We start from the raw sequence: 556,819 nt of genomic DNA, 5'->3' as shown, positions 1-556,819 counted from the left end.
CAAAACAAACGTTGAAAGGACTGAAAGAGCCTGACTTGGTGGTACATGCCTGTAATCCCAGCACATGGAAGCTGGAGGTAGAAGGATCATTATTTAAAACACAGCCTGGAATGCCTAGGAAACTTGTCTCAAAACTGACAACAAAATCTTCCCAGACAATATGAGTTTAGTTTAAAATGTGCATACACACACACACACACACACACACACACACACACACACACACACACACACACGAGTGCTGGAAAGCTGACCCAGGGCGTTGCCCATGGCAGGCAAGTATTCTATACCTGAGCTTCCCAGCTAACTAAATTCCTTATACTGTTTATCTTACCTTCAAGACATGAGAAGGAAGCGTGGAACAGATATTTTTGGAATTTTGAGATTTTTCACATGCCTGAAAGTATCATGTACACCATGTTTCATTAACTTCGGAGTTTGTTTTTTTTTTCTTTTTTGAGATGGACAGGTTGTCCACAACTTAGTTTGTTGTCAAGACTGGTCTTGAACACCCGAATTATTGCTTCTGCCTCTCAAATGCTGCCATTACAAGTGTGCATTGCCACTTCCTGATTTAACTTTTTATTGTTGTTGTTGTTGTTGTTGTTGAATAATTCGTTTTTACCATCAGGTATAAAATTCTCTTTTGAATTGCTTGACTGTTCAGTTCTGTTCTCCCTGTCTCCCCAAACTCTTAGCTGCGGTCTCGGTCTTCTTTGGCACTTTTTTCTGTGGTTATCTTCTTGCTTCTCCTGTGCATGGTTAAGTCCTACTGGGAACTAAAGCACAAATAGTTTGAGGCATGAGATGTGGATTATCTTAACTAAGGTCCTGTTCAAGGGGCGTTGAAGATGGCCCAGTGGATAAGAATACTTGCTGTGCAAGAAGAGGACCTTGAGTTTGGGTCCCCAGCACTCAGCAGGACATGACTTCACTTGCCCTGTCACCCCAAAGTGTGTGGGGGGGGCGGGGAGTACAGAGACAGATAAATCCTGGGAGCTTGCTCCCCAGCCAGCCCAGCCAGCCTATCTGAACCAGCAAGCTTCAGGTTCAATGAGAGTTCCTGTCTCAAAAACTAAACTGAAAAGCAATAGAGAAGGAGAGCAAGACACTCCTCTGGCCTCTGCATGCTTATTTGCGCATGAGTGCGTGCATGTGTTTAGGTACCACTCCTAGTACTCAAAGTTGCCATAGCATTCACCCCATTTTCTTCAAGCTTGACTGACAGTACATTTTGTAGACTGGTACACGTGTACGGTGTATATAGACTGAAACAAGTGACACGAAACATGTGCTGCCCTTTGATGTTGTGATGTGCGCTGGGGTTTTATTTCAGGTTTTAACAAGACCGATCACCTCCATTGATTTCTTCACTGCATTGAGTCATTGAGTCAGAACTCGAAGATTCAAAGGCATTCCTGAAAGTTTTGAACCCTTACCTGTCCCTGATCACCCTTAAGAAAATGGCAACATACCCTAATGTGTCTCCATGGGCGATTGTTTTCTAACCACCTTAGTGTTTTGTTTGTTTTCGTTCTCACCTCCTGACAAATGTTGGCTCGTGTTTGTCCTCTACGCAGGACCCTAAATCTGAGAACTTTGTTCTGTTACACCCCAGCCCCTGGATGAGAACTTACCAGGTGAAAAAGGTGCGGCAGAGAGAGCACAAGTTTTTTGCTGAGGTTGCAATAATAGCTCCTGAGTGTAAGGACTTGCAATTTGAATGTATTCGGTCTTACATCAAGACAATGTGTGTGTTAGAATGGAGTACTTACTGAATCCTCGAGAGAGCAATAATATCAGAACGTAGCTTCAGAGTGATTGTGTGTTTACCAACACCACTGTCTCACTGGCTGAGGGCATAATTCTTAGCTATTCAGAAATTATTTTGGAATCCCTACTGTGTGCCAAATAATGCTGTAGGAATTGGAGACACGTGGCTGAAAAAAGAAATTCTGAGATCTCACTTTTTTCTTTCTCTCTCTCTTTTTTTTTTGGGGGGGGGCGGGGTTTTGAGACAGGGTTTCTTTGTGTAGCCTTGGCTGTCCTGGAACTAGCTCTGTAGAGCAGGCTGGCCTGCCTCTGCCTGGGAAAAGCTGGGAATGGAGGCACAGGCCACCACCACCTGGGGAGATCTGGCCTTTGTTCTGTTCCTTATTGTTTGTTTGGTTTTTTTTCCTCCCTGGGACTGTAACTCTGCCGTGGAGCCTCTACTTAGCATGTGAAAGGCTCTAGGTTCCCTCTCCAACCCTGCAAAACAATAGCTACAACAAACAAGGAGAAAAGTCTACAGATTCTGCCAACAGAAGGCAAGTCCTAGGGAGTACCTATTTGGATTCAAGCTAAATTGTTTTTCATTGGGTGGAAACGCTGGTTCGGTGGTTAAGGACTAGGGCTTCTCTTCCAGAGGAAGCTGACTGCATTCCCAGCATCAACATGGTGTGGCTCACAACTGTAACTCCAGCTCCAGGGAACCTGGCCTCCAAAGGGGCATGCTTGTGCTGCGCATACGTAGGCAAAACACCCACACACCTCACATTTTCTTCAACTTTAAAAAGAATTTATTAAAAAACAGTTTTCAAGCTGGGTGTAATGACGCACGCCTTTAATCCCAGCACTTGAGGGGCAGAGGCAGGCGGATCTCTGTGAGTCCCAGGCCAGCCTGGTCTACACATTGAATTCCAGGACACCAGAGCTGCATAGTGAGACCCTGTCTTGAAACAAACAAAAAGAACACCCCCAAATCAGTTTTCAACCAAATCTTTAGGAACAAATAAAAAATACTAATGTACCAAGTACCGCTGTCTCTTTGTTCTCAGATGGAGATTAGTTTTTAATCCATTCATTCAGGGTTTTTTATATTTTTATTCTAGTTTTTTTTTTTTATTTAGCAGTACTGGGGATTGAACCCAGTCTCACACACGCTAGGCAAGCGCTCTACCACTGAACTACATTTGTAGCCGAGGATGATAATTATTTCATCCTTCCTATATTGCCCTATTTTAAAATTTCCTCCAATGGACACATCGTGCTTTGTAGGCAGGAAAAAAAAATGCCATGCCCTTTTGAAAAACTATAGATGGGAATGGCAGAGGAGTAATACAGATGAGAAGAGTTATCTTTGTGTGGCAGAACTGCAAGTCATTATCTTAAATACTGTTTAAGGTAATTATGCAAGAGAGTTGAAGGAAAATGATTACGATTGAAAATACACTGCTTGTTTGAACTTAGACTCTTTCATTTACTGTTAGGCTATTAGTGAAAATAAATGTTTTCTATGCATACATGCATTAATAGTTAACTTTTGTGGGGCTTCCCTGTGGGTTCTAAAAGGCCAGCTTATCCCTTTGTGCTAGCTGTTAATGTTAAGCAACACAGAGTTTCACATTGGTTCATTGGTGACAGCAAATAAAGGAAATGACCTAGTCTAGAATTACTGGGGCTTAGACTTAGAATCATTGGGGCGTAGAAAATAAATATTTGTCAAACGAAAAATAATGAATATGAAACTCCTCCTGGATTTGTTCCATCCAGTAAGCAGTGATAAGAAGGTATCACTTGAGAAACGGCTTGGGGTTTTTGTTCTTTTTCTTTTATTTTACTTTATTTTTGAGACAGGTCTTGCTACGTAACCTTGGCTACTCTGGAACTCATATAGACCAGGCTAGCCTCGAACTTTTGGCACTCTTCCAGCCTCACCTCCCAGTGTGGGATTATAGTCCCGTGCCACCATGCCCAGCCCCAACATTATGCTTTTATTTATTCAGACAAGGTCTTACTATAGCCCAGGCTGGCCTTTGAGTCTGTGCTTCTCCTCTCTCAGCCTCCTGAGGGCTGCTGGGATTACAGGCCTGCATCACCACTCCCATATAAAACTTCATTTTCCTTTTTATTTTAATTGACAAATGATAATTACGTATATTTATCGGGTATAATGTGATGTTTTGAAATATTTATATTGTGGAAAATTTAAGTCAAACCAATTAACAAATATGTTGCATCAGATACCATTTTTTTTGTGATTGAAACATTAGATATCTATTCTTTTAGCAATTGTGAAATATACAATGAATTGTTTAGTTTAGTCAACTTTCTGTACCATAGATGACTGCAGTTTATTCTTCCCATTTAACTTCAGAATGTTTTAAAACGACTCTGAACTTTCTAACATTAGCAGATTTTTGTTTCCAGTGCCGGGCATTGAACCCAAAGCCGTGCACATGGCAGGCAAGTGCTCTATCCCTGAGCTACATCTTCCACAAAAAGGCATTCTCATTTACAGTTGAAGGCCTCTTCTAAAATTCACTGCACTGAAAGTTTATTTTCATTGCTGGCCACCATCCAGTTCTTCCGACATGATATATTTCTTTCAGGTCAGCCAGTTTCAATGTAAGAGGACGTCCAGCTGTCCACTAGCCAGGGGGTGGGCACCTGACCCCAGCAAGCCGCACCCTTCCAGGAATGTGGATTCCATGCATGAGAACAGAAGAAGGGCCTTCCAGGAGGTGGGCCCCTCTTTCTAGCTCTCTGGAAAGGCTGTTTCCCACCCTTTCCAGACGAACCCTTTCAATTCTGTGAGCTGCTCAGCCCCTTCCAGAGATTCCTGCTTTCCCTGAACTTAGCCCGAGTCTCCATTCCTTGCTTATTGACAAAGAACTCCAGTATTTGCCTAGACTTGTCCCTTTCGGAATTCCACCACAGACCATCCCGCATAAGGATAGTTAAAGATGTAGATAAGATACAAGGAAGAAAAAGCTGCAGGTAGACATGGTGGTTGTGCTGGCTGGTTTTATAGACGTTAGAGTCATTGGAAAGGAGGGAACCTCAATTGAGAAATCGCCTCCATAAGATCAGGCTGCAGACAAGCCTGTAGAGCATTTTCTTAGTGTTTGATGGGGAGGGCCCAGCTGATTGTGGGTGGTGTCATCCGTGGGCTGGTGGTCCTGGGTTCTATAAGAAAGCAGACTGAGACTCATATCTGAACCTTTATGACGTGCTTAAATTAGGAATTTGCAAAATTTGTTTGTGATCGTGTAAAACAGCTAACATTCTGGAAAAACAAAAGCAATGTTGAGTATTTCAAATGATGTCAATTCCATTTAGACATTTGGGTACAGAGCCTTCTACTAAAGTCTCAAAGCAGTAACAGAAAGGGAGCCCAGTTGTTTGCCACCATTCCAGCTCTCCTAGGGCTGCTGTTAAGGTCAGGAAGCGGCTACCTTGTCCGGCTGGCTGCTACAAGGCCTCACTGGAGGCACTCTCGGTCGGAGTCATACCTCAGATGTCTGCCCCAGCTGATACTCAACTCAGCCTCGGAGCACAAAAAGCTTTTCCCTTCCCTCCAATATCTCAACAAAATCTTGTTATTAATGGCATCTAATGAGAAGCAATCTACATGGAGTTTCGAGAGAGCAATTCGTAGCTCCAACATCTCTGAATAGAATAAAAATGATTATCTGTGAGCAGACGGGAGGCAAAGAACTACCACAAAAGCTCACCTCATGTTTAGGAGGATCGGTAACAGTTTTGGAACATAGAATTCCCCAGTTCAAGGAAATTTTCAGTATAGTCCTGGCTGAATATAAATTAGATTGTTATTGAACTAAGCTGAAAGACCTAAGGGCACAAATTTGGAACCTGTACATTCTCTAGCCATTAGTGATAGCATGTGGACATATCAGTTGGAAAATTTCTCTCTCTCTCTGCATATTTATGAGGTGCAGGAGGTGCAGCAAGATTGTTCTGTTTATTACAAAGAGGAAACTGGCATTGATGGAAAGCTATCATAGTCATCAAAAGGTCTGTGATTGGAAGGTCGTTTACAAATCCCTGGGGGAAATTGCTTTTCAAAATATGTTAGAAAAGCTCTGGGAATGCAGCTCAGTGGCCACACTTCCCTAGTGTGAACGAGGTTCTATGTTTGATTCCTAGCGACAAAATGGAGCTCTTGGAATAGAAAAATCCATTGTGATCACTGAAAAAAATATGTTGGAATATCTTAAGGGAATGTATGCATACTTCAAATATATAGATCTATCACGCTAACAGATTTTAATTGGAAAATCTGCAAAGTTACTGAAAGTTGGGATTAGTCAATACAAGGTTTTTTTTGTTGTGGTTTTCTTTTTTAATGTACTTTTATGTGTATAGATGTTTTTGCCTACGTGAATATCCGTGTACTATGTGCATACTTGGTATTCCTGGATGCCAGAAGAGCAAATCAGGTCTCCTGGAACCAGAGTTAGAGAAGGTGGTAGCTGCCATGTGGGTCTTTTGGAAGAGCAGCCAGTGATCTTAACCACTAAGCCATCCCTCCAGCCCTGACATTTTCTTTCTCCTCTCTCCCTTCCTTCCCTTCCCTCCTCCTCCTCCTCCTTCTTCTTCTTCTTCTCTCTCTCTCTCTCTCTCTCTCTCTCTCTCTCTCTCTCTCTCTCTTTCTTTTTTCTTTCTTTCTTTCTTTTTTTTTTTTTTTGGTTTTTCAAGACAGGCTTTCTTCTGTATAGCTTTGTGCCTTTCCTAGAACTCACTTGGTAACCCAGGCTGGCCTCGAACTCACAGAGATCCACCTGGCTCTGCCTCCCGAGTGCTGGGATTAAAAGCGTGTGCCACCACCACTGGGCTTTTTGCTTGCTTGCTTGTTTGTTTGTTTGTTTGTTTTGATTCAGGGTCTCTCTAGCCCTGGCTATCCCAGAAATCTCTATGAAAACAACCAGCTGAGCATAGTGGTGGACGTGTGTAATCCCAGCACTCAGGAGGCAGAGGCAGGTGGATCTCTGTGAGTTCCAGGACAGGAAGCAAAGCTACACAAAGAAATCCTGTCTCGAAAAACCAAAAAAAAAGAAAAAAAAAAAAAGATATGCACTGGAGAGTTGGCTCAGCAGTTCAGAGCACATGTTGCTCTTGCCCACGACCTGAGTTTGTTTCCTGACACCCACTTGGTGCTTCACAACCGTCTGTAACTCCAGTTTCAGGGGATCTGACAGCCACCCTCTTCTGACGGTTTCCGAATCAGGTATGTACATGGCAGACTTAGAGATATGCAGGCAAACCACTCATACACATAAAATAAATGAATCGACAAATATACTGAGAGCAGTATATATTAAAACACAGGGAGGGGTGGGGATTTAGCTCAGTGGTAGAGCGCTTGCCTAGCCCTGGGTTCAGTCCTCAGCTCAAAAAAAAAACAAAACAAAAACAAAACAAAACAAAACAAAACAAAAAAACCACCACCACAGGGCAGTGTGCAGTATTGGGTGCAAAGAAGAGTAGCTGTTGAGAGGATGTCTTCTGTGCTTAACTCCAGAGTTGTGTGTGTGTGTGTGTGTGTGTGTGTGTGTGTGTGTGTGTGTGTCCATTTTTGTGTATACCATGCTGTAGCTCCTGAATGTGGAAGTCAGAAAACAGCTTTGGGTGGCAGTCCTCACCTTCTGCCTTGGGTGAGGCTGACTCTCCTGATTTTTTTTTTTTTTGAGCTGAGGATCGAACCCAGGGCCTTGTGCTTGCTAAGCAAGCAGTCTACCACTGAGCTAAATCCCCAACCCCGAGTCTCCTAATTTTGTCTGTTTGGTTTTCCACTGTATGTGCCAGCCTAGCTGGCTCCTCAGCTTCAGGGATTATCCTGTTGCCCACTCCCATCTCCCAAAAGTGCTGGGATTATATGCTGATGATGTCACCTGAGTTCTGGGAATTCAAACTCAGGTCCTCCTGGTTTCATGTCAAGGGCCTTACTCCTGAGTCATTTTCCTAGGCCTACATATCTACTGAAAAACTACAGGTACTAAAATATCAGAGCTGAACTGGATGGCGTAGTACACACCAGTGATCTCAGCACTGGGGATGTTTAGGGCAAGAGGACCGAGATTTCATCATTAGCCGCGGCTACATAGCAAGATCATGTTTGCATAAATAAATAAGGAAAAGATCAATGCTTGCCAGAAATTTAGGGAAAAGGACGCTAGACTGAATAGATGACTCATGGAGGGCTTCAGGAGGCAGTGAAACTTTCTGCATAATATTGTAATTAATGGTAGATACATGCATGTCATACATTTGTCAAAAGCTGTATAATACACAACCCAAAGATGGAGCCTTAATACAATGATATAGTTACTGTAGCCCTACTGGCTCATTGCTTATAACCAATGTGTCATCCAAATGCAAGCTTCACAAGAGAATAATTGAATTAGCAGAGATTAACATGTGAATAGACATGAGCACTGTTGGTGGGATGAAGAACACTATGAAGGATCTATTTTCCATTTAACTTGCTCTGTAGACCTAAAACTGCTACCCTCATTAAAGACTATTAAAAATGTCTCAAGCAGCCGGGTGGTGGTGGTGACGCACGCCTTTAATCCCAGCACTCTGGAGGCAGAGGCAGGCGGATCTCTGTGAGTTCGAGGCCAGCCTGGGCTTTCCATGTCTTAGTTATCTGAAATGGGTAGTTGAACCTGAACTCAGGTTGGCCTGGAACTCCCAGCGATCCTCCTGTCGCAGACCTCTCTGAGTGCTAGAATTATAAGCAAGGGCCTGGCTGAATTTAGTGTGTGTGTGTGTGTGTGTGTGTGTACTCGCTCAAGGCTGTGTGATGGGGCTTTCTGCATGCTAGGCAAGTACTTTACCACTGGCTTTCTTTCTCAGCTGAGAGTTTTTCACTCTCTGTGTTTCTGAGAGTTTTCAACGCTTTGTTATGTTTCTCCTTGTCTTGTGGCCTTGGCTTGTTGCATTGTCGATCAGCTGAGCTGCTATTGCTTGCCCATGACTGTTCTGGCAATAATAGGCTCACAGAAAAGATTAAGAAACATTTCCTTTAGGGAGGTTTTTTGTTGTTGTTAAGGGAGAAAGAGCTTATTGAAGGTCATAGTTTGGTAGGGTCCATCATGGTGAGAACAGTATGGCAGTGGAGTCGTTCTCAGCTGTGGTGACTAGAGTATGAGGTTACCTGCTCAAATCTAGAGAAGTCATGGAATCTAGGAATGCTGGTACTGAGTGAGTCCCCTGCACCGCCACCCCACCCCATCCCCACTCTCCAGAGTGCCTCTGGGTTCTGTCTGAGACCACAGCTCACGTTACCACCGTGGTATCACTCCCATCGAGGATGAGGCTTTCTACCTCAGCTAACCTCTCTGGAAATATCCCTTACGGAGTCTTCTCTGATAACTTTGTTCGTTTGTTTTGTTTTTCAAGGCAGGGTTTCTCTGTGTAGCCCTGGCTGTCCTGGATCTCGCTCTGTAGCCCAGGCTGGCCTCAAACTCACAGAGATCCACCTGCTTCTGCCTCCCCTGTGCTGGGATTAAGGGCATGGGACAAGGACGACGCTGCCACCACCACCGCTACCCAGCTTCTGCTAACTTTTTTCTTTGAATTTTCAAACTGACTTTTCTTCAGAGAGTTGGTGGTCTAAGAAGACAATGGATTAACCTCCTGAAAAATCTGTCTTCTCTCTTATCGCCAGCAAGTAGATTATACAGGGCGGAAGGGAGTAGGGAACGGGGCAGGCAATCAGTCATTCCGGAGTCCCTCTGTTAGGTGGTCAGCCACAGAGCCGAAACTTGTATCTGTGTTTCTTTTGTTATCAATCCTGTAGTCTTCCCCCAGGCTCTGGAAGCTTTAGTTTCTGCTGGTATCACCCTTGCTGAGCTGAGGGAGGAGATAGAGCTGAACAAACAAACCATTAACAGAGTGTCCTGCTAAGCTAAGTAATAACATGTACGGGCTGATTCCTTTCTACAATATGGAGTACAAATATGCCTTTATAATAGAGACTAGAACAGTGTTCCCATTCATCCTGGCCCCTGTCAAAGGGAAAAAAGTATTGGAACTCAGAGGGCAACTGAGTTCTGGGAAGTATCCTCTATGATCTGCACGGACCTGGTGCACTCCTTGACAGATGGGCTCCCCGGGATGGAGGTAGGAAAAGCCCGATTGTGAGGCAAGAAAGGGAAGCAAGGCACTCATCTCCATTGTGGCATCCTAGCCGTGTCGGCTCACTGGAGAATGTTGAAGGAACTGTGGGTCTTGGGTAGCCAGGGAATGGCCTGACAGACAGAAGACCATGTGAGTGATGGGTGAAAACTGAGATGTGATGGTGGAAGAGACGTCTAACAGTTAGTTCACCAAGAATGGAACACGGCATTTTACTATGGTAAAGCCTTTAAAAAAAGACAGGCCTCACTATGTAGCCCTGTCTGGCCTGGAACTCACTATGCCGAGCAGGCTGTTCTGCCTCTCAAGTGCTGGGATTAAAGGCATTTGCCACCATACCTGGTGGTAAAACCGTACTTTTAATTCATCCAGACCCACAAATGCCAATGTCACAGAGCTAAGCAGACTAGCTGGCAGTTGGCAAGGGTAGGGTGTAAACATTCTCAACACTGTCCCCTAGAAACCCTCTCTTTTTTTTTTTTTTAGCTTTCTTGGGAAGATTCCCAGAACCAATATCACCTGCCCCAACATGGGAGCAGCTTTATAAAGTAAGAATAGGGATGCTCTTCCAGCTCTTTCCTTGGGGGAGTTGCTTAACTCCTTAGCCTAAATTTCTTAGATCTGTAATATGATGCTAGTGGCACCTTCTTTAGGTACTATTATTTCTTCAGGTAATCGTTTTGTTATTAACTATTTTTTAAATATTTTTATTTTCACATGTATACACTGCAACATGATCATATCCACCCCAGCCCTCCCCTTCTACTCCTTTCCCTTCCTTCCTTCCTTCCTTCCTTCCTTCCTTCCTTCCTTCCTTCCTTCCTTCCTTCCTTCCTTCCTTCCTTTCTCTCTCATTTATTTATTTATTTTTAAAAAGTTATTTTTAATTTTACATACCAATCCCAGTTCCCCATCCCTCCCCTTCTCCTGCCCTCCCACCTTCTCCCCTCCCCCTCCCCCTTTCCCCCCCATGGCCCCCTCTTCACTCCTCAGAGAGGGTAAGGCCTCCCTTGGGGGATCAACAAAGTCTGGTATATTAAGTTGAGGCAGGACCAAGTCCCCCCGCCTCCACCGCGTCAAGGCTGAGCAAGGTGTCCCTCCATAGGGAATGTGTTCCGAAAAGCCTTTTCATGCACCTGGGATAAGTCCTGGTCCCCACTGCCTGGGGCTCCCCAAACAGATCAAGCCACACAACTGTCACGAGCATTCAGAGGGCCTAGTTTGGTCCCATGCTGGCTCCCCAGCTGTCAGTCCAGAGTCTGTGAGCTCCCACGAGCTCGGTCAACTGTCCCTGTGATTTTCCCTGTCATGATCTTGACCCCCCCCTTGCTCCTATAATCCCCCCTCCCTCTCTTCAACTGGACTCCAGGAGCTCAGCCAGTGCTTGGCCGTGGATCTCTGCATCTGCTTCCATCAGTCACTGGATGAAGGTTCTCTGATGACAGTTAGGGTAGTCACTAATCTGAGTATAGGGGCAGGCCAGTTCAGGCACCCTCTCCACTACTGCTAGGAGTCTAGTCTGGTGTTGTCCTTGTGGATTCCTGGGGACTTCCCTGGCACCAGGTTTCTCCCTAACAGAAAGCCTTCCACTTTCATAGTTAGTGCGGTCTGCTAGAGTGTTAACTGGCTTTGATGGCTTGAGCTTACGGTGAACTAACTCATGAGTACACCAGCCATGTCCAGTCCAGAAGGGGCAGCACTTCTCCTAACCCTACAGCTCTCACGTTCTTTTCACCCACATTCTACAGTGTTCCCCAAGCCTTTGGGGGAATAGGCTTGATGCAACTGTCCCATTTAGGGCTGAGCACTTAACAGTCACTTAGGTATAAACAAATGTTTACAAGGCAATTTGACAAGTCCGTTTAAGGAAACAACCGTAGTATGTTCCCCTAGGGCCCTTGGTCTCCCAAACTATGAACTGTGGACCAGGTTTACAATCCTAGGCATAAATTTCCTCCTGTGGAGCAGGCCTCAAATCTAATCAGCAGGTAGTTGGTTACACTACTTCACCAGTGAGCACGTCTTGCCTGGCAAGTCAGCCTTGTGACATTCAGGATTCATTGCTGTGCAATACTGTTGTTCTCTTGTCTTCGCCAGCAGCCTATGTAGCACCTTCTGGCACTGGGGAGGCTACCCAGCTGGGGGCAAGTTTTCAAGGTCAGGTCCAGCTTGATAGTTTCTGTCTCACAACCCAAGTATATAGTGTCTTCGTCAGTGAGGTCTTACCATCTTGGAGTTATGGTGGCAATCAAGAACAAAAGGCAATCACCTATATTGTTTTGGGGATCTCCTTGATGGCTTTTAAAACAAAACTTTGGGTCTGGGCTGATGAGCTGGCTCAGTGAGGAAAGGTACTTGCTGCCAAGCCTGAGGACCTGAGGGTGACTCCGGGACGTACAGGGCAGAAAGAGCAAACCAATTCCTGCAAGTTGTCCTCTGACCTCTGCACAAACACCGTGGAACATGTGGGCACACACACAGTACATAGATGAAGGTAAAGAAGTGTTTGAAAAGAAATTTTAAAACTTTGAGGGGAAACTTGTTTCATGTGCTTATCAGATGTGTCCCATTTATGTGAGTTTGAAAGTCATTTTGTGTACTCATCTTTAATTTGGGCTTCAGTCAAAATTTCAAGTCAATGAAAATATTCTAAATTTGAGAGGAATTCTTTTAGATTATGATTTTTGTGAAGTCCTCCATTAACCATGTTATGGTTAATAGCCAAATATCTCAGAAGTTCAGTCTTATGTGAACATACAGACTCACATAAAAAGTCAGGCATCCACAGGGTATGATGGTACACCCCTTTTAATCCCGGCACCCAGAAGGCAAAGGCAGGTGGATCTCTGTGAGTTCTAGGTTAGTCAGAGCTACATAGAGAGACACTGTCAAAAAAAAAAAAAAGCATGGTGGTACATACCTGAAACTACCTGAAATCTTGGCATGCAGGCAAGTGAACAGGAAGGTTGGGAGTTCAAAGCTAGCCTGGGCAACATAGAAAGTATAGGGAGTTCCAAACCAGCCAGTTTAGGATATGTGGTGGTTTGAAAGAAAATGGCTCCCAAAGGGAGTGGCACTATTAGGAGGTGTGTCCTTGTTGGAGGAAGTGTGTCACTGTGGGAGTGGACTTTGAGGTCTTATGTGCTCAAGCTTCACTCAGTGTGACAGTCAGTTGACTTCCTGTTGCCTGAAAGATGTGGCACTCTTAGCTCCAGCATCACATCTGCCTGCATACTGCCATGCTCCCTGTCATGAAGATAATGGACTGAACCTCTGAAACTATAAGCAATCCACCCCAATTATATGTTTTCTTGATAAGAATTGCCATTGTTGCCAGGCAGTGATGGCGCACGCCTTTAATCCCAGCACTTGGGAGGCAGAGCCAGGCGGATCTCTGTGAGTTCGAGGCCAGCCTGGGCTACAGAGCAAGTTCGAGGAAAGGCGCAAAGCTACACAGAGAAACCCTGTCTCGAAAAGTCAAATAAATAAATAAATAAATAGATAAATAGATAGATAGATAGAGAGGGGGAAAGAAAGAAAGAAAGAAAGAAAGAGAGAGAGAAAGAAAGAAAGAAAGAAAGAAAGAAAGAAAGAAAGAAAGAAAGAAAGAAAGAAAGAAAGAAAGAGACACTCTGGGTTCAATCCTCAGCATTCCTCAGAAACCATAGCATTATTACTGCCTATAGTGAAGACAGGACACAGTAATTTATAAAGGTTGTACCTCTCCTCAGAAAGAAGTTAACACAGCCTAATTTATACAATCATGACACTCTTGATTGTCTTTATTTCATGTCAGAATAATATAATTACTCATTTCCCGAGCAGTGGTGGTGGCTCACGCCTTTAATCCCAGCACTCGGGAGGCAGAGGCAAGCGGATCTCTGTGAGTTCAAGGTCAGCCTGGTCTACAGAGTGAGTTCCAGGACAGTCAAGCACAGAGGAACCCTCCCTTGAAAAAAAAACAAATAAATATAATTACTCATTATTATATAAATAGTTTTGTTTGATTGAGACAATGTCTTACTACATACCCTATCTTAGAGATTTAGTTGTAGCTATTGAAATAAAAAGCTGTTCACAATATGTTTAACTAAAAAAAAAACTGGTTAGAAAATAATATGAATAACCAGGTGTGTTGGTTATTTACAATGTTATTATAATCACAAAACCAGTAATTCCATCATTGATGAAGCTGAGGCAGAAGTATTACAAGTCCTAGGCCAACCTGGGTTACCTCAAAAATGGACAAAGCAAGAGGCTGGAGCAATGGCTCAGTGTTAAGAGAGTGTAGTGCTCTGGCCCTTTACAGAGTTATCAACCTCTGTCCTCAAATATGAAGCTCTTCTATTTCCTTCTCCCTACAGGCTCATTGTGAGTCATCTGCCTGGGGGTGAGGAAGGGCAGTAGTTAAGAGAAAAGTCAGTTTGACTTCTCTGGACTGCAGTGATCCTGGGATACTTCAGATAATATCTCCAAAAATTGGTGAAAGTTACATCCTGTTGTGGAAGGGGGATGGACTCATGGCCCCCCTCCCTGAGGGTTTATACACAGTTGAGGGGCTTTTCTTCGGCACGTATCCAGTGTTAAGTTGCCTGCGCTCCTGTACATGACTCCTCACCCATACTCCTGTACTCAACCCCGCTGAACTCATCAGTGCAAAGAGCAAAAAAGATGGGCTCCTGGAAGAGGGCCTAGCTGAGAAGAGGAAGTGTATCAGGGGGAGTGGGAAAGAGACGGAATGTGATCAAAATATATTATGTACACGGGTGGAGATGTCATGGTGAAATCCATTATCGGGCTGAATTGCTCAGTGGTTAATAGCAGGTAGTCCTCTAGAAGAGGACCAGAACTCAGTTCTCAGCACCCATGTTGGGGGCTCACAATTGTCTGTAACTCCAGCTCCAGGAGGTCTGATAGCCTTTTCCGGACTCTGCAGGCACTGCACCCATAAGTGAACATGTACTCTGCATGTACACTTAATTAAAAATAAAAAAGAAACATTTAAAAAATAAGCAAACAAGGGGTTGGGGATTTAGCTCAGTGGTAGAGCACTTGCCTAGCAAGTGCAAGGCCCTGGGTTCGGTCCTCAGCTCCGGAAAAAAAAAAGCAAGCAAAACCGCATACCCCCAAAATAGTATCGGTGATCTGCTAGTCCATCAAGTCCCTGTCATAACTTGAGCCACCTTCTTTGTGGAAGTAAGAAGCAGATCCTAAAATTCAGATGGAAAGGCAGAAGACTTTGAAAAGATAACACAATCATGAACAAAGCTGGAAGGCTGACACTTCCTGTATCACAACCAACTACAACCATCAAAATAGACCATGGACCCACATGTAAGAGCTAAAAGAATGAAACACTCAGGATAAACTTTAACAGGCACTGGAAATGGTGGTGCAAGCTCAAAGAGGCAAAGGAGGAGGAACACAGCAAGTTGGAAGCCAGTAGGAAGTTCAGATCAGCCTAGTCTACACAGAACCTGTCTTAAGAAAAAAAAAAGTTTTAGAGAAAAAGTTGATGACCTTGGGTTTCTTTCTTTCTTTTTCTTTTCTTCCTTCCTTCCTTCCTTCCTTCCTTCCTTCCTTCCTTCCTTCCTTCCTTCCTTTCTTTTTTTTTTTTTTTGGTTTTTCGAGACAGGGTTTTTCTGTGTAGCTTTGGCGCCTTTCCTGGAAAAACCTCTGTAGCCCAGGATGGCCTCGAACTCACAGAGATCCACCTGGCTCTGCCTCCCGAGTGCTGGAATTAAAGGCATGGGCCGCCGCCACCGCCGCCGCCCAGCGAGTTTCTTTTTCTTTTTTTTTTTTAAAGATTTATTTATTTGTTTATTTATTTATTTTTCTTCGAAACAGGGTTTCTCTGTGAAGCTTTGTGCCTTTCCTGGAACTCGCTTCGTAGACCAGACTGGCCTCGAACTCATAGAGATCCGCCTGGCTCTGGCTCCCAAGTGCTGGGATTAAAGGTGAGAGGGCATCAAATCTCATTACAGATGGTTGTGAGCCACCATGTGGTTGCTGGGAATTGAACTCAAGACCTCTGAAAGAGCAGCCAGTGTTCTTAACCTCTGAGCCACCTCTCTAGCCTCAGACCTTGAGTTTCTTAGATGCAATTCCAAAAAGCACAAGAGATAAACCATAAACTTAATTTATCAAAATTAAAAATGTCTGTTCTAGCCAGGCTGTGGTGGCACATGCCTTTAATCCCAGCACTCAGGAGGCAGAGGCAGGCGGATACCTGTGAGTTCGAGGCCAGCCTGGGCTACAGAGTGAGTTCCAGGAAAGGCGCAAAGCTACACAGAGAAACCCTGTCTGGAAAAACCAAAAAAAAAAAAAAAAAAAAAAGTCTGTTCTATGAATGATCCCATTAAGAAAGTGAAAACGTAGGCGTGGGGATGTAGCCCAGTTGGTAGTGTTTGTCTAGCATACCTGAAACCCTGAGTTTGATCCCTAGCACCAGATGTGGCATCGCACTCCTGTAATTCCAGAACTTGGGATTTAGAAGCAGGAGGATCATGGGATCATGAGTTCAAGGCTATGTAGGGAGTTTGAGGCCAGCCTGTGGTACAAGAGACTGTCTCAAATCACAAAACCAGCATTTTGCCTTATCATGTGATTCTGCAATTCCATTCCTGGTAGAAGTCTCCCAAGAGAAATGAAAACGTAAATTTACACAGGAGTCACACATGAATGTTTAGAGCAGCAAGTTCATAATAGGTAAGAAATATAGGCGGGCAGTGGTGGCATATGCCTTTAATACCAGCACTTGGGGAACAGAGGTAGGAGGATCTCTGTGAGTTCGAGGTCAGCCTGGTCTACAGAGTGAGTTCCAGCACAGCCAGAGCTGTTATACAGAGAAACCCTGTCTTGAAAAACCAAAAAAAGAAAAGAAAAGAAATATAGGGGCTGAAGGAGAGCTGTCTCAGCAGTTAAGAGCAGTGGCTGATCTTCCTGAGGACCCAGGTTCAATTCCCAGCACCCACATGGCAGCTCACAACCGTCTGTAACTCCAGTTCTAGGGGATCAGACATCATCACACAGGCATACGTGCAGAGAAAACACCAATATACATACAGTACAAATGAATAAATAGTTAAAAAGAAATGTAAGCAATCTAGCATTTATTAATTGATGACTGCATACATAAAGTGTAATAGAGCTATATACTATGGGATACTATGCAATAAAAAGAGATGGAGTACCGACACATGTGACAGGGATGTCTCTCCAAACATTAGCCTAAGTCAGATGTAAAAAGGACATATTGCACATTCCATTCATTTGAAATGGCCACAGTAGGCAAATCTATAGGACCACAAAACAGTGCTTTCCTAGGTTGGAGGGAAAATGGGTTCATCTGGATTTCCTTTCTCTAGTGTATAGGTTTGTAAAATGTTAAGCATTCTTTTATGCTTGTCTGTGCACGTGTCCACATGTGTGGAGGCCAGAGGCTGGTTGACACTGTCTTCCTATATTATGCTTTGCCTTATTTATTGAGACAGGGTCTCTCACTGAATCTGGAGTGCAGTGATTTTTTTGGTTAGACTAGCCAGCCAGCAGGCCCGAGGTTCTGGCCTCTGATCCCCGGAACTGGAAATACAATTACACTCTGTTGGGCCCGTTTTTTTTTTTTTTCTTCAAGTCAGGGTTTCATGCAGTGCAGGGTGGCCTCAAATCCCCCCAAATAGTTGAGGATGACCCTGAACTCCTGACCCTACTGTCTTCACCTCACAAGTCCTGGGGTTACAGATGTACGACCCCTTTTCTATACGGTGTTGTCAACCCCAGGACCTCCCTTGTGAGTGCCAGGTAGGCAGGCACTCTGCAACTGAGCTCCAGCACTAAGCCTGCACCTGTTTTGTTCACATAAGGCTGCTGGGGCTCCAAACTCAGGTCCTTCTGCTTTGCTTGGCAAATGCTTTACCAGCTGAGCCCTCTCCCTGGTCCCCACGTTGTTTTCAAAAACTATAATTGAGCTTGTCTAGCAAGTGCAAGGCCCTGGGTTCGGTCCTCAGCTCCCAAAAAACAAAAGCCCAAAACCAACAACAGGGGTTGGGGATTTAGCTCAGTGGTAGAGCACTTGCCTAGCAAGCACAAGGCCCTGGGTTCGGTCCTCAGCTCCGGGGGGAAAAACCCTATAATTGCTTTTATTTATTTATTTATTTGTTTATTTATTTATGTTTTTGTGTGTATTTGTATATATTCATGTGTGTGTGAGAGATGGCCCGCATGTATGTGTGGAAGTAAATATCATGGCTGGATTTTACATGAGTGCTGATGATTGAACTTGGGTCTTCATGTTCGAATAACAAACACAATATGGACTGAGCCATCTCCCCAGAAACTTGCTATTTAGACCAGGCTGGCCTTGAACTTACAGAGGTCAGCCTGCCTCTGCCTCCCAAATGTTTGGATTAAAGGGGTGCGCCACCATGCCTGGTTAGATTTTTTTAAATGTGTGTATGTCTGTATACCATGTCCACGCCTGGTACCCAAGGGGGCCAGAAGATAGTATAAGTTCCCCTGGAACTGAAGTTACAGATGTTTGTGAGCTGCAATGTAGGTATTGGGAATCAAACCAAGGTCCTCTGGAAGAGCAGTGAGAGTTCTTAACCACTGAGCCATCTGTCTAGTCCCCTGTATTGTATTTTCAAGACAGGGTCTTGCTGTTAGAGCTGAGACTGATAGGGCTCTCCCTATGTAGCTCAGGATGGATTTGAACTCCTGGTTCTTGTGCCCTACCTCCAGAGTACTGGGATTACAGGCATGTGCCACCACACCTAGTTTGTGTGGTCTCTTTTAGGTGAATGAATTTGTTCTATTAGATTGTGAATACTAAAATCTAGTCACTTGTACTTTCTTTTACAGGCTTTAAAACTGACCTTTATTTTTAAAATTACTGTGTTCATTACAGGAAACAAAAACACAAGAAGAAATTGTGTTTTTTAAACTCTTTTTAAAGTCAATATGAGCATCACAGGACATGAACCTAAGAAATGAAAAGCCGTCCACTTGTACATTTTAAATGGGTGAATGGTATAGTCTGAATTATATAGCTCAGTGAGCTAAAAAAAAAAAAAAAGAAAGAAAGAACAGAAACACTATCTGTTCCCTGGAATGTAGCGAACTCAGATAAATCTGGAATGTTAGCAGTTCAGCTTGTACCTGGCTTACAAAAACATTCATTGTGACCTCCCCCTTCCCCAATTGATAGATTGCAGCTGCTGTAGGAGGGAGGTGACTGAGCACTTTCTCACTGACAGAGACAATGTACTGAGCATAGTACACACGTGCACCATGTAAGAGATGGCTGTGTGTCCGCTTCAACCCAACTGTTGCATGAGCATGCCCTGCATGGGGGAAAGACCTGGAAAGGCCTGGAAGCTGCACCTGGCTAAGGGTCCAGTCCCCGGGAGGTGGCTGCTTTTAGCCAAGTACACTGATTGCTTCATGTCTTTGAAAGGCTAAGTAAAGTAGCTCCAGGAGGTGGGGGTCGGTACTACTATATGTAAGGAAGTATTTTTCTTTCTTTCTTTGAGACAGGGTCTCACTGTTTAGAATAGGCTGGCTTTGAACTCTCACGATGATCTGCCTGCCTCTGCCTCTCTAGTGCTGGGACTAAAGGCGTGTGGCATCATGCCCTGCTGCAATGTAGGCTTATATTTAGTTATATTAGTTATGTGATTCCCCTTGGCTGATAGGCTTATGGGTGATCTTTATTTGTATTCTCTGTTTTCAGGTTTGTGTGTGTCTTGTGTATTCAGGAAAAAGAAAATAACCTTTACGAAGAGGCTATCACCTCGCACCCTCACCAACACCAGGGGATCATTGGCGAAGTTGGCATCTCTGGCAGAGGAGCCAGCGCCTCCCCCAGACAGCCTAACCCCCCCACTCCCTGCTTGCTGTGGAGCGGGTCCTTGGCTACAGCTGCTTTCAGGCGCTGACTCCTCCGGGGGGAAGCCCCGCCCAGCATCACTGGCCTCCATGTTTTATTGCGCAAGCGCGGCGGGGGGGGGGGGGCGGCAGCCTTGTACAGGAGACAGGAAGTGGGACATAAATTTTTGGGCTCACATATTGGAGAACTGAGCTTAGATGCCAGCTGTTTAAGGAAGTGATGGGACGGGCCAGGTGGCCAGCACCCCAGAAGCAGGCGTCCCCTTTATCCAGTGGGAGGCGGAGTTTCAGTTTAGCCCTCCCATTGGCCCACAGAGTGAGCCTCGGGTTCGTGTGTTGCTAGGTTCCACTGAGAGAGCCCTGCTGTGTTCTTTCGGTAAACGTGCCCACCATAGTTTTAAGTTTCATGCTCAAGCGACCGAGCTAGCGGGATGCTGGTATTCTAGACTTTTAAACAGCCATGGGGTACTATCCTTTGTTTAAAAGAAGAGTGCCACTCTCACAAATGTCGGTCATTTAGAAAATACTGAGATTTAGGAATGCTGAGATTTCGTGACCAACCAAACAGGTTTTCCTTAGTGGTCGCCAGAGCGTTCAGTATGCACCCAAGACAAAATTTTACTATTCTTTCTCATGATCTGATTTTAAAATGTCCAAGCTATCCTGGTTTTAAAAGTGTTGCTTTACTGAGCTCAGAACTGGCAGACCAGTTCCCAACTCCAGCCACAGGAGGGCGCACAGATATATTAACAAATGAGGGTTTGCTGTACATGTTGGGGTGTCTTGAGTTGAAAAAAAGACCTTGGGCACTGTTGTACTATTATTACTGAGGAGTAGCATTGTCCAATGGACCTTTCTATGGCGACGGAAGTGGTTTTCATCAGTATTGGCCATCATATCATCCATTAATGACATGTGACTATAAAGCCCTTGAAATGTGGTTCCTACAACTGAGGAAATAAAAGTTTGGATTTGAGACAGTGTCTCATTTAACTCAACCTGGGCTTGAACTCGATATGTATCTGAAAATGATCTTGAACTTCTGATCCTCATGCTTCTATCTCTCCAGTGCTGGGTGGTGCCATCATGCCCAGTCTAAAAATGAAGTGTGTGTGTGTGTGTGTGTGTGTGTGTGTGTGTGTGTGTGTGTGTAGGAGAGAGCACTTGTGCATGGGTGTGTGGAGGCCAGATGTGGATACCAGATGTCTTCCTTTATTGCTCTCCACATTGTGATTGAGACAGGCCTTTCACTGAACCTGATCTTCCTGACTCTGCCTCCCAGCTCTAGAATTATAGGTATGCTACCATGCCCCACTTTGTATGTGGGTACTGGAGATCTGAATTCTGATCTCCCATGCTTGTGCAACAAACACTTGAAGATCCATTGAGCCATCTCCCTAGCCTTAGAAATTAATTTCAAGATTTAGTTAGTAACTTTAGCCACAAGGACTAGTGACCATATTGGGTTCAACAAATCTAGAGCCTTAGACTCTGTAGGAAGATTGGCTTTTCTGAAAGGCAATAAGAAGCTTGTATCTAAATGATTAGCAGCTTAAGAGGTAAGAGAAACTCACATTGATGTTCCCACCATTTGGCAGCTTTTGTTCCAGGCACACTTACATATCTATGGATGCTATTTAACCTTCTCTATCACTTGGAAGATGGTTGTTAATAGGCCTCTTTTGCGAACAAAGAATTGGAGAGATGAAACTACTGACCCCAAGTCACTGAGTTCGATAATTCCCACCTAAGAATGATTGCAAATAAATAACACTGATAAAGGCATGAGAAGGGAATCTATAGTAGAAATCACGGCTTGGGGGCTGAACAGTGTCTTAACGTTGAAGAGTATCTGCTGCTCTTCCAGAAGACCCAGGTTTTGTTCCTAGCACCCATATGGTGATTCATGACCATGCATACTCAAGTTTCAGGGGATCTTTTGGTCTCCGTGGGCACCAGGCACATGTGGGTGCACATATATACATGCAGGCAAAGCATTCATACACATAAGATAAAATAAGTAAATCTGGGGCTGGAGAGATGGCTTAGTGGTTAAGAGCACTGACTTCTCTTCCAGAGGAGCCAGGTTCAATTCCCAGCACCCACATGGCAGCTCACAACTGTCTGTAACTCCAGTTCTAGGGGATCTGACATCCTCACACAGACACATATGCAGGCAAAATACCAATCATATGAAATACAAATAAGTTAAAAAAATCTAAGTAAAGGAAACTATGCTTGATATGGGGACTTTTTTTTGTTTTTGTTTTGTTTTTCGAGACAGGGTTTCCCTGTGTAGCTTTGCGCCTTTCCTGGAACTCACTTGGTAGCCCAGGCTGGCCTCGAACTCATGGAGATCCGCCTGTGCCTCCCAAGTGATGGGATTAAAGGCATGTGCCACCACCGCCTGGTGATATGGGGACCTTTTGGAAAAGCAGTTGCCATTCTAGCTTATGTAGCACTTTTTTACATTTATTTTTGAAATTGTATTTACATAATATCCCCCTTTCCCTTTCCTCTCACCAATCCGTCCTATGTACCCCACCTTGATGCCTTTCAAATTCACCGCCCCCTTTTCTTTAATTGTTGTGTTACTTGTATGTACATGATCTCAGGGCTGATGATTTGGTGTTGGATAACCAATTGGAGGGCTCTTCTCTGGGGAAGACCATTTCCCTCACTCTCAGCTCTCTTTAGTTGCCTATAGTTCTTTGTCTAGGATTGAAACCCCATGGGCTTTCTCCTTCCATGTTAGCATGGGCATTGGTATTGTCTTTGTTCAGATGTTTTTTAGGCAGCCATGTTGATGAGACTTCATGGGTGTCATGAGATTTCATGGTTTCTCTGATGTTTCTAGGCAACAGAATCTCACAGCAAACTTCCTGTTCCTCTGGCTTTTACAGTCTGTCCACCCCCTCCGAGCCTTTGGTGTAGGAATTGTGTTGTAGATGTTTCAGTTGAGACTGATCCCTACAACGCTGCATTTTGATCTGTTGTGGTTTTCTGTAATGGTATCAAATGGTGTCTGTCTGGTGCAAAGAGAAGCTTCTTTGATGACGGGTGAGAATACACTCATCTGTGGGTATGAGGATAAACACAGAATGTTGTTCGGGATTGTGCTAGTTTAGTAAAGTGGTGGCTGTGAGTTCTCCTCCGAGATCCAGGACTTCACCAGCCCTGGCTGGTTGGCTACATTTCCAGTATTAAGAATGTTTGCCCCCTTGTTTGTGAATCTTAAGTCCAAAGAGAGAGCTGTTGGTTATCTCCAAGGTATGTGTGCCACTGCTGTGCCCTTCGGGTTATTGTGCCATGCTGCTTGCTGTGGTTCATCAACATCATAGCTGGGCAGGATTGTTGGTTGCTTTCCTCCCTTGGAAGCTTCTATGGCGCCTTCTGGTATCACAGAATCTAGTCCTCAGGGAGGAGGCTTTCAGGGCGGGTCCAGCTCACAGGGCCCTGTGTCCAAAGTGCATGGTGTCTTCAGCAGTAGGGATTTACGTTTTACCCCTAAAAGGAAACCAAGGGTGACGACAATAGCCTATAAGGTCTGGGGAGTCTCTTGGACATCCCTGACCAATAGCTCAAAAGGGCGCTTCTCATGCCTGGTGTTGGGGGCTTCGTTAGACAGTCTATGGCTGGGGGTGTGCTATGTAGCATTTCTGGATCTGAGGATAACTACATTTTAGCACATGCTGTTCTCAGGGCTGAAAGGAACACAGAGGAGCCCTTCTGGCTGCCTCAGATCCATATACTTCCCTAACAAACCTGAGCTCTGATCGAAGGCAGACTACTTGGGCTCCATGTCCTTATAGGTCACTAATTAAGCCTCGGACTTAAGTAAGGGGGGTTGTCTTATGAGAGCCGTGCTTCCTCGTTGCTGTAAGGCCCAGGTGCTCTCGGCGCTCCAGGCGCTCCCAGTGCTCTCGGCGCTCCGGGCGCTCCAGGTGTTAGTTCACGTTTCACTGATTCCATCCACCGTCTCCCTATGTGTCACCTCTGTGAACTCAGGGTTCATCTGATAACGAACAGCACACCGCGGGACAGCTGGCGCCAGTTTTCTTAGTATTTTTTTAAAATTCATTTTGTGATTTTATATGCATGAGTGTTGGGTGGTGACCACTGAGGCCAGAAGAAGGTATCAGACCCTCTGGAACTGGGGTTAAAAGACACTTGGGAGCCACCGTGTGGGTGCTGGGAAATGAGCCTGGGTCCTCTGGAAGAGCAGCCAGAGCTCTTACCGGCTCAGCCACCTCTCCAGCCCCTTTTTAGTTTTTTAAAATATAAAAAATGGTGTGTCTGGTCGGGCAGTGGTGCCGCACGCCTTTAATCCCAGCACTCGGGAGGCAGAGGCAGGCGGATCTCTGTGAGTTCGAGGCCAGCCTGGGCTAGAGAGTGAGTTCCAGGACAGGAACCAAAACTACACAGTGAAACCCTGTCTTGAAAAAACAAACAAAAAACAAAAAAAACAGTGTGTCTTATAATCATGACATCTTATACTAGAGAAAAATATGGTCTATGTAGTTTAAGAATGTCAGCAGTAGAGAGCATGTTCAGTACATGCAAGGCCTTGTGTTTGGTCTCTAGCGTAGTAAAAAAAAAAGACTGTCAGTGAAAATGTTTATATTTAGAATAAATTTAAAAATCATTTATTTTGTGTGTTTATGTGTATGAGTATGGTATTTGTGTGTGTGTGTGTGTGCGTGTGCGTGTGCGTGTGCGTGTGTGTGTGTGTGTGTGTGTGTGTGTCTGTCGCGCGCGCGTGCGCTTCTTTGTGAAGGCTGTTTTATCCCCTTGAAACAGGGTCACTCATTGAACCTGAATCTAGTCTAGCAGCCAACAAACCTCAACGGCCTTCCAGTCTTCTCCCTCTTAGCACTGGGCTTAGAGGTAGGCACTTCCTTTTTTTCAAGACAGAGTTTTTCTGTGTAACAGCCCTCGCTACAGGCTGGCCTCGAACTCACAGAGATCATCTTGCCTCCACCTCCCGAGTGCTGGGATTAAGGGTGTGTGCCACTATACCCGGCTCCATGTTCAGTTTTTCACTTGGGTTCTGGAGGCTTGAACTCAGGTCCACTAACCTGCAAGCCATCTCCCCAACCTCTGTCACAGTATACGTTTTGAAATTTCCCCCTTAGGCAAAGACAGTGAGTGACCTTTTACTGTAATTCTAAATCCAATGTAGAGTATTAAATTACACATGCTTTAATCAATGCTTCCCAAAGTGGCCAAAACATGGCACCCAACACCCAAACTCAAAGATCTCCACAGCAGCTCCCTGCTCATATAGAATTGAAGTTCACCAAGCATGTTCTTAATCGGGGCAGGAGAGACGGCTCAGGGGTCTTGCTGCCGAGCCCGATGACTGAGTTCAGCCCTGGGACCCACACAGCAGAAAGCCAAAATCCGACTGCAAGCTGTCCTCTCATGTCCACATATAGGTCCACACATAAGAAGCAAATACATACATGTAATAAAATATCAAAAAGCCAGGCACGGCAGTGCATGTCTTTAATTCTAGCACTCAGAAGGCAGAGGCAGACACAGGCAGATAGATTTCTCGGAGGACCTAGCCAGCCATGGCTAAATAGTAAGAACCTGTCTCAAAAACAAACAACAAAAATTAAAAAAAAAAAAAAGAATCATGTTGGACTAAAGTGAGGATTGGAGCCGTTTTTGTCCTGAGAACTTCTGATATGCCCTCCCCCACCCTTCTTTCTTTCTTCTTTGGCGGAGCTTCCGATTGGACTCATGGGTGCCAGACAAGTGCTCGACCACCGAACCTCAGAACTTCAACCCTAATGTCACTGGGAAGGCTGGTGAAGAGTGTGAGAGTGTGTAGGCTGTTCCAAAGGGAGATGTGGTGGGAGCCGAAGGGACTGTGGGACTGAGTGTCACCCAGGGCCACATAAATGAGCAATCAGAACAGTCAAACCGTGAGCACTGCCACAGGTCCTGGAATTAAGCTTCAAAGATATATATGTATATATATACACACACACACACACACATATTGGGGTAGAGTTCTCTTATGCTTTGCCTGCAGAATGCTTCTAGAGGCCAGCACTAACCTGCAACGGCACAGGGTGGGGAATTCTGGGAAACAGCATTCAGCTTAGCTAAATTGACACAGCACAAAGCGACCACAGCAAAGGTTGCTTTGGAACGGAAAGAGACACAGTGATCACGTTCTGTGCATTTTGCTTTGGCAAATTTCAACTCGTTGCTAGGGCTCTTCCCGAAGCCTCATTAACTTAATGGCAAATCCTTGTCACAGAGTCAACAGAATCGAGTTCCAACCTGTCTCTCCACTTTATCTGACCTCCCCTCCCCTTCCCTCTGTGTCCTGTCCTCTCCTCCCTGCTTCTGTTTGTTCCTGACTCTATCCCCTCCCTCCCTCCCTCTCTCTGTCTCCCCCTCTGTTTCTGTCTCTCTCTGTCTCCCTGTCTCTCTCTGTCTCCCTGTCTCTCTCTGTCTCCCTGTCTCTCTCTGTCTCCCTGTCTCTGTCTTACATACATTCTAGCACTGGGGATCCAGTAATAGAAGTGTCCACCTGGGACTGAGGATGTAGCTCAGTGTTGGGAGCTTGCACAACATGGGCAGGCCCGGCTTCCATCCTCAGCCACCCCCCCCCAATAGTCTCTTAAGAAAAGCCCACCCCGTGGGGCTTACATTCTAGTAGGGTGGAGCAGACAAAGTAAGGAAACTTGTTCTGGGGTGGATACTTGTAAGGACCCTGGAGAAAAGGAAAATGGAAAAGCGAGATTAAAGGACAGGAGGGTGGGCTGCCTTCGTGGTGAATTCCCATAGTTCCAGCCCTAAGGAGATCAAGGCCAGCCTGGCCTACAAAAGACGGAGTGTCAATAAAATAAAATAAAAAAGAACAGAGTAGGAGGGCGAGTGAGCAGAGGGGGTTTTGTGGGTTATCAGATAAGGCTTTACTGAGGAGGTCAAGCAGACCTCTGAAGAAGGGAGGGAAGGGCCCCTTGATTATGTGGAACATAGTGTCTCAGGCCCAGCAAAGTAGCTAATAGCTCCCAAGGCATGCACGGCAAGGGGCGGGGGAGAGCTTGCTTTGTTCTCCCAGGGTGGAAACAAATAGAACAGAGTGGCCTGGTGAGGTCAGTGAGCTATGGCTAGTGGTGGGTGAGAGGTCAGAAAGGTTGGGGGGAGCAGCCACAGGGCCCCGTTGGACCCATTAGCGTTTCGCTCTGAGGGCAGTGGGGCGTGATTGCATAATGGCCTTCTGTCCCCAGAGTTTCTCTGTTGAGACAGACCGAAGGAAACAAGCCGAGACTAAAAGGGAGCAGTGGAGCTTTCATGGTAACTAACCAGCACCCTCTGCTCTGGCTCCGGGAGCTTTGGCTTACCCTCTCTGCTTGTTCCTGCTTGAAGTGTTTGAGCATGGTTCCTGGATCTGCATCCACCTGGATTATCTCACCCTGCTCCCTCCACAATCCCCCTTTCCTCTTATTTAGACCAAAATTGACACCGTAATTTCCTTTTCCATGAAAACAATTCGATAGCATAATTTTAGGTGCTAAAAATGAAGTTAGATTTCCAACTTCAGGACAATAGCAAAAGAGGAAAGGTTATATATTCTGTGATGTGGAGTTTATTTTAATTTTTAAATTTTTTTAGTGTTTTGAGACAGAGTCTCTCTATGTAGCCCGGCTGGCCTGAAACTCACTATGTAGACCAGGGTGGCCTCGACCTTTTGATGAAAATTTAAAGGTACCTAAATCCTAAATCACATCTACAATAAAGATATAAAAATATGCTCTTCAAAATAAGAACTCTTCAAAGTAGCATGGAGGAAATAAAATTACATTTTTTTCTTTCCTTCCTTCCATCTTTCTTTCTTTCTTTCTTTCTTTCTTTCTTTCTTTCTTTCTTTCTTTCTTTCTTTCTTTCTTCCTTCCTTCCTTCCTTCCTTCCTTCCTTTCTTTCTTTCTTTCTTTCCTTCCTTCTTCCTTCCTTTCTCTTTCTTTCTTTCTTTCTTTCTTTCTTTCTTTCTTTCTTTCTTTCTTTCTTTCTTTCTTTCTTTCCTTTTTTTCTTTTGGTTTTTCAAGACAGGTTTTCTCTATGTAACAACCATGGCAGTCCTGGAACTGCCAGGCTGGCCTTGAATTCACAGACAGCCTCCTACCTCTGCCTCCTGAGTGCTGGGATTAAACACATGAACCACTACTACCTGGCTGTAAAGTTACAATTAAAGGATAAGATTCTTTTCTTTTTTTAAATTTTTCTTACTTTTATTTTTTTCTCTCTTTTTCTTTATTTCTTCTCTCATACATTAAATCCCAACCACAGTTCCCTCTCCCTCACTCCTCCCAGACCCTCCCTTCCTCTCCCCTCCCCTCTCCCCCAGATCCTCTCCTCCTCCTCTCCTTCCCTTCAAAAAAAGAGCAGGCCTCCCAGGCATATCAAGCGAGCGCTGCAGAACAAGTTACAATAAGACTGGGCACAGACCCTCTTATCAAGGTTGGATGAGGCAACTCAGTAGGAGGAAAAGGACAGTATCTGTTCTTCTTTTTTTTTTTTTTTTAAATTTATTTACCTTTATTTTGCGTGCATTGGTGTTTTGCCTGCAAGTCAGATCTTTGAGTTATAGACAGTTGTTAGCTGTCATGTGGATGCTGGGATTTGAACCTAAGTCCTTAGGGAGAACAGTCAGTGCCCTTAACCACTGAGCCATCTTTCCAGCCCTTGGTCTTATTTTCTATTTTAAACCTGTTAATCTCTCTTTCTCTCTCTCTCTCTCTCTCTCTCTCTCTCTCTCTCTCTCTCTCTCTCTCTCTCTCTTCTCTCTCTGTCTCTTTTTTTGAGACAGGGTCTCTCTACATAGCCTTGGCTGTCCTGGAGCTTACTATGTAGCTAGGATTGCCTTGAACTCACAGAGATCTGTTTGCCTCTGCTTCCTGAGCGCTGGGATTAAAGATGTGTGCCACCATGTCTAGCCCCCTGTTAAACTTTAAAATAAGTGAATTAAAGTGAAACATATTTTAAATCTGTTATAAAATAATTAATTAACATAAAAAGAAACAATCCACCTGGCTCTGCCTCCTGAGAGCTGGGATCAAAGGCGGGTGCCACCACCACACGACAAGGATTTTTTTTTCTTTGAGACAGGGTTTCTCTGTGTAGCTTTGTGCCTCTTCTGGAACTCACTCTGTAGCCCAGGCTGGCCTCGAACTCACAGAGATCCGCCTGGCTCTGCCTCCCGAGTGCTGGGGTTAAAGGCGTGCGCCACTACCGCCCGGCAAGGCTTTCTTTTTTATATTCAGTGTGTGGGTGTTTGTCAAGAAGCCCCTGCTAGTCAGAGGTTGCAGTCTACCATGGTCCGGCAACTCTTTCCGAGTTCAGCAACATGGAAGACTCCCCTCCCAGTGAGGGACTTCCTGTTCTCTACCTGACCTTATCTGGAGGATGGGCCCAGATGCTGACTTATCCCCAGGGTGACCCTTTACACAGTCCCCTGCAGAAGCTCTCCCCTGCTGCCCGTATGGTAATTAGACCATGAGCTAAGAGCCTTAGGATAGGAGCTAGGAGCGTGCTATTTAGAACAAATGAGGCCATGCCCCAGCCTCGGTCCCCAGCCTTTATATCGCCCCTCACTCTGGAATGAAGTTGAGCTGTCTCACTGAAAAATAAATAAATACATAAAAATAAATAAATATTAAAAATACTGTGATGCCGGGCGGTGGTGGTGGCGGCGGCGGCGGCGGCGCATGCCTTTAATCCCAGCACTCGGGAGGCAGAGGCAGGCAGATCGCTGTGAGTTCGAGGCCAGCCCAGGCTACCAAGTGAGTTCCAGGAAAGGCGCAAAACTACGCAGAGAAACTCTGTCTCGAAAAACCAAAAAAAAAAAAAACAAAAAAACAAAAAAACAAAAAAACCAAAAACCTCTGAACATGATTTTCTTAAAGTATAATCTGACTTAAAATTTTACTTATTTTTTATTTTTAAAATTATATCTATTTATTTTGTGTGTGTGTGGAGGGGTGGTGGTGGATGTGGGTGGCCCCAAGCATGCATCTGTAGGTCAGAGAACAACTTTCAGGAGTCAAATTCTATTCTTCTACCATGTGGGTTCTGACAATCTAACTCAGATCAACAGGTATGGCAGCAAATGCCTTTATCCATTGACCCCTCTTGCTGGTCTCTGCTTGGTTATTTTTATTTATTTCTTTACCAAGTAGTTCACTGTAGTAATCAAGTAAACTAGAAATTCTATCAACTAAAATCTATCAATGGGGACCTAAAGAAATAAGATGTAAGCAAATTCATATTTTGAAACATTGATAGCATAATTTTATTTTTTGGAAGCTTTCCTCCCAAACTTGGTAGGAGATGGCAGGTGACTTGTTTATGTGTTTCACTTTGCTTGTTTGGAAGTGCTAGGAATTGGAACGAGGGCCTCGAAATTGTTTTGTTACTACAGCACCAGCATACCTTTCAGTTTTGAGAGAGTCTGGCTAAGTTACTGAGGATTGCCTTGAACTTACAATCCTCCTGCCTCAGCCTCTCAAATAGCTGAGGATACAGACCTGGGCTACTGGGCTAGGCTTGCTTGTATGTCCTGTCTCTGTCTCTGTCTCTCTCTCTTTTTCTGCGTGAGCGCATGCGCACACGCACAGAGTCCAGAGGTTGATGTTAAATGTTTTCCTTAGCCTCTTGCCACGTTATTATCATTGTTATTGGTGTTGTAACAGGGTCTCTCCCTGAACCTGGAGCTCACTGATTTGGATAGACTGGTTGACCATTGAACTCCAGGGATCCTCCTGTCTCTGCCTTCCCAGTGCTGCTTTTTTTTTTTTTTTTTTTGGTTTTTCGAGACAGGGTTTCTCTGTGTAGCTTTGCGCCTTTCCTGGAACTCACTTTGTAGACCAGGCTGGCCTCGAACTCACAGAGATCTGCCTGCCTCTGCATCCTGAGTGCTGCGATTAAAGGTGTGCGCCACCACTGCCTGGCCTTTCTACCTGTTAAGTGAGAATAGTTTACTTGGGATAAAATTCAAGAAGGCTGGGATTAAAGGCGTGCTTTAGAGCTTTATTAGGAGGAAGAGGGCTGGGGAAGACCAAAAGGACCAGCCTGTGAAAGAGCACGTGCAGAGGGCAGAGAGAAAGACAGTGGGGAAAAGACAGAGCAGAGCATCCTGCTTTTAAGGGCTCCCAGTACAGAGCTACATTACGCATGCGCTGATAGCGTGATTGCGTGATCTCACTGCGCGCCCAGTGCTGCTTTTTATGTGGGCGCTGAGAATCCAGATTCAGATCCTTATGTTTGTGCAGCAAGCACTTTGCCAAGTCATCCCCAGCCAACGCTTATATGTTTTTATTTTATTATTATTTTTTATTTTACTTTATTTTGGTTTTTCAAGACAGGGTTTCTCTGTGTAGCTTTGCGCCTTTCCTGGAACTCACTTGGTAGCCCAGGCTGTCCTCGAACTCACAGAGATCCGCCTGCCTCTGCTTCCCGAGTGCTGGGATTAAAGGCATATATCACCACCGCCCGGCTGTGCTGGGATTTCTTTTTGCTTTTCTGAGATTTACTTTTATTTTGTGTGTGTAAGTGCTTTGCCTGCACATATGTGTATCACATGCATGCCTAGTGCCTACAGAGGCCAGAAGAGGGTGTCTGTTTCCCTGGAACTGGAGTTACGGATGGTTATAAGTCATCATGTGGGTGCTGGGAATCAAACCTGAATCCTCTACAATAGCAGCAAGCCATCTCTCCAGCCCCAAGGTAACATTTTTCGTTCTTTCTCCCCCCCTCCCCTCCCTTCACTCCTGTTTACCCTGCCTCTGCCTTCTAACTCATGGCATTGTACCCAGTAAGAACATGTCCTTAGCCGGTTGGTGGTAGCACACGCCGTTAATCCCAGCACTTGGGAGGCAGAGCCAGGCGGATCTCTGTGAGTTTGAGGCCAGCCTGATCTACCGAGCTAGATCCAGGACAGGCACCAAAACTACACAGAGAAACCCTGTCTCAAAAAAAAAAAAAGAAAAAAAAAAGAAAAGAAAAAAAAGACCTTGTCCAACAAAAACAACTCCTAAAGTGATAAAGTAATAGGACTAACTAACTTCATGAAACTCTTGATATCATACTCCAAGAACAATAGAATATGCCTTTTGTGTCTCCCCATGAAAGTGTCATATGTACTCTTGCATTAATTCCTGGCATGGAAAAGATTCCAGAAAAGATTTTGTTGGTCCAGTTGGAAAAATTTGAATATGGAGCTTGGTAGAGACTTGCCTAACATGTACAAGGCCATGGGCTTAACCCCCAGCAACACACACACACACACACACACACACACACACACACACACACACACACACGGCCTGATTATCAACTATGGTTTGGATAAGAGTTTTACATCAACATTACATTTCTTGATTCTTGTGCTGGAATTGTGCTTTTGTAAGTGATTGCTCTTATCCTTGAGAAGTATGTAGAAGCATTCAAGGGCTGAAGGAATAAGATAAACTTACTTTTTTATGAACCAAAATTGTCTCCATATCTAGCTATCATTTATATGTTTATACCTATCTAGTTATCTATCACCTGCGTATAAGATTGCACTTGTGGCAGATGTTAATTGGGTTTGGGTGAAGAGGTAAGGGGTATGTGGGAATTTCTTATACCATTCTTATAACTTTTTTTCAGGCTTGGGGTATAGGTCAGTGGAAGGATGCTGGCCTAGTGGTTGTGTGGCCCTGGGTTTGGTTTCCAGTTACACACACACGTGCACACACACACTCCTAGACATAGTGGCACACACCTGTAATCCCAACACTTGAGAAGCTAAAGGCCGAAGAACTCCTGAGGATGAGGCTAAACTCCACAGAGAGGTCTCCGTCTCTGTCCCACCCCAGAAGAAAAACCCTTCCAAATGTGGCTATCATTTGAGATTTCTACATGAGAGGAATGGAGTTTGGGATCACTGTTTATTACAGATAGGCATCTCCTGTGTTTTCAAAACAAGGAGCGGGGGTTATCAGAGTCATCATTCTAGAACAACGGAAGAGGACAAATCATTAACTTTCCGATTGCTTTGAACTCAGAGTTTCCATTTGCATCTTAAGCCCACAAGCTCCACTGGAGTGGGCAATAATAAGTTACAGAGAGATAGGGGTTCAAATGGCTAACTACCCTGTTTGGTTTTAGTTGCTTGAACAGACAGAACTGTTCAAGGAAACATGACTTTGTAAAGCACAACTGTGCATAGGTATGCACTTTGTATGTTTTTACAGCTTAGGACTTCTGATGTGGTGGGTGGTAATCCATTGACTTTCAACTTTGGAATCTCCTAGAGGATCTTTTCAAAATGCTGATTTTGACTTAAGTGCTCTGCATCTGGCCCTGAGACCTTAAAAAAGCAGTCGAGATGGTTCTAATATGTGGTCAAGGAGACTTCCTTTGCTTTTTGGCTAACTGTAGTGACAATGATCTTCCCTCCCTTCCCCTTCTCCTCCTCTTCTTCATTTTGTTTGTTTGTTTGTGCGTGCGTGCGTTCGAGATCCAGTCTCAGTTGGTAGGCTAGACCGGCCTCAGATTCCCTATGTAAAGTATTGAGCCTTAAACTAGGGGTGGTCCTTCTGCTTTAGCTTCCCAATTCTAGAATTACAGGCATGCATCATCACACCTGGCTTGTAGTAATGCATGGGGACTAGAGAAGTGGCTCAGTGGTTAAGTGTACTGGCTAGTCTTCTGGAGGACCCAGGTTCAATTCCCAGAACCCACATGGCAGCTCACGGCCATCTGTAATTCCAGTTCAGAGGATGGGACGTCCTCTTCTGGCCTCCTCAGGCCCCAGGCATGCATGTGATATACAGACATACATGGGGGCAGCCCCCCACCCCCACAAACACACACTTTTTTTTGAGACAGGATCTTATTGTGTAGCCTTGGCTGGCTTGGACTCACTGTGTAGTCAGGTTAGCCTTGAACTCACAGAGATTCACCTGCCTCTGACTCCCAGGTGCTAGGATTAAAGGTGCGCGCCACCACACACATTTTAAAAATGTGTCTCTCTGTGTGTTTGTGTCTGTGCATGTGGGTTCAGATGCCTGCAGAGACTACTGGCATACATGGAGGCCAGAGGCAGCATGGAGGCTGGGGGCTGAAGGCTGGAGGTACTGACTCCCCCTTGGCCTGGAGTTACAGTCAGTTGTGAGATATCTGAAGTGTGTGGTGGATACTGAGCTCAGGTCTTAGGCAAGACTGAGCTCAGGTCTTAGGCAAGAGCCATATGCATTCTTAGCCATTGAGTCATCGCTGCGGGGCCCCTCACAGAGCATCTTAAGAGATGCCACAGACAGCGATGAGTCAGCCTGCGAAGGTGACAGGAGTCATAAAAATGAGCTTTCCTACTTTCATAGACACATTCTTCCTGGTAGTTCTTACTTTCTTAACCTTCTTTAAAAATGTTGTGTGGGTTCATATCACCTTCTCCACTCCACTCCCGGCTCCCGGAGCACGGGATTCATGGGAAGGATTGTATGTTGTTTTTTTGCGAAGTGAGATAACAAGACCCCTACTCTGAGGCTTCTGAGCTCTTACTTCAGTGCATCATTTAGATCTTTCTGCTGCCTGTGGTAATTATTCACAGATGTAGTGTCAAAATGATAAAATGTCCAGGATCCAGTCTGTTCTCACCCAATAAAACCATGTAAATGCATAGATAAAAGCTGGTTATCTCTGGTGTATAGGACCGCAGGTGGATATTTTTCTTTGTAGTATGTTACATGAATAGGTATTAAGAGATATTAAAATTATATTAAAACATCCATAAATATACTTTAATCAGTAAAGTCATCATGATTAGTCAGAAATAACATTAAAATATATCGATTATCGATCACTTTTGGTGAATATTAGGGAACAGAATGGTTCTTTTCAAAGCTGGTGAGCAGGATGTGGTAGCATGTACTTGTAATGCCAGCACTTGGAGGTTAGAGGCAAGATGATTAATGTCATATTTCATTACTTAGTGAGTTTGAGGCCTCCTCCTCTCCCTCCTCCTTCTCCTTTATTCCTGGCCTCGAACTCACAGAGATCCGCCTGCTTCTGCCTCCCGAGTGCTATTTTTTTTTTTTTTAAGGCGTGCGCCACCACAGCCTGGCTTCAGGTTTTCTTTCTTTTTCTTTTTGGTTTTTCGAGACAGGGTTTCTCTGTGTAGCTTTGCGCCTTTCCTGGAACTCACTTGGTAGTCCAGGGTGGCCTCGAACTCACAGAGATCCGCCTGGCTCTGCCTCCCGAGTTCTGGGATTAAAAGCGTGCACCACCACTGCCCTGCTTTCTCTATTTATTGGTGTTGGCACCTTTGTCGGAATTAACTGGCCGTAGGCTGGAGAGATGGCTCAGTGGTTTCGAGTACTTGCTGCTCTTGAAGAAGACTTCGGTTTGAGTTTCAGCACCCACGTGGCGGCTCACAAGCGTTTGAGCCCGAGGGATCTGACGCCATCTTCTGGCCTCTGTGGGTACTGCAATACTGTTTGCCCTGACACACATTCAGGGCAAACATACACGTAATTCACAAGTAAATACAATCCCCCCAAAAAAGGAAACAAAACCAGCTGGCCACAGATATGTGGTCTTGATTTTGTTCCATTCCTTCTATATCTGTTCTCATGCACTGTCTAGGTTTACTGTAGATTTAAATGGAAGGAAAACCCCTCAGCATACCTCGCAGGCTATATTGTGACTCGATCCTCTGTCTCCTTCTTCAGTCGTATTTTCTAGGTCACTCACCTTTGCTCTCTCAGCTCTTGCTAAACTGGCCTCTCAGTTTCTTTTCCTACCTATGCTTCCTCCTAGCATATAACTTTTTGCATGTGCTGCTCCTGTTCCTCACGGAGAAAGATATGTAAGTATATTGGCGGATTTTTGGTACCTCTATTTATGCATCTTCAGTGCAGGAGTCCTTTAGGGAAGTTCTCTGTGACATTTCTCACATGCCACACCCCTCACTGCCAGCTCTCAGAGGATTCTGTGACTATTGAAGTGACATCAGGTTTCCCCTTCTGCAGGTGAACCCCAGGAAGGAATGGCTCCCCTTTGGGTCACTATTGCCTCCCCTCTTCCTGACTAGATCTGATGTAAGGACATATTAAATGAAGGGACACATAAATAATTGGTTTAGCAAACTAGGCCTACTCTGCCTGGATAGTTCAGGTCATGGCTACAGGCTGTAGCTTAACTGTTTGGATGCCGAGTACCTTAACATTTGATTTAGGAGTTCACATCTACATTTATAAATGACGTCAGCTGATATTTTACATTTTTCAAGTCTATATCAGCTAGGGCTATAATGAGACAGAAACCACGCTAGTCACATATTTTGGTAAGTTATTTATTTATTTAGTGTGTGTGTACATACGTGTGTGTGTGTGTGTGTGTGTGTGTGTGTGTGTGTATCTGTGAGTCCTCAAGCATGTGCCACAGTGCATGTGTGGAAATCAGAGGTCAGTGTTGTGGATTAGGTTCCCCTCTGTCACTTTTTTTGTTTGTTTTTGAGACAAGGTCTCTGTATGCAGCCTGTCCTGTCCTAAAACTTGCTATATAGACCAGGCTGGGATTAAAGGCATGCACCACCACACCTGGCTCCTTCCACCTTAATATAAGGTTCCGGGAGCAACATTACGTCCTCAGGGTTGGCGGTAAGCACCTTTTCTTGCTGAGCCAATTTGCCAATCCAGGCACACACCATTTATCGAAGATTTTTAAATAGGCTAGGATAAAAATGAGAATTCTAAGGTGTCATTGTTGAGTGAATAGAAATAGACTGTAAATTAGAAAGCTCAGAGACTTAGGAGCCCTCAGGGAGGGGTGCTTCCCCCTAGGGAAGGAACTACTTAGGCCAAGGTAGAGAAAGCAGAAGAGCAGAAGCAAGTCTCTTTACTGGTGTCCAGATTTCTAGTCTCCCTCTAGCGCCCTCTCCTGGCAGAGCCTAGTGACGCGCACCTGACAAATCGGGCCCTTCCGACATCATCAGTCAGAACACAGGCTTGGAGCCGGGAGAAAATGTAACAGAAAAATAAGGTTATCCTTTTCTATATTTGTCACAAATTACTGCAATTTATATGTTTCTAGCTCCTATCTTTATTGTCTCTGTAGTTTTGGATGGCATCACCACCTCCCCCAAGCACACACACTGTAGTGTTGAGAATCAAGCCCGGGGTACCACATATATTGAGCAAGTACACTACCACCAAGTTGTACCTCCAACTCCTCTCACCCTTTTGGAGTCAAGGTCCTATGTAGCTGAGGCTGGCTTTGAACTCACTAAATAGTCAATGATAACTTGACCTCTTGAACTCCTGCCTCTACCTTCAGAATGCTGGCCTCACATTCATGTGTCCTTATGCCAGACTATTTTTAGAGGGTTGATTTCCTTGTAAAATGTAAATTATTTGTAACTTTTTCCTTTTCTAAAATTTATGTATTTATTTATGTATTTATTTATTTATTTTTTGAGACAGGGTTTCTCTGTGTAGCTTTGTGCCTTTCCTGGATCTCACTCTGTAGACCAGGCTGACCTGGAACTCACAGAGATCCGCTTGGCTCTGCTTCCTGAGTGCTGGGATTAAAGGCGTGCGCCACCACTGCCTTGCTGTTTTTGTTTTTTTTTTTTTAAAGATCTATCTATCTATCTATCTATCTATCTATCTATCTATCTATTGTGGTTTTTTGAGACAGAGTTTCATTGTGTAGCCCTAGATGTCTTGAAACTCACTTGGCCTTGAATTTACAGAGATCTGCCTGTATCTGCTTCCCAAGCACTAGGATTAAGGGTGTGTGGCACTATTTAGTTATTTATTGTCTTTTTTGTTTGTTTGTTTGTTTGTTTTTGTTTTTTTCGAGACAGGGTTTCTCTGTATAGTTTTGGTGCCTGTCTTGGATCTCTCTCTGTAGACCAGGCTGGCCTTAAACTCACTGAGATCCCCCTGGCTCTGCCTCCTGAGTGCTGGGATTATTTATTGCCCACTACCGAATCAGCAAGTTAGATAAAGAGCATGCTTCCTATGTCTTTGATAGTTCTTTTACAAATTATTTTTGCCAGTTTTATACATCTATACACTGGATTTTAGATCCATTACTCCCTGTTAACCCCATCTCATCCCCCCTCTTTCTCCCACAGAAACTCTTCTTCCCCCGCCTATTTTCATATCTTTGTGTGTGTGACCCAGTGGGTTTAAGTGGGTTACTATCATAAGCACGGGTGGGAGGGTATTTACTGCAACATGGGCAACTTATCACTAAAGAAAGTGCCGCCCCCCACCATTAATTTGGAGTTTTCCCCATATTATCTTCCTCAACTTCTGCCACGTGACCTAGAAGTTAGTCCTCATATAGGGCCCTCACCTCATGCCTTGCTCTGTTGTCCTTATCCCTGTATGACACAGTGCTAGTCAGCTAATTGTTCAACCAAAACATTGAAGACGTTCCTGATTCTCCCATTTAAATTCTACCCCTGAGCAATTTCTCTTTCAAAAGTTATTTTTAGAGATTAGACATTATGAATCATCAGTCATCCAATCATAAGTATCTGCTTCATCCAATTCCTTCAGAATAATTATTTCAAATTTAAATTACCACTTTCAGGATAGCATCTTTTCTTTCTAGAACACTCCTTACCTATGTTTTTGCTGTTTTCATCTAGGGGTAATAATTTTGCTTTTACTATTAAAAAAAAAACAAATGAAGCTGGATGGTGACAGCATACACCTTTAATTCCAGCACTCCAGAGGTAGTGACTCCAGGACAGCCAAGGCTACACAGTGGAACTTTTTTTTTTTAATGGTTGCTGGGAATTGAACTCAGGACCCTCTGGAAGAAGAGCCAGGGCTCTTAACCTCTGAGCCATCTCTCCAGCCCCCACAGTGGAACTTTTTTAAGACAGGGTTTCTCTGTGTAGTTTTGGTGCCTGTCCTGGATCTCATTCTGTAGACCAGGCTGGACTCAAACTCACAGAGATCCACCTGCCTCTGCCTCCCATGTGCTGGGATTAAAGGCATGGGCCGCCACTGCCCAGCTTACACAGTGGAACTTTGTCTCGGAAAAAAGAAAAGAAAAGAAAGAGGAAGAAAGAAAGAAGGAAAGAAAGAAAGAAGGAATCTGAACATGGTGGCACATGCTTGTAATCCCAGCACTTGGGAGCGAGGCAAGAGGGTCAGAAGCCCATGGTCATCCTTGGTTGCATTTAGCCAGTTTGAGACCAGCCTGACCCACCTGGCTCCCTGTATCAAAAATCAAACCACCAAAACCAAACCAAAGCAAAAATAAACAAATAAGCCAGGTCTGAGGACCGAAATCTGTAATCCCAGTACTTTGAAGGCAGAGGCAGGAGGATGGCTGCAAGTTCAAGGCCTGCCAGAGCTACACAGTGAGACAACCCCCCACCCCCGTGTCAAAAAAATAGAAACAAATACACAAAGGAGTCTATTACTATGTGGTGAGAGTGGATTTTAAAAGCAATTTCTTTTCTGTTTGTTTAGATAAGGTCTCACGTAGCCCAGCTTGGCCTTGTACTCACTACATATCCAGCTGACATCGAGCCCCTGATCTTCCTGCCTCCACCTCCCAAGTGCTGAGATGCCGCCAAGCTCAAGCCTTTCTCTTGAGGCTACCTGTGAAATGTACCTTAAGACCCCCAATTCCTTCCACTTCCACTTTTTTTCTTTTGGGTTTCAGTGCTAGGGCCAGAAGCTTGGCCCTTACACATGCTAGGCAAATGCTGTCCCTCTAGCTACATCTCCAGCCCTTCTTCCCGGCATCACAATCACTAGCCTAGTCCTGACCACCATTAGCTTTTGACGGACCAGAATGTGATCTTCCCATCGTGACCCTTCCAATCCACTCCCCACAAAGCATCAAGGAATGGTTGATGATTTCTTGTCCCTCTTCTCCCTTTGATGTGAGTAAAGTGCAAACTTTTGAGCAGAGTCTCCGGAGCAGCACGTGATGGACACTTCCGTGCATCTCAGGGACATTTCATGCCGGGTTTTTCCTTGCTCACTGTGTGCTAAGAACATTCTGGTCTTTAGTTCACTGAACTTGCCAACTATTTGTTCTACTTCAGGAACTCTGAATTGACCATTCTTTTTCAGCTTCTCCATAGCCTCAACCTTACCGTTTCATTCTTTTCCTTCAAGTATCAGCTTAAAGGTCATTTTCCCAGTGAGACCTTCTGCAACACCCAATCTAAATTGGCCTTGCTTCCTAATCTTTTTTTGTGGTTTGTTTGTTTGTTTGTTTGTTTTGAGACAGGGTTACTCTGTGTAGCCCTGGCTGTCCTAGAATTCACCCTGTAGACCAAACTGACCTTTTGAGTGCTGAGATTAGAGGTGTGCGCCACCTACCGCCCCGCCTCTTCCTATTACTTTGTAGTCCAATATAACCATCTGCTTTCTTCCAGAGACTCATCATTCTGGGAAGAATTTCTCTTTGTTAGTGTTTCTTCTCCTCCTTCTCCTTCCTTCCTTCCTTCCTTCCTTCCTTCCTTCCTTCCTTCCTTCCTTCCTTCCTTCCTTCCTTCCTTCCTTCCTTCCTTTTCTTCTTCTTCTCCTCCTCCTCCTCCTCCTCCTCCTCCTCCTCCTCCTCCTCCTCCTCCTTCCTCTCCTCCTCCTCCTCCTCCTTCTGGTTTTTCAAGACAGGGTTTCTCTGTGTAATAGTCCTGGCTGTCCTGGAACTCTCTTTGTAGACTAGACTGGCCTCACAGAGATCCACCTGACTCTTTGCCTCCCAAGTCCTGGGATCAAAGGCCTGCCTCACCACCGCCTGGCTAGTGTTTATTCTTGAGAGTTAGTATCCTTTCATAGAATGTGTCCAATGCTATGGAAATGTGTGTCTTGTTTACAATCTAGTACCCAGGAAATAGCATGTTTCCTATTCCATAGCAGAGACTAAAGATTTAAGGAATGAAAACAAAAACCTAAAGGGGGGTTCCTTCTCTTTTTGGCAGTCAGGGCAATTGAGCAGGAGGCATGGGGGAGACTGCTGCGGTGGAGATAATGAGCAAGGCTGACTCTCACATCCAGGCAAGGGTAGGGTCCAAGTCCCGTGGTGAGGGAAGGATCAGTCTGGGTTTATGCTCATTTCCCCCTCTCAAGGTAAGGAGGAACGTAAAATAATATGCGAGGAGGGACTGACTACAGTTACCCACACCAGTTTCCTTTTCCGGTGAGTGAATAAAAGCAAAACACTGATCTCTCTCTCTCTCTCTCTCTCTCTCTCTCTCTCTCTCTCTCTCTCTCTCTCTTCTCCGTGTAGTTTTGGTGCCTCTTCTGGATCTCGCTCTGAGACTAGGCTGGCCTCGAACTCACAGAGATCCACCTGCCCCTGCCTCCCCAGTGCTAGGATTAAAGGCGTGTGCCACAACCGCCCAGCCAACACTGAACTTTTGAGCGTAAAACAAGCTTCAGAGCATTATTCGTAATAGCCAGAACCTGGAAACAACCTAGATGCTCGTCAACTGAAGAATGGATAAAGAAAATGTGGTACATATACACAATGGAGTACTACTCAGCAGAGAAAAACAATGACAGCATGAAATTTGCAGGCAAATGGATGGAACTAGAAAATATCATGTTGAGTGAGGTAACCCAGACTCCGAAGGACAAACATGGTAAGTACTCACTCATAAGAGGATACTAGATATAAAGCAAAGAACAATCAGATTGCAACCCACAGATCCAGGGAGGCTACCTAGCAGAGGGGACCCTAGGATGACTGTGACTTATAATAAGTTGTGGTTTTACCCAATCACTGGGCAAACTTTAGTGAAACATATCACTATTAGGATAAGAATATGTACTGTATCAAGCTGATGAAAGGATATGCTGGCTGTACTTTCAGGAGGGGAGGCTAAAATCGTTTTAGACTATAGATTAGCCTATAGAAAAACGTCTGCCGTAAATCAAACAGTGAAGGGGAAGATGAATAGGAATCTCACTTATACAGCTTAAGTAAAACATAGCTCTCTGAACAGATATAGCTTCTATATCCCAGAATCTAATCAATATTTATATGTATAATTCAACTATTATTTGGCTTAAAAGGGCTTATTGGGAAAATGTTATCATTTATACTATTTTCTACAGAGAAAATATTTTACTGTTTAAAATAACCCTGGACTTTTAAATTAGAACCTGTTTTTATGTTTAAAAAAAAAACAAGCTGCAGAAAGATCAGAGGCAACTGGCCACCCTATTGACAGTCATTATGATAGTCTAGATGAATCTGTGTGCTTTGAATGCAGTGGTAGCAGCAGAGATGTGGGAAATGGTTGTATTAAAGAAATACAGTACAATAGGATATTTTAAGCTGTGTATAGTGGCTCATGATTGTAATCCCAGCACTTGGGAGGCTGAGACAGGAGGATTGCCATGAGCTCGAGGCCAGTGTGGGTTACACAATGAGTTCAGGCAGCCTGGATTACAGTAAGACTATCTCAAAAAAAAAAAAAAGGTTGCGGGGAGGGGAGCTAAAGTGCTGGCTTAGTGGTTAAGAGCATGTATTGCTCTTACAGAGCCCCAGAGTTTGGTTCCTAGCATGTCAGGCAGTACACAACTGCCTGTGGCTCTTCCTCCACGGAATCTGATGCCCTCTACTGGGCTCCACAGGCACCTGCACTTACAAGTGCACACCCACCACTACATGTACACATAATTAAAAATAAAATAAAATTTCAACAAATTAAAAAGGACTCTACAAAAAATTAAGTAATTATAAATTTCTGGTATTTGCATAACTGATTAACATGCATCATAAATTAAATCAATATCTAAAGAGATATAAACTACATAGTCTTTCTTAAATGATGGGTTTCATTTTGACATGTTCATACAAAGAGATTTTTTTTTGACACAGGGTTTCTTTGTGTAGCCCTGGCTGTCCTGGAACTCACTCTACAGACCAGGCTGGCCTTGAATTCAGAGATCCACCTGCCTCTGCCTCCCGAGTGCTGGGATTAAAGGTGGGTGCCACTTCCCCACAGGTTTTTTTTTCACACAGGGTCTCTGTGTAGCCATTATGTAGACCAGGCTGGTCTCAAACTCATAGAGATCACAATGCTTCTGCCTCCCAAGTGCTGGGATTGAAGTTGTGTGTCATTATGCCAGTGAAGAAGGATCTTGTAATGACATTTTATTCTTCTTGTATTTGATTTGCTATTTTATTCTGTGAACGAAGGCTATCATTCACCCTACCTGATAGTCTATTTACAGTCTCTGATATGGGACCCTTACGCTGCCCAGGGTCTTTTGCATGCTGGGTAAATATTCTACCATGGAGGTAGATCACTCAGAGCCCCAGGTTTAAGGTATTTCTAGGCAAAGATCTCCAAGATAATTATCCAAGGTAGTTATCTGTAAATCAGGACAATATCATGGTGTGAATTTGCGGGCCTGGAGTAGTGGAGGGGAGGGTTGAGGGCTTGAGCAATCATCTTCATGTAGATAGGTCCGTTTTTAGAAATGGACAACTGGCATTCTTTCAGGATCTGTTCCTAGCTGTGCAAGCACAGATTCAAAGAGATAGCTATTTCCAGATACTTCCTCTATAGGAACAAGTTTGGAAGCAGCTATTGTGTGAATCATATGAAGAAAATTATTTTAAGAAATCAAGCTGAAAAAGAGGCCACGAGTTTGAGCGAGAGAAGGGAGGGGTACTTAGGAGTGATTGGAGGGAGAAGAGGAAGGGCAAAACGATGTCATTGTATTTTAATTTAAAGAATGAAACACTTAAAAAAAAGAAACCAAGCTGTGAGTGGTGGTGCACACATGTTACTCCAGCATGCCGAAGAAAGCGGCAGAGGAGTCCAGGGGTTCAAGGCTAGCCTCAGGTAAATGAGACCCTGGCTCATATAACCCAAACCCAAGCCAAACCAACATAAACATCAACTAACCGAGTGTTCTGATAGGCATGGAGAAAATGCTCCTTTCCAGTTCTTCAACCTTATTAATTATTGGAGAAACAATTGAAACAGACATCAAAATTCCCCTCAGACCAAAATTAACAAACACAGCTGGATATATGGTGGTACACATCTGCAATCTCAGTGCCTGGGAGGCCAAGGCAAGGGATTTCTTCACGTGTGAGGTTGTAGGGAGGGCTACACAGTGAGACCCTGTCTTAAAAATGACTCAGTGGGCAAAATCATCCGCTGCCAAGCCTGATGACCTGAGTTCAAGCCCTGGGACTCACAAAGCAGTAGGAGAACCAACTCCTACAAGTTATCCTCTGATCCTCTCATGTGTGTTGTGCTATGTACACACACACACACACACACACACACACACACACACACACACTAAACAAACAAATAAAGTGCAATAAAAAATTTAAAATTTTACAAAATGAAAGATGGGCCATGTGTAGTAGCGCATGCCTTTAATTCCAGCACTTCGGAGGCAGATCCAGGCATCTCTGTGAATTTGAGAGCAACCTAATCTACTACATAGAAACTTCTAGGCCAACCAAGTCTACATAGCAAGTCCTTACCTTAGAAAGAAGGAAAGAAAGCAAGCAAAAAAGAAAACAGAACGAGTATCCAGACATTGGTGATAGGTGTATCAATTATTCTGAAATCCTTTAAAAATTTTGTCACTATTTATTGGTCCGAACCTGTATTTGTTATTTGAATCTGAAATGTCTCTTACAGGCTCATCTTTTGAATGCTGCTGGCGCTGTTTTGGGAGGTTCTGCAAATGTCTGGAGCTATGGCCTAGCTGCAGGAAGTAGGTCACCAGGAGTGGAACTCTGAAGATTATGCCCAGTCCCTGGTTCTAGCCTCACTCTCCTCTTCTTGGTGCCCTGTAATGTGAACAGCTGTCGTCTATCAAAGGCTCCTGTTGCCTTGATCCAAGCTGCTGTGTTTCCTCCCTGAGTTGATTCTGTCACGTATTATAGTCATGTGATGCAAAAGTAACTAATACAATGATTATAGGTTTTTTTTTTTTTCTCGAGACAGGGTTTCTCTGTGTATCTTTGGTGCCTGTCCTGGAACTCACTCTGTAGCCCAGGCTGGCTTCGAACTCACAGAGATCTGCCTGGCTCTGCCTCCCGAGTGCTGGGATTAAAGGCGTGTGCCACCACTGCCCGGCTTGCTTATACTTTTTCATCCAATTACTATGCTTAATGAGACTCTTCTGAAGAAAGAATCCTAATTTTGGGAGGACATTTATGTGTATGAAAGTTTATTATATCATCTACCTAATCCCCCACCAACTGTGGAGAAATTATAGTTCATTTTCCCCAGATGGACTATTACATGTGACAAACTGCCCCAGATTCTCTCACGGTATCCTTGCTCCTGTTGCTTCAACGAGATTAGCCACCCACCACACATCCTACAGATTTGGGATTTTGAACTATTGGTGTTTGAACATCTTTCAAGATAAAACAAGATCAAGGAAACCCAATCTCTCCTTTGAATCAAACCAACCCCCTGTTTTAAAGACAGGATCTCATGTATCCCATGCAGGCCTCAAACTTGCCATGTAGTTGAAGATGACCTTGAACTACTGATCTTCCAGCCTCTCTCCTAAGTGCTGAGATTACAGTTGTTGACCACCATGCCTGTAACATTTCCTTCCCACCCCTTTTTTCCACTTTTTTTTGAGACAGGGTCTCACTGTGTTGTGTTTAAATGGCTGACCTGGAACTCACTATGTAGACCAGGCTAGCCTTGAACTCACAGAAATCTGCCTGCCTCTGTTTTTTGAGTACAGCATTCTCTTCTTTCGAGTCCAGAGTATCACGGACCCTAAATACCTAAATAGCTTCTAGTACTCAGGTAACATGCCCAATCTTTTTTTTTTTTTTTGTAGATGCTAAAATCTCCCCCAAAGGGAGTATCTCTCCTTTCTTTTCTTTTTGGGTGTATGTGTGCCTGTGACAGAAAGTTTGCCTCTGTGGATCAGGCTGGTCTCCAATCACAATCCCTCTGCTTCACAATCTTGATGCTGGAATTGTGTGCATGTATCAGCAGTCTCGTCTGGGAGTGTATCTTTCTTATATTTATATGAAACAACAGGCACTCTTTTTTTGAAGGCAGGCACTTTTCAGATGTATTTATTTACTATCTCTTTTTTTCGGGGGTGGGGGTTCGAGACAGGGTTTCTCTGTGTAGCTTTGTTGCCTGTCCTGGATCTCGCTCTGTAGACCAGGCTGGCCTCAAACAGGTCTGCCTGGCTCTGCCTCCCAAGTGCTGGGATTAAAGGAGTGCACCACCACCCAGCTCTTTTTTTTTTTTTTTTTTTTTGATCAGGTCTCTCTAAGTAGTGATGGCTACCTTAGGACTTGATATGCAGATCAGGCTAACTTTGACCTTACAATAACAATTCTGCTTCCACCTCGCAAGTGCTGCAATTATAGGAGAATGCTACCATGGTTTTTTTTTTTTCCTAGATAGGGTTTCTCTGTGTATCCTTGGCTGTCCTGGAACTTGCTCTGTAGACCGACCAGGCTGGCCTCAAAGTCTCAGAGATCCACCTGCCAGCCTCTGCTCCCTGGGTGCTAGGATTAAAGGTGTGTGCCATCACTACCAGGTGATGTTTTTTGTTTCTTTAAATTTTTGTTTTTGAGACAGCATCTCAGTATGCAGCCAGCCCTGGCTATCCTGGAACTCACTATGTAGGTCAGGCTGGCCTCAAACTTACAGAGTTCTGCCTGTTTCTTATGGCTGGCTTAGCCTGCTTTCCTATAGCATCCAGGACCACCAGCCCAGGGATGGTACCATCCACTATGCGCTGGGCTCTCCCCCATCAATCACTAATTAAGAAAACACTCCCAGGCTTGCCTATGGCCTGATCTTATAGAGGCATTTTCTCAGTTGAGGTTCCCTCATCTCAGATGATTGTGTGAAGCTGGCATAAAACTAGCCAGCACATAGCTGGGCATGGTGGTGCAAACCTTTAATCCCAGCACTCAGGAGGCAGAGGCTAGGTGGACCTTTGTGAGTTCGAGGCCAGCAAGGGAGACCATGTCTTGGAAAAAAAAAACCAAACCCAAAACAAAACAAAAACTAGCCAGCACAATTGACTTAGACATTTTTCATGTGTGCGCTTGCTTATGTCTGAATCTTTCTCATGGGATCAAAGTGTACTTGAAAGTTATACATAATTGGAGGATTGTTTATGTGAAATGAGTAACTCAAACATTCTCAAAACATATGTAATTTTTGAGGTTTTTTTTTATTTTGTTTTCTTCCTTCCCCTTTTCTTTTCTTCTTCCTTCTTCTTTTTTCTTAGAGTCAGCATCTCATGTATCCTAGGCTGGCTTTGAATTTGTCATGTAGCCAAGAATGACCTTGAATTTCTGCTCCTCCGGCCTTTTCCTCCTGAGTTCTGGAAGGCTTCCATATCTGGCTCTGTTTCATTTTATTGACTTTGTAAATATATCCTAAAGACCCCTGAAATCCTAGAAACTCTATAGGAAATTTTATGGGATGACAGCAAGCATACATAGCCTTAACAGAAGCCAACCAAGCTCAACTTGACATGTAGAAATCACACGTTAAATGGAGAAAAAGAAGGCTTGAATGATTTCTTTTGAAACAGCTATCCATTAAGAGTGATAACTGCAGCCAGCTGTGGTGGCCCAAGCCTTTAATCCCAGCACTCAGGAGGCAGAGCCAGGGGGATTTCTGAGTTTGAGGCCAGCCAGCCTGGTCTACATAGTGAGTTCCAGGACAGCCAGGGCTGTTACACACAGAATCCCTGTCTCGAAAAACAGACAAACAAAAATACCCCCCAAAACAAAACAAAAAAGAGTTATAATTGCAGGGGCTGGAGAGATGAAAGTGATTAGGAGCGCACTTGTTCTTGCAGAGGACCAAGGTTCAATTCCCAGCACCCACATGGTGGTTCACAACCATCCTTAACACAAGTTCCAAGATGCACATGACACAGACGTACGTCCCATGTTGTAGCATGCCCACCTCCCCCAAATAACTAAAAATGTAATAAAAATTAAAAAAGAAGCCAGATATGGTGCTGTACACCTTTTATCTCACCACGGGGAGGCAGAGGCAGGCAGATCTCTGTGAGTTCGAGACCAGTCTGGTCTATGAAGTGAGTTCCAGGACAGCCAGAACTGCATAGTGAGACCCTATCTCAAATTAACAAAAAACATTCTCACAGCGCTTAACCTGACATAATCAATTATTTAAAAATATTGCAATAGTGCTTCTGAAAGATATGAGGGGTTGGGGATTTAGCTCAGTGGTAGAGCGCTTGCCTAGCAAGCACAAGGCCCTGGGTTCGATCCTCAGCTCAAAAAAAAAATGAGTATGAAACACCAGGATGCAGGATGGGACTGTTACTATTTGGAATGCCTATTTTTAACACCATAAGCGACTAGTTCTCATTTCTTACTGTTTGTTAGCTTGTGGTTAGCTTTGCCAGGCTAGCATTTGTGTTTGTTTGCTTTTTCGAGATAGAGTTTCTCTGTGTAGTTTTGGAGCCTGTCCTGGAACTCGCTCTGTGACCAGGCTGGCCTCAAACTCACCGGATCCCCCTGCCTCTGCCACCAAAGTGCTGGAGTTAAAGACATGCGCCACCACCACCCGGCGGCTAGCATTTTCTTTAATGGCAGTTTTAAAAATTTAAGTGCAAGAATCTGGTCAGGAGCTTCCCCATTTCCTAGGGTATTTGAGAACTTCAAAATGGCATTGAAATTTGACCCAGAGGTGAGCATGGTAGTTCACACCTGAAATGCCATCAGTTTGACAGGTTGGCAGGCAGAGGCAGAAGGATCAGGGGTTTGAGACCTCTTGGCTACAGAGTGAGTTTAAGACCACCCTGGACTATATAGTTACACCTTACCTCAAAAATAAAACAAACAAACAAAACAAAATACCAAGACCATTTCATGAGGCTGTGAAGCTGAAGCCTGGATTGCCTTGGAGACCCCACAATATTAGAGATTCCAGAGCTGTGGGATACCTGCGGAGGAGAGCTGCACACAGGGAGTGGAACCAGCCCCAGAGAAAGAAGTGTGTTGCAGTCAACAAAGTGGAATGGAGTTGGAGATGTGGAGAGGGTTTTGACATCAGACATGAAGATGCAGGGTTTGGAGTTTGCCCAGCTTGTTTTTGGTCGTGCTTTGGTCCGGTATTTCCTTACTATGCTCCCTTCCATATGTTTTGGAATGGTAATGTATGTCCTGTGTTTTTCTTTCTTTCTGCTATGTGGGTCCCAGGGATTTTAAAACATTGTTGAGACTGTGATAGACTATGGGGACTTTGGAGGTTAGACTAAATAAATGCATTTTTCATTGTGATACTGTTACAAGCTTAGGGGGGCCAGGGAGCGGAATGTGGTAGTTTGGATGCAATTGGTCCCCATAATCTCATAGGGAGTGGCACTATTGGGAGGTGTGGCCTTTTGAAGTAGGAAGTGTGTCACTGTGGGGCAGGCTTTGCGGTCTCTTTTGCTTAAACTTCACTCAGTGTCACAGACCTGTTGCCTTCTGATCAAGATGTAGTCAGCACCGAGTCTGCTTGAACACCACCATGCTCCCAGCCATGATCATAAAGGACTGAACCTCTGAAACTATAAGAGAGTCACCCCAATTAAATGTTTTCCTTTATAAGAATTGACATGATCATCATATTTCTTCACAGCAATAAAAAACTCTAAGACTGACTAAGGAGCCTGATATGGTCTTAGGCACTGGTAATCCCAAACTTGAGAGGGTGAGCAGGAAGATCATGAGTTCAGGGCCAGCCTGGACTACAGAATGAGACTATCTCAAAACTAACTAAATAAACTGAACTAAGAAAAAAAAAGTAATGATATTTTAGTTTCTTTTTAATGGTCTCCCTATGTAGCCCTGCCTGGCCTGGAACTATCAGAAATCCACTTGCCATTGCCTTCCAAACTGCTGGGATTACAGATGCATGCCACTGTGGTGACTCCTAAACTCTAGTCTTTTAAACTCCAAAGAGAGATGAAGGCTTCTATGTTTTGTTCATCTTCTGAAAGTGTTGTGGAATATTTGTTTAACTAGGCAAAGATGTATTGCATTTGTTTATGTTGCATTTGTTTAACGATGTGTAGATGTGGTGCATTTATTTATGCCAAATTTGCTTAAATGATGGAAAGATGTGTTGCTTTGCCTGCCTAAGGCACTTGATTGGTTTAATAAAAAGCTGAATGGCCAATAGCTAGTCAGTAGAGGGATGGGGTGCTGGCAGGCTAAGAGAATAAGAAGGAGAAGAGAAAAAGAGAGAATGAGGGAGAAAGATTGGGAGACACCTAGGGCCAGCCAGCCAGCCACAGAGTAGGACATACAGAAGGAAAGAAAGGGAAAAAGTCCTGAGGCAAAACACAGATGAAGAGAAACAGGTTAATAGAAGTTATAAGAGCTTTTTTTTTTGGGGGGGGGGAGTGGGCGGCAGTGGTGCACGCTTTTAATCCCAGCACTTGGGAGGCAGAGCCAGGTGGATCTCTGTGAGTTCGAGGCCAGCCTGGGCTACAGAGTGAGATCCAGGAAAGTCGCAAAGCTACACAGAGAAACGTTGTCTGGAAAAACCAAAAAAAAAAAAAAAAAAAAGAAAGAAAGAAAGAAAAAGAAAGAAAGAAAGAAAGAAAGAAAGAAAGAAAGAAAGAAAGAAAGAAAGAAAGAGCTCATGGAACAAGCATAAGCTAAGGCCAAGCATTAATATCTAATAATAAGTCTCCGTGTCATGATTTGGGAGCTGGTTTGCGGCCCCAAAGGAAGTCTGATACATTGTAGTGATAGGAAATACATGGGAGAAATTTTTTGTTTTGTTTTGTTTTTTGAGACAGGGCTTCTCTGTGTTAACAGCCCTGGCTGTCGTAGAACTCACAATGTAGACCAGGCTGGCCTTGAACTCACAGAAATCTGCCGGCTTCTGCCTCCTGAGTGCTGGGATCAATGGCGTGCGCCACCACTGCTGGCACAGCATCTTTATTCTTACTTCCTTTACATCCGTATGCACAGTAATGGACACTCATTTGTTTCTGTTGCTTCTGTCCCTCTGGTCTCCTCCAGTCCACTGCACCGCCACTGGCCCTTCCCGCCCCCAGCCCTTCCTCTTCCATGTCACATGTGTTCTTCTATACTGTTTATTCGTCCCCTCCCCAACCTTCTCTTAAAATCTTTCCCTTTTTGGGGGGGGAGGGGTTTGAGACAGGGTTTCTCTGTGTAGCTTAGGAGCCTATCCTGGAACTCACTCTATAGCCCAGGCTGGCCTCGAACTCACAGAGATCCTCCTGCCTCTGCCTCCCGAGTGCTAGGATTAAAGGCGTGCGCCACGACTGCCCCACAAAATTTTTCCTTTTCTATCTCTCTTTTTATTTTCATGACATATACTCCTCACCCCTTACATCTATACATGTACATACAAATTAAAATCTGGGATCTTCATATGAGGAATGAATGTGGTATTTCTCTTTCTGAGTTTGAGATAGTTTGCTTAAGATAATAATTTACAGTTTTACCCACTTCCTGTGAAATTGGTGACTTCATTATGGCTGGATAAACTCCCATTCTGTATCTGCACTACATTTTCACAGTCCAGTCATCAGCTGATGGACGCCTACACTGTTTTCATTTCCTGGCTTTTGTGAGAAGAGCAGCAGGGAACAGGAACTGAGCAAGTGTCTCTGTGACAGGATAGAGCGTCATTTGAGAACCTGCCTGGAAGGGCAGAGCTGTGTCCTATGCTAGCTCTCATTCTACTGTAGTTGTGTGTGTGAGCACATGCATGTGTGTTCATGCATGTGTATATGTGCATATGCAGGTGTGTGTGTGTATGTGTGTGTGTGTGTGTGTGTGTGTACATGTGGAGGCTAGAGGACACTCTCAGCTATGGGTTGTTTGGAATTTTTTTACTTTATTTATGTAGTGTGTATGCTCTCATGTGCACGTGTATGCGGGTGTGATGAGCCCGGATGTTGATGTTCAGTGTCTTCTTCAGTTGTTGCCCACCTTGCTTGTTGAGGTAAGGTCGCTCACTGAACCCATAGCTCACCGATTTGGCTAGACTGGCTGGCCAGTGAGCTCTAGGGAGCCAGCCATCTGTCTCTGCCTCAGTGCTAGGATTCCAAATCTATGCTGCTGCCCCTGGCTTTTCCCTGGAGACTGAGGATCAAAACCGAGGTCCTCAGGCCTGGGCAACAAGTGCTTTACTGACTGAGCATGTCCTCAACCCCAGTCTAGACATCTGAGCATCCTGCTTCTATCTGCTGAGTACTGGGATTATAGGCATGGGCTGCTACAGCCAAGTTATGAGTGCTGGGGATTCAGGCCAGAGCTTTGTGCTCTTCCAGCTGAGCTCTGCTCCCAGAATTTTTTTTTTTTTTTTTGGTTTTTCTAGAGGGTTTCTGTGTATCCTGTGCTGCCCTGGAATTAAAGGCTTGGGCCACCACTGGCCAAACCAGTCTTGTGATTTTTTTTTCAAGACAGGGTTTCTCTGTGTAGCTTTGGCTGTCCTGGAACTCACTCTGTAGGCCAGGGTGGCCTCGAACTCACAAAGATCTGCCTGCCTCTGCCTCCCGAGTGCTGGGATTAAAGGCATTCGCCACCACCGCCCGGCAACCTTGTGATTGTTAAGACAGATTCTCACTATGCAACCTTGGCAGGCCTGCGACTCAGTACATAAACCAGGTTGCTCTTGAATTTGAATTTGTGGCAGTTTTGTTGCCCCTGCCTCCAGAGTGCTAGGATCACAGGCAAGTGTCACATGTCTGGTTCCTGCTGGAAACTCTAAACATGACTTTATTTGGAATAAGAGCCTTCTTAGAACTAATTAATAGAAAGATGTTACAGTAAGGTCATCCCACGGGCTGGAGCTGTGGCTCAGTGGTTAAGAACACTGACTGCTCTTCCAGAGGAACTGGCTTCAATTCCCAGCACCTAATGGAGGCTCACAACTGTTTCTAACTCCATGATCTGACACTCTCACATAGGCATACATGCAGGCTAAACACCAATGTACATAAAACAAACAAACAAACAAAAGACCATCCTGTATTAGGTAGGCTCTGAGTCTAAAGACAAGCATGGTCTTTCAAAAGACAGAAAAGGGCCGGGCGGTGGTGGCGCACGCCTTTAATCCCAGCACTCGGGAGGCAGAGCCAGGCGGATCTCTGTGAGTTCGAGGCCAGCCTGGGCTACCAAGTGAGCTCCAGGAAAGGCGCAAAGCTACGCAGAGAAACCCTGTCTCGAAAAACCAAAAAAAAAAAAAAAAAAAAAAAAAAAAAAAAAAAAAAAAAAGACAGAAAAGGATCAGGCAGAGACACGTGGAGGAGACAGCACATGAAGTAGGAGGCAGAGACTGGAGTGATGAATCTGAGTCAAGGAGTGCCAAGGCCTTCCGCAGACACCACAAGCTTGGGGACAGGAACCAACTCTGGCAGTGCACTGCTTTCAGGCTCCTGGATTCTGGAACTGTGAGAGAAGGGGGCTGACCATTTCGCTCAGTTAGTAGAGTACTTGCCTCATGTACAAAGCCCATATAACCCAGGAAGTGTGGTGTACACATGGAATCCCAGGACCTGGGAGGCAGAAGCATTGGGGCTTCATGGTAATCTTGGCTACATAGTTCAAGGCCAGCCTGAGACACATGAGACTCTGTTAAAAAAGATTGAATATAATACACGGAGGAAAAATGATAAAGCGTTGCATTGTTGTAATGTGAATGATAATGCCACAGATACCCAGGAATGAAGTTGAAGTGCAGTGATGGCCATTGTACTGCACACTGTTATCACATTTACAATTACATTCCGTGAAACTAAATTCCGCATAGCATATAAAATACCAGTGAACAAGTCTTCCCTTGCAAAGGTGCGATAACCAAGCTTTCGAAATGTTCAGTGCAAGGAAGAATCCAGTGAAACCAGTGAGATCCAATTTACAGACAGATGGGCTGCTCCCCAGAAATCCAAGATGTCCTTTATGTAAGACATTTTTTATATATTTATATCTTTTTCACCTTCTGAGACAGGGTCTGCTCTAGCCCAGTCTGGCCTTGAGCTACGTAGCTGAGCATGACTTTGAACTTCTTTTTTTTTTTTTTTTTTTGGTTTTTCGAGACAGGGTTTCTCTGTGTAGCTTTGCGCCTTTTCCTGGAACTCACTTGGTAGCCCAGGCTGGCCTCGAACTCACAGAGATCCGCCTGGCTCTGCCTCCCGAGTGCTGGGATTAAAGGCGTGCGCCACCACCGCCCGGCGACTTTGAACTTCTGATGGTTCGGCCCTCACCTCTGAGTGCTGACATTACAGACTCCAGACGCCATACTCTGCTTCTGCAGGGCTAAGGCTCGAACCCAGGCTTCCTGCATGCTAGCATAGTACTCTATCTACACCCCAAGCTTTCCCATTCCCCTTTCGGTTTTTCTTTGAAACAAGGTCTCATTATGTAGTCCAGGCCGACCTTGAATTTAAAATCCTCTTGCCTCTGCCTCCTGAGTGCTAGGACAGCTGTGACATGCCCTTATCTGGCAAAGATTCTGATTCTTTCTGAAACACTTCGTTTTGTTTTGAGACAGGGTTTCTCTGTGTAACTCTGGCTGGCCTGGAACTCACTCTGCACACCAGGCTGGCCTCAAACTCACAGAGATCCTCCTGCCTCTGTCTCTCCAAGTGCTGGGATTAAAAGCAAGTTCCCCTCCTCCCAGCTTGAAATACTTTTTTGGGTAGTGAACAAAATGGACTTTTCTTAATCACCCTTTAATAAAATATGACGCTTTCTTTCCCCCAAACCGTTCTAAAGCCTTGTAACACTGACTAGTATATGCACACGTGTGTGTGTGTGTGTGTGTGTGTGTGTGTGTGTGTGTGTGTGTGTGTGTGCACGCTTGTTGGGCAAAGCTGTAGCTCTTGCCTAATGTATTCAGGACCTTGGGTTGCAGCCTCGTCACAACGGAAAAATTAACGTATATATTCTTGTTCCTCCAGCCTCATTTTGTGGGGATAGAAATTGTTATGATTTGCAATAGTCCCTCAGGTCCAGCTTCATTCAGAATCAGATAGGTTGGTTTTGAGAACCATAATTTATTTATAATAGATCATAGCCTCCAGCTGTCACGCTTGCGGTGAGACTGCTTATACCCCAATTTGGAAACAAAACACCGTAGTCAGCATTTTACTTTGGGAAAGTCACATCAATTGATTTGAGGAGAGGTTTTGTTTATTTCATTTCTTTTGATCTATTTGAAGACTGTGTACATGAGTACACTATATTTACATTATTCCACCCCTCCCCTCTTTCTTCAAACCACTCCCTTGTTCCCCTAACCACCTTCTCTCATATTATGACCTCTTTTTCTATAATCATTTTTTTAGAAACTATAATTAGTTTTATTATGTGTATTTTGAGACAGGGTCTCATTCTGTACCCCAGGCTAGCCAGAACTCACACTATAGCCCAAGATGGTCTCAGACCCACAGCAATCTGTCTGCCTCAGCTTCTGGAGTGCTGGGATTATAGGGATGAGCCATCATGCCTGGCTGGGTATTTGCTTTTTTTTTTTTTTTTAAAGATTTATTATGTATGCAGTGTTCTGTCTGCATGTATGCCTGCAGGCCAGAAGAGGGCGCCAGATCTCATTACAGATGGTTGTGAGCTACCATGTGGTTGCTGGGAATTGAACTCAGGACCTTTGGAAGAACAGCTAGTGCTCTTAACCTCTGAGCCATCTCTCCAGCCTGGTATTTGCTTTTTAACAGTGTAACTGGACCAGTATAAAAAGCAGTTTTGGCTAAATATGCACCTCAAATGGATCTGTTTCAACATGGAAATTTTTTTAGACAACAGGCTCAGATAACAGCTCCCTCCTCCTCCAATTCCTATCCTCCCCCTTTTCTCCCTCTCCCTCCCCTCTCCTCCTTTTCTAATAGTGTCTTGCTATGTCACAGTCTGGCCTGTAATTCTGTGTAGCCCAGGTTGGCATTGAACTCATGGTAATACTCCTGTTTTAGCCTTCTGGTGCTGGGATTACAGGTATGAGTAATCATGCCTGGCTCAGTTTTCTCACTTTTAAAAGTTTTATTATTACTGTGATTATTTGAGACAGGGTATCAATCTGTAATTTAGACTGTCCTGGAACTCACTATGAAGTCCAAACTGATCTCGGACTTGGAGCAGTTTTTCTGCCAAAACTTCCCAAACATTGGGAGTACAGATGTGCGTTACCATACCCACAGACAGCGCTTCTTTGTTGTTTGGAGACAGGTCTCATGTAGCCCAGGCTGCTTCAAATTCCCTATAGAGTCCAGGATGATCTTGAACCCCTTGATCCTTCTATTTCTGTTCCCCAACTACTGGGATTCTATAAACCACCATGTCTGGCTTAGATAACTTTACTTAAAGGGTATTAGTCAGGCTTTAGAAAGATTGAAGGTGGTTGTTCGAGTCTTTGATGGCCTTTTAATATAAAAACCAGAGCCAGATATCAGGGCGAAAGCTGAAAGATCAGAGAAGCAGAACAGCCAGCCACGGGTGCTGGAGAGATGGCTCAGAGGTCAAGAGCACTGATTGTCCTTCGAGAAGTCCTGAGATCAATTCCCAGCACCCACATGGTGGCTCACAACCATCTGTAATGAGATCTGGCGCCATCTTCTGGCCTGTAGGCATACATGCAGGCAGGACACTGTATACATAATAAATACGGAGGAGCCACATTTTCCACACCAAGGGAAATTTCTTGAACCGCTGGTAGGAATTAAAATAGTATGATTTGGGAGAACTTATTTTTTGCAAGTTTTTGATCCTAAACATACCTCTAACTCGAGGACCCACAAATCTTATATCTAGGTATTTTCGTAAGAGCAGTTAAGAGAGCTTGTTGATCTTGCCGAAGACCTGAGTCCCCAACATTCATGACAGGTGGCACACAACCCCCTATAACTCAAGCTCCAAGATACAAACCATCTTCTGGCCTCCTTGGCCACTGCAGTCATGTATACAAATCCCTATACAGGCATACACACATTCATATAATTTTTAAAAATCTTAAAAAAAAAGAACCATGGAAACATTTGAGCTGGGGAGATGGCTCTGTGGGTAAAGTATTTGCTGCATAAGCCTGAAGACCTGGATTTGAATTCCCAGCACTTACAGGAAAAGCAAGGCGAGGCAGAGACAAGTGGATCCCTGTAGTTTGATGGGCAACCAAACTAGCCAAATCAGTGAGCTCCAGATTCAGTTAGAGACCTTGTAACTACAACAACAACAACAAGAAGAAGGAACGCCTGAGTTTGATCCCCAGAACCCACGTAAAAAGCCGGGTATGATGGTATTCATTTGTATTTCCAGCACTGGGGAGGCTGAGACAGGCAGATCCCTGGGGTTCACTAACCAGCCAGCTTAGCTTCTTTGACAGGTTCCAGGTCTCAGGGAGAGACTGTCTCAAAAAACAAGCTGGATAACTCTTCAGGAATGACACCTAAAGTTGAGCTTCCAGCCTCCACACTCACATACACACACATGTTCCCACACATACACACACATCTGCAACCGTGCATACTCTCTCTCTCTCTCTCTCTCTCTCTCTCTCTCTCTCTCTCTCTCTCTCTCTCTCTCTCTCACACACACACACACACACACACACACACACACACACACAAACAAGCACACCCCACTGATACACACACAAACAAAACAGCCATACTAACATTCATTAGTAACTCTTCTCACAAAACTCCAGCTGGAAATAATTCAAATATCCATCAGCAGGGGAGTGGACAACCAAACAATGCAACAGTTATCCAGAGGAGTGCTACTGAGTGATGAGCAAAGAACTGGTAAACAGGACAGATGTGACAACACTGTGACCAGGTATGCTTGCTGTCAAAATGCTTTGGAGGCTGAGACTGCTGAAAGTCTACAAAGTGAGATCCTATCTCAAAACACCAAGAAAGGGCGCGGGGAAGGAAGTAAGAATAGAGTGAACCTTCAGTTAGCCATTGTGGCTCACCCTGTATTCTCAGCACTGGAGAGGCCGAAGCAGGAGGATCACTATGAATTCGAGGCAGCTAGGACTACATAGTGAGTTCACACCAGTCTGGGTTACCGAATGTGGCTGTTTCAAAACAAAAACACCATGTTGAGTGAATGAATCTATTCCTTTGGATTCTAGTGTAAGTGAAATTCTAGAATCAGCAAAAATAATGATGATGAAATCGGAAATTGGATTGAGGGAGTTAGGATGTATAGGGGAAGTAGGATCGAGTGGAAAGGATTAAGAGAGGACTCTGGTGAAAGTTGTTGTGTGTCTTGATTTGGGTGGCAGCGACACCAACAATCACTCAAGACTTATTGTGGCTTGTTATGCCGTGCTCGGTTGATATCCCTGGGAGGCCTGGGGGAGAGGAGAGGTGGAGGCCGTCTGGGAGGAGTGGAGGGAGGGGAAACTGCAGTTGGGATGGAATATATGAGAGAATAATAATATTAATAATAATGATAATAATAATAATAATAATTTAAAAAGCACAGTGTAAAATAAAAAACTCACCAAACTGTATATTATTTAATTTTATTTCCACACCTGCCTATCTATCTATCTATCTATCTATCTATCTATCTATCTATCTATCTATCTATCTATCTACCTATCTATCTATCTATCCATCTATCTATCATCTGCCTATTCGGTGTATGAGGGGTGGGGTCAGAAGATACCTTGCAGAAGGAAGTTTTCCCCTTTCACCTTGTGGGTTCCAGGGAAATGAGCTCATGAGGCTTGATGGTAGGCATTTTGCTCTCTGAGCTCTGACTGTATCAAAATCTGTGTTTTTTTTTTGGGCTATATTTGTGGCACACATTTGTAATCCCAGCACTTGGGAGGTGGAGGCAGTAGAATCAGTTCAAGGTCATCCTTGTCTATATAGTAGGTTCAAGGCTAACCTGGGCTGAATGAAACCCTGTTTTAAAAAAAATCTGTTTTATGTTATTTGTATATTCTTTTCAGTATATTTATGTATATTTATGTGTGTGTTCATGTATGTGTTTTAATGGGGATGGCATTGAATCTGTAGATTGTATTTGGTAATATGTATGTCATTTTCACAATATTAGTTCAGTTCTGTAAACATGGGAGGTCTGTCCATCTTCTAGGGTCTTCTTTGATTTCTTTCTTCGTTATTTTGAAATTTTTATTTTAGAGTCTTTCACTTCCTTGGGTACATTAGTTTCTTCCTTGGGTACATTAGTTTCTAGACATTAACAAATTTAAAGCTATTGTGGATGGGCTTGTTCTCCTGATTTCTTTCTCAGTGTGTTCATTAATCGTGTATTGAACAACTACTGTTTGTATGTTGATTTGGTGAAGATACTTACAAATCCCAAGAGTTTTCTTAGGAAGGCAGGGGCAGTGGTGCACACTTTTAGTCCGAAGGTGGGTGAATCTGGAGTTAAGCCATCCTCCCCTACATAGGGACCTTGAGGAAAACTTGGGCCACATAGAATGCTGGCTCAAAACAATAAAATAAGACTCTCCTGGTGTAATCTACAGAACCCCCTGTTTATGATTATATAATTGGAAAATAGGGATAGTTTGACTTCCTTCTTCCTCCCTCCCTCCCTCCCTCCCTCCCTCCCTCCCTCCCTCCCTCCCTCCCTCCCTCCCTCCCTCCCTCCCTTCTCTTCTTCTTCTTCTTCTTCTTCTTCTTCTTCTTCTTCTTCTTCTTCTTCTTCTTCTTCTTCTTCTTCTTCTTTCTCTCTCTCTCTCTCTCTCTCTCTCTCTCTCTTTCTTTCTTTTCCTTTCTTCCTTTCAAATGATCTTATGTAGCTCAAGGTTAGTCTGAACTCACTATGTAGCCAAGGATGACCTTGAATTTCTGATTTACCTGCCTCTATCACTTGAGTCTGGGATTGTAGGTGTGTGCCACCATCATTGGTTTATGTGATGCTAGGATCGAAGCCAGGGCCCTCTTCATGCTAGGTGTCCTAGTACTGCTCTATTGCTGTGAAGAAACACCATGAGACTAAATGAGGAAAATGAAAGCACCTTCACTAAATCAGGAGTGAGAAAACATACCTTGCCACCATGAGCAAGGCATTTAGTATAATATTGGCTATAGGTTTATCATATGTGACCTTTATTAGGTTGAGGTATGTTCCTTCAAGGACTTTTATCACAAAAGGATGTCAGACTTTGTCAAAGGCCTTTATTGCCTTTATTGAAAATAAATGGTCATGTGACTTCTGCCCTTCAGTCTATTAATGTGATGTATTATAAATACTGGTTTGTGTATGTGGAAGCATTCTTGCATCTCTAGAATGCAATCCACTTGATCATGGTAATGATCTTTTTGATGTGTAGTTGAATTTAGTTTGTAGTTTATTGAGAAAATTTACATCCATATTCATCAGAGCGATTGGCCTTTAATTTTCTTGTTCTCTTGTTTCCTGTCTGGCTTTGGTAGGAGTGAGATGCTGGCTTTGTCAAATGAATTTGGCACTGTTCCTTCCCCGTCTAGTTTATGGAATACTTGGAGGAGCATTAGCATTAGCTCTTCTTTAAAGGTCTGCTAGAATTCAGCTGTGACTCCATCTGGGCCTGGGCTTTTAAAAAATGTCATTTATATTTTAATTTGAAAAGTAAAGAGCCTTTCCAAACCTCACATCCTACCCAAGAGAACATCTTCCCAGACACCCTGAAGTATAAAAAGCTTCTTTTTTGAAAGGTAAGACTTGCTAGGTTTAGCACTTTACAGACTTATACCGTGGCTTTATCCTATGGGAACCTGTGGGGGTTTTCCTCTTTTTTTTTTTTTTTTTTTGAGACAGGATCTCACTTTGTAGCCCTGGATGACCAGAAACTCATAGAGATTTGCTTACCTCTGTCTCCGGAATGCTGGAGTTAAAGTTGTGTGCTACCATGCCTGGTCTTTTCTTTCTTTCTATTATTTATTTATTTTTACATATTATTGTGTATATGTGTGTAGGGTGTTTGTGTGTGTGTGTGTATGCATATGCCTTAGTGCATGTGTGCATATTCCGTAGTGTGCGTGTGTATCAGAAGAAAACATGTGGAGTCGGTTTTCTCTTTCCACCTTTATGTGGGACTCAGGTCAACAGACTTGTTCGGCAAGCACCTTTACCTGATCAATAGGCTAGCTATCTCACCAGCCCGATTCTTTCTCTTTCTAACAAATTTGCCCTTATTTTCACTTTGTGTATCTGGGTGTTTTGTGTGTACCCTACACGTGCAGTGCCCTGAGGCCAGAAGACAGCATCAGATTCCTTAGGCTTGGAGTTACAAATGTTTGTGAGCTACCGTGTAGGTGCTGAGAACTGAACCTGGGTCCTCTGGAAGAGCAGCCAGTGTTCTTAACCACTGAGCCATCTCTTCAGTACCCCTCTCCCCCAGTGTCTCTTTTGAGTCATATTCTTTCTCTCTCTCTTTCAAAAGCACAGTAATTGTTTTTTACATTTATGTATGTATGTAGTGTGTGTGTCGGGGGGGGGGGCATAGTATGTGTATGGAAACCAGAGGAAAACTTGCGTCAGTCACATTTTTCTTTCTACCACGTAGGTTCTGGGGCTCAAATTCATATTGTCAGACTTGGAAGCCAGTGCCTTCACCCGCTGAGCCATCTTGCCAGCCCATGTTTGAGTCTTCCAACTGCCAAATCTAATGCTGTGTAACTACTTACTTAGATCGTGTTCCTGTTTATATCCGACTCAAATAATGACTAAAGTGAAAAACTTCTACGGTAATAACTCACTGTAAAATCAGTGAAATCCAGCCAGTTCCTTCCTTAACCTGCCCTTGAATGTGTATGCTGTCTCAGCCACCGGAAGGCTGAGCTGAGAGGTGAATGGCCTGCCAGCTCTGAATGAGCTTGTGGATCAAGGCAAACAGGAGCTCCAGCATGTCCCGGCCCCACTTTTAGGGCTCACAGCAGGAGCACGGGTGGTATCTTCCGAAGGTCTCCCCCACTGCTGTTGACATCCACAGTTCACTCTTCACCCCTAGCTCAAGTTCAAGTCTTCTCCACATGGCAGAATTTTTTTAAAAGGCGAAACTTAAATTTGAAATAATAGCTATGACAGCTAGTCTCTAAAGACAGCATCAATATTTACGTTGGGCTGTGGACACAGCTCAGTGGTACCAGCCTTACCTAACAGACACGACCTGCATTCTATAATCAGGAAGTGGGAAGCAGCTTCCTGATTATAGATGATGGATTTCCATCAACAGGTAAATGGATAATGAAAATGTGGCGTATGTACATAATGGTATTTTATAAAACCACAAAGAAAAATGAAATCATGAAATTTGCAGAAAAATGGACGGATCTGGGAATTATTCTATTAAGTCAAGTAGTTCATACTCAGAACGACAAATGTCCAATGCTTTTCTCAGAATCTTAGTTTTTAATTTGTATACATCGATATATCTTTCAAAGGCTGATCCGGAACTCCCTATGTCACCAAGGATGCCCCTGACCTTCTGATCCTCTGCTACCACTTCCCAAGTGCTGGCATCATAGGTGTGCAACATTACTCCTGGGTTGTGTAGAACTGGGAATGGAACCCAGGGTCCTGTGCATGCCAGAGAAGGACGCTACCAGCAGAGCTACGTCCTAAGGCCTTGTCTTTGGAATGCTGACCAGGACTGCATTGAAGCTGTAGCTTGGCTTTGGTAGGAGTCCTGTCCATTCCAATCCCGGAGCACTGGAAATCTTCCTGGCTCTTGTATCGTCTTCACTTTCTTTTTTCAAAGTTTTTGTCACAGAATTTACACTTTCTTGATGAGATTTATTCTTAGATTTGTTATTGTTGTTTTGTTTTCTGAGTCACAGCTGTCCTGGAGCTCACTCCGTAGACCAGACTAGCCTTGAACTCACAGAGATCTGCCTGCCTCTGCCTTCCTGAGTGCTGGGATTAAAGGGCATGCACCACTACCACCCCAGCTAGATTTTTTTTGGAGCTGTTGTGAATGGGATATTTTCCCTAATTTATTTCTTGGCAGTTCTTTATTAATATGTAGAAAAGCTGCTGGACTGCATAAGACCCCTTTACAACACCCCAAAACACAAAAATTAATGGTTTTGGCCACTTTTATGTAGTAACGTAAAATCTAGGGAGTATTAAAATACTTTAATGATAAATTTCTAAATATGAACCTTAAAACATTAATCCAGGGTCCTCCCTTCCCTTGAAGGCTTTCAAAGTTTATTGATGCAGGAATGCAAAGGGAAAGTCGAAGCACAGGGTTTGAGCGGCAGCAGCAGGCTTAGAAGCACGTTTCAGAGGCTGTCCTAGACACTGAAAACCGTCTGTACCTACAGCTCACTGCCCTACATACCTACAGCTTACTGCCCGTATGAATATGGGTCTAGAATGCCAACACTTCCCTCTCTCCCTCCTCCCCTCCCTCCCAACTTACTTTCCTTCTCCCACACCCTCTTTTTCACTTTCTCCCTCCCTCACCCCCTCTTTCTTTTTTCAAAGAGAGACTTCCTCACCCAGGGCCTCATTTGGCTGGGTCTGGAGCCCTGGAAGCTTGACTACCCTACGTTCTCCTAAAAGTGGATTTTGAGAGCTTAGGTGGAGGTCCTGGCATGCTGGTGCACCTGCGCAAATACCCTTGACCCAAGAAAAGGCCTCCTCATGGGCAAAGTTACCCCTTGGCATCAGGCCACATACTGGGGAAGGCTGCATATGGAGTGGTGAGGGAAAAAAGGGGACAGCCATCGAGCAAGCCTGATCAGTGAAAAAAGGGGACAGCTATCTAGGGAGCCAGATCAGTGGAATCGACCCTGGCAATCAGTGAGGTGACAGATTATATAGAAACTGACCCACACATGTCCCCAAGAATGCCAGTATTTCATAAACATGACTTCACATCTCCTGGAAACTCTCACTTAGGAAGACAAAAGTTAGCTGAGCAGTGGTGGCACAAGCCAGGTGGATCTCTGTGAGTTCGAGGCCAGCCTGGGCTACCAAGTGAGTTCCAGAAAAGGCACAAAGCTACACAGAGAAACCCTGTCTCAAAAAAATAAAAAACAAAACAAAACAACAACAACCAAAAAGGAAGACAAAAGTTGCAAGCCACTCTACTGTTTTGCCCTGAAATTTATTTTATTTATTTATTTTTGGTTTTCCGAGACAGGCTTTCTCTGTGTAGCTTTGCGCCTTTCCTGGAACTCACTTGGTAGCCCAGGCTGGCCACGAACTCACAGAGATCCGCCTGTCTCTGCTTCCCGAGTGCTGGGATTAAAGGCATGCGCCACCACTGCCCGCCTGAAATTTATTTTTTGAGGATGAGACCGGATCTTGTTATGTAGCTCAGGCTTGCCCAGAATTTGCAAGCCTCTTGCCTCAGCTTCCCTGCTGTCACGATCTAATCCTTCCACAGTCCTAACCAAACCTTCATATGGAAAGAAAGAAGGTTATGCAGGAAGTAGCGCAGGCCTAGGGAATTCTAGCAGGGCTATTGGGCAGCCCAGAGGAAAGGAGTGACCCCGTATGACACTGGTGTGGGAACAGGCAGGCCGAGAGGTGGGAGAAAAGCGAAGGGATCAGCAGGACTTGGAGGCCCCGGAGGTGTGTGTGAAGGTGTGTGGAGGGCTGTTTCCGGCAGTCGGGGAGCCACACGGGCAGAATGGCTGTCTTGTTCGACTGTCTGATCTAGACACTCATCTATTCATCTGTTCCATTTATGCACGCAGACAACAGAGCGCCCATCTGTTCCATTATGCACCAGGACTTATTGTCTTAAGAAAGTCAGAATCTCTGGTGAGTCTGAACCTCCTGTTTTAATTTATCTTGTTTTTTCTCTCTAAAACACCTTACTATTTTTTTTTTCAGTTTAGTGTTCTAATCCTTGTTTCATTCTGGCATTTTCATACATTGTCATCCTTCATTCTTCTACCCTCCCTGGGGCTTACTGTATGACTCCAGCTGGGCTCTTCTTTCCCCGGATAGTCCCCCCACCTGCATTCATGTCCCATATATTCTTTTTCCTTTTCGGTTTTTTCTAGACAGGGTTTCTCTGTGTAGTTTTGGTGCCTGTCCTGGATCTCACTTTGTACACCAGGCTGACCTCGAACTCACAGAGATACGCTTGCCTCTGCCTCCCGAGTGCTGGGAGTAAAGGTGTGCATCACCACCGCCCGGCCCTTCCTTCTTTTATTTATTTTTACTTTTTTCTTTTTTTCGAGACAGGGTTTCTCTGTGTAGCTTTGTGCCTTTCCTGGAACTCACTTGATAGCCCAGGCTGGCCTCAAACGCACAGAGATCCGCTTGCCTCTGCCTCCCGAGTGCTGGGATTAAAGGCGTGCACCACCACCGCCCGGCTTTTTTTTTTTTTTTAAATTTTCTCATATATTCTTTTGCTTTCCTTTTTTTTTTTCCTTTTTTCTGGAGCTGAGGACCGAACCCAGGGCCTTGCGCTTGCTAGGCAAGTGCTCTACCACTGAGCTAAATCCCCAACCCCTTGCCTTCCTTTTGAAAAAAGATTTCTTTTTATTTATGTGTATGTGTATATGTCGCATACATGTGTGTACCTGAAGGTTCCAGAAGACGGGGTTAGATCTCATGTTGCTGAATTACAGATGGTTGTGAGCCTCCTTTAGTGAGTGGGTGCTGGGGTCCAAACTCTGATCTTCTGGATGAGCAGCAATCGCTCATAACTGCTGAGTCATTTCTCCAACCCTGCCCTGTCTTTTCTTCCTCTCTCACGGTTCTTCATACAGTTTCATGATCATGATACATATAGAAGCCGGGCAGTGGTGGCGCACGCCTTTAATACAAGCACTAGGGAGGCAGAGGCAGGCAGATCTCTGAGTTTTAGGTCATCCTGGTCTACAGAGTAAGTTTCAGGATGGCCAGGGCTACACAGAGAAACCCTGTCTTGAAAAATCAAAACCAAACCAAACCAAAAACCCACATACACTCATATGTACACACATGCGCATAAACATGGAGGGGGGGACGAGGAGAGGAGAGGAGGGAGAGGGAGAGGGGGAGGGGGAGGGGGAGGGGGAGGGGGAGGGGGAGGGGGAGGGGGAGGGGGAGAGAGAGAGAGAGAGAGAGAGAGAGAGAGAGAGAGAGAGAGAGAGAGAGAGAGAGAGTGAGTTTAGTTATTTAGGTTAGCATGCAAAGTAATGGGGTTCTTTACGTCAACTTCATACCTGTGTATCATATTTTGTTCTCATTCCTTCTTCCTTTCTCATGGTCTCCTTTCTAGTGTTGTGATGTACAAACACAGATACATAAACACATACAAGTAGGTATACACATATAACTTTAAATCTTGGTTCTAAACTTGAGAGGAAACATAGAATATTAATGTTGAGTCTGGCTTATTTTGCTTAGCATAATGATTATTAGTTGAATGCAGTTCCTCCAAATGAATGTCATGATTCATTTTTCTTTCATTTTTATTCAATGTATTTATTTTGTTTTTACATCCCGACCAAAGTTTCCCCTCCCTCCTCTCTTCCCATTCCCCCCCCCCACCTTGCCTTCTTCATCATCCACTCCTTCTCCTTTGTTTCTCTTTAGAGATGGGCAGACCTCCCATAGATACCAGCCAACCATGGTATATCAAGTTGCTGTGCAGCTAGGCACCTCCTCTCCTATTAAGGCTGGATGAGGCAACCCAGTAGGAGAAAAGGGTCCCAAAAGCAGGCAACAGAGTCAGAGACAGCCCCTGTTCCCACTGTTAGGAGTCCCACAAGAGGACCAAGTTACACAACTGTAACCTATGCAGAGTGCCTAGGTCAGTCCCAAGCAGGCTCCTGGTTGTCGGTTCAGTCTCTGTGAGCCTCTATGAGCCCTGGTTAGTTGATTTTGTGGGTTTTCTTGTGGTGTCCCTCACCCCACTGGCTCCTACAATCCTTCCTCCCCTTCTTCTGCAGGATTCCCTGAGCTCTGCCTAATGTTTGGCTGTGGGTCTCTTCATCTGTTTCCATCAGTTGCTGGATGAAACCTCTCTGATGACAGCTGGTTAGGCACCAATCTATGAATATAGCAGAATATCATTAGGAATCATTTCATTGGCTTTTTTTTTCAGTCGTGTTTGGTTCTACCCTAGGTCTCTGGGCTATCCAGCCTCTGGATCCTGGCCCTCAGGGGTAAGCTCCCTCTTACAGCACAGGTCTCAAGCTGGACCAGTCATTGATTGGCCACTCCCACAATCTCTGTGCCATCTTTACTTCAGCACATCTTGTAGGCAGGACAGATTGTATGTCGAAGGTTATGTGGCTGGTTTGCTGTCCCAATCCCTCCACTGGAAGTCTTGTTTGGTTACAGGAGATGGCTGGTTCAGGCTCCATATACCCCACTGCTAGGAGCTTTAGCTAGGGTCATCCTCACAGATTGCTGGGGGTTTCCATTGCACTAGGTTTCTAGCTCATCTCAGAGATGTCCCCAATTCCAGTTGTCTCTCCCAGTACTCTCTCCCTCCCCTCTCCCCCCAACCTGATCCCTCCTGTTCCCATCCCCACACCCCCCCCATTCTAGATAGACCCTTCCCCTCATATAATGGTGATGTCTATTCTATTTCCCCTTCACAGTGAGATTCATGAATGCTGCTTTGAGCCCTCCTTGTTACCTAGCCTCTCTCTGTGGATTGCAGCATGGCTATCCTTTACTTTATAGCATAGCTAATGTCCACCTATAAGTAGGTACATACTATGTTTGTCTTTCTGGGTCTGGGTTCCCTCACTCAGGATGATCTTTTCTAGTTTAACCATTTGCCTACAAATTTCATGATGTCATCTTTTTGGTAATTTTTTTTTTAAAAAATTCATCTATTTGTTTTACATCTCTGCTGAAGCCTTTCCTCCCAGTCCCTCTCTCCCATTTCCCCCTCCCACCCCGTGCTGTGGGATGTCTTTCTGTATTCTGTGAATATATGTGTTGCTCCCATTGGCTAATAAATGAAGCAGTTTTAGCCTATGGCAAGGCAGCTTAGAGGCAAGTGGGAAATCCAAGCAGAGACACAGAGAGAAGGGCGGAGTGGGGCAAGACACCAGCCCATCATCCAAGGAACAACATGTAATGGGACACAGGTAAAGCCAGGGAACACATGGTGATACATAGATTATTACAAATGGGTTAAGTTATAAGAGCTAGTTAGCAAGAAGCCTGAGCTATAGGACACACAGTTTGTAATTAATATTAAGTCCCTGAGTGACTATTATTTTATAAGTGGCTGTGGGACCATGGATGGGAGAGATTTGTCTGGACCGAGGGGCCGGGTGGGACCAGAGAAACTTTGGGCTACAACTCCCCAATCTTCTCCTCTTCCTTCTCCATCCAGGAAAGGGCAGGTCTCCTATGAGTATCAATAAAACATGGCATATCGAGTTGCAATAAGACTAGGCACCTCCCCATGTATTAAGGCTCGGCAAGGCTGGCCAGTATGAGAAATAGGGTCCCAAACGCCAGTAGAAGAGATGGAGACAGGCCCTGTTCCCACTGTTAGGAGTCCCACAAGAGGACCAAGCTACACAGCTGTAACATATATGTGGAGTGCCTGGGTCAGTCTCATGCAGGCTCCCTAGTTGTTGATTCAATCTCTGTGAACCCCTTTGAGCCTAAGTTAGTTGTGTGAGCCTTTCTGTGGTGTCCTTGACCCCTCTGGCTTCTACATTCCTTCCTCCTCCTCCTCCTCCTTCTCCTCCTCCACAGGATTCCAGAACTCTGCCCAATGTTTGGCTGTGGGTCTCTGCATCTGCATCTGCATCAGAGGGATGACACCCCTCTGATGATAATTGGGACAGGCACCAATTTGGTCACAAGAGATGACTACTTATCCACTATTGCTAGGAGTCTAAGCTGGGATCCTCCCCATAGACTCCTGGGAGATTCCCCTGTGCCAGGCTTCTGCCTGACCTCAAAATGCCCCCCCAGCAGTCCCCCTCAGCATTCACCCCCTTTGTACCCTCCCCAACCTGACCATTCATGTTCCCATCCCCACCTGCCCTCAGTCCACTCATGAAATCTCTTCTATTTCTCCTTCCAAGGGAGATTTGGGTGTCCCTACATGAACTCTCCTTGTTACCTAGTCTCTGAGTCTGTGGATTGTAGTATTTGTTATCCTTTATTTTACAGCTAATATTCATGTACGAGTGAGTACATACCATGTTTGTCTTTATTAGTCTGGACTACCTCAATCAGGATGATTTTGCTTATTTATTAATTAGTTTTCTTCATTTTACATACCAACCACAGTTCCTCCTCCCTCCCCTCCTCCTTCCCCCCCACCTCTCCCAACCTACCCTCATCCACTCCTTAGAAAGGGTAAGGCCTCCCATGGGGAGTCAACAAGGCCTGACATGTTCAGTTGAGGCAGGACCAACCCCCCACTTTCTGCATCAAGATTGAGCAAGGAATCCCACCATATGGAATGGGCTTCAGAAAGCCAGCTCACGTACCAGGTATAGATCTGGTCCCACTGCCAGGGTTCCCACAAACAGACCAGGCTACAAAACTGTCATCCACATGCAGAGGTCCTAGTTCAGTCGCATGCAGGCTCCCCAGCTGTCGGTCTAGTGTCCCTGAGCTCCCACAAGTTCAAGTCATCTGTCTCTGTGGGTTTTCCCGTTGTGATCTTGACCCCACTTGCTCCTATAACCCCTCTTTCCTCTCTTCAACTGGACTCCCGTAGCTCAGCCTGGTGCTTGGCTGTGGATCTCTGCATCTGCTTCCATCAGTTACAAGATGAAGGTTCTATGATGACAGTTAGGGTATTCACTAATCTGATTACTGGAGTAGGCCAGTTCAGACACCCTCTCCACTATTGCTATGGGTCTTAGCTGGGATCATCCTTGTAGATTCCTGGGAATTTTCCTAGCACCAGATTTCTCCCTAACCCCATAATGGCTCCCTCTATTGAGATATCTCTTTCATTGCTCTCCCACTCCATCCCTCCCTCAACATGACCATCCCATTCCCTCATGTTCTCATCCCCCCATACCCTCCCTTTTACTGCTCCCCCGACACACAGTTTACCCAGAATATCTCATCTCTTTCCCTTTCCCAGGGCAATCCATGCATCCCTCTTAGGGTCCTCCTTGTTACCTAGCTTCTGTGGAGCTGTGGATTGTGGTCTGCTTATCCTTTGCTTTACATCTAGTATCCACTTATGAGTGAGTACATACCATGTTTGTCTTTCTGAGTCTGGGTTACCTCACTCAGGATGATTTTTTCTAGCTCTATCCATTTGCCTTCAAATTTCATGATGTCATTGTTTTTTTTTAACCACTGAGTAATACTCCATTGTGTAAATGTACCGTATTTTCTTTATCCATTTATGTGGCGATGAACATCTAATCTGGTTTCAGTTCCGGGGTACTGTGAATAGTGTAGTAACAAATATATGTGGGTCATATGATATTTATACTCTTAGATGTGTGTGTGTGTGTGTTCAGGTATATTAACCTGTGCATGCACCTGTGGAGATCAGAGGTTGACTTTCAGTATCTTCCTGTACTGTTTATCTCCTTATTTGTCGTGACAAGAGTCTTTTGGAAACATTTTGTCTAGCCTGGACTGTCAGTGAGCCCCTGTGATCTATCTGTCTGTGTTTATCCACTAGTGTTGGGGTTAAAATTTTAGCTCACAGGTCTGGCTACTTTTAGATCTTTAAGGAACCCCCAGAGTAGTGGCTATACAAATTTATATTCCACCAGCAGTGAGGGTTCATTTTCCCACATTTCCCCCAGCATTTGTTGGTGTTTGTTGGTGTTGGCCATTCTTATTGGTGTAAGAGTCTATCTTGTAGTAGAACTTTTTTTTGTAATCAAATCATTTCAGTCAAAGGCTTGAAAGTGGATAAAGGAAAGAGTGAGTGGCCTTGCTGTAGCTGGAAGTTCAATTTTGTTATTTTTTAAAGATTTTCCCCATTTTTATTTATGTGTATGTATGCCTGTGGTCCTGCAGAAGAGGGCATTGGATTCCCTGGAGCTAGAGTTTCAGATGGTTGTGAGCCACCTGACACGGGTACAAGGGACTGAACTCGGGTCTTCTGGAAGAGCAGCATCAATGCAGCTTTAATTTGCATTTCCCAGATAGGCCCAGATCTTGCAAACTTCTTGAGCTATCTATTGGGCATTTATTTATATTTCTTCTTTTGAGAGCTGCCTATTCCTGTCATTGGCCTGTTTATTGATTGGGTGGTAGTGTTTTGGTGTTTAAATGTTCAGTTTTACAATTTTTTAAAAATATTTATTTTATGTGTGTGAGTGTTTTGCCTGCATGTCTGTATATGCACCACATGCGTGCCTGCTGCTCTCGGAGGTCAGAAGACAGCACTAGTTCCCCTGGTACTGGAGTCATGGATGATTGTGAGCCACCAATCATCCATGGTTTGGGAACTGAATCCAGGTCCTATGAAACAGCAGCAAGTGTTCCTAACTGTGGAGCCATCTCTCCAGGCCCCACTAATTTTCAGTTCTTTGTCTATCCAGGATATTAACCCCCTCTCATGTATAATTCGGTGTGTTTCCCATTTTGCCAAGTGTCTCTTCACTCTGGTGATTGCTTCCTCTGTTGTGGAAGAGCTTCTCCATTTCATGTAATCTCGTTTGTCAACTCTTGAGATTATTTCCTGTTCTACAGAAATCCTTTTCCAAAAGTCCTTGCCTGAGCCAATGTCTTCCAGTGTTTTCTCTAGGTTTCCTGTTGTTGGTTATTTTTCTCCTTTGGGGGGCTGCCGCCCAGCTCCCAAATAAATCACACATGGAGACTTATTATTACTTATAAATGTCCGGCCTTAGCTTGGCCTAGTTTGTAGCCAACTTTTCTTAACTTTAAGTGATCCTGTCTACCTTTTGCCTCTGGGCTTTTCTCATTCTCTTACTTCTGTAAATCTTACTCCTATTCCATGGCTGGCTGTGTTGCTGGGTGGCCGGCCCCTGGTGTCCTCCTCCTTCTCTGGCTCCTTTTCAGTCTGCTCCACCCAGATTTATCTTTCGATATATTCTCTCTGCCTGCCAGTCCCACCTATCCTTTCTCCTGCCTTGCTTTTGGCCGTTCAGCTCTTTATTAGACCCTCAGGTGTTTTAGATAGGCACAGCAACACAGCTTCACAGAGTTAAACAAATGCAATATAAACAAAAGTAACACACCTTAAAATAATATCCTACTACAGTTTCCCTCTAGCAGTTTCAGAGTTCCAGTTCTTACATTGTGCTCTTTGATCCATTTTGAACTGATTTTTTTTTTGTGCAGAGAGAGCTGGATGTAGATGAATTCTTCTACATGTAGAAATGCACTTTGCCCAGCACCATTTGTTAAAGTTGCTATTTGTTCTCCAGTGGTTTTGATACCCTCTTCCCAATTCAAGTGGCTCTAATGGTATGTGTTTATTTCTGGGTCCTCTCTTCCATTGGTTTACACCCACCTCTGTTTTTTCAAGTAACATGCTGTTCTTCTTACTATGGCTCTGTAATGCAATTTGAAATGAGATATTGTGGCACCTATCATTTGAGAGATTTAGTTGAGACAGTCTTCTAAACTCATGATCTTCTTGTCTCCCTTTTCTGAATATTATTTCTGATGCAAGGGTGAACCACCACATCTAGTTTTGCCAGTGGGAGGAAGAGGTCAAGGGAGAGGAAGTAACTTGAGAAGTATTTCTAATTGTGTTTCAGCTCACACGTGCAAAGGGAGCAAAGAATGGAAGAAGGCTGTGTAGGAAGTAGTCTGGGCTTGAGAAATTCCTGGCCAGGTTTGCTGTGGATACCACTCCATATAAATAAAACACTGATGGCCTGTGACCAGGCAGGAAGTATAGGCGGGACAAGGAGAGAGGAGAATTGGGGAAACAGGAAGAAGTGGGGAGAGACACTGCAACCACCGCCAGGACAAGCAACATGTGAAGACGCTGGTAAGCCACCAGCCACGTGGCAAGGTATAGATTTATAAAAATGGGTTAATTTAAGATAAAAGAACAGTTAGCAAGAAGCCTGCCACGGCCATACAGTTTATAAGTGATATAAGCGTCTGAGTGATTATTTTATAAGTGGATTGTGGGACTTCGGGGCTTGGGGAACCTGGAGAGAAGCTCTCCAGCAACAAGGTTGATGGGGAACCCTTAGGTGCTATGGTTGGTGGTACATGCCTGTCAAAGGTCAGCACTTTGGAGGTTGAGATAGAAAGATTACCATAAATTTGGGCTGAGCCTTGGCTACATAATGCATTTCATGCTAGCCTGGCATACATACTGACTTTCAGGTGAGCCTGGGCTACAGAGTGAGATACTGTTTTAAGCATCTATTCCTGAAAAATAAAAGCCAGTGAAGTGGCGCATGTCTGTAATTTCAGTACTTTGGAGCTGAATCAGGAGGTTCAGGAGTTCAAGTTCAGCCTCAGTTACATATTGAGTTCCATGTCAGCCTGAACTATGTGACACTCTATTAAAAAAACAAAACAAAGAAAGTACCCAAATAAAAAAGCCAATGGCCAGGTGTCTCCATGATGGGTAAGGTGACCTGCTGACGTCCCATGCAACCCAAGTCAGAAGCTCATTTTTAATAAAAGGGGGACCTGCAGGTCCCTGGCCCCCGTTTTGGGTAACTGTTGCCTTGCTTGCAGACCTTGACCTTGATATCCTCCCAATGCTAATTCCCTGCCAGGTTCCACCCTCCTGAAAGCTTAAGGGTAGTTCCTTGTCTGTGTATCCTGAATAATGGGAGTTAACAGCTTAGATGCAAGATTGTAAAACATCAGTAGCGAACTTCTGCCCTCCGGGGTCCTCCCATTGTGCTGTAAGCCTGTATTTAAGACCTCCTACCCCCTTGAAGAAATGACATTTGACATTTAAAATTCGACATTAAAATTCGACACATATATATTTAATTTTAATATATATATTTATATATTATATATACTATATATTTAATATATCTATAATTGAATGAATACTGCCAATGTAATCTATGACTACCACAAATGTGATTAATATCATGAGTGTAATTTAAAAAATAAATAAATAAATAAAACAAAGGGGGAAAAAAAGCCAATGGCTTGATCAGATTTATGTAGGAATATATAATCTAGGGGTAGTTGCATTTTTTCATGTTGGCATTTTATAAATGTGTGCCCTAACACATTAACCCAGAGGTCTCCATTGCCTTGATAATTTTCAAGCTTATTGATGTAGGAATGTAGAGAGAAAGGTAAACTGTAGTCTTAAGGACCAGCATTGGCTCAGAAATGCATTTCAGAGACTATGCTAGAGAATAGAGAATAAACACCACCTCTTCACATCTAGTTTTGCTAACTCAGCAGGGTTACACTGCCAACCTTTCCTCCCACCCCTCTCTCTCCCTTCCTCCCTCCCCCTCTCTTTCTATTTATTTATTTATTTATTTATTTATTTATTTATTTATTTATTTATTTATTTATTTATTTATTTATTGAGACAGGATTTCTCTGTCTAGCTCTGGTTGTCCTGGAACTCGCTCTGTAAATCAGGCTGGGCTTGAACTCAAGACATCCACCTGCCTCTGCCTCCTCAGTGCTGGGTTTAAAGGTGTACTCTTTCTTTCTTTCTTTCTTTCTTTCTTTCTTTCTTTCTTTCTTTCTTTCTTTCTTTCTTTCTTTCTTTCTTTCTTTCTTTCTCTCTCTCTCTCTCTCTCTCTCTCTCTCTCTCACACACATACACACACACACACACACACACACACACACACACACAGCTTTTTCCATGCAGTAGCACATCTGGATAATATCTGAAGTCTTGGTAGCTTGCTTCCCCTCCATTCTCCTACAAATGGAGTGTGGAAGGTTTTTTTGCTTCCCCATACCCCATGGGAGCTTTTTATTGAAGCTCTAGGACTTAATAAGCACAGCTACTCATACACACTTAACCAAAGAACAGTCTTCTATTGGGGAAGGTCATTTTTTTTGGGGGGTGGGGTGGACCTATAGCTTGTAAACAATAAATCTGGAGGGAGGAAGGGGCCACCTGCCTAGTTGACCAGATCAGCCAAACCACCTCTGGCTACAACCGAAGTGGCAGACATGGCAACAATTTTTCTTCTCACATCCAAGAACTCCCACATTTTCATCAACATGAGTTCGAATCCTCTGAATAATCTCCCCAAGGAAGAGAAAGGTTGAAATCACTTTACTGCTTTGTCTAGAGCCTTCCTTTTGGAGACAGTGTTTTTTGTTATGTAGTCCAGGTTGGCCTATAACTTGTAACCCTCATGCCTCTACCCTTCTGCTATCTTGAGTAGACCCTTACTTGAGCCCAGTCAAGGCTTCATTTGGCAAGAGCAGCTTTGGTGACAACTGGCCAAAAGTTCTAATGAATGTCCCAATTTTAACTCTATGACAGTGGTTCTCAACCTGTGAGTCATGACCCCTTTATGGGCCAATGACCCTTTCACAGGGGTCATATATCAGATATATCCTGCATATCAGGTATTTACATTATGATTCATAAAAGTAGCAACATTACAGTTATGAAGTAGTAATGAAAATAATGCTATGGTTGGGGTCACCACAACGTGAGGAACTGTACTAAAGGGTTGCAGCAGTAGGAAGGCTGAGAACCACTGCTCTATGAAGATTATAAAGGTCATGGCCTCCCTCACTGCAAACTCAGGTTGGCTTCTCAGTAGTTTACCTTGGTGGATTTGGGGTAGATCCAGTATTGGTCATAGTATACAAGCCCATTCTTTTGACCTGCATGAGGACAAACGAGGTTTCTGCACATCAATGGGTAGAAGCCTGAGAGAGCTGGGAAGGAGACAGGCTCATGAATACTGACGTGTGAAGAAAGAAACAACAACAGAAAGGAAGGGCGTTATTTGAGAGACAGAGAGGCCAGGAGTTCGGAGACAGGAGCAAGAAGGCCAGCAGGATTTTGAGGCCCTGGAGGTATGAATCATTTTATTTTATTTGCTCTTATTGTTTCAATATAAATGTTTAGATTAGTGTACAAAGTAACAGGAATCATTATGGCATTTCACACACACACACACACACACACACACACACACACATATACATGTCAATGTCACATTTATATCATTATAGTTTGTTTTCATTAATTCCTCTCCTTGATGCTGTCTCCCATCCCCCCCGAAACTTCTGATTTTTCTTTCTTTTTCTCTATTTAGTACTACCTCTGTTTTTCTATTGCAAGTGTCTCACTGCCCTCTGTAATTTTCTAGCTCCCTTATGATTTCTTCATTTCCTCTCATGAACTCCTTTCTAGTTTGAGACTTAGAAACACACACACACACACACACACACACACACACACACACACACACACACACACAACTACAGATGATTTTAAATCTAGGTTCCATATATGAGAGTAAATGTGTTTTTCTCCTCTGGAGTCTGGCTTATTTTGCTTTACATAATGGTTGCCAAGTGTACTCATTTTCCTATAAATGTCATGATTTCCTTTTCCATTATGGTTGCATAAAATTCCATTGTGTGTATGGCCACATTTTTTATCCTTTCATCTGTTGATGGATATCTAGGAAGGGGGGAAGGGAGGGAGGAGAGAGAGAGAGAGAGAGAGAGAGAGAGAGAGAGAGAGAGAGAGAGACAGATATTCTTAACTCTGGTGGAGCATTTGACAGGCATGTATAAGGCCACTAGGATTAATTCCCAGCAACACACACACACACACACACACACACACACACACACACAGAGAGAGAGAGAGAGAGAGAGAGAGAGGAAAAGAAAGAGAATTGGTGCCCAGAGTGTGCTTCAGTAGCGTATCACTTGCATGCAGCCCTGGGTTCCATCACCAGCACTACAAAAATAAATTTGAGCCGGGCAGTGGTGTCACACACCTTTCATCCCAGCATTTTGGAGGCAGAGCCAGGCAGATCACTGGGAGTTCAAGGCCAGCCTGGTTTACAGAGCGAGTTCTAGGACAGCCAGGGCTACACAGAGAAACCCTGTTTCACCCCCCCCCCATGTGTTACCATTTTACTTTGTGTATGTCATTACAATACTGAAATCTTGTAGCATGTTTATGAATCTTTCTTCACACACCTATAGTTAAGTGCTTATGATACATTAGGAAATCTGAGGATAGTGTATTCTCCTATATTGACTCACCTAAAACACAGACTTAAAGAGATATTTCTCAGTGTTGAACTGAGACATCTTACTCGTACATTTTCCCCACATAGGCACACCATCCCAGCTGCAGCAGGCTCTGCACTACATGGGGAAGACAGATGTGATTTGGACCCTATAGAGCTTGGAGTCAAGTGGAGTGGGAGGTCTCTCATTTAAATGCCCTGGATGCTCGTTAGAATCCATTAAACTACATATGAATTTATTTCTACAGTGTCAAATCCCCTTAGCATTATCTACTGAAGGAAAACATATGGCATCCCATGACCCAACAACTGCACTGCTACATATAGAATCAAGAAAAGTGGTGTCCATGTCTGCCAAAAAACTTCATGAGACGTTCAAAGCAGCTTTGTTCCTAATAGGCAAGAGCTAGAGATAACTCTAGCTCTCAGTGACAGGACGATGGATAAATACGGTATATTCACACAAACAGAACACTACACAGCAATCTGATAAAAACAGGCCCCTGCTGCACTTAACCACATACATGATTCACAGACATGATAAGTGAAGGAAGCCAGACACCCAAGAGGAAATACTGTGCACTTCCACTTAAGTGAAGTTCAAGAGTGTGTAAAGCAAATTCACCGTGATGGAACTCAGGACACTAGCTCTGCAGTGAGGAATGATGTTGACCAGATTTAGTGCATACCTGCCAAGAAGACCTCATAAATGTCCTAATTGCGTTGTTGTCCTTCTGAGATGCTAGAACGGCTGTCAAGGTCTTGGTCTCCCTTGCTAAAATAAGCAGTAGACTCAGGTTTGCTGGTGACAGTTTACTTTGGTGGATTTTCGGGGAGAGTCAACATTAGACAAACGCAAGCTAGTCCTTTCACTTTGCGTGAGGACAGGTAAGGCTTTTTGCAAGCAAAGGGTAGAACCTTAAGAGAGTTGAGAATAAGACCGATTCAAAGAAGGAGGCAAGAGAAAGGAGCGACCCCGGGAGACAGGACTAGACAGAAGCAGGGTGTGGGAGTCAGGCAGGCCGAGGGATTGGAGAAGGGAGCAAGGACGCCCGCAGGACTTGGAGGCCCCGGAGGTGTGTGTGAAGGTGTGTGGAGGGCTGTTTCCGGCAGTCGGGGAGCCACACGGGCAGAATGGCTGTCTTGTTCAACTCCCTGGACTCTACCCAGGCGGTGTTGACACTCTCCTCTACTTCATGACTGCCCATCTGTTCCGTTTCTGCACTAAGGCGTGTTTTCTTAAAATATGGTCAGATTCTGTGGTGAGACTGAATCAGTCTTTTCATTTTTGAAATTTTGTTTGCTCTTCTTATTTTGTCAACAAATTTTATGCAGAATAATGTTTCACTGTGTCATTTTCATGTCTACATGTCATTATACTTTGTTGTCATTCATGGCTCCCTCCACCGCCCCCTCCCATACTCTCTGCCCCTCTTTGTTGGGTTATCTTCCCTCCCATGTCTCCCCCTAAAATTGACAGCCTCTTTTTTTGATTTTTATTGTCACACACATACATATCTGTATGTGTATGCACAAATATATAAATACACAATGCTGAGTCCATTTTGTTGTTTGTGTGTATACGGCTTCAGGGCTGGCCCCTTTGTATTGAATAACCGATCCAGGAGCCCATCTCTGCGAAAGGCGAATTCTCCCTTTCTCCACAGTCATTAGTTGCCTGTAGTTCTTTGTCGAGGGGTGGGACTCTATGAACCCCCTCCCTTGCACTCTGCATTGGTGTGATCACTATTGATTTACCATTGTTTGTGCAGACATTTCTAGGAGAGGTTTTCGCAGTAGACTTCCCAGCATTCTTTAATATATATATATATATAGTATAGTGTTCTGTCTGCATGTTTGCCTACAGGCCAGAAGAGGGCGCCAGATCTCATTACGGATGATTGTGAGCCACCATGTGGTTGCTGGAGATTGAACTCAGGACCTCTGGAAGAGCAGCCAGTGCCCTTAACCGCTGAGCCATCTCTCCAGTCCTTCCCAGCATTCTTGCTCTAACAGTCTTTCCAGCCCTTCTTTTACCATGTTCCCTGAGCCATAGATGCTGGAGCTGTGATATAGATATATCTACCGGGGCTGGGCTCCCCATCACCATTAATCTCTGCATTATTTCCAGTTATGGCTTTCTGTGATGGTCTCCATTCGCTGTAGAGGGCCTTCTTAGATGGGGAGTGGCTGTTGCACTTATTTGAGGGTGTAAGGCTAAGATTTAGAATGTAGGAAGAAATTATGCTGGTCTAGCAAACTGGTGGTAGTGGATTCTTTTCACAGGTCTATGACCTCACTAGCCCCAGGAAGTGAGGTTTCCAGGACCAGGCATGATTTCCATACTGTTGCATGAGTGCCACTTAATGCACCTTTGCATACATCTTGCCATGCTAGTCATTGTTGTGCATCATAGTCATCACAGCTGGATAGGACTATTTGTTACTTCCCTCCCTTGGCAGCTTGAATAGTATTTTCTAGTACCATGGAAGCTAGACTGCAGGAAAGAGGCTTTCAGGTCCAATCCAGCTTGAACCATCCAAGTCCTGTGTCCTGAGTGCATGGTATCTTCAGCAAAAGGGGTAACCTTTAACCTCTGAGAGGCAACCAAGGAAATATATGGTTTGAGGAGTCACTTGGATTACCCTGAGTCACCATTTGAAAGGAGGTTTCTCCTGCCTGGTACTGGGGTTTTTGTTAGTCTATTTTTTTAATATGAAAATTTATTACTGTGTTTCCATAGTAAAGTGGCAATTAATAAGGCAATCCCCCGTAGTCTTATCTGATAGTCAAAAGGGTTTTATTTTGGTGTGGCTTACAACCAGCAAATGGTTACAGAATCCAGGAGAGACGAGACACAGTCCAACTCAGTTCTCTGGAGAACTCTGACTTGGTCTGCAATCCAGCATCCAGCATCACAAGGTAGCCAAGACAGTGATCATGAACACATTTCCCCTCTTAAGGGGTTCCTGTCTCATCCACGCCTGAGCAGGGCAGGTAGCTAGCCGTTACCTGCTGCCTTCTAGTGGCAGTGTTTCAGGGGTGAATGAAGCACAGACACCCACCCCTACACCATAGTCAAAATTTCTGATCATAGTTTCCTTCTTGCCTTTGTACAGGGCCAAAAGACGCACTGGGCAGCCTTAAAACAGACTCCAGGGATATGATCTACAGCATGACTTTTTAGACCAAATCCAGCAACTTCATCATTTTCCTCAATGAAGTTTGAGCAGCCATCATTGGGCACAGAATCTATGATTTCCTAGCTGTTGTTGGTGGGCTGCACCCTGTCACACTTCCTGATGGCAGAATTTGGCTGTTTGGCTTCAACCCCTATTTTTTCCAGTACAACTCCCTTTGCATGAGAAGAACTGGTTTTCAGGGCTGTGCCCAAATAGGCTTGCTTGTATTGTTTACCATGCCACTTCTGGTTCTGTCCGTGAATGTGAAGCTTCCTGGCAGTGTGAAGACCACAACAGTTACTGGTGCATGAGAGAGAGAGAGAGAGAGAGAGAGAGAGAGAGAGAGAGAGAGAGAGAGAGAGAGAGAGAGAGAGGAAAAAGAGCTAGTCTATGGTTTTAGAGGAGAGCATTGTCAGCTCGTGTGTGTGTGTGTGTGTGTGTGTGTGTGTGTGTGCAGTCTATAATTATAATTTTAGGTAAATATAAGATAATATGGTTCCTTGAGGCTTTGACATTATCTCTTATTTCTCCTTCTGTATTGACCTCCCCCCCATCCTCATTTCCCACTTCAAATCACCTGCATCCTGATAATACACCCCCTTATCCCTCCTTCCCCACTGGTCCATATATATGGTCACTTTGTAATTTCCTGATTTCTGCTGTTGTTTTATGTTTTATACTCACATCTGAAGCTTTGGAGCTAGGAACTGCAGATGAGAGAGAACACATGCATATATAATTTTAAATACAGTGTTTGTATATGAGCATGCTGTGCTGTATTTGTCTAAATCTGGCTTATTTCATTTAGTGTAATGATTTCCAGTTGCATCCATTTTCTGAAAAATGTCACGATTTCATTTTCCTTTATGGATCCCAAATATTCCATTATGTATCTATAGCTCATTTTCTTTTAAAACTATTTATTTCTAGCCGGGTGGTGGTGGTGGTGGTGGTGGTGGTGGTGGTGGTGGTGGTGGTGGTGGTGGTGGTACACGCCTTTAATCTCAGTACTCAGGAGGCAGAAGCAGGTGGATCTGTTTGAGTTTGAGGACAGCCTGGTCTACAGAGGGAGTTCCAGGACACACAGAGCTACACAGTGAAACCTTGTCTCAGAAAATGAAAAAAAAATATTTCATGTGTATAGATGCTTTGTCAGTGTGTATGTTTGTGCACCAAGTACATGCAGTGTCCATGAAGATTAGAAGAGGATGTTGGATTATTGAAAAAAAAAAAGTAGCCAAATGAATGGAAACACATGAACTATGAACCAAAGGCTGAGGGGCCCCCAGCTGGATCAGGCCCTCTGAATAGGTGAGACAGTTGATTGGCTTGATCAGTTTGGGAGGCAACTAGGCAGTGGGACCGAGTCCTGTGCTCATTGCATGAGTTGGCTGTTTGAAACCTGGAGCTTATGCAGGGATGCTTGGCTCTGGCTGGGAGGAAGGGACTGGACCTGCCTGGACTGAGTCTACCAGGTTGATCGAAGTCCTCGGGGGAGGCTTTGCCTTGGAGGAGGTGAGAATGGGGGGTGGGCTGGGGGGAAGGGGAGGTGGGCGGGAGGGGGGAGAACAAGGGAACCCGTGGCTGATATGTAGAACTGAATGGTATTGTAAAATAAAATAAATAAAATTTTAAAAAAGGGGGTATCAAATACCCAGAAAAAAAAGAAGAGGGTGTTGGGTTCTCTGGGACTGGCGTTACAGTGGATTATGAGGCAGAAGAGCAGCAGCAAGCACTCTTAACCTCTGAGCCATCTCTCTAGTCCTATACTTCATTTTCCGTAGCCATTCATGTAGCCAGAAGGTTTCTCGGGTCCTGCCTGCTCCTCCCTCCCCACTGGACCCACAGCCACTTATAAAGTCATCTTTCAGAGGCTTAATATTATTTGTAACTGCTTGGCCATTAGCTAAGGCTTATTATTGACTAACTGTTACACTGACATTAACCCATAATTCTTATTTATGTTTAGCCACATGGCTTGGTACCTTTTTTCAGTTCTGTCTTGTCATCTTGCTTCCTCTGTGTCTGGCTGGCAACTCCTGACTATAGATGTAACCAACCGTCTTATCAAACAAGAAACACAGAAACAATGCAAAAGAGAAAGCCGAGAGGTCAGAGCTCAGAGCCAAAATCTCACCCTTCCGCCTGCGGTGTCCCAGCCTCCCGAATGAGGGGTCTCTTACCTGTCTGTTCGTCTATTTAAAGTATTTTGTTCTGCCTTCTCATTGGTTGCAAACCCAAACACGTGACTGCCTCGTCACTGTCTGAATGCACAGCCCCCTAGGTCTTAAAGTCATATGTCTCCAATGCTGGCTATATCCCTGAACACACAGAGATCTATGGGATTAAAGGCGTGTGCCACCACCGCCACACTCTTGCTATGGCTCTAATAGCTCTGACCCCCGGGCAACTTTATTTATTAACATACAATCAAAATAATATTTCAGTACAATTAGATTACCACCACACCTGACTCAACCCTTCCTTTTCCCAGAATACTCCTCATCTGCTTGCCCCTTCTATACTTCCTGTCTGGCTACTGGCCAATCAGTATTTTATTAAACCAGTGTACAAAAGCATTATCCCACAGCAATTCATCAGCTGATAGACATCTAGGCTGGTTCCCTTACCTAGTTATTGTGAACTATAGCTATTAGAATACCTAGCTATTGTGAAAAATGCACTAGAGTATGGTTGATATATGCAGCGAATACTCCACTGGAGTAAGCTGATTTTCCTTTTCCCAGAAGGCATCAGTTGCAAATAGCTTCTTGGTTAGGGCTGAAACTTTGTGTTCATTTCTACTCAGTGCTTGAATTTTGTTTGGTTTGAACTTGTACAGATCTTGTGTGTCTTTTCATGGTCTCTGTGAGTTCATGTGTGTATCCATCCTGTTGTGTCTGGAAGATACTTGTGTCTAGAAGACACTTCCTTGGAGTCATTCACTACCTCTGACTCTTACAATCTTTCTGCTTCGTCTTCTGCATAGATATCTCATTTAGGGCTGTGCTCCAAAGTCTTTCATTCTCTGCATATTGTCTAGTTGTGGGGCTCTATGCTAATTATCATCAATTATAAGAAGAAGTTTCTTTGATGAAGGTTGAGTTATGAATTAATCTATGGGCATAGCAATATGTCATTAGGAGTCATTTTATTGCTATGTTCCTTTAGCTGAATAATAATAGGTTTCCCCCTAGGTTCATGGCCTATTGAGTCTCAGGTTCTTGGCTTCTTTAGCAGTGTTAGGTATGAGTTCCACCTCATGGAATGGGCCTTAAATCCAATGGAAATGTGGATGGTTACTTCTATAATGTGTATGCAACACTACCACACACTAGTGTATATATCTTCTTTTTTTTTTTAAGATTTATTTATTTTTTATGTATACAGCATGTATGCCTGCAGTCCAGAAGAGGGCACTAGATCTCATTACAGATGGTTGTGAGCCACCATGTGGTTTCTGGGAATTGAACTCAGGACCTCTGGAAGAGCAGTCAGTGCTTTTAACCTCTGAGCCATCTCTCCAGCCCACACTAGTGTATATTTCAGGCAGGTCTGTGTTGTAGATCACAGGATTTGTAGCTTGGAAATATTGATGGTTACTCTTCTCATCTAGTAGCACGAAATGAGCACCATGAATGCTGGGCAGTAGGGGTGAACTTCTAGTTGGGCATCAGCTCAATTTCCTCATGCCCAATGGTAGAAGTCAGTTCTACCATCAGGTTCTGGAGAGCAGCCAATAAAAGCTACTGATTTTTGTGTTGATTTTGGGTCCTGCTACTTTACTGAAACTATCTATCAGAAGTGTTTCCTGGCATAGAATTAAGGTCTTTTTTTTTTTTTTTTTTTTTTTTTTTGGTTTTTCGAGACAGGGTTTCTCTGTGTAGCTTTGCGCCTTTCCTGGAACTCACTTGGTAGCCCAGGCTGGCCTTGAACTCACAGAGATCTGCCTGCCTCTGCCTCCCGAGTGCTGGGATTAAAGGCGTGCGCCATCACCACCCGGCTGAATTAAGGTCTTTTAATTTTAAAATCCTGTCATCTGCAAATAGGGATTGTTTGACTTCTTTCTTTTCTGTATCCTACATTTCCTTTTCTTGTCTTATTGCACTAGCTAAGACTTTAAACATTGTACTGAATAAGTGGAGAGAGTAGGCACCCTTATCTCATTAGCAATTTCACAAGAAATGCTCTGTTTTCCCCCATTTAATACAGCGTTGGATATAGGTTTGTTGTATATAGCATTTATTATGTTGAGATATATTACTTGTATTCCTAGTTTTTTTCAGGAATTTATCATGAAGGGTTGTGGAAATTTGCTGAAGGTCGTCTGTGTATCAATTGAGATGACCATGTGATTTCTGTCCTTCAGTCTATTTATATGCAGAATTATACTTATTGATTTGTTCATATTGAGCTAACCTTTCATCCATAAAATGGAGCTAACTTGGTCATGGTATGTGGTTTTCTAAGTGTGGTTTTGAATTTGGCTTGCCAGAATTACATTGAGAAATTTTCATCTATGTTCATTGGGGTTATTGGTCTAGTTGTCTTTTTAGTTTGTCCTGGTTTTGGTATCAGGGTAAGGCTAGCTTTGAAGCATGAGTTTGTTAGTGTTCCTGTGTTTTCTGTTTTATGGAACAGTTTGAAGAATATTGGTGTTTGCTTTTCTTGCAAAGTTTTGTAGAATTCAGCAATGAATCTATTTGGTCTCTTTATTACTGCTTCAATCTTGTTGGCTTTTAATAAAGGTAAGTTGTCTAGAATCTTCATTTAATTTTGGCACATCATTCACTGTTCAGGAATTTACCCCTTTCTTCTAGATTTCTCAGTTTTTGGAATATATGTTTTCAATGTATTCCCCAACGATTCTCTAGATTTTATTGGAATAGACAAAACTCTCTTTCTTTCACCTTGACTTTTATTAATTTGTGTCTTCTTTCTCTTCATTTTGGCTACTTTAGCCAGGGATTGGTCAATCTCACTCATTTCTTCAAAGCATCAACTCTTTGATTGATATGTTTGATTGATGATATTGATATTTATAATTTTAGTTTGCATTTAATTAATTTCAGCCCTGATTTTTATTATTTCGTGCTGCATGCTGGTTTTGAATTTGAATTGTTATTGTTTTTCTTGGACCTTGAGGTATATCATTAGATTACTTATTTGAGATCATTCTGATTTTTTTGTATTGCTGGCACCATCAGCTGCTGCAAATCGTTCCTTTTAGAACCACCTCACCTCTATCTCAAAGATTCTGATAAACTGTGCTTTCATTTTCATATGATTTAAGGCGTTTAAAAATACCCTCTCTGATTTATTCAGCACTACATTTACGAGTATATTGTTTAGTCTCCATGTATTTGCTCTAGTTTTATTGTACCGCAATCCAATAAGATACAAGAAGATTTTTCAGTTTGTGTTTGTCAGAAACCGATTTGTGGCCAACAGTGTGGCTTGTGTATATGTGTACGTGTTTGTGTGCACGTGGAGGGCATAAACTGATATTGGATGTCTTTCTCAATTGTTTTTCACCTTGTTTTTTGAGACAAGTCTCGCACTGTACCTGGAGCTCACTGACTCAGCTACACTGGCTAGCCAGTGACCTCCAAGGATCCTCCTTGTCTCTGCCTCCCAGCACCAGGATTACAGTCACATGCTGTCTGTCACACTTGATTTTTTGCATGGCTGCTGGTTATTGAATTCAGGTCCTCATGGTTACACTGTGAGCACTTTACTGACGATCTAACTCCCTAGCCCTGAATGCGTTCTATTTCACAGAAGGTTGGTTCCATGGGCTCCTGAAAAGAATTTGTATTTTATATCTGCCAGATGGAATATTCTGTGTATGTCTATAAAGTTCATTTAATCTATGGTATAGCTTAACTTTGAGGTTTCTTTGTTAATTTTCAGTTTGGATGACTTATCTAGAGATAAGAATAGGGTATTAAATCATTCAATATTATTGTATCAGGACCCATTTGACCTGCTATGTTAGGATTCTATTGATGTGATAGGACACCATAACCAAAAGTAACCTGGGGGAGGGAAGAGTTTATTTCAGCTTACAGTTCAACATGACAGTCCATTATCAAAAAAAAAAGGTCAGGGTAGAACTCAGGGCAGGAACATGGAGGCAGGAATTGAAGCAGAAATCATGGAGGGGTGCTTTTTACTGGCTTTTCCCTCATGGTTTGCTCAATCTGCTTTCTTATATATCCCAGGACCACCAGCCCAGAGATGGCACCACAGGCAATGGGCTGGGTCCTCCCACATAACTAACATCAATGATTAATCAAAAAAACAAAACAAAACAAAAACGTTCCACAGGCTTGCCTACAGGCCAATTTTTTGGAGGCATTTTTTTTTCAGTTGAGATTTTCTTCTCTCATCTGACTCTAGCTTGTGTTAAGTTGACATAACACTAGCCAGCACACCTATTACACCCATTAGTGTTTTTTTTTTTTTAATGAAATCAGGGGCTGAAGAGATGGCTCAGCCATTAAAGGCTAGGCTCACAACCAAAATATAAAAATGAAATCGGGAGCTCTGATATCTTGGTGCATATGTATTTCCAATTGTTTTTTCTTGTCTTATTGTTTGAGCTAAGACTTTGAGCAGTATATTGAAGAAGAGGAGCAAGAAAGAGCACCTTTGCTTTATTCCAGATTTCAGAGGAAATACTGAGTTTCCCTCCATTTAGTTTAATGTTGGCTACAGGTTTCTTTTTAAAAATTTATTCTTTGAGCCAGGTGGCGGCGGCACACTTTAATCCCAGCATTCAGGAGGCAGAGGCAGGTGGATCTCTCTGAGTTCAAAGCCAGCCTGGTCTACAGAGCAAGTTCCAGGACAGCCATGGCTGCACAAAGAGACCCTGTCTTGAAAAAACTGAAAAAAAAAATCCAAATAAACAAATAATCACACACAGAAACAGAAACAAACAATTGTGATGCTAGAACTTTGCATCTGAATTACATTAGCTTCTCTAAGGCTTGAGGCAATTGTAATTCTCTTTTTGTTCCTTGGCCAGTTTGACTCACCTAGCAAAATCCTGCAATGATGCTCGCACAGCTGCTGCTCCCCACGTCATGTTTACCTGAAGGGAGAAATGGTTCTTGTAGTGTGGGTGTTTAGAGATCAACAAAAGAAAACACGGGGCTCTTCTCACGGTGGCTCATTACACAGGCCATGGGTAAATGTACTGCAGATGTAATATGATATATCTATTCACATGAACACCAGGGTGAGTCCTTGTTTATACAGAATGCTATTGTTATGAGATGATGTTCATGCAGTCAGTTGATAGGCAAATGATGTCAAATAGCCAGGCCATCTTCTTGGCACATGCCTATTAACTCTGAATTGTTTTATAAAGTCCTTGGCAATAGAACAACTTGAACCTTCAACATCCTGTGAAGCACAATTTTTAGCTTATTCTGGAAAATCTTAGCTAGTTCACCAGAAAGGTCATTGTGCTTTGTTTTGGAAAAGGATTCAAGGGCTCTGGGTGTTTTCCTGATGCTGTTTGTCAGTTTCCTACAGGCAAAGTATTGGAGTCTATGGAAAAATAGCATCTAACTTTTATAGGATCGTGTTTCTTATTCCTTGTTGTGTGCCCATCCTTCTTTTTTCCCCAACATTTTTATAAATTCTCATTCTGACGATACAGAGCCTAACTCTTATCTACATGATTTCTACGTGCTGCTTGTGTTTATGAACATATTCTGTGCTGAAGTATTTCTTGTTTCACATTGATAGTTTTATTTTGTTTAAATGATATTTTTATTCTTTGGAAGTTCCATACATTTATAGACTGTATATAAGTCATATTCATCCACCACTATCTCCCTTTAACTTATCCCCCTTCAGTCCCCATCTCACATCCCTCCCAGCTTCATGTTTTCTTTTGTTGTTGTTGTTGTTAGGAATAGCCACACGAGTCCAGTTAGCGCTGCCCATATGCACATGGGTATGTACCTATCCATTGGGGCATGAGCAACCTACCAGTGTCCGCAGTTCACCAAGGCAGACTGATTTTCTCTCCTCGCAGCTATCAACTGCTAATAGTGTCTTTGGTTAGGATTGGGGCCTCAAGGGGCTCTCTTCCATCCATGATGGAATGTTGACTGCTTGATCTTGTTCACTGTAGTGTTTCAGTGACCAATTTTTAGTTTGCTTTTTGGAGCCAAGCTCTTACTCTGCAGTCCAGGTTGAACTTCAACTTGCTATGTAGACCAGTCTGGCCTTGAACCTGTAAATGTCTTCCTGCCTTAGTTTGCCGAGTGCTAGGATTTACAGGTATATGCCATCATGCCCAGCCTTCAATAGCCTTTTCTTTTTGTGTGTGGGGGATAATTTTTCCTCTCCTTTGACATTCTTTAAGGTATTTAATTTTTTTGAGACAAGGTCTCAAAAACATAGCCCTGGCTTTCCTGGACTCACTCTGTAGACCAGGCTGGCCTCGAAATCTCAGAGATCTGTCTGCCTCTGCCTCCTGAGTGCTGGGACCAAAGGTCTCCTGGCTTTGTATATGTTTTTTTTCCCACTGAGGAGGTTCTGTAGCCAGGGCTGACCTTGAATTCCTGATCTTACTGTCTCTACTTCCAAGTGCTGGGACTACAGGCATGCATTACCACACCTAGCTCAAGGGAATAGTCTCTTGATTATTTTGATGAGGCTCTCACTATGCACTTGAGGTCATTTTGCTTCTGAGTGCTGGGGTAACAGGCATGGGCCAGCACCCCCAACTTTGATGGGGTGTTGATCGGTTCATTTTTACAAATTTCCAAAGCACACACAAAAAAAAATTGAAAACCAAACAAATGCAAGTGAACGGCTTAAAATATATTGGCTGAGATCAAATGCATTCCAGCAATTGAATATTACTAAAAGGAACTGACTTGTTAAGTCTATTTTTTTTCTTTTCCTTTTTCTGGTGCTGATAATTGAAACCAGGGTCTATGTACACATGCTAGGCAAGCATTCTACTGATGAGCTGTATCCCTAGCTCTGATAAAATCTTTTTATTTTAGTGTATGTGTGTTTGGTGTTTTTAGGTGCACGTGTGTTGTGTTTGGGTACATTTGGAGGCCTGAGATTGACACTGGGTGTTTTCTTTGGTTGCTGTCCACCTTATATATCTAGGCAGGGTCTCTAATTGAACCTGGAGTTTGCTATGTTGGCTAGTCTGGTTCACCAGCATGCTCCAGGTATCCTGTCTCTGCTCCCTGCATACTAAGTTATAAGCACACACCATCATAACTTCCCTGCATTTACATAGGTGCTGAGGTCTCCATGTTTGTGGAGCAAGCATTTTATCCATGGAGCCATCTCCCAAGCCCTTTAATGAAGTTTTTATGGTGTATACACAAGTTTTGGGATTGTAATAATAGCTGAGAACATGAGTTTTTGTTGTTGTTGTTGGTAAATCTTACTTTTCTTATATTTCAAATTTATTACATGTTTGTGGACACAATTGTGTTTTCCTCTAAGATCTCTGGACACTTTTATGTACTCTAGGCATCATGAATAGTCCGAGGACTGTACTTGGCCAATACTTCTCAGAGGATACTTGATAGGGAATAATAAAGTGAGTGACTGTGGACAGGAAAGCCTTGACAGTGGGGAGGAGAATCATTAGCATCAGTGGTATGATTTGCCAAAGCATCAGCAGTTCACTGATGCAGGGTGTATGTTTTAAAACAGATTTTAGGAAGTTAAAACTGATGCATTCCAGTGCAACAGTTTACTTTTTAACCAAGACAATGCAAATTGTGGTAGAATACACACAACACAGAATTGATCATTTAAAAGTGTACAGTTTAGTAGTGTTGTGTTTTCACATTGATGTATTACAGATCTCCAGACCCTTTCACCCCGTAAAACTTGAATTCTATAGTCATCAATGTGGTGATGTATTTGTAATCTAAAAAATAAAGCTTGCCTGAAGATCAGAGGACAGAGCCAACCACAGAGTTAAACATAGAGGTCAGGCAGTAGTGGCACACACCTTTAATCCTAGCATTCGGGAGGCAGAGGCAGAGCTCTGTCTGGATTTCTGTGACTTCAAGGCACTCTGGGCTACACAAGAATAATCCAGTCTAAAAGAGAAACAGCCAGGCAGTGGTGGCACACACCTTTAATTGCAGCACTTGGATCATATGCCTTTAAGCCCAGCACTAGGAAGGTTTAGACAGGAAGTGATAATAGCTGGGCAGAGAAAGGAATATAAGGCGTGAGGAGACAGAAGTTAGGCCTTTTTGGCTGAGGACTCAGAGGCATTCAGTCTGAGGATTCATGGAGACAGGATCTTCTCTTTTTGGCTGAGGAGCTGGTGAGATGAGAAGTGGCTGTGGCTTGTTTCCTCTGATCTTTCAGCATTTACCCCAATATCTGACTCCAGATTTTTATTATAAGACCAATTAGGATTTGTGCAACACATCAAGCCACAATTAATTTTATTCTCTTCCCTGCCCTTGGAAACTGCCATTCTGATTTCTGTCTCTATGAATTTATCGACATTGGATAAAGTGAGTGTCTGTGATTTTTCTATTTCACCCAGCATAATCCATATTACAGGATATGTGAGATTTTCTTCTTTCAGGGTCTGTAATCTTCCATTCCATGTACGCATTAAGTTTTGTTCATTCATTCTTCTATCAATGGACCTTTTGGTCAACACAACTAGCTTTGGAAATGTGGTTATTATTTTACATATTTACACCCTTCTTCATTCCTATGTAAGCTGAGTCAGAAAATTCATTTAATTAAAACACAAGCCAGGTGCAGTGGGACACAAATGTCATCGCCAGAGTTTGAGAGGTGAGGGGGTGGGAGGAGCAGGCATTCAAGGTCATCTTATATTATAGAGTGGGACACTGTCTCCACCCACCCCTCTGTCCAAATCAAGCCAGGCACTAGAGAGAGTTTAGTGGCAGAGCGTTTACCAAGTATTCATGAGGCCCTGGGTTTGAGTCTCTGCAGGTGGTATGCACCTGTATTCCCAGCTGCTTGGGGTCATGAGATAGGGGGATTGGTTAAATCTAAGAATTCAGGGCCAACATTCTGAGACCTCTGTATGAAAATAAAGAAAAGAAGAGCAAAAGAAAGAAAAAAAAGAAAGAAGCAACTTGGAGGTGTGGTGACACACATCTGTAATCTTAGTGTCAGGAGGTGCAAGGTCATTTTTGGCTACACAGCCAACCTGTCTCAAACCACCACCACCACCACCACCACCACCACCACCACCACCACCACCACCACCACCACCACCAGGCCCACCATCACCACTACCACCACCAGGCCCACCATCAACAACAAGAATAAACCAAACCCAGATCTAGTTAGTTACCCTTACTAAAGTTTGGAATGTGTGGTTTTGAGATTTGCTAAAAATAATGTCTTAACTTAATTTTACTATTTCAATCTGAACCAAAACACTTTCTGGGCTCAGAAAGCTCTCCACTGATCAATTACAGATACAAACAGATGTCCAGATGTGAATAAGTATGCAGTCTATCTATATGCAGAATCTTTGTGTATCTGATGTACTCCAAGTAAACTATGTGGAAGTGAAAGATGACTCACTAAAGAAACAGATATCTATTTAATGAAATAAGGCATAATACAATTTATCCTTTCAGTTCATCCTTAATTTGTTCAAATTCCACCCATTATGATAACACTCGGGTTTATATAGACCATTTCAAAGCTGGTTATGAGACTTCCACTGTGCCAAGTGAGGCATAACTGAGTGTCTGAGTAAAGCATTTTCCTACTGTACCGTGGGAAAGAAACATTGCTGTCAGGGAGTCTGGGGAAAGGTTGGAGAAGGGTCCTCACCAACCAATTAGGATTCAATTCAGAAGGAGGTGTCTCTTCGACACTGTCTAGAGTTGGGGAGCCATGAAGTATTGTTGGAGATCCCGACTCAGCGGAATAAAGAGGCAGTAAGAGGCAAGATTTAGAAAGGGCACCAGCTGAGAACTTCCATTTGTACTGTGTACCTGCAGGCTCTTTATGCTTGCTTTGAGTTGATGTGATGCCAGAGGATCGCAGCATTTGCACAGTGTAATGAACTGTCAGAAGTCTGGTTGAATCCTGTGGTATGTTGTCTATTTGGAGCATTGTGGACTGCTGTCTGGAGAGTTATGCTATAAACATGGCTTAGAGACATTACACGGGGTGTGGGGGATGGGGGTGGATCTCCCTCTCCAAATGGGATGTCTCCATTAAATCCCTCCCCCCCCAGATCTCAGGGAATCCTACAGAAGAGGAGGTGGAAAGTGTGTAAGAACCAGAGGGGATGGAGGACACCAGGAGAACATGGCCCTCTGAATCAACTGAGCAAAGCTCATGAACTCACAGAGACTGAAGCAGCATGCACAGGTCTGCACCAGGTCCTCTGCGTATATATCATAGCTTTCCGCTTAGTGTTTTTATGGGACTCCTGAGAGTGTGTATGAGTGGGGCTCTGATTCTTGTGCCTGCTCTTGAGGCTTTATTCCTTCTGTTGGTTTGCCTTGTCCAGCCTCAATGTAATAGTTTTGTTCTATCTTATTATATTTTATTTTGTAATGTTTGGTTATTATCTCTTAGAAGCCTGTTCTTTTCTACTGAGAGATAGAAAGGGCGTGGATCCAGAAGGGAGGGGAGGTGGGGAGAAACTGGGAGAGGTAGAGGGAGAGAAAACAGCAATCGGGATCTATTACAATGAGAAAAGAATATTTTCAATAAAAGGAAAAAAAAAACGGCTTAGGCAACAAAGAGGAACACAACTCACTGCCCTTCGATCCATTTGTTTCTCCAAGGAAATTGATAGGAATGTGGTAGAGACATGCTAAGTATTTGAGAACATTTTGGATGGAGACGTAATTCACATGTCTTAAAACTCCCCATTTTAGTTTAATTTAATTTACTTTTTTGAGGCATGGCTACACTTGATAGTCCAGGCTGGCCTGGAACTTGCTAGGTAGTCCAAGCTTGCCTTAACCATGTAATCACAATCTTCCTGTCACAGAATCCTAAATGCTGGGTTACAACATTGTGAGAACCAGCGATGGGGAAGGCCCAGAGCATAACAGCGTCTTCTGGACACGGCAGCACGTATGAACCCAGAGCAGCTGTGGTTGCTTGCGAAAGACTGGCTTAGTCAACATTCTAGCTTGGAGGGAGAAGGGATCACGAGTCCTACTCGTAGCCGAGGAGTTATTTACACCCTTCCTAGCCGAGGAGCTATTTACACTGATGACTTCCGGGCAGGAGAGTCAGTTTTCTTTAAGGATGTGTAGCTCCTGGTGGGTCAGTGCTCCAGGGGATGGCCCCACACCTGTGAGTATATGAACTCAGTGGGCTGTTTAAAAAAGAGAGAGAACACAGTTGGAGAAGGGGTGGGGATGGGGAGTGGATGTGGGCGGAGTTGGTGGAAGAGTGGGAATGAATATTTTCAAATATATTGTATGCTTGTATGAAATTCTCAAAAGATTAATTAAAATATTATATTAAAATATTAAGATCACCCTTGGGTCTGGAGAGACAGCTCAGCGATTAAGAGCACTGGCTGCTCTTCCAGAGGACCTGGGTTTGAGTCCTAATACCCACATGGTGGCTCAAGTCTGCATGTATATACATTCAGACAAATATCCATACACATACAATAAATTACTCTTCAAAATTCCATGATTTGGTAGTTTTTAGTCCATTGATAAGGTTATAGAGCTAGCATTATTAATTCGAGAACATTTTTATCATCCTTAAGCCCTATGCATACTAGTAATCATTCTTCATGTCTTTCCAGCCTATCTACTTAGCACTAGACAACCAGGCTCATTCTAGATTTGCCTGTTTGGGATATTTCAAATAATTAAACCCTTACAGCATTTGACCTGTGTGTTTGAGTTCTATCACTTAGCATAATGTTCACTTATACCATAGCACCTATCAGGACTTAATTGAACAATGCTTTCATTGTATGACTGTTATCATACATTGTGTGACACTGTATGACTGTATGTCTAATAACATTTTGTTATCTTCTCATTAGTCATTTGGGTTGTTTTCACTTTGTGGTTATTATTAACCATGCTCTAATGTACATCTGGGGACAGGTTTATTTTATTTTATTTTATATGTATGAATGTTTTACCTCTATGTATGTCTGTGTACCATGTACATGCCTGGTGCTCATGGAGACCAGAAAAGGACATTTAATCCCCTGGGACTGGGGCAACAGATGGTTGTGAGCTTCCGTGTGGGTGCTGGGAATCAAACCCAGGTCCTCTGGAAGAGCAGCCAATGCTCTTGGTGGCTGAGCCATCTCTTCAGTCCCCTGGGCACAAGTTTTGTGTTTGACGTGTGCTTTCATTGCTCCTCAGTGTGTTACCTAGAAACAGAATTGCTAGGTTATATGGGGGTGTGGTTTGAACGTGAAATCTCTCCCGTAGGTTTCATGTGTTTGGATACTTGATCCTCAGCTGGTGGTACTGTTTGGGAAAGTTGTGAAACCTCTAGAAGGTAGAGAAAATGGGTCCCTGGAGGCAGGCTTTGAGGTTGTTTTTTGTTTTGTGTTTTTGAGACACGGTCTCCTTATGTAGTCCTGGCTGGCCTGGAACTCTTCTGTGTAGACATCTACCTGCCTCTGTCTTCTGAGTGCTGGGATTAATGGTGTATGCCATCATGCCTGGCCCAGGGACTTGAGGTTATATAGCCTGACCTCACTTTCTGTTCACACTCTGCTTCCTGAGTATGGATGCAGTGGGACCAACCAGCCTCCTTCTCCTGCCCCTGTATCCTCCCTGTCTGCTAGATGTCTCCCCAACTTTAAAGGCTTTATCCTTCTGGTATTATAAGCCAGAGCAAACCATTTCTCCTCTAAGTTGTGCTTTAAATTTTTATTTATCCATTTAATGTGTATAAGTGTTTTGTCTGTATGTATGTTTATATACCACATGTGTGCCTGGTGCCTATGGAGAACAGAAGAGGGTATCAGATCTCCTGGGACTTGAGCTACAAATGTTTGTTAGCCACTACGTGGGTTCGGGAATTGAACCCAGGTCTTCTGGAAGAGCACCAGTGCCTCTAACCAGTTAGCCATCTCTCCAGTCCAAATTTGCTTTCTTTTAAAAAGTGTAGTTTTGTTTTATGTGTGTTTTATCTGCACATATATAAGTATACTACATGCATGCAGAGGCCAGAAGAAGGCATTAGATTCCATGGAACTGAAGTTATAGATGGTTGTGAGCTGCCATGTGGGTGCTGGGAAGTGAACCTGGGTACTCTGCAAGAACAAGTGGTCTTAACCACTGAGCAATCTTTCCAACCCCTTTGTCAGAGTATTCCATTATAGCAACAGAAATGAAACAAATACATAGAGTAACACTATGTTTAAGAATCGGAGGAACAGCTAGACTGCTTTCCAGAGTGGTTGGTTCATTTTCCAGCAGTGTTTATGAGACCCATTTTCTGCATTATCACTTATACTTATTGTCAGTGGCTCATGATATGTATTTGATCAGCTGACATATGCTTGTCTAAATATACATCTTAAGCAAATAGTTAAGAATAATTTGTGAGGGGCTGGAAAGCTGGTTCAGCAGTTAAGAACTGCTACCCTTTCAGAGGACCTGAGTTTGGTTCCCAGCATCCACACTGAGTGGCTTACAACCACCTATAACTCCAGCTTCAGAGGCCCCACCACCCTCTTCTGGCATCTGCACACATGTGCACATACACATACACATACACATGTAAATAAATAATTACACAGCACATACATATTAAAAGAGCAATCTGGGGCTAGAGTGGGCTCAATGTTCAAGAGTGCTGGCTACTTTTCAAGAGGACCTGGGTTCAATTCAGCATCCACACGGCAGCTTACAACTGTTTATAACTCCAGTTCCAGGGAATGTGACGCCCTCATCTGGGTTCCAAAGGCATCATGGATGAATGTGGTGCACAGACATACATGTAGGCAAAACACCCACATACATAAAATCAAGATAAATAAAGAGCAGTCTGTGAAGAGGTACCATTATAGGCTTGAAATATGTCTCTAACAGAGCTCTCCTAAAGGGCCAGATTCTGTAGCGGCATTGCTGGATAGGCTCTAGCTCCAGAAATAATGGTTTTTAAAATAATCTCTGTTGGCTTAAATGAAACAGCTGGTTTGGGTCAAAATTAAGAATGACTTTCATGAACTCAAAAGTGTTTCCAACTTTTCTGTCACACAAGGCTTCAAATGAAAGCCTTATTGCATGTTATGGCTACCCGCCCCCGTCAAAGCAAGTGTAGCACTCTGGTTCCAAAATGGAGACAATTGTGGAGGTGACCAAGTCTCTTAGTTTTTGAATCCAGTGCCATTATTTTCATAGTTACAGAACTGGCGTGTCTAATGATTTGGAAACTGTTTGCAGACACATGGTCCCCAAGAGGTTCTAAAGCTTTAAGAAAAGGCAGCCTCGTAGGCTCTGCTCTTGGGCCTCTTCCCCCAGCAGGTAGTGGCTGGAGTCTCGTGGAGATAATGCAGGGCATGTGAGATAAACATCCTTTTCAAAATCAACACACACTTTTGTTTCTCCCAGTCCCAGAGGAAATCAGGCATTGTCAATGAGATGTGCTAAACTTTTTTCTGCACTAACACTCTAACACAATGAAGAATTTTGACTACTTGCCAGGTATTTCATTAGTTTCTAAGACAAAGGCATGCTTTTTTTCATACTGTTATTGTCTCTCCCATTTCTTTCTTTTTTAAATAAATAATTTATTTTTATTTTATGCACATTGGTGTTTTGCTTACATGTATGACTGTGTGAGGGTATCAGAAACCCTGGAACTAGAGTTATAGACAGTTGTGAGCTGCCATGTGGGTGCTGGGAATTGAACCTGGGTCCTCTGGAAGAGCGTCCAGTGCTCTTAACCACTGAGCCATCTCTCCAGGGTGTCTACCATTTCTAGGTATTAGTAAAATTCAAAATCATGTTGGGAGCCAGGTACAGTGCTACACATCTGTAATCTCAGTACTTGGGAGACTGAGGCAGGAGGATCAGTGTGAGTTTGAGAGCAGCCTAGGCTACATAATGAGACCATGTCTTAAACAGACAAGCAAACAAAATAGCCCACCCAACAAGCAAAGGTCACATAGATACAGGAGTCTCAGTAAGGGCTTGCATATTGGAATGAACAAATGAGACTGCAAGAGGGGTGTGGATACATCCTTTTTCTTTAGTATTTTGAGACAGAGCCTTATGTAGTACAGGCTGGCTTCTAAATCATTACATAGTAGAGGATGACCTTGATATTCCTGATCCTCCTGTCTCTACCTCTCGAGTGCTAGGATTGCAAAAAAAAAAATGTATTTTTATAAGTAGGGAAAATTTCAGATAAAAAAAATGAACTTTTTTTTTGGAGAGAGAGTCTCAGTCTGTAGCCTATGCTATCTATCCTCTTTCCTCAACTTCCTAAATGTTGGGATTATAGGTATGAACCACCTGGCAGATAGAAAAAATTTGAGAGACTAGTATAATGTCTTTTCCTCTATCCATTATTCACCTAAAACAATTGTCTTGGTCAGTGTTCTATTGCTGAAAAAGGACACCATGATTTCGGAAACTCTTATAAAGGAAACATTTAATTGGGGCTGGCTAACAGTTTCAGAGGTTTAGTCTATTGTCATCATGGCAGGACATGGTGACATGCAGGCAGATGTGGTGCTGGAGGAGGAACTGAGAGTTCTACATCTTGATCTGCAGGCAGTAGAAGGAGACTGTGTCCCACACTGGGCATAGCTTGAGCATAGGAGACCTCAAAGCCTGACCCCACAGTGACATACTTCCTCCAACAAGGCCACACCTCCTAACAGTGCCACTCCCTATGGGCCAAGCATTCAAACACATGAGTCTATGGGAACCATACCTATTCAAACCACCACTACAACAACTGTCCATATTTTCAGGTTTTGTTTCAAGCTCTCTCCTCCTGAGCTTTTCTTTTGTACTTGAGTATTTTAGTGAAAATTCAGGATACCATGTCATCTCACCTGTAAATAATATGGAATGCAGCTGAAAATCGCATGGGATATTTGTTTCATTAGCCCTAAAGCTATCATTGCATTTAAAAAGTAAATTATATCAAGGTGGAGGCAGGGGGATCAAAGGCTGATCCTTCTCCACTACATAGTAAGTTCAAGACCAGCCTGGGATACATCATACCATGTTCCAATATACAAACAAAAATATCCTTTAACATCATGGTATATTGGGTCCATATTTAATTTTCCCTAAAAGTAACAGTTTATATTTTTAATTTTTTTAAACTTTTTCTTTTGAGACAGGGTCTCACTAGGTAGTCTTTTCTGGTCTAGAACTCATTGTGTAGACCAGGTTGGCCTCAGATTCACAGAGGTTTTCTGGATGCTTTTTCTTGAGTGTTGGGAATCAACGGCGTGCATCACCATGCCGGACTTGAAAATTTTTTTATTATGTGAAATTTTAGAAATTCACAAAATACAGAGACTAATAGATTGAGCCCTCTTTTACCTATTCCCCTACAGCCCTACCAACCCACACTCATGGCTTTAACCTGTGTGTGGCAGCTCACATCTGTAACCCCACCATTTGGAATGTTAAGACAGGAGAATCATGGCAACTTGGAGGCCAGCCTGGGTTACAAAATGAGACTCTGTCTCAGCACAAACAAATAGTCAATTCCACAGACTGTTTCATCGATGATCCCCCATGTGTGCCTGCTACACCCGTTATTGATCTTTTAGGCAATAGGCTAGCATTATATCCACTCATGGAAACCAGTCATTTCCTGTGGGTTCTTCATGCAGAGGATGAACTTGTAGGAGTACAACCTCGAAGTGGCTTCAGTTTGGCAAAAGGTAAATGTGCAACGAGAACAGCTGTGGGCCATTAGCAAACAATGCTCACTAATGGGTCCAGTCCTAGTAGAGGGAATCTTGGCAGTGAACCAACAGTGCTAACTGTAGCTTTGAAATTTTCTCAAGGTAATTAGGGAAGAAGCTGGTACTCAACCTGTTGTTTTGATTCCTGACTACAGAGCTTGACTACATTTTCCCCAAATCCCTTTGCTACAGCTGTATACCTTGTTTCTAACCAATTGAAAGTAAGGAGAAGTGATCTGTGCCTCTTCTGGGCCTAGCCAGTAACTCCGCTGTTCAAGATCTTCCATGGCTTCTCTTTCTACCTTTGCTGAGTTCCTGAGTGCTTTCTTTTTATAGTTACTAGATACAAGGAGTCTAGCACAGGTCCCTGAGGCCTAGGAAATGGAGGTTCCAGGAGTATTCATGAATGGGCTTTACAAAAGCACTCCTTCTACACACCTATGTTGGGCTGTGGTGAGATAAAAAAAAAAGAATGGTTTTGTTATCCCATTAAGACTTTTTGGAGCCGGGTATGGTGGTGCACGCCTTTAATCCCAGCACTCGGGAGGCAGAGGCAGGCAGATCTCTATGAGTTTGAGGCCAGCCTGGTCTACAAAGTGAGTTCCAGGACACTCAAGGCTACACAGAGAAACCCTGTCTCAAAAAACCAAAACAACAGCAACAACAGATTTTTGGTTGTTTGTTATAGCAGTTGTCTTACCCTGACTCATTCTATGAATGTCCTCCTTTTCAGAAACATAAGGGGTTGGGGATATAGCTCAGTGGTAGAGCGCTTGCCTAGCAAGCACAAGGCCCTGGGTTCGGTCCTCAGCTCTGGAAAAAAAAAAAAGACAGAAACATGAACAGTTGTAGAAAATTTGGTTCTGTCAATTTAACTAATCATAGTCCTTGCTCAACTCTGCAATGACTAAAAAGTGCAGAATAACTAAGTATTTTTCTTTTTCTTTTTGGTTTTCTGAGACAGGGTTTCTCTGTAGTGTTGGCTGTCCTGGAAACCACTCTGTAGTGTAGACCAGGCTGGCCTCAAACTCACAGAGATCCCCCTGCCTCTGCCTCCCGAGTGCTGGAGTTAAAGGCGTGCGCCGCCGCCGCCGCCACCACCACCTCGCAAAGCCAGCATTTCTCATGAAGCCAGGTTCTGTGCGGGGTGATGCCTATCTAAAGCTGGAAGATTGTAAGTTGGAGGCCAGCCTGGGCTACACAGTGAGAACCTATTTCAAGAACAAAACAAGTCAAACATAAAACCCAAAGTAAAGCAAAACAAATGATCAAAGGACAACAATAACAAAACAGAAGCAGAAACCAAAAGCCCAAAGCCGAAACCAGAAGATAGGCTTTTTTAGCTCTCAGTTTTGGAGGCCCAAATTCCAAGATTGGGGAAGATCTACCCCTTTGTCCTCAGGTGAGGGTCTTCTGATTATATCACAACATGGTGGATGACATCATGGTGAGAGACAGAGAGAGAGGGAGGAAGAGAGAGGGGGGGAAGGGAGGGAAGGAGGGAGAGAGGAGGGAGAGAGGGGGACAGACAGAAGGAGAGAGAGGGAAAGAGAGACAAAGAAGGAGGGAGAGAGGGACAGAGAAAGAGAGAACGAGGGAGAGAGAGAGGGAGAGAGGGAGGGGGAGAGAGAGGGGGACAGATGGATAGAGACAGAAAAAGAGAGAAAGAGGGAGAGGGAGGGAGAGAGAGGGACAGAGAAAGAGAGAAAGAGGGAGAGAGAGAGGGAGAGAGGGAGAGAGGGAGGGAGCGAGGGAGAGAGACAGAGAAAGAGAGAAAGGGAGAGAGGGGTGAGAGAACAATGGAGAGGAAAGGGGCCAGGCTTCCTCTTTGTTAATGCTCTCTCCTGGGAATTAGTAACTAATTCAATAGGTGTACCAGTAAGAAAGACCCAGTCCACTCTTTAAAACTGGCATTAGTGCGTTCATGAGACTTGCACCCCTATGACCCCAATAACCTTCTAGCAGGCCTCACCTCTTACAGGTTTCACTACCTCAGTACTGCCTCGCTGGGGACCAAGCTTTTAGCACACTAACCTTTGGAAGACAAGCCATAACAGCAAGAGAGACAGTGGCTTATGATTCCATTGTCATTGGTAGCTTATAGGGCATATGAGAGGCTAAGAACCCCAACTGTCCCCTTTTCTTATGAGCTTAGCATGAAAGAGGAAATGGAAGTAATCAACTGTTTCCCAATAAACCTGCTTGGAAAACATTAAGTCACACAGAAGTCAACTTTCGCTAAAGGAGCCCTGCCTCTGCCAGGCAGTTTAGGGAAGACAGCCCCGGCTGTAGCACCTAATTAAGTCCTGTTCCTGTGGTCAGGAAGAGCATCATTCAGCCAGGCACAGGCAGGGTGACCCTGGTTAACAGCTGCCCAGGAAAAGCAGCCCTGGTTTATCTCAGATAACCATGGTGATATGTTTTCATTGTAAACCTCCCTATTTGTCCAAACACAAAAGCCTGGAATTTCTGTCTCTGTAAAACATGTCTAATTGCTCAAAGTGTAACTTGGGAGCCCCAAACCTGAAAACAACCCACAGACAAAAGCATATGTAAGAATGCAACGTTATAGCTTGAACCTATAGGAGCTGAGGGGATTTCTGTACAGGTGTTTCTTCTGGCGTCAGCCAAAGCCAGTTGTATGCTATTGTTCAAGAGCTCATTGTTGATCTCTAAGTACTTGAAGTGATTTCTCACTGGGAAGGCATAGCAATGGCATACAAATAACTACTTAGGGGAGGACTATGCAGACTCTATCAGCTCCCTTGTTGCTAGAGCTGCTTAGAGATGAAGACTCAACTCAGGGTTGTCACCGCAATTGGTCTGCTTCTTATTTTCCCCATCTACTTCCTTTCCACCTCAGAGAGAGTCTACAAAACACTCCTCTGCCTGAGAAGTTTCAAGAAGTCCTGAAGTTGGGAACAGAGCTCTCAAAGATGTGTGCATTCAGGGGGCAGGGGACGGGGTGGAGTGAGAGGTGTGCCCTCTGAAAACTCCGGAATTCAGGGGTGACGGCTAGAGAGAGGGAGGGACAGAGGGAGGGGGAGAGAGAGAGAAAGACAAAGACACAGAGAGAGAGAGACAGAGAGAGACAGAGAGAGAGGCAGACACAGAGAGACAGACAGTGGGGATACAAAGACAGAGATAGAGACAGAGAGACAAAGATGGAATAGAGAAAGATCCATTTTTTCCATGTTATCACTTCTTGGAGATAGGAGAGGTGCCAGTATTACTTCAGTATTTCCTCTTGGGGAGTAGAGAGAAAAAATACGGTCAGAGGATTAGAATTCCCTCTCATACCGATAAAAATCTGCCTGTTCTCAGTATTATCAAGAAGAAGAAAAAGTTCAAGTCATTCAAACAAGTGATTATTTGGTGTCAAAATTAAGCACTCCTTTAATTTCCACCTATTTTTAAAGTTTTTTTTCCTTTAAAAAGATATTATTGTTACTGTTAGTATGGAGTAGTCCTAGCTGGCCTAGAACTCTCTATGTAGATCAAACTGGCTTCAACTCCAATTCACAAGATCTGCGTGTCTTGTCTTCCCAAGTGCTGAGATTAAAGGCACATGCCACTATGGCCAGGCCAAAGACTTATTACTTGTTCTTGTAAATCATGTGTGTATCTGTGTGGGTATAGATGACTACAGTGTTGAGAAGAGGCGAGTGGATATTCTGGAGTGGCTGGTGATTGTGAGCTTCCCAATGTGGGAGATGGGATCCAAACCGCAAGCTGCGGTTTGTACCTGATCTTAACCACTGAACCATCCAGCCAAGTTTTTTTCTTTAAAAAATTTGTTTTGTTTTTGTTTTTTTTCAAGACACAGTTGGTCTGTGTAACAGCAGTGGCTGTCCTGGAACTCTCTTTGTAAACCAGGCTGGCCTCCCGAGTGCTGGGATTAAGGGCATGTGCCACCATGCCTGTCTAAAAAATGTTTTATTTTAGTTTATTACTAATCATATCTAATAATGGGTTTCATCATGACATCTCCACACGTGTACATAATATATTTTGATCACATTCACTCCCATTACCGTCTCTTGCCCCCACCCACTCCCACTGATACACTTCCTCTTCTCAGCTAGGCCCTCTTCTAGGAGCCCATCTTTTTTGCTCTTTGCACTGATGAGATTCATTGGAATTGTCTACAGGAGTATGGGTGAGGGGTTATGTACAGGAGCGCAGGCAACTTACCAATGGATACGTGCCGAAGAAAAGCCCCTCAACTGTGTATAAACCCTCAGGGAGGGGGGCCACGAGTCCATCCCCCTTCCACGACAGGATGTAATTTTCACCATTTTTTGGAGATATTATCTGAAGTATCCCAGGATCACTGCAGTCCAGAGAAGTCAAACTGACTTCTCTCTTAACTACTGCCCTTCCCCCACCATCTCTCACGAGCAGATGGCTCGTAAAACGCCTGTAGGTAGAAGGAAATAGAAGAGCTTCATATTTGAGGACAGAGGTTGATTACGCTGTAAAGGGCCAGAGAGTTAATATTTTAGGCTTCATGTGGCATGTTATATCTGTGGCAATTATCCAAAACTGCCTTTGCCAAAGCAGTCATGAAAAGTACGCAGGTAAGCAGGGGTGGGGACACATGTCTGTAATCCCAACACTTGAGAGGTGGAGGCAGGAAGTTTTCCTCAGTTGTCCTCCTTTGACACAGGGTCTCTCTCCGAACCTGAAGCCCTCTGTTCCTGCTACGTTGATTGGCCAGTGAGCTCTTGGGATCTACCTCTCCTTCACTTCCCAATGTTGGGGTTACAGGCTATCTTAGAGTTGCTGTTGCTGTGAAGAGACACCGTGACAACAGCAATGCTTATAAAGGATAACATTTAATTGTGGTGGCTCTCGAGTACAATTAAGAGGTTTAGTGCATTATTGTCATGGTGGGAAGCAAGGCAGTATGCAGGCAGACAGGGTGCTAGAGAAGGAGCTGAGAGTTCTTACATCTTGACTCACAGGCAACAGGAAGTGGTCTGAGACACTGGGTGGTATCTTGAGCATATATGAGACCTCAAAGCCTGCCTCCGTAGTGAAAGACTTCCTCCAACAAGACCAAATCTACTCCAACTGGGCCATACCTAATAATGCCATTCTCTATGGGGGCCATTTTCTTTTAAACCACCACACAGGCCATGCAAAGTTTTTATGTCAGTGCTGGAGATTTGATCTCACGTCCTCTTGCTTTCCCAGCAAGTACTGAGGCATCTTTCCCATCCAGATCTTACAGATTCTAAATGACTGGAGAACTTAGTGCTTTCTGTGAACTTAATATTCCATGTTATGTAAAAATTACATGAAATTCATGGCTAAGGTTTATTGGAACATAGCCATACTATGTGCTTTCTTTTTGATTTTCTTTTGGGTTGATTTCTTTGTTTGAGACTGGCTCTAATTAAGCATAACTTAAAATATCTCTTGCTGCTGTTTGGTACAGATCTGTAATTCCAGTACTTGGCAGGAGGATTAAGATCAGCTTCAGCTACAGAGTCTTGTCTCAAAAAGGAAAAAAAAATAAATCTTGGTAATTCTTTAAAAATATCACCATTTTGGTTTGTCTGGTTATGATAGAGCTAAAACAAGGTTCTTGTGAAGGCTGGGGAGATGACTCCGTGGGTAAAGTACTTGCCATACAAACGTGAGGACCCACGTCCTCATGCGCTCACGTAGAAGAGCTGGGCACGATGGCACACATCTGTAACTCCAGCACTGGGGATGCGGAGACAGGAGGATCTCTGGAGCTCGCTGGTCAGAATCTAGCTGAATCAGTGATCTCCAGTTTCACCGAGAGACCCCGTGTTCAAAGAAATAAGGTGAAGAGTGACTTGGGAAATACTGAAAATCAATCCCTGGTTGCTACATGTGTGTACACATATATAGAAACACACACACACACACACACACACACACACACACACACAACCAAACCCCTACAATAGGGCTTATTTAATGTTACTCAGCCTTATAAACATGTCTACGTTTCTAGTTTCTATGTTCTTCCATTGTTTATTTTGAGGTTTCATAACTATTTCTCCTATTTAGAAATTTATTGTAGAAATAAAGTACAATACTTGACATTCTTAGAAAAATATGTTTAACATGAAAGTCTCATTATGTAGCCCAGGCTGGCCTAAAAATCTAGCTAGATCTTTCTGCCTTAGCCTCTCCAGTGCTGGGGTTACAGGCATGAGCCACTATGTCTGGCTTAGTAAAAACATTTTTTTTTTTATTTTCAAGACAGGGTTTCTCTGTGTAGCTTTGGTGCCTGTCCTGGATCTCACTTTGTAGACCAGGCTGGCCTCAAACTCACAGAGATCCACCTGGCTCTGCCTCCTGAGTGCTGGGATCAAAGGTATGCGCCACTACCGCCTGGCTGGACCCTGTCTTAATTAGAGTTTCTTTTGCTGTTAAGAGACACCATGACCATGGCAACTTTTTAAAAAACTTTTTATTAATTCTTTGTGAAATTTCATATCATGTATACCAATCCCATTCATCTTCCTGTCCCTTTGGTATCCACCCTCTGCCCTTGCAAACTTGCCTCCCAAAATAAAATAAAATAAAATAAAATAAAATTTAAAAGAAAAAAAAAGAAATCACATTATGGAAGCTGTAATGTGACACAACGAGTCACACAGTATGCCCTTTAGTCCACACATCTTTACTTGCAAGTGTTTATTGCAATGAGTCATTGGTCTGGCTCGAGGCCTCTGGTTTCTGCTACACCATCAATAATGGGCTCTCACTGGGACTCCTCTTGGCTCTCCTGTTGTTGCCCTGTGTTGTGGAGATCCTGCAGCTTTGGATTTGCAGTACTAGCCTCTTCACATTCTCTAGTAGTTCATAGATGGGGTGCATGCTTAGGGTGAGCCAACTCATAGCCCTGGTTCTGGGCCTGGGTGGTAGCTGGATTGGGCAGTCTGCCAGCTCTCCCGACCATGGCAACTCTTATAAAGGAAAGCATTTAATGGGGGCTGGCTTACAGTTTCACAGGTTCAGTCCATTATTGTCATGGAGGAACATGGTGGCATGCAGGTAGACATGGTGCTAGAGAAGCAGCTGAGAGTCTTACATCTTGATCCACAGGCAGCAGAAGGAGAGACTGTATGTACTGGGCACAGCTTGGGCATATATGAGACCTCAAAGCCTGCCTTCACAGAGCCACACTTCCTCTAACCAGGCCACATCTACTCTGACCAGACCATACCTCCTATGCACCACTCCCTATGTGCCAAGCATTCAAACATATGAGTCTACGGGGATCATGCCTATTCAAACTACCTCAGACTCCTTCTGATTGTGCCCCTTGGACTTTGTTGACCAGGATCTTTCTTGTATCCTGGAGGCTTGCGTCAGAGGCTTCTCTTCCATTCTTTCCTTAATCATTACTTTCTTGGTGGCAAGTCTCTGGTGTGCCTACCTTTCTCGGGATAACCCTTTCTCTCCCTTCCCTCCATTGTCCTATTAATTTACTCTTCCCAGTTCCACACAGTCTCAGAAAACACCCATTGTCTTGTGGAGCCTTCTTGGTTTAGCATTTTTCTAATTTCCAAACTCCCACAGCACTTAGCGCGGGGTACATGATTTAGCACTTAATTATATATTGTCTCTTATTTATTTTTGTTTGTTGTGCTAGTTTTTGCCTTTTCTAGTGAGGTTGTTGACTTCTTGAAAGCAACGTATCTTGTATTTTTTTTAATTCCTTGAAGCATTCCAGTACATACACTTCCTGCCCTACCAATAAATACTCATTGTTGGGGCTGGAGAGATGGCTCAGTGGTTAAGAGCACTGGCTGCTCTTCCAGAGGTCCTGAGTTCAATTCCCAGCAACTACATGGTGGCTCACAACCATCTGTAATGAGACCTGGTGCTCTCTTCTGGCCTGCAGGCATACCTATCATCTATAATGGGGTTCTGAGGCCCTGTTCTGTCTGATGCCCTGTTTTATTTGTCAGCTTTATTAAATTGGCTTCAGTAATGAAGGAAATGAATTCCAAATGTGGTATTCAGTTGGGCAAGTCATACCAGCTTTACAGTCATTCATTTTTTTTTAATCTGTAAAATGAAGCTAAAAACATCTTCTTGCTGGTCATAGTGACTGTATTAGTTATTTCTCTGTAGCTGTTATAAAAATACCATGGCCCAAAGCAGCTTACCAAGGAAAGAGTTTATTTTGACTGACAGTTCTAGTGGGATAAGAGTCATCTTGGCAGGGAGGCCTGGAAGCAAACGGCAGGCATGGCAGTAGGAGCCGGAAGCTGAGGGCTCCCAACTTCAACCACAAACATGAAATGGATAGTGAACTAGAGGAGGCGCGCAGCTCTGAACTCTCAAAGTCTGTCCCCAGGGGTATACCTCCTCCCGCAAGGCCACACCTCCTAAACCTCTCCAAATAGTGCCACCAACAGGAAAGCAAGTGTTTCAATGTGTGAGCCTATGGGAGGCCTGTCTGATTCAAACCACTACAGTGGCACATACCTGTAATCCTAGCATTTGAGAGGTAGGGGCAAGAGGATCACAAACTTGAGGTCAGCCTGGTCTACAAAGTGAGACCTTTCATCTCAAGAAAATCTCTTCCTGACTGGATGTGGTATTGCATGCCTGTAATCCCAGAACTGAGCAGGTGAAGACAGGAGGATCAGGAGTTCAAGGCCAGCCTGTGCTGCATGAGACCCTGTCTAAAACAAACAAACAAATAACATGTATGTATGTATGTATGCATCTCCCTAATCTACCTTAGAGTTACGGTGAGGCTCATATGAGACAGTGTGCACAAAAATATCATGTAAAGCTTTTTATCTCGCCCGTCAGGGGATATGATAACCTATATTTGTTTTTACAGGAGTCCCTGGGGGAAATGGGGTTTGTTGCCTATCACACAGAGTGGACTACTCTGTTACAGAGCTACTCTCCAGGAAAGCTAAGAACAATTGGAAATGTAGGAAGAGAATTACCTGTCTCTTGGCTCCCATGTTACTGAGAAGGTCCGACAGTCATGGAAAGTGTGATAGGATTTTGAAGCAGAAATTCTCTATAGCTGGACGGTCTCTGCTGTCTCTCTACTTCCTTCTTCCTGTATTGATGCCATCTTCCCTCCCAGAAGTTATGAAGCAAAATGGGGAATAAGGAATCAAAGCTTTGAAGAGAGAACTTTCTGCCTTTGCAACCAAACCTGGGTTCACCTCTTGGGGAGTGCAAAGCTAAGACAAGCAAGGGCAGGGCAGGACATGAGTGGCCAAATGTTAATAACTGTACCGGCTAAGGAGAGTCTGGGAGTTACGGCCAAAGCAAGACCTTCTGTGAACAAAGGAAGCACGGGCATTTTATTCTGAGAGCAGACACACATGCATATGGGAAAGCCCTCTAAGGGTGGGCACATTCCTGAGCATGCTCAGTAAAAGGTGCTAGTCCAAGGAGAAGAAGAGACACATTTCTGGGTGTACTTAGCCCAATGTCATTTAGCCAGTGTTCAGAAAGCTACAAAAGGCAGACAGCACTTGTGGACTTGCTCAGTTTGCATTATAAAGATAACAGGAATGCCTCTGTGCATGTTCAAATTTCATGGTGATGTTTCATGAAACCTGAAAAGAAAAAAAAATGACAGGACATCTTGAAGGCATATTACATAAGAGATTGTCTAAAAGTTCACTGCCTCACTTAGCTGCTAATGTGTTTGGGCTGAATCTTCTGTACTTTTCCTTCTCTGGTACTTGGTACTGGAGGCCATACTTGTGCTTAGTGCATGCAAGGCAAATGCTCTGCTACTGAGTCATATCCCCACCATGGGTCTTCTGTATTTGATTTCTCCAGAGTCCAAAAGGGAAGTAGAACTCTGGCCATCATTGAGGTTAACACATTTCTTTTTTCTTCCATGCATCTCTTTCTTCCCCTTTCCTTTTTTAGTTTTCCCCATCTCGTGACTTCTTCCCTGTTCTCCTCTCTTCCTTCCATTGGTCCTTATTTTAGTTGACTATAATATCAAAGTGTATTTGTTATCATTGATAGCATTTCTCGTGTTGTCTTTGTGTTGTTACTATTCTTTTTTTTTTGTTTTTGAGACAGGGTTTCTTTGTGTAGCTTTGCACCTTTCATGGAACTCACACTGTAGCCCAGGCTGGCCTGGAACTCACAGAGATCCTCCTGGCTCTACCTCCCAAGTGCTGGGATTAAAGGTGTGTGCCACTACCGCCCGGCATTGTTACTGTTCTTAACAGTGGGTCTTGCCACTGCCTCTGGAGTGCCAGAATTCCAGGCATGTGCCACATCTGACTGCTTTATGTTTTAATTAAAATCAAACTATTTGGGATGGAATATTCCTCTCTCTCTCTCTCTCTCTCTATATATATATATATATATATATATATATATATATATATAAATAAAACTATACACACACACACACACACACACACACATATATATATATATATATGTGTCTCCATGTATTTTTCTTAAGACAGTGTCTCACTATGTAGCACTAGCTGCCATGAAACTCACTATGTAGACCAGGCTGGTCTCAAACTCAGAGATCTGTCTGCCTCTGCCTCTTGAGTTCTGGGTTTAAGAAGGTGTGTGCCGCCAGTTCCAGCTCTAACATGCCCTTTTATTAGTGTTTAACCATGAACCGTTTTACCCTTTTTGGGTTAGTGTTTTGCAGTGAGGCATGTATGTATAATGGGTACATTTGTGCAACTCTTTTCAAGAACAACAGCACTTAAGATTTTTCTTTTGGAGCCCAGCATGGTGGCACATGCTTTATCCTAGCACTTGGGAGGCAGACAGGGAGATCTCTGTGAATTTGAGGCCAGCCTGGTCTGCACAGTGAGTTCCAAGACAGCCAGGGCTATGTAGAGAGATCCTGTCTCAAAAACAGAGATTTTTCTTTTGGGAAAAATGCAACTATACAATACTGATGCTGAAATTTGCAGTGTTGTTGTGGGGCAGACCTTTTTCTTCTAGTAGATTATTTTGCAGACATTTTTTTCTTTTTGCAGACTTACTTGGAACTCACCATGTAATCTAGAGTAACTTCAAAATTTCAGGGATTATCCTGCCCCAGCCTCTTAGTGAAGCAGCAGCCACCACACTTAGCATAGACTTTCTCTTCATAGAGGCTTGACTAGAGAGCAATAGCCCTAGGGGAGGAAGCCCATTTGAAAAAAAAAAAACAAACCCCCCCACACACATGGAGTTTGTAAAGTTCTGGGTTCTAGTGTTAACTTTTTTGGTATGAATTTGAAAACTTTTGTATTAAAAATGTGCTTGTTTTCCTGCCAAAAGAAGTATTTCAGAGCCATATGTCTTAAGGAAAGAGCTTGTCTGAAAAAACAAACAAACAAACAAACAAACAAACAAACAAACAAAAAACCATCTTTCCAGAAGGAGCAGACTCTGTGTTACAGAGGTCAGTACTTTCAGGACTTAACAAGCATACATTTTCCACATATTGCCTCGCAACTGTTTCCCAGATTTCAGTAGAGCACTGAGCAGAATGGACCTCACATCTGCAAAACGAGCACCCCCCTCCCCCTTCCTCTAGGATTTAAGAGTAACTTCTGGCATTTTTTAGTAAGGCTCAAATCCAGATCCGAGCCATACCTGAGAAAGTGGCCTGACCACATCACCATCTTCAAAGTTGTGGAGAGGCGCTGAGACCTCATTCGTAAGAACATCTCTGTTATTTAGGTTTTTAGGACACAGGCGATACTATTAGAGAAGAAGAGAAACCCAACTTTTCGTGCCTGGTCCCTTTTCTAAGTGGACACCACTTCTGTTCCGGACTCCAAAAGAGAAAACATCTCAGTTTTCCCCATCCCCTGAAAAGCCCTCTTGTTCTTGTGTGTGTGTGTCCAGATGTTCCCTTGCCAGCCAGGGTGGAGAGACCGAGATCCCCCTCAGGAGCTGTGTGGACTTTGGTAGCCACTCGCCGCCGGGTCTAACCTCCCCCTTGGAGCAGGTGAAAGGCTTGGGAGGGCAGCTGCCGGAGTTGGACTCCTTACCTGGCCAAGGGGCGGGGCGAGGCGGCCATCAGGGGTGGGGCCCAGGTGGGGTCCCGGGCTCTGATTGGTCGGCGCCGCGCCTGTCTCCATGTGCCGCGCAGCCGAGGCACAACATTCAAGCCCGGGGGGCGGGGCTGGCGCGCGCTTGGAGGAAGCGGCGGCGCTGCAGCTGCGGGGCGTGGGGGCGGCGGCTTCGGAGGCCGAGGCGGTGGTGGTGGCCCTGGCGGAGACACCGGCACCTCGACTGGGGAAAGCGCTTGGCCGGGACCCCACAGAAGGCCCTATGGAGGTGGCTGCGGGTGGAGGCTGCGGCGCGGCACCGCCGTTGCTGCTGAGCGATAGCGAGCAGCAGTGCTACTCTGAGCTCTTTGCGCGCTGTGCAGGCGCTGCAAGCGGGGGCCCGGGACCTGGACCTCCCGAGGCTACCAGGGTCGCCCCCGGCACTGCCACTGCGGCCGCCGGTCCAGTGGCCGATCTGTTCCGAGCGTCGCAGCTGCCACCAGAGACGTTGCACCAGGTAAGTCTCTGCGCTCTTTTATCCCTCGCGGGTCTGTGGGGACAGTGTCTGTGGAAGAATGGGGGAGACAACGACTATTCCTGGGGATCTGGAGGGCGGCGGTCAGGGCGGCAAAAAAGGGGGGCTGTGCAGCCGAGGATGGCGGCGACGCCCTTGTCCCCAGGGACACCAGCCTCCTCTGCAGCTCATCTCCTCCTCGCCCAGTGCTTGGGTGCTCTCTTCGTTCCTTGAGAGACTCTGACGCCCCTGTCGTTCCTGGGGGTTCTACAGCCTCCCAGACCCAAAGTTTGCCCTGTTCTGGAAGTGATGTTTGTTTTGGCTGCAGTCTGCTTTAACCTCTGTTCCTTGCTCCTGCCCCTCCCTTTGTTGACTGCACACTCAGGGTGCCTTGCTGGGATTTGAACTTGAAGGGTGTGTACGTGTGTGTCTGTATGGCTCTTGGCCTAGGACTATATGTCGCCCTCTCTTTATATTTGTGATATGTATCTGCTACATACATTTGTTCACTAACATATTTCTGATTATTAGTATGAAACTGGAAAAATCTTAATGCCCAGTTGTAGAACAGGGACTCGGGGCTGCAAGAAAAGAGCATTGGTCAAGTCCAAAGTTAAGTTCCCCATTTGGGTCCAGGGGTGGACTTAGAAGTCTACAGCTGTAGTTTCCTATTTTATTGTTCCTTGACTTTGACATGGAGTTATGAAACAAAGGGTGTCACAGCTTCTTTCTGCCTGCCCCATACCTGGAAAGGAGGAAGGGATGGTTCGCAGCAGGTGCTGTTTTTCTTTTGTGCTTTCCTTGAAGCTTGGAGAAAGACTGCTTGTTAAGCCTTTTGTCTGTCATTTGTTGTCACCAGCAGTAACTGGTGATAAAATTGTTAATATAAAGCCCCAAATATGAATCTTTACTTAAAAAGCAATAGTGTGAAGGTCACTAACACCAACTGAATAGTTACAGTGACGATCAAATGCTTTAAAATGTAGTTCCTAGGGAGTGCTGAGGGCTTTATGGTTCACTTGCCAGATCATTGCCTTTGTGGGGTTTTTCTTTTTTCTTTTTTGTCCCTGGAGACTGTTTTACACTGCTGGAGCATACATATATGCTCATACATTTGAGTGTAATTTTAGCCACTTGGTTCACCTTTTCGAATTCAGGATTTCTGAACATGATTAGTATTCACGGAATTTAGCATGGCTGTTGGTTCCTGTAGAATTCCTTGATGAGAAGATAGCTCGGCCACTGCTGCTAAGCAGTTGAGTTGCACAAGGTGATGAGGAAGTCAGTGTTCTGAAACAAACTGTAGCTATTACAAGGACCTCAGGATACTCCTGAGCATAATAAATTTACTGAAACGTCCGAGGCAATGCACCAAATGAGTGGGCTGGGTATCTGGCAGGGATTATTTTGTGGTCAGTAATACATCAAATGTGATAAGAGGAAGGGGCATATGAAAATTGCTTGAGGTTTCCTCAGGAATTGGCGAGGGGGCTTTCCTGTGTGATAACAGATGCTTCCTTGAAGTACACATAATTTAAAAGGAACTCAAGGCACAGGGACTTAGTGGAAAACTGCAGGCAAAAGACTATTTCAGCTGTTAGCAAAAGGGGCCATTCCTAGATTGCTGGTAGTAAGCCTGAGCTTTACGCTCTCTTCTTAAACTCAGAGAAATAAAATACACCCATTGCCTTACTAAAATTAGAATAGCCCACTGCTCTTTGTACAGGGAAAAATTAACATTTAAAGTCACGTGGAACTGGGAAAGGTAATCAAAGTTGGCATCTAGTGGCCATCGAAGTTTTATCCATCACTTTGGTGATATGTGTGTGCCCAGTCTGATTTCATTTGTTTCTCCTCATTAGTGTATTAACTTTTTAAAAACAAGTGTAGAAAATTTCCCCTTTCCCTTCTAAACAAGAACTTGTAAGTTTAGATTTAACTGGCCCAACAGGTATGGCTGCTCAAATCATCGAGACAATAACCAGATCTGGTAGTTTCTATGATTAATGGCCAGGTTTTCCTCTTAATAAGCATACGATTAAGATTATTGTAATCTAGGGCTGGAGATTTAGCTCAGTTGGGAGAGTGCTTGCCTAGCATGCACAAAACACTGGGTTTAGTTCCCAGCACTGCATAAAATCAGGTATGGTGGCACATGCTTAAAATCTCAGCACTCAGGAAGTAGAGGCAGAAGGGTCACAAGTTAAAGGTCATACTCAGCTACATAGTTAATTTGAGGCCAGCCTGGGTAAATGAAACCTTGTCTTAAAAATTATTATTATTTATTATTATTATTATTATTATTATTATTTTATTATTATTAAAAAGGAGGAGAATTTAACCAGGAATAAATGCCCTATAAAATATATAATTTTGCTGGGCAGTGGTGGCACACACCTTTAATCCCAGCACCCAGGAGGCAGAGGCAGGTAGATCTCTGAGTTTGAGGCCAGCCTTGTCTACAGAGTGAGTTATAGGACAGCCAGGGCTGTTACACAGAGAAACTCTGTCTCAAAAAAATGAAACAAACAAACAAAAACCATAATTGTATTTTCTTTTTGGTGCATAAATAAACCACTGCATCTATTATTTAGTTTTGGAAGTAAGCCTACAAAGTTATTTTAGGGTTTTTTCTCCAGTTGATATAGAAGTATTTGTATATACTTATAAATTGTATGCATAAAATTATATATATGGGATTTATATACCTATACACTTATAAATTATCTATAAAAACACCAACACTTGCTATGGTTTGGCTAAGAGTATCCTAAAGGTCCACACATTAAAGGGTTGGTTTTCAGGATGCTATCTCTGGGAGGTGATTGTGACTTTGAGTCGGCATAGTAGGAGGTCATTAAATCATTGGGACAATTGTAGCATACAATAGCTACCACCAAATGACCAAGTTTATATTTGACTCAATGAATTAACAAACATGTAGACTACTTTATAATGTCCACTTTTTAGATGGTATCACTCTCTAGAGATGCTGTGCATGTTTCAGGCTATAGTTATAATTGATTTTCAGTTTTATGGTAGGCCACTCTTGGACATCAATATTGTTAGTTATAAAATGCTGTTCAATCTATATTATCAGGAGAAATCATTGAATTGGGGGAAAGCCTAATAATTAATATCTGATTGTCAGATTATGGTAAAGAAGCATGTCCAGGCTGTGAGAAGTTGTTTTTTTTTTATTTTATTATTTTATATGTATAAGCACTTTTCCTGTATGCATGTATGTGTACCATGTGTGTTCCTGGTGCCCACCAAGGTCAGAAAAGGGCATCAGATCCTCTTCGGTCTGTAGTTACAGACAGTTATGAGCTGCCATGTGGGTGCTGGGGATTGAACTCTGGTCCTTTGTAAGAGCAGCAAGTGCTCTTAAACATTGAGCTAACTCGACAGCTCAGTTGGGGATGTTTTTAAAATCGCTGTTCATAATCTCTTCTCTGAGAGGTCATTAAAAATTTCAACTCAAGGTCTCTGATAGCCCAAGCTGGCCTCAAATTCACTATGTTGCAAAAGTTGACCTTGAGCTCCTGCCCCTACCTCCCAAGTGCTGAGATTACAGATGTGTGCTACCACAAGTCACTCATTTAAAAGTTAAAAAAAAAATCTTAGAAGAAACTGCTTAGTCATTAAGGAAATCAACAAAATCCGTATCGGGAAGATTTTTCCTGTTATGTGTGAGATTATTAGCCAGAACTATTTATTTCTTTTAATTTTAAAATTATTTTTATTTTGGGGGTAATATAATTACATTATTTCCCTCTTCTTTTTCCTCTGTTCAAATCCTCCCATATACTACTCCTTGCTCTCTTTCAAATTCAGGGCCTCTCTTTAAATTCATGGTTGTTACATGCGTATATGTATTTGTATATACATATATCTTCCTAAATATAGCCTACTTAGTCTGTACAATGTTACTTGTACATATGTTTTCAGGGCTGACCATTTGGTATTGGATAACCAATTGGTGTGCTCCTCTCCAGGGAAGACTCCACTCAGCATTCCTCAGTTGCTTTAGTTCTTTGTATAGGGTTGAGGTCTCTTGGACTCTTCCCTCATCTATGTATATTGCTGTTGTCTTTGATCAGCTCCTGTTGAGGTAGTCATGGTGGTGTAGCTTTGGAGAGTATTAGGAGACACACTCTCACAGTAAACTCCCTGGACCTCTGGTTCTTAGAATCTTCCCACTCCCTCTTCCACAATGATCCCCAAGTGTTAGGCGTTAGGGTGTTTTATTGATGTATTCATTGGGACTGGGCTACCATGCTAAGTTAATTTTTTAAATACTGCATCAGCAGATACAATAAGTACCAGGGATTCAATACCAGATTCAAGGCACTGTTTGGTTAAAAGGATATTTGAAGTATGGTGCAGGTGGAGGCATGCCTATAATGCCAGTGCTGGGGAGGCTGAGGCAGGCTAGCAAATTTGAAGCCAACTTGATCTGCGTAGTGAGACTATACTTAAGTATGCATGATTTAAAATTATTTTCTATTTTTGTTATATACATAGGTATGATATATATATGATCAATAAAATAAAATATTTTTATGTTATTTCAGTTTCAGAAGAGACATTGTATTCTACACAACCTTCTGCAACTTGTTTTTCCTCTCATTGTTATTTTTTTTGGAATTTGTCCTTGTTGACACATGTCCCGTCAGTTCATTTATTTCCTTTTGAAAACTTTATTACCCGCTCTTACAGTGAGTCATCATTGCCATGTTGTAGAGATCTTTATGCCAAAGGAAAGTAAGTGACCTTCCTGATTTATGCACAGTGCCACACAACTGGGGGATTGTTCTAAACACACATGAACATTAACAATACCCCATAGGTAGTAGAATGCACATTGATATTCTTGAGGGTCACAGAGGCCTTTTAACCTAACTAGCCTTTCTTTTTTTTCTATTATTTAGAGAATACTCTATTAGTTTCTGTGATCACACTCACATCGATAAGACTTTACATATTTAATTCAGTATATTACCCCTACATAAATGGAAAAACTTCTAAGTTTAACATTTCTAGACCAATAGGGCTATTAATTTCTGTACAATGCTAACTCAACATGGCAAACTGGGGTACTTTTTTCCATAGTTGATAGTACAACTAAAGTTTCTAAAAATATGGTTTCACACACGTGCGTACTTATGCATATATATATGACTAGTAATATTAGTATGTCATGCATCAGTAGCAGCGGCAACAGTTTTTCTGGGTTATTCAGTCATCTGAACAAAATTGTAGAGACATCCAGTACATTCCAGTAAGAAAAAAGAAATGTAGTGACGCATGCCTTCAATCCCAGTACTCAAGAGGCAGAGGCAGAGACAGGCAGATCTCTGAGTTCGATGTCAGCTTGATCTACATAGTGAATTCCAGGCCAGCTGAGGCTGTACACCAAGACACTGTTCTCAAAAACAAAAACAAAAACAAAAACAAACCACATGCACGCACGCACGCACGCACGCACGCACGCACGCACGCATGCATGCACGCACGCACACAGCACAGTTCTGTTACTGTTGTGGTACATGGCATTTTTATTTATTTTTAAAATTTACGTCATTTCCATCCCTCTCTTCAACTCCTTCCATATTACCTCTTCTTTTCAAATTCATGAGACCTCTTCTTTATTATTGTCTTACACACACACACACACACACACACACACACACACCTGAGGGAATTAGTGTTGCCCATATGTACATGTGTTTACGGCTGACCACTTGGAATTGGATAACCTATGGGGGCCTGTCCCTGGAGAAGACTGACTGTAGCTCTCCTCCTTGGTTTTGCTCTCACTGTTGGCCTCTCTCAGCAGCCATTACTTGCTTATAGCTCTCTATCTAGAGGTGGGGCCTTGTGGAATTTCTGCCATCCACATTAGAATGTCAATTGGGGTCATTACTCAGGTCTTGTTTATGCAACCAAAATCTTGAGATTTCATGGGTGCAGTTCCTCTCTCATGTAGAAGAGAGTGTCAGCAGGTGTCCTGATCCTCTCTCTGGCCCTTTCAATCTTTTCATCCCGTCTTCCTTAATTTTCCTTGTGCCTTAGGTGTGGCAGTTGTGTTATAGTTATACCAATTGGAGTTAGCACCTTGTGGTCATTTATTCTCTGTATTTTGGCCAGTTGTGGATCTCTGTAGTATATTCTCAGTCCTACAAAAGCAGCTACTTTGCTGAGGTGTGAGAGCTACACTTATCTGTAGGCAGGCGGCAAGCATTTGGAAGACAGCTAGAAATTATATTGGTTTAGGAAAAATGGCAGTAGTAGGTTGTCCCCCAGGATCTATGACTTCTGCAGCCATGGATAGTTGGCTAGGTTTATAGTACCAGACATGAAATCCTTCATATTGAGCATCCCTTAAGTCCAATTACACAGTGTTGTTACCCCCAATCTAAAAGTGCTGTTATTGCACCTTCGGTGAAATCTTGCTGGGCCAGTCATTGTGGTTCGGAGGCTTTACAATTGGCTGGGACTATTGATTGCTTTTTCTCTCCTGGCAGCTTACCTAGCACCTTCTGATACTATGAAAGCTAGTCTTGGTGGGGGAGGGGGAGGCTTTCTGGTAAAATCCAGCTCAGGTGTTCAGCAATGGGGATTTACCTTCAACTTCTGGGAGGCAACTAAGGGCAATAGCAATAGCTTATGCTGTTCAGGTAGTCTCTTGGATTTCCCTGACCAACAACCAGAAGGAAGGTTTTTCATGCCTGATACTGGGGTTTTTGTTAGATATCTATGGCTCTTGCAGGAAACATTATCATTTCATGTAGCACAACTCCATCTAAATGTTCTCTCTGTCTCTGTCTGTCTTTCTGTATGAACCTACATACACACATATCAATATAAGTTATATATTTTAAGTAGGCTTATAAAATGTTTCCTTATGGCTTTTTAATTTTTTTTTTGTTTTTTTGAGACAGGGTTTTTCTGTGTATTCCTGGCTGTCCTGTAACTTGCTCTGTAGCCCAGGCTGGCCTCGAACTCACAGAGATCCACCTGCCTCGGCCTCCCGAGTGCTGGGATTAAAGGCGTGCGCCACCACCGCCCAGCTCCTTAAGCTTTTAAAAACAACCTTAGTGTTATTTATTTCCTGCTTCCCTGCTCCTCTGTATTACTTTCCCTCCTCCATCCCAGTTAGACGCCCCCATTTTTCTCTTTCCTCCTTCTTAGCAACTGTGTCCTACTTTCCCCTATATGGAGCTCCTTTCCCACCCCTCCCATGGTCCCTTTCTATTTTCTTGGTTACAGTTACTTCAGGTTATATACTCAGATCTAAAGATTTGGCATTAAGATACACATATAAGAGAGAATTTTCGATATTTGTCCTTCTGGGCTTGGGCTACTGCACTTAGTATATAGTATTTTTCAGTTATATCCATCTACCCTGAAATTTTCATTTTTCTTTACTGCTGAATAGAATTCCATTGTATATGTCACATTTTTAAAACTCCAAATCTTGCTTGTTGTGGTGGGGCCTGCTAGTAGGCAAATTCTGAAAAGGATGAGAGGCCCGGGGATTATGAGTTTCAGGACTGCCTGGGCTACATCTTTTCCTTTTTTCTTCTTTATTTCTTTTTTGCTGCAGGACCTCTTGGCAAATAGGAGTCAGCAGATACGCACAACCTCAAACAACAACGAACCCCACAAAAATCTCAAACAGATAGATACAATAATATAGTAGACCTCAGTGGTACTTAATGACTAAAGATCAGCACCATTAATCTACATTTCTAACTTTGGTCCCTTCTTCCTATTATTGTAAAGCAAGTCTCAGACATATATTTGACAAGTTTTATCTTCAAGAAATGAACTTGGAAGTGGGCAGGAGGAGATGGGAGCATACAGTGGTTTAAGATGAGTGGAAAACGTACCTATAGCCTGTGGTTAAATGGTAACACTGGCAATGGTTTTCTACATCAAGCTATTGGATGTGGGGTAATGGTGCTTGAGAACTGATTTGTAATAGTTGGGGACATATAGGCAAAGAACACCACAGAGCTAATTACACATTTGTGTATACTGCTGTACTGTTCACAATAGCCAGGAACTGGAACCAGCCTAGGTGCCCACCTGCAGATGGATAAAGAAAATGTAGTATATATATACACAATGGATGGGACTGGAAATCAGTATGCCAGACTGAGAAAAGAGAATATGTGTTTTCTTTCCTGTAGAATCTAGATTTTTTTTGGGGGGGAGGGGAGGGCGTGTGTGTGTGTGTGTGTGTGTGTGTGTGTGTGTGTGTGTGTGTACTGAGAAGGGGTAAAAAGAAAGTAATGGAATATATGTGGCATGAAAGCAGAAGAAATGTAATCTGTGGGGAACAAGGAGACCAATAGGACGTGGGCAGGGGTGATAGAGGAGGACATTGGGGAAAGGGGATGTCTAAGAACAAAGTATCTTTTTATACATTTCTATGAAACATGCAGTAATGAAGCCCATTCCCTTGTATGGTTACTTGAAAAATTAATAAAGAAGCAGAAAACCTTGGAGAAAGGAACAGGGAGATGAAAAAGTAACCAAGTGAAGTCCAGAAATAAAAGAGCTTTGAAACTGTCCCAGTTTCACACTCCTGATTTGGGGCTGGCCTGCTTGAAGGGCATAGGAAATTGGTTTGGAGGGAATCATGGGTTAGTTTGCTAATTACTGAAATTTCCACAAGCTAGTTTTGTTCCTTTCTAGCGCCCCCACCCCAAATCCTAGTTTTCTATAGTCCAGTACCCTATATTTTCTATTTATGGAATTCTATTCTTCTTGCACATCTACTGGCAGGCAACCGGTCATTCAGCCCAAGTCACTCAGGACTGGGGGGCTTCCTGCTTCTGGAACTTAGGGACTTCATCCAACCTCCCATAGCTGTTAGTAGAATGCAGTTGCTGGTGATTTGAAAGTTACTTTCAGTCCTTGGGATGGAACCCAGAGCCTTATCCATGCTAGGCGAGCCCCCATCGCTGAGCCACAGTCCCAGCCTGCTCCTCAAGAGCATTGGCATGGCCCTCTCTCTGTGTAATTCACAGCACAGCTGTTTGCTTCTTCAAGGCTAGCGGGAGACTGTCTCTCCAACCAGCTAGGAGAAATGATGTCCCATTACCTTTGATGGCTAGAAGCAAGCCACAGGTTCTGTCAGTACTCAGGGGAGAATACTACCAATAGGAAATGAGAATTATTGGGGAGATACCTTAAGGTATTTGTACTATGCTTGCTTTCTATGTTTTATCTGAAACAGAACGCTATTCTTATGATTAGCTTTTTATTAAAAAAAAGTATTTTTGAATCAGGGTTTCCCAGTGTATCCTAGGCTGGCCTGTGTAGCTCAAGCTTATTCAAATTTGTAGTCCTCTCTCTTAGACTCCCCACATGTTAGGTTTTCAGGCATGTTCTAAGTTATTCAGCTTAGCTATCTTTTTTGGACCTATCTCAACCCCCCCCCCCCCCACAAGACTATTTAGTAACTAAATTAGAATTTATCTTTTTTTTTTTTTTTTGGTTTTTCGAGACAGGGTTTCTCTGTGTAGCTTTGCGCCTTTCCTGGAACTCACTTGGTAGCCCAGGCTGGCCTCAAACTCACAGAGATCCGCCTGGCTCTGCCTCCCGAGTGCTGGGATTAAAGGCGTGCGCCACCAACGCCTGGCTGTCTTTTTTTTTTTTTTTTTTTTTTTTTTTAAACAACATTTCTCTGTGTAGTTTTGGTGCTTGTCCTGGATTTCACTCTGTAGCCGCTGCTGCCGCCGCCGCCGCCGCCGCCACCACCACCACCACCACCACCACCATCACCACCACCACCCGGTTTTAATCCCAGCACTCAGGAGGCAGAGGCAGGTGGATCTCTGTGAGTTCAAGGCCAGCCTGGTCTACAGAGCGAGATCCAGGAAAGGTGAAAAGTTACACAGAGAAACCCTGTCTCGAAAAACAAAACAAAACAAAACAAAACAAATTGTATAAAAAATTGTATAAAAAAACCCCACCACCAACAAAAACCCCAAAAAACCTCTGCCAGGCATAATTGCTATATAAAAAAAAAAAAGTGAGGGAAGGAAGGAAGGAAGAAAGAAAGGAAGGTTGATCCCCCTACCCTTTTTGACAAGATCTAGTGTAACTCAGGCTGTTAATGAACTCACTGTGGCACTGAGGATGGCCTCTTCTTCCTGAGTGCTGGGTTGGTTTTCATATATAATTGTTTTTTTAAGCCCAAGTAGAACTGGTAAGTCTATATTCCTGGATATTTTCCGCTTTACTCTTTAGGTCAGTTGTTTTTCCTCTTAACTCAAAGGAGGTAGGAAAAAGAAGTAGAAAAACATATGTTGGTACAGAGAATGCTACTCAATGGTTGAGTACTTTCGTGAACGTGTGAGAGGTAGGTTTGACCTCTGCAAAAAATTAAAAAGCAAAACTTGGGGTCCAATTCAAGACTTTGTCAATTTGGATGTTGAAAATAGTACATATTTTGAGACACAGTCTTGCTGTGTTGTCTTGACTGGCTTTATGTAGTCATGGCCAGCCTGATACTGTCTTTGTAGCTCAGGCTGGAGCCAAAGTTAAGGTAATCCTCTTGCCTCAACCTCTCAAGTGCTCAGACCATAGGTTTGTACCACTGTTCTGGCAACTCCCCCACATCTTTATTTTTATCAGCCTCCTCAACGGAAATTGAGCATTTTGTTATGTATATGGCCAACATATCATAATAATGTCAGTACTTTTATAGAAATAGGATGCTTAACTGTGTTTGGTGGCTCACATATTTTACAAGCACGTAGAAGGCTGAGGCAGGGAATTGCCATGAGTTTGGAAACTGCCTGGGTGACACAGTTAGACCCTGTCTTAGGAAAATGGAAAGAATTTTAGACTATGCATTTATCAGGGATATATCAGGAATGGATTGCAGTAGATAGACATTGGCTACTCTTTAAAAAAAACTAATTTATTTAACTTTATTTTATGTGCATTTGTATGAAGGTGTCAGATCCCCTGAAACTGGAGTTAGAGATACTTGTGAGCTGCCATGTGGGTGCTGGGAATTGAACCTGGGTCCTCTGGGAGAGCAGCCAGTGCTCTTAACCACTGAGCCATCTCTCCAGCCCCAACATTGGTTGATCTTATTCATTGTGGTAAAAACATGTATTCTTACCACATATTTGGTTTTTATTGTTTTGATGGTTTATATTTCAATATAGTTTTCATAGTCTTATATGTTTCATTTTAAGTGTTTTATGCATTTAAAACGTTATTTTTAGAAGATATCTACATACCACATATGAAAGTATCTAGGGAAAACATTAAACATTTCAAAAATACTGACTTTAAATAATTTTTTGGTGCAAAATTAAGAAGCCTTTCTCTGAAGAGTTACATGGTATTAGGTGTAGAAATATCTGTTCTGCCTAGCTTTCTGTTGTCCAAGTTGGGAGCGAGGTTCTGCAAGGCTGTTGTGGTCCTCCTGCTTCCAGGCTCTCCTGCCGGAAGCCTAGAGTGAATGGATGCTCAGCTGCTTCCTCAGGTCCCTGGCAGTCATTGCAATCCCATCTCTGAGTTGTGCTCCTTACCTTTTGTCGAGCCCTCTCACATGGCTTCATTGTGCAGGGCGAAGGACAAAAGAGTTAGGACAGACTGTGGAGAGCCACTCTGGAGCAAGCGCCAGCTGCTTGCTGGGCTTATTTTCTTTATGCTCTCTGTGTGAGAGCCCTTAGCTCTAACAGACTGGAAGGCAAAAATCATTTTGACAGGTTTGAGAAACTCGCCTGTCCTCTACATCAGTGGTTCTCAACCTTCCTAATGTTATGATCCTTTCATGCAGTTCCTCATGTTGTGGTGACCCCCAACCATAAAATTATTTTAATTGCTGCTTCATAACTGTAATTTTGCTAGTTATGGATTTTAATGTAAATATCTGTGTTTTTGGATAGTGTTAGGTGACCCTGTGAAAGGGTCATATCTGATATGTGACCTCTGTGAAAGGGCTAGTCATCTCCAAAGGGGTTTTGACCCACAGATTGAGAACCACTGCTATACATCACTATGGCATTCAGGACCAGGAGAGGCTCTTAACTTGAAGCTACTGGGAGGTGTTTGTTTTGACTTAATTCGTTGGTAGCATTTTACTGTTGTTTTGGAGAGAATAGTTTGGTTGTCAGCTTGGGGTTCCACCTGAATGAATTTCCTGAATAACTAAATAAACCCCATACATCATCAAGATTTGTTTAATGAGCTGGGTAGTGGTGGTGCACACCTTTAGTCTCATCACTGGGGAGGCAGAGCCAGGCAGGTCTGTGTGAGTTGAGGCCAACCTGGTCTACAGAGTGAGTTCCAGGAAAGGCGCAAAGCTACACAGAGAAACCCTGTCTTGAAAAACAAAACAAAACAAAACAAAAACCCAAAAAAAACAAAAAGATTTGTTTATTCCTGGGCAGTAGTGGCACAAACCTTTAATCTCAGCACTCAGGAGTCAAAAGCAGGTGAATCTCTGTGAGTTCGAGGCCAGGCTGGTCTATAGTGTGAGTTCCAGGGCAGCCAGAGCTACACAGAGAAACCCTGTCTTGAGAAACAAACAGGATTTGTTTATTAAGCGAGGCCTGATAGTACAGATATAATCTTGTAACTTGCAGCATTGAGGTAGGAGGATGGTAAAGTCAAGGCCTCCATTAGCTACATAGTTTAGGTTAGCCTGAACAACTTAAGGAAATTTTGTCTCAAACATTCAAAATAAATTTTTTTAAATATTAGGGGTATAGCTCAATGGTAGAGTGTTTGTCTAGCATGTGCGAGGTCCTGGGTTCAATCCCAGGCGCTCTTTTTGCAATGTGTAATGTTTGCTCCAGATGCTTTCAAAAGGACATACTTAACACAGTAATCTCTTTGTCTCTCCTAGTTCAGAGTCAGCCTTGTGAAAAACAGATGTCAGTATGCCCGCAGCTTTTGGCTCTCAGAGGCATTTGATATGCTCTGTTTTTTGAGTTTAATTATATTATTTTTCCTCTTTGAAATTTGTATGTGTGTGTATATATACACACACATATATATGTATATGTATATATACCTATACACACACTATATATATAGTGTGTGGGGGGTCAAAGGATAATTTAAGGAATTGGTTCTCTCCATCACATGAGTCCTGGGTATTGAACTCTGAATGTTAGGCTTCGCAGTAAGTTCCTTTACCCACTGAGCCATACCACTTGCCCTGATTCTAGTTTTTTTCCAGGCAGAGTTTCATGTAGTTCATGTTGACCCTGAATTGGCCTTGGAGTGGAGGATGATCTTAAATTTCTGATCTTCTAGTCTCTTCTCTCCATCTTATAAATGTAAGCACCACCACACTCAACTTGGAAATGTTTTATCATCTCTCCTTTGCACATATTTTTGTACTTTCATAGTTCTAATATTGAGAGATGGCAAGAAGAATATTCTATGTAAATTTCAGTGTGTGGATGTTTTAGCTTCTTAAATTATTCTTTGTTCCATGATCAAGGTTTGTAAACCTCAGTTCTCCAGACACCTTTGGTCTGAGAAGTTGTTGTGAGGGGTTGAGAGGGCTGTCTTGTGCCTGTAGAATGTCTGGCATCTCTGATTTGTTTCCACTTGATGTCATTCCTGATATTGTCTTAGGGGAGGAGTTATTGTTTTCATATCGATTCTGTAGATGTTGGATTTTTTTGCTTAAAGGCATGATTACATGTGTGTATCTCAGTAAAGGCTGTGACCTGTCTCTCTCTTTCCCTCCCTTCTTCCTTCCTTCATTATGTTTTAGAGACAGAATCTCATTCTGTAGCTCCAACTGGCTAGAAAATCCCTGTGTATATCAGGCTGGGCTTGAACTCATGGTAGTTCTCCTGATTCAGCCTCCCAAGTGTTGGGATTATAGGCATGAACCACCATATCCTTTTTGACCATTTACTTTGTTTCCCTGTTTGCTTGAGACATGGTGTTCACTCTGGACTTAAACTCACGTTGCAGTCCAAGCTGGACTTGAACTTGGGGCCTCAACCTCTTGAGTAGCTGAAATTACTGGCAAGTACCATGATGCCTATTTCTAATTCTTTTTGCCATTTTGATAGATCTTTAAAAAGCATTTGACAAAGTTCCACATCCTTTCCTAATAAAAATTAACAACAAAATAAGTATGGAAGAAAAATTTCTACATAATAAAGGACATTAATAGAAAAATGTCCACAGCTAATATCAAAATCAGTGTTGAAAACTGAAAGCTTCCCTTTTAAGATTCTATTCAAGGCAAGGATACCCATTCAGTGGTGGTGCATGCCTCTAATCCCAGCACTCAAGAGGCAGAGGCAGGTGGATCTTTGTGAGTTCAAGGACAGCCTGGTCTACAGAGTGAGATCCAGGAAAGGAGCAAAGCTACACAGAGAAACCCTGTCTCAGAAAAACAAACAAAACAAAACAAAACAAAAAAACAAACCAAAACCCAACCAACCAACCAACCAGTCAAAAACTACAGTATAGAAAATTACTAGCAAGAACAGTCAGACAAGCCTGGGGTGATGGTCAAGCCTGTAACCCTGGTGCTTGGAAGGTAAAGGCAATAGGATCATAATTTCAAAGTATGGTTCAACTATATAGCAAGTTAGAGGCTAGCCTGGGCTATATAAGATCCTATTAAAAAATAGGAGTGGGCTGATGAGATGACTCCGTAGTTAAGAGCACTGGCTGTTCTTCCAGAGGATCCAGGTTCAATTCCTAGCACTTAAATGGCAGCTCACAACCATCTGTAACTTCCAGGGGACCCAATGTCCTCTTCTTGTCTCCTTGGGTACTGCATACATGTGGTGCACAGACATACACAGGCAAAACAGTCATGCACATAAAACAAAAATGAAAAAAAAAATAAAAAAGAGCAATAAGAGGAAAGAAAGAGATATAAGAGGCATGTAAATCTGAGAGGAAGAAGTAAAATCGCCCCAATTTTCAGATGACATTATTGGAAGAAACACTAAAGTTTTCTAGAACTAATAAATGAATCTGATAAAGTTGCTAAATACCAAATTAACCCACAAACTCAGTTGCACTTTTTGGAAGCAGTGCTGGAGGTCAAGCCCAGAGCCTTAGGAATGCTGGGTAAGTGCTCTCTCTACCACTGAGCTGTATCTCCAATTTTTTTGAGACAGGGTCTCTCTATGTGACCATGACTGGCCTGGAACTCACTATGTAGACTAGGCTGGCCTCAGACTCACAGAGATCTCCCTGTCTCTGCCTCCCTAGTGCTGGGATTAAAGGCTTGGGCCACCATGCCTGATTTATATATAGTTTTACTCATGATGATCTTAAAAAGAAAGAAAAATCAGGAATGAATTTCACTGGGGAAGTGAAAGACCTAGCTGCTGAAAACAATAACTATTGATGAAAAATTAAGAAGACATGTAAGTAGAAAGATATTCTGTGCTTTTAGATGGGGAGAATTACTATTGTTAAAATGTCCACATTAGCTGGACCTGTAAGCCCAGTATTCAAGAGGTGGAAGCAGAAGGATCAGGAGTTCAAGGGCATTCTTAACTGCATAATTAGTTTAGGGCTAGCCCCAGTTACATGAGAGCCATTCCCCAACAGAAAACCCAAATAAAATGTCCACATTATCCAATGTGATTTATATATTTAATGTAATCCTATAAAAATTTCAAAGACTTGTTCACAGAAGTAGAAAAAAACCTCTAAAATTCATGTGCTGTTTATGAAGACCCAGAATAGCCAACACAGTCTTCAGAAAGAAAAGCAACCACACTTATGTTTTTCAAATTATATTAGAAGGAAACAGGTAATCAGAATGGCATAAAAACAGACTCGTAAGTCAACTGAGCAGACTAGCTGGCCCAGAAATGAATTCAAGTATATAAGTTTTGACAAGGCCACCAAGGATGTATATATAATGAAAAGGAATATTTATCTGTAAATTATGGCAAAACTGAATATTTACATGTATTATAAAGAAGGAAACCAGACCCTCATTTTATAACATATATAAAAACCATTTTTTATATTCAAAAAACAATCAAAGTGGATAAAAAGACCCAAATATAAAACCTGGGACTGTAGAACTTACAGAAGAAAACATGGGAGGAAGGATATTTGATACTGGCTTTGGCTATTTGTGTTTGATACTAGAGTCTTACTGTGTAACCCAGGCTGCCTCAAACTCTAGACCCTTCTGTTTCTGTCTCTGGAGTACAAAAATTATGGGTGTATATCACCACATCTGACTCTATTCCTTTTTATATTTTATTATAATATTTTCTTTATAAGAAAAATATTTTTCTTTTTGTAGTATCAGGGATTGAACCAAGGACTTCTCATATACTAGATAGGGTTTCAACCACTGAGCTATATATTCTTAGCCTAACAGTGATCCTTTTGCATATCATGCCCAAAGCACATACAACAGAAGTAAAAATAACAAGTTTTGTTGCTGCTGGAGAGATGGTTCAGTGGTTAAGAGCACTTGCTGCTCCTCCAAAGGACCTGGGTTCAGTTTCCAGCATCTACATGGTAACTCATCTGTAGCTCTAGTTCTAGGGGATCTGATGACGTCTTCTGGTATCTGCAGGTACCAGGCATGAATGTGGTGCATATACCTACAGGCAGATTAATAATTCCATAGATATGAAATAAAGATAAACCTTTTAAAAAATAAAAGTTGTTCTTCTCCACCTGAAGGACTTCTGTACTACAGAACAACAAAATAGACAGTTTATGAGGCTGGATATGGTGGCACATGTCTTTAATTCTGGCACTGGGGAGGCAGAGGCAGATGGATCTCTGTGAGTTAAGAGTTTGAAGCCAGCCTGGTCTATATGGTGAATTCTAGGACAGCCAGAGCTACATAGTAGAGAGACTCTATGTTAAAAAAAAAGAGAGAAAAGAAAAAGACAGCCTGTGAATAGGGAGAACATATTTATTTATGAACCCTTTATATGATAAAAAAATCATATAAAAAAACAAGGACTCATACAACTTACTACCAGGAAAACAAGCCAATTAGAAAAACAGACAAGGGTCTTGAGTAAACAACTTTCCCCCAGACAACATACAAATGGCCAATAGGGATGTGAAAAAGCATTCAGCTTCAGTAATCATTAGCAAAATGAAAACCACCGTGAGAAATCACTTCACAACTGTTCTGAAGGGTAATTATCAAAAAGACAAGTGATAACGCCTTGGCAAGGATGTGGCGAAAAGGCAACCTTGGTAGATTGTTGCTGAGCGAGTAGGTTAGGATAGCTGTTATGGCAAGGAATATGGGGCTTCCTGAAGAAAACAAGAAAAGAGATAAGAAAATGGGGCTGGTGGTGTAGCTCAGGGGAACAGCACTTCCTCAGCAAATAAAGGGCCCCGAGTTTGATGCCCAGTACAATACCTATGCGCGCGCGTGCGCGCGCGTGTGCGCGCGCGCACACACACACACACACACACACACACACACACACACACACACACACACACAAACTGCCACATGATTCATCAATTTCTCTTTTGTGTGTTCAAGGGAAATCTGCTCTCAAATGTTCCTTGCAGTTTTTTCAAAATGGCTGAAATACAGAAGCAACTTAAGCGTCTGTCAGGTGAATAGATGAAGAAATTATGGCACACACACACACACACACACACACACACACACACACACACACGTACACAATGGACGATAATTTAGTCTTTCAAAAGGTTATGTAGCATGAATCTTAGAGACTCTTATTAATAAAATCAAACCTGAGGCCAGTTATTGGGGTGAATGCTGGAAGGTCAGAGAGACAGAACAAGCCACACAGCTAACCTCACCTGGCCAGCTTCTCAGCTGTTCCTATTTTCTCAGACTGGTAGCTTCTGTGTCCTCATCCCAATTGCTCTCAGCTGAACTGCTTCTCGAAAGCCTGAAGCTTAACCAGCTAAAAGCTTCTAGTTTCTGGTCCTCATGCCTTATATACCTTTCTGCTTTCTACCACTACTCCCTGGGATTAAAGGCTTGCTTTCTGGGATTAAAGGCGTGAGTCACCATCCCTGGCCGTTTCCAATGTGACCTTGAACTCACAGAGATCCAGAGGGATTTCTGTCTCTGGAATGCTAGGATTAAAGGCATGAGTGCCACCATTTTCTAGCCTCTGTATCTAGTGGCTGTTCTGTTCTCTGACCCTAGATAAGTTTATTAGGGTACACAATATTTTGGGGAACACAATATCACCACAAGGTTATGTTATTTGTGACAATATTGGTGCACCAGAAGGACATTAAGCTAAGTGAAATAAAATTATCCAGACACAGAAAGAAACCTACTACATGATCTCATGTATATGTAGAATCTGAAAAAGTTGAGTACATAGAAACAGACTCCAGCCACGGCTAGCAGAGCCAGGGAAAGGTAGGGGATAGGGAAGAGTCAAAGGGTGCCACAAGCCTCTAAGTCTAACATACAGCAGGATTTCGGTTAATAATGTGTTGTACATTGAAAATTTACTGAGAGTGTAGATTTTAGGCATTCCCACTGTATACACTTGTCTATGTGCATGCATGCACACATACCAGCATGCACATTTGCTGCCACACACAATTGTAACAATGGAAGCTGATGGAAATGTTAAGTTACTTGGTTCTAGTTATAATTTCAGTATGGATATGCATGCCAAAACATCATCTCATATGCCTTTAATTTATACAATAAAAATATCTGTAAATGTATATGTATGTACTGAGGATTTCTTTTTATCTTCCGTAAGCCCACTAAGGCCCCAATCTCACATCTTCATATATTTTAAAAGCAAATGCAAAGAAATAGCTTTGTTCTCTTTTGCATTTTTTACAGATTAACATATCTTCTGGAAAACTTGGTGTTGCCATGGCAACAAGTTTTATCTATCTCTGTAGTGTACTGCATAAAAATAGCCCTTTGTGTTGGAGAATGATGCTAGTGACAGGTGGCTGGGTGAATGTATAGCAGGATGCTTTGTCAGGAGCAGTTTCCCAACATTCCATTGTTTAAAGTTGTGAAATCAAAATGAGTATTGATTTTTTTTCCCTCTCAAAATGTAACTTTATCTAGCAAATGCAGGAGCTGGTGCACTGGCACTCTGTTTAATTATGAATTACAAGCCTTCCTTTGTAGGTCAGGTCAATATGATGATTGAAGCTACCCCATGGTGATGGTGATGAGTAACAGCTTTCCCCTTCTTTTGTTGGTGATAGAGGGTGTGGAACGTAAGGTTGGTGTAGAGGGCCAGGAGGGGCAAGTTTTTCACTCGAGAAGCCAGCTTCTTAGATGGGGTTGAGTAACTGAGTGTGCAGTAACCCCCAATTAATTAAGTAATTCAGAATCAGAGATGCAGCGAATCTTGGGTATTTTGGGCAGCACTCACCCACTGCCTTCACTGCAGTCCGGGTTCTGACCACACAGTGTGCACCTTGTACTCTCTAGCCCATCACACAGCCCCTGGAGCACTTTGGCTCAGATTTGAGACCTGCATGTCATGAATTGTAGTGGACCCCCCTTGAAAGTACAAAGTGCTCTGTGCTTCTAGGAACAGTAGTTTAATTATGGAAAACAAAGATTTTCAAAACTATTTTCCTACTACCATGACTGGGCATGTAAGTATCAAGTTAATATAACTTTGGGTTGTACTGTGTTAGAATGTTTGACTTTTATGCATGGAGCAGGGGCTCGTGCCTGCAATCATAACACTTGGGAAGTAGAGGAAGTAGGATCAGAAATTCAAGGTCATGTCATCCTTGGCTCCATAGCAAATTAAGAGACCAGCCTGGCTACATGAGATGATCTCTCTCTCTCTCTCTCTCTCTCTCTCTCTCTCTCTCTCTCTCTCTCTCTCTCTCTCTCTCTCACACACACACACACACACACACACACACACACGAATGAATGTTGATTTTAGAAATTGAATTGCATAAAAATTGTCCAATGAATTTTGGCTTGGATTAGGGTAGAATTTTTAAAAAATTTAAAATTTAAAAAAAAATTCTGAAATTTCTTTAACATATCTTTTCCATGTTGTACCACATTTTTATGTATTCTGCATTCTCAGAATTGACAATGATCATCTCTGTAAAGTGTTAAGGTGCTCTGTGTCCTGTAGTATCAAATATTCCTCCAGAATTTAATTTTTATGTAAAAACAAAGAAGTATATCCATTGCATTAGTTTGCCAATTTGCTTTTGTCTTGAACAAATGGTAGAATTATGGGTATACAAATAACTATTTTAAATTAAGATTACTTGTGATTTATTATCAGTGAATCTTTGAATTGTAATACTATTTAGTATACCTAGATACTTGGGGTTATGTAAACATTTCTTGGGCAAAAAGGTCATGAGTGGCAAAAGTTGAAGAAGCCCTGCTCTAAGAACACAGGGTTCTGCCTAAGCACTTTGCACTTCTAAACAAGAAGTAGGAACTGTTCAGGTGGGACAGATGTGCTTTGAGATATTATCAACCAGTAACTTCCGTGGCTTCTGACATGGAACAGCTCCTTTGGAAAGGTCAGCTCTCCCTGTTGATTTTAGTATTGGCTTCACACATTTAGCCAAGGTTGGAATCTGATCCTAATCTTACTTTTTCTTAAAAAAAAATCCTTTGGGCAAATTCTTAGAGTAGCACCATGCAAACCGTTTGCCATTTTCTTATCTTTCTTTTAGAAATTTGTCTTATATGTAAAGAACAGCTTCCTGGGACTGAAATAAAATGTACTATAGTTTTGAGAATTTTGAGAAAATGCCAAAGATGGGAGTTTCACACTAAAAGAAGCAGCTCTAGTTCTTATATGCACTGCATGACTACAGAGACAGAATCACTCCTTTTGTCTTTTCTGTTAGAGTCAGTACACATAGTGCTTTGTTGTTAAGAATATAGAACATGGGGTACGGGTGGGGCTGGAGAGATGGCTTAGGGGATAAGAGTACTTGCTGCTACTGCAAAAGACCTGGGTTTGATTCTCAGAACTTACATGGTGGCTCACAACCATCTAGAATCCCTATTCCAGGGGCACTAAGCATGCACATGATATGCGTATGTGCATGCAGATGAAACATTCATATACATAAAATAAAAATAAATAGATCTCAAAAATAACATCAGAAAATTGGTTGACTGGCTTTCTGTGTATGCCATACTACTCTTAGGACTCTTGTGTATTAACTCATTAATTCTTATAAACATTTTGTCAGTATTTCCTGAAGGAGACACCCTTGCTGTTTTGGGTAAGTTTTTTCCTTTTTTTTGTGTAAGTAGTTTTGTGCAGTGTAAGACTTGGTTATTTCTTCTTGTGTACCAATATGTTGAAGTGTTTGTTATACTGAAAGTCTAAAAATATTCTTCTATCAGGAGTTGGAGAAATACTGTCTGTGGGCCAAATTCATCTGCCATTTATTTTTCCATAGTTATGTGTGAGTCAAGAGTGGGTCTTACATCTTAAAATGGTTCTTTTTGTTTGTTTGTTTTTCGAGACAGGGTTTCTCTGTGTAGCTTTGCACCTTTCCTGGAACTCGCTTTGGAGACCAGGCTGGCCTCGAACTCACAGAGATCCGCCTGCCTCTGCCTCCTGAGTGCTGGGATTAAAGGCGTGTGCCACCACTGCCCAGCAAAATGGTTCTTTTTAAAAATAGTTTTAAAATATTTTTAAAATACTTTATTTTTATTTTATGTGCATGGTGTTTTGCCCACACGTATATGTCTGTGTGAGGATGCCGGATCCCCTGAACTGGAGTTACAGACATTATGAGCTGCCATGTTGGGGCTGGGAATTGAACCTGGGTCCTCAGGAAGAGCAGTCAGTAATCTTAATTTTGGAGCCATCTCTCCTGCATCTTAAAATTGTTCTTAAATTTTGTAAGCCAAGTAATTTGTGGCATGTGGCAATGAGATGAACTCTGGATTTCAGCCTTTATTTGCGAAGTGTTATGGGAACATAACCACACTCATCTGTTTCCATATAGCTCACGGCTGCTTTTGTTTGATTGTGGTGCAGTTGAGTAACTGGGGCAGAGGCCAGAAAGCTAGCAGGGCCCGAAGTGCTTTCGGGAAAAGTTTGCTGCTCCAACTTGGTAATCTCCATCTAGAATGGGAGGTTGTACTGAAGAGTTAAAACAGATGATGCGCATTTCATAAGTACATACATTCTCATTTGGTCCATTATCCCCTTTCGTCCACTAAACTTTAGTTCTGTGTACTATGGTCTATCTCAAATATGCTTGGTTTCACTTTTCTTTCTGTACCCATATTAGCTTTTAATCATAAATCTTCGCTACCCTCCCCAGTGAGGCTGAGAGTAGTGCACTTTATCATCTCGCTAGTTAATATGCTTCTTTTGTTAGAACAGTGATTGTAATCTCTCCACCTCTTTTTATTTCTAACCATATTGCTTTCTGCTTTTGGGCTTTCAACCAGCATATAAACACTGACAGTTTAGTAATCTGAATTAAGCCACCTGAACCGAGGTGAATTTTTAATTTAACAAATCACACACATGATTAAGATGACATACTTCCCACTCATCAGATTGAACTTAATTTGCTTGACATAATCAAATTTGGAATATCTATGCGATTTCAAATATTTTTCTCATTTTTCCATTGAAAAATAACAATGCTATTTTGAGTTGTAACCCCTATCCCACAAAACTTGCACATTTAAAGTATACAAGTCAATGGTTTTACTATAGTCATAGAGTTGTACAGCTGTAACCACTGTTTAATTCTAGTATAATTCCATCACTCCCAAAAGAATTCCCAGAGTCCTTAGTGATGACCTCCAATCCTACTGTCCTAGACAGCCACAGAGGCTATTTAAGTGTCTATGTATTTGCCTATTCTAGACATCTCATAGAAAGGAAATCATGAAGTTAAGCAAAATGGTGAAGTCTTGATCTCAGCACATGGGAGACTGAGGCAGGAGCATCACTACAAGTTTGAGGTTAATCTGGGGTACATAGTGATTTCAAGTCCTTCTGGGGATGTAGAGCAAAAGTCTGCTTTTAAGAAAAACAAACAAAAAGAAATGCAGTCACATAATATATAGTTACTTGACACTGACTGGCTCCATGTAGCCTGTTTTCAAGGTTCATCTGTGTTGTAGCATGTATTAGTATTTTGTATGACCCAGTCATATTTCTTTGTTATAGATATATTACATTTTATTTGTTGATTCGTCAAGTGATGGACATTTGTTAGTTTTACCTTTTGGTTGTTGTGAATAGTGCTGCTGTGAACATTTGTGTGTGTTTTTGTGTGGACATGTTGTTTTGAAATTATACATGGAGTAGAGTTATATCGCGTTCTAACTCTGTGGATACTCTTTTGAGGAACTCCCAGACTCTTTTGCAAGGCTGATGTAGTGTCTTAATTCTCACCACTCATGTGAAGCTTCTCATTTCTCCTTTTTCCACATCCTTGTTAATAGTTGTTATTGTCTGTTTTGAGTTTAGCTAGCCTACTGTGTGTGTAATGGTAGGTCATTGTGCTTAATGGTTTTGGAACAATGTACTTCTTTTGTATGTAGACCAGGCTAGCCTAGAACTTGCAGTGATATTCTTGCTTCTGCTTCTTGAGTGTTGGGATTATAAGCATGCACCACCATTCCGGACTCATACTGTAGGTAGTCCCTAGATGGCTTCCATTCCTCTTTCACTTAGTTGTTTTGAGACAGTTTCAAAGTGTAGCCCATACTAGTCTAGAAGTCACTATATACCTCAGGCTGTCCTTGAACTCACAGTAATATTCCTACCTCGGCCTCCTGGGTCCTGGGATTACAGGTGTATACCACCTTACCTAGCCTTGAGGGTCTCCTCATATACTTACTGGCTACTTGTATATGTTCACTTCTTTTGCTTTTTTTTTTTTTTCCGAGACAGGGTTTCTCTGTGTTGCTTTGCGCCTTTCCTGGAACTCACTTTGTAGCCCAGGCTGGCCTCAAACTTACAGAGATCTGCTTGCCTCTGCCTCCTGGCATTAAAGGCGTGCGCCACCACTGCCCAGCCATATGTTCACTTTTTTTGAGATAGTGTTTTATGTCTTCCAGGCTGGTCTCTAAAGCTAGCTGTAGTAGAAGATGGTCTCAAACTTGTGATCCTCCTGCTTCTACCTCCCAAGTGCTGGGATTTCAGGTGTGCACCACCACATCCAATTTATGTGGTTCTGAGGATGGAACTCAGGGCTTTGTGTGTTCTTGGAAAGCACTGACTGAGTTACATCCCCAGCCTTGTATGCATCTTCTTTAGACATATATGTATTCAGATTGCTTGTCTATTTGAACAATTGTGTTGCCTTTCTTTATTGCTTGATTTGTAAGGCTTGTAAAATATATTCAGATAAATGATTTGTAAAATTTTTCTCCCATTCTTTAGTTTGACCTTTTCTTTCTTTCTTTTTTTTTTTTTTTTTTTTTTTTTTTTTTTTTTTTTGGTTTTTTCGAGACAGGGTTTCTCTGTGTAGCTTTGCGCCTTTCCTGGAGCTCACTTGGTAGCCCAGGCTGGCCTCGAACTCACAGAGATCCGCCTGCCTCTGCCTCCCAAGTGCTGGGATTAAAGGCGTGCGCCACCACGCCCGGCGACCTTTTCTTTCTTTCTGGTGTCCTGTGAAATAAAGTTTTAAGTTTTGATGAGGATTTAAAATTGTTTCTTGTTGGGGTTGGGGATTTAGCTCAGTGGTAGAGTGCTTTCCTAGCAAACACAAGGCCCTGGGTTCGGTTCTCAGCTCTGGGAAAAAAAAAGAAAAATTGTTTGTTGTCCTTTGTGTTTTTGGTGTCTTTCTTAAAAACTTTCTTTCTTTCAGGCTGGAGAGATAGCTCAGTGGTTAAGAGCACTGACTGCTCTTCCAGAAGTCCTGAGTTCAATTTTTAGCAACCACATGGTGGCTCACAACCACCTGTAATGAGATCTGGTGCCCTCTTCTAGCCTGCAGGTATACATGCAGACAGAATACTGTATACGTAATAAATCTTAAAAAAGTTTAATAAAAACTGTCTCTCTTCCTTCCTTCCTTCCTTCCTTCCTTCCTTCCTTCCTTCCTTCCTTCCTTCCTTCCTTCCTTCCTTCCTTCCTCCCTCCCTCCCTCCCTCCCTCCCTCTCTCTCTCTTTCTTTATTTCTTTATTTCTTTTTTTTTTTTGATTTTCAGGACAGGGTTTCTCTGTGTAACAGTCCTAGCTGTCCTGGAACTCACTCCATAGACCAGACTGTCCTCTAACTCACAGAGATCGCTTGCCTCTGCCTCCCAAGTGCTGAGATTAAAGGCGTGTACCAGCATGCCTGGCTCTTAAAAGCTTTCTTAAAAAACTTAAACTCTTAAATGTACCAGGCATTCTTTTGGGCCACCAACCAGCTCTCAAATCATGACACAGAGACTTCTTATTAGTTATGAATGCTCAGCCTTAGCTTTTGCTTTAATCTGTTTCCCTTTATCTAAGTTTTGCCTTGGGGCTTTTCACCTTTTCTTTCTGTATGTCTTACTTTGTGTCTGCTGGCTGGCAGCTGCCTGGCTGGCCCTGGGAATCTCCCTCTCTTTCTCCCCTGTTCTCTTCGTTGTTCTTATTAAGCCTAGATTTCTCCTCCTATTTATTCTCTCTGCCCACAAGCCCTGTCTATCCCTCTCCTGCCTAGATATTGGCTGTTCAGCTTTTTGTTAGAACAATCAGGTGCCTTAGGCAGGCAAGGAGAAACAGCAACACATCTTTATATAATTAAACAAATGTAACATATCTTTACATTTTTAAGAAAGGCAGCAGAAACAAATGTAGCACACCTTCACATAGTTAAAGTAATATTCAGCAGCATAAACAAATGTAACACATCTTTGCCTAGTTAAAATAATATTCCACAACACTTAAAGAATTTAAATTATATTTATTTATTTGAGCGTTGGGAAGGGTACACATGCAGAGATCTGCTGTGGGATGGTTTTTCTGTATGCTGTGAACATATGTTGCTCCCATTGGTTAATAAATAAAGCTGCTTTGGCCTATAGTAAATCAGGATAAGAGCCAGGTGGGAAATCCAGAGAGACAGGGAGAAAAGAAGGGCAAAAGAAGGGTGGAGTCATGGGCAGATGCCATCCAGCTGCCCAAGGAACAAGATGCCAGCAGACCAGTAACGCCATAGCCACGTGGCAAAATATAGATTAATAGAAATGGGTTAATTTAAAGTGTCAGAGCTGGCTAGCAATTGAGCCTGAGCCATAGACTGAACCGTTTGTAATTAATAATAAGCCTCTGTGTGTTTGTTTGGGACCAAGTGCCTACGGGACACAGGAAAACTGCCGGCTATAGAGAACAGAGGACAATTTTCAGGAATTGGTTCTCTCTTTCTCTCATGTGGATCCTGGGGATCAAACTCAGATTTTTAGGCTTGGTGGCAAGCACCTTTACGCACTGACCCATCATCTCACTGGCCTTTGGTATTATGTTTAAGAAACCATTGCCTAATCTGTGGTCACAAAGATTTACATCTACTTTTTTTTTCTGTGTGTTTGTAGTTCATGTGTTGAAGTTTTTTTTTTTTTTTTTAATTTGGGGTAAATTTTTATTAGAAGTTTGCACTGTTTCAGAAATGTTAAAAAGCTCCTTTTCACTGACTTCTGGGAATAGCTGACAATTGGAGCTCTTTCCACAAGTGGAGGAAATGAGGTTTCTATGGGAATCCTAAGCTACCACTAACGAGGGTGAAGTTGAGATCTGGCCAGCAGGTCAGAGGAGCTGCCGGTGAGCAGTGGACTGCAGCATCTTGGGCTGAGGTGGGGTCCAGTTCTGTGCAGGCGATGACTCCAGAGACCACTCTCTACCTTCTGCCAAGGTAGCCACCTTATCCCTAAAGGGTGCTGTGGCTCTGCTGCAAGGACCAGTTAGGCTCATAGTCCTCTTGTGCCTCCAGGAATTCTTGGAACTTAGCATTCCCACCAACCTTCATCTTCTCAAGCTCGATGTCCTTCCATTTGTCCATTGTAACAGAGCATACAAAGCTGAGGTGCACCCCAAGCCCACGGTGTCTCCCAGAGCATTCCAGGCAGATCCAGATGCCATAAGTCACTCTGACCCATTGAGGATTGAATGTACCACACTCAAAGCAAACATTGTTCTCATCCTGTGCTCTTGACTTCTTTAAGTACTTTTCTGGTTCTTGAGCTGGCCATGGTATTCAAAGGCCAAGAAGGAAAATGATCAACAAGCTGAGGCTAGGCTTCCTGGCACCTCTGGACAGAATCTTCTTTCGAAGTGAAGAGTGCCCTTTCCCGGCTAACTGGGCTGTGCAGAACCGGTCTGTGCCTGAGATCGCCGAGTAACCACATTGATCCGGGTAACTGATAGGCTGCTGCCCTCAGGGGGTCGGGTCCGGCCGAGTTGCCAAGCTGGACTAGGTGCTCAGATTCCCCAGTTTTTTTTTTTTTAAGATTTATTTATTGTATTATTATTGTGTACAGTGTTCTGTCTGCATGTATGTCTTCAAACCAGTAGAGGGCATCAGATCTCATTACAGATGGTTGTGAGCCACCATGTGGTTGCTGGGGATTGAACTCAGGACCTCTGGAAGAATAGCCAGTGCTCTTACCCTCTGAGCCATCTCTCCAGCCCAAAGTTTTTTTTTTTAAATCCATTTTGAGTTAAATTGTCTATATATTCTGTGAAGTAATGGTTCAGATTTATTCTTTTGTACATAGGCCTGTAATTGTCTTAGCACCATTTGTTGACTTTGTTATTCTGAATCTCATGTATCCCAGGCTGGCCTTGAACTTGCTTTGTAGCTAAGGATGACCTTAAACTTCTGATCCTCTAGCTGCCACCTCCCCAATGCTGGGACTTGAGAATGTACCATCACCCCTTGTTCTATCACATTCTTTTGGAACCCTGTCTACAGTCAGTTGTAAATGCAAGTGTATATATTTGACTGTGAGTTCTATCTCATTGAGATATATTTCAGCCATCATTTGAGTACTATAATGTCGTGATTTGTTTCATTTATTTATTTTTGAGATAGCGTTTCAGTATACAGTCCCAGCCCACCTGCAACTCACTGTTTAGAACAGGCTAGCCTTGAACTCATAGAGATCCACTTAATGAGGTGGATGTCACAGAGGACAGAACTGCCACATCTGGAAATTGCCCATTGTGCATCCAAAAGGTGGGCAGATGTCTGATTATAAATGTGAATTTAGAGTTGCAGGAAACCTTGAACACTTAGTTTTGCTTATTTCCCTTTTAGTGTTTGGGTGATAAATGCTGGGATTAAAGGTGTGTGTGTGTGTGTGTGTGTGTGTGTGCGCGCGCACACACACACACACTAACATGCATGTCCTGTTTTATCTATTCAAAATTTTTTCAAAAAAGGTTTTGGAGGCTTTGAGGATTGATCCCAGGGCCTTGCACAAACTAGGCAAATGCTCTGCCTCTGATTTAATATCTCCAGCCTGGTTCATCTTTGAATCTTGTTAGCTCATTTCCCTCCTTTTGTTGAAAATAGATTTTTTTTATCATACAGTATATCCTGATTATAACTTCCCTTCCTTCTCCTCCCAGGTCCTCCCCACCTTCCCTCCCCTCCTGATCCACTTCCTTTCTCCCTCTCATTAGAAAAGATAATAAAATATAACAAAATAAAATATAATAAGATAAAACAAAGTGGATCTCTGTTCTTGTGCCTTCTCTTAGGCTCTGTTCCTTCTGTTAGTTTGTCTTGTTAGTTTGTTTTTGAGACAGGATCATAGAATGTAGCCCAAGGCTGGCCTCAGACTTGGGCAGCCCTCTTACTTCTGCCTTATAAGTGCTGGATTTACAGGCATTTGCCACCAGACCTGATAGTTTCACCTATTTTGAATGCAGCCTGCCTCTCTACAATTAGGATGTTTCATCATTTATGGTATTTTAATTGGCATTGAAGCTTTCAGACTGGCTGTTAGTGGCTTGAGAAAAGATAGGAGCCAAGGGTCTGGGTGTATGGGGAGTGGGGATTGAATCATCCCCCAGCAGTCATCAAGGTCCAAAGCAGATGTCAAAACAGGCTAGCTTTACGTAACTGTGGAGCTGAATACTGACAGGTCTAGGTGCTGGTTATGGATGCTGTTAAGAAGTGCTGTGTCACCCACTGAATGAGGTGGCTGGCAGGAGGACGGCACTGCCAAGTGTGGATATTGATCGCTCCGCATCCAAAAGGTGGACAGATGCCTGGTTCTAAACACGAAGCATTGCTAGGAAACCTTCAACACTTAGTTTGCCTTATTTGCTTTTCAATGTTTGAGTGAAAAGGGAAAATCTAAGCCTAAAGTGGCTCCTTTAGTAAGAGTAAGAGATTTGCTAAGTGGTAGTGGGGCTGTGTTCCCAGAATGCTACCTAAAATACTGATGTCTTAGGTTCATCCTTCTGCCTCCAACTTTAACTACCCCTCAGAGAGGTCTGGATACTCCCTCCACTGTGTTGTATGAATTAACCTTCTTCCTGTCACCGTTATATGTTAGTTTCCCAGCCATATAATTTGCTATCTGTTTCCTTCTCTTATGCTTCTAGGTTTAAGCTTTTTTTTTTTTTTTTTTTTTTTTTTTTTTTTTTTTTTTTTTTTTTAAGAAAGAGCCCTGTATTACTATTTCTAGTGGAGTTCTGAGTGAGGGTAGAGATGAACGTTCATGTATTCACTTAGTCACTTAAGAGATGAGTTTAAAGAAAATGACCTATAGAAACTTGCAGTTTAATCCACACTTTACCTCCTTGGTGTTAGTTCTATATATAAACATAGCACCATTATCAAGAACGAAAGAATTGAGGGGCAGGAGAGATAGCTCAGCTGTTAAGAGTGCTTACTTCTCTTGTAGAATCCCACCACGTCTATCGGTTGGCTCACAACCACCGATGATTCTAGTTTCCGGGGATCCAATGTCCTCTGGTGCACAGAAGCTCACACAGGCACACATAGACACACACAAGTACATAAAAATGAATCGTTAAAAAAGAGGAGCAGATTGGACTTGTCTTAGTTACTGTTTTACTGCCGTGACCAAGCCATGACCAAGGCAATTTACAGAGGAAAACATTTAGTTGTTTACAATTTGAGAGGGTGAATCCATGATCATCATGGCAGGGAGCATGGCGGCAGGCAGGCAGGCAGGCAGGCCTGTCACTAGAGCAGTGGCTGAGAGTTGACATGTTGAGACAACGACCCAGGAGGCAGACAGAAAGCTAAGGGAATGGTGTGGGGCTTTTTTGTTTTGTTTTGTTTTTCAGGACAGGGTTTCTCTGTGTAGCTTTGCGCCTTTCCTGGATCTCGCTCTGTAGACCAGGATGGCCTCAAACTCACAGAGATCCACCTGGCTCTGCCTCCCGAGTGATGGGATTAAAGACGTGCACCACTACCACCCAGCTTGGGCTTTTTTTTTTTTTATTATTAAGAGATTTATTTATTTGTTTTATATACCAATCACAGATCCTCCTCTTTCCTCCTCCCACCCCACCAGCCTTCCCCTACCTACCCACCCCCATTCCCTCCTACAAGAAGGTAAGGGTAGTAGGGTCAGAATCCATCCCTGGTGCATGAGCTGGCTTTTTGGAGCCCACTAGCTATGGTGGGACACCTCGCACAGCCTTGAGGCAGGGGGAGGGGCTTTGACCTGTCCCTACTGAACGGACCAGGCTCTGGTGTGGGCTTTTAAAACCTTAAAGCTAACCCCCAGTGGCACACTTCCTCCAGTAAGGCCACACCTCCTAATCCTTGGTGAACAATCCCACCAAATGCAGACTAATCATTCAAATATATGAGTCTGTGGGTCCATTCTCATTCCAACTACAGCAGAGCTCAAGGCAAGGTAGTGCATGCTTGGAATCTCAGTACTCAAGAAACAAGGACAGGTAGATCACTTTAAGTTTGAGGCCATCCTGCATGGTGAAACCCTGATACCTTATCTCAAACAAACAAACAAAGCAAAACCGGAAGAAAAAATAATAGTTAGGGTGGCATTGGTTCATTACTACATAACTGCATTTGAATTTCATCAGTTTGTCTTTCTTCCTTCTTTTTTTTTCTATCTTTCTAAACAGGATCTCTCTATACAGCCCTTTCCTGTCCTGGAACCCACAGTGTAGACCAGGCAGAGCTCTTCCTGTCTCTTCTTCCCATGTGCTGGGACTAAAGGCATGTGCCACCACACCTGACTTCATCAAGTTTTTCTACTGGTGGTCTATTTCTGATGCAGGATCCTGTCTGGAATCCCTTATTGCATTTAGTTTTAATTTGTATTTAGTCTTGCCGAGTCTGTACCAGTTTAATTTTGTATTTCATGATATTTTTAAAAAATATGGGCCATTTATTTTTTAGAATGTCTCTCAATTTGAGTTTGTCTGTTTTTTTTTTTTTAACATAGTCTGACTCATGTAGCCCAGGCTGGCCTCAAGCCCACTATGTAGTTGAGGATGACATTGAATTCTTGATCTTCCTACCTCCACCCCCTGAATGCTGGACTTATAGCTACAAGCCACCATATCTGGCTTTGATTTTTTTTGTGGTTCAAATAAAATTGTGCATTTTGGGGCAAGAATGGTAAAAAATGATGATGCATATTTTTTAGCATTTTATTGGGGATATGATTTTGGTAGGTCTTATTACTAGACATATACCTTGATTCCTTGTTTAGATTGGAATCTACAGTTTCTTTACTGTCAATTGCTACTTCTCCCTTTAGAGTTAAAGTAGATCTGGAGAGATGCTTTGAGACAATGCACATATTCTATTTCTCCTTGAAACTTGCTCATTCGGTTTAGGATTCATTTGTGGTTCACTTTGTGGAGTATTTATGATAAATATTTGACTAAGATAAATAGAGCCATGCTCTACTAAAAATGAAGATCAATTATGACTCTGGCCACTGTGTTCCCTAACTTTCAGGGATCAATACAGACACTTTTTTTTTCTTCTCAGTATGAGCATTTCTGGTTATATAAGTGGTGTCTGCCATGTAGTGACTAAAAGCTCCAGGCTAACATTTTTCTTTGAAGTAATTTCAAGCTTGTAGGAAATAGCAATAACACCAAGATGTCTTATATGCCCTTTGACCTAGGTTTACTTAACATTTGTCACAACGGCCCTGTTTCTCCCCAGCCCCTTCTCTTGTCTGTCTCTGTCCTTCCCTGCCCTCCTCTCTGCTTTTTTGAGACAGAGTTTCTCTGTGTAGCTTTGGTGCCTGTCCTGGAACTTGCTCTGTAGACCAGGCTGGCCTCGAACTCACAGAGATCTGCCTGACTCTGCCTCCTGAGTGCTGGGATTAAAGGCATGTACCACCATGTCTGGCCATCTCCTCTCTTATTTTATATACTTGTATTTATATAACTGTTTCTCTCTACAAATGCATTTGAAATTAAGTTGCATATATCATAGTTTCTTGTACCTTAATATATAAACCTAACAATATGTTCACCTGTCCAATTGTAGTATATACATGAGGTAGTTTGAGAGTTGCAAACCCAGACTTTTTCAAGAAATATGTTCATAAACTAGATTATAGCATTTATATGCAGCTCTTTTTTCTTTAGCTCTATACTATCTAGTGAAGATAAGATTTTTCACAGTTTTCCACTGAAGCTTTAAGTTTGGAACCTATATATGTATATTGTTATTCAAATATAGGAAATTTGGCCTGGTGGTAGAGTACTTGTCCAGTATGCATGAGACCCTAGGTTCAACCCTTAGTACTGCAAAACAACAACAAAAGAGGAATCTGTATTTCAAATTCATTAGTTATTCCTAAAACATTCTTTGTTGGAGTAGTTATTCTCTGTTGTAGGCTGTAGCCAAGATGGCATATTGAATTTATTTGTCATAGCTCTTTCATTTCCTTTGATCTGGAATAGTTCCCATAAGCCTTTCTCTGCTCTGTTCTTTTCTTCTGTTCTGAGACAGAGTCTCAATACAGAGTCCTGGCTGATCTGGAACTTGCTTTATAGACTCTACTGGCCTCTAACTTGTGGCAATTGTCTTGCTTTTGCTTCCCAAGTACTGGGACTCTGGGCATGTGCCATCATGCTTAGATTTTTTTTTTGATCACATCGACATTTTGAAGACATATCATGACATTATTTTATAGAATGTGCCAAGTTTTTTTTTTTCCCTAAATTACCGGGTAAGTGATGTACCACAAGGTGTCTTATTGCCTCTTATTGATAATTGTAATTTTGATCAATTGGTCAAAGTATTATTTAGATCTGTAGTATTTTTAGATATGATATACTGGAATGAACAATACCATGGAGCCCTTTACATTAATGTTTTAGACTGATAATTTATGACCAAAAAGTTTTCAAAACTGCTCAGATCTAAAGCTAGGACTGGTGGTACTGGCCTGTCATCCCAGATACTTTGGTGGAGACAAGTGGATTACAAATTCAGAGCTGGACTGGGCTACAGAGTGAATTCAAACACAGCCTAGGAAATTTATGGAGCTACTATTTCAAAAATTTAAATAAACATAAAGTGAGGGCTAGGGATAAAGCTGTGCAGTGCCTGTGCATGAACATGGCTCTAGATTTGCTTTCTAGTATGTCAAACAGATGACAGACAGACAGATTGAATATACCTAACATGAATTCTTATTTTGCACTATAGAAATGTGAATGTACAATTTAGCCAACTGACTCTCCTTCCTTCCCCCTCTTTATTTACTTTATTTTCATTTTTTCCTTTGTGGTCTTTTTGTCCTTCTTTCTTTGAATCTTTTTATTTTGTTTTGTTTTGTTTGCATTTTTGAGACAGGGTCTCACCATGTGACTCTGGCTGGCCTGCAACTTGCTATATAGATCAGTCTGGCCTTGAACTCACAGAGATCTACCTGTCTGCCTCCTGAGTGCTGGGTTTTCTCTGAATCTTTCTTTCTCCCTCACTTTCTCTCTCTTCCTTCCCTATCTTCCATTCTACCTTTCTTTCTTCTTTTCATAGTTTCATGTAGTCCAGGTTGACCATGAACTTGCTATACAGCTGTGGCCTTAGACTTGCTATACAGCAAGCACCTTCCCATGTGTTATGATTAAGGAATATGCCATCACACCTGGCTCTATTTTATTTCTTTATGCAGGCATTTGTCTTCATAAAGACTTTTTTTTAAAAAATTTCCAGATCTTTTTTCTCATATCTTAACTGAATGTTTTAAATAAGTCTTTTTATTATACTAAAATATATATTGAATTGCCATTTTAATCACTTTAAGCCTATAGTTCAATATTAAACATACTAAAAGTGTTACACAATCATCACTAGCATCTATTAGCACCTGGATATTCTTTTTTTATATTTTTTTTTGATGTATTTTTTTCTCTTTTTTCATTTTTTTTAAAAATTAAATTTATTCATTTATTTTACAGCCTGACCACAGTTTCTCCTCTCTCCTCTCTTCCTATTCCCTTCCCCACCTCCCCTCTGCCCCCACAATCCACTCCTCCTCTGTTCCTGTTCAGAAAGGGGCAGGCCTCCCGTGGGTGTCAGCAAAGCATGGCATATCAAGTTGAGGTAGGACTAAGTTCCTCCCCTCATATTAAGGCTTGGTAAGGCAACCTAGTACGAGGAATAGGTTCCCCAAAGCCTGCCAAAGCATCAGGGACAGGCCCCCCTCCCACTGCTAGGAGTCCCACAAGTAGACCAAATTATACAACTGTCACACATATGTAGAGGGCCTAGATTAGTCCCATGCAGGCTCCCCAGCTGTTGGTTCAGAGTCTGTGAGCTCCTATGAGCTCAGATTAGTTGTTTCTGTGGGTTCCCTTGTGATGACCTTGAACCCTCTGGCTCCTCCAATCCTTTTTCCCTCTCTTCAACAGGATTCCCAGAGTTCGGCCCAGTCCTTGGCTGTGAATCCCTGCATCTGTTTCCATCAATAGCTGGATGAAGGATCTCTGATGGCAATTAGGGTAGTCACCAATCTGATTACAGGAGATGGCCAATTCAGGCTACCTATTCACTATTGCTAGGAGTCTTGGCTGGGGATTCTTGTAAATTCGTGGGACTTTCTCTTGCATCAGGTTTCTACCTGACCCTGAAATGCCCTCCCATCAAGACATCTCTTTCATTACTCTCCCTGTTGTTGAATATTAACTTAAGATATGTTACATTTGTTTATGCTGTGAGATATTTAATGATGCAAAGATGTGTTGCATTCTTTTATGTTGCATTTGTTTAACTCTGTAAAGCTGTGTTACTGTGCCTGCCTAAAATACCTGATTAGTCTAATAAAGAGCTGAATGGCCAATAGCTAGGCAGGAACAAGAAATAGGTAGAGCTGTAGACAAAGAGAAAATTAGGGAAGAGAGTGAGGAGTGAGAAAAGGAGAAGAGGAGGAGGATGCCAGAGGCCAGCCACCCAGCCATCCTGCGATGGAGTAAGAAGGAAAGAAAGATATATAGAATAAAGAAAGGTGGGCTGGAGAGATGGCTCAGAGGTTAAGAGCACTGGCTGTTCTTCCAGAGGTTCTAAGTTCAATTCCCAGCAACCACATGGTGACTCACAACCATCAATAATGAGATCTGGTGCCCTCTTCTGGCATACAGGCATATTGCATACATAATAAATGAATCTTTAAAAAAAGAATAAAGAATTTGTTTATGCATTCTTCAGTTGAAGGGCATCTAGGTTGTTTCCAGGTTTTGACTATTACAAACAATGCTGATATGAACATAGCTGAGCAAGTGCCCTTGTGGTATGATTGAGCATTCATTGGGTATATGCCCAAGAGTGGTATAGCTGGATCTTGGGGGAGATTGATCTCCAATTTTCTAAGAAAGAGCCATAATGATTTCCAAAGTGGTTGTACAAGCTTGCATTCCTACCAGCAGTGGAGGAGAGTTCCTCTAGCTCCACATCCTCTCCAGCATAAGTTGTCTTCAGTGTTTTTTATCTTAGCCATTCTGACAGGCATAAGGTGGTATCTCAGAGTTGTTTTGATTTGCATTTCCCTGATGATTAGGGATGTTGAGCAATTCCTTAAATGTCTTTCAGCCATTTGTTTCCTCTGTTGAGAATTCACATATACACAATGGAATACTACTCAGCAGAGAAAAACAATGACATCATGAGGTTCGCAGGCAAATGGATGGATCTAGAAAAAATCATCCTGAGTGAGGTAACCCAGACTCAGAAAGACAAATATGGTATGTACTCACTCATAGGAGGATACTAGAGGTGGAACAAGTATGACTGGACTGCTACTCACATCACCAGGGAGGCTATCTGGAAAACAGGACCTCAGGAAAGACACGGGATCACCCAATGATGGAGAAATTGCTGAGATCTACATGAACAACCTGGACATGAGTGGGAGTAAAGAAGGGCGAGGGTTGAGGGAAAGAGAGCCTGTAGGAGAGGGAGATCCCAGCTGGATCAAGAACAGAGAGGGAGAACAAGGAATAGGAGACCATGGTAAATGAAGACCACATGAGAAAAGGAAGAAACAAAGTGCTTGAGAGGCCCATAGAAATCCACAAAGATATCCCCTCAATAGACTGCTGGCAATGGTCGAGAGACAGCTGGAACTGACCTACTCTGGTGATGGGATGGCCAAACACACTAATAGTCGTGCCAGAAACCCCATCCAACGACTGAGGGATCTGGATGCAGAGATCCACGGCTAGGCCCCAGGTCGAGCTCCGGGAGTCTAATTAGTGAGAAAGAGGAGGGTTTATATGAGCGAGAATTGCTGAGACCAAGGTTGGATAAAGCACAGGGACAAATAGCCAAACGAATGGAAACACATCAACTATGAACCAAAGGCTGAGGGGCCCCCAACTGGATCAGGCCCTCTGAATAGGTGAGACAGTTGATTGGCTTGATCTGTTTGGGAGGCATCTAGGCAGTGGTACTGGGTCCTGTGCTCATTGCATGAGTTGGCTGTTTGAAACCTGGGGCTTCATGCAGGGACGCTTGGCTCAGTCTGGGAGGAGGGGACTGGACCTGCATGGACTGAGTCTACCAGGTTGATCTCAGTCCTCAGGGGAGGCTTTGCCCTGGAGGAGGTGGGAATGGGGGGTGAGCTGGGGGGAAGGGGAGGGGGGCAGGAGGGGGGAGAACAAGGGAATCTGTGGCTGATATGTAGAATTGAATGGTATTGTAAAATAAAATAAAAGGGAAAAAAAATAAAGAAAGGTAAAAAGCCTAGAGGCAAATGTGGTTAAAGAGATTTGGGATAATTTAAGTTAGAAGAGTTGGCTAGAAACAAGCCAAGCTAAGGACAGGCATTCCATGTATTTATTTGGAATCTGTGTAGTAGGCCCTGAAAGAGTAAAAAAAATAACTACATCTCCACCTCTATCCTGCCCAAACCTGATCCCTCATGTTCCCATCCCTACCCGCCCCTAGTTTACCCAGGAGATCTCTTCTATTTCACCTTCCTGGGGGAAATCCATGCATTCCTCTTTGGGCCCTCCTTGTTACCTAGCTTCTCTGGGTCTATGGCTTGTAGCCTGGTTATCCTTTGCTTTACAGCTAATATCCACTTATGAGTGAGTACATGCCATGTTTGTCTTTCTGGATCTGGGTTACCTCACTCAGGATGATTTTATTTAGTTCCATTCATTTGCCTTCAAATTTCATGATGTCATTGTTTTTAACAGCTAAGTAATATTCCATTGTGTAAATGTATCACATTTTCTTTGTCCATTCTTTGACTAAGGGACATCTAGGTTGTTTCCAGGTTCTGGCTATTACAAATAAAGCTTCTATGAACATAGTTGAGCAAGTGTCCTTGTGGTATGATTGAGCATCCTTTGGGTATATGTCCAAGAGTGGTATAGCTTGGTCTTGGGGTAGATTGATTGCCAATTTTCTGAGAAACTGCCATATTGATTTCCAAAGTAGCTGTACAAGTTTGCTCCTCCACCAGCAGTGGAGGAGTGTTCCCCTTGCTCTACATCCTCTCCAGCATAAGTTGTCATTAGTGTTTTTGATCTTAGCCATTCTGACAGGTGTAAGATGGAATTTCAGAGTTGTTTTGATTTGCATTTCCCTGATGACTGAGCTTGTTGAATAATTCTTTAAGTGTCTTTCAGCTATTTGAGATTCTTCTGTTGAGAATTTTCTATTTAGATCTGTACCCCATTTACAAATTGGATTTTTTTTGATGTCTAGTTTGTTGAATTCTTTATATAGTTTGGAGATCATTCCTCTGTCAGATGTGGGGTTGGTAAAGATCTTTTCCCATTTTGTAGGGTGCCATTTTGTCTTATTGGCAATGTCTTTGCTTTACAGAAGCTTTTCAGTTTCAGGAGGTCCCATTTATTAATTGTTGCTCTCAGTGTCTGTGCTACTGGTGTTATATTTAGGAAGTGGTCTCCTGTGCCAACATGTTCAAGGCTACTTCCCAATTTCTTTTCAATCAAGTTCACTGTAACTGGATTTATGTTGCGGTCTTTGATCCACTTGGACTTGAGTTTTGTGTATGGTGACAGATATGGATCTGTTTGCATTCTTCTACATGTTGACATCCAGTTATGCCAGCACCATTTGTTGAAGATTCTTTCTTTTTTCCATTGTACAATTTTGGCTTCTTTGTCAAAAATCAGGTGTTTATAGGTGTGCAGATTAAGGTCAGGGTCTTCAATTTGATTCCATTGATCCACGTGTCTGTTTTTATGCCAATACCAAGCTGTTTTTATTACTATAGCTCTATAGTAGAGCTTGAGGTCAGGGATGGTGATGCCTCTGGAAGTTCCTTTATTGTACAGGATTTTTTTAGGTATCCTTTTTTTTCCATATGAAATTGAGTATTTTTCTTTTGAGGTCTGTAAAGAATTCTCTTGGGATTTTGATGGGCATTGCATTGAATCTGTAGATTGATTTTGGTAAGATGGCCATTTTTACTATGTTCATCCTACTGATGATCCATGAGCATGGGAGATCTTTCCATCTTTTAATATCTTCTCCAATTTCTTTCTTCAAAGATGTGAAGCTCTTGTCATACAGGTCTTTCACTTGCTTTGTTAGAGTTACACCAAGATATTTTATATTATTTGTGGCTATTGTGAAGGGTGTTGTTTCCCTGATTTCAGTCTTAGCCTGTTTACTGTTTGTATATAGGAGGGCTACTGATTTTTTTTTTGAGTTAATATTGTATCCAGCTACATCACTGAAGTTGTTTATCAGCTGTAGGAGTTCCCTGGTGAAATTTTTGGGGTCGCTTATATATATTATCATATCGTCTGCAAATAGCGATACTTTGACTTCTTCCTTTCCAATTTGTATCCTCTTGTGTAGCATGAATCTTAAAAGGTCTTATTAATAAAAACAAACCCAGAGCCAGGTATTGGGGTGAACGCTGGAAGATCAGAGAAGCAGAACATGCCACAGCCAACCTCACCTTGCCAACTTCTCAGCTGATCCTGTTTCCTCAAACTGGAAGCCTCTGAGTCCTCATCTGAATGGATCTCAGCTGTACTGCTGATAAAAAACCTAAAGTTTTAAAAGGACTCTAGTTCCTGGTCCTCACGCCTTATATACCTTTCTGCTTCCTGCCATCACTTCTTGGGATTAAAGGCATGTGTCACCATGCCTGGCTGTTTCCAGTGTGGCTTTGAACTCACAGTGATCCAGATGGATCTCTGCCTCCAGAATGCTAGGATTAAAGGTGTGTGTGCCACCATTTTCTGGCCTCTGTGTCTATCTAGTGGCTGTTCTGTTCTCTGACCCCAGATAAGTTTATTAGGATGCACAATATATTGGGGGACACAATATCACCACATTTCCCTTTTTTGTCTAAATAATAAAGAAAGCTTATAACTAATATAAGATAAAGTATATCCAATAAGTATATCCAATATATAGAGTCAAGAATTACATTAACAATGTCTAGTCCATTAACATTTTACAGATTCAGACAAAAAACTCCATTATTTATCCTATTTAAAACAAGTAGTTCCTTTTTAAAAGTAGATTCAATAATCTACTTTTTATCTTATCATATCCATATTCTCTCTTTTTTCTTTTCTGAGTAGATTCAAAAGTCTACCTTTTATCTTATCATTTATATATCTTCCCTTTTTTCTTTTTAGAGTAGATTCAATAATCTACACTTTTATCTTATTATTTCTATATCTCTTTTATTTTTCAGAGTAGATTCAAATTTTTCTTTTATCTATATCCTCTTTTTTCTTTTTCTTTAAACAAGAACCCTGAGTCTAATCTCCTTTGTTTAGCCTTTTTTGACCATTAACAATTAACAACCTGTAACCAACCATCACAAATAATGACAAAATCCATAACTCAAACGACCAAAAACTAACCACCTCACCTCTTGGGAATGCGGGTGTCATTTTCTTAAAATTACTTCTTGCTGTCTGGGGTCAAAGGCATCTTTACGAATCCTGCAAAGAAAAATTTTGGGTTAATTGCGAAGTCCTGGGAGAGTTAGCTGTATGATCTGTCCAGTCTCTGCATAATGGGAAAGTGCAGGGCTTATATCAAGTCCTTGTTCAAGTAGTCTGTCAGGCTGGATCATCTCAGCTAGCCATCTTGAAATTGCCCTGAGAAGTTTGTAGTCCAAAGCTGATCTTTGGGTGGTTTAATCAGCTTAATGGCTTTACCATGGTCCATGTGGAATCATCATAGTGGGATCCTGTGATCCTTTTGAAGATTTCAAATTTGCTGTTAGGCTTGGTCATGGTTCCCTGCAGAATTTTTTTTGTCCCTCCTCTGTGGTTTGGAGCAATCACAGTCTGATAAATGTCTGTCTCTCAGAGCCATGAACATTCTTCCCTAGAAGAGAATATCTTCACAGCAATTTCTCCCCACCATGTGCCTTGACAAACTTCTCCAAACTGACCTTTGCAGATGCTTTCTTGTAACACGATGGTTCTGGCAACTGTTCTCTGAACAAGCAGCGGTAAACCTCTCACCCCCTGTAACAGCATCGCTGCCATCAACGTGATGAGAAACAGCTGGCAACTCAGAGCAGCAGCCACCACCTCCATGGTCCCTATTTGTATATTGCCCTGTCCGCAGCTTCTCCTCAGCAAGCATTCTAGGCTGGCCTTGAACTCGGGATCCTCCTTCCTTGGCCTCCTTCAGCAAATCCTACCAGCGTGCGCCACCACAACTGGCAGCTTGGGCCTGACCTGGGGATTGCAAGGCCACAGGCAAGCAGCTTTTTCGAGAATTTGTACCAGAAAAGTTTGGTGCCAGATGTAGCATGAATCTTAAAAGGTCTTATTAATAAAAACAAACCCGGAGCCAGGTATTGGGGTGAATGCTGAAAGATCAGAGAAACAGAACAAGCCACATTCTTGATCTCCTTTTGTTGTCTTATTGCTCTAGCTAGAACTTCAAGTACAGGGCTGGAGTGATGGCTCAGTGGTTAAGAGCACCAACTGCTCTACCAGAGGACCCGGGTTCAACTGCCAGCACCCACATGGCAGCTAACAACTGTCTGTAACTCTAAAATCTGACACCTTCACACAGACATACATGCATACACCAATGCACATAAAAAATAAAGATAGTAAATTGTTAAAAAAAAGAACTTCAAGTACTATATTGAATAGGTATAGAGAGAGTGATCAGCCTTGTCTTGCTCCTGATTTTAGTGGAATTGCTTTGAGTTTCTCTCCATTTAATTTGATGTTGGCGTTGGCTTTCTGTAAATTGCCTTTATTATACTTAGATATGTTCCTTGTATCCCTAATCTCTTCAAGAATGTTATCATGAAGGGGTGTTGGATTTTGTCAAAGGCTTTTTCAGCATGTAACTAGATGATCATGTGTTTTTTTTCTTTCAGTTTGTTTATGTGGTGGATTACATTGACTGATTTTTGTATCTTGAACCATCCCTGCATCTCTGGGATGAAGCCTCCTTGTCATGGTGGATGATCTTTTTGATGTATTCTTGGATTCAGTTTGCCAGTATTTTATTGAGTATTTTTGCATCAGTGTTCATGAGGGAAATTGGTCTCTTTCTTTGTTGGGTCTTTGAGCGATTTGGTTATCAGGGTGACTGTGGCCTCATAGAATGAATTTAGCAGTGTTCCTTATGTTTCTTTTTTGTGGAATAATTTCAAGTGCATTGGTATTGGCTCTTCTTTGAAAGTCGGGTAGTATTATGCACTAAAACTGTCTGGCCCTGGGCTTTTTTTGGTTGGGAGACTTTTAATGACTGCTCCTATTTCTTTAGGGATTATTGGTCTATTTAAATTATTTATCTTATCTTGATTTAACTTAGGTAAGTGGTATCTTGGTGTGTGAGGCTTCCCTGGAGTGTGATCCACCTACCAGGTGTCATACCTTTAAAGAAAACTGACTTTTTCTCTCCCAGTAACTAATAATTGCCATTAGCTCCTCAGCTAGGGCTGGGACATCCTTCCCACCCCCACCCCTGGCTCCATGCTGGGATTTTGACTGTCTTGAGCTTGTGCATGCTGTCAGAATTGCTGTGAGTTCTTATGTGCAACTGTCCTGTTGTGTCCAGAAAGCACCATTTCATTTTAGTCATCCACCACTTTTAACTCTTACAACTTTTCTGCCCCATCTTCTTCAAACACCCCTGTGCCTTGGGGGGGGGGAATGAGTATGATATAAATATCCTGTATAGGGTTGAGTACTCTGTAGTCTCTTATTCTTTGCACATTGATTAGTTGTGAGCCTTTGTTTTAATTGCCATCTGCTGCAAGAAAAAGCTTCTCGGATGAGATGCGCTAATCTATGGATATAGCAACGCATCGTTTTAGAAGTCATTTTAGTACTGTGTCCATTTAACAGAATAATACTAGGTTTTCCATGGGTCCTAAATCATGGGTCCTTGGTTCTGATAATGGTGTCAGATATGGGTTCCATCTCATACAGCAGGCTTTAAAGTTGTTGGTTACTCCTATAACATCCATGCCACCATTGTACTAGTGGGCAAAGCTTGCCAAGACAGTCATTGTTGTAGCTCATAGCTTCACAGCTGGGTAAGACTGATGATTATTTTTCTCATATGTTAGCATGCTTAGAACTTATAGCACTATGAAAGCTAGCCAGTAGGTATAAAGCTTCCAGATCAGTACTCATCTGAGTTTTCTGTTTTGTGACTCAGTATGTAGTATGTTAAGCAATAGGCTCTCCTATCAACTTCTGGAGGATAACCAAGAACAATGACAACAGCCTATAATATTTGGGAGTCAACTGGATCCACTAGCCAACAAGTCAAAAAGTGGTAACCTATTCTTGGTACTGGGGTATTAGTTTGCTAGAATATGGTGTCTAGTTGGGATATTGTTTCCCTGTTATATGGTAACCCCATTTAAATTATTTTATATATATATATATATATATATATATATATATATATATATATATGCATTTCAAAGACCTTCTACAGTAGTAGGTTTCCATGACTTTTTCAAAAGGTCTTTAGTGTGAGTTATCTCTCTCCATATTCCTTCTTCCCCCCTTCCTTCCTCCACCCTATTTAACCCTTCCTATTCTGTCCCTTTCTTCCTTTATATTGCTGTATTGCATATCCCCTCCCTTGAAAGCTCACTCATGGCCCCTTACTAATTTTCTAACATCTGTGGGTACTCCCCAACTTCATTTCATTTAAAAAATAATTCACCGATTCCAATTTGTGCTTCCCATATACTCATAGGTGTGGGGCTATCCACTTGAGTGTGGTTGACCTACCAGGATCCACACTTTAAAGAAATCTGTCCCTCTCCCAGAAGTAATCAATTGTCCAAAGCTCTCAGTAAGGAGTGGGAGCTTGTAAGCCCTTCCCTATTCCATGCTAGCTTGTTGACTGGCTTGATCTAGTGTAGGACTTGTGTAGGCAACCACAACTGCTATGAATTGATGAATGCAGGGGTCTTGTCATGATCAGGAGACATTGTTTCACCTTTGCCTTCCCCAGTTTCTGGCTCTTATAGTCTTTCCACCTTTCTGTCAATGGTCCCTGGGCCGTGTGTGTGTGTGTGTGTGTGTGTGTGTGTGTGTGTGTGTGTGTGCATATGCATGTGATATAGATCTCCCATTTGTGGCTGAGCACCCCACAGACACTTGTCATTTTCTTTGGTCATAAACCAGTCCGGATAAAAACCTAAAGGAAAGAAGAGTGCTTTACCTTCTCTGCTCTCTGTGTGGATGATGTGTTGTTCAAATAGCAGGGGCTTAACTTTTGGCTTGTTTTGGATTACTGAGCACCATCCTTCAGAAACAATTTCCTTATGCTCTCTCAGTCATCTGGCATGAACACAGATCTTTTACTCAATAAAAACAAGCTAATAATAATAACAAGCTGAGAGATCTTTATAATAAATACATTTGTACAGCTTTTCAAATCCTAGGTTATTGAAATTCTGTCAGCTTTGGCTGGTTTCCATGTTCCTTCTGCCCTTGTGTTTTCTTTCTTTCTTCCTTTTTTTCCCCTTGAGCGATTCCTGCTGACTTTAGAAGGATGCTTGGCACTCTAACAGGAAGAGTGGCATTGCTGGGTGCAAAGTGGTAAGGGTAAGGTCACATTTGATTATGCTAATCCTCCTGAGGGTTTGGTAGAAGAGTACCATGCCATCTTAATGTATGTTTTACAGGTAAGGCAGAAATATCAAAACATAAAGATAAAACGGCCTCTTAAAGGTCAGTGTCTGATTCTCTACCTTCTCCACCATAGTAACAATTGATAATATAAAACAGATGTTCCTAAGACAAGAGCGAAATAGTAGAGCTGGATCTTTTACGACTGTGTTTTTATTATTTGTAGTGGTGGGTTTTTTGTATCAGAAAAGTGATGCTGGTTCTAATTAGAAATCGTGAGGAATTTAAGATGTGAGGCAAAATTATCAGGAAAGGTAAGAAAATTCATAGTTTCCAGCACCCTTTCTTCTATGGGGTAAATCTATAAATAGTTTCTGCTGTCATGAAAGAGCAAATTTCTGATAGGTTTTGTCCAACTTCAGCATACCATTTACACAATAGACAAACCACTAAATTTACAAAGTGTTTAATCACATCCCAGATCAGGGTTTTGAGTGCCTGGAAGCAATTCCCTAGAATTATTTTGAATGGTCAGATTAGAAGGTTTCTGCCATGACATATATTGTATTATCTCGTGTTTCAAAATTCTTTATATGGTGTTAAATATGTGGGAGGATTTAAATAAATTCTCCTCAGTGCTTCATGAGATGAGATGATCCAATGGGAGTTGACTGTTTTCAATTAGGATGTTTCCATGGATACCTTTAAGCATGCCAAAATTCATAGCCACAGGAGGTTTTTACATCTTTCAATATTGATTAAGAAATCTGAGAACAATTTCAAGAAATGTGGGATGTAGGTGGAGGCTAAATTCTGAGGATAGTATAAAATTTGCCTTTTCTCCCCTGGTTAAACGGTAGTCCAAAAATACTCTAGGCAGTCAGCCAAAGTCTAACAACAGGTTTCCATCAAGAGATAGTCCAGAAGAAAATGGAACATCAGTTACTTCTTTATTCATTAACATTTAGTTAGCTATTTATCACTTATTTATTAACATTAGCTTTCTTATATGGCAGGCATGACACAAACAAGAATTGCAACCCTTTATATGCATATTGTTTGTGAAAAACACATCCTAGATAGTGTTAGCAGATGTCTTCACATTTATATCTGTCTTGGAAAGATTTATATCTTAAAATACTTTTAAAAAAAGACAATAGCTCTTCACTTTAATTTTCATTTCTCTAAGGATCTATGGAATGGAGTTCAAGGGGCCTCTGACTTTGGAGAAAAAAATAGATCATTTTGAGTAACTGTGGCTGTTCAGTGTTTTCATCAGTCAGTGTAGTCAACAAAGGATAGTGCATAGCTCTAGCTGTGCCTTTGTCATAGTAAATGTGGTTTGAATGAAAATGGTCCCCATAAGCCTATAGGGAGTGGCACTATTAGTAGGTGTGGCTTTGTTGGAGGAGGTGTGGCCTTGTTGGAAGTATATCACTGGGGGTGGGCTTTGAGGTTTCAATTGCTCAAGCCAGGTCCAACGTCACTCTCTCTTCCTGCTGCTTGTGGATCCCAATGTAAATTCGCAGCTTCTCTGGCACCATGTCTGTCTGTATGCCACCATGGTTTCTGCCATGACAGTAATGGACTTAACCTCTGAATCTGTGAGCCAACCTCAATTAAATGCTTTTTAAAAATAAGAGTTGCCATGGTCATGGTGTCTCTTCACAGCAATAGAACAACACTAAATCAGTAAACCACAGATATTTTCATATTGCACCACAGCTTCTGCAGATAAGGTTTTGAGACACACATTCTTTTTTTTCTTTCTCTGTAGTGCAAGCTAGCTTGGACCTTGCATCTTCCTCCTCCTCCTCCTCCTCCTCAGCTTCCCAAGTGTGTATTATAGGCATGTGTCACTATGCCCAACTCTGCTGCAGATACCTTCAGTTATCATTTTTGCTAATCATTACTTTGAAGATTTGGAAGTTATTATATTAGAATTATTGGTAACTCGATTATTATTTTGTTTTTGTTTTTGTTTTTGTTTTATGAGGCAAGGTCTCTTTGTGTATCTCTGACTGGCTCTGGACTTGTGATCTTCTTGTCTCTGCCTCCCATAGTTTTTAATTGTCATAATAAAGAACACATTGCTATATCATCAGCTAGTATTTTATAATATTTTAATGAGTATTTCTATACAATTTGCTTCTTTGAAATCCTATTTTTTTTGTATTTTGAGACAACATTCAGAAATTTTTTGGTATGTATTCATTTGTCTGTGTGTGTATGTACATATAGGCCGGAGGTCAGTCGTGAGTATTGTCCCTCAGGAACCATGCACTTGTGTATTTGAGACAGGGTGTCTCACTGGGACCTGGGGCTCACTGTTTAGGTTGGGATTGCTGGTCAGTGAGCCCCAAGGACCCTTCTGTTTCTGCCTCCCCAGCACTAGGACTATAAAATGTGCCACGCTACATCTGGCTTTCTTTTTTCTGTGTGTGAAATAAGTACTTTATTGTCACCCTGCACGTAGAAAAGTTTTTTTAAAAGAACTCTCTAACAGCTTAAGGGGGTTCTTTTCTGCTCTGTGGGTCCCACCAAGAAATGCCTTGCAGTCTCCACACTTGACTTTCATCTGAGAATTTGTCTTAGGTGAGTATTATTACCCTGAATAGAAATTTAAGGATAAAAGATACCCAAGTCTCTAATGGGTGGCATTCAGCAGGATGCTGTAAAGTGCATAGGACAAGGAAAAGCTCTGTTTGGTTTCATGTGGCAGAGGTCAGGCACTCTCACAGTTTCTTCAGGCACTGTCACTTGCTACCCCCTTTCCTCTGCCACACTACTCTAGGGCCAGATGTGGGGAACTGACGTCTCACAGACATTGGAACGCCAACTTCTGCTTGTAGAGCCATTCTTTAGCTTAGTCTGATGGAAACGCATCTGAGGTTGCTCTGTGAAACCACGAGTGTTCATGGAAGGGACTGAGAATGCAGAAAACAGGCAAACTAATCACGAGAGCTGGAAATGAAATGTCCTACCTGGCTTTCACCCAACACATTGTTTTGTAGAAGGTAGCAAGTGATTTTGCTGTGATGTGAGAGAATCTTTCTGGTCTGTTACTCAATTAACGGAGCACACTTTAATCTTAGTAGAGTTTTTTTTCTTAGTAGCCTTTTTTATTTTTTTGAAATTTAAGTATAATTATATGTATCATTTTTCTCCTTTCCCCTTCTTTCCTTTTAATGTTTGCTGGTGGAATGCCGGAAGAGTATATACTACATAATTGGTATTTAGTTCTGCAATAGTTACGAGTTATTTTATAAACTGGTATTTTTTTGGTGAAATTAAAATTTTGTTTTTGTTTCTTACCAGGTTTATGAATCCATGTGTTTCATTTTCTTTTGTTTCTGATTATATTTTCTTTTTCCTGTTGAGGTGTAGGTCTTCAAAATATGGGCAAGCATTATAGTTAAAATCTAATTGTTTTTGCTGCGAGTCAAGAATCATGTCTTGTAGATTTACAGAGATCTGGGCTGACAATATGATATACACATTTATTTCTATTTTGGCAACTCTTCTGTTAATTATTTTATCACCATACAAGTCAAATTCCACTGTTCAAAGGATTAATTCAGGGATTTTTAGTCTAATTACAAAATTGTGTTGCTGTCAGTGCAGCCAAATTGAGAACATTTTCCTCACCCTAGCATACTTCTTAATGGTCATGCCTCAGTCTCAGCCAGTTTCCTAATGGGAGATTCTGGGAACCACTAATCTATTTTCTGTATATGAGGCTTTGTCTCTTCTAAGTGTTTCATATAAACAGAAACATTTAAAATGTAGTGTGATTGGCTTCGTTCATTTAGCACAAATATATATTCAAAGCTAGAGCCTTCCACATGCTAGGCATGTATTCTACCATTGAGTTATAATCCCAGCCCTAAAAAAAAGAGTGTGTGTATGTGTGTGTGTGTGTGTGTGTGTGTATGTGTGTGTGTGTGTGTTTGAGACAGGGTTTCTCTGTGTAGCCTTGGCTGTTCTTGAATTCACTCTGTTGACCAGGCTGGCTTCAAACTCACAGAGATCTGCCTGCCTCTGCCTCCTGAGTGCTGGGATTAAAGGCATGTACCACCACTGCCCAGTAGCCCCTCAATATTTTAAGGTCCATTCATATAACAATATGTATCAATATTTTATTCATTTTCATGGCCAAATAACATCATGCATTCTGGATATACTATATTTTGTTATATTTGAGTTGTCCCACTTTGAAGCTATAATGAACAATATAGACATTTGTATTGTTTTAATTTTGAGCTATCTTGAATGATGCTTCTATGAATATTCATGTATAAATTTTTCTGAACATATTTTCCATTCTCTTGAGTACACTTACAGAAACAGTATTAAATATTATTTTAAAGGCTGGGTGGTGGTGGCACACGCCTTTAATTCCAGCACTCAGGAGGCAGAGCCAGGTGGATCTCTGTGAGTTCGAGGCCAGCCTGGGCTACAGAGTGAGCTCCAAGAAAGGCGCAAAGCTACACAGAGAAACCCTGTCTCGAAAAAACAATATATATATATATATACATATATATATGTATATATATTATTTTAAAATTATTATTTTATATGTATAAGTGTTTTGCCTGCATATGTGTGTATGTACCAAGTGTATGCTTGGTGCCAGAGGAGGCTAAAAGAGGGAATCGGATGCTCTGGAACTGGAGTTACAGATAATTGTGAGCCACCATGTGGATTATGATGATTGAACCCTGGTTCTGGGCAAGTGTTTTTAATTTCTGAGCCTGCTTTCCAGTCCCCTAAATACATTTTTAAAGCCTAAAATATTGTTTGAATTAAAAAAAATTAGAACTGCTGAAGCACTTTTAGAAATTGCTTACATCTATGGAGCCCAAACTTGTGTTGAAGTGGAGAGAGTAGTTTTGTGTGTGTTGGGTAGATAGGAACTGGATTCTTGGTTTATAATGTGAGACACATTTTACCAGTTTTCTTCATGTTTGAAATGTCCATGCCTCTGGATTTTTCAAGGGTGGCTAGACTGCACTGCTCCTTAAAAATCACCTGTCCCATCTTACTACTTGTTTTGGCTATGGCTTTTCCATAGCACATGGCCTGTGAAGGCTAAAGGTGTTTGTCTTCTTCTAGGCAGAAGCTTTTCTTCTTCAATGCTGGGGATGGAACTCTGGCCTCATGCATGCTAGACAACTGTGAGCTACTTTCTCAGCCCCAGGCAACAGCTTTAAGCAAGTGTTTATTTCTCTTCCTTTCTGCTATGACAACTGGTGATGTTGCAGGTGGACACAACTCCATCAGTTTGGGTACCAGAATTATAGTGATGTTAGTCAGAACCCCAGTAAGTTTTGTAGTGTGAGCAAGTACATGATGTTATTTTAAGCCTTTAAGATCTTGTGACTATTTGATGTTTTAACATGGTAGTCTCCAAGCAGAGGCTGTTTAGTCCCATATACATTGAGACATCTGAGACTGTCTGCTGATATATTTTTTTGGATATCACAATTAGGGAAGTGACACATATCTAGTGAGCAGAAAGTCCAGGGCAGTTAGTTCCCCAAATAAAGAATTATTTAACTCCAGATGTCAGTAGTGGTAAGGTTGAGAAACCCTGCATTAATGTAACTTAGTTAATAATGCAAGGGTGTTGAAAAGATCAAATGGAATGAATTATATAAAGCTCTTTAGCACATGGGGTGGCCTTTTGTTTTATAACTGTGTGGCAGAGCCTGGCAACAGCTCTGAGGTCTTTTCTTGCTTTTATGGAAAATTGGTCTTTTTAGACTTTTCTAAGGTTTAATATTATTTAAACACAGTTCTTGTGTTTATAAACCGAGGCTCTTAAAAAAAAAGAAAAGTCATTTATCCATCTTAAAGACTGAGGGAATTGGCTGGGCATGATGATGCTTGCCTATATCTAAGCCCTTAGACAGGAGGATCAGGTAGTGAGTTTTTGGCCATCCTGGGCTATGTAGTAAGTTCCAGGACAGCCTGGAAAGAAGAGAGGGAAGAAGTGTATGTGTGCCTGCATGTGTGCTGTGTGCTGGATGCATGGGGGTGGGGAGAAGCGGTAGAGAGGAGGGAGGGAGGGACACTAAAGTGAAATGTTTTAGTAACAGGTTCTTTGTGTATAGTTTGAATTTTTTTTGCAAAGCTCTTTGAAATTGGGTATTCCCATTTCCACCTTGTTTTTGTTAAGGAAAAAGGAGACACTTGCAGAGCTTATGTTTGGTTGGCCTAGGATTTGAAGTATACTTGTCTGCCTCCAGATACCTATTCTTGCCATGCTATATACTACATTGGTTTCAACAATGATGGCGACATTGATTTGTCACAGTTGTATGTTGTCTTAGTAAGAAGTTACCTTAAAGCTTATAGGCTTAAAAGAATGAACAGTTATTATCTCACATCATTTCTGTGAATCAGGACAGGAGAAGATAATCTGGGGTTCTGGCTTAGAGTCCTTTTTGAGGTTGCAATCAAGTTGTGTTCTAGGGCTGCAGATATCTGAAGGTCTGATTGGAGGTTGAGGTTTCATCCACTTACGTGATGACTCAGTCATATGGTACTTGGCAACAGGCCTCAGTTCATCACCATGTGGACCTTTCCTTATGGCTGCTTGAGCATCTTCAGTCATTATGACATGACTGCTGTCTGCCCCCAGAATGAGGAATCTGAGAGAGGTAGTAGGGCAGAAGTTCCAATTATCTTTTATGATTTAACCTCAGAACTCATATGTCATGACTTCTGCCCTCTTCTATTGGTCACATTCCTGACATAATGTATCAAGAATACCAGGAGATAGAGATCACTGGGCTCTATGTTAAGATCCTCTTTGCTACTATTATCAAAACAGAAATTGTATTTCATTTTTATGTTCTATAATTCCAAACACTTATTCTATGCTTTAAAACATTCAGATTAGTCAAGTGTAGTGGCACACACCTTTAATCCCAGCACTGGAGGTGGGGGAGCAGAGGCAGGCAGATCTCCGTGACTTTGAGGCCAGCCTGGTCCACATAGACAGTTCCAGGACAGCCAGGGCTACATAGAGAGATCCTGTTTCAAAATATTCAGATTATTTAAAATATGAGTGAAAATATAAATTTAGTTTTGTAAATATTTAGCAAATGGGGAAAGTAAAATATTTAATATAAAATTTATGGTTAAAATACTTCATTTGTGGGATTTAAAATATATATTTGTTTTAAGCTGAAACATACTTATACAGTGTTACCTCAGTACATATATATAGTGTGTAATGACAAGATCATAGTTGTTGATGGGCCTGTCATATTTATCATTTCTTTGTGTTAGGAGCATTCAGAATTCTCTCTCTAGCTATTTTGAGACGAACACTTAATCACCAACAGTTATAGTTACTCTACTTGATTTCAAACATTGGAAGTTATGACTTCGGTGCAGCTGCATCTCCAGACTGATCAACCATTCCCACTCTGGTACAGGATTCAATGAGGTGTTACCAGCACAGCCATTGAAAATGAAGGTTGGTTTTGCTGTGTAGTCCTGAGTGATTTCAAACTCTGGGCATTTCTCCTGTATCAGCCTCCCAGGTGCTGGTATTACAGTCGTTTACTACTATGCCCAGTTTTATGTGGTCTGGGGATTGAACCTAAGGTTTTGTGCATGCCAAATACTCTACCAACTGAATTATATTCCTAGCCCTTTTTACTGCTGATTTGACATGCACGAATGCCAACCAAAGTATAAGGTGATTTGTAGATGCAAGGCTGGGAGGCGTCCACTTCTAGTTAATGTGTGCTGTCTGTTAGTTCAAGTGACTCTTGGAAAGGGACTTTGAACAATTAGTACTGAAATTTTCCCTATATAGCTTGGAGATTAAATTATGTTTTTTCTGAAAATTGAGAATGACAACTGGTACTTTTTCTGACTCAGCTGAGCTATACTTTTGTTTAATATACTTGGTTTTGAGCTTTCAGGAAATGGAGAGCTCTAACAGGGTGCAAGATATATGGATTTCCTGTGTCTGATCATGCACCCACAAAATAAAAAGGTTTCTGCTTTAGGAATAAACAGGTTGCTTCCAACCACTGTGCAATGCAGTGGCTTAAAACTTTTTGCTTCCTTCAAGCATTTTCCTTTTTTTCTTTCCAAATTGTGTTCAGTTGGCCGTGACCAATTTTCCCCAGGCTCTGGCTCTCTCGCTTACCTTTTTGACTCTTGCTGTCCCAATGCCTTTTTTCATTTACACAGTGATAGCTTTTCTTGATTTTTATTCTTGGTTTGATACCCTGTGTACCATATTTCCTTGCTTAGACATAGGGGAGATTGAAAAAAAAACTCCATGATTTGAAGAAAACTTGCAAAAGCGATAAGCACTGTGAAAGACAGTTTTGATTTTAATTTTCCCTGTAGCTAGAAAGGTGAGTTCCTGATGGGAAGACCTGCTTTTTCATTTCACACTCTCTAGTGTGGGTGGCCAGAGCAATCATTGTCAAGTAGGATGCCAATACCTCTTTTGTTTTAAGTGTAGCTGGGTCCAACATGCTTACTATAATTCATATAGGTTAGAGTAAAAACAAGCTATAATAACATAGTTGTCTATGTAGATTAGTGGTGTGGGAATAGAGTTGGTGCCCAAAATTTGAAAATTGGGAAGCTAGAGATTTTTATAATTTTAAATTATTTATCATCAATCTTAAGAATATTTTTGGTCATCTTAAACTCTTGGCCAATGCTCTTTTCTGATACTGAGGTTTTATGGGCAGTCTTTTTGAAAATGGGCTAGGATGAGGATAAAAATTAATTATGAACATCCATTTGAAATGCTGAAAATGTTCTAACCCAGAAAATTGACTGCATATACTGTCTTTTTCCTTTGCAGAGTACCATTCTTAAGAGCTGACTTTTGCCAGGCAGGGGTGGCGCACGCCTTTAATCCCAGCACTCAGGAGGCAGAGGCAGGCGGATCTCTTAGTTCCAGGTCAGCCTGATCCACAGAGCGAGTTCTAGGACAGCCAGGACTGTTACACAGAGAAACCCTGTCTCCAAAAACCAAACCAACCACCCCCCCCAGCTGACTTTTATTTTGGGCTTTCTGATATGTGTCAATTATGGCAGTTCATAATCGTGTGTGTGTGTGTGTGTGTGTGTGTGTGTGTGTGTGTGTGTGTGTGTGTGTGTGTGTAATGTTACGTTGGGACCTGGGTGGAATATAAATCTTTTATTGGCCTAAATCTGAGTCTAATCCTTTGAATGGCTTTGGGAGAAAATCAATTTCCTCTGCTCTGTCAAGATTTTTCAGGTCAGTGCTCTTTGGAAGTCTCCCAATTCTCTTAGATTAAAATAGATTTTGTTTCTGTGCTACATACTGATATCGGTTTGTAGGACACTGGGATCTAAAAAATGAGAAAACAGAGCCTGACAAGGTATATGTGCACTCTTCTATTTCAGCTAACTTTTTGATGCACGTCACCTTTGAGGAGCCAAGGAATGTTTGTGCTTTCAAAGACCTCATTTGGGAAAAAGTTGTTACTACCACTTGGTAGGTGTGAGGCTCAGCACTTGAATGAGTTCTGCTTGGTGACTTGTTCACTTGCTCGCTAGAATTCATTTGCTCACTAGAATTAACCTGTTCACCAGAAGCGAATGGCATAGGATCTCACTAGTATGGCCTTTTGGAAGTAAGAGGACGAAATCGAACTTTTATAGTTTCAGCTCTGCAAATTTCATCTCTCAGGACCCTAGCCCCCAGTTACAAGCAAACTAGCATGGTGTGACCTCACCCACTTGCAATGGAAAGCAAAGGGTGGATGGTTTTGTACCAGTGATTACCCTTGTGGATGTTTGGAAGAGGGATTTATCATAGATATGTAGTTCCTTGCTGTCCAGTTGTGCTAGAGGGTGAGTGATTTTGTTGTGATTTGACTTAAACAAACAAACAAACCTAAGACCATATATTTAGGGATATTTTGGTAAAAACAAAAGTATTATCACTAATGTTTATCTTTTCCTGGAGAATGCAAGGATATTCCCCCACCCCCAGTGCTGGGTATTGAGCATAGGGGCTCTCCCACATGATAGCCAAGCACTCTATCACTGAGCTGTATTTCCCTTCAATTAGGGTCTCACGTAGCCCAGACAGATTTTTCATTGTGTAATTGAGGATGACCTTGAACTCCTGATCCTCCTGTGTCTACCATGCAAGTGCTGGGATTATAGGTGTGTGTCACCATGCCCAACTCTCCCTTTTTTTGAAATGATCTTACTATGTTGTCTAGGCTGAGTTTGAATCTTCTGATCCTTGTCTCTGCCTGCCAAGTAGCTGGGATTACAGGCATGGGCTACCACACCCAGCTCACAGGGACTGTTAACTTAACCTATCCTTTCTCCCCAAGTTTTTTATTTTTGTCTTATATTTAGTATTCAATATGACATTATTATTTTATGCAGGCATTTTTCTTTAGACGAGAGTTTAGCATTTTTTTCCTGTAAAGGCCAGATGGTAAATATTTAGTCTCTGCAGGCCATATGGTCTGTCACAACTGTTCAACTCCACTATTGTAGTGCCAAAATGGCCATGGAAAATATGCAAATGACTTTGCATGCCAATTTTCAATGAAACTTATTTATACAAACAGACGGTAGGGCAGATTTGGCCCATAGGACAATTCCTAATTTAAAGTCATTGATATCTTTTTTCCTTTTTCCTTCTTTCTTCCCCTTACTTCTCCCCTTTATCCTTTCCTTTCCCCTTTCCTCCCTTCCCCCCTTTAGGCTGACCTTGAACTTGCTCTGTAGTGCAAGCTGTCCTTGAACTCTTGTCCTTGCTCTTCCTCTCAGATGCTAGGATTATAGGTACATTCCACTACACATGGCTTTTCTCCTTTATTTGTTGCTACACATTTGAATTTCTTTCTAGGATCTTTTATTTTGGTAGTTAGGATTAATCCAGATTCTCACGTATACTGAGAACATGGTTTACCACTGAGTTACATCTCCAGCCCCTGGAATAATTTTTCAGGCAAGAGTATCTGTTCTCATCATTGTTTTTCAACATTATATTGTGATTCCTAGCCAGTTATGATAATAAGGCAAGGGAAATAGAAGGCATACAGATTAGAAGGATAAAACAACGCTCCCTATTTATAGATTATCTATATAAAGAAATACATGAAATCCATAAAAGACTTCCTTGAACTAATAAGTATATCCAGCAAGGTGTGAGATGCAAGATAAATGTTCAAAATAAATATATTATATACTAGCTATGAACACATAAACACTAAAGATGAAAAAATATACTACCTGGGCTGAGGGTATGGTTCAATGTACTACTATCTTAGCGTGCATGATGCCCTAGGTTCCACAATCAAAATACATATAATACCACTTACCATCAGTCAAAAAGTACTGAAAAGTAAATCTAGCAAAGAAGTTGCTGGACATGTGTTGAAAACCACACTGATGAAATAAATCTTAATAAATGAAAAGTCATACCATAGTAATGATTATAAGATTCAGAATAATTAGAGTTTCAGTTCTCTACAGATTGAGAAACAGGTTTAAGATAATATTATAAATATTCTAACAAGATTACTTTTAATATATATAAATTGTGGGAGGCCAGCTCCCACCTTTTAAAGGGGTTCCTATGAGGAGGAGAAAGGTATAAGAAACTTTTAGATAGAAAGATAGTGAAGAGGAAAAAGAATCACAGGATAGCTTCAGGAGGACCTGGATCAAAACCCAACAGTACCTTCTGCCTCTTAAAAGGGGCCTTTTATAACAATGCCAAGGGGCGGGGCAAAAGACTTCCCTCTTGCTAGATCAAAGCACACTGCACAGCCAAGTGTAGACCCTTCCAAACGCCTGGTAACCATGCCCATGGTCAAATCATCCCCTTATGCAGCCCTGCTGGGTAAAGCAAGCTCAGATTCTCTGACCCTGAGTAAGTTCTCACTAGGAAACCGCTGTGGGTCTCTACAATAAATATTATTTTTTAAAATTTTTATTTATTTATATTTTGTATATGAGTGCTCTGCATGTATACCTGCATGCCAGAAGAGGGCATCAGATTTTATTATAGATGGTTGTGAGCCACCATGTGGTTGCTGGGAATTGAACTCAGGACCTCTGTAAGTACAGCTGGTTCTTCAGCTGAGGCATCTCTCCAGTACCAAGTACTTTTTATCTTAAAGCATATATAGGTCACAGCAATAAGATCTATGTGAAACGACAAAGGATGTGAACACCTAATGGTATTTTACAAAAGAAGTATAAAGCAGGAGGAATTAGTCACATGGTTTCAAAATGTACTGCATCACTACAGCAATCAAGACTGTTGCAATGGCTGAACACAGATAAATGGAACAAGACAAAGAACCTAGAAATAGGCCCAATTATTTTGATTTCTTGGATGCTCGTACTGGACTATTATCCCACTGCCTTGTGCTTGCTAGACAAGCACTCTACCATGGAGTCCTCACCACCTTTATTTATTAATTTATTTTTGAAATGAATTCTCATGTTGCTAAGTATGGTCTTGAATTCCTGGGCTTAAGATATTTTCTTTCTAAGCTTTTTTGAGTAGCTGGGACTACAGGCACACACCATATTACAAGGCTCTTTTAACTTTTTATTAACACATTTTAATTGTCTATATTAGTGGAGCTCAGTGGTGTGTGTGTGTATGTGTGTGTGTGTGTGTGTGTGTGTGTGTGTGTGTGTGTGTGTACTGTGAATTGATCAAATATAACCACTCCGTTTCTACTACATCCCCACTATATAGTAATTCCTATTATATTTTCAAGTTGACTTTAGTGTCTATGAAAGGCAAAACATGTAAAGCTTGTCCTTCTCTGTCTGACTCATTTTACTTACTATAATGGCCCCCCAGTTCTGTTGTAGTTACTTTTTGTCACTGTAATAATAAAATACCATAACCAAAAACAACTTAGGGGAGGTAAGGGTTTATTCCAGCTTATAATTCCAGGTAACAGTATATCATAGAAAGAAGTCAGGGCAGGAAGGAACTCAAGTAGTACCTGAAGCAGAAACCATGGAGGATTGCTGCTTACTGGCTTGTGCTTCCTCTCTCTCTCTCTCCCTCCCTCCCTTTCTCCCCTTCCCCTCCCTCTACCCTCTCTTGTTTTTTAAGACAGGATTTTTCTGTGTAGCCCTGGTTGTCTTAGAACTCACTCTGTAGACCAGGCTGGCCTTGAAACCAGAGATCTGCCTTCCTCTGTCTTAGGGAGGATTAAAGGCATGCGCCACCATACTTGGCTTCTTGCTTACTCTCTTATACAGCCCAGATCCACCGGCCTAGGGATAGTGCTATCACTAATCATGACAGTGTCCTACAGATATGGTCATGAACCAGTCTGATCTAGCCATTTTGATGGTTTGCCCATTCTATTTATTTATTTATTTATTTATTTATTTATTTATTTATTTATTTATTTATTTGGTTTTTCGAGACAGGGTTTCTCTGTGTAGCTTTGCGCCTTTCCTGGAACTCGCTTTGGAGACCAGGCTGGCCTCGAACTCACAGAGATCTGCCTGGCTCTGCCTCCTGAGTGCTGGGATTAAAGGCGTACGCCACCACCGCCCGGCCTGGTTTGCCCATTTTAAATTAGAGTATTTTGTTGTTGTTGTTGTTGTTGTTAGTTCTTTGAATTCTTTATAGATTCTAGATTGTATGCTTTTTTTTGAGACAGGGTCTCAAAATATAGTCAAGACTGGCTTGGAACTTACTGTGTATTTCAGGCTAGCCTCAAAACTCATGATCCTGAGTGCTGAGATTGTTGGTGTGAGTCACTGTGCCCAGCTTGTGCTCTGGATATTAACTTGGTACCAGATGAATAGCTGGCAACTATTTTCTCCGATTCTGTAGATTGTATTTTTGCTATTTTTGATGGTTTTCTGTATTATTCATAACCTTTTAAAGATTTTGGATGAAATTTGAAAAGCAATTTTAAATAGAGAAGAAGATAGCCTTTTCAACAATTGGTCCTCATCAGTTGAACATCAGCAGTAAAACCAAAACCAAAAGCCTTTGACTTGAACTTCATATTTTATAGCAAAAACAACAAACAAACAAACAAGCCCTGAACCCCCCAATCAAAAACCAACTAAAAATGGGTCACAAACTTAAACATAAAGCTTAAAACTTAATAAAATAAAATGGAATGGAGATGTGGCTCAATCCCCAGAATAGGAAGGAAAAAGTAAATCCTCAGGAGATTGGACTAGGCATCTCTTAGATCTGATGCTAAATCTATAATTCCATAAAGGAGGAAATAGGCCCCAAACTAAAAACAAAAACAAAAACATTATTAGTTAGGAATACTTGTCCTTAGCATATGCTCATTTCTGGCTAGCTTTTTTCTTTAACTTAAATTAACCTGTTTTTCTTCATCTATGTTTTGCCTTGGGCTTTTTACCTTTCTTTCATTCTGTATGTCCTACTCTGTGTCTGGATGTCTGACAGCTGCCTGGCTGGCTGCCCTGAGCATCTCCCTCTTCTTTTTCCTCATTCTCTCTTCTCCTCCTTTCTCTTTCGGAGCCTAGATTTCTCCTCCTACTTACTCTCTGTGTACAATATTATTTTAAGATGTGTAACATTTGTTTATGCTGTGGAACATTTGTTTAATGATGCAAAGATGTGATGCATTCTTTTATGTTGCATTTGTTTAAAATCTGTGAAGCTGTATTACTTTGCCTGTCTAAAATACCTCATGGTCTAATAAAAGAGCTGAATGGCCAATAGCGAGGCAGGAGAAAGGATAGGCGGGGCTGGCAGGCAGAGAGAATAAATAGAAGGAGAAATCTGGGAGAAAAGGAAGAACAAACAAGAGAACAAGGAGAGGAGGACATCAGGGGCCAGCCACCCAGCCACCCAGCTACACATCCAGACATGGAGTAAGAAGGAAAGAAAAGGTATACAGGAATAGAGAAAGACAAAAGCCCCAAGACCAAAAATAGATGGCATAATTTAAGTTAAGAAAAGCTGGCTAGAAACAAGCCAAGCTAAGGCCAGGCCTTTATAATTAAGAATAAACCTCCATGTTTGATTTATTTGGGAGCTGGGTGGCAGGCCTCCAAAAAGAATAAAAAATAACCAACTACAATTCTCTCTGCTGGCCAGCCCAAACTATCCTTCTACTGTCTAGCTGTTGGATGTTCAGCTTTTTATTAAACCAATCAGGTGCCTTAGGCAGGCAAGGCAACACATCTTTACATCACTAAACAAATGCAGCATAAACCAATGCAACACACTTATACGTAGTTAAAGTAATATTCTGCAATATAAACAAATGTCACACATCTTTACATAGTTAAAGTAATATCCCATACCAACAACTGCCTATAACTCTAGTTCAAGGGGATCCAATGCCCTTTTTCGCTCCTGCATATAGTACAAGACATGCATATAGTGGACAGACATACATGCAGATAAAACACCCAGATATAAGCTTAAGAAGAAGCTCATGATTGAAACACAGATGTTTTTAATGGGTGAATGGATGAACTGGATGTTTTTAATGGGTGAATGGATGAATTAAATATTAATACAGGCAACAACCAGGATGGATCTCCAGAGAATTATGCTAAGGAAAGCCAATTTTGAATAGTTACATTCTGTATGATTTTGTTTATTAAACATTTATTTACTTATTTATTTTATGTGTATGTGTGTGAGCCTGCACGAGTATGTGTGCAGGAACTCAGGGAGGGCAGATTAGGATGTTGGATCTCCTGCGACTTAAGTTAGAGGTAATTGTGTGCTGTCATGTGGGTGCCAGAAACTGAACCTGGGTCCTCTATGAGAACAATAAGCACTCTGAACTACTGAGCCACCTCACCATGTAGCCCTTGCTGGCCTGGAGTTCACTATGTAGACCAGGCTGGCCTTGAATTTACAAAGGTCTACCCAACCCTGCCTCCTGAGTACTAGGATTAGATGTGTGCTACCACACCTGGCTTATTTTACATTTTATTTTATTTATTTTTGTTTATAAAAGAAATCATTTAACTGGGAACTTGCTTACAGTTTCAGAAGGTGAGTCTATGACCATCATGGCAGCGAGCATGGAGGCAGCCAGCAGACAAGTATAACACTGGAACAGTATATAAGAAGTTATAGATTGATCTGCAAGTTGGAGGCAGAAAAAGATAGAGCCTGACATGGGTTTTTGAAACCTCAAATCCCACCCCCAGTTACACACCTCTTCCAACAGGGATAAACCTCCTAATCCTTCCCAAACAGTTCCACCAACTAGGTACCAAGCATTCAAATATTTGAGCCTATTTGGGCCATTCTTCAAACCACCATATTCCACTCCCTGGCCCTGATAGGCTTGGAGCTATATCATAATGCAAAAGGCATTCAGGCTAACTTCAAAAGTCCCTGTAGTCTTTCACAGTCTCAAGACTGTTTAAAAGTCCAAAGTCCAAAATGTCTTTGGAAACGCATGCAATCTTGTAACTCTAGCCCCAGGATATGGTATGTACAGTCCAACAATGGCCATCTCACACTGGAAAGGCCAGGAATCTGGTAGTTGTTTAGTTCAGGAGGCTAGCTGTTTCTTGGAAGTCCCAATCTAGTGTTGAAGGCCTGGAGGATTCCTTGAGAGCTCCTGGTCTTCAGTCTACTTTGGAATCTTGAAGAAGAGATTCTGACATCAGTGAAGGAATATAGCAGCAACAGGATAGATGGATTTGCCAGGGAAAGTGAGGGCAAGCAGGCAAAAAGTAAAGTTTCCTTCTTCCATGTCCTTTTGTTTTCTATTTAATGTTTTAAAAACTATAGGCATACCAAGTTGGGGCAGGGCTGTAAGTTCCTCCGCCCCGTATCAAGGCTGAGTAAGGCATCCCACCATATGGAATGGGCTCTAAAAAGTCATTTCATGTACCTGGGATAGGTCCTGGTCTCATTGCCAGGGGCTAGCCTGTGTTGACTACCCAAGGGAGGCCTTACCCTCTATGAGGAGTGAATGGGGGATGAGATGGAGGGGAGGTGGAGGGGAGATGGAGGGGGAGGGGGAACAGTGGTTGGTATATAAAATGAAAAAAAAATTAAAAAAAATTATAGGCATGGTGAACATATTAGTGTTGCCAGGGGCTGAGTGGCCAAAGACAGAAGGGAATGAGTAGCTAAAAGTGGGCATCCTGAGGTGTCCATGTGATGGGAATAGTCTGTTCATGAGTGTATCAATGTCAGTACTCTGGCTGTGATACTGTACAGTAGCATAGCAAATTATCGTTCAGAGAAAAGGGATAAAGAGTACAAAGTTGCCGGGCAGTGGTGGTGCATGCCTTTAATCCCAGCACTTGGGAGGCAGAGCCAGGTGGATCATTGTGAGTTCGAGGCCAGCCTGGGCTATCAAGTGAGTTCCAGAAAGGCGCAAAGCTACACAAGAGAAACCCTGTCTCGAAAAACAAAAACAAAAACAAAAAAAAACAAAAAAAAAGAGTACAAAGTCTCGGGGGCTGGAGAGATGGCTCAGAGGTTAAGAGCATCGACTGCTCTTCCAGAGGTCCTGAGTTCAATTCCCTGCAACCACATGGTGGCTCACAACCATCAATGAAATTTGGTGCCCTCTTCTGGCCAGTAGGCATACATGTAGGCAGAACATTGTATACATAATAAATAAATAAATCTTAAAAAAAAAAAAAAAAGAGTACAAAGTCCCTCTGGATCATCTCTTATAACTGTATGTGAACATGTACTTCACAATGAAAAAATTAACTAAGGAAGCATGTACAGAAACAAAAGATCCTTGGATCTGCAAGGATTAGAGTGTGAGGAGTGCAGATACTAAGGGGTATCACTTTTATATCTGATCATATTCCAAATCCCTGGCTCAGTGTTTTTATGAGACAAAGCCATGTGGGTTCATGTGATTCCATGTGCATAGGTGACTTCCTTAAACATTGCAGATTTGGGGGACTCTTCCTTATGTGTCCATTGTCTCTTGCTTCTTGATTTTTGTTAGACCTAAAACAGATTGCTTTGTTTCAGTTCCAGGATCTTTCTTAAGTATGGGAAACTGTCATGTCATGATTAACTGTCATGATTTCCCTTTTGCAGTAAGTTTTCATCAAAGAGTCAGAGTTATTTTTCCTGGGGTGATTTTCCTTGTTGCTTATGTGATAGAGATTTCTGGTTGTCCCCTGACTTTCATTCCCTTCCCTTTTAAACAGAATTTCCCATTTTGAGTTTGACCTATGACTGCCCATAGTAAAGGTTGCACTGCCCAGGTTTCATTGTACTTATGTGTGAGTCTCTGACCAAGTAAAGACATTCTATTTTGATTGAGCTCCAAAATAAGTGGAGCTATCAATTTACTTAAAAACAACAGTGGTGAATAGATCAATAAAATACTTTCTGTAAATGTGGTGTGTTATGTATTGAATTGTGTCTCTCAAAAGATATGCTGATATCTTAACTCCAGCGTCTTAAGAATTTGGTCTTCTTTGGAAATAGGGTCTTTGCAGAAGTAATCTAGCTAAGATGTGCTCATATTGAAGTAGGACAAGTATAATCCATTGTGAGTGGTGTTCTCTGGCAGTCACACAAAGACAGATTCAGGGAGTGTGCACGTGATACATCTAAGCCAGTGGTTCTTAACTTGTGGGTTGTGACCCCTTCAGGGGGATTGAATGACCTTTTCACAGGGATTGCTTAAGACCCTCTACATATCATATAGTTACATTATAATTTGTAACAGTAGCAAAATTACAGTTATGAAGTAGCAATGAATAATTTTGGGGGTCACCACAACATGACGAACTGTATTAAAGGGTCACAGCATTAGGAAAGGTGAGAACCACTGGACTAAGCACCAAGGAACTTCTGGGGCTAGTGAAGCTAACAGGAGGCATGGAACAGATGCTTGCTTAGAGCCCTCTGGAGGGAGGAGCCCTGCTTGCTGATACCTCAGTGTTTGGCTCCAGCCTCCAGACTGTAAGACAATAAATAGGGGTCTCTTAAGCCATGTAATATGCATGGTTATAACAGACCTATGAAAGTAGTACACTGCTTTCACAGTTCTTTGGGGGTGCTTTGTTCTTAAGTGTGTATTATTAGGTGATTGGGTCATGAGGATGCAGCCGTCATGAATGGGTTTAGTATCCCTATTAATGAGACTGATGGGAGCTTGTTTACCCTTTCTACTGTGGCAGCAAGGAAGCACCACCTATGTAGGGGAGGAGTGAAGAAGGTATAGGAGGAGAGAGAAATACCTCTGCCCCTCACACCCCTTACCAAATACTCAATCTGAATCTGCTGGCATCTTGATCTTACTTAGATTCCAGAACTGGGAGAAATAAATTTCTAACCTTAATGCATTACCCAGTCCAAGGTAGCTTATTGTTAAAGCCCAAATGGATTAAGTAGGGGTGTATTTAAAAATGGGCTGGCCATGCAAAGACTTCTTAATTTGAGTCCTGAGACATTTGGACTGGCTGTACCTTGTGTTTCTTAGGAAAATCTCACTGTACCAAATATGGAAATTGTTCATTGCTCTAAAGCCCTCTCTTCCAGCTTATGTATGCTTTTAACAGTGATTTGATGTGCTTGAATGCCAGGCAAAGTGTAAAGTGAATGGTAGATGCAAGGCCTGGGTGGTTTCCATGGAGACCTCCCATCCTTTGTTCAGCAGTTGTCAGGGAAACATTTAGTTTCAGTTTGTGGGGTCTACCTATTTCTACAGCTCTTGGAAGGGGTTTTGGTTAAATCTCTTCAACAGCCTAATGAATTTGGAGCAGAATTTGTTTAGTTCCTTTAGAATTATAATATATTTTTCTGCAACCCATGGATGTTAACTAATTTTCTGTCTGAAGTGATCAGACTGCTCATTTATGCATATGCAATAAACGTTTTTTGAGCTTTGGGAGAGAAAACCGAGGTTCATAGACAGAGAAGCTAACTCCAGAAAATCGATGCCACGTGGTTCGTTTTTGAGAGTCCATGTGGGTTGTTTTTGAGACAGGATCTCACACTAGCTTTGAGTGGCTTTGAACATTATATATGTAACCAAGCTGGCTTCAAACTTACAATAATCCTCCTGTCCCAGCCTTAAAAGTTCTAGGATTTACATGTACTAGCCATTGTGTCCACCTAGTCCGTGTGCTTTAATTTTCCCTATGGTATGAGAGAGCTGCATAAAATTGTTTACAGGGTGTTAAAAATGGCTGGCTCAGCATGTGTGTTTATTGCTTTTAGTTAGCTCTTGAATCAGTAGCTGGACCTGGTAGTGGTGAGTGGAAATGCTGGTGACAGCGCCAATTCTAGGTATCAACAATTCAAATAAATGAAAGTGTTCTAGAGGGTTATCACTATTGTGACAACTTCCCCCATTGTCTTCTTTACAAATCAGTCAGATGAGGTAGATTGCAAAATGTCTTCCAATGCTTTGCAACTCTTTCCTTCAAGAGGTGGAGCCCATTTCCTAATTGTTAGCATCTTGACTGGCCTTGGAACTTGGGTTGACCATAGACTACAGTAAAAGTGACCTTGTTCGGGCTTTGAGCCCAGGCACAAAGAATCACTACAGTTTACTGCTTTGGGAACTCTGCCACTGTGTGGAAAAACCACAGGCGTGGGCTGCAGGAAGGGAGTCCATGTGAAGGAAAATAGTGGTACCAAGCCAACCAAATAGCATAAATGCAGAAGCCTAAGCGTGCCTACCTGAGATTAGTGGCATTTGGCCCGTATCAGTATAGTTGCCCAGCTGAACTCAGCCCAAATTACAGAGCCCCAGAATTTTGAACTGAAGTATTTCTTTAAGGCACTTAACTTTGGGGGTGATTTGTTATCCAGTGGTTGATAATTGATATAGCCAGGTTTGGAAGCTTTTGAATGATCAAGGCTCACCTGTAACCTGTCTTCTGTTACTCCCAAAATTCTTACTAACAGCATCTAGAAATAATTGTGGCTAATTGAAGGAGAAAAGATGCTATTAGCAGGATTTTCAGTAGTTCCACCTCTTTCTAGGAAAGCTTCAGAGGAGATTCAAAAGATTCATAGGCAGAGAGCAGTAGGGCCAGAACTACAGCCTGATCACACCATAGGATTGGCCCAGTGAGGGTACTGGTATTCTAGATACTGAAGATTGGATGCCCCAACTACAACACAAACATTTCCTTTATTACACAGGTATTGGACTGCCCTTGGATCTGGGTGTTGCAGATATCCACTCTTCATACTTTGTGCCAAAGATTCAAATGCCCATATCTATTCAAATCCTCAAGATTGACCATCACAGTGGTAGAGTTCTTCTCTAGTAGGCATAAGGCCCTAGGCCCTATCCTTCCAGCACCACAAAACAAACAGAAAAGAAAAACAAGTGTCACGTGAACCAAGTTCATTATACAGCTAGTTAACCTATAGGTTCACTAAGGTATGGGTGATATCTGGCTAAGGTTAGTCCTGTGCCCAGACCTTGACTTTGCAGAAATCAGGAAAGTATTTGGATTGAGGATGTGGCTTGGTGGTAGAGTGCTTGCCTAGCATGAAGAGGGCTGTGGATTCTATTCCCTAGCACCACACACACAAAAGAAAGTATCCGACATTTGTAGCTTATTTAATTGAAAGTAGGTGGACACACCGGGACGGTGGTGGCACACGCCTTTAATCCCAGCACTCGGGAGGCAGAGCCAGGCAGATCTTTGTGAGTTCGAGGCCAGCCTGGACTACAGAGCGAGCTCCAGGAAAGGCACAAAGCTACACAGAGAAACCCTGTCTTGAAAAACAAACAAACAAACACAACAAAACAAACAAACCAAAAAAAAAGAAAGTAGGTGGACAACTTCATGAATATTGATTGGATTCTGATGCTGGGAAGCGAAAAGAAAAATGGCAAATGTTCATTAGTTCTATCCTGTATGCTGATCAACTCAATTCCTTACCACACAGGATGAAGCCAGATTTGTAGTTTGTTTCCATATTGTGTTGAGAGGAAACAGTTCTAAGGCTGTACCCCAGCCCTTGTTTCCTTTCATAGATATATGCTTGTGGGCATTTGGAGCTACTGGGACAAATACTGGGACCAACTTCCATATACCTCTGGCTACTGAGGTATGAACAGTACGTCTTTCAGTTGCTGGGCCCAAAGATGCTCCATTCATTCCATAGGAATTGAATGATTGATACCTTAGTGAGCCTATAGGTTGACATGGTTCATGTGATACTTGTTTTTCTTTTCTGTTTGTTTTGTGGTGCTGGGATGATAGGGCCTAGGGCCTTATGCCAACTAGGAAAGCACTCTGCCACTGTGGTGGTCAATCTTGACTGTCAGCTTGATAGAATTTAGAATCGCCCAGGCAGTTCCTGCTTTCATCTAGCCCTGCTTCCTGACCGTGGAGGCAGTGTGACCAGTTGCCTCACATTCCTTTAGAAATAGACTCCCTGCCACGATGGATTGCACCCTCAAATTCAAGCTCCAAGAGACCCTTCCTGAAGTTGCTTTTGGCAGAGTATTTTGTTATAGCAATGAGACAAATAATAGATGAATTTAATGGCCACATTACACTGACTAATCTCGCAGTTAATAACCAAGCCAATTCCATAACCAAATCCCCTGTGGCTTTGCTCTCCTTTGTCTATGTGTCCTGCACCTCACGCTTAGCTGACACTTCCCTGATGACCACCTCCCTAAAATTAGATCTCATGCCACTGAGCTACACAAATCCATGTGGCTATGTCATGGTGCTATAGAAGATTGGAGTATACTGCTTGTTATGAGAGAGACCCTGCTGTTGGGGAGAATGCCCCTGAATATGGAAGGGTTCTTATCCAGATTCAGTGCCCTGGAGTAGGTAGCTTTGGGTGCCACTGGGCTCTTCAAGGGAGAGGTTGCCAGGATGGCAGGAAGTTTGAGAGGTGGGTTTGTTATTTTAACTACTGGATAAGGTCTTCATTGGAACTTGACAAAGAAACCAAATAATCAAAGTCAGATTGCTAAGTTCACCCAAGGTGGGTGTTGCTGGAATAAGTTTAGCTCCATTCTAGAAGCCTCCAGTCTATTTAGATTTTGAATCTAGAGTAGAACTCCAGTATGATCTAGGCTGAACTTTCATTTATTCATTCCCTCAGCATGCCAAAGACCTTTGTATAATACTAGTGGTCCACTTAATAGAAATGCCCTCGTTCGCCCTATTGTTATAAAGGTATTAGTTTCTTTAAAAAAGAAACGTGTGCCTAAAATATTCTGCACAAATATAGAACATACTGAAATCAACTCAGAAAAATTCTAAATAACCTGAAACTATAGTTTTACACTTTTTGATTTATTTTTTCAAGACAGGGTCCCATTATCTGGCTCTGGCTGTCCTAGAACTCATTCTGTAGACTAGGCTGGCCTTGAACTCACAGAGCTCCATCTGCCTCTACCTCCAGTGCTGGAAATTAAAGGTGTGTGCTACCATGCCTGGCTTTTTTTTTTTTTTATCTTTTGAGACAGAATCTTATTCTGTAGCTTAGGCTACCCTGAAATTTACTTTGTAGTCCAAGCCTCCAATTTATGGTGATCCTCCTAGCTTAGCTTCCTGAGTGCTAACTAAAGGCATGCACCACAGGCCTGGCTTTTGCTTTCGAAAAGCACTAAAGATGTCAGAAAGAACTATCGGCAACGCTAATCCTTTGGCTTGTGAGTTAAATCTGAGTTGCCAGACCCAGCAGAAGCTTTATATAATTCTGGCAGTTCATTTGTGTTCACCTGAGGTTTCTCTGCTTCCAGCTGCACAGAACTTCTGTGATTTACAAAGCCCTGAAACTTGGGCCAGAATCCTGAAAGTAATTTTCTCCTATAATCTGTGCTGTAATTGCATTTTAATTCAGTTCTAGTGTCAAGACTGCTTGTGTGTATGTGTCGTGTTTCCTTCATTTCATTAGTTTCTGCTATTTAGGCCAGTGCCTGGCACAGTCTATCCTTAGTAAATTTGACTTCTTCCTGTGGAGCCTGCTTTTCTTTTCTTCTAAATAATGGAGAGGGCCTTTTGTGACTTGGCAGTTCACTTCATGGCCCACCTCCCCTCTGCTGACCTTTGTGTTGTTGGATCCCTGTTTCTTCTCAGGCATGTGCCAGCTCTGAGGAACCCTTGAACCTGTGGTGATGAATACCCCCATGATTGCAGCCATCTGGGCAGCTTGGGAAGCCATGACATTGGCTTGTCAAAGAAGGCCTAGTTGAAAAAAGTCACAAGAGATCAGCATGATCAATGAAATCATCACACCAGTACCACTTCTCCTCAAATTTAGGTGCATAATAAAAAAATTACCATGGAGTCAAAGCATGGTAGCTCACAGCTGCATTCCCAGAACCCGAGAGGGAGATGAAGACAGGAGTTTCAGAAATTCAAGCCAGCCTTGGCTACATGAGACCATGTGACTGTCTCAAAGACTGTATCTGATAAGTGCCTGGTGTCCACCATAGCTGTCTTCACTTTAATAGCTTCCTTACTTTGTATACCAGGGATGTTTGCTGGCCTTGCTTAGCTTTGTAGTCTGTGAGCTGTGCAGGTTCTCTCCATCCTTCCACGACCCCCGAGCTGGTGCCTCCCTGAAGTAGCTAGTATCTTGCTGTGGAGGGTCTCCCAAGGATGTTGGGAGTGTGTGTGGGGTAATCACTTCAATGAGATCTACAGAGAAGGGGAGATGTCTTCTTACTTTCAAGAACTCCTAATATTAGCCAACCTGCTGGTGGATGCAGTTCAGAGTTCTTAGGTTCTACAGCAGCGAGTAGCAGATAGTTGGCTCCAGAGCTTGATCCACCTGCTGACCTCAGACTCATGAGTGTCAAGCTGCAGTGTTATTCTCAGTTGATGAAATCTGCTCTTGGCTCTGAAGGTGAGGGTTGTGCACTTCACTGCTGAGCTAAAGCTCATGCAGCCTGGACTTTTAGCTTGTTGGCATATGGTCCTCTAACTCTATAACCACCTGTGGGCTCTCTCTCTTACCCCAGGGATGTGATAGGTTCAATTTGGGTTGTCTGATATTTTCCTTTTTTTTACATCCCTCCAGGGTAGCTCAATTTTAATCAGAAGGTTCTCTCTCAAGATGGCACCTGCCTACACTGCCTTCCAAATCATATACAGTACAAAATAGGATAGAGTACTAATCCTATAGGGTACAAAATAGAATTCCTCTCCATTACCGACCTATCTGCTGAAAGAACCAGTTTCATCAAAACCTACAACTAGACTTGAGGCTTGTCACTTGTCCTATGGGTAGGACTGCCAATTTCTTTGCCCCAAGGGCACCTCCACCTGACTTACTTGTGGATGAGGCTTCTGCTTCCCATCCCCTGACATGGGAGCCATTTGATTGGAGCTATGGAGCTTTTTTTTTGGGGGGGGGGTTATGTTATTTGCAATGTTTACCTTTCCCATCCAGATAGCTAAGAATAACCTTGAACTCCTGACCCTGCTGTCTCCACCTCCTGAGTGCTGGGATTAAAGGGATATACAACTCTCGGCTTGCCTGTCGCTCTTGTACTTTGCAGTTATTCTAGCACTGCCTTTGCGAATTTCTATAGCTCTTTAAAGCTTCCTTTTAAAATAGAATTTATATTTTCTTTATAATCTATGATCAGGCAGGATTCCAGGACCTTGAGACTTTAGAAAACTTGTTTGTAAATCAATTTAAAATTTGTTAAAGTCTTTTTTTTTTTTATGTTTTTTTCAGGATAGGATTTCTTTGTGTAGTTTTGGTGCCTGTCCTGCATCTCACTTTGTAGACCAGGCTAGCCTTGAACTCATAGAGATCTGCCTGGCTTTGCCTTCTGAGTGCTGGGATTAAAGGCTTGTGCTACCACCACTGCCCGCTCAAAATTTGTTAAAGACTTTAATGTGTAAGACCTGAAACTGCGGCTGGGCTTGGTGGTGTACACCTTTAATCTCAGCACTTGGGAGGTAGAGTCAGGCAGATCTCTGTGAATTTGAGGCCAGTCTGGGCTACAGAGTGAGTTCCAGGATAGCCAGGGCTATATAGAGAGACCCTGTATCAACAAACAAACAAATAAACAAAAAAGAAACAAACAAACAATCCCCATATATCCCAAAAAACCAACCAACCAACCAACCAACCAACCAACCAACCAACCAACCAAATGAACGAACAACCCCAAAACTCTGAAAATGCTGGAAGCAAACATTTGAAGACAGAGGCAGACAGATGTGTTTTCTGAAAAGCACTTCAGTAGCCCAGGGTATAAGACCAAGAGTTGACAAAGGGATTGTATGAAATTAAAAAGCTTCTGCAAAGCAAAGAAAATAATCAGCAGAATGAAGAGACAGCCTACAGAATGGAAAACAATCTTTTCCAACTATACACCTGACAGGAGATTAATTTCTAGAATCTATAAACACTTCCAAAAATTAAACACCAAACTACCCAAATCATTGAATCAGCAAATAGGCAAGTAAATAGGCAGTTATCAAAGGAAGAAACACAGTGAATAAAATAAAAAAGTATTCAAATGGAAACATTGAGATTCCATCTCACAGCAGTCAGAGAGGTAATAAAGAAAACAAATGATAATACATTCTGGAAAGGATGTGGTAAGAGGAACTGTTATTTACTACTGGAGGGAGTGTAAACTGGTGGTGCCACCACTGTGGAAGTCAGTGTGGAGGTTCCTTAAAAAGCTAAACATGCTTTCCAATCTGCCATCTGCAGTGGATTTCATAAAGATCCTCATGGGGGAAGACTGTAATGCTCAAGGTTGAACCCTCAGACACTATAGAAAATGTAAAGGCCAAGGTTCAGGATGAGGAATGTATTCCTCCTGATCAGCTAAGGTTGCTCTTTGCTGGCCAGCAGCTGGAAGATGTTGCACTTTGTCTGACTACAGTACTCAAAAGGAGTCTACCCTGCATCCTGTGTTGAGACTTCATGGTGGTGCTGAGGAGAGGAAGAAGTCTCACACCACTCCTAAGAAGAATGAGCAGAAGAGAAGTTAAGTTGGCTGTGCTGAAATACTATAAGGTGGATGAAAATGGCAAAATGAGTTGCCTTTGTCGAGAGTGTCGTTCTGGTGAATGTGGTGCTGGAGTTTTCATAGCCAGCCTCTTTAATGGACATTACTGTGGTAAGTGTTGTTCGACTTATTGCTTCAACAAACTGGAAGACAAGTAATTGGGTATGAGTTAATGAAACAATAGGAACTGAAAGAAAACTGGAATCTAAGTCATTGCTTATTGCTGCACTATTCATAATAGCCAAGATATGTAATCAGCCCAAATGTATATCAGCCATCAGCAGGTAAATGGATAAAGAAAATTTTCTTAGCCATAAAGAAGAATCAAATTATGACATTTGTAGGATGGAACTGGCAATCATGTTAAGTGATACAAGCCAAACTTAGAAAGACAATATGTTTTTTTTATCATATGTAGAATCTTGATTTAAACACACACACACACACACACACACACACACACACACACACACACACACAAAACAAAAAACAGGAGGGACTATTTTGGAGGTGGTAGGACACCAGCAAGGTGGAGGGAAGAGATATGGAGGGGGGTAGTGAGGGCAAGTAAGAACAAGATACAATGATACAGATGTATGGAAATAGCATAATCAAAAACCATTCTTTTATATACTAAGTAAAAAGCTTAATAAAATATAGCTTCTAATTATATAAGTTACAAAAAAGGAAAGTATATTTATTTGATTAGGTCAATAGTCATAGAGTTCACTATCCAGAGATTCAAAACACCATACATTGGGTTTTTCATCATGTCATGAAGAATTAAAAATGCAGTTAGTATATTTATTTGGTGAGCCAGACAAATTAACGGTATGAATACTTTGGGGAAGGGAAAGATGATTTTGAAATGCAAGACATGGGGACAGGAAGGTGTTTCATTGGATAAAAGCACTTAATGAATAAGACTGATGACCTGAATTCAGTTCCCAGAACCCTCATAAGGGAGTGGATGCAGTGCCAAGCATCTATAATCCCAGCATTCTTAAATTGAGATGGGAGGTAGCTACAGGAGAATTGGCCAGAAGGCCAGCTAGTCTGGAGGATCTAGTGCAATGCAGAAGCAACAAGAGAGACTCTGCCTCAGAAACAAGTGGAGGTGAGAATCAACTCCTGAAAGTTGTTCTCTCACCTCGGCATGATGCACATGCATACACAAATAAAACCAATTAAAAATACAGGATTTGAGAGACTTCCATCCTTGTAACAGATGTGCTGAGATGCACAACACAAGGTGGAGGCAGTAAGTACCAGAACAAAAGGTTGAAACCGTCCTTTTAGATTATACTCATAGGCATAGAATATTTGGGGAACTCGACAAAGCTTTACAATCCATCTAGTGTGAATACTTTGTTCCAATAGATGAGATCTGAAGCCACAGGACATCAGATGCCTCCTCTACAGTCACCTGGCTAGTCAGTCTTTAGTAAAGGCTGTTGCTTTGCTCTGTGTTGGTAGTTTAGAGAGAAGAGCCCCATGTTTGTGAGTTAAGTCTGGGCTTGGTGAGTGGGAACCCTTGGAGCTTTGTCCTGTTGGACACTTGGTTCTGAAATTGCACTTAATCCCGGATGGGATGGCAATGTTTCTGGTGTATATCTATACCATTTCTTGCTGACATGATGTGTAGCTGTGTCTCTTGCTCTTTATACTTGACTAAATTGTGAAAATGCGACCCAGAACTGTATGAGATATGAAATAATACACAGTAAATTGCTGTTTCCTCCTGTGCTCTTGTTTCTAGAGGCTGTCAGCAGGTTTGTAAGCTTCAACTTCCAGAGATGGCTTATCTCTAAACTATGTGTATTCACACCCTGCAAGGGAATGATACCCACTGCACGGGAATGTCACCTGCTGAACACCATGGTTTTTTTCATTTTCTCAGTTCATCCTGAGGTAAACTGAGGATCCTGAGTACTTCGTCATTCCTTGTTAATTGGTGATCTTTTACAGAAAACAACAGAATCACTCTAGGGCAAGCCAAAAGGGGTGGAGGGTTTAAGGTAAGTCACAGGCTCATTTGGAGAGCTGGAGAAACAGGGTGGGTGGGTTGTGACTTGTTGGAAGCAAAGCTGGGAGCCACACATACTACTCATGCCAAGTAGAAGCCATATGTCCTGATGCCCTGATGACCTGCAGACACCAGGGATCTGACTGATGATGACTGTTTCTTTCCCCACTCCTCTTCCAGAAAGTAGAAGCTCTAAGCAGAGTCCCTTTCCTTCCATGTCTCCCTTCAAAGCAGGCTATTGTGGAAATGTGTCACCAATGGAGCCTAGGTGGCCTGTTTATATCTCAGCTACATGGGAACCAGAACATTTGATTTTCAACTTTTGAGCTGGAAAGTAGAACTTGTAATTTGTGAATTTCACTCAAACTATGTGTGGGGTGTGCTTGTGCCTGTGTCCATGTGGAGTCCAGGGGTTGATGTCCTCTCATTCAGATGTCTTCCTTGATCACTGTCTATTTATTTACTGAGGCCACATCTCCCCTGAATTTGAAGTTCTCATTTTGGCTATTCTGGCTAACTATATTGGCTTGAGAACCCTCTGTCTCTGCTGTCTGAGCACTGGAATTACAGGCAGGTCATTTACGTGGGTGCTAAAGATCTGAACTCTGCTTCTCAGGCTTGCAGAGGAAGCATTTTATCCACTGTGCTATCTCCCTACCTATTGAATAGGTTCCATTCACATTTGCAGTATGACATGCACTTGTTCCAGTTGGTTTCTGTGGAAGTTAATAGTATATAGAAGTCTCTACTTAAAAACTTATGAAAATGTAAAGCAAATGTATAATGAATGAATGAATGGATGAAAATTGGGGTCTGAAGAAGAGGGTGAATGCATGTATTTTGTGTGAATGGAAGTGTTCACAATTTAAGGGGCATTCACCTAGTGTAACTGAAAATCCCCTCTCCACATGGCTTTTGAGAGTACATGAAAGGATATAAAATACAGCTGATTGAGGCACTGTGTTGTTATGTATGGGCTTAATATTCCTTTCTGTAAAGGACCAGATGGTAAGTATTTTGGGATTTTTGGACTAAGTGGCAAAATAAGGCTATTATATAGGTGCTTGTATAACAAGGGAGAAAGGAACTTCCAAAAAGTGTTTATTGACAAATTTTAAAAGATTAAACTTTTTTTTTTTAGTTTTTGTGACAGGATCTCATATAACACAGACTAGCCTTGAACTCACTGTGTATCCCAAGATGACTTTGAGCTTTCAATTCTTTGCCTTTGCCTCCATCTTGGGAATGCTAGGATTACAGGCATATGCTAACACACACACACACACACACACACACACACACACACACACACACACACACACAGGTTTGTTTGTTTTTTTATTTTTTTCAAGACAGGATTTCTCTGTGCAACAGCCCTAGCTGTCCTGGAACTCACTCTGTAGATCATGCTGGCCTCAAACTCACAGAAATCTGCCTGCCTCTGCCTCCTGAGTGCTGGGATTAAAGGCATGGACCACCACGTCTGGCTACTACACACAGTTTTATGTGGTACTGGGTATCCAATCCGGAGCTTTTTCATGCAGACTGCCAACTCTACCCATAAAGCTGCATCCTCAGCCAAAACTACTTCAGAAAAATAATTCACATCTACTTGTAAGAAGAATAGAATTAATGTTTCAGGGATAACATTTTCCTTAGCAATATTCTAAGTTAGTATTTTCTTTCATCAAATGGATTGCAAAATGTTCATCTGTAAAGACCAGCTTGTGGGCCATAGACAACCAGTCAATGGCTAGTGTTGACCTATGGGCAGTAGTTTTTCAGCCTCTGATATAATGGACAGAAGATGAACTTTGAGCCTTATCACATGAAGTTTGATACTGTCTTTGAATTTGGGACCTGGAATACCTTAATTAACTTTTTATTAATTGATTTATTTTACATCCTGACCACAATCTTCCCTCCCTCCTCTTCTCCCACTCCCTTTTCCCTTGCCCCCCAATCCACCCCTCCTCCATGTTCACTCAGAAAGGGACAGGATTCCAGTGGCATCAGCAAAGCATGGCAAATCGGGCTGCCATAAGACCAAACACCTCTCCCTGTATTCAGGCTGGGCAAGGCAATCCAGTATAACAAATAGGTTCCCAAGAGTCAGCCAAAGCACAGGGGACAACCCTGCTCCCATTACCAGGAGTCCAACAAATAGACCAAGCTACACAACTGTCACATATATGCAGAGGGCCTAGGTAGGTCCCATGCAGTCTCCCTGGTTGTTGGTTCAGACTCTGAATTCCCGTGAGCCAGGCTAGCCTTTTCTGTGAGTTTTCCTCTGATCCCCCTGGCTCCTACAATCCCTCCTCTCTTTTCTCAGCAGGACTCCTGAGCTTGGCCCAGTGTTTGGCTGCGGGTCTCTGAATCGGCCTCTCTTAGTCACTGGATGAAGAGTCTCTGATGACAAGCTGGGGTAGTCATGGGGGATAGCCAGTTCAAGCTATGGCTTCTGCTGCTGCCATCTTTCCAAAAGCAACCTACAGATTCAATGTAATCCCCATCAAAAGCCCAACTCAGTTAACTTTTTGACCTGGGAGCTTTATTTGTGTATAACCAGGGAACATTCTATTATAGTGTTACTTGGTGAACATTTTATTGCTATGCATAAAGTGTAGAAAAAGATCTGCTGTCTGGTATCACACCTAAGCACTGCATGTCTGCTTTCTCTTTAGTGAGGTGGTTTGGTTTAGGCTTATACTACAGTATGACAGACATATTGAGCAATACAATAATAGGTGTTTATCTTTTCTTGCGTGGCTTGCTTGAAATGACATTCGAAAGTTTAAATGAACGGAAAAGGTAAAGCCAGCATGTAGTTGGCTTGCCTCTTCATTTGTTTTCTAAGGGGTTGGGGTACACCTTATGAGTGTGTCTTTCAAATTCTCTTCCATATTGTTATTGTTGAGTGTGCCAATTGACATCCGCTGGGATATGCTGAACACAAGAAGGCAGGTCTGTAGAGTGGCAAGGCATCACCAAGTTACTCTGCGTTCTGAATCTCAGGGATAGGATGAATAATGGTGAACAGTTAGGTTTGAACCAGTATTCTCCTGGCTGAATAGGGGGAAATGGAAGACTTCACAATCTCTTATATTCTTGTAGGAACTTTTGGCTATGTGGTGATAAGGCTAAAGCTAATTTAGCAGCTAACTTATAAAAGTAATTCCAACAAGAGAGAGAACTCTACAGGCTGTGAAAGCTAACCCAGTAGACGTTCACTGAACAGTAAAAGTGTAGATGAACCATCATGAAGTATGACTCCTAGTGAACAGTCATGACAAAACCATGCCATTGCCTTGTGCTGGGCACTGAGGACATGGAGGATGGGATGGGATGGGATGGGATGCAATGGAAATAGTTAACAGTACCAGTTGTGCAGTTCCCCCTTGCCAGGAAGTGAGATGCTCTGCCTGCCCGATAGCACTCTTGCCCTGACATACTGTCCAAACTGGATTGGAATCACTCAAGCTGAGTGAAAGAAGTCTCCCCCGACCCAAGTTGTCTGTGTCAGGTATTTGTCACATCGATGACAAGTCTAGCATAGTGTCATGGAATTGCATAAGGTTTCGGAGATAGCATCAGTCATTGGGTAATGTGAAGAACAAGCCTGGCAGGCGACGAAACAAGGACACATTTGGCTTCTGTGTGGAGGACTCCGTAATGGGTGTTGAGAAAGAGCCTGGTGTCTGCTGTGCCTAGAGTCTTAGTTAGCTTCTGGGTGGGGATTGTTGGAAGGGTGGATCAGCTGGAAGGGTCTCAAAAGCCATCCTCAGGACTGAGTATTACTGGGAGGATGTGAGGAACCTGCGAAGTGCTTTGGAACTGAAAAGGGGCCTGGTTCTAATAAGAGACTGTGGGAGGAAGGCTGAGGTGTAGCAGGAATCTTCAAAGTTCTTATTAATAAAACCAAACCTGAGCCAGGTATTGGGGTGACCGCTGGAAAATCAGAGTGCCAGAACAAGCCACAGCTACCTCACCTCGTCGGATCCTCAGCTGGTCTTGTTTCCTCAGACTGGAGGCTTCTGAGTCCTCATCCAGAATGGGTCTCAGCTGAACTGCTGCTGGAAAGCCTGAAAGCTTAACCAGGCCAAATGCCTCTCTAGTTTCTGGTCCTCACGCCGTGTATACCTTTCTGCTTTCTACCATCACTCCCTGGGATTAAAGGCGTGAGTCACCATGCTTGGCTGTATCCTTGAACTCATGGATTTCTGCTTCTGGAATGCTAGGATTAAAGGTGTGTGCTACCACTGCCTATCCTCTATGTTTAATATTGTGGCTGTCTCTGACCCCAGATAAGTTTATTAGGGTACACAATATTTTGGGGAACACAATACCACCACACTGAGGCACAGTCTAGAGCAGGACTTGAACCTGGTAAGGGAGAGCAGAGTCTGAACTTACCAGCTGCATGAGAGAGCGGGGAGCGGGAGGGAGGAAAGGAGGGAGGGATTTCTTGGAGAATTCTTCTAGCCCCTCCTACTAAGAGTTTAAATTTTTTAGACAATTCTGTGGAGGCCTTTAAAAATACTTGAAAGAGAGAAGCATACTCAAACCTTTGCACTAGTCTAACAATTTATTACCTTTCAGCTAGGAGAGAAAGTATTATTTCAGGCAAACTGGGGCATGTATGGACTGGTTACTTAGCACAGTCACAATCTTACAGAATTATGTAGGAGGGAAGCTTTTTAGTGGCCTTCAACCTCCTTTTGGAACCCTGTCAGATTCCTCCCAAAAGGCCAGGGAATTTTTCTGACTTGTAGCCAACGTCCAGTTAGTGCACATCTGTAAGTTGTAAGAAGTTGATTTCATCCATTCCTTTTTTCCATCTCCTGCTTCCCACCTGAGAAAACAAACCCTAGTCCGTAGGTTCTCATTCTATACTGGAAATCTGCAGAGTATGTAATCAAAGACGGAGCCATCAGAGCATGTCACACATTTGGAGTAAACTGAAGAAGAGGAGTGAAGGAGCCAGCTTAGGAAATAAATACCTCCTGCTAACTGAGTAGCTTTCTTCTTTAGATGTCGTTAAAATATTTCTACCCACACCTTAGAACTTTTCCACGGAGATCTTTTTTTTTTGGGGGGGGGGGTCTTTTCGAGACAAGGTTTCTTTGTGTAATATTCCTGGCTGTTCCAAAACTCGCTTTGTAGACTAGGCTGGCCTCAAACTCAGAGATCCACTTGCCTCTGCCTCCTGAGTGTTGAGATTAAAGCACCGCCTGGCTTCCATGGAGAATTTAACTGGAAAATACTTTGAGCTTTAATGAATGAAAACAAAAACAAACAAACAAACAAACAAACAAAAAACCCAACCAATCAACCAACAAATGAACAAAAACTAAAAATAGCCTGCCTTTTGGATTGAGAAATCTCAGGCTAATGGGCATTGCTCCATAGGTAAAATCCAAAGGTTTTGAATTATTTTCTCTTCCTTGAAGCTTATGTATTTCAGAAAGTTCTTGGCATATCTCTGAGAGGTTTGGAGCACAAAGACGTATGACATAAGGGCTTACTGCACTTATATGTCTCTATTCTTCTCTGCTAAAATGCAGAGATTCTAGCACTATACATAAAAATATAGAAACAAATGTAAACAAGTTGGTTTTCTGATGTCAGATAGGGTGAGTCTTCAAGTACCATGATGAATGTTTTCCCAGCAACTTCAGTTACCTGTTGTAAAACACTTCCCAGTTTGAGGTAGTAGTTATAGTAAAGGAATAACTCAAAGTCAATTTGGTAGTAAATCCACACTTTTTAAACAGGTTTTTATTGCATTTTATTTATTTGTTTCATGTGTGGATGCATATGCCATGGATGCCTGGGTCATGGTGTGTAAGTGTGGCGATCAGAGAACAGCCTGTAGAGGTTGGTTCTCTCATTTCTTCATGTAGGGCCTGGATATAAGACTGTGGTGGTCAGGCTTTGCAGCAGGCATCCCTATCTGCTGAAACCCTAAATTCACACTTTTTCAAATGTTATTGTTTACTTTATGAAGTATAGTTCATTTGTTCACCTGCCAAGGACTATAATTTCTTTATATTAGGAATTATCCTGTAAGACAACTATCTTCATACTGAAACAACGAAGATGCTGTTGGCCATGTTCTCCTTGTACAGCCTTATCTATAACTTAGGATCTGTGATTTACATATTCATAGAAGTGGACGTACTAGAAAACTCATTTGCATTTTATTTTGAGTGTAAGTTTCATTCTCTTGATTGAGAATTGGGTGTCTATTCTGTATTAGGAGGGAAAAGAAAGTTGCCTCTGGTCTTGAAGAGAAATTATGTTAATGGGAAGCAGAGCAAAAAAGAGAACTAAGGTAGGATGTGGTAAATGCTGCAATAGACAGTATAGAAATTTGAATTTGGAGAATGAACCACTATGACCCTCACTCACTTTACCATTATTAACTCTCGGTTACGCCTGATTTCCCCCACATGCTTAGTATTCTCTCCCTCTCCTTTTTGAAGCACATCCAAGACAATGTATCATGGTATAGGGATTTTTAGATATTTGAATAGACTGCTTTCAGAATGCACTCTGAAAATAAACTATTATTCCCAAGATTTTAGGAAGGATCTGTAGAAGAGAAACAGCTGAGTTCAGTCTAGATGTGGAGGGATATGTTCTAATTATAGGTGACAGAATGGGACCAACAGTTACTGCAGTGTTAAGTATTTATGTGCATAGTGTGTTTTTGTTGTTTCTCTGAACAACTCTGAAGTGGGCACCTGAAGTATATTTACTAAAAAGTGACTTTGCCTGAGAACTTTAGGGCTTTGTGCATGGTAGGCAAGTGTGCTACCACTGAGTTCATCCCTAGCTCTTGACTAATTCACATTCAAGTTTGGTAAACCAGGATAATGCATAAGTAGTGTAATGACTAATCTGTTCTCTTTTCACTCCAATGACTTTCTAGACTTTGTACATTAGAATCTACCCTCCTCTAAAGTCATCCCTTTTTTATAAGCAGAGTAACAGCCATCGTTTGTTATCTTTATTTTTGTCTTCAAAGGAGGAAGAATAATCAGTTCTGAAACATTGTGAGTAGGTAGAAATTAATGACTTGAATAAAAACCATCTAAATCAGAGGAGGGGGGAACCCTCAACCATTGCATACATGTAGGTTCCCAAGGGACTTTTTGGTTAGTTATCCTGTGAAATCCTCAAGGTTACATTATATAGCTTTGTCTCTTTTTTTCTGTTATGGAGTGGGGTTTTCAGTATCATTTTTCTTGTCTCTTTCAGATCACAGAACTGTGTGGTGCAAAGCGGGTTGGTTATTTTGGTCCAACACAGTTTTACATTGCCCTGAAATTGATTGCTGCAGCACAGTCCGGCCTCCCTGTTCGGACAGAGAGTATTAAATGTGGTGAGTAGCTCACATTTACATGTTTTATTGTCTATAACAGCTTTCTTATTTGTGTGAACTCTTTTTGGTGTGTCTAAGGCCTTTCCTGTAAGCTTTTGTGGAATTTCTCCTAGCTTTCTCTACCTTCGTGTTAAGGAAAATAAGAAAACTCATCAGGTAGCTTTGGTTTCTTTTTCTTTTTCAAATGGAGAAAAATTCATAGAGTGAACTAGGATTAGTTAGTTCCCTTTAACTGGTGGTTAAGATAGCTTTTGTTCTTTAGTGAGATGAGACTGGGGCAGGAATTCTCTAGCCTGTGGCAAAATAATACCATTCAGTTTAATTTTCCACTTGAGGTAGCAGTAATATCATTCAAGGCTCTGTTAGGGATTAGGGATGGCACACTGAAAGAGTTACATGGAACTGATTGTCCCTCTCTCCCTCCCATTCCTATCTGCTCATCTTTTAATTCCGTGTTCCAGAATGAACTGTTCTGATGACTTGGGGGTTACCAAGATTTTGGCAGAATGAATGTATCCTTTTAAGAGTTCTGCCCTGTTTTTTTTTTTTTGTCCTTTCCCGTGTTGGGATGGAACCTAGGGCATCCTCTGCATATGAGACAAGGCTTCTACCACTGAGCTATATCATTAGCCTTCCTGGAGTTCTGAAGATTCAGGTGGTGGCACATGGGGAAGGCATCTCAATCAGTTGTCATTCTAAACTAAATCAATCAGAATTCAGATTCTCTGGAAACTCCTGAGGAAATTTTGCAGGAGTCCTTCTGGGCTGCTTATCACTCATCTCAGCTCCCTTGAGAATCACCTGGAGGGCTTTAAACACAAAGTGAAAATATGTGACATTTATATTTAATTAACCTGGTGTCCATCCAGAGCAGTAGGATTTTTGAGAGCTTTTTTGATTTTTGAGTGATTCTTAAATGAAGCCAAGGTGATAACTTCTCATGAAAGTCATGAGAAACATTTCCAAGAACTTTGCTTACAGTACAAATATGTTGTACTATATTGGCACGTAGGGCACATCATTTAAGGGAACACTTAATATCAGTATTGTTTAAGTGCTAAATATGCATTTACATGACCCTACCAGTTAATGCCTCCCTAATGTTGGTACTAAGCTTTTTGGTATCCTTACCCTGGTTGCAACTGGAGGTAAATGATTAGCCGAACATTTTAAGGGGTGGCTGGGAAAACAACTTATGGAACAGAGAGAATTCCTGCTATCTTTCTTTCTGGGGACTGAACTTGAGCATGTATGAGCACTAAGGGAGAGTTAGACAGGATGCAGGGTTGGGTTCTTAACCTTTTTGTGAATACCACGAACCATTTTGGCAAATTGAATCCTTCTTGGGCTTATTTTTCTTTTAGGGTCCTTGAAATCAAACCCAGGGCCTTGGGCATATTAAGGATATGCTTTTCTACTGAGCTCTACCCCAGCCCAGAACAATGTTTCAAATGTGTACAAAGGCATAGGATTATAAAGGAAACCAATTATCTTAGCATATTCATAACAATATACATACTTCTTTATTAAATGCATTAAATAAAAGACCCCACAGTGGTTGAACCAGCTGCCATACCTGTAGAGCAGTAATGAGCGTGTATAATAAATACACCAAGCTGTTTACAAGTGGAATGACATAAAGAACTGGAAAGCTGCAAGTACTATAATGATGCCATCGGGGCTGGCTGCCTCCATACTTACTGGAAAGAAAGCCTTGAACTGCAGCAGTTGGGGGAGAGGAAACACAGTGGTGGGTTTCCTGCTCTTTCCCAGGTAACAGACCCCTTGATTTCTTTTCAGCAGTCCCCTTGAGATCTCTGAGCCCCAATAGTACAATGGTGTGACTCCTGCTGTCTTCAGGATTGTTTCTCCAAAATGGCTCATGCTCCGTTGGTAGTCTGGCACTATTTGCAAAGGAAGGAGAGAGAACTAGGGGGAAAGAGGAGATATTTATAGCATGAATGTGTTTAATTCTAAAAGTTTCCCCCCTGTTGTTAGGTGTCCTTTTAGAAAACTTACAATGAGTTATGGTTTGGGGTAAAATTCTTCATTGTTGTATTTTGAGGCTGGTTTTCACATTGTATCCCAAACCGGCCTTGAACCATGGCTAGCCAACTGTTTCAGACTCCCAAATGACACCAGGTTTAAAATTCTTGGCAAAGTAAAAATTTGGCAACTTTATGTTGGTCCGTGGTGAAATGTTTTTTTTTTACTGTTCTGTGAAATCACAAGATGTGTGAGCCATGTTATAATTTCCAGCCTACCACTGCAAAGGTTCTTAGGCAAACCGTTTTACTCCCTGGTTCCTTGCTGGAAAATGGCCATTCTCAACTCGGGGTTGGGACTTTGCACCTTCAGGAGATATTAGCCAGTGTATGCCAACATTTTTGGTTGTCAGAACTGCAGAGAGGGTGCTCTAGGCATCTAGTGGGTAGAGAGCAGGGATGTGATGGTACTAAATGTCCTGCACTGTATGGAACAGGGCCCCTTCCCCCACAACAAAAACCTGTCCAGTCGACTCTGCTGCGATGAAGTGCTGACACTGAGTGGGCTGTGCTGCCTATAGGATGAGAATCAAGCCTTTTAGGCCCAGTGCACACGCTAACCCTGCCACCTCCCTAGATCCTGAGCATTTCAGTGCCTTTCCCCTCCTCAAACAAGAATTACCTTTTCCAAGAAAAATAGAAGCAGAGATTCTCTGGTCGGACTGAAAGGGTTGGGGAGGCGCGGTCTCTGTGCCCTGCTTATTTGGCAAACCTTCTTTCTCTTTGAAAGCCGGAAGATAAATCTTCTGATTGGGACAAGCAGCTTGGTTGGTGCCCTGTGGAAAAGACAACTCCTTAGGGTGGGTGGGATAGGATGGCCACGGGTGGAGTAAGGATCCCAGGAGGTACAGGTGTGGCCAAGTGAGCCTGGTGTGTGTGTAATTCCTTCCGGGAGCAGAGATGGACATTTGAATACTGAACATTATGTTGGGATTTCCCATTCAGCCTTTCTACCTAATATTCTTCTCAATTCTTTTCCTTTTTAAAATTCAGTGGCCCTGCCAGGCGGTGGTGGCGCACGCCTTTAATCCCAGCACTTGGGAGGCAGAGCCAGGCAGATCTTTGTGAGTTTGAGGCCAGCCTGGGCTACAGAGCGAGATCCAGGACAGGCACCAAAACTACACAGAGAAACCCTGTCTTGATAAACAAACAAACAAACAAACAAACAAACAAACAAACAAACAAACAAAAATTTCAGTGGTCCTTTTAGCAGCTTCCTTCATACCTTCTCTCCTTCTCAGCCTTCCTATGGGGAGCTAGAGCTTCTTTGGACAGATGCCCCACTGTATGGCTGACCAGTTCTGTGTTCTAGGCATTCCACCTCTCCGCACATACCTGTGGTCCTCAGCTCTTGTGTTGCTTCCTCCATCCCTAAAGTTGTCTTCAACCTTATGAGCAGTGCTCTTCACATTTTTTATTTATGCTTGTTATAGGATTCTTTGACAGAATCTTTGATCTTTTAAAAAGTAAATTTACATTTAATGTGTGTGTGTGTGTGTGTGTGTGTGTGTGTGTGTGTGTGTGTGTGTATACAAGCCAAAGTATTTGTATAGAGGTCAGAGGACAACTTTTGGGGGTTGGTTCTTTCCTTCTACCACATGAGTCCCATGGATCAAACTCAGGTTGTCACAGGCTTGATGACAAGCATCTTTATACACTGAGCCATCTTTGATTCTTTTATCTAGCAAAAGCTCTGGATCCTACCAGGAGACTACACATTGACAGTGGGGAAAAGGAGGAAGGGGACTGGAAAAGAACATGAAAGAAAATTTGGTATTTTAATTTATATATTGCTTTCCCCTCCCTACCCTATCTCTGACATACACACACATACATGCAAATCAATACTCTAGAAATGATCTGTATAAAGTATACCTCCATACAAAACATCATTTGATTATTTAAGGAAGACTCACTTGCTGCCATTTAACATTATAGTAGTTCTTAGTAAGATACAGATTTCTGCACACAGTGACCCATATTTCCTTGTGGCTTATCTATTCCAGTATGGTGGCCAATAGCTATGTGTGTCTGCTGAACACTCACAATGTGTGTTGTGCTATGCATTGAGAGTAAAATATGCTCGTGAGTTCCAAGAGTTTTCACTAAAAACAAGTGTAAACTATTTCACTGGTACATGTTTATATTTTGGCTGTGTTCAGAATCAAACCCAGGGATTTGAGCATGCTAGGCAGAGTGCTTGTGCCCCTGCTGTGTTACCTCAGCATCCTTCATAATTTTATGTCATCTGTTCAAATGATATGGGATTAAAATAGTTAAAATTAATTTGATTTTTTTTAAATTTGCACTTTATAATTTATATTTTTGAAGCTACAGTCTGGGAGTTATCTTCCCAGTGACAAGAGACAGTCTCCCCCGAGCTCCACCTCCCCATCCTGTCCAGGCTGGAGATAATTGAGAGGCAGAAAGCATCATCAGGAGACAGAGCCGCGGGTCTGAAATCTCAGGCGCATATATGAACGGCTCACTCCAGGACTGGGAAACTCAGGGCAGGATCTCTGGCCATCCAATTTTCTATATGGCCCCCATTTACAGTTCTGTGTACCACCACTTCCTTCACGCAAAGGAGACTGGGAGGAGGAGAATTCAGTGGTGTGCCGAGCTTCCAGGAGGTCAGGGCGAGCATGGCTGTGGCTGCACCATGGGTCTACTTGTTTGGTTTCTTCCCCTGTGACCCTTCCTTCTGAAAGTTCATTGGCTGTCGCCTCCCCGTGCTGTATTCAACTCAGTCCAAGTGGGCGGGTCCTATATTTCCAGACCCCGTGTCAAGGGACAAGGTTTGGGGCTGGAGGGTAGATCAGCTGGTGGAATGCTCTCCTGGGATGCACAAAGCCCTACGTTCTCAGGTCCCCACAAACTGGGCCTAGGAGTGCACCCCTGACAATCCCAGCAGCATTTGGGAGTGGAGGCAGGATGACCAGAAGTTCAAGGCCATCCTTGACTACATAGCAAGTTCAAGGTTAGCCTGGGCTACAGGAGACATTATCAAAAAAAAAAAAATAGAGGGAGAGAGACAGGTATTTGGGCTGGTGGGGTGTAGCTCGATGGTATGTTGAAATGATATGTTGAAATGATATGGGATTAAAATAGTTAAAATTAATTTGATTTTTTTTCAAGACAAGGTTTCTCTCTTGCTCTGGCTGTCCTGGAAGTTGATCTATAGATCTCTAGACCAGGCTGGCCTCAAAGTCACAGAGATTTGCCTGCCTCTGGCTTCCAAGTTCTAGGATTAAAGTCATGTACCACCACTGCCTGGCTTAATTCGACCTCTTAAAATTTCAAATAAAATTAAAAATTCTTGTTATAAAATTTATAGAGCACACAAGTTCCCATCTTAACCATTTTATGTGTGAAATTCAGTAGTGTTAGGTCTATTCATTTTGGTATACATGCATTTTCTAGTAATTCGCACCTCACGTTGTAAAATTGAAAGTCTGATTAAACAACTACCCATTTCCCCTCATTCCTTATCTCTGACAATCCCTCTTTATCTTTCTACTTGTATGCATTTTACTATTCTTTTTTTTTGTTTTTTTGAGACAGGGTTTCTCTGTGTAGCTTTGTGCCTTTCCTGGATCTTGCTCTGTAGACCAGGCTGGCCTCGAACTCACAAAGATCCACCTGGCTCTGCCTCCTGAGTGCTGGGATTAAAGGCGTGTGCCACCACCGCCCAGCACATTTTACTACTCTTGATGTAAGTGGAATCATACAATATTTGTTTCCTGTGACCAACTTATTTCACTTTAATGTTTTTCTTTTTTTGTGCTCTCTCTTCCTGTGTATGTGTGTTGCATGTATGAAGTGTCTGTGTGTGCACACTTATACATGTGTAAGTGGAGGTCCATGCCATCTGTCATTCTCTATCACTGTCCACTTTATTGATCTGAGACAGGGTCTCTCATTAAACTGGAGAATGCTTGCTCTTTCATCTAGACATCTGGCCAGCAATTGATTAGGATACTTCTGTGTCCTTCCATAGTGCTGGAGTTACAGGCACACACAGCCATGCCCAGGATTTTACAGAGGTTCTGGGGATTAGAAGTAATTCTGGAGAAGTGCCCATAACCAAGGTTGGGGAATGTGTGGAGTGACAGGATCCTTAAGGGTATCTGGGAGTCCTGGTACAGCTGCTAACATTTGTAATGTTACACTCGTATTCCATTGTTCTCTGGACCAAATGCCAGCAAAGCACTGGCTGGGGAGATTAGAAATACCAAGAATCTCTTGGCTTTTTTCCTGGAGAAATCTTTGAAGTAGAGTTATGTTTTTATGGTTGGACCAAGATAGAAAGTATTTTGTATATTCTTGTCCTATGTTTTAGACCCATTTTGCAGACTGAGTTGAAAGACAGAGCTTTAGTCACAGGATTGGCTTCTGTGTGATTCACTAAGGCCCTGGAGTTCTTCTTTACCTTTTTGCTCAGGTCCTCATTGATTGCAGAGAAAGTGCGCTTAACCCATTGAGCAATCTCCCCAGCTTATCATTTAAAAAAAAAATGCTAGGGGGCTGGAGAGATGACTCAGCAGTTAAGAATATTTTCTGCTCTTAATTTGTTTCCCATGTGTTAATTTAATTAAGTTTTGGAGACAAGCTTCTAAGCAGCTACTACAAAAGGACCTCTTGTGATTGTTAGGGAAGGGCAGCTCAGCCTCCCCACTTCCCCCAAGCTGGAGATTAGGGTAGGGGTGGAGTATGCCAGTCATATCCTGTAATAGGTAGGGGCTGAGGGGTGCAGGGAGAACCTGAAGGCCATCATCTGCTTTGATATGTTCAATAGGCACCTCAGCCATTTGTCCTGGGTTTGAGACCTAACAGAAATCACTGTGTCTTAGGGTTTCTGCTGCTGCAACAAAACAATGACCACAAAACAAGTTGGAGAGGTAAGGGTTTATTTATCTTATACTTCCACATCATAGTTCATCACCAAAGGAAGTCAGGACAGGAACTCAAGCAGGGCAGGAACCTGGAGGCAGGAGCTGATGCAGAGGCCATGGAAGGGAGCGGCTTGCTCCTCATGGCTTGTTCTGCTAACCTTCTTATAGAACCCAGGACCACCAGCCCAGGATGGCACCGCCCACCATGGGCTGGGCTCTCCCATCAATCACTAAGAAAATGCCCTAAAGCTGGATCTCATGGAGGCATTTTCTCAACTGAGGCTCCCTCCTCTCTGAAGACTCTAATTTGTGTCAAGTTGATACAAAACCAGCATATATCACTATATAGTAGGTGCTTTATTTATTTTGTTTTCTAATAAAATTTCACCATTGAATTCTGTGTACAGATAACAAAGAAAATTATTGAGACCAAAGACTTAAAGACTTTTACTTTTTTAATAGCTTGTAGCAGCTTCAGGGAGATGATACTGTCATGATAAGAGATGGTTACAATTCTAAGTGAGAGCTGTTTAAAAGTCATAGGACTGAAGAAAGTACAGGAAGAATTCAGCTGTATTTTGTCTTTCACTGTTTGGTGTCCATCTGGAGGCAAACGCTTGTTTCCTAGGCAAATGATTGTGGAGAAATGCCATAACCAAAGTGGAAGAATGTGTGAAGTGACAGGATCCTTAAGGGCATCTGGGAGTCCTGGTACAGCTGCTAACATTCGTAATGCTACACTCGTATTCCATTGTTCTCTGGACCAAATGCCAGCAAAGCACTGGCTGGGGAGATTAGAAACTGATTTTTTTTTTCTTGAAGAAGTACTTTAAGTAGACGAATGGTCTCATGGTCAGGCCAGAGTAGAAAAAGTATTTTGTATGCTCTTGTCCTATATTTCTAGATCTATTTGTCAGACCCCGTTGAAAGAGATATTTCTGTGAACAGCGCCACAGGACTGGCTTCTGTGTGACTCACTAAGACTCTAGAGTTTCTTTTACCTTTTTTCCTTTTGAAATCCATTTCTGCCTTCAGTGCTGGAGAGCTGCCCATGGCTGGGAAACATTAAAACATTAAAAATGGTGACCATCTTTCTTTAGAGAGGAATCTCGATTTAAGTTTTCAGATTGATTTATCTCTTTATGACTCTTGGGCCCTTAGCTGATTGATCCCACAGGGATTTGTCATAATTGCCCCCTTCTTTGAATCAAATGTGGACATAGCAACTAAAAATAAACATGTGGATATTAGAGAACCAGGGGCCTTCTTTGCCCAGGGAATAGCATACTTGCTGTTGCTAAGATGTTTCCTGGCTTTAGCACAGCATCCATCATGGGAAGCACAGCTGTGTTTTTGGAGTGGAGGGATGACAGAAGTGCAAAGACACACTGGGAATTATCCTGAACAATGGCTCCAGATGCAAATCATTATGCCTAATCCACAATATTATCCTTATTTGTGTGGCTCTTTGTGTCATGTGCTTATGTGTGACTTGCTGTTTCCAGAATCGTTCTGTCAGAATTTGAAAGATAAGGAAATATGCCAGACAGCTCTCTGTCGCACTGTGAGTGGCCAATGGTTTTGTCTTTAGAATCTGTGTAAGTGGTAGAGCAATTGATCTGACTTCATAACACTTTCCTCATTATGCTATCAACAGGCAACCAGAGACTGAGTGTGAAAACTCATAAGAGGATTATATTGAGTGGGCAACTATTCAATCCAGTAAGTTGCCCCAGGAAGGGGGTGGACATTAATGTAGGGCGCTCTTAAGAACCAGCTTGCTTGGGTTCAAACCGTGTCTTGCCCAGAGATTAGTTGTGTGGTCCTGGGGGACATTATGTTGCTTTCCCACACCAGTTTCCATAGCTGTAAAGGGAGTTGCCAATGCTAGTTTATCTTACAGAATTGCCGTGAAGATAGCTGGGTTGGTATTTGCAGGCCCCTAACCCTGCATCTGGTGTATTTAAGCATTTATAAACTTTGCTGGCTATCGTTGCCTCTTGTTTTGATAAAATTCACATCCTTTTTCTGCAGGATCAAGTGGGAGGTAGTCCCAAACCTGAATTTGTTCTGTGGTGATTGTTCAGTATGGAAAATGTTAAGCTGGAATATCTTGGTTAAGCATTACATTTTTTTCTCATGACATTATTATAGGAGTCTGCATTGTGTCTGAACTAAAATTTAAACTATATTTAGTGCTCTGAAATTTTCCCTCGAAAATTCATTTCTTTTTGGCCATTGAGCTCCCCTTTTTGTGGTTTTAAGATACAGCCTCACTTAAGCCTTTCTGCCTCTGCTTCTAAAGAACTGCCTCTGCCTCGCTTTGTGATGCCAAAGAGTGATGGTGAGATACGGTTTGGGAACCCAGCTGAGCTGCACGGGAAGAAGGTTCAGATTCCATATTTAAGCACCGAGAAAAAGCCCCTCAAAAGAATGGACGACGAGGATAAACAGGTGAGAGTGTGATTCGCCATGTTCAGTCAATTCTGACCGTGAAGCCTCATGGAGTACAGCCTCTGGTCTGTTGCCAAACTCCCAGCAAATCTTGCCATCTGGAACACAATTACAGATTTGGAAGTGAGCCAGGAAAGTTTTCTTGCAGCAAGAAGAAGCTGACACATAGGAATTACTGCTAGCCACCCACTGGCCCTTTAGAATCTGCCTTAGTATAGAATTGTGCCTCAAACGATGCTGTTGATTTAATACACTTATTTGATTTCTCTAGGTCAGTGGTTTTCTAAATAGGTTCGTTGACATGTAACTTCTAAAACAACATGGAAACAAACAACAAAGCTAAAACCAAAGAGAAGAAACATAACTTCTAGAAGTTAGCAAGTGCTCCCTTCCAAAAAGAATCTCCAAACAATTCTCTGATTAAACGTGTTTGGAAAGTATGTCCTCATGTCCCATTCATAGGGGGAAGACTAAGTCATCGGCCTTGGAAATTAAGAGTGCATATCGACAGGCAGGTTCTATTGTAAAGAGACCTGGAGATCTGTTTACCAAACTCTTTTTACCAGGGAATCATTTCTTGGGAAACACGTGGAATGGCATCTCAGTAAATGCTCTTACCCACTTAGCAGGCTTGAAACCAGAATATGGAGAATGGACTTTTAAAATCAGGCCACTGATTGCAGTCATCAGGTGGTGATTAATAAAGACAAAAGGATGCCATTAGAGTGGGCCTTTTAGGAAGAGAGAAACAGTTTTCATATTAGGAAATCCCAAGGACATCATGATATAACTCATGCTTCTGATAAAGAGCCTTACAGAGAAGTCGGATTATATTTAATATTATCTGCTGTAAGGTAAAGGAACATGCTGTATTTTAGGAAGAATTGAATCAAGATGTTTTTTTAAAATGCAGTAAATAGCCGGGCGGTGGTGGCGCACGCCTTTAATCCCAGCACTCGGGAGGCAGAGCCAGGCCGATCTCGGTGAGTTTGAGGCCAGCCTGGGCTACCAAGTGAGTTCCAGGAAAGGCGCAAAGCTACACAGAGAAACCCTGTCTCGAAAAACCAAAAAAAAAAAATGCAGTAAATATTAAAGGGTTATACTAGAAAATAACTTACATGGTTTGCTTCGATGGTCTTGTATATTCAAGGTTGCAGGTTTATTTTTTATTTTTATTTTTTGACACAGGGTTTCTCTATAAAGCCCAGGCTGGCATCAGACTTACATGGTCTTCCTGCCTTCTGAATGCTGGGATTATAGGTGTGCTTCATTATGCCTGGCCTGAGTTTATATGTTTATATGTTTATAGTTAAAAGAGGCATAGCTCATTTTGTTAACTCCACATAATGTTGCTTTAGTCATTTAAGTGGTGTGTTAGAGAGACATAGGAATTTGTACTAAGTATACTTTGGTATGTGTTTACACCAGCATTTAGAGAGGGCTGAGGATTCACTGTCCCACAGTGGCAGATTTCCTGGAAGTTCCCAAGTCTAGGCTCTTATCTCAGATTGTGTGTTTGTTTTTAAATTAAAGAAGCCGATATAGTCTCTGTGTTATAAAAAGCATCATTTCCTTGTTTTTGGGGTACCCTATGCTTACAGTCTATTTGGTAGTGAAAAAAAGGACAAAAGGCAGTAGCAAGCTCAGGCTGTTATTTGGCCTAGAGTCCTGTATCAGGTTCAGAGTTGTACCTATGAAGACTTCATCTTAGTATTTTGTAGTATACTAGATGGGATGGCTATGCTCTGAAGTCTTTGCATATGAAACAAACAACTTCCCCAACATTTAATTTTGTATAGTAAGCTCCAAGAATACCCACTATTAAACATTGAAAATATACATTTTATCGCATATTCTGGATTTATACTTGGTGAATATAAATTCAATAAATAGGAGTCTTAAAAGGGAAGACTCATTAATTCATTAATTGAATGAAAACAGAATATATCCACATTTGAGGGCTATAAATATTCTCTTATGTGATCAGTGCCTTTCATTTCTCAAAGGAAAATATTATTGGACTAACCAAAAGCATTTCAGGCTGGTATTAGTAATTTAGGTAGCACAGCACTAATGATTTTGAATCCTCAATACTACCCTTTTGCTATGCTGCATTTTTGAGGAAACCTTTCCACCCGGTTGTTAAATCAGCCAGGTCACCAGCCGTAGAGTCACATTTTGCTTCTTAAACTGCAGCTCAGAATGCCAGTTTTCTCCAGTGGTTGCCTCTGAACTCTGCTCTGGTTCTTTGAAGCAGGAAACACAGTCTCCCACGATGTCACCCCTCGCCTCCCCTCCTTCTTCCCCGCCTCATTACCAGAGGGTGTCCTTGAGCCATGGCTACAGCAAAGTGCGGAGCGGCCCAGAACAGATGCATTCAGGTAAGGGGCGACCGACCGGGGGCCAGCTGTCACAGGCAATGTCTTAGAGTCTCCTTAATCTCCCAGGCAGCAGTGCCACCAGCTGCTTAATTTCCTGATTTAATTACTCTTGTCTTTAGAAACATGGCTCAATTTCATTTTATATTCTCAAGCAAAGTTTTTTTTTTAAAAAAAATGAAATTAAGCATGTCTCAGCAATGCTTTGTTTCTTAGCCTGGAAACTGGTTGGTCTTTAGACTTGTAAACAACTATTTAGATGATTTAATATTTCATACACAAATTTCATTAAAGGAGTATAGCATGCTAAGGGTTTGCATTTTTTTTGAGAATTGTTATTCCCTTCTGCAAGAACACTAAACATATTTACTCAATAATTGCTTTTATGAAAATTCTTTAAAATATAACTATGCAAAAGCAAGAGAGCTGATGCAATCTTTAAAGGCCAGGGACAGAAATGAAAATATCGAGCTTTTATGTTTTAGGATAAGGCTAAGGGAAATGCTAGGGGTAGCGTTTTGCTGAGAATCATGCAGCATGCACAGTTATGGGGCTGTCTGCTTGCTTAGATCTATGCTCTTCTGGTCATTTCAGGGGTAAAATATGAGAGTTGTTTCTCAGGATGACTTGCAGAGTTGCCTGCCCAGACTGCAATGTGTGAGGCTCCATAAATCCACTGCAGCACCTTGTCCTTCTGTGCTTTCCCACTTCTAGTTTCGGATATGACCAGTCTAATGGATGCTAGAGTGCAATGGCCTCTAGCCCCCTGCCCATTTTGTGGGATGTGGTGGAAATGACCCAGTTTCTGCAGGATTTTGCTGCATTGAAAAAAGATGGTGACTTCTAGAGGGTCACAGAAATACAAAGATATGCTAGGCTGAACTAAAGAGGGCTGTCCTTCTGCCGAGAGAAGCAGGTAGGACCGTGATGAAAAGAGCTTTGGGTTAGAACCAGAGGTTGGCTTCGGGAGGACCCTGCATGACCTTAGGCAAGCCATTGAGCTTCTCTGAACCGTAGTTTTCTCTTTTAAAGCAATGATGAGGGTGTTAGAAGGATTCAGTGGGAATAGGAGTGTAAACTCATTTGGAAATTACGTTCTATGCAATGCAAGCTGGTGTTCCTAATGGATAGTTAAAGAAAGATCATTTTGAAAATTAGCTATCTCATTGGTGTCTGAAACTACACAGGACTGAGAAGGCTCCATTCTCCTCTTGTAGTTTCCATTGTAAAAGAAGGAATTGTTTCTTCTATTTCAAATCTAATTTGGGCTTGGAAATTAATGCTTAGTTCATAGGTAAATGTATTTGTGGTCTATTCAGTCAGCCTATCACTAAGTTCTGCCTTTGCTAGTCCGTGTTTGTGTCCTCTGTTTCTTGCCCCACCCTCTCATCCTATCCTAAGTGGGCGGTCATCCCTGCAGCACTGAAGAGACTGCCCGTTTCCCTCTTTTCTGGACTCCGAGGAGTTGATGCCTAGGCTCTGTATGCTCTCGTTCCTTTTCTTTTTTTTTTTTTTGGTTTTTCGAGACAGGGTTTCTCTGTGTAGCTTTGCGCCTTTCCTGGGACTCACTTGGTAGCCCAGGCTGGCCTCGAACTCACAGAGATCCGCCTGCCTCTGCCTCCCGAGTGCTGGGATTAAAGGCGTGCGCCACCACCGCCCGGCCTCGTTCCTTTTCATACTTGTTTTAAAGTGGCAAAATCTAGGTATGATGAGATGCACATATTTTAAGTAATTTTGAATTTTAACAAATGGATATACTCATTTAGCTATCCCTGAGATAAAAAACATTCCCATCGTACTGCAGATGCCTCTTCCCAGCTACTTCCTGCCCTGAAAGGTAGCACTGTAATGATTTCTATCATTGTTGATCAGTTTTATTCCTTCTAGAACTTCATGCAAAAGGAAACATGCAGAATAATTCTACTTGTATCTGCTGTCTTCCCCTCAATATAACAGTCAAAATTCATGTCATTGTATTGGTAGTTCCTTTTATTTTATTATTCAGTAGGTTTCATTGCACGAATAATCATGGATTAATAACCATTAATCTTCTGTTGATGGACATTTGGGTAATGTGTAATGTTTGGCTATTATGAATAAAGGTACCATAAATATTTGTTCATGAATATTTTTGTGACTTAGGTTGTCGTTTTTCTGACACTTAGGAGTAGAATTTTTGGGTAGGTATGTAAAAACAGTCATAGTTCCACTTTGATACTGAACTTCAAAGTGATTAAATCTTTAAGGTTTTAAAAAATAATCTTCTCCTTGGAGAAAGATGATGTGCCTGCTTCCATATGAAACCTCTTGTAAAGGAATTGAAGGGTTCTTTGGTTTGCCTTTGAGTTGTGTGTTTTGGGTTTTATTTGGGAAGGAAGAGAGTTAAGCAATAAGTAATGTACCCTTTTTCTGAGTGTAGATTCAGTTGAGGGGCAAGCTAGAAATCAGATTGATGCTAGCCTAATTATCAGCTGTTGCTCATGTAGCTAAATTGAGCACACCCCTTAGATATATGGCTGATTGAGATACCCACTTTTACAGTCACAGGCAGCCTTGGCCAGCCCAGCCTTTCCCCATAGTAGGAGAGGAAAATCTGTCTCTCCGAAGCTCCTGTGTAGCTGAGTTTCCATTGAAACCTGGCTGGTGAAATACATCTGTCTCTCCATGTTAAGACCCCTGTAGGTGAGGGATTTGAGCTGAGGGTCACATGGTACCCTCCTCCCTGGAGGGTCTCCTCTGGGTGGTAGACATACCCTCTCTCTTACGGGAAGCCCAAGTCTATGGGTTTCATAAAAGCTCACGAAGCTCACTCACTAGGATCCTAGCCATGCTTCAGCTTACTGTGCTTAAAACCTTTTGGTAAGGTTCAGTTGGTATGAAGAGTTTAATGTGGTTCCATCAACATGGAATGATTTTTAAAAAATCATATCAGAGGACAATGCCTGCCCACAATTTGAAAAATTACTTTTGAAGACTTGGGTTACATGCTCTCTATGAATTTTTCTTTTGTGGTATTTACATTTGTATCTACTCCTAGTAGGTTCTGAAATGCACTAAATGCGTTGCTAGGCAATCTTTTAGATATTTTAGTGTGTTATAATTTTGTGTTCTAGTTGCTAGGAAGAAACGTAAAATAGATGTGAGTCTGAATGAATGCTTGCTTGCTTGCCTCCCTCCCTTCCTCCCTCCCTCCCTCCCTCCTTCCCTCCCTCCTTCCTTCCTCCCTCCTCCCTCCCTCTCTTTCTCTGTCTTTCTCTCTCAGGGTCTCATGAGCAGCAGTCTGGCCTTCTGCCTGCTAAGCTTACAGGTGTGTGTCACAATGTCCAGCCAGTTTGGTGTTCTTGACATGCTATTGCTGTACCTTCTCTATTTGAAAAAGATCAAACTATGCTAAAGATGGCACCGTAACAGTCACCTCTGCTCTCTACCCAATTTGATTTAGAAGTAAGCTACAGAAAGAAGCAGTATATATATTTATATATTTTAAATCCTCAAAGTGTTAGTCCACAGAGATGAGAAATGGTTTCATTTTGGGCGATAATTTCTCCTTTCTGTTGGAGCTGCTTATATTTAACTGTATTGCTACCATATTGGGAAGGTCATTGTTATGTGTTCTGGAAATAGAAGGAGTGAAGAATAGCATTCCCGTTTTTGTGACTTAGTAACTTATTTTACAGGTAGTAAAATCATTTAAAAATATTTTGGTTATTGATTAAGAGAATAATAAACATGTAATACATTTACTCATTTTTATATACTTGTTTTGGCATTCTGTACAATAAAGAAGATAATTTATTTTTATAATAAATAATGTTGAATTTATTGTTCAAAGTTCATATTAATTTTCTTTGGGGTTATATTATAAATTGGATACATTTAAATAGGGAAGCATATATAAATTATAATTAGATTTGTCATCTAAAAGAATTAGAATACTTTTTAAAAAAGATTTATTTATTATGTATACAGTGTTCTGCTTGCATGTATCCCTGCATACCAGAAGTGGGCACCAGATCTCATTACAGATGGTTGTGAGCCACCATGTGGTTGCTGGGAATTGAACTCAGGACCTCTGGAAGAGCAGCCAATGCTCTTAACCTCTGAGCCATCTCTCCATCCCGAAGATGTATTTTTTATTAAAAAATAAAATAAAAACCTTTATTTTTAGTTTATGTGTGTAAGTGTTTTGCCTGCATGTATGTCTGTACACCAAATATACGCAGTGTGGGTGGAGGCCATAAGAGAGCATCGGATCTCCTGGAACTGGAGGTATAGGTGGTTCTGATCTACCATGTGGGTGCTGGGATATGTGTGGGAGTCTGCTGGAGTCCAGCTCTGACCTCTTCCCACCTATCAAAGAGTTCTTGGGTGGAGGAGAGAGGAATGAGGAAATATTAGAAAGACCTAGACTACGAGGAGGAAGACAGAGACACAGGATGGCTTTGGGAGGGCCCTCGGTCAATACCCAGCTACTGCCCAGTACTTTATTCAAAAGGGCTGTTTGTAATATGCCAAGGGGAGCGGCAAAAGTCCTCCCCCTTGCTAGATCAAAGCACACTGCACAGCCAAGTGCAGACCCTTCCAAATACCTGGTAACCATGCCCATGACCAAATCATCTCATTATGCAGGCCTGCTGGGTAAAGGAAGCTCAGATTCTCCGACTCTGAGTAATTTGGGCTCCCACAGAATTGAACCTGAGTCTTCTTAAAAAGGAACCATTACTCTTAACCACTAAGTCACCTCTCCAGCCTTCAGAAAACTTCAGTTTTTAAAAATCTTCAATGCAAAATAAAAATTTGAGGAAACTTCTTCCCTTTTCCTACCGAAAGAGTTCATAAATATGGACTGTAGAGAAAGTTTTTCATTTAAAATGATACCTTTTGCTGGGCAGTGGTGGTGCATGCTTTTAGTCCCAGCATTCAGGATACAGAGGCAGGAGGAACTCTGTGAGTTCGAGGCTCACCTGGGCTACAGAGTGAGTTCCTGGAAAGGCGCAAAGCTACACAGAAAATCCCTGTCTCAAACAAACAAACAAACAAACAAAAATGATACCTTTTGGGTTTGGAGAGATTACACATTGGTTTAGAGTACTAACTGTTGTTCTAGCAGACCTAGGTTCAGTTCCCAGTACCCACACTGCAGCTTACAACTGTCCATAACTCCAGTTTCTGGTCTCAGTGGGTACCATGCACACACATGTTATAGAGACACACATGCAGGTGAAACATCCAAACATTTAATATAAAATGATACTTTTTTAATGGGTATAGATGATGTATATAAGCATTAGGCCAACCTCAAATAGGCAGTGCACTCTTCAGCCCTTCCAAAATGTATAGTGTAGTTCCTGTACTTAATTAGGAGTGATGAAATGTACACATTCAACCAGGGGAAAAAAACTATTCTGGATATCTGAGTTTTCTACTTGATTGCACAGTTGAGTTTTTTCTTTGCTAATTCATTTGTTTTTTAATCCAAGGCTATGGTTCCCTTTTACGTTTCTCTCCCCACATGAATGTAAATTTGGTTTGAATATAGCATGAAAGTAGTAAGGAGAAACTGCTATTTGAATTCATTGCTTTTTAAGTGATAGAAGTTTCAATGGGAATATTGCACAGCATGCTTCAGTTTTGATCCCACTAAAGAAAAGATGAAGAAAGTCAAAAGAGCCCGCCAGCCATCCAGGCAAAGTACTACCATTTCCTAGATGCAGTTTATATGGCTAGAGCTGCTGATTATTCAAATTAGGCCTTTGTTTAATTCTGACCTACAGCCAGTATTGATTCTAGGCTAAAGTCACATCCTTCAAAACCACGAAGGAACACAAAAATGAGCCCCACCACTTCAGAGCATGGTCTAAGATACCACAAGAAGCAGGAGTAAAAATGAATACTTGTAATGTGGCACATTACTAGCTATTGATTCACTCTTTCTAAATTTCATTGAGGCTCTCACTGTTTTACTCTCTCATTTTATTCCTAATCTTAACCTGATTTGAGTTTTTTTAGTCTTATCATGATATTGGCTAGATGCCTTTAGATTGTTTAGTGAAATTATGGAGGCAAGTGGATCAGGATTTGTGAGTTTCGGGTAGATCTTGGAGTATACACTCCAGTTCCTTTTTTACCTTTTCCTTGAAAAGCACATGCTACATCAGTTTGAGTGTGAAATAATAATTTTGGAGTAGAGTATTTGTAAACCCTGCTAGCATTCTCTTTTGTTTTTCAGGTCCTTATGAAACTAGGCAGCCCATTGGCCAGCCTGAAGGATCCTCATCAGAGGCTCCAGTATCCAAACCACTTCGTCGGCAGGCATCTCTTATTCGGGTAAGTGATGATGTGGGCCTACATCAGTGACAGAACTTGGAGAAAATTTGTACTGTAGAAATATGGCATTTAGGGATGGAGATATGGCTCAGCAGTTAAGAGCATTTACTGCTCTTGCAGAGGACCAGTGTTCCTGTCCTCGTATCCACATTAGGTAGCACACAACCACCTGTAACTCCAGCTCCGGGAGTCCAACTCCCTCTTATGGCTTCAATAGGTACCTGCATGCATGTTCATATACCCACATACAGACACACATGCACACACATACTTAAAAATAAAAACAACTCTTATAAAGAAAATCCTGGAAGAAATATGGCATTTAAAATTATTATTTTACAGCTAGCATACAAAGTAATGGGCTTAATTTTAACATTTTTTTTTTTTTTTTGGGTGGGTGAGACAGGGTCTCACCAAAATGATGTCAAACTCCCTGTGTACCTGAGGCTGATCCTTTTGTCTCCACCTTCTAAGAGCTGAGATTGCAGGCATGGGTCATTATGCTTGGCTTCACTGTTAACATTTCACACACACACACACACACACACACACACACACACACACACACACACACCGTACTTTGTATCTCCTCCATGGCCCTTTCCTGCCGCCCACATCCTTACATACTGAATGTCTTTTTCTTCCTAAGTCATCCATCCTTCTGCTTTCCTGAGAGATGTATTTCATTGTCTTTTATTGAGGAGCATGGCTTTTTGATCACTCTCTATTTTGTTCTGAGAAAGATATAAAAATACCCCATCATTCAAACATTACACTTCTCTCTTTTGCTTGTATATTTTCTTAAATCTTCCCTGTTTCTATCTCCTTTCAGTCTCTAGAATAAAGCAGAGGTTGGCTCTTGATCTTCAGTGTGTCTAAAGCATCCCCACCCCTTCATCTACTTAATCACAGAGCACCTTTTTCAGGAGGCCTTCACATTTCCTAGAGCAGCTTGTCTCGTGTTTGCCTTCCTCTTTATTATTACTCGTTTAATGCCTAATTAACTGTTTTCCATTTGCTGTGTCTCCAATTATGTGGTAAGCGTTTGGAAGGCTGCACTTGTTCTGTATTCTCTTGGTGCCCCAGACAATGCCATATGGATAGCAATTGGTTTGTAACTATAAGCAACTACTACTTTTTGCATGTAATAGATACAAAATATTATGGCACAGGTATAATGATATTCAGTGTCTTCTGGTCACACCATAGCTTAGATAGTTTCAGCTTTTAATTCTCCAGTGTTTTCCTTTGGATAAAGAGCTCTGATTTTTTCCTCTGTCCATAGCTCTTGTCTTGTATAGTATCTCTAAGTTCCTTTGTCGGGAAAGTATATTACTAAAGACAGGCCGGGTAGTGGTGGCACATGCCTCTAATCCCAGTACACGGGAGGCAGAGCCAGGTCGATCTCTGTGAGTTCAAGGCCAGCCTGGTCTACAGAGTGAGATCAAGGACAGGCACCAAAACTACAGAGAGAAACCCTGTCTTGAAAAACCAAAAAAATAAAAATAAAAATAAAGACAGGCGTGTGTGTGTGTGTGTGTGTGTGTGTGTGTGTGTGTACATGTACATGAGAGAAACTATCAAAAAGTTAGGTTTATTCTTTAACATGAAAGACAAAAGGAAGTGGGTGGGGGTTTGTATAACATTTCAATTGTGGAACTCAGGAAGAAGGACCATTTCTGCACAGGCAGATCTACTCAAAATAGAAGATTGGACTCAGACACTCCAACAAAGAAGTGGGCTGCTAGTTTGGAAGAGAATAAACAGTCTGAAGAAGATCCTGCAGTTCATTCAGTGGATGCCTTTTGTTAGACATGACACATAACTTGATCTTAAAGCAGTGCTCTGTTTACAAAGAACTCTCTAAAAGATGGTAATTAAACCATATGTAATATTTTCTATAACCATAAGCTCTAGGCACTGCTGTCTCTATTAGTATAGATGGATGGCTCTAGGCACTACTGAGGTCAAGTAGCAAGTCTAAGATTTCATTCATACTTAGTATGTGGCAGAACCTGAATTTGAGTCTAGTAAAGTTCATTGTCAGAGTCTGCATATTAAACACTTAGTTCAACATTAGAGTCCCATATTACAAGAAGGCTAGATCGTATCATGAACATTAGATATTATAACCCTCCCTCGTGTGTGTGTGTGTGTGTGTATGTGTGTGTGTGTATTTGAGTGCATATTTGGTGCTTGGGGATGGACTCCATGGCCTTGCCCATGTCAGGCAAGGACTCTACTACTCCACTACATACTCATCCCAAAACTATTCTTGAAAGTCTGTTATTTGTGGAGCATACCTGGCAGGAGTGTCAAGAGTCCAAGGTCATTTTTGCATACATAGTGAGTTCAAGGTCAATTTCTACAACTCAAGACTCTAACTCAAAAAAAGAAAAGAAAAGAAAAGAAAAAGACATTCTCTTTTACGGTCAGCACAGATCAGTTTTACCCTCAAATTGAAAGGAAGGTTGTTTCTTCAGCTGAGCCCCAGATGTAGTACTTGGCTGTGTTTTAGAGATCCCATGGTATAAAAATATGTGCCTTTAAACACTAGAATCACACAAATTTGGGAGGCATGTTTGCATTAGGGGAGGGATTGAAGAGATTCCTCTCAAAGCTCTCTAAGGTGTGGACTGCAGGTTCCTGCAGAGTATGTTCTGTTTCTGTAGAGATGAAATCTTGAGTGGGTAGAAACACTGGTCAAATTAGCAGTGAATCTTTGACTTCTGAGGGGTAGGATGAGGCTTATGGGACCCTTTCTACCATGCTCCCTGGAAGCAAGGCCATGAACTCTCACTTGTATTGGTGTCCTGTGATTTTCTTCTGCTGAGAAGCATGCTTCTTGAACCCTTCACTTGACAAATCCTTAGTGAATGAATACCTGTAAAGTACCAGATACTATGTTAAATGAGATATGCCATGACTAGGTCCCACCCTCATGGAACTTTCAGACTATTTTATGAGATGACTATTAACCAAGCCATCCCAAAGTCAACATATGGGTATAGTATATGATGTGAGTGAAAATTATGCTGTACTTTAGAGGTTAGTCAATTAAGGCTTCTTTGGAGAGTAACATAACATTTGAAGTGTGAAGAGATGGAGATGTTAGCCAGGTAAGGAGGTAAGGATGGGGATCAGGTAAGAAAGCAGACAGAGCTACATGTACAAAAACATTCTTGTACTTCGTGTCTTGTGCATATTAACTCAGTACTCACAACTGCCTTGGGGGGTAACACTATAACCTCCATTTTAGATGACAAAGCCTGAGATGTATATACTTTATTGAGTTTTCCCAAGATCACAGCTGGAAATGGAATGGACTAGAATTCAAACACTGGACACATTCCTCCAGCTACTGGCCTAGGAACTGGATGGAAGATGGTGATGTCATCTTAAGCGAGGAAGCACTGGACAAAAAGTGGTGCTGAGGAAAAATCTGGTGCTGTATGTTCAGTGTTGAGTATCAGGAATGGAGCTTTTGAGACAGCCCAGAGGAGATGAACAAGAGTTCTATGTTTGCATGGGTTTGGAGTTTTGGGAAGAGCGGAGGCTGGGTATGGGTGTTTGGCAAGAATTGACTATTGGAAGCACAGGGAAAAAGCAGGTTCTGCCCAGGTCCAGCTTGACATGGCCTGGAGCAAGTTCTTTCTCTTTTTTGTTGCATTAACATCTTGGTGTGGACTTAGCAATCTACCCCAGCAGTGTGCCAGTCTGATTCTCTTAATGTTTGTTCTCCTAGCACCTGTTTGAAGCATGGCCTTCTGTTCAGGATGACAGCAAGGGGCCTTTCTTGCCCAGGATGGCAGTCTGTGCTCTTCGTGGTTGCTGTATTTTCCTTTCTTCAGCTCCGAGGTTTCCTTCTTATGCCTGTCAGCTTGCTTTGGCTGGACTCCATGTTACAGAAAGCAAAATGCCAATTTGAATTAGTCATGGAGATTAGGGGATTGGAAGTGAAGGTTCTTGGTGGTGGGGGATTAATATTTAAGTGCTATGCTTGTTGGAGTGACTAATTCCCCTCATGGTGCCATGCTCCTGTGCTGATGGCAGTCTATTCTCTTTGTTCTAGCTTCATTTGTGGCCTTCTATTCAGACCTTTCTTTCCTGCTTAATTGCAGTGGGGGTGTTGAAGCTGTAGCCCAGTGGAGAAAATGCCAGACTAGCATAGTAAGAACCGGTGCTCGAGTCCACAGCACTTCCTAAACTGGGAACAGGAGCGGACAGCAGGAAGATTGGCAGTTCTGGAGTATCCCAGCCTTAGCCAGCACACCTGAACTCCATCATGAGACCCTGACTCCAAATCCCTGCCACCGCCATGGAAAAATTAGAAGGGACATGAATTCTGGATCCTAGGGGAGGCCCTTAGGGCCCATGGCCAGTGCTATTGTAGCCCATGAGCTTGGCATTTTGGAGGTGTTGATGTCAAATTAAGGTTCCAAAATTTGGAATGGTCAATATTTTTCCTTAATATTTTTTGTTTAAATAATAGATTTTTTTTCCTCATTAAAATTTCAGACACCTATTTTGGTGGATGATTGATGGTAGTTTTCAAAGAAATTGAAAGTCTTCTTTTCTGTTTTACCTGTTATCAGGTCTTCAGAGGCCATCTGTGGCTTTCATGTTTCCTAAGCTATTCTGGACATCTTGCATATAGTCTGATTCTGCCCGCATAGCATCTACAGCTATGCCTTCTGCTCCCACTTGTCTCTGCAGTCTGTGTCTCACCAGGATTGTTGGAAGCTATGTTGGGTCAAGTCCTCATCTTACTGAATTTCTTGGCTGTTTTTTGTCACTGCTCTTCTTGGAATGTTCTCATTATCGGTGTGCATGATACCCTACCCTCCTGGTTCTGTGGCTACTTTTGCTGAAATTTCTTTGCAGTCTTCCTTCTGCCTGCCCCTAATGCAGTGGTCCTTGAAATCATTTCTCACGCTGTTGTTCTTTAGCTCATAGAATCTGGTGGGGATGTGTCTCTATCTGCCAGACCGTCTTACTTTGATGACTCACTGTCACTTGGAATTGATGGTTCTTTATCACAGTACCAGCTCTCCTGGGTCCATAACCCATTACCATGAACCAGAAAGTCGGTCATTATCTTTGACTCTTCCTTCATCCCTTATGCCCATTCAGTTACCAAGTCCTGACCATTTTATATGCCAGACTCTTGTGTTCTGCCTTACTTCTCATTTCAGGCAATTATCTCCTGTCACTGAATCTGTGATATTAACCCATAATCTGCCTTCTTCTAGCTGACATCCTCTTGCAGACAAAAGTGGATTTTTTTTTTTTAATCAAGACAGGCTCTTGCCATAGCTGGGCTGGAATTTGCTATATAGGCCAGGCTGGCCAAGGACTCAGTGATCTGCTTGCCCCTGTCTCCTGGGTATTGAGATTAAAGGCACTGATGCCATGCTTGGCAACAAAAGAGATTTTAAAAACACTAACAGGCAAGAGATTTAAATATTATACAGTGTGTCCATGTGCTGAAACACCACATAGCACTCATTATTATGTACAAATTTTATGTTTTTAAGTTCAGTTAAAAATAAATGTAGTTATTTCTCCCCTAGCTGCTCATCCTGCACTGACTTTGAATTTGTCACTCTGCTCCTTGTTCTTTTTTTTTCCTTTTATTTTACAATACCATTCAGTTCTACATATCAGCCATGGATTCCCTTGTTCTCCCCCCTCCTTCCCCCCTCCCCTTCCCCCAGCCCACCCCCATTCCCACCTCCTCCAGGGCACATTCTTGAACATGGCTCCTGGGCTCTCATGCCGTTTGGTCTCTGCTTTCCTGTTCGGCCACAACAGCTCACTGCTTCACACTCGCCACACTGGTCTTTTCTCAGGTGGTCAGCATTCTCTAGTGGAAACTTGACTCTTTATCTCTACTTTTGCCTCCTTTGTCTGAATTCATCTCTGCTTTCTCCCTCCAGAACAGCAGGAAGTATGAGAGTTTTCCTACTGTGCTCATGTATATGTGATGCTTGCAGTTTTCCATACTTAAAAAAACCAGTTTATTGCTCAATTGTGTATTTATTAGTGAAACTTAATCAGACGAATGGGAATCTGATCATTATGTATTTCCATCTTCAAGGCAACTAGAATTTTTTTCATAATGTTCCCAGAACATTTTATGCAGACTCAAACAAATAGAATGTGTGTGTGCGTGTGTGTGTGTGTGTGTGTATGTGTGTGTGTGTGTACATGTGCACTTGAATTCATTCATTCATTCATTCATAATACCCCTCTCGCATTTTATTTTTTTAAACCCAACTTTAGGGATGCTGGTTTGGCAATTGAAATTTCCTTTGAACTACATCTGATGAAAACACAATGATCTTCTATTTGAACTCCCCCACCCCCACTTTTGAAACCCTACCCAGGCTTGCTGTACAGTGTCTTTTTCTGGAGGGATGAGCGTAACAGTGCCGTGGAGCACATTCTGATCACCATTCTTCTTAGCTAAATGATGGCAACAGAACTTGGAGTCCTTTAGAAGCCTGCCATTGCATTGGGTTTTGAAGCTATTATTTTTGTTGCAAATTTTGTGTCAAACTGGTACAGAAGCAAATTTTAGCAGCATGCTCATGTAAATTTGTGAACTGACAAGCATTTATTACATGTAGCTGTGTATTTGTTTCCCACCCAGTCTCAATTTTTTTTTTTAACCATGTTTCTCCCCAACACCCTGAGAGTTCACTTTAGATACTCAGGGCCAGAAACAAATTCTCCCTAGTCCTTGAGCCCTTGTGGAATAGTTCTCACGAGAAAAAGCAAACATGTAAGGATGATAAAAGAAAGAAACACTCATGAATCTCTGTTAGAACGTTGTTGGCGTAGGTCAGGAGACAATTGCTTGTGCCACAGGTAAATTGTTCCTGTAATACTTTTGATGGGAACAAAAAGAAATAGTCTTTTGGGGAGGCCAACGTGGCACTGAGATAATTGTGTTTTCTTTTCTTGTGTGCTATGAAAGTTATTTGTGGGTGGATTGGATCAGGATTCTGGCGAAATAAGTAGAGCAGAGTGTAGACAACAGCTGAAAGATTAGGACAGGGCCAGCCAGAGTGATTACAGTGGCCTCATGAGAGCTGGTGCTCTGAGCCGGGAAAAAGAGCACAGCAAGTCTCCACATCAAGACGACAAGCTAAGCACTGTCTCGGCCACCGGTTAGCTTTGGAAGTGGCCTGCAAGGCAGCTTAGGACCACCAGAGCTCACCCAGGGCTTCAGGAACTCATTTTGAGGCATCATTAGGTTCCCCCCCCCCCCCCCCGTGTGTATGTGTGTGTGTGTGTGTGTGTGTGTGTGTGTGTCCATGGCCCACACATGTTGACTTAGACCTTTCTTTTGAATCTTCCCCCTCCCCCTTGTCTAAGAACACTCGTCCTGACTATTGAAGAGCCCCAGTGGCTACTTCAGCATAGTGTTATCTCTACATTTAGTTCTTGTGTTCTCTTTTTTTTTTTTTTTTTAAATTTTTTTATTATGTATACAGTATTCTACCTCCTTGTATGTCTGCAGGCCAGAAGAGGGCACCAGATCTCATTATAGATGGTTATGAGCCACCATATGGTTGCTGGGATTCGAACTCAGGACCTCAGGAAAGGCAGCTGGTGCTCTTAACCCCTGAGCCATCTCTCCAGCCCTCTTGTGTTCTCTTGTACTTTCCATTAAGTCAGGATGATGTGCTTGCTTATGAATGACTGAAGTTAAACTTACGTGGGGACAAATGAACTACTTACTCCATTGTGGGAGCCCGTTCTGGGGTTCCTCGTGGCTTTACCCAGCAGGTCCGAATAGAGGATGATCAGGACCACGGGCCTGAGTGCAGGTGTCTGAGATGGTCTGCACTTGGCTGTGCTGGGGGAGGAGGTCTTTTGCTCCTCCCCTTGGCGTCTCTATAAAAACCCTGGGCCAGAGACAGTCTGGGCCCGTTGGAATAGGTTCCAGGCCCTCTCGAGGCTGTCCTGTATTTTCTATCTGTTTATCTCCACAAGATTCTCCGCTATAAATCCTTCTATCTAATATTTCCTGCTGCTCGCACTCAAGAAAACTCTGGGGAGCTGTGGGGTTGGTGGGTAAACGCCCCACACTCCATGATTAGTTTACTGCTAACAGGGCCATGGGGAGGGAAGTCTGCAGTTTGGGTTGTTTCATATTACACAGTGAGCAGTACACTGCAGATGTTATTTTGTGGCTGTGTGTTGTGAGCTCTTAAGATGCTTATTCCTTGGAGCCTAAACATTTTTACAAAGTCAAATATTGAAAAGGATGCTGAGTAAAAAGTGACCCTCTCACTCCTACCTTCTAAGCACCCATCACAGAAACAACTATGACACATGTCTTTTGTATAACTGTATACAAAATACTTATTATATATGACTCAATTTAAATACATATATAATTATATATAGTATAATCCAAGTTTGTAGTTCAGCCATGTGGTAAGTAACCTATTATACATCAGCATTTTTCTTTAGCAGTAACCTTACTGACATTCTGTGGCAATACGCAAAGACTCTGTCTTTTTGTGTTTTTCTTACACAACTCTTGGGACTTCGTTGTATGCATTTTCTATAAGCCATTTAATCAGCCCCTTCTTGCTGACATCTAGCTCTTGCAAGCATAGCATTGTTTGCAGTTGTATGGGTTCAATTCCTAGGTATAGATCTCTTTAGTGAAAATGTCTACACTTTGGTAATTTTTATAGAAATTTTCAGATTGTAAGCTATACCAATTAACACATTTGACATAATGTAGAAAATATATCTTTTTTGGTACCTTTGTAAATATAACATGTTAACAAACTTATAGACCTTTGTCATCCTCCTGTGTGAAAAATGCTAACCTTTGTATATTAATTAGCATATATATCAGTGAATTGGAATATTTTAAAGTTATGAAGTTCTTCCCTATGTGTGCTTTACTGTGGATTGCTTCTTCTTATCCTAGGCCTTTTTAAAATTATGTCTAATCTATTTATGACTTTGTACTGATTTGACATTCTTAAGCCTGAAACCATAAACTGACACTTTAGACCCACGAGATTCTACAAGGTGTGTGGAAAACTGCTCCTTATGTGTTCAAATATAGATTGTGGGCACTTGAGGTATTTGAAGGAGGTTAGGGCCCCAAGCTTCTTTTCTGCTCCATAGAACATCAGGTCTGTGGGCAATGAGAATCTCTTGTTTATATGATTATGACAATAAAGTTGAATCACTTAGTGTCTTAGTCAGTGTTTTATTGCTGTACAGAGACACCATGACTATGGCAACTCTTATAAAGTATTTAATCGAGGTTTAGTCCATGGGAAGCATGGTGGCACACAGGCAGACATGTGCTGGAGAAGTAGCTGAGAATATCAGGATCCACAGCCAGCAGGAAGGCCAGACTGGACTTGGAATGGGCTTTTTGAAACCTCAGAGCCCACCCCTGGTGACATACTTCCTCCAACAAGGCAGATGTTCTAATCCTTTCAAATAGTGCCACTCTCTGGGGACCAAGTATTTAGATCTGTGAACAAGGGGACATGCTTATTCAAATCACCACATTTAGTTTATGGGTATAGATTAGGTAAAAGGTCATTTGTTCTTAGAGATAGTAGGTGTAGCCTCTCTGTTTTGTTTATTTTGTAAAGAGGTAGAAGTGTCTTGATTCTTTTTATAGTTTTATATATATACCCATTCTTGACTTGAGATAATGTTTACCAGATCCTTTCTCCATTTTACTTCAAACCCTATCTGGATTTTTATACCATTTCCTAATGAATAAAAAGGTTTATGTAGACTGTCTAATGAGTATTTTACCCCACTGTGTCTTGTAGGCAGTAGTTTTCCTGTCCTGACCGCCCACTCCTCATCCTGGTAGCTGCTTCCAAATTACCACACAGACTTAGTATTATTTCTAAATGCTCAGTCAATAGCCCAGGCTTGTTACTAGCTAACTCTCACATTTAAATTACCCCATTTCTATTAATCTATGTATTGCTATGTGGCTCATGGCTTTACCTGTCCTCTAGCATGTCTTGCTTCCTGGGAAGCTGGCTGGCAACTCTCTGATTCTGCCCTCCTTCCCATCATTCTCAGTTTGGTTTTCCTCCCTGGCTACTGGCCTGTCAGCTTTTTATTAACCAATGAAAATAATACATATTCACAGTGTGCAGATGGATTATTCCACAGCATTGTCACTGTAAAACCCATACATAGTTGAATGGCACTATGACCACAAGTAGGACCAGTTTTTTGTAGTATCAAGCCTCCTGTCTTCTAGTTGCCTTTGCTTGTTTATAGTTCTTTTTCTATTCTTCTAGCTATTATTCTTGGGGAAAGAAATATTTTACTTCAAGTGATACTCAAGTTTATTTTTTCTCAGGTGAAAGCTTTTTTAAAAATCACTGATTGTATTCCTCAGTAAGTGCTCACTATGTGGCCATACTTCCTGAAAATTAGAAAGGCTATTTGCTTTGTTTCTTTGCTGGTAGTTACCTCTAAAATAAAAAGCAATTTTTTTAATTCTACAATGCTAATACTGAAGAAATATTGGTTTACTGAATAAAAACTCCAGGGAAGTACATATCTGGGAGAGAAGGTGAAGGATATTTGTAGGAATAAGATATTAATTCAGCAATTATCATAACAGGTCAGAGTGTTGCCTTAAGGCCTGAAAGCATTTATATTTAGAGGTAGTGGGTATTGAGAGAATGGTGATAAATAGCCATAGATTTAATGGCATTACAACTGGGTAGTTAGACTACAAATAAATGTAAATGAATGCATTCTATTTCTGGCATTAGTGCTCTCACACAAGGTGTGAGGCATTGCACTGAATGAAGAAGGCTTATTGTAGCCAGAACTTTCTGAGGTATAGTTAGGGTGCACATTGATCTGATAGACAGAATCTTCTTTGAGTTGGTGTTTTAGATTTAGCTGAAAACACCTGCCTTAATACAGGATCTTAGACAACACTTTGTAAAAGTAGAACTAAGAGTGGTGTTTGTTTCTGATTTACTCTCCAGGACTCTTTGGTCTTAGTTATAGACTAGGCTGTTAACATGTAAGCTGCCTTTATAAGGACACTATTTTAGCCTTTGGCTCATCAGTATTTTTTTTTTTGATGTGAGGTGAGCAGAGTATCCTGGCTTTTCTCCAACAGCAGTAGTGACTACTGATTGATTGTATATTTAGTCTCAATGCTGTGATTGGCCCTTTCAGTCTTTCCAACAATCTTGCCCAGTAGGTATTACATCCATCCATTTGGAAATCTTAGTAAGTAGCTTTCATGAGTCAGCAACCATTCCAGTGTTATATTGAGGACTACAAACTTGTTCTCAAGGTACTTGTAGCCAAGTTGTGGAGATGAGTTCAAGTCATACAATCTCATTTAAGTATGTAGAATTGAAAACTGAGAATCACTGTAAAGATAAGGGAGTGTTTTAGTGGCATGAAACAGAAAAATCCAACATAGGACTGCAAAGTGGCTACAAAGTGAGGGAAGACTTCCCCAAAGAAGTGATGCTCAGGTTGAGCTGTGAAGCATGAGGTAGGACTTAAGTTGACCAGGCAAGGATGGAGCTGCAAGGTGGGGATAGGAATCTTTGATGTGGCAAGAGCCTCAACGAGGCATTCACTGGGCAGGTTCTTAATTGTGGACAGCAGGAACTCCCTTGACTAATTTAGCAAAAGTGCTTTATAGCAGTGCTATATAGTATGGATAACTTAGTAAATCATCAAAAGACCTGAAGAAATTCTAAGCCTATAGGAACAGCATCTCAAATCTCACAGATAAGCCTGGCTTCAAAGGGAACTTTGCCTCCGCCACAGTCAGAAAGCTACAGGATTGGGAAATGCTGCCATTGTTTCAGCTCTGCTTCCACACTGTGTGTGCCCTCATGAAGGCACTTGAAGACCTTGTTCACGGGTCCTTTCACCCTGTAACTTGGATCTGAATCAGGCTTCCATTGGGTGTATTTGTTTAGTGGAAGCTATGTCCCATCTGGAATTGGAGCACTAAGTGTTTGGGCAATGCAATTGTTTTTTAGCGAGGCAGCTCATGCAGCACGAGGAGTTATGCTAAGATAGGGTAAAATATATTTTGAGTGAGCCAGTCTGCCACATATCACATAGAGAACAGACACACTTGAACTAAAGGAAGGCTGGTGTAACTGGAGCCTGAAGTGGGAGGGAAATGAGGCTGGAGATCAAGATAGGACCCTATGGGCTTTCGGATTGCTTTTTAGGTGTGGGAAGCAGGTGGCTTAGAAGTTAACGTGTTAAGAAGGGGCCACCCCAAATTTGCACGCCACTCTGTGTGTTTCTGGAACCTGCACTTGATTGGTACTTTCAGTCTGTAGCCTAAATCTCAGAAGTATTTATTTTCAGCCTGGATTCTTGGAGCATCTGTTTCCCATCTGGAATTAGGCTATCTTGAGTGTGAAAGGGAGAACATCCTGGCAAAGACAGGCAGCCTTGACCTGACTTGCAAGGCTTCAAGGACAGGGATGGAACATTGTTGCCGTACTTTTGAGTCTGTAGGCTTAACAAAGTCTCTTCTTACTGCTGACTTCTAATTTTTTCCTGCTTCTCTTCTAAGCAACAAGAAAACCCCTGACAATGCAAAAGATATCTCTCCTTCTGGAGTAGAAGACCTTGGCTTCTTATGGAAGAGTTGGAGACAGTGGTTATTAAAGAAATGTTTATGTCCATCGAAGTAGTATTAATGTTACATATGAGAATAACAATAAACTAATGACTAATTAACTGTATGCATTGTAGCCTAACTCAAGTCTTTAAACAGTGAAATCATGCCAGATGCTGCTCGCATCCAACAACTATGTGCTTAAAAAGAGGTTTTCTGGATAATCTAATAGTTTACCAGTTGTAATCTGAAGCTGTATCAGATGATGGGGGAGGATATAAATCTAACAGTCATTCACATCTCAAGAGAAGATCCTTGACCTACAAAATTGATTTAGGTATTGCCGTTAGGTTCTTTCTGAAAATGAAACAGTTCTTTTTTTTCAAATTTTTCTATTTTTATTTTTTATTGTTTAAAATTAATTAATTAATTAATTTATTTTTCTATTATCATCTTGATAGAAACAATTCTTTATTACAGAATGGATGGATAGGTAGAAAGAGATAACCATAGAGCTTATAGACAAAAAATTCATGTTCTGCCTCTTTTATTTTCTAGGCATGTGGTCTTGGTTTATTACTTACATTACCCAATCATCAATTTCTTGTTTTGCCAATGGGAAACAATGGGACCTACTTTGTAAAGTTATTACAAGGATGAAAATCGGTATATTAGATACTTATAGTACCTGTCATTTAGTAGAGTAGTGAATGCATGTTACCAAACATTCATTTATGTTCGTGGGATAGCTTTCTTTTGTCTGAAAATTTAATATGCATATAATGTCTTTTGATAAAATCATCCCCTTTCCTTCCCCTCCAGCTTCTCCCTATGTCCCTACCACTATTTCTTACTAGCTCCATATACTCTTAAAAATTCCATTGAATTCACATATATGCATGGGTGAAGGACAGTCTACTGAAGCATGCGTATCCAAGAAAACCGACTCTCCCTCCCACAGCAGCCATCACTTGCCAATAGCTCTTCAGCTAGAGGTGGGATTTCATGAGCCCCTCCCCTGAATATGCTGGGATTTTAGCTGGCTCAATTTTGTGTAGGTTTTTATGTAGTCACAGTTGCCATGATTTCATGTGTGCAATGACACTGTCATGCCATGTCAAACATAATTTCATTTCAGATAGTTACTACCTTTGGCTCTTACATTCTTTCTACTACTCTTTTCCATGATGGTCTTTGAGCCTTGGGAACAGGGGGCGTGCTGTAGTTAGCCATCTAGAGTTGAGTACTCCATTGTCTTTTATCTTTCATACATTGTCCATTGTGAGCCTCTGTACTAATCACTGTCTACTACAGCAAGAAGCTTCTCTGATTAAAGTTTAGAGATAGGCTAATCTAGGGGATTGTAGTAGAATGATATTTTAAGGTGTGTTACTTTTGCTTATGCTGCATTTGTTTAACTCCAAAGCTGTATAACTGTGCCTGTCTAAAACACCTGATGGTCTAATAAAAAACTGAACTGCCAATAGCAAGGCAGGAGAAAGGATAGGCGGGGCTGGCAGGCAGAGAGAATACATAGAAGGAGAAATCTGGGAGGAGAGGATCTAGCAGCCAGAGAAGGAGGAGGACTCCAGGGGCCAGCCATTTAGCTACACCACAAGCCACGGAGTAAGATTTACAGAAGTAAGAGAACAGGAAAAGCCCAGAGGCAAAAGGGAGACGGGATAATTTAAGGTAAGGAAAGCTGGCAAGAAACAAGTCAAGCTAAGGCTGGGCATTCATAATTAAGAATAAGCCTCCGTGTGTGACTTATTTGGGAGCTGGATGGCAGGCCCCCCAAAGGAACCAAAATACAAATAACAACAGGGGGTAGTTTACTCCTGTATTCATTTAGCATCATAATAATAATAGTTTTCGGTTCTCTCCTAGGGAATATGACCCAGCTAGCCAGGGGGATTGGGCCCAGTTAACTGTACCATGCATGAGCTCTGTCTCATGGAGTGGCCTTTAACTCCAACCAGAAAGTGGTTGGCTACTCCTCTAACATTCTTGCCTCTCTTACACCAGTGGGCACACCTTTCCAGACTAGCCATTGCTGGGACAATTTAGATTATCTTCAGAGCTAGCAACTGTGTGCGGTACATTAGGCTCAGAGAGATTTCTCCAGTTTAACGTTGACCCGAGATGGTGAAATTAGAGCCCTAAATGACTTTGGAAAACTATGGCTAAAAGTAGTTTTTGTATTGTGTTTGCTAAAACTTGAAAAGGACTTTAGTCTAAAATCATTCTACTTTCACGGGTGACATGGCTGAACTCTAAGGCAGCAGCATTTATAGGAGCCTCCAGGGTAGTCTTGTTGTCTAAGCAGAACTTTCTATGGATGAAAGAGTCTACATACCCTTTAGACCTTCTGTTGGACAGTACTTCCTTGTAATTCCTATTATTCACCTCTGTGTGGTTTTTAAGGTACTTTGAGAGTGAACTTCACCTTTGGGGATTTTATTAATAGTATTACTTGTTAATGAGTCTTTTGATGTCTCTTTCATTACAAACAGCACATTTTCCCTAGAGATAATAACTTGCAGCACCAAATATTTGCATTTCATTTGAAACAGAATCAAGGAGTTGAATGTTTTAAATACAAGCAAATCTAATTCTCCTGTGTCTAGAGAAACTGTATAATGAGCCATATGTTTGTAGATTATGTAGACAGATGTGGAAGAATTCTTTCTCCTCATGTTCCTTTTTTGTTTTTCTTTTTAGACAGGGTCCCATGTAGCTCAGTCTGACCTCAAACTATGTAGCCAAGGCTTGCTTTAAACTCCTGGTCTTCTTTGCATCTGCCTCCAGAGTGCTGGGATTATAGACATGTACCACCACACCTGGCTACTCCGAGATATTTTTTCTTAAAAATACTGGCCGAGTTCCAAATTGGTGTCAAGTAGTAAATGTCTCTGCCCAGCCAATCAAACCAATAGAGCTAGGGTTGAACTAGGCAGGCTTGTCAAGAAGTGTTTGCAGGCAGCCTTTCCTGGTTCGGGTCTCTGCTTGGGTGGCTGAGTCTCCAGAGAACCCTCCCTCCCACTCCTCAGTGCTCTCAGCCTTTGCTCTTTTCTTTTAAGTGACGGACTTTCCAGCTCTTTGTTCATAACACTCTGTTGATTGCTGTGACTGATTGGGGTTACCGCAGAGGTGATGGTTCTGTGGGCCTGAGTCCTGCAGTGAGATCTATGTCCCTTAGTCACTGATAAAGAGGCACTGATTTGTCATTTCAGTTCTGGAGTGGGCCTTCTGTGCTGATGGCTGTGTGGGCTTTGTTCTCCTCCATTTCTCTCCTCGCCCTCCTCACCTGTAAATCACATTTGTCTCTGGCTTCAGTTGCTTAAATGGTTGTAAATGTTCTTCCTGTCTTCAGTCTTCACTGAGTCATTTTCCTTCCTTCCTTCCTTCCTTCCTTCCTTCCTTCCTTCCTTCCTTCCTTCCTTCCTTCCTTCCTTCCTTCCTTCCTTCCTTCCTTCCCTCCCTCCCTCCCTCCCTCCCTCCCTCCCTCCCTCCTTCCTTCCTTCCTTGCTTCTTCCCTCCCTCCCTCCCTCCCTCCCTCCCTCCCTCCCTCCCTCCCTTCCTTTCTTTTTTTTTTTTTTCTGAGACAGAGTTTCTCTGTGTAGCCCTGCCTGTCCTGGAACTTGCTCTGTAGACCAGGCTGGTCTCGAATTCACAGAGATCCGCCTGTGTCTGCCTCCCAAATGCTGAGATTAAAGGTGTATGCCACCACCACCCGGCTCCCCTGAGTCATTTTCAATGAAAGGATCCTTTTATGCTTCAATCTGATTATCTCATTGTCCCGTTGAATATTATCTGTGGCTCCCTACTGTCTTCTAGATACACACTCTAAGTCTGTTAAGTATGAGCTCTGCTTTCTACGTGGACCATATTGAGGCAACTCCACCCATGTCTCTGTTGAACTAGAAGTATTTATGTCACTCAAAATGGAGCTGCTTCTAGGATATGGCCATTTTCTCTGTTTTGATGTCTTTGTGAATGCCACCCTCTTTGCTTGCCTTGCTCTGAATGTACTGTGGCTTTGCCTCTTATATTTGAAGTCACTTTGAATCATCAGAGGGTTAAGTCTAGTCCTCAGTCCTATTCACAGACTGTGGGGTTCATTAGGAGATTGTGGTTAGAGCTTAGAACTTGCATTTCTAACAAGTCCCCTACTCATGCTGATATGTGTGGGGACCAGAGTTTGAGTATGAAAGACTGGGCTACCTCACATTATGAAAACACTTCCCTTACTGTTTTGAGATTGCCTGTGTGCCTTTCTTTCTTACTGGGCACTAAGTTTGCTGAGAAAAAGAATTTGTTTGTGTATCAGTATATTTCTAGCAGTCAAGGTCTGGGTTTGTTGGTATTCAATAAGTGTCTGTTGATGTGAGAATGAACATGTCACTGTTTGTGCAATGAAGTTTAACTTATTTTGCTTCTTCTAATGGGTCAGTTTTGGGGACTGTTTTTATCTCCATGAAGTGTGGGAAGTAATTTCTTCTTCCATATGCCATTATCTATCTGTTCTTGAAGTAACTCAGTAGATACAGGACACATAAACTCCCACAAAGATTAGACTGCAAGTGAAAAACAGAAAGACAGAGCTCGTACTTGTAGAGCTCAAACTTTAAAAGCTCAAACAGACTCAGAGATTTTCCTTTTTCATTTTAAGCTTTTCTTTGTTTTTGAGGATTTCATACATGTATACAACAAAATGATCACAACTACCTCCCATTTCTTCCTGCAGTTCCCTCACACTCCCTAAAACCCAGTTCATTTTAGTGTAATTTTTATTTCTCTGAGAATTTCATAGGAGTACTGTATTTATGTCATTTCTTCCCTCCTCCTTCCATCTCTTCCCATGTCCCCTACTCTCTCTCTCAAATTCAGCCTTTCTTTAATTACAATTGTGACACACACACATATATATGTATATATATATACATATATAAAAATCATTTCAGTGTATAAGTATAACCTGTTTAATTCATTTAGTGTTGCTCTAATATGTGTGTTTTTGTGGCTGACCATTTGGGTTGGATAGCCAATGAGGGAGCTCTCCCTGGGGAACACTGATTCTACCTCTCTTAGCAGTCATTCATTATCTATAGCTCTTTATCTAGGGGTGAGGGCTTATGAGATCTCCCTAGTTCACACTGGTATGCCAAATGGTGTTGTCATTGTTCAGGTCTTCTTTGTACCACCATATTGTTGCGATTTCATGATGGGCCCAGGTGAGCGGGCTTAATGCAGGGGACTGAAGGACCATAGTGTTCAGATGCCCTCCCTTTGTTGTAAGACCTTTTGGGTCCTAGGAACTAAGAATGTTCCTTGCCACCTTATGCTTTCTTAAAAATGAGGGGTTTGGGTTCTCATGGGAAGAAAAAAGAGAGATTGGGAGTAGAGTGGCCCAGTGTTTTTTTTTCTTTAAGAATTGTTAAATTTAAGTGTGTGTGTGTGTGTGTGTGTGTCTGTCTGTCTGTCTGTCTGTCTGTCTGTCTCTCCATGTCACAGTATATATGTAGAGGTCGGAGGACAACTTGAAACCGTTAGTTTGCTTCCTTTCTTTTACCGTGTTGCTCCTGAGGATCAAACTCTGGTTGTCAGGCATGACAGCATGCACCATTACCACACCAAGCCATCTTGACAGCCCTGGAATTCCTTTTGACGTCTATTTAAGTATGTGTGTATGTGTGAGGGCATGTGTGTGGAGTCAGAGGACAACTTCTGGGCACCAGTCCTGTCCTTCTACCATTTGGGCTCTGGGGACCAAACTGAGGTTGTTGTCAACCTTACTTGCTGTCAGCTCTCACTTGCAGAAGCACCTTGCTAGGTTCATATATATATATATATATATATATATATATATATATATATATATATATATATATATATATATATATATTCTGTAATTCTGTAGCCATTTTGAATGGTCATGGCCTGGGAATATGGAGTACAGATTTACGTTACCCCCAAATCCATGTTCTAACAGTGAAACAATTTCATGGTGTTTTTATAGTTTTACAGAACAAAGAAAGTCATAAATAAAGAGGCAAGTTTAAAATACATTAGTGGGTACATCCTAGAGGCAGTTTCAGCAAGATGGAGGAAGCTTTTGTATAGGCTCAAGATGCTATCTGTTGACAGTCTTACCTTTTGGATTGGTAGAAACTAGTGGTCTGCTAAGTTCATAGATTCCAAAAGGGTTTTAACTATTAGTTACGAGATGTCAGTTCTGACACAAAGCTGGTGAGCAAGGGATGGCTGTTCTGGAGGGCTAGAACTTAGCCCAAAGTAAGGTAACTAGCCTCTGGACCTGCACCGTTCCAGTCTCTCCAAGTCCTGCACTTCTAATCAGTTAGCCTTTGCAGACACAGCTTCTCTTCCTTGCTCTTCATACTCCTTCTTCCATTACGGGTCCTTTAGACCCTTTTTTTGTCCCACTGCTCACTTGTCTTTCAGCTTCTAACAACCTCGTTACTCTTTTATCTTTTACTCTTAATTTTTGAGATACAGGATTACCATGTAGATCTTGAATTCTCTCTGCAGCCAAGCTTGGCCTTGGACTCATGATCCCCTAAGTCAGTCTTCTGGTTTGCAGGGATTATAGGCATGCACTCACTCCTTTCTCTATAACACTTCTGTCCGAATCTCAAGATTCTTATGGCTTTTTCATAGCTTTAAATTTTACCTGGCCCTGGCTGTGGATCATGGCCTGGCTATGTGTATGTCCAGGTTTTGCTTTCTTTGCTTGTTGGTCTGTATATTTGTTATTTATATCTTTTAAGAATGAACATCTTACAAAAGTTCTTTCAAGAAAAGAACTTCTATGCCAAAGCATCTCAGAGACCAATGTGTTGTGTGCCCATCCACTGTTATTCCAACTTAGCCACATGATACCAGGTATGAGTCAGGTCATTCATCCACACGTGGATGCTGACCTTACCTTTGTAATAGACTTTGTTGGGGCAAGAAATGATCTGTGTTATGGGTGTGGGCATGGTAGAGATACAGAGATGGCCCTTTGGAGCAGAAGGCTGTGGGAAAAGGGAGGATTTGATCAGGCTGGCACCAGAGGAAGAGTTTCCTGGGAAGAAGAGCTAAGTTTGGTCCATCAGACATGTGAGCCCATGGGCAGTTGGAAACCTGCCAAGTGAGCAAAGAGTAGCTTGAATTTTAAGAGTCCCAAGGGCTGGGTAAAAGAGGTGGACTATTTTGATAAACAACAGATGATCTCATAGGCTTGTTTTTTGGTCCTGGAGATTGATTCCAGGGTCATATACATGATGGATAAGTGCTTTACCTTAGCAGGAGGATTACCATCGTACTGAGTGTTTGTAGACTTTTACACTGAGGGATCAAACACCTTCTCCTGCCTACACAGAGAAACCCTGTCTCAAAAAACAAACAAACAAACAAAAAAAAAGCTCCTAACACTACCCAGATAGGAAATAAAGTAGCTGCGTTTGAGATTGGAGAAAGAGCAACCATGGCTAACATGAGCAGCAATTAGCTAGGGTGGCTTCATTCTCAGGAGAGAAGGAACACACTCCAGGGGAGCAGGAGCTTCCGTTTAGTTCCAGGCGATGCAGCAGTTTGACAATGAGCATGGAGCTGTCTGTGCAGTGATAACCTCTATTTCCCCTAGTTTCCTTTTGCCTTCCCTGTGGCCATGTCTTGGTTCCATGGACGTGGCTTTTGGTAAAAATATGTGTTCTTGCTGGGATGGAGCAAAGCCCCAGATGTTTCTCTCTGCACTTCCATTTTGCTTCTGTTCCCAAAGCCTAGTATAGTGTTTGTTTTCTTCTGTATTGGGTCTCTGGACTTCTGAGCTCTTAAATCTTCAAATTTGGCATGCCTGCCCTCTAGTGGCAGGTTTGATGCACCCGCTTGTTACCCTGCTGATGGCAATACCATGATAGTTCTCATACCTTGCTTTGTATTTAGTAAATATTCCCAACTCATACATGTGAAGGACAGATTCAGTGATACTGACTTGCCACTCAAGTAGGACCCAGAGACATAGGGTTGACTTGGAAATTTTGACTCTTGGATTTATATAATGCAAATGCAACAGGAATAAAGAAAAGATTAACCCCCTTATTATAGCTCAAGCCTATAACCCCAGTACCCAGGAGTACGAGGCAGGATTACAGTAAATCCAGTGCCAACTTTGCTATATATTAAGTTCTAGGCAATCATGGGTTACAGTATGAGACCCAGTCTCAAAAAAAAAAAAAAAAAAAAAAGAAAAGGAAAAAAACCCCAAAAGATTATGTGGTAATAGTTGCAGCTGTATGTCCTGTGCAGCGCAGAAGAGAACCTGAAGCTAGGGAGGTGCTCAGTAGGTAAAGCACTTACTATAAAAATACGAGGACCAGAGTTCAGATCCCCAGAACCCATTTAATGTCTGCTGGGCATGGTAGCTTGCCTGCAGTTCTAGTGCTTGGAATGTGGAGACCTGAATCAAGCTGGCTAGCTAGCCTAGCCTTAGCAGAGAGCTCAAGGATCAGTTGAGAGACCCTGTCTCAATACATGAGGTGGTAACCAATTTAGGAAGATACCTGTGAAGCTTTGGGCTGCCGCATACATGAGCCACCACACATACTTGTGAAAAAGCTTATTATTTTGTTATCTACTTAGCTAATCTAAAAGGATCAAAATATGATGACTAGCTGAAGATAAGAATGATTGTCTTTAAAAACCCGTCTTTTAACACATTGGAAAAATTTCATCATTTTTTAACTGTTCAGTATTTCATGTTTAGTCATGTTAACTTTGAAGATATGAGAGAGCGTAAAGCCTGATATCTACTTTATATCATAGTTTATGTTTTGGTTCAATTCTTATTATGAAGCAGTTATGTTTATTCCCTTGAGGAAAAGTGAAGAGAAATATAAAATAGCTTTCATTGCTATTTAACTCTTATACGTCATCTCATGAAAGGAAGGTTCTGTGAGCACTGTTTCTAAAGTCCTTTTCAGTGGAGAGAGAACTGCAGGATAACAACAGTAATTACCCAGATGAGCCCTGGAGGATAACAGAAGAACAGCGGGAGTACTATGTCAACCAGTTTCGGTCCCTCCAGCCAGACCCGAGTTCCTTCATTTCAGGTGAGAGAACATGGTGCCCATGTGAATAATGGGGAACATCTTGAGAACCAGTTGTTGCAAAATGAATATCACAGCCTTCTCTGATTCCAATTTATATTCCTCTAAGGTGGAATTTCTTATCAAATGTAAGTCATGCAGAAAAGAAATGGTAATGATCCTGGGAGAAATATACTGCCATTGCAGAGGGCTTAAATGGGAATTTTGGGGAACTTGGTCCAGACCCTGCACCTTCTCAGCCAAACCACTTGGAAGAGTAGATCATAGTGCCAAGAGACACCTTAAATTGCTTACTCATTGTATTAGAGTCAGAGCAAAGACAAATATAGCCTTCCAGCACAGGTCTCCTTGTGTTTTATGCTCCCTAGAAGTTTTGGGTCATGCTCATTTCTTTGGCTCAAGTCTTTCTTCCTTGGTTTTTGAAATTAGGATATGAGAGGAAAAGTGGCCAGCATTTTCTCAATGTCAGTTCTTCTGGATTATCTTCAGATACCTGCAAGCTGAGAGGGATTGATTTAATTACCATGTGCCTACATTTTACCAGGCTAAACAAGAAGTGAAATAGTGGAGTCTGGAAGAAAACTTGATAAAACTTTCATCTTTCACTTCAATTTTAAAGAATAACAGTGTGTTTTTGATCATTCTAAACTAACAGTGAAGCATGGATTAAGACTAATTTTCTATGAAATAAGGTATATAATTGATATAGTCTTGTATATGAAAAGGCAAATTTTGGTGATTGGTGGTAATGGTGTCATGGAAGGTAGAATAGCATAGAAATAACAAATTAATTTTACTGTCATGATTAAGAAAAGACAAGCAGAAATCTAGGTAATATATATTGACAATGGGGTAACCTTACCTCTTGCTCAACTAAGCCTTTTTACAGCATATGCAGATATTTAGCCAAATATGAATAAGTAGTTGTTAGAAGTGTTTTTTTTTATTTTCTTTCAACCTTTTTATTGTTGCAAAATTTCAAGCATAGATACAACTTGACTTGCCACTACAATAAATCCCCATGGGAAAGTGTCAGCAATCTTTACTCCTTCTCAGCCAAGATGATTTTGAAATATAATTGCCAGAACATTTGATTTGAAAAATATTACAAGATATATCTTTGGGTCTCTTAAAAAATAACAGAACTCATTGTTATATGTGAGAAAAATCACAGATTCTTTAATACAATCAAGACTTCATTGTTCAAGTTTTTCTGATTGTCTTCTAAGTTCCTTTATTTCTTTATTTTTTTGGAGCTGAGGACTAGACCCAGGGCCTTATGCTTGCTAGGCAAGTGCTCTACCACTGAGCTAAATCCCCGGTCCCCTAAGTTTCTTTAAAATGTTTAGTTTGATCACAATGAAGTGGTTCATAAATGACAGTTAGTCAATGGCTTTAAAAATAAGAATCTTAATTGAGATATAATTCATATACCATAAAACTTACCATTTAAACTGTGCAGTTCAGTGGTTTTTGATCATTCTTGGACTAGATTCATAACCTGAATTTAGAACCTTTCTATCACCCCTCTCTAATCCACCCACTTAGTAGCAGTTACTCCCTACTCCTGCCTTCGCCATCTCCTGGTCCTAGGACACTATTAACGTCCTTTTTCCCCCTCTAGATTTGTATATTCTGGGCCTTTTATATAAATGGAGTCTCTTTTTCTGGTAACTTGATGGTGGAGCTGGGGTGAAAGTACATGAGTATGTCTCACTTGGTGTACTCAAAGGAGAGAGCACTCAGGCTTTCTCCTTAGCTCCCTTCTTTAGCTGGTGGCATCTGGGACATAGCTGAACTTGATAGCTGTCATCTTCCCAGTGCCTTCCACCTAACGTTTCCGAGACTCTGTGGTACAAGTCTCCTATGTGAAAGCCAGTACTAGCTAGTGGGTGGGATCTACTGTGCTTTGAAGAGAGAGGATCCAGCAGAAAAAGACTTGGAGGAGAGGAGAATGTCTTTATATCTTGGTTAATAAAGAAGAGTTGGTAAATAGGCTGACAAGTTCTGTCTGCCAACTGGCACAAGGTTGTTGGTTGCATTGGTAGCCAAGAGTCATGTGTTAGCATTATTGACAGGGTGCTTTTGGAGAGAAGGCTCATTGGTTTATTGATACTTTGCTTTTGATCCTTCATAATTTATCAGAAGAAAGTAAGTATTGCTTTAGGATCTATTATAATCCTTTTTAAAATTTATTTTATTTTGTTTATTTTTGAGACAGTGTCTTACTGTGTAACCCTTGCTGTTCTGGAACTTGCTCTGTAGACCAGGCTGGCCTCGAAATCACAGAGACCTGCCTGCCTCTGTCTACCGAGTGCTGGGATTAAAGGCGTGCAGGCCATGCCTGGCCTGCTTTTTGTTTGATTTTGTAGTGCTGGGGCATGGATTCCAGAACTTTGCATATGGCAGTCAAGTACTCTGCCACCAACTGCATTCCCACCTCTTCCTATTGTTTAAGGCCAATTAGAAAACTTGTAATTGCTCACGAGACTTTTACCTTAGCTTAGAACAACTTGGTGCTTTAATGCTCTCTTGTATTAGAAATGAGGCTTTTGAGGCTTTTTGAGCTGCTGAGAGTTGGAAGCATGAAAGAGCTCAGTGAAGGCTAACATTTCAAGTACAGCAGGACAATGGGATGATAGCTCAAATTTAACTGACATAGGCAAATTTACAATGCAAAGAATCATGGATGGATTCTTCAAAGCACCCTCAAGAGATCGTAAATCTCACCAAAAAGATTTCTCAAGATGTCTCTCTTGTTTCTGGTGGGATTAATGATACTATTTTTTTTTCTTTTTGCTCACCATTTTGCCATGCTCTGCATTGCTTTTCTAGTCTTTATAAAACTCAATATATTTCTTACTTAAGTAATTTTGAAAGTATTCTTAGGAATTTGCAGTAAAAATGTGCAGTTTTGGTAGAAGCAAAGCAGGAATTTATATGGTTAGTATTTATCATGAGCATTGTCATTGCTTCTTTTTACATATGTTATATTCCTTTTATTTATATTTTTCTCATTTTTGCACCAACACAGAGCAGTCTGTGGCTAGGCAAGCCCCATGCTGCTCTTGCCAAAGTCCTGTGACTTGTTGTTGCTTGTAGAATGCATGTATTTGTGCTTGTTTAGAGAGTTCATTTAGAGTGCTGAATGAGAAAGTGCCGACTGGCTTGCACATCAAATCTGCTGCAGACAAGGAACTAATGGCTTGTTTAAACAATGCCTTTTGACAGGGTCTGTGGCCAAGAACTTCTTCACCAAATCAAAGCTCTCCATCCCAGAGCTCTCTTATATCTGGTGAGTACCATTACTGCCAAGTGGTATCATATGTTCATCTTTTAGCACTTTTGAAAATCTTAGTTGTTTAAGATGTGATTTTTGTTTCCTTTGAGACAAAGTTTCACTCTGTAGCCCAGGCTGACCTGTAACTCACTGTGTAGCCCAGGCTGGCCTCAGACTTGCAGCAAGTGCCATGCCTCAGCACCTCAAGTAAGTTTGGTTTTTTAATATTTTTTTTTGGTGGTGGTAAGGTTTGAACCCAGGACATCACACATGTCAGGTAAGTGTTCCACTGCTGAGCCACACTCCCAGCCCTGAAAAGTTCATTTTTAGAATGATTTTAAAAAAAATTGAGAGTGAATAGAACTCAGGGTTTTGTTGCTATGAAGATTAAATAAAATTATATGAAAAACACAATGAACAGTATCAGGTGTACACTACGAACCCTAAGTATTAGCTACTAGATTAAAAGTAATTTCCTCAGGCTGGAGAGATGACTCTTCTAGAGGAGCAGATTTTGGTTCCCATGGTACTCCGGACTGCTGTAACTCAAGCTCCAGGGCATTCAACACTCTCTTCTGGCCTCCTAGGGCACTGTGCTCATATGGCATACACACACACACACACACACACACACACACACACACACACACACACGCGCGTATAAAAGTAATAAAAGTAATTTCCTACTTATTACTCTTTTCTCATCCTGATTTCAGTCTAGGCAGTTGTGCACATGTGAGACACTATGTCATATATTTTATTTTTATAATTTTTTTTTTTACTTAGTGTGAGGCCAGGAGCCAGGGGACCTTGAAAAGCCATTCTTCATAATATTTTATAAGGTAGGGTGAAGAGAAGGTCCAAGAACATTTTGGAACGAAGTTAAATTTGTCTATTCTAGATGCCTGTGAACTTTGTAAGTTTGGCAGGTGTTTCACAGCTGGGGCCTAATTCAGCATGTGCAGCTGCAGAGTCGGCTCTGCCTTGCTGCTGAGGCCTGCCACAGTTGTAGCTCCAGGAGGCCTGGGCTGCAATGGTCCAGATGGTTCTCTTTGCATCTATGAAAGTGCTCAGGACCATAAACTCCTGCCTTTGTGGATCATGCTGTTATAAATATATATTAAAACACTGGAATATTTATGTAAAGCTTTTTCATGAGGCATTACAAAATTATGATAGAATTTAGAATTGCACACGATGTATTGTGCAATCTTATTGAAAAACTATTCCAGTCATACCGTGCATGCCAGCGTAGCAAGGATTTTGAGCTGGATTTAGGTTCTTCAGCCATATACATATAGTCTGATTTTTTTCCCTTTTTTTTTCAACAAGCCTTATGTTAGATTTTGAGGGTAGAAAAAAATGACCATTTTAAAAAGAATATAGTCTGTTTTGGCAGAACTCCCAGGCTTACCATTACCCTGTGAGGCTTCCTGTCTTTTTGTTGAGATAAATGCATGAAGGCTAAATGGCATACTCTCCATCCAGCATCTGAAGCAGTTCCCAGACGCCTCACCCCGGGGAGCAGCTGTTTCAGGGCTGGTGCATTTTGAATTAGAGCCGGAGTCTCATGGGGACTAAGAGGATGCGAATGGTCCAAAGCAAAGTTACAGACCTTCCCTTAGAAATGGTTTTTTATATTTTTCCAATGGCAGCATCTTTTCAGTGCAGTTTTACATGAGTCTTATCTCTATACTTGTCCTAATACAAGTATGCTTGTGTCTGTACACCACAGAGATGTTGGTGCTTAAGAGGTCTTAGTTCTTTTGGCAAATGGGTTTCTTTTGTGCTCAGTGAATAAGTCTGGGTCTTTTAGTGAGAGACGGTGACTGAAGTGAAGACAAGCCTTTTCAAGACTCCCTTTATTCGTGTTCGTCTTTTCCAGTTTCAGCCTTTTCTAGTTGGTACTTTTAGAGTAAAGTATGATGGCACCAGTATTTCTTGAACCTATTTGTATTTCTATACACTCTCTCTCTTGCTCTCTTGCTTTCTCTGTCCCTCTCTTCCCTTCCATCTCCTTCCTCTTTCTTCTTCCCTTGCCCCATCCTGTCTCTTCCCTCTGTATTCAAACAGGGTTCCATGGACTTCAGGCTGGCTTTGAAATGACTATGTAGCCAAGGCTAGTCTTGAACTCCTGATCCTTCTGCCTTTGCTTCCCAAGTACTGGGCTCACAGGTATGTACCATCACGCCCAGCTCTCTATTCTCATGCAGAGACTAACTTGCTGCCAACATGTACACTGTTTGAAAACAGTAAGGGAAAACCTTAAAACTGAAAAAATGAAGTGCCTGTGTCCGCACTCTGAATGAACTCCCGTAGTGGCCGAGTCTCCGCTTCCTTGGCTCTTGTCCAGCATCAAGTCCAGCACTCTTCACACTCGGCAGCCTGCACTTATCGAGTAACTGTCAGATAGCTGCAGAACCCCAGACAGCACTTTTTTTCCTCCCTGCCGTTTCCGATGCCTTGTCTCAGTGTTGAAAAGCAGACCTATCCGAGAGCCTGAAGAATTTCCATTTTCATTTACAAAGTGCCACTGATGATACTGCCAAAGATCAGCTTGTTTTCTTCCTCGGAGTGGCCCTCGGGATTTCACATTGGTTTGCCTAGGAAACTCAGAGGATACCACAGGCCATGGGCGGGAATCTGGGAGCTATGTGTGTGCATGCATGCTTGAGGCTGCTGCTGCATGACAGGTACTCATGACATCTCGTATCTTTAGGGAACTCAGTGATGCTGACTGTGATGGAGCCCTGACCTTGCCTGAGTTTTGTGCTGCATTTCATCTCATTGTAGCACGGAAGAACGGCTACCCACTGCCAGAGGGCCTGCCTCCTACTCTGCAGCCAGAGTACTTGCAAGCAGGTAAGGCCTCATCATAGGCCGTGAACCCTAGCTGTTTTTCGTGGAGGCCTAATAACAAACTCTTACTTCTTCAAATGATATCTGGACATCAGGGAGTCCTTGCCATCTGAAGATACTTCCTCTTCTTTTCTTTTCTTTTCTTTTCTTTTCTTTTCTTTTCTTTTCTTTTCTTTTCTTTTCTTTTCTTTTCTTTTCTTTTCTTTTCTTTTCTTTTCTTTTCTTTTCTTTTCTTTTCTTTTCTTTTCTTTTTTTGAGACAGAGTTTCTCTGTGTAGCTTTTGGAGCTTATCCTGGAACTCACTCTGTAGACCAGGCTGGCCTCGAACTCACAGAGATCTGCCTGGCTCTGCCTCCGGAGTGCTGGGATTAAAGGTGTGCACCACTGCTGCCCGGCTCATTAATGTGTGTTAGACTTTCACATGTTAGAACATGAGGTATAGGGATGGTCTAGGGAAGTATGACATCTCTTCTGTTTTTGGTGGTTTAGAAGCAATATCGCTTCTCTTTTCATGACAGTTGTGGACAGCAAATACTGAATCCCACTGTCACTAGAAAGTACATCTTATAGCTCTAATTACAAGCTTGGCATCTTGAGACATATCCTAGCATCTCTAAGTTGTCTCGAGTAAGGTAATTCAGAACTATAGGGTTGTTTTTTTAAATAAGGTGATAGGAATTTAATAAGGAGATAGGAAAATCAGATGCCATTTTACTTAGAAGCATAGAGCTAATCCCTTTTCTCAAATTAGAGGACAGAATTGTAAGGTTACATATCATTGTTTGGTGTACTGTCCACGGGCCCCTTTTGACACTTCCATGTCTGGGTGACTGGGTGGATTCCTGGAGAAAATCTTTGTTAAAATATTTTAAGTCTTTACTATGTGAGAGGAGCTGTATTTTCTCTGTGGTCTGGGAAGAGGCGGGCAGCAGGTATGCTGAGAGGTGTTGAGAAGGGGTTTGGAATACCCAAGGGATGGAAACTTCAAGCTACAGTGCTTGGAGTGTATAGAACAAAGATGAGGCCAGGAGGAGGCTGAATAGAAAAGCAGGAAACATATCATGAGCAATAGCATTGGCCTGTGTTAGGCAGGAAGTGACAAAATTAGATTCCTTGTCTGCAATGATTCTATGGGTTGCCTACCACAGAGCAAGACTAGTCAAGAGCAGAGGACTCAGACTGGGGAGGTGACAGTGGACACAGAGACAGAGAAGATAGGGTGGAGAGAGTTAGCTGTTCATTGTTGTCATTTGGAGTCTTTCAAAAGTGTTAACTTCCTGCACAGGACTGTCTTCTACTGGCCCCCACATGGTAGTGGTGCCTGAGCTAGCACGTCAGTGCACAGTAGTGATGGGAAGATGAGCAAGGGCTAAAAAACAACTCCAATTGCCAGGCAGGGGTGGCGCACACCTTTAATCCCAGCACTCTGGAGGCAGAGGCAGGCAGATCTCTGTGTGTTCAAGGCCAGCCTATTGTAAAAAGTGCATTCAAGGCTATCCAAAGCTACAAAATTAGATTCAAATAATCAAAATTAAATAAAAAATATAGAACTGAGCTGGGCAGTGGTGGCACACACCATTAATCCCAGCACTTGGAGGCAGAGGCAGCCTGATCTCTGTGAGTTCGAGGCCAGCTTGGTTTACAGAGCAAGTTACAGGACAGCCAGAGCTACACAGAGAAATCCTGTCTTGAAACTACCCCCACCTGCAAAAAAGACACCAATCAAGTGTTTTACATTCAGTCCAGTTTTAAAAAGCATTTCATTAAAAACTGAATTTTAACTGTGTTTTGACAGATTTGACTTATAGCTTTTACTTATTATCTACCCCGGTAGCTTCCTGACTAACAGCTACTTTTGCTCTTGTACAGTGCAAGAGACCTGTAGTACTATTTTCTTTATTATTAGTCAGTAAGAATGTATGTTTTCATTTTTGTCATTCCTACTAACCAAAGAGATAAATATTTCATGAAATTATGTTTGGTATATATTATTTTAGTATCTTGCTCATTTCTAGAAATATTGAAAAGGAAGTATTTTTTAGTTAATGTTCATAGTACTCAAACCATCTTTATGATTACTACATTTAAAAAATGTGTTTCGTATGATTAAAACTTAACATATCATGATAGCCAACATGGCAAATTGCTGCCATGTTATAACATTCATTGCCAAGAGCAAGAACTCTTCAGCTGGACTGCCCGGTGTTCTGGTCTCTGCTGGTCACTAACCGGCTGTATGCCCTTGAGTAGGTTGATTACCTTCCCTGTTCCTCAGTTTCTGCATGTATGAAATGGGAATGGCAATACTAGATTGTGTTTGTAAGGACCTTCAAATGCTCCCATCACAATTAGTGATGTGGGTAGTGCATACGAGCGAGCTGACTTTGTTGTTATATTTAACAGCTAAGAAAGTCCACTATGGCTATAGTAAATATTCTTACATATTCTTTTTTCTTCCTTACTAGCTTTCCCAAAATCCAAGTGGGAGTGTGCAATATTTGATTCTTATTCTGAGTCAATGCCAGCAAACCAACAACCCTGTGACTTGAATCGGATGGAGGTAAAAAACAGAAACACCCTCCCCCGCAAAAAGAAACCTTCCTATGTTAATCAGGATGTATGTAGAAGTCAATCATAGTTTATGTCTTTACAAATGCTGGAAAATGAGCTTTTATAGCGTTTCCTTTCATGCTTCATTTGAGGATCAGCCTTTCAAATATACACACTGAATAATGGGCATAATTCTTTTTCTTCATAAAAGTAGAGTGTGTGAAATAATATCATTATCTCTTGACCTTCTGGATGTGAAATTATGTATAGCCAAACAAAGGCAGATAATGCTAGGCAAGTTGTTTACTTTAAGTAGGCTTTAAGTCCTTAGTAAATAATTTTAAAAATTTATTTATTTTTGTGTGTATAGGTGTTTTACCTCCATGCATATCTGTGCACCATGTGCGTGTCTGGTGCCTACAAAGGCCAGAAGAGGGTCTGTAACTCCCCTGGACTCGAGTTACAGACAGCTTCAAGCTGCCATGTGGGTGCTGGTAATTGAACCTAGGTCCTCTGGAAGAACAGACAGTGCTCTTAACCTCTGAGCTAGTTCTCTAGCCTTGAGTAAATAATTTAAGTTGGGGTTTTAACTGATGGGCGTTAACAAGGTATAATGAACCTGAAAAAATTTGAAAAGAGGTTTGAGAACTATGTAAGGGGCTCTAAATCACATTTAAAGATACCTCAGGGTTTTAAAGCTTTAAACTAAATGAGAATGATTCTCCCAAAGAAATTTGGAAAATTCCCATGATATTGGACCATTACTAGAAGGCTTATCCCTGTATTCAGTGATCTTTAGCTTTGGTTTAATATATATGAATTGGTATGGTTATTGTCATTGTGATCACCACAATTATTATCATTATCACTCTTATGATTACTATGATGGCAATTTTTTCACTTTAAAATTTTTGTTTTTTCTTAATTAAACATTTTTATCACAAAATAGTAATTATACATAATAGGTTTCATTATGCATATTTTGTATATTATATGATATATTTTGATCATATTCACCACTATTACCCTCTCTTGCTGATTTCTGTTGTCTTCCCAGCTGGTCCCTTTTCTACTTCCATATCTTTTCTTGGTGATCCAATAAGCTTAATTAGGGTTGTTTACACAAACATGGGTAAGGAGTTATTTACAGGCTCATGAGTACCTTATCAGTGGCTACACCATGCACAATAATGGGATTCACCATATTTTTATACATAAATGCCTCTTCACTTAATATAATGATCTCCAGTTGCATCCATTTTCCTGAAAGTTACCAGGATTTCACTTTCTTATGACTTAAAACTTCATTGTGTATATGTACTGCATTTTCATTATTCATCCAATTATCGGTGGATATCTGGGCTGATTGCATGCCCTTGCTATTCCATCAATAAACATGTCTGGGAATGTTTGTATATATGCCCAGGAATGGTACAGCTGGGTCATGTGGTAGGGAAACCCCCACATTGCTTTCTGTAGTGGCTACATAGGTTTACATTCCCATCAGCCATGTATAAGGGAACTTCTTCCTCATGTTCTTTCTTGCCAGAATTTTTTTTGTCATCTGTTTTCCTTGAAGATAGTCATTCTGACTGGGGTGACATAGAATCCCAAAGCAATTTTAATTTGCATTTCTTTCGTGGCTAAGGAGATTGAATGCTTTCTCAAACGTTTATTGGCCATTTGTACTTTTTTTAAAATGCAAAGTCTAATGTCCCATGCATTGGCCTTAAACATGTTATGATGTAGCTAAGGATAACCTTGAACTATTGATCTTCCTACCTCCACTTCCCACCACACCCAACTTTGTGTTTCTTCGTTTGAGGTCTGTTCAGCTCATTAGTCCACTTTATGTTTAAATTATTTTTTGATGTTTAATTTTTGAAAAAATTTAAATAGATTTTAGATATTAGATCCTTGTCTGATATATAGTTGGCAAATATTTTTTTCCCAATCTGTTGGCTGTCTCTTCATTTTGCTATTCTCCTTTGTTGTACAGAAGCTTTTTAATTTCACATAGTTCCACTTGTCAATTCTATTTTCGTGATGCTGGATATTGAACTCAGGGCCCTGTCCATGCTAGGTAAGCACTCTACCATTGAGCTCTATTCCAGTCCCCATGTGTCAGCTCTTGGGATTAGTTCCTGTGTTATTATAAGTTTTTCTCTAGCAGTTTCAAACCTTATATTAAGGTCCTTGATCCATTTTGAATTGATTTTGGACAGGTGAGAGATGGGGATCTAGTTTCCTTTTTCTTTATGTGGATACCCAGTTTTTCCAGTACCATTTATTGAAGATACTAACTTGTATCCAATATATGTTTTGACACCTTTGCCAAAGAGTAGGTAGTTGTAACTGTCTGGCTTTATGTCTGGATGCTCTATTCAGTCCATTGCTCTCCATGTCTGCTTTTGTGTCAGCACCATGCTGTTTTATACTACGGCTCTAAGCTTTGTTTGTTTGTTTTGTTTTTTGAGACAGGGTTTCTCTGTGTTGTTTTGGTGGCTGTCCTGGATCTTGCTCTGTAGACCAGGCTGGACTCAAACTCACAGAGATCCACCTGGCTCTGCCTCCCGAGTGCTGGGATTAAAGGCGTGCACCACCACCACCCGGCTGGCTCTAAGCTTTTGTTGTGCCTCTCGTATAAATCTTTATGCTTAGGATAGCTTTTTGGCTAATTGAGGGCTCTTACATGCTTCCATGTGAGTTTTAGGATTTTCTTCTGCTTTTGTGAAGAATGTCATTGGAATTTTTATGGGGACTGAATTGAATATGAAGTATTGATGATCACCACATAAAAACATGTCAACCTCTGTGTCCATTAAAGGAAATACAAATCAAAACTATATTGAAGTCTGGGATGTACTTGAGTTGGTAGAGTGTTTTCCTGGCATGCACAAGGTCCTGGTTTTGATCCTCAGCATGCATAAACTGAATGGTATATGCACATGGTAGCACGTACATGCAGTACTAGCACTTGAGAGGTAGAGGCAGTATGACCAGGACTTCGAGGCCAGCATTTGCTACATAGTGAGTCTGTGACCAGGCTGGGCTGCATAAAACCCTGCCACAAAACAAGCCATGCAAAAAGCATTGCATTGTTATTCTATCTCACCACAGTCAGAATGGCTGTCATCAAGAAAACAAATAACACATATTGTCGAGGAGGTAGGGAAAAAGGAACCCCAAATTAGGTTGTTGGGAATGTAAATTACTCCAGCCACTATGAAAATCAGTATACTGGTTTCTTAAAACCTGAAAAATAGAGCTACCATGTGATACATTTATAGCACTCAAAAAGATCAAAGGATAAACACTCAAAAGGATCAAAGTCAGCTAACTGTGGAGATTCCTGAAAACACGTTTATCACAGCACTACTCACAGTAGCTAAGTTACAGAATTAGCATAGATGCCCATGAATGGATAAAGAAAATGTGACATAAATGCAATGAAGTGTTTTTCATTCAGCATAAAGTTGAACAAAATCTGGGTGTAGTGGTGCATGCCTTTAATCTCAGCACTCAGGCAGAGGCAGAAGGATCTTTGTGAGTTCCTCACTAGCCAGATCTAGGGAGTCCCAGGCCAGCCAAGGTGACATAGTGAGATACTCCACTCACCGTCCCCCAAAATTGTGCCACTGCAGGAAAAGAATGTCACTAGATATCATAATGTTAAATGAAATTAGTCTTCAAAAAACAAATATCACATGTTTTTTGTAAAATGTGATATTTAGGGAGGGAAGATAGAGCCATGCACATAAAAGGAAGACTGTTGGGCATGTGGGAGGGGAAAGGGGTGAAGGAGGAGAGAGTAAAGAAAGGGTAATGAAGTAAGTTCAAAGCACATTATCATGCATATGTGGAAATAATGAAACCCAAGGCTTTGTAGAATTAGTATACAGCAATAAAATCAATAAAAAAGTTTACATCATATTTTAATGGCTAGTGATTAAATATTTGATGTTCTTCTAAACTATTACTCATTGTTCTGTCCGAGAGTCTTTTAATCTTTCTCAAACACATGGAATGTTAATAGGGTTTGGTGCCAGCCCTGTGGGCAACAACTCGAATATAGGTGTTTGTGTTATAAATAAACCTGTAGCTGATTGAAGCTTCAGATAACAAGAAATTGTCTGAATAATACACTTTTCCAAAGACAGCAGGGCTGTAACTTTGTTTTGACTCTCCTCAATAATCATGGATGGGTTATGGAGCTGGAGAGGTGGCTCAGTGCTTAAGAGCACTGGCTGTTCTTCCAGAGGTCCTGAGTTCAATTCCCAGCACCCACATGGCAGCTCACAGCTGTCTATAACTCCAGGATCCAAGCACCCTCACACAGACATGCATACAGGCAAAACACCAATGCACATAAAATAAATAAAAATTAAAAAAATTATGGATTATAATTTCATGTATATTCCATGTTAGTATGTTAGATTACTGGAGTTTTAAAAAATATATATCTTTATTGAGAACTACCATACCATGCCAATTTAATGCATCCAGTTCAGTTATTTTTACTATACTGATAGAGTCGTTCAACCATCAACATAGTCTAGTCATAGAACTTTTTAGTGAAGCCGTGAGTTTGTTGGGGTTCCTTATAGGAATATAGGTGGAGAGTCACAGAGTATGGATGGTTCACTAAAAAGGCCACCACAGCATGGGCGATGACTCATGATAGCTGCCCTCAAGTGTAGGCATACAACTTTTTTATCACTCTGAACTAAAACCGTTTTCTTTAGCACCCATTTGCCATACTCCCCAGCACCATCGTCTGATGATCACTAGTCAAATTTCTTATTATATTCATTTATTTATTTGGGGTGAGTACACATGCCATGACATCAGCGTGGAGGTCAGAGGACAGCTTGCAGAGTCAATTCTTTCTCTTGACCGTGTGGGGTCCGGGGGTTGAATTTGGGTTTCCAGACTTGGCAACAAGTGATTTTACCCACTGATCCATCTCTCTGGCTCCCATTAACCTTTCTGTTTCTGGGTTAGTTATTCTGAACATTTCATCTAAATAGGAAATAGTGTATTGTGGTTTGTAAGTGTAGTTTTCACTTAGTATAGTGTTTTGAAGGTAGTTCATTCATTGTATGGATATGCCACATTTTGTTTAGTTCTTTCTCCTTGTGTATTTTGGCTATTATGAACCTATGTGTGTAAGTTTTTGTGTGGACAAATATGATTGGTTCTCTTTTCAATATATTTACTAGTGGAACTGTTGGATTATAACATAGCTCTGTTAAACTTTTGAGGAACCACCAAACTGCTTCCCAAAGCAGCTGCATTATTTCAATTTTCCATCCAGAAATGTCTGAAGGCGCCAGTTTCTTCATATCCCTGCTAACTCTTGTTACCGAATTTTCATTTTTAACCAACCTAGTGGTATGCAGGTATATCTTCTTATGGTTTCAGTTTGAAAATGATCAGTGATGTTGAACATTTCTTTCTTCATGTGCTTGTTAGCCATTTATATATTTTCTTTGGTGAAATAGATATTAAAATCTTGTGTCCATTATTATTTTCCCTTTTGTTTGTTTTTGGTGTTTTGAGCAAGTGCTTTACCACTGAGCTATATTGTCAGCAAGATTTTTCAGTGATTTCTTTTTATCTGCATTTTTTTTTTATTCCTAGACCATTTTCTTCTCTAATGTGGTCCAGGTAGGAGAGGACAATAAAAGAAATTCACTATTGTCTGGCCACACTCGTATTGCCAGCTACTTGCTATGTTAAAACTGGAGGATTATAAGCCCAAGACCATTCTGGGCTAGGGAGTGATTTTTAAGGTTGACCTGGGAAACTCAGTGAAAAACAGAAAAGCAGGTTGGGGATATGTTTTGGTGGTATAGCCACTTGCCTAGAATGCTATGAGACTCTAGGTTCAATCCCCAGCACTGTAAAAAAGAAAAGACTCATTTGGTAATTTACTGGAGATACTAGATGACAAATAGGAAATTCTTTTGGGGGGTTTCATTGTAGTGTGGAGAATCACCTATTAGGATAGGAATGCATGCCATATCAAGCAAATTGAAAGACATGTTAGATGCCCTTTCAGAAGGAATGGCTAAAATGGAGATGTGGACTATGGATTAGCCTACAGAAAGATGATACTGCATAAATCAAAAAGTGAGAGGGCCTTGTGAGATTTCCTCCTTTCACATTGGAATGTCAACTGGTGTTGTCATTGGCTTACCTCTAGATGAGGAACTACAGGAAATGAGTGACTAAGAGACGGAGAATCAGTCTTCTCTAGGGACAAGATCCCTGAAAGGTTATCCAGTACCAAGCACTCAGCCCTAACCACATGTACATACAAGCAACACTAGATGACTTAGCAGGCTGTGTCATATATCCATATATCCACGTGTTCATAAAATAATTATGAAAGAAGAAGAGGTCATGAATTTGAAAGGGAGTGGGGAGGACATAGGAGGAATTGGAGGAGGAGAGCATGCAGTAGAAATGATAGAAACACAGCATTTATATATGAAATTCTCAAAATAAATTACAAATGAAAGGAAAGATTACTTGGAACTTCATGCACACAAAGAAATTCATGGCTATTTCAAGAAATTCAGGTAAAATTTCTTCTGCATCCTAGAATTTAAACAATATCCACGAATGTATAATTTAGCTACTATTTGGTTTAAATGGACTTACTGGGATAGCCTGAGAAATGTTTTAATTTTTGCTATTTTTTTTTACACAGAAAATATTTTCCAGTTTGGCACATAACTCAGTGGATATGGGAGCTGTCTGTGTAGTAATTTTCCTGCAGTTGTACATCAAATCTTTTTACTTTAAAATGAGTTAATATATACTACATTATGTTATAAAAGTGATTTTTTTACAAGACAAGGTTTCACTGTGTAGCCTTGGCTGTCCTGGAACTCACTCTAGACTAGGCCAGCCTCAAACTCACAGAGATCCACCTGCCTCTGCTTCCAGAGTACTGGGATTAAAGGCATATACCACCACCATCTGGCCATAAAAGCAATATTAACACTTAAAGAATCACCTAGATGTGGATTATTAGACCTTTGAGCAGGTTCCCACCAAGTAACTTGGCTTGTTATATATCAGCTGTCTTCTGTTATGAAAATCATGTGTGCCTTCATAGTTTTCCCAATTGACTTTTCCCTAAGAAGGGCTAACAGTGTGGACTGATCACTCTGGACATACACATTCCAGGTATTTGGAGAACAGCCTCAGGAAAGGCTTTCTCTGGAATCAGATATCTCCCTTGGCCACTTTCAAGGACTAGCAGTAATAACAGTCCACATGCAAGTCTCCTGATTTAAGACAAATTCCACAAGGAGACACCACCTAGGTCAGGTGGACATTAAATAATAGCTTTACACAATTCAGCTCATACCCTCCTTTCTTACAGCCTTACTAACTTTATAGACCTCTAACTCCTTACCTAACCACTTCTAGGAATATTTAGATAACCCTCTGCACTGATAGCTATGCTCGGCCAGAACCCCAGTTCAAGCCTCCCTGTAATTATCATCATTAGCAGCATCCGGCCAGGTCCATGCCCAGATGGAGGAAAGTACCTTATCAGAGATACCTCTGTACTCTCTAACAACAGACTTAAGCATCCAGGCTATCTGTTTGAGGAGGCCTGGCGGATGTGCCAATTAAACCTTACTTCCTCCTTTCCCAAACCTTACCTCTAGTTCCAGATCTCCCTTTAACTATCACCAGAGGCATCTAGCTGTACACAGGTTGCCTAGCAACTGAGCACTTTCCCCCACCCTGCAGAAAAACAACAGATAGCTTGGACAGATAGGAGCCACAGGAAAAAAGAAGACAGTTTTATTTTCTCCCATTGACCTAGCAACTTATAGATTTTTAACATTTTCTACTAATCACGTTTAAGAGTTTAATAGTTGAGCACATAAGATTCCCTCTTCTTAGATATTACCCGAATTTAGCCTTTAGTTAATTCATTTCCCCATTGGTCACTTCCCTTTGGGGTTGCAAATGATAATTAACGGTTATTGCCTCTCAATGTGATTCTTATCACCCCTCCGTTTGACCCTGGAAGCCTGGCTTTATATACCAGGACTTCCAGGGCACGGGGAGACGGAGAAGAGAAAAGAGAATGAAAGAACAGGTAAGAACTTGCGAGGAACAAACTGAGATGGGGAAGAACTAGATTGAAGGGCTAGAAGAGAGGACTAGAGGAACGAGATGGAAGACTCATGAGGAAGAGGCAGATGGGGAAGTACTAGCTGGGTAAGAAATATCTGAAAAGGACCTAGATGAGGCAGAATTAAGATGAGAAAATTAAGATAGAACTTAGATAAGTGTAGAGAGAAATCAGGCAGGAAAGGAGCTAGGTGCGAGAACAGAACTGAAGCTGGCTATAAAGGACGTTATGCCAGAGGAATTAAAGCAAGTGGACTATAGAGCTCAGTGTGCTGAGATTCTATTTCCTGAAAATAGTTCTTGTCATTAGTAGTTCTCTCTCCTGAGCCCCTGGGATGTAAAATATTAAGGCTGGTCCCTCTAATATTATACAAGAGTATTGCTCTTGCTGTGCTGGAACTCGCTCTGTAAACCTGTCTGTCCTCAAACTCACAGAGATCTGCCTGTCTCTGCCTCCTGAGTGCTGGGATTAAAGGTGTGTGCCACTGTGCCCAGCTTTAGGGGAAATTTTTGATTTGCCCATCAGTAATTTTTTTACTCTACCATAAGAAGGTTGATCCTGGCAAATACTTCCACTTGGGGGTCATTATCACATCCTCTCCCTGTTTGTGAAAAAGTTTATAAAGGCAGGTTGGTGCTTGGCTGACTGGACAAATGTAAAAAAAAAATCTCTGGTTGAATCCCACTCAGGATTCAAATTTAATGTAAGATTCACTAATATGCCTTAATTTGAATCTTTAAGTTTTCCAAATTTATTTCTTTACTCTATGTATATAAATATTTTAGTGCAAATTTACTTATACCTCATTAGGAAACCAAATTAATAAAATAGTATTGAATGTCAGAACTTACTGAAGACATAAATTTTGACATGAACTATAACCTTTAAAACGTATATTCATGTGTGCTTATCACTTAATTTTTATTTCAACCCATATAATTTTCTTTTCCAAGAAGACATCTGTTAAAGACATGGCTGACTTTCCTGTTCCTACTCAAGATGTAACTACTGGTGATGACAAACAAGGTATGAAAAGAATTAGTTTTATTCTTATAAGGACACCTTTCTATGTTTCCTCATCTATTTCTCTTGGAAGAGCTTCCAGATCAGATGATGACAGTGCTCAGAATGTGCACTCATTTGGATAGATAGTTTCAATTGTCAGACGCCTATTGTTCACAAAGTGGCAGTATGACCTTCAGTTTCTGAATCGCCCTAATTCATTGGTTATTATTAATCTTAGGGTACTTTGACACCGTACAATGGATTCTGATCCCATAGTTGGGAAATGGAAAGAATTGGAAGATTAATTTCTAGTGTTGCCAAAAACAAGTTGAAAAAATAAACCACCATTAATATGCATTTGTATACAGGTCTAATCCATGAAGAAGTTCTTTCAGACAGTGTGTCTATTCTAAAGCTTTATGTGTTTCTCATTGGCCCAGTGGTTATGGAGGTGTGATAGGGAGGCTGATTTCAATGTTCCTTGTTTTACTGGGTAGCTGAGAAGGATCCAGTGCTAGAGATACCCTCAGGCATGAGGATTAGTTGACTTGCAATATCCAGAAGTGCAGGCAAGACCCTCTCCTCTAAACCCTGTACTTTGTATGATCCTTTTAATAATTTACCAGGTCCTTCCTCATATACCGTCTTTTATAAAGACCTCACAAAAACTAGTGCTTTTGAAATCACTTAACATTTAGAAATAAGCAACTGAGCTCAGGCAGCCAGTATGAATCATCTACTTGTACAAGAAGAAAAAGAACTGGGACAGGAACCAAGATTGTCTGTCTTAAGCCAGTACTCCATCTGTTATATCAATTCACCACTCACAAGTGGGAGAAGCCTGTCTGAAGGGAAGCCATTTCAGGTTTTATTGTGGAGTCCTGCCATTAATTCTGCCTCACAGAGACATTAAACATGAAAAAGAAGGCTTCCATTAAGCAACGGTGATTTCAGGCTTTCTATTTAAATGTTTGTTTATGAGATTCAAGTGGAACTAGACATTATCTGTAGTTGATCACTCTTCTAACTTGTATTTGCCTTGACTGCAAAGCTCTAAAAACATTTAAAAACATTGAACCTTGGGTTTAAATCCCATTCTCCTATCACAGATCTGGCTGTTAGGAAGGAAAGTGGGAGAAATTTGGGATGCTTTTTGGTAATATGCCTCCTAACCACTAGTGGCTGTTTTTCTAGAAAGTTGAAAATAGGCCTTCCTTCTGTAGGTGAAGACCCTGGTTTCATGCTTTATGAGGTTTCTGTTGTGCTAGAAATGCGATAGCAGCTTCTAGAGGGTTGTAAGACTTTTGTAACTCACGGATAGGAGCTTATTTGTTTTAATGTCATGTATCTCAGAAATAAAATTTCATAAGGCTTTTGTTTTCTTTTTCTTCTCCTTTCTTTTTCTCTTTCCTTAACCATGAAACAAAATACTACTAGCTTTGAAAAGTACTGTTAATGAACCCTTACCAAAGGACGTGTCTGAGGATACAGGTAGGAGAAAACCATTTTATTGTATTCTCTATCTAATAATTTCTAAATTAAAAAGCCTCAGCTGTTTGGTGACTTGAAGATTGTTGTGTCTGTGATAGTGTGTCTGTTTGTCTCTAGATCTTTGGCTTGTGTTTTGTTGCAAGAAGCCTTAGATATCTTACCCTTTCTCTCTCTTCAGAAGAATGTGACTTTAGATTGCACTCAGTTTGAATTTAGAAGTATAAAATCGGGACAGCGTAGAATTTCAGTGATTTAGATAAACTCACGTGCTTTCTTTGTAAAGTAAGAAACTCAGAAGGTGGATTAACCTGAGGCCCAGAGTTGGTATTATCCATTGCCCAAGTGTCAATCTTAGATATCTTTATAATTCTTCCCTACCAAGAAGGTACTGCTTAAACATGGAGTAGATTCCAAGGAGAAAAAAAAAGAGAAGCTGTGCTGGTCAGTTTCTTGGAGAAGTAGGAATGTGTCAGAGAAACCATAGAGAATGTCTGGGCCTGTGTTTTCAGCTCTTTCTTTAAAAACCTATTTATTATTTATTTATTTATTTATTTATTTATTTATTTATTTATTTATTTATTTATTTATTTTTATGTGTATGTGTGTGTGCCTGGGTATACGTACATGTCTGATGTGTGTACAGTGCCCATAGAAGTCAATAAGAGGTGTTGGATTCCCCGGAACTGGAATTACATATGGCTGTGAGCTGCCATGTGGGTGCTGGGAACTAAACCTAGGGCCTCTGTAAGAACAGTAGGCCCTCGTAACTGCTGAGCCATCTCTCCAGCCTCCTTTAGCTCTCTGAATGGAGCCATCATTGAAGCAAGATGAACCATGTTAAAAATCAAGTGGCTCCAGAAAGCATTTCTATTTAGATCTTTGGTTATGAGGATTTGAATAAAGTTTCTGTTTTTTCTTTATTATTATTGCTCTGGCATATTTAGAATGTAAATAATGTTTCCTATGATTGGCTACCTACCATCCTGAGCTTATTTGTTTGAAATTGCAACAAAGAAATCAGTAGACTGCTGAAGCTTATGCTGCTATAAATGTTTCCCAAACACCAAGGCCATTTGAAGTTCAAAAGCAAGAGCAGGATGGAGAAAGAGGAGGGAGAAGGAGATAGGGTGGACTGGACAGGAGAAATCACCAGCCCCCAAGGTGATTCTGGTATGCAGCCTGTTTGGAAACCACTACCTTCAAAAAAATGATGCTGCAAAATAAGAAGTCAAGATGATAAATCAATCATGACTCCAAAATCCGTGGGAATTCTCAAGCTCGAGTTTGGCTTTTGAAATATTTAGATCCATTCATCATAGGGAAAATGCTCCATTTGTATAGGCTAAACACCTGTGACCAATTCTTAGCTGCTCTGATTTCAGATGTTAAGGTGGATGCTTTGCAGTTTTTGTAAATTTTATGACATGGTATTAGTAAAAGCTATTTCAATTTGGAGTGTTAAATTAATGCTTCTCCTATAGGCTTTGAGAATCCTAAATCTTTCTATTTGTTCCAGAGATTTCAGCATAAGATCAAGTGTTCTCTGAGGCATGAGCCTCGGTTCTCATTTTTAACATTCATTGTCCAGGACTTGGCACCACCAGATAAAACCTAACAGGTGTGCCACAGCACAAGAAGTATATCAAAATTTGTTTCACACGGCCTGGGAGCATCCTGTGTGTTTTTTGATTTAGTCTTCGCACTGCTGCCCCCTTCTGGATTGATTCGATCACTCATCTCAAACATACTTAACAGCCTGTTTCCTGGGAAGACCCCACAGTCTTCCCCTGGAGATAGGAATCACAAGGGTGGGTAATTAGATTTCTGAATGATAGTCAATGTACTGGAGACAGTTCCTCTCAGGTCTGTTGCAGCCTTTTAGAAGGTCAGTCATTAGGTCTATGTCCTCTTCCCTTTTCATTTCCTGGAAAGATGATGAAAAATGACAAGCCTGGAGTGTTCCAGGAAGTTGTCATTTTCCCCTTTCTGGAGCTAAATGAGAAGCTGTGATCCATCCATTGGCTTTTGCTTGAGCTTGCAATGCAGTGTGCCCTTGCCATTTTTGCAGATACTCATGTGAGGTATGAGTATCACCGGGGAGCTGAGGCTGGCTGTCAGGGCGTTAGATGGAAGCCTTAACTACGCTAGTACTGTTGAGGCCTTTGTAGTCTGAAGCCCAAGTCCACTGCTAAGCTGTGCCTTGGATATACTTTGCAGACAGAGGGAAAAGCATGTCTCTGCTCTGATTAGTATGCATGATGGTGATTACTAATGATAACTGTGAGGGTGATATGGTAGATGATAGAGGAGGGGTACTAAGTCATTAGGGAGTTGAGAGTCCTTGTCCAACATTTCCCACATACTCTTACCTTTTAGTTGCTGAATGGATATGTATTAGTGGGGTCTCAGAGGTTTCATGCCCCATGTTCCATTCTAGCCTAATTCAACCACACAGTGCACAGTGGTAGTTTTCATCTTGCTTTTGGGTCATGGCAAGGTGTACCTGCTCAGTGTGGTCGCCAGACTCTTGTGGGCAGTTCCACGTGCTGTTCCATTGCTAGCGACCACCTCATGGTCCTTCTGCGGTGAAGCAGTTTCCCCTTCTACTACCTGCTCCCATCTGTCTCTCTCTTTTTTTTTTTTAATCTTGCAGGGAACTAAATTCAGAATCCAGACTTTCAGGCCTAGAATATTAGGAGCCTTAATTTATGTCTTTATAAAAGGAGCAGTGTGCAGTTCTGCAGGACATTCACTTTTCCTAGAACTCCAGCCTTCTTATTTGTCCCCGTGAGAGAGGGACTTGCTTCATAGGTGAGGAAAGGCAAGCTGAGCTGTTTAGTACCATGGCTAGGAGGAGCACCTGGGGTCTCCGGACCCTCAGTGTGCTCCCTGTTCCTTTCTCTGTTGCTCATCCACACCCCTATTCCATCTGTCTGTCTGTCTGTCTGTCTGTCTGTCTGTCTGTCTGTCTATCTCTCATTAGCAGAGCTCACCCTTCCTTCCACACCCTGCACCAGCACAAAGATAAAGATAAAGACAAATGACAAAGGAATTAACCGTTACCATGGTCTGGCCGTGTGGGAAACTGTTTTAACATGGCTAGGACTTTTGCTATCCAAATATTTCTGGAAAGCAGTGAGGCCTGAAGGAGAAGAAGAACACAGAGGAGCAGTGGTGGGCTTACTCAGAGACCTGCCTCCAGCACTGCCGTGAGTTTGGCCACACGTTGGCTTCCTAGCTCCAGGGCAATCTCTTTGGCTGAGAGCGACCGATGGGAGGCCACATATAGGTTGCCTTTCTTTGCTGCCTGGAGTTGGTAGGAGGTAGGGAGGTGTTGGTCCTTCTCTACCCAGGTGTGGGTGCATGATATGAACAAGGAGAGTCTCAGTCTCTTTGGCTTTTTCATACTTTCGTTGGTGGGGAGGGGGCTATGGCAGCATTTCAGTTGGAAGCTGAAACAAACATGCTTTTTTTCTCACTACAGCAAGCCGGAATGCTTAGGTCAGGAGAAACGGCTCTTTTTTATGCAGCTGACCACATGGAAGGAGAGCCTCGCTCTCCCGGGACTTGGCTTTGTGCCTTGCTGGCATTTATGAGAATCTTCAGCTCCCTGTCGGCCTTGCTTGTCTAACCCCAGGGTTTTAATGATCAGCATCAATCTAGGCTGCTTTCGATGAGAGGAGCCTTTTATCTTTGGCGCGGTGTAAATGAGGATGGAATAGTGCAGCAAGACACTTGGTTTTGGATAAATATGTGAAACAAAGAAACAAATTATATTCTCCCCGTAAGCAGTGCTCTTCCTGTGGCTTCTTGTGATGAAAACTTGCAGTGTTTGCAAAACCGTAGCCGAGCCGTGAGCTTCTAAAGGCACTTTCCACAAACGAGTGGGGACACACAAAGAGGACTGGTGTCTCCGAGTGTTTCTAATGACTCCTCACGACTTCTGATGGGAAAGTGGGCTCCCTGGGGCTTGTAGTGAGCACATTAGCTTCTGAGTTAGGTTTGATGAGGAAAAGCATGGTTGAAACAGGCTCTGATGATTTCAGTCCATAGTATTTGTCTGATTTGGTCACAGAGACAGGGGAACAAAAAATGTTTTCTCCTTTTTTTTTTTTTTAAACGGAGGGAGGTTTTGAGATAGGGTCTCACTCTGTAGCTTAGCCAGGCTATTCTGGAACCTGCTGTCTAGCCGAGGCTGCCCTTAAACCCATGGTGATCTCTCTGACTCGGCTTCCTGAGTGCTGGGAATAGGAGCCTGAGCAACCACACCCGGCTAGGGATATTTTCTATGTAGGAAAGCGTCACATCTTCTTTTAACTACTTTGTAAGACCTCAGCTTTCTTGTGACCATGGTGCTCTGTACACACACACACACACACACACACACACACACACACAAATTTTTTGAGACAGAGTTTCATTAATTAGCTTGGTTGGCCTAGAACTCAATATGTAGACAAGGCTGGCCTTGAATTTGTGGCAATCCTCCTGCCTCTGTTTCTAGACTCCCTATACCAGGTATTAGCCACTACATCTAACTCTGGCAATATTATGTATTTAAAGAAAATATGCAACTAGATAGATTCCTTCCTAACCTTCATGGGAAACTGGTTTTAAGTCTATTATTAGACTATCATGAGGTACCAAGAAGCCCTCAGGTGGGAATCTATCATTACATAAAAAGATAACTTCTTAAGTTGTCTTTTTATCTTGGAATGTCTCCATTAATCCATTTAGACTTGAGAATGGCCTCTCAATATCTCAATGAAAGAAAACATGCTGGATTTCTCTCCTTTTCATTGTGCCTAAAATCAGAGAATTATCAAAGTGTGAAAGCCCTGGAGTTTTCCACATGGATACATCAACCTCAGTTTTACTTGTTGCTGTGTTCTGTACTAGCCAGGTGCTACTTACCACCCTGATTAACTGAGAAATGAAAAACCCAAACAACCAACAAATAATCTTTTGTTTCAGCAACTTCTAAGGATTGCAACAGTCTCAAAGCAAGACCAAGATCCAGGTAGTGTTTATTTAATTTCTCCTTCGATGCCTTTTGTGCTCTGTCCCTGCCTAGAAATCAATCCTGAACCCCACACCCACACCCAAATCACTGTCTGCTTTGCCTTTAGACTTGAATCTAAAGACACAGGCCATTTCACTCCTTGTGAGGGACCTGCCTTGATTGTATAGTGATACTGGAAAGCCTCTTAGTCTTTGTGGCCATTAGTGCTACAAGATGGTGGCTATTGTTATCTGGACCCCTGACAGGAAGCAGTTTGTGTAAAATGACCGAGTTGGGGTAGGATGATAAGTAATAGGGGCATAGCTTTGTTAAGAGGAAAATAGGGTTCAAAGGTAACAACTGAAGTGTCTGTTTGAGCCATTCTTAGTGCCTCTTCTCAGCTTCACACTTTTAAAATAGCCATCAACGAAGGAAGGAGAACACAGAAAGCAGAGTTGTGGCTGGGATCAGCCCCGGGGAAGGAGCAGAGGGGAAGTACAGAGACACGGAGTTAGTCCACTTGAAGCCAGGACACGGTGCTGCCTCTTTAGGCAGTAGAACTGTGGGGTAAGAGAGACCACCTACCTCATGGGTCTTTTTAGTTTTGCTTTAACTCTTTGTGACTTTTTTCCTCCTTCAGCTTCAGCTCCTCTACCCCCACACCCTAAAAGTGGTTTTAAACCTCATCACATTTTATGCTCTTGAAATTTAAGGACATACTGTCTTAATGTAAGTCAAATAATTGAGGTTTTGTTTTCTTGTTCATATAAACCACAGATACCTATATTCATATATAGTTTTGAACAATAATTCATTTGAGTAGGAGGAAAAACATGGTCATTCTTTCTATGGTGACCATATTTACTCTCTGCTTTTTTTTTTTTTTAAGGATTGGAAGATGTTTTCCGTATTAGTCTGTCCTAGCTTTGAGATATAGAAGTAATAATATTTAACTACTTTTATAATAAGAAAGGCCTTCCATAAATTACAGAAATGAGCTGATATATACCACATTAGTCATAAATTGAGCTTTGTAAATATAGCTTCTGCTGAGTTCTTATCTCCTCAAAATGAATGAAATTATAAAATCTCAAAGGCACATGCTCCATTAGTAATGGTCTGACAAATTTTATATATTATTATTTTAGAAGTTGGCCTCCTAGTCCAATTTGGATAATTTTATTTTCATTATTTCAAACTAGCTATTTACTGAGATGAAAAGTGTCAAACCACCTTCTTATTTTTTTCAAATGGTAAGGACTTGTAGAGGTAAAGGGGAAGAAGAAAAATTAACACTCTGATAGTATGTGGTCCATCATTTTGCCAGTTGCTTGTAGAGTATGTTTTACTTGGTCACAGTCCTGCCATACAGTCTCACTTATTTGGTATTCAAGACTTTTCCATATGAAAATATGAACATGAATATCATATATAGAAAGGAGGTATATGGTATGGGAAAGTATGTATATGTATGTACCAGTATGCGCATCCACATGTGCAAGTACACACAAACTATTACACCTATGTTAGTCTTTCTTCCTTGAGTAGAAGATGTCACCAAAGCTGTATGTGTCACAGAAAGGTTTTTTTTTTTTTCTTAAATTTCTAGTTGGGGATTCCAGTTTTCTTTACAGAGCAATGGTTCTTTAAAAACTTAGTTGTCTTATTATGTTGATTCCCTTTGGTTCTGTTTGACATTGTTAGAGAATTTTTCCCTTTGTTCTTGCCTGTGTTTCCCTCATCTGTTTGGCCAGATACGGTACTAGGACCAATCCAAGAGCATGCCCCATACCATTATTATGCTTGTCTTAAAGATTGTGTCCATACAAGACAAACAAAGCCTTCAGCCACCACAGAGAGACCTTGAGAAGCTTTTTTGTTTTGGGAAAATAAAAACCTTGCCTAGCAACAGTTAATTATGAATTGGACCTTATGGGATCCTGCCCTTCCCTGCTGAACTATTGGTTACTGATGGATTCTGGAGAAGGAGCAGTCATTGTGGTTGTGTACCCACTGAAGAGTTCACTAGACACCAATGCATGGTTCCAAGCCTACAGTCACACACATAAACTACCGTGGGTCTTATAAACAAAGAAGCAAAACAAAATAACAAGCCCCCTAAACCCTCATGAGTGTGGGAAGGAGACTTGGGAGGAAGAGGGGATAATAGGAATTGGAGGGAAATTAGAGAGGGGCTTGTAATAATCCGATGCACTTTATACATGTATGAAGTGGTCAAAGAACAATCTTAATAACAAACAAAACTTTGCTTTGTCAAAAACAACTTTACCCAAACTAAAGGGGTTTAATTGCCATTGATCAACTCTAATTCAGGAAGAACTATTGTAATAGCTAAACACAGAAGCCAGTTTCCTGAAGATAATTTCTTTCTCAGATGTATCTATGCTTCAGAGGTCATTTTCTCCTTTGACGTGAAATCAGCTGAGAACCTGAATAGAAGAGATCCACTTCCTCCATGCTTTTCCTGGTCATCATATTGGGAACTTGTCCTTATCATGAGATCAAAGTATGGAGTTAAATTAATACAGGAAATAAGTAGGTTGCCAAAAAATATCCTAGCTGCTACTGCAGGAAGATATCATGAGCACTAAAACAACATCTTAAAAAATGAAACAGAAACAGACTGGAGTTTGTAACATTCTATCTTTTCTTCCATTTTCTTTAAATGTAATTATTATAGTATCTGAAGTCACCAAGTTAGCTGTGCCTTGTTACACTTTCAAGAAGGTTAAAATTAAGCCTTTGCTTCGAAAATTTCCATTAAACCCTTGTTTTGCAGGCAAGACTAGCTAACCCCCTGAAGCTGATTGATGTGTTTCTTTTTCCTAAGTGTCGTTTGTGACATAACCCTTGCAATTGAGTTCTTAGTCACAGCATGGCTGTCCCCATTCCATATGTGCTTGCTACCACTTTGCAAGTAAACCAGTTTTTAAATCAGTTAATACCATGAAGCCCTTTCCCTAAAATCCAGAAGTATGAATGCTGGAAAGGCTTACACACCATTCTTATTAACAACTATGACAGAGACTGATTGGAATTAGTACAGAACATTTTTGGAGAGAGTATAAATTTAGGCCTATGGCATAGTAGGGCTAAAGATCCCAACCATGGCTGCATTTGGACAATTATTGTACACAGTGCCATTGAAGGGATGGTAGGATTTCTAGCTGCTTTTTGGCAGCTTGTCTGTTCTCTGCATTCATTTTGACTTTGGGGTATTTTCTATTTCAACCCAGCTTCAGGGAATACAGCTCTACTCTTTCCCCTCTGACCTTCCCTTATTTTGCTACAGATCTTACTCTAGCACCTCCATAGAAGAGACCATGAAAAGGGGTGAGGACCCTCCCACCCCGCCACCGCGGCCACAGAAAACCCATTCCAGAGCCTCCTCCTTGGATCTGAATAAAGTCTTCCAGCAGCCCAGTGTGCCAGGTGAAGTGCTGCCTTCCCCCAAGTCCTTCCCTTTCCTGTTGGAGCCGGTATATGTCTCTGCTGCAAAGGCCTCTGTGTCAGAGAAAAGAGCAGACAGACCTGGCAGCTTTCCTGGCCATGCAACTCTTTATGTTGCTGTGATATTCTTGGGCAGGAAAAATCCCAGACAAATACATAGCATATGAATCTGGAGACTTGCCCACACTGCTGAGGATGAAGAATTATGAAGTTCTTCTTTACTAACAGAACAAAAATGCTTCAACTCCAGGCATCCCACAGTGTGCTTGGCTGCAGTCTTGCCCTCTATATTATGGTAATTTGTAAATAAGATCACTGGCATTTTCCTGAGACACTGTGTGGTTCTTGAGGGTCAGAGCTCAGTGATCAGCACCTAGCCAGAACCTTCTATGGCAGTTTATCCTTGTGTTCTTAGGGTTAATGCAGAAGACTCCAAATCTGACTAATTTGGGTGGGCTGCTTTGGGTTTCTGTTTTTTTTTTAAGCCAAAAGCTGCACCAGGGCTGAGGGGTGTCAGAGAGGATTGCCTTTCCCTCTACTTCCCGTGTGGTAGGCTGTGTCTTAGGAAAGCTAAGGAATAAAACGTAAGAGACATACCTTTGCTTCAGTACAGGTGACAGTATATATAGATAGCACTGTCTCAGATGTCATTTGGGGAACAGCAAGGGCCTTTCCACTGACGTATGTAGGTGAACTATCAGTATGATTTCCTGAAATGTTTTCGCAATCTGTGTGCAGTTTAAATCAAGGCAGACTTGGCTGCTAGTGATGTGTAGATTATTACCCTTTCTGCTAAAGCAAAGAGTCTCATTGGCTCTAATATTAGCATGATCTCAGTGTCCTGGCAGTGCTCAGGATGTTTCACTTATTCTAATAAAGTATTCTCCTCATAGTAAAGTTATAGATTATATTTTAATATACTCGAATCTGGAACTCTCTATGAAACTGATTCTCTGTAATGAGTTCATCAGATAAAAATTTCCCCCCATACTTTGATCCAAATTCTGACATAATTTCATAGTGACTTGTCTCTAGGGTAAGAGTAGCCGTGAGTGATGATTTTGTTATGAAAATTTCCCTTGGTTATAGGATTAGGAACTAGAAGACTCCACTATGTATGCAAGAAGATTAAAATAATCTGGGTAGCTGTGTCAGTATTTCCTTTGCAAGGACTGAGAATGGAAATGTATGTGCATCTCTCAGTGTATTTGGAGCTTAGCGTTGCTGCTTTTTACCTGTTTGTTTTTTTCAGAGACTGAGTAATCTTTGTGTGCCACAGACTCTTTATCTTTAAAGTAAGGCCAATATATACCTCATGGGATTGTAACGCTTTGGTTAGCTGATAAACATACTGCAAATATCACCCCATCTGCTTCAGACACCTTAATATGCACCCAAGGCTCATATTGCCATGGCTGGAAAGTTCTAGGAGCAGCCCTGATACTTTATTCTTGAGTGATGAGGATAAAGCCCCATGACTCCTTGATGTCAGTGAACAGTTCTGTAATCCTTTCTAGAATGTTTTTCAGAAGGCTTCCAGTGGGACCAGACTCTAGTTTAGTCTGTCATAGTACCCATTTGTTAGCAAACCTTGTATTTTTCTTTCCTCCTGCTCCATTTCACCTTGCCCACAGCCAGATAAAATACATTCTCAAGTTCCCATCTCCAGGCTGCTTTAGGGAGACCCTGAATTTAGGCAGTAATCTTTTAACACATTCAATGGTGACATGTATGTCTTGATGAAAAATATTTTGGTTTGATAAATGTCTTGGAGAAAACCCTTGTGGTATGTTTAGATAAATCTAATAGTCGTATAAAAAATAGCTGAGGGGGAGCTGGAGAGATGACCCAATGGTTAAGAGCACTGGCCGCTGTTCCAGAGGACCTAGATTCAATTCCTAGCACCCAAATGGATGCTTATAACCTGATGCAACTCTAGTTCCAGAGGATCCAACACCCTCTTCAAGCCTCTGTGGACACTGCATGTGTGTGGTTCACAGACCTACATGCAGCCAAAGCACACCTACATGTCAAATAATCAATAAATCTAAAGATTAAAAAATAGCTTGGCTGAGAGATCTGTTCATAGTTTAATTCCACTGTCTTTTGAGAACAGGTTTACACAACTGAATTTTTTTGTTTCCATACAGGAGCTTACTATTTAGCCCAGGTTGGCCTCGAAATCACTATGTAGTCCCAGGCTGGTCTTGAATTTGTGGGGGAACCCTCCTGCACCAGTCTCTCAAGTGCTGTAGTAACAGGTGTGAGCCACTATCCCAAGCCTACACGAAAGGCTTACAGAAATGAACTTTTAACAAGCAGTTTGAATTTATCTCATGAAGAATAGAACGTCTCTGTAGTCTAAAAATCAGGTGGGATCACCGTGGTTTCAGTTTCTGCTGCTGTGGTACAGCACGGTGACCAAGGCAACTTAGCGAGGAATAAGAAGAGGCCCTCATTATGATGGTGGAAGAGGATAGCAGTGGGCAGGCACGGCACCCGGGGCAGCGGACTGAGAGCTGGCAGCTCACCACTTCAACCACAAGCAGGAAGCAGAGCAAACTGAAATGGCCCAAGTGCTTAAGCTTTTAAAGCCTGGCCTCAACGATACACGTCTTCCATCAAGGCCACACTTCCCCAACAGGGCTACCAATTGAGTATTAAGTATTCAAATGCCTGAGAATGTGGGGGACATCTCACTCAACCCGCCGCACATTGCAGCTACTACATTTGTTTCTATGTTCCTTCTTACAGAACAGTACGAAAGTTTTTCTGAATTATGCACAATTTTTATTATGTCCCATATTTCTAGAAAATAACAAAAAGTGACAAACCAGAAAGGCTTAAAGTGGAGAATAAACCTCCCAGAGGAGTCCACCTAAGAGAACTTCTGTGACCTTTTTCATTGCATTTGTTTTTAGACATCATTTTAGGTAAATGGGATCAGACTATACTTGCTGTTCTGTGTCCTGTCCTTTCCAGTTAGCCATTTTTTCTATTTCATAGTGAAGAACCGTATCATTCCTTTTAATGCATGTGTGATATGGATGTACCATAGTTGATTATGTCTTGGTAGAGAATTTCCCACCAACAGACAAAAATATACTTTTCCTCTTCCATAATCCTACCTTGCTCTTAGGTTACAAACAAGGCAAAAATTATCAATGATTTCAAATCCATACTTTTGTTCACTCATCTGATTATTTCTTGTGCTAAGTCCTAAATGTAGGAGTTTTGAGATAAAAAAAACTGTAGATGTTTCATTTTTTGTTTGTTTTTTTATGACAGGGGTTCTCTGTGTTGCCCTGGCTGTCCTAGAACTTGCTCTGTAGACCAGGCTGGTCTTGAACTCACAGAGATCCACCTGCCTCTGCCTCCTGAGTGCTGGGATTAAAGGTATCCATCACCAGCACCTGGCTAGCTGTAGATGTTTAAAGTGTAAATGTATGTTGCTAGACAGCTTCAGAAAACTTACTTCATTTCTAGCACTGCCTGAGAGTGTTCCCTTACACCGTCACCATCATGGCTCAGTCTTCATCTTTTTGGATATAGGCAAAACTTTCCTGATTCTTTGTAAGGTCAAGCAGCCTTTCATATTAATATTGTCCATTATTTCCTCTTTTGTGACTCATCTGCTCACAAGATTCACCCAGCATCTGTTGACTAATCACAGATACTACTTATTTTATCTTTCTATCTTGCGTGAGAGCTTTTGTACTTCTCTTATCCAAGGTGTGTAAGAATGTCAGCATCGGCAGCCTATATGATTTACTGCTTTGCTAGGTCCTTGTCCCTCCAGTCTCCCCTTCTGCTAATTTTGTCTATCTGGGCTGCTCTGTTTATAAAATCAAGACTAAGGGAAGGTATGGGAAAGTGGGGAAGATGGCTTGAGATGAAGCAAAATATTGACTTAAGTTGAAAAACAAAGCTAAAACAAAGCCTTCTTTTTTAAAAAAAATGGGACCCACGGGATGGTAGAAAGCAGTGTGTGCTGCCAATGTGCTGAGAGATAGTAGCTTAAAACGTAATGATCATATGGAAAAGAAATTGGATGGGGCTAGAGAGATGGCATAGTAGCAAAGAGCATTGGCTGCTCTGTCCAGAACCCAGAACCCACATGGTTGCTCATGTAACTCCAATTCTAGAGGATCAAGCATCCTCTTTGGACTTCTATGGGCACTAGCCATGCATTTGATGCACATATATACATGCAGGCAAAATACCCATATTCATAAAGTAAAGTAAATAAATCTAAAATAAAAATTAAGAAGCCAGGAGTAGTGGTATACTTCTTTAATACTAGCTCTTGAGAGGCAGAAGCAGGTGCATATCTGTGAGTTCAAGACCAGACTGGTCTACAAAGTGAGTTCAAGCCCATCCATGGTTACAGTGAGACCATTTCTCAAATATCAACCACCAAAAAGAAAAAAGAAAGTAGAAAGAAAATGGATGGAGAAGAGTGTAAAGAATTGAGAGTGCGAGAGGAAATGAAGAGAAAGATGAGATAGTTAGGTAAGAGTAACATTTTATGCAACAAGAAGCAACAGTCACCAGGCATGGTTGCACACGTCTTTAATCCCAGTACTCAGGAAGCATAGGCAGGCTGATCTCTGTGAGTTCAAGGCCAGCCTGGTCTACAGAGTAGTTCCAGGACAGCCAGGGCTGTTACACAGAGAAACCCTGTCTTGAAACTCCCACTCACCAAAAGAAGCAACAATCAATAAAAATGAACAAGGGCACCAGGTGGTGGCAGCACACGCCTTTAATCCCAGCATTCAGAAGGCAGAGGCAGGTGGATCTCTGTGAGTTCAAGACCAGCCTGGTCTACAGAGTGAGTTCCAAGAAAGGTGCCAAAGCTACACTGAGAAACCCTGTCTCAAAAAACAAAACAAAACAAAAAAATGAACAAGGGCAAGTTTGGTAATGTAGGACAACAGGCTTCAACTTTGAGAGTTGAGGATGTGTAATTTATAGGAGGCCACTAGGAACAGGCATCAGACTAAGTGTGGGCTTTCATTAGAGAAGGTGACATAATCTGATCATGTAATTTGTTATAGCTAATCCTTGTCTTGAAGCCATCTACTCACCAGACTTACACAGCTGCTGTGTTTGAAAGATGAGAGAAAAGTGTGAGAGTGGGCCCACACACTTGCACACACCAATACACAAATACATGTAGTAATTATGCGAGGAAGTCTAAGTCAGGTGTGCCACAGATCTACAAAACCTAGAGGTAGTCAAGCCTGGGGCCTGCTGGATGATGATTTGGTTTTGTAGGTCTATTATTGTAGCCATGAAACATCTATTACTGAAATCCCTGTAAGAGAAATCATACAGTTAAGCCAGTCCTTTTTATAATTGAACTTGCTTTTCTCATTACAATGATCCATTTTCCCCATAAAATGTTTTATTTCCTCTTCTATTGGATGCGACTTCCCCTCCTTTCATTCTTGACCTGTTCTTCCAAAGCCATGTCTAAGGTTTGCAGCATGAGGTTTCTATGGTAATGGTAAAAAGCTTTAGTTCTGCTTTACCACAATGGCCCTATCTATTTTTGTTATTGAGAATCCTGGCAGAGCACAGAGATTGTGAGGAGTTATAGCTATTCCTTTAAAGATTCAGACTAGTGACTTCTACTACTTCCATTCTGACCAAGGGCACAAAAACCGGTCCTATGGATATATCTGTGAAATAGGGTAGCTGTTTTCTAATGGCACCTTTTTGCATTAAAAGAGGAGGGTAGATATTGATTGACAGCTTTTTCTATCATACTTCCTATGACCACATCCATTAAGAGCCACACATTAAAACCATTGTGATGGCTGAACAAAATACTCTCATAGGTAATGGCTTCCTATGAGTAGCAAATTTCCCACCAGTGATGGTTCCTGTTATGTGCCAAGTAGACAACATCTGGAACTACTGTGGAAGGGAGTCTCAGGGATTGTCTAGATTGGGTTGGCTTGTAGGCATGAGGCCCTGTCTACTACGGAGGTACCATTCCCTGATTGGGATCCTGGACTGTGTGAATGAAGAGGGGGACGGAGCGGAGGTAGACATTTGTAGCTCTCTGCTTCTTGACTGGGGATGTGATGTGACCAGTTGCTTTAAACTTCTGTTGCTGCTGTGACTTCTGTTATGATGGACTGGAACCTGGAATTCTGAGCTAAGATAAATCCTTTCTCCCTTAAGTAGCTTTTGTCAGAGTGTTTTTTTAAAATTACAGCAACAGAAAAGAAACTAAGATAATACCTTGCTTCAAAAATATTGATAATAAAATTCATTCCATAATTAAAATTACAGTGCATCCATACCATAAGATCTTATGAATCTGTTCAAAAGAATGATGTCTGTATACTTCTTAGAAAACATCTGAGATAAATTAAGTGAAAAAGACACATTGCCAAATATTTGTGCTTGTAAATGTATAGAAAATTCCCAGAAGAATACTTTTATTTATTTTTGAGATAAGGGCTCAAAACCTGTAACCCAGTTTTACCTGCTTCCACCTTCCAAATACTAAGGTTATTATGCCTGGCTCAGGATGATTGGTAAGAGATGGTTGCCTCTGGGGAAAGGAACATTATGATCAGGGACAGGAATGAAAGACAGTTCTACTTTCATTCATTCTTGTAAATATTGCCTCATATACATTTATTATCTACTATGCTGTAAGGTATAGCAATGGTACATGAAAATTCACAGGTATTTTTTTCTGGCTCAATTCACCCATATCAGAGTTACCTGCCATTCCGGAGTATCTTTTTAACCATCTGCTACCACCTCCTGGAATGCAGCTGAAATGACAGAATCATTCTGGAGCATCCTTCCAGGTGCTGCTGTATTCTTCAGATTACATTTCTCTTCCCTTTCAGTACAGGGGAATGGAGGACTTCCCAAAGCCTCTGCTGTGAGTTGTGTGCTCAGATAAGGGCTCTGGCTTAACTTGGGAGGTGAGTGTTGTCTACTCAGTGGTGAGCTGGGAGAAATCTGTCAGGGATTTTCTACATATGACTATTTCTCTCTGTCACTTGAGAAATAAGAAACTCCTTGGAAGTAAAAGATGTTTTCAAGGTTAGACTTTTCTCTCAAGTTCTCTGAAGGATACATTTGGTCAGCTCTGATTTGTAGATTGCCTCAGTCTCTTTCCTGTAAGAGCTAGTTATTTCTCTTTGAAATTTAGCAGAATTTAAAATTTTAGCAGGATTATGGGATTCCTGCTCCACATCTAATATTTGAGGCCCATGGTACAAATGCAGTCTGAGCAGTTTTATTTTTATAAGTTGAAGTATTATTAAGATATAATTCACACACCGTCTCTTACCCTTGAAAAGTATACAGTTCAGTGGCTTTTGTGTATTTATAGTAATATACTATAAACATACATCCATACTCTCTAATTTCAGAACATTTTCAACACCCCCAGAAGAAATCTTTATCCATTCCCAGCCATTTTTCATTCTACTCTTTCCTCCCTCCAGTCCCTGGTAACCACCTACCTACTTTGTATTTCTATTTCTATGGATATGTGTGTTCTGAACATTCTGTATTAATAAAAAACATGCTCTTTGAGACTGCTTTCTTTCATTTAACTTACAGTTTTCAATGTTCATCCACATTGTAGCATGATAGATGTACCACATCTGTTTTCATTGTTTATCTCTTGATGGGAGTTTGGGTTGTTTCTACTTTTGACAATTCTGGATAGTTCTTTGATCATTCATGTCCAAGTTTTCATGAAAACATGCTTTTGCTTGTCTTGGATATATACACAGGAGTAGAATATCTGGTTCATATGACAACATTATACTGAATATTTTGAGAGTTTTTTGAACTGTTTTCCAAAGCAGCTTTACCGGTTTACCACTTCACTAGTAATGCATAAGGATTCCAATCCATTTACATCCTTGACATATTTGGTATAGCTTTTTTATTTTAGCTTCCTAACAAGTGTGAATCTATTTATATGTCATGTTGGAAGAAATATCCATAAGAATCCTTTCCCCATTTAAATTTTGGTATTTTTGTCTTTTATTATTAATTTGTAAGTTTTTTTTATAAATGTATTGTAGATACAATTTTATTTTCTGATCTTTCATATACAAATATTTTCTCTTATTCTGTGTGTTTGTCTTTTGCAGTTTTCTTTTTTTAATTGAAAAGAGATTCTTCTCTCAAACAATACATCCAGACTAGTCTCCCTTCCTTCATTGTCCCCCCACCTCTCCTCTCTCTAGGTCCATGTCTCATCCGTTTCTCTTCAGAAATGAGTAAGCCTCCAAGAGACAACAACCACACATGGCAGAACAAGATTCAGTAAGACAAAGCAAAAGCCCTTATCGAGGCTGGACAGGGCAACCCAATAGAAGGAAGAGTTTCAAGAGCATGCAAAAGCCTCAGACACACCCACTCCCACTGTTAGGAATACCACAAAAACACCAATAGTCATAACATACACACAGAGGACCTGGTGCAGACCCCTGCAGGCCCAGTGCGTGCTGCTCTGTGAGCCCATGTGAGCCCTGCTTAGTTGATTCAGTGAGCCATGTTCTCCTGGGGCCCTCCATCCTCTCTAACTGCTACAGTCTTTCCTCCCACTCTTCCATGGAATTCCTCGAGCTGGCGGTGGGTGGGTGGGGGGTCAGATGGAGACCTACAATTTAGACATTCTCTCTGCATAATGTCTAACTGTGGGTCTCTGCACTTGATCCCATCTGCTGCTGGAGGAATGGGTCTCTGATGACGACTGGGCAGGACGCTGATGTATGAATATAGCAGAATATCAGTAGGAATCATTTCATTGAATTTTTTTTTGCCAGTAGTGTTTGGTTCTACCATAGTTGTCTGGACTATCCAGTCTGGGGTTCCTGGCCATCCAATCTGTATCGGGCATGGGCTCTTTGTGGTGTGGGCCTCAAGTTAAACCAGACATTGGTTGGCCATCCACTCCCACAAGTTCTGTGCCACCATTGCCCCAGCACATCTTGCAGGCAGGACAGATTGTAGGTCAAAGGTTTCGTGGCTGGTTCAGTTTCCAGGTTTCTTTTTCAGTAGCCTTCAGTGTTCTCATTTCTGATGCATATATGTTATGGTTGTGTAGCTTGATCCTCTTATGGGATTGCTAACAGTAGGAACCAGGGCTGTCTCTAACTCTTTTCTGGCTTTTAGGATCCTACTCCTTATACTGGGTTGCCTTGCCCAGCTTTAATACAAGGGTAGGTGCTTAGGCTTACTGCAACTTGATATGCCATGTTTTATTGATAGTCATGGGAGACCTGTCTTTTCCTGGATGGAGACGGAAGAGGAAGGGCCTGGGGGTGGGGACGGGGGCCTGGGGGAGGGACTGGGAGCTGAGGCTGGGATGTAAAATAAATAGATGAATAAAAAAACCTCACACATCTTTTGGCATGTAAAAAAGTATGCAATATTAAAAAATGTTCAAAAGGAAAAGAAAAGATTTGGAATAATAGTCTAGTATTGCAATTCAAGGAGCTACTCAAAGAACAACACTAAAAGAACAATAATCCAGATCTTGCCGAGAGCAATAACAAAGAGCAGAACCTACACAAAACAGCCAGAGGATTTAAAAAATGAGAAAAACCAGCTTAAGAATTGTTTCATTAGAAAATGTTAAAATTTGAGCAGAATCAACAAATCTTTATCTCCACGTCTTTTGCATTTTTGAAGGTACCCTTTGAATCACAACCTTTTAAAGCTTTTCTAGGGTTCAGTTTAGCAGTTTTTGTTGCTTATACTTTCAGTTTCCTAAGAAATCATTGCCTAGCTCAAGGCTCCAAAAATTTACTCTTCTGCAAAAAGTTTCATGTTTGATTTTAAAATTTGTCTCTATAGTCCATTTTAAGTTAATTTTTGCATATGAGTCAGAAGTCCAGTTTTATTTTTTTATGTACGTTTATCCAGTTTTCCCAGTATCATTTGCTGAAGCCTGTTAATTTTTGGATAATGTTATAGAAAGTCAATTACCCATACAAGTTTGTGTTTATTTCTAGAGTCTTAATTCTATTCCATTAACCTTTATGTCTACACTCAGTGAATATCACATTGTCTTTGTAATTGTATATTTGTACTTCTTTTGTTTTTAAAAATTATTTTTATGTATGGATGGTTTGCCTGCAAGTGTGTCTGTGCACCATGTGTGTTCCGAAGGGTGATTATATCCACTGGAACTAGAGTTATGGACAGTTGTGAGGCACCAGGTGGGTGTTGGGGATTGAACCCAGGTCCTTTGGCAGAGCAGCCAGAGCTCTTAACTGCTGAGCCATCTCTCCAGCTTTTTGAAACATTTTTTTTTAAGATTGTAATTTAATTCCATCTCTCCCTTCCCTTTCCTCCCTTCAAACCCTCCCATCTACCCTCCCTGCTCTCCTTCAGAGTCAGAGCTCTTGTAGTATGTTTTGGTTTCAGGAGCTACAAGACCTTCTACTTTATTCTTTTTTAGTATTTTTCATTATTCTGATTCTCTAGCATTTCCATATGAAATTTAGGATTAGCTTGTCAGTTCCTGCAAAAAAAAAATCTGATTGGTGTTTCAGTAGGGACTGCATTAATATATAGGTTAAGTTTGGTTAGTATTATTGTCTTAATAATAATGTCTTCTACTGCCTAAATGCAGACTGGCTTTTTGTTCATTTAGGTCTTTAAATTGCTTTCAATAGTGTTTTATACTTTATAAACACACAGATCTTATACTTACTTTGTTAAATTTATTCCTAGGAACTTTGTTCTTTTTAAATTGAATTCTAAATAGAGTTTTTAAAGGAAAATTCATTTTCAAAGCCTTCAACTGATAGATAATACATAGAAATACAGTTGGCTTTAGTTTATTTATCATGAATTCTGTAACCTCATCAATTTTTTGTCTGGACACATCTTATTATGAAGTTTACGTAGTGAGATGGGGTACATGCTTAATCTTGGGCTCCTAACAGCTTAGCTAATAATCCTTCAACTACTCACAAATTAAAGATGAAGTCCCTTTTAGTGTTTGGAAGACACTGGTAGGATCGTTATTGAATGTTATATTATTTCAGTTTAAATTTTTCTCTTGTGTATGAAATAATTGCTCTAGGACCATTTATCAGGTAGTATATATGCTTTCTCTATGAAGTGGCCATTCTACCTTAAGTCAGCCTTCCCTATTTATACTTCTGGGTTTTCACTTCACTACTGCCTACCACCATATAATAGCTACGAGTGACAAGAATTTGTGTCTTACTTTATACAGAAGATACAGTTAAAGCATTTTGTGTGCTTTATCTTCAAAGTCCAAGGTCATTGAGTCAGTAGCAGTTAAAACTAGGATCTTAATTATGTGCTCTAATACTAGGAACCCATTTTGCAATCGCAAAGGGGGCAATGTTTCTCTTCTGTCTCTTCCATTTGCGTTTCCCATTTCATCTGCTCAAATATTTCATAGGATTGTCTACTGAGCTTCCTCTGATGGAAGTGGTACAGAGCAGGAGACATCAAGCTGTTACTTCTTTTACTCATTTACCTCACATTGCTTTTCCAGCCAGCTGGATGAGAACTCCTCTTCACCGAGACTCAGGCCTTTAACTGTCAGTAGTCACTTTCTTGGAAGGGCTAAGGGTCCCTTCTAGTTGTCCAGATTGGAGTTCTTGCTTTTAGAGCTGATCTTGCTTGCCATAGAGGGTCTGCTCTAAGAAGTAACCCAACTGGAACTTAGGTTGACAGAGCACTAATGTATCTTTTTGAGGGTTTTAGTTCTTGAGAGATTATAAAAAGGGTTGGCTGCAGGATAGTGTTCCTTTGGCATGCGATTTGAAGTCTAGAAGTTCATATAAACAACGAGAAGTACATTTGGACATTGGCTTAGATGAAATTTTTCAGAGGTATGAGAATAGTCCAGGTTGTTTCCAAGCCGGGGTGTGCCAGGACTCAGCATGAACATCCAGATGAAAAGCAGTCTTTGCAAAGTGTAGGCACTATCTGTCCTTGGCTTCTTTTGCCTTTTCTGCTTCCCATATGTCTTTATTTAGAAGATCTTTCCTTTTCCAACAAATTCTATGCACCTTTCTCTATTAACAATGTGCTGTGGTTTGGGCCTGTAGAAGGTAAAAGCCTGGGGATTTAACAATCTTTGCCAAGACAGGGGTTAAGCCAGTGCCGCTGCTGGGCGGGGTGCATTCTCTTTGTCCACTCTCCAGTTTTATGGAGATTCCTGGCTGGGGAATGCTTTTAGGAGGGTGTGTAGGGGAGTAACAGGACTATAATCTCTGGAGAATGAAGTAGGAATAGTTAGAGTGACTACCCTTTTGAAAATGTGTATAAAAAACTCATTTCAGTAGTAGACAAGTTCCTCCTTGTGTGGACAATTCAAACATGAGCCCTTTTCTCCTCCTCCTTTGTTTTGTTTTCCAGACAGAGTTTCTCTATGTAACACCCCTAACTGTCCTGGAACTTGCTCTGTAGACCAGGCTGGCCTCGAACTCAGAGATCTGCCTGCCTCTGCCTCCTGAGTGCTGGGATGTGCCACCACCACCCAGCTCCATTTCTTGACCTCATTGCCCACCAAGTCCCATGTGCCACCTCACCCCAGGCAGTGTCTCCTGACATTTGGTAGTGCATTTGTGAATGTATATGTGTCCCCATGAAATCAACTTCAGGTTTTACGCCTTTAAAATACTCGAGACCATATTATGCATGTTCTCTTCATTACTTATTCATGATAATATAATTTCCTAAAGATATACTCATGTCTATACTGATAGTTTTGTTTTTCTTTTGTACATAGACTACTTTTTAAAACCTGTATTATGGACAATTTCAAGTTTAGTGAACCAGTTCCATACATTATTTTGCTATAAATCCTTACTATTATATTAATCCCTATAAGGCTGTGTGTGTGAGAGAGGGGGGCTTTTATTTTTAAGTTTTTGTTGGTTGTTAAATTATTTTAAAATTTTTGGTGATATGCAAATATGTTTCATTGACATTTTTGTCCATGCTAATCACTGTAATTTATTCATATTCTCCTCCACTATACTCTGTTGTCCTTCCTCTCCTCCCTCTAGTTATCTTCTATTCTCATTCTAATTAATAAAATTAGCAATAATTCCTAAGTACCAGTTACTATTCAGCCAGTATCCTGATTTTTCCCAACTGTGTCTTTTTGTGTTGGTTTGTTCAAATCAATATTCAAACATATGAATACATGCACATTTGTTCTTGCTTTGATAATTTGTTCCTTAACTGATAAGTTTCTTCCTCAATCAATTTTTCCCTTTATAGTTGTTCATTCATTCATTCATCCATGCACTCATTTGTTCATAAGAAAATCATTCATTCTGTTGACTTCCATTTTCAGGGTTTTGGCTGGTTGCTTATTCTTGCATCTTCTGTACTTGCTATGAACTAGTAGGTAAATCTAGGCTCTATTAGAATCAGATTTGTTCAACAAGAATACTTCCTAGTGATGCTGTGTGCTTCTCCAGTTCCATGTTAGGAGATCTTGATGTTTAATGCCTTTCTAATTTGGATTGTTGGCTTCATTAATGAGTTCTTATAGTATCAGCCTGATCTATGTGATGTGATAGAGATCCCCAACAAGCTTTCAAATAATGATTTTATTAGCCATCGGTCATTGTTGTCTACATGTAGCAATATACTGGTAAATGTTTAAAACCTGTCATTTGCCAAATTTTACTGTGTAAACACTCCTACCCTGGATGCTTTCATGCCTAATGATGTGTCACTGAATATGGATCTGTGAACAGGTGCACACAGCAGGTTCTCACAAGCTTGCATGAGCACTTTCCAGAAAACTGCTGCTCAGGCCCACCATTTCACTGGCCATTGCAAAACTCTGGTACTATATTCTATTAATTTGCCCTTTATTAATTAAGACATGTTCATTTAGCTATTTTCTTGTTGCTGAAAATTGCTATAACCTTTAGTGGTGGTGGTTAGGGCAAGTGTTGTATCCGTTCTATCAGTATTTAATGAGTGCTTACTGCGTGCTTGGCATTGTGCAGAATAGCAAGAGGAACATGGACATGACTCCAAACCCTCCCAGTTTATCTCATGTGACCTGTGATTGTGCGAAGGAAACCGAATGCGGCCATTTGCTAATTAGAATCATCAGTAATGTGTAGGCAGAGGGAATGCAGGGCTTGTTGAAGTAGATGTCAAAACATAGATGGTAGTTTTGAAGGAAAATCTCATCGACTCTTTGTTAACATCTGCATTTGTTCATTTCTCATTGCTAGTTGCCTGGGAGGCTACTCTAAGTAGTTTCGAATCTCATTTGCTCTCCTGGAGCTACAGAATTCATTTTTCCCAAGTGTATCCATGAGGTTGCTTTTCTACTTATCACCTTCAAGACCCGTTATGTCAACACCTAATTCCTGTTAGTACTGAAATTGAAGTCACAAGTATATACAAAGGCAGTAAGAGAACTGTATTATGGTCTGGCATTCCTGGGTTGGAATATATTATAGGAAGGAAGCAGAAACAAGAAGATTCCAGTCTGTTTCATGGTCAAGAAAAAAATGATGATCATGGAGGGACCATTTCTAAGGTCCTAAGTTTTAAAAGAAGAGGCCTGTTAGTGGTAGGGTTAATCCCAGTGGCTATAGTTATGGTGCAGATTAGTTGTCAACTCAGTTTGAACTGTTTAAGACTTACTTAGTCTGACTACTATCAGATTTTTAAAATTTATAGTAGAAAAGAGAGGTCTAGATGATAGAAACTTTTCCCAGGCTGTCTCTATCTTTTTTTTTTTTTTTTGGTCTGTCTCCGTTACTCAGCTATAATGAAAATATTGACTAAAAAAGTACAAGGATTACAGGATGTGCTACTACACTTGGCCATAAGTTTGAATTTTGATGAATTGTACTTTTGTCAGTCTTCCCTTTTTATGGATCATGTCTAAGAAATCTTTGTCTAACTCAAGGTCTTAAACATTTTGTCTCCTTCTAAGTTTCATCATTTTAGCTCTTGTATTCAGATTCATAATTAATTTTGGCTTTATTTTTGCATAAAGTGTGAGTTAATCTCTTTATATTTGGATGTCCAGTTTCCCTAGAACCATTTGTCAAAGAAAATGCACTTCATTTTCTATTACCTTGCCTTGGAATGTTTGTTGAATATCACCTGACTTCTAAGGGTTTCTTTTTAGACTCTCTTCTGTTGACCTCTATGCTTATTCTTATATCAATAATACATTGGATATATACTTTTAAAGATTTATTCTATTATTAATTTATATATGTGTCTGTATAAGTGCAAGTACCAGCAGAGGCCAGAAGAGGGCATCTAATTCCTGGGAACTGGAGTTATAGACAGTTGTGAGCTGCCATTGGGTTCTGGGACTCGAACTTGGGACTGGTGAATCCACTTAATCACATGGTGAAATGCTTGCATTAATAGCATATTTATTTTATTTAGAATTAAAATTTTTTAACTGAATGTATTCTTTGGCATTTTCATACATGTATAAAATAATGCATTCTAGCCATTCTCACTCCACCCTTTATCATCTCCATCCCACTTCTGTCAACCCCACATCTTTCCTACAAATTCCTTTCCCAAATCTATGCCTTTTGTTTTTGTCTTGTGTCACATTGAACTTAATCAGGGCCATCTGTGTGACCAGGGCTTTCGAGCTATTCATTGGAGCTTGGTGTGCTCACTAGCAGGCACACAATTGAAGACAATTACTCTCTCTTCCCAGAATCTTCAGTAGTCAGTAATTCAGCTTGAAGTAAGGCTCCCTGAGTCCTCCTCCATCAATGGCTGATTGTTGACAGAGCCAAGTCTTGAGAAAGACTCAGTGTAGGTAAACTTAGATGCTGAGTTCATCACATAGCAATGACTGTGTTGTGCCTAGAAGATGACATTTCATAGCCCTTCTCCCTATCCTTGGCTCTTAAATTCTCTAACCCTTCTTCTGTGATGTTTCTTGAGTCTGAGAGGAGATGGTATAGCATCTTGTTTAGGGATAGCCAAATCATCACTTTTTCTCTGAACAGCCATGCGTCTCTATATTAATGGCCATTCACTGTAAAGAGAAGCTTCTTTGGTTAAAGATTTGCCTATGAATTTAAACATAATTTTAGAAGGTATAAGGTATTTTGACATCATATATGTCAGCTTAACTCCCTCGACACCAGGCCTAGATTTCCCTATGTGTTTTTAGCTGGGTTTGTAGTACCAGGCATGGGTTCCTTCTTGTGAAGCAGACCTTTTAAATATATTTATTTATTCATTCTCTCTCTCTCTCTCTCTCTCTCTCTCTCTCTCTCTCTCTCTCTCTCTCTCTCTCTCTCTCTCTCTCTCTCTCTGTATACCATGTCACATGTATGAAAGTCAGAGGACAACTTGGGGGAATGGGCGTGTCAGTTCTCTCCTTCCACCTTTATGTGGGTCTCAGGGATCAAACTGAGGTTATCCACTGAATCTTCTCACTGGCCCTTAGTTTGCTTTAAATCAAAAGAATTATTTTAATCATTGTTGCTGTGTGTATAATGTGCATGGGCTTGCATGCAGTGGCTTGTGTGTCTGACCTTCCACCTTTATGTGAGTTCTGGGGTTGAACTCAGATTGCCAAACTTATATGGCAAGTACTTGACCCACTCAACCATATCACTAGCTTATTTTCAGTTTGAGTCTGTTTATAGAATGATCAGGAGCATCCTTTTACTATGACATGACATATTCTTGCTCTGAGGCCTTTTGAAATGCTCATTCCTTGTGTTTAGATTCCCCCACGCCCATCTACCTACTTATTCTTATCTCCCTGAACGTTTCTGCTCTATCTGTTCCTGTCTTGAAGGCTCAAAATGTGAAATCGATTATTGTTCCATAGTGGTAGTAAACTTGACATTATCCTTTTATTTCCCCAGGCCTTAATATTCTCATCTGCAAAGTAGATGAATTGAATTTGACCTTATTACTTTTCCAAACTTAGTCATTAATATTATCCTTATTGAATAAAGCACATGTAAAGTTATCTCTTTTAATTGATAGCAAACTTGTGTACCATTTGATGTAGAATTTAATAGGCTTGTATTTTGGGGATGTGTGCCTATGGATAACCAACAGAAGTAGAGGTAGTGATTATTAGGAAGGCACTCCTGGCAATCCTTTTGTTAAGTACATAGGTACAGCTGTGCCATCACTGTATATGACTGAGTCATCAGGGGATGGATATAAGGTCACAAATACTTTTGTGACTAGAAAGAAAATAATGAACAGTTTCTATTACTGTGAAATAACCACTTTTTGAAACTGTCAAGAAGAAAAAAGGTCCCTCCTGATGAGACCTGTGAAGCTTTTTATCTCTGTACTTGATTGATGCTTAAAAGTCTAGGTCTTCTTGGCAGACTCATTTTAACATTCCCCCTCCTTTAAGTGCCCCCCATTGGAGTTTGAATGCTTTTATTCTCTTCATAAACTATTCTTAGTTAGGGGGATCAGAGCTCTTTTCCATACCTGAAGTTATTCCAAGTTTCTCTCCCCTAAAGAATTGTCCTTCTGTTCTTGAAGCCTTCAGTCGCCACATCTGCTGCTTTATTTTCCCTAAGTTAGAACATGTGTTCCTTTAGCTGATGGTTTGGACCTTGTACAAATCTGAAGGAAATTAGTAAATAGTGATGTTTATGACCGCTGTTTTGCTGAGAATATTCTTTTGGAACAAGCTCTCAATTCTGTAGACCAGGCTGTCTCAGAGCTCATTATATAGCCCAGGTTAGTCTCTAGAGTTCTGGGATTATAAACATGAACTACTATATTCAGCTTGTCTGGAAATTCCTAAGTATAGTGATGTAAGAGGATAAAAAGCATTAGAGGTTAGTGTTTTGGGTACAATCCAGAGGATCAGGCTTAATAAATTTGAAAAATAATTACATATTTTTGGTTGTGAGCCTAGCCTTTAACACTCCAGCACAAGAAAATAATTTTAAACAAGGAGGCTTATTAACATGTTATGTGAATTTAGTATTAAACGGCAAATTCTTTACCTGAACTTTTCAATCTGGCTTTTACGATTTGAGTATTTTTTTTTCTGATTGCTCTTACAAAGATTTTTGCCTTGAAAAAGCCTTGCTGATAGTTGATGTTTCACCTTAACTGGAAGCAACCTGTAATTGCTTCAAGAAGATGGTAACTTGTACATAGAAAAGCATTTTCCCCTTCTCCTCTTATCTCCTTTTCCATTCTAGGGGTAGCACCATTACTATTAGCAGGTAAATTGTAATCATTTGCAAATGTACAAAAGGTTATTCAGTAGACGTATTTTTAAAATTGCACTTTTTGTGAAGGTGTATGTTTTGTTTTGACTGATTGGAACATATAGGATAAAATACTTGAATTTAATTTTAAGTCAAAACCAGATTACAAATATAAGAGAAGGCTCTTCACTAAGTTCAATTCTAGTTATTAAAACATTATGTGAGAGCTTGCTAAACCATGGCAATGTGCTTAGGTGCTGTGGGAGGCAGATGGATTAGATATAAAATTGGTAGAATGAGACTTGATAAATACCTCACATCATGAAATGAAATGAACAGAGAACCATAAACATAAGGAAAAGTTTTTTTTTTCCACAGTAACCAGAGACCGTGTCATTTATGTGTGGTGGGGGAGGACAGACGAGAGGTCCGGGCATACTCATATGTCCTGACTGTCTGCTTTCTTGCAAAAAGCATATGTGCTAGGAGACAAGTCTTGCGGTTTCTCATTTAGATCCCAAATCTGGAACAAAGAAAAATGAATGCATAGTCTTAATTTTCCCTTCTTTTGATTGATGGTAGTGGAAATGACTTTTGGAAGAGAAGGAGGAAGCTTGTAAGATAACCATAGCTTACATCTTGACATGGTAGAGGGAATGGCCTAGAAGTTCCATGATAAACTAAGGGATAAAACAAAGACTATGTAATTCTTCCTAGGCTACTGATATGCTTCTCCAAACTTAAGGGAATACATTCTACTGTAAGATTGTTAATGTTGATTGTATTGTTATTTCTTCCTACACATTTCTAAATAATAGAATTTGTTCTTGACCTTTTAGTACTTGTTATCATCACCTGTCTTTTCTAAGTCTTCAGTATAGCTGTATTCTAATTTGTATTAGAATACATATTTGGTATTTATATTAAGGCCATTAAACCATATAGAAAATTTATCTTTTGTGCTTGTACAGGTTTTAATGCATCTTAGAGTGAATAATAAAACTTGTTTTTTTTCCAGTGTACTTTCCCCTAATTCAACCACAGACTCCATCAGGTTTCTATAGTTCTTATGAACTTCTCACATATCACATATTCTATAAATTTTACATTTTTAGAGAAATATAAACCTCTGGTCCTAAGTGCCTGTTATATATTTTTTCATCATGCTATCTCTCCATATGGTCATTGCAGGATTTTCTTTTTCATTCAACTATGTTAGTTTCCTTCACCCTATCTCCCTTGTTTTATTCTTTCATTGTTTTCTCTCTTGTTTTGATAGAACACATCCTTAAGTGGCTTCCCAGGAAAGGATACACACAGAGAGCTCTTTTTTAATTATACTGGTGTTCAGGCTGCTAGTTTGGGTAGTGCACGAGTTACTTGTTTCATCACTGTAACCAAATACCTGACAAACTATGTAAGGGAGGAGGGGTTTGTCTTGGCTCTCAGTTTGAGAGGATATGGTCCATTGTGGTGGTGGTGGGGAAGGCATGGTGGAATTCATGGTCACTGGAGCATGTAGTTGATACACCTCACATCATTTCCAGATGAGGAAACAGAGTTCAAGTGGTAGGGGCAAGCTATAAAATCTTGAGGTGCACCCCAGTGACCAACTTCTAGTGAGACATTACCTCCTAGAGTTTCCACAGCATCTTAAAACAATGCTACCTCCCAGAGACCAAGAGTTCAAACATATGAACCTGTGAGGAGCATTTCATCTTCAAACCACAATATTCCACTCCTGATACCCACAGTTTCATGGTCATCTCATAATATAAAATGCATTCAGTTCAACTTAAAGAGTCTCCATGACCTTAGCAATTTCAGCACTGTTCCAAAGTTCAAAATTTCTTCTCAGACGCAAAGCAGTCTCTTAACTTTGAGCCTCTATAAAATAAAAATAGAACATGTTATCTATGTTTCCAATATACAATGACATATAGTAAATGTTCCCATTCCACAAGGGAGGAATGAGACACATCAAGGAAAGATCAGACTAAAGAAGATCTAAATGTAGCAGTGCAAACACAATCCTGCATCTCCGTGTTTGGTGACCTGGGCTCATTAGGGCACTATTTGTGCTCCAATGGGTTTGTATAGCCCTACCTCTCTAGTTCTTTTGCTCACAGCATATGTACTCTGTTGGATAGGGTACACTTGGTGTCTTGGAATTGATTTTTGGCATGTTTTATTATCCTGGCATCTCTCCAGTACCCTGGGATCTCCATTACAATGTATGCTTTACTTTCACAGCTGCACACACAGCTGTCTTAGGAATGCCACAGTATATAGAACCTTGGTGCAAGCCTCCATGACCCTCTAACTCTTGACGTTCACATACCTACAAACCAGCAGCATGTGGATAATGCCAAAGTCTGTAGTCTGGCTCCCACACATTATTGCTGCAGTGGCCTCTGTGACTCTTTTTGGATGAACCTGGGAAAACCTGTCCTTAGATGGCAGTTTTTCTGCAGAGAACTTTGAAGGCTCTATCTTTTAGGCATTCTCCTTTCAAGTGAAAGTTTTCCACTGAGTTTACATTATTTGCATTGGAGCCTTTGATGGGTGGGGTCTTACTCTCCAGGTACTTTTTCTGTTCTCTCACTGTGAACCCCAGGTTTCTCTTTAATGATATTAAATTTTTGAATAACTATAGTCACTTTCCCCTCAACCTCCCCGCTCCCAGCTTTACTTGAGTTAAAGTTCCTTCCCTCATCAAACTTCGCATTTCTTTCCATGACTAACCAGGTTTATGTTCCTTTCCTCACCAAATTGCACATTTTCCATTTCTCTAAGCTCCACTTTATTTTCTCTTTCACTATAAATCTAGATCCATGTAACATGCAGTAAACATGCCACAGCCTGAATGTTAACTCTTTTGAAATTTTCTCTATCCAATAAATTAATCCATTACAGTTTAATTCGGCCTAACTCAAGTTTCCAGAATGCAACCAGATTTTTTTTTAACCATAAGGTGATAGGAATGGCCTCTAGCTCAGGTCCCAGTAGAACTTGTCTTTCCCTCTGAAGCCTTTATAGTCTATATGTCTACTGGCATTCCAGTCTTATGATTCCCCGTCAGACTGGCTCATTAAACCTTGACTATACAATCCAAAAGCGTCTCTAGTCCACAGTTCTAGACTTTTGCATATTCTTACTGAAAATATTTCCAAAAGCAGTTTAATGGAGGAGGGCAGGTTTATTTCAGCTCATGGTTTTTAGAAGGCTCAGGCAATATTTTGGTGGGAAAGGCATGGTGAAGTTGATCATCACATGGAGATGGACCAGGAAGCAAAGAGAGTTCAGGAAGTGAAGCTGGGTTGTAAAATCTCCAGGCCTGCCCTAGTGACCTACTTCCTATAGCAAGGCTTCAGTTTCCCCCAACTTCACCATCAGTTTGACAGTTGGAGACAGCGTGTTCCAACACAGGAGCCTATGGATGGACATTCACATTCAAACTGCAAGTATATAGCCACCATCTAAATTTTCTTTAGAATTCTGATACAATTGTTTCAATTAATTCTAGGCTCTAAAGGTACACAAAAACTCTAAAACCTTTTAGATATCTGTTACTTTGTATGTGGCCTGTCTTCTCCCGTTCCCTGCCAAAAGCATGTGGACATTTTCTAATTCCAGTATTTTGTGATGATGTGTCTTGCCATACTTCTGTTTTCTTCCATTGTCCTGGGTGCTCAGTGGGCCCTTTTAATTTAGAAGCTTATACTGTTCATTTCTGGAAATTTTATTAAACCATTTAATTGATTCCTTTTTTCTTATTTTCTGTCTCTATGGAACTTTTATCTGAATATTACCCTACTTTCTGGGAAATTTCCTGAGATTATCTCTGAAACTTTCTATTGAGCTTTCACTTTTTGCTATCGTATTTTAATTTCTGAGTGCTTTTTAATTGTCTGAATGTTCTTTTTTTCAATAGCTTCCAATTGTCTCATCTTTATAAACAGTGCCTCTTCTTGCAACTTTACCTGATCACTCTACTTAAGGTTTTTGTCTCTCACCCTCTATCTTTTGTCTTCTCAGTAGCATAGAAGTTTTATAAGGATAAAGTTCTCTAGCCCTTTCCTTCCCCAAGTAATGCCTAGTACATAGTAATTATTTAAATATTCCTGGAACAAGCTAATGATCAATCTTAGGATACTAAAAACATATAATTTAAAGTGTTCTCTTAGTACAGGTCTAGTCTCTTTGAAATCATTTTTTCCTATTATTATTTATTCTGGACTGCTAATCCCACTGATTGAGAATAAGACCACTACCACAGTTTAAAGCCAAATTTGAAGCAAGCTTTAATTAAATACTGGCCCGGTGAATGGGCTCTGGCCAGGTCCATACCCAGGTTCCAGAGAAAATGGCTCAGAATCACAGTTTTTAGTGGCTTAAGAAGGAAAACCCTTAATTTATTGCATTTTCCATCAGGTCCAATCAGGGACAAGCATATATCCTGATGTACCTCCAGCCTGTGTAACTCCCGCCCATATGTGATTGAGCACGTCCAGTGCAGATGGGTCAAACAAACTTGGTTAGGGGAGTGAAAACATGTGGCTTGTTATCTCCCATAAACAATAGCCTCCAGCATTTCGGGAACTATCTGTCCTTGGGCAAGGGACTTGAAGATCAGAAGCATTTTTGTTTCATGGATCTCATAGGTATAGTAATTAAAACTTAAAAAATGTAACTTTGCTCTCATAGTACCTTATGTTAGAATATTTTCTGCAGATACCTAGTAATACTTAGTCACCTGGTTATATTTAAGAATGAGAGATATGTTGACGTAGAAGATATGAACAAATGGATGGGACTTGACAAATGGTAGAGGGATCTGGCAAGGTTATATTGTTAGTGGTCCCTTTCTGTCAGTAGCTTTTGATCTGTTTTCTTGGCTGGTCAGATTCCTTGGAAAACATTCTTTTAGTCTTTGGATATCATTCACAGGGAATAGAAGGGAAGAGATCTGAAAGGCTATTAACATCTAGAGCATATAGTTTTTTTTGCTTACTCAACTGCCTTCTCAAGCTTATGCAGTAACCTACCCATCATTTTTCTAATTTCCCAGTTCCAAATTTAAAGGACACTTATATCACTCCCTTCTTTTTTGTATTAATGAGCTAAGAGTGAGATTAGTTGCATATATTCAAACTGCTATCTGTACTAAAAAAAAAATTAGTATATGTTTGGGTCAGACAGCAGAAGCTAGGAATTAATCTCACTTCTCCCTCAGGTTGGGAATACCCTTAGGTATCTGGCAGAAACAAAGAGAGAAGAGGGACCCATTTTGTACCCAGACCTCACGTATTACCACAGGCAAAGTTCCAAAGGTTGCCAGCCACATTAGGAAATGAAACACACTGAGAGCCAGAAGAAGCAACAAATAATAGGAAATACAAAGGATTCAGATAACAGAATTATTAAGTATATTTAGTATGTTAAAAGCAGCAATCAGGTATCATGGCACGTGCATGGAATTCCAGCACTTAGGACACTGAGGCATGAAAAATGGAATGCTTGAGACTAGCTTGTGCTACAAAGTGTGTTCAAGGTCAGCTTGGACTATATTAGAAGGATTGTGTCTCAAAATATTATCAAAACAAATAAAAAACCCAAGAATATAACAAAACAAACTACTTGGTATCTATAATTCAGGTACTAGATTCACAGAGTAATAAGTATAGCTGAAGAGACAATTGCATAATTGGACAAGAAATCTCAGAAACTTTTCCCAAACATCACAGTTAGACAAAGCTCTTGAAGAAATAAGAAAAAAATGTAGGAAGACAGTAGTCAAAGAAACACTGAGGATTGGCCAAAGTTAATTTAGGATACCACATAGTTCAGAAGTTCCATAAAAACTCAGGTAAGAAAGGGACAAGATATATTATTATATGTGCAGATACAGGGAAGTTTGATATTTTAGAGTATAAAAAAGAGAGTTCTTCAAAACAACCAGAGAGAAAACTAATAACTAATGAAGGCCAATGATTTGATTGACAGTTGACTTTTCAACAATAATAATGGAAGTCAAAAGACAGTGAAATTCTATCCTCAACATGTTATGAGAAAATAGCATGGCAATAACCAAATTTGCTATTAATAGATATTCAATAAAGAAAACTCAGGACTCAGTCAAGATAGAAGGTAATCTATAAAAGAAATCAGAATGGGCATTAAGTTTTTAAACACTAATGATAACATCACATACTTATGAGATTTTAATAAAGTAGTTAAAATAAAATTTATAATCTTATCTTACATTATAAAAGGAGAAAAGCTACAAACCAATAATCTAAGCAATCGATTTAAGGTAGAACAAGACAAGCCCAAAGCATGTAAATGGAAGATTAATGAAATATAAAAGAAACATACAATATAGATGATTGTCATATTAGTCAGAGTTCTCTAGAGTAACAACTTATGGAATGAATCTCTCTCTCTCTATATATATATATATAGAAAGGGGGATCTATCAGAATGACTTATAGGCTGCAGTCCAGATAATTTAACAATGACTGCCTACGAACAGAAAGTCCACGAGTCCAGTAGTTACTCAGTCTATGAGACTGGATGTTTCAGCTGGTCTTCAGTATATGCTGGAGTCCAGAAGAAGTAGGCTCTAATGCCAGTGAAAGAATGGATTTTCTAGCAAGGCGAGAGCAAGCAGGCAAAGAGCAAAAGCTTCCTTCTTCCATGTCCTTATATAGGCTTCCAGCAGACATGTGGCTCAGATTAAAGGTGTGTCTTCCCACCTTAAGATCTGAATTAAAGTGTATCTTCCCAGCTCAAAAGATCGGGATTAAAGGTGTGTCTTCCTAACTCAAAGATTGGATTAGAAGTGGATCTTCCAGCTGGACATGGTGGCCAATGCCTTTAATTCCAGCACTTGGGAGGCAGAGGCAGGCAGATATCTGAGTAGACTAGTTTATAGAGCAAGTTTCAGGACAGCCAGGGTTGTTATACAAAGAAACCCTGTCTCAGAAAACAAAACAAACAACCAAAAACCAAAACAAAACAAAAACCCACCCCAAACAACAACAAAGTGGATTTTCTACTTCAAATTAAGCAAAAATCCCTCCCAGGTATGCTCTCCATTTTGTGGATTTTAGTTAATTCTAGATGTAGTCAAGTTAACATATAGGAATAGCCACTGCAATTGTAAAAGTTAAAAATTGGTGTTTTGAAAAAAGCAATATAGTAAATAGTAGATATCAGAAGAGATTAATAAAGGAAAACTATGGCAGTGATACAGACAATATAAGGAGTGGGGAAAGATAGTTACATATGTAGAGATTAAGATGATCATAACGTGATCAATTGCCATGTCAATAAATATGAAAATTTAAGCAAACTGTAAAAAATATCCAGGAAAACCCATTTTCCAGAAATGGCTTAAAAATTAGAAAGCCTGAACAGTCCTATAACAAATCAATGGAACCATTAACTATAAATCTTCCAGAAAGTTTTACCTTGATATTTGAGAAAAAAATCTTACTCTATACAACCTGTTCCAAGCATAACCAAGGGTCATATAGAAAGGAAAATCATGACTGTCATTGTCACCTATGAATATGGTTGCAAAATAGCCTTAACAAAATATTAGCCAACACTACCTAGGAGGTAGAAAAATATGAGCAATTTGAATTAGGTCTTGCTTTCATGTTAGAAAATTTATAATGCCATTTAGCAAATTATTGTATTATAAGAAATCATACCATCATGTGAGTGGATGCAATTGTAGTGCTAGTTAAAATTTACCATTAAGTTATCATGGGGAAATATCAAAATAAGAGTAGATGGTAATTTTCATAATCTATTAAAGGTTATCTACAGTAAACCTATGGAAAACACTGTTGAGTGAACCCATAGATATTTCTCTTTGAAGGGAAGAGAATGATATGCCCCTTATCACCATTTTAAAAATTTTTTATTTGGTTTTGAGACAGGGTTTTGCTGTATAACCTAGGTTGGTCTTGAACTTAAGATCCTACTGTGCTAGCCTTCCCAGTGCTGGGATCACAGATGTGAGGTGGCACTGCCCAGCTCCCATTATCACCATTGAAATTCTGCCTTGGGGTTGGAGAGATAGCTCTGTGGTTAAGAGTACTGGCTGTTATGTCCGAGGACCTGGGACCAATTCCCAAAACTTAAATGGTGGCTCACAACCAGGGGATTGACACCCTCTTCTGGCTTCCATAGGCACTGCATTCATATATGTAGGAAAAACAGCAATTCACATAAAATAAAAATAAACATTAAAAAATAAATTCAGCTTTATAGTATGTGTATTAGGTAAGTATGCATGACTAGAAAAAAGCAGTACAGGTACTGAAAAGAGGAAACAAATCTGTTAATATTTTTGATATAGTATATTTGGTTTCTTTTAATCTTAGTATTTACTAAGGAATATAACTAATACCTTCTCTTAAAAGATTCAGAATGAATAGTGTACATAAACCCATGCTACTGTCTTGCTGCTTGAAGTTTAGTTGTGAGAAACTGCAATATGTCTGTCTGTCTGTCTGTCTGTCTGTCTCTCTCTCTCTCTCCTTTTGAATCTCCGCATAGACTGATTTTCATTCAAGGTATCAGATAGGTCATGTGGGCAAGAGTTAGGGAGACCATGGTACTGAGGAAGTAAGAGTCGCACAGATGTGCTGGCAGCTTCCTATTCTCTCAGGGCCTCTGGAATCTCTTGCTGCACAGCTGAATGGATAGGTGGGGCTTTCTCTGTCTGTCTCTGTCTCTGTCTCTGTCTCTGTCTCTGTCTCTCTCTCTCTGTGTGTGTGTGTGTGTGTGAGTGATTGAGACAAGGTTTCATTATCAGTATCCCAGGCCAGCTTCAGACTTGTGGCACACTTCTTGCCTCAGCTCCTGAGTGCTAGGATTATAGATGTGTACTCACGTACATTTTAGGATTCCATTTTAAATGATCTTAGTGTTTTACAACTTAAAATTGTTTCTTCATATTTGGGGCAATTTTCCCAGTGAAACCAATCAATAAAATTGAATAATAATAATAATTATTATTATTATTTATTTTTTTTTTTTGGTTTTTCGAGACAGGGTTTCTCTGTGTAGCTTTGCGCCTTTCCTGGAACTCACTTTGTAGACCAGGCTGGCCTTGAACTCACAGAGATCCACCTGGCTCTGCCTCCCGAGTGCTGGGATTAAAGGCGTGCGCCACCACCGCCCGGCTAATTATTTTTAAAAAATAGCAATTGGACGTGGATATGTATTTCCGTTATTTCTCTAGCAGCTCTCAGGAGAGTGAGTGGGGTGAGTCATAGGCCGCCCTCCTTTATTTGTTGTCTGTCTCACAGAGGTCGTCATCTCTGTTGTTGCCTAATTTCCTTGTGCTTCAAAAACCCTTCTTAGATGTTTGTCCCAGTATCGTGGGAACTGTTGTTTCTTATGTTTTTCTAGGTTTGCTTTCTTCAGCTGGGTTGAGGACATGTGGTCTTCATTACTCCATCTTGGCTGGAAGTTGAGTCAGTTTATTTAAATGGTTTATCATTTCTTGAGCAGTCCTTTTTTTTTTTTTTTTGATAGTTGCCCTGTTTATTCTTGTGCAGTTGTTTGCCATTTTCTTTAGAAAGGTGCACAGATTTTGCTTGTCTATCTGTTTGGTTTTAAAAGTAACTGGTAGTAATGTAAAGGCCTAGCCTGTGAGGACCTGTACATTAGGGGCCCTGAGATGGGTTATCCTTACTGCTGTGAACATTCTCTTCTGCTACACGCTATTACTGATGCCTGTTCAGCCTGTGGAGTTATGAGCCACTGATGTGTTTTACAAATTGTAATGAAAAGCAGATCCTAGGTTGACACACTTGGTTTTACTATATCCATGCACTAGCCAAGAATAAACATTTCTGTGACATGATTCTGAGTTACATCTGTGGAAAGCACCAAGCTTCATCTTTATGCCTGTCTGATCCAGAAAGGCCAAATTAGTATGAAATTACAAGAATATCCATGCTCTTGATATATTACTATTATTTGTTTTTTAAAAATAGTCCTTTTATTAATTCTATGAAAATTTCATTCAGTGTGTTTTGATCATATTCTCACTTTTCCCTGATCTATCACCCACATTCTCACTCTCCCAACTTCATGCACCCCCCTTTGATAACCCACTGTGTTTAATTTGTGTTTCCCCAATACTTCTGGCTTTAGGGCCATCCACTGGAGCATGGTGGACCTACCAAGGGCCCCATATTAATGGAAACTGACTCTCTGACCTCCAGAAGCCAGCTACTGTCACTTGGCCTTCAGGAGCTGCTTCTCCCTCCACACTGGAATGGTGACTGCCTTGGCCTTGGCAGCTCTTGGGCAGGCAACCCCAGCTGCTGTGACTCCTGAGTGCAGCAGCCCTGTCAAGGATAGAAGACCCCGTTTCGCTTCAGTTCTCCCCAACCCCTGCTTCTTACAGTCTTTTCTCCCCTCTCTTCCATGATGGTCCTTGGACCTTGTGGGGGCTACTTGCTTTTACGGCATAGAATATTGTCTAATTTAGCACAGTTACCACAGACTTCTGAATAAACTATACAGTTACATAGATACTATGTTTTCAGAAGAGTTTGTAAAGAATGTGGTTTAACTTGTCAGTGTATGGTTCTAAGCTTATTTCTGGTGTGTGATCATGGGTTTTATTTATAATTCCAGAGCTGCTGTTTATTTGCGTTAAGTTAGAATTCAGATGTTTTTGGCTTCCTCAGTTATTCTTTGTATCTTGTAAAATTAAAGAAAATGTTAGACTTCAACTTTCTTTCAAAAGATCCTTTAGAAGTGGTCAGATTATTTTGAAACATATTTAGTTATCCTTGATAGTACCAATCAGAGAGAGAAAAGGAAAGAGAAATCTTTGAAGTAAGTAAAGTCAGTCCATTGTTTTCTGTTTCTTCTACTGCTGGGCACCCCATTTCTTCACAGGAAGCAGAGCTGCTGAGTCCAAGCCCTCTTCCTTTTCTGCAGTCTATGCACTAAACTAATGAGCAGTAATGGCTGAAAGCTAGTGAGAAATAGGAAAGCCCAAAGAAGATTCTTTCTGGCCCCATTTATTTGAACCTGGTTTACTTAAAACCAAGTAATTAACATCAGAATAAGGACTTGACCACATTTTCCATGCTAAATCTAGTCTTTTGTTAAAAAAATATGTTTTCCTTACTGTTTTATCCTGTCTTAATCACTCCCAGTTATGTAAATACTTGAATTCTGGGTAAGATGAAAAGAGGATTGGAAATAACATGCACTCTTTTTTGATTGGAGTATATTCATCGTATGTTCATTTCTTTCTTTCAAGTGTATCATGTGCTTTGACCACGCTCACCGTCCTCTTCTCTCCTGTTAGTCCCCTCCCTCCCTTTTACCCTTCCTGGTGGGTCTGCTCTCTTCCTTTAGCTTCCCTTCTACTTCCATGACCTTATGGATCTATGTACAATCGAGGATCCATAAAGAGAAAAAAAATGACATGGTATTTGTCTTTCTGAGTCTGACTTATTTCACTTCACACGATGGTTTTCCAGCACATGACATAATTTCATTTTTCTTTATTACTGACTAGGACTACATTGTATATATATGCCACAGTTTCTTTATCCATCTATCTGTTATAACATAATTTTGCTATTATGAATAGTATATACTTAGAAAAATTAAGCTTTAAAGGGATTTAATAAACTTAAACATGTTAAATGCTACCACTGTTATTAGTTGAGTACATCTTTTTGTCTTTTTTAGGAAGAGGTGGTTCTTAACAGTATATTTTTCTTCTTTTCAGCTACTAACTCAGGATTGTTACCCCCACCACCGGCACTTCCTCCAAGACCTTGTCCAACACAGGTAGGTGACATATTTGATTTCTGCAAACTGTTGTCCTACCACTATGCTGCTTTGCAAGGATTAATCACTACGTTGGAGTCGCCAGATAATTTCTGGATTAAGAAAATAGAGAGCAGGTAATTTGTAGTAATTCTGGTAGCTTTCACAGCCTCACATGGAATTTCTTTAGTATGCTACGAGCCACACTTTCAGTTCCGGTTCTTGACGGTTGTATGTGATTTTTCTACACAAAGAGAAGTAGAAGGAGTGTGTCTGTAATTGGGGTCAGGCTACATGGTTGTTCTGGATAGTACTCGCCGCCTGGGTAATCAAATGTTCAACAGCAGTTTAGGAGCTGTGTTAATTCCACATATACTCAAAAGTGACCCTTAGCATGGGTTAGTGCTGTGGTTTGGACCTATAGTACTTTCTTAAGGATGCTCTTTCCACTCATATTAAAAAACTGAAGCAGCTGGAGAGGGAGAGTGTGTTTTACCTGTAAACTAATTGTCACCTTTGCCTGTGCTACCATGGCCTTCCCCATCAAGATTTGAAAATGAGAACAGGCAGCAAATCCATGGAGTAATGTACATAGTGCTGTAGATCACTCATTACTACTACCAAGGAAACTTCGTCTTTAAAGAGCCCTTCAAGCTGTTGGTGGAAAATATCGGGAATTTGCTCTACAGACAGTGCAGTTTTTATTTTGCTGCTCTGTGTGGATCATAGCATACCTTTCTGTGTGGCGAGTCTCAGGATCGGTCTTGGAAACCATTTGTAACATTTGCTTGTCCTTTCTTCAGACAGTTACATGGTCTTTAGCAGCCGCTCAATCAGGAGATGTAAATACTACGAGGTATTGGCTTCTTGCTTCAGTCTGAAGGGTTATAGAGAAGTCCAGTTCTTCCTGATCTGCATATAAACAAGTGGGAACTCTTAAAGCTTTAAGAGAAATTGATTTGTTTAGAAGTGGTAATTGGGTCCCTGCTGTTTGTCTAACATCACACCTTAGTTCTGCCCCAAGTGTTTCCTTTGTTACACTTGTGCTCATTCAAAATTATTAGTTGTGTTAATTGGTTATCAGCATCAGACCAGACACTGCACTAATCACTTTTAATGTATAATTTTATCTTCCCCCAAAGTCTTATGAAATAGGTACTAATATTCTTCTTTTTTATTGGGAAGGAAATTGGAACATTCCAGGTTTAAGCAAGTTACCAAGGGGCCATTGCTAATAAATAGTAGAGCCCCTCCCAAACTGAAGTCCTTACTCCCATTCTCTCAATACTGGGAGTCTAAGTATATCTACATCAAAACAGACAGTAGATCTCTTGTGCTCGACTGTAACTGAGACTTTCTGCCCACCCTCCTGCAGAAGGCCTGGAGAAGTTGAGACTCCTCCCACTTTGCACCAACAGCAAACCTGGACTCGGTCACGATAACATTAGCAGGCATTCTGGGATGCTTATCTGGAAAGCACTGCCACTACCAGCTGTCCTTATCTGAGCTGCTTGCCCGGAGCAGCTTGCCTGTTGGGACTTGATGGAGGATTTGACAGGGAGCCTGGGGATTCTCAAGTCAGCACTCATGAATAAGTCTACTTCCTTGTCTACCTGAGTTCCCAGCATTCAGCCCCAGCTTCCAGATTTCAGACCACAGGAGCAGGTGTGTAAGGAATGTAGGCAGAAAATCCCCAGGCTACTCCCCTCCTCTTGCTCTCCTTTGCTCACTGTAAATGGGGGACATCTAGTTAACATATAGTAAACATGTGGTTGTGTTTAGTTTTGTGCCATGCCAAACTAGGAACAGCTAAATCGCCACCTGCATGTGACCTCAGAGTGTCTCCGAGACTACTTGGCATGAGACAATCTGGTATATATTAATAGGGCTCTGTGGTTATACGGATTTGCAAGCCACTTGGCCTAACCCCACTAGGAGCCCGGCAGTGCACACAAACCACTGAAGGCTTTGAAGTCCCATGGCAAAACCGAAAACAACAAAAACAGTTTTGTTGAAGCTGACTGTTTCCTAGCTTGTCCAACCATCTTTTTATTTCTAAAACACTTATTACTGTTCCAAGGGCTTAGTGGTTAGGAAATACTAGAACACCCACCTTCAAGTCCTGCTTTGAGTATTATCAAATTGCTCTCATCTGCTCCCTCCTTTCTGTGTTATGTGATTAAAGTTACATTCGGCATGTTATAGTAATAGCCTCTCTTGAAGAGTTGAAAGTAAAAGTTGATTGTGTAGGCAGTGGCTTGGACTTCAGGTTGTCCAGGTTTTCAGTTTGTTTCATTTCCTTCTTCACTCCTTTGCTCCTTCTTGTTCACTGTCTCATGAGATCACTTTTATCGCCTCACGGCAGACTTTATTACAGAGAACTTAAACATTTCTGAATTCTTCTTTTGCTCTGTTAAATGGTTTTGAATTTTTTTTTGCTGTATGCGGACCATCAACCTGACCTTGGAAGTATACCTGTGACTATGGAAACATATCCATAGAGACTTTTATGAGGTTTAGATTTCAGTAGCACCACCGGGCACGTAGAAGAGAAACCAACGAAGTACAATTAAAATGATTCTATTTATTAGTAGTGATAAAAGAGACTTAAAAATTTTCTAGATTTTTTTGGATTTAAAAATTTCATGTTATGTAATGTAAATGAATAAGACTAGATTGTAGTAAATAAGAAAATGTTTTATTTTCTGCAAAGCACTACTATCTTTAAAAGCATGTAACCAGTCGATAGTGACATGCTTCCATGTTCTCAGTGTGTTCCACAAGCAACAAAAGTGTGTCTAGAGCTGGGATGTAGCTCAGTGGGGGAGCACTCGGTCAGCATATATAATCATCTTAGAGTCTAGCCTCAGCACCGCCAAACAAAAATCAAATCAAAATAAAGCAAACAACTGAATGTACTTTTGTCATTTGAGAGAGATGAGGCACAGTTTTCAGCATAAAGTACAATTTATCTAGCTCCTCTTACATCAAGTACCGCAGTGATATGAGCATCTGGATTAGGTTATGCTTATGGGTCTCCAAAGTCAGGAAAGGGAGTAAGTTCAAAGAAATACATCTTTTCTTTTCCCCAGTATAGGTGAGATTTGGGAGTACTAAGTGAAGAAAGAATCAGGTGCTTTGGTTCCTCATTTGTCAGAAACCAGGGTATGACTCAGTCCAGAGGAGGTGATTTTTTTCTATTTTAGAGTGAACCATTTCATATAGATCAATGTTAAGTAAGAGTGAAATTTGTAAGTTCACATATAAACTAAGGAAAACTCCATCCATAGAGTTTGCATTTGCCCTTTAGGTCAGTACTCTGCTAAGGAATTATCATTTTTTTAACCTTATGTATTGTCTGATACTTGAATAGCTAAGTCCCTTTAATACTATTGATTTTTATGCCAAATTTATTATGGAAATTGTGATAGATTCATGGCTTTTACATGACTGTGTTTAATAGAGGAAAAGTTGGTATGTGTGTCAAAATATTATCTTTCAAGTTTTCTATCAGTATTATAGTTGATGAATTGGGGCTTCCTCTATGAATATGCCCAGGATCTTCCTATTTGTAATCCTCATTCACTGCTTCCCACAGCAAGTGCTCCCCATGGCAGGGTTTTGATTACTAAAATAGCACTGGAAGCCAATGTAGGAGGGAAGAACCTCCATCTTAATACCTTTCGCCTCCAGACTAAGAAGACTCATGCACTGAGGGGGGGGGGCATGTCACGGGGGACAAGTGAGGAGACTTTTTTTTTCCGAGACAGGGTTTCTCTGTGTAGCTTTGCGCCTTTCCTGGAACTCACTCTGTAGCCCAGGCTGGCCTCGAACTCACAAAGATCTGCCTGGCTCTGCCTCCCAAGTGCTGGGATTAAAGGCATGCACCACCACCTGGCCTAGTGAAGAGACTTTTAAAGAAACAAAAGAACCTTTTTTTAAAAAAAGATGGCTGCTGAAGGATACAGAGTTTTACTGTAAAGGAAAAGCCTGATGCAAAGAAACAGCTGTGCAGGAGGTCCTGGGACATTCAAGGAACCATACATAATTCAGGAAGATAGACTTCAGGAAGAGAGCTGAAGTGAGTATTATGGAGGGGCAGTGAGGAGCAGTCCCAGAGCTTGTAGAGCTGTGTGAGATTCGTAGTCCCCGGGAAGAGAGTTCTCTCTGGGCACAGCAGGAGAGAGCCCTACTATTGCAATTTGCTAAGTGAACCCAGCTTCAGCAATGCCAGAATCAAAGGGAATCATATTGGGCTGGGGTTAGAGTTCAGTGGTAGAGCACTTGTTTAATCTGTCCAAGCCCTTGGTAACATCCCAACAACATTAAAAAACAAAAACGAGGTATTATCTTGTTGGTAACTTTCAAGTATCTGTGATGATGAAATAACAAGAAAAGTTCTTTAACATGGGGAGTACAGAATGTTGCTAATTTTAAATTTTCATCAATTTTTTTCCTTTATAAATTAAAAAATAGTGAAATAAAATTTTGAGACCTTTTGCTATAACATATTTAGATATGTAACATATTTAACTTTGTGCAGTGCACAGAAGACTGACTCATACTGCCCGTGTCTGTTTGACATATGAGCTTTCTGTATTTCTTTTATATATATATATATATATATATATATATATATATATATATATATATATATATATTTCAAACACATATATATGTCTGTGTGTGTATGCATGTATGTTATTGTAACTTGTATGTCACAGTGAAAATCAAGTTTAAATCTTTATTATTATGTGTATCTATATATGGGTTTGTGCATATGAGTGCAGGTGCCCACAGAGGTGAGAACAGGGTGTGGGATCCTCTAGAGCTGGAGTTACAGAAGGTTGTGAACTGCAGTGTGTGTGCTGGGGCCTGACCCTGGGTCCTCTGCAAGAATAATATACATACTCTTAACCACTGAGCCATCTCTCCAACCCATCCATAAACATCCCGTTTTTAAAAACCAGTTAGCTCAATCCAAACCTGCTATTTCAGAATGAGTAGCTTCTTTGAAGGTACAGTAACCATTAAGTATGATTAAGATTTGAATGCAGATGTTTGATTGGTTAGAAACCTAAGTAAACATTCAGCCTGTTTAGCTACAATTACTAAAGACAAAGCTATGTTTTATATTGATACAGTATGCTGGAATCACCAGCACTGGATGGCTGTAATGAATGGCGTCCTGAGATAATATAAGGAATCCAGGTATCCTTAGCCTATCTTTTGTTGCCTTTTCTTCCTAGTCAGAGATTGGTGGATATGTGGGGTGACACACCAGCAGCAATTGTAATCATGATGAGAGTCCTAATTGTTCATCTCTGCAAACAGCAAGTTGTAAGTGATGCATGGTAATACACGTTCCCTTTGGGGATATTTCCTGCCAGTGTGATCCCCTCTGTGGAGAGTTAGTCCAGGATAGCTGCTCTGTGTACTGCGGCAATTGCACCCCACATGCATGGGTACTTGTCAGAGATTTCCGGTGTCCTTGAATACCGCCCACAGACAACTTCAGGCTGGCAGGTTGAAAGCAGGAATCGCCTTTGTCTTGGGTTTTTCAGAGCCCTTCTCAGCCTCCCCACCAGCCATTCAAATTCTGCTGAAGCTGGAACAAGAGAGAAAAGGCTACACAGCAAGACAGCACCGCCTACTCCTTCCTTGCAGCACTGCTCAAACTGACATATTGATTGCTTTCAAAAGTACATTCCACTTTTTAATTTTTAGTCCTCAACATATAAATTTAATGTGCATCAAGAGGTGTTTTTTATTCAACAATTTGAAAGGATGCTTTTCATGCCTGTCACTGGGGTTTTTTTGTTAGATTGTTTATGGCTTCTTGGGAGAGCATTGTCATCCCAAGTGGCGTAACTTCATCTAAAACACACACACACACACACACACACACACACACACACACACACACACACTGTGTGTATACATATATTTACAAATAAAATAGGTATTTTTTTCCCCAGACAGGGTTTCTCTGTGTAGCCCCGGTTGTCCTGGATCTCTCTCTGTAGACCAGGCTGGCCTTGAACTCACAGAGATCCACCTGCCTCTGCCTCCCAAGTGCTGGGATTAAAGGCGTGTGCCACTGCCCGGCCTAAAATAGTTATTTTTAAATAAACATGAAATAATATTCCCCAAAGCTTTTAAAAATATCCTTATTTTATTTTGTTTATCTCTCCTCCCTTCCTTTCCGTATGTATTGTATTCCGTCATCCCCACCCAGTTAAGGCCCCTCCCGTACCTTTTTTCTCATTCTCCCTTCTTAGAACAAGTATCCATCCTATTGTTCCCTCTGGAGAGCTTCTCCCCCACCCCCATGGCCCCCGTTTACTCTCCTTGTATTTGCAGTTACTCTAGCTTATATGCTCACATCTAAAGATGTGGAGCTAGGATCCACAAAAAAGAGGGAATGTACAGTGTTTGGCTTTCATTCTGGGTTATTAAATGAAGTATACTATTTTATAGACTTTCAAAGCAATATAAGCTATTGCTATTATCCTTGGTTGCCTCCCAGAAATTGAAGGTAAAACCCTATTACTGAAGACACCATTTAATTTGGACACAGAACTTAGAGAAATTGATCTGGGATCTGACCTGGAAGCCTCCTCCCTAAGGAATAGCTTTCATAGTACTAGAAACTGCCAAGGAGGAAAAGAGATCAGTAGTCCTACCTAGCTGTAATGCCTATAGACCACAACAATGACCAGAATGACAAAATATCCTGAAAGATGCAATAGTGGCATTGTTTACTGGAGGTAACCAACAGCTGTCTAATTGGACTTAAGGCCTTCTCAGTAAAAGGGAATTCATGCCTGATATTATAAACCTAGCCTACTATCTGGTTGTGGTTGGTGAGGCTATGGAACCTAGAGAACTTACTACTGCCACATTCCTAAACCAGTGTAATTTCTAACTGCATTCTAAATACTTACCCCTTTAGCCACGGATAAGTATAGTTCTCACCTCTCATCAAAGAAGCTTTTTTTTTTTTTTTTTTGGTTTTTCGAGACAGGGTTTCTCTGTGTAGCTTTGCGCCTTTCCTGGAACTCACTTGGTAGCCCAGGCTGGCCTCGAACTCACAGAGATCCGCCTGGCTCTGCCTCCCGAGTGCTGGGATTAAAGGCATGCGCCACCACCGCCCGGCAGAAGCTTTTTTTTTTAAACGTCAGATGGAGACCATTATGGAAAGCCACAGCTAGTTAAATGCAGAGAATGACTGACTGTGTGATATCCAATCCTAATTGCTACACCTACAGTACAACTTCCCACACTTAAGACTGGGGGAACATTGAGGATGTAGGAGAAGGACTATTGTTAGAGCCAGAGGGCCAGGATATCTGCTACGTGGTAGTGTTTTCTATATATGAGAGGGAAGCTGCACCCTTGAAATCTCAGCAATATATTTGTCTAAATAAGACCTGACGAATGACAGCACCAGATGACATGCCATTGTGGGTGGAGGAAATCTCACATGTCCCTATCCCTAGATAAACTATAGGTACAGGCAATTAATGGCTTCTGAGAGAGAGAGAGAGAGAGAGAGAGAGAGAGAGAGAGAGAGAGAGAGAGAGAGAGAGAGATATTATCCAGTCCCAAGTGGTCAGCCCTAAACACATGTATATATGAGCATTTTAAAGGTATGGGAGCCCAAATTACTCAGGGTCAGAGAATCTGAGCTTGTTTTACCCAGCAGGCCTGCATAATGGGATGATTTGACCATGGGTGTGGTTACCAGGTGTTTTGACCGGTCTACACTTGGCTGTGTGGTGTGCTTTGATCTTACAAGGGGGAGGTCTTTTGTCTCACCCCTTGGTAGTATATAAAAAGCCCTTTGGAATAAAGCTTGAGGCAACTGGGTATTGACCCAGAGCCCTCCTGAAGCTATCCTGTGTCTCTGTTTTTCTTATCAATCTATCTATCATTTATTTCCTCATTCCTATCTTCTCCCCCCAAGAACCCTTTGACAGGTCAGACCTGGACTCCAACATAAAGGGACTCAGCAAATTGTATTTATAAGTTTCTAAGTGTGTGTGTGTGTGTGTGTGTGTGTGTGTGTGTGTGTGTGTGTGTGTCTGTGCGCACGCGCGCGCGCACACACACACATGTAACAGTAAAGAATAAGGGGCCATGAATTTGACAATTAGGGAGAATAGGCGGGGTTAGAAGGACAAGAAGGGAGAATGTTACATATGAAACTTTGACAAAATTTAAAAAGAGATAGCTCTTATTTATGAGAGACTTAAATTATTCTGAAGTGAATTTACAAAATTTGTCACCTAGGATGCCGCTTTTCATTTTCTTTCCAAGTGTGACTGTTTTGTGCTACAGTGTAGGCTAGCAGTATGTTAATGAGTATATAAGTAATTAGGGAAAGAAGATATAAACCAGGGAGTTATCTTTATGTAGGCGAATGCTGTACAACACTGTCAAATGGACTAACGTGAGGGGGTCCATCCATCTGTGGGCTATTCTTAGCTCTCCTGCTATGTAACTCTGTGACCTTGGATGGACTTGAAAATTACGTCCTTGGACCTATTTCTTCTGCAAAATGAGAGGATTGAATGGGGAGTGGATGCTAGTGTGAAGCCTTTGAGTCTGTGTTGCATTAAGAAATGTAGATGAAAAGTCATAGCACAGTTGAGGAAAGGATGGCTTAAGCCAGTTTGCCTTGCTTTCACCTGCTCTGTGCACCTACAGCCCTAGACAGAAACAGCTCTTCTGTTCTCTGCTAAGCATTTGGAGGCACAGCATGGAGGAGTTGGTAGAAGCCTAAGTAGCTGTTGTGGTGAGAGAAATGCACTTTTTAAGAAAAATGCCTTTTTTATAATCAGAGATTGAAGAGAAGAGGGAAAAAAGCCCTCTGATATGATATCTAGAATTTTAAAAAGTCATTTAGAGCTTTGCCAGAATAAAATGACAGTTGGAAGCTACTTTTAGAAGAGCATGCTCCGAGAAAAGGAGACATTGTGTAATCACTTAGTTACAGTAATTCTAGCAGTTGTTGGGTTCAAATAAGCAGTTTTTGGAAACAGATCATACAGTTGTTCTCATCCACGTCCCTAGGTAGGTAAACTCAATGCCTGCGCTCCTAAGTGCTGCTTTTGCTGTGCTCGCGATTCTAGCCCGTAGGTTATCCCCCTCAGCGTTTAGAATGCATCACCTCCTCCTTATCTGCCATTTTTTGGGCTACTGCTATAGAGTCCACTGCCAATCTATTTTTGGTTTCTTTGGAGTGACTTTGCCTTTTCTCGGAGGAAGCTTGTAAAACTGTAGTTTTGATGTTCTGTTTCAATGTCACTGTTATGGGAATAGTCAAAGTTTTAAATTTATTTATGTCAGGTGACAGTGCACATTTTCCATCTGGAAAATCATGTGTTTAATTTTAGAACACTCTGAGCCATATCTGCATGGGTTTTGCTCTTCTATTTATTTCTTCCTGAATGCCACTTGGCTATATTGTTCTATGTCTTTCAGCACACCTATTATGCTGGTCCAGATGAAGTAGTTATCTTTTAATTTAATTCTCTGAATAATTTTGTACAGCCTAGAATTTAAAAAAGATTTATTTTTATTTTTAAATTATGTGTATAAGTACCTGCATGGGGCTATGCACAAGTGAGTTCAGTAGCCTTTAGGGGCCAGAAGAGGGCATCTGGTCCCCAGGGACTGCAGGTACAGCCTGCAAGCCACCAAATGTGGGTGCTGGGATCTGAATTCAGGCCTTTTGCAAGAGCAATATACATTTGTAATTGCTGAGCCATTTTTCCAGCCCTAGCCTAAAAGGTTTTGATTTTGTTTTTAAAATTCTATCAGTATTCTTTGATTTTAGGATGCTTGTGGGGTTTTTGTTGTTTTGAATTAGGGGACAGAGTCTATATAGTCCAAGCTGGCTTTGAACTTGATATGAAGCCTAGGCTGGACTCAAGCTCTGTCCATTAGCATCTGTATCCTAAGTCTGGGATTACATGCTTGCACTGCCACACACAGGTTCATTTCATGTTTTATAGTCCATTCTTTTTTTATATCTACTTATTTTTTATTTTTCTTTCACAAGTTACCTACTTTTATCTTGGAGAGTTGTGGGCATAATTGTGCATTTTAAATTTGTTCTGTTTTAATTTTTATCATGAGTGAAATGATTTTCTTTTGCTAATCGTCTTAGCATTGATATTTGGTTTTGTCTCCTCTGCTTTTGATTTTTTGTCTTGTGGGTTTCTTTTGAGCTTTGAGTTTAAATTTCATTCTCAGTCTCTGAGCTCTTCCTTTCCAGCACGTTGGGGCTATCACAAACCCATACCTGTGGCCTTCAATTCTTAGACTGCAGGTATAACATTTCTATCTGGTGTGGCTATCAAGAGTTCTCAAAGATGGTGCCAGATGGTGGCTTAGTGCAGTACTATGCTGTGATATTCTATAGATGCTCTTTGATTTATGATAAAATTTTATCTCCCCAAACTCATTGTAAGTTGAAAATAGTATAAATTAAAAATACATTTAATAATCTGACCTATTGAACATTATAACTTAGCTTAACCTATCTCATATGTATTCAGAATACCTGTATTAGGCTACAGGGGCCCCAAACCAATTAGCACAAACCTGTTTTGAATAAAGTATTGACTTTCTCATGTAGTTTAGATTACTGAAAGTGAAAAGCAGAATTCGGTTACTGGGATGCTTTTGAACACTTGTGAACTTGACAAATCCTAGGTTAAAGCATTGTTAAGTCAGGGACTGTATATTGGTTTACCAATTCTATTCCTAAATACACAGCCTAAATACACTTTGGCATACTATCCTAGTTTTGTAGTACAACAGGTAGTGAAGCACTACTGTAGCCTCTGGCTTCAAGGGATGAACTTGGTATCACTTCCCTGCCTTACATGGAATGTTTTATTATTATGTGAGTATGATGTGCCACAGTGTCTGTGTGCATGTAGACCAGATGACAGATTTGGGGAGTTGGTTCTGCCCTTCCACCATGGGTTCCAATAAGTGAACTCAGGTCATCAGACTTGTAGAGCAAGCACGTCTACCAATGAGCCATCATCATCTTGTTGTCCATACAAGGCACTTTAATCTGTGCTATTGTGCTATACACAAATGCGCAGCTGCCTCTATTCACATCAGAAACCCTAATTTGCCTTACCAAGTTGTGATTTAGCCCAAAAGAGCCTTTTGCTTGCTCCTGCATATGTCCCAAGTCTACTTCATGTGAACACTTTTATGCTCATGCTTTTGTGCATCATTTCATATCATTTTGCCACAAAGGAAATTGAGGTTTAGCAATCAGAAGTAAGCTGCTTATAACCTCTTGGCTAGCCTGTTCCTATAGACAAGGAGAGCTGGAAAAAATTTCTGGAGTGTTAGAAATTTTATGATGAATGTTTAGATGGAGATAACATTATTTGCTGCATGCCACTAATTAACTATAGGTCTGTTAAGCAAAATGTGACAATAATTTCCAGTCCCTGCTACCAGTCATTTTCTAAATGTGGTTTTTTCTCTCTTCATCTAAAATGATTAAACTACCTTCTCTAGAGCTTATAAAACCATCTTACCCCCACCCTAAGCTTCTAATGCTGGTCTGTGACATGTATTTATTGTAAGAAAAGGCCAGGTATAACCTTTATTGTACTTTTCAAAGGGAGAAAAAAAGATACAACTTCTGTATGATGAATAAATTTTCTGTTCACAGAATTGATTTGAGAAGTCTAAAAACCACAGAGAGCCTGTGAACCTTCCTTACTTCATTTATGAAGTACTTAGTGCTTATATGGCAATGCTTTTTGAAGTGCTTTACAGATGCTAACCCATTTGATCCTTCTAATGGTCATGGCTGTGATAAAATACCCCAACCAAAAGCAACTTAGGGAGGAAAGGGTTTATTTTAGCTTATGATTCCAGAGGGTTAGAGTCCATAATGGTGGGGGAGGGCATGGTACAGACAGGCATGGTGGCAATCCACACAGAGGTAGGGGAGGAGGAGAGGGGCAAGGCTGTAAAATTTCAAAGCCCACCCCCATGACATACTTCTTTTAGCGAGGCTAGACCTTCTGAAAGGCTCCATAACCTTCCCAAACAACCTCCAACTGGGGATCAAGTGTTCAAACACATGGGCCTATGTGGGACATTTCTCATTCACCCCACCAAATTGTGAACTCATGTCACAGTTATTTTCTTAACAACCAACTGGACACATCAGAAATATATTTATTTTTAAAAAAACTTTTAAAATGAAGTACGTCTACCCCACTACTAGTGATTTTTTTAAAAACAATTAGCCCTCCTTTTTTATTATGCTCCTGATAGTGTTGTGTTGTATAAATCTTACTTTGCTGAAATGTTTTTTCTAATTAGTCCCATCTGTTTGTGTAATAACTTCGTCATGTTTTAATGGAATGGCCACACTTTGCTAAGAATATGGGAGCACAAAGATCGGGGTAATAACACTATTCTGTAGCGCCTTCACAGTTCCTTATTCTCAGAAGGTAGTCCTGCCCCAAACCATGTGTTTTGTAGTTTGTCATGGTACCTTTATGTAACTCTCCTGTTCCATGTGTCTCATATATGCCCATCTCCTCATGCTTCACTGCTAAAGATTATAGGCGGTAGCTAGCCACTATTTTCCCTTTCAGTAACAAGGTAGCTTACTTTTCCCGCAGGACGGCTGAGTTACACTTGATTTCTAGGTTCCTGAAGTCCTTATTTCTCTTCTTCATCCCCATTCCTCATCACTAAATAGTGACAGAAAACAGGAAGCAGTCCTAAATATACAGAGTACAAAAATGTACTCTGGCCTTAATATCCAATGGCAGTGGTAGACAATAGCGATTGAGCTCAGGGATGCAGCTAGAGAAAGGAACTAAAAACGTGGGCTTGGGTTTTGAATCTGTCTCTTACTGGCTTTGTGACTCTGGGCAAGGTACTTAGTATCTCCATGCCTCAATTTTATCATCTCCCAAAAATTGACATAGTAGGAGTATCTATTTTGATAACTAGAAGACTGAAAATCTATAGATCACTTAGTGCCTGACATATGACTGAAACATTCATATACATACATATCACATACACACATATATGTACAGTTGACTTACACAAATTCAATAATCATTCATATATATATATATATATATACATTCAATAGGAGCTATTATAATTATTATCATTCCTGACATATACATTCAATAGGAGCTGTTAAAATTATTATCACTCAAGGCCAAGGAAAACAAAAGGGATGACATCTAGTTGAAAAATGCAGAAAACTTAGGATAGCCAGAAATAGTGGCCATGAGCCCATAATGAGTGCTGGACTGGAACATGTGACCACTTATAATAGAATTAGTTACATTTCTTTCTTTCATTTTTTTTTTTTTGTGGTAATGGAGAGGGTCAAATCCAGGGCTTCACACATGCTAGGCCAGTGTTTTTCCCTTGAGCCTCTTTACCAACCTTTTTTTTGTGGCAGAGTTTTGTTACGTAGCCCAGACTAACCTCTAACTTGTGATCCTCCTGCCTTAACCTCCCTGGTGCTGGGATTACAGGTGCTGGCAGCACACCTACATTTTTTTATTAAGAAAATTTTTATTCATTTTACATACCAATCACAGATCCCCCTCTTCCCTCCTCTTATTCTTCCAGACTCCCTGCCCACCCCCACTTCCCTCCTACAAGAAGGTAAGGCCTCCCATAGGGAGTCAGCAGAGCCTGGTACATTCAGTAGAGGCAGGTCCAAGCACTTCCCCTTGCCTCAAGGCTGTGCAAGGTGCCCCACCATAGGTAGTGGGCTCCAAAAAGCCTGCTCATATACCAGGGATGGATCCTGATCCCACTGCCAGGGTTCCCCTTAAGCAGACCAAACTACACAACTGTCTTGCTTATGCAGAGGGCCTAGTCCAGTCCTGTGGAGGTTCCACAGGTGTTGGTCTAAATTTCATGAGTTCCCACTAGGTTTGGTTTGGTTGTCTCTGTAGGTTTCCCCATCATGATCTTGATGCCCCTTGCTCATAGAATCCCTCTTCTCTGTCTCTGACTGGACTCCTAGAGCTTGGCCTGGTGCTTGGCTGTGGATCTCTGCATCTGCTTCCATCAGTTACTGGAGAAAGGCTCTATGATGACAGTTAGGGTATTCACTGACCTGATTACTGGGCTAAGCCAGTTCAGGCACCCTCTCCACTATTGCTAGTAGTCTAAGCTGGGGTCATCCTTGGGGATTCCTGGGAACTTCCCTAGCACCCGGTTTCTCCCTATCTCATGATGTCTCTCTCTATCATGGTGTCTCTTTCATCAGCACACTTATTTTAAAATTACTTTCTTATTCATGTCTGTGACCCTCTATGAGCTTGTCTTCTACCTGTATCATTCCCAATCCAGATCATCACCAGTTTCTGTTCATAAGAGAAATGGGAAGGAGGAGAATCTGTTGGCCAGAGGCTTGTGTAGGCCATTTTTCTTCAACTTTCTCTCATGGAAAATACAAGTCTAAAGGGAATTTTTATGTAAATGAAGATAATGTAAATGAGATGCATGAATAGAAAGTAGGGCGGATCATCCATCCTATCCCTCTTTGACCTATAGTCTCCTAACTCAGGGGGTGGGGGTGGGGCAGGGGAATCATGATGCCTGTGTGTATGATTTGTAGATTTCTTTTTTCTTGAAGACTTGTGTCTGACTAAGATGCACCAACTTTCAGACGCAACCAGCAAAAGTCTTGATAAATATCTTTTATTCAGCTGGCAGCTTCAAAGACTTGCTCTCTTGAGGAAGAGCTAAATGAGGCTGCCCAGAGAAAACAGAAAAAGCAGGTTTTCTTCTCCCTCTGAGGTGCCCCACTCTGTTGCCAACCTAATAGCATGTTGCTCTCCACTCTCAATGGAGGATGCAGGGGAAACCTCAGTTATTGGCCTTCAGTGCTGTTAGTTTTGTAATATTCCAACATTTCCACCTTGCATATCCTAGGCAGAGCTGGGGAGAGGTGTGCATCATCAGCTCACTGGTACCAACATGCTGTGTGCTGGAGTTTGACTTGCCTCTGACTCCTTCCTGGGGATTCATTACATCAGGCAACATGAGCATCCACCCCTTGGGATCACAATAGCGATTTTGCTGTAGGGCACTGCTTTAACCCAATTCTTGTACATCTGTTGAAACGGAGCAGTTCCTTTGCAGTTGCTTGAGATGAAACGTCTCTTTGTATACATTTAGCTAGTGCCACTAGGTGGCACTTTAGGGACATTGCAGGAAATTGGCTCTATTGGATTTATGTTTTAAAGTTTTTATTGATGTATAATGTAGGAATATCGAAAGGTGTACATTGAATGTGCAACTCCGTGAATTTTAAAAAGATGAATAATACACACACGTAATATACACATAAAACAAGAATATAATCAACACTCCTGAAGTCCCCTCCACCCCATTCTGTTTTCCTATAATTATCTCCTATTTTTAGGATTAGCACTGTTGTGACTTCTGACAGTATAGATTTACTCTGTTTTTTTTTCTGCTTTATATAAGTAAAATTGTGTACTATGTACGCTTGTCTGACTTCTATTACTTAAGGGATGTTTGGAATGTCATATGTGATCATTGCTGTATAGTATTCTACTACATATGCCAATATCTTATATCTTACTTTGCTCTTGTTGATGGATATTGGGTAGTTTTCAGATTTTGACAGTGATGAATATTGTCACTCTGCACCATCATGCCCAAGGTGTTGAGTGGTTGTATTTTTTATTTCTTTTGGGTATAAAGAGTAGAATTTTCTGGATCATAAGCTAGGCATATGTTTAGCTTTCATAGATACTACAAAACAGTTTTACAAGGTGTTAGTTCAGGCATACTTCATTGGTGGTCATCCATTTCCACTGGCACATTCTCTTTATTTTCAAATTTATTTATTTTTGACTTTTGGAGACAGATCTCACTTTATAGCCCTGGCTGGCCTGGAACTTGCTATGTAGATCAGGCTGGCCTTGAACTCGCAGAGATCCACCTACCTCTGCCTGCTGAGTCCTGAGATTAAAGGCATGCATCACCATACCCAACATGATTTATGCATTCTATTTTATGTATATAAGTGTGGCTAGCATGTATGTTTTTGCAGCAGCATGCTTGTGCCTGGTGTCTGTGGATTTCAGAAGAGGGTGCTGGATCCCCTGGAACTAGAGTTGTAGATGATTGTGAGCCACACATGTAGGTGCTAGGACTCCAACCCAGGTCCTCTGCAAGAGCAACACGTGTTTTTACCTACTGTGCAACTCTCTCCAGCCCCCCTTGATTTCACATTCTCATCAGTGCTAACTTATTTTATAGCTGCTTCCCAACTCTTCCATAGTTTTTTTGTAGTTCCTTGTTGGTAAGCTATTCCTAGTTGAAATTTTAAAGCCATATTTTTCTCATAGATAAAGCTCATCCAGAAAGGGCTGTGTCAGCCCAACTATGAACATTTAATAGTAAAAACTATTAATAGCTATTAAATAGACATTTCATAGTAATAGCTTGACTGTGAACCAAAAGTAGTTAGAGATGATACTATTCTAATACTCCACCACCCAGAGACAGCCATGGGGGAGAAACAAAGAGGCTTTCCCAAGGTCTCATCATGAGATGCTTTTGAATTGGGTGCCTGTTTGGGCAGGCAAGAAGCTTGCATAAAGCATCTTTATTCAACTTTAGGCAGTTCAACTCTCCAAAGAAGCCTGTCAAGGACAACTGTGTCTGTGAGGACTATGTTGTGGATTCCAATATAGGTGTGTGATAGAGAGAATGATGTGCAGACTCAGCTCAGACTCTGTTCTGTCAATAGAAATTGCAAACAGAAGAAACCAAACCTCAGTCATGATAAAAAACATTGGCTTTTTTAAAATCCCCAAGTAAAGCTCCCCATCTTAGTTGTAAGAACAAGTTTGTTTCATGGATATTGTCCACAATCCAGTGGGTTTCCACAGTCCCCAAGAGGTTTGACCATGTGACTGCTGGACCCAGGGTTTAGTTTATAGTTGTTGATTTTAGCTGTCACTGAAGTTTGTCAGGGGACCTTGGCAGTGTTTTCCCTGGTGTCCCCCATGTTGGATTGGTCTGTGTGAGGAAGGGGTGCAAACTAACTGAGATGACTGTGGTGGAGGTAGCCATGAAGTCTGAAGGTTTACAGCAACTGTAGTTTTTAGCTTCTCCCCTCCGGTACTGATAGGAATAATATCCAGGGACACAGATTTGGGTTGTGGATAGTTTGTCAATTTTACTCTAAACTGGAGCCAGCATGTTCTTGCTATAGGTTTTCATCTGTTCAGTAAGGGAGAAAATGTCCCTTACATTGAACTGGCTGTTATTGTAAATAACAGAAACTGTGCCTGAGAAATCAATTGCACTTTTAGATTTATTATAATAGTAGCTGCCATTATTGGACAGTTATTATGTAATTGTGCTTAGCATTCTGGACAAGATATTCTGCTTAATCCTCACAGTGCTGTGAATTAGATAGATTATCCTCATTTTGCTGATGGAGAAATTACAGCTTAGAGAGGTCAAGTATGTGACCAGCTTATGCACCTAGCAAGGGCACAGACTGGATTGGACTCCATAGTGTGTACCCAGTACCTGCTGTGTTCTGCTATTCCAGTCCTCTTGTTCAGTGGTACACTAAATAGTGTTGAGTTTGTTGCTGTCTCATTCCCTTGGTAATTACAATACTCCCTGTTTGATGGCAAGTAGATTAGGCACTGGGAAAATGATAACAAAGCAAGGCACACATTGTGCCTTCCAGGGGCTTACAGTTCAGTTCTGTTTCTCTATTTTGCAGGTGACTTGGCTTGTGGATTCTAGTAAACATTCTTGCAGAGAATTGAGTGCTTAGGATGCTCTGGAAACTGGTATTGGAATGACAAGGTTTGCTGTGGCTAGGGTGCTGCTGGCTGTTGATTTTTATCTTCTATGTCTAGGTTTCATCGAATGGCTTTCTGGTAAGGCCTTGCTGAGCAAAAATGTGCCCAGGTGAAAGTCAGGCACTCACTGACATTTAGGATGCTGAAAATCACCAGAAGGCTGCTGCAGGGTTGTCCAGTTATCTCTCTGGAATTTAGCTCTTGCTTCTGGGCTCTTCAGTATTAAACAAAGCTTGAGATTCATTTTCTAACCCACCAATAGCATGAATATTGCAGAATTTTAAAAGTCACCAATTATCTATACCTTGGCAAAGTTCTGCAGTTAAGCTTAAAAAATAAAATGGGATGATTTTGTTTCAAAATCGACTTTTAAACCAAATCTTACTGCTAATTGCATTTATAGAGTTTTATGACTTACTTTCCCATTCCATACATAAGTAGCTGAGCAAACAATTCAGAAGCCTAGTCAGTCATTGCAAGAGCACTTGTGGCCTGGTCCTGACTAGCATCTTGGAGACTTGATTTACTCATCTCTTAAATGAAGAATTTGGTCCATCAGTGCCCCCCAGTTGGTCTGGGCTGGCTGCATAAAAATCACACAGGGGCTTGTTAAAAATCTAAGTTTCTAATGCTGTACTCCTAGGAGAATTCCAATGAGGAAAGTCTGCAGAACTGTCTTGATATCTGTAGTTTATTAAACTTCCCTAGATAATTCTCTTCTGCCAGCTATATTTGGGAACCACTGGGCTGGAAGATTTGGAATGTAACTATACCCAAAGCAGGCTCTCTATGGTTGAATGAAACTGGTTATGAGTCAGATGATGGAAAACCTCTGCCTGGTAGAGGAGTTGTGTTGTGTGTAGCAAACCTTGGGGTCCCACTATATGGCTTTGAGTTAGGATGAGATGTAAGATGAATTACTCCATGCAGGGTGCACTGGTCTGGATAAAAAAATTAAAGGCTGGGGGAAAATCTGCTCAAGTTTTTGCAGTACCCCAAGTGGGAAATGGAATGAGCATCTAGGCTCATATCTGGGATTGGACTTTTGTGAAGCTAGCTTGCCTCAGTGGAACAAGAATTTGATTGTGTTGTATTGTTATTTTAAAATCCATAATTTATAATGCCATAGATTGCTGCTCTTTTTTTAAAGTTTATTTTTTCCATTTACATACACGAGTGTGAGTGCACGTATATGCTTATACGTGCATGCTCTGCGTTGCACATATAGAGGTCAGGGGACAACTTTTGGAAGTTGGTTCTCTCCTTCTATCATGTAGGTTCTGTGGATTGAACTCAGATCATCAAGCTTGGTGGCAGGAACTTTTACTGGCTAAGCCATCTTGAAGGTCTCTATTATGTTTTTGACTAAGGATGGACTATAGGTATCTATGTTAGGATTTCTATTGCTGTGATGAAACATCATGACTAAAAGCAACTTGGGGAGGAAATCGTTTATTTTGCTTTATGGTGGTTTGAATGAGAATGACTCCTCTGGATTCATATATTTGAATGCTTGGTCCCTAGTTGGTAGAACTGTTTGGGGAAGGACTAGGGAGTGTGGCCTTGTTGGAGGACATACGTCATTGGGGGTGGACTTTGAAGTTTCAAAAGCCCATGCTGAGTCTCAGTCTCACTCTGTCCAGCATTTGTGGATAAGAATTAAGGTCTCCAGAAATCCACAAAGATACCCCCACAATAGACTACTGGCAATGGTTGAGAGACAGCCCAAACTGACCTACTCTGGTGATAGGATGGCCAAACACCCTAATTGTCATGCTAGAAATCTCATCCAATGACTGATGGAAGCGGATGCAGAGATCCATGGCCAGGCCCCAGGTGGAGCTCTGGGAGTCTAATTAGCGAGAAAGAGGAGGGTTTATATGAGCGAGAATTGTTGAGACCAAGGTTGGATAAAGCACAGAGACAAATAGCCAAACGAATGGAAACACATGAACTATGAACCAATAGCTGAGGAGCCCCCAACTGGATCAGGCCCTCTGGATAAGTGAGACAGTTGATTAGCTTGATCTGTTTGGGAGGCATCTAGGCAGTGGGACCGGGTCCTGTACTCAGTGTATGAATTGAGAGTTTGGAACCTGAGGCTTATACAGGGACACTTGGCTCAGCCTGGGAGGAGGGGACTGGACCTGCCTGGACTGAGTCTACCAGGTTGAACTCAGTCCCCAGGGGAGTCTTTGCCCTGGAGGAGATGGGAATGGGGGGTGGGCTGGGGGGGAGGAAGGGGGGGGCGGGAGGGGGAGGGAGAACAAGGGAATCTGTGGCTGATATGTAAAATTAAATTAAATTGTAAAAAAAAAAAAGAATTAAGGTCTCAGTTACTGCTCCCACACCCTCCCTGGCTGTCTGTTGCCATTCTTCCTGCCATAATGGTTATGGATTTACCCTCTGAAACTGTAAGCAAACCCCCAGTTAAATGCTTTTTAAAACAAGTTGCCTTTGTCATGGTATCTCTTCACAGCAATAGAAAGGTAACTGAAACACTATTCATTATTGAAAGAAGTCAGAGCAAGAACCTGGAGGCAGAAGCTGATGCAGAAGCCATGAAGGAGTGCTGCTTTTTGGCTTGCTCCTTATGGCTTGCTCAGCCTCCTTCTTATAGACCTAAGACCACCAGCCTAGGGGTGTTACAACCCACAATCGGCTGGGCCCTCCCACTTCAATCATCAATTAAGAAAATGCCCTACAGGCTTGCCTGCAGCCCAATCTTATGGAGGCATTTTCCAAATTGAGGTTCCTTCCTCTTAGATGACTCTAGCTTGTGTCAAGTTGACATAAAAACTAGCCAGCACAGTGGGCCATGACATTGAAGTCAAATGGTATGTTCTTCATTCCAGTAACACCCAGTCTCAGTGTTCTCAAAGTATATTCGGTAGAGCATTGCTTCTGCTGGATGCTAATAGGAGTAACAAGAAAGGAAGCAAATGAAGACAGTGAGTCTAAAAAGTACTGTGGTTAAGCAAAAGCAAATGGTTTCCTTTCCCTCACAGCATTTCAGAGCATGGCATGTATAATGTGTTCTATGGAGCTTTAAGAAGAGATAGGCAAGGTGGTGCTTTCCAACCTGGTCTTCATCTATTTTCCTTTTATATCAAGGGCTGGCAAACTATAATCTATGGCCAAGTCTATCCATCATCATTTTTTGTAATCAGGTTTCTCAGAACACTGCTGTGCCTATTCGTTGTATTGTCTGTGGCAAAGTTCCAGTAGAGACTGCCTCCCAAACCTAAAATATTTACTGTATTTTCCTTTATGGAAAAAGCTTGCCTGTCCCTGCTCTAGACAATTCATGGATTCATCTTCCCTAGGTAGCTGCATTAGAGAGTTACTGCCACAGGGAATTATGTGGCTTATTCTAGCACTGTGTTGTGATGCACCTGCTTAATTATATTCAGTTTCTGTATGCCCATAATTTTTTCTGCTTGCTTTGAGCTATTTTCTCTCTCAACTATTTACCCATCATCCAAGGTCAAAATTGGAGATTCTTATCTTTGTTTTTTTTTTCTTTCACTTAACCATATTTCATCAGTCACCAAGCATGTATCTAGTTTCTAGTCTAAATTGCACTCATAACTGCCTATTCCCATTCTTGTCAACCTGGTTTATTTTATTTACTTATTCATTTATTTTAGTTTCTCAAGACAGGGTCTTGGTAGATAGCCCAGGCTGACTTTGACCTTGCAGTTCCCCTGCCTCTGTCTCTGGAGGACTGAGATCACAGGTGTGCACTACATGCCTGGCTGTAACTCTGTTTACATAACACTTACCTCTTGTCTCATTTTCTTCTTCAGAATTATAATGGAATTTCCTTCGCTCAGTATGGGTTGCTTCCAGTGCTTTCCACTTATTGGATCCAGAATAATCTTTTGAAAATGCATAGCAAATCAGGTCACTCTCTACATAAAGTCTGTCAGTAGCTCCAGTGCCCTCAGGCTAAACTACAAATTCTCAACATTCACATATATGGGGCTAAGTCTGGCCAGGAGAACAGGAAGTGCTATGCTATTTCTTAGTGGAAGAAATGTAATTGAAGGAATTAAGAATTTACCAAAAAGATTAGCCATTCCCATGCTTCTACCTGCTGCAATGTAGAGCAAAGCATAGAAGTGGGAAATAGTATCAAATATGTTCTAGACAGTGCAAGTCCATGTTCCATCACCGGCAGCATTTTTCTCCCCATACTTTCTCCTTGCTCTACCCTAACCAGATCCCACACTCTGGAATGTTAGAGCGCCTTCACAAAAGAAAACTCGACCAACTAACATGTGTAATTGTCTCTGGATGGGGACTTTGGGAGTGAGTTGGCTGATGGTTCTGACTCACAGTCTCCCTTGAAGTTATTGTCAAGATACCAAAGAGGGAAGGTCAGTTGGGCGGGAGGATCATCTGCTGAGATGGCTATTGATAGGAGCCTCGCTTCCATGCTTAGATCCCATGTTAGGACTGCTGCACAGACACACATGCAGGCAAAACACCAATGTACATAAAATACAAATAAATAAATAGTTTTTTTAAAAAAGGACTGCTTGGGTGTCCCTTATAAAATGACAACTGGCTTTCTACAAGACAAGTAATACAAGAGACAGAAAGATACACACAGGCAAAAATGAACACCAGAGGAAAGTGTATAAGAACACTTGAAGTCCCCTCTTCTGGAGCATGTTGTGTGTGCCTCAGTCAGCTTCCCTAGAAGCAGGACCTGAGGTGAACAATCTTAGAAAGTGATTTATTAAGGGAGCGCTCTTCAGGAAACAACAACAACAACAACAACAACAACAACAACAAAAAAAAAAAACACCAGAAAGAGGAGAGGGAAACATGATGAAGAGGAAAGAGGGAAAGAGCTAAGTATGATCTACATGGGAGGATTTTCGTATGCAAGTTACATCTCAGAGTTATCCCCTTTGAGGCAAGAACCTTGCCTTTATATTCATCTCCAAGTGAGCCGTTCTCTGTGGACTGATGAGGGTGGGGTCAGGAGGCAGGCTTCCTCCATTGAGAAGATAGCAGCTGTGAGACCTTAGTAGCTAGCACTCAGAGCAGCTAGTTGGAAGGGTGTACCATCTACATAAAGGTGATCTAAGCGGGATGCCATAGAACCTTTGACTGCTATTTGCCTCCTTCCTGTATCCCATACTTTTACCATTGTCCTTGGCATGCCAGAGACAAAAAACAATCTCTGTAACTGAATAAATGAATGTACGGAAATGCTTAGCCTCTCTGGCCTATGGCTGTGTCCGGTAAGCCAACTGAGCAAAGGCTATATTGTCTCATCGGCCACGGTAATACACAAAGTACCAGGTTAATTTTTCACATCCAGAGTAATATTACCTTGTTATCTAATGAGGCTTTTTCATTGAAAAATTAGAATGAAAATATTTTCATTTGTATTAGAGGAAGAGGAATATTGACATTAAAACATTGTATATATGTGGTCAAAAGCCAGTGGCTGTGAAGGTGGTAAGCCCCATTAGGGAAGCTACTGCTATTCTTTTGTTTAATGGACGTGATGTACCTGTCGTATTGATAAGAAATGTTTATGGCCATAGATTAGTGCTACTGTCAGCTTTGATCAAAGAAGCTACTTTTTACAGTGGGTGGTGATTAATACAGAAATTCATAACTGGTCAAAGTATTAAAAGTAAGTGGCTGTTGAATGTGCACTCCTAAATGGGACCTGGCTCTCTGCATCCTGACTGAGTATATGTTGCTTCACATGGAGCCATGAAAGCAAGACTACTGTTTGTAATATCAGTTAGAAATCAAATATATGCTCCTTTCATTGGAGTTGTATTTCAGCTCATATAGCCAGGACTTTTGGACAAAAAAAAGATCTTTTGGAGTAGATCTTTCCTACCTCTACTTTTTTGAATCCACAGAGGAAGAAGCCAGCTACTGAGGCCTTCCTGCTTTCATGCATCATCTTTCTTCTAAAACTCATCATTGATAGCAGTGTGAAGAGATAGCAAAGGAACCTCCCTAGTTTATTCTGCCACCCAGCTGCTAAGCCTGATGGGAGGCTCATGCCATTTTCATGAAGGAAGGTAGGATAGCTTATTGAGATGAGGCAGTTTTGCATGTCTAAATCTCATCTTCAGTTTTTCTTTTTAAGAAGATTTATATCTATTTTATGTATATGAATTCTCTATCTGCATGTGTGCCTGCATGCCGGAAGAGGGCATCAGATCCCATTTTAGATGGCTATGAGCCACCATGTGGATGCTGGGAATTGAATTCTGGTTACCGCTGAGCCATCTCTCTAGCCCCCATCCTCAATTTTTCTTACCACAGAGCTAGTTTTCTTTCCCTGTGCCACCTTCTGGCACCCCCTCCCCGATTCCTATGTTGCATCCTTTGTGAGAGTCATTCCTTTGGCTACTCAGTAGATGAACCCATTTTAGATCAGTTGTGGGGTAACAGAATGTGGTGGGGAGGTCCTGACCTAATATTATGCAGTTGTTTGTTCTCAGTCATAGAGCAAGAACACCCAGGCTACTGCATACAATTTCAGGAAGGTATACTTGTAAATGGAAAAGTACCACCTCAAGCAAGTCTTTCCACTGCCTCCTCAGGCCTTTCCCTGATTGCTGCTTGTTTTTAGGTGGCAGTAACAAAGACACTCTAGTGCTTTGGCTGTGCTCATAATCCTCATTTATGTTGAAAAGGTCAGTTTGTTATCTTCCTCAGTATTTCCACAGGGAATCAGTGGAAGACATAGTTCTCCGCCTGCTGTGTAATGGGAGAGAACTGGCGAATCAAAAGGCAGCATACCTGGGCCTGCCACTCCCCCTCGGCCAGCCTGCCTGCCTGCCTGCCTGCCTGCTGGGATTCTCCCTGCTCACCTGTGGTCCCTGCAGGGGCTTGCATGCATAGACTTGGGGCCAGAGCACATGCCGTCTAAGCAATAAATTGCAAGTGACAGGCAGGAAGGGACCTCAGGTTCTCGATGGATTCTTCACCAGAAGCCCTGTATTTGAGTGGGTGGTGAGCTCAGCTGCCCAGAAAACTGACATTTGACTCATGGATCTTGGAGTGTGACTCAAAACTCCCAGGGACAAGGAGGTGAATGCTACACTCTACAGACTGCTGAAAATGTGTGGCTCCTGGGGAGCTTCACGTGAACTTGACATACATGGAAACAAGCTATCCCCATTCCTGCTTGTGGTGGTTTGAATATGAATGGTCCCCATAGACTCATATATTTGAATGTTTAGGCAGTGGCATTAGGAGATGTGGCCTTGTTGGAGTAGGTGTGATCTTGCTTTAGGAACTATGTCCCTAGGGGTGGGCTTTGGAGTTTCGGAGTTTCAAATGCCCAAGCCAGCTCGCTCGCTCTCTCTCTCTCTCTCTCTCTCTCTCTCTCTCTCTCTCTCTCTCTCTCTCTCTCTCTCTCTCTCTCTCTCTCTCTCTCACTGATCCAGATACAGCACTCTAGGCTCCTTCTCTAACACCATGTCTACCTGTACATCTCCATGTTTCCTGCCATGGTGATAATGGCAGTGCTCTTAACTGCTGAGCCATCTCTCCAACCTCATGGTGATAATGGACTAAACCTCTGAAACTGTAAGCAAGACCCAATTAAATGTCTTTCTTTTGTAAGAATTGCTGTGGTCATGGTGTCTTTTCACAGCAATAGAAACCCTAACTACAATACTGTTCCTTCTAAACTTCCTGTCTGAGAGACTGACCTCAACCTTCTGTGGTATTCCAAGTTAATATTCTGGTTGTCTGAGTATATATAGGCCTTTGTGAGTTTACTTTGGACCTCCCTCTGTCATCATCCACACATATAGCTCTTGTAGCTGACTGCATCCTACATGTCACTCAGACCTCAGCTGAAGTGTCACGTACTAGGTCTTAACTGTCCTACAAGAATGAGTGCTTCTGTAATCCCCACTCTTCTTCTCTACCACACTGCATTGAACCATGCATCTTTGGTTATATATTTGCTTCTTCCACTGGACTCCCAGATGGTGGTAAGTAGAGGTGGTGCCTTGTTCATCTTTAAGTGCCAGCATAGCAAGCCAGCAGTAGCTGTCTGGTAAATAATGCCTTGCATGAACGACATTGAGGCCTACGAGGGCCTGAGGCTGTATTGCACTGCGGTAACAAGCCTAGCTTTAGAACTCGAGACCATGGTAACAAGCCTAGCTTTGGAACTTGAAACTGACCTCAGACCCTGTTATTTGTATGATCTTTGGGTGAATTTCTTTAATTTTGTCATCAATAGTCCGGGGATACTAACCATGTCTTAAGGCTGTGATGATGTGACATAATTCATGCAAAATACTGGAGCAATGTATGATGCATCCATAGAGTAAGTTTGTCAGAGTCTAATCAGAGCAACAGCAGCAGCATGAATAACACAGCCATCCCTAATGGAAGGAGAAGCTGTCAGAAATACGTGGGACTCGGAACCGGGCAGCTTGAATGCTTATATATAGATTTAAAAGAGGTAGAGAGGTCTTTAGGATAACATGCAGGAACAAGGGCTGGAGATACCAGGTAAAAGAGTGCTTGCCTCCCACGTGTGAAGCCTTAGGTTCAATCTCCAGTACCGTTAAACAAACAAACAAACAAACAAATAAATTGACCAGCGAGGTGGTGCAGTGGGTAAAGGTGGTTGCTGCCGAGCCTTGCAGCCTGAGCAGAATCCCTGGGATCCACATCTTGGAAAGAAAGAACTGATTCCCACAAGAGGTCCTCTATGATTTCCACACGTGTACCATGGCACACAGGTACATGTGCATGCACACACAATAAATTAGTTAATGAACGAAAAATAAATAAGTAAAATTCAGGAGTAGAGGGGATGAACAAAGGAAGGAAACTGGCGCAGGGAAACAGAAGACAGAGAACCCCAAGAAAGTCTGCATTTCAGGGCGAAGAGCAGTCCGAGAAGAAAAGGGAGAGAGAGCAATTACAATTAGGAGATTGTCACTTCTCAGCCACCTGAAATCACCAAGGATGCTATTTTAGAAGGAAGGAGGATGAGGAAAAGTGGCCAGAATCTGCTAATGTTAGCTCCCTGGGAGCCAGCCTGCTCAGTAGTGCCACACACAGGGAAGAAGGCACACTGCAGGAGGCTAGAGATGCCATGGAAGGGGCAGTGGCAGTCGGTTGTGCTACACTCTGTTTTTGTGGTGTGAATTAGTTTTGGGGTAAATGAAGTACAGATACCACTGAAATGTAAAAGTCACTTTGCTCCTAAGTAGCTGGTTTTCTCATCATAATATTTTGTAGCACTGGTTACTAACAGCCAAAAGCAAAGTACTCTAACACAGCTGAAGGTGGCAAGCCTTGGGGACACAGGGAGCCTTATATAAGGCCCATTTACCCCATGTTCCATTTGTCTATGTTCTGTGTCCTGAAATGCTTGGGGGTACCCCCATCAGTCTTTGTGCAGTCAATAGCCAGCCTTTCTGATCACTACACCCATTACATACCTCCTTCCCTTTTAAAGGTAAATGGCTGTATTTATTAGAGCATTTCGTTTTTTAAAGATTTATTTATTTATTTATTTATTTATTTATTTATTTATTTATTTATTTATTTATTTATTTATTTTTTTTGTGTGTGTGTGTGTGCCTGCAGAGGCCAGAAGAGGACATCTGCTCTCCTGGAGCTGGAGTTATAGATGGTTGTGAGCTACCTGGTGTGGGTGCTGAGAATCTAACTCCAGTCCTCTGGAAATGTAGCTCTTAACTGCTGAGCCATCTCTCCAGCCCATGCACTGTTTCTTTTTTAGGAATTGAATATTAAAAATTATGAGTCTTTTATGGTGCTGATGGTTTTTTTCTCAGTGCTCCTTAAGTCCTTTCTTATCCCTTTCTCCTCTGATAAATTTTATAGTTTTTGTAAAGTGTTAGTTTTTAAGAAGTCTGTATGTGGAAATATATGAGATGGCCATGGTTCCTTTTCGTGAATGACACTGGCAGGAGACATGGAAGGGGACAGCAAGGCCTATGGTAGAGGATTTTTCCCAAGCATCAACAGACTTGTGCTTGCCTGCAGCTTAGTCTAGACCGGTGTGACTTGGTCTCCCTGAGTGACTCTTTGCCAGAGTCTTCTTTGTCCTGACTTTACATGGTTGGTTCTTTTGCATTTATACCTTCTCTTTGATCTTGCTGCAGTCTGAGCCAGTAGCTGAAGCTGACTTACACCCTCAGCTGAACAGAGCTCCTTCTCAAGCTGCAGAAAGCAGTCCAGCAAAGAAGGTAAGAGCAGCAGAAAGACGCCTGGCCTTCTTACAACTCTACCACTTTCAGGGTTCCACCAAGGTGGCTGTGACTGATCCATGGCTCTGACGTGTGAACTCTTTCTGAAAATTAGGTTCCTGGAGTTTTTGGGGCTGGAATCTGGATGTCCCTGGCAGTTTGGACTCTCCTGAATCTTCCAGCTAAACATGGCTGCCTTGTTTTCAGCAAGATCAAAAAAATGTTGTGGAGAGGCAGGAGAGATGACTCAGAGGTTAAGAGTGCTTACTGCTCTTGTATAGAACCTGGATCCAGTTCTCGGTGCCCATATGGTGACTCACTACTTTCTGACCTCTGCGGGCACTGCACACATATGGTGTATATACATACACTTGGGCACATACATATAAAATATAAAAAGAAGTAAAAACTTTTAAACTGTGAGAAGAGCTAAATGGCTTTAGTAAGACTTCATATCTCTGCTAATGAATCAGGTGACTATAGGAATAGCTTAGCACCTTTGGACTCCACCTGGGTTTGGATATGCACATCCCACTCTCCTAACAGTGCACCCAGCAACCTAGGGCTCTTGCTTGCATCAAGTTTCATGCATACCCCACTTCAAACAATAGCTAAATTACTCCTGCCTTGTCATCTACTTAGTAGTTACTCTTTTTGTGGTCAATTTCCTTTGAAAAATGCCCCAGAGCACATTTGGCCTGAAATAGTATTGGATGCATGTGTATTAAGGCAAACTGTGTCTTCAGCATGAACTTTTAAGGAAGACCTGCTATTTACTAACTTATGTCTATGCGTGATTGGGCATGCATACAATTCAAATCAGATGCATCATAGGAAAAGGCATGCACAGTGAGAAAAAAGGCTAATATAATTCAAGCCTGCCAATAAATAGAATCTTCCATATTACACCCCTTAGCAACCAACTTCTCCTTCTCTTGAACCCCATTAAAGAAAGCCCCAAACAACAGCCTGCTGTTCCTGGGCACTCTAGCCCAAGTAGCACAGTGATTTCTCCAGTGATTCCCATATTTTCCATTTATGAGACTGATTTGTTGCCTACTGTGCTTTAAGTCTCTTTAAATCAAGATTTTCACTGCTTTGCCATCCCTGTGATCCTTTTAAAATTCTTTGAATAAGACACCAGGAATCTGGGACCATCTAGTTCAGACAGTGACTCTTGTAACATTAAAGACCCAGTTAGCACCTCCTGTGGATTGGACCAGTCTTCCCTTCTTGGTACCATGATGTCTTTCTTTTCTTGCTTTTTTGTTGTTGTTGTTGTTGTTGTTGTTTTATTAGTTTTTAAAATTATCATGCAGAGCAGTAAGTTTCTCTATCCCATTTCCATATGCATTTGTCTCTCTTGGTCCTTCTCTCCTTGTTCCCTACCTGCTGATGTCAGGATTTTTTTCTAGCATCTTGGCACCTCTCATTTTGCCTGGCCATGCCACTGGGCCCCTGTTCTGTGCACAGCTAGCACTACTCACTAAGTATCATGTTCCCACTTACTTTCTCACCCTCTTCCTGTTCTTCAGCATTGTCTCCTAGGCTATCTCGTAGCAAAGAGAGTGGACCCTGGGCTTGGAAGTAACATGAGCAGGCCAGCTGTTTCATGAGCACATTGGCTATTTTGTTTGACTTCATGTAGGAATCAGGAGTAGGAGAATGATGAACACATGACTAAGACCATTATAGACTTTGAATCTTATTCTCCATAAAGCCCCAGAGTGAGGCAGGAGTCAGTTTTGTCTTCAATTAGAAAAGACCTCATGGTTGTATCAAGTCTATGTGAGTTTAAATGACAAGAAAGTATAGATGGTTTACAACATTAAAAAAGGAAAAGAGTAAGAGGCCACTAGAATCTTATTTTGATGTCCTTCTTGATGACAGAAAAAGGAAGTAGATTCCCAGCTTTTATTATTTATTTATTTATTTTACATCCTGACCACAGTTTTTCCTCCCTCCTCTCCTCCAAGTCCCTCCCCCACCTCTCCTCTGCCCCCCCATACACTACTTCTTTCTCTTCAGAAAAGGGCAGACCTCCCATGGATATCACCCAGTCATGGCATATCAAGTTGCAGTGAGACTAGGCACCTCCTCTCCTATTAAGGCTGGACTAGGCAATCCAGTAGGAGGAATGGGTACCCAAAGCAGGCAACAGAGTCAGAGACAGCCCCTGCTCCCACTGTTAGGAGTCCCACAAGAGGACCAAGTTACACAATTGTAACATAGATACAGAAGGATGGAGAGATCATTAAAACACCTTTTTGAGCACTTTGGATTTATTTTTTTAATCCACAGGAAGCACCACATGGTCAACCTCCATCAAAGCCTATTCGCAGGAAATTCAGGCCTGAAAATCAAACTACAGAAAACCAAGAGCCTGCTGCTGCTGCTGCTGCTGTTGCTGCTGCTGCTGCTGTTGGAGGGGCAGCTTCTGCAGCAATGGTGAAACCCCATCCAACAGTACAAAAGTAAGTGCACAGACTAGTGAAAAGATGGTGGTGAACTTCCTCTTACATCTTCAGGCATATGTATTTGCATTTATTTTCCTAGGTACAAGGTTTTATGGTTGTCATAGTCATCTCTGCCATGGTGATGGTGGTGGCATTAAAGCCTCCCAATCTGATAGGACACTTTATAATCCATAGGACTTAGCATGACTACTGTTTGGTTTGGTTTCTGGCCCTTCTATTTTCTTTCTTTCCTTTTTTGTGTTGGTCCAGATTTTGCTATGAAGGGAACAGTATGGTGAGGGCATTTCCCCCTCATTTCTTGTCTGATGTCAAGTTCCTTTAGTGCATGTGGCTAGCTCCATGATCATAGACCCAACTTTCAGTAGAAGTGGGGTATTATTTAGAAAACATGTAGAGTTCTTGATATTGGTCACCTCAGTACTGGATGGCACAGGCTGATCCTCCGTAATACCTCCTTTACCATCTGGAACAGATACTGGAGGGCTTGAGAAATGGTGGAGCGGGCCAAGGGTGGGGAAATGGTGCTCTGAACAAACCGTCCTTATCTGGAAGACTGTCTTTGAGAAGATTGTTACTTGACTCAGTCTTTCTGCAGGAACATTAAGTGAGATACTGAGGGCAACATCCTGCTACTGTCACTTGGCTTGAAGTGAACCTCAGCTAGCCAGTATTGCAGATACTAAGATCCCTTGTGATATTTCTGTAGAGGCCTCAGGTCTCAGGCGCTCTGTAGCTTGCCTTCTGCTACACTATTGTGGAAAGAAGAGCAACAGGTTCTGTGGGTGATGTTACCAGCTTGCCTGGAAGCTGGGTCCCGTTTGGATTCTTTGTATCCTTCTTCAGTGGATTTTTCTTTCTCCAAATAGATAGTTCCCTGAAGACATTAGCTAGTACAGGAAGGGATTTTCTGCATCATTGTCACCTTCCTAACCCAAGGGATAGATTTCTGTCAGGCACAAAGATGGCTGGTTTTTGTTCTCCTTAATTTCAGCTTCATGTTAATTCTAGTGAGTCAGTGGTGGCCACCTTGCCCTCCAAAGTAGATGGCAGGGCAACTGGTGAACTTCACACATGGAACTGTTGCTTTCCATTTTTTTTTGAAATGAGCTCTGTTGAAATATAATTTGCATAGCATACACTTCAGTGGCTTTTAGTATCCACAAAGCATTGTGAGCATTGTCACAGTATAATTTTGCAACATTTTTTTATTATCTCCAGAAGAATCTCCATGCCCAGTGGAAGTTGCTCCTCACTTTCCCTTCCCTTCCCAGCTCCTGGAAACCACTAATTTACTCTTTGTCTCTACTTGGCTTATATTTTTACATAGATATAGTCATGTATCATGTGGTTCTTTGTGCTTGGCTACCTTTTACTTTTTTGGTGTTTGCAAGGTTCATCCATGTTGTAGCATGCATTATAACCTAATTTTTTTTTAATGTGGAATACTATTCTGTTCTATTAATGTTCCACATGATATTTAGTGATTCATTAGACTTTGGGGTTATTTGAACTTTATGCATATTAATAATTATGCTGTAGAGTTATCTGTGTTCATGTTTCTGTGTGGACTATATTTTGTTTCTCTTGGGAATGCACATATGGGTAAAATTGGAGTTTCATGGTAATGCTATGTTTAACACATTGAAGAAGCGCCCCATTGTTTTTCACAGTGGCCACTCTACTTTACATCTTCAACAATGTATGAGGGTTCTAGTTCTCTATTTCTTCATCAATACTTATCTAGTATTAGATAATACTATGTATTACATAGTAATTATGTAGTAATTACAATTAAATAGTAATATGTAAAAATAATTTTTAATTTTTGAGATTATAATATAATTACATCATTCCTCCCTTTCCTTTCCTCCCTCCAGACCTTTTCATGTACCCTCCTTTGCTGTCTTTCAAATTCATAGCCTTATTTTACATTAATTGTTGCATATTTGTAGAATTCTTAAATAGAACATGTTCAGTCTGTATAATATTACCTTTATGTACATGTTTTCAGAGCTGACCATTTGGTATTGGATAATCAGCTGATATGCTCTTCCCTAGGGAAGATTGTTTCTCTTGCTGTTAGCATTTCTTAATTGCCTGTAGTTCTTTCTGTAGGGTTGAGGCCTTGCGATCTTTTCCCTGGCCATGTTAGCATGTCTATTGATATCATCTTTTTTCAGGTCATGTTTAGACAGTCCTAGGGACTATAACGTGGTATCTCGTTGTGGTTTTGATTTTCATTTCCTTAATGATTAATAGTGTTGAGCATCTTTTCTCGTGCTTATTGGTCATTTGAATACACTTTTGGATAAATATCTACTCATCCTTTGCCTACTTATAATTGAGTTATGGGTTCTTTATCTAGTCTGCATACAGCTCCTTTGTTAGATACACGATTTTCAAATATTTTCTCCTATTCTGTTGGTTGTTTTCACTTTCTTTGTTGGTGTACTTTGAAGTACCAAGTTTAAATTGTGTGTGTGTGTGTGTGTGTGTGTGTGTGTGTGTGTGTGTGTGTGTGTGTGTGTGTGTTTGAGACAGGATCTTACTGTGTGGCCCTGAAAGACCTGTGACTTTATTTGTAGACCAGGCTAACTTTGAACTCACAAAGATCCACCTGCCTCTGCCTCCTGAATTCTGGGATTGGAGGTGTGCACCTCCATGTCTAGCTTGTCACTTATATTTTTAGTGTCATATTTAAGAAACCATTGCCTACTCCAAGTTCACAAAGATTGTTTACTTGTAAAAGTCTTGTCACTTTATAACTGGTATTTATAACATCTGTGGTCTATTTTGAACTCATTTTGTGCATCATATGAAGATGGGGTTCAACTTCATTCTTTGACATGGCAATTATACAGTTGTCCCTGCAGTGTTTATTGAAATAGTATTTTCTACCTTTCATTTGTTCTGTGAATGTCCTTCAGCATGCTACTCTGAAGCTAGTGAGGTGACCATGTGATATTTAGCTGAGAGACTAATGCACAGATCACACTGTGAATAATCAGGGCCTAAGTTTTCACATCAGAGTATTTTATACAGCTTCTTGTTTTAGTTCCAAGACTAGTTTATGTTGGCATGATAGGAAGGAATTTAGCGTTCATAATTTTTCAAGGCAGGGAGCAAAAGATAGAAAATACAAAATGGTTGGCCTACAGTTCTTTCCCAGCCAGAGTTTTGAGAGCGAGAGATAAGCTCAGATTCCTTTAGACATGTGTTATATAGAGTTGTTACCCCCTCCCTACTTGTCTCTCATTTACAGTGTTAGTTGCTATGTACTATCTTTGGGAAAAATGAGAAAAAGAGTCACAATCATTTTCTGTAAGCCTTAATTCTCCAACAGAACACTGAGAAAGGCTAAAAATAAAGTAGACTAGCTGTAAAACTGTCATCAGCTTTTATAGAAATTAACATCAAAAATGAACCATTGTCAGAAACAAATTCAGCTTTTGATATTGCCATTGTCCACAAAAAGAAATTAGTAAGTTTGTCCAAGTCTACTGCTGAGCCAGGTTATGTGCAGTAAACATTTCATAATGTGTCATCATTACTAAGGACAGATGTGAATTTGCCTTAGAAACACTTTGGTTTAGTTGTTTCTTTGCTGCATCTTTGCTGTCTATTAAAGATGAACCTTTGGAAAAGAGGATTCTTCATGCAGTATAGAGACAGACGATACCATATGATAGCACCATGGCTCTGTGCCAACCTCTATAACCTCTATTATTCCCCATAACTCCAGAGTGTTCTAGCTCTGCTATAGACTGTTTGCTTACCTTCATGATGTTCTCAATGTGGCTCTAAGTTTTTCTTTCCCTTCTCATGCTTGATGTATTGGGATTGTCTGTGGGATTAATGGTTTGAATCCCTGATGGAAGTCTTCCATTTCCAACTGTAGAAAAGGCAATACAAGTTTGGGACTTAGAAGGTGCAGCCAGTTTCCTTGGGAGAAATTAAGGCCTGGGGAATGGCTAAGTTTTGACCTTTTCTTTTTTTTTTTAAATATTTTTTATTTTATAATTAATTTAATTTTACGTATCAGCCACAGATTTCCTTGTCCTCCCTCCTCCCACCCCTCAGCCTTCCCTCCCAACCCCCCCTTCCCACCTCTTCCAAGGCAAGGTCTCCCCTGGGGATTCAGCTCGGCCTGGTAGATTCAGTTGAGGCAGGTCCAGTCCCCTCCTCCCTACACCAAGGCTGAGCAAAAAGGCAGGATCTCATATGTAGTCATGGTGGGTTCTCTATGTAGCTGAGGATGATGAACTCCTGATTCAACTGTTTCACCACCCAAATGTTAGGATGATAGGTACAAGGCACCATACCCAGCCTAATATTTTCTCATTTAGAGAATCTCATCGATACTCTTTCTGGGAAGGATTTTGTTTTTTTTTTTTTTTTTTTTTTTTTTTTGAGATAGGATCTTACACTGTAGCGCAGGCTTGCCAGGAACTCACCATGTAGCCTAGGGTGGCCCCAAACTCATGAAAATCCTTTTGACTCAGCCTTCTGAGTGCTGGTATCATAGGCATGAGCCACTATGCCGAGCTTATGTCCTTTAAAACATAATAAAAATATATTGTATACATGTATGAGAATATCAAAGAATAAATAAAAAATACATTTTTCAAAATTTGAGTTTGCCACTTGAACAGAAAATAAAGTTCAGAAGGTTAGGATTGCTTGGTCCTGGAAGCTGGGCATATTGTCTTCCTGTTCTGGATTTCTTTGGTATTTGCCTTTATTCATATAGATAATGGCAACTTGTCACCAACATGTTTATTTTTCAGGTCACATAGAAAGAGAGAAAGAACAAATGGGGAAAAGGCAGCTTATTGCTAAGATCTTTCTGGTCTTACTGGCTCAAAACTTAGTCACATGTTTTCACCCACCAAGGCAACAGAGAAACAATTATTTGCTGAACAGTTAGTTGCACGGCTTCCTCCACTGAAACTGGGCCAGCTGTAGCCCAGACTGGGACATGGAGTAAAAGGCTAGGGGAATTTGTAGGTGCAAACTTCAGAAGCAATTAAGAGGCAAGATAAACACTTTTCCTGAACTGTTAACAGGTGACCTGGCCCTAACATTGTGTCTGATTTGGGACCTGATCTTTGCTTTACCTAGAACTCCTTTGGTTGCGAATGCGCGGGGGTGGGTGGGGTGGGGTGGTGGGTACTTAGAATCTCTTAGCATATTCTTTCTTTAAGGAACCATATTCATTGTGAAGATGTAGGGGTTGGCTCGTAGAAAATAGTGACAGAAACAGATCATAAAAGGGGGCTGCAAACCTTTGGGCTCCTGACATTTGTCTAGTCTTCTAAAGGATATTTGTTAGTTTTCTCTGTGAAGAAGTCTACCACCTTCAGCTCTGTAGGTTGATTGACTTGCTCTGCAGGGCCAAGGCTGAACTGGATTCGTAACTGTCACTCCATATACCTGAGAGAGAGAAGCTGCCTAGGTCACTGGGCCCCAGCATCCGTTCAAGCTTGAGACTGGAAGGGAGGGTTTCATCAGACAAACATGACTACAGGCCATCTGCCCATGCAGGTGGAGGGAGGTGATGGAGACAGTTCTTGGAGAAGGAGAAGCTGTTCTAAGCTGACTCACATAGCATAGTGGTAGTTTAAGGATAAAGAGGCATCTAGTTCTGATTGACTTCTTCCTGTAAACTTTAAAATTTGAACTATATAGATCACAGAAACTAACAAAAAATAATACCAAGCAAGCTTGTTTATCTTTCATGTAGTTTGTCCCAATGATTACATTTTACCTAACTAGAGTCAGGATAATTCTATACCATTTTATCACATGTTATCATAGTGTATAGATTTGTGTAGTTCATCATTATAATCAACATTCTACCTCCTATTCTCTGACACTCATAACCCCTAGCAAACACTTGTCTAATTTTCCTTTCCTATAATTTTGTCATTTCAAGAATGCTATATAAATGGAATCATGTAGCACACAACCATTTGGATTTGACATTTTTTCTCAGCATACATTTAGTACATAATAAAAAAAATCACATTCCAGGACACTTATCCCAAAGAAAGGAGAACTTTCATCCCTTAACATCCATCCAAGTGGATAGATGTGTGTATCATCCAACACTGTGAAGCAGAATCCTATGGCATGGATATACCAATTTGTTTAGACATTCTCCTATTAAGCAATATTTTGGCTGTGTGGAGTTGTTGACGATCACAAATAAAGTTGCTGTAATCATCTCTGCACAGGTTTTTTATCTTTAAATATATTTTCTTTTGTTTGGGATGAGCATCCTGAACTGTGATTTTTTTTGGATTGTTTGCTAAGTATATGTATAGTTTGAAAAGAAACTATTATCTTCCAGAATGGAGGTACCATGGCATATTCCCACCAGCAATGTAACGAGATACTAAATTTCTCCATGCCTTTGCAGTGTTTGGTGGTGTTCCTTTTTTAATTTTAGTGGGTATGTAACTCCGTGTCATTTTGATCTTAGTTTGTATTTCTCTAAAGGCCAGTGATGTTAAAAAGCTTTTCTTTTGTATGTTTGGCATCACGCACACTCTTTGGTGATCCATCTCTTCCTCTCCTTTGCTGATTTTCTAATTCTTTTTTTTTTTTTTACTGTTGCATTTTGAGTTCTTTTTTTTTTAAGGGAAGAAGGGTTCATGTTGGCTCACAGTTTGAAGAGCTACAGTATAACATGGGGGGGGGGCATGGCAGCGAGCACATAAGGCTGCATTGGCAGAGACACAGTCAGGAAGCAGAGCTACAAATGCTAGTGCTCTGAGTTTTGAGAGCTTTCTGTGCTCTGAGTAGAAGTCCAGGGTTAGATTTGTTGTTTTCATAGATCTTGTCCCACTCTGAAACTTGTCCTCTTTACAGGCTGTTGTGTTTTTCTTTTTCTCTTTCTTTTTTGTTGTGTTCTTTTACTTGTTGCTATTCAGTGTATTATATATTCATATATTGACTATTATCCTGGAGCATGTATTGCCTTACCAGAAATGTTAGTAACTAATGTTCTTTCAAGTAGACAGTTTTGAGTTTGTATACTTCAACAATAGCTCTGTGTTCCTGCAGGGAGGAAGGGTGAGTTTTTACTTCATCCCAGTTTATTAAAAACCCACAATTACCTGGGCAGTGGTGGCGCACGCCTTTAATCCCAGCACTCGGGAGGCAGAGGTAGGCGGATCTCTGTGAGTTTGTGGCCAGTCTGGTCTACAAAGCGAGTTCCAGGAAAGGCGCAAAGCTACACAGAGAAACCCTGTCTCGAAAAACCAACCAACCAACCAACCAAACAAACAAACAAACAAAAAACCCACAATTGAAATAAATTTCATTTCAAGGATCAACAGTTTTAGAACATGAGAGAGTACTTGTTCAGAAGTAGATGCTACTCAAGATGTTACCAGAATAGCAAGATCTGTAGATGTGCTATTGAAACCAAATCTATGTGCTTGAACAAATGTCTGAATATCAAATATCTCAAAGTCAAAGAAAAAATCTTCTAGAACGCTGTTGCTTTTGGAAAAAGCACTAAAATTGGGCAGAGGCACAGGTTTTCTCTAATAGACATTTAAATTTGTTGTAATGCCAAGGAATGCATCATGTATCAAAATTCAAGCATTCTTATGTATATTTGTTATATCGGTTTTATTTTCAAAATTGTACTTTGTAGTATTAGTTTACTTTTATTGTATTCTGGCATATATTATTCATTCAGTAAAGGAGTTATGAATTAAAAAATTTACTCTTCTATGTGGAACCTAGATAACTCTCTCTCCCTCTCTTTTCACACACACACACACACACACACACACACACACACACACACACACGCTCCTATATGTGCAACACTAGAATAAACACAGGGCATTTGTGAAGAGGATGGATTCTAGTGGGAGAGGAAGGACAGAAAAGGGTATTGAATAGTGAATACTGGCCAAAGGGCATGATATATTTGAATGAAAATGTCATTATGAAACCTTTTACTTTGCACAATGAATACATGCTAATGAAATTATTTTCTTAAAAAGTAGAGGAGATTGATCAGTAGGTAAAGCACTTGGCTTTACTAGATTTGAATCGCAGAATTAAAACTGTAAGTACAACCTCTGTGTTTTAAAAATAGCAGACTTTCTTGCTTCTATATGGCTGAAACAACTAGCCTTTAAACTTACTGCAGAAGGGACTATGTCTTCTGCAGATTTGCAGGGTGGCTAGCATAGTGTATCACTTTAGGAAATAGTCATCATATGTGTATGGTAGATCTGGACTAGGACCCATTCCCCAGTGATTGAAAATATGGTCATTTTTCTAGGAGAGTATGAATCACCTTTTAAATATGTTTCTTGCTATGGGATGAGAGTTTGTAAGTTATACTTGTGGTGACCATGTTGATTTATCATTCCTACCACAGAGTTTAGAAAATTAGGAGACTTATGGCCAAACAGTGTAAGTGAATACTTTAATAGAACCAAGTGTAACACATGATTGCCCCAGTTACACATGGTCGCCCCAGTTACACATGATCTCCCTAGTTACACATGATTGCCCCAGTTACACATGATCTCCCTAACTACACATGATCTCCCTAGTTACACATGATTTCCCCAGTTGCACATGGTCACTTCAGTTACACATGATCTCCCTAGTTACACATGATCTCCCCAGTTACACATGATCTCCCTAGTTACACATGGTTGCCCCAGTTACACATGATCTCCCCAGTTACACATGATTGCCCCAGTTACACATGATCTCCCTAACTACACATGATCGCTCTAGTTACACCTATTCTTTGAATTTAGTACTGACTTAGCTGATACAAAGGCATTCTCCATTTTCCTCAAGTGCCTCAGATATATTCTGGTACATATTAAAATTCATACTCTCTCTCTGTCCCTCCCCCTCCCTCCTTCCCTACTTTTTTCCCTTCCTTCTAAAGAAATAAAGGAGAATTAGGCTGTTTTGCTAAATTAATGTACTTTTTTCTTAAGAGAATGTTCTGTTCTTTTCCACCAGTCTTGTCCACTGAAGTAGATTCCATTAATGCTTCCACAAAAGGGCTATTGAGCTAATAGGAATTACTAGAAAAAATGCTTATTAAAATGTCTTGGAATAACTGGAACACAAATGTTTGAAAAGGCCCAATCACAGCCTTTATTCAAGTTGTAAAATGGGGTGTAAATTACCCATCCTGACCAATTTTGATGCTGGCCTGGGAATAGGAGATATTATTTTTGGAGCCCTGGGATGTTACCCTTTGTCAGTTTAGCACGTCTCATGAATCTGAGTTTGACTTGCAAGGAAGACTCCAGACCTCTAAGTCTGTTCATCAAGCTGTTTGTTCTATCTTACAGGCAGTCTTCCAGACAGAAGAAGGCAATCCAGACAGCCATCCGCAAAAATAAAGAGGCCAATGCAGTGCTGGCCCGCTTGAACAGTGAGCTTCAGCAGCAGCTCAAGGTAAGAGTGGATCCCCATTTGGACCCCTCCCCTTTACTCTGGCTTTGTGTTTTCATCATCAGCTCTCCATTCCTTTCGCTAAGACCCACTTTTGTTCTCAAAGCTCTTTTAGTTGGTAGAGAATGGGTGTATTTAAGTTTCAAGGGTTGGCTCTTGAATGCTTAGACTAAGATTAGTTACTTCGATATGGAGGCTGTATATCGTGTAGTAAATAAAGCCACTTACAAACTGTATTCTTTGTTGTCCAAAGCTTCTGAGTAAGGTCATAATTGTTTAGATCTTCTATGAATGATTCTACATGTTGGTGGAAGTAGGCAGCCTTAGTTAACCCCTTTTCTGGTACCTTGGAAATGGCTCCATTTCACGTTCTCAAGGGCATTAGCCCTGTTTTTCTCACTTATTTCTCTCCATCATTTCTCCTGTACATCAGTTTCTCAGGCTGCTCTAACTATGTACCATAAATTAGGTGACTTACTACAGTAGTGCTTTATTCTGTCATGGCTCTGGAGTTTGAAATCAAGGTGTTATCCGAACCATGCTGTCTCTGAAGGCTTTAGAGATGACTCTTTTTTGCTTCGCAAGTCCAGGTAGTTTCTGGCAATCCTTGCCCTTCCTTGACCTGTACATAAAAAGTTCCAATCATCTCCATTGTCACATGGCATTTTTCTGGTGTCTTGCCTGTTATCTGTTTTGTATTGTACTTTTAATTAAGAGCACCAATGACTCGATCTAGCATGGTGCCATCCTCACATGATTCTGTTCACATGGAAAATCAGGTTTATAGGTCCTGGGAGTTAGGCCTTGAGCATGTTTTGGTGGGACATGATTTTCCTGGGTCATTCTTAACCCACACATAAACAACTCCAGCATTAGTAATTCTCAATGGGTAGCTACTGCTCTGGTTCTCTGGTCTTCTTCATGTGAATTTTCTTAGAAATTATTCTCATTCACTGTTTTTACTTTCTGTTTTCTCTCGCGCGCACCTTAGTGTGGTCTTGCTGTCTTCCCACATTCCTCTTATGGCCAATGGGCTTTGGTTTGTTTAATTAATTAATTAAGGTTTTAGAAGAATCGGCATAAATGGCCATGCTTTCCTCTAAAATTACCTTTCTTTCTTTCCTTTCTTTCCTTTCTTTCCTTTCTTTCTTTCCTTTCTTTCCTTTCTTTCCTTTCTTTCCTTTCTTTCTTTCTTTTTGTCTCTCTCTCTCTCTTTCCTTCCTTCCTTCCTTCCTTCCTTCCTTCCTTCCTTCCTTCCTTCCTTCCTTCCTTCCATTCTTTCTCTCTCTTTTTTCTTCCCTCCCTCCCTCCCTCCCTCCCTCCCTCCTTCCTTTCTTATTTTATTTTATTTTTTTGGTTTTTTTCAAGAGAGGGTTTCTCTGTATAGCCTTGGATGTCCTGGAACTTGCTCTGTAGACCAGGCTGGTCTCGAACTCTCAGAGATCTGCCTGGCCCTGCCTCTAGAGTACTGGGATTAAAGGTGTGCACCACGACCACCACCACCACCACCACCACCACCACCACCACCACCACCACCACCACCACCACCACCACCACTGCTGCCTGGCTTGCTTTTCATTTTTTTTTTAAAGATGGGGCCTTGATAAGCAGCTCAGGATGTCCTAGAACTCAAAATCCTCCCGCCTCAACCTCCCGAGCTCTGGGATGACAGGTCTGCAGCACTGTGCCCATCTGGAAAGAGTGTTTGTGACTGAGATCCTGTGCTTTTCTCCTTTGCCTTCTACCCCACGGGTGCTGCTTTAACATTCTCTATCCCCTTCCCTCCCTGACTTTTGTGTACCCCCCACCTCTGCCAAGACATTTTATTACCAAACTTTTAAAGACAGAAAGTTTGGAAGAACTGTACAGTGAATATGTGTACGAACACTGCTTTAGTTCTGTTTTTACAATTTTATTATATTTGTTTTTTATGCATGTGTCAGTTTGTCTCCTCTATTCACCAGTTTATTTAATTTTTGACACATATTCAAATAAATTACCAACATCTGTATACATTTTCTAAATACTTCAGCACGCATATTGTTAGCTAGTGTTGAAGTTTTTATTTGAGACAGGGTCTCTCTACATCATCCCTGGAACTCACTATGTATGCAGAACAGGCTAGCCTTGTAGAGTTCAATTTTTTTATGGGTTTTTCTTATGACATGAAATTTAACATATACAAATCTTAACTGTATACTTGGCGATCTTGTAACAAATGTATATAGAAGGCAAACTCGATGGATGTAGAGACCATTGCCATCACCATAGGACACTTCCTCACTTTCCCTCCCATTTCACTTCTACCCCACCACAGGGCAGCCACCATTCAGATTATTTTATACTGTACTTTTTGCCTGTTCTGTAACTCTATATGATGGTATCCTAAATCAAGTTTTTGAGTTTCATTTATTTTGTTGAATGCACGAAGAATTTGTTCCTTTCATTGCTACCTAATACCGCGCTGAGTGAATATGCCACCATCCCATTATCAGGTCTCTTGATGGAAACTTGAGCTGTTAACAGTTTTAGAACATTGTGAGTAAAACTGCATCACTGAACATGTTTCTTTAATAACATACTTTTTCTTACTCTGGGAATTTCATGCAATGTGTTTGGATCATATTCACCCTTCTCTTCCCTCATATCTGTTTTTAATAACCCACTGAGTCAGACTTGTACTGTCCCTATATTTGTGTGTGGGGGGGGTCATTCATTGCAGCTAGCTGGAGGGACCATACCCCTAAAGAAAACCGACTCTCCCTTGGGTAGCAACCATAGCCTGCCAATAGTGGGGCTTCTGGGCTCTCCCCATCCATGCTTGAAAGTTCACTGACTTGATCTTGTGCAGGCAGTCATAACTTCTGTGAGTTCATGCGTGCAGTGGGCCTGTCATGTTCAGAAAGCACTATTTTGCCCTAGTCCTCTTTACAACCTGTGGCTCTTATATTCTTTATGCCTCCTCTCCAAAAATGTTCCATGAAACTTGCAGCGAGGAGTGATGTATATGTTCCGTTTATGACAGAGCACTCCACAGAAACTTTGGACATGTTTTTGTGTGGAAATATATTCTCATTTATCCTAACAGAATAAGTTGGTATCAACGAACAGGATTAGTTGATAAGTGTTTTAGTTAGTTTTCTATTGCTGTGAAGAAACAACATGGCCAAGGAAACTTATAAAAGGAAGCATTTAATTGCATGAGCTTACTGCAGTTTCAGAGGATGTGTCCATGGCCATTATGGTGGGGAGCATGGCAGCAGGCAGAAAGGCATGGTGCTGGAGCAGTAGCTGAGAGCCTACATTTTATCTGCAAGTTTCAGGCAGAGAGAGGGATTAGGTCTCGGGGCGGGGGGACTTTTGAAAGCTCAGAGCCTTCCGCCCCCAGTGACATACCTCCTCCAATAAGGCCATATCTCCTACTCCTTCCCAAATAGTTCTACCAACTGGAGACTCAAATATATGAGTGTATAGAGGGCCATTCCTATTCAAAGTACCATAGTAAGTATATGTAGCTGATTTTATTAGAAATTGTACCTTTTAAAAGTGTGTTTATAGCATTTTATACTCTGCCCATTAATGTGTGAGAATTTTAAATTTTTGTCAACATTTGATTTTATTTTTGTTGATTTTAGCCTGGCCTGGGATAAGGTAATTTTTTCTACTTCCTTGATAACTAATTATGTCCTTGATGACTAATTATGTCATTTATTTTTTATGTGCCTATTAGCCTTTAATATATATCTTATGAAGTATATTTTCAAGTGTGTTGACCAGAGGACTTTTTTGTTATTTTTGTTATTTGGTTTTTTTAAAGATTTATTTATTTACTATGTATACAGTGTTCTGCCTGCCAGAAGAGGGCACCAGATCTCATTACAAATGGTTGTGAGTCACCATGTGGTTGCTGGGAATTGAACTCAGGATCTCTGGAAGAACAGCCAGTGCTCTTAACCGCTGAGCCATCTCTCCAGCCCCATGTTATTTGTTTTTGAGACAAGGTCTCCCTGGGTAGTCCAGGCTGGCCTTGAACTCAGGATCCTCCTATCTCAGTCTCTTGAGTGTTGGGATTATATGTATGTGCACCCACATTTGAATTTTTTTTGGTCAGTTTTTACATTGGGATTCTTATCTACCCTGACTTCCATTGAGCTGTGGGCAGATACCTTTTTACATATTTTGATTGTTAATAATATTAGATATGTTTGTCAATATTTCCTTCTAGTGTTTGTATCACCTATTTATGTAATAACTATATACTTTTATGAGCAGATACTTCAAATTTTGATAGAATCCAAACTTGTCATTTTTTAAGCTTATTACTTTCTATGTAAGGAAACTGCATATCTCTAGGTTATAAAATAATTCTCACACATTTTCCTCTAGCAACTTTATTGCTTCTTCTTTTACATTTTTAAATTAAATTTGTACGTGATGTGGCATTAGGGTTAAGGTTCATTTCCCCCATTGTAGTATTTCCTTAATCCAGTACCATTTGATGTAAAGACTTTTCCTCCCTTGGCTCACTCTGGTGTCATTATCCTAACTCTAATGACCTATAATTGGAGGTTCAGTTCTGGCTTCTTACTCTGTTCCATTAGTCTTTCTGTGGCTCCTTATGCTACTATCACACAGTCTTGATTGCTGTTGCCTTATACTGTCTTGAAATGTGGCAATATAAAAATTTCAACTTGTCCCTTTCCATGATTCCATTGGATATTATAAGCCTTTTGTCTCATGCAAATTTGAGAATGGGTAGGAAAGTACCACAAAATAAAAACTCATTAGCAGTACTGTTAGGTTTGCATTGGTTCTATCAATCAATTTAAGGAGAGCTGGCATGTAAACCATGTTGATTTTGCTAATCTGAAAGTAGAGGAGTATCTACAACTATTTCTCTTCTAAATTACTCCTGAGGGGTTCTGAGATTTGAGTACATAAGTCTTGCATATCTTTTGACAAATTGTCCAAAATTTTTGTGACATTATTGCAAATTGGATTTTAAAAATAATTCCATTGTTCAGTTGAATTTGTGAAGGTCCCAAGATATAAGATCAATACACAAAATAATCAGTCATAGTCTTGTATATAAGTCATAAATAATTGGTAATGGAATTTTCTTAAAGTACTACTTCATAGTAGCTGGCCTCTTCCCCCAAATGAAATACTTAGTTACAAATCTGTCAGAACACACATAAGATTTGTATGCTAGAAACTAAAAAAAAAATGCTTCTGAGAGAAATCCAGGGAGACCTAAAGGTACAGATATGCTTTATTTGTATATTTGGAAGATTCAATAGAATAGAGTTGTCATATTTCTCTCCAGTGATCTTTAGATTCATGACAATACCAATTAAGATCCCAGCAGGAATTTTTTATGAATATAAACAACCACATCCAAAAATTTGTATCTGAGGGCCGAGGAGCTTGGAATTGCTAAAGCAGTGTGAAAAGGAAGAGCAAATGAAGAAATCATTGTCAAGCTGCTGTCATCAAGACAGTATGGTGCTGAGAGCAGTGTATAGATCCGAATCCTGAAATAGATCACATAAATAAAGCCATTTGATGAAGGACAATGATGCAAAATCAACCCAACCAAAAGCTGGTCTCCCACCATGTTTAACAGTTGGTCGTCTGTATGTAACAGATAGGGAATCTTGATCGAAGTCTCACTCCTTCAAAGATTAACTGAAAAATGGCTCCCCTGTGTAAATGGAAAGCGTAACTATAAGACGTTTAGGAGGAAACAAAGGAAACAACCCTCATGACTTGAGGTTAGACATGACCTTAGTATAAAAAAATGACTAAAAGCATAATCTCTAAGAAAATAACTTAGTGTATTGGCCTTCATTAAAGTTAAAACACTTTTGTTCTGCCAAAACCACCAGAGAGTGAAGATACAAGTTACAGAGGGGGAAGAAATATTTTCAAACTACACATCTGACAGAGAACTTGTGTTCTGATTAAAAAAATAACTTTTTAAACTCAAAAGTAAATCTAGGGGGAAAACCTACAACTATCATTCTGCTAAAGGAGCACAGCAATGGAATGACTAATAATGACATTTTATCATACCCATAGATCAGTGTCTCACTCAGCCCTCATCAGAGAAGAAGCTTCTTCTTGGAGCAGATGGGAACTAACAGAGCCCCACAACTAGACAATGTACAGAAAGGGAGAGGCTTTGGAGCACTCAATCTTAATGGGATGTCTTCAAGCTCCTCCCCTCCAGGGCTCAGGAATCTCTATAGAAGGGGAGGTGGGAAGATTATAAGAGCTAGAAGTGGTGGATAACTCCAAGGAAATAGCATTTTCCAGATGTAACAAGACTGAAGCACGCATGAACTCTCAGAGACTATGATAGCATACACAGGGCCTGTGCATGTCCAAGCTAGACAAAACTTCCAGCATGGAGAAGGGCGAAGTGGACACAGACTCCCACCTCTAATTAAGAAGCAGTTTGCAATTGATGCCTGCTGGGAAAGTGAAAATCAACTTTCTCCAATGGAACCTCCCTGGTATATTGACCGTACTTCAGGGAAGGCCCCATACCCAGGATTAGTTGCCCGACACACAATGAATATCCTACCTTCCCCCTCTTCCCTCTCCCTCCCCCTTCCTTCCCACTCTCTATGCCTTTTGTTTTGTTTTGGTATTTTTGTCTTATTAATTTTCTTTCAACTTGTTTGTCTGTTTTGACTTTAATTTTTTTTTGAGAGTGAGAAAGAACATGAAGTGGGTAGGTAGGGAAGTAGGAAGGATCTGAAATGAGTTGGGGGAGTGTAAGGAATATGATCAAACTATATTGTATGAAAAAAATTTAAATAAAACTTTAGAAAAGAATAAGAACTCTAAAAAACCAAACATTTCAATTTAAAAATTGGCAAAGGACTGGAACAGATATTTCACCAAGGAGCGGTAGGATGACATAAATACACAGGAGATGGTATTCTACATCATTGGCCACTTGGGAAATGACAATTCACGCTAGGGTTACATACTACTATACACTTACTAGAACTGTTGAAACAGAACATGACACCGTCAGAGGAAGGTGACTGGAACCTCGTGCATTGGCGGTGGGCTGCAAAATGCTACCCTCACCCTGGAAAGTCATTCAGCACTCTTTTGAAGTGATTTGTATTTTTATCTCATTTTCACTTCAGTAACTTCATTTTTATTTCATTTGGCTTTATCCCCTCATCTCTCCTTCTGCTTTTGGGTAGATCAGCTTCATCCATTGTTCTTTTTGTTTCTTTTCAGTTTTGTTTTATTGAGAGAGGATCTCATATAGTTCAGGCTGACATTAAATTCACTAATGGATGCCAGGTTGGCTTGAACTCCTTTTAATTATCCTTCCTTTACATCTTAAGTGCTGAAATTCCATGCACATGCCACTGTGACCTGTGCATGTGGTTCTAGGGATAGAACTCTTTAAGGCAAGCATTCTAGCAACTGAACTCCATTCTTTTTGTATATCACATTCACAAAACTCATTTGCTCCCTTGGAGCCTTTGAAGTTGTCATTTAGTCACCCTGCATATCTTCACCCCACATGTTTAAGTAGCTTCCTTCCAGCTTCATTCATGTCTCTGCTCAAGTTGCATTACCTCTAGGCAACGTTCCCTGGTCATACTTTCTTCTTTCTCTCCCCATCTGTTGCTCTCCAGTGCATCGTCTTCTTTATTTCCTCTGAAATCTGTCTTCTTCGCTCATTTCATTGTCTTGCCACCCATTTGAATAGAAGCCCTAAAAAGGCACTGGCCTGCTCTTTCTTGGGTTTTGCTGATACCATCATAGCTAGAGCAGCATGTGACCTAGAGCTGATAGATATAGAAGATGGGTTGCTAGTAGTATGAATGAATGAACATTTGTTGAGTTCTGTACATTGGTTTTCCAATATATGTTGGCTTTCTGGAACATCTCAGAATTGAGCCTTTACATAAGAATTCTTTCCCACCTTGGCCAATTCTAGTTGAGTGTGTTTATGTATCCTTTTTTTTTCTCTGAAAAATCTGTTTTAAGACTGAAAGTTTGTTGGGAGCAGGGTCTATCCCTAACACTGACTGCTTTTGGGAAACTATTGCTCATACCGAGTTGCCTTATCAAGCCTTAATATGAGGGGAGGAGCTTAGTCCTACCTCACTTTGATGTACCATGCTTTGTTGACACCCATGGGAGGCCTGTCCCTTTCTGAACAGAAACAGAGGAGGAGTGGATGGGGTGGTTGTGCACAGAGGGAGGGAGAGGAGAGGAGGGAGGGGAAGCTTCAGTCAGGATGTAAAATAAATAATAAATGTAGTAAAAGAAAAACAACATAGTTTGAATTTCCGAATAGCAGATTACTGTCTGTCTCTTCTTCCTTTTACCCAAAAATTACTTTAAGTTAGCTGAATTATGTGCAAGAGCCTGGAAAAGAGACTTTGATGGAAGGATGGCCAGTATATCTTTTTATCCTTCATCCCTAGCTAAATATTGTGCCAGAAAAGAAGCCAGAGATTGCAACTAGAAACTTAGTTGAAGTGACTCATAGTTCTGTACTGGGAGTCGCTTTCTCCTTTAGTTCTCCCCTATTGGCTTTTTTAATATTTCATGTCATTCTCTGCTGCCTTCTGAGCCCATCAACACAGAGTGAGGCTAAGGCAGGCTTGCAAAGAAAAATTGAGCAGTTGCATTTCATCATCTTCAGAAAGGCATTGGAAGGTTAGTGATTGTGAATCTGTGTCTAATCACCAGCATTGAAAATGGTGCCTTCCAGACCACATGTCCCTGAGTGTCTGTCGGTCCAGTTCTGCATTTCCTTTGACTGTATAAAGAAATAGGGATGAACCTGAGAAATGATGCCTTTTCCTTTTCTTTCCCTTGTTTTGTACATTTTAGGAGGTTCATCAAGAACGGATTGCACTGGAAAACCAATTGGAACAACTTCGTCCAGTCACAGTGTTGTGACATCCTCAAGTCTCAAGTGACAGTGGATGACCTTGTCTGCCATGATCTTTCTTTTGTTTGAGCCCAACCACTTGTCATAGATGTCTGAATGTCAAAAGCTGTGAGCAGCACAATATATTCTGTATGATTTTCTCTTTTGCACTACTCTTGTATATTTTACAGTGGTGGTAAAAAAGTCTTCAACTGATTATTGTACTTAAAATCTTAATTATCAACTACTTGGGAGGCTGAAGCAGGAGGGTCACAAGTTCAAGGCCATCTTGAGAAGCTTATTGAGACACCGTCTGAAATAAAATGTAAAAAGAGAGCCAAGGATATAGCTCAGTGGTAGAGTGCTCGTCTGATATGTAGAAAACCCCAAGTTTAATCCTAAGTACCATTTAAAAACTTTACTATCAGTGGAATTTATCTTCCATTTTAACCACTTTTAAATATTTCTCCTTATTAAAATTGGTCTTGTATCAGATAACTCAGAGCATTATTTATTTAAGAATTTATAATTTTTACAGAATTTGAAGTTCTAGCAGGATGCTCATTTTATTCTTGTGTGTTTCATACAGTAGGTTGGTTTCCTGAATAATGTGGATTCCAACTGGATAGTCTTAGGCATGACTACAATAAAAACAAAAGCTGAAATATAATTAAAGCATCAGATTTACACTGGCATTGTGCCCTCTACCACTATATGCCAAAAAACGCTTCTCTAGTGCCATTTTGATATTATATCAGCTATAAATAATACATGACTATTGTTTTCTATTAAATATCAGAATGGGTCTTTACACCTATGTGAAGTAGAGATTTTGGCAATGAACTGTTCAACTTGGCCAATCTCAGCCACCAACCTAGATAACTCAATCCTTTTCATGTACGTTTTTGGGCAAGCACAATCTACTTTAATTTCCTTGCCTAATCAAATTAAATAGTTTCCAGATCACTACTTTTATCCTGCATGAGGATAATATCTCTGTAAATGCATGATCTTGGAAACTACCCATCAAATATGAGTAGCTGGATAGCTACCTATTTGTTGTTGAACCCACATATCCAGGTTGAGAAGGGAAGGGTAATGGCTACCAACTCTCCAATTGTTGTCTTTATTTTAGCCTGGATTTCAAATGCGTTGGGTCTGAAGACATAATGAAAGAATGTAATCTTCACACTGGCTTTATGACTATTTGTTCTCTGTAAAGTGTGCCCTTGGGAAGTATTGACTTTATATACAGTTCAGAGGATCTCAGCTAACTCTAGTGGAAGTGAATAAGCAAGCTCAACTTGCAGAAAGCCAGTATCCTGTAGAAATGTAGTAGTATAGCCCAGTTGAAAGTAGGAAATGACTGACTTACAGGGTCACAGGGTCCCTAGTTCACCAATCCTCAGCAGGGCATTCCAATGTTCACATTACTTTGAGAGACTTATAGCATGCCATACTGTCTCTTGTGCATTTTGCCAACCTACCCATTCTTTGCATAGTGGGATGTGGTGTGCACAGGGTACTTACTGAAATGGTTTTGGATAGATTTATAATATGCAAGATTAGGCTGTTGATTTCAATAGAGCTGAGAGCGCTTAGTAAAAATAGGCGTTTATTTAATACTTCCCTGTTCCTTTGGCAAGCTTTATCAGTAGCTTAATAACAGAAGAGAAGGGTTCAAACAGATGATGTTTTTCCAAAGAAAAACAAATTGTTGAATCTCTTCCATGCATATTTAAGGATTTGAAACTGATTTAATTTGGAAAGTCAGGAAACTTGAACTATTTCTGCATTTCCTTTTCTCCCTTGGCTGCCTTTTGTTGTTCTTGTAGGGAGGGCTCGGGGTTGAGTTTAAGCCCTCCTAAGATTATGAATGGGTCAGTGCAAATTCGTAGGTGACTTCTTTTTTCCTTATGCTGGGATGTGGGGGCTGTGACAAATGTTCAACAGTGTTCTGATTGCAGCTGTTTCACAGCATGTTTGGTGTTTGGTACATTTAATACAGGAAAGACCAACATATTCACTTTATCTCAAAATCGTCCAGTGCATATGCCCTCACTTGCGGTAGCACTTCAAATCTACCAACCAGACACAGCCTAAGGAGCGTTAGTCTAACTGTGTTTAACAACACTGACTTGCTGTTTCCCTGTGAAGTTAATGACCCAGGGAACTGGGTTGAGATTGGGATTTTATTTAGTTGGCTTTTTTTCCCTTAAAGGATAAGACTTGCATTGGACAATCAAAGCCCTTTGAGTGTCATAGCCTCATCAATATATTTCTTGTGGAGCTGGGGATGAAACCTAGGACATCATGCATTCTAGGCAAACTCTGGGTCATACCTCCAGCCCATCACCAATATTTTAATTTAGGCATTTCATTAAACACCTACCAATACATACATACATACATACACACACACACACACACAGAATATTCTTAGCTGGACCCGATTTTGATCAATTTATGAGTTGCTTAAAAATGGATTTTTGAAAGGAAATATTTGTGTTTCTATCTAAGTATATATTATTATATGACTAGTATTCATCCTTTATTTCTGTGTTTTCTTAGAATGTGTACTTTTAGGGTTACAATACCTGATACTGTTTTTTAGAGTCTTTAATATGATATAGGAAGGCAAGCACACTGAAATCACCTATAAAACTGCTCTGGAATTAATCGTCATCTGTTGTAAAAAGAAGCTTCTCTGATGAGGGATGAGAGATGCAGATTTGCTACTTGGACAGAATTCTACAGAATGAAGGTTAACACTGCCTCCATTCATAGGGGTTTAATTGCCTTGTTGCTCAGTTGTCTTACTGCATGGGGATCCTCCAGTCCTACAGATGAAAGCACAGTAGGAACTGATCTTGGGCTTATTGGGGTCTTTAGCATCTCTTGTAAGTGGCATACAGCATGTGGCCTCCTTTCTATCCATAGACCTAAAGTAAAACTCCAATGGTAAATAGAAAAAAATGGATGTATAATGTGATAACCAAGGCAGATATTTGCTCTAGTTGGAAAGATCTAAGCACTTTATAAGTATCAGTGTTTGGGACTAATTGAGAAAGGAGTCAGCTTAGCTGGAAGCTGTGCCCATATGAATGTTAGGGCAGGGCCAGTGTTTCTCTCCTATAGCTAGCATGGGAAGATTACAACCCTAAAAACTGGGAGCTCTTTGCCCAGGAATCCACAAAAATAGATAGCTAGTGGTAGAGTTGGGATGCTAGCCTGATTTTATAGATTCCAACTTAGTCCTCTGTCAATCCTAAGAATAGATTAGAAAGCCTTTTCTGTTTATATTGAAATATATTGACTTAATTGGTCTTTAAATATGAAAACATCTTCTAAGGAGTTTTAGGTCTAGACATTTCTCTCAAATTTAAGCAAAAAATAAAATTTGAGGGAAAATAATATCATTAAACTGTTCTAATGCCTCACCTTTGATGATGCAGTACATTACTTTAAATCTTGGCAGAACTTTGGACAGCTATTGCTTTGAATAGATTCCAGTCCCATATTCCTGTGGGCACTTGCTTTCTCAAATAGACTACTGTGATAAAAATGAACTCAATATGTAGTAGCTTATAGTTTTCTCCAGTATATCTTTGGTCACTTGGGTCACAAATGGTCCATTTTAGCACATTTTAGGGATAGATAAGTAATCTAAACACATGAACTTTTCTTTTGACTTCCTACCAATGTCTGAACTATTGTAAAATATTTTTTCTTTAACTGTGGTTGACTGTATAGGATTTCTAAACATTTGTCTGTGTCCTGAATGGTCTCATAACCGTGGACATAATAGATATATATAATTAGAATATCACTTAGACAATATCTGGAATTGATGTGATTCTTGCAATCAAAAAAGACATTTGCAAATGTCTTTTTCTAAGCAGTAGTTAGAAAGAGCTCAATTATAGTATTAGCACCTTAAAGCTAAGACATTTGTTCAACACATACTACAATCACACCTCCGACTAGATATCATCAAGGGAATGAGGTCTTACCAATGTAAAAACAATTTGCCATCTCGTCACAAGCAGATGGCCCCATGTGACCACCACGCAGGCTCCCTGGGTTGTGGTGTGAACAGTGTGGGTGAGAAGAAAAAGGAGGAGTGGTTAAAGAAATCTCCCCCTCACTAACTACAACGTGAGTGGCTTTGCTCTTTCCAGCGGATTACTTCTGTTTTGAGTGTTCCCTTAAAACGCAGGCTTCAGCAGCTAGTTGACTTTCCACTCTAGTTATAGGTGTTCCAGCTTTCCTGTATCATGACTCAGTGTGATTCAAGTTCCTAGTAAGAAGGGACGATCTGGATGGTGTTCAGTTCTCAGCCTGCACAGCTTGCTTCTCTTTCAGCATGGGCTGTGGGAACATCCCACCTGCACAGACAGGTTGATCACTGATGGCAGTTTGAATACATGTTTTGAATACATGCTTTGCCTGTTTGTGAAGAGAAATGCATTTAATTATATGAACCTCTCAAGAATAGCAGACAAGGAGGACCAGACTTGAAAAACAAAGCATAGAGATTTTGGGAGCCGCTGCCCAGCCCCAAACAGACTTTCAGAGGAAGTCTTATAAATGTGTTTGAAGCAGCCACTGTGTGATTATGAGCTGGGCAGCCCAGGTCTATTTAGGTTTAGGCTGGTAGGATTGCTGCCTACTTTGACTCTGGTCTTAACGGACACATGGAAAACACTGCATGTTGCAGTCGTTGGCACTTGCTCTGTCTGCAGAAGCCTAGCTTTGCTGACAACTGCTGGAGAATGCTTAGTTTGCCTGTCTTGTGATTTCTCCTGTCAGCTATTATCGTGGCTGTGGGAAGTTAACGACACTAGGTTTATGACTCTGAAGAGCAGAGGACAGCAGGCTTTACGAGGGCTTCAATTGGAATTTGGGGACTACAGTAAGGACACCCTCAGGTACCAGGTCCATAGCAGTCTGGGATGATAAGACTAGATCCTAGAGTTCTTTCAGGGAGCTCTGTCATGAGACTGAACACAGTACCCATCATATGCCGCTTTGATGAATAATTGTAGTTTCTGTTTCAAGTCACCTTGTGTGCCAGCTTCCACTGCACCTATCTTGGGAAGCAGGGATACCCTCTTCTTAAGAACTGGAACTGCCATTCTTTTCATCTTCAGCACAAGTAAGGTATTTAAGTGAGCCAGAGGCAAAAAGAGCCATTTTAGTCTTCATAGTGATCGGCTAAGAGAGATAATGAGCTGACTGTCTATTTTAACCTTGAAGGTAAAAATGTATATTATATTTTTTCACTATAGGTACATGTAACAGTAAAAAGTGTAACAGCAAAGTATATATTTGATGCTTTCTGTCTTTTCATGATATTGTGCTAACAAGTCGTGCTAATATGTAACTCAGCCAGAGTCTCATTCATTTGCTAACCATTGGGAACATTCTATGTATTTACCTTAAACATAAATCTCTGCGAGTGTCCTATATTTGGATTGTGATTTGTAGACTCATGCTAACTTTACTGCCTCTTTTTCACACTTGTTGAAAAATCTGTGAAGAACATAGTAAGTTAAGGATTTCCAACTTGGAAAATGTACATGATGTGAAACTGAGGTGCTATGTTAAAAATAAATGTATGATAACTAAGTTGTTTTTATGGTGTCTTAGTGTCAGTATTTCTGGTTTCCCTTTGGTCTTGTGTGCACTTAAATCTGGCAATGTGAAAGGAGTGGGAGGTCCTTTCCATTGAAATCGAAGTTGGAGGTTTAGTTGTTTTACTTCCTGGTAATTTAAGGGAGGTTCTTCAATATCTGTAAACAGTAAGCACTTAGCAGTCATGGGACATCAGGACAGACTCAATGTGGACTTTAAAGATCTACGGACTGGAAACTGGGCTTAATGTGGGGCCAGGTTACTTGCTTTATCTACTCAGTGTTTTTAGTTTGCGAGTGTTCCTAAGCCTGGTATACTCCTGTAATCCCACCACTTTAGAGCCTGAGGCAGGAGGGTCACAAGTTATGGACCAGCCTGAGCTACATAGTGCGTTAAAGGTCAGTATAGGTAGGCTATATAGTGAAGCTATGTCTCAAAACCCAAACCAAACCAAAACAATAACAACAAAGAGTGTTCCCATCATGATGACCTTAGCTAGAAAGGAAATTGTCTTTTCTCTTTTGCTGTGATAAAATACCTTAATAAAGCACCGGGCAGTGGTGGTGTACACCTTTAACCCCAGCACTCAGGAGGTAGAGGCAGGCGGATCTCTGTGAGTTCGAGGCCAGCCTGGACTACAGAGTGAGTTCCAGGACAGGCTCCAAAGCTACACAGAGAAACCCTGTCTCTAAAAGAGAGAGGGAAAGAGAGAGGGAGAGGGGGAGAGGGAGAGGGGGAAAGGGGGAGAGAGAGGGAAAGAGGAAGAGAGGGAGAGAAAATTAAAGAAAAGAAGCCTTGGCAAAAGCAATTTAAGAGAGAACGGGTCTGTTCCTTGCTCATAGCCCTTCATGGCAGAGAAGTCAGGTGGCATGCATGCTGCTGCTCACTTCCCTTTTTCCGTTCATACAGTTGGGGATCCCATCCAGGGAATGGTACCATCCACAGAGGAGGGTTCTTCCCACTGCAATTAATGTAATCAAGAGAATTCCCCAGATATGCCCAGAGACCCATCTCCCAGGTGATTCTAGGTTTTGCCAAGTTAACAATACTAACCATCACAGGAGTGATGAAGAATAATGAGGAACAGTTGTCCCCAAATCCTGACCAAATTCTCAGTTGCAACTTCTCACCTTTAAAAATGTGTATAATTTTAGGAGACAAAAGTCTCCTATTGTCTGGATTTTCTGCTGTGTTGTAGTATACATCTATTATGGTTTGGGCATTACGGGGCGTTTACCCACCAACCCCACAGTTCCCCAGAGTTTTCTTGAGTGTGAGCAGCAGGAAATATTAGATAGAAGGATTCAGATTGTGGAGATAAACAGATAGAAAATAAAAGATAGCCTCGAAAGAGTCTGGAACCTATTCCAACGAATCCTGACTGTCTCTGCCCTAGGGTATTTATAGAGACGCCAAGGGGTGGAACAAAAGACCTCCCCCCCCACACACACACCCAGCACAGCCAAGTGCAGACCATTTTAGACACCTGCATTCAGGCCCGTGGTCCTAATCATCCTCTATGTGGACCTGCTGGGTAAAGCCATGAGGAACCCGAAAACAGGCTCCCACAGGGCATGTATTAAAGGCTTGAGCCCAGGCCATTGGTATCATTTTTGGAAGATTCAGAGGACTTTAGGAAGGGGTAAGTCCTTGAGGGCTTGTCTTAGTTATGGTTTATGTTGCTGTGAAGAGACACCATGACCATAACAACTCTAATAAAAGAAAGCGTTTGACTGGGGCTGGCTTACAGTTCAGAGGTTCAGTCCATTATCATCATGGCAGGAAGCATGGTGGCATGCAGACAGACATGGTGTTAGAGAAGGAGCTGAGAGTTCTACATCTGGATCCACAGGCAGCAGGAAGAGACTGAGACCTCAAAGCCCACCCCCAGTGACACACTTCCTCCAACAACTCCACACCTACTCCAAGGCCACACCTCCCAATAGTACCAGTCACTATGAGCCTGTGGGGACAGGTATTTTTCAAACCACCACAGAGCTGTAATCTGTCCCAGGCAGTTCTCTGTCTCCTTGTTTTCTACTTGCCATGATGTGAGCTGTTTTTTTTTTTTTTATCACATCCTCCTTTCCATGAAGCACCGAAAATGTCTGTAACCGTAAGTCAAAATCTTTCTTCTGTTCATGTAAGGTGATTTTTTTGTCACAGTGACAAAAGTCTACCATGCTGTCCCTGAATTTGTTTTGTGTGTTGACCCACCTTCTTTAGATCATTTACTATGCCCTTATTGTACAACCAAGTGCTGGCTCAGGAGCTGGAAATGAGACCACTATGACAAGCCTGTTTCAAGAAGCTCACTGATCATTAGGATGGCGAAGTATAGATGAGCAGAGTACTCATATTCAGGGAGTGACTTGTGATTCCTCCATTTTCTGCTCTCTGAAAAGGAAGTATTTTACTCAAAGACTGCAAACTAATATTTCTAACATGACCTAACCTGCTAGTTTAATTTATTATCTATATTCTGGTGTGTGTTCCGGCAAAGTACCAGAGTCTAAGACACAAGAGAATAAACCTTTTGTAGGCAGAAATCCTATGGGACAATATGAGGTTTGTTTTGTTCCATCCTCAACCCCTTTATGAAGGTGGTGCTATTAGGGGCCTGTGATGGTTGGAGACTGTAGAGCTCTCTCTTTGTCCAGAAGATTATCATTGTGAAGAAATAAAGTGTTGGGAAATGAAGTTGAAATATTGTTACTTTTGAAAAAGAGTGCTTAGTAAGTTTATTTAACAATTTGAAGAAATCCCCAAGCCTATCCCAGAAAATGCTCCAAGTAGAATGTCTCCATGGTCCAAGAGTCCTGTCATATTGTTTTCCAACTGTGAGATGTTCTGGAAGTGGGGACAGTGGTATTCACAGGCATCTGAGGGATGTTTCCCTCATGGCGTTTTCCTTTTAAACCCAGAAGGAAAGGTGTTAAACCATAACCCTCACAGACCTTCCTTTGTGTTCCCTAACGTTCTCTTAGAGTGTATAGAAGGAATTGGCACAGAAACTGGACAGATTTGAAGATTCAGCTGTGGGGCTTCTGTGGCATCATCAGTAGAGTAGTTGTTTATAGCCTAGACCAGCAAGAATGTTTTGGAGAGACGGACGGGTATGTGATCATTGATGTTTGGAATCATGAAAGACTTCATGTTGATAAGAACAGCTGGCTTTTAGTCCGTTTCATTATTTTTAAGTTTTCTAAGGAGAAGTGCCTCGTATTCCTATATCTTGGGCTGACTTCTTCCGTCTTTGGTACAGCATTAGAGAACAGACTACATGCCTTCACTCTTGTATTGGACTTAATCAAAACTACAAGGCTGCAGGAAAGCCAAGGGGAAGAAAGATAATGCTCATGGAATGGAATAAAAGAAGGCAAACAAATTAAATGCAGACACAGAGAACTGTGATGCAGATTCTTTGATATTCAAATGAAATTGGCTTGAACTTCACCCCACGTGTGTTCAGAGCCTGTATACTGGTCTCCCTGGAGTTTCTGAGACACAGGTGATGGTGGAGAGATTATTGTTTTTCTCCCTGCCACTTCTAGCTCTTAGTGGCATCCTAGAAATTAGTTTCATAGATTATCTAGCCCCACCTCACACATCATATACACTGGGCATTCGTATGTATGTGGAGGATGAAGCAAAATAGAAAAGAGGCAGCATTTATAGAATATTTAGGGTCACAACATACAGGCTGATCATACCATACAACTCCAGCACATATTGTTCATGTTTTTGTCTATATGAAAGATATCCCTTAGAGTTTGCAATGCACTGGGCTTTGAAGAGACTCTAGTAGGTCTGAGCATGGTAAACATGGCTCTGGCAGGCCCTGCCCTTCTCCCTCATTCCCTCTGCCTTGCTAAAAACCTTAGATTACACTCCTAAAGCTGGCCCCCAAGGCCTATTCCCTTATTTGGCCACTTCCTCTTGAGGCTGAGTACCAAGGTCCAGCTGTTAAAGTATTGGAGTCCAGCAATCAAAAGTCCCCCTTTGCCTGCCCTAATTAACCTGTCCAATCAAAATATACCACCACATCCTAACAAGGGGTTTCTCCGTTTACCTTTATAAAGTGCCATTTGCCTATGGGCCACATCTGTGTCCTCTTTTCCAGAGACAGTCCTTTACACCTTTGGGACTAATATCCCTCCTGTTCCCTTCCCCTTCTCCCTCATCCTCTCTCTCCTGTCTTTGCCTCTTATTCCCTGCCCTTTGTCCCTCTGGGGCAAATGAATCTCCTTTGTGCTGAGAACTTGGTCTTGGAGTGTCTTTTGCTGACTTCAAGGTCCCTACAGGCCTCTCCACACCTCTATGCTGCACAGTTCACTCTTACCCTTACCAAACCACACACCCTTTCCCTTCCTGTAGATCTGCTGTTCTGATATTGCTGGCTGAGGGAAGGTGGCAGCGGGCGGGCCGGGGTGTGTGTGTGTGTGTGTGTGTGTGTGTGTGTGTGTGTGTGTGTGTGTGTGTGCCAGCACTTCTAAACCAGTGCCTCGACCCCTGAACAGATCTTCTTCACCACCCTGTGTGTACATCTGGCCTAATAGTTCTCAGCTGGATGTAATTCTGCCTCTGGCTCCCCAGGGGGCCATTTGGCAATGTCATAACCAAGGGATGCTACGGCATATAGTGGATATAGTGTGGGGATTGGTTAAACATCCTACAATGTACAGGATACCCTGCCCTCCTCAACAACAAAGAGTGACCTGGCCTCAAATATGAGCAGTGCTGAAATTGAGAAATCCTGTTCAGAGGTGCCCATTGAGGTTCTTTCCGTTTCCTACTATTATCTAGAACAAATTAGACCCCTCCTCACCACTGCTGTGGATACTTCCTCAAACAGCCAAACTTACATTAAAAGGCTATGTTAAGCTAGTTCATTAATTCAAATATAAAGGAGTGAAATGAATCGGATAAAATGAGAAGCAGCACTGGTCCATCTGTGATGGGGCCAATGTGGTGCAGCTGTCTACTCTGTCCATGGACAGTACCAGTGTTATTTATTGCCATACAGGTTGCCATACCACTATATTTCTGAGTCCTGAAGAGACTCAACATCTCTTCTCCTTCATCCCCTAGCAAGTCCTTTTGTGGTAATTTAATCTTTGGATGAGTTATAACTTACAGGCACAAATTTGAAGTGTTCAGCCCAATGAAGCAGGTTAATCATGGAGACCGGCTGCTGGAGAACTTAGACCATCTGGCTTTAACATTTACTCTAAACTACAGCAAGGAAGGTATTGACCCACACCTGGGTGCAAATGATAAGCAGATTAATGGAAAGAATACAGACTTCCACACAGTACAGTCCCTTGATTTATAATTTTAAAAGCCATCATAATTCAGTGATGGAAAAGAGTTTCTTTTCAATAAATGGTAGTGGAACAATTGAATATCCAGATGAGAAGAAATGAATCCCCACCATGCACACAATTTATTATGTCTTTTATTCTTTAAAATAATTTTTAAATTTAAATATATTTTGATTATATTCTTACCCTTCCCCAAGATATTCCAGATTCTCTCCCTGCCCTACCCTCACAACTTATTCTATTCTCAACAAACAAAAACCCAGTACAACATCAACCCCCTCAAACCACAAAAACAGAACAAAACAACAAAAAGCCCCTACAAAACTGTAACCAAATAAAAGTGCGCACGTACACACACTCTCACACTCAGAGACAGACAAACAGACAAGTACTCCTGAACATGAGGCCTGTCCTGGAGTGGTTGATATACCCAGTATCACGCCGGAGATTGGAGAAAACTGATTTACACTCTCCCAGCAGGTATAAATGACAGTTCAGTTGTTAATCTTTACTCTAGTCACTAGGTTTTCATTCATTCATTCATTCATTCATTCATTCATTTAAAAATATAACTAAATAAATATAAGATAAAATAAATCCTATCACATCTAATTGGAGAAGACAAAATAACAGAAGAAAAGAGCCCAAGAGAAGGCACAAGAAACAGAGACCCACTCATTCACACATTCAGGAATCCCATAAAAACACTAGACTGGAAGCCATGATATAAGCTTAGAGGACCTGGTGCAGACCAGTGCAGGCCCTGTGCCACGCTCACAATTTCATTCAATATGTAGTCTGGGTCTGAATATAAAAGGCCAAACAAATCTCTAGAAGAAAGTATATGATAATATCTTCATGAATTTTGTAAAAGGACTTTAAAAACAAAGTTTGCAAAGTGTACTACCTGTGAAGGAAAAGATTGATAAATTGGACTTCATTAAAGCTAAGGATTTTGTTTATCAGAACCAATGACTAAGAGCATTTTGGTAAGCTTCAAAACAGAAGAATGTCTTCGCAATACATCTGTCAAAGGATACTTGCTTATTTTTTTCTGTGTTGGCAACTATTTCTAATTTAAAACATTGAGGGGAGCAAAACCTCTGTGCAGGCTGACATTCTGCAGGCCAAACAAAACAAGCCTGTGAGCTAACTCTGGCCCACACATTGCCAGTTTGCAGTCTCACCTTGAGTAGCACTGGAGAATGTAGATGTTTTACCTTTTCCATATTTTCTTATTCTTTCCTTGAGCAGCCTCTCTGAAGAGGAAGAAACAAGGAGGACATCTGGTTCTCAGCAGCAAGAGTCTCTTTCCCATTGGATGGCACAATGGCTATTCTAGGTAGTGAGTGTAGGTTGTAAATACATAGCACCTTCCTGCTGATAGACACAGAGATGACTGAAAACATGACTTTAATCAACTTTTCTTCATTAGCTTGATGGAAACTACAGCTGATTTCCTTGTCTCCTTACTTTCTGGGACTCGAGAATTCTCAGTATCCATATCCATGCATGATAGTTTAGAGAACTGGAAGGTAAGCTTCATGCTGCACTGAGACAGAAATGATGCGAGAGACTGAGGTTAAAGGTACAGTGTTCTGAGCCCATGAGTGTCCGACTTCTTTACTTTCTACTTTCCAAACCCGGAGTTTCATTTCCTCCTTTCTTCTTTCCAACACTACTCTTCCTTAATTCGACTGGAGATTGGAGGGGGGAAACTTTCCCTTGCCATCATCTTCCAGCATCATTGAGTAAGGGGAGGTGTTTTGATGGATGGTATGCTCCTAGCATTGCATCTTAGTTAAAAGTATAGGAGCCCAACATAGAATTCATGGATTTAAATCCTGCCTTTAATCTTTTGCAGTCTTGGGCAAATTCTTTCCTTCTCTCTGCTTCAATCCCTCATCTATAAGTCACTAATAACAGTGTATGTGTATCGGTTGCAATGGTGCCAAGCAATGGCTAAACTTGTTCACGAAAGTGAGAACTGACTGTTGGCTGGTTGTCTGTCAGGTCTTGGTATTGTGCCAAGCCTTGGGAAACAGAATACAAAGGGGCCTTTGTCTCAGAGACCACCAGCCCACTCTTGATTTCAAGAGAGGCCAACAACTTGACCAAAATAACCCTTCTCCTTCCTTGAACTGGCTAACATGGGGCTGCTGGCTGCATGGATGGCATTCTTCTTATAGAACATGGTCATGGCTAAAATCCAAAGCCACTGAGAAGATTAAAATCATTTGGGGAGTATATATTATCTTAAAAGTTGAAACTAGAATTACAGTGTTGATGAGGAAACCTTGATACACAAGAAGTGAACTACTTTATTCATGACATGGCAGTATGCTAAAAAAAAAAGTCATTAAATGAGGGTTCATAAAGCTTGAGGAGAATTATAAATCAGTGCAGAGAAAAGTCTGACAAAGAAGTGGTGGAGATGGTTGGGAACCGCTGCTGGGAAGTATGGAAACTCTTTTTGGAAGGGAGTGAAGGGGTGATGGACAACCTGAAGAACTGGGGTGGAGTGCTGGGGAACGCTGGGCTTCTGAGAGACCCGCTGGAATGCTTAGCTGAGGAGATTTCCAAACGCAATGTTAAAAGTCCAACTTGATTTCTTCTTCTTAGTAGAAAATGTGAGAGGACCAGTGGAAATTGAGGGAATAATCATTAAGCAAAAAGGAACCCGATGACATGGGAAATTCTAACCCCTTCTAGACTACAGAGGTCAGTACCCTCACTCAAAGGCTCTGAGGAGATGAAGGGCATGATTCACAGGGGCCTTTCAGAAAGAGGAAGGGTACTGTTCTTCAGCCATTTAGCAGAAGCTAAAAATGGAAAACAGACGAGATGAAAAATGTTCGTGGACTTGGCTTCTAATAGAGTGGCCCATGACATTTTCAGGAGATTTCACAGAGTCTAGACAATTTCACATGAGCAGAGACACTGAAATGAAAAAGGCTGTTAGCGTCTTCAAGTTCCGTGGGCAAGAATCAAGCTGATGCTCAGGCATAAACATGGAAGGATGACATCAGAAGGGAACCATGAGTCCAGAGAGAGCCTGGAAGGTAAGATTAAAGCCAACACCAACCGAGGCCTCCTCCCAAACCTTGAAACATAATGGAATCTGGCTGGATTTTAAAATGTTTTGGAACGATGATTCATTTTTCACTGTTCACTTCTCCGTTTTTTTTTGAAGCATAATTGTCCACAGATTTTATGCTTTGCCCAACCTTCCTTCATGTATTGAAAACAGGGGATGTGTTTCTTTAGTTCTCCAGATCCACAGACAGAGAGGAATTACATCCTGAAGTTGAGCCTTAGCTGTACCTGATTCAGATGATACAAATGAGGAGATGTGGTACTTTTGAATTAGTAACATTCAAAAGAGACTTCTGGATTTTGGGGTATTAAAAGGAATGAGGTATCTGGGAACCTTAGGATGGGGTAAATATGTTGTATGTAGGGAATGGATTGGAATCATAGGGTGCTCCAGGGGATAGACTGTGGTGAGCAGAATTTGTGCTCTCCTAATCTCTACTCTTATATTGTGTTCTTATGGCAAAGGGACTTCACAGATATAGTTGAAATCAGTGATCATTTAACCTTAAAATTGGGAGATTATTCTGGGTTAGCAGTATAATCACATGAGCCTTTAAAGGAGAGAGATGGGAAGGATGGAAGCCTGAGAAGACAGGAAGGCAGTGTGATGAGGGATGCAGGGCAGCCAGTATGAACAGAGACTGTCTTAGCTGACAGCAAGAAAGGAAGGGGGACCTGAGCCCCATAGCCACAAATAACTGAGTTCTGTCAATCACCTGATTGTTGATTGCATGGAAGCAGGTTCACCCCAAAGCCTCCAGAAAAGATTGTGTCCTTGTCAACACCTTGATCTTTGTTTTTGTTTGCTTTTTTTTTTTTTGAGAAACCCCAAGGGACTCAATTGAGCCATGTTTCACATGTGAAACTATTAAGACTAAATTTCTATTGTTTAAGCCTCTCTGTTTTGGTAGTTTGTTATAACAGCAATAGAAAACTAATCAGCTAATAGAAAGTTTCAGTTTTAGTTTCCAACATTGTGTCTACCAAGAATTTGCTGGGGCTGAAATAGGAAGGGTCGGGGGAAAGGCCAAAAGATAAAAGGCCTTTTTTTTTTTTTTTTACCTCTATGAGCATGCGTGGTTTTCATGAAAGATTGTCTTTTGGAAAATGAAAAAAAAGTCAAAGAGGTACAATGAGTGCTTCTGGTGGGTTTGTAGAGGACATTCTGTTCTTTGCTATATTCATCCTGCAAGGCAATTATTTCCTCCCCAGTTTATGAGCCTAGTCATGAAAGCAACCTTTGTAGAACAGCTACAGAGAGATGCTATACTGATGAGGTTAGGAAAAGGAGAGAGCCAGCCTGGACTGTGAGTGTTGGGGGTGGAGCAGAGAGTCCTTTAGAGGAGGAGCATGGAGGCTAACTGCTGCCAGCTGGGTCCCAGATGTCCACAACAGAACAGAAAGATAAGAGCAATCCATCTGGGTTGAGAAGGCCTGGACTTCAGTCCTGGGTGATGCTTTCTAAGCTGTGGCTCTGTAAACATCATTCCTCTTAACTTCTCCTTGATATCCTATCATTAAGGGTGGATAAGGAGAAGACCCGTATTGAGGAATTGCAATTGTAATTCAATAACAGGCTGTACATGGAGGCATCTTGCCGACTGTGCAGCATCCATTAAGTCATAGCTGGAATTTGTTATGCCTAGTGCAAATTAAATCAGCCAATATTGACTGAATTATTCATATAAAATACCTTCAAGAATGCAAAGGATAGCCCTTGTCCTGGCTCCTGCTGGACAGCAGGTTGTGGTTGCTCACTTGGGACCCCTAGCTCTCAACCATGGATCAACTGTTCCTAGGGATTTCTACCGCCTTCATAGCTGTAGCGTTCAGGAGGAGCTGGTTGTGGCACACTGCTTTTCTGCCTCCTTCCCATTTCCATCAAGGTAATTTTCCTGGAAGATGCCTCAGAGAAGGCTGAGGTACAATTGTGTTGAGTAATTTAGGGCATTAAAACTTCCGAATGATTTTTACCATTAAAAGAAACAGGCTGTTTAAGAACATGTTGCAAGGTGTGCACGTGTATATGTGCATGTGTGTGAGTATACATCTTCATATGCCCTACATTTGGTGGTAGGGTGGGAAAGGGCTTCCAATAACATATAGAAAAACATTAAAATGAACTACAGTACTCTATTCCATTGAGACTCAGGTCCCTTCTGTTTGTGGAATCTCAAACACGTATGGGTCATAAATAAGATGTTGAGAGAATGTAGCTTTTCTTTCCTGTTCATTTATGGAAGATCTGGAATATTTAGGTCCTGCAAATAAAAAGATTCACAGGGTCTGGCTTTTATAACATCAAGAGTGATACTTGTCTGCTCTCTGCCAAGTTAGTAGGTTTTTTTGTTTTGTTTTCTATTTATTTATTTATTTATTTATTTATTTATTTATTTATTTATTTATTTATTCATTCATTCATTCATTCATTCATTCATTTATATTTTTATTGAAAACAGATTCTACTCTCATATAATATGTTCCAACCATAGTTACCACTCCCTCTACTCCTCCTAGCTCCCCCCACCTCCCCTCTGCCCCAGATATACTCCTCATTTTCCTCTTCCAAAAAGAGCAATACTCCAAGAGATGACAACCAAACAGGGCAAAGCAAGATACATAATAAGATAAGGCTAAAGCCCTCGCACCAAAGCTGGACAAGGTAACCCAATAAGAGGAAAAGGGACCCAAGAGCAGGCGAAAGAATCAGAGACACTCCCAGTCCCACTGTTAGGTGTTTCGCAAAAACACCAAGCTAACAACCATAGCATACATGCAGAGGACATAGGTCAGACCCATGCAGGCTCCATGATTGCCATATCAGTGTCTCTGAGCACCTATGAGACCTGCTTAGTTGATTAGGTGGGCCATGTTCTCTTGGTGTCCTCCATCCCCTCTGACTGATAGGAGTGTTTTTTAAAGGCTATACCTGAAATTTTTTTTAGAAAACTATCTGGAATCATTGAGAGAAACTTGCAGAAACCCAAAAGGTTCCAAGAAGTAAAAATAAATAAAAAGAAAATAGAAAAGCATTTGACAAACCACCCTTCTCTAAGACTTCTTAATAAGATATTATCCCACAAAACAAACAGGGCTGGAGGTGGGGTAGTTCAATGGTAGAGTAAGTGGCTTAGCATGTGCAAGGCCCTAGGCTTACTCCTTAACACAAAGAGGCTTACGAAGAGTGGCTTTTATACAACTGAATGAAGTGGTTTGAAAACCTGTCTAGAATCTAGGTGACGTCCATCTTTTTACACTGCTATTTTACAAAGAAATGTAGTTTGGTATATGAGAGCTACTTTCCAATTTCCATCTGAGTTTTCAGTCATTCAAATGGGTGCAAGAAAAAGTGATTTGTAATGTGTCAGCTGGTACATTTCCCACAGTTCCTGTCTATATTTTTTAAAGGATTTATTTATTTATTATGTATACAGAAGAGGTGCCAGATCTCATTACAGATGGTTGTGAGCCACCATGTGGTTGCTGGGAATTGAACTCAGGACCTCTGGGAGAGCAGTCGGTGCTCTTAACCTCTGAGCCATCTCTCCAGCCCCCTGTCTATATTTTAGTTTAGACTGGTCACAGGGGAGATGGCCAGAGGGTTGAATTAGGAGTAAAGCAGTGAGGAGTCACTTTGTTCTCAGGAGGTCAGGGTAGATCAATCCTTGTTATACTTGTGTACATTTTAAGGGTCTGCTAGTATTTCTTTTGGAGGACCACCAGACAGGCTTATAGTTTGGGTTCATGCAAGATTTCTTTCTTTACCTGCAAATCCTAGACCAAGTGTGAATGTGGCTTTATCATAGAAGTCGCATCTCTTGCAAGTCCTCCAAAGCAGCAGGGCTGGAGGCTGGGAGATGAGTGGCCAATTCAAGTTCCAGCTTGTACTAGGTTCCAGTTGTCCCGAGTTCTCATCTACTCCATGCCTATCTGACCTCAGGCTCGGCACCGGACACTGAAGAAACAAGCAAACCAAGACTAAACAACTGCACTTACCAGTCTCTGTCATTTATGGAGATTAAATCCTTGTCTTTAGCAGTGTTCTATTCTTCAGCATTCCCAGTGATTCTATTTGACTCTAGCAGAATGCTGTGTAACCAACAACTGAAAAACTCAGTGGCTTAAGATAGTAAGTATAAATTTAGCCAATGTGTCTGGAGGGTGATGATTCAAGCTGAGCTCAGCTGGACAGTAATGTAAGCGGTCCCCACTCTCCCAGGACCATTCACACATCTGGTAGTCGGCTATCCCTGGCAGCTGATCTAGGATATTGTTGGCTGAAATGAGTGGGGTGACTTGGTTCTGCCTCACAAGTCTTTTTTTTCCCTCTATCAGACCATCTTAAACCTGTTGTTCTGGGGATGGTGGAGGGTGAGAGTGATCTTGTGTAATCATAGAAGCACCTTTCAAACCTCTGTTATCTTCTGTTACTTCCTGTCCTAAACAAAGCCACATGGCTGAGACCAGGGTGGCAGAAGGACACTGCAAAGTTCCTTGGTAAGTGGGTTGTGGTTACAGGGAGAAGCAAAGAATTGGGGTCGTTTTTTCAATCTCTCACACTAACACTTTTCACAGAGGTGATAAGTAGCCGTGTCAACTGATGCTATTTTCAGAGTCATTTCATTCCCGATATCTAGATTTGTTTTAGCTTTTAATTGCCATGTTTGTGTGACCCAAATCGTTCATTGTCAACTTATTGTGTTCAAGTCTCGAGCTCAGCATCCCCTCTGATTAGAACAAATAATTACCTAATAAAGCTGCAATTTTGTGCGATGAGCTTGCCATTCTCCTTTCTTTTCAGATATGAAAACAAAGAAGGGGTAGCAGAAACCAAAACTCCAGGGGATGGGGAGTTGCTGAACACTGACAAATAGACACATACTAGTTAGTCTGAGACTGAACTGAGTCAGGACAAAGACTGTCTGGATTACCCATCAGAAATGTTGAAATGCAAATAAATTCCAAGTCAGTCGCATATATTGTTGCTTACTTTTATTTACTTTTATATTCTTTTAGATTTAAAATTTTCATGTGTATCAATGTTGGGTCTGCATGTATGTCTGTGTAACATTTGTGTTCCTGATTCTTATGAAGGTCAGAAGGCATTAGATCCCCCAGAACTGGAGTTTGTGATGGTTGTGAGTGTTGGGAACCAAACCCAGGTCCTCTGTAAGAGCAACAAGTGCTCTTAACTCTGAGCCACATCTTCAGCCCACATTTATTGTTATTTATGTGTAGGTGTGGGTGTCTCTGTGTATATGCATGTGTATGCAGGTGCCTGCAGAGTCCAGAAAGCACATCAGATCCCTTAGATGTGGAGTTACAGACAGGTGTGAGCCTCAAGATGTGGGCTACTTGGAAGAGAAGGAAGCACTCTTAGCCATGGAGCACTCTCTCCAGCTTCTCCAGCTTGTTTGTAAGTGCTACTGGTTTTGTAGACAGTAGTGTTACAGAATAGAGGGTTAAGAAACAGATGAGCCACGTGTGGTGGCACACGCCTTTAATCCAGAGCTCTGGAGGCAGAGGCAAATGGAAGTCTGTGAGTTGGAGGCCGGCCTGGTCTAGTGAGTTCCAGGACAGCCAAGGCTAAACAGAGAAACCCTGTTTCAAAAAACCAAAAAAAGAAAAGAAAAAAAAAAGCAAGCAAGCAAAGAAAAGAAACAGATGATTAGGTTCTTGCAATTCTCAGTCATTTTCGATTTGAGGGGAGTATGTTTCTTAACAACAATTTTCCTAGAGATGCTCATTTGCTCATTTTATTCACCAAAGGTGCCCACTATTTATCTGTCTTAGGGATCCCCAGAAGCCAACTCTGAGCCAAGGAGTCAAGTGCAAGTAGTGTATTTCGAAGTAATGGAAATACCAGTGAAGCTGTGAGAAGTGGACGTAAAAGAAACCAAGAATGAGCATATTATCAGCCTAGTTAGCTCAGAGGACAACTGAAGGGCACAATGCTGTTGGAAAGATTATAGATCATGTGTTTCATAGTTACTCAAATAAAAGTGGGAAGAACCTGGGGTATTTATTCACCAGTCAACCTCCAGCAGCTCCTTGCTGATAGCAGTTCTTGTGGGGGCATCAATCCTCTGGTACTTGTTGCCTGAAAACTAGATGTGCAGCATGGGCTTTAGCAATTAGAGAAATCCTCCAGGCAAATCCAGTTGGCATCTGAACGAAGCTGGGCCGTCTAATTCTGCCTGCCAAGCAAACATTTGTGCTTGCTTTGCTCTTTGGTACTCAAAAAGGTATGCTTCTCTTTCACTAGAGAATCAGCAGCTCTTTGATGTGCATACGCCTCATTTGAAGGGGCATGTAGAAGTAACGCATGTTTCAAGATTAAGGACCTGAGCATCAATCAGGGAAGTTGTAGGTTTGTACTTCCCACACATGTGCATTTCTTCAACACCTCACAGCACAACCCTGATGCCTAGAAAAGAATGAAATAATCCTAAAATGCTGGCTTCATTCCAGTGATCAGTAAATTATCATAAAGTATGATTAACATCACCAGTAAATAAGAGTTAACCTAGCAAAACAATAGTCAGCAATGAAGTACAGTGAAAACCAGTTTGACAGTTTCATATATTTGGAGAATGAATTTTTATGTCTTCACCCCCATTTTTCCCTGCCACCCTCCTCCATGTTCTACTGGAAACCTCAATAAATTCCCCTCATACTGCCATGTATTCTTTTTGTGTATGGCCCAGGAAGTTTAATTATAATTCCTGGCCCAGGTATCAGTTGGAGGTTATTTACTGAAGCAAGGGCCACTTAATGGTGGCTACAGCACTGAAGAAAATGACTCCCCTTCCACACAATTCATTCTTTTGCATGGAACTTTTTATTTGACTCACTGTGTTTCTCATTACCACCATCATTTCGGTTGGATTTTCCTTCAGTATTTCTTCTTATTGAATTCAATTTTCATATCTTAAACCGACTTCCTTTTTTCCTCCAGATGTTTGTGTTTCCTTCTAATGTATTTGTGTCCTCTTAAGTTGTTTAAGCATATTTATAGTTATTCTTTTGAGTTGTGTGCCTGGAATTTTGTTTGGGTGAATTTCATTGAGAGCCATTACTGTGGAATGGGTAATTTTGGGAGGAGATAAATTGTCTTTGTTTTGCGTGCTCCTGGTGGTTCTGTACTGGGAACCACTTTATTGGGATTAGATTGTTGATGAAGATTTTTGTAGTTTTTAGAATGCAGGTCACCTTTGTACTTTTAGTGGAAGTATCTGGAGTGTTCAGGAAAGACTAGCTTGTAGGTGGTTTGAAGTGATGTTTTCCTCTTTTAGACTGCTGTTCAGGGCACCAGCTTCTATCTTCAGGCATCCATTGCAAATGAAAGACTGTCTGCAACTATAGTCATTGCCCAGCAGTAAGCCCACTGGGAAAATAGAATACCAGTTGACTACAAAATAGCCATAAAACCCATTGTTTGGGGGAGTAAAGAAATAGTAATACTACTGTATGAAGTAGTATATTGGTTATTGTGTGGATGAGTAGAAAATAAAAAGAAAGAAGAAAGCAATCATGTGGGATTAGTGATTAGTATTAGGATGCTACATAGGAAGAAGAGGGAGACACACATATAAGGAGGTATGGTAGGAGCAAAGAAAAAAGATTGGGGGGGAGAAAATGGGCTTTTAGTTAAGGGTGTAACTAAAGAGAGGAGTAAGATACACATTGAAACAATACAGAACAGTTTCTTCTTTTGGGAGGGTGAGTCACAGAGACTATAAACTAGGGCAGCCTGTGTTCCTTCAAAGAGGTAAAAGGATATGTAGATAAGAGGGGGGAAAAGTCAGGCAGTGGTGGCACATGCCCTTAATCTCAGCACTCAGGAGGCAGAGGCAAGTGAATCTCTGACTTCGAGGCCAGCCTGGTCTACAGAATGAGTTCTAGGATAGCCAAGGCTATACAGAAACCCTGTCTCAAAAACCAACCAAACAAAAAAGAGAAAAAAGGGACCTGAGCAGTGAGGGATAGAGTTGGTCTGTTACTTGACCTTGAGTATTATATAAATAAGGAAGAGTTGTAGAAGGAAACTGAGAGATGGGTGAAGACTGGGTGTGGAGTTAGGTTCCTGGCTGACTGACTCTCAGACCTTGTAGGGCAGTCTAGCATGGGTTCAAAGTCTTGGTGCATTCCAAAGCCTCAATGATAACCAAGAGTTGGTGCTGAAGCATGGGCATGCTCACATGGTAAACAAGAGCTAGGAGTACATTAAAACATCTGCAAACCATGGTCGATGTGTAAGGTAAATTAAAATAATGTTAATGAAATAAATCAAAAATCCATAAAGTTTACCAAGTAACTATCAATCCCACCAGTTGAGAATAAGACCACTACCACAATTTTGAGCCAAATTTGAAGCTCAGATTTAAAGCAAGCTTTAATTAAATATTGACCAGGTGGATGGGCTCTGGCTAGGACCATTCTGGGATTCCCAGGAAATGGCGACAAGTCACATTTTACTGAGGCTTATAAAGGCATACCCATAAGGCCATCCCACTGTATTTCCCACCAGGTCCAATCAGGGCCAAGTATATATTCTGTTGTACGTTTTACCTACATACCTCCTGCCCACATGTGATCAGCACATCCAGCGCAGTTGAGTCAAACAGTCTTGTTTAGGGAAGTGGAAACATGTGGCTTGTTATCTTATATGAAAAACAGTCTCCAGCATCTCAGGAAGTACCTGCCCTTGGGCAAGAGGCTTACAGGTTAGAGGCATTTTTGTTTCATGGATCACTTAGGCATAGTAATTAAAACTTAAAATGTAACTTTGGCTCTACTATAACTCCACATCTACTCTCTCACATAGCTTACTCATAGTATACCAGTTTTCAGTTCTAAGAACCTACAAACAGTTGAGAAAATTTTCACCAGAAAGATATTGAGGCATAAATATTCCCTACAAATCAAGTCATAAAATCAGAAGAGTGGGATCTCATTTCAAATTGCCTGGGAAGAAACACTTGGTTTTCTGGATGAGAATCCTTATGATGAAAATCACAATTTCCATTACAGCTTTTCATGTTGTAAATTACTTCATCCAGGAGAAGACAGATCTTTTTTTTTTTTTTTTTTTTTTTTTTTTTAAGAAAAAGCACCTGGTCATTTGACCTTGAATTTTTGCTGTCTGAATTATAATTTGCTAGACACTTGCTCGAAAGGGAGCTACTGGCTTGAGTGTGTTCAGTTTAATAGTATAGATTGTTATTTTGTTACATATTCTATTACTGATGAAATTCTAAGGTGACATTCTAAAGCCCAGAGAAAGAAAGACAAAATCTTTCATTTGTTAAGAGGGAGAGAAGGAAGTAACTACACAAATGGTACAATCATTTGAGGGTTGGGTTTTAGAAAAGGCAGACTCTGTAAGAGTAATCAAATAGCATGTGTTGTATCATTCATCCATCAGCACAGTAATAATATCCTGTGGAAAACAATCTCAAAATCCAGTTGTTTAAATCATTTTTATACACCTTCCCCAACCATGAATTGACTGACATTTGGAGGCTACAACTTGAAGTTAGCTCAACTTGGCTGTAAGCTGTAGGTTGGCACTAGATTGGCCCCTTGTGACTCTCTCCCCTTTTGAAATTGTAGACTAGATAGCCATGTTCTCATGTCAATGGCATAAAGACAAAGGGGATTTGTGGAAATACCAACTGCTTTAAGGTCCAAATTCAGAACCGACACACCCATTTTTCTACACTCTACTTGGTCAAAGAAAGTCACTTGCCAAGAAACATCTTCAGTGAGCTAGGGAAATGTACTTCACTTCTGTATGAAAGAACTCCGATGCCACAAGATGTCTAGAAGGCACAATAAAAGAATGGGTGATTAATTGGAAACAATAGTTCAATACCTACTGAGAAGCAAATGCCATATGCCTACACTAGCAGCTAATCCATCTTCTTCCTGCCCAAGACAAGACACAAACTGTATGGGAGGAATGTCATTGGGAGAGCCAGAAATCCTCTTTTCAATACAAGTGAAAAAGCCTTGGCAACTCTGGCCCAAAGAAACTGTTTAGAGCTCTAGAAATCAACCAAAAGCTTTCAACAATCCGGAGGGATGTTTGTTAATGACTAAATATCAGTAATAACAGTCTTTTCAAGCCTTTTCTCCCCTGGTCCCATCTTCCTCTTTTCAATTCTGTGCCTTGAAAACTACTTGCAATTGCAGTGGCCGCCAGCAGCCTCGCAGCTGCAGAATGGGTCAGATGAGAGTTGGGGCTCCCTCCAAACCCCATTCTCAGAACACTGTCATTATTTGACCTATTTTACAGTTCCTTACAAAATCCCACTCACAAGACTTGTCTTTATTTGACTTGACTCAGAGCTCAACCCGTGTGAAAAGCCTTCTCCTCCTCAAGGGCGTTTGTCAAAACCAATCAGGAGCAATTGTTTAATATCCCAGCTGCCCGAGGCAGTGGTAAAGGCTGGGACAAACAACACGCTAAGTACAAAACTTGAGTGGGGAAAACTCAAGGATGAGATGTTCATAGATGTTTTGGAAAGGATGTGGCATATTCTTAGAGTTCTAGAAGGCTGTCCAAGAAGGGCTGAGTTCATCATCAGGGGTGCATACATACATACTCAAGAACCAAGAATGCCCTAAGCTCGCTCTTCTGGCCAGTGTTAGGTTTCTGTACAAGCATAAAGGGAAGGCTGAGGCAGAATTCTAATCTTGTTCTGTAAATTAACCAACAGTTTATAACAACTCAAAAGAAATGGCTGGGGGGGGGGGTCAAGGTCATCATAAAGGAACCCACAGAGACAGCTAACCTGGCTTCATAGGAGCTCACAGAGTCTGGACTGACGGCTAAGGAGCCCACATGGGACTGACCTAGGCCTCTGCATATGTGAGACATTTGTATAGCTTGGTCTGCTTGTAGGATTCCTAGCAGTGGGAGTGGGGCCTGTCCTTGAGGCCTTGGCAGGCTTTGGGGAACCTAGTCCTTATACTGGTTGCCTTCTCAAGCCTTATATGATGGGAGGAGCTTAGTCCTACCTCAACTTGATATGTCATGCGCTGTTGACACCCATGGGAGGCTTGCCCTTTTCTGAACAGAAACAGAGGAGCAATGGATTGTGTGGAGCGAGATGGGGGGAGAGAATAGAAGGAGAAGCGGGAGGGGAAACTGCGGTCAGGATGTAAAATAAATGAACAAATTTAATTAAAAAAGGGAAAAATTACATAAAAAAGAAATGGTTGAATGTAGACAAGAAAGCAGTGAGGCAATTCGGATTGACTGAGTGTTAATGAGTATTCCAACATGCACATTGAAGCCCTCTGCAAGACTCACTGTCTTAATGGTTTGGGTCATGGAAGGAAATGTCTGTTAGATTATTAGCTGACTACTAATTTGCTGAGTAGAGACTTCAGTGGCTACAAAGAATACTGACTTTACCTAATTAGTTTAGGAATGTCGTTAAGCAATGGGCAATAGTAACAAAGGCAAAAAAAAGTCCACGAGGAGAAATCCAGTTTCTAGACTTCTAGAGTGTGTTACATAAAGTGTTCAGTTCAAGGGCTAAGGAGTGTAGCTCAGTGGTAGAGTACTTGCCTGGGATATAGGAGGCTTTGGGTTCAATCCCAGCACCACAGAAATGTCTAGTGCAAGAGAAAATATATACGGCATGCAAAGCCACAAATGTATAGCACATCGATAAGAGCAAAAGTGACAAATAGAAAAAGTTCCCGAGGAAGCCAAGATGTTGGACTTATTGGACAAATAATTTAAATCAGCTATTTTACATACATTCAAAGAGCTAAAAGAAACCACATCTTCAGGACTAAAGGAGAATATGTATCATCAAATACAAAACAATAATAATCAGAGTTTGAGGCCAGACTGGGCTAGCTTGTGAGAACCTGTCTTAGAAAAAAGAGGAAGGACTGAGAACTGGAGTACCCACACATCAAGCTGAGCATCCCTCACACTTGTGTAAGTGACCCTAGCACCAAGGGACAGAGGGGTAGAGGCAATAGGATAACTAGTGTTTTCTGGTCTCCAGCCTAGCTGGAGAAAAAGAAAACACACATGAGCTCCCAGTGTTGGGAGAGACCTTGCCTCAAAGGAATGAGAGGAGAGTGTTAGAGGATACTTGATACCCTTCTATGGCCTCCAACACCCCCATACACACATGTGCACATATAATATGCACACATACACACAGACACTTAAACATACACACAAAGAGAACTTAAATGTGACTATACTACTAATATTTAAATATCTAAAACAAATTGTTACTAGAGACAAAAGGGCATTTTACAGTGTTAAAACAATCATTTCTTTAGGAAAATATAACCATATAATGTGTTTACTTAATAAAACAATCCAAAAATATATAAAGCAAAAGCTAACACAATTGAAGGAAGGCATGGGTAAAATTTATAGAATGCAGTTAAAGTGTGGAGGTCCAAATTACTCAGGGTCAGAGAATCTGAGCTTGCTTTACACAGCAGGGCTGCATAAGGGGATGAACCATAGATGTGGTTACCAGGTGTTTGGAAGGATCTACACTTGGCTGTGCAGTGTGCTTTGATCTAGCAAGGGGGAGGTCTTTTGCCCCGCCCCTTGGCATTGCTATAAAAAGCCCTTTTGAATAAACAGAAAAGGCCATTGGGTATTGATCCAGGCCCTTCTGAAGCTATCCTGTGTTTCTGTCTTTCTTCTCTTCAACTAGGTCTCTCTTTTCACCTGATATTTTCTCATCCCTCTCTCCTCAAGAGTATCCAGGGTAAAGTGGGGGCAGGTTCCCCACATTAAAGTAGTGCTTCCAGTGCAAATTATAGTTGCAAGTCCCTTCATTACAAAAAAGAAAGCTTTCTCATTCATAGCCTAAATTTCCACCTTAATAAACGTAGGAAGCAAGAGGAAGCTAAATTACAGAGAGAAGTTAGGAAGCGACAGAGCTCGGTATGGTGACACACATCTGAATCTCAGCACCCTGGAGGCTGAAGTAGGAGAATCAAGAGTTTGAGGAAAGCTAAACCAAAGCAAAACCAAAAATTCCACTTGGTTTCTGTAGTTACTCCATGTTGTATACCCACATCTGAGGATTTGGAAGTAGGAATCACAGATAAGAGAGAACATGCAGTGTTGGTCTTTCTGGGTCTGGGTTACTTCATTCAGTATAATCTTTTCTAGGTCCATCCATTTACCTGCAAGTTTTATGATTTCACTTTTCTTTACAGCTGAATAGTATTCCATAGTGTATGTGTACCACATTTGCATTACACATTCATCCATTGAAATACATTTAAGTTGTTCTCATTTCCTGGAAATTGTAAATAGGGCAGATATGAACACTGCTGGGCAGGTGTCTGTGGATTGGGAATGTCAACTCCTTTGGGCATATGCCAGGCAGTGGTAAAGCTGAGTTGTGTGGTGGATTTCTTTGTAGTTTATTGAAGAGTCTCCATACGGATTTTCCAGAGTGGCTGCATCAGTTTGCATTCCCACCAACAGTGAATGAGGGTTCCTCCCTTTCCACAACCTCACTAGCATTTGTTGTCAAGTTGTTTCATACTCAAGGAATCATATTATTTTATATTTACCTAAAATTATAATAATGCATACATGTTCGTTCTCTCTCTCTCTCTCTCTCTCTCCCTCCCTCCCTCCCTCCCTCCCTCCCTCCCTCCCTCCCTCCCTCCCTCCCTCCCTCTCCTTGGCCTGACAATGCTCACCACAAGAACCACAGACTAACATAACAAAAATCCCTGTACCAGGCACAAGAAACCTCCTTTTAAAAGATAGGTCAAGGTAGCCCAAGTGACTCCCAAAACAATATAGATTATTGACACAGCATTTGGTTCTCTCAGGGGTGGAGGGTAGGCTCCTATTGCTGGAGAAGCCACACAGTTAGGATACAGGACTCAGTTGATTTGAGCTGGATCTGACCTGAAAGCCTCCTTCCTGTGATGTAGCTTCTATGATTCCAGAAAATGCTATGCACGCTGCCAAAGGAGGGAAGCAATTAACCAGTCCCACTCAGATGTAGTGCCTATGAAGCACAGCAATGACTGGCATGGGAAGATATACATAAAGGTGCAATAAGTGGCGCTCACATGGTGGTGGTAACCATCAGCTGTGCAGTTGGACTTAAGGGCCACTCAACAGGAGGGCAATCATGCCTGGTACTGGAAACCTAGCCAGCTTTCTGAGGCCGAGGAGGCCATGAACGTTAGGAAAGGATCTACTGTGACTACTTTGCTAGACCAGCATAATTCCTTATTCCAATATTCCAAATCTATACTCACAGCCACAGATAAGTGTCGCCACCACCCCTCATCAAAGAAGCCTCTCTTTACAGCAGATGGAGAGCACCACAGCAAACCCCAACTGCACACTATGCGGAGATCGACAGATTGTGAGGAGCTCATCCTCAACAGATACATCTGGATCACAGCTCCTGCATCTGTGGGTCAGGGAAGATCACAGAAGAGGGCTGGGAAGATTGTAAGATCGAGAATACCAGGACGTCTGCTGTGAAGCAGTCTCTCATAGAAATGACTGCATAATGGCATTGTGATGGAACAATGACTTTATCAATGGACACATTAACATGGAATGGGGAGATTTTTTTCAGAGTTTCACCCATAGTCAACAAACTACAGGCAATTACTGACAGTTTGGAGAAAGAGAATTAGCCTCTCCCAGGGATGAGCCCCCTTCAGCATTGAAACCATATACTCACAAACAAGAAAGATGCAGCAATTTGTGTGTGTGTAGTTGTGCATATATACATATAACTATATATATATGCATACTCATATACATATGTATGTAGCAATAATAAAGAAAAAGAGACTATTAGTGAGAATGGGGGACATGGGGGACTAAAGGAAGGGTAGCTGGAAAGGACTGGAAGGAAGAAAGGGGGAAAGTAATGCAATTCTAGTTCAATTAAAAACATTTTAAAAATAAAAGTCACAATGTGAAAAGAAACCATCAAACTAACTACAGTAAGATAAAAGGAACTAGGAAAATAGCAAAGACATAAAGAATAGAATGGTAATTACGGAAATAGAAAACAAATATCAATGGAATCAACATTTGGGTCTTAGAAAAGATTTCAAAAATTTGACCAACCTTTATTGAACCAGTTCTGTGGTGTGTTTTAAACGGTTGGTTTTTACATCCTTAGCTTACTTTCTCCAATCTTCTGGAGGGGGTGTTTCTAAGCTCTATGCTCTTGAACTTTGCCCCCTACTTTGTCCCCCATGCAAGGATGTGTCTACATGAGACCCCCCTGCCAACCCTCTCTCTCTCTCACACCCCTCTGTTCTGAATGCACAGGAAATGGGCGTGTCATTTTCATAGAGAAAGCAGAACCCATCACACAGGAAATTCCTCGACCTAAGGCCATCACACTTACCACACAGTCCCAGTTTATTCCACATCTGAGGAGTGCGACTGTGAGATCTAAGTTTTAGAGACAAACTGCGCATTTGAGTGAGTGATGGGCAAACCTTTTTGGATAAAGTAAGGGAACATGGACCTTTTCCCATTACCACAACCTTCTGGTTGCATTTCTTAGCATGTACTTGGAGATAAAGCTGGTAAGAGATTGCTCTCAATGCTGGATTTTCCCAGACCCTTGTTCTTCCCTTGGACATTTAAACCGGATCCAGCTGTTTTTCTTTCAATATATTTTAAGTAAAATAGAATTACATTACTTTCCTCCTTCCCTTTCTGCTCCCAGACCCCCTTGGGTACCTGAGATCTGGCATTTTCATGTGGTGTCCCTTTGGTTCTGTTTTAAGGGGCACTTGTGAGGAATCTGATGGTGAAGTAGTCTTCATTCCAGCTAGCTGTTTGAGGGAGGACCAGGCTGTTGCTGAACAGACTGCTTTTGAAAGTGACTTGGAGTCTGGGTTTTGGAATGCCCTGGCCTAACGAAGTACCATGTCAAGCCGGTTGTTCTTCATTACTCATTTCTATGCAGGAGATGTGTGAGAATAATTAAGGGAGGAGGGATTGAGGGAAGGACAAGAAAAGGGACAGCCTGGTTGGCCCATAGCATTTGTTAGGTCCCGTCTTCATATCTTCCTATTCTCTCCCTCTCCCCCTTCCCTTCCCCCTCCCTCCATCTCCTTCTCACTGTTCACATGCATGTGCACACACATGTGGAGGAAGTCAAAGATGAGCATCAGCTCTTCCTCTACCACTCCACCTTGTGTTTTTGATACAAGGACTCTCACTGAAGCTGGAACTCATCATTTCAGCTATAGTGGCTGCCTGCTAAGTCCCAGGGCTTCCCTTGTCTCTGTCCCCCGTAGTGGGATGGTGGGATTATAGACACATAGCTTTTACATAGTTTCTGGGGATCCAAATCCAGGTCCTATGCTTATGCAGGAAGCATTTTATCCACTGAGCTGTCTCCCTGTCCTTATTCTTGAAGGGTAAGTGTGTGTGTGTGTGTGTGTGTGTGTGTGTGTGTGTGTGTGTGTGTGTGCGCATGCGCGCGCGTGCTGTGTATCTTTATACAAAATAACCTGACCCCGCCGTCTAAAAGTATGCTAGGTACTGAAATATACGTGAACATAAGAGATATTCTTGCATTTACAGGAAGAGAGGAAAGGAGGAAGGCAGGAGAGAGAAGAGTTGAGGAAAGAAGAGAGGGGAAGAGGGAGAAGAGCGAGAGAGGGGAGAGAGAAGAAAGAGTGAGAGAAGAGAGGGCGAGCTGAAAAGGAAGAAAGGAAAGAGGGCGTAGAGGGAGGAGATGGGGAAAGAAGAGAAGCAAGCTGTGGCTCTTTCAAAAGCGCTGTTTTTCAAATTCTTTTAGGCCTTCATGGCTACTATACATGCTTTGTATAAAACTTGCTTGGATTTATTACAGGAGGGAGATGAAATCCTTCTAGGCCTGTTTTTCGATGCTCTGATTCTCTTGCTCTCAGCATGGGTTGACGATGGTGGTAGAGGGGTTGGAAGCTGCTCGGGAAGAAGATGGGAGAAATGTTGCTTTTGTTGCTACTAACAGAGTCCCCGGAGTCAGACCTCTCTTCTCTGGCGATGGGGGGGGCGGGGGTTGTCAGTTGAGCCTAGAAAAAAAAAATCTCATCATCGTGGCTAACACAGGGAGAGTTGGATGCATCTGTGACTTCAGTGTTCACAGGCTGTTTCCCAGGAAGCATAGTTGCTTCATTTCTACTAATCCACAGCCTGCAGGTATAGGTGAAAATAATAAATGAGCCCAGAATGTTATGTTAGGCTTTAGCTCATTGACTTAAAAGGCTGAGGTATAATTTCCCTGAGTTTTTTACAGTCACGAACATCTGCTCATAGGAGCCTGCAACATCTGCAGCATTTGTAGTCATTTTTTTGCAAAGGACCATAAAGTTTATAGAAAAAGGAACCCACCCAGACACAGAGGCAACCTGTCAGAACCGCTAAGAAGTTGGTTATTTTGTTTCAGCTTGAGCTGCTGTGCCTATACTTGAAGACATATGGAGGAAACCATGCTAAGATTTCTCCTTTGACCTTCTATACACACAAATGTGCACTCTAGTCACGTAGGGAATCTCGACTCTATCACCTTCTTTAACTCTCGCCACTGGTAGTCATTACCCATGTAGGTAGTCTCTTAGTTACTGTTCTATTGCTCTGAAAGGACATCATGATCAAGGCAACTTATAAAAAAACCAATTAATTGGGGGTTTGCTTATTGTTTCAGAGGGTGAGTCCATGACCATCACTGTGGGAAGTATGACAGCAGGCAGGCAGGCAGGCAGGCAGGCATGTTGCTGGAGCAGTAGTAGGTGCTTACATCTGATCCCAAAGTTAGAGGCAGAAGCAGGAGACTGACCTTCTAATCATTCCCCCAAACAGTTCCACCAATGAGGGACCAGGCATTCAAACATATGAGCCTATGGGGGCCATGCTCATTCAAACCACCATAGGAAGATAGACAAGTTAAGGTGTGCCTACTCAAGTAGGAAGGTTTAAGCACCAACTATAAGTTTCTGAAGCCTGGGTTCACAATTATCCATTGACTAAGAAGAGATGTAAATAAGATAAATAGAGGCAGCAGCTTCATAGACTGGATTGAGGATAGGAGACCTCCATTGTGGTCTCAGCTCTGAGGTCCTTATAAATTATTTGCTTTCTTTTGGGGATGCCTTTTCCTCATGGTATTTTGTCATAGCAACAGAAATAAAACTAATACAGCCCCACATTGTCTCCTTAGGTAGAACCATGTGGTAGCCAGACCAATATAACATCTCTATGAAATGTTCTCTATTTGACTACTGACTTCTCTGACCACTCCTGTGAATCTGATTTAAATATGCTTACTTGCATTGGGTCTCTTGAAACATTTTGGTGTGTGTGTGTGTGTGTGTGTGTGTGTGTGTGTGTGTTTTATATCTACAACTGGATCAAAAACTTCTCAAGATTGAGAAGTATGGGTCTTCGGCTTTTTGTTTTCTATTTTAAACAACTTGTGGTGGTTTGAATGAGAATGACCCCCATAGGCTCATATATTTGAACCCACCTTAAACCCATATCACTTGAGGTCACAAGACCCACTTTTAATCTGTGCCATACCTTCTGATGGCAGCCTATCTAAAGGACCAGGAAGAAAGAAGCTTTTGCTTTCTGCCTGCTGCTTAAGGATCAGGAAGCAAAGCTCTCAGCTACTACTCCAGAACCATGTCTGCCTGCCTGCTGCCATACTTCCCACCATGATGATAATCTGAAACTGTAATCACGCCCCCAACTAAATGCTCTCAACTAGAACTGACTAGTTATATGTCAACTGGATATAAGCTAGAGTCGTCTGAGTGGAGGGAACTTCAATTAAGAAAATGTGTCATAAGATCGGGCTGTAGCACTGAATGTACCAGGTTCTGCTGACTCCCCATGGGAAGCCTTACCTTTGTATAGGAGGGAATGGGGGTAGGTTGGGGGAAAAGGCTGGAGGGGTATGAGGAGGGAAGAGGGGAATCTGTGATTGGTATGTAAAATGAATAAAAAATGTCTTACTAAAAAAAGATCAGGCTGTAGACAAGCATATAGAGCATTTTCTTAATTAGTGATTGATGGGGGAGGGCCCAAACCATTGTGGGTGGTACCATCCCTGGGCTGGTGGTCCTGGGTTCTATAAGAAAGCAGGTTGAGCAAACCATGAGAAGCAAGCCAGTAAGGAGCATCCCTCCACAGCCTCTGTATCAACTCCTGCCTCCAGGTTCCTGCCCTGTTGGAGTTCCTGTCCTGACTTCCTTTGATGATGAACTGTGATATGGAAGTGTAAGTTGAATAAACAAACCCTTTTCTCCCCAGATTGATTTGGATTGATTTGGTCATTGTGTTTCATCACACCAATAGAAATCCTAACTAAGACAGGCAGGATGGAGCAAATAAGAGCAAAGTATAATGACAAATATGTATGAAAAATGTCACAGTGAATCTCATTACTTGGTATACTGACTTAGAAAATTAATGAAGAATGTATTTATTCCTGAGTTTAGTTACTTATACCTGTTTGATTTTGGATTAGAAAACGGCTCTCAAACTTTTAGGACTTGGATTTTCACTCTTTGAGAATTTCATATATGTATACAATGTATATTAATCATATACATAATGCACTCTGTATTCTCCTTTCCAACTCCCCTGGGACCTCCTAATAGATCTCCCTCCCAACTTCATGTCCTCTTTAAAGAAAAAACCCATTTAGTCCAGTTCTGCTATCCATATGCCCATGAGTGTGGAGTCAGCCACTAGGGCATGGGCAACCTACCAGTATCCACCCCTCAAAGATGGGCTCTCCCTCTCCCAGCAGCCATCTACTTCGAAATCTTCGTCAGTTAGAACTGTGGCTTCAGGATTCCCTCCCCTACCTATGCTAGATGTTTTTTTATGGTTTAGTATATTTATTTTAACTCTTATTTTCAACACAACAATGAGGATCACATGCTGATTAATGATGCTGATAATACTAATAGCAAGAAAATATTGTGCAATTATCAAATACAAGACTTGTAAGATTATAAAATTAACCTTAAAATATAAACACAAAGCTGGGTGATGGTGGTGCACGCCTTTAATCCCAGCACTCAGGAGGCAGAGCCAGGTGGATCTCTGTGAGTTCGAGGCCAGCCTGGGCTACCAAGTGAGTTCCAGGAAAGGCGCAAAGCTACACAGAGAAACCCTGTCTCAAAAAACCAAAAACCAAACCAAGCCATGTCATGTCTAGAGGTCAGTATTTCACAGTACTCCTCATCCTTTGGTTCTTACATTCTTTCTGCCCCATCTTCTGCAATGTTCTCTGAGCCCCGAGGGAGGAAAGAGTTGATATAGATGTCCAATATACAGCTGAACATTCTCAGTAACTTATTCCTATCACTTTGAACAATAATGGATCTCTGCATTAACCTCTACTCACTGCAGTAAGTAGCTTCTCTGATCATGACTGAAAATAGCCCAAGTCTGTGAGTATAAGAATGAACATTTATAAAGCAGTTTAGCAACATAACAATTTAGTAGAACAGTATCAATAAGTTCTCCCCTTGTGCCTAGGATATTCCCAGTCTTGAGTTTTGACCATGTTTATAGTACCAGTCATGAATTCCCTCCTGTGGAGCAGACCTCAAAATCAATGAAGAGAGTGGTTGGTTTCCCTCAGAAACTGTCTTGCCATAATTGCACCAGTGTGCATGTCTTGCCTGTTGGTTGCTATTGTAGTGTTCAAGCTGCAGTGCTGAGTACAATTATTGATAGCTTTTCCTCCTCATCAGTCTTCAAAGCACCTTACAGCACTATGACAGCTAGCTAGCTGGGCTAGAATTTCCTGGTTATTGCAATAGGTCTTTATGTAACTGAAGTGTGTGATATCTATAGTGGGCAACCAATAGCGATAACCTGTATTGTTTTAGGTGCCTCTGGGACCTTCCTGACCAGTATGGAGGTAACCTGTGCCTGCCATTGAGATTTTTGTTTAATGTCTTCAGGGAACAGCATTGTTCACTCATTCAGGAGTACTTCTTTTCAAACTCCCCTTTTCTTCAAATTGTGAGTGTTTTGTTGTTGTTTTAGACAGTGTTTCTCTGTGTAGCTCTGGTTGTCCTGGAACTCGCTCTGTAGACCAGGCTGGCCTCCAACTCACAGAGATCCCCCTGCCTCTGCATCCTGGCTTCTGGGATTAAAGGTGTGTGCCACCACTGCCCTGCCTTAATTGTATTTTTAATTGGCTTACAAACCAGTGGAGTTTCATAACCCTTCTCTTATCCCTCTTTTTCTCTACCCTCTTGCCTCCATCAGGATTTGAATCTTAAAAACCTAGTTCATTCTTCAAGCACATCTTCAAATAATGGTTTCATTTTTAAAATGATTGCACTTACTGACTTGTGTGTATGCATGTATATATGTGGGTAAACACATGCCTTGGTGCATATGCGGAGGTCAGCTTGCAGGAATCATTTCCTCCTTCTATCATGTGGGACTTGGGGATTGAACTCAAGCCATCAGGTTTGGTAGCAAGTGCTTTGGGTTGCTGGGTTGTCTCATCAGCCCCCAAAAAGTTTGATTTTTAGTGGATAATGATAACAACAACAACAATAATGATGATATCTGACCAATGAGATAGGTATTGACCCTTCCCTGAGTTCGGGATACTTGTTTCTTTCTCCTGAGCACCACTGAGACCCTAACTGAAACAAAATAGATGCTGTCATCCCACTGTTTTATATTCTTTACGTGGACATAGGTCCTCCCCAGGAAACCAGCAAGATCTTTTAGGAACTTTTCTTGGGGAAAGTTTAGGTGGATTTAATTTCTTTTTACTCTGGGAGTAATTCTAAAGATGTTTATGACAGTGTTTTGATTGTACATGCTCCTGAGAGAGACTTGTAACTTAAAATTGACTCTTGGGACACTAAGCCATCCTTGGTATCTCACAGTTGTGACACTGATACCAGTAGCTTTGTTTCTTTGTATCATTAATTGTCTTAGCCATGTCTCTTTCCACCACAAGCCAGACTCCGAGAGTATTTCAGTCCAAGGCAGTGAAAGATTTCTGGTACATCTTTGACCCCAGCTGCCTGCCTGTCTGGGTATTTGCTTATTGCCTGTGGCCACACCAGCAAACACTCAGCCAACAGTTCCTCTAGTATTGGCTCCTCCCTTGCTCCAGTCTGGTTTTTCAAGTGCCCTTGACCCTGAAGCCCCGATTAAGGGCAGCTGTACTTCTTCAGCCGTGCTTCATGGTGGCCTTGGAGTGCTTCCATCTCCCGCCCAGCTCCCGGAGGCCCTGGAATGGAGAGAGAGAAAGAGCTTTGACCTAGACCTGGCTCACCTCACACCATAACTAACACGCTTATTATAGCATGCAATAAACCTCAAACCAGCTTGACTCAGATTCTTAAAGGGCCAGTTCTAATCAATCTGTAGCTCCCTAGCAAGCATAGTGTTAATTTTATGAGCATCTTTCTAGCTAGCATGTAAAAGGGAGACATGTGTCTTCAGTATCCCACAGCATTCACATGAGATCTTTCAAGGGATGTGAGATTCTCCTAATAACTGAATTAACATGTCATGTTTAAAATTCTTACATTTTCTTAAGTACTTGCTTAAAGGCCTGAATCTAAGAACAACACTAAGACTGAAATATTGGCCACTGTTATAATGGGACCTTGGTTGATAATGATGTGGTGGTAATGATAGTGATGATATAGCAACACTAACCAACATTTATTGAATGAGTACTGCTTACATGTTTGGGCTCATTTAAAAATAGATGATGCAGGAGCTTATTGAGTCCTTATCATACTTTTGCCCTGTAAGGCATCAATTGTCCCATTTTATAGGAAAGGAAACAGAGTTACAAAGGTGAGATAATTTGCTAAATTTCAGAAAATATGATAGGGTAGACCACTTTAGAATCCAGAGCACATGTTTGTGCTGTTTGCTGTCTGTTATCATTTTGTATCTCAGTGTGTGGAAGACGGGGGTTCCTCCCCCTACCTTAATTCAGTCTGGGGGAAATAATGGCAGAATTTTCTTTGATAATTGAAAAATACCACTAGAATCTATTTACTTATTCTTTTTAATTATAGAAGTCTGTGTCAATTCTTCAAAAAAAGAATAATTAAAATAACCTTCTAGACTTCTAGAATACAAATTCAACCATAATTTTACCACCCAGGGATAACCATTGTTAACACTTGAATATTTTATTTAGTATTTTTCACATTGAACATTTCATTAACAACAAAAATGATTTTTGGAAGCACAGAAAATGAAAAGAAGAAACAAATGTCATTCTCAATTCTAGTCATTATTGGATTTCCAATAGTCTCTTCATGTGTGTTTGTACATATGTCATATTGCTTTATAATCTGAGCTTTTGTTATTTGATACTATTTTATAAATGCCTTTCATCTAAAAGCATACCCTTCCATGATATGTCTGTTAGTTTTCTATTTCAGTGTAGCAAATTACTAAAAAAAAAAAAAAAAAAAAAAAAAAGCAGCAGCTTAAAATAACACATATTAATTAGCTCACAGTTTCCATAGGTCAGGAGGGTCAGGAGGGAACACTTTAGCTTAATTTTCTGCTCAGGGTCTCACAAGGATGTCCTTATGATGTCGATTAGGGTCTGTTCTATCTGAAGGTTTAAGTCATGTTTAAGCTCCCCCAGGTTATTGGCAAAATATAGTTTTTGAGACTGACTAAGGGCTGATAGCTATCGTGAGACCCTAGAGCAGTGGCTCTCAATCTGTGCATTGTAACCCCTCTGACAAACCTCTGTCTCCAAAAATATTTATAGTGCAATTCATAATAGTAGCAAAATTAGTGATGAAGTTGTAACGAAAATCATCTTATGGTTGCGGGTCACCACAACATGAGGAACTGTATTAAAGGGTCTCAGCACTAGGAAGTGATAACCACTGCCCTAGAGGTTACCTATAATTCACTGTCATGAGCCCCTTTCCATGTATGATTCTCAGTATGACAGTATGCCATATTAAAGTATTCTATCTCTAGTTCCATTTGGTATAAGAATGATACTCTAATACCTTTGCTATATTCTGTTTGTTAGAATCAAGTGACAGGTCCCACTCACACTCAAGAAAAGGAGATATTATACAGGTAGGGTAACTTTAAGGTCTATTTTGCATACACTATTTTAAATTGAAATGTGCCTTTTTGGCTTTTAAAAAAATCATGCTATTACTTCTCCAAAGAATCCCTTGTGTTTGAACCTTAGCCTTTCCATGTTTTTTTATTTATTAATAAAATAACAGTGATCACTGTATTGGTTAGATACACTGCCAATATAATAAAATACTTGTAGATGTAATGGTCTTATTAAATAAGAAACACAGAGCCAAATGCAGAGTTAAAAGCCCACAAGGTCAGAGCAGTAGCTAAGAGCTGAGACCAAAACTGTCTTCTTACCACCCTTTGCCGCTGCTGTCCTTCCCCTGAGAAAGAGACCTACTTCCTGTGTGTCTGTCTTTTTATTGACTTTCTGTTCTGACTTCTCATTGGTTGTAAACCCAACCACATGACCTCCTTGTCACTGCCTGTCTATACAGACCTCCAGGTCTCTATGGTTGGTATTGGAATTAAAGGCATGTGTCTCCAAGCTGGCTATGTCCTTGAACACACAGATTCTGCCTGCCATGTGATCAGATTAAAGGTGTGTGCCCGACTTCTGCTATGGCTTGCTATTAGCTCTGACCCCCAGGCAACTTTATTTATTAACATACAAATAAAATCACATTTCAGTACAAATAAAATATCACCATAAATACTTGAGAAAATCTTAGAAAGATTAAACTTTATTTTGACTAACCTTTCAGAGCCTTGTCCATGATCATCTTGCCATGTTGGGTTAGGCCTGTGGTAAGGCAGGAACTTCTGCCAGAGCAAACCTACTCACTTCATGGCCAGGAAACAGAAAGAGAGGAGCGGCTAGGATCCCACAATCCCTTTCAAGGGAGCTCAATAGTAATTTAGGGAGTTCCACTAAGCCCCACTTCCTGAAGGCTTTACTACCTCCCAACAGTGCTGCCCCAGGGATGAGGCCTTTCCACTCACGTGAGCATGTGGTGGATATTCAGCATCCGAACCACAACTGTCACCTTGTGCTTTATTCTTCTCCCAAGCCCCTGCTTCACTTTCCTCAATGATAAGAAAGAGTTGCTGGGCCAAAAGTTCATGTATTTTACAGGCAAGTAGGGGCAATGGTATATGGGACACAGGAAGGTTTTCAATGAACTGAACTCAGTTAATATTTGCCAAATGCTTCAAAGATATATCTTAATATATAATTATCTATTATAATGTAGTATATAATTATTACACATAATTAACATATGATTGTTGCATACGATATATATTTTTATATAATTATTACAATGATATATTATGTATGTATATATACAATAATATATATATTATAGAATATATATATATATATATATATATATATATATATATATATATATAGTAGGTAAAATGAATGAAAATAAAAGTAAGTTGGAAGCTGGAGAGAGGCTTGGTGGTTAAGAGCTATTGCAGAGGACCCATGTGGTTCAGTTCCCAGGACCCATGTGGCAGCTCTCAATTGTCTGTAACTGTAGTGCCACTGAATATTATGCCCTCTTCTGGCTTCGTTGTGTACCAGGCACACACATGTTACACAGAAATACATGCAGGCAAAACACTCATACATGTAAAATAACAATGAAGTTAAAAAGTAAATTGTTCTATCCTCCCAACCAATCTGTGCAGTAAGTGCAAACACTCTTCCCAGTTTATAGAAACTGAGGCCAGAGAGTAAGGAGAAAGATCGTCCAAGTGAAGAGGATGATCTGGGCCATGGATTAACCTCTCCCTTCATCAAGCAAACTGCTATAAGCAACTGATGGGTCCTGTCTGGGTTTACTGTCTTCTCTTCCACCACTTTGCTCATGTCAAGGGAGTTAGCACTGGGGCAAGGCCTTGGAAATGGGAGAGCAGTGATTCTTTCCTTTGGCTGTGCAGTAGAATCATTTTGGGAGCATTAGAAATGAGAAATCCCTAGATCCTAGCTCTGGATATTTGTGATATAATTGCTTTGTGCCGTAGGATGGGCATCAGAAAGTTTTAAGGCTCCCAAGGGGAGACTAATGAACAACCAGGGAGATCCCCACAATCAGAACTACCCACAACCAGAACCGCCCACAACCCAAACTGCCCACATGTGTGAGGGATTATTTTTGCATCGAGCTGAGGAAGCAGCATTGCTTGTTGCTGTCTGCTCTGAGCTGCCAGGAAGTGGCCTGCTAGGCTCAGGCTGAAGTCAAACCTCTGCCTTCAACTCCAGAGTCAACTCCGTCTGCAAAGTTAGTTTGGGAAACCATAAATTACCTGCTGCGCTGCCTTCCTGTGTGGGTCTCTGGTAGCAGGGTGATGGTGGTGGTAGTGGTGGTGGCGGTGGCAGCAGCAGCAGCAGGTCCCTTTGGAAAGCAGCCCTGCCAGCATGGCTGCTGCTGCTGCTGCTGCTGCTGCTGCTGCTGATGATGATGATGATGATGATGATGATTTCCCTCACATCACAGCCTCAGCATCCTGCTGCCTGTCAGTCAGCTTCATTGAGACAGAGGGACCAGATGCCTGGCTGCCTGCCACTGGAGCTGTGTAGCAGATTTGCTGAGGTGTCTTTGGGGCCAGTCCAGCCTTCCAGCTCACCATGAAGGCTGGGGATGAATTTTTCGAAGCGGCTAAATGTAGCTCAAAATGAATGTGATCAATCAACGGAATGAAAATGTCAGTCAAGTGGCCCCAGTGTGACAGAAAAAGCCAACACCAACTCCAGTCTTTTCATTGCAACTGGTAAACTTGGAAGAGTACGTGTGTTTGTCATTTTCCAGAGGTCGGCCACTACCTAGTGAGTATGGGGAAATGGTGATGGAGAGAAGATCCCAGTAAAGGCAAAGAAGAAATGCACCAAATGTTGCGTTCATGCTCCACATGTGTGTAATCTCACTGAAGCGGAGCGTGACAGCAGCACAAGAATTCCATGTGGTTATTGCCCCTCCCCAGATGAAGAAATTGAGAAAGGGGCCTTTTGAGGTCACAAACCCAGTAAACGGCAAACCCAGAACACTTGCCTTGCCTGTTCAGCCTGCAAAAGTATTTGTTCTTGGTTTTGAAGTTGGAAAGGCAAAGTTTGATCCCAGGAACTAATTTTATGTTAGTTACCTTCCTTCTCATTACGGTTGTTGCCATCGTGACCTGTCTTTGGCACATTGTGAAACACTGAAGATTGCTTTTGTAATGGCCCATCTTCTCCCACTGAATTAACTTAGTAATATTAAGGCTATAACAGATCCTCCCCCCCACCGACTCTCAGAAGCCTAACACAATAGACATCTACTTCATGTCCACATAAAGTCCATGTCCATATAGGGATGAGAATTTCATCATGCAGGGGCCTGGGTTCTTTCTACCCAAGGTTCTACCTTCTAGGGCTTCAGTGTTGTTCATCAGGGCCTGTGTCTCTATAAGGTGCATGGGGGAAAGGTGTGTGGAAGTTCCTAGAGGAGGTTCCACAGCCCAGATGAGGGCGCCTATACTTCTATCCAGAGCTCTGTAGGTACATCTCAGTGATATGAACACCTATCATAAGGCATGCTGGAAACTATGGGCAAAGGAAGACAAAACTGAATTTGGGTGAACCTGTTATTAGTTGTGCCCACAACCATGCCCATGCCCGTGAGGTCTCTTCATTTATGAGGCCTCATCTTCTTGACCCTACCCACATCCTTTCCAGAAAGCTACTTTATGATTTGTTCCTATTCTCCTCCGATTAACAATGATCTTTTAACAAATTTCTGGCCATCGTGCCATGGCTGTGACAGGAGCATCAGGCATACCTGGGAGTTCTCATGGAGCCATCTTTCACTCAAGTGGTACAGGGGTCACACATCATGGGCCTCTCAAAAGGTATCATCTGGTATCTCATGCCAGCCCTTCAGAACAGGAAGTCACTAATACAGAGGTGGCTGGCCTTTGGCTTGGCTCTGTATTTGGCTAATGATGATGAATGTCTGTGTCTCGGAGTCCAAAAGACTGGGCTGCTTTGTGTGCAGTCTCTCCTCCTCAGTGTATTTCCTGTTTCATCAGCCCTGTGTCAGGCCCCAGGGAGGAGCTGGGTTTTACAGTGATGGACGCTGAGAGTTTTCACACCTGCCAGTTCTGCTAATGAGTCTGCTAAGCCCCTACCTGTTTATGGCTGGAGTAAAATGAAATGAAATGTAATGTCATTTATGATGATATAAAGGAATATTTTAGAAGATAGTCAGACTCTCATTTGATAAATACTTGTCTTTCAGCACTTCTGGGATTCCACAATGAAAAGGACTTAGGTTTCCTAGCCCTCTGTAGATGCTATGCTCATACATACCATCTTTGTCTGGCACCACCTGGGATGAGGCCTTTCTATTTATCTATTTATCTTGTGGCTATCTCAGAATGGTCATACCTTTCTTGGACTCCTTATGTGTCTGATACCTCTTGGTGTCTCTTGAGGCCTATTGAAAGTGATAATGTCATCCTGAAGTGGGCCTGTAGCAGGCCCTAGAGCTCTTAATCCCTATGTCCCTGCAGGGACTAAAGGAAGCTTGGAAAGGACAGAGACTGCTCTGCTTGGTCCCACTGTGCCACCCAGTTGAGTTCAAGCTGACTGCTTCAGGTTTGTTGGGGTCCCTCCTGTTTCTCCGCATGGCTTGCATTTAGCCCAGAAAGGAGAGGTGGGACACATGAATACTATTGCTTCTCCATCCCATCCTCTCTTCTCCCACCCATAAAATCTTGGGTAAAAAGGGGGTTGGCTTTCCTTCTCCTTCTCCTTAATGAGAATTCCTTCCCTCTGGTTCCATGAGCATAATTTTGTTGGATGAGGAAGAATGGGTACATGGAATTCCATTCAGGAGTACACTACCAGCTGTGGGTGATGGATGGACTGCAGGATGGAAGGTGGAGATGGGAATTATGGGAATAATTCTCCTCTTCCTCCCTTCCTCCTCCTCCTCCTCCTCCTCCTCCTCCTCCTCCTTCTCGAGACAAGAGTTTCTTTGTGCAGCTTTGGAGCCTGTCCTGGAACTCGCTCTGTAGACCAGGTTGGCCTTGAACTCACAGAGGTCTGCTTGCCTCTGCCTCCCGAGTGCTTGGATTAAAGGTGTGCGCCACCACCGCCCGGCCTGGGAATTATTCTTTAGAGATAGGTTGTGCACATCTTAGATAAGTGCTAACCCCTTAGCTACATCCACAGAGAAATGTCATGGCTTGTGTTGGTATATACACTAAGCATCTAAGTTAGCAATTCTCAACCTGTGCATTGTGACCCCTTGGGCAAACCTCTATTTCCAAAAATATTTACATTGCCATTCATAACAGTAGCAAAATTACAGTTATGAAGTAGCAATGAAAATAATTTTATGGTTGGGGGTCACCACAACATGAGGAACTGTATTAGAAGGTTGCAGTATTAGGAAGGCTGAGAATCAGTGATTTAAGTGGAAGAAATAAGCAAGGAAAAAACTCAAGGACAAACTCTAAAAATGTAATATTCTGAAATGGTGACTGTGCCCATTTTGTACAGTAACATACTTAACTCTGAGGCTTTGTCTGACCATATAACCTTGTTCATTTATATGACTAATGGCTTTTCTGCCAAGACAAACTTTCATTCTTCCAGGCTCCTGAGTGAACTGTTCCATTCTGTCGAAACAAAAAGGCAAAAAGAAGAAAAACATGGAACAAAAGGCAGAATAGGAATGTCTTCACCCCCCTCACCATGATAATCTGACTGTAATGAGGCTGAATAATGGCTCTTTTGGGGGTAGGTGACAAATGAGAAACAGGAGCAGAAGAGTCAGATGGACTTCCTTTGGAAGGGAATTGGTTGCCAAGGCTATGCAAAAGTTCCAGAGATTCCCTAGTCTCCTTGTTCTTAAGACCAGAGAGGCGACTCACTGCCTGATATGTTGAATTCCATATGGTTTAGTGCACAGTTGGCTTCCTGTTCAGTATTTCTTTGAGTTGATTTGGATACCCCAAAGCCAAATACCGCCCCCCAAATGACTCCACTCATGCACCAATGAAACAGTATCTCATTATGAATTGAGCAATAAGGCAAAAAAAAAAAGGTTGAGATGTAATTTTATTGCTTACTAGCTACATGACCTTTGCATAGCAAGACTATTTTCCAAAGGTAGTTATAGTAGTATCTTCCATTTTTGACTTCCATTCTAGAACCTTCCCTGTACTCTCAGAAAGTAGAATATAATTTTCTTCTTGGATCTTGGTGGGTGTATTTGTGACTATTATAAGTAGAATGTGAGGAAAGTAATACTGCATGACTTCTGAAGTTAGCTGATAATGAGACCAGGCAACTTCTGCTTGATTCTTTTGAAATATTCACTAATAGGTTTCAGCTCCATGCTGTGAGGAAGCTCTAGTAACCCTTTAGAGTGGCCCAAGCAGAAGGAAACCAAGGCTACTGCCCCACCAGTCATCAGCTGACATTAACAATGTGGATAAATCATCTTGGACAGAAAATGTTCAGTCTCTGGTGGAGCTGCCAAAAATGGCCCCACTAAGAAGAGGGGTGACACATCCCACCTGAGTCCTTGAATTGGGGACTTGGAGACAATAATAAACTATTATTCTTAAAAGTCACTAAGTTTTGTTTTATTGCATAATAAACACACAGGAGCACAGGAGTCTCACATTCCAGAATATACTCTACAGGAATAAAATCACTGGTGTATATGCAAGTATATTACAAAGATGCCTTTGTATCTTTTTTTATATGAACTAGAAGTATATTGATTACCTTAAAGGAAGTCTATCATTTATTGTTAAGGTTGAATAAATGAGTTGCTAAGTAATTTATAATATAATCCATTTAAAAGAGAAGAATAATAATCAACCCCCTCTACACTTGTATATTTATGTTTATAGGAGTCTGGGGATTATGTAAGATAGATGCCATGCTGATGACACTGGATAACTTAGGAGGAGGATGGTGGGATAGATGGAGTCAAGCTCACAGTTGCCATATTAAGGAGACTCTTGGGGGAAAATAGCAACTTTGAACATATTTGGGTGGTTTCACTTGGTACAGTGAGCATGTCTTTGAAATAAAAGCAATGCCATAAAGGAAAAGAAAATAGCGTACTAAATTGAAGAAAGAATGATGCCATGTCTGGCACAGCTCCAGGGATTGACCTGATCGGGTTGGCCAGAGAATGAAGAAAAGACAAACACCAGGACAAAAACTGGGCTGAACGGGCTGGGCTCTCAGATGGAGAAGTCAAAGCCATCCGGAAGCTCAGCATGTTTATTATATACAGTTGAACAGGAGTTGGGGTTGTTATACACAAGCTGAGCAAGGAGGCAGTATTAGCTAATCTGAGCAAGAATAGTTTCTATAGGGGAGAGGTCTTCAGGCCATAAACATAGTGGGGGTTGGGGTGGGGCAAAGTATGCTGAACATTCTCTGGACTGTTTACATTCACACTTGGACCCTAGGAAGGCTTTACTATCCTTCTGAGCCTCTCCCAGGGAAGGCTTTGCTATTCCCATGGGGCTGAGTCATGGGGTCCTTAACATGGCCATGCCATGTCAAGAATGCATTGACTTCATTCTTCATTCACTCCCTACAGAAAGGGCATGGAACTTGGAGTTTAACAGATGGAGATTTGAATCCTGGACATGCCACATACTAAATGATCTTAAGCAAGCTATCTGAGCTCTCTGGGCCTTTGTTCCCTCATCTGTAAAGGGGAATGGTGATGCTCATACTACAGATTGATTGCTAGGATTAAGTAAGAACATCATTTTGTGTGAGTAGCCTCATTAGAAACTTCAGGTCCACGTGTCCGGTCCTTCAGGTTCGTGTTCTCTCTCTCTCTCTCTCTCTCTCTCTCTCTCTCTCTCTCTCTCTCTCTCTCTCTCTCTCTCTCTCTCTCTCCTCTCTCCTCTCTCTCTCCTCTCTCCTCTCTCCTCCTCTCTCCTCTCCTCTCCTCTCTCCTCTCTCCTCTCTCCTCTCTCCTCTCTCCTCTCTCCTCTCTCCTCTCTCCTCTCTCCTCTCTCCTCTCTCCTCTCTCTCTCTCTCTGCAAATGAATTGCCATAAAACTTTATTAAAATCCTCCCTCCTGCTATTTCCTCTCAGTACAGAAACGGTAAAGGTGCTGCTGCTGCTGCTGTTGCGTAATGATGATTTGTTGATCCTTGATTCTATACCAGGAACTTTATGTCCAGACCAGCTGTATAGCTCCTAAGCTACAATGATCCCCCTGCCTCAGCCTCTTGAGTAACAGGAACTGTATAAAGTCCTGTATCATTATCCTGGGCTAAAACCAGCCTTAACCATACTGTTGAAAGCAGGGGAAAACTGAATGATCCCTTTAGACCTACCCCATTGCAAACTTATCCTGCTGCGTGTGCGCTTAGTTAACCTCCAATCGTGTTCCACCCTGCCTTAGCCAGTGATGTCCTCAAACCCTAGCTTCTGGTCCCCTTGTGAATCAACTCTTTTGTGGAGCCCATCCTTTCAGGGACTAATCACACATGGTAAGCCAGCCAGTCAAAGTGCGGCATATGCTGGCTGTGGGAATGACGCCAACGGTCTTGGTTTAATTAGGATGGCAGGTAAAATAAGCCAGATTCAGTGTCTCCCCAGAATTTAATCTTTCTCTCCCTCTCAGATCCACAATATCTCAAGGTTTTACCCTGCCCGTTTTGTGTTCAATTCTTGCTGGCCTCAAACTCTCCTGACTTCATTAAAGGGTAGATGTGACTCCTGGGCTTCTCCTCCTGATTTTATACCATATGGCCTGCTCTGGTATGATTAGAAGACACCAAGACTCCACATTCCTTGTGTCTTGCCCAACTACAGGGAGAAGAGGGAGTCTTTAGTCTTCAGTATGGTCTTCTTCTATTTGGACTCTAAGACATTCTTGTGGATAAGGTGGTTAGCAAAAATTGACAGCTTATACTATGGTGAGTCAAACTGTGGCCACAGTTTCCTCTGTTCCCTGTATTGGCATTCTTGCAATATTTGTGTATCTAAAATGTCATATGACTTGATTCAGCCAGTGGAACAATGGCAATCATGGCTTAAGAAGAGATGTAAAAAGTGCCTGCCTAATGGAGGGTTGGTGCTCTAGGACCCCTTCATTCTAGGAAGCCTGGGATAGCCTGATGGTGGATGAGAAAACAGGCAGAAGAGAACTGAGAAGCTTCAGTGGACTGCCAGCCAGCCTCTGACTGACCTGCTTGCTACTCATGATGTAAATTAAGCCCATTAATCAGTTAAACTAAACATGCATCAGAAAAGACTGGAGAGCTGAATCCAAGTCAGATTGCCATCCCCAAGAATCTGGTGCCCAATAGTTGCTGATCTGAAGGTAGCTATGGTGATTTGAATAGGTATGCCCCCCATAGACTCATGTGTTTGAATGCTTACAAGGAGTGGCACTAATAGGAGGTGTGGCCTTGTTGGAGTAGGTGTGGCCTTATTGGAGGAAGTGTGTCACTGTGGAGGCGGGCTTTGAGGTCTCCTATGCTTAAGATACACCCAGTGTGGTACAGTCTCTGCTGCCTGCAGATCAAGATGTAGAGCTCTCAGCTCCTTCTCCAGCACCATGTCTGCTGTATGCCACCATGTCACTTGCCATGATGATAATGGACTAAACTTCTGAAACATCCCCAACTAAATGTTTTCCTTTATAAGGGTTGTCATGGTCATGGTGTCTCTTCACAGCAATAAAAACCCTAATTAAGGTAGTAGCTTTTTGCTGGGTGGTGGAGGCGGCGGCGGCGGCGGCGGCGCACGCCTTTAATCCCAGCACTCGGGAGGCAGAGGCAGGCGGATCTCTGTGAGTTTGAGGCCAGCCTGGGCTACCAAGTGAGCTCCAGGAAAGGCGCAAAGCTACACAGAGAAACCCTGTCTCGGCAAAACAAACAACAAAAAAAAGATAGTAGCTTTTTGTAAAGTATACAGGGCCTAATTGGTGCTCAGCATATGTGAGTTTCTGTCTTCCTCATTCCCTTGCCACACAGGCACAAACATTTGCTTAAACTGATAAAAAAAAATAGCCATTGGAAAAGCTACAAATGAAACCAAGACTGCTGTTATTTTCTTCATGTATCATCTCCCTGACCGGCACTTTTTTCACACTTTGCCTGAACTGGTTCTTCCCATTTGTGGCCAAGTATATCTTCCAAAATATAGCTATGCCATTTCTAAGTCCAGATGCTTCTTCAGAACGTTTACATTCCTTCCTTGAGAACATTGGGTTAGCCTTTGTGAAAGTCTTATTAGTTCACAATATTACTACTATGCCACTTCAGTTGAGGATAGGAAGAGGAAGCGTGCAGCTCCTTGCCTCCATTAAAAGGACAGGTTCTGTTACTGTCAGGTAAGAAGTCTGGCTGCCCCAAGGCTGCCATGTTGGAGACACCACATAGAACACATGGAGATGCCCAGGGAGCCCTAGCTGTTTGTCTGAGATACAAGACCTGTGAAGGACTAAGGCAGCCAAATGGCTTCAGCCCCATGGCCTAACTGATTGCAGTCACCCCAGTCACTAGGTTGCAACCTCTTAGGAAGCAACAGGCAATTTTCCACTTCAATAGCAGACATGCAGCTAACATGTTTGTTCCCCTCACATAAGCCTTGAGCTGAGAAACTCAAAACTGTGCTGGCCAAAGGGACAGTGAACTTAGGAGGCAGTCACTGGTGACCAGGAAAAGCATAGTCAAAACTCAAAGAGACAGAAGATTGGGAAGAAAAGTCTGTATCAGTAAAAATCCGAGGTCCTACGTTTTAGATTAAATTTTAAATGAAATGATTATTTTCCACATTTCAAATAGTCATACAAGCAAAGAACTGTAGCCCAGAGACTAGCAGGCATCCTAAGCATATTAGATATTAATTAATAATAGCTAATACTGGACACCTACTGTATACCATGGGCTGAGTAAGTTAATTATTGTACTATCATGTAGGAAATGTGTTATTAGCCATTAAAAAATATTGTGTCAAAAGCCACACAAGTGAATTAGATCTATCAGACTACCTCCTAAGCCATGGTTATTTATTTTCTTTTTATTACATATAATTTGTGTGTGTGTGTGTGTGTGTGTGTGTGTGCACGTGCACGTGTGTGCATGCCACAGTGTATATGTGTGGAGGTCAGAGGACACCTTGTGGAAGGAGGATATGCCTTTCTATCATGTGGGTCTTGGGGATCGAACTGAGTTCATCAGGCTTGGCAGCTGAATTCTTTGCTGGCTGAGCCATGTCACCAGCCCTTATTCTGAGTTTTTAAAGGCAGGGTCTCACTCAGGTTTTTGTAATAGCAAGATCTCACTCGCCCAGGCTGACCTTATACTTGTGGCAGCCTTTTTTCTTTCTTCCTTTCTCTTTGCCCTTCTTTCCTCCCTCTCTTCCTCCCTTCTTCCTTTCGTATTGCTGGGAATGGAGACCAGGGATTCATGTGTGCAAGCTGCAACCATCCTGTGCAGCTCCTTAACAATCATTTCCACACAAATGTTTTCAAGTGTAAGGAAAATACCATCAAGTAGTAGATGATTTATAAGCAAATGTGGATGTCTGGGGACACTATTATGAAAATTTGAGTTAAAAATATTCAAAGTAGAGCCCGATTTGGGAAAATGTACTACGGAAAATTTCACAAAATTGTGAGATTAAGAGTTGTGGATCAGCTAGGCAGTAGTGGCGCATGCCTTTAGACACAGCATTTGGGAAGCAGAGGCAAGCGGATCTCTGTGAGTTCGAGGCCAGGCTGATCTACATAGTGAGTTCCAGGACAGAGAAACCCTGTCTCGAAAAACCAAACACCAAACCCAAAGAAAGAAAGGAAGGAAGGAAGGAAGGAAGGAAGAAAAAGAAAGAAAAAAAGAATTGTGAATTTTAAAAAAGAATTGTGAATCAAATACTCTATTGTACATGCAATCAGATGCTTTAGCTGATTTTATAAGTGTGAGAAAAACCTTGTGCACCTATTACCAGTAAAACTTTTGTAAAAATCTGAGGCAATTATATCCCATCCACCCCATTATACCCCATCAATATATACAACTACAGTTTGCCAATAAAAATACAACAAAACAAAACAAAAAAACTCTCAATGAAAATTTTAGAGTCAGCATTTTAAAGCAATACCAATGGCCTAAATAAAGTTCATTAGACGCGTGGATAAAATAACAAAATTTGGAATTAGGCCAGCATATGTGTTGTAAGGAGGCTTTTCCTCTAAACTAATTCCAGACTCTGGCCATCTCTCCTCCTTCCTGCAGCTGGAGTGAGCTTACAAGGTGGACACTGGATACAGCCTGGGCTCCACATGCAACCCTCTACGAGTCTCTTCGTGCACCGAGCCAACGCTCACTGAGCTCCGGCCTTCATTCCGTGCCTTTTAAAAATGGGTCCACTTTCACTGTCTGTGACTTGTAGTTTCTTTCGTCTCAAGTCTTCACCTAGCTGGCTTCTTCCCATCCTTTGGAGCCCAGCAAAAGCATCACTACCTCAGAGATTTTTTGTGACCCATAGTCCTTGTTTATCACCTTAGCCTCTTTGTGTCCTGAATGGAGCATGTCACAGTCATTTGTCTGGTGTCTTCTTCACTTTGTGTCTCCTCCTAAATGACATAGTCTCCCTGGCATTAGTTTGAGTATGTAATGATCTGCTCTAAAACCTAGAGGCCTTACCGTCACTTATTTAATTATTCATGATTTTGTGAGTTGTCCGTTTGGCCTCGGCTCCACCTTGTCGGGGTCTGTGCATACATGTGCTATCAGCCTGGGTCAGCTGTGACTGGATGCCTTCTAATGGCCTCTGGGGGGTGGGTTGGATCATTGGGACTTCTCTGCATGTTCTCTCGCCTTCTAGTAGATTCACCCAGTCACATGGTAGCTATTGTGTTCCCAGAGCTTGAGGAAAGAAGTCTGAAGGCTTCTTGAGCCCTAAGCAAGGAATTACAGTGTCAGTTCTGCTGCATTCCATTGGCCAAACAGATCCCCACACCAGCCAAACTTCAAGGGTACAGAAATAGACTCTCCCCTACCATTGGAGGAGTTAGCGTGGTGGTGGCCACCATTGCATGGTAGTTCTCTCTCTCCAGATGGTAAGGAACTCCATGGGGACAGGGCCTTGGCCCTGCTCCGTGGACTGGTGTTTGGAAACTACTACTCCAAGGCCGGAACTGGGCTACATTCTGGTCAAGCTCATATTCAATCCTCACTTTGGCTTAAGTTATTCAAGATGTGGTAATTCTGCCTTTCACATTAACCTACTCTGGAATGCAACCACCAACTGAGAAACTGTCGCTTTAGAGAAAAATTACCCAAGCTGGAACAGCAGCAGGGAAGGGGTAACATGAGAAACTTCAAATTCAAGAGTGAGGCCGAAAATCTGTCAAGTTCTGTAAGATCAAAATCTCCTCGAAAGGGCACATCTGCCAAGACTACATTTTCACAGGCAGTCCTGACTGGAAACGAGGTCAGCAGAATGCTCTTGTTCTCCCTCCCAGCCAGGCCTGGGGAGACAGTGGAGGGACTTTGACAAGAACTAAATTGGATCCCAAAAAGCTGGGGCTCTACATCCTATCTTTAAAAAAAAAGATTTAAAAAAATCCCCAAACCAAAAAAACCTCTGTTAAGATGGCGAGCAATTTTGGCAAGAGCAGCCTCATCCCTTCCGTGGACTTGGATTAGGCTGTGTGGAGTGATTCCTTGGCTGCTTCAAAGTCTACTCCACTGAGGTTTGCTCCGTGGTTCAGAAGTAAGTCACTAAATTAGCCTGTCCTTCAACAAGCATTTAGAGCCAATCTGCTATATTTTCAGTGTTGCGTGCTAGACAGCTTAGGGATACCAAAAAACGGAAGAGTGTTTCAGAAACCTTCTAAGGGACTTACAGTCCCCTAGGGTGCTGACAGCAAATGCTGTCTGCTGGCAGTGTTCTCCCACAGCTGCAGCCATGGAGCCTCTCTTGAGAGAGGGTTTGAGGAGTACCAGTCCATGTCTATCACAACTAATCCTTATTGAGCAAGTCAAATATGGTGACATTCTGCTCAGTGCTTTCTTTTGGTGTGTGTGTGTGTGTGTGTGTGTGTGTGTGTGTGTGTGAGAGAGAGAGAGAGAGAGAGAGAGAGAGACAGAGACAGAGAGAGAGACAGAGAGAGAGACAGAGAGACAGAGACACAGAAAGAGAGACAAAGGGACAGAGAGACAGATTTTAAATGTATATGTGTATGCAAATATATGGAAGCCAGAAGTAGATGACAGGTATCTTACTCTATTGATGTCTGCCTTCTTTTTATGAGACAAGGTCCCTCACTGAACCCCAATTCAGCTAGACTGGCTGGCCGGAGAACTCTTGGAATCCACCTATCATAACCCCACTCCTCTGGGGTTACACTGGGTTACAGATGCAAGCTGTTTCAGTCAGCTTCTACCTGAGTGCTGATAATCCACAGTCAGGTTCACATTCTTGTATAGCAGTTACCCATGAACCATCTCCACAGCCCTCTGGGTTTGGGGCTCTCTCCTCTCCCCTCCCTTCCCCTCTCCCCTCCCCCTTCCTCCTCTCTTGCTCCTCTTCTCCCCTCTCTCCCCTCCTCTCCCCTTTCCCTTCATCTCTCCTCCTCTCCTCTCCTCTTCTCTCCTCTCCCCTCTTCCCTTCTCTCTCTCTCTCTCTCTCTCTCTCTCTCTCTCTCTCTCTCTCTCTCTCAGTAGGGTTTCATTTTGTAGGTCAGGCTGACCTGGAACTTTCTAGAATCCTCCTGCCTCTGTCTCCTGAGTGCTGGAATTGCAGGCATGCATCTCCACGCCCTGTTTGTGTTAGTACGTGATGGGATCTTTATGTGAGCCCCTCTTGAAATATGGACTATTAATATTACTGAAGCTCAAAGTTCTAGGACTCATACATGACTATGGCAAGATTCTGAGAAATGTCTAAGTCTAAGATTCTCAACAGTAATTAGCATTATCTGTGCTTTTATCCCATGCCAGTGTTTACATGTGTTATTTTGTTCAGTCCCTACTCTAAACTCAGGAGGTAGCTATAGTTATGTCTATATTCACATATTGGGAAACTGAGGCATGAGGAGAGTAAGTCGTTACCCAAGGTTACAGAGCAGGTCGAAGTGTCTCTAGATTTCCTCAGAATTTCAGTCGCCTGTGGTGTACCTTGTACATTTTGTTCTGGGTTGATGACCTGCTTCAAGGGAAGGAGGCTTGCTCTTGACACATCCAACCAGAAGTACATCCAAGACACGTTCAAATGCGAGCCATGCTGTTTCCACAAACCTTCCACACTGACCCTGATCCCATGCAGAGTCAACCTGTCCAGAATTCCATTCCTCTTACTGCCCTAAAGCCCCTCCTTGTTGAATTCCTGACAAGCCATCTCTCCTTTTGTTCTGTCCTTAGATAAGAACAGTCCTACAGAAACCCTTCCTTTCCTTTTTGTCTGACATGATCTCCCCCACCCACCTCTAAACAGGCTGCGGAGGTTCAGGGCACAGAGCCAAGGAGAGGGAAGGAGACTCCAGAATCCAAGCTGCCGTAGGCGCCTTTGGTCAAGGCTCCTGAGAAAAGAGATCCTGGGCAACTGACACATAGGAATGTGCCCTGGATCCAGCAGCCCCCAATCAGCTTTATTTCAGACAAATGAAAGCTGACTGCAGAAAGAGAGTGGGACAAAGAAGCCCCGCCCTCACGCTTTCTTGGACAGACCATGTAGCTTCTATCTGAGCGGCTTCCAGCTGGAGAGGCTCCATAGATGACCTCAACTCACAGCCTTGTTCTACCTAAGCTCAGCCTGGCCAGACACCGCTACAAGGTCATATTGTCCTTTAGTGGCAGGTCCAGGCCTACGACAGTAGTCATACACAAGTAAATGTCCTTTTCAACTCATATACAGCCGAGTTTCCTGTCTTCAGTCCCTTGGGGACCATTTTTTTCCACATGTTTGCCACACCTTCTGTGTCATTAATTGCTTAAGAGTTTCCTGAAATGGACAAATATTTGCAACAAAACTGACCGACAAGGGACGTCTCATACATTACCAGCTCATCCTGGTTTTCCATTTTTCTAATAAATAAATAAGTGAGCTTATATCATTTTACACTCCACTGGAAGAGTGCCTTCCACCTTGGAAACAAGGCCTTAAGGTGAACCATGATGGGGGTCTGTGATGGTTAATGTTATAAACCTGACAGTATTTAAAATCACCTAGGAGACACACCTCTGGGCACGTCTGTGAAGGAGTTTCTAAATTGGGTTAATTGAACTGTAAAGGTGAGTGGTAGCATTCCACAGGCTGCAGTCCTAGATGGAATAGAAAAGAGAAGTGAGCTGACCACCTACATTCACCACTTTCTCTGTTTCCTGACTGTAGATGCAATGCCTGGGATGTCTCAAAGCCCGGCTGCTGTGCCTTCCTCCCCATGGTAGGTTGCACTATCAAACTAAGGCAAAACCAACCCTTCTTTCCTTGAGTTGCTTCTGTCAACAAGAAAGGAGCTAATATATGGGAGAAAGAACTGAGTTCAAGTTTCTCCTCTGGTACCTGCCAACTGTGATGTCATGCATGAATTCCTTCCCCTTCCTCGCTGTGAAATGGAAATGAACCCCAGCCCCTGCATTCCTTATAGGGTTGTCAGAAGTACCAACCATGGGAATATGCTTGAAAGAGCTTTATTCATTCAAACAAGCTAAAGCAAGCTGTGATCGTTATTGCTCCCTTATGAGTATTATTATATTCTCATGCTCGGAGACAATATTTCTTCAGTTGCTCATCTTCTGAGAGATCTAGGGGTCTCCTGGGTGTTGGTCTAACTCCTTTCCTGACAGTGTCTCCGATCAAATCCCTGATTTTCACATGCTTGCCTTTAGGGTCAAGGAAGTATTAAATGGATAGTTTTGTTAGTTTCTAGACCTTGCTTACATGAAACAGGAATAATTTTTTTTTTTGCCATATATAACTTAGTACTCTTTTCTGTTTTTTCCCCCATTTATCCAGTCTCTGCATTTAAATATGTCAAGGAGAGGCTGGAGAGATAGCTTATCAGTTAAGAATACATACTCCTCTTTCAGAGGACTGGAATTTGGTTCCTAGCATGGATAGGTGACTCACAACCGCCTATAACTTCAGCACCAGGGAACCCCAACCCTCTTTTGGCTTCTGTAGGAACCTGAACTTACAAGTACTCCCCCCTACACACTCACCTGCGAATTTACATATACACACAAATCCATAAATACAAATAAGTCTTTAAAAATGTCAAGGAGAGATATTGTTTGAGTGCACATGAGTGTGCCCCCACGCACACGTGCCTGTGTGTGTGTCTGCGTCTCTGCATGTGTGTATCTATGTGTGCCCATGGATGTGTGGTGTTATTAACAGTACTAATATGCAGGCACAATTTTAGAACTTTACTGCTATTGACTAGTCCCACCAACCTGTGGAGCAGGTACTTAGTGACTGTGTTTTATGGACACCAAGAGAAGGAAAACAGGCTCGTTGAAAGTTACACAGCTAGTTCTCAGTAGAGATTGAATTTGAACTCAGGTAATATGGCTACAGGACCCTTGATGTTAACTACTATTTGATGTATTTCAATAGAGTATTTGGCTGTCCATCGGTACGACTTGCAAGGTCTAGTGTCAAGAGTTCCTGCCTCCTGGAGCCTCCTGAGTTCTCCCAAAGAAAACCTCCGAAATCCATTCATGCTTTCTCTCTCTCTCTCTCTCTCTCTCTCTCTCTCTCTCTCTCTCTCTCTCTCTCTCTCTCTCTCTCTCTCTCTCTCGGCACATTCAACTTATTAAGCTGATGTTAGGATGATGCTGTATACCTTCTTTTCCCCAGTGTTCGTTTGTGGTGTGTGTGTGTGTGTGTGTGTACTCACGCATATGTTTCTTTATAATAAATACTCTTTACCAAAGATTTCTGGCTTTCCACTTCCAGTCACATATTAGACACTCCAGCCACATTGTTATGGGGTCATAGGATTTATCCTGGTCAACGATTTGTGAGGATAATGTCTGTGAATTACTTCTGGAACTGACAATTGAATTTTTCTGTGAAGATTTTCTCCAATTCTTTGATCCGGGATAACCATAGGTAATATTTAAAACATAGCTGGTCTACCTGTCTTGGTCCCTGGTCTACAAAGGGCAGATGGGCCAGTCACTATCTTAAAGGCATCCATATTGGTAAGGAAAATGTTTTTTTTTTTATTTATAGAAGACATAATTACATATGGGATAAATCCCAATGAATGTATAAGGTGACATGTAAATGAACATGTAAATCAGTTTTACAATTTTCAGTGCACAAGCCTTATAAACTGTATTTCTAGATATCAGCATCAAACACCTGGAATTAAAATTTAAAAATTAGTAATATTTGTAACATCATCGACTACTACTCAGCAATACAAAGAAATCAAATGCTAATACAGACAATAGCATGGATGATCATCACAGACCTTGTGCTAAGTGAAAGATGTCAGACCCCAAAGCTACATGTTTTATGGTTCTGCTGATGTGACATTGTGGCAGAGGGTAAGAGGAACTGATGGAGAACAGATGAGCAGCTGCATGGTTCATGGGTGGGACACAGAACTGATTACAGGGAATCCCCTCATAGAAACTGGGGTGGTGACATAGAACTGTTCTGTGTCCTGATTGTGATCGGAGCTACATAGCTATCTGCATGTTATTCAAGCTTATGGGATTGTAGGTTATGAAGAGTGGGTTTTACTAGATGCAAATTGGACAAGAGATGGGTAAAAACAAGAAAGGTGTTTGTTTTGTGAGCTTGGTATACCTGATTTTTCTTAAATCTCTCTTTCTCTGATTTTGACTAAACTCTCTAGGAATCAGTGCTTGTCAGAGGTCTCTCTCTCTCTCTCTCTCTCTCTCTCTCTCTCTCTCTCTCTCTCTCTCTCTCTCTCTCTGTGTGTGTGTGTGTGTGTGTGTGTGTTTCTGTCCACTGAACTCAAGTTTCCAAAGAAGGGCCAATCATCCATGTTCAGATAATTACTCCATCTCCGCCTCAGCAGGAGTCACCCTTTTGTTAGCAGGAGACAGGAAATGTCTCAGAAGGCCTTTTGGCATGAAGTGCTTTATCCTGCCTCAGACTGCAGTGCCAATCTCTCATCTGGTTCCCACTAATTATACGGACTGTAGCATCAGTCTAACTCCCCAGATAATCATTCGGGTGAGGCAATCAACTGACCCTGTCATATGTCCTGGTGTCCACAGATCCACCGATGAAGGGGAGGATGGGAAAAGTGGGTGGTCTGATCCGGAGGTGAATGGGATAGCAATTCTCTCTCTCTCTCTCTCTCTCTCTCTCTCTCTCTCTCTCTCTCTCTCTCTCTCTCTCTCTCTCTCCCTCCCTCCCTCCCTCCCTCCCTCCCTCCCTCCCTCCCTCCCTCCCTCCCTCCCCTCTGTCTCTCTGTCTGTCTGTCTCTCTCTGTCTCTGTCTCTCTGAGACAGAATCTCTCACTAGAACTTATCATGCAGGCTAGGCTGAATTACCAGTGAGCCACTTGTTTCCACCCCCTCCCTCCAGTGCTCTGATCACCAGCAGGAGCCACCATGCCTGGCGTGTTTTTACTTTGGTTCTGGGAATCCAAGTCAGGCCCACATGCTTGCAATGCAAGCACTTCCCTGGCTGAGCTATCTTCCCAGCCTCCCTTTCATAACTTTTAAACTAAGAATTCTGGCCTATAGGAAAGGGCATAAAGTATGCCGATCGTTCGTGCTTTCCTTGAGGAACTTTGAGCGATGTATATACTCAAGGAACCACTAACCAGCACAAGATACAGAAGAATGTTCGACATCCTAGACCATCCTGCTGCACTTGCTCACTCAGTAACCACCTCCCACTCTTCCTTCGAGGTAGCCATTATTCTGATTGTGATCACAGATATGTGGCCTGTTATTAAACCTCGCACAAATGGTATCACAGTGCATACTCGTGAATTTGGCCTTTTTTTTTTTTTTTTGCTCCATTTGGTATCTGTAGGACTCATCTATTGCATATATCAGGTTATTGCATAGCTCATTTATCCATTGTCCCATTAGTGAACAATGAAGTTTTACACCTTTTGGCTGTTTTAAATGAGGCTGCTATGTGTGCATCTTTGGGTAAACATGAACATTCCTTTCTTTTGCATTTATTCCCAGGGGTAGGATTGATGAACTACAGGAGATGTGTCTCTTTGGCTTTAGTAGAGATTGCCAACAAGCTTTCTAAAGGGATCACATCATCCTCTCTCTCTCTCTCTCTCTCTCTCTCTCTCTCTCTCTCTATATATATATATATATATATATATATATATATATATATATATATATATATATATATATCAGCAAGATGTGGGAGTTGCTGTGGCTTTGTCCTTGTCATCACTGGTATTGTCAGTGCTTTAGTTCTGATGTTGTGCTAGCTATATGTTTGCATCACAGCATGGCTTTAATTCCTTCCTTCAGATGTACATAGCCCCTGTGCTCCAAGGCGGAGACGTTCTGCTTCGTCTGAGGGGTGTGGGTGGGAGTGGCAGTTGTGGGTGGTGGGCTGGTGGAACAAGCACTTTCATTAGGGGAGAGCGCTTAGCAATTGTTCCAGTATTGCAATCCCCAAAGAGGGAGCGTGGGTTTTCCACAGAGGATGGTTTCTATTGACAGGCACACTCATTCCTCCAGCCGACTGTACTTGAGTTAGAGATGGAATGTGTCCCTCTCCTGGGTACACAGGCTACTCCGACACATTTTCTGGGTCTGAGCTGCGATGGCATTTCCAGTCATTTGCTTTCCAAGTGACAACATGTCAGTGTAACTACTGCTCCCCTGATGTGTTTGCCAGTTGAAAGAGAAAGTTGGGAAAAGTGACCCAAAAATGGTTTGTTTATCTCGATGAGGGAACCCAAGTCACAGGGTTGACTCTTTGTTTGGCTTGTGGATGACCCTTTGTTGAGGAGCCTGCTCTACCAGCACAGCAGCTATGCCCACTTGCAGATGACCAAGATCTCACTGGTTCACTCTTGGCATTTCCTCACAGAAGGAGGGGTTAGGGAGGGCCATTGGATGCTCACTAGAGATTCCAGCCTCTCTTCCCAGCCATTTTTATGCAACTCTGCCCTAATTGCAATTGCTGCTGAAGTACCAAGGCTGGGGAATGTTAACTGAAGGAGGATCCACATAACTGGCTACGGGGAAGCCATCATCTCTGCTGGGTGAAGACATTCCAGTGCAGTGGCTGTGCGGTCCCCCATACTCTGGTTGGTTACTTGACACGCCTACTCTGTAAGAAAGCCCAATAAATTCATTGATTCCTCTGGATGAACTTTGATGGATGTGTACTTTTGTTTATTACTGGGACTTATGAAGAGGGAGGAGATGTTGTTTATGCCTCCCCAGGGAAGGGATTCCTGCAACATTATTTAAGCACAGGCACCTCCAAAAAAACCCAATCTATTAAGCAAGTGTGCTACCAAGCATTTCCCAGTGTAGTTCCTTAGTTCTGTCCTGATTCGTGCTAGGAAAAGAATAGAGAATCCTGAGTTTGGGTACCAACTGAAGTCTTATTCTTATTCTGGGTTCATTTTGAGCAGCCTTACCCAGATCAGATACCCCAGATAGCCCAAGAGAAAAATCATGACTAGAACTGACAGCTAGCACCTAGGGGCTTGAAAACTAAATATTGCAGTATGAATGAGGACTGTACCACTTGCCAATGGTACAGTCATGACATGCAAATTGGTATTATGAATCCTCAATTTCTTCATCAATGAACTGCATAACTTCCCAAAGACTTGCTATGGTAAAGATTAGTTTGGATAGCAAATATAAAGGCATCTAACACGTGGTAAGTACTCAGTGACTGTTGTAGACCTAATATTCAAATGGGAGAAACAGTTAGAATCCCTTTAAGTGAGTGAATGGTTTGTCTGCCCTGTGGATAACTACTCAACAATATAAAGGAAGGAATTACTGATACAGTACACGTAACTTTGATTGGTCTGAGGAGAACTATGGCAAATGTAAAATCCTAAAAGGATTGCATTTATGTAATATCTTAGTAGTGTCAAAATTTTAGAAATGAACAGATTGAAGATTTTCAGGGTTTAGGGATAGAAAGATGGGTAAGAAAAAGATGGGGATGATTACACAAAAGAAATATGAAGGATTCTATGGTGAGTGAAATGTTTGGTGTTGTGACGATAATGCAGGATAGACAGACCTATACATGTGATATAATTGCATAGAAATAAACAACACACATGAGAATACTAAGAAAATTAGTGAAGTCCCATTAAGATCTATGAGCTGCTAATAGTCTGGTTGTGGTTGTATCATACAGGTTTTGTAAAATGTTACTTTTGGGGAAAATCTGGATGTAGGGTAGATGGAATCAATCTCTCTATCCAACTTCAAATAAATACACAATTACCTAAAAAAAAAAATTTCAGTTAAAAGTATCCATGTATTACATGGCATTATGAAAGGTTATAAGAAGCAGTTTTTAATAACAGGTTCAGTTTAATGATTGCAAACAAAGGAGAAATGTGCTGTCTTATTAAATCTATTTATAGATCTTTGGATCAATCTTGACTTGAGAAATATTAAAATGTGGAGATGAGGGAAGGAGAAATTGCAGGTTAAATGAAGGCAATACAATAGTTTGTAGCAGTTGTCTCCTTTGCCCTTGCATCTTCTATCATTCCTCTGGCTTCCTGCTCTCTCTTTAGATACTCAAGACTCCTAGAAACTCCAATTTCCAAGGAAAGGAAACCCAGGGGGAAACCGAGTCACACTCAGTTGCTGCTGACCTGATCAGTTCATGTATTTCATTGATCGCTTCTCCACACCGTCTGCCTGCTTTCCCGTCTCTCACTTATAGTTGAGCCCTAGCAATAGTGGTTTGTGTGTAGAGCAGTGGTTCTCAACCTGCAGGTCATGACCCCTTTGGAGCTGAATGACCCTTTCACAGGGGTCACCTAAGACCATCTGAAAACACAGACATTTACATTACGATTCATAACAGGAGCAAAATTACAGTTATGAAGTAGCAATGACATAATTTTACGGTTGGAGGTCACCACAACATGAGGAACTGTATTAAAGGGTTGCAGCATTAGGAGGGTTGAGAACCACTGGAGAGTAAACATGTACATCAAAGCTAATGAAAGGATTTTGAAAGAGGACAGCTGGTTAGAGTAATGGTGAATTCATGTTAAAAGAATGACTCTCTAATGGCGAAATGTCCAGCACCTTGGTGGTTAGAGTTATGAATCTTTCTTGGTCCTGTTCATGTAGCTCAGTAAAGCCCCATCCTACCCACTCTAATCAGATCCATGCATAAAGCTCATCCCTTCCCAAATGAACGTTACAAGTTTTACAAAGTTAAGCCTACAGTTCTAAGATTATATACACATTGGGAAGTGAAATTGTTCTGAACATAGATGCAACCTCAGCTTCTGGTTGATGGTGGGAATTTGTGTCTCTTCAATTCATGATATTCTTTTTGTTATCCTGGACAACTCCTTCAAAATATTTTACCTGGTGTGGTAAGATAATAGTTAAGGATTTCCTCCTCTGGCTCCAGATGAATAGTAATCATTAACTTGAATTCAGATTTACTTCAAATGCAATAAAATGAACTCAATATTTTAATTATAGGCAAACTAATTTTCATATCTTGGAGTAGACAGAATTAAAAATAGAGGGCAATACTCCACAAATTTCATGACTTTATTGTTCAGTTTAGATTAAATATTGGGGTAATGTTTTAAAATAATACTCAAATATGGCTTCCCTTTTTGGTAGATATCCTTATTGAAGGAAAAGGGAGAGAAGTGGAGGAGAAAGATGGGGGGTGAAGAGGATTACCTACTTTTGCTGTTAAGATTTTGCCATGAGATGGAGGCTTATTGTCCTGGAAGAAGCAAGGATATGGCATAGGATGAAATAGTCATTGCTCAACCTTAAATGTAAACTGGTTTTAAAAACTCCTTTACGATTGTATTGATGGCCAGACTAGCAAATGAAAACAAAGGTTTTATTTTTTCCATAGGACTGCCCCAAGTGGAGTTCTTTCATAAGAGAAAGCAAAGTTTAGAGACTTTCTCTGGTGTCAATATTCATTAAGTTGACAATCAAGATTAACAGTCCCAGAGCCAGCGAGATGGCTCAGGTGGTAAAGTACTTGCTGTACAAACACAAAGACATGAATTCAGACTCCAGCAGGGTGGCACATGCCTAGAGTTCCAGTACTTGGGACGCAGAGATGGGGTGGGGGGTTGAGGGTTGAGGGGTGGGGATCTCTGTGGCTTGCTGACCAGCTGCTGCTCTCGCAGAGTCAGTGAGTTTGAGCTCCAGATTTGGTGACAGACCATATCCCAAATAAATTAGTGACTGAAGAAGACACTTGACATTGACTGCTGGCTTTCACACACACACACACACACACACACACACACACACACACACACACACACACAGAGAGAGAGAGAGAGACAGAGAGAGAGAGAGACAGAGAGAGAGACAGAGAGACAGAGAGAGAGACAGAGAGAGAGACAGAGAGAGAGTTCAAGATTGGATGCCCACGAAGAAAAGCTAGGAAAGAAAACAGCCATGTACAAAGGTGTTTGTAGGTGAGGGGCTGAGAGTGATGTTTATAGATGTGGGGCTGATAGTGAGATAGTGATGTTTATAGATGTGGGGCTGATAGTGCTGACATTAGGAGATGTATCAGATTCTCCAGGTCTTGGCACCAGCTCTGCCCTTTTGGAAAACAGAGTAACTTTTGGAAAGTTATCTGGACCTCAGTTTCTTCATCTGAAAAATAAGAATATGAATGCCAATGATGAAAGTGATATATACCTAAGAAGGTTGCTGTGACACTTGCCTACACATAGTAGGCACATCTTAAATGGCAGTTATAATTGGATCATACTATCATCATTGAACATAATTTAGTTTCTGGTGTCAGAATATTCTGAACATCTATTATATAACAGGAAATATGCTTTGTTCAAGAGTGCATGAGTATAAAGAATAAGGAGAAGGGATATTTTAGGAGAAAAATCTTTAAGAGTAAAACCCAGGAGAAATATAAGCATGGGGCATTTTTACTGAATTGACAGAAGTAGAATATGACCAGATGTTACAGAGTGGGGAAGGACGGGAGGTGAGGAATTATGTGCACAAATTTGGTAGTAAAGTTTAAAGAACTACTAATTATTTCAAATTTTAATAGGATTGAGTTTATCTTGTGCTTGATAGGAAGTCACTAGTAGAATTAAATAGGGAAGTAAAAAAAAAGTCAAACTGAATTTGTATGTGTCTAGCAGAATGGACGCTGTATTGGCTGTTGTCCAGGGACACAGGTGACCTTGGATTGGGGAGATTGCTTAGGAAGCCTTTGTCTTATATATCACTTAGCTCTGCTGCATAGCAAACAACCTCAAAACATAAAGCTTCAAGTAACAACCATTTGCTCTGCTTATGATTCTGTTTTGACAGTCTGAGCTGGCTCAGTCGTGTGTCCCTTCCAGTTTCCGCTAGAATCATTCATGCATTTGTAATAAATGTAGTGGCTGGATTGTTTAGGAGCTGTCTGGTCTTTGATGGTGTCAAACAAAAATCTCTTTTCTCTGTGATGGAGATTGAACACAGGGTCTTGGGCATATTAGGCAAGGACTCTACCACTAAGCTGGATTCCACAGCCATGATGATGTCAAACATGATGGCCTTTTCTGTTCTCCTTGGTCTCTCATCCTCTAGAAGACCAGCCTGGGCTTATTCACATGGCAGCTAAGCAGGGTGGTAAGTGGGTAGGTATTAATGTATCAATTTTCTTAAGGTTTCTACCCAGAACTGGCACAACCTTCTTTTACTAAAACACAGGTTGTGACCCAGCTCTGACTCAAGATAAACGACATGGATTTGATCTGTTAATGGAGTAACTCGAAGTCACTTTGCAAAAACCATGCCTGTAGAGAGGCAAATTATTGTGCCCAATTTCACAAAGCAGCTTATGCATTGTAGACTAGAAGATGCTTAAGGCATTCAGGAGAGGGAATAATGGTGCGCCAATATCAAAGGATGGTTCCCATTTTTCACCTTGGGTAGCCAGTTAGTTCTGCCAACCCCAGACAGGAAATAAAGAAGAAGGATACAGATTGGTAGGAGGAGAAGGTGCTGCTGATGCAGCTGAGATAGTGAGTTCAAGATGTGGAAGAAGATGATGGGGAAACCTACAAAGACAACCAAACCAAACTAGTGGGAACTCATGAAATTTAGACCAACAGCTGGGGAGCCTGCATGGAACTGGACTAGGCCGTCTGCATAGCGAGACAGTTGTGTAGCTTGATCTGCTTAAGGGACCCCAGGCAATGGGATCAGAATCCATCCCTGGTGCATGAGCAGGCTTTATGGAGTCCACTTCTATGATGGTACACTTCGAGCAGCCTTGAGGCGGGGGAAGGACTTGGACCTGCCTCTAATAAATGTACCTCCCCATGGGAGGCCTTACCTTCTTGTAGGAGGGAATGGAGGGTGGGTTGGGAGGAGGAGGCTAGAGGGGCAGGAGAAGGGAAGAGGGGGATCTTTGATTGGTGTGTAAAATGAATAAAAAATTTTCTTAATAAAAAAAAAAGATGTGGAAGAAGCTGAGATCGTCTTTCCCTCTGCCACAATGATATGCACATTTACTCTCTATGGTCTCTGAGCCCAGAATGAGATTGTTAACACACTGGATCTATTCCCCCTAACAATGTGCCCCACATTCCTCAAGTGGCAGCATTCGACTGAAATCTTTTATTTCCTTTTTCTATAAAAGATACCCTGTCAAGTTACCACGGCTCTATTTAAGAAAGCTTTATTGTGGCTGGGGTGAGAGCTCAGTAGGTAATGACATGTGCTTATCATCCCAGAACTGAGGAGGCAGAGACGGGGGGTCCCTGAGGTGCACTGGCCAGCCAGCCCAGCCTAGGTCTCAGGAACAGACAGCCAAGGTCATTTGCGGAAAATATGTCCGTCTCAGAGTTGGAGACTAGAGGCCATCAGACACTGTATTAGTCAGTTTCCACATTGCTGTGTCAAAGCACTGGACCATGGCAAACTTAAAGAAACGTGTGTTTATTTTGGCTCACCTTTTAAGGCTATACTCCATCATGGTGGAGAAGGCATGGAGGCAGGCTTTTGAGACAGTAGTTACCTATATTGTGTCTGCAGTCAGGAAGCAGAGAGAGATGAATGCTGGTGCTCGGCTCAGTTTCTCCTTTTTCTTCAGCTTAGAATCCTAGCCTGTGGCATGGCGCCACCACGTTCACAGTACGTCGTCCCTCTTCAGTTCAACATTTCTGGAAACACTCTTATAGACACACACTAAATCCTGCCAATTTTGATACTCAAGATTAACCATAACGGACATTCTGCTGTCTATTTCCATCCCACTCTCTCATTTGATGGGGTCTTAGTTGTCCTTCCTACATTTCCGTATTCTTTCAAAGAGTGCTCTGCTTCCCAGGGCTCTTCTATTCCACACCTCAGTTAGACCTCCTACTGCAAGCTCCAATATACTGGACAACTGGTTCTCTCGACTCTCCCTCCTTCCTCTGCACTCTGGAAACTTACCTTTGCCTCACAAGTCTTTCTCCTTTATTTTCCTATGATAGAAAAGCCACCAAACCTCCTCCTGTTTCTCCACTAATTTTCTCTCTATTCTTTCCTCTTCTTTGTCTTCTAACACATAAGGCAGGTGCTCAGCGATAATTTCTCTTGGACATTTTTGAGGCACCTGTGAGTTGCCCTCGGTGTTCTCAGAGTTTCACAGCAACCATCTCCCCATTGTGAGGAAGGCATTCAGCTTTTTTATGCCAGCCCCCTCAACCTTTCTTTGTTCCTTGTCAACTATTTTCTGAAGCTTCCTGTCAATGCTGCCTTCCTTTCTTTACTTCCTGTCAGAGCCTGTCGTGAAGACTGCTAACAGTTTTACATGTTTATTCAGCAGCATCATGACTTCGCAAGCATCTAGCAGCTAAATAGGCTTACGGAATTAAGTCTGCTTCAATGGGACATGATTGAAGTAACGCTTCAATCCTCTGAGTCATCTCCTTAAAGACAATGCTTCTAGCCCTGGGACTTTCCTTCTTCTTGAAATCATACAGAGAAGAACAAAACCCTAAATGACCTAGCCACAGACTGAAGGAACTTCGTTTCCTAAATGATGGCTAACACAAATTTTATCAGTAATAAGTAATATGAATGGTATTGTGGCCTCTATATGCTGGCTATTTTATTTGATTCAGATCTCAGAGAGAGGAAAGGGTATTATTTATTGCTCTCTCCAGTGACATGCTCAACACTCATTCCAAGTGGTATGCCTTTCCTCCCCCACCCCCGCCATTTCCTTTTCTTTCCTTCTCACTTCTTGTGTTAGGTAGGCCCAGTTATCTAGAGGAACAGTACTGACAGAAGGTATATGTGTGCAATATATAATATATAATGTACGATACAATATTAACATAGATGATAAAGGGGGATTTGTTACATTGGCTTACCTGACAGCTAGGTAGTTCAATAATGGCCATCTACATGCTGGGGAGGCTCAGAAGCTACCCGTAGCTTCTCGGTCCACAAAACTGGATGCCTCAGGAGTCACAGTCAGACACTAAAGGCCTGGAAGATTCTGGAGATTTGCTGGTATTGAGTCCACACTGGAGCGCTGAAAAGGCTAGAGTCTGATGAGAGTGGGAGATGGTGGTAGCAATAAGGATAGATGCAGTCACCAGAAATAAGTGAAGGTGGGCAGATGATTAACACTGTTTTTTCTTTGGACTTTTTAACATCTGGACTACTGTCACAGTTAGCTTCAGCTGTCCACTTGCCACAAACCTGAGTCACCTGGGAAGAGGGAACTTTAACTGAAGCATATGCTGCATAAAACTGGCCTGCAGCCGTGTCTGTGAGGAATTTTCTTAATTGCTAAGTGATGTAAGAGGGCCCAGCCCACTATGGGTGGTACCATCCCTAGGCATGTAGTCCTGGGCTGTATAAGAAAGCTACCTGAGCAGGAGAGGGGAGAAAGGGTGTGTGTGTGTGTGTATGAAAGAGCGGTGACGAGGGAAAGAGAGAAAGCTAATGTTAGTAAACAGCATTTCTCAATGGTTTCTGCTGCAGGTTACTACCGTATCTTCCTCCATTGTGGTCTGTAACCTGTATGATGGAATCAACCCTCTCCTCCTCAGGCTGCTTTTGGTCACAGTGTTTAGCAAGGCAGCAGAAAGCAAACCAGGGCAGCTTTGCTTTTGGAAAGTATTTGCCTGCTCTGAGGGAGGGCCTTCTCCTCTCAGTCAATACTTTCTAGAAACACCCCCACAGATCCACCCACTCACAGATGTGTCTCTAGGTTGACAATAAATATTGTCTATGACACACACACCCCCTTCTTCTTTCTCCAAATCTAACAGATGGGAATGCCTAAGTTAATGTTAATGCTCTGCATATCTAGGGCTCTAGGAACATCAAATCTCAGCATCTCTCTTCCCCTCTTCCAGTTGTAGCTGAAGTTGAAGTGGTTAAAACTAAACCATCCTTGGTGAAGACTTTTCAACCTCTTCTGGAGCTGGGTTTCTCTTTTTTGAGTTCGTCCCTCGAAGTACTTGGTTGTGACCTCTACCTTGTCACTTGCCTCCTACTGCAAGAACTGAGTTGCTTCCACATCTGAATGGTGTTGTCCTCAAAGTCAATGCTCACTGTAAGTTTACCTTTGTATTATAACTGCCTATCTCAGTGCCTGGCATATAGTACATGCATAATAATAATTTGTCCAATGTATAAATGGTGGACATATAGTAGATATTCAATAAATGTATATTTTGTCTAAGAATGGCATGAGTTACCATTTACTGGGTTCTTTGTGTGCTGTGCATATTTATATCTGGTAGTTCCTAGTGTAGTTCTTAGTAGTTTGTATTATGATAACCTTTTTATAGATATGAAACAGAAGAGTTAAGAAACAACTAAAGTTGCTCAGATGGAGAATGGCTAAGTTAATGTCCAAACTCATGTCTTTTTTACTCTAAAGGCCTTTTCTTCCACAACATCATATTGAGTTTCATTTATAAGGAGTATTTGTGTAGCTTTATTTCTTGAAGCCCTGAAAAAAAAATAGGCCAGGCAAATGGCTATCATTTTTCAGCATTCCTTTCCTTCATCTCTATTGACAACTCCCATTCATTGAAAACCTACTTGTCTTAGTTACTGTTCTATTGCTGTAAAGAGACACCATGACCAAGACAAATTATAAAAGAAGTTTTTAATTCTGGGCTTGCTCACCATTTCAGAGGGTTAGTCCATGACCTTTATGGCAGGGAATGTAGTAGAAGGCTGGTTAGCATGGTGCTGGAGTAGTAGCTGAGAGCTTCCATCTTGATCTGCAGACAAGAGGCAGAGAGAGAGAGAGAGAGAGAGAGAGAGAGAGAGAGAGAGAGAGAGAGAGAGAGAGAGAGAGAGAGATCCTTCAACAACAAGGCCATACCCCCTAATCTAAATAGCCCATCAAATGGGAACCAAACATTCAAACAAAGGAGCCTCTGGGGCACATTCTCATTCAAACCACTACACTACTATTGAAAGATTATTCTCCAGAGGTCTTTCATATTTCTTGGCCCTTGCAAGCAGAAGAACCCAACTGCCTTTATTCTGGGCTGCTTTTCCAAGGATGCTTATGTAGCAAACCGACATGGGAAGTAGGCATTAGTGCCAGCCTCCAGAGCAAAATGCTAGTTGGTTTAACTGTTTACTCTCATAAAAGCAACACTTCTCTGGAACATTTATTTCTGCTCATTGTCTTAATATCAGAGATCTTTTCTGGCCCTCTATGAATCACCCTGTGTAAACTGGGACCAAGAAAATATGCACAAAATGCTAAGAATATGGCTGTGACTGTTCTTGTGAGTATTAAAGTGGCCTCCATTTATTATTCATTGGTTTCAGTGTTCTCTGGGCTGTATATAAAACTGACCATTGAAATGGCTTGTTTGCATGTAGGGTGTAATCTTAGACACCTTTCACTTCTTGGCATCTCTTTTGTATCAAGCATTTTCACATACAGTACACCCCGCCTTCATGATGATGTCATGGAAGGGCTAGTAACTCCATGTTCTAGAGGAGGAAACAGACTCGGAGACATTTAGAAAATACTCAAATAAGGAGCAGAGCTTGGATTTGAACTCATGGCAATGGGATTCCCAGTTTCTATTTCTTCCCAGTCCTGTATCCCAGTGGCCATTGCCCTTTGCTTCAGGGAAAGAATAAGCCTAGGTTGCTAAATCACTGATTGGTGTCCTAATGATTGTTCCCCTGTAGAGAACAAAGCCATTCCAAGAATAGCCTTCTACTTGGCTTGTGAAGTCTTTGGAGATTTGGGGCTATTTGAAACAAATATCTGACTCCTCACTATATTTCATTTCTCTGTTATTGCAAAGCTCTACATGGAATTTGAGATTTTGGCAGTCAGTGATTTTTCTCAAGGAAAAGAAACATTAAGACATTTGTTCTTGGAAAAATAAATCAGTGTATGTGACATGTATGCCCACATGTATATACAATAGAGCAATCTATTCAGGATTTATTTTTATAGCAAGGACTGCTGTTATGCAAATACACACAGAACCACTCAGTGTTTTAAAGGCATTTTCTATATAGAGAACCAGGGTTGGGAAGAAGGAACACGGAGAAAGCAACTGAGGATTTCATAGCCAAAACGGGACAAATCGACTCTCTCTACCCGGTGTTTCCAACCTTTTGACATTGCAGCATGAGGTTGTTAAACTCAAGCTTGGCACAATTGAATTACAAAAGAAATCACCAAAAAATATCAATGTTTTAAGTAAGTTTACAGCTTTATGCTGATCTGCATTCATAGCTTTCCTGGCCACATGTGGCTTGGAGGAGGCCAAACGTTAGACAAGACTACTCTGGATCTAAGCTCTTTAAATATCTTTGGAGGCCGGGCAATGGTGGCACACGTCTTTAATCCCAGCACTAGGGAGGCAGAGCCAGGCGGATCTCTCTGAGTTTAATGCCAGCGTGGTCTATGGGGCAAGATCCAGGACAGGCACCAAAACTACATGGAAAAACTCTGTCTTGAAAAACTAAAAAAAAAAAAAAAGTCTTTGGAATAAAAGTTATATGATGACAGAAGGTGGTGGTACATGCCTTTAATCCTAGCACTCAGGAGGCAGAGACTGGCAGATCTCTGTGAGTTCAAGGCCAGCCTGGTCTACAGACTGAGTTCCAGGACAGCCAGAGCTACACAGAGAAACCTAGTCTCGAAAATCAATCAATCAAACAAACAAACAAACAAACAAATAGTTCTGCAATGGTTTGAAAGCATATTGCATATTTGAATTTTACTTATAGAGATAGAGCCCCAAATGCTAACGAATGTCTACTGTGGTTTCTTTAGGAATTCTGGTAATGTAATTCCATGAAAGCATCCCTGTCCCTTAGTTTAAGAACTTGAATGACAGTAGCAGTAATACCCGAAATCCTGTAGACTCCAAATTCCAATTTTAAAAACCTCTTAGAATGATTTTCCTCTAGTCATTGAGGATAATAGACCAGATTCATAGTTGGAACATATCTTGCTCTTTACTGTAACCCCACAGCCTGGGGTATGAATGGTTTCTAAGGCCCAGGTGTGGTCAAAAATAAAAGGGATGTTAGAGGACTGTTTTCTTCAGACCTAAACCTTGAATGCAAAAACAACTTCCAAAGCCTTCACATGCTCTGGAACACCCCCTCCCCTTCTTAGACTCAAGTATGATTTCACATGTTCACATGTCACAATGCTCAACAGAGTCTTTGCCCTCACCCTGGTTTAATTAGCATAACTGTGGCTGCAAAAGCACATGGAAAATATTACAGTTTCCATGACCTCACTGATTCTGGAAAACACACCGAAATTACAGAAAAATATATGTCTTTTTTTCTTTCTGGGATTAAGTGCAAATCTAATCACACATCTAGGATGCCTCCCATGAGCCTTCTCTTCTTACCACCCTTCCAGCCTCCAAAGGCAGATTCCCTTATCTCTTTCCCCAGCACCCAATCCAGTAGTCTGTTTCAATGGATTCAGGGTTAACAGATACAGACAACCATTTAGCTACACTAAGCCAATAGATATGCTTCATTTCCTCCTGGATCCCTTCTTGGAAATGACTGCACAGTGCCTAATGTCAAATGCACAATATTTTCATAGCCTTCCCCCAATAATCCTCAGTTGGACAAATAGAAAATAATTTTAAAAATTACTTACTTATTTTTATGTCTGTGTAGAGTATTTTGCCTGTGTGGTGATATATTGTGTCCCCTAAAATATTGTGCACCCTAATAAAGCTTATCTGAGGATCAGAGGAAAAAGCCAGCCACTATATTAAACATAGAAGTCAGGCAATGGTAGCACATGCCTTTAATCCTGGCATTCGGGAGGTAGAGATCCAACTGGACCTCTGTGAGTTCAAGGCCACACTAGGGAACAGAGCCAGGCATGGTAACATACATCTTTAATCCCAGCACTTACCAAAGAGGTCTGGAGGTCTGTACAGACAGACAGGAAGTGATGTAGCTGGGTGGAGAGGAAGTGAGATGCAGAACAGAAAGGCATATAGATGTGTATATATAGGAAGTAGGTCTCTTTGGCTGAAGATTTCCAAGTGGCAAGAACGTGGCTGGCTTCTTTCTGCTTTTCTGGTCTCTCAGTTTTTACCCCAATATCTGGCTCCAGGTTTTTTTTTTTTAATAAGACCGTTTAGCAATTTTTCTTACATGCCTGAATGTATATATATGTACCATGTGTGTACCTGGTGCCTATATATGTCAGAAGAGGAGCTGGATCACCTGGGACAGGCACTATAGTTGGATGTGAGCTGCCATGTGGGTGCTAGGAATAGAACTTGGGTCCTCTGCAAGAGAAAGAAGTGCTCTTAATCAACTCTCCAGTCCAATTATGAAATATTTTTGCCTATGTAATTGCCATCTTAGTGAGCTGGTATCATTGGAACCAGAAAAGAGATTTCACTTTTTAGTGGACTCTACTGGTTCCATGACCATATCTCTGGAACTCGACCATCTTAGACTGTGTTTTTCACCACACCCTATTTTTCCCACAAGATTAATTCCCAATGGCCTATTGTAGGCAGAATGCTCAATAATATATGACCTATTGTGTAGACGAATTTCTAAACAGTCTTATTAAATAAGAAACACAGAGCCAAATACAGAGGTGCAAGCCATAGAGATCAGAGCAATAGCCGCCAACTAAACTTAGCTTACCACCTTGCCATAGCTTCCTGAGAGAGCTTCTTCCTGTCTAACCTGCACCCTTTTTGCCTTGCTGTTCTGCCTTCTAATTGGCTCTTAACCCAACCACCTCACTTCCTCATCACTGCCTGTCTATACAGACCTCCATGTCTCTATGGTTGGTACTGGGATTAAAGGCATGTGTCACCATGTTTGGCTGTGTCCTTGAACACACAGAGACTCTGCTTGCCTTGTGATCAGATTAAGGACGTGTGCTACCACCGCCCGGCTTCTATTTATGGCTGACTATGACCTCTGATCTCTAGGCAAACTTTATTTATTAACATACAAATAAAACATCACATTTCATCACAAATAAAGAATCACCACACTATTGGATGCTTTCCTTTTTCTGAATTGCATTTCCTCTTTCCTACTCTCCTTATTAGTGTAAGTCCCATGAGGTGCAAGAGTGGCCAGTGCTTAACCCCCAGACTACTCTAATGGCCATAATGCCATTTCCAGCCCCACAAGATGCAGATAGCCAAACTCCACCCTACAGAAAAGAAAACCCAAGATCAGGCCATAGAACCCCATCAATCCCTGAGCTCAAAATCCCATCAATCCCTGAGCTTGTCCCAGGATTAGGATACAAACTCCCACCAATCTCTGAGTTGCTGCAAGATCAAGCCACAAAGTACCACCAAGCCCAGGCTACCCTGGAAATCCCCGCCCTAAGAAACACTATAAAAGCGTCCTGCTCAGTGCCCTGCTGCTTCTCATCCAAGCAGAGGCAGCCACCCTCTGTGTCTCTTCCAGTAATCTCTTGTGTGAGATTAGTTGCACAGTGTGACTTTGTGGTATTTCTTGGCTCCCAACTGCCAAGATACCTTTCCTTTCAGAGCTGCACACTTACTTCAGCATCTCCCGAATACTCTACTGTAGCCGTAAGTTTCTCTGGTCCCACCCAGCCCTGCAGTCCCACAGCTGCTTATAAAATCATCATTCAGGGGCTTAATATTAATTGCAAATTATATGGCCTATGGCTCAGGCTCATTATTAGCTAGCTCCTATAACTTAACTCAACCCATAATTATTAATCTATGTATCCCACATGTTCTGTGGCTTTACCTGTGTTCCATTACGTGTTGCTCCTTGGACAGTGGTTTGGCATCTCCACCCCCTTTCTGCTTTCACTCTCCCTCTTGGATTTTCCCACCAGGCTCCATCCTGCCCTGCCATAGGCCAATGCAGCTTTATTTATCAACCAATCAGAGCAACACATATTCACAGCACACTACTTTTGGGGGAAACTCAAGCTATCTATCAAAAATTGAATAGGAACATTGGAGTAGTTTCAGTTAACTCACTGACTGAAAGTGTAAAGAAGCTTGGAGAGATGGTTGGGAGTCCCAGAGTCCCAGACAGAGGAGGGAGATTTTCACACATAACACACATAAATTTGGCATGAAAAATGCATTAATTTTGGTTTTTGTTTGTAGTTTTTCAATGTTTGCTTGTACCTACATTATCTCTTGGTAGGTAAAGTGAAGATGAGTTTTGTAATGAAAACAGCATATACACAAGAAAGATCTGGGTTTCCATTCCAACTTTTCCATTTTGGGTGTGATTGGGCCAGCTTAAAAACTCTTTTGAAGTTCAGTTCATTTGTCTGTAAATTCTGGGCAAAATGCTGATTAGATCAGGTCATTCAATGAAAAAATTGTAAACACTTATATGTACTGTTTATGTACTAGTCCTCTGGGAATAGAGTCCTGATTTGTTGTGTTTTCTCCCCTTTTGACAGTCACAGCAGAGATCTGGGATCTGGAATCAGACAGCTACTTTCACTAAGTCTGTGGCTGTACTAAATCTCATTGTTTTATTTTCACTGTAAGAGGGGGACCTTTACGTGAGAATTCATATCTATGATCAAGGTTAAGCACATAATAACACAGTTATAACTATACAGAAATGTTCAAGAGGCAGGTAAAATATAAGAAGATTACAGTGGTTAACACTGAGCGCTTTATGACATGTCAGATGCTACTTAAAACATTTTAAGTGTATAAGCTTATTTAGGCCACCTAAGAAATCTTAGATGTAGTCACTTTGCTATTCTCCTCATCTTTATTTTATGAGTAAAGAGTACAGAAAGGCCAGATAACTTGACAAAGGTCGCAGGGTTGATATATGGAGCCAGGATTTGAACCTAGGTGGTATGAATGGAAGAATCCATAGTCTTAACATTATGATTTGCCTTTTCAAGGCATGGTCCATGTTGGAGCTTGTTAGAAATGCAGAGGCTCTGGTAGGCCTACTCTAGACCTACTGAGTCAGAATCTGCATTTCAGTGAGCTGTCTAAGGGAATCACTTTCACATTACAGTTAGAAATTTGAAGAGTAAGGGCTTCAATATAGCTATTTTCTAAGGTCCCAGAAGGCCTGGATCAAAAAGAATTCAGTAAAATAGCACACATACACACACACACACACACACACACACACACACACACACACACACACACACACTCACACTCACACTCACACACACACCAACTGTGATCAGGAACAGAGCTTGTATACCTGTGTAGGCTCTAGATGCTCCCCCCCATCATAGCTACCCCAAAAGACTGCATGGGCCTTAACTTGTTCTGCATTTGTCATTGGCCACTGGGTATTATTGCTGACAGCCATGCTCCTTCTCACCTTGCTGGCTCAGGAAGGAATTTGCATAGGCATAATTGTTTTGTTTTCTTCCTTTCTTTGTTGTCATGGTTACTCAATTCATTTGCATCTTCAAGCTCCTTTCATATTAACCTGAAAGCCATGCACAGCATCTCCTTCAAGGAGAAAAAAAATCATGCATGAAGGGTGAGGGAGAATTCTAATTCCTGAGTGTCAGAGTGATGGTTTTTAGATGAAGGCCCCGCTAAAGTAGAAATGATTTTTAAGACTCAGCCTGAAGTCACAATTCATCAGGAGGCCTCCTCCTCAGATCCTGGGGTGGAGCTGTGCATCTTGAGTATGTGCATGTCTCAGTGGTAGCAAATGTGTTCTGAGGCAGAAAGCAAGTCATTATTGTAATGTGACTCAGTGCAGAGAGTGTAGGGAAAAAATACATTCCTCCAAGGCAATTCCATTCTTCCAACAGATCCTGGGGAAAAAGTTTACTCATTAAATCTTCGTCTCTGATGATGCAAGTCATAAAAGAAATGCAACCTCTTCACTCATTTTTCAATTACCTACCTCATTTGCATATGACTTTGTGCGTTCTTGTTCCAGTCACCTATAGTCATGAACCACTCAAGAACAGAATGGCTCCAAACGTCATTTTATTGGTCATGATTTCACAATGGGTGAATGAATTTAGCTGGATGATTCTTTTGTTTATGATGTCAGCTGGGGCAACAGTTACTTGCATGGCTGAGCACACTAGACTAAGCAAGATGACATGGCCACATGGCTAGTGATTGATGGTAGAAACCTTGAGTGAGAAGTTGACCAGAACTTTTGGATTCTCTATCCATGTGGTCCCTCTGCACGACTTTGCTCTCTCACAGCATGATGACTGAGTTTCAAAAGGGAACATTGCCAGCAAAGACAATGTATCAGTCAAAAGAAAGAAGTGATCCAAGGGAGAAAATACAGACTGGTCACCGCTTGAGGAACCTACACAGAAAGCAGAACCAATAGAATACATATGTGATGTTGAAGGGACTTACTCCCATGAGTTACCTACATTTAGATGGAATAGGGAAACCAGTATCTGCTCTAAGAAGCTGGAAGCCTCTGGAGAAAGTTGACCAATGTTGCAGCCCTAGTCCACATTAAAGGCCTGAAAGATTTCTGGAGAGTCATTGATGTGAGTGCAGGTTCAAAGGCTGAAGAAGCTGGGGCTTGAGATCCACGTTTGATGGCAGCAGAAAAATATGCACTTGCTCAAGGGGAATGAACTTGTCTTTTGCAGATGTTTTGTTCATTCCCACCCCCATTGTACTGGCCGGTCACTGCCCACTTTTAGGGTGGGTCTTTCCTCCTAGTTCGTTGATACAAATGCCAGCGTCTTTGGAAATAACCTCACAGACATGCCTGAAGATGTACTTTGCCATTTTTCAAGATGTTTCTCAGTATACTTAAGTCCATGACCAAGATTAATCCTAAGACCCCTTTGCAGGCCTTTTTTTTTTTTTTTTTTTTTTTTTGGTCCACCTTTTCTCAAATCCTTTTCTACTTACACCATTTGAAATTTTTATTCAGCCATTAACAAAATTCTTTCTAGCCTAAATGTATTCTTGGAAGTGTTCCTTTTCATCTTATTTGGGTGTGCATGAACCCTGGTTTCTCCAGAGGACACAGCTTTGCCCGTTACTTTCTGAGGTGCTGGCTACTTTTGTTCCTTTGCTCCTCATGTCCCTTGACTGGTGAGAGGGTGCCTTTACTGCTATGCATTTCTAATTTCTAATCCCACTCTTTCTTTCGCCTATGAATACCACATGTCTGTCCAAACTTAAATCATGGCCCGTTAGACTCTGACACTCACCTCCACCTCTGCTAATGATGTCACTCTCCCGCCTTTCTCTAAGGTTGTAGGTCTGCTTCACAGTCAATGTGATACTGCTCCTGTTAGGATTCTTGGGGATTTCCATACAATCCTCCCTGCCGCCCCTCCAGTAGTTTTATCTACACCTCATCTGCCTCCTCCCACAGCTACACTCTGGAATTATTCCCAGATTCGTTACTTCTTTCAAAATCTCTGTTCATCTGAGACATCAAACCCAAGTTCTTGTTTTGGCTTTGTGAAAAGGAGAGCAGTGGGATGATGAACTTTCCGGGGATATTTTTAATGCTTTCTGGATTAATAACAGGATGCTTTTAGCCAGTTCATTGAAGAGCTGCTTAAAAGGGACGGCAAGCTTCCTACCAGCTACTAAATGTACTGAGGTGTAGCATAGTGTGGTGTACAATACAGAGGAGTCATGCTGCCTTTAGAGCCCAAAGGGCTCACTTGGAGATTTCTTTATATGTTAGTCATTGTGGTTCATGGGGAAGTTCACATGGTTTCTCTGACCATTACTTTACTTGTATAAAACAAATGAAGCCGCTCAGCTGAGTCTGTCTCATTGGATTTATTTTCATTTTTGAATTTTATTTCATTTTTTTATTGGGTTTGCATACCAAGCGACAGGATTCATGATAATATTTCCATACACATGTGTTGTTATTACAGGATTCTTTGAGAATTAAATGAGATAACACATGTGATGTTTATCTTCAAACTGTAAGATGCCAGATTTTGATCGGAACAGTGTCATAAGAAACACGATTTTAGCAAAACTTTGGCTAATTTTAGAAGAAATGCAGGTAGATTTGAAAGTTTTGTCAGAAAGGTCTGGCTGGCTGTAAGAGGCTGTTTCATGCTGATGCATGCTCACGCCTGTTCCTAGTGTCCACTTCTGCTACTTTGGCTTCTATGACTAAAAGGATTTTCAGAGCTTTCAAAAGCTGTAATAGAAATACAAAGGGTTATCACATACCATAGTATGCTGAGGTGCTATTGGGGAAAATAAATACAGTTTTAACCTCGTGGTGATTTTAGCTGGTTTAGGCTAGTAGTCAATGCATGACTGTAAAAAGAGCTGAGAATAAGACATAGTTTGGGAGGGCCTGTACTAGGTAGCTTTGACTTGATTAGTCTATAGAGAAGACCAGCCTAAGGAGCTGGGAGCAGAAGGAAGGTGACCACCAATTGGATAGGGAAGAGAGATGTTTACATTTCTCACTGCTGCTGTAACAAATTATAACAATTTTAATTGCTTAAAATCACATGGGTTTATGATCTTATAGTCCTGAAGGTCAGAAATTCTCAATCATGGTGTTGACAGTGCTATATTCCTTTTGGAAGGTCTGTTGAAGAATCCACTTCTTTGATTTTTGCAGCTTCTGGAAACCATATTTTAGTCATAGTTCCTTTTTTCCCTTTCAGAATCAGCAACATACTATTTTGAAATCTCTGTGATCTCTCATCTCTGATGACATCATCATACATTTCTCTCTGACTCTGACTGTTCTGTCTCTATCTCTTATAAAGATGAATGTGATTATAGTAAATTCTACTGGACAATCTAGAATATCCTCATCTCATTGTAATCAAATCCACCAACATTTCTTTTTGCCATATACAATAATGTATTATGAATGTAAGAGTGATCAGGCTGTGACATCTGTCACTGGTTGATCACCAGGGTTGATTTGGCTGATCTGGTGGGCTACACAGATATTCCCTTCCTCCCTTACCATTCCATGAAGCTTTGTGTTCAGTTGAAGAGGACAAACTTTCCCAAATAGAGGAGGACCAGTCTTCAATCGAGGGCACATGAGTAGATGTGCTTCTCTGCTAGAGCCTCCAAACAAGCTCGCAAGATAATGTATTATGTATGGTGAATACCTTTGATGTGAGGCTGTTATTCTGTCTACCACAAAAATAAAGAACATTTTAGGTGACAGTACATGTGCTGGGACTGGAGAGATGATGCAATTGTTAAGATGATTACTGTTGTGTCAGAGGACCCTAGTTTGGTTCCCAGCACCTACGCTGGGCAGCTCACACCTATCTGTAACTCCAGCTCCAGAGGATTTGACTTCTAGTCTCTGGTCTCCATGGGTACCTTGGGCAAACACAAGTCAAATCATTGTATAGACACACACATATATACTCATAAATAAAAATCAATCTTTCTAAAAGACCAATATATGCTAAATCCATGGGATTCAATAGAACATCTCAAAATGAAAAGAGTCAAAGTAGGTCTGTGTGGTATGGGCCCAGAATTAGAGGGTGGAACATAAATGGGCTGGCACTAGATCATAAGGATCTTTCAGGATGTGTCAAATAACTCTTCATTGGTTCCTGAAGCCATGGAAAAACATCTGTAGGGTTTAAAGAGGCAGTTTGCTATGTTCATACTTATACCCAAGGAGATAATTTTGTTATTGGGTGTGGAGGATGGACCAAAGTAACTAGAAATTGAGGTGAACAATTGTAGCATGAATCTTAAAAGTTCTTATTAATAAAAACAAACCTGAAGCCAGGTATTGGGGTGAATGCATGTATGCACTGGTGCAAATACCTGTATACACATGTGCATACATATGACACACACGTATACACAAAATTAAAAAACAAATAATTAAAATTAAAAGAGAGAGTAGTTGGTAACCACTCTAACAGACTTAACACTATTATCCTGGTGGGCATATCTTGTCTGGCTAGTGGATATTGTATGTAGGATACAGAGCTGAGTAAAACCATTAATGACAATTCTCTGCTAGACAATTCTCCTTATAGTCCAAACAGTAAGAGCTAGCCAGAAGGGAGAAAGCACCTAGCCAAATTCCAGCTTGATTTCTCTATGTCTTTTAAATAGAGTGTATGGTATATTTACTCCTTCAGCAATAGGGTATGCATTGGTTTTTCAAGATAGGGTTTCTCTGTGTAGCCATGATTATCCTGGAACTCGCTCTCTAGACCAGGCTGGTCTTGAACATGGAGATCCACCTGCCTCTGTTTCACAAGTGGTGGGATTAAAGGTATGTGCCACCACTGCCTAGCTGGATATTTATTTTTAAAATGATTTTTTAAGGGACTGGAAAGATGGCTCAGTGGTCATGAGTACTGGCTGCTCTTCCAGAGGACCTGGGTTCAATTCCCAGATCCCATATAGTGGCTCACAAGTGTCTGTGACTCCATTTTCAGGGGACCTGAAACCCTCTTCTAGCCTCTGTGGGCACCAGGCTCCCATGTGATGCACAGACATACATGTAGTCAAAAATACTCATACACATAAAATAAAAAAATTAAGATTTAAGAAAAATTTCAAACTTAAAAAAATTCATTTTTAAAACTTGAATGGACAATGGGGACATGGTCTGGAGATGTAGCTTAGTTGGTAGAATGCTCACTTAATATGCACAAGGCCCTGGTTTGATTTCTAGTATCTCAAACAAACAAAAATCCTAGATAATTCATATATATAATATACATATATAATATAGAAATTTAAAGTTATAAAAGAATAAACAGCAAAGGTTCCATTTCCCATTTAACTTTCCAGATCTTTATTTCCTATCTCAGATGACAACTACTGCTATTCATATAGCCTTCTAGAGATTTTCCATATATATTCAACCAATGTATATACTTTTTTCATCAACAGTAAAATAATTTACATAGTGTTGGGTATCATAACTGCACAGAGTTATATGCACTCAGGCACTCAGGCATGCAAATATATCTTTATATACATGCAAAATATGTATGTACACATATAATAAGAAGAGTGTTCTGAGATCATATACATATATTTTTAATGGGGACATGTAATTACATTTCTTTCTGCATATATTTTAAGGCAGAATTGTATGCCCAGGCTAGCCCTGAACTTGTGATCCTCCAGTCTTAGCCTCCCAAGTGCTAGGATTACAGGCATGTCTAAGATCTGTTTTTTAATGATTGCCTAGCATTCCATAGTAGGATCATGGTGTAAGTTGGGAAGCTGTTCTAGAATGTAGATGGTTTCTACTCCATTGCTATTACAAACAAAGCTTCAATAAGCAGTCCTGTACACGTTTTCTCTTGCATGTTCAAGCATATCTATTCGTCCAATTTAAATTTCATTTCTTTTTGTCTCCTCTTTTATGTTGCACTGTCAATAATAAGATTGGTGTAACTTTGGGAGTAAGGTAAAGGAACAGAACATCAGAACAAAATTTCAAGTATACAATTAACCCAGAAGGAAAGTAGAAAGAATGGTCAAAGGTGGAAAGTTAAATACCACGATCATTTGACTTTTTAGATCCCAGATTCCTCATCTAAAATCTGCTACAATTAGATGGGATCTCAGGTGTTCTTTTGTGGATCCCCTCTCTGTGTTTTACATATGAGTGGATTAAAATCCTGAGATGCCTGTGAGAAGCAAAACTCAGATTGAACATATTTATTTGGGGGTTGAAGAGATGGATCAGCAATTAGGATAACTTACTGCTCTGGTAGGGGACCCTGGTTCAGGTCCCAGCACCCACATCAGGTGGCTTGCAATTAGCTATAACTCTAGTTCCAGGAAATCTGATACCCTCTTCTGGCCTCCACATGTGCACATGCATATATGTGGTACATGAAAACCCATACAGACACAGATATACATGCACATAATAAAAACAAATTTTTCAAACAAAAAGAAAATCTTCATCTTTTAAATTCCAATTCTATGCTTTTTCCAATACACACATACAATGTTTTTCCTAACCCTAATATTTTTAAGAAAATTTATTTAAAATCCAAACTGGTGGTACTTGGCTCTGCCTTCCAAATTGGTGGCATAATTCAGAGCAATAAAGAAACTGAATTTGTGTTCTATCTCTATTAGAGGGATTGTGGAGTGAGGGAAAGGCAGAGATGGATATTTCTAACGCTCAGCCAAGGGAGTATTTGGCCCATTCTTCAACAAAACATAGACTAGTAATATGTGGGGGTGGCTGCTCTCTTAGGCAGAGATGCACATGGCTAAAAGACATTGTATAATATTGTGACAGGAATAGGATTTTCAGCAGAACTCTGAGACAACCAACTGAATAATCAGGATGCTTTAGAACAGCATAGTTAAAAACCATGGGGACAGATCCAGTGGTGTGCCTCAGCTGGCAGAGTGCTTGCCTAGCACACACGAGGCTCTGGTTCAATCCCCGAGCACTGTGATAACTGGGTGTGGTGTACACATGTAACGTCACTACATGGGAGGCATAGACAAGAAGATTAGAGGCAAGAAGATTTAAGACCATTCCTGGTTACAGAGCATGTTTGAAGCCAACCTGAGCTACATGAGGGCCTGTCTCTAAAGAAAAAGATGAAGGGGTGTCCTGTGTATTTTATAAAGATAAAATGGCCGAGATTCACATTTAGGCCTTGCTGTGACATAAATGCAAAGCTTAGGTGAAGTCAGCTTCATATACGCATATACAAATGTCTTCAGGGAATAGAGATTTTAGGCTTATGGAGAGAGAGAACAGGAGTGAGGTGAATGAGCAAAAGGGCAAGAATGAGAGTGTGTTCGAGAGCAGAGCAGCTCTTCAAGAACAACCATGGGAGAAAAGATAATATAGAAGATACTAACACTTGTGAGACCAGAAGCTTGAAGCCAGAGTTGATCGGGATGAAAGGAGGACTTGCTGATACCACAGCTTACGAATCTGACTAGTCTAGCTAGCCAGTTTGTTCTGGTGATTCCTTGTATTTGCTTCCTGAGTGTCAGAATAAAAAAACAAACAAAAAAACAACAACAACAAGTTGCTATACCCATTCAGCTTTTATTCAAATACTAGGGATTGCAAAATCAGGTCCTCACGCTCAAGTACTTTACCCACGGAGCTCTCACTTTAGTTGTTGTTTTTCTTCTTCTTCTTCTTCTTCTTCTTCTTCTTCTTCTTCTTCTTCTTCTTCTTCTTCTTCTTCTTCTTCTTCTTCTTCTTCTTCTTCTCCTTCTTCTTCTTCTTCTTCTCCTTCTTCTCCTTCTTCTCCTTCTTCTCCTTCTTCTCCTTCTTCTCCTTCTTCTCCTTCTTCTCCTTCTTCTCCTTCTTCTCCTTCTTCTCCTTCTCCTCCTCCTCCTCCTCCTCCTCCTCCTCCTCCTCCTTCTTCTTCTATCATCATCATCATCATCATCATCATCATCATCATCATCGTCATCATCAGGATTTAATGTAGTCCAGGCAGGCCTTAAACTTGCTATGTGATTGACGCTGTCCTGGAATTCCTGATTTTTCCAATAAGTAGTGTGTGCTACCATGCCCAGACTGTTTGATATTTTGAGACAGTGTCTTATGCAGTCCAAGCTGGCCTAAAAGTTGCCTACGAACTTGGGCAATGTCTTTTTTATTATATAAAACAATTTTTAAATTTAAATATATTTTGATCATATTCTTCCCCTCCCCCACGTCCTTCTAGACCCTCCTTACTCTCTACCGTACCCAACTTCAAATCCTTTCTCAAAAAACAAAACAAAACAAAACAAAAAAACCCAGAAACCCAATGCAACAACAAAACCCCCAAAATCAAGAAAACAAAATAAAACACCCCCTCAAAAAGAATAAAATAAAACAAATAAAAGCACACATACAAAAATACCTATGGAATCCATTATATGTTGGTCAACTGTTCCTAAACATGAGGCCTTCCTTGGAGAGGTTGATATACCCAATGTTACTAGAGTGGAGAAAACTGATTTCTCCCTCTTCCAGGAGGTATAAATGACAGTTCAATTGTTAACCTTTACCCTAGTGGCTAGATTTCCATTCATTCATTCATTCATTCATTCATTCATTCATTCATTTTAAAATATAAGAAAATAAAAAAAAAAACTATCACATTGAAGTTGGACAAGGTAAACCAACAAAAGGAAAAAAGCCGCAAGAGAAGTTACAAGAATCAGAGACCCACTCATTCAGACTTAGGAATTCCATACAAACACTAAATTGGAAGCCATGACTTGGTGCAGACCTGTGCAGGCCCTGTGCTTGCTGCTTCAGTCTCTGTGAGTTGATACGCCCTTGCTCATGTTGATTTAGAGGGCCTTGTTCTCCTGATGTCCTCCATCCCTCCTGGCTCTTACACCTTTTCCACCTCCTCTTCTTCAGGGTTCCCTGAGCAGTGAGGGGAGGGATTTAATGCAGACATCCCATTAGCTCAGAGTGTTCCAAGGTCTCTGATGCTTTGTACAATGCCTGGCTGTGGGTCTCTATATTTGTTCCCATCTGCTGCAGGAAGAAACTTCTCTGATGATAGCTGAACAAGGACTTGAATTAATGGTACTCTTCATGCCTCTGCCTCTTCAGTGCTGAGATTACAGGTCTATACCACCATGCCTGGCTTACCTTAATTTAGTCTTAGGAACCTTGCCATGAAGTGGAAAGCTGCTGCTCTTTTTAAAAATCCAATTAATTTTAAAAAGAAAATGTATAATGCAGTCTGTCCATATCTAAGATTTTCAAACTGCTTTCACAGATCAGAAAATATATCAAGTTAATAGTGAGGATAATTTTCTTTAAGACTTATGGAAAGCAAAAGCATGCAGTTTATTTTGTTCATAGAATGCAATATCACAAAGAAAAATAGTACTGGTAGGGATAGTAAAGGAGAAGGCAAAGGGGTCATTTTTCAGAAGGCAAATTCTTTGGCTTACATTATTTGCAATTTTTTTCAGCTTGGGGGAGGAGGGATTTGTGGCTATTTTGTATTCTAACTATACTTAAATAGCCTAGAAATCACTTTCAGGGTAAGAAGAAAGATGGATATGAGAGTGCTTTGGAACAAGTGAAGTTGTATTCAGTGCATAAAGGCTAAAGGAATTCAAATGGTAACCTTCTACCCCCTCACTTGGCTCTATGTGCGGAGCAGAACATTTGGGGCTCATTCAAACATGATATTCAATTCAGATTTGTTCCATATGACATGCTCTCACTAGTAAATGAATGTTGAGTGCAATTGGTGAAGCTGTTTTACTTCTTGCAGAATATTGTTTGTTGTGTTTGGGGAGTGAGAAAGACAATAGATTAGAAGAAGGAGTTCATTCATAGTTGATACAGCTTCTCCAGTGTATTTATGACAAAAAGTCACTAACTGAAGAGTTGTTACATGACGTATCTATGTACCCGGAAAGGGAGGACTGAGTGGACTTGATTGGTTTTTCATTAATTACGGTCACCCATTGAGAGTAGGCACATTGCCAACTGAGGTCAAATGAGTCTATTCTCATAGAGAAGAGTGGGGGGTGGTGGTGGTGGTGATGGCTATTGTGCAGGCTACTACACGTGTCTGCCATGAGGGATCTGTTCTCTTCCAAATTTCTTGGAAAAAATTCAAATATTTAACCAGGGGGGCATTAATAGGATGTATGTAATTTTACTCACAGAATGAATAAATTAATAAGTCATTGTGGTTCCTATAAATACTGTACTGAAAGTAATTGATGGTTATCTGCTGATGCAAAAATTCTTCAGTATCTGAGAGACAGGCAACCCTCCACATCACAGAAAATGTAACAGTTGCATTGAAATTAAAGATACATTCACATAATTGTCCCCTTTAGTTATCCAAAGTGGCATGCTTCATTTTGCTCTCCAGCCTTGCAAAGACCATCTCTCAATGCCATCCATCATTAGTATGAGACAACTCTAGTCACTTTTTAGACAGTTCAACTTAGTACCTTTTCCCCTTGGACTTACTTACAATGGTACTGAGCTGTTGATTCATTGGTCCTTTGTCAGGCACTGATTGCATGTTAAGTACTTTGCTTAGTTTTGTGGGAAAAAATACCTGAGTCAAACTAGAAAGGACATTTCCCTCAAGGAGCTCACAGTCTAACATGTAATAAGACATACCTAACAGTTCTGATACAATGTAGAATCTGTATCATAAAAATGGGACAGATGGCTATTTCAGGAAAATATGTAATACTATCTATAAAATGTCTGTTTCCTTTAAGCTAGCAACGTAAGATACCTATTCTAAGGATCCTTGAGTCTCTAGAAAATCCACATATTGATTTTAGGTGAATTTCCTTAAAGTATATGCAAAACTGTGTTTATATTCAATTGCTTTATTCCTAGGAGAGCATCCTTAAATTTTTGTGATTCTTAAAAACATTGTTTAATTCACTACAATACTCCCACTTCTGAAAATGTATCTTTTTTGGAAATCTATAAGAAAATGATCAGACATGTAGACACAGATTTATTAGGAATGTTTATTATAGCATTATGAGCAAAAGTATAAACTAGAAAGAACTCAAATATCAAACAACTGAGAATTAGTTAATTGTAGCACATCTACACAATGGGATTTATACTCCTATTGAAATGAGACATCAAAAAGTTAATGACATGAAAATATGTTCATGATAAATGTGTAGTACAATTGTATCCATGATTTGTACTCAATTATAACATCATTGAAAAGTCCAAGGGGATAGCACAAGAAAATGTTGACAATGATTATCTTGGTGTATTGTGGGATTCAGAATGATTTTATTTCTTTAATCTTTTCTATACTTCTCAACATTTCTTCAATGAGTATGGATCATTTCAAAATTGGGCAAATGTTAATGTTGTATGAGAACTAGTAGAAATAACAGGACAACATGCAGTGATATATTAATTTAAATTTTTATTTGATTTGATTTGATAGAGTTTCATATTTCTCAGGCTGGTTTAAAACTCCTTGTGTAGTTTATGATGACCTTGAACTTCTGGTCCTCCTGCTTCTCCCTTCTGAGTGCTGTCATAGCTGTCCACCACCATGCCTGGTTCATGCAGTACTGGAAATCAAGCCCAGGGCTTCATGCATGTTAGGTAAACACTCTTCCAACCTAGCTACATCCCTAGGTCCATAAGGTTCATTTGAAAACAATTAGAATGGTCTCTTAGAGGAGGTGGCTTTTTAGCATAACTTCAAATCATAGCCAAAGCCTTGACCTGAAGGGGACTAAGAGAAGGTAATTGTTGAAGATGTTCAGAGTTCAAGGGGAATGTTTCATGTTGAAACTGCTGTGGGATTACTCTTCCCAGAAGTCTTGATACAGAGAGGTCTGGGCCTCTTTCAAGGAAACAGCAGTATAGCAGTGTAGGCCAACTCCCAAAGCCTCTTGGGAACTCGTGGGTTGTGGCCTGTGCTGTCCAGTGACCTTCTCTTTTCTGTGATAGGGAGTTCAACATGGGGTTACACTGGATAAATTATGCAAGGATGGAGTAATCAAAACTTAGACAGATGGACTTTCAGGGGAAGGGATTAGCCAAAAATTCAGAGAGCAGGATTATAAGACTTAAGAGAGAAGGATGAGAAAGCAATAAATAAATAAATAAGCCCATTATATATTGCTTTGTGACTTACGTTGTTTGGCAGCCAGATGTCTTAGTGTGAAACTGTAGCTCTTAATCCCTTACATATCTAGAGGAAAGCAAAAGCTAGTAACAGATTGATTAATGCCATATGGTGTAAGATTACACTGCATAATGTTTATTAGAACATTTTACTATTCTGCATTAGCTTTAATGAGACAGTAATTTTTAAGGAACTAATTATGCATTTTGACCCATTAATTCATTTGGGAAATAATGCTTAATAAATTCACTTAAAAAGAGAAAAAGTAGCTAGTAATACAAACTATTTTTATAACAGAAAAAATGGTGGAAATCAACTTGTATGAGAAGTGATATACTTAAATACATCAAAAGAAGGAAATGTAGTATTACCATGAAAAGTGTTAATTTATAGACTTGATAGTTTACATGGATAAAACAATTTATGTTAGGAGAAAAAGCAAAAACTATTGATTTTTGTATTTCATTGAAGATTTATTTGTACAATACTGGGTCAGTCTAAAGAATAGTGGGTAGTATAACATTAAGAGAACTTGGGAGTGGGGGTATTTGAGCTGAGCAGTTTTATTTTGGAAACAAGTGTTCAACACCATTTCTTTATATGATGTCCTTACAACTGGCAGGCTAGAAACCAAAGAGCTGGATTTCCCAGAAGCCCTTGCCAGTCAGCTTCCAGGACAGAGTATGCCAGTGAGAGGCTCCTCTTAAGACTTGGAAGGGAGAAGAGAAGCTGAAACCATTATAATAGCAATGAGAGGGGAGTTGACGTCCTCAGACAGTAGATGTGAAAATTTTCACCCCTCTATACTTAGCTACTTGCATGCCACCTATTTAAGTGCTGCAGACCATTAGTGGAAAGCTCGGCAGAGCTTCCCTTGACCTCCATTTCTTAGGCCTCTAATGGCATTGTAAGCATTTCATTCTCTGAATTAGAATATTTTTCTCTTTCTACCTAGAGTAATTTCTAAGTTTCTAGCCAAACTGTGAGTGTTATACTATCTTCACCATCACTATATTTGCTTTCAATTATAAACTGATTAAACTGGTGAAACATAATTCAACTATTTTGTGTCCATGTAGGTTAAATATATTCAAAAACATATGTCATTACAGTACTCTTACCTAGAAAAATTATGCAATGCTTTACAAGCTGTCACCAATTGTCTTCACAATCTCTAGCATATACTCCTTACATAAAATGATTCCTGGAGTAGACATAGTTCTAAATACCAATTTAGCTTGAAAATATGTGTTATAGGGGACTACAAGGGTCAGCTTACAAAAAGCATGAAAACACTCTATCACATGAGTAAGTCAAAACTGTAATTTTGTAAATTACATTGTTTTGGACAGAAAGAGCCGAGACTCTGTACTAGCATGCCTAGTTACTAAAAGAACATAGTATATATGTCCACATAATTTGTAAGTGCATATACTTATACTGAAGGCACATACATGTGTGGTTTTTGTCCTTGCAGCAATATGGAAATGTAACTGAAAAATATCCTTCAAATAACTTGAATCACTTCATACCTCTGCTTTGTTTCCTCCAAATTGTTTCATTTTATTGGAGGAAAATCATGAGCTATGGGGTCCGATGGCAGGGTCTTTCCATGGGACCTTCGCTTACAAATACCTTTTCTCTATGCATAGCTCTTTGCAATGTCACTTTGCAACATTCCTCATCAAGTTATGGAATCTCTTTCATGACTTCTTTGAAACTGGGCTTGACCATGTGGCTTGTTTTAACCAATGGAGTTTAAATAAAAACATGGGAGTGGAAATTTGAGAAGTGCTTTTTTACTGGCCTCACTCCTTTTTAATGTTTTGGTAACCTTGAAAAGCCTTCTACCTTAATAACCTTGAACCTACTACCTAAGGTGACATGTGATCCAATTACCCACATTTCCCCAAATACTGTCCAACGTCATGTGACAGCTAGCACCAAAGCATGTCATCAAAGGCAACCCAAACTAACTAAACTTTTCCATCGGGCTGTACTTATACATATAATTCTAGGCAAGACCACCAGAAGAGCCACCCAGCTCTTCCCAGACCATTCTGCTGACCCATACAATCATAGACTATTAAGTGATTATTGTTTTAAGTCACTGAGCTTTACAGTGGTAAGAAATAGACTGGGTATACAGCTACGAGCCTGGGCCAGAAATGGAGACTATGTTCTCTGCCTTTCAATTAAAAAAGAGAAACACCGAAAATGATGGTGAAGGTAGTTAATTACAATATATAATCTGTGACTCAGAGGAATGCAAACAAGAAAAGCAATGTTGAAGACTCCTTTTCTTTCCTTACTAATTAGAAAATTCTGTCAAATGAGTAGCTCATCACCCAATTACCATCAAAACTCAATGAAGTGAAAATGATTTTGATTTACTGAGAAATTTAAGAAAATTGGAATGGACTAGAGTCTGAATTCTCTCTTCCTCAAGACTGCCACAGCTTTGTCAACAGGTCTCGCCTTGGACATCCAGAGCTTGTTGCTTGCTTCTAAACATTCTTCTCAAGGTTATCCATCATGATTTCTTCAAGTTTAGCCATTGTTGGCTTCATGTTCTGTTCATTAAACTGTGAGGGGGATTTTGATTGTTTGTTTGTGTGTATGTGGCAGTGGCAAATTAAGCTACAGACAACATAGAAAAGAAATAAACTATATGAACATATCTACCTGCTACCAGTAATCTGCCCCTCATTTTCCTATGGCTTTTCTACTAGCTCATCATTTTTAAAAAGTATTTTTTTAATTAATTTTCAGAGTTAGTATACAAAATGATGAGTTTCATTATTCTTTTTTTTTTCCAAGACAGGATTTCTCTGCGTAGCTTTGTGCCTTTCCTGGAGCTCACTTGGTAGCCCAGGCTGGCCTCGAACTCACAGAGATCTGCCTGGCTCTACCTCCCAGGTGCTGGGATTAAAGGCGTGCGTCACCACCGCCCGGCAAGATTCATTATTCTTTTTGACCTGGACCTGATTCAGCCCTGCCTTTTCACGTGGTTATTAATGCAAGATCTACAGTCAAGGTTGATATTCACATTCCATTGTTTGTCTTTTTTTTCCCTACCCGTATATTTTCATGGTCTTCTAGAAGGCAGGAGATTAAGGTTTAGTCTAAGTTCTGTAGAGCTGTTTAGTACTGGTTCAACCCTGAAGCAGTGGAGATGCTTTTACACAGTGAGAGTTGGCCCAGAGACACGTTTCAAAGCAGACCACTCCTTCATGGTGACCTCTAAATAATTAGACTTCAAAATATTTTCCTTCTCACCTCCCACTCCATTGAGTACAGTTAACCTAAAATTAAATTGTTCTTGGAGGGATGGGTTAAGGGAGGAGTTAAGTGGAGACAGGCACTGGGTGAATTTATTCCAAGGTACTCGTTTCTTTTAAGGATTACCCTTACAAAGAAACTTAGCAATAAGGTAAAGGGCTAGAGACAATGTTGGGAGTGATATTGAATAGAGATAAAATGGGGGCATTTTATATTGCTTTGTGACATTGCTCATATTATCTTGCTTGGAATTCTGACACAGGTCTTGTGTGAGTAATCAATTCTTACTATGCATATATTTTTATTATGGAAGCTGTGGTTCCTTAAAATTAGGAAACCCAGATTTTTTTTTTTTTTTGCTTTTTCTGAACCTTCCATATTGCTTAGTACCACATAAATTAGACAGCAAGCTGTGTCATGACAAGTAATATACCATCTTTCTTACTGTAATCTCTCTAGTGCCTTGGAGAGTATCTGGCACATGGTAAGTACTCAATAAATAGTGAATGAATGAGTGAATAAATGGGGCATCAGATACCTTATAACAGCCGTTGAATGAAAGAGCGAGCTGATGAATAAATGCATGAGAGGAGATACAGTCTTGAAATCTGGTGCTAGTCTGCTTGGAGAGCCTATAGTTATACATGTGATTGGAGTGCAGTTCATAGGAAGAAAGGCTCCAGGAGGCATGCCTGTGTTTGCATCTTTCATTTATAAATGTAGAAGAATTTGGCTGCCTTGATTTTCACTGCTCACCGAGTCTTATTCACCTGGTTATTAAAAATCGCTTCATGTATTTTCAATTCATTTCAGTCATTTGTTCAACTTTTCTGCTTTTGGGTTTCATTTCCCAGTAATGGGGTTCACTGTCTCTCAGCTCAATGTGACACTACCCAGAAGACCTTGGAATGGTTTCCATGGTTACATCTTCTGGAATTCTCCCTTTGGAAATCTTGTGTTTTTTCCTTACCTTTAACTTCTATCTCAGATATTTAAATATATACCTTAGGGTTCTTGAGAGAGAGAGAGAGAGAGAGAGAGAGAGAGAGAGAGAGAGCTTGTGTGTGTGTGTGTGTGTGTGTGTGTGTGTGTGTTAGCATTCCCCGGAAACACTTCAAACCACAGAGAAGAGAAATGAAGAGAAATCAAGGACTTCATATTCCTTTTCTTCTGATATGTGCAGAGTGGGAACAGATGATGTGATACTGAAACCCTCTGAGGGAGAATAAGATTCAGAGACGCCCCCTCCTCACCCCACCAGCAGTCTCCCCAGATTGCCAAAGCTGCTTTCCCTACTCCAGGTATATTCATATCACAAAACTAGGCATTGAGACCAATATCAAAGCCTTTCCTTTATTCATATTTTATTTTTATTGAATCCTCATGCTAACCTTACTGATACATCTTGCCTAGAAGCCTCTTAAGTATGTGAGTAGCAGAGAAGGAAATCAGAAAAGCGTACAGCTAATGAACATTGGAAGGTGAAAATGGCATTGTTTTTAGAATAACTTCAAAACTGAACTGACCCTTGAGTTATATGACTTTCTGAGATCTTCCACTTGTTACTATTCTTACTTATTACCTAATGTCTACCAACACTGAGAAAATTCCTGAGAATTGAGAATTAACTCTCAGACTCATGTCAGGTACCTCTGGGGTACACCCAGAGCTCCCAATGAACTCAAAGTATATTTATAAGTCATGCACTCAGTAATAAAAAAGTGCTTCTGGGGAGCATCTGTTCCTTTGTAACCCCACCCTGCCTCTGTACCCAGGCTTTTCTGTGCATCTCATTTCTCTCCATGAACTCCCTGGTTCTTTCTCTAACAAGTTTTTAGCAAAGTCTTTTCCCAGCTTCTAAAAGTCTCAATAACAAAATTAAAAGAAAGCATGCTCTATTGGTTCCCCACACAGTTCGGTGTACTGGGCAGTTCTTTAGATCCAGTCCACTAGAGGTGTGCTTGATTCCCCCAAATACTTGGACAGACCATGTCACTGGACTACATAAAATTACAGAGATTCGCTTAAATCTTCTTTTGGAGTTTCCTATTTTTAAAAATTGTCATCAGTCCTCATTTAAGGCCTGGCCTGATAGCATAAGCCCATTCCTAGACCACTTGGGAGCCCTCAGAGAGGCAGCACAGTGATGGGGTTACCATCCAGCTCTGTGTTGGTAATTACAGTGCAGTCCCTACAAGTGTAGAGGCTTTAGAACTCATGGGGTCATGTCCTTCCTTTTTCCTTCTTAGCTAAGTTTTCTTGGGCAAGGTACTTAGCCTCTCTTTATTTTTGTTTCATCTCCATAAGTTGAAGGTGATTGTAGTAATCATGCTGGGCTGTTATGAGTACAAAATTAATCATGAGAAATGCTTAGAATAGTGTGTGGTAGGATCTCCAAATATTGTCTAATACTATCAACATCAACACTTCTTCTCTTTTTTTTTTTTTTTTTTTTTTTTTTTTTTTTTTTTTTTTGGTTTTTTCGAGACAGGGTTTCTCTGTGTAGCTTTGCGCCTTTTCCTGGAGCTCACTTGGTAGCCCAGGCTGGCCTCGAACTCACAAAGATCCGCCTGCCTCTGCCTCCCAAGTGCTGGGATTAAAGGCGTGCGCCACCACGCCCGGCTCAACACTTCTTCTCTTACTGGGACAAGTACTAGTACAATTTTCGAGTAACCCACATATTACAGGCTCTCAGCTTATCCTTACCTTGTATACACACAACTAAAGTGGGACACCAGTGTCCAGGGTATTAAGAAAAGGAACGTTGTGCATGTGGGAATCTGAAAATGAACAATGTTATGTTTCCTTTTTGTTCAAGTCTGTAATTATCACCTTGCTTTTGTTTTGCATTCTTTGATTCCCTTTTTCCTTTGGGACTCAATTCTTAGTGTTCTATGAATTCTTTTTTTTTTTTTAATTTTAAACTGTTTGGTCTATGGCTTCAGCTTCTTGCTAGCTAGCTCTTTCATCTCAGATTAACTCATTCCTATTAATCTATATGTTGCCACATGGCCATGGTGTTACCAGTCTGCTGGCATCTTATTGCTCCTTGGGCAGCGGGCTGGTGTATCTCCTGACTCCGCCCTTCTTCTCTCTGTATCTCTGCTTGGACCTCCCACCTGGCTGTAAGCTTTCTTGTCATAGGCCAAAACAGCTTTATTTATTAGCCAATGGGAACAACACACATTCACAGCATACAGAAATACATCCCATAGCACTTTCCCTTTTCTGTCTAATCAAAAATGAAGGTTTTAACTTTAACATAGTAAAATTACATATAACAAAACAGTTATCAAGCAAGAATTACAGTTACAGTGTCCAGTCTATTTGTATTTGGCAAGATTAGAAAACATTCTATTATTTATTCTATTTTTCTGAATCTAAAGTTTATATCTAATTTATCTTTTATCATGACTAGGGAAACTATAATTATAACTATCTAGTCTTCAACTCTATCAAAGACCTCAGAAGGTTATAATATTACCTAAGTAAACAGGAAGTGCATTGTAAGCAACTTCCAAAATTCTAGAATGACAGACATCTGGCTACCTGGACAGTCACCCAAAGTGCCGCTGCAACATTGGGGCATCCATCTTAAGCCTGCAGGCCTAGAGTCTCTGGCAGACTTTTTTGTGAAGCAGGAAATTTGAAGGATTGTCTCGCCCATTGGCAAAGTTTATCAGTCACTTTCTCTGTGTTCTGCCGAATGCCTAACAGTCTCCTCTGTGAAGCAGAAATCTGAAGGACCGTCTCGCCTTGCAAATTTCAGTGGCCATCTTCCTATGGGTCCTAGCAATAGTGGAAAGGGTGCCTGAACTGTCTTATCCCAGTTATCACACTAATGAATACCCTGACTGTCACCACAGAGCCTCCATCCAGTAACTGATGGAAGCAGATGCAGAGATCCAAAGCCAAGCACAAGGCCAAGCTCCAGGAGTCTAGTCAAAGACAGAAAAGGAGGGATTCTACGAGCAAGGGACATCAAGATCATGATGGGAAACCTACAGAGACAATCAAACCAAGCTAGTGGGAACTCATGAACTGTGGACCAACAGCTGTGGAGCCTCCATCGGACTGGACTAGGCCCTCTGAATAAGTGAGACAATGTGTAGCTTGATCTGCTTAAGGGGTCCCCTGGCAGTAGGATCCATTCCTGGTGCATGAGCTGGCTTTTTGGAGCCCACTACCTATGGTGGGACACCTTGCACAGCCTTGAATTCTTAAATTCTTAAATTTAAGAATTTAAATTTAAATTTAATTCTTAAATTCTTAAATTCTTGAATGCTTGAATTCTTAAATTCTTGAATTCTTAAATTCTTAAAGCTCGGCTTTTTATCAAATTACACTAGGCATGGGAAAAAGTAAGGGTCTGAATAACTCTTTAAACTTTCTTTAGCTTCTATTTCCCAGGCCCTCCCGCCTTTGGAGGGAGAGGTGATGGCTATAAGGAGGAATCTTGTAGATTTTATCTTTGGGGGCCAACTAGGGCAGGGCCAGGGCAGCCTTAGTGTATGTATTCTTTTTCCATTTCGTTCACTGGACTCTCATCCTCTCATCTTGGTTTGCTGATCACCATCACAGGTTCCCACAGAGTTTCCCTATGGTCCAGAGCTATATGGCTAGGCTCCAGTATTATAGCTGCTCCGCTGTCCCAATTACATTTAGCCATAGCTGACACTGGGTCTTGAGAACATCCATTCTCTTTCCCTCGGTTAATGTTCATTGCGCAACAAAACATTCCCAAACCCAGTGGCTTAAAACAGGCTACTTCCTTTGCTTTCAGTTTGGGATGGGCTCAGCTGGGTGGTTCTACATTGTTTCAGCTGCACCCATTCATGAGCCCATAGTCTGCTGCCACCTAGATGATGTAACTGCTGCCACAGATTGACTGGCCATAGGCTGCAATAGTGGAGGCAATTGGATGATTTGCTTCTTACCATTCACCAGGCTAGCCAGGCATCTTCATGTGGGGGCAGTGGCAGGCACTTCAGGAGTGGTAATTATGAGGAAAGCCACAGATATATTTATGTCTTTATCTTGTTACAAGTATTATTTGTTCCTTTGATTAGAGCAAACTATACGACCATGTTCAGAGCCCATAGAGGAGGAGGAGGCAATGCAGGGATGTGTAAAGAGAGGCGTGAACAAAACAAATAAACTAAAAACACCTGAAGGCTGATAAACATAGGACACCAGAAATGACCTCTGACATCCCCTTTATGTGTTTTTCCCCATAGAGCCAAAGGCATATCTGGTGTGACATTTCAGAATTCACAAACTAGATATGAACATTAGTTCCTCTAGAGCTTAATTCTGATATGTCTGTCTATATATGTGCGCTAGGAAATGAAACTAGAAAGGGGACTGTGAGAAGGGATTTGAAGGTGGGAGAAGAGGATAATAGAATACACGTGACATGAAAGGACAAGGCGACTGTTAGGGAAGGGAGGAAGCAGACCAACTGGGAAGGTAGGAGGGATGATGGGGGAAGGGAGGGGCTGATGAACAAGAACAAACTTTGCATGAAGATGCCATAATGAAACCAATTGCTTCATATGATAATTTTTTTTTTTTTTTTTTTTGGTTTTTTGAGACAGGGTTTCTCTGTGTAGCTTTGCGCCTTTCCTGGAGCTCACTTGGTAGCCCAGGCTGGCCTCGAACTCACAGAGATCCGCCTGGCTCTGCCTCCCGAGTGCTGGGATTAAAGGCGTGCGCCACCAACGCCCGGCCCCATATGATAATTTTTTAAAAGCGTAAAAAAAGATATGTTAGCCTTCTGCAAGGTTGCTTTAAGAAAATTCAGGCTCTAAAAACAACTACATTAGCGGTGTCTCTTTGTTTTCTTTTTACATTTTATTTGTTTACTTTGTGTATGTATGTGGGGTGTGTATGTGCCACGGCCTGTGTGTGGAAGTTGGGTCTCTCTTTCCACCACATGGGTCCCAGGGATCAAACTCGGGTCCTTAGGCTTGGCTGCAAGTGCCTCCACCTATCCGGCCATCTCATCACCCTGAGTGGTGGCTCTTAACTTCAGTTTTGGAGATGTCCCAAATTCCTTCCAGAATCTAATGGGAAATTGAGTGACTTTTCGTCAGAGAAATTCACATTTGTACTCAGCTGCAGTATGTTGCTTAAACCTGCATGAGATTCGCAGATTACTTAAAGATACTCAATAAATGACTCTTTCATCAGAGGTAGAATAGAAGCTTCTATAAAAGAATTCCTTTGAACCCAAATGTGGTTGCCATAGGCTTGCTCATTTAAAGGGAATCATGTTTGAAGTGACATATAAACTACCACTTCTTCAGCCTTATCCAAAACACGTCCAAAAACATATAGTTTGGCTTGCTTGCTCTTCAACATAGGAAAACTTGGGTGTCCACCCAGCTTTCCTGTATTTCATTAATCAGAGGCCAGATGGGCTCATTTAGGTGTGCCTCTGTGTCTCTTTAGGCTGTTTGCTACAGAGTCATACACATCATGATGTGAACACCAGAGAATGTGGCCAAAGCCAGTGAAAATGTGAGTGATTAAGAACACTTGTGTGCAGCCTACCAGTGCAGTCAAAGCATTCTTTCAGCTGTTGAAACATACTCAGCTCCAAAGTCGACAGGCTTTGTTAGATCATTTAAGGATGATTTTGGTTGGGAATCACAGAAGATCCCGTTAAAATGGGCTTTAAGTTGGGCCCATGGTGGTACATGAGGGTAATTCCAATGCTTAGGAAGCTGAGCAGGAGGATCACAAGATCAAGACCATCCTGTGCTACATAGCAAGACCATAAATATAAAATAAAATAAATATAAAATAAGGGACTAGAGAGATTGCTCAGTGGTTAAGAGGGTCCCAGCAGCCACGTCAGGTGGCCCACTACGCCCTGTAACTTCAGCTCCAGGAGATTGAATATTTATGACCTCTGTGGACACCTGCATTCGTGTGTGTGTGTGTGTGTGTGTGTGTGTGTGTGTGTGTGTGTGTGTATAATTAAAAATAACAAAATAAAATTTTAAACATTTTAAAAGAAAGAAAAAGAAATATAAAATAAGAAGGCTGCTGAGGAAGTTATCACATGGGCCTGGTGTCCTGAGTTTAACCCTGGGAGCCCACAGAGTAGAAGGAGAGACCCAGGGGTTGTCCTTTGCTCTCTACAGATATGCCATGGTATGCTAATGCCCACAGGCACTCCATAAATGTACACACCAATAATCCATTTTAAAAGAGGCACATAATAAAGTGATATTAAACAATTAGTTTGGATGGCTTGAGGATGGAGTGGCTCAGCACTATAGTGGGTGTCATTCTATAGTTCTCATTTTCTCCTGTGTTTCCTTCATGCTTCTGATACAATTATCACAGTTTGGAATGTGATTTGTAGACGACAATATCTAGCGGCAGAAAGAAAAAGCCCCCTTTTCATGAGATCTTCCCAGAGGTCTCCACTGGACATGCATTTCTTAAATTCCATCGGCCGGAGTTGTCTAACCTGATGAGATGTCAACTCGGCCTCTGCATCCTCATTCAGTTTAAACACAAAGCACACTCCTCTTCATTCTGGGGAGAGATTGAGTCTCCTTAGAAGGGCCTGCCTTTTCCTTGAGGGGTTAAACAAATTCAGTGTGGAGACAACTTCAGTGTGCATGTAGCCAAAAGGAGGGCAAATGGCCACAGGCCGGGCAATCCACAGTGTCTGTTGCAGAGTTCTTCAACCTTAGACTCATTTGGAGCGGTTAACTTGACCTTCTGTGAAGCAAAAGAGAAGCAAAGCTTTTGCAAACATAAGCCATGGGAGGATTGACTTCTGGAGTATCACAAAGGCTGACTTCTCAACATCTAACAGTGGAGTTGATGGTCAACACAAATAGAAAAGTGAAGAATGATGGCTCAAAGGGGAGGGAGCTGAGCAAAAGACAGTGTGCCAGAGAGTAACAGTGTAGGCTGTGGGTGAAGGTGAATATGGTGTCAGAGGAGCAGGGCCAAGGCAAGAGAACTGATTAAGAACATGGATGTAGTGGGTAGCTGTTCCAGCTTTGACCTGGAAGTATTACCCCCATTGAGGCTTCCGGCAACTGTCATGCCTACAAGGCGGGGCCAAGAGACCAAGACTGGAGCCCTAAAGACCTGAGATCCAGATGTGCTGGCACTCTTGGTTCCTGGATCCTGGTTACATAGGAGAATGGTGAGTGTCTCACACACTGTACTAAGCAACATGACAGAGAGACATTGAAGTGCTGTGATATGGGGAAGGCAAGAGAGTGGGTCCAACTTACTGAGCCACTCTGTGCACAGCACAGGCTGGACACTTAGATCAGAAGTGTGCTGCCCTGATTGATGTCATGGTCCTTTTACAATAATTTGGTGTATATTCACCTGGAATTGTTGGTAACTTGTGTGCCTACGGACTCATTCCTGACACCTCCCACCTACATGGTGTGTAATGATAGAAGAATTAAGATCCTTCTGGGGTGGCCCTCAATTAAGGATGCTTGAGATATGGTACATACATACTCCAATTCTTGCTAGGTGTGGTAGTGCATGCCTATAATCCCAGGATCAGGCAGGAGGATCATGGGTTTGATGCCAGCCTGGGCTACAGAGTAGGACTGCCTCAAAAATAAAACAAAAACAAGAAAACCCCAAAGCAAATAAAAACATTGGAAGTTTCAGTTCTTAAATTTTGTTTGGGCTAATTTTACACTAGGAGTTTAGCTCTGTTCCCCAGGATTTTTCCTGCAGGATCAACGCAGTTACTCATCACAGTAGCCAGCTGAACAACATCTGACCTTTGTTGCTTCCCACCAGTCTTCTCTGCAGCTCCTAAATAAACTAGCTGAACACAAAGCCTATTCTCTTGGTGTGTTCTGTGCACATTATTTTATTCTACTACCTAGTATATTGGGGACCTAGTACAGGTAGGTCCCTCATATACTACGTATTGAGAGATCCAACTCATGGATAAAATAACAGAGTAGGCAAATTGCTATGGTTGTGCTATGTTGAGGGTGTCCTCCAATGGTTGATGTGGTAGAAGCTTGGCCTTCCTTGTGACAGTGTTGAGTGTTGGTGGAACCTTAAGTGACATGTAATGGGACATGGTTAGGTCATTGGGATTGTTACCCACTGTGATTAGCATAATTTTTGTGGTACCATAGTGACTCCTCATGGGATTAGGTAACTTTCAAAATACAACACTGGCTCTTCCCCAGTCTTTGCCTTTTGGTCTTGTCACATGATCTTATCACACATGTACTCTAATTATGATGCCATCTACCATGACATAAGAAGTACAGCCATGTTGTTTAGATTTTTTTCAACCTTCAAAACTATCAGTTAGATAAATCCATTTTAAAGTAAGTTACTTAGTCTCAAGTATTTTGTTAGAATGTGTGGTAATATTGTGTTCCCCAAAATATTGTGTACCCTAATAAACTTACCTGGGGTCAGAGAACAGAACAGGGACTAGACAGACATAGAGGCCAGAAAATGGTGGCACTCACACCTTTAATCCTAGCCTTCTGGAGGCAGAGAACCATCCGGACTTCTGTGAGTTTAAAGGCACACTGGAAACAGCCAGGCATGGTGACTCACGCCTTTAATCCCAGGAAGTGATGGCAGAAAGAAGAAAGGTATATAAAGTGTGAGCTAATAGAGCTGGTTAAGCTTTTAGGCTTCTGAGCAACAGTTCAGCTGAGATCCATTTGGATGAGGACTCAGAGGTTTCCAGTCTGAGGAAACAGGATCAGCTGAGGAATTGGTTAGGTGAGGTGGCTGTGGCTTGTTCTACTTCTCTGATCTTCCAGCATTCACCCCAGTACCTGGCTCCAGGTTTGTTTTTGTTAATAAGACTCTTTAAGGTTCATGCTACAGCAATAGACAAAAGACTATAATTCATAGGTCAAGTGACCCTCTCAAGTTCATTCAACTGGTAAGTAGAAGAGCTCAAATCAAAATCTGGGTCTGTCTGGTAAAAGCCTATGCTGTCCCTCTAATAACACTTTGTATCTTGGTGATATTGAACAAGACACTAATACAAGGACTGGAGGACCTAAACAAAGCCAAGATCCATACAACTGCTATAGCACATGTCCACAACTTATCTGGAGCATCATCTGATTTACCACAGGTGGCCATCACTTTTGATTTACTTCATCTCACCATGCCCACAAGCAGATACATCGTACCAGTTTCTTGAGCTTTGGCAGATAATGGGTGGAAACTCTACAGCAACCAGATGACTCTGAACTCAAATTCAATTTGAACCAGAACTGCTATGAGAACTAGAGTCTAGCCACTGTCTAGGATGCTCTCTATGTGGATGAACTTCTTGGGCAAGAACTGAGCAAGTGATCTCTTTTGCACATGGCTAAGCTACTGAGACAGCAGGATGGATGTCTTGGGAGATGGATTTTGGAGTTAAATATAGCAAGAGCAGAAACTTACTCTGGCACTGCATTTGACGTTGTCCTTCTCAGGACCTTTCTTTATCTACATGACTAGGAAAACAGGATCTCTGTTTCCCTACTGAGGGTATCTTCTCACACCACTGGAGCCTGCACATCACTGGATATAAATCCTTGTGTGAGTTAGCAGCCCCTGGGGAACCCTCTGCAATTCGGGAATGGGAATCCGTTGATTAAACACTGCAGCGTCTCCATTCACCGAGAGAATGAATGCGAAGTCTATCACACATGGTATTCTCAAAGGATCCGGAGCCCAACTGGGCCTTGGTTGCCCAGAGATGTACAACACCGATTGACACACTCATTTATTGGCTATTGCCTCATCCCTATGTCATTATTACCTAGTTGCTTAATTTTCTTAAGACTTTGAAATTCACATCATACCTTCAGCATACACTTGGCAGGAGGGTTAAAAGAACTCCTGTGTATAGAGTGGTCTGCAGCTAATGAGCCTTCACATGAGAATATGGTGGTTACTGCATCAAGCCTTTGTTTTTGGCCTTTAAACTTCATCCTGCAGTCCCAGTTCTTCCACTAGGTGGCAGAGTATCAACATTCATCATTCGTGGAAGGCATGTCTCCTAGAGGAAAGAAAAAAAGTAAGTTAGAGACCCTAAGGGACTATGGTCAGTGTGACACGAGAAGGGCAAGTCTATGATTAAAACCTAACCCAAATAAAGAAAGTGGTGCCCTGAAATTTCAGCCTCAGTCAGATCGGTGTCTGATTTGAGGCTTTGAAAGGTAGAGATTGTTGGATGAATTCCCAAAGCAACACAGGGACCTATATGGGAGAAGCAGGAGTCCGTCTGTTTGCAAGAAGTTAGCGGGCACCATTTTTCCCATGCTGGGGCTAATACTAAGTCATAGGAGACGACTAGAGGGCAGAGGAACGGCAAAGTGCCAGGGAAAATCTAAACAATCGTCTAAACAAAGTAGAATTTGATAAGAGCCAGTGCGATCTGGCAGGCAGCTTTGGACCAAAAAAAGAAAAAAAAATCTTCCAGGATTGTTTAGTATTTCTTTTGCTAAGATGTTTGTGTCATTGGACAAACAATACCAGCTAAGTATTTATCAACTTCATGTTTAAAAGATGAGAATGATGGGGATATTTAGCCACCGCTTCTATCCTTAACTACTTGAGCATTTGCCTGGGGGCATTAACCCCATAACACACATGGAAGTGAGGGGCAGATGTCTCAGGTAGAAAGCTTTTGGCATGTTTGAGAAACTTTTGCACTTTTGCAGATGAGCTCAGGTAGGCAGATGGGGCCATTCACAATGGATGCTACAGCAGTGCTTCTGAAACTTTAGGCTATATACACAGCCCGTGGATCTGGTTAAAATGCAGATCCTCTTTGTTATCTAAGTCTCCAATGGAAATTGAGGTTGAGAATTTTGAATGAGCGCTTAGATGAGGTGACTGCTACTGATCCATGGACCACTTTTTAAGAAGTAGGAGCCATGCTACTCTTTGTATCAGTTCTGCTATAGTTTCTGTCATCCCACACCATAAACAACACTGGAGGCACCTCGAGTCTCTGAACTTCAGTGTTCTCTTCTCTGGTCCTTGATGTCTTTATCTCCAAAATGAGGGGGCTTGTGTTAGATTAGCTGCTACTATGTGGAGAGACTGTAGAAGGGACCTTAAAAAAGATGTATTTTGTCTTTTATTATGTGTATGTGTGTGCATGCATGTGTGTGGAGGTACCCACAGAGGTCAGAAGAGCATGCCAGGTCCCTCAAAGCTGGAGTTACAGGTGGCTGTGAACCTCTTGATGTGGGTTATGGGAACAGAGCAATGGTCCTCTAAAAGGGCAATACATGCTCTTAACTGCTGAGCTATGTCTCCAGCCTCTGTGAACAGATTTTTTTAAAAATGGTGTTCAATGTTTATAAAATACTGAGAGTTAAATAAATTTACCATACTATCAAGCTCTATCACTCCTTAACATATGCCCAAAGGACTTGCCATCCTTCTCCACAGATACTTGCTCAGCCATGTTCATTATTGCTCTGTTCATAAAAACTAGGAAATGGAAACAACCTACATGTCCTCTACTGGTGAATGGGTGGTGAAAATGTGGTACATTTACACTATGGAATACTATTCAGCTGTAAGGAAAAAGGAAATCATAAACTTTACAGGCAAATGGATGGAACTAGGAATGATGATATTGAGTGGGATAACCCAGACCAGAGAGACAAATGTTGCATGTTCTCTCTTATTAGAGGTTCCTAGCTTCAAACCTTTAGATGTGAGTACACAGCCTGTAGTAATACAGAAACTGGGGATGTAAAATGGGGCCATTGCCAGGGTGCTGGGGAGCAATTGAGAGGGAAATGGCAGGGTACAAGTAAAATTCTCAGGGAAATGGGAAAGGGGGGACTCCTTAGAGAGGGGGAAGAAGGTAAATACAGAAGAAGGGGAGAGGAGGGTAAAGGGGAGTAGCAGGGTACCAGGCATCTGATAGGGGAAATGGGAAAGGGGGTGCTCCTTCAGGAAGGGAGAAGGGGGGAAATACAGGAGAAGGAGGGAAGTGAGTAAAATAAGAATGTCTGGAAAAGCCACAAGGAATCATACTATTAACAATTTACATAAAAACACCACAGCGCATGTAATTCAGTGTATAAATATACATATATAATTTTAAAGAACTTTTTCCATAAGAGTTATTGGTGCTTCCTCCAAGAGCCAAAGACCATCTAAAATAATCCAATACCAGATATGATTTGTTGTTGCTCAGGGTTGTACAAAAGACTCTCCAAGCATACAGACTATTACTGTTGCCCTTGGTTACCTCCCCAGAGGCGGAAGGTAAATCTCTATCGCTAAAGACAGCATGCACTTCAGAAACAGGATCCAGAGAGCTCTGAGCTGGAACTGATTTGAATCCTTCATGCCAGAGGGCTAATTCAAGCTTCCAAAGGATGGAGGCAACCAACCATTCTACCCAGCTATGACACTATGAACCATATCAATGACCAACATGATAACTCTAAGATTGCGGTAGTGGTATGCAAACCTTGGTGTTAACCAACAGCTAATTGAATGCAAGCTCTGTTCAACAAGAGGAATACCGTGCCTGCTACTGGAAACCTAGCTAGCTTCTAGGTGCTAGTGAAACCAGGGGCATTGGTTGTTCAGTGCCAAAGGGTCAGCCCTGAAAACATGCATACAAGGTACATCATATGGACTCAACATTTAGGATAAATATACATGTGTATGAGTGTGTGAAAATACACATAAGCATACAGTAACAATAAGTAAAGAAACAAAGAGGCTGTGAATTTTAAGGAGAGTGGGGAGGGCCATATGGGAGGGTGTGGAGGGAGAAAAAGAAAGGGAGAGATGTTGCAATTAAACTATAATCTCAAAAATAAATAAAAAGAAATAAAACCACAAAAATATAAAGTGTGAACAAATCTTCTGAGTTGGCCAAGATTCAAAGTAAGCTACTCTAACTGCTAAAAGAGTCACATCTCCTAGGAGTGGGAGATGGTATTATAGTTTCCAGAGGGGTGGCCTAGATATGCCTGTGTGTGTGTGTGTGTGTGTGTGTGTGTGTGTGTGTGTGTGTATGTATGTGTGTTACTTGAATGTATGTGGTGTGTGGGTGTGTATACACATGTACATGTATGCAGATGTTCTTCCTATGCCTGCATGTCTGGATGCCAGGGATTGAATTTGAGTATTTTTCTCTGTTGTCCTTTACCTTATTTATTCACTGAATTTGAAGCTCCTAGTTTTGACTACATTGGTTCTCCAGGGAGCCCCCAGGGTCTGCCTGTCTCTGTTCTTCAGCACTGGGATAAAATGCCCATACCACTATTATTATAATTATTATATTATATTTATTATTATAATTGTTGTTTTGTGGATGTTGAAGATCTGAACTCAGGTTCCCAGGCTTGCATTCCCTGGGGAGCCATCTCCTAAGCCCCGTACTTGGCTTTTACATGGGTGCTGAAGATCTGAACTCAGGTGCCCAGGCTTATACAGCAAGTACCTTACTCATTGAGCTATCTCCTCATCCCAAGATGGTCATTCTTATGTAGAGGAACATGCTGGTCCTAAAAGGAAAATGTCTGTGTTTGACGATTTGTAAGACCTTGTCCAGATCTGCTGTTTTCCCACTGCATTTTATATGGATCTATTATTATATTTCTATATCAGAATGTCCATATGCTTGTCTTTCCTCCTGATCTAAGAGCTTCTTTATAAAGGTAGGAATTCATCTTTGACTCTATTACTGCAGTACCTGACAAACAGTAGATGCTTAGTGACTCCTTGAATGTATAATAAGCTTGGGCATTTTTTTTGCAGCTTTAAAAATATTGTGACACCATGAGGTTGAGTTACATGGTAGCTGTTTTGTTTTATGTTTATTAATAATAACTATTCTAAACATGCTGGCTCTTTGGAAAGACTCTTTTAAGGTTTTATATTTCTTATATGGTACACGCATCTTGGACGTTTTATTGTAATGTAATTCTAACCACATACAACTCTAAGTCCAGTATTTAATGAGAGATGCTCCTGAGCAGATACCATTTCCTCATGTTCCATCGACAGTTGTTTGGCAAAGGAAATGGTTGAAAGTGGTGCTTTTGTATAAGAAACATCTGCCTGGGTTTGCTATGGAAAGAGAGTCTGTGGAGTACACTTGGATGGGCTCTGCCTGATTGAGCTTGCCAGGGAGAGGCAGAGGCACCACTAATTACATGTCTCACATTATAGGTTGGAAATAGATACACAGAGAAAATGCTCTGGCCCACAAAGCCCCCAAATGTCATGAAAGCAACGTAGACGTAAGTTCATTTTCAAAACCCCCAGTGTTGCTGTGCAGATCCAGCGATGCAGTTCAATTGTCCCCCCTCTTTTTCTCCACATGGTACCTAAAACACAAAACCACACACAGATGGAGTATCTGTAAGTCTACTTGCAAATTCATAAAAAAAGGCCAGTGGGAAAATATATAGAAAATGATCATGTTAACACTTAGATTTTATTGGAAATATTAATTAGTAATCTCCTTGGGCTTGGGTTGCCTTGTAACAGGTCACCACCATTGCTTGACTATATACAAATTAGATTGCATTTAGTTAAAAAATATGCTTTTCCAGGTACATGTCACTCACAGAGACTTTCCTAAAAGACGAGGAAGAGGTAGACTCAGTGGGGATAGTGATAGCCCAGATGTACAAGATCAAAGAGGAGCCTGCTCTGGGGTTCAGAAGATGAATTCTATAATTCATTATTCCGTATTACAGGAAGGGAAGGTCAGCTTAGCAGCACTCCATTAAGATGAAAAGCTAGGAGAATTCTGGCAGGCTCAAGAAATAGCAGCAGTGGGGATTCAGGTGTCCAACAGCTACACGGAGGTGACAGAAACACTTGGACTACGTTTTCAGCCTCCCTTGCAGCTTGGAATGGTCACATGACTGAGTTCTAGCTAACAGAATATGAACAGAAGTGAAATAATGTTTCTAGGTCTGGCCCCCAAGTGCCACCTATCCATGCATAGTTTTCCATATTTCCTCATATTCTGGACTGATATAAACACACAGCAAGAGTGGCCTTGGGAGCTGTGTGTTAAGGAAAGCACAGCCAAGATGGAAGAAGACTGTGTCACTGACTGACATCACCGAGGAGAGCCCTTGGAAGATTAGGATTTCACGTGACCAAGCAATAAGCCTTCATTGTGTAAAGGTAAGAAGATATCAGGGTTAATCTGTCATAGAAGCTTTCATTGGTTAACTATATGGTCATTGGCTGTGTTAATTGAGGGATTGTGGGAAGAAAAATTGTGTTCTTTTTCTGATTTGGGTACTAGCTTGTAGAAAGGGGTTGTCAAATTGGAACATGAACAAATATGCAAGGTAAGAGTGATAAAGCAGTGAGAAGCAATTCATGGGGAGAAGCTATAAGTTGAGGGAGCTTAGCCTACAGAGGGGAAAACCTGGGGTTGAAAGAAAAACATGTAACTGTCTTGAAAACATGTATTTTAGTTTCGTTTTCTGCTTCTGTTTTAAAATACCTTGACAGAAGCAAATGAGAGGCTCACAGTTCTTAGTGGGGAAGTCAAGGCAGCAGGAGACTGAAACAGCTGGCTACATCACATCCAGAAGCAGGAAGTAGAGAACTATGAATGCATGCTGCTGCCCAGTTCCCATTCTCTGTTTGCGTAGTCCAGGATCTCAGCCAGGAAATAGTGCCGCCCACAGTAGACAAGTCTTCAAATCTCAGTGAATCAAGAAAATCCCTCACAGTTATGTCCACAGGATAATCTCTTGGTTATTTTAGACACTATCTAGTATCTATACAACACTACTCATCACAGTATGTTAAAAGGAATAAAGTTTAGCTTTATGCTGTAGCACTCAAGAAAACAGACCTAGGCAGAAGATTTAGCCGTGAGATGAAGGAAAACTTGTTTTTGTCTATCCCAAGATGGCCTTGAAATCACTATGTAGCTGAGGATGACTTCAAACTTCTGATCCTTCTGCTTCCTCCTCCCTAGTGCTGTGGTTACAGGTGTGTGCTACCACAGCAGCTTATGTGGTGCTGGAGAAGGCTTTGTGAATTCCGGGCAAGTGCTCTACTAACTTAGCTCCACCCCAGCCCAAGGAAACTTCCATAATAACTAGCACTTCCTAAAAGTAGAAGGGGCCTTCTTAATATCTTCTCCATCTTCCCTGGATGCTGTTGAGTGACCAGTCAGCATTCATTTTCCCTTCTCCTCTGACTATAGGATCTCAAATTAACTGATATTTCACCCTCATATGATTATGGGAAGGAAAAGCCCATGCTCAGCTCCAGAGTTGGGTACTGGTGACTCTGAACCCTTTAGCACATGGAATTGAAGGAGGTACAGCTAAGTTCATTTAACTTAAAACCCTGGCTTCATTACAAGTGTCTGGGAATACCTTTTGTAGTGAGCATATGCTAGCTTTTGGCTGGCACACAGTTGACCTGCTCCCATTTCTGTTTGTAAGAAGTCTCCCATAGCAGAGACAGCTTATTGTTCACTGAATATTCAGGTTCTTTCTTGCAAATTACAGGAGTATTGATGGAAGCAGCTGCCTTCTGGGAATTACATTTCCCTTCTTACAAAGAGCAGGGTCTGTACAGGTTTGTTACTGTCCATGGCATGGGAACAATCATGCCATATGTCATGTCTGGATCAAGGAGCTTACGTAACATTCATCTTCTAGCTGGATGCAAAGGATTGCAATGCCCAAAGAAAGGGTGGAGCTACAACATGGGAGAAGTTTGGGATGCAAATTATGTTGAGGAAGGCTGGCCATCAACCAGGAATGCCTGGCCTGAACAGTTGTGTGACTGAAAAGCACACTTTTATTGTGTTTACTTCATTAAACCCTGGACTTGTTTGTTATTGCAGGTAGCACTGCACTAATACAAATCATTATGAATAATCTTGGGAGGAAGGCAATAGCCATCTTTGTTGCCTGGTAATAGTCTTCCAGAAGGGTCAAGATCCCTACTGCTATCTACTTCTGGGTACAGCCAAGATTTATTTTATTTTATGTTATTTATTTAGCACACTAAATAATAGGTTTATCATACTATCTTCAACATAATATATCATTATGTTTTGTTCATATTTGCTCCCACAACTGCCCTTCCCCTTGTTGGTCTCCTCCTTCCTCCCAAATAGAACCCCATTCTACTTTCATTTCGTGTATATCCCCTTATCATCTCTTGTCCACTGGAGACTTTCCTCTCATCTCACAGCCTCCTTTCCACTTTCATGTCTTACATAGATACACACATATCCACACATCTATACACGTTTATATGTAGACTTTGCATCTGAAAGGTGGTACAGCCATGGTTAGGATAGCAGCCAGACGCCTATGGTGGGATTCTGGATCTTAAATGAGGGCTACAAAGACAGGGAAAGTTCCAAATGAAGCAGAGAGTCGTGCTAACAGGAATGTGGGCAAGTATGTGCTAAAGCCTGGCTGTGCTTTCTGTCGCTTTGTGAACACCTGGGTCCTGCTGAGGTCCAAGTCTTGTTTGCCAGCTTCTGTTAAATTCTCTTAGCCTCTGATAGCTTGCTCATTCATTATCCCTTTGCCTATGACAATCAGCACTATCCTCCTCTTACCTACAATCCTCTGGTGGCGTTTTAATGTTGTTCACAAAAGAGATTCTTCTCCAACTCATTTTGTTTAATAAGTAGACTTTCCCGTATGCACTTCTGTATTTATCTTTGATTCTGTCCTATTATCTTAGCTTTATGATATAACAGCATTTGAGGTGGGAACCACTCAATTTCCTCTTCTTATTGACTTCTTATCCAGATAATCAAGAATCTATCTATCTATCTATCTATCTATCTATCTATCTATCTATCTATCTATCTATCTATCTATCTATCTATTCCTTGTGTTGTTGGTTTGCACTCTCTCTCTTTCTTTCTCTCTTTCCTGGTTGTCAGCAGTTATTTTCATCTTGTGTTTTACTTACTAATTGTCCTGAGGCATGTATTTTGTGTCATTTACACTTGCTAACTGTTTCTATTATTTCTTTGTGCTATCTAATTGTCAATCTGTAACATTTTATGATTTGAGAAGAGCATGGGACCCATTGTCTCAGAGTCCTACTTTTGTTACAAAGATTTGTAACCTTGGATTGAATATTTAATTTTCCTCAAGCATAGTTTTTGCAAAGTGATTAGAATAAAAAAAAGACCATGAAAATCTCAGGGTCAATTCCAATGGGCAGCAGCTAACTAAAGAGCCACATGGCTGAGCACTCCCTGACACTTACTCTTACTCTCTGCACTTCGTCCCTTGTTGGTTTCTGCATCTATCACTGTTGACTGCACAAAGACGCTCCTCTGAAGAGGTCTTAGAGCTGTATTTATCAAAGGAAATATCTCTATATCTATCTATCTATCTATCTATCTATCTATCTATCTATCTATCTATCTATCTACATATATATAAATTTGAGGAGCAGTTTGGTATTTTGTCCATTCAGCAGAATAGTAGTAGTAGGCTCAGCCCTGGGGCCTGTGAGCTCCCCAGCCACAGATTCTTCACCATCTTTACAGTGTCGCAGGTATGCATTTCCTCTTGTGGAGTGGCCCTTAAAGACAATCAGAAAGTGGTTTTTTGCCCCCCAAACATCTGTGGCTCTAACGCACCCATGGACATAGCTTGCCATGTTGGTCATTATTGTAGTTCACAGGGTTCATAGCTGAGCAAAACTGTTGATAGCTGTTTTGCCCAGCAGCCGAAATAGTACCTTCTGGCACTATGGTAGCTGACCAACAGGTAGGAAGCTTCCTGATCAATTCCAACCTCTTTTATCTACATCCTGTGACCAAAATGTGCGGTGTCTTCTTCATCAATAGGATGGTAATGGTGGGCAGCCAAGAGCAATAGCAAGAGCCTATATTGTTTTAGGACTTTTCTGGGATACCTCTGACCAATAACTCAAAGGTAAGTGTTCCACACCTGGTATTGAACTTTTTATTTGGCAACCTATAGCCTTTGAAAGGAACATTATCTCCTGTATAGGGTAACTCCAATTAAACTCATCTATCTATCATTTATAAAATAGTAGGTTTCCATATGGCATTTTCAAATATCCTTGGTGTCATTTATCTCTTTTTCCCACACCCCCTCTGCCCTATCCTCCCACCCTTTTCCTCACCTAAACCTCTCTTTCATTGGTCCCATTCATATCATCTGTATTGTACTATCCCCCTCCCTTAAGATCTTTCTTCTTCCTGCCAATGGACCCTTTCTAGTTTCTTGGATTATACAGATATTCCAAGTTAAACATATACATCTATGTCACTACCCCACAAGGCCCAGGGAGCATTGCAGAAGAGGTTAGGGAGGTCCCTAAGAACAGTAGGTTAAGGATGACTGGAGTCAAACAGTGTTTTCTGGATATAATAAGATGGTTGAAATCATGAACTCACAATAGCTGCACAAGACCCACACAAGATCAAGCTAATCAACATTCTAGCACAGAGTAGGGAGGGGCTTAGGAGCCCTCACTCCTGAGGAGCTACTGACAGTTGATGGCTTCTGGGGGAGGGGAGGTCAGTTTTTTTAGTGGTGTGGCCCTTGGTAGGTCTACTATACTCTAGTGGATGGCCTTTAACCTGAGTTTATTAGAAGCACAAATCAGACTTGGTACGTTATTTAATTTTTATTTTTAAAAAGAGTACATGAAGTTGGGAGGGAGTGGGGAGGAGGAGATGAATTTGGGGGAGTTGGTGTCAATAGGAGCAAAATACATTGTATGAAATTTCCAAATAAGTACTTAAAATTATGTATTAAAATGCATGGCATCTCCTGGAAATTGAGCTGGGAGAGCACAGTCTTCCATCAGCTAATGAGACTATACAGCTCTTTTCTCCTTTTCTCTCTGGCTTTATACCTACAACAACCACCAAAAAGACGCATTCTTACTATGTAGATCCCAGGCTGACCTTGAACCTGTGGCAATCTTCCTGCCTCTGCCTCCCAAGTGCCACCAGGTCCAGCCAAATGGCTTTATGCTTTCCGTTTATCTTTAGATACCACCCTTGAATGAATCCTAACAGAACAATGCACTGCTTCAGCGTCTTACTCAACTGTCACTGTGTACACAGACATTGGAGATGCCACAGTGGCCTTTTACATGACTCAGCTTCATTTCGAGAGAATTCTACACTGCCTCTTATTAGCATTTGTATTTGGCTCTGTGCTGCTTTAGGAACTCAATTCCACCTCTCAAGGTCTGTCCTGGGGGCTAGATTTGACAGCCTCCAACACTGGGTCTCAGTTTTCTTGTCTGTAAAATGGGGTGTTGTGGTTGATATACTGTGCACCCCAATAATCTTACCTGGGGGTCAGAGAACAGAGCAGCCACTATATTAAACATAGAGGTTAGGCAGTGGTAGCACACACGCCTTTAATCCTCTCACTTGGGAGGCAGAGATCTGTCTGGATCTCTGAGTTCAAGGCCACACTAGGAACAGAGCCAGGTATGGTGGCCCACACCTTTAATCCCAGCACTTGAAATCTCTTGTCTTTGCTTGAGAAAGACACATACCTTTAATCCCAGGAAGTGATGGCAGGAAGCAGAAAGGTATATAAGGCCTGAGGGCTTTTAGGCTTTTTTAAGCTTTTAGGCTTTTGAGCAGCAGTTCAGCTGAGATCCATTCGGATGAGGACTTAGAGGCTTCCAGTTTGAGGAAACAAGATCAGCTGAGAAGTTAGCAAGTTGAGGTTGGATGTGGCTTGTTCTGTTTCTCTGATCATTCAGCATTTACCCCAATACCTGGCTCCGGGTTTGTTTTTATTAATAAGACCTTTTAAGATTCTTGCTACAAGGTGTCTCAGCTGACTCCCCCAGAGTCCCCTTTCCAGTCCCAGCCTGCCATAATGCCCCCAAATGACTTGATGACTTTTGAGTGTCTGCTTAGATTCCTGATGGAGTTAGATTCATCTCCTCTGTCTTCTGTTTTGACTAATAAGTCCTCTATGGTGACTTTTGTTATATTGGGTAAATGGTTTAGACAACTTGGCCACACACAGGACCTCCTTCATGAGTTCACAGGAGGCTAGGATTCTTTGTCATCACAGTCTAGACCATTTTGTCTTCTCAAAACTCTTTCTCAAGTATATTTTTTGCCTTTTCCCTTTTCTTCCCCACCATAGAAGAACACTCCCATCTGGAGTTCTTTTGCAGAAAGCCTTCTCAGGCTCCCTCTGTTGGGGTGGAGCCTGTTGTCATAGTAACCTTCCATTAGAGGCTCTGAGGTCAGCACTGAAGCCAGCCAAATCCACTCACATGGGTGGCCACAGAAGGTCAGGACAGAGTATCTCTCTAAACCTGGCAATTTGTTATAATAGGAAACAAAATATTTTGTTGTTCTGATTTCTTGTCATAATGATTCCTTTTTGTCTTATGGGTCACTCTAAGGAGTAAAGAGAGAACTAAGGACAACTTAGTTCAATTTGCTAGTCTTTTCTAATATTTTTACAGATAGTTCCGTTTATCTTAGGCCATCTCTTGACTCTGAAAATATTATCTTCTCTTCTAAGACATGTTGTTTGAGTCCTTGAACTTGAGCCAAGAGGGAAATAAGGCAAGGAACACAAGCTTAAATGGCTAATAATATTGAAATAACAATCATTGGATATTCTTTGATGACAATAAATAAATACTCAGAGCAGTATTCTCTCCCAGCATATATGGTGTGTGTGTACCTACACATCCTCTCCTTATCTGACTTTTTAAATAGTTAAATGAAAGTTGAAGAAACATGGTAATGTTTTCTAAAGAATTTAGAAAATTCTAGACTAAATTTGATTTTTTTATTACTCCACAGAAGTCCAAGGCCAAGTAGAGAAGCAGTAGGTTAAGGACAATGTGGTATCATGAGGAAGGAGGTCACTATTGAATGCCTGAGCTGGGCCAATTCTTTTCAAGTGGAGCCTACAATAATTGAAAATAAGAAGGCTTACAATGAGGGAATTCCAGGCCTTTAGGTACTACCAGGAAACATTAACAGCAGCTGCCCCTTCCTCATACAGGCAAACTTTATCTGAGGCTTGGGAATAAAAGCTGTATTGCCAGCTGAGACAAAGAAAGAAGGATATACACACACAAGAAACTGTCTGGGCTGTCAGGCTGTATTTGTATCTGCCTGAGCTGCTCTGAAAAGATCCTCTTCTCTTGACTCACTCCTACCCCAGACAATAATGGGATGGAGTGGCAGCACTCTCTGTTCTGAGCAACAGATCACAGATGTGGGACCAGAAACCTTCATCTTCATTGTTACTGATAGCTAGAGCACCACCGCTGTACCTTGTCTTGATGGCCTCAGCTTCCCTTGTTACTAGGTGATTATGATGAGGAGTCTGGCCATCCCATGGTGGATGGAGATAGTCCAAGACAATAAGTCACTGCTGAAACCTCATCCCACATACCTTTCATGCTAGATTTCTTTCTACTCTTTTTAAGGCTTGCCTACATCAAGGCCAAGGGCAGCTTTCCAAAACAAGTAAAATTATCTGTTATAGTCTCTTTCAAACCCTCTAATGATGTCCCAATATAACACAAGTCTTAAAAGGTCTTATTAATAAAAACAAGCCCAGATCCAGGTATTGGGGTAAATGCTGAATGATCAGAGAAACAGAACAAGCCACATCCAACCACTATCCCAATAATGTCATTATGATATACAGGTACTAAACCATCTGTCTCATATCCCTTTACTTCTTCAACTTCATCAATGATCACTTTTGCCCTCTTTACTTTCTTCTAGACATACTAGTTCCATTGCTTGAGCACATCATTTCTAGTCACATCTCAGTGCTTCTGCACATGTTGATCCCTCTGCCTGGAATAATCATTTATTAGTTACCCATATTACCTCTTGCATTATGCTACCTCCTTCATATCTTTTTTTCAGATTCAATCTTCCCAATGAAAGCTTTCCTGACCAAGTTATTTCAAATTGCATCTAATTATTGTTGCCTGACATGGTAGACATACACCTGTAATCTCAACCTTCAGGAAGCTAAGACAGAGAGGTTGTGAATTTGAGAACTCCTTGGGCTACATTATGAGTTCCAGACTACTCTAGGCTATAGAAAATGAGACTGTCCCCCAAAATCACTCACTCACTCACTCACTCACTCACTCACTCACTCACTCCTTTGTGTTTGTTAGCTACAATAGAACCTGGGTGCATAACAACACCCCCCTTAAAGTAACAAACAATACTCATTAATTTTTAGATGTATGAGTTTATTTGAGACTTTATTGACCTGTGGTGAGCTCAGCTTGGGTTTAGCTGCTATTTAGGCTGGGAGCTGGGGACAAGTCTGTTCAATGAGAGTTTGTATGGAGGCCCATGATGAAGGGTAGTAGTTATTGAGAGCATATTCAAGTGGGCATCATCAGCACACAAGAGGAAAGCCAAGGCATAGCTGCAACTTAAGGTCTTTACTCCCATCACATTCTGTTTGTCAAAGGAAACTGTGGGGAGCAGAGGAAGCCCTAACTGAGTAAAGTCCTGAGCGAATGCGTGTTGTCGACATGGCAATGACCATGTCAAAGACACTATAGCCTTAGACCCACAGGAAAATGGCAAAGCCGTCTCTCCTGGTCCAAGTCCAAATGTTGATAATATCTGCAGAAAATGTCCACTATAGCTTTCTTCCCTCACCCCTGATGTATTTATGGTCTGAAGACTGATCCCTTACAGAGACTCCTCTTATGAGGTGATGTTTTGTTTTTGCTCTAACAAATAAAGCTTGCCTGGAGAACAGAGTGCAGAGCCAGCCACTAGTTAGTCATAGAGGCCAGGCAGTGGTGGCACACACTTTTAATCCCAGCACTTGGAATCTCATGCCTTTGATCCTAATACTTGGGAGGTACACACCTTTAATCCCAGCACTTGGGATGAGGAAACAGGAAATGATATAGCTGGGCCAAGAGAGGAATATAAGGTGGACAGAGACAGGAGCTCAGCCCCTTTTTGGCTGAGAAGTTGATGAGGTAAGAGGTGGCTGTGGCTTGCTCCTTTGTCTCTCTGATCTTTCAGTATTTTCCCTGACATCTGGCTCTGGGTTTCTTTATTAAGACCAATTAAGATTCATGCTACACTCTTACTAAGATTAGCTTAAACCTATATCCTTGTTTAGCTGTATAGTGTAACTCCTGCCTCCTTGTTTAGCTATATGCAGTAACCTTGCCTCTCTGTTCAACTATATATAATAAAGACAGTGAGCTTCTGAGGTTTTTCCATCAGAGAGCGCTGTCCACCTAATCACAGCTTCTCTATGTCTGCATTTTTGTCTTTTTTTCATCCCCTCACTGCTCAGTCTGGTCCAATCCCTGGAACCATGTAGAATGTGGAAGTCAAATAATAATGAGGAAACTGGAGAGATGTTTCAGTCTACAAAGTGTTTGCTGGGCACATGTGAGGTCCTGAGCTTGATGTAAAATTTCTAGGTATGGAGGTGTGTACTTGTAATTGCAAGAATATGGAGGCAGAGACAGGTACGTTGCCTGTGTATGCTGGCCAGCCATCCAGTTTAACCCACTTGACAAGTTCCAGGTCAATGAAAGGCCTTGTCTTAAAGAAAAAAGGTAAATGGCTCGATTAATTACTTTTCTACTGTTTTGATAAATCACCACAACTAAGGCAACACACAGAAGAAGGTTTATTTGGGCTTAAGATTCCAGAGGGGTTAGAATCCTTGAGGTAGGGAGAAAGCAGCATGTGGCTGGCATGGCAGAGGGGACAGAGGCTGGGGGCTCACATCTTACTGTAAGCACAAAGGAGAGAGAGAGAGAGAGAATTCAAAATAGTGTGAGTCTTTAAACTCTCAAAGTTCATCTCCTCTTACAAAGCCACACTTCTTAAGCCTTCCAAAACAGTGAATGTCTCCAACTGGGAATCAAGTATTTAAATTCCCAAGAGTATGGGGGATATCTCATTCAAACTACCACAATGGCTTCTAAAGAATGATATCTGAGGTTGACCTCTGGCCTACACACACACACACACACACACACACACACACACACACACACACACACACACACACACGAGACAGGGAATGAAATTTTGCCCATACTGGAAGGGGAGAGCCAAAATAGTTGCTGAACAGTCAACTAAACAATTACACATGCAGACATTGATGCACACATACATATCCTACCCATTTGCCTGTTTTCCTCCCATTGATGATCCTATCCATTTGCCTGTTTTCCTCCCATTTTTGCCTTTCTCCTGAGGGTTTATCAACACCCTAAACAGTGACATATTTTACTTGCCTATTTTACTTACTGTCTGTCTTATTAGTTAAAATATAGTTTTGCTAAGAACAGGGAATTGAGTACTCATTGAAGGAAGTTCAGAAATAGGTTTTATGACTTGATGATAAGACCCTGTTGTTTTATATCTAGTATCCACTTATGAGTGAGTACATACCATGTTTCTCCTTCTGGGATACTAGATATAAAGCAAAGAACAATCAGACTGCAACCCACAGAACCAGGGAAGCTATATAGCAGGGGGGACCCTAGGATGACTGTGGCTTATAATAAGTTTTGGTTTTACTCAATTACTGGGCAAGCCTCAATGAAACATTTCACTATTAGGATAAGAATACTGTATCATGCTGATAATAGAAAAATAAATAAATAAAAAAGAAAAAAAACATTTTTAACTGTTGATATAAAAACATGACTCTTGTTCCAAAGTGGGGAAAAAGACCCTATTGTTGAAGACCCCAAATACTTCACTTATAGGATATGGAGAAATGAATCTGATACCAACCTGGAAGCTTCATTTTTACTGGCTGGCTTTCACAGTACTGAGAGTAGCCATGCACTGTACTGCAGGAGAAAAGTAATCATCAACCTTATCCACCTGAACTCTGCAAGCTATAATAATAACTGGCTTGCCAAGATATACTCACTGGTATAACAATGGCATGAATGTTATGGGAGTTACCAACCACTTTCTGATTGGATTTAAAGCCTGGTACTGTTAGCTGGGCCCCAAAGTGAAGGCTATCTAGGTCATAAGTCCCAGGGAAGACTCTAATACTATTGTTTTTCTAAATGGATATAGTGATAATCTGCCCCCTAGGTTCTTAAGTTTATACTCACAGGTTAGTGCATCTCTCAACCTTCATCAGAGAAGCTTTTTTTTGTCAGTGGATGACTATTAATACAAAGACTCACAGCTGGTTAACATTTAGAGAATAAGAGACTGTGGAGTTCTCAACTCTAAATGGTATATCTATATCACAAACCACTCTTCCTTCCCTTTACAAGGCATGGGGCTAATCATAAAAGGCAGAAAGAAGATTTAAAAAGCCAGTGGTAATGCATGCCTACAGTGAAACTGTTTTCTGGCCATTGCTAGGCTGACGCCATAATGGCTGTGAATACGTGTACAAGACCTGCAGAAGATCAAACCAGACAAAAATCCAAGCATTGGTGGTGGTGGGGGGGTAGTCATGAAGTCCTACTCCTAGCTGTGGAGCTATTGGCAATTTATGGCTGCTGGGAGAGGGAGAATGAGTCTTCTTCAGAGATGTGGCTCCTAAGAGGCCACCTATTCTCCAATAGATGGGCCTAAATGTATTTACATGCTGGCAGCACTAAGTGGATTCAGTGAGTTTTAAAAAAATAGCTCAAGAAGATGGGAATGAAAAATAGTGGGGGTGGGATAGAAGAGAAATTTGAGGAGAGGGACTAGGGAGTGGATTTGTTCAAAATAAGTTATATGCATGTGTCAGAATCTCAGACAATACAAAATGGGTTCTAGGATCTTGGAACCTTATGAATAGGTGTATGATTTCTGATCTACACCATTACCACTGCTCCAACCATCATCAACATTGCTACCATATTATCATTTCCATCTCCACCACCACTACCATTTTATCATCATTGTCGTCATCACCATCACCACTACCACTGTCACCATTATCAACATCAACACCACTACATTACCACCAGCATCACCCCAGTCACTACCATCACCATCTACACAATTATCAATATGTTTCTAGCATCACCAATACTACCAGTGCTATCATTAAAATGTCCACCTCCACCATATCATCATTACCATGACCATTGCCACCCCATGTCTATCACGGTCACCCTCATCACTCCCACGTCCATTACCACAACCATCACTATTACCACTGTCTCCACTAGATAGTTACACTTGACAGCAGAACCAATTCCATATAGCTCTCAACAAACTAATTTCACAGGAAGCAGAAGAAAGGAAACTTCTGTCTTAATAGACTAACTGCAATGTAAAAACATCAGTCCAATAAAATGATTTCACTTAAGCTCCCTAGAGCAAATCTACAACAATTATGTAAGCAATATGTACTATAGCTTCAGAAATTCAACCCACCCTTTTGGAGGTCTGCAGAGATTGTGAGACATCCAAATTTCACCTTCTCAGTGGCACTGGAATAGCCTCCTCCTCTTTTATTCTTTATCCTTTTGGAAGGAAAAGTAAAGTTGTTTACTTAGTCATCTCTTCACCACTGAAGGTCCATTTCTTGTTGAATAATAGTGGACCATGTTCTTGATCTTTTTCCATCTTGGAACAAAAGCTATTCCTGAATTGCTGCTGCTTCTCCAGTTCTTTGTAAACACTGGCTGACAAAAACATGTGGGTGCACCTTCAAATAGCCACTCCACATCAATTCTCTGCATGTACAGAAAGGCAATATCGTCTTTCTTTTAGCTATACTGTGTGTGTGTGTGTGTGTGTGTGTGTGTGTGTGTGTGTGTGTGTGTGTGTGTGTGTGTAGAGAGGTAAGAATCTTTATTCTTTAAGGCCAAATTGCACCTTCATTTTGTCTGGCCTCTGACTCATTTCACATTTGATGAAGCTTTTACTTCACTTGCTTATTTTTTTTTTCTGAAGGCATTAAATAAATTACTTTGAAGCATGTAAGTATTCCAAATATTCTACTAAAAGATCTTCCTCAAAATAGTATATCATAGGTCTAGGAAAGGTGTTGGGGATAGTGAAAAAATGGAGGTTTTATTTAATTCTTAAAAGCAAGTTTTCTTTGAAGGGAAGAAATTGCCACTGTTTGGCTTTGGTCCCAAACCTACTGTTATGATAACACATAGGGAGTGCAGTTTAGACTGTACACTCGATGACAACACATCTGATTTTGAGTCTATCAAACACAAAGAAAAACCTGTCTCACTGGGGAGGGGTGGTGGAAAGGAATGTTAGGGCTTCCTGAAAAGCTTTCTTTTTTGTGGGCATGAGAGAATGTCCCACAGGCAGATGGAGAAGGAGATGAAAAGGCCTATCCTGTAAGGAAGCTAATGATGCCCAGAAAATTATGTGACTGAAGTCTGGTGTCTACTGTGGACACCCTGATGCACAAAAGAACTACACAAAAATTGAAAAAAATTATTATAATATTTTAAGGAAGTGTAAGATTTTGTTGTTGGGATCTGTTCATATTTAGCCTGGGGTACATATGGCTGCTGGTCTGTGGGTTGGACACACTAGCATGCTTGTTCATCCCTGGTTAACTGGAAGACTCTAGTTGTACTCCACTGAAGGACAGCGCAGGCCTCTTCAGAGGCGTGCAGAAGCCACCAGTGGCTGAAAGCAGCTTAGCATGCGAAGCTATTCTGTGAGGTTCTACAAGATCTCTGCTGAACCCAGGGGACGTCTGTCTTCTGTGTGAAGCAGGACAATTTCTCAGCAGGGAGATTTGAACTTGGAATGGATGCCATATGCTCAGTTGTTGAAAGGCTTTGGAAATGGGCACTTCCTGTGGAGGGATTCAGTTTCAACAAAATGGTGTTCAGTTTACAGTTTCTTTGGACCCAAAGTGAGAATTTTTGTCAGCCTGGGTTGTAACAAGATCTGAATGGGGGTACATAGACACTTGGAGAGGTGTGGGAAGGAGGGAACACAACAATAGAAACGTCCTGTGAGTGAGACTGTGCCCCGCCCCCTTATCCTGTGACCTTCATTAGTGAGACATCAGATCTGCAGTGGATCTGGGCTCTGGCAGATATTGATGTTTTATGGGTCAGGTCTGAGAAGGGCACAGATGAAATGAAGGTCAGAGAGTGCTGCCCACAAGGGTACCCACAAAGCAGACTCTGGTAGAGAAATTCTTGAGCAGAGACAATTAAGGGTGCTCTTAGGACCAACACCTGTGAAAGAAGATAAAGAAGTAGATTAGGTGGGGGAAGGATTTGAGCTTCAGTGCAGTGGCAACAAAGGCCTTTGTTGTTCCAATTGAGGGATTGAGGGTTCTGGAGCAGCAAGCAGTCATTATTCCTGGATGCCTCAGGGAAAAAGCCTGGGCTTTGGGAGGCAGAGCTCTTTTGCTATCAGGAAGATGCTCAGCTGCCAACATTCCAGGCAGCTGAAGGAAGGAATGCTTCAGTCCTGATGGGAGGGGCAGAGTGCCATGTTACAGCATTCTTCCAGGGGTGTCCAGCTATTGATTTTAGGACATGATATTTTCATCTACAAATGCATTGGTCCACATCTTTAGGTATCCTAGGATGCATTTGGCCTGTGGATTGCAGGTTGAAAATGCCTTGTTGAGCCTGAAGGAAAAACAAGTAATTTTCTATAGAAGACAGCCATTGATGGATGACATACTGATATATTCCTTTGTAATATCAATTCTAGCCAATTCAAAAAAGTTGAATGCTTACTTAGTGTCTTGGCACTGGAGATACACAGATAAATAAGACAAGAGAAACCTATGGTCTTGTAGAAAGAAAGATACTTCAGGAACCAACATGATTATAGGAGCAACAAACAGGTGAAATGGGATTTAGGAGGGCCTGCCAGCTAAATGTGTAATATTCCCAGTTTTATGTGACATTAATGTACTGATTGTCACAGAATAAATGCCTTATAAAATCCCATTTACTGAAATACCTCCCTTAAAGCCATTTATTATGGAGAAGAGATATTCTCTCTCATTTCAAAGGTTTTCTCTTGAGTGGCAATGTAATTGTTTATAATATCACATGATTAAATGTACTTCTGGAACTAAAGAGATGCCTCCTCAGTTAAGAACATTTGTTGTTCTTGCAAAGGCTTTGGGCTCAGTTCCCAGCACCCATATGGCAGCTCACAACCCTCTATAACTCCAGTTCCAGGAGATCCAGTGCCCTCCTGGCTTCCACAGGCATTGCATGCATGTGGTGCACATACATACATATATGCAGGCAGGCAAAACATTCATGCATTATAAATTTTTAAAAGTATACTTGGATTTCCTTTTGTATAAATAGATATTGATTGCAATATGAAAAATGGGAGGAAAGAGGGGAGTTGAAAGATAATAGGGAAGGAATGAAATTGAAACCTATGATAGCCACTTCTATGGAGATGGGACTATGATTTACCTTTTTTGATGACCTATCCAGAGATTGTCACCCTAGTACTGATTATATCTCTTCCCCAACCCCACAGACCTCTGTACCAAACAGCTTTCCTTACTTTAACTGGCATTCTCTTACTAAAGTGCCTTCTCTGCAGCTGGTTCAATGAAGCTTCCTGATAACCATGGCTATGGTTGTTGTATGGTTTGAGTATGTCTCCCAAAAGCTCATGTGCTGGAAATTTGGTCCCCAGTGTGACAATGTGCTAAGAGGTGAGAGGATGCTTATGAGGTAGAGTTTAGTCATTTGGGGCTGTTGCTTTTGGAAGGGATTAATATAGTTCTCTTGGAGCCCTAGTTAGTTAGCATCTCATTCACATACCACGATGCTATAAATGCTTGATTGTGGCTAAAGCTGCCCTGATTTTATTTATGCATGACCAATTTAGAAAGTAATTTGGGAGGAAAGAAATTGTTTTCTAGACTCAAGTAATTTATCATTGTAAAGGATTTGAGAACTCAACATCCAATAGCATCTTCTTCTTTTTCAATAAAGATAAAGCTAAACTTTTCCCCTTAGTGGAAAAAGTTACTCATAACCCAAACCATGCCTGCCTCTTCCTTGTCCTGTCTGCCTCTATCTTGCCTCCTTCCTCCTCCAGCATTGTGCACTGCCTTCTAAGGAACTTACAGCCTCATCTCTTCCCCTCTATCCTGGTCCATGCCTCCAGGCCCTTACTTGTGCTATTGCATCTGCCCAGAATGCAATTCTCAGAATGCCATTCAAATTTTATACCATTTCCTCTAGGAAGCCTTGTCCCATGTTTCTGTCCAAGTCAGAACATCTTTTGGGTTCTTGCAGTACCCAGGTGCACTATAATCATGGGCTCATTGTATCATGTTATAACCGTGGATATAGTTGTTCATCTCATCTGCTCAATGTGACTAGGCCAAGGATTCTGTCTTCATCTGATTATTTGTCTCTGTAGGTACAAACAGAGCTTGGTAAGTACACAGAAGTACATCGAGCCTTGGCTTAAATTCTTCAAATAGTCTTGACTGTCTTAAAGGCAGCCTATTTCATTTTTCTCAGTTTTCAAATGTTCTTTCTTCTGGCGGGGCTGATTTATGCCTTTGTATAATTTCTGCCCACTTGTCCTTGTTCTGTCCCCAGGAAAGAAGTCTATTAGAAGAGAGCAGCGGTCTGCTCGTTGAGTCAGCCTTTGACAAAGGATGCAGCTGTCCCTGGTGTCTCATCTTGATGCAATTCTTTGCTGGTTTTTGGAGCTGGGTATGGAATATCCTTTTCTCTAAATATTTGGAATAGGAACAGGAAGGTGGCGGCGAGAAAGCAAGAACAGCCGGAGCATCCCCTGAAGTGTCTCAGTCTGGTTGGCTGTTGTCTTCTGCTCCCGCAATCTGTTTACCTGAAAACATTCTGCTACCAGGATGCAAGCAACCTAGTCATAGTCAGCGCATTTGTTACATGGTGATGCCAGTTCACCTTTTCACGCGGGCTCAGTGGGTTGAGCTGCATCCTCTGGTGTCTGTGCTGGGGGCTCCACAGGACTCACTTGCTAGCTGCTTGGGGTGCTGCTGTGGCACTATTCACCAACCCTAGCCACACACTTGACTTCCATCTGCCCAGGAATTCCGGCACCATTTCTACAGAGTTCTCTGGGAGTGTTACTCTTTACTACAGACTGGAGCTTCTAAAAAAACAAAAAATGAGAATTTCCCAGAGAGTTAGTTGAAAACAACAACAACAACAACATAGTTTTGGACTTCTATACCTGATTGTCCAGATTAGAACCTTCGAGGATCAGGCTTCCCATCAATTTATTTAGTTTTTGTTATGTTTTTTAAAATGAGATGCTTTAAAATAGCAGGCACAGTAGTGGGTTTCCATATAACATTTTCATAGATTTGTGCCACTATTATTTGTTCTTATTCATCCTTCTCTCACTTCCTTCCTCTGTTTCCCACCTCCTCTCGCTCTGCTTCCCTTCCATCCCTCAAATAGTCCACCTTCTGCTTTCAAACTACATGGTGTGCATTTCAAATGTCCTCTATGGATAATTCTTATAGAAGATAAAATGAAAGGGCCTAGTTTTTGGCAAGATATCACCAAATATACCATTATCAAGCTGTTCTGGATATTCGTTTGCATCAAAATACACATTAGCTTCTATCAATATCTATCTCTGCCCTTGCCTTTCACCGTTAGTTTTAAATGGGGATAATTCATCCAATTTCTTCGTGCTGGTTAAGGTAAAGCCAACTACCATGCCAGAGACATTATTAAATGTCAGTGCCTTACCACAAGTGAAGTTTGCTACTAGGTTACAGAAAGCTCTAAGGAACTGCGTTTGGTGAGTGGCTCTCTTCCATGTGATGATTCAGGAACTCAGGACTTTCCACATTAGAGACATCTCTTGTAGATCCTCTACATCCAAGAAAGAGGAAGTGAGACAGAATATCAATTACCGAACCCCTGTGGCATATAAGTGACACTTTCCACTCACATTTTGTTGGCTATTTACATGGCCTATCAAAATGCAAGAGCACATGTGTGTGACTCATTATATTATTTAAAGCCAACACAAAAGTGGGTGATTTCAAACAATTGCCATTTGTTTAGCTCACAGTTCTATGGGGCAGAATTTGGAGGCTAGGATCAGCTGGGCAGTTATATTACTCTAAGTCAGGTTTATCTGAACTCAGTTGGCCTCATTCTTGCTATGTGGTCAACTGCCACATTGGCTGGTGAGTGCAAGGTGTAAGATAGCCTGAGCTGAGAATACATGTCTTTTTCTTTTTAATCTGTGCCTTTCTCCTCAACAGATCAAGACAGGTTTGTTTGCATGGCAGCCAAGCAGGTTCCCAAGAGCAATAGAAGCACCAAATTCTGTTGAGACCTAGGTCGAGAGCTCATAAAGTAGCTATGATCACATAGGTGATCAGTATATAGAAATAAGGATGAAATAGAGTGAATAAATAGAAGATGCAAAGAGAGTCCAATGGTGGTAGCATGTACCTTTAATCCTAGTGCTCGGGAGGCAGAGGTAGGAGGGTTTCTGTGAGTTCAAGGTCAGTCTGGTCTACAGAGTAAGTTCTAGGACCGTCAGAGCTGTTACATGGAGAAACCTGTCTCAAAAACCCAAAACAAAAAAGATGCAAAGAGTTATGACATTTTTAAAAGCAACCTCAGAAAGGAAAATGTTCCCCCTCTCTCCCTTCCCCCCTTCTCTAGCTCCTTTATTCTCTTACCCTCTCCTTTTTCCTTTCTCTCCTTTCTCCTCCCCTCCTTTCCTTTCCTCTCCCCTGCCCCAGGGTCTTGTGTATGCTAAGCAAATACTCTATCATTAAGCCGCATCCCTCCTGGCCTGTACCACTCTTAACAGACACTTAGTATCATAGCAAATCCCCAACAGACTTATCTGTTGTGATACATTATAATTTGTTGAACACTTGTTTTGTAGCAGACTCTGTACCAGGCAATTTTACATATATCATCTTATTTAACCACCACAACTCACCTACTAGGCAGACAAAGGAAGCAGAGTCAAGGAGATGATGAAAACTACTCAACACCATTTAACTAGTAAGCTATGGTGTCAAGGTAAGACGTTGGCTAAGGTGAAGCTGCCTAAGGAGAAAGGAAAACCCCAAATTGTTTCTAGGACTGTATTAAGCATTTAGGAAAGTCTGAGAAATGATTTGGAAAGTGATTCTAGCTTTCTGACCTGAAAGATGAGGATGAAGCCTGGAACTAGTTTTGGTGGATGACCCTCAAGTTGGCACAGACCATCTCGAAGACAAAGCAATCATGACCACAGTAACCCAGTTGTTTGCTTCCCGCCCACTTCACAGGGGATGGAGGAATTCCTGGTTTTGATCAAAGAGTCCTTGTCAGTGTTAGAGGATCTTGGGTAAGAGGAAGGAGGTAGAAGGGAAGTGAGCAGATGACAGAAACATCCAGCCTCGCAGTAGAAAATACCAGAGCAGAAAAGGCTTTTGAAATCTCCTAGCCAGATATTTCCAGCCATTCTTAGGAATGAGGTCCCAGATAAGATAGCACTTTACCCAGCTAACAGATAAGGCTTGTCAAGCATACAGCTCAACAAACATTTCCAGCAGTCGTACTGGCTCTTAGCAGTCTGTGGCCCCTGGGTTGGAAGCACTAGCCTAACACAGAAGAGGAGACAGATCTAATTTTGAAAGGGAACTCTATTAATTTAACAGCAGTGGACGTGCTGAAAGCCCTGTGCCGATATAGATTCTCAGGACGTGACTAGATGTTACAGCAAAGATAGCTGTGAGTGATGATTGACAGTGTCCACTGGTGTCCGGACAAACTCCTTTCTATTTGAATTTTTCGGGCCTCTGAGTTGAGTTTCTGCATACATGTATGCAGCTCCACCACCTATAAACCCATGAAACTTGTGGTTCATACAAAACCTCTGTTCCAAGGGTCCAAGCGAAAGGGGGAAGAGAGAGAAAGGGGAGGCAAGAGTACATGGTAGTGAATATGTTCACCATACAACATATATTTGTATGAAAATGTCCTTATGTAGCATAATGAATATACATGAGGAAAATTAAATAATAATATTTTAAATATCATTATGTGAGTGTATGAAATTGTCAGAAGAATAAGATTCATTAATTGAGAGAAAAATGGTGTTCACTAGACTCAGTCTTCATTCCATCTATCTTCTGACGAGGCTAAGGTTAGACTTCCCAGAGCTTTAGAGCATGTTTGCTAAGTGCCTGCTAGCTCTGATCCAGTCACATGTTTTTAAGAGGTTGTGAAAGATGACATGCGTTTCTCCCAGCTCCACACTTAGTTAATGGCAGGAACGGGTCTCCATCCCTGAGCTCCCGATAATGCGTTTTCCATGACACTAACCCAGTTATGGAAATTTATTTTACCATTTAAACCCAGGCATGATACACGCTTCAGTTTTCTTTCCACATTTGCTCCTGCTTTTTTTCTTCTTCTGAAAATCTGCTTCTGTGTTTGCCAGACACAGTTTGCTTTCCTTCTTTAAGACATCAAAATTAAACAAAGCTTATTTTTGGATTTTCCTGGCAAATTTAATTAGCTACTGAGATAAGCATCTCAATTTTGCTCTCTCTGTATGTCCACTCACCTATTATCATCGAACAACTGTGCCCAAGCACCAGACTTGGAAATTCACTGTTGAAGTAAAGCCTGGGGCAATTCAAAACCAGGTAAAAGCCTTCCTTTCTTATTTTTTCCTTCTTCAACCTCTAAGGCCCCTCAGTCCTTTTTTGTTTTTTCCATTAATTTTATTTACATATATAGATTATACAAAATAGTAGGTTTCATTTTATATTTCATTCATGTATTTAATGTACCTGGTCCTTTTCTATTTTAATATTTTTCAGGAATCTGAGATTTATTAATCGTTGCTTACTCATATAAACAACCCAGACCTTCAATTCATGAACCTTGTGACTCCTATAAACACTGTTTACTAGAGTTGGAGTGGACTTGGGCTCCACCCGATTTGTCCTCTGAGGGGGGCTAAGGTTCAGAGGCAGAGTTAGAATATTTCAGGGTTTACAGAACTGGAAAGCAATTTTCCAGAATCCAATATGCAAAATGGTTAATTTGCTGAATGGCAACCGCACAGCACGATCTTGCTTTTGTGAATTCTTTTGTTCAGTTGATGGGTTTTCATTTTGCCTTCATTTTTAAGGAATATTGAATTTGCCTTTGCCCTAGTTTCTTGTCACTACAGTTGAATCTGGGGAGAATAAAGAACATGAAAAGATTATATAAATATGAATAACTTTTATTAACAATGTGTCTATTATAATATAACAAAATGATGTGTGTATACTCAGAACGTAGTTTTGAATAGGACTACATTAATGAAGGATACTAAGAAAGGGCATACGCTAAAACTCCATTCCTCTTATGAGTCAAGAGTATGAAAATATTTGGCTTACAACTCTCAATTTCTTTCACTTTCCTTCCAACCTAGCAGCAGTTCTTCTTTATCATATTTCAAATCCTTCAAACCATCAAAGCCTTTCCCATCTCATTTGCTCTTCTGTACGCCCTCCTGTCTCTACACTGGCCTTTCTGTAGTAGTTCCTCTGGTATTGCTGGCAGGAAGAACTCCAGAAAGGACAGACTTACTCTGTTTCACACCTCTAGAAGGTTTCAGTTCACAGCTGATGGGAAAACAGGCAGTGAAGCTCAGTCTGTGGTGGTGGGAGCATGCAGTAGAGGCTTTTTATGTGGTGGTGGACCAAGAAGCCAACAGTGAGGTTGAAAACAGGGGCCAAGCTAGAACTTCTAAAGGTCCATCCCTTGTGACCAATTTCTGCCAGCTAGGCCTTATGACTGAAAGGTTCTAAAGCTTTCCAAAATGTCACTGCCCACTGAAGAACAAGTATTTAAAATGTGAGCCTCAAACATCCAAATCGTAGTAGTCTCCCTAGCATTTTTTAAATTTTATTTTTTTTGTATTTTTTTCCATTCAACATATTGATCATATTCTTCCTCCTGCCCCCACTCCTCCAAGATTCTTCCTACCTCCATATCCACCCAAATTCATATTATTTCTTCCTCTCTCTAAAAACAAAACAAAACAAAAATTGAAAACCAAAACAAATTATCTTAAAAAAGAAAATTCAACAAGACAAAAAAATGCTACAACAAAAAGTGCACTAAAACACCATGGAGTCCATTTTGTTGTATTGGCTAACTGCTCTTGGTCCTGGAGCCTTCTCCAGAGTGTGGTTAATATACCCAGTGAGACTCTGTTGGAGAAAATGAAATTTCCCTGTCCTAGCAATTATCAGTTGCAAATAGCTTCTGGGCTGGGGGTGGAACTTGTCAGTGCTCAGATTTTGTCTAACTTGAACCTGTACAGGTCTTGTGTGTGCTGTCACAGTCTCTATGAGTTCATATGTTTGTCAGTTCTGTTGTGTCTGGAACATGCTGTTTCCTAGGAGATCTCTGTCACCTTTGGCTCCTACAACCTTTCTGCCTCCTTTTCTGCTGAGATCCCTGAGCACTGAGGGAAAGGGTTTGATAAAGATATCTCATTTAGGGATGAGTACTCCAGAGTCTCTCACTCTCTGTACATTGTCCAGTTGTGGGTCTCTCTGTTAATTACCAGCTACTACAAGAGGAAGCTTCTCTGATGAGGGCCAACTGATGTTCTGAACTATGAGTAGAGCAATATGTCTTCCGGAGTCACTTTATTGCTAAGTTTCTTTAGCAGAAAACAGTAGGTTCAGCCCCTAGGGCCCGTGACCTAGCTAGTCTCAGGTTTTGGGCCATTTTAGCAGTGTCAGGTATAGGTTCTGTCTCATGGAGTGAGTCTTAAATCCAATAAAAATGGTTGGTTACTCCCTTAATATTTATACCACTATTATACCAATATATCTTGCAGGTGGTTACTGTTGTATGTCACATGGTTTGTAGCTGCGTGATACTGATAATTACTTTTCTCCTACAGTAGAATGTATAGTCCCTTCCAGCACTGTAAATGCTAGTCAGTAGGGATAAAGCTTGTAGTTGAGCACCAGCTTGATTTCTCCATGTTTGGTGACCTGAGTGTATGGTATCTCAAACAATAGGATTTTACTGTCATGCTGTGAAGGGTAATCAATGACATTGGTGATAGCCTATAATGTTTAGAGGGGGTGTCTAGAGGACTCTTTTCATGAACTATTCAAAAATATGTAACCCATTCCTGGTACTTGGAATTTTATTTGGTAGCATATGATTTCCAATTGGGGTATTGTCTCCTTCATTATATGGTAACTCCATTTAAACTCCTTTTATACTCATATATATTTCAGGAAGCTTCTACACTAGTAGGTTTCCATATGGGTTTTCAAAAGGCCTTTAGTGTTAGTTTTCTCTCCCCATATTCCCTCCTCTACTTTATTCTCCCATCTTCCACCCCTTTAATTCTCCTTTTCTAATTTCTCTTTTAGCCTTTTATAACATATTCTATATCCCCTTTCTTGGAAGATCCCCTCCTCATCCAATTCTTTACTAGCAACTTAACATCTGTGACTATTCTGAATGAAACATGCATATGGAAAGCTAACATCTACCTATAAGACAAAGTTCATCTTTCTGGGTCTGGGATTCCTCATTTAGGATGATTGTTTCTATCTCCATCCATTTACCTGCAAATTACATAATTTCACTTTTCTTAGCAACTGAATAATATTACAATATGTAGATACATTACATTTTCATTATCAATTCATCAGTTGATAGACTGTGGTGATATTTTGTGTATGTTCTAACAAAGCTTGCCTGAAGATCAGAGGGCAAAGCCAGCCACTAGTTAGCCACAGAGCCTGAGTAGTGGTGGCACAGACCTTTAACCCCGGCACTTGGGAACTCATGTCTTTGCTCCTAGTACTTGGGAGGCACACACACCTTTAATCCCAGCACTGGGGAGGTTGGGACAGGAAGTGATATGACTGGGAGGAGAAAGGAATATAAGGAGGGAGGAGACAGGAGATTTGCCCCCCCCCCTTCAGGCTGAGGATTTTGTAGAAGTAAGAACTAGTGGTTGGTTGCTCTGTTTCTCTGATCTTTCAGCTTTCACTTTGATATCTGACTCTCGGTTTTTATTAATAAGATCAATTAGGATCATGCAACAATAGACATCTAGTCTCTTTCCAGTTTCTGGCTATTATAAATAAAATAGCGATGAAAAGAATGAGCAAGTATCTCTGTTGTAAGATTTAGAGTCTTTTGAGTATATGCTCAAGAGTGGTACAGATGGATCTTGTGGTTCATCAATATTAAGCTTTTTGAGACAATTCCTCACTATTTTCCATAGTGGCTACACCAGTTTGCACTCTCACTAGCAACGAATAAGTGTTCCCATTTTCCCATATCCCCCCACCCCCAGCACCTGCTGTCATTTGTTTTATTACTCATATGTAGATGTAACCAACCATCTTATTAAATAAGAAACACAGAACCAATGTAAAGAAGAAAGTCAAGAGGTCAGAGCTCAGAGCTAAAACCTTACTCTTCCTCCTGCAGTGGTCCTACCTCTCCGAAAGAGAGCTACTTCCTGTGTGTTTGTCTTGATATAGTCTTTCTGTTCTGCCTTCTCATTGGTTGTAAACCCAAATACATGACTGCTTTGTCACTGCCTGTAAGTACAGCCCTCCAGGTCATAAAGGCATGTGTCTCCAATGCTGGCTGTATCCCTGAACACACAGAGATTTACCTAGCTCTGTCTACCAAGTGCTGGGATTAAAGGTATGTGCCACCACTGCCACGCTCTTGCTATGGCTCTAATAGCTCTGACCCCAGGGCAACTTTATTTATTAACATACAATTAAAATCACATTTCAGTACAAATAAAATACCACCATACTCATAGGCACTCTGACTGATTTAAGATAAAATCTTATTAACACACAGAAATTAGTAACCTTCCTATGTACAGGTAACAAACATATGAGAATGAAATCAGGGAAACAGTACCTTTCACAATAATCTAGAAAATACCATGGAGTAAATCTAATCAATCAAGCAAAAATTTTGTATAATAAAAACTTTAAGACCTTGAAGAAAGAAAATTAAGAAAACACTAGAAGGTAGAAAGATCTCCCGTGTTCATGGGTCAGTAGGATTAATATTGTGAAAATGCCCATCTCACCAAGAGCAATTTACAGATCCAATGAAATCCCTATCAAAAATTACAACACAATTCTTCACAGACCTTGAAAGAACAACTTTCAACTTCATATGGAAACACACACACACACACACACACACACACACACACACACACACACACCCCAAAACAAAAATGAAAAATCCCAGGATGGCTAGGACAATCCTGAATAATAAAAGAACTGCTAGAGGTATCACTATCCCAGGTTTCACATAGTACTACAGAGCTAGAGTAATAAAAACAGCACTGTATTGGCATTAAAAACAGACACATTGATCAATGGAATCTAATTGAAGACTCAGACATAAGTCCATACACCCATGGACACCTGATTTTTGACAAAGAAGCCAAAAATACAGACAACATCTTTAACAAATGGTGCTCGTCAAACTGGATGGCTGTTTGTAGAAGAATGCAAATAGTTCCATATTCACCACCTTGCACAAAACTCAAGTCTAAATGGATGAAGAATCTAAGCATAAGATCTGACAGCCTGAATCTGGTAGATGTGGCAGTAAGGAATAGGCTTAAACTCTTTGGCACAGGAAAGGATTTTCTACACAGGATCCTAATAGCACAGATATTAAGAACAACAATTAATAAATAGGATCAAAAAGCTTTGTAAATCAAAGGACACCATCATTTGAGCAAAAAGACAGCCTATAGAATGGGGAAAAAAGCCTTTGCCAATTATACATCTGACAGAGGTTTAGTATCTGGAATATATAAAGAACTAAAAACAAAATAACAAAAATAAAAAACAAAAACAAAAAAATAAAAAACCCTGAATATCAAGAACATAAGTAACTCAATTAAAATGGGGTACAGAACTAAGCAGGGACTTTTTAAACAATGAAATACAAATGGCTGAGAAACTCTTTTAAAATGTTCAACACCCTTAGCCATTAGAAAAACACAAATGAAAATTCTTGTCTCTCCCATCTGCTGCCTGAGGAAGACACATAGCTCAAGGATGAGCCTAGACCTCTCAGAGTCTGTGTCACAGGACATTCACATCTACAAATATGGCAGAAAAATGTTGATGGGAACAGAAGAAAGCCTTTGATGTAGTAATCAGGGATGAAATGAAGGTCAAGAATGAGATGAAGGTGAGAGACAAGAGACAGGAATGAGACCTGGAGACATCTGCTCTCTGTACAAAGGAATGAGAGCATCAAGTTTAATGTGTTTATTTTTCTTACAATAGTAGTAGTAGTGGATTATTTCTTCAAATTATTGTATTTTACGTATGTATTTGTTGAAGATATAATTTACATGTGGTAAGATACAAAGGTCTTCAATGAACTCATTTATGGGATAAATTGTATACTCGTGTAACCATTTTGTAACCATCTTACAAATCAAGATATGGAGAATATCAATCACCCCTAAAATAGTTCCTTGGAGACCCCTCTGAAGTCAACTCTCACCTTCTTTGAGGCAATCATTGGTATGGTTTCTTATCATAATATATCAGATTCAGATGCCCTAGAATTTCATGAAAATGAAAACATACAACATGTACTCTTGCTTCTTTACCCTCAGAATAGTTTTCTAGATAATCTATGTTGTTGAGTATGTCGGTAGTTCATTTCATTTTATTGTTGTATTGTGTTCCATTATATAACTATAGCATACTTTGTAAGTTCTCATCAAGTTAGACGTTTGTGTCATTTCCTGCTTTTGTCTATTCTGGAGAAAGCCACTATGAATGTTGACGTATATATCTTCCTATGGGTGTTTGTTTTCATTTCTATCCAGTACGTACCTAGGAATGAAACTGCTGGATTCCAGAATGGTTGTGGAGCTTCACCTCTGGCTTATTCAGTCACCCAGCCTTCTGCCTGATTGCCTTCCTGCTGGATCTAGGGTATTGAGATTCCAGAAGGAATTGTGTAGATGGTTCTCATGTATTTTCCTGAAAGTTTCAGAACAGGGAGTGGGAAGAGGTTCTGGAAAGAACATGGGACACCAAGTTGGGCATCCATGAGTGAAAGAACAGGGTGTAGTCTTGGTTTTTCCTTTAATAATTCTGAAGCAGATAATTTTATGCTTTTTTTCCCATTTGCTATTTTCCAAGATTCCTTTTAGATGTTCTGTGTCTGTCTTGTGGGTTCATAATAGACACATCTTAGAGTAAATTATCTACATTTCTCCTGGCTTCAAAAACAGTAAAATAGTTGTTATTTCAGTTTTTCTGCCTCTTAATGAGTGTGCTAAGGATGTTTTGTTTTGGTGACCTGAATGGTAGATAGCGATAACATAAGAAGGAGGAGGAGATTGCAGGAATAGTGTGTGTGTGTGTGTGTGTGTGTGTGTGTGTGTGTGTGTGTGTGTGTGAGAGAGAGAGAGAGAGAGAGAGACAGACAGACAGACAGACAGACAGACAGACAGACAGACAGACAGAGACAGAGATAGACAGAGAAACAGAGACACACAGAGAGAAGAGAGACAAAAAGACAGAGAAGAGGAGAGAAGAGCAGGGGGGTGGAGGGGAGGGGTGAGGAGAGGAGGAAACAAGAAAAATAATGTAAAATGAGGATGACAATTGCCACAGGGAATAAACTTGGGAGAGAGCACAGATGCTTTGAAGCAGCATCGCTGAGTCCTGTGTCATGTTAACAGTTCTGTTCCCTGTCACCAAGGAATTACAGGGAAAACACCCATCAGGCCACAGCAATTTCAGGGCTGAACATATAAACTATACTGATTTCAAAACCATAGGAGATTTTCCCAAAGCAACCCTGAAACATTTAGGTTGAATGGATGAATGAATTAATGTAAGCATTAGGCAGGGTAAATAACAACAACAACAAAAACAAAAACAAGTTGCTGTAACAAAGACATCTAATGGTACAGTTCACTATGGAAGGAGGATATTTCTTTTTCAGGAATATGGTCCAGCTTTGCTCCATAGTTAATCAGAAACCCAAGGTCCTTCTGTTTTGTGGCTCTGTCCTCCTCTAGGTGGGTTGCTGTGGGTTTTACATGGTATGAAGGAGAATGATGCTATGGATGAAGCATGCCTTAAATACTGGTTCTGGCAGTGGCCTAACCATATCCCTCTGCATTCCATTGGTTAGAATTCAACCATCTGACCAAGCCTCTTCGAGAAGAGGACTATGAAATGAAGTTTAGTTGTCTTCCCAGGAAGAAAGGGAGAGCGGATCACAATGAGTGAGTAGTTGTATTTGCCCTGATGAGGAAAGCTTCAAATCACCAGGGAGGCTGCTAGTGGACCAGTCTGTTCATATTTTGCGGGTCACACAATGTTCTTCAGATGTCCTGGGCTTTGCTTCCCCTTTGACTTGTCCTAGTTCCTGCCTGTATATGTATTCTCATACTGTGATTTGATTGGATTTGGGCACGAGGATTATTTACTCCTCTCGAACTCTTGCCTGAAGTCATGAGAGGCAAGGGCTGAATTTGTTTCAGCAACAGGGTACAGCAGGAGGGGAGTGAGTTGAGGGATGTTGTTTCTTCCCCCCATGTATTCACCTCCTAGTGGGGAGCTGACATTGAAGCCTCTAGTCTCTGTCCTTTCCTGGAAAATTCTCCCTAACCAGATGTGCCCTTTCCCACTCACCACTATTATCCAACATTTTCCCCTCCTCTCTTCCTTCACAGATCCCAGTAGTGTTGACTGGCTATGACAGTATGTAATTGAATGCAGGGCTTTTCCCCTCCACTGTGATTAGTCAAACTTCATTCCATATGTAGTTGAATCATCTTTAAGAAGATGAAGCTAACGTCTCCAGGCTACAAATTCTTCCAGAGGTGCTGAGCAGCATGTGCTTGGGTGTCCTTTCTCCACTCTGCATTTACTCTCCACTCTTTCATGAAGTTGGCACTGCCATTTTCTTTACTTCAAGACTATCATCAGTCTGTGAGCTAAGTTTATGCTGTCAATAGGTCCCTTGAAATGGTATCCTGTATTTGGCTTGTAACCAGATTCTGGGACTATCTCCATGGTAATCATAGCCAATTAGGGCAAGAAAGAATTTTTTTCCCTTCAAGAGAAAGAGCTAGAGTTTAATGAATCTCAGGGCAAAATTATTCATCTCAAAATAAATGATATTCTCTAGATGCTAGAACAGCTGTTGAACAAAACATGTTCTCTGGCAAGTGAGAGGAGAGTGACAACCTGCAGATCTCAAATAAAAAGCAAATTAAAATACAAAACCAAACAGGTGGGGTAGATTTTATGAATGACAGACCCCACACACTTATGCATCTAGTGAGATAGCTGATGTTTCTCTATGCCTTGAGTCTAGGCTGGTCATGTGACCAGCCTTGGTCAAAGAGATATTAGTGAATATGAAGAAAGCAGAGGCTTTCTCTCTTGTGGCTCCTGGGTCCCTGAGACCTAAACTAGCCTTCTAGATGGTAGCAAATGAATAACTGCTCTCATTAACTTAGCTAATAGCTTGACAACGCTAGATGCATGAGTGAGGCCTTCCTAGGTCTCCCAGCCTCTGGATAACTCATGAGCTATCTGTAGACAAATGAGAAATAAACCACACTAAAAAAGCTACATGAAAAGACTTGAGGTTATGATCTAAGTATGAGGTAGTTTTGTTTTAAGTTGCTATGTTTTGAAGTGATTTGTTATGTAGCCCAAACTAAAAGAATTGAGCAGCTAGTGCGAGTGTGTGGTATAGGTTTCTTATGTAAATGTGCCTCTCACATCTTTTCTCATATCCATTAAAAAATGTTCCCAATATGCCCTGAAATCAGAGTTCTTAGGTGAGTTCTTTATGTGAATACACTGTAAGAACGCTATGTACCAATATAAACATAAGCACATAAAAACATAGAAAAGGTAAGTGACTCTGTCTCCTCTTCCCTATACTATTTTTCTCCTGCTCCAAGTCCATGAACTGTAATCCCAGCCAGTCAGAGATTTGGCTGACCTGAAGGAAGGTAGTACCTAGAACATTCCACAGCACACAATTCCTTGGGAACATTACCTCTCTTTGGCAGCCCCAGTATGAGGGATAAAGTATGCATGAGTCCCTTCCTCCTTCCAAATGTGGGGAAAAGGATTAATACTGGTATTTTCTTACTTCTTATCATGACGTTTACCTTTTCATAGTTATTTTATTTTTCCCCAGAATGGAATTTATGTACTGGGCTAGTACAACCTTCTCCACTGAACTTCAATACCCTACAAGGACTGGCTGTTGATGGCTTTCTTAAGACAAGTTCCCTATGATATATCAGATGTGTCTATTGATTCATGAAGTCACAGTAGGTGGCATTTCAGGGCAGGGATAGTGGGACTAGGGGGAGGGAGGCTCTTTTGGTCAGATAAAGCTCACATGGGACTCTGCCTTCAATATTAGTCTGCCATATCTGATAGGTATATATGGCCTAACTATTTCTTGGCTGCTGTCAAATATGGAGACTTATGTTTTAGGAAAATAACAAATCTAGTTCTTTTGGGGAAAAAAAGGGGGGGCCCAGCAACAGAAATCCTTCCTGTTCCCATTTTCTACATCCCACTTCCTTGTTCTCATTGTTATGTATTTTAGCTGTGAAAATCAGTCTATTATTTCCTTAAAATAGCTTTATAGAGACATTATTGGTACACTGCAATCTACATACTGCAAAAGTCTCCTGTTGAATGTATATAATGCTACTTGGTAATTCTATAGAACTGTGCAAGCCTCACTACAAACTAGTTTTAGGGTATCCAATGATACCTGTTCCCCCTTTCAATCAGTCCTTATTCCAAGTATGAGTCCAGGGCAAGCACAAATCTATTTCTTTCCTCTATATATTTGGCTGTTCAAGACAGTTCATATAAATGGAATCATGCAATGTAAATTAAAGGTTGCAGCAAAGATCTTGGCTGGGGCTCCAATCGTTGGAAGACTTTAACTGGCCTGAAGAACCTGCTTCCAGAATGATACACTAACTTGGCTGACAGTTCAGGGCTAGCCTGATGCCAGGGGACCTCAGTTCCTGACCACATAGCTCTATCCTAAGACCCCTTGAGTGTGCTTACAACATGGCAATAGAACGGGTGACCTCAAAGTGACCAAGGTAAAAGGAACACTACTCTTCCTGTTTGAGCCTTCAAAAAGTTACCCACTGTTATTTCTATCTTCTGCTGGTTGTGAAGGTTAGTCCTTTTCAAGATGGGAGAGAACTGTCCAAGGGTCAGAATATCAGGAGGCATGCATGACCAAATCAGCTTGGAGCACATGGGTACCGAATCTTTCAGCTTTTATCCCTTGGTAGCTAAGGTGCCCTGTGTGGCTTGAGCGAGCTTCAGGAGCAGCAGAAGAAAGCCTTAGGTGGAGGGGTTTATCCTTGCTGGAGACGAGAATCAGCCAATCTCCTGGGAATTTACCATTGTAACTGTGGGTGAATCCTGAAGCGGCCTTAGGACTTTGAGATGGAGCATCCCCAGCATTTGCCATGTGCTCCAAGGCTGTCATTAACGAGACAGCTTTTCAGGCTGTTCAGACAGGATGATAATGAAAAAGAAATAATCTGTGACAGCAGCATGCATACAGGTGGAACAAAATGATAGATTGCTGACCAAGTAGTTATGCTTTGGGAAAGCCTTCTGGTGACATCTGTACCAGGCTGAGGTTTAGGCTTTAGAAGGCCCTCATTCTTGAAGAAGGAGCACCCAGAACACCAAAGGTAGCCTGCTCCTCATATCGCTGGAGTATAGAATCACAAGCCAGCCTGGGCAGAGGTCCAGATACATTCCTGGAACATGGGAAGGGAGCTGGAATCAACGACAGGATTCAAGATTTAGAGCCTCAGTGTGGTAAGGCTCTCCTCAAGGTAACCCCGAGGAGGAGGAAATGATGACAGGTCAATGGTGGCAGCACTGCCTAGCACTGGCTTTAGAGAACTGACTTCAATGGGCTCCATCACTCCTGTGATCTAGTGATGCTACCCTGCAAAAGAGCAAAAGCAGGAGAAGAAGGGTGGGCAAGAGGAACAGAGTGACTGAGGAGGAGAGGAAACAGGTCTTTGCTGAGGAGCTGAAGCTGGAGGGACCATACGTCCTGGATGGCCCCTGGCAATCGTGATTTAACCGGTTGTTCTAGAGTAGTTATTTTTTCAACTCTCAAAATTATCCAGATTTGGGTAGGAGATTATATGTTCATCCTTCCTACAGCATCCTGGACTGCCCCCAGTCAACTTTTCCTTATAGCCAATTGCAAGTGTTTAATGTCAGTCTTGTCTGCTCAGCTGTAATTTGTGGGAGAACAGGAACCACATCTACCTTTACCCCACTCTATCTGAAGTATTGGCACTGTATGGGTTCCATACAGATTTTATTACTGAATGAATGGTGACTGAATTGATGAATAAATACACTCACTGTTTTAAAAAGGTGTGGCAGGATCTAAATGAATGGAACGGAAGGAAGAAGGAAGTCATTGGGGCTAAAATTCCAAGGGAGGGGGTCATTGGAAGCATGTTTTATTTATTTACTTTAGTGTTATTTTTAACATTTATTCTTCAACAGCTTCATACACACACACACACACACACACACACACACACACACACACACACACAGTGCATCACAGTCATATCACCCCATACTACTTCCTCTTATCCTGTTTCTCATTCTTCTGGCCCTCTTCTTCTGACAGATTCCAAGGAGGCAGGTTTTGAAGCCCCAGGTCAATCAATGCTCTATTCAAACCTGCTCCTTCATGGAGTACCAACTGGCTCTGGGGCCATATGGTACTTGCTCAGAAGCAGAGCTGCTGCTGGTGAAAAGTTCAAGGTTGTCAGATGTTCAGTGAAGCTCCAAGTGTGAAGCAACAGGCATTGCATCTCTGCTCTCCGGGCATCTGCCCTGTCTGCCAGTGATTTCAGAAGGAAGCCAGAAAACTGTTGTTAGCAGTGGCATGGTGACCATTATTGTGCATTTTCTTTATTGTTTCCTTTTTAGTGAGAGAGAATCAAGCATTTTTGCTGTCAAACGAGGGCTATTTATGGTCCAGTCACTCACATTTGCTGAGAGCCACTGGGGCTGCCACATGATTCTAAGCATAAACCGTAGCCCATCTTAATCTAGCCAAGAACATGGAGATCATATATGGGAAACCAAGGTGGGAAAGGCAAAAATAAAAGCTGCAGCCAAAGTTCTGCTGAAACTGGTGAAGAGTGGCTAGTTTAGGAGGGAACGCCAGCACCTCCAGCAGTTTGATTTATCATCCCTAACTTGTCCAAAGACACACACACACACACACACACACACACACACACACACACACACACACAAACCCGAAACAAACAAACAAACAAACAAAAAACTGTGTCCACTTGGGTCTTAAATTCCCCAATAAAAGTCACTATTCTTAACTTTCTTGTGGCTTTTAGAACTGAGTGAGGCCACTTCCTAAGGAAAGAGACATTGCATCATAGTGCCTGGCTGCTCTTTCTTGTTTTGCCAGAAAGCTGTTGTTGTTCCTTTATTTGTTGTTATGCCTTTTTTTTCATCTGAGATGGGATCACTGTTCTGCCTTTATTTTTCATCTGAGATGGGATCACTGTGATGCCCATATCAACATAAGATGAACGGCCTGCACACTGTTATGATAACATTTATTGTTTACATTCTCTTGTCCCAGATATTTCCAAGCATAACTCCAAAGCATATCCATCTAAAAAGTCTTTAGGAAAGTACGAAACTTCTCACAAGCCTGGCTGAGATTTACCTAGCACCCATTAGACTATGTGCCATAGAGCAGACTGAGGCAATGGATGAGCAGTAGCATTATAGTTGAAAGGTGGAGGATGAGTATACAGGCCACAGCAAGGTGGGGCAGAACACAGGTGAAGTGACAGACCAGGGGACTGTAAACTAGGGCACAAGGCCCCAATCAGCCTGGCATGACTCTGTAATAAATTTCATTGGTACACAGTTATTAATTTTTTTGTTTGTTTTGAGATGTGGTCTCACTCTGTATCTTAGGATGTCCTGGAACTCACTATATAACCTAGGCTGGCTTGGAACTCATGGTGATCCTCCTGTTTCAGCATACCAAGTGCTGGGTTAGTAGGTATGGCCCTCTATGCCTGGCTTTCCTTTGTGTATTTTCTATGACTGTTTCCCTGTTACAACAGTACAGTGTCAGAGGTTTTATGATCCCCGTGCTGCTTAGTTTTCCTGTCCACTGGACACAAACTAAGGTCACCTGGGAAGGGGGTACCTCATTGAGAAAATGCCTGCATAAAATTGGCCTATAGTCAAGTTTGTGGAAGTCTGTGAATCACTGTCTTGATTAATGGTTGATATGGAAGTGCCCAGCCTGCTGTGGGCAGTGCCACCCCTGGGCTAATGGTCTTGGACTGTATAAGAGAACAGGCTGAGCAAGCCATGAGGTGTGGGGAGGGAAGCCACACCCCTCCATTGTCTGCTTTCAGCTCCCAGCTCCAGGTTGCTGCCCTCCTGGACTTCCTGCCCTGACTTCCCTGCATGATGGTTTGTTTATAAGCTGTAATCTGAAATAAACCCTTTCCTCCCCCCCCCCAAGTTGCTTTTGGTCCTGGTGTCTTTATCACAGCAATAGAAAGCCAACAAAATCAGTCCCCAAACACTAAAATATTTACGAATACCTAAAAGGTTTGCCAAATCCTGCCATAGGCCATGGTAGAAGTGGGACTGATTTTTTCTGTACTGCAATCAGTTTTCAGAGAGTGTGATTTTGAACAGAAGGTATGGGCCATTTGGTAGGAGAGAGGGAGCAAGCTCATGTGGAGAGAAAATAGCTTTTCTCACCTTGCAGCACACTCAGTTTCAGATCCAGAGGCTGAGGCTCTTCTGGATGGGAGCTGCTTGAATAGATTGGCTAGCTCTGCCCTTCTATCTGTATGCATACCCACTTACAACTGAACTCACTTCTTCTCTCTTCCAGCCCTGCCTAACTTCCTAGATCAGACAAGATTGGGTGGGATGTTCAGGGAGGTATAGCTGTGGGTTCACCTCTTCTTACAAACCCCTGTTGGGACTTAAAACATGGCCTTTGTAAGAAAAGCATTTTTAAAGCACAAACTCCCTAAAACAAAGAAAATCACCCACAGCTGCATCAAGCTACGCAACACCAGTGTGCGATTTCTTTTTCCTCCCCCTCTTTCCCGCACAGGAAAGGAAATTTTTTGGTGCCTGTCACATGACTGGCACTAAGGACACATAATAGTAGAAGCTTGAGCTCTACCTCAAAGATGGAGAGCAGTGGCTAAATCGTTACTTTGGGGGCTGAGAAGTGCAGTGGTAGTTGTCTACAGGGATACAGGGAAAGCACGGGAGAGGGGCAGGTCCTTTTCCCCAGGCTTCTTATATTCAAGGTGAGCCATAGTGAGTACCTGAGGGTCAGCCAGGTAAGAAGTGACATTATAGGCACAGGGGGGAAATACTGATGTTTCTCGGGTTCTAGTAAGGTGCTTGATAATTTTAGTAGCATTATCTTATGTAAACATTAAAGCACCTCTAGGAGGTGTGGAGGAGGAGGGGTGCCGGGGGCAAAGTCTGTGGGCATGAATGGCACCATTTTGACTTTCTATGAAATTTGAAACTGATATAGATCCCTCCTCCTGGTTATAAGATTTATGTTTTTCCCCCTCTTGGAGGATATGGACCAATCATGGTGCATTGGTTGCCCTTACTTAGATGACATCCCGTTATGAAGGTCGCCAATCATTCATTAAGTCAGTTACCACTTTGCCGGTGGGACTGGGTTATGTATATAGAGTGGCAAGGAAAGTGGTAATGCAGTATTTCTCCACAGTTGCCATTTTCAACTTTTAGTTGTGGGTCCAGGTCTCATTCAATGACCAGCGAGTGCTACAGGCTTGCTAGGGCGGGTAACTCACAGTGTCCTGAAGGGACCAGGAGATGCTTTCTGGAACAGTGACATCTCCAATATCTCTAGTCATGGCTGGGTGTACAGCGAGCATGAACACCAGGAAAGGCTAGAGTCCTACTGAAAACCAAACAAAACAGAAGGCACTTTAGCCTCTAAATTCCACCGGGAGGAAGGAGTGTGTAAAACTTAAAGGGCGAGGATGCTTTTCACTTTCCCTTTCTCTAGAATGCATACAAAGCCACCCACCGAGTTAGTGAGCTGTACCATGAAATATGGTATGGCCATAAATGAAATCACAAAAGAATTGCTTCCCAAGGCTTCACCTTGAAACCTTACCTCCTACACGGTGAGCATGCTGTTTATTACCATTGCTGCTGGGAAAGGGAGCTGCAAGTGTAATGCAGAGAAGACAGCATCTAAGGAGTAGAAAATGATAAGATTTATGGTGGGAATAAAACCTCAGCTAAATTGCCTCTTGTTAAATGTGGGTGTTGGGTCCATTGTTAGAAAAGTTCACTCCAGGAAAGCACAATGGTCTCTCTGGACAATTCATTCACTGCTTTGTACCTTCATTTCTGTCTTTGTAGGATGATAGCATGTTAAGTGGTCTGTTAAGAAAAAAAATCAGTGAAAGGGACAAAGTTTCCTTCTTCCTTAGGTTCCTTGGTTTAGTTGTCCTTTTGTATGGTTATTCAGGAGTTCTTCACTTGGGCAACCTCCACGGTGGTAGTGATGATACTTAGGACTTCACCACAAGGGCGCTGTAACCCTCATTTGCTTCTGATGACTATCCAGTAGTACTCTGTGAGGGGCTTCTTGTGGCTGGAGGCACAGTGACAAAGAAGAGAGATCTGCTCTTTTCCTTGGAGAAGGCTATCTCAGTTTGACCTCTGGATCTTCATACTGTGCTATGTTAATCACACCAAAACCTCGAGGCTCCTATGATAACCTATGCTCTGTCTATTTGGGGGTGGGGGAAGAGTAAAGTTTAGGTTTTTACATAACCAGAAACTTTAAGATTCTCTCCTGGCCTCTTGTCACCTACTTCTGCCATGGACACAAGTAACAAAAAGAACTGGACCAGCATTGTCCTTTAGAACTATCTGTGACAATAGAGATGCTCTATACTTTCATTATCCAACATAGCCAATAGCCATAGAGGGCTATTGAGCACCTGAAATGTGTCCAGTTGAAACTGAGATATCTATAAGTGGAAAATATGCACTGAATTTCAAAGCTATAGCAATCTCCAAACAGTGTAAAATACCTGAGCAATAGCCTTTAGGTTGATTGCACATTAAAAGTGTAACAATTTAGACATCTTGACTTGCTAAATATACCTTTAGAATTAATGCCACTTGCTTTATTTTACTTTTTGTATATGCTATTAGAAAAGTTACAATAATACACACAGTATGCCTTATAGTTCCATTTGACAGTCCTGTTTTAAACCTGGTTTTTCTCAACTGGAAGATGAGGCCAAGAGGCAAGAGACTGGTAAAGACATACTCATTTAAAAATGCTACAGTTTCTCCCCATTGTGAGTTGGTTATCCAGCAGTATAAACTCTAGACTCTAGGACTCTAGTTAGGGCTAATGTAGCAGGTGCTATCAGTTCTTCCCATTGCCCTTCAGAATTTATCATTCTACTACACGCTGGAGGCATTCTACTTTAAGAGCCTATAGCACTTCCCTTTCCAGTTGTGCCAGTATTTAGGACTGGTGTGGCAGCAATCCCTCCAGGAGCAGCACTCAGCTATTATGGGTAGGAGTTGGAGTATAAATACCCTCATTCCTTTCTTCATGTTCTATACAGTTCCTCAGAATTCCCAAGCAGGGTCAAGCTTTTGCCACCAACAGTAGTCAAACAATAGTACTGTTATTGGCTTTTTTCTCTATTGTATCTCATTCCCCCATCCCCTCACAAGTGCTTTCTAAACAGACAAGCACACTCTTCTCTCAGTGTCTGCATCTGGATGTGTGTGGCCTCCTCTACTGACTGGTGTAAACTGACCATGTTTCAGAGAATTGTCCTAGGAATGTTTGAATGGCTTCTGTTCTCATCTGGAGCCTGCAATATTAACCAACATGTAGATGCTTGATAGTGTTGAACATGTACTGTCTCACAAAGCTGCACATTTAACCACTTGGCGCTCTCTCCTTGCCCTCCAAAACACACCATGTCACATGAATTGGCCCTCTCAGCTATATTTTGGTATGCATTAATGTTTCTATTTTAATACTAGTGTCCAATCTCAATTTCCATCCGGATGGACTTCTGGTTTCATTTTCTGCTAATTGCAAAAAGATGCCCTAAGACATTTCAGGCATGATGAGTCCTGGGTAGGTGTAAATTGTTTGCTGTTGTTGAAGACACTCTGGGAGGGAACTTTCTAGAGTCTGACAGGATATTGTTCCAGATGTCAGAAACCCAGCGCCAAAAAATAAAAATAAACTCCAGTTACTAAATTGACCATGGTCTGGAATTTCACATAAAGAGAAAAGCCTCAGGCAGAAGCAAATGTGTGAAATATTTGGAAGTAGCCCAGAGATTCAGCATATATATATATATATATATATATATATATATATATATATATATATATATATATATATATATATATATATATATATATATATATATGGTTTAGCAACATTCTATAAGGTAGAAGATGGATGTTGGTAATTGACACAAGCATTTTCTAGTGTTATATGAGGGGTGAGAGTTGTAGAAAGATATGAAGGTTTTGAAGAATTCCTTTATCCACGCTCTATTTATTCTCTAAGTAAGAGTAAGAAAAATTGAAACCCATAGGGGTGAAATGAGGAGTCCACAGACACAAAGACAATGAGCTGAATGTAAAACCAACTACTCTTCAATCAGGTATACTTGTAAACTACTCATGCAACTAGCCACATTTTTTCCCCACAAGCATGAAGTATCACCCCTAGTATTTTCATTCATAAGTGTCCATGTATCAACCTTCACTCTTAGGCTCATCACCAAAGAGCATCAAGACAAACAAGGAAACTGTGTGTAGATACCCTCAGAGATGATTCTTTGCTTTGCTAGATGATGGGAACCCACATTTGGTAGCTACTGCAGGGGGCTTACCTGGGGATGAGCTCAAGGGCTGGCATGCAATATACAACACACTAAAAATTAAGTCAATGAGCTGAAGCAACATGAGAAACACAAGAGTGATTTTGGACTTTGTGCTAGATCCTAGAGGTATAAATCAGTTCCGGCCTTGGGCTCTGCCCCAAAGTTGTTTCTAACTGAAATAGTAGAGGTAGAGCAGACAATAGACTATTTCAAAGAATGTAAAAATGATTATCAACTCTCACCAAATATTTAGGAGAGACATAGCACATATTTAGCACCACACTACACCCTTAGAATTCTCTAATAATTCCATTAATGTGAATTGTATCTCATGTAACACCATACATTCTTCAGAGTTAGAGGCCGTATTTTCACTTATTCATTTATTCATATACTTATTCTGCACATTTACTGAATGTCTATCATGAGTCACTAGATACATAAGGGGTGCTAAGTGAAATACAAGGTAAGATAAAAGCTGCTTCAAACTCTTTAGTGGATCCCATTCTCATTCACAGTAGAAGACGAGTCCTTATAACCATTAGAAAGAACTGTTATGATTGCAAAATCCTTCACTTCTATGTTCTAGTATAAGGCTGCTACATCAAATGACTAGTTTCATTCAGTTCATTTAAACTAGCTAGTTTCCTCATGTATTAATTCATTGAACAGACATTATTGATTATTGCATTTCCATCAGGAGCTTTGCTGCCCACTGTAGTATAGGTGGAAAATGATGTTGACCAGTTGTCATGAACCATATTGTCTATAAGGAAATGTTCCAGCATTATATAGGTTGGCATATATCTTAATAAAAACACATTGTGAAAAGTCCTCTGAAGAAAAAAAATAATACATTGGGAAATAAAGAATAGGAAAATCTAATTTATATTGAGGGTGAGAGATGAGAGAAGACATCTGTACAGGAATTAAACTTTACATTGAGGCCTTAAAGAGGGAGGTTAGTTAACTAGAGGAGGAGAGGGAGGAGTCTTCAGGCAAATGGAACAGACCTACAGCAAAGTTCTGCAGCTGGTACCCTATTCTTGAGGTTTGGACGTAGCTTGAATCAGGCATACTTGTAAACTACTCATGCAAGCAGCCAAAGCAGTCATATGGAAAGGGGGTCTTAAAATATAAGGAAGGTCTCTCAAGGTATAAAAAGGACCTCTGGAAGAAGTTATATAGAATAAGCACATGAAAGTGCTTTCCCTAGAGACAGACTGTCCCCAACACATCATTGTCACCACCATGAACACCACCATCACTATTCATCATCACCATCACTGCCATCTTCAACAAACATACAGACTCGATGGAAAAAAGCAGGTGAGGCTGACTCTTGTTTCTATTGATGAAGAAATGTGAACATTTCTCATTTTCTTTCTTGAGTTCTCTAGGATTTTGCCACAGAAATAGATGACCCCTGTTGTATATACACTAAACTTAGAGCTAGAAGGCTTTCCTGCTTTTTGGCTGAAGCTGTGATTTTTCTCATTTATATGGCTATTCTCTAATTGCCTTGCTTTCTTTCCACAAGTTTTGTGCAAAAGTTCCACAAACTATGACACACCATAAAATATTTTAAAAATTTAAAGGTATATTTTTTTTAATCAGGAAAGACCAACTATATTACCTAGGCATCCCTACTAGCTGACTTCAGATTGGACAGGAAGGCTTCAGAAGGTGATCAGCAGGTAGGAAGAGAAATACATGAGGCTGTTTCTTCACTGGTCCCTCCCTATTTTAGCACTCTATCTCTGGAAAGAGCTGGGTGATTCCATGATCATAGATTCTGATAGATGGCTCATCTTCCATTGCCAAACATTTCTTTAGGATCCATTTGCACTATTCCCACCACCCCCATATCCTTCAGCACAGGGTTGCAATGGTTTCCAATCAGTCTCTGGGTGCCATAACAATCCTTGATGGTTCCCTTAATATGTTCACAAAATCCTTTTAACTAGAGCCTCTTCATTTGAACCTTCTAGGCTAAGTTATATTTTCTGTTAGACTATTGATTCATATGGGCAAACCAATAGCAACTGCAATAATGCAGCAACTTTTTTGAGTGTTCACAATGGGTCAGTTACTATGCCAATCCCTTTCAGAGCTTTGATTTGATTAAAAGATATTTTTCAATGAAGGTGCAAAATTACAACTTCCATACTACAAAGGTCAACATGAACGCATACATGTTGACAGACTCCTTCCTTGATCAAGCTTTAGACAGGTTTTGCTGAGCATGGTTTTGGTGAGACCCTGTCTTCAACCCACTGAACCAAACTTTAGCAAGACTCCTGTAAAGTCAGTTTAGTGAAGGCTTCCTCACCCCTTATACCTGATAAGATAATTCTCCATATCTGATCAGATTCCTTACCTTCCACACTGATAACGGATCATTCTGGCCTCCAGGTGGTAAAGTCCTGTTACCTCTCAGCATCTCTGAGTCATTTTCTAATCACTGTGCTCACTGACTATAATACATCAGCTATCCTCAGTATGTTTGAAATTGAGTCTGCTCTCTCTCACCATGATTATAGTATTGTCACTTCTCACAATACTTCTGGCTAATAACTTCTTGGCGTTTTAATGATTTTCAGAATCATTTTTCTTGTGCAATTATGTTCCCTGTAGTTTGGACAGGATTATATTCATCATTAGATCCCCTAGACATCACATCAGGACTCTTAAGTGAACACCTTAAGCCTTTTTCTTCACTCCTGACTGATTAGGATCCATTGGTAAATCTGACTCTTCAGCCAGTGCTCTGGGTGACAGTGTGTTAAAGCTTGGCAAGGACACATTTTGATTCTCAAGATTCTAAATATAAGGTCAAGGCTACCTCAGATTTCTTTATTTGAAAGGAACCTCTTAACTGGAAGTTTTCCCTGACTTTTCGTGTCTGGTGGGGATTCATTCCCTGATTCATGGACTGCAGGTTTCTCTTTCCAGATGTTTGTTTCAAGTGGAGATGTGTTTCCTAATTCTTGATCTGGAAAATTTTTGTTGTGTATGGTGTGTGTGTGTGTGTGTGTGTGTGTGTGTGTGTGTGTGTCCCCTTTTGATCTCTTTGTTGAATCCTGTGTCTTCCACAGGAATTTCTCAATGGACTGCATTTCTTCTTCAAAGGTCACTACTGACTATGTGCTCCACCTCTGTGGGACTAACTCTGTACACTTGTTGACGTATTACTAAAGATAATTTGGAGCTACAAGATTTCCCCAATCTAGCTCTTCTAAGGCCTCTCCCATTCTAGAACCTCTACTTCTCCTTCTTCCTTTTAAAACCTTTGACCTTTAATTCAGTTTCCTTGAGTCTTTTGATATGGCCCCCTTCCAGTGTTTATCTCTTCTATGCCTCTATTCAGCTCCTGTCAGACATTTCCTTTCCCATTCCAGCCCCTCAACTTCTTGTTATCATTGAGCTTTAGGCCTCTTGCCCCATAAGGAAATTGGTGCTCTCAAAGGACTCTGAGCCTCCCAATGGTAACTATTTGAGGCTAAAAAGGGAAACCTCGAGCTAATTGAAGACAGAGTAGACACTTTATCCACCCAAAGTATGCTGAAACAGCTAGATAGCTGCTTGATATTTATAAAAGTTCCTTCAAAATTTAGACCACAACCTCTACAATATTACATATAAGGACAAAAGAAAATCTGAAAAAATATCTTTGTGCAAATATTGGCTAAAAGTGTTAGGCTTCATATGCAGCAGATAACCTTAACGTTTTCCATCTGCCACAAACAAAATGCAGATAAAAGTATAAAGTGAAGTGGAGACAAGAGCCAACTATTTGATGCAAGCCAGAGAGTTTGAATTTGAACATTTACCTGACACATGCAGTTTTTTGACGTACTTGAATAAAATTTAATAATAAAGATAAATGGAGACTATATACAAGAGAAAAAGAATAAAAATTTCCTAAGGTGGAAAGAGGAAAGTATAAGACGAAAACCAAATGAATAAAGAAAATGTTGTAGAAGGAGAATGATGTAAACCTGATGGAGAAATAGGAAGTCCTAGCATTTATTCCCTAACAGAAACATTGAATGAACAGTTATCTACAGAATAAGGTGCTTTTATGAGATGTCCAGGATCAACAGTTTATAGATTTCAGCACCCTAGTGGAACACAAAATCAAGAATTGCCACAATGAAAGGGTAGATAATTTTATTTTACCTATAGAACCCCTCCTCCAAGAACAAAAAACCCAATTTTTGGCCTATGATTTTTCCCCCCATAGAGCAAAGAGAATGAAACGAGCATCCATCTTCCTCAGTCTATGAGGGTGATTACCAAATGGCCCATTTCTCTCTCTCTTTTTAATTCTAAAAGATTTTTATTTTTGTGCATTGGTGTTTTGCCATAGGTGTTGGATCCTCTGGAAGTAGAGTTATAGACAGTTGTAAGCTGCCTCATGGGTGTTGGGACTTGAACCTGGGTCCTCTGGAAGAACAGTCAGTGCTTTTAACTGCTGAGCCTTCTCTCCAGCGCTCTCTCTCTCTCTCTCTCTCTCTCTCTCTCTCTCTCTCTCTCTCTCTCTCTCTCTCTTCTTCATATATACAAGTCAGGAATTTAATTGATTAGATTGCCTGGAGGCAAAATGAGAACAAAAACGAAAGGTAAGATATTCATAGCAACTGCCATGGGGATCTCAACAACCAATCTGCATACTTTACTGGCCAGCCCACGAGCTTGCAGATGAAAAAGAAGGGAAAGAAAAAGAAAGCAAAGGGAAGGCATAGGAAATGTATTTTTTTTTTTAAAAAAAATAATGTACAAAAGCTTTCCAAATCTGGAGACGTGGAACATCAGATTCATGAAACCCAAACAATCAACTTTATTGAACTTTAAAACTTTTACACTATACACTACACATTCTGGTTAAATTGTTAAAGGACAAAGGCAAAGAGTGAGCTTTTAAACCAGTAATAGGGAAAAAAAGGTCACTTAGAAGTGATTCTCTATGTGGTGGTTTGAATGACAATGTCCCCCATAGGCTTGATCATCAGGATGTGACACAACTTGAGAGAGATTGGGAGGTGTGGCCTTGTTGGAGGAAACATGTCACTGGAGGTGGGCTTTGGGATTTCAAAAGCCTAAGCCAGGTCCAGTATCTCTCTCTTTCTGCTGCCTGCAGATCCAGATGTAGACTTCTTAGCTCCTTCTCCAGGCACCAGTCTGCCTGCATGCCGCCATGCTTCCCAATATAATGATGATAGACTAAACCTCTGAAACTGTGAACAAGCCCCAATTAAATGCCCCCCCCCTTTTTTTTTTTTATAAAAAAGAGTTGTCATGGCCATGGTGTCACTTCACTGCAATATAAAACTGACTAAGACACTCCATATGACTGTTGTCCTAGTTAGTTTTAACTGTTAACATGTCCTGGAGTCATCTAAGAGGAAATACTTGATTTATGAATTGTCTAGATCAGATTTGCCTATGGGCATGTCTGTGGGGGAGCTGTCTTAATTGTTAATTGATACAGGAGGGCCCAGTCTACTCTGAGCAGCATCATTCCTTGGGCAAGTGGCCCTGGGATGTTTAAGAAAGATAGCTAAAAATGAGCCAGAGTAAACCAGCCAGTAGAGTTTCTTTGTTTCTGTCTCAAGATTCTTCTTGAGTTACTGACCTGACTTACCTCAGTGATGGACTATGACCTGGACATGTAAGTTAACCCTTTCCTGCTCTAAGTTACTTTTGGTCATGGTGTTTGTCATAGTGACAGAATGAAACTGTAACAACTATCATCAGAATTTTCAACAGAAACCTTTTAGACCAGCAGAAATGGACATTATATAATCAAAATGTCGAAAGTAGACAACTGATTATAGTACTCCAAGAAAAACTAGCCCACAAAAAAGAGATGAAGAGAAATGCTATCAAAAGTGATGAAAACTTGTCACTAATACATCTGTCTTACATTTTTTTTTTTTTTGGTTTTTCGAGACAGGGTTTCTCTGTGTAGCTTTGTGCCTTTCCTGGAACTCAATTGGTAGTCCAGGCTGGCCTCGAACTCACAAAGATCTGCCTGGCTCTGCCTCCCAAGTGCTGGGATTAAAGGCGTGCGCTGCTGCTGCTGCTGCTGCTGCTGCTGCTGCTGCTGCTGCTGCTGCTGCTGCTGCTGCCCTGCCTGTCTTATAAGTAATCCCATTTAAGTGTGTGTGTGTGTGTGTGTGTGTGTGTGTGTGTGTGTGTGTGTGTGAGAGAGAGAGAGAGAGAGAGAGACAGAGACAGAGACAGAGACAGAGAGACAGAGAAAGAGAGACAGAGACAGAAACAGAGAGACACAGAGAGAGGAGACTATGTTGAGTCTTACTTGGTTTATACTTAAGAGAAATATGAGTCATTTTGCTGTTTAAAACTTTAGGTTTTCCATAATCATGTTACTTTAAACAGTGATATTTGAAATCTTTAGTGTTGCTTATAGTAAACAGATATTATTTTGTTGTGACCTAGGATACTATTTAGTCAAGTAGTATAAATAACCTTATGGCATTTCTAACAATACTCTTCCTTGCAAATAAAAGCAAGTGAAGGACCTGTATGATAAGAACTTTAAGTCGCTGAAGAAAGAAATTGAAAGCCGGGCGGTGGTGGTGGTGGTGGTGGCGGCGGCGGCGGCGGCGGCAGCGGCGGCGGCGGCGGCGGCAGGCAGGCAGGCAGGCAGAGCCAGGCGGATCTCTGTGAGTTTGAGGCCAACCTGGGCTACCAAGTGAGTTCTAGGAAAGGCACAAAGCTACACAGAGAAACCCTGTCTCGAAAAAAAAAAAATTGAAGATCAGAAAATAGAAAGATCTCCCATGCTCATGGATAGGTAGGATTAATATAGTAAAAATGGCAGTCTTATCAAAAGCAATCTACAGATTCAGTGCAATCCCCATCAAAATCCCAACACAATTCTTCACAGACTTGGAAAGAAAAATACTCAACTTCATATGGAAAAACAAAAAAACCCAGGATAGCTAAAGAATCCTGTACAATAAAACAACCTCTGGAGGCATCACCATTCCTGACTTCAAGCTCTACTATAGAGCTATAGTAATAAAAACAGCTTGGTACTGGCATAAAAAACAACATGTGGACCAATGGAATCGAATTGAAGACCCTGACATTAATCTGCACATGTATGAACACCTGATTTTTGCCAAATAAATTACAAATAAAATTTCATGATCTCAAATTGAGTTTAAAATTTTCTATAATGCCCATGTCAAATGATTTTTTTCTTAGATTTGTGAAAAACTTAAAATATAGTCATGGTTACTTGATATATTGAATTAAATAAAAATCATCAGTTAAGAAAATAATGCCCAATATTCCATAGGTTGTATATAAACTTTGTAGAAATTTGTCACCATTTTGACCATCCCTGATCTGTCCTGGTATAATGTTATCAGTTGTGATTCTTGGGTGTTTTTTTTTCTTTTTCATCTGTTTTCTTTTTGTCTTTTACTATACTTTCTACCCTAGTATTTTCAAAATTACTATAATTTGATTATTTTTCTTTGAAGCAGGATTCTTTGTATCCCAGGCTTGCCTTTAATTTAGAGTGTAGCAGAGGGTGACCTTGAACTCTTGATCCCTGAACCTGCACTGCTGAGATTACAGGAAAGTACCACCATGCCCAATTCATGAGGCACTGGAAATGTAATCCAGAGTTTTGTGCATGCCAGAGAAGCAGTATGCCAACTGAGCTATATACCCAACCCATATAAGATCTTTTCATGTTTTTTTTCAGTGTTAAGGTTAGAACCCATGGCAAGTGCCCTGTCACTGAGTTAATTACACCTCAACCTGGTACTTACCTTTTAAATATATGCCACAGAATCAACTTTCCTTGGCAAATAAACTGCCAGGAAACCTTTAATCACTGATAGTTTAATTACTTTGTAATTCATAGGTTTTGTCTTATTCTTTTTCATCTCTAAAGCATCTGCAATCAGCTATAAGCTTTAGCTCTTCCTCTTTAACAAAAAGTGATTATTCTCAGAGACCTATGGAAATGACGTGTGACAGGTATATTAGTGCACAGAGTTCTGGGGTCACTGTTTAAATGACTTTGAGACTATTCACTAGACTAAGGAGTTCCAGAACTCTACTAGAGAGGCTACGTGGTTCATAAAACTAACCCCAGGTCAAGTAGAATAAGAATGAACTATATGAGACTAAATGAACTGACGAAGAGTGCTTATAATCTTTATGAACTCTGTTTAGAATCTTGCTGGCTTGCTAATGTCCTATTTTCTAAATGTAAGGAATGCCTACTTTTTTCTTAAGATACCTATAACCCATATTTTATTATAATATGGTTTTGTAAATTAAAATTAGACATTTCTGTTTTCTGCCTTGATGCTCCAGAATTTGGAAATTCTTATTAAGTACTCTCATCCCCAAGGCAATATAATTATCTTCATGAATGCAATAAGAAGTGTCCTTGTAACAAAACACAATTCAAAAATTAGTTATACTCTCAAGGCTTTTAGTGGAATGTCATATTTGAGAATGTTGTATAAAATCAAATGTGAACAGTCAGCTTGAAGGAGCAAAAACGGACTTTATGGAACTAATATTTCCTATGTCTTTTAGAAAAAGCCAGCCAGGTACCTTGAGCACAGTTCCTGTACTTACATATAAGAAAGGCCACTTTCATCCTGGATGATGCGGGAACATTAATACATTTTAGGTGCCATAGAAGCGAGGAATTGGCTCAAATTGATAGGCAATATCAGTGGAGCATGAGGATAAATGCTCGACTTGTCTTTCCAGCCTCAATGGATGTTTGGAATATCACCAGAGATACTCTGAAAAATTTCAGAAAAGCAGCCTTTTAGAAGACCATGCATCCATTCTCATTCCTGCTGCTCTTATATAAACAAGAAGTCCAAATGTAAAGGACTCACTTGGAACAAAAGTAATCTTATTTGGTTATCAAAAAATACGGAGGCTAATGGCAGAAATTTTTTGTCGAAGAGAAACTATAGCACACTGTGCCCACTTAGTCAAACTCTCAATTTTTCTAATTTCCTCTGATCATCTTGTTGCAACTCTCCAGTTTAATATTTCTATTTTTTTTCTTCCAGTGTCTCAAATGGCAGCACTAAGAATTAAAATCTTACTGTTTGCCTCCTTTCTGGGACTCCAGATTCTCTGTAGCTGACCTCCCCAATCCCTACTCTGGGATCTAAAGAAACTGACCAAGGGGTGACCCACCTACCTGGAACTGATGCTGCGAGGGCTGTTGAGGATTCTTTGTGTTCAAACACGTAGACAACTTCTCAACTAGCTGCCCTGCTAACAAAGTTAACACATGGGTCAACTGCTTAACAAAAGGCAAGCAAGTGAGAAATGGCCCCGGATGCTTCAACAGAAGAAGACAAAAATGTTTGTCCCGATCAAGCTTTAGACGTGCTCCTTTGAGCACTTTTTGACTAAGCCTCATTCTTGGGCCTTGTCAGCCTGCCTACCCCAATTTGAGCAAGGACCTTGCCAAGTTAGTTTTCCTAGAATTCCCTCCTCCTTGACATCTGATCAGCCTGACTTGCCTTCAGGAGAAAACAAACAAACAAACAAAAATAACAACAACAACAACAAAACCCTGATAAGTATTTTTAGTGAGAATTGAGTAATTTTCCAGTCACTCTACTCACTGGTTAGAAAGCCATAGCTGTCTTGATTTGTTTGGAAGCAATGATACTCCTGAACTGTCTTTACCATTTTCTTAACATGGTTAAAAATTTAACTCATTCATGAAAGGATGATATAACCAGTTGGAGTGAGAATCCAAAGAGCAGGCATATTTATAGCTCAGAACTGTTGAGATAAGTATGAAAGCAGAAGCAAAAATGGCCTGCTTTTACAGGGTAGGAAAGGGAAGTCACTGGACAGAATTTCCATGTCTTCATTATTAACTGTATTTATGTACAAATCTACTTGTAAAATAGTTCAATGGCAATGAAAAGCTGAAGCCATATAATCCATAAACGTGTGCTCCCAATTGCATCTGAAGGGTAAAATGCTATTCATTGCCTGATTTTCTAAAGAAGGTTTTATTGGGACACATTCACTTATATATTGTCTGTGTCTATTTTCCTTGTGTTAAGTTGGACAACACTGAACATATAGGTCATGGAACACAAAAGTTTCCTGTCTGATCCTTCCCACAAATGGTTTCCTAACCCTCATGCTCTAGGTAGTACATAGCTTTCTACTGAAGAACATGTTTTCCTTCTACTGATGAGGACTATACTGCTATTAGGCAGCCCCACTTTACAAGGAAAAGAACTAAGATCAGTGAGTGGCGGAACTGAGAATCTACCCCAGGTCAATCTGATCAGGATGCAGTTTAGTGAGTTCCTCCTAGCAACAACAACAACAATGAAGCAAAAACAAAATTCTGGGGCTACAGCACACACTGAGCATGGCAACTCAAAATGTTCTCATCTTTAAAGAAGACAGTGTCATAGTTCAGTAGATGACATGTGGGTTCATGCATGCAGGTTGGGGGTTAGGAAAGACAATTGCTCTGATAACTCAGGAGGCCAATTTTACTTGCATTGCTTGGTCTAAAACTACCTTTATAAAAGAAAATGAGTTAAATTATACTACATTTGTACAAGACGGATATTAGTTGTACATCATCTGACAAGGAACCCAGGCAGAAACAGAAAATGATTCCAATTTTGTAGCACTTTTCTTTTGAATATTTGCTCTTTTTTTTTGTTTTTGTTTTTGAGACAGGGTTTCTCTGTGTAGCTTTGCGCCTTTCCTGGAGCTCACTTGGTAGCCCAGGCTGGCCTCGAACTCACAGAGATCCGCCTGGCTCTGCCTCCCAAGTGCTGGGATTAAAGGCGTGCGCCACCAACGCCCGGCTTGAATATTTGCTCTTTAGTACCTGTTCAGTAATTAAGTGCAAGCTAACTTCAGTTGTTGCTTTCTTAAATAGTGAGCTCTTCCCTTCTCCACATTAATTACATTTTCTTTTATATTAAGGCAATTTAAAGACAAGTCTCTGAAAGGAATTATGTAAGCTAATAGGCACTAAAAAGCTCCTTCCTGCTGGGCGGTGGTGGCACACACCTTTAATCCCAGCACTCAGGAGGCAGAGCCAGGCGGATCTCTGTGAGTTCGAGGCCAGCCTGGGCTACAGAGCGAGATTCAGGACAAGCACCAAAACTACACAGAGAAACCCTGTCTCAAAAAACCAATCCAGTCAATCCAATCCAATCCAAACCAAACCAAACCAAACCAAACCAAACCAAACCAAACCAAACCAAGCAAGCAAGCAAACAAACAAACAAAAACCCCCAAACACCCCCTTCCTTCAGTCAGTATTTGAAATTTCTAAATAAAACCTCTTTCTTCCTCTTTCCTCATTTTTTTAAAATGGAAAAGTGCAATGAAACACTCCAATGATAAGTGAATTTCTTCAATCAAGCCCAGGCCAGCCATTTAAGCAGCCAGATTTGGAAATCATATCTTTAGTATCAGGTTGCATGGGAAATCTGTCAAATCTTTTTTTGAACATGTTCATAAATAATAGTTCCCTGAGTATCACTAATAGTCACAAGGCACAGTGGGTGAATTTCAATGGCTGAACTGCTGCATAGAAAATGAATGGACCGTTAATAGACTCACTCTTGAATAATAGCTAAATTATTAAACTGTAGTGTGGGGGGTGTCACTTCCTTAGTGTGGCAAATTAGATTTGAAGGTGCCAGTGCGAATGTCTCAGGAATATTACATTGCACAGCCATTTGTAGGGATTTTAAACTTTTCTATAGCCTCCTCTCCTTTAAAAAGCTCATGTTTATGTCTGTTTTCACGGGCTTTCATTAGCAGAGGGTATCGGTTTTCTGTCATAGTCCCTCAGCATCCGCTTCTGTGCCAAAAAGCTCTTTATTGCAAACACCTGCCATGCTTTGCTAGTGGAACTTCCATAACCCTAGGAGCACCTAGCCCTGTCTGTAATCAACCCCAGAGTGCTAAAATACTAATCCCCGCAGATACCACCCTCATTTAATAATGGATGTGAATTGGCAAATAAATATTCTGTTTCTCCTCTCTTTGATTGGAGTAGCTGTGAGTGGAGAGACTAGGCTATGGGCAAACAAAGAGCTCCAGGACTTCCCAGCAGGACTGGTCTCCAGTTGTCTTCAGTGTTTGATAATGTTTCAGGTGTTGGCTGCCTGCCCTTCCTGTCTCTCCTTCTCTACTGGTGTTTCCTGGAATCATCTCCCCATTCCCATCCAAATCCTTCTCTTGGATTCTGCTTCTAGGTCAACTCACATCAAGACAGAAGGAGACTATAAGGACTTTTCACTAATCATTCAGCAAAGGAAACACTCTTTTTTTATAGACTGACCTTGCTGCCTTGTTCAGTTTGGGATGCTGCAACAGAGTACTGTAACTGGAGATGTAAACAATGAATGCTTATTTCTCACAGTCTTGGAGCCTAGAAGGTCCAAGATTAAGGTCTGAGTAAAGGGTTGTGGGTACAGTTTAGTAGTAGGGTGCATGCTTAGCATGCATGAGGGTCTGCATTTAATCCCTGGCATTTTTTTAAAGTGCTGGCATATTGGGTGGGGAGAAGGGTTTGTTTGTTTTTGGTTCATGAATATTCTACGTTCATGAGTTCTCACACGGTAAAAAAAAGAATGAGGGAGTTATGTGGGGCACCCTTCCACATCTGTCTATACATAACCTAATGTGTTATCCAGCTAACTTTCTTAATACTGTCATCCTGGAAGTTAACATTACAATATGAGTTTTAGGTGACACAAACATATTCTATATCTCTTGCTCCTATGTGAAGGATCCATGTTACATTGAGAAAGCCACAGATTTTTCAGGTTAAGTTTAGGTTAAATCTTGATTTTGTTATAGACTGACCTATAGTAAGGCCTTGTGGAGCCTTACTCAAGTTATATTGCCTCAGCAAGCCTCACTTTCTCCAATTACAGAATAGAGATATCATTTTCCCCTTCAGAATTGTTAGGATAAGAATTAACTGCATAATATATGTCAACAGTTTAATATATAGTAATGACCCAATAAATAGCAGATCCTTGACCTCCAGGAAGTTATTCTTGGTCAGTACCAGTAGAGTGTAATGTTTTTGTCCTTCCAGCATTTCTCCTTCAAGAATGAAGCAGACAGATACCCAGGGCATCATCACATGGCTGCAAACACAACAGTAAAGACAACAGTGAAGAAAACCTTGTCTAGCTAAAAGAATTCCCAAGCACCTTTAACTTATTAAGAATAAGCTCGAACATTGCAGAGCTAAACTTAGTTGTATTGTTAGTCTACTTTTATGGTTCTATAACAAACAAAAAAAATTCACAAGTCCAAACTCCCAAAATAAAACAGGGAGAAGTGTGGAGCTCAGCACTAACAGCTGAATGAAGGGAAGAATGAAAATAATTTGAAAATCACGAGTGGATGATAAAGTGTATAGAGACTGAAATTCACAGACTATTTAAAACCTGGAATTTCTGACTGTTTAGAACCTACAGATGGATCCAGGGTGGTGGACAGTCAAAAGGAATCCTGGATAATCTAATTTTTGTCATTGCTGCCCATGCTACTTGTCTCTGAGAAAAGCTTACCAGACATAGGCCAAGCTCAGGCCCACGGCAGATCCTAGCTAGGACTGTAGCCTGCCTCTCAGTAGTTCTTTTCACTGGGTTTGCAATTTTCTTCTGCACTCTGATATCTAGTGGACCTTGCTGATTTGGGCACCCTGCTGGCAAATTATGCAACCAATTAAAATGAGTGGAATGATGAGCTCACTGGTAGGCTTAAAGGATGTGTGCAAACCTGCTAATTAGCCTTTCATGTCTGAGGTCTGAGTGCGATGCCATGGGTCTAGGTGTCGCTGTGTATTGACACATGGAGCAGTTTGGTCAACTGAGGCCATAGGATAGCATGATCTACTTGAATTGCATGGGACTTTCCAGGGAAGGGGTGGCTAACCTTGGTTGTCAAACTTGACACACTTGGGAAGATGAAAACTCAATTAAGGAATTGCTTCCATCAAACTGGTTTCTGAGCATATCTGTAGGGTGCTTTCTTGATTGCTAATTGATGTAAGAGGGCCACCCCCTTTGTGGGCAGTGCCATCCCAGGTCAGGTGGGTTTGGATGGCCTAAGAAAGGTAGCTGACTGTGAGTCTGGGAACAAGCCAGTAAGCAGCATTTCTCCTTGGTTTCTGCTTCAAGCTCCTGTCTTGATTTTCCTGCCTTGGTTTCCCTTGGTGATGAACTATAACCTGTAAGCTGAAGTAAGCCCTTTCCTCCCCAAGTTTCTTTTAGTCACGGTGTTTATCACAGCAACAAAAAGCAAATTAAGACAGGATCCCTTCAGGTCATCGATGGGACACATGGATAAGGGTGTGAGAAGAGCTTGCAAAGTTGCTTCTTGTGTCTGTCTTGATCATTTTCAATGATAACTGGAGAGCTGAATAACCTTTGAGTTGGAAAACCTCCAGAATTTCCACAGGTCTATTTGACATTCTACATTATATCTTGTGAAATGCCAAGCCTGTGACAAATTTCCTGGAGTTGGATAGTCCCTGCTACTGTGCTGGAACCCTTCTGTGTTCCCATCACATTTCCTTGGGGTTGCAACCACAATTCCCAATAAAAGAGTCACATTGACTAGCAGGGACCACCTGGTTGGGGGTGATCAGGGTCATCAGTGGTACTGATGTCAGTTTATTAATAATCACGGCAGGGTCATTCAAGATGAAATTAGTGGGTCTACCAAAGTGGTGATTCTCTCAGTACAATTACCTTCTGAGATACTGACACATGCACTACTCTTCTTGTAGCTTCTTTTTTTCCCTTTTATTTTTCTCTCATATATTACATCCCAACTGCACTTTGCCCTGCCTCCCCTTCCTCAGCCTCCTCCTCCCCTCCCCTCTCCCCCAGATCCACTCTCCACCTCCTCTCAGAAAAGTAGGCCTTCCAGGGACATCAACCAAAAACAGCATAACAAGCTACAATAAGACCAGGCACATACCATCACACCAAGGCTGGAAGAGGCAACCCAGTAAGAGGAAAAGGGTCCCAAGAGCAGGCAAAAGAGTCAGAGACAACACCCCCTCCACTCTCACTGTTAGGAGTTCCACAAGAACACCAAACTACTCAGCCATAACATATATGCAGAGGACCTAGCTCAGACTCCTACAGTCTCTCTGATCTCTGTGAGTTCCCATGAGTCCCGCTCAGTTGATTCTGTAGGCTGTGTTCTCTTGATGTCCCTGTCCTCTCTGGTTCCTCTGATTCTTCCTCTCCCTTCTCCACAGGACTCCTAATGTTTGGCTGTGGGAGTCTGCATTTGCTCTCATCAGTTGCCGGATGAAGCCTTCTTGGTCTCTTTGATTCTGCTAGGCTCTGGTCCCAGAACACTCTGCAAGCAGGACACACTGTAGATCGAAGGTTTTGTGGCTTGGTTGGTGTCACAATGCCTCCACTTGAGGCTTTGCCTGGTTACAGAAGATGGCCGGTTCAGGTTCCATGTCCCCTATTACTAGGAGTCTTTGCTAGGGTTACTCTTATAGCTTCCATTGCACTAGGTTTCCACCTCACCCCCCAAATGCCCCCAATTCCAGGCATTTTTCCTAGTATTTTATCCCTCCCTGCCCTGCAACCTGATCCCTTCAGTTCCCAACCCCACTTGACCCTAGTCCACCCTCGAAATCTATTTTATTACTCCTTCCCAGGGAGATTCTTGCATTCCCCCCTGAGCCCTCCTTGTTACCTAGCTTCTCTGAGTCTATGGATTGTAGCATGATTATCTTTTACTTAACAGCTAATATCCACATATAAGTGAGTATATACCATGTTGTCTTTCTGGGTCTGGGTTATCTCATTCAGGATGATGTTTTCTAGTTCCATCCATTTGCCTGCAAATTTCACAATGTCATTATTTTTTAACAGCTGAGTAATACTCCATTGTGTAAATGTACCATATTTCTTTATCTATTCTTCGGTTGAGGGGCATCTAGACTGTTTCCAGTTATTATAAATAAAGCTGCTATGAATTAATGTGGCTTCTTAACTGACTCCCCTTTCTGGTGACACTACCAACTTCCTTTCCACATATAGACACTGGATGGTAGCTGGATCCCTCAACATCTCCCTGCTGGAATGTGGCATTCATCCCTGCTCTCACCTCCCACCAGTCCTCTTCCTACCCACAATTCCATGTCTCCTCGGTTGTTATGAGCTTTCGGTTTGGGTTGGGATCAGTGCTGGTGTCTAAAGACTTGACCACCCAAAGCCCAGCTTCCCAGAACACCACTAAACATAGTTGCCCAGGAAATGGAAAGAGATACAGAATGAAAAGAAATCAACTGATACATTTGATTACACTTGAAAGAGGAACCTGGGTTATCAAAAGACATTAAAATAGGGAGAAAAGAAAGCCGTAGAGAGAAAGAAGACATTTCCAACAACTCTCACAACAAAGGGAATTTATGTAGAAAATATGAAAAACTCCTATAAATTAAGAAAAAATAAAAAGTCAGTAGAAAAATGAGCAAATGATTTGAATATGAATCATACATATAAGGGTACACAAATGACTGATAAATATACAATAATAAAACATGCTCAACATCATCACTAATAAAAAGTACAAGTTAAAGATCTATGATGTTCACTGAACATATTAACAAAAATTAAAAATCAGAGATTATCAATTATCACCAAGTACATGGATCAACTGAATCTCATACAATACTGATAGGAATATTTTCTGGTCCTATTGTAGGGAAACAATCTGATATTATGGGTCAAAGGTACGGATACATCCTATGCTCCACAAGACACAGTATAAGATTCTATCTGTACATTTTTGTTTGTTTTTTAAAAGGGACAAAACCAGTATTACAATTTGAATATGAAATGTCACCTAGGCTCATTTTGTTAAATATCTGTTTCCCAGCTGGTGACACTGTTTTGAGAGGTCATGTGATTTTTAGGAGGTTGGGTCTTTCCAGAACATGGGTTACTGGGAGCAAGTATTGTGGGTATAGTGTGGCCTGGGTTCTAGTTGACTGTGCTCTGTTTCATGGTCAGCTAAGATGTAAGTAAGCAGTTTTATGCTTCCATTAACACAGCCATAAGTCACTTTGAAATCTGTTGTGCCTTCCTCACCATAATGAACTGTACCCTCTTGAACTGTGAGCCAAAATAAAGCCTTCTTCCTTTAAGTTGTTTCAAGTATTTTATCACAGTGATGATAAAAATAACTAATACATCCCTAAATCTATAGCTTATGGATGTATTCTTCTGTGAAAAAAAAACCCCACGAGTAATTATTTCAATAAAATCAAGGTCACAGTTAACTATAAGGAGGAGAGAGCCAATTGTGATGGATAATCACGTACAATCCTTCATATTTGTACTTTGTGTGCTTTTCTGTGTGTGTGTGTGTGTGTGTGTGTGTGTGTGTGTGTGTGTGTGTGTGTGTGTGTGTGCAGGCTCGCATGTACTATATTGGACTATAATCAAGTTCAAAGATTTCACAAAGTCTTTTCCTAGAAACACTTATTACTTAAATTTTACTATGCATTACTTGCAATAAAAGGATTCTATGGTCAAACACATTCTGGAATCAGTAGAATAAATGGAGGTAAAGTGTCTTAAATATGGCAGCCAGAGAAATATTGTGAAATTCCACGAGAGGACAAAAGTAGACAGTGATTTGTGTGACATCGAATAGAATATACCCTTAGGACAAGTAGATGGAAAATATCATAAAGCAAGTAGCATTTTCATGAGTTTGTTGATTTGGTCTAAACAAAGACTTCAGAATCTTTATGGAAAACGTAAAATGAAAAGTAGCAAATGAAGTTCTAAGTGATGTTGAGCTGGAGGCCCATACTATTCTTAAAAATTGTCATCATTTCAAGTGTCTATGCAATTGGCTCCAATAATTGAGGAGAGAGGAACCAGCCCCCCACCCATACTCATGGAGAATAAGACCACATCTTAAGGTTGACCTTTCTGGCTAAGCTTTGCTCTAGCTTTTTTAAGGACCGTGGTGATAACATCATATGGATAGGTGGATCCCATATTTACTCACTTTCTATTTGATATCAGCCTCATTGTTTATAAACAAAATCATCCTGATGGGATCCAAGATTTGCCTTGATGCTACTGTTACAATATTTCCTTCATGGGGACACTATTTTGATTAGCTGTTGTGTAACAAATCACCTAAATCTAGTGGCTTAAAAGAAGCAGCATGATTCTGTGGTCTGGCAATCGAGGCTGGACTCAGCTAGATGAGTCTTTGTCTTCGCTGGGACCACTAGGATATTGTCTGAAGCAGCCAGGAGAGTCCCTGCCCTGGATCTCTCTCATTATCCACCAGGCAGATCTAGATAAGCTTTTTCACGTGACAGCTTATATTGAAAGTCCCAAGCATGGCAGGATGGGGGTAGATTCAGTGTGCAAATATTTCGAAAAGTGTTACCTACACCACACTTGTTATTGTTCTATTGGCAAAAATAAATCATATGGCTAAGACTAGAGTTCATCTAGATGGATACTATGCAAATTCATGGATACAGGGAGACTTGAATAAAACTGGTGGCCATGACTCCTACAGTCTGCCAAAGGTGCTTTTGACATCATAACCATTCATTATTGAAACTTTCTCTAAAACTAAGCTGACTTATGGTGCCTGGGAGACCAAAGTCCCTGCCAAGTTGAATTTAAAAAAAAATCTGTTTGTCAGTCTTTTAAATGAATGGTATGAATAGGAATAGCTGATTGATATAGAGGTCTAGTATGAGTTCAAAGACATAAGGAAATATAAACAATTTCTCTCAAGGAGAGTGCAGAAGATGGTTAGTCAAGGAGCTCTTTATTTATAATGTAAAAAAAAAAAGCCAGAAGGATTCTTGTAGACACGGATTGTTAGATTTCATTTGTTTCGGAAATACAGATGTTATGACCTATCCCCTAGTTTCATTTCTTCCCTTAGCAAAAATCTGCTCCCTGTTTTGTTTGGTTTTGTTTTTTCAACATGACTCTGCCCTGTTTACAGTTTAACTTGCTGCAGACTTCAAATTATTACCCAGGACTGGACATATTAACTCTGTCTGTTGGGAGAGAAGCCTGTTATGCTGGGTAATTATGACCATGGGAGGTAGTCATGAAAAGGCAGAACAGGCCCAGGCCTGCTTTCTATTGTCCTCAGGCATTGACAGTCAATGGCTGTGGCTATGCTGCCTTGGAAGGGAACTTAAGCGTATTCAGGGGTGATTTCTCTCAGGGAACTGTAAGGATCCTGCACTGACTCCTGGCGCCATGGCCAGTCTTGAGTCTGTTGACTCCCTAGGGCACTATCTTGTGCTAAGTTTTGCTGTAGCAGACACAAGAAAGGGTTTTCCCATGGCAAGTATTTTATTTCTTTCCTTTGTCATTGGCCATCGATAATTTAGAACTTGATGAGGTCACAGTTTCTAAACTTTTCAAAAAGGAAGATAGAGAGTAGCCATCCTCAGTAAGTTCTTGACAAGAGTAGTCTCATTTAATCTTTACACCAAAGCTGGGTGTTGTAGCACTTGAAAAGCTGGGGCAGGAGAATTGCTTTGATTTCAAGGCCAATCTGGGCTATATAGTGAGTCTCTATTTAAATCCGAACAAACAAAACCTTCCTAAGAAACTTCTCAATCTCTATTTGACACAGGAAAAACGAGGGGCACCAGAAACCCTACTTACTCAAGGAGTCATGACTTATGAATGGTGATATAAGGATTTCAATCAAGGTCTAATCTAATTCTAAAGTTTCGATTTTACCTTCTGAGCTAACATTATTTCTGTTGAGAGGTTTTGGGGTCTAACTAAACAACATCATCGTCATCACCAACTACACACTTTTGTTAGGCATGACTATAGTGTATACAGGATTGTGCTGTAAACATGCTCTAAAAATGTCTCTTGCACAATAGAATGTGGGACAATGAATATTATAAATAGCCCTCTAGTTGGCGGTCTTGGTGGAGAGGGAAGGCATACATTATAAATCCCTTGTTAATTGACAAACCTGCTTTTAGTTAGATGTTTAACACCTCCCAGACTCTTTAACAAATGTTTGTAAGGCAGTTTGTAAGAAACAGGAAAAGAGACCACGGAAGTTCTATTTAACATGGGAGGGGGTTCTTCGCTATCACATCCATGCCAGTATTTTGTTGTGCAGGGCAATTGTGTGAAGTTGAAAAACTCAAGCCAGACCAAAGAGCACCCTGGATATCCTAGAGTTGTAACTTTTAGGTACCAGATCATTGAGAAATGCTCTTTCACAGTTACATGTGGGAATCAACCGCAGATCTGCCTAGAACTAGATGTGTGACATTTCACAAGTAACTTTAAACTCTCCAGACTTCACTTTCCTCAAGCAGAAAAATTGAACTAACAGTACCAGTATTGTCTGCAGTTGACTCACCATAAGGACTGAGATAATGTGTAAAATTTGGAGTGCCTGGTGCTTGTAGATACTCCCTAAACCAAACACAAACAAAGGGATTGATTCTTCATTGTCTAGACTATAAGCGCCCACTTCCTGATTAATATAAGAGGAAGTGGGAGTTTGGTCTTGAGGATTAGAGATGCCCAACCAGTAAAATCTATGCAAATATTTAAAAAACCTGAAAACCCCTGAATCTGAAGCACTTCTGGTTCCAAATGCTTTGGAGATCCAAAGTATTCTTACCATATAATGTCTCACTAGCCAAGTTGGTTACATGGCTAATAATCGGTAAAAAGGGGCAAAGACATTTCACCTTTGGAAGGGAGAAATATCAAGGTCAAATTTGGAAGATGTGGGCAATAGGAAAAACCTGAAGCCATTTTTTTCCTACTCACTATAGGTGAATACTCTTAAAAACTACTTATATTTGTGTCTATTTATTTCATATGCAAATACATTAAAAACTTTACATTCTAACAAAAGAAATCACACAACTTTTTCCATTAAGAAAACTTTGGGAAACATTAGAATGAAAACAAAAGTCTAGGAACATTAGAACAATTCCATTGACAAATTTAACCAGTGTGTGGTACTAAGGATTGAATTTCAGGCCCTGCGAGTGCCAGGCAGGCACTCTGCCAGTGAGCTACATCCCCAGCCCTAACCAATGTCTCTTGTATGACTATCTCAGTTGTTGCCAATTTTGCAACATACTCCTTCTATGTGCCTCAATACATACAATTCTGTACATGTTCCTCATCAGTTCCCTGCTGTACAGATTTCAACCTCTGACATTTTTTTCCAGACTATCGAAAGATTATATTGCATAGACGATACTCAAAATATTTGTTCTGAGAACTGAGCAATTCCTCTCCAGTTGCAGGGTTGCAAAGAGGTTCAGGTCTCAGGGGAGGATGCTCTGCAGCTTGAATAGTAAGTAGTTGGAAATTAACAGTTATTTGCCTTTACAACCACGAGTAATGTGTAGGAATATATTTCCCATTGGCTTCTCTATAAATATGGCTTAGCTTTATTTTTTGTCTTTGTCAACATGGCCTGTAATGACACCATCCTTTTACTTTGCAGTTTCCTGATCCTCAGTGAGGCACTTTTCCATCTTTCATCACCATATTTTTGCTAGTACTTTCTAGTACTGGAGATTGACCCTAAGGCCTTTGGTATGCTAAGCAAAAGTTCTATTTGTTTGTACTTTCAAATTTTGAGTCAAGGTCTTGTTAAGTTGCCCAGGTTGGCCTTGAACTCAATCTGTAGATCAGACAGGCCTTGACCTTGCAATTTTCCTGCCTCAGTCTCTCGAGCAGCTGGGATTATAGGCCTGTGCTGGTATAGCTGACTCATCACCATTTATATTTACTAGTATAGCTGACTCATCACCATTTATATTGGGTTGTTATTATTACCTTTAAGTATTTTCTGCTTCTACCTTCTATTTTTTCTGTGATTGTAATCTTTTAATTAAAAAGCTAATATCTATTAGTGTTTTACATTATGCCCAAGTTCTTATTTGCCATTTCCTACTATAATATTCTCTATGAGTATATAAAGTTATTATTATTTCGACTTTAGAGGTGGCAGAAACAGGCACAGTGTTTGATAATATGCCCATCAAAATATTTCCCCTTTCAGCATATATTCATTTAATTATGTCATTTTCATGTATATGTGTTATACACTTTGCTTATATTTGCTCCCCACCACCCTTTTCTTTTCCCTGTCTCCCACTGCTCTCCTTCCTCTTTTAGGAGCACTCCTTCTACTTTCATGTCATATGTGTGATATATGACACATGACATATGAGAGTAACTATGTGGAACTTGTTTTTGTGAGACTCACATTTCATTTAGCATGATGGTTTCCAGTTCCACCCATTTTCCTGCAGATGACCCAATTTTGTTCTTGTTTATGACCGAATAAAATTCCATTCTGTGAGGCTGGAGAGATGGCTCAGAGCACTTACTACACAATTTAGAGAACCAATTTTGGGATCCCAGCACCCACAAACTGGTCATCGCACACACACCTGCATTTCCTAGCTCTAAGGAGCCAGAGACAGGAGGATTGACGGGGCTTGCTGGAGCTTGCCTAACTGAGAAAGCACAAGGCCCAAGTTCATGAGGAGAGATGGTACCTCAAAGGAATAGGCCAAGAGTGACCGAAAAGAACATCTGATGCTTGCTTCTGGATGGCACGTATACACGACAAGCACCCCTGCACGCACACACTAACAAGTGAATCTTAAAAAGAAAACCCTCCATTGTGCATATACCAAACTTTATCCAGTCGTTTGCTGATTGGCATGTAGGCTGAGTCCATCCCAGCTATTGTGAAGAATGCCACAATAAACATGGATATGCAGTTATCTCTGGAATATACCACCAGGAGCTTGTTTGTAAGTGATGGGGCCAAGAGTCCAACTGGGTCAGTGAGGTTTGCCAGCTCATCATTCTATTCTCCTGCTTCTCAATACTTAGAATATTTTTGACATGTAGATATTCATCCTTTTCCATACGTGTTATTCATTCTAGTTTTAACTTCCTCATGACCCTTCTTCCTTACAGGAACTTGAAATTTTTATAGATCTACTTTAAATGTGGATTTTAAGCTCAGTATGTGAAATTTAGAAGACAATTTAACATTATCAAAAGCTTGAACTTTTTCCTGAATGGATTCTGTCTTCAATCTTATTCTAAGATACTCCTTATATAAAGCATATAGGATAGTCACATATTTTCTTTGAAGATAGTGAATTTAAAAATTATCTGAAATAACAAAATACTTGGCTTTAGGTCTAACATATTATGAATCAGAGTCTCTACAGTGAGGACTATACGGTATGTTTTTAAAAAGATTCTCAAACTCCCAAACTTGGAGGGCTGGTACATACACACATTTCACCTCTTATTGTTTCCAGGACACATGGCAGTGTATTATAGAGTAATAAATTAAGAATATACTACAAAAAATCCAGGTGGATTAGAAACTTAACTTTTAGAAGATTTCGAAAGAGAATATTTGTGTTAGTCGAGATTCTCTAGAAAAATAGAACTGGTTGTGGGGAGAAAGACGAGGGGAGAAGAGAGAGAGAGAGAGAGAGAGAGAGAGAGAGAGAGAGAGAGAGAGAGAGAGAGAGAGAGAGAGAGAGAGAGAGACAGAAGTTTATTTTAAGGAATTGGCAAAATGGCTCCTACAGTTGTGCAGGCTGGCAACTGTGAAATCCTCAGATCCTTGAGACAGACTGGAAATTCTGGCAAGAGCTGATATTGCAGTCTTGAGTAGGAAGGCCGTCTAGAGGCAAAACTGATTCCTTTTTGAGGAATCAGCCTTTTTCCTTTTAAAGCCTTTAGCTGTTTGTATGCGACCTAGTCCCATTATGGAGAATAATCACCACTAATGCAGCTTTCCTAGCATACACAAAGTCCTGAATTGGAACCCCAGTCCTGAGAAAGTCTATGATATGAACATTAATCATAGCCCTGAAATACCTCTACAGCAACATCTAGAGCAGTGGTCCTCACCCTTCCTAATGCTGAGACCCTTTAATACAGTTCCTCATGCTGTGCTGACCCCCAACCATAAAACTGTTTTTGTTACTACTTCATAGCTGTAAGTTTGCTACTGCTATGAATCGTATGTACATATCTGTGTTTTTGGTAGTTCAAGGTGACCCCTGTGAAAGAGTCATTTGACCTCCCAAAGGGTTGAGAACCGCTGATCTAGCCTCAGGTATGATCACACAACTGAAAACCATAGGCCAGACAAGTTTACCCATGAAATTAACATCTGAAATATCCTTTGACCCTGGAAGGATTTGTTAAACAGGAACACACACACTCACGCACACACACTAAAGAAGTTGGTACACAATCTGAGCAAGAAACAAGTGCATGTTTTCTTAACATGTATGGTTTTCCTTATCTGAATTGTTCCTGGGTACATCAGAATCCATATTGGACAGTATGTTCCATAGGAAGCATCAAATCTTATTTCCTTGCCAGAGACTTATCTTCTCTCTTTAATTTTGGTGATTCATGTTAAACACTAGGAAACATAGTACAAAACATAAAAGAGACAAATGTGTTTTAATTTGGGTCTTCCCAAATCTAGATATTAGCTGTGGTACACCAATATCCTAAGCTAAAATGCCAAACAAGGATGGATTTATTGTTGTACTAATTTATTTATTTATTTTTTTAATTTTATAATTTGAATTAATTTTACATATCGGCCACAGATTCCCCTGTCCTCCCTCCTCCTGTCCCCCACCCCCCACCCCCCAGCCCACACCCCATTCCTATCTCCTCCAGGGCAAAGCCTCTCCCCGAGGACTGAGATCGACCTGGTAGATTCAGTCCAGGCAGGTCCAGTCCCCTCCTCCCAGGCTGAGCCAAGTGTCCCTGCATAAGCCCCAGGTTCCAAACAGCTAGCACATGCACTGAGGACAGGTCCCGGTCCCACTGCCTGGATGCCTCCCAAACAGATCAAGCCAATCAACTGTCTCACCTATCCAGAAGGCCTGATCTAGTTGGGGGCTCAGAACTGTGGTTCATAGTTCATGTGTTTCCCTTCGTTTGGCTATTTGTCTCTGTGCTTTTTCCAACCTTTGGTCTCAACAATTCGCTCATACAAACCCTCCTCTTTCTCGCCAATTGGACTCCTGGAGCTCCACCCAGGGTTGTTGTACTAATTTAAAACAAGCCTGATTTAGTTTTAAAAGTGCAACCTCCAAACATAACTTGCCAGACATGATATGGGATGCATTATGCGTCTAACGAAAAAGCAAAACTCTACTCAGTATAGCAGACTTGAAAATGATCTTGCTATTGATAGCTCTTCCCAATAGCTTGATATCTTCGACTCGAATACCTTCAGGTTTTGGAGGTTGCTGAGGACTGAACACAAGGAGTTTCATAGGTTTTTTATGTAATAAAGCAATGAGGTCATGAAATAGCCCTTTAATTAATGTGTGTGTCTGTGTACGTGAGTGCAATGTATGTGCACGTGTGTGTGAGTACAATATATGCATGTATGTCTGTGTATGTGTGTGCAATGCATGCATGTGTGTGTGCTCACAAATGTGTGCACCTGTGCACATGCGTAGAGGCCAGAGGACAATATAGGGTATCCTGCTCTATCATTTTTACTTTATTCACTTGAGTTCTGGTCTCTTACTGGACCTGGAGCTAGGCTGGCTGTCAGCAAGGCCCAGAAATCTTCTGCCTCTTTCAGTGCCGGAGCTGCAGGCATGAGAGACCATGCCTGGCTTTTCCAGTGGTTGCTGGGGGTTTGAATTCAGATCCTTATGCTTGCATAACAAGCAGCTTTACCCACCGAGCCATCTCATCTCTGGTGAGTTGTTTTTTAAAGATTTTGAAGAGCCCAGTTCCATCTTTAGTGTTTTGTTTTAGTCTGTTGAGCCAGGGGCTCGTGTAGCCAAGGCTGTCCTTGCACTCTTCATCTTTCTGCAGAAGCTTCCAAGTGTTGGGATTACAGGCACGACCTGCCATGCCTGGCTCGGCTCCAGGGCCATCTTTAAAACGTCCCTGTTGTCAAGAATGTGATAAAGGAGTCACGTGATTAACAGAGTCCTTATCAGAAATTGTGCTAAATTGAGTTTGCAGTTACCTTTATTTCTTCATCTGGAAGAAACCCCTCAAAACATAGGGCACATGCAGAAAATGTGTGCCGAATCTAAAAGCATCCCTTTCTATCCTTTCACATTTTGAAGGCCTCATACTATACCAATGATTTAAATGTTTGGGCAGAACCCATTAAGAACACACCCATTGGACAGATAAAACTATTTTTGTGAATTTAAGGTAAAATTGATCTGTTCTGTTAGTCTCAAAGTATTTTAAAATGTTTAATTGCAAAAACATTTCCACCCACTGGTTCCTTTAAAAACAAACATGAAAATGATATTAATCTCCTCTCTCCCAGTGTATTATAGGATTTATTTATTTTTATTTAAAGAAATGCTTGTTTCGAGTTAGATTTTCCCAGTAATGGACTCTGAGATAAGAATTAAAAACAAAAAGACCAGTAAAGGAATGAATGTGGAAACAAAAGAATTCCCAGAATGGGGAGACTGTAAACAAAGTTCTGAACTGGGTAACCTGATCTGCATCATGCTCTGGGCGTAGTCAGGGTCCTTGTTAGGGGGAAAGGAGATGGACTATTGATAGATATCGCTCCACTCCTATGGTAATCAGTAGATAGAGACCTCTTGCACAGCAGGTTTCCAGGTGCTCTGGCTCTCCTTGTGCAGGCAAGGTACGCTCGACCAGCCCCAGGACTGTCCTCTAGTAAAGAGAGGCAGGTGTGTGCTGTGACCAGAGTAGTGGGAAAGAGATGTGGAGGGAGATGGTAAAGGCCTCAGGCAATCTGTACAAATGGCAGCACCAGTGTATCTGCTCCACAATGGTTAAGTTGTCAAAGTCTTCTTCATAGAAAGGAGCAAATCCAGATAGGAGGTACTATGGAAGTTATGTAAGACAACACAGCTGGCCACATTTTCTTTAATGTCCCTGTCCCTTGGTTGAGTTAATAGCACAGGGGTCACAGAGGACTTTGGTTTGAGGTTGGGTAACCTTGTAATTTTTTGTTCATGCGGACAGTTATACTACTGATCCTCAACGGCTTGAATGTGGTGGATAAGGATCAGGTATGGAAAAAACCCACGGGAAATCAATCCTAGAGGGGTCCTAGGCCAATGGGCTGAAACCAGGATTTATTGAGACGGAGAAGAAATGAAAGAACAAAATCAGGAACTTCAGCCGGGCGGTGGTGGCGCACGCCTTTAATCCCAGCACTTGGGAGGCAGAGGCAGGCAGATCTCTGTGAGTTCGAGGCCAGCCTGGGCTACCAAGTGAGTTCCAGGAAAGGCACAAAGCTACACAGAGAAACCCTGTCTCGAAAAACCAAAAAAAAAAAAAAAAAAAAAAAAAAAAAAAATCAGGAACTTCAATGGCCATTATTATAAAGAAATTATAAAGTAATATTGGACAACATACCCACTGATACAGTGTGTGAATTATTTGAACGACTGTAGAACATATTCTGGGCACTGCCCACATCCCATGTATTCAGTAGTCACGTCAGGCTAATGACTGTCGTATTCTGTAGTACAACACTACACATTACAGACGCTCTGGGAGCTCTGCTCAGTAGACCAAGGGCTGAGATGCAATGGCCTTCACTTCTAATTCAAAACTCTTTCTTTCCTCTGTCTAGTCAACTTACAACAAGTTCCATTTTACCACTGGGATTTCCCTGAAACTCTCAGAGCACTGGTTAAAAGCACAAGAGTACATATTTTAAACGGTTAGCAGCTACTTTTCATAAATAACTTCTGACTCCTTCAACCTAACTGGAGTTTGGGGAAGTTAAATGTTAATTCAGAATTAGGAAACGTGGATCTTCAGATGTTCTATTATCTTCTTTATTATCATTTATTTATTTATTTATTTATTTATTTATTTATTATTATTTATTATCATCTTCACTTTTTTTCATTACTGTTTTTCATTAACTATTTTTGTCTACCATTTAATCTTTATAAAGAAACAGAACACAATATGATCTTAATAAGCAGGAAGCAAGATACAACATAGTAACAGAAAACAATGAACAACATCCAGCTTTCTTACCCTCTCCACCATGACCATTTTTACATAGCTGGCCACAGGATACTGTTGCTGGGACAAATTCTTACCAGACCGAGTAAAACCAAGTGGAATTTGGGTGTGGCACTCCCAACATCTTGAGATCTGCTGCTGCTTTAGTTGGCATGTAGCAACAATTTTAAATTGTGAAAGTTCACTATTGTGAGTTGAACTACAGATTATCATCATTTGGATATTCAAAGACCCTGAAACGTGGATTGAAGGGCAAATTGATGGATGATTTCAGGAAACATTGGCAGGGAGGGATGGAAAAGAAAGGGGAAAGGATATGCAGTCAATACAGAATTGAGGAGCATGTTTGTAAGTGGGGACTCTGCATTCTTGTGACCCAAATTATCCTATGGAAAGGCAAGAGAGCTGGAGCACTTACCCATCATCTTCCCACAGTCATCATCTGAAGGATGCTGGAGATGGTTCAGAAGCCCCCTGGGCCTACTGAATCCATAAGCAGAGAAAGCACACAAAAGCATATTTAGACAATTAGGCCAGGATGGAGGGAAATGGCAAGTGATGACATGGGTGGGGCTGTTATAGTCTGCTACATCCATTTATTTTTACTTCTAGGCAGTCAATTAGACATACGTCTCTTAAAGTGTGGCCCATCTATGTCCCAGTAGGACTGATCTACTGGCTCAGAGGAGATAGTGAGTCACTGCCAAATGGAAAAACAAAAAACCTCTTTAATAGGCAACTTGACCTCTGGTCAGAACATCCCAAATAGTTGAGAGTGGGGAAGGAACTTTTGGTATTAAATGCCTCTGTATTGAAAGGTTGGTGGAACAACATTCTGGCTTTGGCACAAAGAAGACATGGAACAATTTATTTTAAACACTCATCAGAGGGTGCATGGGCTGCTTGCACATTCTGGAATTTTTTTTTTTTTTATTGAGCATTACCAAATGCTTTCTGCTTAGATTGATGAAGCCAAGCTGGGGCATCTGTGGGTTTAGAATATACAGTTGCATATGTGCCACTGTTTATCTGTTTGCAAAACATGCCATATGTTGACAGACTGACATATGTTGAGTTATGCAGAAGATCACAGAGAAAGATGAGCTGGAGTATAAGAAAGGAAGACAGAAGGAAAGGTGTTAAACAGAAAAGAAACTCTTGTGACTTTGGCTGGATGCTGAACTACTTGAACATTCAGTCTATCTTACTCATCTTTAATCCCCAGTGCCTGGAGTTGCACTGGGCACATATAGATGTTTGGTATGTCCTGAGGTTGAAAAGAGCACACACAAGGTGCCTGGAATCTTGTCTCCTACACGCATGCATATGGTACTAGCAGACTGAATTCATGCTGAGGAGGGGGTGTTTAAAGCTAGGAAGACTCTCCGTGTTTTTTGGATCACTCTCTGTGACAGGTTGGGGCCAATTCTTGTCATTACATAGAAAGAAGCTAAGAGGAACTGAGGAGGAGGTCAGAATGCAGTCAGACCAGGTAGGATCACAGGCACAGATCTTGAGCTGCCTGAGGCTTCCAGAAGATGATCTGGCCTGTTCCACATGCATATTGAAGTCTACACGTTGAGTCTTACAAAACTAGCAAGCAAGAGATATTCTGACTTTTATTGAGGGTGCATAGAATCTGTAGGCTTGGGGGATGGGTATCTTTGTAATGCTGTTTTCTAATTTTTGTTTTGTTATTTACTTTTAAAAATATTTATTTTTATTTTTAAATAATGTGTAGTTGTGTGTGTATGTGCAGGTATGCACATGCTTATAAAGGTGTCTTTGGAGGCCAGAAGCATCAAATGCCCTGGAACTGGAGTCAAAAGTGATTATAAGCTATCTGATATGGTTACTGGGAACTGAATCCAGGCTTCTGGAAGATCAGCAAGTGCTCTCAATCACCGAGCCGTCTTTCTAGCACTGCTATTTACATTTTTTAGACAGGATCTCTCTATGTAGCTCAGGTTGACCTAGGGCTATCAATGCCCCAACTTCAGCCTCCCAAATTTTAGGATTATAAACACATGCAATCATGTTTTGCTTCTGACTCATCTGCCTTTATGTAAACCTTTGTGCTGGTCAGGTTTTCTTCCTTCCTTCCTTCCTTCCTTCCTTCCTTCCTTCCTTCCTTCCTTCCTTCCTTCCTTCCTTCCTTCCTTCCTTCCTTCCTTCCTTCCTTCCTTCCTTCTTTCTTTCTTTCTTTCTTTCTTTCTTTCTTTCTTTCTTTCTTTCTTTCTTTCTTTCTTGTCAACATGGCACAAGCTGGAGTTATGTCAGACAAAGAAGCCTAAGTTGAATATTTGCCTCCATCTGGTTGGCCTGTGTGTAGAGTAAGAGGGCATTTTCTTAATTGATTTATGTCATAGGGCCCAGTCCACTGTGGGTGGGGCCATCCCTGGGCTGGTGATCCTGGGTTGTATAAGAAAGCAGGGTGAGCAAGCCATGGTGAGCAAGTCAGTAAGTAGCACTCCTCCATGGTCTGTGCTTCAGTTCCTGCCTCCAGGTTCCTACTTGAAATTCCTTCCCTGACTCCCCTCAATGATAGACTGGGACCTGGGGTATGTAAGTCAAATAAGCCCTTTCTCCCATGTTGCTTTTGGTCATAGTGTTTCATCACAGCATTAGAGAGCTTCTTTAATTTCTTTAACACAGTTTTATAGATTTTCTAGTGGAGATCTTAGACATACTTTGTTATGAATTCCTGGGTAATTAGTATTTTCTGATACCATTACAAATTGTGTCATTAAAAACAATTTCATTATCTATTTGTTGTTAGTATATACAAACACAGTTGATTTTTCTTATTTTGTATTTTCCCTACTGGCAACATATTCTGAAAGTGGTCTGATGTAGTTCAGGTTGGCATCCAACTCCCTGTTAGCTGAGGTGGATCTTGACCTTTGGATTCCTCTGTCTCCACTTCCCAAGTGCTGGGATTACAGGCACTCTCTAGTATGCTGAACTTATTTTGGGATTTTATTTTTTTACATACAATAACACAATCTGTAAATAGTCTACTTTCGTCACAATTTCCTCTCATTTAAAAGCTTTCTGCTCTTCTTGGATTACACATTAGTCAATATCTCCAGAACAACATTGAGCAGAAAATATTCTAACAAGCACATGACTTAGTCGTTTTTTTAAAAATTGTAACATTATTATTGTTATTATTATTGTTGTTATTATTTTTTTGTGTGTGTGTATGTGTGTGTGAGTGATATGTGTGTGAGATGTTTTCAGGTTTGAAAGGCAAGCACTTTTATCTGCCAACATATCTCCCCCCCCCACATGTCTTCTTTGTTAATACTGGAGGGAATCTTTTCAAGGTGACAAGTATATGAGTACTCATTGGTGTAATTTCTATAGTTTGTGTATGCTTGAAAATTCCCATAATGGCAAAAAAAAGTTAGGTTACAGTAAAGCTTTCAACACTTCATCATTACAGATGTTGTTTGGGGAGATACTTTTTATTGGATTAAGAAAGTTTTCATCTCCTTTTAATTTGCTAAAAGTCTCAAATTGTCGGTAGAAGCTGTACAAATAAAGCTCTTATCTCTATGTATTGAAATGCTAAAAATCCTAACTCATGACTGCTAATTGTGCAAATAAATTCCTCACCTGCATCGATTGAAATGAGCACATCGTTTTCCCCCTTTAATCTGTTATTTAGCAAATTAATCAATCTATTTGTTTGCTAATAATAAACCAGCCTTGCGTTCCTAGGATAGACAATGTCAACTTTGCCATGCAGTGCCAGGGTTTGTTCAGTAACATTACATTAAGCCCCCCTTTAATCCCTCCATCCTTTTTTCTTTCAGTTTTGTTGTCTAGAATCAGATTGCAAGTTGGACTTTGACTCCTTTTTTCTGTACTCTGGAAAAGTTCAAGAGTAAAAGCAATTTGTTTTGTAATTGTTTGATCATAGTAATTAGAGAATACATATATATAGAGATTGCAAATTAAAAAAAAAATCACATACTGAAACTAGCCAGACCCAAGGATTGTACCACTCAAAGAAGTTCTCTACTTTTTTATTGGAAGGTTTTCACTCTCTATAGAGATTGTCTGTTTCACTTAAATTTTCTTTTTTAAGCAATGTAAAGGTATTTATAGTATCAGTTTTTTTTAAAAAAATCAATTTCATGTCTACATTCTTTTTCAGTTTTGACTTAGAAAACAGACAAACAAATAACCGTATGTTTATGCATGTGTGTCTCTATGTGGCTTTGTGCACTTGAGTGAAGGTGCCCATGGAGGCCAGAAGAGGCTGTCAAGTTCCCTGGATCTGAAGTCATGGACAGTTGTGAGCTGCTATGTGTGGGTTGGGAAGCAAACTTGAGTTCTCTGAAAGCATAGCTTTGTGTGCTCTTATCATACTTTCCTGCCCCTTAGTCCTGACTCAGGTAATTTGGGCTGTCTCTGATTTTTCAGAATTAGTTTAATGGAAATTTATCAGTTTTCTTCATCCTTTATTAGTTCTCTGGGATGTATATTTGTTTTCTATTTCAATATTTTTCTTTACTGGGTTTCTTCTATTTTCATTGAGTTTATCCCTCTTCTAACATATTACAAAGACTATTTCACTAATAACTACTAGGATATTTAGGACCAAAAATATACACTAAATCCTGGCACGTGCCTATAATCCCAGCACTCAGGAGGCTGAGGCAGGCAGATCTCTCTGAGTTCAAGGCTAGCCTGGTCTACAAAACAAGTTCTAGGTCAACCAGGGCTACACAGAGAAACCTTGACTCGAAAAACAACAACAACAACAAACCAAAAAACAACAAAAAATTTACTCAGCGCTCTAAAACCCCTCTAAGCACTGTTTCCTGTATCCTTCATAATTTGATAAGCTGTATTTTCCCCATATAGTTCAAAAAGCTTCTGCCATTAGCTGAGAATACTTATGTCATCTCAAACTATAACACTACAGACTATTTACAAAATAAAACTTGAGAAAGAGACTCATTACCCTAGTGATGAAACATCAAAACAATGGGTTAGATCTCCTTATGGGAGACAGTGAGAAGCTTACGATGTTCACTATGTAGTTTTCTCACAGAAAGGTTTAACCTAAATCCCACAGTGAGGAAACAGTCAGACATGGGGTCCTTTACAAGAAAATTAGCCTGGATTCTCCAAAAAATCTTATGATTGTTCTTTTGAACTGATGAACTATTTAAAGAGCCTTTTAACTTTCAGTTATAAGATACTTTTAATAATCATGTTGCTATTGACTTTACATTATTTTTCCTTTAATTAGAAAACACAATTTTCAAGACTTGGATCTTCTCAAATTTGCTGAGTTGTTTTTGTAACCCAGTATATTAGCTTTTTTGGAATTATTTCTTTTAAATTTTTAGATTATAATTACATAATTACCTGCATGTATAGTATCAATTTTTGTACTGGCAAATAAAAGTGTATTGTGGGAGTGTTAGAAACAATAATGTCATATTTGTTAGCTGTTTTGGCAAATTCTTTTATATTGTTATTGATTTTTCTTGTCTAGTGGTTTTATCAATCATTAGGAGAGTGAAATAATCTCCCACTATGATAATTGAAATTATCAGTTTATTCTTGCAATGATGTTAATTTTTTTTTTTGGCTTTTTCAAGACAGGGTTTCTCCATGTAGTTTTGGCACCATTCCTGGAACTCACTCTGTAGCCCAGGCTGGCCTTGAACTCAGAGATCCACCTGCCTCTGCCTCCCGAGTGCTGGGATTAAAGGCATGTGCCACCACCGCCCGGCCGATGTTAATTTTTCTTAATGTAATGCTATTTGCACATCAGTTTAAAGTTGTTATGTCATCCTGGTGAATTTCAACATTACTGTTATAGAGATATTTTCGTTTGAGGTCTGATACAAATGCAGTATCTATAGATTTTGCTTAGATTTGGGCAGCATATATCTTAATTTAATTTCAGTTGCCTGGTATTCTTATATTTTCAGTGTGTTTCTTGTAAACAGACTTTATGTGGGTTTTGTTTTTTATTGGTGTATATTAATTTACAGTCTAGTGGATTTGTTATGATATTTTCACTTGAGTGTAAGGTTCTTTGGGTATATTTATTTGTCTAATACCCACAAGTGCCATCCCTCCCCCTTCCTACTGGTCCCTTTCTTCTTCACTCATACTCATTTTACTTTCATACCTGTTTTCTCCTAGGATAGAAATACACTCAATAACTGTCTTTCTGAATCTTGCTTAGTTCGCTTAACATGATGATTTCATTTTCCTGCAGATGAAATTATTTCATTGTTCTTAGTGGCTGTATTGTACATATATGTCACATTTTCATATACATTTATCTATTGATGGGTATACAGGCTGATTTTAAAACTTTAACTTTTTTGCATGACTTGGCTACTGTGAATAGCACTGTGATAAACACCATCATTTTGATTTATGTATATTTTAGGAAGGGTATAGATGAATCACATGACAGTTCTATTTTTTGTTTTTTAAAGGAACTTCTATACTGATTTTCATAGTGCACTTCCTTGATGACTAAGTAAATTTAACAGTTATTTTCATGTATTTTTTTGGCCATCTGTGTTTCTTCATTCAAAAAATGTTAAGTTCATTTGTCTATGTATTGATCATCTCTCCTTAACTTATTCTGAATAATTTCTTGTAATCTTATTTCCCACCTACCAATTCTCTCTTCAGCTGCTGATAAAACAATCAATTGCATGTTTAATATTGATTATTTAACTATTCAGTTCCAGAATTTTACTTTTTTTTCTGTTCAATTTGCCATATTCTACAGTTGTGTCTTGCTTTTACAACCTTCAGTACAACAAACAGTAATTTTACAATTTTCCCTAACAGTTCTACATCTATTGTCTATTTGTGACTTTTCCTATTACCTGCTGTGTAAGTATCCTTAGCTGTACTATCTTGCTTCCTCGTGTCCCTGGTTATGTCTGATTGTATGCAATGACTGTACTTAGGAAATGATTTACATTCATTGTGTGTTACTGGGTATCGGGCTGCTTTCTTCTGGAGAAGGTTTGCTGTTGCATTTTCTGGGCTCCATAGGTGAGTACACTCTAGGACCACTTTTATCCAAGGTCAATGCTTGGGATTTTCAGTGCTCTCAGATGATGAAGAAACCAAGTTGGAGACCTACGAAGGGCTCCTTTATATCCTCCATAGCATTCCTAACAGCACAACCACCAAAAGCGTAAGGAAAAAGAGTGCTGCTTTATCTCTGGGCCCCCACATCTAGCCTTTTACTTCCTAGCCTCATGAATCTGCTAAAAGTGCATCTTGGGTGCATACTCCCAAATCAGGACTATTTGACAGGACAAAAGCTACTGTCAGAGTGCTTTGAGCTTTTTAAATTTCTTTGATAAATTTCTAAGGTGTCTGTTTTATTCTAGATCTCAACCTGACAACTACTGCCCAGTTTATAGCTCCTTGGTAATTTTTAAGACGTTTCATCTGTTTTGTGAAAGTTAGCAATCTATCTCTGCTCTAAAGCCCATATCTTATGAACTGAACTGTGTCTTCCTCAGCTTCATGTACTGAAGCTCTAACTCCCTCGTGTGATTATATTCAGAGATAGGTCTGTAAAAATTAATTGAAATTAAATGAGGTCATAAGGGTGGGACCATAATTCAATGTAAGGGGAAGATGTACATGCACAGACAAAAAGCCATCCAAGGATACAGTAGAGAAACATCTAGCTACAAGTTAAAAGGAGGATCCTCACTAAGTCTTTAATTCTTTCATGTTTATTTATTTTGTATGTGTCTGTGTACATATGCGAGTGAGCACAGATGTGCCAAAGCACACCTGTGGAAATCAGAGAACAACTTGTGGCAATTAATTCTTTGCTTACATCATGTAGGTTTGGTGGATGGAACTCGTGTTGTTGGGATTTAAGGCAAGTATTTTTATCCACTGGGCCATCTTACCAGGCCAAAAGAATTCAAAATTACCAACATTTTTGATCTTGGGCTTTAGTCTCCAGAACTGTTAAAAATATATTTATGTTTTTCAAGCTATCTATTCTGTGTTATGGCAGCTCTGATTCAGCAACCGTCTATACTAAATTCTCTGTTGCTGGGCCTGAGACTGTACCGACTCACTTCTATTTTTCAAGCTGTCTACCTGTAAGGGTCTACCAATAGGGACCACTAGAAGTGATTAGAAAACAGGAGAAGGAAGGATGCTCTCCTTTTGGTTCCTGGGAACATCATACCCATGGCTGCCCGCTGTGGCAGTTCTTTCCCATAGCTCTTGAAATCTGATTTTTAGACCAACTCCCCCCCTACAGTCCCCATCCTCTTCCCAACCAAACACAGGCATCACTGATGCTGCTTCCTGAGAAGCTTGGACTCCAGCTCAATGGGACCCTCCTCTAAGCTCCTAAGTTTTAATGATTTCAGCCTGTTTTCTTTGTTCCCTAGCCCACTACCCTTTAGCGGGTGCTACTATCAATACATTAGAACTCTCTCTCTCTTTTTACCCTTTTAATTACCTTATTAACAATCTTATACCTAGTTAATAATTCTTCACATTAATTATCTTATCTAAGTTGACGACTTTTGTTTCCTGACTGGATTTCAACTGACTCACATTTCATTCCATTTTTTAAAAATCTGTCTTCTGTGTGAGTGTTGGTCTAAATTACTATTTTCCTGTTACCAAAATTGGAAGCTCCCCAAAATGTTTTTATTGTTATGCAAACAATGGATTCGAGAATCCATTGCATTAGGCTAAAGCTAAACTTGCAGTATTTGCTTTTGCTCCAAGATGAATCATGAGGAGGTCTTCTTTCTTTAATGTATCATAATCCTATTTCTTGAGTGGGGGATGGGATGTTTCCATTCTGTCAAGGGAAACATATACTTCTGGTTTCACAGGAGGGTGTGCCTCTTCCAAACTAGATGAGAAAAAAGCTAGCTTAGCCTGGAGTTGGAAGGTTCCTGAAGGATATCTAACATAATGGCTTAACCCTAGACATCATTAGCACTGGCGTCTGACTCTGCTACCTAATTAGGGATTTTTACTGAGGTTATAGATGGCTCATGAAAATTCTGCCAACTCACAGTGAAATCTACAGAGAGGGTCTTGGTCATTGTCTAGTCCAATGTTCATTATTTCTAAGTGAAGAAAAATGAATTCTGGGGTCATGTGGCCTAATTAATAGAAACTAGGAGTAGGACACAGAGTCCCTGACTCGACTGCAGTTCTCCCTTCATCCCAGGTTTTCCTTTCTTACACAAGCAAGCATGTGTCCACCCACCTCAAGCCTGTTTTCTGCTTTGTCTCTGCATGTCAACCCTTCCAGTCCCTTGCTTCCTTCATCCCCAACATCTATTTTGTTCCAGCTAAGGGCCACCATCTACTCTTCCCTGAGCACATTCACCCGGTTTCCCCTGGCCCTCTGTCTCCACTATTTCTTCTATCCTGGATTCTCCTCCCCCAAATTATCAAAATGCCCTTCATCTTCAGGATAAACTTGGTGGCACTGTTGCTATGCCACCTTTCCCAGGAAACAAACATGGAAATTATCCCTCCAGCTTCTGTGTTTCTGTGACATTCTGTACTTCCATTAGAACACCCATCAGTTACACCTTATGGCATAGTGGTTCATGCTCGTCTAATATCATTCCATTTGCATTGAAGGATTAGTGTAGTCTTCATCCTCCTCGGTGCATATTATAGAAATTTCAACACAACAATAATAATGATTAGAGACTATTGAGTGTTTACTGTATGTTCAACTCAATTTTAAAGTTTTACAGGGGTTGGCTCATTTATTTCTCTCAATAGCTTTATGAAGGACATATCACTATTATTACTGTTTTATATATGAGAAATCCAGTTTGTTGCTAAAGAGAGACATAAAGGTAGTAGATTTAGATGGGAGGGGAGGTGGGGAGGATCTCAGAGAAGTTGGGAAGGGGAAAATCATAATCAGAATTTATCACAAGAAAAAACTATTTTCTATAAAAGAAAATAAAAGAAGCTTGTCTAAGGTGATAGTTGGGGGACCATCCACAAGGCTCTGATGTCCCTGTTGTCAAAGTTTCACTTCTTATCCATTACAGGACACTTCCTTCTAAGGACCATCCAGGGACTTGAACTTCTTACACGGTTGTTAAACATGAAAAGGCCAGGTTTTAGTTAAATAGCAGTTAAAGATTTGAATTTGTGAAACCAGCTGGTCTCTCAGAAAGGAAGCAAAAAGAGAAACACCAGATAAAAGGTTGAACACTCAGATATTTCTCAGTAAAAATTTAAATGAGCTTTATCGAATTATTAAACCTTTTGATCGCCTCTCTTTTTAGAGAGTAAAGTATACATTTTCTCCCCCCAAAGATGCTTGTTTAATTTAACAATTATTAACAAATTTACAAAGATGCTTGTTTAACTTTATAAATTTTCTCCCCCCAAAGTGACCTGTAGCATATGGGACTTTTGAAATCCACAGAAAGAAGAGAAAAGCAGGAGTCATTGTCAGTTGGCTGAAATGTTGTAAGAACACTTGTGGGTTACTCAGGGCTGGGATCACCCAGGAGGCTGCCATTTTGGGTCAGTATGGACTTCTGATGCTTTGGAATTATTCCCACAAAGAGAAGAACATTGCTAGCCATGGGGATATTGATTCTGTAGGATCCTAAAGATTAAGATAGGGTGCCATTTCCATCCTGAATCCTCAAGACATTAGATACTTGGGGAGATTTTTGAGTGTAAGGCTACATAACAAATCACTCCTCAGAACAGCGCCTTCTGAAACATTTGGCCTGAAGAAAAGAAACCTGAGGAGTTAGGTCACAGTCGGCCAGAGGTACTATTGTATTTTACTTGGAGCAATGACAAATACGTGATGGATAGCAGCAAGGTCGGACGTAGCTTCCCGTGTGCCCTATAGGCACTGTGGTGATGTACTGTGCCTGAGAAAGCTATGGCCTCAAACAGCCAGCAGACAATCCACTCAGCCTACCTTTTACTAATGAGGTGACATTAGTTACATCACCTAGACTCTAAGTTGTGTTTTCCTCCTGTGTCAACTGGGGATAATGACACTCTTCTGAAAAGATTATTATGATGGCTTAATAGCATACTACAGCTTCCCAAACTTGAGTCATTCACATTATCACCATAGCACTCAGGATAATTCCGAGGAAAGCTTAGAAAAGGGGTCTGTTGCACAAGTGTGCGCAGGGTTCAAGAAAGCCAGCTAAGGGAAATCACAGGACCCAGGTCTAGCAGCGTTCAGCAACTGCTATCATGTTATGCCTGAAGGAAGTAAGGGGAGGAAGCACGTACATGACCAGGGTACAGTTTAGCAAAGGATTTGAGTCTGGGGCCACCAGACAGCCTGCAAAGCACTGCTAGAGAGGATGCAGCAGACCCTGAAGTGCCCCAGCACTACTCTTCTCCTACCCTCTGCTTCCTGTTGGGGCTCCTCAATGGCTGAGAAGATCCAGAAGCAAGGGGGTCTATGATGTGGTCCAAGTGGTCAGTGTCTTTCTCTACAGTTGAGGAAGGATGAAGGGTTGAGTGGGTGTGTGAGGAGGAGCCAGCAAAACCTCTTGAACACACCACTGATTAGTGTTGGCCAACTTACCCCTTAAAACAAAACTTTTTTATTAGCCAAATAAATTTACTTTCAAAAGGAGACTTCCCTTATGGGTGAGAAGTAGGGAGGGTCTATGTATATTTGACTCTCTCCCTCCCTTCCTCTGTGTGTGTGTGTGTGTGTGTGTGTGTGTGTGTGTGTGTGTGTGTGTGTTTATAGGTCAGAAGTCAATCAGAAGTGTCATTCCTCGAGATATCCATCTTTTTTAATTTTTGAAATTCATATATATATATATATATATATATATATATATATTATTGATTATGTATGCCAACAGAGGCTAGAGAAATCGGATCCCCCTAGAGCTGGAGTTACAGGCTGTTGTCACGTTGTGACTCATCTGACATGAGTGTTGGGAACTGAACTCAGGTCCTCTGCAAGAGCAATACAACCTCTTAACCTCTGAGCTATTTCTTCAGTTCCATGTTTTTTTTTTTTTTTTTTTTTTTTTTTTTTTTTTTTTTTTTTTAGAAACAGACTCTCTTACTGGCCTACAGCTCATTTATCAAGTATGCAAGCCTGGTTGGCCAGTGAGTCACAGAGATCTGTCTGTCTCTGATTCTTGAGCACTGGAATTTGAAGCATATACAAATAATCATGCTCAGCTTTCTATATGGTGGGTACTGGCTATTGAACTCAAAGTTCTCATGCTCAAGGACCAGCATGACAAGTACTTTACCAACTGGGACATCCCCTGAGCCCCTCAAAAAGGACTTCTTAAACCTCATCCTCAGTGGTGGCATCCATGAAATCAGATTGACTATGCTAGCATTTCCTTTATACTACATAGTAGAATTAATATGAATGTAGAAAAGATGCTCATAGTGAATACTCAATAAAAGGGTCTTTTCTGGTGTGGGAAGTTTCAGATGAATGTGCAGTGGAATATATTATGCACATTCAAGGGTAGATTTTAAATATATACGCCAATGTCATAAACATGATCTTTTCTCCATGTTTTTTTTTTTTTTTTTTTTTTTGGTTTTTCGAGACAGGGTTTCTCTGCGTAGCTTTGCTGCGCCTTTTCTGGAGCTCACTTGGTAGCCCAGGCTGGCCTCGAACTCACAGAGATCCACCTGGCTCTGCCTCCCAAGTGCTGGGATTAAAGGCGTGCGCCACCACCGCCCGGCTTCTCCATGTGTTTTTAAACTAGGCATTTCTAACTTATGAAAAAGATTATATAAACAAATACATTTTTTTTGTAACTGGTCCATTTTAATGAATCTGATTATTTGGCCCATTGATTTTTCATTAGATTCTTTTGGTTTCTCTGGGCACACAAGCAAATCATCTGGGAATGTTGATGAGGTTTTCTTCATGTTGCTGTTTCACATCTTAGAGTGGGAAGAACCTAAAGACCAATGCTGAACAACAACAGTGACATTAGGAATCTTTCTGTCCTCTACTTTGTTTTAATGGAAGCACTTCTAGCTTTTTGTTGTTGTCATTTCATTTTGTAAAACAATGATTTACTGATTGTTTCTTTTAGTGTATGTGTGAGTGCCTGTGTTTATGTGATCAGAGGAGGGCAATGAGTTCCCTGGAACTGGAGTTACAGATAGTTGTGAGCTGCCATGTGGCTACAGGAATCAAGTCAAGATCTCTGCAAGAGCAGCCAGTGCACTTAACTGCTGAGCCATCTCTCCAGCCCTGGTTTACTTTAAAAAATATAGCATTAAAAATTAAACACATTGTTGGTTGTTGGTTTATGGGAGATATTCTTTATCTTAGCAAAGAGTTATTATCAGAATGGGCATTAAGTCTTGTCAAATGCCTTTTAAGAATCTATTGAAGCCTTACATTCCTGGAATAAATATGGCTCAATTATGATGAATGATTCTTTCAGCATAGTTTTCTTTTAGAGGAGTGACATGTTGGTTGAGGAAAAGGAGAAGGTGTATGACAGAAAATCATGCTCAGGATTTTGAGGGACTAGAAAAGTACATAAAGTCAAAGTACATGTGGTTTAATCTGAAGAAAAGCAAACAAAAAAGAGCCTATCAGTGGAAAGTATGTTGTACATACAATTCTGTCTCAAGTACCTCTACTTACAGGTTCTTAATTAAAACAGAAACATCTTTCAATGGTCTATAGACTGCTGTGCCTGTTTTTTGACCCCAGAAGAACAGAGGGACTCAAGGGTGGAACACTCTGCTCTTGCCTGCTCCTGTGTTCTTTGGAAACAGAATTCCAGGTAAGGATTAGTTCTGGCCTTGTGGATCTTTTCACTTTTCTGAGAGTTGGTCTAGCATCAGACTTGTCATTTTTGTCTCCACTTGGAGCAGAGTAAGTTTAGCCTAGTATGAGCAAGAGCAGCTGACTAAGCAAGTGACAAAGCCAAAGATAACCCCAAAGATAGCATCAAAGAATTGTTTGTGGTCCTGAGAGCATGGAGAAGGGCATACGCATGAATGGGATGTGCTCTGTGTCTGTGATCTCCATAAATCTGGGCCACTTTCTTGTCTACCTCGGCTCAGGGCACATTCATAAGAAACACTATCTCAGTCAATTGAAAAACTGTTCATTCAGTCTGGGAGGAGGGGACTGGACCTGCCTGGACTGAGTCTACCAGGTCGATCTCAGTCCTTGGGGGAGGCTTTGCCCTGGAGGAGGTGGGAATGAGGGGTGGGCTGGGGGGAAGGGGAGAGGGGAGCAGGAGGGGGGAGAACAAGGGAATCCGTGGCTGATATGTAGAACTGAATGGTATTGTAAAATAAAATAAAAGGAAAAAAAGAGGAAAAACTGTTCAATTTTCAGTGTACTTTCCACAACCTGTAAAGAAGGCATGCCATTCAGATTGTCCAGACATCTTCCTCTTCATTTTTTCTCAACAGTTCTCCCTCTCTCCAATCAGTCTAGGTTGATCTTTGCCTCATTTCACCTTCTATATCCATTCTTTTCTCTTTCTTGATGTAGCTGGCTCACTATCCTTCCAACTGCAGAAGAATCAAGTGTTTGTATTTCCTCCTCTCACACATTTCCCAGATCTGCACAATGAGGCTCAAGAAAGATCAGGAAAAGGACAATATCATTGGTACCTAGATTTTTAATTTAATATTGTTTTGTTTGCCTATGACAAATGCAGAGAAAAAGAAAAAAAACCAAACTTCTGTATGCATCTAGGACTTGAACTTCGTCTCTGGTACATGTTTCACCATGTTCCTCTCCACCTCCACTGGCCATTACAGAACAGACAATAAACAACAAAAAGAGGTCAAAAGGAGGGAGACTCAGGTAGTCCAGGAGCTGGAAAAGAAATTCTGTATGTAATGGAGTGTTGGGCCTTTTGACAAAATTATGGTCACAAGAAGTGCCCTTTTTTTTCTACTTGGCCTGGTTCCCTTGAAGATGGAGCTTTCCCTAAAAGTATTATTAAGGTCTCAAGGAAAAGGTACAGGAAGAATAAAGCATGTAAAGCTGTCTTTCTGCCTCTTAAATCTTGAGGGATTTCAAGGGCTGGGATACATCAAGGAGGAGGAGGAGAGTCCTGCCTGCCATGGGCAGTTACTGCCATGGCCCTTAACCTCTGCCCATACCCCCAGTCTCTGAAGCCCAGAAGCCCCCATCCAGTCAAGTGATGAGTTTATTTTTGAAGACCAGGCATACTCCAAAGGAATAATGACTGCTCTTTTTCTCCACCCTGTGCCAATCAGTGACTCATCAACCATTTTCTAAATGACTATGTTTTTATTCCCCAGTTTCCTTCACAGTACAATATTAGAGAAGATTAAATGCGGTCCCCTGCTACCTCCCTCTGCTTGTCTGCATCTTGTTTTAGAGATGGTAATGACCTCAAAATAGAAGTGTTTCATTGAATACTGATTGTTTTGTGATGGTGAAATGCACACACACACACACACACACACACACACACACACACACACACACACACACACACACTCCCCTCTGTGTTAGGGAAACATCTATAGGAATTTCAAGGGGAGGATGGATAAAAAGAAAAGAACATAGAACCTTGAACTAAGAAAAATATGGTACCTCAACTGGACCTCATCATCTCCCATCACCCCTGGAGTTTTAGGATTAAGACCCTTATTAAAGACCCTCCTGATACTTTGCATAGTCACTTTCTAATGCATGCTGTTATTTTATTGCCAAATTACTCGATTTCCTTTATAAGTGCTTTTAGTTTTCCCCACTTCTATGCCTGGCACCTTTTCCCACTCACTCCTTACAATAGCATTCCTCATTCCCTGTGGTCCTCTTGGAAACCCCAAGGAAAAACTCTTTCTTTACGAGTTTCACTCTTCCAACTGCTCCTTGACATAGTTGTTTCCTGAATCAAGCTTGCCTTTTGCCTCAAGGACAAAGAGAGAGTTGGGATGGAGAACTCCTAGCCATTTCTAGGACAACAGTAACACTGCACCTATCCTGTGGCTGTTGAGTCTATGTTCACAATAATTCCACCCAATACCAGTCTTCAGCTTGTTCCTATCAGACTGTTTCAGTGCCCCTCTGCTTGTCTGTCTCTATCTTTCTTTACCCTATCTTGTGACCTAGAAGCTCCATCTTTGTTGGTTATAGCACCAGGGCTACCTATCCAGAAACTTCCAATTGGGCTTCAATCTTAGGAGGAGTTGGAGGGTGGAAAGTGAGGGTTGGGCGGACACTGAGGTCCAGGGGCTTACTTGCTCAACTCCCTTTCCAGTTTGATTCTGTCCTTCATCCCAAAGTCATGAGTTCTTTCCAGGAAGCCTGATTTCCTACCTATTTCCCCCCACACTCTCTTTTTTTTCCTTTGCATATGGGGTGGTGATACCTCTCTCCTGCATTTGCCCTGTTCTGCATTGTCTCCATTGTTAACACTGTGTACTCACTTTCTTTTAAACACCTATCTATCTATCTATCTATCTATCTATCTATCTATCTATCTATCTATCTATCTATCTATCTATCTATCCATCCATCCATCATATCCATCCATCCATCCATCCATCCATCCACCCATCCATCTATTGTGTGTGTGTGTGTGTGTGTGTGTGTGTGTGTGTGTGTGTGTGTGTGTGTGTAGATTAGAGGATAACTTTGCAAAAGTCTGTTTTTTTCCTTCCATTATGTATATTCTAGGGATTGAACTTGGGTCATTAGACTTGGCAGCAAGCACCCTTACCCATCTTCTGGGCCCTGAGAGTAATTATTCTCTTGATTAAAAAGAGACTCTTCAGATCATCCTTATTTAAATATGTCATCAGTTTCCTGTTCAGATCCTAACTGGCCCTGTCTTCTCTATCTTACCCTCACCCACTGGCTCTACCTCTTTTTGTTTTTTTCCTCTTACCTTCTGCACATCTTCTGGCCCCTCAAGCCTGTAAGATGATGCACTATGGGCCTTCCAGAGCACCTGGTGACCCTTTGGGAATTAACAGCAAAGGGATCATCACAGTGGCATGAAATGAGCTTCAGACTTATGGCCTAAGTGTGACATCCTTGAACTTCAGCTGGGTAGCACATACTTACTTGAGAGAAAGGATAAGGACTGATTTGGAGTTAGAGTAGTAACTGGTCCAAGCCCTCCACGTCCCATGTATAAGTCTCAGGACTTATGACTTCATGACTTCTTTGCAAACCATCCCCAGATCATCTAAGGCCACAGTCATCTCAACAGCAGCAGAATCTCAATAATCACAACAATCATAATTATAATCAGCATAATGGCTATCAATTACTGAGTGCCAACTCTGAACCAGGCACTGCGCCTAGTGTTTTCCTTCATTAAACCAAATGGAAGTTTCCATCCCATTCTTAATAGTTGCCACTCCACAATAATAGAGAAAGGACATATCAAATCCCAATCCATTCCCAAGTTGTCACCAACATGACTCCACTTCTGTGTCATGTGTTACTTCCCACTTCACAGAGAGAACCATGGCCTTCATTGTGTGTGGAGGTCTGGACCGCCTGGAAGGCCTTCTCATCAATAAATTTCTGTGCTCTCCTCAAGGATCTGTGTGAGACTGGGCAGTGATTTGGGGAAGTGATGCAGTGTCACTTTCATCCACGACATATCCAGACAACATTGAAGGCTTGGGGTACATCAGAGGGAAAACAGAGACAAAAACAAAAACAACCTCAGGTATTGAAGGGAAAGATATGAAACGTCTGGAAGACTTGAATTCAGCTGCTGTGGGCATTCTTAGTCTGTCCTGGTTGCTCTTAATTTTCAAGTTGGTTTCTCTCTATGGAAACCCTGCCTTGGTCAACTTTCTGTCCTCTCCCACCGCCACCACCCCCATCCCCGCTATGGGACCATCATTCACTTGGGGTTATTCTCAGTCCAGGAAATACCCTTCTTTCCCCTAGCAGAAGCAAGGATGATCTAGTGACTAGAGCAACTCTACACTTTCTCCTGGATGCAATTCTGTCGACTCTCCCTAAAGACCTACATTCTACAAGGGGGCAGATGCCTATCTCCAGCATGCCCAGTCATACTGGGGGAAACTCCCTCACTTCTCTCTCTCCCTATCTGTCTGTCTGTCTGTCTGTCTGTCTGTCTGTCTGTCTGTCTGTCTGTCTGTTTATCTCCTCCTAAGGATACAAAAAAAAAAGCCTATATCTAGAAGACAGACAATAGAGCCTTTCATCCCTAAGGGCTGTAATACTTTGCAAGACCTTGCTTCCTCAGTCCTGCTACACCTCATGGCATGATCACAGTACAGTTGTTTTTGTTTGTTTGTTTGTTTTGTTTTTCCCCTTCCAGGTTGCTTGGCCTAGGGCCTAGAGAAATATACTTTTTAGTGACCTATACAAAGCCATAGTTAGGTATAGAAGTGGCACTTAAAAGTGGCTTTGCCAGGGTTCTTTCTCTGCCCAATTTCGGCCTGGGAGGGATGGTTTTATTTCTTTTGTTCTATATACCTTAACTCTAGGCTTTCACTCTTTGCAGGGCTAAAATTCTGACCCCCAAATAACATTTGTTAGCATATCCTGGTGATGCTATCACCTTCTGTATTCCTAGGACCTGTTCCTTCCTTCTCTGCCACCTGTGCTATTGCCTCCATATTGGCAGTCAGTCCATTCCATCACCCTTCCTAGCCACTATCCACCATTGCTGTTTACTCTTCCATTACTTCTAAGCGATCATGCTTCCTTCAACAACACTGCAAGCTTCAGGAAGGCAGGAATTTTGTCTGTCTGATTCACTGCTGTATCCCTTACACACAGCCCACTGCTCAGAGGGTGGTGGGCTCTCAGTGCCTATTTTCTGTAAGAATGATTCAATGGTTGAACCTAACTCACATATGTTGGAGGCTGGAGATAAGGTCTCTAACACTGTCTTGCATATGGCAAAGCTATCATGTCATACTACTTGCATAAATGAGTATTTCTTTTTTAAAATTTATTTTGCATACCAACCACAATTTCTCCTCCCTCCACTCCTTCCCGTTTCCTGTCCCACCTCCCTTCTACCCCCCCCAAAATGAGTATTTCTTTTGCTCAAGGCCGTGCAGCTAATTAGTGTCCATATTTAAGTCTGCTTGCTTCAGTTGATTCTGTATCCTTTAAGTCCAGGCCGCATCCTAGACCAATTAAAGTAGAACTTGGTAAGTAGGAGTGAGAGAGGATAGCAATGTTTTTTAAGTTCTCGAAATGATTCTGATATGTAACCAAGATTGAGAACCACATTAAATCATAAAGTAGGGTCAAGGTAACAACACACTCCTCTCATACTACATCTAATGACAAAAAACATTTGACAAGAATTAAAGACATTTCTTAGAGAATGGAACATTAAGTCTTACATGTTTGGAAGCAGCAATGAGTGAAAAGGGACATGCCATGGGTCAGGACTACACTACTGTAAGAACTAGCATGTGTTAATCTCCAAAAGTGAACTCTCAAGTCAGAGAAATTGTTTTACAAGGTGACTGTAGGCATTACAATAAAATAAATAATGGGAATATATTTGAGGCTAGTTACTAAGAGGCTATTGCCCAATAATCTGCTTAGACCTCAGGAAAGTGACTCCAGGGATTTAGGAAGGATTCTTTGCATCATTTAAAATAGGCAAAATTCCAGCTGTGTTTATGAAAGGAGATTTTTGGGGGGCACAATGAAGGATAAAAAGACTTAGTCCTTTTTCTCTTAAAAAAAAAAAAACTGGCATGGCAGAGAGCAGCTGTACTTGGTTGGTGGTTCATTTCATGGTAGAATCACCAAGTTCTTTGGTCAGGGCCCGGTTTTGGAACTGCTGGTTGTAAAGCTGGGGAATATGAAAGAGAAGTAAGAAAATAAAGAGTGGCTGGCTTGTCCAGGGGGTGCTTTAAGTAAGTGAAATCTCAGGAAGAAAATGCTAAAACGCTCTGCTTAGGGTTCCCAATCTTGAGTCTCAGGCCCCGCCCTTTGGATAGTACTCTAAACACAGGTGCTGATTTCATGCATTTAGAACTTTTTACAGTGATAACTTCTTAAATACAATGTAGAGTTTCTTAGGCCACGAGGAAACACCAAAGTAAACTGCAACCTAGTAGTCCAGAATTGGATTTTCTTTAGTCCATTTGCATGCTATACAATAACTAGATTGTGGTATTACAATGTAAAATATTTAGGTGATATCAATGAATGCAGCACTTTACTGAGGTATTATCTTTATGTGATTATACTTCTGTTTACAAAGAAAGGTCCAGCTAGACTTTGCAGAGGTATGAAAATGTATGGGCTAATCTGCCAATCATGTCTAGGCTTTGATCTCTTGGTTGGTTAGCATATATGGAAGAAGACCAGGGAGGAAGAAGGTTTCTACAGGTTTCAGAGCTTCACTAAAATGGAATACTATGTTTTACAGGACAGGAACAAATCAAAGTTATTGTGAAGCTGCTGCAGTTGGTCCAAAAGAAGACAAATTAGGTAGCTTTTCTTAACATGCTGTTCTCTCTGGCTACCTTCATTTTATACATTGCTTTGCTCTTGTAGTGGAGACATAATCTGCAGTATGAACTTCATGCATTTTAACATTAAAAACAGAGGAAATTAGAAGGGTTTAGCTTGGATTAATATTCAATAGCATTAATTAGAAACATGTACTTCTGGAACTCAATGTTATTTAGGTTGATGCCTTCCTTCTACGGTTTTGAAGATTGAAATATTCAGGTGTTGAGTTTAGAGACAGATCATTGTACACAATTTTTGAATTAGAAAATCTAGAAATATAGCTTGGAGTTTTTATAGTCAAGAGACTTGTATGGTTTGTTTATTTCACACCTGCTTTAGACTTCTTTTCTACTACTGTAATGAAATATCTGAGGCTGGGTACTTTATAAAGAAAAGTTGTTTATTGACTTCTTTAGCAGTACTTGAGATTGAATCTAAGGCCTTGCAAGGAAAGTGCTCTGTCAGTGAACTTACACCTCAATCCATATCTTACTTTTAAAAATTGTCAGAGTGTCACTAAGTTCCTCAACCTGACCTTGAACTCTCTTTGAAGTAAGCTTGGATTGGCCTTGAAGTGATGATCCTTCTGTCTCAGCTTCCTGAGTAGCTGGAACTACTTGCCTGTAGCACTAGGCTTGGTGAGAAGAAAGTTCATTTAATGCACAGTTTTCAAGTCTGAAAGTCCATGGTCAATGGTTGCATTGATTTAGCCTTTAGGAAGAGCTTATACCAGATGACATAGTGGTGGGAATACACACAAAAAGGAGACATGGTTTGGTGAGAGATAGGAAGCCAGAAAGTAAAGGGTTGCCAATAATGACCCCCCATTAGGACCCAATCTCTTAATATTGCCACACCTAGCACCAAGCTTACAAGACATGAACATTTGAGGGGCATTCTCAAATCATACCCAAACCATAACAACCCCTTCTCATAGTCTCACTTGGTTATATCCAGTTCTTTTTGCTTAGAAAAAATGAAGTGTAACAAGCCTTAGGACAGAGGAACTGTGGGACACTAACACAGCCTTCGAAGAGAGGAGTGGGGAAGAGTGGGGCAATGCTTGCTTTGAAATACTTAAGACCTGTTACCTAACTGCCTACTAATGTAATGAAAGATGATGTTCTTCAGGCACGCTACAAATTCAATGTCAATTTGTAATGGGAAAAATTCTATGTGGTTATAAAGATCCATGTATCTCAACATTTCCATTTTCTAGTCACTTGAACCTTTTGAACAGTATGTCATCTTTCTAGTCCCTTGAATGTAATACATATAATAATGTAATATATACTATATATGTAAACAGATATGTTTTATATATATAAAGGTTATATATATACATACTTTTGTATGGTGAATGATGAAAGACTCATTTTAAATGAATACCACTTAATTTTAGATTAACAAACGTATACCACTTAATTTTAGATTATCAAGTGATTAAAACTTACACTGTGAGTTACATCATAATGTAATTTTTACTATTATTCACCTTGAATAGTCAAATTTTTCTGCTTTTGTGTTGAACAAGTGATCAATTTATTTACAATAAGTTGTTTATGTAATAAAAAGTCAACTATGTTGTCCAATTCAATTTAAATTTATATGTTGCTTTCTATATAATTCTGTGACTGAACATACATCAAAATACTACAAAAAATTAAATATATGTTTAAAATCAGAGTAAATAAATACTGTTTTCATGACATGATCTTAATTTATTTTGTTTTAAAATACGTAATATAATTTGGGGCTTTAAGAAATGATACACCCAGTGACACTCCACTGGAGAAAACTGATTTACCCTTTGGCAGCAGGTATCAATTGCAAACAACTTCTTGGTTATGAGGGGGACCTGGTGTCCATTTCTCCCTCTCAGTGCTGGGACTTCATCTGACTGGAACCTGTGTAGGTTCTATGCATGCTGCCAAAGTCTCTGTGGGTTCATCAGTACTGCTTTCTTTTGCTTTGACATTTTTTTTGTCTTGCTTGGTTTTTGTTTGTTTTGAGTTTTGTTGTTTTGTTTTTATTTTTTGTTTTGTTTTTTGGAGAGAAAGGGAGAGAGAGATGGCATGATGTTGGGTGGGTAGAGAGGTGGGGAGGATCTGAAAGAATGAGTTGGAGGAGGGAAAATATGATTAAAATATACTGTATGAAAAATATTTTAAATAAAAACAAATTGCAATAGAAGAAAAATTTGGTGCTATGTAGCTGGAGCAATCTCCAGTCCTGCCTAGGCCGGCAGCCACTCAGATTCAAATAAATACACAGACATTTATATTATTTAAACTGTTTGGCCTAATGGCTCAGGCTTCATGCTATCCAGATCTTATATCTTAAATTAACCCATTTTTATAAATCTATACCTTGCCACGTGGCTCGTGGCTTACCGGCATCTTCACATGCTACTTGTCATGGTGGTGGCTGGCAGTGTCTCCCCACCTCAGCCTTCTGCTTCCCAGACTTCTGTCTCTTTGTCCTGCCTATACTTCCTGTCTGGCTACTGGCCAATCAGCATTTTATTTATCAATCAATCAGAGCAACACATTCACAGCATCCCCAGCAGTGCTATTGTTTGTGAGTCTAATAAATCATAGCATGAATAGTCTTTGCTGGCAATAAATGCAAATACAAAATAAGCAAAATCATGATGACACTTTCTAAATTTCACATTGTTCTTGAGGTACCAAAGGCATCCTGATATGTACCTATGACCCAGTGGAAATTATGATTATTATTCTTATTTTTGTGTTTTGCCTTAATTTTTTGTTCAATATTAAAAGTCTTTCCATATCTTTCCTTAACCAGTAGGTAATTTAGGATCAAGCAAAGTGCTTTAGGACTAGTAATTAGAACTATTAGGGCATTATAGTTGTCAGAAACAACATACCTGCTGTGATAGTTGGAATATAATTGACCCACATAAGCTCATAGGGAGTGGCACTATTAGGAGGTATGGCCTTGTTGAAGTAGGTATGGCTTTATTGGGGGAAGTGTGTCACTGTAGGGGTGGGCTTTGAGGTCTTAGATGCTCAAGCTACACCTAGTTCAGTTCACTCCCTGTTGCCTGCAGATCAAGATGTAAGACTCTCAGCTCCTTCTCCAGCACCATGTCTACCTGCATGTTGCCATGTCCTACCGTGATGATAAGGGGCTAAATATCTGAAACTGTAAATGTTTTCCTTTATAAGAGTTTCCATGTTCATGGTGTCTCTTCACAACAATAGAAACCCAAATTAAGACACCTGCATTTATTAAGAGTTGAGTGCAATTTCTGTTAACCTGAGCAAGGAAGCTTTCTGATGGTTTGTTCAAATGAGGAAATGTAAGTTATTCTTTATTCAAAATGAAAAGTGGAGGTGGATGTTGTCTTGGGTGAAGCTCTGACTAGTAGAACCTGATGTGGGGAATTTGGGGGTGAGATAGCAAATATTTAGTGAGGGATTATTGCTCTCAAAGCAATCAATGAGATGGGAAAGAAGCAAGTGTGGAAGGTAAAGGAACTGAGCAAAGGTGTGGATTCGGGAGACAAGCCTCAGCTGAATGTCACAGGGTGCTGCTGAGTTTGTTCTGCATTGTGCCATGGAGTAGTTGGCCATATGCTGCGTTTCTGTGGATATAATCTTCTGGTGGCTTCTGTGACATTTAGGAAATTCTTTGGAACAAGAAACAACTGTGAACAGTCAACATCCACAGCAGCAAGGCTGGGTGCTCTGGCCAGGTCAAGGAAACCTGGAAGGGAGGTCAGTGTCAATCTGCTCCAGACAAAATTCCACTTTATGACCTTGAGTATTAGAAACACATATGCATGTAAAACTATTTGTTACTGAACAAGCAATTCTTTAACCATTGCTCCTTAACTGGAAGAGCAGCTTTACAAGGATAAATCATTGCTGAATTTAGTTCACAAATGATTCCTTCATTCCTAGAACAGTTGTGAACACATAGTAGAGAGGGGTTTTTTTTTGGTTATTATTCTTATTTGTTTGGATTTATGGAACTGGGGTTTGAACCTGGGGCCTTGTGCATGCAAAGCAAGCAATCTACCACTGAACTACACTCCCAACTGTAGTAGGTATTTGTTAAATAACATCCATGGAACAAATGAACTAGACAAAGCCAAAATCCTTGCCTCCCAAATTTCCCATCACTGCATTTTAGGAATCAATATTCCTATCACTCAGAGCCTCATCAGAATGCATGAATAGTCACTGACCTAAAGGGAAGGTTATATTTTTTGCACCTAGGTGCACATACCCCACCCCCCAATCAAAAAGTAACTTTTAAAGAAATTTTTAAAAGAGAGAAAGTTATTTTCTACACTATACAAGAAATCTAGAGAGAGAGGGAGCCCGGAAACAGGCAGATAACTGCTTCACAATTTCTATCTCAGATGCCATCTCCTTACATTGTATCCTACTCTGCATGTGGCTTTCACCCTCCTGTGTGGTCACAGACTGGCCTCTCCACCTCAGTCTGGAGTCTGTTCTCCAAGGTCAAAGAAGAGTGAAGCAACGGAAGGAACAGTGCTTGTGTTTGGAAAGCAAAACTATGTCCAGAGGTCTCGAGCAAATTTTCATGCAGATGTCAGTGTCCAGAATTGTGTCATCTGCATGGAGAAGAGGGTGGCTGGTGCCACTGCCACCTGTAACAAACTTGGGATTCTACTGGGAAGAAATATGGAGGTGGTGTAGATAGGCATCTGTCACTGTTGAAAATGACATGAGGCCCTATAGGTGTCGAACAATACAATAAGTATTTCTTCTTTCAACAGTAAGGAAAAGTTAAGAGAAAAATTGAAAACTATTGTTTAAAACTCATCCATTTTTTTTTTGCTTTCAGAGAGGTAGTATTCTCCCCAATGTCAACAGGAAGAAAATACTTTTCAGCACAGTTCAAACGAGATCAGGATGAGGTTGTAATGGAGGTACTTGCTCACCATTTCTTTCTTTTTTTCAATAGAATTTCTGGATGATTGTTTCTTTTCATCCTGGCTGGCTGGTATTTCATCTGTGTGCTGGAAAGGGCACCAGGTGGTCAGTTTTCACTTCTTTTCCTCTTCAGTACAAACTGCAGGCTCCTGCAATGTTTCTTTCGGCGCCACCATTACTACAGAAGACTCCTCGGTGCTGCCCTGCCTCATAGAGAGACTTGTGTTTCTTTATGGAGAAGTTTTCATTATTTCCAGATTCTTATTGAGCCCATTATGTGACCATTGAGACAGGATGAGAAATAAAATGACTGCATTTTGTTCTGGGCTGTTATTCCTGGACCTTTACAGTTGAGGTGGAGAAAGAAAACACCTCAACAAAAATAATTTAAGAGGCATGGCTGATTGGTTGTCTCACATCTGATCCTAGGAGTCCTGTAGTTCCTGCATAAATATGAAAGGGGCCACATAAATTTCAGTGACATTTTTAGTTAAAAACCTCCTGCTGATAGAATCACCTTTCCCATCAAGAGTGATCTTGGTGTACAATTGAAAGCCTGGCCCTTATGGTAAAGTGCCTCTTTGCCAAGAGTTCTGCATTTCCATTTACAGCCTTCTTTCTCTGAGTGGTTGCTCATGCTGGCTTTGAAATGATGTGTTGACCTTTTTGTGTTTTTTTTTTGTCCTCCTTTCATCAAATTGGCTGTACATTTTGGTTCTATTCACACCAACTCAAATATCCTGACCCCAAAAAAGGTTTATCTAATACCAGTGATATCAGTTTTCAAGGACAAGACATCATTTTTACAAGTATATTTTGAATTTTGTATGTTCTCTCCTCTTCTCTCTTTCCCTCCCTCTCTCTCTCTCTCTCTCTCTCTCTCTCTCTCTCTCTCTCTCTCTCTCTCTCTCTCTCCTCCCCCCCCTCCCCGCACACACAGGGAGTTGCCAGAAGATAACTTTCTAGAATAGATTCTCTCTTTCTACTATGTTGGTCCTGGAGAGGAAACTCAGATTGTCGGGCTTGGCAACCGGTACCTTTAGCAGCTGGGCTATTTGGACACTGCAAGTAGATTTTTGAATCACATTAATGAACAGGGTTTCGTCCTTTCCCCCTAAAGACTGAGACTCCTTCATTGTTGCTGATTGGCTAGATATTCTTTTGTTGTTGTTTTTTTGTTTATTAGAACCCATTGAATGGAATATCATATAATATACCAGAGACTTTCCCATGGTGATGTTAACTTGTTATACACCCACATAACATACTTTATCCTCTGGTTTTCTTATTAGATTTACTAACAGTCCATTGTTGTACCATTAACAGTTAATGGCCCAGGAAGAAGAACATGTTATTATACAACTCTTGGCAAAACTAGCCCTGGTGTAGAAAAGTCATTAAGCTTCAGGAAGTTCTAGCTTTCTTGCACCCTATATCTTATCCTTAATGCAAGCTTTCTATTCTTCTCAGACATCCTGATGTTTTAAAAGAAATAGAAGGAGTGAAAAAGTGGGGCAGGGGGATCAGAAAGACATACAAATCAAGCAGAGTCATTTCCAGTGCCTGCAGTTACATCAGTGATTAATCAAACTAATGGGGAGTTCTAATTCGGTGCTTTGCTACCCTGAAGCCCTGTAATTGCGGTGTCTCTGAATCCAAAGGAAACACGTTGTGCTTTGCGTGCCCAGGCACATAGCTTTTAAATCTTCATAACTCTGTAATTACTACAATGCTTTCCTTCAAATCTGGCTCAATTTCACTTCCTTAATGAGCACCACAATCTTGATAAAGTTTGAAGTTTGCTGCCTCTGCTGTTCACAAGGACTCCATCCCAGACTGATAGTGTGAGTGGCAGATTTTACTCTTTCAAGTTCCCCTCCAAAAGAGCTGATTGATTTCAGGACCACCATAGTCACAAGCACTTCTGGGTTAAGGCCAGAGCTGAGTGTTTTCATCAGAGAAGGGTGCTTGCAGAACAAGTTTTAAACAGTTAAAAGGGAGGGGCACAGGAGGCTTATGAACCCCTGGAGAATGGTTGTTTAGTTTTATTAGTGCCATGTGCCCTAGAGACTGTGGTTCATCTTACCCAATTGAAGACTTTCCTTATAGCAAACGTATTAAAAAAAACCTCCTACTTCCTCTTTATAAACTCAGCCCTCCAAAGACTCAAACTTACAAGCCAGCTTTCAAAATACAGCAACCGATTTTCCCACATTCTTTCTGTACTGCCTGGTTTTCAGGTTTTTTTTTTTTTTTTTAAAGACATGTTGGAATGCCATTTAATAATTCTGTCAGAAGTGAATCTTCTCATGCAGCTGCTTGGAGGTTCCCATTTTGCCACGTGGTGATTCTTGGGCCCTGATTTGGTCTTCAGGTACCTAAGTTGTAAGAACCACACTGAAGTCCAGGCTGCTTTTAGAATCTCTGTTCCAGTCTGTATCCCAGACAATGCTAATTGCTCTGGGATTCTGGATACTACTTAATTTCTATCTCTATTATAGCTTGTCTGGCTTGGCCCTACAATTCTTTGTTTACATGTCTGCCTACACCACCAGACTGTACCTTTTCAAACAATGTTTGTGCTTTCTTTCCTTTTATATCCCTAGCACCTCACAGAGGTTCTCAACCACAATGAGTGTTTGCACCCAGTCAATGGAAGCAACCGGCAAATGTCTGTTAGACAAGCGGAAGACTGAATATGTGAATGAAACGCCATTGTTGCTCACTATCACCATCTGCTTTACCTCTGTCAGTCCGTCTGAATTATGTATTCACAGTTCTGACTCAATCCAGACTTGGCATGTTTAAAATTATATTCAGTTGTAAAATGTAAGGCTGGGGTTTTTGAAGAGAAGTGCTTCTAACACTGGAAACGATGAGTAATCAATGGCTCTCTACATAGGAAGAATGTTCGGATTGACAGTCTTCGGCATTTGGGGGAACCGTTAATGTCATTCACTTTTTCTTCTGGCAATGTTCTCCTGTTAGAAAAATGCTGACAGAAACTCCTATATTTCAAATTTGATAGACTAAACGAAGCTCTTTGAGGAAGAAAAGTACCAATTAAAACAAAGGAAACTTCCAATGGCAGTATATTGTCTATCTCCCTTTCAAATTATGCTCATGATTATATATATATATATATATATATATATATGCACATACATATATATGTATGTAGGTTTACTTATCTTTATGGGGACTTAATATCTTGATGTATTAATGAATACATTTCTTCCTGGTGATTCATGATTAACAGTATAAAAAGTCAAATTCAAGGTTGTTGAATTAGAAAAAGAACTCTATGAAGGCTTTGGGCATAATGTTTATGCTATAAAGCACACGCCTATGGAAGCATACAGGCTTCCTCAGTCAAGATGGCTTATAACTCGGGCTTTCTGGCTTTCTTCTACCACCCAGTAAAGCTAAGGGTGGTAAGGACTTAGTAAATCCCAGAATCAACAGCTGACATTTAATGTGGGAAAATCTCTTAGAGAGCCTGCCAGTGGTGCCCCCTGGTACAGGGAGGAGAGAAGTGAGGACCATCTTCCACATGCCTTATGCCCACTTCTGTGTATGAGCTCTTTCCATATGCTTAGAGACTCTCTCTTCTTCAGTTTTTATTTCCTCTTATGGTGTCTTTTGTACTGTAAGTTTATTTGTACATGTAGTGTAAGTAGAGGTTAACTATGAACTCTGAGAACTTTGCTGCTTCAATGTGAGCCACATGACTCTCTAATAATTTTCCCAGAATGGGTTTTTCTCCTTCCCCAAACACTGCCAGCATAACATTTATGTACAAACCCTGTTCTTTTGCTTCCAAATTGTGATATACTTATATAAATGGAATATATATATATATATATCCTATACATGAAACAGTTTGGGTAACGTAGTTTGGAATGGAATGCCTATAATTTTTCTCAATAAAGTTAATGGAATTTTAAAAAATTTCACAGCTTTTTACTTAGTGGCATGGCTTTTAGGGGTGAGTTACAGTGATTACATTAGGGATAGGCACAGTTGGGTGGAGGAAGGGAGACTTCAGTCACCACAATTAAATGATTATGCTAACATGCTGCACACAGGAAAGGAAATACTTTTCACCAATACTAATGCTGATGCATCATAGATGGTGGGTTATTGAATCGGGAAATTTTGGCCAAGGAGCTTTGGGGATCTCTGCTTTGGTGCTTGCTCTCGGTGCTTTGTAAAATCTGACTTCCCATTCATTGGGCTGGAGAAGGCCAAGTGAAGCTGTGGGGCATGGTCATGCAGATAAGAGATTTCATTTTGTTTACAAAGGCACAGTGTTTCTATTGATCACACATTGGAGGAAACTGTGCTAGCTTTTGATCTATGTGACTGACAGCCTGGGATTGGGCATTTTTAAATGCTTTTTCCCCCTTTTCATTTTGGTGATAATGCCTAGGAAAGGGAATATGTGCACTTGGTGTGTGTATGTGTGTGTGTGTGTGTGTGTGTGTGAGAGAGAGAGAGAGAGAGAGAGAGAGAGAGAGAGAGAGAGAGAGAGAGAGAGAGAGAGATCAGGCAAGAATATAACTAGGCATAACACTCTAAGTTCACATAACAACCTTAACTTTGATAGTTTTAAAAACAACTTTTAAACTTTATTTATTGTATTTGTGTGTGCACTCACTATGGTGAGTGTAGAGGTCCGAGGACAACTCTGTGGAGTAAGTTCTTGCCTTTTATCATGTGGGATCAAATTCATATCTTTAGGTTTGGTGGTATCTTTATCCAGGGAACCATTTCACCAGCCCCAGCAGCCTTGGTTGTTAGAGGAAACGTTTTTGTGGGAAAGCTCAGAGTAAATGCAATCCAAGATCTGCATAATATATAACCTGGGTGGGGGGTGTTGAAAACTCAGTCATTGACTATATACCCCATTGAGATTACATGTGGTGGCTACCTTTTACATTTTAAAAATATTTTTATTCCTTAAAACAGGAACTAGAAACCAAACACACAGACACACACACACACACACACACACACACACACACACACTCACACACACTCTCTTGTTACTACCACCACCATTCTTGTTACCAAATCATTTGTGTGGACCTTACAGACATTATGACCCTTTACCTCCTTTACTCGTGTGTGTGTGTGTGTGTGTGTGTGTGTGTGTGTGTGTGTGTGTGTGTGTGTGTGTGTGTGTGTTGGGGGGCAGAGGCATGAACACAGGAAGGGCTTGAGGTGCAAAGGGAAAGGTTGGGACTAAGATGCTTTCTTGAAGTTGCCTTCTAATAGATTACAGGATTTTTAGGTAGTGTTACTAAAGTCTAGCAATTGCACTGTTTTCTAAAGATGTGTTTATTCTCAACAGCTAACAGAGAAATGACAGTGCATCAATACGTAATATCAATGAGCAAGATCACTTGTATTGGTTTCATCTTTGGTGACATTGAAAAAAAAACTATCTTGGAAAAGTCATTGAGAATCAAGGAGATCAAAAACCAACACCAAATCTTTTATTTTTCAGCTAAATGGCATTGTTAGCACTAGTAGGAGTCCAGGAGAGTAGAAAACCTCTCCCCTTTTGTACAGTTGAATGGGGCTTTGATTCATTTCATGATCTTGAACCTGTGCTAGTCACTTTAGGTAGATACTCAGATAGCTAGCCTGTTGCTCAGCCTGGATACCCATTGCCATCTTCCTTCTCCTCTACTTTGCCCCCACCCCCTTAAGGTCACCGTGACTGGTCCATGAAAGGAACCCACCAATACTCTCAGCCCCCATTCAGGAGTGAAACTCACATAGTGCTCATTTACTGTACACGCAGGTGGGTGGCTCCACGGGATCCCGTGGATGGGGTTAAGAGGATAGTTCTAGGTGTGGGGAACTACCTAATGGCACGGACAGACACCTGCCATCAGGCTTGGTAAGTGGATGCCTCATACACTCTTCTACTCTTCTACATTCTTCAGCGTGCTCAGAGAGTAGAGTCTGGTTTGCGCACATAGCAGAATTCCTCTTCAGAATTTGGAGCATGTTAAAATTGTCTGGCTACATTCTAAATTGGCCAGCTCTCTGTATTTGTGATGTAAAGAACATATGCTGAAAAATAGCTCAAAAACCTCTCTTTTTTTTTTCTTTTTTCGAGACAGGGTTTCTCTGTGTGTCTTTGTGCCTTTCCTGGAACTCACTTGGTAGCCCAGGCTGGCCTCGAACTCACAGAGATCCGCCTGGCTCTGCCTCCCAAGTGCTGGGATTAAAGGCATGCACCACCACCGCCCGGTCCTTCTCTTTCTTTTATTTTCTATCAGGAAACAAAACCAAATTTAAAGTAAAGCTGTAAGAACGACACAGCAAACTGCAATCTGCCCTTTGCTTGGACTCACTGTTTTGGTCATTATTTCCCTTTTTGTTTATTATACTAATTCCATTATTACTGACACCACCACCACGATCACATCCACCTCCACCACCTCCACCATCTCCACCACCATTCTTGTTACCAAATCATTTATGTGGACCTTACAGACATTATGACTCTTTACCTCCAAAACCCCAGCTTGGATCTTCTTTTATGAACCGGGATATTCCTCCACCAAAATTATTATTATTGTTGTTATTATTATTACTAGTAGTGGTAGTAGTAGTAGTAGTAGTAATGGTAGTATAAGACAGTCTCTGTCAAAGCCTTTGTGACCAAAGCGTAGGCTGATTCCAGGTGCTGAGTGTTATGCCCTGGAGGGACTCCCTGTCAAGGCATGGAGCACGGAGGCACAGCACAGCAGGCAGGTCTAGAGGACTTTAATGATGCACGAAACATATTTTTTCCACGTTCTCTTTAGACACATGGAATGAGGACAGCATTCTCAAGATCTGGCTTGTGGCCTTAAATTTTATTTGTTTGTTTGTTTGTGTGTGTGTTTATTCCACAGTGTACATTGTGGAGAGATGAAAGCTTGTATTTTGTTTAACAGTTCTCAAACTCTTTTTTAGGTTTTCGGTTGCCACCATCTAGCCTGCACACTACTGCAACTGAAAATGTATGCCTTTTAAGAAATTATACCTTTTAGTTAACCGAAGGGAAAACTTTCTATTCTTCTGTGAATCATCATCTTTCCCATGAAGAACTTTAAAAACCCTGTGTTGGATTAACACAGTAGGGTGACAAAGAGGTAATCCGATTCATTTCACTTAATGTGCAATGAATTTTGCAAGAGACTTTCTTGGGGGGGGGGGGTGCTCACTGATAATTTGGGTCTCATTCATGATGTTCCTGTAGAAGAAGGCTCCCAGAGCCGACCAAAACAGGATGCCAGAGAAATGGTATAAACAGCACTCTGGCCACTCTGGCCACGTGGGAATGCACCCATGCTGCGTCACCCTCCCCAGCTGCCTCTGTTAACACAGCGCCTGAGGCACTTTAAGGAGCAGCTCTGTTTTCCCCTCGAAGAACCAAAAGACTTGACAGAGCTGGAATTCTACGGAGCGACTTGCTCCAACACGAATCCCACAGCATCCCCAATACTTTCCTCCCTCTGAGCTGGCTACCAGCACCCCCACTCTTAACTTGAGGACTCCCCACCCCCACGGTTCTGAGAGTCTCAATTCTAACCTCTGAGACTTGTGTGAGAAAGTGTCTGGGCTCAGGAACGCACCAGGCGCGGTCCGGCCACCAGTGACTCCCAGCGGTCGCACAGGGCGCTGCGCCCCACTCCGCCCCGGCCTCCCCTGCCCGGCGTCCGCCCTGCCGCCCCCGCGCGGCCTCCTGAGCCAGGGCTGGAGGCGGATTCCTCTGTCCGGGTTTTCAGAGCGCCTTTCCGAAACCTCCTCCCCGCCCAGAAAGGGAGAGAGATCCCAGGCGCAATCGCTCCCCGGAGCGGCCGAGGGGCGCGCGGGGAGAGGCCTGCGCCGGGGTACTTTCAAACTGAGGCGCGCGCACACACTCACACCCACCCACCCATCCACACACGCGGACACACATACATACACACGCTCACACACACTCACAGACACACACACACACATACACACATACACACACACATACACACGCCCATTTATATAGGCGGCGGCAGTGGCCAGGGCGGCGGCAACGGGCTCAGGAACGATGGAGCTGAGCCAGCTGACCCCGGTTGGAAGCAAGTGAGGAGGATCCAAGCACACCCCGAGATTTCTCTGCTCAGCGCTTGTCATCTTTCCTAGACAGCCGTGCACCGGGACGAGGACAGGTCGGACTAAGCTGTGAAGGAGAGGGTGGGGAAGAGGAGGAGGCCAGGTGAGCAGAGGAGCCCTCGGCGTATCTGGACGGCCCGGATCGCTCCTTGCCGGACTCCTGCCCTCTCCTTGCTCAGGTGGGCGCGTCAGGTCCCTAGCTCACAAGGGACGCTCGGAGGAGAACGGAAAGTCGCGGCTTGGCTGTGCGGGATGCCTTTCGCCAAGCGGATCGTGGAGCCGCAGTGGCTTTGCCGGCAGCGGCGCCCGGCTCCTGGCCCAGATGAGGACACGAGTGGAGGCAGCGTGGAGCCGCCGCCCCTGCAGCCGCCTGGCCGGCGGGAAGAGGCCGAAGCACCGGGGCCAGAGGAGCCTCCCCGTGTGCCCCCTGCGCCTCTCCCACTACCACCACCTCTGCCGTCTTTGCCGGCGCCGGCCGAGCAGGTTCAGCAGCCACCGGGCGAGGCGCACGAGGCCGGGGAGGAGAGCGTGGCGGGGGTCCCGGAGGCGGAATCGGCCACCGGCGAGGCGTCCTCGGCTGCGGCCGAGGCTGTGCTGCTCATGTTAGATCTGTGCGCGGTCAGCAACGCTGCGCTGGCCAGAGTCCTCCGGCAGCTCTCAGACCTGGCCCGGCACGCGTGCAGCCTCTTCCAGGAGCTCGAGAGCGACATCCAGCTTACTCACCGCCGCGTCTGGGCACTTCAGGGCAAGCTCGGCAGCGTGCAGCGCGTCCTCAGCACGTTGGACCCCAAGCAGGAGGCAGTGCGTGAGTACCAGCCCCATCTATCCTCCAGGGTACTAGGCTCCAACGCCGCACCCTCTTGCGGTCCCCACTCGCCGCAATCCCAGCCCCGAGGCGCCGCGCCTGCTGCAACTTGCACCTCACTCTTGCTTTTCCTCCCCTCTGAGATCCACCCAAGTCCTCCCGGGTTGAGGAGCTAGGGTGGCCCTTGACCAATGCAGGGATGCAGGCATGGAGAGCAGAAAGTTAAATGGACGGCCTCTCAACTCATAGACATCCCTGGCGTTGAGACCCGGCAGGAAGGGAGCATTTAGGGGGCAGACAAGAGGTAGAGAGGGTCTGTCATTTACCATTGGGACATATGCCTTTCATGTCCTTGGGAAGAGGGAGGGGTGCAACTCTCTTAGCTTCCAGGAGCCAGCCACCGGGTTGCACCACTGGGGGCTTCAGAGTACTGGGTGTCCTTTTAAATGTCTATGGGAGACAAGGTGATTTGTCACACTTGGCTGTGACCTCGGTGCCCGGGACTCGTGCCTTTGGAAGGTGTGTGACCTAATCCAGCATCACTGGCTGCCTGCCTAGAATGAACTCCAAGGTGCTCTACTGAGAACCCTGGGATCAGCAAAGGCCTTGGTGAGGGACTGGAAGGGAAGAATGCCTGAGAGTGATAAAGGGATCTCCGAGCGTCTTTTCTGCCCTGGGTAACCTAGGGCTCTTAATGAATGCCTCTTTGGAGTATCTGTCCTCTGAGCATCCCTCAGGCTCTTCTTCCTCTGCCTTAGTTCCTTATCACACAAATCTAGACTTAGGTATGAACCGGTCCAGCCAGGCAGGCTACAATGAAGGTGAGGAAGGAGATCTAGAAGACCCCTGGGCATCTTCACTGCACATTGACTTCACTCTTGAAACACCGTAGTCTCTGTTAACTATTCTTTCTAAGGGGCATTCAGGCCTCCCCCACTGGTGCATGGTCTCCCAAACCTGGCAGCAACAGAATCATTTAGAAAACGAACCAGGCTGTGGACCAGAGTGCTGGGCTGGCACGCGGGTCCTTTACTTCCTAGTTCAGCTGAGATGCTCCAGGGGAAGGTGATGTCAGCGGTTCTGACTTACGTAAGAAGCCTTTTCTGTTGCTGCAGTGGCTGCTCCGGTGTGAGGTGGTCACTGAGTGCACCAGGCAGAGGAGCTTCAACAACATGCTTCCCAGGAGGACTTCGCTGCACCTCTGTTGGGCAGCCCAGCCCAGCCTCTTGGCCGGGTCTGCTGGCCTAGGCATTCCTTTTCCTCACCCCTTCCTCCCTGGAAGAACCCTTTGAACCCCGCCCCAGGAATTCACTGCTTTTCTGCAATAACAATAATAATAAGCGTAATGAATAAATGATGTGCCCGATCAGTTTTCGCAGCTATAAAAGACCTGGAGTTGGGTTAATGACTAGTTGTTTAAAAGGGCAATTCCGGGGATGAGTTCTGGAAAGAATTAGGATTGCCCTAGGCCAAGTCGTATTTTACTTTTGGGACTGGAAATGAGCGCTTTAATCCTGCCTCCTTTTTTACCCCAAACCACCCAGCAGGGACAGGCCCTTCACTTTCAACAGCACTGATATTTGGGTAGTGCGGTTGGGGTGGGGGGAAGCGGTGACTTCACTTCAAAAGAACTGGAGGGAAGTTCTGCAGACAGTTGAATGGTGCATACGTTTTTCATGTGCACGTGCGACACCAACATACCCCTTCTTAAACAAAATCCACACTGCCAAAGTAGAACATATTATCCTCACTATCCTTTCTATTAGGGGCACCAGGTAGGCAGTTATGGGTCTAGAATCTAATAGCCCCTTCAAGTCATTTTCACTATCAGAGTGTAAACGAATGGAAAATGGAGTTAGGGGGATCATTAGTGTATTGATGCAGTTGAGGAATATAGACTCTATTCATGTATATTTATATATGAATAAAGATGGGGCCCAGGGAAAGTCTTAAAATGGATCAATTCAAGTCCTTTCTTCTAAAATATTTTATTGATTGTTATTGCATGTGTGTACATGATGTGGGGGGTGGAGCGGGACATACAGAGGTCAGAGGGCTCCTTTGTGGACTTAGTTCTTTCCTTCCACTATGCACATTGTAGGGACAGAACGCTCGTCACCCAGGCTGGCTTGGTGATGCTTTTACCTGCTGAGCCATCTCACTGGCCTGCCTCTTCAATTTTTTTTTCTAAAATGTTATCTCAACACTTGGTATCCTGATTTCTCTCTCCTCTCATCCTTTTAAATGGAGGATGGCACTGTTCTATTCATAACCTCTCAGAGTAAAGGCACAGTATTTTGCATCTTAACTTGACTTTTCCAGACTTCAGAGCCGGAGACGAGGATTTCCATTCAGGAAGTTTGAGAGGGAGTCCCAGGAAGCATGTGGAGGGAGTGGAGAAGTGAAACAGGGCCGGTAGGAGCTGAAACTTGTCATGAGGAGGTTGTTACTGCAGAGGCTTTGGATTCAGCCTAGCTGGGGACCCTAGGCTGCCATGGTGCTTCACTTGGGGGAAGGGAGGGTGAAGAGGCTCAAATGTTTCAGTACCGAGTCTCCCTGGGTAGATGGAAAGTAGCACCTGAGCAAGAATTACCTGGCTTCTAGGGCCAGCCCCATGTCCGATTCCAGGATGTGCCTGGGGGGAGAGAGCTATGAAAAGCCTGTGGTGGACACATGCGTGTCTGCAGGGATTCTCTTGGGAGGGCAGAAGGGCTGATCAGAACACCAGTGATATCAACTACATTTGCATCCCCCTTTAAGGTTGCTCCAGCCTGGGGGTATTTCAAAGAGAAAAGAAGACTTCCTCCCCTTGGCTGTCTGTGCCTCTATACCCCCATTTCATTTTCCTCCCCAGATCGCTATGCCTCACACACTCTTCTTGCTGCTCTGTCCTCAGGGCTGCTTCCTGTTGCCCTGACTCATGGTAGGGAACTTTTTGGTGAATGGCCTGATCTGATATACACTTCCGTGGAGTCACTTTTGAGGCAAGTTTGGGCTGGTAAGGCAGTTATTATCTAGTCAACTAGTATGGGGGACTAGAAATAAGGAGGAAGTGGTCAGATTCTGAACTAACTCATTTTGGAAATACAATTGATAGGATTTACAGAGTAGACTAGGAACAGGTTATGAGGAAAGTAATTGAGATGTCAGACTCATAGTTTCCTTTGCTTAAATAATTCATAGAAGGTGATGACATTTACAGAAATGCAGAAGGCGACTGGGAGCATGGACATTTTATTCTGAAGGAAATGCAGTCTGTAGTTTTCTATTTGAGCCCTGTTAAGTTTGAGGTGTCTGATGAGTGTTGAGAGTGATGAGTTAGATATGGGAGTTGAAAGCATAAGAGAAAGCCCAAGCTGGAGATGAAGATGTGACACAGAAAGACGAAGAAGGCATGTGAAGCCCTGGAGCTAGGGACAACAGAGACGATAAAGGAGAGTGGTACTTGCAGAAGGGTACCGATTGTTAGGCATGCTTGAACTTCATAGAAAGTAGGACGCTGCTGCTGGAGCCCGGGGGAGCCCAACTTTGAGTTTCACAGGAGAAGAGAAAGAATGAAAAAGAACATTCAGAAGTCTAGGAGAGTTGGACGCTGTGGTTCACACCAGTGAATTGTAGCTCTTGGGAATCAAAGGCAGGGCATCTTGGGTTTAAGGCTATTTTGGACTACACACACAGAGATCCTGCTCCATAAAACAAACAAAACATCACTAAATGCTACGTGTAAGTCAGTGGTAGAGCACATATTTAGCATGTACAAAGCCCTGGGTGTGACGACAGTACTGAGGGGTAAAAATCTAGAATGACAATCGGGACAGTGTGATACAGTGGAAGCAGGAGGGAGGTAGGGGGTGGGGGCACAGATTATGTGCTTAGCATGTGTATAAGAGAGTGGGGTAGAGAAAGAACAGGATGGGTGGAAGAGGAAATGGATGTCTCTTGTGAAGAGTTTTCTTGGAAGGGAAGTAGAGAACTGGATCAGAGGTTGCATGAACATACAGTATGGAAGGAAAACTTCTTCAAAGGTATCAGCATGTTGCACATGCTTGGCTTCCAAAAAGAGGAGGAAATTGGCACTGGGAAAGAGATCTGGACAATTATGGAGTTCTTGAGAAACAAGATGTGGGAAGATGAAAATACATTTGGAGGGAACGTGACAAATCTAGGCAGAAAGGCAGGTGAGCTGGGGGACTGACAGAGGTGGAGGTGGGGCCGGGTGTTTCCCCTTGCCATGAAAAAAACATGACATCTATTTTCTCCATGAAGTAAGTGGTGAGATCATCAACTGAGAGGGTGTTGGCAACGTGGGGAGAGGAGGCAAGGTGTGAATAAGCTGTCTCAGGGGGAGCATGGACGCAGTAAGGAAGTGTAGTGGGATTATCTGGCTGCATGGAGAGCCTTCTGAGATTTATGGTCATAAACTTGAACCAAGTCCAGCTTTTCAGTCACTAACACCTGAGGCTTTGGAATTACTTCATGGGATTCAATGCCAAACTGTGCAGCCTTAGACGTTTCATGTTGTTGGCCTTTTGGATACCGCTAATTACATTTAGTTACTGAATTTTTAAGTAAAATTTGCATTAAGCCCAACATTCCTATTTTTTTTAAGCATGCAGATTCTATGTGTTCTTTTTGTGCATTTTCACAAAAACAGATAACTCAAGGAAAAGCTACTCAGACCAAGAGACCAAACACTGTTGTGCCCTCTGCCAGTTGCTATCCATCTCCCTAGGGGGAGGCACTCCCCTGACTTCCTCTTCCAGCAACTAGATTTATATGAAGCTCTTGGACTTTATGTGAGCGCCTGCTCCTTCTTAGTGTCATTCATTCAGCAGCACACTGGCAAGGGCCTTCCATGTTGTGCATGCATAATAGATTGCTCATTGTCAGTGCTGGGTGAAATTGTGGTTATCGGCCATAATTTGCTGATCCATTCTCCTGATGAGAGACATTTGTTTCTATTTTAACATTACAGTCATGAATATTTTTTGCTATATGCTTTTTGTATTTTTAGTTCTTGAAACAAGGGACCATATATCCTAGGATGGCCTGGAACTCTGTATGTAGCTAAGGACCTGGAACTTCTGAACCTTCTCCTGCCCTACCTCTGGAGTGCTGGGATTAAAGCTGCCATACCTGGCTTCATGCAGTGCTGATAACCTACCCCAGGGCTTAGTTCATGCTAGGCAAGCACTCTACTAACTGAGCTATCTCCAACCCCCCTCTAGGTCTTTTGGTCAGCATATTTGTATCACACTGGCCTGTATGCATCTAAAAGAGGAATTACTGGTTCAAAGGGAATAGGTACGTTTGGCATAAATATAAGACACCTGACAGTTTTCTGCCTGGTTGTATTGCTTTATGCTCCCAGGAGTTCCAGTTGCTCTGCATCTTCACCAGGACTGGTATCTTTTAAGTAACAGCTACTCTGGCAATAAATGTAATAAAACCTCATAGTAGTTCTAAGCTGCATTTTGGATAGCTTTTGAAGTTAACCTTCATTTTGTGTTTGCAAGTCCAATTTGGATATCCTTTTTTTTTTTTGTGAATGACTAGTTCAAGGCTTTTACTCCCCCCACCCTTTTCCCCCTTTACTACCCTTTAAATAAAGTTTTTGGTCCCTTTCTATTGTCTTTTCTGAGTATTTTTTTTTCATTTTGAGACTATGAGTCAGTTGCCATCTCTAGATACTGCAAAACATTATCTTCCAGTGGTTTGCATTTTGACGTCTTTAGTATTATAATTTGGTGAACAGACATTTATGTTTTTATGTTGTCCAGTTTATCAGTTTTTTCCTTTGTAATAAGCTTTTTGTTTCTCTTCTGTTTGTTCTTAAACAATTCTTCATCAGTTCTTGGACCATGAAGAGATCTCATTAGTTTTACAGTATTTTTTGCCTTTGCCGTTTAGATCTGTTATTTATATGCTATGGATTTTTTGTTTGTTTGTTTCTTTTTTTTTTTTTTGAGATAGGGTCTTTCTTTGTAGGTAATCCTTGCTGTCCTGGATCTTACTATGTAGACTATGCTGGCTTTGAACTCACAGAGATCAGCCTGCTTCTACCTCCTGAGTGCTGGGATTGAAGTTATGGGCCACCACATCTGACTTGGAATGGATTTTTATAAATGGCGTGAGGCAGAAGATTATTTTCTCCACACGGATGCACAGTTGTCCCACTGCCAGGTATTGCAAAGGTGTCTCCCCATTTCCCTGCAGTGATACCTCTGTCACTCCTCAAGTGGATGGGTTTTCTTGTTACTGGTATTATTTTAAAGTTAACATTTCTTTGCACGTGTGCATGCGTGCCTTAGAGTACCCGTGGAGCTCAGAGGACAGCTTGCAGTCGCCTTCTTTCCCCATGGGAGACCCTGGGGCGAAGCTCAGGCCATCATCAGGCATGGCAGCAAGCACCTTCCCCTTCTAGCCATCTCTGGCTCTCATGTCGTTTTTTAGCTGACACTTCTGACTTTCGTTACTGGTCAGCCTCTGCACTACTCTGCACTAGTTACACTGTATGCATTGTCTTATGTAACCTTCACACCTCTCCTGCTGAAGATGTCCTACTGCACAGTCTGCCGGAGACTTTTGGCTTGGTTTGGCAAGTGGAACAGGTTCTTCCTTGCATATAGGGAAAGCCAGAGGTGCCACCGAGTTAATGGCCCTGAGGCAGCACTAAGAAATGTAGCTCCCTTGCTCTTTGAAAGGGAGACGCCTCCAGCAGGTTCCATACTACTCACCAGTAGAACTGAGCAATAGTTGCCTGTGGTTATGATGCATCTGCTGACATAGCCTGTATTTGTTGTTCTTTTTCCCACTCTCACTTTGCCTTCAATTGAAACTACTTGGACTTCGTCTGCTTCTCAGGAAGCCCGAACCAGGACGATCTGCTGGATCTTTTTTTCCTTTGTAATGCTAGAGGTTGAACTCGTGGCCTCACCCATGCCCAATATGTTGGATCTTTAAATGATGAGGACAAACTCTGGGACAAGTGATGCCTTTTGGCCTTTTTCTTGAAGGATTTGATACAGGATTATAGATTAGATACATCTGCCAGAATGTTCTGCAGTGGGTCTGGAAGGAGCTTCTATTACCAGTGACTGTAGCCACAGTTGGAAGCTATTGGGATGGGAGTCCCGCAGTAGTGTGGCAGTGAAAAGGCACAGGGAAGAAACTCAAGTTTATGTTGACAAAGCACATCCCAAAGGTTCCTCAGTCAGTCAGCCTCCGAATGTGCTGGTTATTGCCCTGTGGGAGGGGCCTCTGACGGTTCTAGGAGATCTAGGCCCCCTACTTAAGAAGTATGGTTTCAGCTAGAGTAGCTATGGAAACTGCTAAATCATGAAAGAGCTGGGGAAATTAATATATTTGGGGGAGGAATCATTTGGGTTGGTATGGTAGCACTAATCCTAGTTCATTATGCTTTTGGAAGATAATGTTTTTCTCCTCATTCTGTCTGTCCTACCTACTGCTCATAACAATTCTCTTTAGCCTGCCTAATGTGTCTTCTTGGATGTTTTCATTGCTGTGGTTAAGTTTCTTTTCTTCTGGCTTTGCCAAGTGAGTTTCTCTGAGGCAATATGAACTGCTCCATTCAAAGTTGCCTTTAAACCTGTCACAGAATGATCGAGAAGAAAGCAGTTTCTCAAAGGTTAATAATTCATGGCTATAATTTCCTAATAACCAACCAATAACAATACAACAACACACTTTTTCCCAGATTTTTTCCAGTTGTACTGGGTTTGACATTCCTATGTTTGTTTTTTTGAGATAAGGTCTCACTATGTAGCTCTGGCTGTCCTGGAACTCAGTTTGTAGACCAGGCTGGGCTTGAATTCACAGAGATCTGCCTGCCTCTGCCTCCCAAGTGCTTGGATTAAAGGTATACATCACCGTGTCTGGCTGACACTTTTTTTATTGAGATAGGGTTTTATGTAGCTTAGGCTGGTTTCAAACTCCCTATGAATCAGAGGAGAATAATCTTGAACTCTGAATCCTCTCAACTATGCCTCTGCAGTGCCAATGTGACAAGTATGTGTGATCATCAATCTGGACCCTGGGCTCAGCTTTTAAATCAAAGTTACTGAACTCCTTTGTTTAGGAAACATTTGGGATTCTACTGGGCTGATACTCAGGTGGAGAAAATGACAATGTTTTTGTTCCAGTGTGTGGGGAGGCCTTTTCTGCATGTGCCATTACAAAAGCGAAACTTCCACACAGGCTCTCTAAAATGTCTTCAACCTTAGAGCTTTTAATTTACCTTTAACCACTGGTGACATATGAAGTGTCTCCTATTGTCTTACATTATTCCATGAGCCTTGAGGACTGACCCTTAGAGTTAGTGAGAATTTTCAACAGAGTTAAAATTTTCTCTTGATACTTCTCCCTAATTTCCTTTTACTCTATGTTTTCATTAGGCTTTCTATTGCTGAGTTGAAATAGAAATGACCAAAAAGCAAGTTGGGGAGAAAAGGGCTTATTTGGCTTACACTTCAGCATTGCTGTTCATCACTGAAGGAAGAAGACAGGACAGGAACTCAAACAGGGCAGGAACCTGGAGGCAGGAGCTGATGCAGAGGCCATGGAGGGGAGCTACTTACTGGCTTGCTTCGCATGTCTTGCTTACCCTGCTTTCTTACAAAACCCAGGACCACCAGCCCAAGGATGCCACCACCCACCATGGACTGGGTCCTCTCCCCAAAATAACTAATTAGGAAAATGCCTTACAGCCAGATCTTATGGAGGCATTTTCTCAATTGAGGTTTGCTCCTTTCAGAGAACTCTAGTTTGTGTGTCAAGTTGAGATAAGACCAGCCAGCACATTCCATTAAAAAATCATGGGACAAGGATGGAAAGAGAGCTCAGTGGGTAGAGTGTTTATTATGCAAGCCTGAGTATTTGAAGTCGATCTCCAGAACCCATGTAAAAAGCTGGATGCGGTGGCACATGCTTATAAGCTTAGTGTTGGGGAAGCAGAGACAGGAGAACCCCCAAGGCTTTCTGGCCAGCCGGCCTAGCTTACTACATGAGTTTCAGGCCTATGAGAAAAATTGTCTCAGAGGAACACAATAGGTGGATGGCTCTTAAGGAACCCTGTCAGAGCTTGACCTCTGACCTCCACACACATGCTTACACTTGTGCACACACACAAACACACACATGCACAGTATAACAAGGATGTGACTGGCACAAAGCAACAATTACAAAACTTCTTGAATATGATTTTATATCTTAATAATAAACCGAAATGAAATTAATGAAGTTGACATGGGTTTTGAATGTAAGAACTTCATTCTAGATTTGAAATTTGTTGGAACAACATTTCAAATAGCACTCCAACTGGACTATAAACCCAGAGGGCAGAGACCCTGTGTAGCTCATCTTTATGAATGACTAAGACAGATATGGGCAATTTCTGTTTCTTGTGTAATGTCCATCTCTCAGCCATTAATGGGTATGAGAAGATTTAAGTTTACTAAGAAAATTATCTGTGGATATAGGCATCCATATTCTGAAAACTTAATTTTTAAGTGTTTAAGGTCCTCAAAATGAAATAAGCTAAGCATAAACATAACTTGCCAGATATGGTGGTACATGCCTGTAACCCAGCCTTCAGGAGACCAAGGCGCACTCTC

The 556,819-nt window shown here is 41.4% G+C and overlaps 2 protein-coding genes and 2 pseudogenes across 14 annotated transcripts in view; 3 read left to right on the top strand and 1 right to left on the bottom strand.

Moving 5' to 3' along the window:
• Positions 1-79,852: 79,852 nt before the first annotated feature.
• On the bottom strand, positions 79,853-87,116 carry LOC143271076 (small ribosomal subunit protein uS12 pseudogene; annotated as a pseudogene).
• A 6,165-nt stretch (positions 87,117-93,281) lies between these two features.
• On the top strand, positions 93,282-344,591 carry Reps2 (RALBP1 associated Eps domain containing 2). Of its 12 annotated transcripts, none has more exons than XM_076561820.1 (18): positions 93,282-93,355; positions 192,137-192,260; positions 201,506-201,654; positions 203,909-204,035; positions 210,262-210,359; positions 231,974-232,112; positions 235,341-235,404; positions 238,109-238,251; positions 240,714-240,808; positions 249,919-249,991; positions 251,408-251,461; positions 256,436-256,481; positions 259,777-259,916; positions 289,932-289,993; positions 318,027-318,110; positions 320,412-320,584; positions 329,938-330,043; positions 338,921-344,591. In XM_076561820.1, the coding sequence occupies exons 1-18, from the start codon at positions 93,308-93,310 to the stop codon at positions 338,987-338,989; spliced, it is 1,794 nt and encodes a 597-aa protein (XP_076417935.1). In that variant the 5' UTR covers positions 93,282-93,307; the 3' UTR covers positions 338,990-344,591. The 12 variants fall into 12 exon arrangements, with proteins under 12 accessions (XP_076417935.1, XP_042124684.1, XP_006973285.1 ...); XM_006973223.4 differs by lacking the exon at positions 93,282-93,355 and adding an exon at positions 111,080-111,449 and having other exon boundaries at positions 203,912-204,035; XM_006973224.4 differs by lacking the exon at positions 93,282-93,355 and adding an exon at positions 111,085-111,449.
• On the top strand, positions 138,613-183,043 carry LOC102911149 (ubiquitin-ribosomal protein eS31 fusion protein pseudogene; annotated as a pseudogene).
• Positions 344,592-545,983: 201,392 nt separating the features above from the next.
• The window catches only part of Nhs (NHS actin remodeling regulator), a 336,047-nt gene continuing 325,211 nt past the window's right edge, over positions 545,984-556,819 (top strand). Inside the window, exon 1 of one of the 2 annotated variants that reach the window (XM_006973226.4) lies at positions 545,984-547,187. In XM_006973226.4, the coding sequence (XP_006973288.1) occupies positions 546,635-547,187 (553 nt within the window). In that variant the 5' untranslated portion in view covers positions 545,984-546,634. The remainder of the gene's footprint in view (positions 547,188-556,819) is intronic. The other variant, XM_006973225.4, reaches the window with a different exon arrangement.

This window comes from Peromyscus maniculatus, chromosome X, assembly GCF_049852395.1.
Source record: "Peromyscus maniculatus bairdii isolate BWxNUB_F1_BW_parent chromosome X, HU_Pman_BW_mat_3.1, whole genome shotgun sequence".
Lineage (NCBI taxonomy): Eukaryota > Metazoa > Chordata > Mammalia > Rodentia > Cricetidae > Peromyscus > Peromyscus maniculatus.
Note: the sequence above shows the minus strand (reverse complement) of the source record. Positions and strands in the feature narration are given on the sequence as shown.

Coding starts and splice junctions, on each gene's coding strand:
- Reps2 (XM_006973224.4), top strand. CDS start 111,216: ATGGAGGTGGCTGCGGGTGGAGGCTGCGGCGCGGCACCGCCGTTGCTG. Junction 232,113..235,340: donor CCCGAGTTCCTTCATTTCAG/GTGAGAGAACAT, acceptor GCCTTTTGACAG/GGTCTGTGGCCAAGAACTTC. Junction 256,482..259,776: donor AAAGCAAGACCAAGATCCAG/GTAGTGTTTATT, acceptor ATTTTGCTACAG/ATCTTACTCTAGCACCTCCA.